Source organism: Ambystoma mexicanum, chromosome 2p (genome assembly GCF_040938575.1).
Source record: "Ambystoma mexicanum isolate Mex_15411 chromosome 2p, UKY_AmexF1_1, whole genome shotgun sequence".
NCBI classification, from domain to species: domain Eukaryota; kingdom Metazoa; phylum Chordata; class Amphibia; order Caudata; family Ambystomatidae; genus Ambystoma; species Ambystoma mexicanum.
In genome coordinates this window covers 937,648,331-938,225,046 of record NC_090923.1, presented here as the reverse complement: position 1 = coordinate 938,225,046, position 576,716 = coordinate 937,648,331, and the positions used below count along the sequence as shown (strand labels likewise).

Here is a 576,716-nt window from a genome sequence, read left to right as displayed (position 1 = left end):
CTTGGTCGACCCGACTGCAACACACTCTATTTTTGTTCCAAACTTTACCATCAGAAGTTTTGACAGCACCATGTAGCACCTTTATCACTTTGATCGGTTGCCAACTCATCACACCTTCTTTCCTCCCTTGAGGTGGTTTAATGCGCACTTCTTCACCCACTATGAACTGCCTCTCTTTCACAGCTTTCCAGACATCAAAACACTTCTTATTCTGTAATTGTTTCTTACTAATGTCATTTCTAATGTTCTGTAATTCCACGCTTCTCACCCTTGCTCTACTAAGCCAAGGAGGACAAACTCTTCTATTGGGCTTCCTGTCCCTGAGCATCTCAAAGGGTGAAATGCCGGTAGTGGACCGAGGAATGAACCTTTACACTACCACCACTTCATCTACAGCTTTCCTCCAATCTCTCCCCTCAGCAATGGCCCTACTGATGCTATCCTTGATGACACAATTAAACCTTTCTACTATCCCATTGGTTTCGGGATGATTGATAGAACTTGTCTTATGCTGAATCCCATTGCTTTTAAAAAATATTTCCATCTCCTCTGACACCAATTGCACACCATTATCTGTAATGATACTTGACGGATATCCTTCCCTCCTAAATACCTCATCTAGGAACTTAACAATGTTTCTTGTACAAATATTTTGTACCCATGGTGACCCATGATGGCTCCACCCAATGAGATAAAATGTCAACTAATCCAATACAGTAATTTGAACATGTTTGATATCGTACCGGTCCCACAATGTCCAAACCTACCCGCTGCCATGGAATTTCAACAATGGACATTAATGTCATTGGCTCCACCCTCGTGACAGAGGTTTTGCCAGATTATTCACAGATATGGCATTCTCTCACCAATCTCTCCACTTGTACACCCATGCCCGGCCACCAATGATCTTGTCTCAACAACTGCTTAGTCTTTGTAGCACATAGGCTGATGGCCTTCATGTGCTCTGGCCAGTATTTTGTTTCTCACACCTTGAGGATGAACTAGCTTGTCTCCCCTCATCAACATATCTCCTTTACAGCTTAGCTGATCAAATATTAGTCTCATGGCATCAGGTATAGAACCACCTCTGCTTATTTTGTTGCTTTTCATTGCACATACATTCTTTGGTGTCCCTCAATACCTCATCTTTGGACATGGCTTCCCTGCCATCCTCCCTCTGACACCACATTCTTATTCATTTCAATTACCAACACTTGGTCATCTATGTCTTCATCGTTCACACCTTGTTCCTCTATCACATTGGTCAATCAAGACAAACAATCTGTAGCTTTGATTTTTTAATCCTGGTACATACTCCTCCTCAAATACATAATCCTGCAGGCTGGCCAACCACTTCCTAATCCTGGAGGATACCTTGTCTAGACCGTTGGGGGTTAAAATGTCTTTTAAAGGCTCATGGTCCAAGCAAATTGTAAATTTCATGCCCCACAAAAATAGCCGAAACTTATCTATGGCCCAGTGTCTGGCAATAACTCTTTCTCAATTATTTGTTCTCTGCTTCTTTTAACACTCACAAATCAAAAGGCACACTAGATTCCTTGCACTTACACACTTGTGCTAGCACAGCTCCTAAACCTTGATTGCTGGCATCTGTTGTTACTATAGATCTCCTACTGGGATCATAGCTACTGAGTGTTGTGGCTTTATTCAAAGCACCCTTCATAGCCTTAAATTCGCTTTCACAAGTATGAACCCATTGGAATTTGGCACCTTTCTTCTCTAATTTCCTCAAATTCATAGATTTTGTGGCTAACCCCAGAATACATTTTGAGTAATACTCTGCCATTCCCAAAAAGGAAATAACCTGAGCCTTATCTGTGGGACTGGGAAAACCCAAAATATGATTCACAAGTTCTGATTTGGGTCTTATACCACTTTCAGAAATGTCATGTCCTAAATACTGAGTTGTGGTTTTACAAAGCTTAAACTTCTCTTTGCTAAAAGTCAAACCATGTTCCAGGAAAATATCAAGAACTTTCTTAAGTCTCTTATCATGCTCATCCCTGGGTTGGGCATAAACTAACACATCACCTTGAAAACATAGAATCCTCAGATGTCACTAAACATTTGATACATTACCCTCTGGAAGACCTGAGTGGCAGACACTAAGCCAGAGGGCATGTGTTTACACTAGAATAGATCCTCAGGTGTAATAAATGCAGTGACATTTCTAGAATCTGGATGAAGAACTATTTGATGGTTAGCAGATCTCAAATATAGAGTGCTCATGATTTTGGCCACTTTTATTGTGCCTAACAGTTCCGTAATGTTTGGTAATGGATGCCAATCAGGTATAAATGAGCGATTCACCAATCTCAAATTGATAAAAAGTCTTAGTTTTACATTGGGTTTGTGTACAACCACCAGGGGCGAAATCCATTCAGAGGACTCAGTTCTCTCAATGACACCATTCTTCTCCATTTCTTCAAGTTCATCTTTGACTTTCTGTCTAAGATTTATGGGAATAGGTCGAGCATTTTGTACTACCGGAAGAGAGTCCGGTTTCAGCTTAATTTTGTGCATGACATTTTTGAAACAACCTGATCTGTCTCTAAAAACGTCATGAGATTTAATGTTCATCGAACTACCAACTGAGGATACACCCCCAATCATTCCATCAACTGCATACACCATCTCTTCAGCATTGGGGTCTAACTTTATTCTTAGTCTCTTTTGATGAGACCAACTGAACAACGGGAGTTTACCTTTATCCAATATGTATACCTTTCCTTTGGCCATTCTATCTTTAAATTGTATGATGGATCAAAACCAACCTAGTATCTCAATTCTTTTCCACCTTAAGCTACTGCCTTAATATCCACCTCGCTGAGATGAACTTTCTTGAGTAATTTGCTTTCCATCATTTTCTTCGGCATTAAGGTGTATTTTTCACCCGAATCAATCACCATTTCAAATTTGACACCATTAATTTTTACTGTCGACATGGGTTTTTCTGCATCAGCACCTTCATTAAATCTAGATGCTTTCTTTTTTTAACTGACTTTTTCTTATCTGGTTTCTTGCTTTGTACAGCTAGAACATCCATGACCTGAGCATCATCACTTTTCTTGGTATCACCTTCAGATCTCTTCTCTAATTCTCTTACACAATGGTGGTGTGCTCAACCTCCTTCACAACTCAAGGGGATGGTTGCTTTTAGATCATAAGGCCTCACATAAGTTGCTATAAGCACACTACAACATATACCGATCTCACAGTCTCTCATTGAGAGTGGTACCAAGCTCACAAGTAGTAGCTAAACCACTCAAAGCACTAATATGTTGCTGTACAGACTCTTTTCTTTTACCAAAATTACATCTTTCTAGTATGATGCTTATGGATTTCTCATAATGTTTGTCTAACATCCATATACATTGATCATATTCTGACAGGCCATTGGACTCACCAGGGGATAATTGAGGAAGATTCTCGAATTGCTCCTGCCCATAATTTCCCAAGCAATGCAACAATACACATTTCTTTCTCTCACTAGCAAAATTCAGCCCAGGTACAGCCAACACATAATGCTCAAAACACTTCTTCCACCTCTTCCAAGTACTACTGTGATACCTTTGATTCTCTAAGAAATAATTGGGTGGTGGCACCCCTTGCATGTTTGTCAATTAACTATGATATGATTATAAAATATTGTACACTTAAATGCACTTCTAAAAAAGTAGTTGTGCACCACTCAGGTATGTAGTCCCAAGTGTGGAAAGGACATCTGATTTACAAATATAACAGGTAGTTATGGCTGGTAATCAACAGGATGGGGACGAGAATATAGTAAGTGTCAGGCAGGTATGGTTATACACTACCTAAGGGATCCTTAATTGTAAATGTGCCCCATCACCCAACATGTCAGCAATACTCTTCCACATTTGCATTCAAACAAATATTGTCTTACATGAAATTGAACTTTCCCAAAGAAAAACAATAATGCTGGAATTATTTCTCACCAACATCAGGCATCCACAATGAAATCAGACATTGCCTCCAAATTATCTCTATCAATTCTGTGATATCAACAATAAGAAAAGCAATTTCTCGAAAATATCCTTCATCCAGGAAATAAATGCTGACGTAAAATGCTGCCAATATATGCAATAGCCATCTCAGCTCTCAATATGCTAATGATGTGTGCACTATGCAGACTTTATACGCAATTGTCATCACAGTTGTACAGTGTCATGTTATTCAAATACCAATAATGTTGTCCCATAGAGGACCAGTATCCAAGTTTCAAAGTATACAAAGTTAGCATGCAAAGCGTATTGGGCACGCTCAAGAGCTTGCGACTAGCTCAAGCTCTTTCCCAATACTTAACAGCAAATTAGGAGTGTCCAAGAAGTGTCATGTTATTCAAATACCAATAATGTTGTCCCATAGAGGACCAGTATCCAAGTTTCAAAGTATACAAAGTTAGCATGCAAAGCGTATTGGGCACGCTCAAGAGCTTGCGACTAGCTCAAGCTCTTTCCCAATACTTAACAGCAAATTAGGAGTGTCCAAGTAGTAGGAACAGGCACTTTCCAAAGCTGTGGTCGCTCCCTATGGACTTCCAGTCCAGGATTTCAAGTAGATACTCTAGGAGGCTCCTGGAAATGTACTCCACTCACAGTTAAAGGAAGCTGAGGGATGGGGAACACAGCAAGCTTGAGCACGGTACTTGATCCAGGACATCCAAGATAGAATACGTACGCTTTGTTGCTACGCACAGGCCCCTTTCTCCACACTCCACATGTGCCAATATTAATAAAGCAGAGTACAAACAAACTGATCCCTCTTCCACTAGCTTTGCACAGGCCCGTCTCTCCTCGGGTGCTGATATAAAGCACCCTCACACAGTATCCTTCCAGTAACTGTCCACTCTAAGCGGCACACAAGGCAACTAGCAGGATTCACAGTGTAGGGTGAACAGGGCAGGACACAGAGTGCAAAGCAGGACACTCCTTACTTGAAGTGAGCAGGACTGTTGCACAGCTCAGGGTAACAGTAGGTCCACAAAACCAGTACTCAGTGGGGCCCCAGCATTGACCAGCTCATCGCGAAAGGATATAGCAGAGAGGTGGGTTTCTTTCCTCTTCTTTATTTAAGAGCTTGTCTACGCCTCACTGGCTTCCTTCAAGTCAGCTCTCTTTCTGTTACTCTGTCTTGTCAAGATGCACATTCTAATGGAAGATGCATCTTGTTACCATTCTACTTGAAGTGCTCTACATTCTAGTGTTCCAGGCACAGATGTTACATAGCGCAGAATGTAACAGTCCCATAATCCGAAGGGGAATAAAACAAGACTAGATGGTCTTCTCACGCATGACCATGGGAAACTTGAATGCACTCTATGTATGTATGTAACTGTTTTTCTTAAGCGCGAACCAAGGCCTGAAGGCATATGGGTGCGAACAGGAACTTGTGAGGCACTTCAAAAATACCATAATTCAAAACAAGAATGTTTTAAGAGTTATTGAAAGAGGAGGTGGTTGGAGATCCCTCTCAGATATCCTGGAAGAGAGTTCCACAGTATCGGAGCCAGGACAGAAAAGGATCGTCCTCTGGCCCGTGACTTTCTAAAACACGGAACTTCTGAAAGATTTTGGGAAGCTGATCATAGAAGGCGCAAGGCAGATTAACAGGTAAGCTTTGTTTGAAGAAAAACAGGGCCTGAGAAATGGATAGCACGATGTACAGGGCATAAAACCTTAAACTTAGTACGGCTTCTCACATGGAGCCAATGAAGCTCAGTCAACAATACAGTTGAGTGAGAAAGCCTAGGTACATTCAAAGCTAAAAGTGCTGCAGCATCTTGTAAAATCTGGAACCTCTGGACTAAATAAATCAGGCTTTCCAAGGTAATTACCATTGCAATAGTGCAGAGAGCCCAAAATCGAGGCAGTAACTACTAGGAAATGAACTGAAATGGCAGAAATAGAAGAATCATATTTAAAATGATAAGCCTAAAGAAGTCAGCTTTACAAACAGAAGCTATCTGAGAATCACGTGAGCCAGTAGGAAGAAGCTTAATCCCTATACTCTTAACACAGGCACTAGGAACCGAACAAGGACCCAAAGAGTCCGGCCAAAAATCTGAGCTCCAAAGAGAACAAGAATTCACTGAGCCAACCACCAGAATCTCTGTTTTGTCCCCATTGAGCTTCAGCCAGCTCCTTGATATACAGCTATTAATCTCTATTAAACACTCCTTATGTTTAGAAAGAGAATCTGAGATGAAAAATCAGCTGAGTATCATCAGCATATGTTTAGAAACAAATACCATGGGAAGAAATAAGGTCAGCAAGAGGACGCAAGTAAAAATTAAAGAGAAGCAGAGATAGAAAAGACACCTGAGGCACCAAACAAGAGATAGCAGATGAAGCTGAAGAAAAAGGAAATAAAGAAACCGTCTGTGGTCTGAAAAAAAAGACAAGAACCAGGCTAAAGGGGCACCAGAATCTCATGATGATTGGTATCAAATATCGTGGAGAGATCCAGGAGAATAAACTCCGATCTCCCTGTGGTCGTGAATTTGTGCCAGATCGTTGTGAATGGAAAATATGACCGACTATGTCCCCATTAATGGCCTAAAGCCTGCTTGAAAAGGATGCGGATGGCCTTCATTTTTGAAAAACCTGGATAGTTGAGGGGTAACAATAACCTCCATCAGCTTCATGAGAACTGGAAGCAACGTAATCGGGCAATAACTATCAGGAGCTGCTGAATTACGTTAGGCTTTTTCAAAAGAGGGAAACCATGGTGTGCTTCAAAGAGGCTGGAATAATTCCATTAGAGAAGGAGAAATGGAGAGTTTTGCCGTAAATTACGCAATGCAGCTCATACAGAGAGCTTGAATAAGATACAGAGGAAAAGGGTCAGAAGGCGGTGCCGATTTAAGTTTGCAGAAGGCGTTAAAAACAATCTCACCAGTAACAAGTTCAAAGTGAAAAGAGAAGGGTTTACTGATAGTACGTGCTCCCAAGGAAGAAACCAAAACAGGAGTACTATCAATCTTATCCACAAAGAAAGAGCTGATCGAATCACAACCTTATTGAGAACAAGTCGATCAGAGGAGGCGGCGGTGCAGAGAGTTCTTAAACCACTTTGAATAACTCACGAGAGGAACAAGCCCCTGAGATTATGCAATCAGCATAGTACTGTGACTTAGCTGATTTGATTGCCTTCTGATAACTTAAACGAGCTTACTTGTACCTAGCTTTATATTCAGAATCCAAGGTGAGGCGCTATTTACATTCTGCACGTCGAGGTGCTTGCTTAAGTAGTCTAAGACCAGGCGAGAACCATAGAGCAGATGGTTTAGAATTACAGATGCCCAATTTAAGAGGAGCCAATTTATCAGATGTAGAAACCACAGCTTTCATCAAAGCTGTACAGGGAGCAGAATGACTATCTTCGGAAGCATTTAGATTTAGCATGCTACATTTAAGAGACTCTGCTACTTGATCAGGAGTAACCTTAGTCCAGTGGCACAGGACGAATGCGAGCATGCGATTTAAAGTCAGACAAAACTGGAGGAAAGATAAGAAATGGAGGAAGAAAGTGGTCCTACCACATAACTGGTAAGGGGATAAACGTAGCCAATAGATCATCCTCAGAGAAAATGAGGTCCAGTGTATTCCTGTCACGATCCCTCATCATGCGGTTCCCAGGGCACTCCCTCATCCCCAGTCCCGCCCTTCTCTCACTTCCCCCCTTCCCCGGGACTCACGTGGACTCACACACGTCTTGCGGGCACACCCGCGCCTGGTCCGTAATAGGACGGCTGTCAGACTACGGCCGTTTCTACATTGGCAATTGCCTTGGCGCATAGGATCGCGAAGGGCTAACCCTGAGCTTCCGCATCGCGGGACTGTGAGGTCACGTGATGCTCTTGCCCGATCACGTGACCATGCCACGCATCACGTGACCAGAAGCGCGAGTACATAAACCCGGAAACCTGGGTATTCGTTGCTTCTCAGCTGTGCTCTGCATTCTGTTTGGCGCTACGGACTTTGAATCGTCTTTGGATCACTCACGGAATCGACCTGGCCTGCTTTACTGGACTCTTCTTGGATTTACCCTTTCGGATTTGTTTGCACAGTGATACACGGCTCTCGACCACGGACTGTTATTGGACTGCCTCCTGGATCACCCTTTGCACCCTGGTTCTTTGAACTCCTAGCCTCACAGTTCCACAGCTCCACAGCTCCTGCTGACAGGCGAACAACTGAGCCTACTCCTCTTGGGGTACTGCCGTCCACGTGGGTCCCGGACCTCTCCACTAGGTTCCTCATCCCCTCCTTGACCCTGATTGGTAAGACCTTTTCCGGTTATTCTAGTACTGTAGTTACTGTTTCTTGCTTGGTACTTAACCCGCATTTTCTTGCAGCATCGTGGGGTCCCAGAGGTTCGCGTTCCCGGACTTGGACATTTGAACATCTTCGCCTGTGACCTCAACGGCTGCACAGAGAGTTGCTTTAAGTTCTCCCTGTGCGGCATTTGGGGACGGAGGCCTCTACTGCCTACACGACACTCAAGTCTCAACAGACTGAGAAGCCTATTGTCGTGTAGGCAATGGAGGGGAACGCTGAAGACCCCATGTCTGCTATAGTCCAAGCCATTACAGTGCTACGAGCCGATATGGCAGCAGCCAACACGGCTATCCATCAACGTCTCGACCACATACAAAGTGTCAGACACCCTTTACCCCCAGATGTAGAAATCGGAGACTCACCCTCTGTTTCTCGACTTGTTCCACCTCCGGTTGTTCCACCTCCGATTCTTCACCAGAATCCCGTTCCCATGATGCTACCTGCTCCATTCCCATTGGCGGCCCCTGAGAGATACCACGGGGATCCCAAGAAATTTAGGACCTTCCTAAACCAATGCAAGTTGCATTTCCTGTGCCGGCCTCAGGCTTTTCCAGATTCCACCACGAAAGCGGCATTTACCCTTTCCCATTTGGCTGGGATTGCCGCTGCATGGGCCAACCCCTTATTGGAGAACGATAACCCGGCCTTATATGATTTCGATCTCCTCGTCACCGAGATGTCCAGGGTTTTTGATACTAGACACAAGGCCCAATCTCGAGATCTGGAACTTCTGGATTTGTGCCAGGGTAGGGGTTCTCTCATTGAATACATAACCCGTTTTAACCAGCTATCCGCTGAAGCCTCTTGGCCAGAGGGCAAGAAAGCAGTCGTCTTCTATAGGGGCCTCAGTAACCCTATGAAGGACGCCTTATCAGTAGTACCCTCATTACCCACTGCATTCCAAGATCTGGTTGACTTGTCACTCCAGGTGGACGCACGTAGGTCCGAAAGAAGAGCGGAAGCAGGTTTCACTCACTCCTCCACTTCTCCCATGACAGTTCCTTCTTCTGACTCCTCCCAAGAACCCATGCAGATCGGGGGGGTCAGGAGTCCGATATCTCCTTTAGAAAGGGAACGTAGGAGGGCGGATAACGCTTGCTACTACTGCGGCACCCTAGGTCATTTTGTTAAGGAATGCCCACGTCGTCCCAAAAACAAGCCACAGGGTTTTCAGATAGCTCGATCGTAGTACCGGGGACGGGATCGAGCTATACCACAGACACCCCGAACCCTACACCCTCTTTCGGGCGTATCCGGCCCATTCATGTACAAGCCACTCTACAGCCCACAGCGTCCGTTTCACATCCTGTTACTCTGATAATTGACTCTGGGGCCACGGGAAACTTTATCGACATTTCCTTGGCCCGTTTGTTAAACCTGCCCCTCTTGACCAAGACCAGGCCTGAACCGGTACAGGCTGTAGACGGCTCGTCCTTGATTTCGGGCCCAGTCAAACAACAAACAGCCCCTTTGCTATTAACAATACAATCCAGACATAGGGAGACCATTAGTTTTGACCTTATCACCACGCCACAGTTTGGGCTCATCCTGGGAATCCCTTGGCTTCAGGAACATAACCCCCTCATTGATTGGAAATTGGGTTTGGTTCATTTTGAGTCGGCTGTCTGCCAGCATTTCTGTCTTCCCACAGACGCACACAGCGACAATCCTGCCCAGGCTATAGCTCATCTTACAGTACAGGATCCGCAAGATACACCATCAGAACACGTAGTTGGGTTAGTGGCACTAGACGTTCCCCAGGTCTATCGAGATTTCGCGGCTGTCTTTGATCGTGGCTCCTCTGAAACACTGCCTCCACATCGCCCGTACGATTGCCCCATCGATCTACTCCCTGATACAGTGGTTCCCACGGGGCGGATCTATTCCCTCTCGCCATCCGAGGAAACGACTCTCAAGGAGTACATTAGGAAGTCCTTGAGCTTAGGGCACATACGACCATCCACCTCGCCTGCAGCCAGCCCTATCTTTTTTGTGCCGAAAAAGGAAGGCGATCTACGCCCATGTGTTGATTATAGACGCCTGAATGCTATCACGAGGAAAGATCGGTACCCTATTCCCCTCATCACGCCCTTGCTGGACCGACTCACACACGCTACCATTTTTACGAAACTGGACCTCCGCGGAGCCTACAACCTGGTCCGCGTCCGTTCCGGGGACGAATGGAAAACCGCTTTCTGTACCCGGTACGGCCTATACGAATATACAGTCATGCCCTTTGGGCTGTGTAATGCCCCGGCGACCTTCCAGAGGTTTATGAATGATATCCTGAGCGATATCTTAGATGTTTACGTCGTGGTTTACCTCGATGACATCTTAATCTTTTCTCAATCCCTGGAAGAGCATGTGCGACACGTTCGTGAGGTATTAACACGCTTACAGAAACACTCACTATATGCCAAACCGGAAAAGTGCCTGTTCCACGTTGGTAATGTTGATTTCCTCGGGTTCTGTATCACTCCCGGGGGGTTGTCCATGAACCACTCCAAGGTTAAAGCGGTTTTGGACTGGCCTATTCCTGCGAACCTGAAAGCCCTTCAGTCCTTTTTGGGTTTCGCGAATTTCTACAGGAGATTCATCTCTGGGTTTTCTTCTATCGTGTCTCCCCTCACTGCATTAACCAGTCCTAGAGTTCCCTTCCTTTGGTCTGATACACAACAGAAGGCCTTTGATTCACTGAAGACTGCTTTCACCACAGCCCCTGTTCTTCAGCATCCCGACTCTGAACTCCCTTTTATCGTGGAAGCTGACGCCTCCTCCTTCGCTCTTGGTGCTGTCTTATCCCAAGCTTGTCAGGCCACGGGTCGTCTGCACCCTGTTGCATTTCATTCCCGCAAGTTTACCACCCCCGAGTCACACTACACCGTGACCGAGAAGGAGTTGTTGGCGGTTATGGACGCTTTCCGCATGTGGCGACACCATCTCTTGGGCGCCAAGTATCGAGTCACGGTGTTTACTGATCACCAGAACCTGCAGGACTTGGCTTCCCTGAAGTGCCTTAACAGCCGTCAGGTGAGGTGGCACCTTTTCTTCGCAGCATTCGATTTCCAAATTCGGCATCGGGCTGGTTCCGCACACGGCAAGGCCGATGCGCTGTCCCGCTCTCCCGGGGGGGTCTCTCTTCCCGTATACCCTAACACAATGTTGGACGACACTAAGGTCGTTTGTCTATGTACTCCCTCGATGCCCTTAGTGGACGCAGTACGCAAGTGGGTGTCCTTACATCCCGACCAACTATCTGAGTGGGATCCGGTGTTCCAGGATGGCCTCCCGTTTGTGCTGAACCGCCTATTCTTGCCCACTGCCGACACACGCAACATGGCAATGGAATGGTCGCACGATGCCCCTGTGAATGGTCATCCTGGCCAACGCCGTACGTTATCCCTCCTGAAGCGTTGGTGTTGGTGGCCGGGCATGAAGAGGGACGTGGATTGTTACGTCAATACATGCACCATTTGTACACAATGCAAAACCCGTAGGGGTCGCCCGTTAGGCCTGCTTCTCCCTTTACCAGTGCCCCCGAAACCATGGCATACGGTAACCATGGATTTTGTCACGGAACTCCCTCGGGTACAGGGTTACGACACTATTTGGGTGGTGGTGGATTCCTTCTCAAAGATGGCACGCTTCATCCCCTGCAAGGGTATCCCCTCTGCTTCCATCCTGGCCACCCTGTTCTTTGATACCGTCTTTTGTCTTTTTGGGTTACCCTCTGTCCTTATATCAGACCGGGGATCGCAATTCACTTCTCGCTTCTGGCGCGCTCTAACTAGGTTGTTGGGTATCGATGTCCGGTTCTCTTCGGCCTACCACCCGGAGACGGATGGTCAGACCGAAAGGACTAATCAAACAATGGAACAATATCTCCGCTGTCTGATCCTGCAACAACAGTGCTCTTGGTTGCGTGCCCTCCGACACGCTGAATTCGCTTATAACAATGCGGTTCATGCATCCACTGGGTTCTCCCCCTTCTATGTTCTCTATGGCCAACATCCCCGCACATTACCGATCCCTGACCTTGCGGCCTCCACCAATCCGGCCGCCAGCGCCTGTCTTAGGGATTTGTCCTCTATCCACGACCAGACAGCTTTACATCTCCGTGAGGCTCAGTCTTCCATGAAGGTCCAGGCAGATAAGAAACGGCTGTTGGCTCCGTCTTTCTCGGTGGGTTCCCGGGTATGGCTTTCCACTCGTCACTTGAGGCTAGTGGGTTGTAGGAAGTTGTTGCCCCGTTTTGTGGGTCCCTATGTGGTTTCCCGGGTTATCAACCCTGTCACATACCGACTGGTTCTCCCGGGTTCTTGGAGGGTACACCCTGTATTTCATGTCTCCCTTCTCAAACCGTGTCCGGCCCCGTCCCGCTTGCGCGCCTCTGCTGCCCCGGTGTCCTTGGCTTCCCCAGACGAGTATGAGGTTTCCTCCGTTCTGGGCTCCCGGGTCTGCAGGGGGCGCTTGCAATACCTGGTTGATTGGGTCGGTTATGGTCCGGAGGAGCGCTCTTGGGTTCCTGCTATTGATGTCCACGCTCCCCGGTTGGTGGCTCGCTTCCACCGGGATCACCCTTCCTGCCCACGGGGTCGTGGGCCTTTGGGAGGGGGTTCTGTCACGATCCCTCATCATGCGGTTCCCAGGGCACTCCCTCATCCCCAGTCCCGCCCTTCTCTCACTTCCCCCCTTCCCCGGGACTCACGTGGACTCACACACGTCTTGCGGGCACACCCGCGCCTGGTCCGTAATAGGACGGCTGTCAGACTACGGCCGTTTCTACATTGGCAATTGCCTTGGCGCATAGGATCGCGAAGGGCTAACCCTGAGCTTCCGCATCGCGGGACTGTGAGGTCACGTGATGCTCTTGCCCGATCACGTGACCATGCCACGCATCACGTGACCAGAAGCGCGAGTACATAAACCCGGAAACCTGGGTATTCGTTGCTTCTCAGCTGTGCTCTGCATTCTTTGAATCGTCTTTGGATCACTCACGGAATCGACCTGGCCTGCTTTACTGGACTCTTCTTGGATTTACCCTTTCGGATTTGTTTGCACAGTGATACACGGCTCTCGACCACGGACTGTTATTGGACTGCCTCCTGGATCACCCTTTGCACCCTGGTTCTTTGAACTCCTAGCCTCACAGTTCCACAGCTCCACAGCTCCTGCTGACAGGCGAACAACTGAGCCTACTCCTCTTGGGGTACTGCCGTCCACGTGGGTCCCGGACCTCTCCACTAGGTTCCTCATCCCCTCCTTGACCCTGATTGGTAAGACCTTTTCCGGTTATTCTAGTACTGTAGTTACTGTTTCTTGCTTGGTACTTAACCCGCATTTTCTTGCAGCATCGTGGGGTCCCAGAGGTTCGCGTTCCCGGACTTGGACATTTGAACATCTTCGCCTGTGACCTCAACGGCTGCACAGAGAGTTGCTTTAAGTTCTCCCTGTGCGGCATTTGGGGACGGAGGCCTCTACTGCCTACACGACACTCAAGTCTCAACAATTCCCTATATTATGAGTAGGGATATAGTTACGTGTGTGGAGGATAAAATAGGCAGAACCAGAAAAAGGTTTAGTTGCCTTAGCATCATTGACAATATTTGAATGCAAGTTAAAATCTCTGATTAGAGTCAGATTAGTGCAGAGCAAAGCAAGATCTGTTAGAAATTGCATAAAACCATTTTTTTAAATGGTAAGCTATGAAGGTAGACGATAAACAAGGAGCAAGTGAAATGTGAAATTACGCAAGAAATGACACCGTGCTAACAACAGTTCACAAGGCAAAACATGAGTTAGAGGTATAATAGTACACTCCAGAGAAGCCAAATAAATCAAAGACAAGTCCACTCCTACTGAGGAGTTAAGTCGATGTAGGTGCTTTGACATATAAGTAGGTGTCAACAGCTGAACAATGTCCGGGTATGAAGAATCCGTAAACCATGTTCAATCAAGCATAGAATGTCAGGCTGGTAATCAGTTAAAACCATTATATTTACTCCAATGTGCTACTGCTGAATGGGTGGTTAAAACCGTCTTCTGGATGCTTCCTCATCTTTTAGGTCCCATGGCCGAAGGTAAGTGATTTACCCCCGGTGTTCAGAGTGCCTTTTTTACATGCGCCCATTTAACTGAATTGAGCGCGTTCACCCGCGCCTGCCCGCGACCGTCATTCCCGGTTTCATTGTGTTGCTCCCATCTCCCATCCCTCCCCCCAGCCGTGATTGGCCATTTTTGCCTGCAAATTAAGACCAACCAGGGCAGCCCTCTGCCCGCTGCCCCCTCGGCGAAGGGCAGCTCCAGCAGAAGCTGCTCCAGATGGTGGCTGCAGGTATCAGCAGGGGAAGCAGGCAGCCGTCAACCAGCAACGAGAGACAAAGAAGGTGTGGTGGAGACAGGGGGCACAGCAATCTCTGTGCCCCACTTAACTGACCCACCTCTCTCCTACCATATCTTCCCCATCACCCATTACCTTGAAGCCTTCATGATGTACCAATCTCCATTTGGCAACATTTAACCTCATATATATCCAGTAAGCCGTCAACTGCTACACAAACTAGATACCTTACACTCTAAAATCTTAGCCCACCAAAAAGCACTATCGGCTCTTCAAGATCACACAGTGGCACCTCCAGCCCCACCGCCAGACACTCCCAGTCAAATACCAAAATTTGAATTCTCTAACATAACTGAATCTGAGGTCATTGCACTCATAAAATCCATGAAACCATCCAACTGCAAGGGAGATACTTGCCCTTCCCACATTATCAGAGACTGCGCACCTGCCTTAGCTCCCATCATTACGGCCTTCATCAATTCATCATTTCAATCGTCGCATGTACCGACGTCCCTAAAAGAAGCTTGGGTCAAACCTCTCCTAAAAAAACCATCTCTCGACCCATCTATCCCAGGAAGCTGCCGTCCCATCACAACCATCCCCTTTCTGTTAAGGATTCTGGACAAAGCAGCCTACCTGCAGGTTCATAAATGTGTTGAAGACAACCACCTCCCTGGGCTACTCCAGTCTGGCTTTCGCCCTCGACATGGTACCGAGACAGCACTACTTGACCTAAAAAATCAAATAGATGATCTAAGAGACGCAGGCAAACCAGCTCTCATCCTGCTACTAGACCTCTTGACGGCCTTCGATTTGGTTGAGCATAAAACGCTATGCCACCATCTCACCGCCTCAGCCCACTTCTCAACCAAACCTTGTGACTGGATCTCCTCATTCCTTCAGGAGAGGGTAATGAAGGTCTTCTCAGACTCTGCTAATGCTACACCCAGCCCTATCAAACGTGGAGTCCCACAGGGCTCCTGCATAGCCCCCACACTATATAACCTCTTTACGAGACCTCTTTTCAGGATACTTGACTCTCTGGGCATCTCACATACAAACTATGCAGATGATACACAGGTTCTCATCCCCCTGTCAGGTGATTACACTACGGACCTGGACAGACTCAACAGCATCTACGCCACCATTCAATCATGGATGGCTGAGAATTGGCTCTGCCTAAATAGTGATAAGACCGAACTCCTGCTTGTCAGCTCCCTATCAACATTGGGCAAACTTGATAAAAAGTACCAATCATTCACTGTGGATAATATTCCCATCAGAGTCTCTCAAACGATCAAAACACTGGGTGTGTATCTCGAACCCAGCCTCACCATGGACAGACAGGTCAATGCCATCGCCTCCTCCACAGCATATCACTCCAAACTCATCAATGCCATCAAGCCCTTCCTATCATGGCAAAACTACATCTCAATAGCCAGAGCCATCATCGGTTCCAGACTGGACTATTGTAATGCCCTGTTCATTGGAACCTCCGAAAGAAAAACGCGCCAAACTCCAGATTGCCCAAAATAATGCCTTAAGGGCTGCTAGAGACCCAAGCTACACCTCACTGATGACACCCAACAAGGCTGAAACATGTCTGGGGATGCTTGTGGTCTTGTGCAGAAGGGATGTGACCTAGCAGTTCGGGCTGGACTGCCCCTTTTGGGGTAGGACCAAGCCTGATTTGCATATGGTTTTTTCCCTTCTGTAATGGCTTGGCAGGCTGAAAAACGATGGTCTTGAGGGTTGCCCTGAGCTCTGCCCGTGGTTGTGATTTATTCAAAACCTGCCAGCCATCACCTTTCGTTTTGCTAAAGTCACCCTGTGTGGGACGGATATGCCCAGATGTGGGTCCCGAACCTGCTGGGCCTAGAGAGCCAAGCTACTCCTCACTGATGACGGCCAACAAGGCTGAAACATGTCTGGGGATGCTTGTGGTCTCATGCAGAAGGGATGTGACCTAGCAGTTCGGGCTGGCAGATTAGTTCAATCGACTCACACACAGCCTTGCGCAAGGCCTTAAAAACCCAGCTCTTCGTCTAAAAGAGCACTTCACACTAGGTCTGCACTACTATTGTATCACCATGTATATGATATTATCTGTTTTGCCATCTGCTACCTAGACAAGAGTATGAGTAATCAACTGTAACGCTCATTGTGTATCATCTGGAACCAAGCAAATGTATCTAAGTGAATGTATTTAAGCATGCCTTCTTGGGCTGCTTATTGTAACCCGCAAGCAAGCCTTCTTAAAATGCCCTTATAGCGCCTCGTTGCCTGTGGGCTGTAGTGCGCTCTACAAATACTAAATAAATAAAGAAATAAACTGTATTGCCTAGACATCTCTCACATCTAGATGAACTGTACCCCAACTGTGCTACCCACTCCAGAATAACTGTTAATATTAGCCTGCATTACATCTAGACAGGATTGTGAATATTAGCTTGTGCCACATTTAAATAGAATTGTGAATATTAGCTTGTGTCGCATTTTGATAGAATTGGGACTATGAGCTTGCGTCACATCTTGACAGGATTGTGAATATTAGACTTTGCCACATTTAGATAGAATTGTGAATATTAGCCTGTGCCACAGTTAGATAGAATTGTGAATATTAGCTTGCATCACATCTAGACAGGATTGTTGAATATTAGCTTGCATCACATCTAGACAGGATTGTGAATATTAGCCTGTGCCACATTTTGATAGAATTGTGCATATTAGCTTGTGTCACATCCAGACAGAAATGTTGAGTTATTCACGCGCTACATCTAGAAAGAATTTAGAAATTAGCAGTCACCAGTTCGGGAAAGAATTGTGAAAATTAGCATGCATCACATCTAGATAGCGATGCCATTAACCAACCCACTAAAAATCTCCTGCTTCTGCATACACTTCTCAAACTCTAACCAAACAAAATCACACCTCTAAAGCACACGAGACCACACGCACTTCACTACACTGCAACAACAAAACAAATCACGCATAGCATCGCACAACAGAACACAATGGCTACCAACCGGAAAGCACACCGAAGCTCAGCAAACAGTGTTAACCGAACTGAAGCTGCCAACAGCGCACCAACTGCTCTCTTGCATTTTTCCCGCTCGGTCCTACTAACACGCCCCACCCCCTTTCCTTTTCAGATCCGCCAGAGCGCCAGGGGACAACTCCAGTGGTGATAGTGCATGGTACAAATGTCCTTTAACAAAGCCACCAGTTTCCTGCAAATTTCCCAGGATTCACTGCGCCTGCTCACAGCAGCGGGAGGCCTGTTCAAGGAAACACAGAAATGCGCCAGTAGGCGGGTAGCCTAAGTGGCCAAAGCTAATAGCTCTACTTGGGAATTTGCAATAGTCTGTTTAAAAGGAAGATTTACACACTAGGATTGCAGCTCAGGAAAACAGTCTTTAAAACTATTTTGGCAAAGATAAAAGTTGCGCCCGCCATGCATGTGCACTCCCCTAGCACATACATGCAGGGAAACACGCATACCTGCCTAACCTACGGGTTTTCCCCCGAGACTCCGGGTCTTTAGCCTCTTCTCCGGGTCTCCGGGGAAGACGCTGGAGTCTCCGGGTTTTTGTGGGCGGGACCAAAAAGAATGCAGACTGGAGCAAAATAAACGTAGAATACTGCTTTCAATCCGGTGTTGAAAGCAGTATTACCGCGTTTATTTTGCTTCAGCTTTCATTCTTTTTGGCCAGTTTGCCAGGGCTGAAGTCGAGGGTACACGTGGGTGGACTGAGTTAACCCACTCAGTTTGCCAGGGCTGAAGTCGAGGGTACACGTGGGTGGACTGAGTTAACCCACTCAGTTTGCCAGGGCTGAAGTCGAGGGTACACATGGGTGGACTGAGTTAACCCACTTTTTTCAGAGGGCGGACTCCGTCCCCCACAGATAAAGTGCATATTGTACCTCAGTGTTAATATTGGGTTGACTCTACTGCTGCACATCACATCTGGTGTGATTGCAAGATACGTTTTCCCATGCATATTTCATCTACAATGAAGGCAATGTCTACTGAATATTGTACCTACAATCTTATTGCAGGTAAGCATTACCACAGCAAACCTTCCCTGCATTGTTATTACAGGGTAAGTCCAACACTGTGGATTTACTAGGTAATGTACCACTGCACATTATTTGAACAGGGCAACAGCGAATGTGTTTGTCTAGATTCAGGCTGGACACATGGCTGTGGATCGTCTATGCTTGAGTTAGCCCTTGAGGATCTGCACCCGCAGCTAAAGGTAGAAATATTGAGGGTCCTCTTTGAATTCTTGAATTAAAGCCGACCTCAGGGATTGAACCACAGCCATCAGGTTTGCAGGCTGGACATCTCACCACTGCACTACATGAGCTGATGAAAAATAATAAACAACTAAGGAGAAACGTCCAGTTTCGGTACTACAAGTTCCAGGGAAAACCTTTGTATTGGTTCTTGCAGTTTAAAACATGCACACATTTTAACGTTTTCAAAAACAGCATTTGAAGAAAATATCCTCTCTTGGTTTTGTGTGTGTATTGCTTTCATGGAAGGCGTATGCCATTCGTCCCATGCAATTTGGGTGGTTATGAAAAGACAATTTAATGAAATGTATTGCATTCCACTGTAAAGTGCAAACTGCACATTTTGACATGTGGGTGGGGCGTGTGTGCGGAGCCGTGTGCAAAGGGCCGGAGTCTTGTGTGGCTGTGGGCAGGGCATACATCTCAGGGTTTTTGATTTTCAATTGTAGGCAGGTATGGAAACAGGTGGGGCGTGGCATAATAGGAGACAGAGAAGGACGACTTCCTATTGATAAAAACACACACGCAAAAATAAAAATGCACGAAGTTTGCTTTTCTGTTTCAAGCCCTCCAACATTAAAAAGTTTCCCGCCCAAAAAATGAAAGTAGTTGATCCACAGTCTTTAAAACCGAACGCTAAATTCATACAATGTAATAGAGTACTGATAGCAAAGAAAACCTTGAGCAGCAAGGTTATGTTATATTATGTTACTTGGCATTTATATAGCGCCTTATGTATGATTGGTATGACCTCAAAACGCTGGTAGGTTGAACACCCTCGGGAACCGCTTTTCAAGTAAGTAGAGAGAGGGAGAGAGAGTGTAGTATGGTGCGTGGGCGCACCGGATATGTTTGAAGCTGGTAAATGAAGACTTCACCGAAAGCAGTGAAAGAAGCTTTCCACGGTGGCCAATGTAAGAAGCCAGCAATGACAGTCAGTGCGACATCCCTCTCAAGCTTGTGAGTCACTGGGGCAAAAAGCAGATGATTTTGTTTTTGGCGAGTGAGAACCTTTTGAAGTCTATCAATGGGTAAGGTGCTTGGTGGGAGAGTGAACTTACTTCATGGCAGGTGACAACAGCCTAAAGCATGTGAGTTATGGTGCACAGAGCTCTCACATTTCCCATGGGCATGCCTGACAATCCCCAGGGGCGCAATTAAAACTCAATTCCAGGGGGGGACTAGATGGTGATGGGAGGGCCTAACATGGAGGCTCCACCCCCTCTGTAACTTCTTTACAAATTCTAATGAGACTATTCTTGTGAAGCTTCAATGTTAAAAGCAGTGGAATCTCTCCTTTACACCTGAAAGCACCCACTTAAGAACTGCTGTGAGAATGAATGCTCTCCTGCCCCCCCTTACTCTCCAAATCACTCACCTGGCATGCAAGTACTAACCCCACATCACAATTTCAATTGCTTAAAAATGTATACATATGAATGCAGGTGCTAACAAAGGAATGCTTGATGCCAGTAATTGCAGGGCCTTTGTTAACAGGGAAGCCCATGCACCCTTTAAGTTCTATGTCCTGTTCTGTGGTGCCACAGCTTTGTAGGTCATCCAGGTCGAGTCAACATAGCCCCAAATGTTGTGGGGTGTGCTAGAGCCTGATTTGCTCAATGGCGTTGCACCACTGACAAGACTATCCAGTCCTGTTTCTATGTGGACATCTGGGACTTGGAGTTTTCCTACATTTCAAATGGGAAAGAAAAAAGTGCACGTCCAGAATAATAGGAAGATGAACTCAGGACTGGGAGGCATTCTCAAGAAGGGCAACAGGAAACTTGAGCGCTCTGGGTGTGAGAAGCTGGAGATAAGCGTGAATGAGAGGCTGACACCTGTGCACAATATGTGAACCTGGCTCTTATGGACATTAGCTGGCAATTTCTGGAAGTGTGAGAAGCTAACTGGGCAGCGGTGGGGTGCACAGTGTAAGAAGCTGGCACTAAGCAGTGTGAAAAGATGGGCAGCGTGGGACATTGGCATTGATGGGATGTGCGGGAACTACCAGGGGTGGTGGACAGAGTGAGAAGCCAGCACTGTTTCAGTGTAATTAGAGGGCATTGATTGGCAGTTTTAGAAGCAGGGATAAGTAGGCATAAGAAGGGAAAAGTGGACATTGCAAGAAGTGGATGCTGGTGGACAGTGTGAAAAGTTAGTAATCGCAAGAGCCCAGTCAGTCAATCAACCCCTGAGATTGGGCTGCCTTCAAGTAATTAATTTCACGCCGAATACAGACGCATTCAAATCGTGTGTGCTGATCAAATGCATATATATCTTTGTTACCACTGAGACAGCACTCGGGGGCTCTACTCACCAGCAATGTGTTTGCTCTCTGCCGCCCTTAACTTCCGAGCTGAATGAATTTGCCAGCATGCGCCGGTGAAACGACGGTGTGACTCAAACACCTGTCTGCCAGTTTTGCTGTTATGATTCATTAATTAGTACCGAGCCAAACCGCTCAGTGAGGCAGGTTCTACTGAGTCATATCCTCATTACCTCCACGTCCACTCTTACTCGTCCCAGCACTTATGAATGAGGTGTCCCACCTTCATACAGGAATCTTCTTTCTACTTCCTATTTCCTCAGGCCCCACCCCTTCCACCTCCCGCCTCCGCACATAACAGCCTGCCTTCCCCAAGACCGAACAGTTCGTTTTTTTCCCCTGCCTTTGGGCCGGGACTCTGTTCGCTTCTGGTTGTTGGTGCTGGCGCCATGGGGAAACGCTCTTTCAAGTCTCGCTATGTGGAGCCTTGCTCTCCTTCGCCTTCCTATTCCTCTTCTTCCTGTTCCCCGCCCCCTTCTAAGAGGCAGAGGAGGTGTAGGGTGCTCCTGCGTTTTTTTCGGAGAGCCCTGCAGGAGGAGGGGATTCAGCCTCATCGTAGCAGTTGGGTGTCCTCTTCCTCATGCTTAGATGCCCCACCCTGCAGCCTGGGCGATTCCCCGAGGTCGACTGATTTCAAGGGCAAGTACCTGGACAAGGAGGTCACGGTGGATGTTCTTCTTCAGGTGTCTCATTATATAGGGTTTTGGGACTCTGTGCCCCCGTCTACTCTGGCTGGAGTGGTTTGGCTACCTCCGCCCCAGTTTAAGCACACTCTCAAGAAGGGTCTCCCACTTCTCTCTGAAATGAAGACTGAGATTCTGAGGGAGTGGGTTGGTCCAGACAAGTCAGCGGTCCCCAAGTTCCTTGCCAATCTGTATCCCTTGCAGGGGGAGGAGATGGCCCTGCCACAGGTGGTTCTCGTTGACGACATCATTCCCAGTCTGGTGGGAAGGTCGTCCTTGGATGATTCTCTTCAGGACCCCACAGATCGTAAAGTGGATGCCTCCTTGAGGAAGGTTAATGGAGGGGCTCATTTGGCTTTGCGGGCTGCCTAATACTTGGTGGAAGCTGCCCTTGGGAGTCTGAGGTTTGCCCTGAAGGTGGCAAGGTAGGGCTCGGATCCTGCACCCCTTCTACCGGCCGCCAAGTCTCAGGTAGAGCTTTTTTCATACTTGTCGTATTATGATGGTGTGAAGGCAGCCACCATGTCCATGGGTTCCATCGTGGGGGTTGGTCGGCACGTTCTTACCAGGGATTGGAAGACAGACGCCTGACAGTAGTCTACTGCCATGAAAATTGCCTTTGAAGGACGGATGCTGTTTGGGGATTCCCTGGAGGGCAAGGTCCATAACGTCTTCAAGGCGGACATAAATGATGGCCAGCTGCGTAGGAGGTCTGCCCCTGCTCGCAGAGGTTTTGCCGGGCTGGCAGCCCCTCCCCAGTGGGCTCGCCCCCGCCCTAGGAGTCGGGCTTGGCCTGCGCTTTGGTGGAAGTGGCGCTCGGTCCTGTCTCCCGCCCCCCTCCCCCTTGCCATCAGAAGTCCTGATGCCGGGCCTGTCGGGGGCCGCATAGCGTTCTTTTGGAAGCAATGGTCCCTGATCTTGGGGGATGCCCGGGTCAATCGTCTGGTGAGATGGGGGTACAAGTTGGAATTGGTCTCCCCTCCTGTTCCATCTGGTCTGATCCGGACACCCCTGCCCAGGTGCCCTGTAAAGAGGTTAAGAATGCGGTGGGCGCTCTCGGAACTTCGCTCCAAGAGAGTCCTTCGGCGGGTACCTCGATCAGAGAGGGGTCTGGGGGTTTACTCCTTTGTCTGTCCGGTGCCTAAACCTTCCATCTGATTATTGACCTCAAAGTCTTGAACCGGCACATTCTGACTCAGAGGTTCAAAGTGGAGTGTCTTCAGTGGGTCATTCCTCTGCTTAAGGACTCGGATTTCCTGGTGTCCCTGGATCTTCAGGACACCTACCTGCAAGTTCCCATTTGGTTTGCCCATCACATGTTTCTCAGGTTTGCGGTGGGCAAGTATCTTTTCCAGTTCTAGACCTTGCCCTTCGGTCTGAAGTCAGCTCCCCAGGTCTTCACCAAGGTTCTGGGGCCGGGCATCGCCGCTCTGCACCTCCGGGGGATTCAGGTGTTCCTGTACATCGACGACTGGCTCCTGAAGGCTTGGTCGAGAGTTCTTCTGCTGCGACACCTGGAGTCTACTTGTGCTCTGCTGACCTCGCTGGGGTTTCTCATAAATTGGACAAAGTCTCATCTGCAACTCTTGCAGGATCTTCAGTTCACTGGGGCTAGGTTTTGGACTGCTGGGGGCGTGTTCTTCTTCCCCTTGTCAGAGCTCAGAGACTGCAGGACTGCCTGGTGCACCTTCTGGCTTGGGAGTCGGCCCCGGTCAGGGACTTTCTTCAGGCTCAGGGGTTCATGGCAGCATGTGTCTTCCTTGTTCCCTAGGCGAGACTTCACCTACGCCCCCTGTTGCTCCATATTGACAGGTGCTGGAAGGAGTCGGCTCTGGATGTCAAGGCTTCTATCCCTGTGGGTCCCTCCCTCTGGGACCAGCTTTGTTGGTGGCTGCACCTGCCCAATCTGTTGGTGGGGTTCCCGCTATGTCCGCTCTCTCCGATCATTGTTACCACAGACGCCAGCCTGGTGGGGTAGGGGGCGGTGGCCCTGGGTCAGGAGCTGCAGGAGAAGTGATCCAGGCTCTCAAGTCCTTTTGCCCGCTCTTGGTGGGGCAGGCTGGTCCCCTCCGCTCTGGCAATACTGCCACTGTGGTGTGTATCCACTGCCTTGGGAGCTCTCGGTCTCGGTCTTTGGGGTCTCTTGCTCTTCTCCTCTGTACTTGGGCAGAGTCTCATCTTCTGTTGCTGTCTGCTTGTCACATCAGGGGCCAGGACATTGTGGTGGTGGATCGTCTCAGCCTTGTGTTCCCCTCGGGGGAGGTGTGCTGCGTGAGGTGGTCTTTCGAGGGTCTGCATGTTTGTGGGGACTCCTTGGGTGGATATGTTTGCCTCTTCCCTGTCTGCAAAGGTCCCCCAGTTTTTCTACTGTTTCCCTTCTCTGGAGTCATGGTGGGTGGATGCTCTGACCTCCTTGGGGCCGCAGGGGCTCCCGTTTGCCTTTCCACTCCTCCCTCTCATTCAGACTGTGTTGCTACGCATCTGGGACTCTCGGGCGGTGGTGACCTTCATTGCTCCACTTTGTCCTCACAAGTGCTGGTTTCCCCTTCTCCTGGACTTGGCTGTATCCCCCATTGTTGCCTCTCGCTGGGAATTTGGATCCGGTAGTGGGCCCCTTAGGGGTGTAGGGTCCCAATAACCTGGTCTGGAGAGCTTGGAAACTGAAAGGGTGCACCTAGTTTCTGGGTGTCTCTCTGACAAAGTGGTTTCTCACATTCAGAAGGGCCAGCGTCCTTCTACCTTGAGGGCCTACGAAAGGCACTGGGGGCACTTCATGTCCTGGTGTCTGAGTCATGGCAGTTCCTCCTCCTTGGGTTCTGGGGCTCCTGTGCTGCAGTTACTTCAGGATGAGTTTAACTTGGGTCCCTCTGTCTCCACCCTGAGGGTCCAGAGGGCTGCAATTCGTCCCTCTGGGGGTCCAGCTGTGGATGGACACTCCTTGGTGGATTGCCTTCTCCAGAGATTTTCTCTTGCTCTGTCTTGTCTTTCGGGCTCTGCTGTCTTCTCCTTTTGAGTCTTTGTCTGAGGTTTCCCATCAGGTCCTCACGTTGAAAGTGGTTTTCCTGGTGGCTATCACTTCGGCACGGCGGTTGGGGGAGCTTGGTGCCCTCTCCTGTGAGGTACCCTACCTGGTGGTTTCCCCTGATGTGTTGTTCCTTAAGTGTCACCCGTCCTTTCTTGATAAGGTGGCTTCTAGGTTTCATCTTGCCCAGAAGATTGGTCTTCCTTCCTTTTTCTCCTTTCCCTCTTCCCCGGAGGAGATTCATTGGGCCGCTCTTGATGTGCGGCGGGCGGTTCTGCTCAATTTGGAATGTACTAGGGCTTTTCGTTCCTCCCCTAGCCAGCCTCTTTGTTACCTTAGGGGGTGTGGTCCCAGGGTGAGAGGCATCTGTGCCCACCATCAGCCATTGGCTCCGGGATGCTGTCGCTTTTTCTTACGCATCTGTGGGGTGTCCCCTTCCATCTGGTGTGCAGGGAAGGTCCACAAGGGGGGTGGCTGTGCCCTAGGCTGAAGCCTGTTGTGTTCCTATAGAGGACATTTGCCGCGGCGCCACCTGGTCTGATCCACACACTTTCATTACCGACTATCATTTGAATCTTCACTGCCGGGAGGCGGGGGCCTTTGTGGCGGGTGTGTTGAGTGTGGCGCTCTTGTGAAATACCTTGTTGCTACTGTCTGAATATGTGTAATAAATTGGTGTTGGTCGGGTTGCATTTTCCATTTGCCTTTTCGTGTTTTTCTTTGCGCTCGCCCCATTCTCTCTGGAGTTGGCACCCCTCATTGATGAGTGCTGCAATGAGGAAGAGTGGATGTGGAGGTAATGCTCAGATTATTTACTGGTAATCTTCATTACTCCTAGTCCTTCTCTTCCTGGTCCCAGCACGAGTTTCCCGCCTCACCCTTCCCCGTGCAGAATGGGCCTATTGGGCAGTGTTACGTAGTGTTGGGTCTTGGGGAAGGCGGGCTGTTATGCCTGGAGGTGGGAGGTGGAGCAGGCGGAGCCTGAGGAAATTAGAAGTAGAAAGAGGGTTCTTGTATTGACGGGGGACACCTCATTGATAAGTGCTGGGACAAGGAAGAGAAGGACTAGGAGTAATGAAGCTTACCAGTAAGTAATCTGAGCAAGTACAGGGATTGGACATAGTCCTGACTTATCTAAGCATGGTGACAGCACGAAGACACCACCCCTCTTACTAGGCACTCCCAGTGATCCCAACCCCCTCTATCTCTACTGAATGCGCACACAGACACTGCCACGGCGCTCCGATCTCCCAACTTTCCACACGTCGTGTTCAGGAGGAGAGGAATTCACTGACGGGCCCATAGGTCAGCGCTCACCCTCTAGAACTTGTAAGACAAGATAGCTGCACCATGTGAGGAAAGGGGGTGCAGGATTCACTTACTCCAACACGACTCAATAAAGAGGACTCAGTAATTTGGCAAAGGGAAGTCCGTTTAATGACAAGTACATTAAACAGGGAAGCAGTAGGGAATCAGCATTGTTACAATCACCTGTCTCGCTCCGACTTCCTCGAACATCAGTTGAACAGCAATTCTTAAAGGCAATATTCATCATCATTGACGTCTAATTCTAAAAAAACTCGACATGCAATATAATTGGTTTGGAAAGGTAACTTAAGTATTGGTGCTATATCTGTTTATAATAAAGGAGCATGTCGGATTGGATAATTCCTATTGGGTGGGCATCTTCGCCCATCCCACTACATCACACATGATAGACGTCACTATGACGTCTCATTGGTTCTATGATATACAGGACCCTATATAACTCGGTCCATTGTGATTGGGCAGGTTACACCCCTAGACATAAATACCCATTTTGATTAGCAGCATACAGAATGGACACCCAGGTGCCTGGTGTCCCAAGTTTCACCCTGCCTCCCTTCCATCAATCAGTATCTTAGGGCTATGTGTCAATTTGTTGGCTGGGTATGGCCTCAAAACTGTAGCCTCTTATCAGGAAAAGTTATGGCATCCTCGGGTCCTGGATGACATCAGGAGGTTGAACCTCTTCGCGCCTGGCTGGTCACGTGTTAGATCACCATGAATCTGCTTCAGTTTCCAGCTTTTACTGTATTTAATTCTGTTTCGTCCTCGCCACCTGCATGCCCCCCCCCTTATCTCGACCTTCATGGGGCAGACTGGTATGCTCTGAAGTTTGAGTCTTGTTAGCTGACGCTCTCCTCCCTTCCTCTAGACGACCTCGATTTCCTAGGCATGAGCCGCTCTTTGTTAAGTTTCGATTCCGCTCCTTCTCTTGCCTCTGGCTGGGTTACGAAACTTGGCCTGTCAGGCTTCTGGCAGCCTGGGTACATTTCTGCTTTCACAAAATGGAGTCACACTGGCATAATGTGTCTTATTGAGGTAGATATATAGTTGGCGCGTGCCGCTCTAATCTTCTACTAAACATTGCAAGCAGTATCGTTTTCTTTAGCCTCTTGCGTTCCAAGCCTATTTACACATGTTTAACTGGTAGGTTGCTTCCATCTTGTCTCGCAGCAACGTTTCTTTATGTTTTAACATTGTCTCTTCTCTTTGTCCATTACATTTATTTTCATATTTACTCGCACTGGCGTGCTTGTCTTCGATAGCCGCTTTTGTTCATCCACGAGTCTGTTCAGGCCCTTGTGTCATTTCCACTGGCCTTCCATTAGGGCTCTTTCGGTCTCTTCATGGACCGTCTGTAAGTACTCTTCGTTTCCTATCAGAGGCTGGTACGGCTGTCTGATAGTGTACCGTGCTGCCCAGGGTTGTCTGGTTATGGGCGCTTCAACAGGTATGGATCTTCTGATGTATACTGGGCAGAGTCCCAGTGCAGCTCTCTGTTGATTCATTTGCTCCTCATACGTCACATACTTTGGCGAGTATGCTCCCGGTACCTTGAAATGAGGGTATGGGGTGCAGGCCATGTCTGGGACCTCCTCTACAGTCACATGCACAACAACCAACATTATTCTTATCCTTCCGCATTGTGAAACAAACGCAGAGCAAGACTGAGACTGTCATGATCACCTCCAGAGTTGCAGAGTTGGTAGCGGGTATTCTGGACAGGAAGGGGTCTTGTTACAGATCAGTGGGGGCTAGATGGGTATTAGCATGGCAAACCCGGCGTTCCCACATTCCTCAATACCAAAGTACAAATCCCCTTAAGATGGCCGCCCTGCGGTTCACTGTCTAAGAAATTATTGAGAACCAGTGGTTGGGCATTGAGGACTATAAAAGCCCCGCCCCGCAGTAACAGGCGCTTTGCGTTAGTTCCACTGACAGCGGTGTAACGCTACCGGGGCACAGCTAACAGGCCTGCAAGACAATAGAAAAAGTAATGTTAACAACTTGCTAAGCTAACAGAAAAACTACAGACCTAAGTGTTCAACGTACCTGACAAGAATGTCTGCTTTAGCAGTCCTCCGACAGGTGATTTTCATTATCTATAGTACCACAGTACAGTCAGCAGTCTTCTTCTTCAGCTGCGGCTTCTTCGCAGTGCAGTCAGCACTTTTCTTCCTGAGCCGCTGCTTCCTCGCAGAATCCGCCGACTTCCGAAAACCTGCAAAGGCAAGGTACAAAAGTTAATTAAAGAACATTACGACATTATAGCGAGTGAAGAAAAAAGAAGCGCTTATGTACCTGAAGCTCCGACAAGCTTTTCCAAGCGTCCCAAAGTCTTACCTCAGAGAAGGTGCCATAACTTGGCAATGAAGGCACAGTGTGGCGCGCGCCTTTCCAAAAACCTACGTGCATGCTTACCTTAAGAGAAGACTTCTTGTTTTTTCTTCAAAAGTCACCAACGCTACTCAAGAGAAAATCTTTTCTTCAACGAATCTGCAAAGGAAAGAGATTATCATTAGATCAACGTCAAGGGAGAGCTCTTTTCTCAGAACTTTATTTATATTTTCTCTCAGAGACCTTTACACCCTAATTATTAAATACTACAGACCCCGCCAAGAGAGTCAAGACACTTACCTTCTGTGGCCTTTGAAGGTCTTCCAGCCTGAGTTCTTCTTGATACTCACCACCAACGCGCCCCTGTATGAAAGCAGGATGGAGAGCTCCCAAACAACAAAACACAGGTGAGGGGCAGAACGGGGCACATAGAAGATTGGGGAAAAAAGGAAGGGTGGGAAAAAAGGTGTGAGCCATAGTACCTTGATCACATACTATTGATTCCAATATTCTCCATATTTTCTCTCTCTTTTGACACAGGGGAAAATCCGTTTTAACCAGAATTGGCAGATAACCAGGGTCCCAGATCAATTACGCTCCTGTGGGGATAAGGTAAGCGTTACAGAGAGAGGCGTTCCAAAGCAATTCCATGATCCTTTGGAATTCAGATATATGCTAAATAGCCTATCAGATCCATCAAAGTTTCACTGCTTTATATTACTGCATCATATAATTGTGAAAAGCAATAGCTGATTTGCTAGAGGAGTGTATCTTCCTCACACGAACCTATTCACAGATCAATATAGAAACACTCTAATAAAGAGATACCTCTGATTTTTGTGTCATATATAGGAGGCGCTGACACTTGCTTATATACCCAGAGGAGGCTCAGCGGTCTGCGGCGCAGGCTTCAAACCTGTTGCTGTTTAGCAACAGGGTGGCTCAATACTACCCTTCGGGCATACTTTGAGCTTCTTAATTTACATATCTTGTGAGTGACTAATTGCTGTTTTGCTATAACGAATGCCTCAGTGAAGGCGCGTGATGTTTCAAACGCTGCTCATTTTGTTGCTAGCCTCTTCTGAAGTCAAGCATGTTTTTAATACTTTAAAAGTTTTCATCTTTTGATGATCGCATGGTAAAACATATGTTGGTAAAAAAAAAAACCTAGGCCAGGATTCCTTTTAGAGGATCACATGTTTCTTGAGCACAGGTCAATTTATGATAGGAGGGCAGAAACTTCCTATCATGAGCACGGACCGAACCAAGTCACGTACCTCAGCAGGGGTGCAACAAAACCTACATTTCATGGGGTGGGAGGGCTGTTGGTGGGCAGGGCTTACTTTGAGGCTCCACTCCTTTGTAATTTTTTAAAGCATTCGAATGAGATGATTCTTCTGAAGCTTTAATGTTCTCCTGCCGCCCCTACTCTTCCAGTCACTCACCTGGCATGCAAGTATTAACCCCACATCACGATTTCAATAGCCTAAAAATGAATGCATATGAATGCAGGTGCTAACAAAGGAATGTTTGATGTTGGGAATTGCAAGGTCTTTGTTAGCAGGGAAGCCCATGTGCCGTTTTAACGTCTTTGTCCTGTTCTGTCCGGCCATGGCTCTGTAGGTCTGCCAGGTCGAGTCAGCATATCCCCCATTATTTAGGGGTGCGGGGGGCTAGAGCCTGATTAGCTCAATGGCGTTCCGCCATTCATAAGGGTATCCAGACCTGTTTCTGTGTGGAAGTCTGGGACTTTGAGTTTTCCTACATTTCAAATGGGAAAGAAAAAACTACACATCCCAGAATCCAGTGGCAAAACTCAGGACTGGGAGGCATTCTCAAGAATGGCAACAGGAAACTTGAGCGCTCTTGGTGTGAGAAGCTGGAGGATAGCATGAGAAGCCGACACCTGTGTGCAATATGTGAACCTGCCTCTTATGGACATCAGCTAGTACTTTTTGGCAGTGTGAGAAGCTAACAGGTGCACAATGTAAGAAGCTGGCACTAAGCAGTGTGAGAAGATGGGCAGCCTGAGAGATTGGCAATGATGGGAAGTGTGGGAGCACCAGTGGTGGTGGACAGAGTGAGAAGTCTTCTTTTCCTATATTGATTTCGCTTTCTAGAACCAGGGCCCCCGTTAACAACAAAGAAAGCTATTGCCCATTCATTTTCTCTGGGCAGAGTGAGAAGCCAGCACTTTTTCTGTGTAATTAGAGGGCATTGATGGGCAGTTTCAGAAGCGGGCATAGGTGGACATTGCAAGAAGTGGCTGCTGGTGGACAGTGTGAAAAGCTGGCAATAGCGAGTGCCCAGTCAACCCCTAAGATTGGACTGCCTCCAAGTTATTCATTTCATGCTGAATACAGACGCATTCAAATCGTGTGTGCTGATCAAATGCAGATGTATTTATTTGTTAGCACTGAGACAGCACTCGGGGGCTCTACTCGCCAGCAATGTATTTGCTCTCTGTAGTGGCGTCGGCAGGAATTACATTTAGGAGGGGCACAGAGGGGGCCAAAGACAAAAGTTGGGGGGCCACAGACAAAAGTGGGGGCCGCCTATGAAAGGTAATGTGTTACGTCACAAGCACTCCTGCAGAGAGGCTTTTGTGCACATGAACTACCCACACCCCACTGCACCTTCCCTCCAATCAGAATGCAGGCATGAAACCATTCAGTGACTAATGTCCAATCATTAGCAGTTTCTTGCTCTACATTCTGATAGGAAGGGGCTGCAAGCTGCTCTGCACACTATGGAGGTGGCTGTGCAGAAGCTGAGCAGGAACACCTGAGAAGTGGCCCGTGCTCATACCGATGCCAGAATGCATAGCGACACCACTGGCTCTCTGCCACCCTTAACTTCTGTGCTGAATGCATTTGCCAGCACACTGCGGTAAAGCAAAGGTCTGACCCAAACACCTTTCTGACAGTTTTGCTGCTGTGATTCATTATTTTTTTCCGAGACCAACCGCTCAGTGAGGCAGGTTCTACTGAGTCACATCAAGTGCAGGGATTGTTTACAAGCGACGTAGTCCTGACTTACCTAAGCAAGGGGCTAGCACGAGGACACCACCCCTCTTACCAGGCACTCCCAGTGATCCCAACCTCCTCTAGTTCTTCTGAATGCGCACACAGACACCGCCACGGTGCTCCGACCTCCCCGCATTCCACACGTCACGTGCACAACACGCATAATTACTCTGATTCTTCCACATTGTGAAATGAAAGAAGAGCAACAGCTGGACAGGCGTTGCACAGCAATCCCATGATCCTTTGGCGTTCAGATGTATGCTAAATATCCTCTCAGACCCATCAGAGTTTCACTGCTTTATATTACTGCATCATATAATTGTGAAAAGCAGTAGCTGATTTGCAACAGGAGTTGCCACACCGAGACTAATTCACAGTGCAATACAGAAACACGCTACTTAAGTGGTACTTTCGATTTCTGTGTCATTGTCGTAAACAAAGGGAGAATTGAATATCTGACCCCTTTTTGACTGTCTTCAATCTCAAAAACGGTTCAACAGTAGCAACGTAGACCATGGACAGAAAAACCTTCCCACCAAGAGCGCGGCTTGCAGGAGATAAAATACACCTGACAGGCCAGGGGCTTGGGTGAAAAGTCAGGAGCAGCAACAGAGCTAAGGGAAAAAAGCTAAGTTCACAAGATCAATATCATAAACATTAGATGTTGGAAGTTAACCCAACCCCCTCTAGTACAACCCAACTCTTATCTGCAGTGAACGTGAGTAAGGCTGTGAACCGACTAGATTGTGAAAGTACTGGTGTTAGATAGAAGAAGCTGGTGCAAGAGGGAATAATCCAAGAGTTAAAGTCCCAATAACCTAACCCGAATGGCACGAGGGCGCAACTAATATTGTCCATACAAATCCAAAGAAAACAGCAGTGCGTCCATACAAATTCCCAAAGAGCAGCAGAGCGTCCATAAAAGTTCACCAATGAGTGTTGAGTTTGAAGTGACACAAAGGTACCCCAGCAGAGCGTCCAGTTGTCACTTAAATAAAGAAAACAAAAAAAATCCAAAGTGTACAGTGAACTAAGGCAGCAGTTTGTCCAGAGAGTGTGAGGGTGCGCATGAGAAGTGTGGCTGCAGGTCCTAGGCGAGTACCGAAGTGATGAAGAAGGCAGCAGGTCCGTGGACAAAAACGAATACAGACTCCCGCGATGAAATGCCAGTTCAGGCAATGGGGTCGGGTAACAACAGACCTGAAGCATGTCAGCCGATTGAGCATTCCGTTAAGGGCTTTTACAGTAAGCAAGGTCGTAGGCAGGCAAAGATTCGGTAACCAGGTAAGCAAGTTGGTGGGAAGGGACAGAGCGTCAGAAATCACAAGAAAAACAGATGCAAAGTAATCTAAAAGCAGTCCAAGGTCAGTATAACGGAGCTGATGCACAGAAACAAAGCGCAACTTAACAGGAGGAAACTCACAGTTAAGGAGCACTCGAGAAGCATTCTCTTGCCGTACTTATGGTTTACCTCTGGGTGCCGGGTTGTGACAGTACCCCCCCGCAAAGGTGCTCGATGCCGAGCACCATACAAGCGCCTCGACCAGAACAGACGCAAAAGGCGGGGAGCATGTAGATTGGAGGCCGGTTCCCAGGTCCTCTCTTATGGGCCATAGCCTTTCCAATCCACTAGGTAGTACCGCACACCACGGCGAGGATCAAGGATAGCATGAACTTCATACTCGTCCTCGCCTTGAACCACGACCAGGGCAGGGGCTGAAGGAAGCCTAGTACCGGGTACAAAAGGACGCAACAAGGAAACATGAAACACAGGGTGTATCCGCCGCCGTTCTGGGATGTTCAAACAGACAGTTACGGGATTAAGGCATTTCTGAACTTTATAAGGACCCACATAACAAGGCAACAATTTACGTTTCCTTTTAATGGACAAGTGTTTCGTAGAAAGCCAGACACTGTCACCTGCTTGATAGACAGGAGCTGGGGAACGATGTTTCTCCACCTGCATTTCAGTCCTGGATTGGGCTGCTTTCAAATGACCAACAACTGGCGAACGGACCGAAATCAATGAGTCACGTAAAGACTTGGCTGCAGGTACTTGTTTCAAAGACGGTAGACAGGTGGAAGGATCATAGGGTTTTGTCCATACATAGCATAAAAAGGGGAACACCCTACAGACGAATGCCTAGAGTTGTTATATGCAAACTCGGCATCCCCCAAAACTGACAGCCAATTGGAATGGTGTTGAAGGCACAGACAACGAAGGAACTGCTCCATGGTAGCATTGGTGCATTCCGTTTGACTGTCGGTCTGGGGATAATACGGAGATGAAAGACGTGCATCAATACCCAAAGGGCTGGTTAAAGCACGCCAGCAACGCGAAGTGAACTGAGAACCACGGTCTGAGATCAATGCGGTAGGATGCCCAAAATAACGTACCATGTGATCAAAGAACAAGACCACTAGTTGGGTGGCTGAAGGTATGCCATGACATGGAACGAAGCATGCCATTTTTGTAAAGACGTCTACCACCACCAGTATGGTCGACATATCGTTAACCAGTGTTAGGTGCACCACAAAGTCAAGGGTCACTGCGTGCCAAGGACGAGGGGGTATAGGCATTTTCATTAGAACACCCACCAGTTTTCCCGGCTGGTTTTTACACTGTACACAGATAGCACATTGAGAGATGTATCGATTTACGTCACCATTCTTACCCGGCCACCAACCCAATGGTGTAACAGGTCAGAGGTTTTTGCTTGGCAGCCAGACGTGAGTCATGGGACCATTCCATGACTATGGTCCTAGAATGACTGTCGGGTAGATATAACAAGTTTCGAATGTATGGAAGGCCTGAAATGAGCCTGACCCCCAGATCTTCAAGGTAAGTGGAATGGTCTCTTGCCCATTGCTTTAGATGGTCCAGAAGGGACAAAGAGACGGAACAGACGCAGACCACTGAACCAGAAGGCAATACAGGTGGCATTGACTTAGTTGCATCAAGGTCCATACCAATGCGGGACAGGGCATCTGCTTTGCCATGCAATGGACCAGGGCGATATGTAACTGTGAAATCGAACTGCGTGTGAAATAGATGGCACCGTATTTGTCTTGCATTAATACACTTGGCAAGAGACGATGCTTGAAGGTTGTGGTGGTCCGTGTAGACAACAACGGGATGCCGAGCACCCAGGAGATGATACCTCCATCCCTTGAATGCTGCGCCAATAGCGAGTAACTCTCAATCCATAATTGTATAGTTCCGTTCCGCTGCGGTCAAAGACCTTGAATAATAAGCCACCGGGTGTAACTGGCGGGTAGCAGGGCACATTTGTGATAGTATAGCACCAACAGCCACTGCAGAGGCACCTGCTTCAACAACAAAAGGTAGATTGGGGTTATGGTGTTTTAGGACTGGAGCAGAAGTAAACGCTTCTTTTAATGCCTGGAAAGCCGCCTGAGTAGTTTGATCCCAACAAAACGGGACAGATAGACTAGTGAGGTGGGTAAGAGGAGCAGCAATTTCTGAAAAAGAGGCAATAAAGCGTCTGTAGAAATTTGAAAAGCCCAAGAAGGACTGTAAGGCTTTCATGGAGGTCGGGACAGGCTACTCCAACACTGCTCGCACCTTGGAAGAACACATGTGCACCCCCTTATCTGATATGCGGAACCCCAAGAACTGAACTGAAGTGGTATGGTATACAAATTTTTCCAGTTTGGCGAACAGGGAATGGTCACGGAGCCGTTGTAAAACTGAGCTCACATGTTGGACGTGATCTTGGAAGTTGTTAGAGAATATCAAAATATCCTCCAAATATACCACAACGTAACAATCTAACATATCATAAAAGATATCGTTAACAAAGTGTTGAAACATAACTGGGGCATTGCAGAGCCTGAAGGGCATGACGCAATATACATATAGACCAAATTTGGTCTTGAAAGCGGTCTTCCATTCATTGCCCCTTCAGACTTATACAAGATTGTAGGCCCCCTTCAAATCGAGCTTGGTAAACACAGTTGCAGAAGACAGCTTATCCAAAAGCTCCGATACAAGTGGTAGTGGATACTGATTTTTGATGGTTACTTTGTTAAGAGCTCTATAGTCCCCACATGGGCGCAGGTCCCCCTCCTTTTTTGACACGAAAAATATCGGAGAGGCTTCAGGGGAGCTGGAGGGCCGGATGTGACCCAACCGCAATGATTTCTCTATGTACTCTTTCAGATGATCTTCTTCTTTTTGAGTAAGAGAATAGATACGGCCATGAGGAATGGTAGCCCCAGGTACCAAATCAATAGGACAATCATAACTCCTACGAGGCGGGAGTTTTTCAGAGAGACCCTTGTCAAATATGTCTGCGTAACTTGCATATTCCGAAGGTAACTCGGGAACAGAGATTTGCAGCGTGGCGTTTATCGAGGGTGTATTAGCCAGCATGGCTAGGCAAGGGGACAATGCTGCTGTATCATGGTTCCAAAGGCACTGTTTAGCACAATACTCAGAGGAAAATCAGACTGTTTGATGAACCCAGTCAATAACAGGATTTTGGGTTTTTAACCAAGACAATCCAAGTAGGATTCCAAATTGAGGGGCTGAAATAAGATCAAAAGAGATCCATTCAGAGTGTCCCTCGGAAGTTGACATAACAATGGAGCCTGTACATTCAGTGACACACCCAGAAACCAAACAGGTACCATCCACAGCCTGTACTTCTTCAGGTCTGGATTTAGGAAAGAGGGGCAAGCCATGTAATTTGGCTACTTGTATGTCCATGTAATTGCCACTAGCGCCAGAGTCTATCATGACAGGGTAAGAGAAAGAATCTTTGGCAGAGGCTGTAAAGGACATGGACAGGTATATAGATGTGAGGAGAGGCAAGAACCATCCAAACCGACCATAGTTGGACTCATCCTTCCGGTTCAGTTCAAGGACGAGTCCTGGCGTTTCCCCCTGTCTTCAGTGGTCTCTTAGGACAAACACGAATGAAGTGACCTGACTGACCACAATAAAGACATAGGTTGTTTGCCATACGCCTTTCCCTCTCAGCTTTAGTTAGAGGACCCCGAGGACCCCTAATAGCACCGACTCTGAATCCCCTGACAAGGATTGACGAGGGTGACTCAGTTTTAGAGGGGCGCATCTCAGGGATCCGGCGTTCACCACGTCTCTGACGAAGCCGAGCATCTACCTGTAGAATCAAATCCAATAATTCAGGGAACCCAGATGGAACAAAAGGCACCACTGAAAGGGCATCCTTGAGATCTTCCGATATTCCTTTGTAAAAAACTGCAGCCTTTTTTTGTTCAGGCCAGATTATTTCGGCTGCCAGTTGGTTGAAACGAGCAAGGTAAGACAGAAGATCCTGTTTACCTTGAGAAATGGCTAGGAACTCCAAATGAGACGCCTGTGCCTTATATCTGGCATCAAAGATGGCATTCATTGCTCATTCTAAGGTGTCGAAATTATACAAGGCAGGGTCATCGGCCTCCAATAGGGGATTGGCCCATGTGGCTGCTGTCCCACCCAAATGGACAATACAAATGCAGCCTTTGTGGTGGCATCAGGAAAGGCCAAAGGCTGACAAAGGAAATGTAAACGGCACTGGTTCATGAACGTTCAATAGGCTTTGGGATCGCCTGAAAAACGCTCCAGTGGGGCCAAAGGAAAAGGTCCAGGAAGGACCACAGGTGCTGGAGCAGGTGGCTGTGGTTGCGGAACTGAAGGGGATGCGGCAGCCGCAGCATCCCCGAACTCCTCATCAGGAGGGAGGGGTTGCACAAAGCTCTGTAAAACGTCCATGCGCTGATGAAGCATTGCATGGGCGGATGCCATACCAGTACGGAGAGCAGAAAAGGCCTGCATTAATGCAGCCATGGGATCTGCCCCAGTTTCCATAGCAATAAGCAAGGCTCGTTAATCTGTCGTAAACTAAGGGAGAATTGAAGATCTGACCCTTGTTGACTGTCTTCAATCTCAAAAACGGTTCAACAGTAGGAACATAGACCGTGGACAGAAAACCCTTCTCCCCAGGAGCGCGGTTTGCAGTTGATAAAATACACCTGACAGGCCAGGAACTTGGGTGAAAAGTCAGGAGCAGCAACAGAGCTAAGGGAAAAAAGCTAAGTTCACAAGATCAATATCATAAACATTAGATGTTGGAAGTTAAGCACAACCCCCTCTAGTACAACTCAACTCTTAGCTGCAGTGAATGTGAGTAAGGCTGTGAACCGACTTGATTGTGAAGGTACTGGTGTTAGATAGAAGAAGCTGGTGCAAGAGGGAATAATCCAAGTGTTAAAGTCCCAATAACCTAACCCGAACAGCACAAGGGCGCAACTAATATTGTCCACACAAATCAAAAGGAAACAGCAGTGCGTCCATACAAATTCCCAATGAGCAGCAGAGTGTCCATAACAGTTCACCAATGAGTTTTGAGTTTGAAGTGACACAAAAGTATACCAGCAGAGCGTCCAGTTGTTACTTAAATAAAGAAAACAAAAAAATCCAAAGTGTACAGTGAACTAAGGCAGCAGTTTGTCGAGAGTGTGTGAGGGGGCACACGAGAGGTGTGGCTGCAGGTCCTAGGCGAGACCCGAAGTGATGAAGAAGGCAGCAAGTCCGTGGACAAAAACGGATACAGACTTGCGCGATAAAATGCCAGTTCAGGAAAGGGGGTCGGGTAACAACAGACCTGAAGCGTGTCCGCAGAATAAGCGTTCCGTTAAGGGCTATCACAGGAAGCAAGGTCGTAGGCAGGCAAATATTCGGTAACCAGGTAAGCAAGTTGGTGGGAAGGGACCAAGCGTCAGACATCAAGAGCAAAAGAGATGCAAAGTAATCCAAAAGCAGTCCAAGGTCAGTATAACAGAGCTGAGGCACAGAAACAAAGCGCGACTTAACAGGAGGAAACTCACAGTTCAGGAGCATTCGAGAAGCGTTCTCTTGCCGTACTTATGGTTTACCTATGGAGGATGATGGGAGGCACGTTGCATACGGATCACCTGACTCTCCTTGAACCGGGAACACTGAGAGTTGTAGTTTCCCGGATACCGCCGCAATGAAAGGCGCCAAGGTAATTTCCAAGTGTTTGTGGCAAGGTACTTAGAGAACGCAGCCGGGTGCCGGGTTGTGACAGTCATATGTAGGAGAAAAAAACAGAAAAAAAACGTAGATTTATAATCCCAATACAGTCCAGTCTGGTCTAAATATTGCCGATTACAATCGGGTGACCAGGTGGATGAATCGCATTCTTATGTATTTTGGGTAATAAGTAAAAGGCAGGAGTGGTCGGATTGGGTCTAGTGAGGAACATCAGCTCATCCTTACAGATCCACTTTTGATCGTGTGCATGTTTCATAAGGCTCAGAATTTCTTCAGTCAATCCCGTAGTAGGGTTGCCCACACGTTTCCGATAACAGAGTTGGTTATCTAACTGTTTTTCAATTTCCAGATTGTATGCATTCACATCCCACAGTACGATACCACCCCCCTTGTCAGCGGGTTTCACTACAAAGGAGGTATTGCTTTCGAGATTTTTTAGAGCTCTTCGCTCTGCTTGTGTTAGATTATCTTTTTGTTGGTTTTTGTTTTTAAAAAGATAATTTAATTCTCTTATTATTTTGTTTTCGAAAGTGAGAATTTCTGGAGAGATCATGGCTGGTGTTGGTGTAAAAGACGAAGGACATTTAAGTCCTGATATATTATCGTCTGGAGTCAGCCCCTCTTTCGGATTGCGGAAAAAATACCTGAGCCTTATCAGTCTGAAGAAATTTCTCATCTGTGCCTCAGTGGTAAATTTATCGGCAGCTTTGGTTGGAACAAAGGATGGTCCCTTACTTAAGACACTGGTTTCTGTCTCCGTGAGATGGTGGGAACTAAGATTGAAAACCGGGATACACAGTTGTTCTGTGGCGGTTGCCACCGTCTGGTCGGCATCGTGCGATTGCCCCATTGTCTGTTCTTCCCGCGTTTCCCCTGTCCCTGAAAAAACTGTGGTTGGGCACCTCTTTGCGCTAAGCCTCCACGGCTAGTAGAGGGTTGTGCTGTAGAGGAATCAGAGTCACTGCTGTTGGATGAGTTAGAGAAAGTGATGCATTTATTTACACGTTTTCTATTATTGGATGGACCCCTCCATCCCACTTGGTTGGCATTTTGTTGTTGAAAAAAGGTTGGGTTTAGATAGGGATAGGTGGACTCTTCCTTGCAGTTAAGTATATCTTTTTTTAACTTCCATATCTTTTTGTCCAAGGTAAATGTTTTAAATTTTTTCATTTCGTCCTCTATATTTTCCAATAGTATTTCTATGTCTGGAATGGCAGATTCATCATTCATTTTTTTCTCTAAAGTATCCAGGTCTTCTTTTTGTTTCTTTGACTCCTCCTCAGCTGTCTCAATGACTAATATCACCCAGTCTCTGGAACATTTATTAGCTACCCCGCTAAAGGTGCCCATAAATTTCGGATTATCCAGAAAGACGCGGGGGATATTTTTGACCTGAAGGCTCTCTGGGATCACTCCGGCCCTCAGGTATTCAACCATAAATTGGCCGTGTGATTCAGTGCGTATCAGCTTTTTTTTTCTTTTGGGTCAGGAGATCAAGATCATTTGTGTTTATTTGGAGCTGTTACTGCTGTTGTTGGTCCTGGGGATGGACCTAAGATTGAAGGTAATTCCAAACATCATTTGTATAAATCCTTGGAAAAAGATATATAATTAACTTTTTCCATGATGTGAATTATGCTCAACCGACCAAAAGGGTCGTCCTAAAAGGGATAAGCAAGTGTTGTGAGCACAAGGCTTTCCTCGATTTTTTAAGGGGGCTGTGGTATGTGAGGAGAGATACAGCAGAAAAAAACATACATATACCACTAGCTACCCACCTCTAACACACCGAAAGGTGGCTACTTGTCAGAAATTTACCTCACAGTAGGAATTTCATAAGATTATATCTCCCACCATAGACAAAGAAATGTGTTTAGCATATTTTAATTATTATATCAAACAACATGGAAAAACAACATAAAAAACATATTTCCAGCGTTCGTTATTTGTAGAAACACAAATGGGCGGAAGAAGCAGACACCAAAACATTTGCAATGTACAATTTGCGTGATTTTAGTAATGGTGTATTTTGATCGCATTTTCAATTATACAACAACATGGTATAATAGCATCAACATTTGAATATGTTTCTAGGGAGAAGGACAACACTGTTGCAGTTTAAAGCTCGTCAGTAAAGTCCAACGCCCCGTCTTCAGGACGCGATAGGTTAAAGAAACACGTTGCACTGGCAACATGGCGCCTATGTGTCAGTGTAGTGACCTAAAAAGATAAATAAAAATTGTTTTACTCAAACATGATAAAAACGGTGATGGTGGTGTTTGTGTGCATACAAAACAAGTAGCCAGGTTGCTAACCTTAAAAGTGATTTCTTTTGGTGTGATGGGCAAAGCGATTACATGAATCAATTTAATTGAGGTGGCAGACCAGTCCGTCTTAAGAATTCAGGCTGTAAATCAATATGTACATTTATTTAGATTTTTGTTGAAACAAGTAACATATTGAACCAACAATAGTTGCATTTTGATATATGAATCAATCATATTTACCACTTTATGTGTAAGGCAGGGATTTTTGTTTCAAGTCCTGCAGAGAAATTTCAGTGGTGTACCGAGTTTCTATGGTATTCCGGATACTACATGTCCCATAATGCATCATGGAATCTAAAAGAAATGCGAAAAGCCTTTCAATTTCACAGGTTTCACCTGATTTACGTTTTCTTTCAAACATTTAAGTGGCAGGGAGTAACACTTACTTGGCCATAATGATCCCCAAGGCTGTCTTGCATTGTTATATATTGGGTTAGATATTTTAAACCGCTCGCGTGTCAGTGAATGGCTCTGTGTGGGAGACAAAGGCACCAGAGAGTACAATTAGACTCTCTGTACGTTTTTGAGCAACAAACAAGTGTGGCATGGATTTCAAAGCAGGCTTACCTGTCGTGTGTGTATTCGCCTTCACAGAATCGCTTTACCCTGTGGCTTTTTCCTTGGTTTAATACTGGTGTAAGCCAAATGTCATTCGTTGACATCAAAAGAGGACTGCCAGGTCCAGTCCATTCGTGTGTGTAATAGAGGAAGGATTTTCCTCAGTATTAGAAAGGGGTCGGCCATTTTTGAGTGTATATGGATCCTATGAAGGTATACTTAACACTGCAGTAAATAATGATCTGCTTGCTAGTTTTCAGTAAGGGGGTGTGTATAGTGTGTCAAATACATTTTTTCTTATAGAGCAAATTTGTGCACACAATGGTTATGCATTATATGACAATTTTAGACAAGGCATCACCCTCCAGCAGACATGATAGACATAAATGGCAATGAGATCATATTTCATTAACCCCCCACTGGTTGTCTGAGCTATTAGTGGATAAACAGACTCCACTCTACGGCAATATTTAGACCGGACTGGACTGTATTGAGATTATAAATCCTTTTTTGCTCCATTTTTTTAAGGAACAGATCCCTATTCCCTCCCCGTGGGTGAGCTTTAGATGTCTCAATAACAAACCAAAATATATCTTCTCATGTGTGTTTCGCTTGTAAATAATGGGCCACCAATGGATTATCCGGAGTACCATTCCGTATGGCTGAGCGAAGTTCGCCAATTCGTAATTTCACTGACCTGATCGTTTTGCCTATATAGATTAACCCACAAGGGCATTTTATCCCATAGATCACCCATTTAGTCAGGCAATTTGAGAAGGGTTGGTATTTCCATAGCCTGTCATACAGATCAATCTGTTTCAAATTCTTGGTCAAATGGCAGACTGAACAATGTCCGCATGCATAATGACCACTGACCGGTGGCAGTCCCCATAATGTAGACATAATGTAAATAATCAAAGATCTATGAAGAGAGCACGTAACGCAAATTGCGAAGTGATCCTTCAGAAACACACAAAACCACAAGATGATAGAATTACATGTGTCTCATCTTTTTCGCCCCTGAGTAATGACCTAAGAAGGGTGATACTAAAAAATTGGAAAATCATTCATACCGATGATTTTCAACCCAATTGTCCTAGATTTGCCTTCAAGCGGAGGCCTAATTTGCGGGATAAATTAGTAAACACTTACCCTATTAACAACATTGAGACACCCATTTAATCTACATTATGGGGACTGCCACCAGTCAGTGGTCATTATGCATGCGGACATTGTTCAGTCTGCCATTTGACCAAGAATTTGAAACAGATTGATCTGTATGACAGTCTATGGAAATACCAATCCTTCTCAAATTGCCTGACTAAATGGGTGATCTATGGGATAAAATGCCCTTGTGGGTTAATCTATATAGGCAAAACGATCAGTACAGTGAAATTACGAATTGGCGAACATCGCTCAGCCATACGGAATGGTACTCCGGATAAACCATTGGTGGCCCATTATTTACAAGCGAAATACACATGCGAAGATATATTTTGGTTTGTTATTGAGACATCTAAAGCTCACCCACGGGGAGGAAATAGGGATCTGTTCCTTAAAAAAATGGAGCAAAAATGGATTTATAATCTCAATACAGTCCAGTCCGGTCTAAATATTGCTGTAGAGTGGAGTCTGTTTATCCACTAATAGCTCAGACAACCAGTGGGGGGTTAATGAAATATGATCTCATTGCCATTTATGTCTATCATGTCTGCTGGAGGGTGATGCCTTGTCTAAAATTGTCATATAATGCATAACCATTGTGTGCACAAATTTGCTCTATAAGAAAAAATGTATTTGACACACTATACACACCCCCTTTCTGAGAACTAGCAAGCAGATCATTATTTACTGCAGTGTTAAGTATACCTTCATAGGATCCATATACACTCAAAAATGACCGACCCCTTTCTAATACTGAGGAAAGTCCTTCCTCTATTACACACACGAATGGACTGGACTTGGCAGTCCTCTTTCGATGTCAACGAATGACATTTGGCTTACACCAGTATTCAACCAAGGAAAAAGCCACAGGGTAAAGCGATTCTGTGAAGGCGAATGCACACACGACAGGTAAGCCTGCTTTGAAATCCATGCCACACTTGATTGTTGCTCAAAAACGTACAGAGAGTCTAATTGTACTCTCTGGTGCCTTTGTCTCCCACACAGAGCCATTCACTGACACACGAGCGGTTTAAAATATCTAACCCAATATATAACAATGCAAGACAGCCGTGGGGATCATTATGGCCAAGTAAGTGTTACTCCCTGCCACTTAAATGTTTGAAAGAAACATAAATCAGGTGAAACCTGTGAAATTGAAAGGCTTTTCGCATTTCTTTTAGATTCCATGATGCATTATGGGACATGAAGTATCCGGAATACCATAGAAACACGGTACACCACTGAAATTTCTCTGCAGGACTTGAAACAAAAATCCCTGCCTTACACATAAAGTGGTAAATATGATTGATTCATATATCAAAATTTAACTATTGTTGGTTCAATATGTTACTTGTTTCAACAAAAATCTAAATAAATGTACGTATTGATTTACAGCCTGAATTCTTAAGACAGACTGGTCTGCCACCTCAATTAAATTGATTCATGTAATCGCTTTGCCCATCACACCAAAAGAAATCACTTTTAAGGTTAGCAACCTGGCTACTTGTTTTGTATGCACACAAACACCACCATCACCGTTTTTATCATGTTTGAGTAAAACAATTTTTATTTATCTTTTTAGGTCACTACACTGACACATAGGCACCATGTTGCCAGTGTAACGTGTTTCTTTAACCTATCGCGTCCTGAAGACGGGGTGTTGGACTTTACTGACAAGCTTTAAACTGCAACAGTGTTGTCCTTCTCCCTAGAAACATATTCAAACGTTGACGCTATTATACCATGTTGTTGTATAATTGAAAATGCGATCAAAATACACCATTACTAACATCACGCAAATTTTGGTGTCTGCTTCTTCCGCCCATTTGTGTTTCTACAAATAACGAACGCTGGAAATAGGTTTTTTATGTTGTTTTACCATGTTGTTTGATATAATAATTAAAATATGCTAAACACATTTCTTTGTCTATGGTGGGAGATATAATCTTATGAAATTCCTACTGTGAGGTAAATTTCTGACAAGTAGCCACCTTTTGGTGTGTTAGAGGTGGGTAGCTAGTGGTATATGTACGTTTTTTTCTGCTGTATCTCTCCTCACATACCACAGCCCCCTTACAAAATTGAGGAAACCCTTGTGCTCACAACACTTGCTTATCCCAGTCATATGTAGGAGTCGCTGACACTTGCTCACATTCCCGGTTGAGTCTCAGTGGTCTGGGGTGCAGGCCTCAAACCTGTAGCTGTAGCAACAGAGTGATTCAATTCCAGCTTTCGGGCGTACTTTGTTTTTCTTAATTTACATATCTTTGTCATTGACATATTGCTGTTCTGCTATAGCGACGAATGCCTCAGTGAAGGCGCGACTCTGAGGAGCAAGCTTTCATTTTCCAAATCAAGGTCTGGCTGAGACACACACACAACTTACGCGGCTCTGCAGCCAGCACCTTAACAACCTGCTAACACATTTCTTTTGCTATCAGCAGAGCCTTTTTCATACTTGATAGGACATTTCCAACAGAGAGACCTGGAAACAGCATCTTGCAAATATGTGTGCACTTCAAAATCAGTTAAGCTGAGTAACAGAACTAAGCCCCCATTATTTTGCATTTTCTGACTTCTAGTTTTCCTGTCAGCAGCTGAAAAATACAGCTGAAGTTATATTATTTTAGTTTAACATGTTTCTATAAAGATTTACATGTAGTCAGGTTGCTGTAATTTGTGCATTTTGACAGTATTATTGTAGGCTTTGAAATCCAAAATTTAAATAGGTGTACCAATAAATCTAGGAAGTTGTGTGTTCAACTGCTTAAATAGCATAGTGGGTTAAATTCCCTGCTTCACTGTTTAGATAAAGTGTGAAATCCTAGGCAAATTATTTAATCTCACTGATTTAACTGCACAAATCAGAGTCCTTCGAAGTGATTTATTTCACATTATATGAAAAAAAGACACCCAAACAATGGACGATTTAATGATTTTATGGAAAAAATGGTGTACCGTCTGGCTCCTCTGTTAATAGTCACGAATTGCATCACCGGGAATTGCATTATTGTTGCAATGTCCTTACCTCAGGCCCATGTCAATTGATTTGTCAGGCAGATATATAGTCTCACCAGCCATTCAGTGCACCAGAGATTCGAGTATGGTGCCCACCTGCTGCTTCGTCACCCACCATCTCCGCCAACCTGGGTGCCACACTAACCCGTTTCACTCCCCCTCTGGGCATAGCCACCCCATTGCACTAGACACAGAGCACCCTCCTCCAGCGACCTGAGCCCAAGTCGCATGCTACCATGCCGGGGTGCATCATGCCAACACAGACTACGCTCTAGATCACTCACTTCCAATACCTCCACATACTGCCCATCTCCAGGTGTCTCCAGACCAAGATCAAGGACTAACCCTCCCCCACTAACGCCCCCTGTCAAAAAACACAGTGGTCCATAATTATAAGAAAGTGTTTTCCCCCTGCAAATCTAATAGCTACAATGATAGAATCGCCAATTGCAGCTCCAACAGTAAGTAATTGTTTGCACATCTCCGAAAGCTGGAAACTCTCATCCCTCCTATCCTCTGTACATGCGCCGACAAAGATTGGTGTACCACAATTCAAGGCAAAATTAAGTCATTACTTGCCAAAATCAGTGCCAAAAAGGCCTTTCTCGCTAGCAAATCACATGTGCTTGACCCTGATGTCCCCCCTAGCGGGCGCTCACCACCAATTCCCACCCTTTTGCATTCAGCCTAGTCACACAAGAGCAAGTTGACGTTGCTATTAGAACGCTTAAACCTTCTAACAGTAAAGGCGACTCTTGCCCGGCCCTTATATTGGAGCTCTGTGCTCCTACGGTCACTCCCATCATCACCGAGTTTGCCAATGCATCTCTCTTAATGAGCATGGTGCATGGGCAGGATACCATTCATTCTCACAGCAATTCTTAAGCGGGTGCTTTCAGACGTAAATTAGATAGTTGACAGCTTGTAACATTAAAGCTTCACAAGAATAGTCTCATTATAATGTGTAAAGAAGTTACAGAGGGGGTATAGCCCCCCATGTTAGCCTTGCCCATCACCGGTTAGCCCCCCTGAAATGTAGGTTTTGTTGCACCCCTGCTGAGGTACGTGACTTGGTTTGGTCCATGATCATGATCAGACGTATCTGTCCTCCTAAATTGACCTATGCTCCAGAAATGTGCAAACCTTTAAAGGGAATCGGGCCTGTTTTTTTTTTCCCAGCAAATGTTTTACCATGCGATCATCAAAAGATGAAAACATGTAAAGCATTAAAAACACGCTAACTTCAGAAGAGGCTAGGAACAAAATGAACAGCGTTCAAAGCATGACGTGCCTTCACTAAGGCTTTCGTTGTTATAGAAGAACAGCAATTAGTCCCTCACAAAGATATGTAAATTAAGAAAAGCAAACTACTTTCTGCTGAAAGGTGGAATTGAACCACTGTGTTGCTGAACAGCTACCGGTTTGAAGCCTGCACCCCAGAACACTGAGACTCTTTTGGGCATTCAAGCAAATGTCAGCAACGCTATCCGGTCATATTTTCGAAAACATATTTTCGTATGACCATTATGTCGAAAACATTTTGGAAAATTTGTTTTTCGAATGTTTTTTTTTTAAATTGTATATGTTTTTTGGGGGTTTCGCTAGTAAAAAAAGTGTAACAAAAAAACGGGTTTGGGGGGGCAACCCCAAAATTAAAAATAAATAAAGAACCTTTCAGGAAAAAAGAAAATCGTCAAATTTGAGAAAATGACATTCGAAAATATCAATGTAAAATGTCAGCAAATCCTATATATGACACAATAATGTGGGGCATATATTTATTAGAGTGTTTCTGATTGCTCTGTAAATTAGTTCGGGTGAGGAAGGTGCACTCCTCTTGCAAATCAGCTATTGCTTTTCACAATTATACGAAGGAGTAATATAAAGCAGTGAAACTCTGATCAGTCTGATAGGCTATTTAGCATATATCTGAACGCCAAAGGATCATGGGATTGCTGTGGAACGCCTGTCTCGGACTTGCTCTTTGTTTCACAATGTGGAATGATCAGAGTAATGTTGTTTGCTGTGCACGTGACGTGTGGAAGGCTGGAAGATGGGGGCACCGTGGCTGTGTCTGTGTGCCATTCAGTAGAAACAGAGGGGGGTTGGGATCCCTGGGAGTGTCTAGTAAGGGGGTGATGCGTGCATGCTGTCACCATGCTTAGGTAAGTCAGGACTACGTCGCTTGTAAACAATCCCTGTACTTGAGGATGTGACTCAGTAGAACCTGCCTCACTGAGCGGTTGGTCTCGGCACTAATTAATGAATCATAACAGCAAAACTGGCAGACAGGTGTTTGAGTCAGACCGTTGCTTTACCGGCGCGTGCTGGCAAATTCAGTCAGCTCGGAAATTAAGGGCGGCAGAGAGCAAACACATTGCTGGTGATTAGAGCCCCCGAGTGCTGTCTCAGTGGTAACAAAGATATATATGCATTTGATCAGCACACACGATTTGAATGCGTCTGTATTCGGCGTGAAATTAATTACTTGAAGGCAGCCCAATCTCGGGGGTTGATTGACTGACTGGGCTCTTGCCATTACTAACTTTTCACACTGTCCACCAGCATCCAATTCTTGCAATGTCCACTTTTCCCTTCTTATGCCTACTTATCCCTGCTTCTAAAACTGCCAATCAATGCCCTCTAATTACACTGAAACAGTGCTGGCTTCTCACTCTGTCCACCACCACTGGTAGTTCCCGCACATCTCATCAATGCCAATGTCCCACGCTGCCCATCTTTTCACACTGCTTAGTGCCAGCTTCTTACACTGCGCACCCCAGCGCCTCCCAGTTAGCTTCTCACACTTCCAAAAATTGCCAGCTAATGTCCATAAGAGCCAGGTTCACATATTGTGCACAGGTATCAGCCTCTCATTCACGCTGACCTCCAGCTCCTCACACCCAGAGCGCTCGAGTTTCCTGTTGCCCTTCTTGAGAATGCCACTCAGTCCTGAGTTCATCCACTGGATTCTAGATGTGTACTTTTTTCTTTCCCATTTGAAATTTAGGAAAACTCCCAAATCCCAGATGTCCACATAGAAACAGGACTGGATAGCCTTGTCAGTGGCACAACGCCATTGAGCTAATCAGGCTCTAGCCCCCCCCCAAATTATGCGCTATGTTCACTCGACCTGGCTCACCTCCAGAGCCATGGCTGGACAGACAGGGCAAATACCTTAAATTGTGCATGGGCTTCCCTGGTAACAAAGGCCCTGCAATTGCTAACATCAAGCATTCCTTTGTTAGCACCTGTATTCGTATGCATAGATTTTTAGGCTATTGAAATGATGTGGGGTTATAACTTGCATGCCAGGAGAGTGACTGGAAGGGTAGGGGTGAGGGACCATTCATTCTCACAGCAGTTCTTAAGTGGGTGCTTTCAGACGTGAAGGAGATAGTTGACTGTAACATTAAAGCTTCACAAGAATAGTCTCAATAGAATACGCAAAGCAGTTACAGAGGGGGTGGAGCCTCCAAGTTAGCCCACCCATCACCAGTTACCCTCCCCTGAAATGTAGGTTTTGTTGCACCCCTGCTGAGGTACGTGACTTGGTTCGGTCTGTGCTCATGATCGGATGTTTCTGCCCTCATTTTAAAGGGAATCACAGCCTAGGTTTTTTTTTTACCAACTTATGTTTACCATGCAATTGTCAAAGATGAAAACATGTTGGACTTCAGAAGAGGCTACGACCAGAAGGGGCAGCGTTCAAAACATCACGTGCCTTCACTGAGACATTTGTCATTATAGCAGAACAGCAATTAGTCACTCACAAAGATATGTAAATTATGAAAAGCAAAGTACGCCCGAAAAATGGAATTGAACCACTCTATCGCTAAACAGCTACAGGTTTGAAGCCTGCACACCAGACCACTGAGGCTCAAACGGGAATATGAGCACGTGTCAGCGACTCCTATATATGACACAACAAAGGGAGGTAGTTCTTTATTAGAGTGTTTGCACATTGCTCTGTGAATTAGTTCGGGTGAGGAAGGTACACTCCTCTTGCAAATCAGCTCTTGCTTTTCACAATTATATGAGAGAGGTCTGATAGGCTATTTAGTGAGGATGTAAGGTGGGCACTACAGTGATTCGATACACAGTATTTGAACATTTAATTGTCTCTCAGAACTGTATGTGATAGAAACAAGCTTATAGGAGCTGTCTGGTTAAGAAGATCTGCTAACAATTGGAGCCAAAAGACAAGTAAGTGAGCAAAACCGAGTGAGACCACATGGTTATACCATACGATCTCACACTGCTCTCCCGTGGGAGCTTCTAATATAGTTTGGAGTATGTGGTTTCAAAAAATTCCCACAAACTCGTTGAGTATGTGAATTAATCAAAGAAGAAGTATCAATCAAAAAGAAGTATCATAGGTCCAAACAAATTTTGCTTCAAAAATAGATTTAATAGTCAGAGAAAAGAGGCTTATCACATCCTCATCAGTAAGGGCTCAGTTTCCAATGCATTTCGGAGGTATAACTCCTTCTTCAGGGCTGAGCACTTAATGCCTATGTAGTAGAAATACAATTCAACAAATTGCCAAATCGTAAAAGCTGAATAAATGACCCACATGTGAAATGATAAACATCATAAATTCATAATGCATTCAATGTAAATATACATACCAAAAATGAGAAGCAAACACACATGTCATCAAAAGAGAGGGAAATGGAGAGGAAATAAAGAAAACCATAACTTATTAATGCAATTTCTATTGGATCAACATAAGGGTCAAAATCGAAATCATGACACAAACTGCCACGCCTGCGTAAGAAAGAGTGGGCTACCTTAATGGTGTGGCCAATGAGCGAGGATCTGCAAATATAACAGGTCGTATTAGAGGCTGCATTGTTGCTGTTTGTGAAATAACGTTCGTGTGCGGTGATTGGAATTTACTTTGAAATCCAGTGAACCGCCGTAGGACAGATCATCTGGAAGAAATGGGTGTCAATAGTTAAACAGAAGTCCTAACTCTTCCTATCAGGCAAATTCTGATATTCACGGTGACCGCAGAATAGTTTATCTGCTCTGCCAGTCTACACTGAAGTGAGCAGTGATGGCGTGCGTGCGTGCGTGCGCGCCATCTTTGTGTATAAACTTTACCTAGGTAACCGCTGGCGACATGACGTGATGAGGCCAGTGGCGTGGCAACGTCAATGACGCCTCGTGTCCCAGACTCTCCGTGTAGAAACGGAGGGGCCGGTCCGTGCAGGCTGTGCTGTGACAGACAGAGTGTGTATTCACTAGGCTAATTAGAGAAAATGTAGAGCACAATGGATATACAAATGGTAAAGCGTGGCACGATATAAATAGATATCACAAATGTAACAATAATGTAGATGAAATCAAAGTGCAACGCAACCTCCTAAATCAATACAGTGCAGGACACTGTGTCAAAACTGTTGGTTCAAAATAACAAACCACCACTGCAGTGGAACATGAAATTCAAAGTCCAAAGTGTAAGCAGAGTGTGAATACAGAATAGGCGCTGCGTTCAGATTACATGTTCCACTGTGTAAATACCAAGTGATGACATTAAACAGGAAAATAAAAATAACAATGGAGATCACAAATTAAAAAGCAGACCTGTGATAGCAGCACACTTGGTAGTCTCCGATTGAATAACCAAGGAGGGCAAGGGCCATGTTCCCAAAAATGGTTCTGTACACATCAGTATTCCGAAAATCAAGGATTTACAATTAGAACTTGCATATTGATACAAAAGCGTAAAGTACAAATACAAAAAATAAACAACATAACAATGTTACGATTGTAAAAACTCATAAGATTCCACCTAATAGATAAAGAACTGTCTTGTGCACCAATCAAATATAGCAAAGAAAATTAATCTCTTCATTTATGCTGTCGGGCGTGAGAGAGCCCATACGGTCAATCCAATAAGTCTCCGGCTTGTCAACTTTCTTGGTAATGTTCTCATGTGGATTTGATCTTGTTACTGTCTCCAGGATTTGAAATCTAATTTGCGAAATGTTGTGCCCTTTTTCAAGCCAATGTCTGTCTGCTGCAGCCTTCACGTTCCTATTCCTGATACAGGATCTGTGCTCATTCCACCTGGTTTTTGCCACTCGTTTGGATTGGCCAATGTAGTATTGTCCACAGGGACACTTGATGGAGTAAATGATATTTGAGGTGTTGCAAGTAGCATATTTCTTAAGTTTGATCTTTTCCCCTGTGCAAGGATGATTGATAGTGTTCACTTTGGTGACAAATCCACAATTGCTGCAATCCAAACATGGATCTGTTCCAGTATGTGTCGTATTGGGTGTCTGACCTAATGGTCTAGTGGTGACCAGTTCATCCCTCAGATTCCTGCTTCTCAGGAATGCAAATACCAGAAGGGCATGGGCACGGGGGCTCGGGGGCAAAAGAGGGGGTTAGACTGGGAGTACCGGATGTATTTAGATTCTGCCGAGCTGCACAGCTTTCTCATGCATTCACATGGGAAGTGACTGCTAACCCACCCTGTTGGAAGCTACTGGAGGAGAAATGGTGTTTGGCTCCACTAGCCTCCCTGCCACACATCACATCATCCCGAAACTCCTTAAACCCAGGCCCACTCACAGCTACTAAGAACACAGTTGCAAGTTTGGAGAAAAGCAGCACGCAAATGGGGATGTACAGACTCTCTCAGACCCATAACTCCTATTTGGAACAATCCGGACTTCACCCCCGGCGTAACCCCACAAGGCTTGGCAGGATGGAGTGAGGGGGGCCTAACATGAATATCAGACTTCCTGGTCAATGGGACACCTCTGACATTCGAAGAGTGCAAAATAAAATTCAAGATTTCGGAGGCGGAAAGATTTCACTACACACAACTAAGACACTGGTTATCTTTTTTTTTTTTTATTTATTGTGCTTTAACCAAAGTATATGCCTTTTTACACTTTTCCTTACATACAAAACATTTAACGACAAAGAATTAAAAAAAAACAATACATATTTCATCTACATACACTTCAACATATATCAATGAAAAAGAAGAAAAATAAAACTAAAATAATAATAAAATTACAACTATCATCTAGGTTCCCTTTCTTGATAATTGTCTAACTTTAAATCTCTCAGTAGTTTTACCATTTCATCTGTTAAAAAAGTTTCAGCCCCAGAGGAGGATCTAAACCAAAATTCCTCCGTGTCTAGCCAGCTGATATCATGTACAAATCTTCTCAGTCTCAGAATTCTCATCTCCCTTGGGCCTGTGCACTTAATTACCAGATGTTTTAGTGTTTGACATTCATTAGTATCACATTTCACACAACAGTTCCCAGATTGAATTAAATCTCTGGCTGATTGAATTTCCAGAGTAGGTAGTAAATTAAGTCTGAACCTCAAAAAGATGTCCCTGGAGCATGGATCCGGATATTTTTCCAAGTATGGAGGAAGGCTTGTCCTTTTTCTACCCATTGTGGAAAAGGATTGTGATAATTTTGTCATCCTTATCCTCTCTCCCGTGGTCACCCAATCCCACCTTTTCAGGCTATCTTTCACTTTCATTGGGTTTTGTATCAAAATATCTGCTGTACAGCCTAAGTTGTCTAGCAGATCTCGACATTTCAGCCTTAATTTTTCAAGAAATATGTTTTTATTATCCTGGAGCAGGGTGGACAGATCCTCGTATACAGAACCCTTTATAGGAACCAAAAGGGACCTATACAAAAAGATCCATTTCCGCTCCAGCCTCGATCTTAAAGAGGAAAGCCCCAATTCAAACCTCACAGATACAATTGGAACACAATTCGGATGGGATAATGTTGTTTTCCAAAGTTTTGATTCAATCAAGTCCCAATTCACATCCAATGCAAGTAAATTTGTATCCATACTATACAAAATAATCGGGACCACCTTTCCTAAATAGAATTTTATCAGCGGAAGTATAGAAAATTTACAGAATTTCATTTTTATCCTTTTCATCTGAGCCCCCAATGTAATAGTTTTTTAATTAATCATTTTTAATAGATGGATCCTAGTCGGGTATGATTTAATTATGGCTCCCAGATAAGTTAGCTCAGAGGCAATCTCAATTTTTCTATGGTCCAGTTCCCAGGAATATTTCTTGACTGTTTTCTTCGGATGTTTAAAGATAAGAATCCTAGATTTCTCTGGATTAATCTTAAAATTGTTATTTTGGGCATATAAATCAAGTGCATGGAGCAATCTCTGTAGGCCGACCTGTGAGTGGTCCAGCACCACCACGTCATCGGCATAAGCCAACCAGTTAATTTTAGTTGAGCTGATCCATGGTGGTATTAGCCCACTATCTTTCAAGTCCGATCCCAGATCAGCCATAAAGAGAATAAACAAGAGAGGCGTTATCAAGCAACCCTGGTGCACCCCTCTCTCTACCCATATTGGGTCTGTTAATTGTCCACTTTTAGAGAGTCTTACTCTCATTCTAGTGTTTTGATGGAGTTCAACTAGGATAGACAGCAAGTGTGATGGAACTCCCCAGGCATGCAGTTTCTTCCACATAAGCGACCGATTGACCGTGTCAAAGGCTTGAGTAAGGTCAATCCAAGCTCCAAAAAGGGGGTTGCCATGTTTATCTCCAACATCTCCATTCAAGCAACTAAGAACCAGACCATTCAGGGAGGTGGATAGTCCCTTTCTGAAGCCGGTTTGCTGTTTCAGAATTATGCCATTTAATTTGGCCCACTCTTCTAGCTCCCTTAAAATTAAGCCGAAAAAGATTTTACTATCAGCATCTAATAACGAGATTGGCCTATAATTCACTGCTAGGAGTCTGTCACCTTTTTTGAAGATCGGAATTGTAATTGAATTTTTCCATGACTCTGGGAGCCGTTTTGTTCTAATAATTTGATCAAAAAGTAATTTAAGCAGATGGGCCCACAATGATGGATTCATTTTCAATGTCCAGTTACTAAGCCCATTTGGCCCAGCCGCTCTCGATGTGGAAGAGCTCCTTATTAAAAGCTCTATATCAGCTTTAGTGTACGAGAGTGACCAGTAAGCAGTTTCCCAATTGATATCTATATCAGAGCCTGCAGACCCACATACCACCGAAAAATGGTCCACCCACGACTGTTCTTGTATTACAGAATCTTGGTTTCCCATCTGCTGATCTTGCTTTGCCCCTAAAATAGCCCAGAAATTTCTTGAGTTTCTCTGACTCATTGACCTTAACATAGCTTCACCATCTTGCTGAAAGATAATTGACTTAAATGATCTTTCCAATTTCTATAGTCATTATTGATGGAGATTAACGCTATCTCAAATGATTTCCTATCGAGATTCGCTCTTCTTAACTCAGCTTTTTTCGATCTTATAAATCTCTTCTGATGCATTATCTGGCAGTTAAAGGCGTGCTTATGAAACAATTTACGTGTTTGGTTATTCTGTTTCTGAGGATCCAAATCCATTAGAAACAAATGAAAATTAAATGGACTACATGTGTCATACATTCGCGGCTCAGCAACATTATCCACCATATTTTGCAATTTGTTGGTCAAGCTTTTTCCACTTCTATCAAATTTTCTAATACAGTTACCAGCCAAATTCACAGTCAATTTATCTGTATATACAGAGACAGTTGTGGACAAGTTGACATCTATTATTAATTTGAGCATTGCATGGTCATAAACGTTTCCTTCTTCTACCAGTAAAATAGCACAGTTTTCATAGATATTTCCAGAGGCAAGAAAATAGTCAATTGTAGAGAAAGCTGATCCCCTATGCCAGGTTGGATTACTAGGGATATCTCCCCTAATGTTTCCATTAAGCATCCAAAAATCCCAGCCCTTCATAAAATGTACCCACATTATTCCATTATGCGTTTGATGACGAGTTTTTCCTGTGGCTTGATCTTTTGTTATTAGACATTGAGAATTCAGGTCTCCAGCTATTAATATTTCGTCCATGGGAAAGAGAGATAATATATTAACCAAAAGATCAGAGAGTTGTGATAAGAAATCCAAGAGACCAACCTGACTAGGGTTCCAATATAAATGTACCACAATCCAGCTCTGACCCATATTTGAGGGTTTCAATTCCAGTCTCACTATCAAAATGCCCTGTTTCACATTTGATAATAATCTGGTTTCGTAGTGAGCATTGTTTTTACAACTTGTCATCAGTCCCCCAGAAGGTCTCCCTCCTTCTGACATTGCTGCTAGTTAATGGTACGTGGTAATTTCATCTATTCCAATTTCACAGGTCAACCAGGTTTCCTGAAAAAGGATCAAATCAAAGTATCCAAAGATGTAAGATTTTCTCGGTTCTAAGACGAATAAGTTATAGCCTCTAGAATTCCATGATAATACCTTCAAATTATTTTTTGCTAGAGGCTCTTTTGTTGAACACCCATTCTAAGGAGGACTTGTGTAATTATCTCAGGAACCATTTCTTATGCTGCCGTTTGTGTTATACCCGTGCTGTTACTACTGTTTTGGATTTGATTGCACAGGTGGTTTCCTTTCCATTGGGCAGAGGGGGTTATCGACATCGGGCATACCTTAGAGACATTGAAACCCCTTATTCCCCAGGCTTCCTCCTCCCCCAGAATGGATTCCAGACCCAAATCTGATTTTAATAGTAGTTCAACATTGTCTGTATCAGGAGAGAAGGGGAATTTTACTGCATCAATATCATCTGAGGAAAAGTATTTCAGACCCGGAATATATTTGATTTCTGATAGAATCCTGGAGCGATTCAGCGGATCCCTCACTTGGGGGTTTGGAGTTATTCTTGATATATACTCTAAGGTCTTTATGCTGATTTATGTGATTTGAGGCTTTGTCACAAAGGATTGGTTTGGGCTCCCTCTGAGGCTTATTTAGCATGTTTTCTTTTTTTGGCTCAGAGCCCTTATCAACACAAAGAGGGCTTTGGATGACTTCTTTGCAGCCTCCAGACACCGGATTCGCCAAGGATGTAGAGTGTGAACCTACATTTGTCCCTATTTTATGTCTCTCGCCACTTGCTACTGGAGTTAGACTCACTCCCTCCGGACCCATCTCTTGCGGTTTCATTTTTAGAAAAATTGGGGCTATCTTTATTGCAGGATCCATCTTCGTTTTTTTCTTCGCAAGAAGAAAAATTGGGGCACTACGCTTTGGGGGTTCCACTATGTCCGTCTGAATGCCCACTGTCGTTTTCTTTCGGTCTGCCTCCGGGATTTCTTTTATTTGGTTCTTATCCTTTTCTTTAATATATTTTTTCTCGGATGTTTTCCTTTTCCTCTTTCTGGCGGATTCATTTTTTCTGCTATTTCCACCTCTTCAGCATTTGCCTTGAGAAGCTTCATAAAACGATTAGTATCAGTTGTCAGATGTTTCCTTTTTTTTTACACTTCCCTTTCACCTCCTCTGATAATTTTGGCACGTCTTCCATTGCCATTTCTTCTTTTTTCCCCTCTACTCCATGTTCCTCCAAATTTATAATAACATTTCCAGGGGACTCCAGAACAGGCACTTTAGATGTTACATTTAAATCTATCACCTGTGCCATTCGGAGCAATTCCTCCATCACTGATTCTGACAATGGTGAATCATCTGGCAAAGGCTCAGGGATTATCAGTGTTTGCTCACAGTGCCACTCTCGTCATTCGACTTTAAAAGTGACTTCGAGTTCCTCACCGGAGCACCTAAATCTATTTTCATCAGATCATATTGGACCGAGAGGTGTTCCAATTGTGTTGCTCGCACCCTTCACATTTCCCGAAGTTCTTTTTTAATAGCTCCCATACCTTCATTGACGGCTGTTTTCAAAGCCGTTACCATTATATCATTCAATTCCAAGTCCTTTGATATTTCCAACAGTATCCCTGAGTGCTGCTGTACCTCCAATTAAATTGATTCAAAAACTTTCACTAATTAGCTTAACACAAAATTCAAAGCAGTGATTGTTAGAGGAATTAGGGGGGGATTTAAATCAATTTGGCCTTTTTTCTGGATATTTGTAGACGAGTCCACCAACCTACTTGGTTCATGAAAAGTGGCCTCCTTTCCCCAATTCTTTTGTTGTTCTTCCGTATTTTATTTAATTCGTAGGAAACATTTGTTGGTATTGGCATTTCTAATTCCAATAACTCTTCATCACAAGGGCCCATCCCAGTTGTAAGCACTGGTACATTTACTTCCTTCAATGATGGACCCACTATGGGGCAAATCATTGTTCGTTGTGAGCCTTGCAAGAAATTAGATAATATCGCATTTTTCATTGTGGTCGTCCTCAAAGTATAGTCTAGATTGGAGGGCAGTGAATCACGAATAAGATGATTGACCGGTGTCGAAATTCCCACTTCCTGGCCTTGCAGTGATTGAGGGTCCACAGATGCATTCAAAAAGCCAGAGGTTGAGGGAATTTGATTATCCAAAGAGAACAAACTGGGTGGTGGGGGCAATATGCCCCCACCTGTCTTATAGCGCTTCAGAAAGGAGCTACTTTGCGTATCTTGCACGCTCTCACCCTGGTCCTTACCAACATCCTCTATAATGATCTTTTTCAGGTTGAGATCATCTGGCTTGGCAGAGCTCCACAAATTATACATTGCAGCTATCTCACAGTTATTAATTAGATTGGCACCTGCACACCACCTTTGGGTCAAAGGCTCAATGGCCCACAGTCCCCAAGAAAGAGTAAAATGGAGTTTACCCTCAAGGTCACCGTTTTACAGGTTTTAACAATTAACAAAGAACACACAGTTTTAGGTAAGAGAACTGACTGACATAAAGTTCACAGTCAATTCCGTGCATCACGTGTGTTTGTAATTCCACAAAAACTCCTCTCTTAATGAATAGCACAGTGTCGCTCAGGGCTCAAAGGTATTCCACCCACAGTCGCCCTAGCACACAGAACACATTACTCATTCAGTTGTTTTAAAACAGTGAGGGACGTCAGCTGGACTCTGTTTAGGGTAATGTAGTGCAAAATAAAATCATGGCACACATCACACGGAGTCAGAATACATGGAATGTTCATTCAGTAGCGTTCCTTACGACAGTGATCCTCAATCGCTCCTCTGTGCTGGTAAAAAAAGCTTACAGCTTGCAGGCGAACCCAGCAATCAATTGCAGCACTGCACTGCACGAACACGGTTGCCTGCGCCTGTGTACACCTTACCGCATACCCGTTTGCGGAAGCCCAGCTGTTGCAACCCGCTTTACTTGTGCGGCTCCAGCGGCTTGCTCCCACAGTGTTTGCAGTCTTGTACTCTAGACTCTGGGGGCTCCTCCGGGGCTCCGTCTCCTCCGCCTCCTCCTCCGGGGTTCCTCACAGGAGTCGCTGGCTTACGCCGGCTAACGGACTTAAACTTACACAGCCACAGGTCACAGGTCCTGTGCCTCGAAAGGCGCCACCCAAGTTCCAAAAAAGGTTTTTTTTTAAAAACCGCACATCACCAAGGCGCCCCTACTGCTGCACTGCACTGACTCAAGCCGCACCCCCAGAAGGAACCGGAACCGGAAATCACAGCAGTGTCAGTGTCATTCTAGCAGTGTCAGTGTCACACTGGTTATCACATAGCGCCATGAGGGCTAAGGGAAGGAGGGACCTAACGGCTCTAGAGCACACCCTAACAACACCACCACCCAAGGGTAAAGTCTCAACCCTATACCGATTACTTGACAAATCTGACCTGAATAGGAAGGAAAAATACATGCTTTGCTGGGAGAGGGACCTTAGGTAAACACTAGAAGTAGAAGACTGGGATTGGATATGGGTTCCAATGCATAAAAGCTCTAAATGTATTACTAATAAGGAAGGGGGATTTAAGGTGTGCTACAAGTGGTATTTGACCCCCGAACTGAACTATTAAACAAAAGTAACCCGTCAATCTCCCCTCACTGCTGGAGAGGATGTTCAGCCACTGGCTCATTGTTCCATCTGCTATGGTCCTGTCCAAAAGCTACTCCATTCTGGTGAGAGGTTCTCGAGCAAACTTGTCTGATCACGGGTCTGTCCATTCCATGGGACCCAGGCATAGTACTATTAGGGGACACTGGAGAAGGGGCCTTTCCACTCACGGGGTATATAGCAAACTTATGCACCGAACTACTCACTGTGGCCAAAATCCCCATAGCTCGCCCGTGGAAACACCCTGATGGCCCAGCTCTCCTCCATGTGGTGCGTGAAATGTTGGGACATAGTAGTGGCTGAAAAAATCACGGCCATCCGCCTGGAGAACATCAATACATTTCAAAGCACATGGGCCCCCTTCCTGTACTACGTAGAAAAATTCCCAGGGATAACTCGTACCGCCATGACCCGCTGGCTCAAATAACCCCTAGAGACGAAGGTGATGCCAAACTATTGGCCCCAGGGGAACTCCCAGAATACAAGAACTCGAACTGAAGATCTACAAGAAGATCTCATTCAAATAGGAGACTATGACATCTTCGCCATAACAGAAACTTGGCTGCACCAATCTGCAGGACCTGCCCTAATGCTTGCCTTACCCCATAATTACACCATACTTAGAGAAGACAGAGTCAACTCTCGAGGAGGTGGCCTAGCTATTATTGCTAAAAATAATCTCACCCTAAAAACTGAATCAAGTTCAACAACTAACTCCTGCGAATCATTAACTGCTAAACTCCTCGCATCTCCCTCTCAAACTATTACTATTCACCTTATCTATAGACCACCAGGCCCTATTGGCACGTTCGAGGAGGACATTTCCACAATCCTCTCAAACAACCTAAAAACTTCATCCCAAGCTATCCTTCTGGGAGACCTAAACCTAGGCTACAATGACCCTAAAGACCTGCAAGCAACTAATATCACTAATGTCATCTCAGAACTAGGCTTCTCCCAAAAAATCCTACAACCCACACACGAAAAAGGCCGTATACTTGATTGGGTTGCTGACTATAACTGCAATACAACGATTGTCGATATCACCTCACAAATCTGGACTGATCATGCACTGATAACTTTCCTCCTAAATGTTAACCTGGCCCTACCTAATGTAAATGCTCTGGCTCCCCCTTTGCCAACCAGAAACAAAAAGCTTATAACTACAGAAAAACTGCTACCACTCATCCTCCCCAGACTAAACTCTCTACCTGACTTATTGGACACCTCATCACTAGTAAATGAATTCAACTCTTCCATGGCTACAGCTCTAGATACTATTGCCCCATTGAAACTGCGAAAGAGTAAGCCCAGAGCCCACCTAAACACCTGGTTTACTCCTCACCTCAAATCTCTAAGACTTGAAAAACGTAAATGCGAATCTGCTTGGCGACTAACCCCAACAGAGACAAATAAAATTACACTCATCAATGCCTCCAAGATTTACAAAAATGAAATAAAGAAAGCAAAAAGAGATAATTTCAACAACAGAATACTGCAGGCCAAATCTGGAACGAAAGAACTATTCCTTATACTAAAGGAACTAGAAAACCCTATTCCTATCCAAGATAACTGTGACAAAAATAAAATATGGTGCTCGAACATCCAAAAAGCACTAAATGACAAAATTGCCACACTCCAATCAAAAATTGAGACAAAGAAACAGAATATTCCACCCTCAACTAACCCAAGAGGCAAACCACCAATCAGCTCTAAACTAGACCATAAATTTAACTTCTCGAAAGTAACTATACTCGAAACTGAAAAGATAATACTTTCACTCAAGCCATCCAATTGCCGAGGCGACCTATGCCCAGCCCAACTAATAAAGGACGCGGCCAGAGACCTCTCCCCATTCATTTCTAAGCTTATTAATGCCTCCTTTGCTTCAGGCACTATACCAGATAACCTCAAGCAATCCTGGGTCCTCCCCCTCCTAAAAAAACAAACACTGGACCCATCCATCCCGACTAACTACAGGCCTATCACAACGGTACCCTTCCTGTTAAAAATCCTAGACAGGGTAGCCTACCTGCAGATCCAAAAACATCTGGAGCTGCACCACCTTTTAGGCACAAGACAATCAGGCTTCAGACCCCAGCACGGAACTGAAACCGCGCTCATCGATCTTAAAACTCAGGTTGATGAGCTGAGAGACTCTGGAAAGATGGCCCTACTCCTCTTACTGGACCTCTCTGCAGCCTTCGACCTAGTGGATCATGATGTGCTCTGCACCCACCTAGAAACAGCTGCCCATTTCTCCACACATGCCATCGCATGGATCAAATCATTCCTAACCGGTAGAACTATGAGAGTCTTCTCTACTTCTGCTGACCCTGTATCCATCACATGTGGAGTCCCACAAGGTTCTTGTGTCTCCCCCACTATGTACAACATCTTCACAAAGCCCTTGTTCGATGATCTAGATGATCTGGGTGTTACCTACACTAACTATGCGGATGACACTCAGATTCTCATACCACTTTCAGGGGATTATGAACAAGATTTGGCATTAGTGAACAAGACCTATCTCATCATTCAGGCATGGATGGCCACCCACGGGCTATGCCTGAATGATGACAAAACGGAACTTATCATACTGGGGAACAAACAAAACATCAATAGATTAAAAGAAGAATACTCCTCCTTCGTCATAGACGGCAACACTATCAAGGTGGCAAAAGAGGTAAAAACATTAGGGTTTTACCTTGATTCCCACCTCTCCCTAACCAAACAGGTGAGCGCAATGGCATCCAGCACCGCATATACCTGCAAGCTGATTAGAGCCGCAAAACCATACCTATCCACTGCCAACTGCCTAACCCTTGCTCGAGCATTAGTGCTGTCGAAATTGGACTATTGCAACGCACTATACTTAGGGGCCAATAAACATACGTTGCAAAAGATTCAAACACTACAGAACAATGCTCTTAGAGCTGCCTTAGGAATTCCAAGAAGGGAGCATATTTCAGAGGCTAGAAGACAATCCAACTGGCTCTCCACAGCGGACAAAATCAAACTCAAGACAGCTTCTCTAACTTTCAAAAGTATCAACCATCTAGCACCCAAATACCTAGCTGCTAAATTCAACAGAAAAATCTCCACTAGACCTACCAGAGAAGCATACTCCAACCAGTTAGTGATACCCCCATTTAAACTAAGTACGGCCGGAGGAAACAGCTTCCCGGTCAAAGCTGCCCAACTTTGGAACTCCCTCCCGCCCGGCCTGAGATCCACCCAATCCTACTCTCTCTTCAGATTTAACTGTATCAACTGGATCAAAGAAAATGACCGATAGTCCCGCCCTACACTAACATAACTACTGTCCTACAGACGCACTATGCACATAATTATATACTCTCTATCTTCCTACTGCATATTTCCTGTACATATTATGTTATATGTTTATATTATGCACATTGTATATTCTCCCTACTGTCCTGCATTATGTAATTTCTACGATGTATAACCACCACTTGTAAGCATGCGTAACCTGTAAAGTTTAAAGTATCCTTTTGAACAACGCGCCCGGTTACCCTCGGGTTTGGTGCGCGCTATAAATAATAAACAAACAAACAAACAAACAAACTGCCCCATGGGTCGGACTAAAGCACTGGAAACAGCGCATGAAATCCTCATGCATATTTGCTGCAGTACCCGCTACAACATGAAACAATTAAAGGGACCTCGCCTTGAGATGTGACCCCCCCGAAATGTGTAGCCGTACCCAAATATGCTCGACTTGTCTGCAATTGTGTTTATGAGCCATGTTGATGTATACTTCATGAAGATGTTTAATAAAATGTTTAGTTGAAGAAAAAAAGGTGTTCAACCCTTAGGTCACAGCTTAATGTTCTCCAGATCCTTTTTGTTGATGTTCTTGATGTGATTACTCTGAACCGGAAATCTGGATACATACACAAGTTGTGGGATACTGGTGGGTTTCTTCTTATGCATGAGAAGGGTGCTGCGTTCGATATGGTTAACTTTAGTGGTAGCCACATCAGTTTCTTTTGCTTTGTACCCAGGGGCAATGAATTTCTGTCCCATCTCCGAAAATTAACATGCATTATTCTCTGGGTCGCTCACTATGTGTTTCACCCGCAACATTTGACTAAATGGTAAATTACTTATAAGGCTCGGCTGATAAAAACTCATATGTAGCAGGTTGTTACGGTCCGTCTCCTTGCGGTATAGAATCATGCGTCCATTAACATATTCCTGCCAACATATCCTCACTAATAACTTTTTCCAACATGTCCCAACTTCACAATAACATTTCCCTGCAACCATGTCCCAACTTCAAGTAACATTTGCCTGCAACCATGTCCCAAGTACCCTGCTCCAACCCAGATTAAGTCGTCAGCACCCTCACAGGGGTTTGTCACCACTCTACAATCTCAGTTCATCCAATGCATAGTGTTCATTTGTCCACATTGCAATTGTGCACTCCTGACATGCTGATTCATTGACGATTGTGCACTCCTTGAACATTATTAATTGTCCATCCAACTTATGTGCAAGCATACTCTGTAGAAAAGAAATAAATGCAACTATCATAATTGGCCCACAATTCAAAAGTAAATGTTACACAAGCGCAGGCAGAGCACTTAACTGTTGCCCCTGAACCCACAAATGATTTCAGGGGCAGTGATGACTCTGCCTGATCGACTGGAACTCACAGCTTTGGTGCATCTGCTAGCCATGTCGCAGTCACGCTGTTCGCCTACCCCTGGGACAATCACAGCCATGACACAGGGAAGGTTGAATCTGTTACTGCTGCTTCCATTCACCGCCAATGGCACGGGCTCTCCGCCTGCCACTGGACTCGTGGAACACCAAGTCAGTGTTCAGCTGGTCAATTCCTTGTGGCGGTGGCGAATGGCATGGCGTGCTTGCTTCAGGAGCTAATCACAAGCATGATCTGAAGCTTGCCACCCGCTTATGAGAGGCTGCTGCATGCAAATTCAACCCCCAGAAACTCTGGGAAATGTAGTTCCGTGCCAGACTTCCCCAACTCCCATCAACTCTGGCGCAAACTACTCTCACACGTCCCCCATAATTCCTGATAGTGAGCGATTGTGGGGGAAGATTAAGAAACTGGGAAGGGGAAAAAAGGGGTTCTTTGGGTTGAAATTACGCTGTGGGTTCAGTTTCTGTGTTTTAAGTAATTTATTTTGAAGTTATATTGTTAAAGGTTAGACTAGGTTTGAAGTATGGAGATTCCATTGAATCATTTGTGTCAGGTACTTCCTGGCTATAAGGTAAAGATTTTAAAGTACCATTGGAAATGGCTCTGGGACACTAAGGGTAAAAAGCTCATTTCTTGGCCTACTGAGGGGACCTATGATAAGGGGATATTGGAAAACCTGCATACTTTTTTAGTTACAGGGTACAAGGCTTTGAAGTTAGAGAAGCGGTTAAACATCCTAGAGTTATGGTGGATGTATGAGAAAGGCGAGAAGGCCCATAATGTTAAAGTCTCAGAGGTAGGGCTGAAAAAGGAGGGCGCAGGAATTCCTTCTGCACGGCCCCCATATGGGTGCTATGCTTTATCGCCCCTGAAGGATATACAGACACTGAGTTCAAACCTCCATTTTCTGCAGTGGCCACTCCAGTGGTTGCGAGACGGACACAGGTAACTCCGCCATCAGCTAGGATTCCTTTAAAAATGGTTAGGGCTGTAGAAAGGTTTTGAATGGAGAACAGAAAGGGAATAACTCCCCCTACTTCCAGCCTAGCAGAGAGATGGGAGGCGGAGCGAGAGAGAGTGAGGCCGGCAGTCAGAAGAGTAAATGAAGAGTTGAGGAGGAGTGAAAAAGGGGAGGTTATGTCCTTTTTCATTAGGATAGAGGATAGGCTGTGAATGGCAGTAGGGACACGGGAGCAGAAAAAATAAGAAGCACTGAGGCTAGCGAAAGTAGACGTTGTGCTGTTATGATAGCAGAGAAGTCAAGAGCAGGAAGAAGTGAATAGACAGACAAAGGACGTAGAGAAAGGAAGGTAGGTGACCAAATGTTTTCATTCATGGTCGATGCAGGGGCTACAAAAGCTTGAATCAAGGAATGTGAGTTTCCCTTGTCAGGCAAAACAAGGGATTCGTTGGGGCTATCCTGTCAGTTCCTTGTACTGAAGATCTACCTATTAAGGTAGGTACAAAACACTGCAAAACTGTTCTAATGATCTTCCCAGATGAACTTATACCTCCGTTCCTAAGCACCAGCCATAGAGAGTAAGAATAAACTCCCTAGAAAGTTATTGAGACCACAGGTGAGACTGGACGCATGTGCGCCGGGTCCTCAGTAACTGAAAGGGAAATACAAGGGTTAATAATGACAACAGTATTGTCAGGGATTCTCCTCTTAGTATACCTACAACCTATTCTTACCTGACACAAGGGAAACCCAAGTTCTGACAATGTGTAGATGATGTCATCCTTTGAAGAGTTGAAACACACCAACCAGGAGCACAATGATCAAATCCACAAGGTTCTTGCTGTGAGCCACGAGGCGCACAATCCGTGAAAAACGAAAGGTCCAGCCCACCCAGGTTCAACAAATTCCAGAAAAATCCAAGGGGAAGAAGCAAGTCAAAAACCCAGTTCACCAGATCAAAAAAATTAATCCAAGGTCAGTCCAGGAAGCAGAGCCAAGTTCAAAAATGCACAGTTCACCAAAAATCAGCAAGGGGATTCCAAAAGCAATCCAGGAGTCAGAGCCAAGTCAAAGCCAAAGGATCAGCAGAAGCAGAAGGGTAATCCAGAAGCAGTCCAGTACACAAGCCAGGGGTCAAAAAGTCACCAGGAAAATCCAAGGGGATGTAGTTGAGCACAAGAGCAAGAAACGTATGAAGGCAACAAAGTAGCTGCCCAAAGACGTCGAGGAGCAAGGAGGAATGAATGGCAATTTCTTTTATAGTGCTGGGGCTACATGACTTCCTGATTACAAGTTCACATGACTGTAAAAGGTCATGTGATTGGTGTTCCGATACGTCAAGCACGTGACCATCTCTGATGCCGCACGGTGTTATTCAGGCACCATGGTAACCACCACAGAGAACGCAGGACTCCTGGTGCTTTAGGGAAGAGCTGCCGCATTTTCCCCGTGCAGCAGAATGAATGGGCTGGGGGCTGCCATGGATGGGCAGGTAAGCGGCATGAGCTTATGACAGAGCCCTCCCCTAAGGGCTGTGGACCCAGCGGCCAATGCGGATGGGATGGGTGGTAGCGTTGTTGCAAAGCAGGGACATGGATGTTCTTGATAGGTTCCCAGGTTCGTTCCTCCAGACCATATCCTTTCCAGTCCACCAGTACTGGAGAGCACCCCTGAAGAACCGTGAGTCAAGGATGGCATGTACCTCATATTTGTCATCAGAGCCAGGATTGAAAGGAGGAGGTGGCATGTTAATACGTGTGGTGGCTGGACATGGCTTGAGGAGGGAAGCGTGAAAGACTAGGTGGATGCACCAGGAAACAGGCATAGCCAGATGAAAAGAGAAAGGGTTGACAAGCTTTGTCATGTGGTAGGGCCCCATGAATACCGGTTGTAGCTTATGGCAATCTGGAATACAGAGATGCCAGACCTCATCACCAGGTTTGTAGGGAGGGGCAGGTCGACGGTGCTTGTCTACCGCCCGACGCATGGTGTCCTGCACCTTTGGATATTTGCATAGGTGTGCTCATGGACCGCGTGCAGGTTGGAGTAACAATAATTTGCAGCCAGGACAGTGGAAGCAGAGACGTTTGAGATGGGCAAGGTATATGGATGCTAACCATAAAGAGAAAAGAATGGAGAAGACCCAGTAGTGGAGTGTGGAGCGTTGTTATATGTGAATTGAGCTGTACTCAAAACATTGTGCCATGTGTCCTGGCGTTGGAGGCAAAGGCAATGTAGATACTGCTCCAGTGTCTGATTCACGCGCTTGGTCTGTCCAACAGTTTCAGAATGGTATGCCAATGAAATACGTGCATCTATACCTACGATGGCTGTTAGGGCTCTCCAGAAGTGGGAAGTGAATTGGGAGCCACGATCAGAAATGATAATGGATGGAAGACCAAAAAAGACAAAATATATGTCGGAAATTCAAAACGGCAGCGAAAGGAACACCTGAGCAAGGAACAAAACGGGCCATTTTAGTGAAACAATCTACTACCACCCATATTGTGTCATGCGTTTTTATCTTGGGCATTTTGGTTCTAAAACCCATGGATATGGTATGCCAGGGTGTATGTGGTAAGGGTATAGGCTGGAGTAGACCGAGCGGTTTGCCCCTCAGATTTTTACCCTAGGCGCAACATTTGCAAGTGTTGACATATTCAATGGTGTCTTTTCTCATGGTAGGCCACCAACACCAGTGTTGCAAGAGAGTCAGGGTTTTGTTTTGTCCTGGATGACCACTGATTAGGGCATCATGGGACCACTCCAACGCTTGTCGTCTGGTATGCTGGGTTGGTAGAAATAGTTGGTCCTGGAAAAAAGTCAAACCCCCATGATAGGTTCCATCCCATTCCTGCAATTCGTCCGATTGAGTGCAACCCAATCCTAAATGGCGGTGACTAGACTAGGAGGAGGGGTGCAGAGGAAATTTAAGTGTACCTTCTCTAGAACAGTAGGGGGAACACCGGGAGAACCTTTCCCCCATTGTTTCATGACAGTGCATCTGCTTTTCTGTGTCTGTTGCTCGGGTGTGGGTTCATAAGAAAATTAAAGGCAGCAAAAAACAGATGCCAATGCACTTGATGACTGTTCACACACTTGAGGGAAGTGGAGATTCTGATGGTCCATGAATACAGTAATAGGAGATTCTGATGGTCCGTGAATACAGTAATAAGCCATTTGGCCCCCAGTACATGATGCCTCAAAGGCTTGAAAGGCATCTTTCACCACCAGTAATTCTTTTTCCGTTACTGTGTAATGCAGTTTTTTGCGGAAGTGCATTTAAGGGAGTGGTAGGCCATCAGGTGCAGGAGACCAGTATTTGAACAAGCCTGTGAGAGTATGGCAACCAGAGCGAATGAGGATGCATAAGCCTCCACGATGAATGGAACATCCGGATTTGGGTGTTTTAAAATGGGGGCTGTAGAAAATACCGTTTTCAGGGTATCAAAAGCATCCTTTTGCAGGTTGGCCCAGATGTAGGGATTGAGCGGACTGGTAATCCGTGCCAAAGGAGTAGTAATAGGCGAGAAGCCAGGGATAGAGTGCTGGTAAAAGGTGGCGAATCCCAAGAATATCTGCAAGGACTTGACAGAGGTGGGCACAGGCCATTCCAGAATGGCTCTTACTTTGCTGGTACTCATAGATAGACCCTGTGCAGAAATATGAAACCCCAAAAACTCAATTTCATGCACGTGGAATGCACACTTCTCAGGCTTGCCGTACAATGCATGTCGGCGTAACCGAACCAGTACCTCTGTGACATGGCCAATGTGTGTTGAATACATAGGAGAACAGATTAAGATATCATCCAAAAAGACAATGACATAAAAATCTACAAACACAATGTCATGGAAGATATCATTCATGAAGCGCTGAAAAGTGGCTGGCGTATTACACAGACCGAATGGCATGATGTTGTATTCAAATAGACCATACCATGTGCAGAAGGCGGTCTTCCATTCATCACCCTTCCTAACACAAACCAGATTATAGGCCCTGAGAGGTCAAGTTTGGTGAATATGGTAGCCTGATGCAGCTGGTCTAGTAAGGCAGAGATCAGAAGTATTGGATATCTGTTCTTCATAGTGGTTCGATTGACCCACTTGTATTCTATGCAGGGTCTTAAATCGCCCTCGCATTTTGGGACAAAAAATATGGGACTGGCCGCAGGAGATTGTGAGGGTGAAATGTGTCCGTTTCGAAGGGCAGAGTCAATATATTGCTTCAGGGCTAGATCTTCTACTGGTGTTAATGAATAAATGCGCCTGTGTGATATTTCCATGCCTGGGACCAGATCAATGGGGCAATCATAAGGGTGGTGGGGCAGCAAACCCTCTGCCTTGCCCTTGTCGAAGATATCCATGAAGGACTCATATTCCTTCAGAACAACAGAGGTAACAGAACCAACTACATGATTCATGGAGACTAAGGCTTGGCATGGAGATACAAGACCAACAGGAGTGGATAAACAATGTTCCAGACAATAGGACAAATGAAACTCAATTGTGCCCAGGGACCAATCTATGAAAGTGTTATGTTTTTTCAAACAAGGAATTCCTATTATGATTCCTAACTGGGGAGTGGCAATGAGGTCATAAGTAATATTTTTTGAATGGATACCTGAAATACCAAGAGAGAGTGGCTTGGTTTGTCAGGGCCTGAGACAAGGGATGATCTGTCAACAGCTTGAAGCAACTCGGGTCTGGGTTTCTCCTGAACAGGGAACTGCAAAGAGTTGGCATGGGTAATATCAATGTAATTGCTCATAACGCCGGACTCGATGGTAACATGTACTGCATGTTTTGTGGAGCTAGGGATCGCAAGACAGGTGTCCAGTACCAGATGAGCAGTAGAGTCAAGGGTGGGTCACCTAGCAGGGGTACCTGAATCAGGGTTCATCCATACCCCTTTCTGTAGGGATGAGCATTCTGAAAACCCAACTGTTTCTTAGGCCTTTTACGGCATTCCTTGACAAAATGGCCCACTTGACTACAATAATGACAGGTGTTGGTCAAGCATCACCTTTCACATTCTTACAGTGTTAAGGGACCACACACACCTCCAATCTGCATGGGTTCGGCAGGTGGTTCAGCCAAACCAGAAAATGGAGATGGAGGTGGAGTGGTAAACCCAGGTCCTTTATGTGCTTCAGACCTTCTTTCGGCCCTTCTGGCGTGCACTTGCAGGGTTAGGTCTACCAGGTCAGAAAACAGGGTAGGTAGGGTCTGTATTACCGCCAGGGCATCTTTCATCTAGTCGCTAAGTCCTTTATAAAACACCACTGCCTTCTTGCTTTCAGGCCATGATGTTTATGCTTAAAGGTGGTTAAGCCAGTGATGCAGTCCGACAGACTATTCTTCCCTTGGGTCAGGTGTAGTAGTTCCAAGTCTCGGGCTTGTGCCTTGAAACGGGTGTCAAAGACCTTGGTCATTTCTGTTATTAGCAGGTCAAAATCATACAGGACTGGACTGTTGCTCTCTAGCAACGGATTGGCCCAAGTAGCTGCTATACCACCGAGGTGGGATAGCGTGAAGGCTGCTTTGGTAACATAGTCAGGAAAGAACTATGGTCAGCATAGGAAATGGAGTTTGCATTGGTTCGTGAACGTGTAGAATTTCCATGGATTGCCACAAAACCTTTCCGGTGGAGCTAAGGGGAATGTGTGGGAACATATACCGGTGCTGGAATAAGGGGGGGCTGCCCCCCCAAACTCCTTATCGGGGGTATAGGCTGACGTTCACTTTGGATGGTATCCAATCTTTGGTGCAAGATGGTATTGGCTGCGGTCATTTCTACCCTAAACTGGGTGATAGCGAGCACCAATGCCGCCACCGGGTCCCCAGCTGCGTCCATAAGTTCAGGTGGGAAGTGGAAGGCTTCTCAATCTGTTCTTATGATCCTCCGAGGTGAACTTATACCTCAGTTCCCAAGCACCAGCCATAGAGAGTAACAATAAACTCCCTAGCCAGTTATTGAGACCACAGGTGAGACTGGATGCACTGAGCTGAGTCCTCTGTAGCTGAAAGGGAAACACAGGGGTTAACAATAACAACATTATTGGCAAGTATTCTCCCCTTAGTATACCTACAACCTATTCTTACCTGACACCAGACAAACCTACGTTCTGACGATGCGTAGATGATGTGGCCCTCTGAAGGGTGGAAACGCACCAACCAGGAGCGCAGTGATAAAATCCACCAGGTTCTTGCTGTGAGCCGGGAGGCACACAATCCGTGAAAAACCAAAGGTCCAGCCCACCCAAGTTCAACAAGTTTCAGAGCCAAGTCGAAGCCACAGGATCAGTAGAAGCAGAAGGGTAATCCAGAAGCAGTCCAGTACACAAGCCAGGGGTCAGAAAGTGACCTGGAAAATGCAAGGGGATGTAGTTGAGCACAAGAGCAAGAAAAGTACCAGGGAAACAAAGTAGCCACCCAAAGACGTTAAGAAGCAAGGAGGAATGAATGGACATTTCTTATATAGTGCTGAGGCTACGTGACTTCCTGATTACAATGTCACGTGACTATGACAGGTCACATGACCAATGCTGATGGCACGTTGTTCAGGCACTATTGTAACCGCCACGGAGAACGCAGGACCCCTGTGCTTTAGATAAGAGCTGCTGCGTTCTCCCCGTGCAGCGGAACCACCGGGATGGGGCCACCGTAGACGGGCAGGTAAGCGGCGTGAGATTATGACAGAAACAAATGCAGCTGTTTCTGGGACTCTGTAACTATAGTAAATCATGTATTTTTGTCTAATTTAGTTACACAAGGCCCTTACTGCAGGGGTTTAAGGGAGCCCAGAAGGCAAAGGGTCTGATAGAATGGTCTAAGGAGATGGTGACTTGCTTTTGGGAACTCAAGGCTGCGATCAGCGATGCTCCGGTCTTGGCGACCCCAAATTACAAGAAACCATTTGATCTGTTTTCTCACTCAAATGAGCAGGTGAGGACAACGGCCCTGACCCAGCAAACATCGCTAGACCATAAACATTTAGCATACTATAGTGGACTCTTAGACCCAGTGATGCTGGAACATTTCCCTTGTGAGCAAGCTTTAGCAGCAGCAGATTTTTGAATTAAAAAGTTTTCAAGAAAACTGCCGTTTGTAGCCAACCTAAGCTCAACCTTGGCGACATCAATTGTGATAGTAAAGGTAAATGAGTTATTTCTGCTTCATAAAAGTTGCGAAGTTGTCAGCATGAGTTTTCCCATAAAATTGTGTGGCTACTACACAAGATAAATGCTTAAATGGTTGGTATATGAGAAAAGTCACTCAAATGCGCCAGCTCCTTAAATCATCAAATGAATGGATACTTATGCAGTGAGTCAAAATTGGTGAATCAAATCAAATTTATTGGCAAAGTGTTATCTTCACACTAGTATATTTGTGGTTTTAACTCTTGTTTTCAGAAATAGATTGAATTCATCGTATCTTTCACACAGGTACAGGTCAAGAATTAATTGTTGTTGTTCTCTCAATTACAAAAGTCTCAACACGTGTTTCCCCATTGCTAGTTGCAATGGTTCATCAGGAGAAAAGTAAATGGTATTTGGTCTGTGGAAAGAAAAATAGAAAAAAAAGAAGAAAAAGAAGAAAGGAAACAGGTTTAAAATTAGTGTTTCCCTTATCTGCTATTTCATAATAAAATAACACAGTGCTATTTTCTTTGTTTGTTAAAGTTATTTTGAATGATGGTGACTCACCCATTAGGTATAACTGTTTGCTTATAATTTTCTTAAAATAACATCTTGAGTCAAAACTGTATATGCTGATCCCTTCTGTTAAATTAGACAACAATATTTGGTCTTTTACATAAGGCTGTAGGGAAGAGAAAAGGACGGGAAAAAAAGAAAGGAAAAAGTATTCAAAAAGGTTTTCCTTTAGAGCTTTGGCTTTAAGGAGAAAAAACAGCTTGGTTCAGCTAAAGTTAAAAAGGCTGTAAGTAACTCAAGGTTAAATCAAATATGTCTTACCCAAAAACAGGTTGGTCTTTCTTCAAAACCATTGGACATGGCCTTGATAAGCCTCCTCGGGTGCTTTCGCAAAGCTGCATTGTTAAAATGCGCTATTTATAGCGTGCAGGCCAGTGTGATGACGTCACCACGCCGTGCGTAACGTGAAAATGCGTGACGCAATGACGTCATCCGGCCGGGCCGCCCGCCACAATCCCGGCAGCCATATTGGAGCATAGGGTGTCCTTTTAGTGAGCCCAAGTTGCGCCATGCCATCTACTATACTTATTATGATAATAATGAAAGTTACAATGTAAAGGCTCCATGCAGTGAAATATTAATGACTGCTAATGTGAGTTTTTGTTATTATAGGGTAATTTTCTCTATTCTTGAGGCTATGTGCCATTAAGGGTTCTCGCTGGTTGGTCCATAGGAGGATCAAAGTTGTTTTAAAAAAAATAATAGTTGGCCTTAAATGACAAGATCTAGGCACTGTTATCCAATAGTTGGTTTTAAAGGACAAGATATATGCCCCAAGTGTTGACTATGTTAAATGAAAGAAGGAAAGGGCAAGAATGAAAAGCAAAGAGTTGTCTTACAAGAGTAGCATGTTATGTACTGACTTACAAAAACGTTTTTTTACATATTATTGAACATTCAAATATTATTAATTATAATCAGTTGAACATCTCTGAATCACAGTTCAATCCAGAAGCACATATGTCTAAAATACAAATCCATTTGCTCTCATGTTTGCGCAATGTTTCCTCCTTGTTACCTCCCCTAGGGTGGGAGGAAATTTTCTCCAAGCCAAAGATTTTTAGCATTGAAGTGTCAAAGTCAGGATGCTCATTGATGATATGAACAGACAGGGGTGATCTAAGGTCCTTCTGTTTGATTGCTCTGATGTGTTCAAAAATCCTCACCTACAACTTTCGTATAGTACTCCCAATGTAGAGTTTTTTACAAATGCATTCTATGCCATAAATCACAAAAGTTGAATTGCAATTGATCAATTGATTGATTTGTTTTGTTTTGCCATTAGGTAGATTGATTTCTTTCTTTCCTTGGTACATAAGTGGACATAATTTGCAGTGTCCACATTTGTGTGTGCCCCTGATTGTGGTTTGAAAAAATGCTTTTTTAATGGTCGGAATCGGACTTAGAAAACTTGGGCTAATTAGATTCCTGATTGTTGGTGCCCTCCGAAAGCAAATATTTGGTGTGTTATTTAAGTGTTTTTGCAGGCTTGAATCAGTGAGTAAGATATTCCAATATTCCGATAGGATACTTTTTATTTTTTTGGCTTCAGTGCTGTAAGTTGTGATAAATTGAATCTTTTGTTCTAATGATCCAATCTTAGGTTTGTCAATTAGTAATGTTTCTCTTGAGATTTTTGTGGCTTTGTTGATGGCAGTTTTTATATTATTGGATCCATTTCCTCTTTGTTTGAATTTTGTCACTGTCTTTTTCAAGTTTTCTTGGAAGGTGAGTTGTGTGCTGCAATTTCTTTTAATCCTTAAGATCTCTCCATAAGGAATATTGTGGATCGTGTGTTTTGGATGATGGGATGAAGCAAAAAGGAGACTGTTTCCAGCTGATGGTTTCATGAATAATTTAGATTGGATCTGATCATCCTCCAAAAAAAGTTCCAAATCCAAAAATTCAATGTTGGTTGGGCTGGCGGTTTTGGTAAATGATAGATTAAATGTATTGTTGTTCAAATACATGGCATAAGTTTCGAGTTGCTGAAGATCTCCTTCCCAAATTATGAGGATGTCATCAATAAAACGACCCCAGAAACGTATATTGTTAGAAAACCTGTGGTGTTTCCAGGCATGTTTTATCTCAAACAGTCCCATTAGTAAGTTTGCATAGGCAGGGGAAAATTTGGGCCCCATAGCAGTCCCCTGCAGTTTTTGTACAGAACATTGTCAAAAATGAAGATGTTGTGATAAAGACAAAAATGTAACATTTCTATGATCATTAGATCTTCTTGTAGGAAGGAGACTGATCTTGTTTTCAAAAAGTACATTGTGCTTTCCAGACCTTTCTTATGCTTGATACTGGTGTATAATTAAACTACATCTAGTGTTACAAATAGATAATTGTTATCCCATGGTATTTGATTTAGTTGTTGATTTATGTGTTTGGAATCTTTGACAAAGGATGAGAGATTTGTAGTCAATGGTTGGAGATGAGTATCAATTTATTCTGAAATATTTTCAGTTATTGAGCCAATCCCATTTATTATCGGTCGCAATGCAGGGAAGTCTTTAAATTCCTTGTGCACTTTGGGCAAGAAATACATAGTTCCAAGTATAGTGTCTTTGCAAAGTAGACATTGGTATTTTTTTTCAGTTAAGAGATTATGATCAAACCAATTTTTAATTTTCCATTCAAGTTCTAACTCTGGTAACAGATTATGGATTAATGTTTCATAACATTCTCTCATGTTGAGGTGTTTCAATCCTTCCCTAATGTAATCTGTTCTATTAAATAGAACAATTTTACCACCTTTGTCTGCTGCCTTCGTTATTATAGACGTGTCTTTTGCCAGGTTGCTTAAAGCAAGTCTTTCTTCCTTAGTTAGATTGTTATTTTTTTTTGTATATTTATTGTTGAGATAGTCCTTACGTAGTTTGTTGCTCACTGTTATCTGAAGAAAGGATTGGAATACATGTTGATTTTGGTTTAAGATTGGTTTCTTCTGAGAGGTCTGTTAGTATACCTAGTTCTTCCAAAAAAATGTCTTTCGTGTAGGATTGGTCTTCTTCAATATTAAGCAAATCAACAGTGTCCTCCACCATTTTTTCAGTAAGTATAGATGGGGATGGTGCTCCTTCTTGTTTTTTTCTAAAGGTAATTTCCTCAAAGTATTTTTTAAGTTTCAATTTTCTACAGAATCGAAAAAGGTCAAGTTGAGTCTGAAAATAGTCTCCTTGATATGTAGGGCAAAAGGATAGTCCTTTACCGAGGGCTGTTGTTAATGCTGGTGTGACGTTGTAATCAGAAAGGTTAATGATTAAATTCATCTTCTCTTCCCTTGCTTCTGTGCTCTTGTCTCAGGAATGTGGGGTAAACTATCCAAGAACAATTCTTCTGACCCAGATTCCCCTTCCTCCTCACCTGTCCGTAATTCCTCGGATGAGTCTTCTGAAGATATCTCCCTCCGGCTTCTCCAGGCGTGCTCTGGCTTTTTTGGACGAGTCTTAGGAAGAGCCCCGCCGGAGGCCACCCTGCCTACTAGCAGCCAGCCCGGCAGTGGGGGCCTCCAGGGGGACCGCCCCACGACCAGGGAAAAGCAAAGCTGAAAAACCCTGAGACGATGTTAAACTGCGGTTCTTGAATGCAGTTGACTTCATGAGACGAAATTGGCGTATCCAGTCTTTCCAGAAGGTATTGAAGAGGAAACGCAAATGCGTGTTAACAGAAGAGTTATAGGAATACAAGGTAAGAATAAGGGAGAAAATTCCGAGAAGGCTCGGAGTGGAAGAACGCTCCGAAGGAAAGCGGAGCGCCGAGGAGGGGCAGAATGGCAGTCGGTAGAACAGAACGAACCGCTAGGAGAAAGTGAGGTAGGAGGTACGGAGAAGACAAAGCAAGGAAGGGGGGAAGGCAGCGTGAACCACCAGAACAGTGGACGGAGAACAAGCGTGTATACCCAAAGAAGGAGGGTTGCAATGCATCGTCGCTTAGGCGTGACGCGTATTTGTACGTGACGCGCCGTAAACAACTAGAGCGCTGCATTAGTTTCCACTCAGTAGCCCTTCTTCCATTTCCGCCATAGTTTCCAGGGACAGCGGATCGTGACAGTATGATCCCTTTTTATGGGCACTCCTCCTGGTTTGCCTGGATGATTTCTATTAAACTGACGTAGGAGTCTGGGAGCCTTCACATTCCTTTCAGGTTCCCATGATCTTTCGGACCAGGGATACCCTTTCCAGAGTATGAGGTATTGGACTCTGCCTTGTTTGTACCTAGAGTCCAATATTTGGGAGACCTCATATTCCTGGGTGTCTTCTGGAGTCGGTGTCTTCTTTCTCAGTTGCCTTTTATATGGGTCGAATTTGTATTCCTTGAGCAGTGATGTGTGAAATACAGGCTGGACTCTTCGTAAGGAAGATGGCAAAGAGGGTCGGAAGGCTACCGAATTGACACATTTTTCAATTGAGTGAGGACCAATGTATCTGGGGGCAAACTTCCCAGGAGGGACCCATCTTGGAAGATGCTTGGTTGACAACCACACTTTATCACCGACTTTCCATTTAGGATTGGGTCTTCTACCCTTGTCGGCCCATTTTTTGTTCTTCTGGAGGCTGTCCGAAAGATTCTCTTGAACCTCCTTGTGCGTGTCTCTGAGTGTGTGTAGAAGCTGATCGATGGTAGGTAACGAGGTGGGTTGCATGGTAGAAAAAGGGATGTGACGAGGATGGTATCCATAGGTGCACTTGAATGGACTCATTCCGATTGCTGAGTGTACTGTGTTGTTATAAGAAAACTCAGCCACCGGTAATAGCTGATGCCAATCATCCTGTGTTTGGTGACAAAAACATCTTATGTATTGCTCGAGAGAAGCGTTAAGGCGCTTTGTTTGTCCATTGGACTCAGGATGGAAACCTGAAGATAAAGCTCTTTGGATCTGAAGTTGTTTACAAAGAGCAGTCCAGAATTTCGAGGTGAATTGGATACCTGTGTCAGAAACTATGGTAAACGGAATTCCATGTAGACTCACAATGTCTCTGAGAAAGGCAAGGGCCGTCTCTGAAGCTGACAGAGTGCCCCTCATAGGAGTGAAATGAGCGAATTTGCTAAAGGAATCGACTACCACCATGATTGTGGTGTATCCTGCCGAGTCTGGTAATTCTACAATGAAATCCATCGAGAGGTGTTGCCAGGGTCCCGAAGGAGGACCGTCTTGTTGAAGAAGTCCCAAGAGCTTTGCTGTATTATATTTGTTTCTTGCACAGGTGGGACATGAGGAGACGTACTCCTTGGTATCTTTAGCCATCCTCGGCCACCAGAAATGTCGACGTAATAGTTCCAGAGTGGCAGACTGACCCTTGTGGCCTGCGGTAGGTATATCATGGCACCATGTAAGTGCCTTGGTCCTGAGCTCCTGAGTTGGAAGATGCAATCCTTCCTCCCGAAACCAAAGATTCCCTCTTTGAGTCAAGAGAGGAATAAGGGTGGTGGATGGGTCTTTCTGGGCTTCCAGAACATCTTGTAAAAAAGTGTTTATGGAGTTGATAAAGGTTTTACCCTGCAGTAAGTATTTGTGACCTGAGTACTTTCCTGATTCTTCCCCATGACTTCTAGAAAGAGCATCGGCTAAATGATTTTCCTTCCCTGGTAGATAGGTCAGTTCAAAGTCAAATTGGGAAAAGTAATATGCCCATCTGGCATGGCGGGATTTCCTGCATTACATTTGTTGTAGAATGCTAAGGTTTCTATGATACGTACGGACTTGAAAAGGAAACCTTGCTCCCTGCAGAAGATGTCTCCACTCCTCGCAAGCTTGTCGAATGGCAAGGAGTTCCTTTTCGATCACCGAGTAATTCTTCTCACTAGAATTGAGGGTTCTTGAATAGTAAGCGAGTGGGTGTTCCAACTGGTCTTCCTTCTTCTGTAAAAGAGCGGCTCCGAGGGCCCCATACGAAGCGTCAGTCACAATGATAAAAGGCTGTGTCTGGTCAGGTTGGCTAAGTATTGGAGCGGTGGTAAAAGCTTCTTTTAATTGGTGGAAGGCTTGATCTGCTTCGATTGACCATGTGAACTTTACACCCTTTTTTAACAGGGCGGTTATTGGTAGGACAATGTTGGAAAACCCGGTGATGAATTTCCGGTAAAAATTGGTTAAGCCTAAAAATCGTTGAACATCCTTGACCGAAGCGGGAGTGGGCCACTGGGATATTGCCTTGACCTTGTTCGGATCCATAGTCAGTTGGTCTTCCGAAAGTATAAATCCCAGATAAGGAACAGAAGAGGCTTCAAACTGGCTTTTTTCAGGTTTACGAAGAGATGATTATGTCTTAACCGTTCCAAGACTTCCTTTACATCCAGACAATGCTGCTCAAGAGTCTTTGAGAAGACCAATATATCGTCCAGATACACTACCACCTTGATGAACAACAAATCAGAGAAAATCTTGTCCATAAATCTTTGGAATTGAGCGGGAGCATTAACTAAGCCAAAAGGCATTACCCTGTACTCAAAGTGACCCAGGGGTGTACGAAAAGCCGTCTTCCATTCGTCTCCTTTATGTATTCTTAGTAAATGATAAGCACCCCTTAGATCCAATTTTGTAAACCATTTTGCTCCTTACACTGCCTCCAGAATGTCCTTGATAAGAGGCATCGGGTAGCGGTCTCTGATTGTCTGACTGTTCAGACCTCGATAGTCGATACAGGGCCTGAGCTCCGTGGTACCCTTCTTGGGGATAAAGAACAGAGAAGCCCCTGCAGAAGAGGTCGATTCTCGGATGAGACCATTCTGTAGATTGGTGGCTAGGTATTCCCTCAGGGCGTCTTTCTCTGGTAGGGAACATTTTCCGAACGGAACCTCTGCCTCTGGTTTTAATTCAATTCTACAGTCTTCTGTTCTGTGAGGTGGGAGAGGCTTGGGATGGATGTCGGAAAAAACATCTGAATACTCCTGGTATTCTTCCGGGATACCAATCACGCTCTTGATGGGCATCGTGTTATTAGCTTGAATCGGCTCAGTCTCTTGAGACAAACAGTTGTGTAAACAGAGGTTAGAGCGGAATTCCAGCGTATTTGCGCTCCAGTCCATACTGGGATTGTGTCTCCTTAGCTAAGGGATTCCCAGGATCACTGGGAAGTGGGCCGCCCTTATCAAGTCAAATGCAATTCTTTCTCGATGGGTGTTCATCCTGACTATTAATTCATGAGTCTCTTGTTTGATGGGACCCGAGGATAGGGGAGAGCCATCTACCCCTTCCACAGGTATTGGTAGATGCTTACTTCTTCTAGGTATGGCGTGCTTTGTTGCCCATTCATCGTCCATGAAATTGCCAGCTGCTCCGCAGTCTAGCATGGCCAGGCATTCCACCTTACAGTTCTTCTTCCATTCTAATACCACTTTGAGGATCATGAGCTGGTGTGAGACTTCCTCTACTATGGGGTTTTTTGAAACACAGGGATTGGCCCGATAGACCCCTTCCGTGTCCCTGTTCACAGAAGGGGTTGTTCGTTTCCCGACCTCCTAGGAGGGACTTCAGGACAATCCCTCAGGAGATGCTTGTCAGATCCGCAATACAGGCACAGGCTCAAGTCCTTTCGCCGTTTTCTCTCTGCAGCTGTTAGGGGTCCTCTGGTAGTCCCGATTTGCATGGGTTCTTCCGTTGAAGGTTTATTCCTTTCTGGGGTGGTCTGCACACTGGGAGAAGGAAGGTGAGGAGCAAGCAATCTCGGTCGTCTTCTTTCTGCCCGGCGCTCCGACAGTCGGAATTCAATTTGTAGATCTAGGGAAATCAGTTCCTGAAATGATGCAGGTCTAGCAATTCTTGACAGTTTGTCCTTTATCTCCTCTTGTAAACTCCTTCTGAATAAAGTCTGTCTTGCAGAGTCTGGCCATCCAGTCTCCTGGGCTATCCTCTGAAAATTGGTCACGTATGTCTGAACGTCAGATGTGCCTTGTTTGGTGTCTAAGAGACTTTCATGAGACGTAAACAACACCTCTGGTCTTTCAAACCTGGTCTGGAACTGTTGGATAAAAGTTCCATAAACATTGAGGGCTGGATCGGCATCGGTGACCAGCGGGGTTGCCCAGGCCAGGGCATTACCCGTTAAGTTTGAGACAACAAATCGGACTTTGGCCCGGTCTAATTCAAACATCTTGGGGTGAAAAGTGAAGTAAATCTGACAGGAGTCCAGAAATTCTTTAAGTCTTTTGGGATTCCCGTCGTATATGCTGCATGGTAAAGATACTGGTGGGAGATCTCCCTCATCTTCTTCTCTGCGTAAGAACTGTTGTCTTAATGCAGCATTGCCTGCCTTCAATGCATTGTTCTCTGTTTTCAAAGTCTGTAGTTCGACTGTAATACCTTGTATGGCTTTAACAAGCTCTTGGTATTCTTCTAAACTGGCCATCTCTTGGCGTTGCAAACTCTCAGGAATGTGGGGTAAACTATCCAAGAACAATTCTTCTGACCCAGATTCCCCTTCCTCCTCACCTGTCCGTGATTCCTCGGATGAGTCTTCTGAAGATATCTCCCTCCGGCTTCTCCAGGCATGCTCTGGCTTTTTTGGACGAGTCTTAGGAAGAGCCCCGCCCGAGGCCACCCTGCCTACTAGCAGCCAGCCCAGCAGTGGGGGCCTCCAGGGGGACCGCCCCACGACCAGGGAAAAGCAAAGCTGAAAAACCCTGGGACGATGTTAAACTGCGGTTCTTGAATGCAGTCGACTTCATGAGACGAAATTGGCGTATCCAGTCTTTCCAGAAGGTATTGAAGAGGAAACGCAAATGCGTGTTAACAGAAGAGTTGTAGGAATACAAGGTAAGAATAAGGGAGAAAATTCCGAGAAGGCTCGGAGTGGAAGAACGCTCTGAAGGAAAGGGGAGCGCAGAGGAGGGGCAGAATGGCGGTCGGTAGAACAGAACGAACCGCTAGGAGAAAGTGAGGTATGAGGTACGGAGAAGACGAAGCAAGGAAGGCGGGAAGGTAGCGTGAACCACCAGAACAGTGGACGGAGAACAAGCGTGTATACCCAAAGAAGGAGGGTTGCAACGCATCGTCGCTTAGGCGTGATGCGTATTTGTACGCGACATGCCGTAATCAACTAGAGCGCTGCATTAATTTCCACTCAGTAGCCCTTCTTCCATTTCCGCCATAGTTTCCAGGGACGGCGGATCATAACATCTTGTTTCTACTCCTTGGTTTTTTAGAGCGCGTTCTGCTTCCTCCTCTCTTACCTCTAGGGCGCTTGGTTGTGAGGTATTTGGAGTTGGTTTGGGTTGGGTGATACTCCCTGGTATATGGGATTGTTGATCCTCAAACTTTTTCTGTATCTCAAAACCTCTTCCAAAAAAAGGACATTTTTTAGGTTTTGGATTTGGATTTGTTTCAGAGGTTGGTGAGATACTTAAGGCTGGAGCTGACATTGCTGGTTCTATCTCCAATATCTCTTTATCACTTGCACTTTCAATGTCTGAGGATGATGGAGTGGAAAGATTGCTTTTTGTGGTCGGATCTTGACCTTTGCTCCCTTTAGGTATAAATTGTTGTTTTGGGTTGGTGTCATATTTTCTGTAAAAGGTACAGATTCTGTTGTTGATGTAGTCATACTCATCTCTAATAAACGTTCCTTGTTTTTTAATTTTCAGATCTTTCTCTTAATTCGCTAGTAAGTCATCCATAATTTGGTAATTTTTAAAGGTGATTTCCGGACATTCCAATGCTTTGATTGCCTCTTTTGTGTCATCAATATCTTTCATCATTTTGTCATGTCTCTGGGCTGCTTGGTTGATTAGTCTTATCATTATCTCTTTAGACGTATTATTCAGTAAATTTACCCAATCTTCAAAGGCTAGTGTTTCTTCTTCTTGAAATGGCGGAAAAATACAAATGCGTAATCCTCTCGGGATGCAATTGACTTCTAAATACATCTTGAGTGTTTTAATTTCCCAACATTTGTTTAGTTCCTGTTTGTTTAGATTTTCAAGTTGTTCAAAAAGGTGCCTCAAGGAGTAGTTGTTTCTTTGTGATGGGTTGGATGTATTTGTTTGTCGATGTCTCAAAAATAGTTCTTCTGCTTATGCGTCTCTTATGTTGAAAGCTTCTTCCATATTGATTGGTGTAGTGTTATCGGTGTCAGCCTGGGGGGCTTATGAAGAAATCATTAGAAAGCTCCCGTTTGTAGCCAACCTAAGCTCAACCTTGGCAACATCAATTGTGATAGTAAAGGTAAATGAGTTATTTCTGCTTCATAAAAGTTGCGAAGTTGTCAGCATGAGTTTTCCCATAAAATTGTGTGGCTACTACACAAGATAAATGCTTAAATGGTTGGTATATGAAAAAAGTCACTCAAATGCGCCAGCTCCTTAAATCAAATGAATGGATACTTATGCAGTGAGTCAAAATTGGTGAATCAAATCAAATTTATTGGCAAATTTTTCAACCATTACTATGGGTTGCCCAGTGACATTGTACATGGAACACGTGGTCTTTGCTATCTTGGAAAAATCGAAGTCGACTTTGACGACCCGAAAAGTCTCGGGTATGAGGTGTGAGAAAACTGAGGGTACTCTCTAGAAGAAGACCTCAGGAACCCTTTACTCAGGTGGCCTGGTCAGGGCCGACACTCTCAGATCCCAAACCTAGCAGTGGACGAGTAAAAGAGGATCACCTGGATAGGGTAACCCGGGATGGTGCTCAGGGAAATACCCCATGTGAGACGAGGTGTGGAAACAGAGAGGAAGAAAGAGAGGAGGACGAAATCCTTAAGATCTTTATAGGTTATAATACATCTGCTTCGCTTCCTCCCTTTAAAACTCTCCTGCCCAGATCCAACAACCCCTCTGTACAAAACCAATCCTCTAAGGCCCCAAATCAGGTTGCACCCAAAAAGTATATATCTCAGAATACCTATTTCCCTGTTTCCTAACCGAATAGTCCCAACCATTCTTCTCCAGGTCCCTATGAATATTCTCTCTCATGCTCCCTGTCTGCCCAAACAAAACACAACTATTCCCACAATCCCCCTGTTCATTTTATGATAACAATTCTAGCCATTCCAGTTGGTTTCCCAAACCCTACCCATCTCTCCCTTCATTGGTCACCAACCCTCCGGATACAAGGGTTGTATTTCCCTATAACAATTTTTCCCTGTCAACCCCTGTAGAATACTCTGACACTTTAAACCCACCTTTTTCCGGCTCGAACACCTTTGCACAACATGAATGACAACTGACTAATTCTCAAACTGTTTACCTGACAGGTCCAAACCTAAGGGTCAGACAAAGTCAGGCAATTCTCTCCGAGGTGACTCAGAACATTTTGAGTCTAAAGGCACACCCTATCAGGCCCCTTTTTCCATCAAGGTTGAGGAATCGATGGAGAGCATGACACCTCCCTTCCAACCTTTTCAACAAAGATTGGGAGTCCAATTTGTTTCCCTTACCTCTCAAGCCATCACACCTGTCTGAAAGAACGTAAAGGGCAACACTTACTATCTTTTTTGCCCTCAGCATTATGCACTACAGAGCACCGAAATAACCTTAATTTCTTTGCAAATCAGAATAAGATATACTTTGGGTTGGTTCTTTTATATTTTGCCCTGTCAGGAGGGAAACATAAAAATGCTTCCTCTCTTCTCTAACGAGGACAAAATAACATTCATTCTCATGAACTTTTCCTCATAACCCATAAAGATCTATAGTGGATACAAAGTTGTGGTCCTAGTGTAGGAACCTCCTTGGAAAACATCTAGAGAGAATCCATTGTACAAGACCTCGGGGAAAATATGACTTAATAACACCTCAGGAGAAGCCATAGAGATCCCTTCTACAGAAAATAAAATCCCAGAACCCCATCCTCATTGTTTAAAGGAACAAATAGGGGATGAACAAGTGAGAGAGGAGGAACAAAAACTAGAGAACAGCTATAGCCCAGATTCTTTTTTTTTAGCTCCCTGAATAAGGATAGGAAAAGATCCATATCTGTTACATCTCTGCAGGGCCTGGAAGACTCTCCATTAGAACAGTGCTTATTTCGAGGAGAGTGGGGACATATTGCAAAGGTTTGCCTGGAAAAGATAGAGGACAAGTTAATGAGCACCCAAGAAAGGGGGAGGAATATAGAGAGAGGATAAGAAGAAAGAGAACTCTTAAAGCCATCTTCCACATATGCCCTAAACAACCAGGAAAGGGTTGAGAATCACAGCTGTAACAATCCCAGTTATTTGTTGGAATGCTTGGACCAATGACCTGGGTGTTCCTTGATGGAATTTCCACATGAAACCCCACTGTCCAACCAGCATAGGGGAAGGGTAGATGAGAAAACTGAGGGTATTCTCCCATGCAGACCTCGGGAAATCCTTATTCAGGTGGCCTGGGAAGGGCTGACACTCTCAGACCCCAACCCTAGGAGTAGACGAGTAAAAGAGGATCTCCTGGATAGGGGGACCCGGGGTGGTGCTCAGGGAAATACACCGGGTGAGACGCGGTATGGCAACAGAGAGGAAGAAAGAGAGGTGGACGAACTCCATAAGATCTTTATAGGTTATAATACATCAGCCTCGCTTCCTCTCGTTAAAACTCTCTGCCCAGATCCAACAAACTCTCCGTACAAAACCAATCCTCTAAGGCCCCAAACCCGGTTGCATCCAAAAGGTATATATCCCAGAATCCCTATTTCCCTGTTTCCTATCCGAATAGTCCCAACCATTCTTCTCCACGTCCCTATGATGATTCTCTCCCATGCTCCCCATCTGCCCGAACAAAACACGACTGTTCCCACAATCCCCCTGTTCATCTTATGATAACAATTCCAGTCATTCCAGTTGGTTTCCCAAACCCTACCCATCTCTCCCTTCATTGGTCACCAACGCTCTTGATACGAGGGTTATAATTCCCCATAACACTTATTCCGTATCCTACCATGTAGACTACACTGACACTCTAACCCTTCTTTTTCTGACACGAACACATTCACACAACATAAAAGACGACAGACTAATTCTCAAACTTTTTACCTGACAGGTCCCAACCTAAAGGTCAGGCAAAGTCAGGCAATTGACCAAAATCACACACACCTGATGACCCTTTCCCTACAGGGATAAAAGGTGGAGAACCAGAGCACAGGATGAGCAAGGCAGACCGCACGATGTAAGAGCTAACTGAGTAAAGCAGTTCAAGAGGAGAAGAAAGACAGGGCAGACCAAGAGGGTGACAAGGAGAGTGTCGACCTTGCCCTTTCCGACCAAGGCCAATGAAGCCTCCACAGAGGAAATAATAAGTTAGCGAACAATAGCCAATGTGTGATGCAGCAGATGTCTACGGTACACAAGACCCTCCTCTGCTGATTACCAAGCCAGGGAGAGATGCTTGCCTCAGTACTACCAACCTTGACTCCAAGGAGAAAGAAAGCCAAGTGGTTCATCACAGCCGGTGATTCAAGGGGAGAACCAATAAGAAACGGAGCTGTGTTGAATGAAAAGTAGCAAGTGACTATTTGAACTTTGAACAAACAAAGAATTGTTAAGTGATTTGATGGGGGAAAACCAGCAGTAGACCAGTCCGGCACCATGTGGGTGCTAACTTAAGAATCTGTGGGCGATTACCCAACGGTAAAAGACTACTGTAACCAGAAGGATTTGGGAAGAGGCAAAGAAAGGTCAAAGTGGTCATACAGGGGTCTTGTAAAATCCTCTGTACCGTCAAAGGTCTTTGACCGACAGATGATTATGAAAGTTAAGGGAAGTGAATCCCGCATGGTGAAAATTAGCACATGAACTGTGTTTCGTAAAAATTGGCAAGAGTGAACCCGGTGGAGGGATGCTAACGAGAAGGGGCGAAGTCTAATGTCCCGTAAGGAATTGCTGGTAAAGGTTGGCGAGAGTGAACCCAGCAGAGGGAAGCTGGCAACCAGGGGCAAAGCCTGAAGAACTGTTTAAAAGAACAGTGAGATTTATGAAAGCAAGAAGTATTGCAAGACAAGGGGATGTGAAGTGTCCCCCTTGTCATTTGGGGTTCGAGCACGACCAAGGCAGATCCAGGGGTGAAAAGTCATCACCCAAAGTTCATTGATTAAAAGAACTGTTTAGTTGATTTGTTGGATACAATTTGTGAGGGGTCTGCGCCCAGAAGAGCGAGACACAGGGGTGAAGCCATCGCCCAAACTATTTGTGGAACCAAACTTTGTGTTTGTTTGCTAAGAATATCAGACCCTCTAAGGCAAGAGACTTTTGTAAAAAGAGACTTAACCATCGAAGAGCCTAATAGTTGATGCAGAACTGTCGACTTGTGCTGGGAAAGCTGGAGTGTGTGCTGTGCTCAGGAAACCACCTTGTCCTGTGCTCAAAACGTTGGGAAGGGAATACCCCGGCAATTGCATCCTGACTTATTATTTGTGTACACTTCTTTCTTTATAGAAACCTTATCCCACATTCTTTTTGTAATTAGCTGTAAGGAACTGGCTATAGGTTTTTGTTTAGTATAGTCCTTTTTATTTTGACACAGTGCCACAAGGACTGCCTTATTTTTCATTTGATGGTCGATGCTTGCTCCCATCTTAGATTTAGGTTTAGGTTAGGCACTTTCTACCGTGCATTTACAGTTTAATAAACACCCTTGAACTGTGATCACATGTGTCTGTCTTTACTGTTGTCACCAGGAGTTCCTTACAGAGGTGACTCTATTAAATGCATCCACACATCCCATACAGTGTCACCTAGTAAATCCTGCGACATTTGTAGCCGAGCCAGTGAAACGTGATGATAATGTCCATGATTGTGCAACATATGAGAGAGAAGAGGAAGAAAGGATGAGTGTTAAGGAGGATGCTTTGTAGGGAGGTGAGGTAATTTTTGTTGATGGGTCCTTGATAATCAATGAGGACACGGGTGAGAGGCATATGGGTGCAGCCATTGTGGGCCTTGTGTATGGGGAATACCAGGTCAGACTGAAGAAACAGTTGCCTTCGCATTACTGCACACCATTGGCGGAACTAGTGGCACTTACAAAGGCACTACAAATGAGTAAGGTGAAGGCGGTCACTATTTATTCTGACTCTGCGTATGTAATCTCCACTGTGCATTCATGCTTGTCAAGGTGGCAGAGAAGGCAGTTTAGGAGATCTGACGGGACCCCTTTCCATCATGCTGTGCTGCTGTCCAGATTAATTGAAGTGCAAACCCTGTCACAGAGGTAGGGCTTGTTAAGTGTGCTGCGCTTACTAATTGTTTTAACACAATATCACTTGGAAATGATGCTGCAGGCAGGGCGGTGAAAGAAGCCACATATTTAACATTCCGAGATCCCCACAAAATGGTACCCATTAGGGACAGTTGGCAGCTCCATACGCTGTAGTCCCTTTGCTTCAGATTACAGAAATACAGGGAAAAGCACCTAAGGAGGAACGGGAGCTTTGGGCAAAGAGAGGATGTGCGCTCTCGTCCACGGATTTGCTGTGGAGACAGGAGCTTACTGGGGGGAAGGTAGTGATGCTTGTAGAAATGCTTCTTGTGGCTCTAGAGCAACTACATTACCCGGTGCACACTTCTCTGTGACAAATTGCAGCAGAGCTCCAGGAGGAATGATTTATACCAAACCTTGAGGGACAGGTAATTAGATTTGTAGTGAACTGCATAGTTTGTATGGAATTCACTCCTGGAAACACCATGAGGTTACTAATGGGAGTTTTGCTGAGGCCCTCTGGGCCATTTCAGGAACTCCATGTTGATTTCGTCAATATGATTGTAAGGTGTCAAAATTACTGTTACCTTATAGTTGTTATTTGCCCACTTTTTTCCGATTGCTTGAGATTTGTCCCAGCATACACACTGATGCAGTAATGGCTTTGGTGAAGGAGGTGTTTCTACAGTGGGGAATTTGTGAGGTACTGAAGTCCGGCAACGGAATCCATTTCTTTAATGCCGTATTCACAGTGATTAGTTCACTCTTGGGGATTAAGCACAAGTTGTGTTTGGTGTACCAGCCTCTAGCCAGAGGAATAGTGGAAAGGCTAAATGGTGTTCTCAAGCCTCGCTTGTCAAAAATATATAGTGATTTGCATAAAAATTGGCACCATTGCCGACCAATTGTTTTGTTTTATTTGAGGAATACACCAGGGAAAGATCACCACCTTAGACCTCACAAGATTGTAGCAGGGTGTGGGTTACACACACCGCTCTCACCTGCATGCTGTAAGGGAGGCATTGTATCCCAAATACGACACTGATACAAAAGATGCATTTTGTAAAACCTTTATTAACATCGTAGGGTTTGGAAAAACTCCCACTTTGAACTATAACTAAGTTTGGATTCGTCTCGACCATCACATAATAAAGGAAACAGTCTTGATCAGGTCTGTCAAATCAAAATAGACTATGGTAACAAAACCTAATACCTGTCCTATCTCTCGTACAAAAAACATTTGTAAAGGAGGTATGTATATAAAACGAAAATCAGTGTTCGAAAAAGGATAAATGTCACTGAATCAACGCTCCGCCCCATGCTTAGACAGCCTGGAATAAGGCAGTCTCTATAGCCAGGATGACAAACTCTGGCTTGTACCTTAACACTGAAACAGTTGAGAATGTGGATCGAGGCCCATCTGGCCTTCCACATTAAAGGCTCTTGTTCCAGTCTTCCCCAAATAACAAAAAAAAAAAATTCACACTGGTCCCCCTCTCTCGGGCTCAGACCTCTTAAACAAAACAAAGTTCACCATTGGCGCCGCTCTGTTGGGCTCAGACCTTTCACAGTTCAGCGTTGGACCCCCTATGCCAGGCTCAGACCTTTCACAGTTCAACATTGGTCCCCCTCTTCCAGGCTAAGACCTTTCACAGTTCAACAACACTTGCTAGGGCTCCCTTCCACATGCTTTTTACAATTCGGGTCTTCCTCAGTCAGGCTCAGACCGCTTTTCGGATGTCGAAGGATTTCGAATGTGTGGAGCTTCCTTTACAGTCCACCGTAGGACCATTTTGAGTCAGATTCAATGTTCTGCTTTTACTCTCCCCTTCTCTCAGGGGTTAAGTTTGTTCACTTTCGATTTTACAATTCATTCACTTTTATCACCCCAAACCATCCATCTTTCATGGAGACTTTCGAATGGGCTACAGACCACTCCATTACTCAGTATCGCTGATTTCACTGCTCTCTTAATTTTAAAGTTAATTCACAGGTCTGACTTTCCTTGCATCTCATCCACATGCGTGCAGCCTTCACTCGCAATATATGGTTGCAAACTTCAATCTTTCTTAGCACACACCGGTCTCTCAGGTCGCTTGCCAACTCACTGGCTGTGTGCAGTTCTTTCTTGCTTTTTCCATTTCCAATTCAGAGTCAAGGTTAGTACCACAGGCTTGGCCTCACCTCCCCAACTCTGCCGTTCACCCGGGAGGGTTGGTGGCATCCTTGAAACACAATGTAGTCTTCGATATTGGTTCCCCCTTGCTCAGAGTGTTTCTCTAGGTTCTGCCTTTTATCCATGTGACGAGAGCTAATTGGAATCAGGTGTATGCACTTGAAGTCAAGTGCCTGACCTTGCCTGACTCAATTAGCTGGGTTCCATGTGATATTATCCCGGCAGAAATGTCACAGTTTTTTGTGGCAATATTACCCCATGGAACCGGCGGGGGACACCCCCGCAACTCCCATATTTTCTTAAGGGATGGAGTGAGGAACTCCCCCATTCCCATTTACCCCATAAATTATCCCCATAAATAATGTTGCCTATGCCTTTCCCAGCGACTTTATGTATGGTGACATTATTTATGGGGATAATATTACCTGATACCATTAGCTGGACATGTCCAGCACAATGTATAGGAGTTAGTCTTGTTACTCCCAGTCGCCCCCTTCCTTGGTCTAGTGTTTGTGCAGAAAGGGGAGGAGTTTGGACATTGGATCCTAAAATATGGGAGGGGTTGGATGTACAAAAAAGGGGGGAATACCACATCTCACCATTGGCTACCTCACCCCCACTCCCCGAAGACCCCTCACCCAGGTGATCCTCCTGCACTGGTCCACCGCCAGGGTCGGTCTGGATCTAAATGGTGATGGCTGTGCCCTGGCCACCTGTGAGAGAAATCCCCAGGGACTAGCGGGTGACAGCATCAAATGTACATAAATCAGTATAGGTCCTGGCTGAGGAGTTAGGGCCTTAACCAAAAGTGTCAGATTCATATCTTCACAGGCTGTGTCTTCTCGCCAACAGTCTACAGGAGAAAGAGGCAAAGAACCTGATGATCTGCACAAGGAACAACTCATCCCGGGGGACCAAATCTTCATCTGCTCTTTTGTGCGACGCTGGAATGAGCAGTGTTTCTATAGGCGACACAGATTGATTTTCACAACTCTGACTGCTGTGAAGGTGGAGGGCAGCAAAAGATGGGTCCACATTAGCCACATACAAAGGGGTACCAGCGCCCCTCCACCAGCACAAGAGCAGGCTCAGGCTCAAAGTTAAGTATGCCCTAAGGATTTGCAGTTCATTCCAGTGGAAAAGGGGGGAGCGAATGAAAACTAGCAATTGTTTTTTCTCAAGAATAAGAAGAAACTTTGGATTTACAATGTATATTAGAATTATGGTTTATATGTCTTTCTCGTTTCTCTTGTCATCGTGTTCAAAGATGGCAAACAGTATGGCTGTGAACAGTTTAAACTCATCTAGTATCATACGATTTCATCAAATATTATTAAGGTCACTAATAAGTAGTGATTCTGACATTATGGATAATGATGATGTCAATTTAGATCCAATAGTGAATACACATGGTTTTGCAGCATATAATGTATGGTATATCCATATGAGGAGAGTGGGGAGAGAGAGATCTATAGGATTTTGCGACATCTCCTCTCTCATCCCCCATGCTTCTGGTGTCCCTAGGGTGTTTATCCTGGGTGAAATAGAGTTAGCAGAGGCACTGTGTCTAGTGCACCTAGCTTTGTGCAGGGTCTGAGGCCAGTTTCAAGGGCAATCAGTCACAGCATCTATTTTAGCTCTTGATAAAGAATGTTCAGCTATAGATAGTAAAGAGTAGAAGAATGTTTGGTGTACGCAAAGAGTCCAGTTGAGTTTCAAAGGGGCCGTGATCATCAACAACCAATGGGAGCAAGGGGTGAAGAGTTGCAGAGCTGGAGGGATGAAGGGATTCTCAGTAGGCGGGGTGGCACATGTAAACCAAGAATGCAGAAATATGTGGCACAAATATTTAAAGTATCTGACATGGCTCAAGTAGCCAGAAAACCTGTTAAAATACAGACACTTACCCATTTTCTCTGTATTTCAAGGGTGATGGCACACTGCCTGTTGGCACAAATGCGAACTGCCGCTGCATGCTTCATATCGTTGATCTGACTGGAGGTACAGCTGCGATTCTCTACGTATTTTGGACTTGTGCACAGTATGCCTATAGAAAATTGCCTCCAGTCTGGAGAGGTGTGGGCAGTTTCACATTGTTAAATGTGCCTGTCCGTGTTATTCCTGAGGACCATTTGATACTTGCCCTAAGCTACACTTGTGCCTCCTTTCCCCCCGGTGCCCCTTGCGTCCCCTGTAATACCACACATGGACACATCAATGACTCTGGCTGATCATGAAGAAGAGGAACTATTGTAACGGACCAATCGGCCCAACCACATCCCAGCAACATCTTCAAAAGCTTAAATGGACATTCCCGAGCAGTATCGGTTGTTTAGTCGGAGAGAGACATTTTTCTCTTCTCTCCTGTCACCAGGCATCCAAACGGCAGCGAATGCAAGGTGGCTCCAGGTGACCTGGTACAAACTCCTGTTATTTGTGAATTCCTATGAATCAGCTTTCAGTGCCATCAAAGAAGAACTACGGGCCCTGAGGCTCATTGCCTTCCAGAGTAGATATATTCTCGACCTTCTAACAGCTATGGAGGGAGGGGTCTGTCAGAAGATAGGGAGCAGCTGCTGCACATTTGTTCCTCGTAATGATTCAGAGAATTTGACTCTGACACAAACAATTGCTGCCTTGCACAAGCTTAGGGTGGTCATGGAGAACAAGGCAGGAATCACACATGACCCTTGGGTGGACTCTCTTTTTTTCAGGTGCTGTCTTGGATGAGCCTCGCCATCCATCCAAATGTTCATGCCAATTTTGGTATTTTTCTTTGTTATCTTTTGCTCTTGCCAAATGTTCTTATGATGCTGTTCTGCCCAGGTACCGAAAGCAGCTGCCATGATGCCTGTGACCCTTTCCAAAGCTAGAACCACAAACATTTCATATCACATGGCTACTCAAACTGAAGCTATCTTTTGTCGTCCACCAAGTTGGGATGATATTGTGGAGCGGCGGGTAGATTGCGGAAATGGTGAAGGGACGAGTTGGGTTTTTCAGTGGAGGAGTATGCCCATATTGGGACGGACCAATTTGAGTGATGATTGTACGGTTTTCCCATGAGAAAATGGTTTTAAGGAACACAAACTTGGATAACTAGTTAAAGTATTAACTAAAGGGGGGACTGTTGGGGTGGTCAGGAAAGGTCCTGATGGGAAGGAGGGGTGCCATATTGATAACTGGGAAAGCAGCAAAGTTGGCACGATGTTTCAATTTTATATGTATCTAGCATAGTTAATGAGAATGGGATATGTGTTACTTTAGTGTTACTTTGTGTTTAAGTTGATACATTTAGATTTGCATGCACATATCAAGATAAATGTCAAAACTGTTTAAGAAATATAGGCAAAATATGGGTATGGTGTGCCATGTAAGCGCCTAAAAACTGGGCAATGAGGTGCTTCATGATGCACGTGTTAGAAAGGAGCTTTTTTTTATTTTTTATTGGTATAGCTAAAATTAATCAACTTTTTAATTTACAAACTTACATCAATCGAATTATCTAAAAAATTATATTACAATTAAGATACTTCTTTCAAAGATAGGCAGAATAAATATGAATATAAAAGAAACAAATAAACAGTTTTACATTTCAAGTAGATCTCCATTTCATTACATATGAGAATCAAAAATTGATATCCTGCAAACGTTTTCATACTACAGATTGATAGCACAGTTGTATTATTTCATGCACTTATCCAGTCCTATTCCACTTCAAGTTCTAGAGCATTCAAAAAATTCACAGTAGTAATTTGAATGGGAATGTAAGCGATAATAAGTATGAATGACCAGCACTGATGTTCATCCATTAGTCCCAGATAACGGCAATATTTCATCAAATGTCGCTCTCTTAAGTCAATTAGAATTGGACAATATGCAATTAGATGTTCAAGGGTTTCAGGGACATCAAGATTATTACAAAAGCGACAAACATTTTGAGCTTTGGATAGAATTTTGCGTGAACATAGCAAGTCTCTAGTTGGCCACAATTGAAAACGAAAGCGCAAAACAGAATGTCTGTAGTACACAAAGGGAGCTTTGCACAAGTAACTTTCCATAACTCCCTGTAATTTCGGGGAAAATCGCTGTAGAGATTAACATTTGTATTGTAAACAAGAGGCTCGGTTATCAATCCAGTCCATGCAATAGATCTTTTGTTTTGCCTTGTCTGGATTGGTAATTAGCAAATTGATAGTAAAATCAGCATGTATAAGAATATGGTAGATCTTAGTTAACCAAACTTGTGGAAAAGAATGTCGAGTTGTAAACAAATAATCCGATAAAGTTTTGAGCATAACTTCCATATCAGTTGAGATCAGGCATTTCCGAATTAACGCACATAATCTCCAATGATAGATGGCTTGAAGCGAAGTTAGTCCCAACTCATACCGAAGCCATGCAAAATTCATTCTTAAATAGGTGTAGTTTGGAAAAACTAATAAGCTAACATGATTCATGGACCAATGTCTCAGACTACGTCCCTGTTTGTTAGGCGTGTACATTACTATTTCAGTTTTAGTTATATTATCTTTAAGTTGATTTGTAGCAATATAGTCATCAAATGCTGCCAATAATTTTTGAAGACCAATCAGTGTCTTAGATATTAAAAGTAAGTCATCTGCGTACATCATTGCCTTGATTGCTACACCACTAATTCGAGAAGAGTCAGACTGGACCATGTCAAAGGCATCCTTAACATCATAGATGAAATTATTGAATATGGCCAAGGCCAACAGACAGCCCTGCTTAAGGCCACGAGACATAGGTATAGAGGCAGATAGTAAGCCATTAAGATTAGGTCGAATGTGAATTGACGTGTTTGAATGAAAGCTGCAAATAATATCGCATAACGTTGATGGACACTGATCTCTGGCTAATTTTGACATAAGTAAAACCCTTGAAATTGAGTCGAATGCAGAGTGTAAATCCACAAATGCAAATAAAAACTGCTCTTTTATGCTTTGACATTGAGAATCTAACGCGTTTAAGCATAGCAGATATACACTTGTGCCCATGCCTGCCACAAAGCCTGATTGTTGTGGATCACGGCACTTACCTAAAAGTGTCCAGGCGTTGAAATCTTTTAGAATGAACTTGTCAAAGATTTTACCCGGTGTATCCAATAAAGCAGTGGGTCTGTAGTTTGTAGGTAGTAACTGATCCCCCTTTGTAAAGATAGGGACTATTAGCGAAGTTTGCCAGGATGATGGTAAAACTTTGGTACGTAAGATTTGTTGAAATAAATTGGACAAGATATTGGCCCATAGTGGGATGTTATCTTTTAGCATATTATTGTTTAGGCCATCAGGCCCTGCTGCTCTAGATCTATTTGTTGTTTTTATGTACTGTACAATAGTGTCTATAGGACACTAAAGTAACCAGCTTCACTTTGTTTGTATGGTATATGTAAAACTGTCAAACTGTATATCTGTATACAGCTCTGTAAAATGGGCAACCCACTGTAGTTCCTGGAATCCATTTGCTTGAGCTTCAATTTGATGGACAGATTGACGTTTATTAAGCAGCATCCAAATGTCAGCTGAGTTCTTAGAGTCCAAGGCTCTAACCATTCTTTCACCATCACGCTGGAATAAAACGGATCGTTGTGCTCGTATCCAATTTGTATACTTACATTTGGCCGAGCGCAGAGCAGCCTGGGGGAAGGAGGAAGAGGAAGTCAGAAGGAACTTCTGTTCCTTCCGATATAGAGCCTTTCTTTCCCTCATCTCTGAACCAAATGTATATATATGGGTAACTGGGTGAGATTTTAGAATCAAAATGTTATCTTTGAACTCATCCAGAACATTACTATATTGAATTGTGGGTTATAGATGGATTACCATGCCACCATTTTATTGACTTCTTGAAGCTTATAAGAGGTCCATCAAAAATGTGATTTGGCACCATTCACCATTAACGACTGCGCATACCATTGTCTGTCTACACAGCTCTGTGCCTGGTTCCGTTGGACTTCTAAGGCAAGCAAATTATGGTCACTAAACTGCTCGCTTACTAACACTAGTGATGAAATTTGCACAAACAAAGTAGGATCTGCATATAGATAATCAATTGTGCTGGCGCAGCTCCCTCTGTGCCAGGTTGTTTGTGCTGGCAAATCACCCTTAACGGCTCCATTAACCATCTTGAAGCCTCTCTCTGTCATGAAATCAGATCATCTCCAGGCCTCCTGACTGGCACGTACCTTTCTGCCATGAAGACAGCCAACATTGATGTCACCTGTACATATGGTAGCTGTAATATCGGGAGACATCGCAATAATCTCTAACATATTTGTCAGCTCCTGGTAAAAAATAGTGTCCGAGATCCCACTGGAGTTGCAGTATATATTCAATAGAGGAATGTTACCATTTAAACTCACCAGTCTTACCAATTGAAGGAAAATACTATGCGTTACCCAAGGTTCCAAATTGAAATCAGAAGTCAGCTTAACTGCCACCAGGAGGCCCGAAAAAGGTCGCCCCTTTGCCCCTCTCAAAGCTGGGATCAGGGAGATCTCATATTTATCCCAAACGGGAGGTGTTAACAACCACGTTTCTTGAAAGACCAAATGATTGAAAGATTTCGAGAAGTTATGAATTAATGACTGAAGATGAGAGTGCCCTCTGGTGTTCCAACAACATAATGAGTAGCTGGAACAGGTATGTGGATTTGTTAGTTATGTTGCTGTGGAAAGCGTCCTCGTAGACTAGTACATTTGTGGCTAGGGAGGAGCCACAATATACCAGGCCAAAGAATGGACTAATGGCTAAATCTCTTTTTGTGTGCGTTCGGGATCTTAGGAAATCAAAAACCTCATATTGAAGAGGGATATCTTCGCCTTCCATATAGTATTTAAAACGACTCCAGAATTAATTCACAGTGTGATCACGACCTCCTATAAATTCAACCAGATCTAAATCACCAGTCGTAATATCCTCCAAATCCACAACATCATTAAAGATGTTGAGGCTACTACTCCTGTTAAGATCATATATGTTAAACTGGCCCCCTCAACATTTCATTATAATGGAGTGGCATCTAGAATCAGACTTACAAGAATAATTCACCTTCTTCTCAAGATTGGGTACCCTATTAGGGATTCTATTGTAGGGTTTGAATGGGGCATGTCCAGGAGTAGTTGTGGACTCATGTGCAACGAGGAGCCAACTGTGTTATGATCAAAAGGATTGGGTTCTGGTTGATTTGCGCCATAATTGCTGGTAGTTTTCCAGCTTTGAGTGGCAAGGCAAGGGTTTAAAATGCTGGTGGTCATGTTGGGAATCACATTCGTGGAGCCAAGTATCATGTGTTTTGCAAAAAAATCCTCTACTGTTTCCCTTGTTTGTGTTGTTAGACAAGGAAGGTCAGAACTGGAATTTGTAACACCTTGCATACTGACCACATTTGGAGTAGGCGTCAACTGAGTGTTAAGAATAGAGGTCGATACCGGCGTTAGTTGACTATCAATATGGTTGGAAGTGATTGGCGCCAACTTCGTATGCAAATATGATTCCACCATTATTTTCATGTCATCAAGAGGCAGATTCACATCCGAGCACTGGCATGAGATTGGTCAGAATTAGGTCTCTTATCATTTGATATTGTGGTCTCAATATTATGAGCCTTCATGATCGGTTTTGGGTTAGAGTGCTCTACGGCATATACAAGCTTGTTTAGCGAGGAATAATGCAATGAATGATTTGGGGCAACAGCAGCACGAGGTTCATCTAATGCTCTTCTTTGTGAGCTAGTGTTCCTCTGCGTAGAGTTGCCAGTTGCAACGTGTTTATTCACTTGTAAAAAGTTTGTTTGAGATTGCTGTTGAGGTGCTATGGGGGATTTAGGGGCCACAATGACAGATTTAAAAAAGGTAGCTAAGTTGTTTTTCGCAATCTATGGGGCCGCCATGTTTTTTGTTTTTTTTTATCAAAGACTGTTCTGGAACTCTTTTTTTCTTCGGCTGCTTGGCGCCTTTTGCATCTAGGCTCTACAGTAGTTTAAATAAACTCAAAATGGTTGTATTAAAAACAGAAAGGGTAACCTCCATCATCATTGGATGTAAAGTATGAGAGTCTGAGAGAGGTTTAGAGCATTGATGAGGATTTGGACGCACACACAAAGATGTGTCTCCAACTGCAGTGGAAGCTACAGAATCTATGTCTTGGTGCTCCGGATGTTCACTATCGATGGAAATTGGGGATTCACATTGACTCGCATACAATAAGATGTTATCTCCATACTGTTAATTGAGTCATTCGAACAAACCGGGGATCCGGGGATACTGTAGCAGAAGTAGGATTGAGATCTATCGCCCCATCTGAAAGTAGTGGTGTGGAATCAGAATGCAAATTTGGCATAGGAAGAATATTTTTCTAAAGTACCCTTGTACGAGGAGGAGGGTAATTAACCCCCAAAACCCGAGATGGGGTAGAGCCGGAGAACCAAACTGGGTCTAACGGCATGAAGAGTTCACATTTCCCCATTGTAATGCATTTGGACCTTCCTCACGAAGTGGGCATGAAATGTTATCGGATGATGATTTGTTAAATTGCCTAAACAGTGTAAGCATAATAGTTTTGTGCAAAGTGCAAGCAGCGGTAGAATTATTAACCGCAGCCATCTTAGAAGGATTGTACAAATTTGCAGGCATAGACGTCGTTAAAGAATACATATAGTTAAACATATGTTTGTACAAAGTTAAATAATTGGACCTTTAGAGATGTACACACAACAAAATTTAGCAAACAGCAATACAAAATTAAATAATATAATACAGAAAGCGCAACGCAGCCACGCGCCAAATCCAGGCAAAGCGGGCTAAGCAGTACTTTCCCAACGGTACTTCGCTAACAGGTGAGCGCGCGCAGGTGCGCAAGCGTGCACGTTATATGAAAAACAGAGGTGTCCAGCACCTCCAGGGGCGTGTCACAGGACTTGGGAAAATGTCTCTAAAACAGAACAAAACAAACAGTCGTGAGACTTCAGATAGTCTTTTCCCACCGTTTTCACGTTGCTAGAAGGTCACCAGCAGTCACCTCAGAGACCAAGTCCACAGCGTAAGAACACAAGTGTATAGAGCGTTCCAGCGAGCAGCGGGCTAAGCGGTACTTTTCCCAACGGTACTTTGCTGACTGGTGCGCACGTGCAGGTGCGCAGCGTGCACGTTATTTGAAAAAAGAAGTGTCCAGCCCCTCCAGGGGCATGTCACAGGACTTGGGAAAATCTCTCTCAGAGACCAAGTCCACAGCTAAGAACACAAGTGTATAGAGCGTTCCATCGAGCAGCGGGCTAAGCGGTACTTTCCCAACGGTACTTCGCTGACAATTGCAAATGAAGAAACCACTGTAAAAAGGACATGGTAGTTTTAAACATGCATCTACCAATATACTTATAGGGGGAAATGTACAAATCTGTATGCCATGTGCTCTTTCATAACGTTGGTTAGGCTCTGTATTCCGAGCTTGTGAGGTGAACTCTGAGTGACTGAAAAAACTGGTTTTACAAGGTTGAAGGCCGACGAAGGGCAGCTGCAATAATAATCAGATGGTCATACACAAGCAGGCCTGGGGTTATTATGACTTGGCAGTATCGTGGAAAGGAGTTGTAATCTTTGCAAGTGCATGTGAGCTTGTTATTTATTGTTCAGGGAAGTCTGACCATTTGCTTTTTGACCAGCAATAAACTTGGGGTGAGGGAATGCCTGAAGCAAGAGTTGACCGATACTTCATGGGTTTCAATTATTTTCTCAGATTGTGCCTGGGGGTCATGCATGTTAAATTGGCAGTCGTTTAGATTAGAGTGTTCCGGGGATGCCAGCAAGTCTGGGTGGGTGAGATGGTTATCACCAGTTCAAAGGAAATGTATGTACTCCCCTCCTCCCCATATTGTTTTGAAGTTTTTTTGCTAATCATGTACAGTCCCGTCTGGGGTTAGAAGGTCCCAGGCCAGCTGAAACTTATAACTAATTATGTTTATGTTTAAATATGTAACTATGTGATGATGTCATGACAACCACAGACAAATCCCAAGAGGGGGTGTGCGGTACACATGAGCTGAAGATGGTAGTTAAGATAAAATGTGACCAAAGAGAATGGGGGAATTGGAGAAGAATGGATTTCTTTTATATAGGTGTTGACCAATCGAATTGTGTTGGGTGGTTTGTGATAAAATATATGGGAGTATTTGAACTGTTGCAAAAATGATGACTTGTGTGGTTCAGGGAGACTAGTGTTAGTTTCACTCTACAGGGTCATCTAGCTCCTCCCGACTGTTTGTACAATAATAATACGTAATTGCTTTACGTACAAACATGCACTCACTTTTTAAGTAGTGGGCCTACTTTGGGTGAAAGTGATTAGAGGCCCATCCCTACAAGCCCAATGATGGTTGACAATATAGCTCAGTGAGGTAAGAACTTGCAGAAGAGGTCTGCTTCAATATGTTATATTACAGTACCATATCCCAGCGAGCACACTCAGCCTTTCCTCCCTCTGACATTAATAAAACATTGCTGATAATGAAACCTACTCCACTACACAAGATACCACCATGAGTTGGTTGTGGCCCACATCAATTAATATTCTGGTACAAAGAATAGTAGAATACTTCTCTTTTTGCATAGCATGTTTCTATAAGGATTAGTTTAAATATTGTCATGCTGTATTATCCTGTGATTTGTGTACTTCCCAAAGTCAAGGTATTGTTTTAGTTCATGGAAGTCAAACATTCAGAAATAATTGCACCTTGCCATATGACAACAACTGGGAAATAATGTGGTCAAGTGATTTAATAGCAGACTGGGCTCAAATGACAGCATCACTGTGTAAACAATGAGACCCCCAGAAACTTGTCGAATCTCAAAGTGCCTGTCCCGGAATATTGCCTCTACCTTAATATTTCAAATTTGTAAGCCCACACGATCACCTAAATTCTCAGGGTACACGCTTCGAAAAGCCTTTCTCATGGCTTAACTGGCTATATTGTTGCTTCTTGCACAATAATAGTGACCATTGATATATTGCTCACCAAAAAGTCACTTGTTTTAGGGCCACCCATGGCGGCAGAACTTGAAAACCATGCCCCCTTATAATCCTACTCTATGTTTGGAGACGTGTACCTGCCTGGTAACATCAATGATGTGAGTACCTTCCTTGCTGCTTCCAATCTGTCTCCTGTGTCGACTATAGAGTACTCTTACATTACTTTTTCATTAGATGAGGATGGCAATCTGAGTTCTCTGTCTACTCTAGTGTTGCTTTTACATACAGCTACTGATCTGTGCCCTGCATCTACGCTTCCGTTCGCATAACTTGGCTGTTATTGTTAAAAAGGGTCCTGTACCTTGCTTGGTTATAACACAAGCACACTCCCTGTTGACCGCTAGGGCTGCCCTTGAAATGCCACTTGTTTATCATTCTGAATCCAGCAAGAATTCCAGGGATAGGGTGACTTGAAGGGAATACCCATGTTTATTGTGACCGCTGCCGGGCCATCATGTCCAGTTATGGGTTATGATCGCAATGAAAAGGGAGTGGAGGTGCCAGAAATTCTTGCATCCCTTAATTTCTTCGGTTCCGGTTGGGCCCCAAACATGTGTGCGCCCAGGACCCCAAAATCCATTAAGATGGCCCTGGTCTTAGCGAGGATTTTGACATCAGTAAGCAACGAAACACTCCCGTGGTCTGTATGAATGTATATTTAGGCTACAGTAGTTGTGACTTGAAAGCCTGGCAGCAGCAACTGACTTCTTCAGAGAGAGGATTTCTTCAAATGACCCACTCCCAACCCCCGCCCCCTCCTTGCTCCCCTCTTCCTTGTCCTTTCAGGATGTTTTTGTGGTTCTACTAGTTACTGGTTTCCTGCACAACGAGCCAGAAGGCTGCCGTCCTCTCCAAGGAGAAAGAGGGAGTAAGGGCCATCCCCTGCACTCCAGTCAGTGTTTCCATGGCAACGGTCTGGAGTTTCAATCTTTTGGGGATTCAGACCAAACACTTCCAGTTTTTTTTTGTTCTGCATGTTACAGCCAGGCCACTGATGAGCTTTAACTGTTAAGTTCCTGCCGGAGTCTAGTTCAGTGCACAAATACATGAATGAGTATTTTTTACTCTGTGACTTGTGGGTCTGTATTTACAAAGAGGAAAGCAAAACTACAAACCCATAATGAAACAAGCATTGACGATGACAACAATGTTGGCTTTTATATAGGCGTGGCAAAGGCATTTGCCAGGCACTGCCATAGTGGTGTGAAATGACCATCGAGTGTGGCAGCTGCAAAATCGTGTGAGTACCTAGGCATATAATCGCAGTGCCTGGCTAATTCCTAACACTTATACACAAGCCAAAACTGTTGGCTTTGGCAATGCTTGTTTTTGACAGGACCTCAGTGAAGGACACGTGTAGTGCTTATAAATCAAGAGGCTGAAGGCAGACCTAGTTTAGTCATTTGTATTACAACAGTAGCAGGTTTACAGCTCCAATTAAGTCATATATCTCAGAAGACTGCTTTGATAAAAAATAACTGGCAGGAACTTTGAGCACAAAGTTTGATGGTAAGGCTTGAGATCCCAGGACAATGTGTTTTGGGCGGAGAGGAGTAGGAAGAGGGTGGGAATGGTCATAGGGCTTAGCATGATCACGGGCAATCAATGGGTGAGTAAATTATCGACACCTACGAGCTTTGTGTCCTCTTCATATGTCATTTCTCCCTGGCTTTATTCTAAAGCAATCATTTTGACGTATAGTTGGTGCTTTAGTGCTACCTAACAGCCAGAACTAAAAAGGGAGCCTGTGATCGTGCCGCGAATGAGGTGGAGCATGTTGGAGTGTATAAGTGCATACAGGGAAGGAATTGGGCCGGAACAAGACGGAGCTGTGCTGCAACAGCTGATACACCATTTTCATGTAGACCCGGCCCCAAATCCCCCCCCCACAAGTTGAGAACATTCTCTGCCCCTCGCTGCTTCAAATCTCCTGAATACTGTTCGCTTCAAGTCTCAATGGCACAGCGCAGCGCTAGCCAATGGGATGACTCTTGCCGGGTGCGAGATCCGGCATCAGATGTCTGGCTGGATCTCGGGACCTGGCCGCCTCAGCCCTGACCAGGCTATACCGAGCCCCCAGCTTTCATCTAATCTGTGCAGTGCTTTCACCGGCCTCAGTAGCGCGTCTGCAGGTATTATTCGCTCAGCCTGTTTTTTTCTTTCTGGCCTGAAAGGGACACCACAGGAATCAATGGGCTGTTAATATAACTGGGAGTGGGCATCACTGTTGAAAGCCGGCACTCTACAGGATGGGCACACTATTGTTTTCCAAATGGACATTTCACACTTCCATAGAAAAACAAAAGTAATTTCCAAACTGAAAAATGCTGCTTGCCTTCACTAGTTTTCTGGATTTTTTTTTGTTTTTTTGTTGTCGGACTACCACACATATTCAGTCATTTGTGTTCCCCTTTGGGTTTTATCACAGGTTATATTATAAGGATGTTACATGCTTGTTAAACTGTTTAATCACAAATAAATGCTTCTGTTGTGCTGACAGCAATTTTTAGGAAATTAAACTGTCGGTTTATGGGTGCCAACATGATTTTCACTACAGGGGCAGAAATACCCCCACCTCCACCCTGATTATAAACAAGTGACCAGCCCAATCCATCCACTGGCAAACACATTTTATACCACTATTTTTCTAAGGAATTGCAAAGTCATAAGATTAACAACCAGTTTTGAATATATAACATCTCAGCAACGGTCTCTCAACCTGCTGAGCTGCCCCGGATGCCTTCTACTGTAGAGCGTGTCTATGGATTCCTTAATGTACTAAAAATCACTGCATTGCCAACAGTATTTTGGGAGCAGCACTGCCATGGAAGAGATTTAAAGTGGAATTGAAGTACAGTGTGGAGTTTGGAAAGAAGCAGCATGAAAGAAATTGAACCATTTTTAAAATATTATTTTGAAAATGTTTTTTTTGTGGAGTCCAACTGCCAGCTCTGCCCCCTCGGCACTCCGCTCCTACCTCCAAGTTCACCCTTTAAATGTTTTCCATTTCCACCACTGGCACAGCCATATTCAACGGCTTTACAAACGTATCTGAAAGTCATTCTTTGGTCGCCAGACCAGCCCAAAGTCAAACAATGACACGTGACACGGTCTTCTTCTTCTTCCCGTCAGGGAATTCTGTTGTGCGCTTGTTCTTCTGCTTGCTGATAGATTTTTATCCATCAGCGGTGATTTTTGGATACCGAGGCTTGAGCCTCATTACTCCATCTTATCGGATTGAGTATGTAGTTGTGGGTTCGTATTCTTCTTGGTCTGTGTGGTCTTGTCACAGTAGGGCTGGTTTCACAGGGTCTTCACAGTGATGGGCCACGGGTAGCGGTTGAAGGGGTTTGCAGTGGTGGTAGTGAGTCTTCTGATCAGAGGGTTCAGGTTCTGATCCCAAAGGTTGTGCTCTCGTCAAAATTGACATGGGCGCCCCTAATGATTTAGTACAAACTTCCCAAAAATTGTGAGTTGCTGCTCTCGTTAAGTGACTGCACCATTCGTTCAAAAGGCACTGGGAGGCCAGTGCCAATAGATGTGAAGGCACCTATCGTGTATGCAGCCTGTGCGAGCTGTCCAGAGACAGAATATGCCGCCCATCAGTGGATGGTCCATGCACCCTATGTGTTGTGTGAAACAGAACATGCACCTTATGTCGGAACGGTGTAAAACCCGGAACAGTACCCTAATATATATGACGGCAGCAAAACTCACCTGAAAATGATGCAAACACACATGAAGAACATTTTGGAAATGGGGAAGGTTGAACAATGTGCTGTCATTAACCCATTGCTGCCCAAAAGCTACATTTTCACACGAAAACGTACCCGGAACGGTACCCTAATATATACAACGGCAGTACAACTCACCTGAAAATGATTCAAAGAGACATGAAGAACATTTTGGAAATGGGGAAGGTTGAACAATGTGCTGTCATTAACCCATTTCTGCCCAAAAGCTACGATTTCACACGAAAAAGTACCCAGAACGGTACCCTAATATATACAACGGCAGCAAAACTCACCTGAAAATGATGCAAACACACATGAAGAACATTTTGGAAATGGGGAAGGTTGAACAATGTGCTGTCATTAACCCATTGCTGCCAAAAAGCTACATTTTCACACGAAAAAGTACCCGGAACGGGCCGGAACGGTACCCTAATATATAAAATGGTAGCAAAACTCACCTGAAAATGATGCAAACACACATGAAGAACATTTTGGAAATGGAGAAGGTTGAACAATGTGCTGTCATTAACCCATTGCTGCCCAAAAGCTACATTGGTGGCAAAGGCCCGCAGGCACTGATTGGGGCTCCAGGTCTGGGGTACAAAGGGGTCTGTGGGCACACAGGAACGGTTGGCAGAGCAGAGGATGGGAAGTGTAGAAAAAATCTGAGTGAATGGGGGATAGTGGAGAGAAGGTACTGAGGGGTGGGAGGGAAAGGAGGCTAGTGAGATCACAGATTTTTAAGCCTTTTGCAGTGAGAGACGAAAGAATGAAGAGAGGTCAGGGAAGAAGGGTAAAAACTGATGGTCCTGGATAGTTTGTGACAGTAGAAATGGAGAGAAGAGATGAGGTTGGTCTAGCAGTGTGATGTGACAGAGTGCAGGATGTAACAGAGTAAGGGAAGTGATTCCTTGTAGGCGACAAGAAGAACCTGGGAAAGGATTTTACAGCAGCAATGGATGTCCATATAGTATGATGAATCAGTAGTGATTCCCCACAGAATCTTGACCTGGGATCCTTCTCGTGTGGCCAGGGGAAGGCAGGTGCTTCCTGATCCCAACCCTGGGGGTGGTGTTCTGCGGGAGGATCACATGGGGTGGGAACAGGAAAGGAGGAAGGAGAAACTCCCTTGTTTAATTTTCCCTGAAACCCCAATCTTCGGATGGCTTATTGTAAGGTAGAAGTTAGGAAAACTAACTTGGTTGGCAGGGACTTCAAGTCCCATAATCCTTCAGTACTGGGACGAGGAAGAGGGATGCAGAGGAATATTGCTGTGGGAGCAGTCAGCTAATTAGTTTAAACTACCTACAGCTGAGGGAGACTGAGAGGCATGAAAAGCCCCCTCAGGTGCAGGAAAAGGGAGAACATGAACAGCAGGAGCAGCAGGAGAGGAGAAAGCAGTTCTGGCTGCAGAGGAAAGTGAAGCTGGCACGAGAGAAGACACCGGGACCATTTTGCAGCCAAGAGCGGTGTCAAGTCCTGTGAGCGTCTTTGTCTCAAGCTATTCCTGTTGCTCAGGTTGCGCAGTGGGAAGCGTAAGAACGGAACGCTTGCCCATTGAAGGCTTGTTATGCAGAGGTTGCGCAGCAGGAAGAGGAAGTAGCAAGGGAAGTGTACCCTCATTAAAGGCTTTAGGTGGCTGGGTTGCACCTGAGCCTCTGCCAAACCAATTTCGATTGGCGTGAGTGGAGGTGGACCAGACGAGGCTGTTTGCCTGACCGCGAGGAGCCAAAATGACAGAAGACCTGCGAACACCAAGCGGAGCTAAATTGAGCGACTTACCTTGTGAGTTCACAGCTTGCAAGTGACTCCGGATTGCTCTGACGCTATCCAAGGCCGGCAGTTTCACTCACGTGTGAGTGAGAGAAGCAGTGATTACAATTCTGAATACTGAACCGTACAAAACCACACAAATGTTTTACTTATTAAACCAAAGTGACTGTGCAAGCAAGCATGTGAGTTGGTGGAAGGGCCAAAATCCCTGTGGCGAAGCTTTAGTCCAAACAAAAACATACAAACAATACCAAGCAAAGAGTATTTAAAAATCTGGCAATACCAATACAACAACCATTGCTCAAGATTTCGGGAGAATAGCTCAGGGGCAACGTGCTCGCCTTACAAGCAAGACGACATGGAGCACCACAGGTTTATCACAATTGTCACATTGTCAATTGTCACAATTGTCACAAGCTTTGACAATCTCCTCCCCGATGGCTGTAAGATCCTCTCCGCACCCAGATCCAACCGTTCTGGAGGGGGTGTAGCCTTGCTCTTCCCATAGTGGATTCCTGCCTCTGTAATTCCTATGCAGGCCTAATCCTCTTTCAAATACCTTGTCTGAGGCTTTCTCTCTCTCCTTGCCACTCACCTACAATGGCTCCTATCTATCAGCCACCTGGTCAAATCATCTTCTTCCTCTCTGAGTGGGCGGACCTCACTTCCTCCCTCCTGGTCTCAACCACTCAACTCCTCCTTCTTGGAGACTTCAACATCCATCTGGTTGCTTTCACAACCTCTGTGACTCTCTCTCTCTTTCTATTCTCCCCGCTGACCCAACTCACTCTGCTGGACACACTCTGGATGCTCTGATCTCTTCAGACCTCCCCCTCTCTATCCCTCTGAACACTCCTCTCTCCTGGAGTGATCACTCTCTCCTTTCGTCCCATCTCTCCCTCTCTACCCATCAGGCCAAGCCAACTCCAACACTGCCATGTACCTTCTCGGTCATCCGACCCATGAAGCGTGTGTTAGTTGAGGCTTTCACTTCCACTTTCTCTCTCCCTCCTCCTCCTCTGGCTGACTCACATCCTGACACAGCCCTTTCCATGCTCTACTCTTCTATCTCTGATACTCTTGATGTTCTTGCTCCTGTCATGAACATCCGCTTGAAGCCCAAAACCAAGTGCAACTCTTGGTATGACTCTGACCTAGTTACCCTTAAACGCAAGTGTAGGGTGGCTGAGAGGAAATGGCGGGCTTCTTGTGCATCCTCTGACAAACTGGCCTTCGCCTGCTTCAAAGGCAATACCAGCTCCTTGTCCGCACTAAGAAGGGAGCCCACATCCAAGCCGGCATCTTTGCGGCATCTAACAACTTGGCCGTACTCTTTAAAATCTGCAAGGAGCTGGCCAACCCTGCTGCAGTCTTTACCTCTCCTGTTGCCTCCAAGGCCATCTGCATGGCCTTTGCCTTTCATTTCATCTCAAAACCCAGGACATCCTGTCCACCCTCTCATCCTCTCCTCCTCCTCCCGCCTCTCTCTCCGCTACCTTTGGCCCCCCTGCAGCCGCCTCTCCTTGCTCTTTCTCATTTTTTCCTCTGTTCTCCCTTGAAGAGATTTCCAGAAAGTCCAATCTATGAAAGTATTGTCAAAACAGGTAATTTCCTGTTCATCCAAAACCATTAAGGACCACATCGACACCCTTGCTCCTGCACCTTCCTTTCCTGTCACTCTCTGGCCGGCCTCCCTTGGCCCATTCCCTGCTCCCACTTGCGAGGCTAAGAATCTCTGGGTCATCTTCGACTCCACGCTTTCCTTTTCTCCACACACCTCTGACGTCTAAACAAAGTCTAACTACCAACTGAACCCCCTCAGAGGTATTCTTCCTTGCCTCTCCTTCCCCCAGAAGCTCACTGTTTCCAGAGCTCTGGTTCTCTCTATGCTGGACTATTGCAACAGCCTCTTTGTCAATCTGCCTGCAACCACTCTCCGCCCTCTGCAGCTCATCCAGAACAGGACTGTGAGACTTGTCCTTGGCCTCAAGCCCTGCGATCGTATCTCTCCAGCCCTGAAATCCCTTCATTGGCTCCCAGTGTCTGCAAGGATTAAATTCAAGACCCTTTGCATTGTCCACAAGGCTTTCTGGTGCCTGGTTCCGCAATACCTTGAACTCTCCCTCTGTAAATACCTTCCTACTTGAGCTCTTCGCTCCTTCACCTCCAACTCCGTCAGGGTCAGTCGCTTCTCCAAGCAACAAGTTGGGGGTAGATCCCTTTCCTCTGCTGGGGCATCCATCTGGAACAGCCTCCCTGCCTCTCTGATACTTGAGGAGAACCACCTTCGGTTCCGGAAGCACCTCAAGACCTTCCTCTTTGCTTCTGCCTTCGCTCTTCCTCTCCCCTGCTAAACTGTCTTGTTTGGCACCGGGCACATGGTTACCCTCTGATATCGGGCCCAGATCCATGCCCTCCCAGCCACACACCTGCACTGCCTCCTGACAACCCTTGCACTTGGGTCTGTATCTGCTACCCTACAGTCCCCTTCGAGCACTTATAATACACCCGTTGTTTACACCTTATTTTCGCACTTACCACCTGCTGGGCACACTACCTGTTGTTGTTCTATCACGTGTTCAGCACTTTCCACTCTTCCCCTGCCCCTCGCACTTCCCCTTTCCCTCTCCCCTGCACTCGCACGTTCTTAATGTCACTGGGCCTAGTAAGATTGTTGTTCTGTCCTCCCTTGTTTCCCCTCCCTAGCCTCGTTGCACTCTGAAACAATTGTGCATTGGCGGAATACACATAAAATATCATATCATATAAATATCAGCCTCAGAAGGAAGGTGAGTAACAGCAATATTCGATTGAGTAGAAATGATTTCATCGATAAAACATGTGGATAAGGAATTGCAGAGGGCCTGAGAGGAGGGAAGAGGAACCGGTAAGATAGTAGAGAGATTACGAACCACTTTGAACAACTCCCTGGGGTGATTCACAGAAGTTTCAATAGTAAATGCAACGTAGACACATTTGGCACATGAAATGGCTAGGTGATACTGGGAGGTGACCAGAGACAAGGCAAGCTTTTTCCTGGGGGTATAAGAGTGCCTCCACTTTTGCTCCATCTGCCTGCGTTGTAGGCGAAGAGCACGCAGCTTGTCCATGAACCACTGCTGAGAGGGGCGTGACGATAGCCTAGATGTCTTGAGCTGAGCAAGGCTGCCTGCATCTGCGGTCAGAGTACTAGGTAAAGAATTCATGTCTACAGGGGACAGCCCTGAAAGTCGGGCAAGTATAAAAGAAGTCATATCAGATTTAGATACTGAGCGCCATCCACGCCGCTGGACTAATTTGGCTGGTGGAGCAGATGGCGGGCCCTTAATGCCCCAGGTGAAGGGAACAAAGAACTGATCAGACCACAGGATTTGAAAGGCCACAAAAAGAGAGATCTCAGCATCTGCTGAAAAAATCAGGTCCAAGGTGTTACCTAAGGAATGGGTCTGTTCATGAACCTGCTGGGGGAGGTAGGGTTCTTTCATAGAGGACAGAAAGCTTTGATTCTTAAAGATCTCCACCTCATTGACCTTCAGATTAAAGTCACCCACAATTGTAATTGGTTATTTATAACATGCTTAATACCCAGAGATTTCTAAGCACGGACCTGGGCATCGAACCCATGTTTCTCCACGTCACCTTGCTACCAAGGCAAGCACGTTGCCCCAGAGCTATCCTCCCGACACAATGGCATATCATCCTGACAAAGACAGTTGTTGTTTCCTTGAAGGAGATTAATGTAAATCCTGTTCTTACTCCAGGAGAAGTTGGAACCTATCACTTCTTTTCGTACATTGTTGATACAACTGAACTTTTTATTATCAAGTTTTGAATCCGAAAGAACTGTGTTGGAACTTTGTGGCAAACAGAATTTCCTGATTTCTTTTGAACTGTGGAGCAAATCCTTGCTCAAACCTGGGGAAGGGGAATTAACCCAGGTTATGAGAAGAGGCAGTGGGCACATTGTGATGTGGTTTTATGTTATATATAATTGTTGGATTAAACTGCCATACATTTCCTTATTGATTTATTCAGTATACAAGTGTGAGGGACAGATATCCTTTTGTAAGAATATTTTCTTTAGTTTATTCTAGGCAGGAAAATCCTTCTCAGGGTAGGGATAGAGTGGTGTTTATCCTACCTTTTTATTTAATAAAATGCTAAAGTTGAAAACTCTTTACAAAGTTGTCAGCCTCACATTTCTTACCCCTCACAATAGTTTCTGAGATGCTGGATGGTTGGGAAATCCAAGGTTCAGGACACGGGTAAGATGGATAATGGTACTCAACGAGAGCACTAGTGCTAGGTTAAAATCTTGGAAGGCCTTCTCACTGGAGTTGGTAACAAATGGAAAGAACACCTAAAGGAAGGGTCTGACTTTATTCAGATGAGGAGTTATTTAGTCCAGTGAGTTTCAGAAAAATTGGGCCGACTGATTGTGGAGGGTGACCAGAAAATGGTCACAGTATGAGGAGTCAAGGTGAAGACAGTGGCTGTAGTCATGTTTACGGCAGGTTGAATTGACAGGAGTTCAGTGTCAGAGATTTGATTAAGAGGTCTAAGCCATTGGAAAAGAGAGATTGAAGACTCAAGGAGGTCAATAGATGAGAATTATGCAAGAGGAGGTGGAGCAAGGAGCTGAATACAAACATACTTAAAAGAAAATGAGATTAAGTAATTGGGCAGAGAGGTGGATGACGTTTCTTTACTGATCAGAAGACCTCCCATCCTGCCATCCTTCTAGGATAATCAGTAAGAGTAGGGAAAGTTAGAAGAATCAGTCTGAAGGGCTTCTAGTGAGGCTGATGAAGATATGGTGTTTACCCCATTGATACACACAGGTTACTGGTTATCAGCACATAGAGACGCATTTTATTATATAGTGTGGAATTTAGGGCCCAATTCTGCCAGAGGTGTAACACATCCATGGCCCTTAGGGACATATTCTGCCTGGGTTGTAATTCATGGGTGAATTCCTGATTTGGAATGTACATTTGCTTTTTACACCAGTTTTCTATCTTCATAATGGGACCTATTCTGCTAGAGGTGGAACAACACCATGGGGATATTACACCTCTAGCAGAATAGGCCTATTATAAAGATAGGAAACAGGTGTACATTCCGAATGGGGAATTCACCCATGAATTACACCTCTAGCATAATTGAACCTCCTTCAGAATAGCCCACTAAGGCCAGACATGCTTCCTTTATCACTATGTCCCGACATCATCCCTTATCACTGTGTCCCTTCTTGAGTAACAAACCCACTGCCTGCATATTTGAGGAAGTGATGAAGTTGAATTCAAGAACCCTAATTTCATATGACACAAAATTTCAATTAGGTGATTTTTACCTCTCTCCACTAATATTTCAATGCTCATTGTTTGAGGAAAATCCTGCAATCCCTGCCTTTGTATTGATTCATGATAAACGCACGATTGCTCATGAACATTTTTTTTCTTTTGTAGCAAAGCGTATGCCTCAAATTAACAGTTCCATTACTATAGTAACAGACAGAGAATCTGCTATTGTGAAATCTGTAGAGAATATTATTCCAAGATGCAAGCATGTGGTTTGCTGGAACCACATGCTGAAAGACGTGGAATTCTAGGTTTCAGGTCATGAAGGAGGAAAAGCAGACGGAAAAGTGTACACCAATAATGTTCTACAGCTCTTAGACTGCAAAACTGAAGAAGACTTTCTAACATTGTTGGAAAAACTAAGGGCAACATGGAGTGCTTCTTTTGTAAAATATTTTGAGGAAAAACTGAGCAAAGACATCTTGACAAAGTCAGGCAGATGGGTCTTGGAAACAGTTGGCATTTATAGGAAAACCAGTGGAGTTACGACTAATGTGTCAGAAAGCATGAATGCAGTGATGAAAATACTGACTAAGCACAAAGAGGTTCACATGGATGAAATGGTATTGACAATCTACTTTTTGCAAACATTTTATCTAAAGGAAGTGTTGAGAGGACAGTGTGGTGTGGGGAATCATCACCTGTCAAACAGGCATGCTGGCAAAAAACTTAATTCTGGTGATATTGAATTCCTATTTGATTACAAACATGTGGAAAAGATAGCGGACTTTATAAAGAGGGGTCACTATGATGAACAACCTGTAACAATATCAAAAGGTGATGAGCGCAAATCAAATACAATGGAAGGCCTGGCAGACTTGATAGTTAAGAAAAACCGAGTATTTCTTGAGGCACAGTCTGGATGTTTCATAGTTACCGGATTATGAGACAGAAAGTATGTGGTACGGTTATTTCCAGATTAAACATGCTCTTGCAACAGTTCACAAACATGCTGTCATGATCTCTGCTTCCAAAAGGTCAGGGTTTTCCCAACTCCCTTGGAAGCAGATCCATAACCCAGGTTCCGAGTGCCAACCAGTCCCAATTGGGACCTTTTGGACCCAGTCCTGGCGCCAGTGGCACCAGGCTCATAAATATGCCCAGTCCCAGCGCTGGAAGCGCCGGGCTCATAATGCTTGGGTGGACTTACCTGCAGCAGACCATGCTGCTTACTTGCCTGCCAGTTGAGCCTCTGATCCTCTTCTGTTTGGAACTACTTTTCCTGTTGGGTGGGGCAGGAGCCACTCCCTAGGTTCAGAACACTGGAACTCTTCTGGAAAGCAGGAACTCTTTTCTTACCTAGGCGTGGCTGTGGAAGGAGACACCTAAGCACTACAGGAGGCTATTTAAACCACACCCGATGGATGAATCTTGCTTTGCGTTATTCTGCATCCTCTGCAGCAGAACGCTCATCGTGTCTTCTGCATCTGATCCTGGGCCTAAGGAAAAAGGCTTACCATCCTGAATCCAGTCTTCAGCAACACCTATAAAGACAAGAAAGAACAGGTTAGCATTACGGTCTTCAGTGACAGCGCTTCACTTACCTGGTCCATCGGCTGTCACCAACGCCTCGCGCTGCATTCCGGCATCTGAAAGACAAAGGCTTACCTACTCTTCGTGCGCTCCGGAGGTCTTCGCACTGCATTCCGGCATCTGAAAGACAAAAGCTTACCAGCTCTTCGCACGCTCCGGAGGCCTTCGGCGCTGCATCCCGCATCTGAAAGGCAAAACAAGGTGCGTTTAAAGACATTAGAGAACTTTAATACTCACGTGCCATTACTCCTTTCCACATCTAACCCAGTGGGTATTCCGGCACCCTGCAGCCGCTCCGAACTTGTACCTGCAAAATAAAAAGACAGTTAGAGCGCATCGTGAAGCAGGCAACAAGCGCTTACTTACGTGCTTCCAGGCGCTTCCATTCATCACACGGGCTCCATCTTCAACTCACTTCAGCCCGTCATCCGCCATCGCCGGAACCCTGCAAAACAAGAGACATCATTACTAAAGACTTTTAAAGACATTAGAATTACTCGAAACTTACCGTTCGTGCAGTAAACGACAGACAGCAGTCCTCTGAAGTCAAGAGGCCTGCTCCCCTTATCCAGTGAAGAAACTGGTTACAGCACCCTGCCCCGAGGCAGATGGAGAGCACGGCGTTCACTTACCTAAGGTGAGAGCGTTAACCTTTGGGGTTCTACAGGAGAAGAGAAAGGGAAGAAGAGAGAGACATTCAATAACCCAGTTCATTAATCCCATATTTTCTATCTGCAGACATCTTTCCCTTCGAGTCAGACATACAGTGCACAGAGGTCCAGCCCAAAGAGCCAGCCGTGTGTTACACATCACCTTTGAAGATACGGTATACGCCCAGTCAAGACCGACGCCTCTACGGGAATCAGGTGAGCGTTACACATGCTACCACATTTTGGCTGCACAGAAGTCAATTGGTAAGAGTTCAAGTAAGAAAAGAATAGTGTACTTGCTGAAAAAGCTCAGGATGAATGTCAGAAAAGGCACATCTGGAAGGAAAAGAATTAGACAGAAAGATGAGCTGCAGACTGTAGCCGCAATGGATTCTATTCTGATGAGTGAAACTAAATTCCAGCCCGTTCCGGGTACTTTTTCGTGTGACAATGTAGATTTTGGCCAGTAATGCGTTAATGACAGCATATTGGTGCACCTTTCTCATTTCAAAATGTTTTACATGTCTGTTTGCATCATTTTCAGGTGATTGTTGCTGCCATTTTATATATTACGGTAGCGTTCCGGCCCGTTCCGGGTACATTTCCGTGATAAAATGTAGGTTTTGGGCAGTAATGGGTTAATGATAGCATATTGGTCCACCTTTCTCTTTTCAAAATGTTCTTCATGTGTGTTTGCATCATTTTCAGGTGAATTTTGCTGCCATTTTATATTTTAGGGTAGCGTTCTGGCCCGTTCCGGGTACTTTTTCGTAATAAAATGTAGGTTTTGGGCATTAATGGGTTAATGACAGCATATTGGTGCACCGGAACGGGCCGGCACGCTACCGTGATATATAAAACGGCAGCAGGAAATGATGCAAACACACATGAAGAACATTCTGAAATGAGAAAGGTTCACCAATATGCTGTCATTAACCCATTACTGGCCATATTCTACATTTTCACACATTCCGGGTACTTTTTCGTGATAAAATATAGATTTTGGGCAGTAATGGGTTAATGAATAATGACAACATATTGGTGCACCTTTCTCCTTTTAAAATGTTCTTCATGTGTGCTTGCATCATTTTCAGGTGAGTTACGCTGCCGTTTTATATATTAGGGTAGCGTTCCGGCCCGTTCCGGGTACTTTTTCATGATAAAATGTAGATTTTGGGCAGTATTGGGTTAATGACAGCATATTGGTGCACCTTTCTCATTTCAATGTGATTCAGGTGATTTTTGCTGCCATTTTATATGTTAGGGTACCGTTCCTGCCCTTTCCGGCGCGTTCCGGGTTTTACACACACCCTTTATGTCTGTGCACCAGGCCGTAGCAGTTGCTGCTCTGGGGTATCTGCCTCTTGCTATGACCCAGCCCATGTCGCAGTCCGTTACTTTGTGACATATAGGTTTGCATAGTGTAGACAAATGAATAGTCTCTGAAACAGTTTGCGGCAGTTTCGCTTCTTGTGCTGTAGGGTGAGGATGACCAGGAGGTTGCTCCTCAGTGCCCCTCGCCACCGGAGACCGTTGAATATTGCTGCCCATTAAAGGTTTGGTGACCAGTTTAAAAAAGTTAAAAACCGGGACAAGGCAACTAACATAAACGTAGGACTAACTCTTGAAAAAGTGGCTGTCAGGGCACTACACTTCAGTGGTGGTTGGGGGAGAAGGGAGTTCAAGTGTTACTGTTCAAATAGACACATATTATAACTAATTTATCACAAACGAACACTGTCTTAAGTTGTAAAATGCAACATTTCTTCTGTGCGAGATTGTGCATTCCTGCCTGCCAGTTATAACGACCTACTACAAAAAACCGGCACCACTGCAGTTTCCAATGGGAACATAATCTTGAGAAAGGGGGACAGAGCACCAAAAACTGGCACAGACCTGGCAAAACTGGGTCGTCTGGTCACCCTAATTAAAGGGAGGCTCGGGTGTGGCTATGCATGTGCTCTTGATTAGGGTCAGGGTTGGATATGCCCCTCGGCCTTTTGGCACGTGGCTGGGCGGAAATCGTCCATGGGGAGTGGGGGCCGGTTTTTGGGCATGCCTGGGCCGGTATGGAAGGAAAAAAAAATCGAAAAAACAATATATATTTTTTTTTAATTTTTTTTTCAAAAAGCCTTTCATCCTTCTTAAGTCGATAAATGAGTACCAACACAGGTTGGATGATATTGTAAGTGCTATACAATAACATATTATCATTTGGTCTTGGACGTCTGCTTGGATTCACAGTAATTTAGTGTACTTGGGAACATTGCTATTTGATGCTGCTTCCTGTTTTGTCAAGGGGTGAAAGGTTGTGCTTCATCACTTCCGGGGATGTCACTTTAGGGTGGGGTCAAATGACATCACTTCCGGTGATGTCATCAGAGGTCAAGGGTCGTGAGATGAGGGGTGGCCACTTTTTTTGAGGCGATGGGTGGGACACTTTTTTTTGGGTGACCGGGCCTATTTCTTGTCCCAATCCGACCCAGATCAGGGTGCTGATTTGCACGTGTGTGGGCATAGCCACCTTGCTTTCAGAATACTTAATCCCCCGCACTATCGTGAGTGGGGGTTTAAATTCTATTAAAGCCAAGTAGGCAAGTATTATGCTTTCAATCTTTACTACTGACAAAATAGCAGCAAAGAAAAAACTTTGTTCAAACAGTAACTTTTTTCTTTTAAAACAGAAAAAACACATGAACCATAAGCACACAGTGCAGGAACCCAGTGCAAGATGGGGCTCAGAACCAGCCCATCAACCAATCAGGATGAACCCGCCCTGATAAATGTCCTTTACTCTAATTGCAACTCCTCTTTTGAAGCTGAAAATCACGCCCTAAACAGCGAAACATAAAAGGTCCACAGTCCAATTAAAGAACAGTCCAGCCAACTCCTTAAGGCTCAGAGTCCGGAGACGTTCCGCTGATCCAGTTTTCCCAAGGTGATCAACCCGAAACTGAAAAAAGGAGACAAATGTTAGCACTGGGTGGGTGGGCATTATAATACTCGCCTCCTTGTCTTTAATGGAATCTAAACCCCCACTCACGATAGTGCGGGGGATTAGGTATTCAATGGTACGACAAGGAGGCTCATATTATGCACGTTTAAAGCCCTTGCATCACATTGAAAACCACACGATCAATCCGTTTATGATAAAACGTCTTAAAAGTAGATTCCCTGGACCAATCAGCTGCTTTTAGGATCTGCTCCAAACCTCCCCCAAAGAAAGCCGCTTTTGATGCCATGGCACCCTTAACTGAATGAGCTCCAAAGGAAGAAATGTCAATACCAGTTTCTTCCATAACCCATTTAACCCATCTAGCAAAAGTAGCTGAGGACACTGCCTTATAGGCTTACGGTATGAAATAAGCAGCTGAGAGGTACCCGGGGGACGAAGATCTACTGTTTTAGCTTCAAAACATTTCAAACACTGAACCACACATAATTTATTATTTTCAGGAAATGCCAGATAAGAAACAGAAGAAATCATACAATTAGTTCTCTTAGTCACAAAGAAGGTCACTCCCTGAGGAGAGAAGATCTTATTGTCCACATCAAGAGCCCTAATGTCAGACACTCTCTTAATGGAGACAAGACATAGCAGCATTGCTAACTTTGAAAAAAGTTGTTGAAGGGATAATTCCTGATTATGAGGCCAAGCAATAAATACATTCAAAACCTTATTAACATCCTACAGAACTGAATACCTGGCTTTAGGTGGAACCTTAACTCTAATTGACTTCAGAGCCTTTCTGACCAAGAAATGCTTCCCAACCGGTTCCCCTTTAACCAGAACATGGCCAGCTGATATCGTTGATCTGAACCCGTTAATTGTTCTATAGGCTTTGCCTTCCTTAAACAATTCCACTAAAAAGTTTACTATGTCTACTGGAGGAGCAAAAATGGGATTGAGGTGTCTCACCATACACCAGCTAACCCAGTGGCCCCATGCCGATGAATATCCTGTCTTGGTGTCGGCTGCCCAGCAATCCTTGGTGACGCTAATAGAGTCCTGCGAAAGGCCTCTGAAGCACCAGGAAGAGCTGAAATATTCCAAACCATAAGGGAAAGATGTATTAGAAGGACCAGGCTGTGAGAGAGACCCATGGGGTCCGTTGTGAGCTGGGGATGAAAAGGAAGAAGGTGAGGAAAATCCACGGCCAACTCTACGAGAGCGGGTAACCATACTTGAGAAGGCCAGAACAGGGTCACTATTATCAAGGTAACACACTGCCTGCGCAGCTGCACCAGATCCCTGGCTACCATGGAGAATGGAGGAAAAGCATAGGGGAGAGGACCTGACCAGTGCTGGAGAAATGCATTGGTCGCCAGAGCCAGGAGGTCCGGTCTCCAACTGTAAAACTGTAAAACTAGCAGGTGAGACAGGAGGCAAAAAGGTCTATCTGAATGGGAACCCAAAAAGACTGAATCAATGCAAATATACCCCTGTCCAGCATCCAATCGCTGCTGTCCTAAAGGTAACGGTAATTCCAGTCTGCCACTGAATTGCTTACTCCCGGAAGATAGTCTGCTTGTAGCAGGATGTTTCTGTCCAGGCAATAATGCCAGAAATCCCTTGCCAAGTCCGCTTGGGCCTTCCAGCGGGTCCCCCCCAGGTGATTGATATATCAAACTGCTGAAATATTGTCCATCCGAAGGAGGACGCAGCAATTCCCTTGATCTTTGAGAAGGCTCTTGACCGCAAAGGAACCTGCGAGCAACTCTAGGCAATTTATGTGAAGCAATTTCTCTTGATCTGACCATTTCCCCGCAGTGGAAATCTGACCTATATTGGCCCCCCAACCGGCTCTGCTGGCATCTGACTCGAGGACCACATCCGGAGAGGACCCAAAGATCGAACTGCCATTCCAGGCATTCATATGCTTGAGCCACCAAAGAAGCTCCAACCGGGCTTCTGGATCCAGCTTCACCTTTTGACCATAAGACAGACTCTTGCGCAAATATCTTCCCTTGAGAGGTTGAAGAGCCCTGTAATGAAGAGGCGCTGGAAATATAGCTTGAATGGAGGTGGACAACATTCCCACCACCCTCGCTAACTGCCAGAGGGACACAATCCCCTTTCTTAGAATGAGGCGAATTTCTTTCCGAATTTTCAAGAGCCTGGAGTCTGGGAGAAGTAGGATGCACTGCTTTGGATCTATATTGAAGCCCAGAAATTGGATACATTGAGTAGGACAAAATATGGACTTTTTAGCATTTAGAACAAACCCTAGATTCCGCAAAAGAGAGATCGTCAGATCCAATTGACCCTGCAGAATCCAGAGATCCTGGGCTAGGAGAAGAATGTTGTCTAGATAAATTATACTCCTGATCCCCTTTGACCTGAGGAAGGACATCACTGGTTTCATTAGCTTTGTGAAACACCACAGGGCTGAAGATAGGCCGGACGGAGAGAGGCAAACTGCCGAAGGCGACCCCCCCAAAGGAACTGAAGAAACTCCGGATGTGGGGGAAAAACCGGGACTACCAGATAAGCGTCCTTGAGGTCTGACTTGACCATCCAATCCCCTGGGAGCAAGGTATTCCTCAGAAGACGAATGCCCTCCATTTTGAAATGATGGTAGACTACAAATGAGTTGAGGGCTCTGATATTTATCACGGGGCGAAAACCCTCTTCGGGCTTCGGAACCAGAAAAATCGTGCTGAGGAATTGAGAAGCCTTGAATGTGGCCAGGACTACCGCACCCTTGAAAACAAGCTCTTGAATCTCCGCGTCCACCAGCTTCTGCATCTCTTGATCGAACACAAGAGGTGGAGGTGGCGAGAGTTGACATGGAGGGGAGTAGAATTCTATCTGAAATCCCCAAACTGTCTGTAACACCCAAGGGTCCGAGGTGAGATCTTCCCAATGATGAAGAAATCGTACCAACCTGCCCCCCAAACCTTTGTGGGAAGAAACATTTACGAGACGAAACAATACCTGGAGTGGATCTCGCTCTACTTGCACTTCTGCCATTCTGACCTCTCCACTGAGTTCCTCTCTGGGGATAGAAGGTCGTCTGTGATCCTCGAGCAGAGGAGGAATGATGGGCCCCTCTAGAGGCGTATTGTTGTGGTTGGGTAGAGCCCCTGAAAGAGGAACAGCCAGAAGAGCGGGCTCTTCCACGTCCGGCCTTATCAAAAATTCTAGGTGCAAAAACCTTTCTAATGTTTGTCTGGGCCTTGTCTAATGCAGTGAAGGTACGGACATGAGCTGAGAGGTTCTTATTAAACGTATCCCCAAAAAGATTTCCTTGAGCTTTGGGACTAACCTCTCCCTCCACCATATCCTGTAGCTTGGGATCTATGTGCCTAAGGAGAGCTTTCCGCCTCTCCCTAGAAATGCTGGAATTAGCATTGCCGAGCAGGAAACGGAATGCTGCACCTAGTCCGTGAGCACTTCGACATCTATTTGTGATTCATTAATAGCAGCCTCTTCTGCCAATTCGAATATTTGGGTCAAAGGCCCTAACATGTCTAACAGCTTGTCCTGACAACTCTTAAGTGCCCCACCGACTCCTTTCTTCAGGTCTTTACCCCTTTGAGACAAAAAAGCAACCATGGACTGATCAATAACAGGCGTCATTGCCACCTTGTCAGGAATAACAGGACAGGGGCATTCTGAACCTAATGTATTCCTGTCTTCGCTAGGGAGAGCCCTCCTAACAAAATGATGGAGGAAAGAGGAGACTGCCGCAGAAGGACGCCATTCCGCTGACCTAGGGTGCTGAATGAGGGAGGGATCAAAAAACCACTATCATCCAACAATTGCTTCTCAGCAGTCTGGGATACCCCCACAGATGATGCTTTCCTTTTACGCCTCTTGGGCGGGGTGTCCGAATCGTCAGAGGAATCAGGGGATGATAAAGGAGTAGAGGTCAGCCTAATTGGGGCTGAAGACTGGGTAACGCCCTCTCCAAACGTACGCTTCAAGGCTCTAACCGGGGAGTCGGGGGAATAGGGAGAACTCTGAACTGGTCTTAGTTGCCCTTGTAAATGTTTAGTTTTGGTCGTGCACTTTCTGGGCACTTTCGAAGGTCCCTAAACAGGACTAGGATGGAAGTCAGCAATCTTATTAATTAGCCTGTCAAAAGCTGAGGCTAAGGTTGAGTTCAAATTCAATAGAGCCAAATCCATGGAATCTGTTATAGCCCCATCATTCCGGAATCCTCATTAGTCCTATCACTTTTCTTTGAAGCCGCCCTAACTTGGGTGCTGGCATCCACTGAGGGAACCCCTTCTATCCCTTTATTTGACTGCATTGTTGATAACAATGAAAAATAAAATGTGAAGGAAACACACCCAAGTGACACAGACCAAAAAGAAGGCCCAGCGGACCTACCAAAACTCCACTTGAAATATGCGGAAATGTATGTATATACTAAAATATACAAATAAATAAATAAGCCCAAGTAGAACCCATGACCAAGCAGGCACAAACACAGAATCAATACAATGGGAAATAATAATGTACAACAGACTTGCGTGAGGAACGTGAAATGTGTGATTAAACTACTGCCTGAGTCAGTCAGTCACAGAACGCTGAGCAGTCGAACTCTAACAAGCCTCTTTATCAATGAGGCGTGACCGCGTGTAACGCGCTCGAGCCACTCCACCGAGCTCGTGTTTACATTTTTATATATATGTAAATATATATACGTGCCGAGCAGGCGCAGAGAAAAAGACAGGGGAGGGAATGCGCGAGCAGCGCTGCAGCACTAAAACACTTCGCCGAGCAGGCGAACAATAAAACTTCCAAGGGGAAGAGGGGAGGAGGAGGGAAGAGGGCAGGAAGGAAGAAGAAAGGGCTGACTCTGGGCGTGACAGAGGCGAGGTGAACGCCTCACGCCGAGCAGTCACAAAAGCAATTAAAGTTCCCCCAACATTTGCGAACGTAAATGCAAAGTTATACCAGATACAGTTAAAACACAGAAACACTGTATCAAGAAACCCCTTCACAGAAGAAAGGACGAGCGTGTAACAAAAGGACTTATCTCGTTGCATCAGCAGCAAAGAAAGAGGAGTTGCAATTAAAATAAAGGACATTCATGGGTGGGTTCATCCTGATTGTTTGATGGGCTGGTTCTGAGCCCCATCTTGGACTGGGTTCCTGCACTGTGTGCTTATGGTTCATGTTTTTTTTCTGTTTTAAAAGAAAAAAGTTACTGTTTGAACAAAGTTTTTTCTTTGCTGCTATTTTGTCAGTAGTAAAGATTGAAAGCATAACATGAGCCTCCTTGTCGTGCCATAGAATACGGCCAAGCCCTTCAGCCGGACTAAGAAAAGCTCTACACGCATCATACAAGGGGACTTTGCACCTCGCAGGATTGTTCCAAAGGTGCTCTGTGAAGTAATGGCGGTGACACAGTAAGTGATGAAGCAACAAGCTTTATAACAACTTCAAAACCTAGAACGCTGGCCGCAGAACAGAGAGTTTCATTACAACACTTCTCCCCACCTTAATGCTCACCAGAATGCAACACAACTGCCAACAGAAAGAAGAGAAAGAAACAGAACTGAACATAAAAACAAAACAAGAACAAAACATGAAACCACATAGGTTAAAGCGTGAAACAACACTTATTGGACGCCCATTGCTGGCAAAATACATCAATAATATACAGTGTGCACCAATCAATTTGAAACACTGTGAATATGTAAAACCTTCACCAATAAATTACCCACTCCGACCCTTCCAGGCATAGTCTCTCATTCTAAACAGAGGCACCCAAATCCTCAATGGGCAACAGCCATCACCACAGTCCTATACCAACACCTTGCCATACTCTTGTGTGACTCCAGACTCATCCTCATTCAATCCACGTACTACACGCTCCTCATCCAAACCTACACCATCCACACCACCAACAACAGTAGATACCAGCCCCTCAATGCACCCCAGCTCCGATCCACCTGCAGACTTGCTCACATGCTGCTCCACAAATGAGGTTCCAAAGAAGAGCCAAACCCAATCAATGGTGACATGGTTGTACCACTCAACACAACAACCCTTTTCTTACTCCACCTTGTCTCATCGACCAAAACCACATAGCCTGCCCCCACCATCACCACAATGCGGGGCAACATGAATGTACTCCTGACCTTAGGCACGAACCTGGGGTTCTTTACGCATACACGATCCCCACCCTTGACAGCCAGAGATTTCCTATCTCCCTGTTGTGCCCTCACCCATTCCTGGGAGGCAGGCACCTTTTCTAAAGCCTCTGACATGCTCACTTCAGTGGGAACCTCTCCCCCCCTCCAAGAGCAGCCGTTCTCAACCTTAACCCTGCCTTCCTTCCCCTCATGAGCTCAAATGGGGACCTACCGGTAAAGGTTGATAGTGTCCGTCTATATGCCGCAATGCCTCCGAGACCACCTCTTGCCAGCACAATCCATTGGCGACAGCCAATTGAATGTCCCCCTTCAGAAAACCTTTCATTCTTTCAACCAAACCATTCGCAGATGGGATATACAAAGCCGTCCTATGATGCCGAATACCATTATATCTCAAAAACTCCTGCATGCGATGGGACACAAACTGCACACCATTATCGGTGACCATACTCGTGGGTATGTCCTCCCTGTCAAACACCCTTTTGAGGAATCCAATCACCTTCTCCGTTGCCACTGTCTCAAAGGGGGAAGCCTCTACCCACCGTGATGTGTAGTCCACCAAGACCACCACAAACCTCAAACCACCTTTGAGACTATCCATGGGACCCATGATGTCCAATGACACCTTAGACCACACCGCATTAGGAACATCAACCGGGTAGACTGGCTGCGGGCATTAGACTCTACTCTTATCACTCATGGCACATGCCACACACTCCTTTACAACCATCTCCACCTCATCATCCATACCTGCCCACCAATTCGACTCCCGTAACCTCCTCTTGGTCAGGGATCTGCCCAAATGCCCCTCATGTGCAAATCAACAAGTCTTGCTCTCAAACACATGGGAGGCACTAGCCTATCGCCTCTCGTGACACCCCATGGACCATCTGCCAGTTCCATTTAAGACATGCATGTACGCTCTCCCTTCTTCCTTGGCATGTCTCCCAGCCACCACGAAGACCATCCTTAATCCATACCAACTCTAAATCCTAAACTGACTCCCCTTCCCACTCATTTTTGTCCACAGCGGGAAGCACACATGCAACCAGGGTGCCAACATCACACTCCCCTTGCTCCTCTGGCACCACCACCAGCAATCACGACAACCAAACTGCCACCGCGTTCCTGATACCTGGGAAATACTCTACCCTGAAGTTGAATCCCTGTAAATTCACCATCCACCTTGCTATCCTGGGAGACACAGAGCCCACACTGGTGGTGGTAAGTACATATGTGGGAGGCTTGTGGTCCATCCTAATGACATATGGAATGCCCCACAGGAATGTCCTGAAATGTTTCGAAGCTCACAAAGCTGCAAACACCTCCATCTCAAAAACAGCATACCACTTCTCAGTGTCCCTAAGCGCTTTAGACACAAACGCAATCGGCCTGCATCTTCCGTCTTGCCATTGCTCCAAAACTGCCCTTAGACCAACTTCACTAGGATCAATCGTAAGAACAATTCTATTCTTTGGGTGAAACAAACTTAAGGATGGTGCACTGTCGACATCCTCATTCAACTGCACGACCTCCGCCTAAACATTCCATTGTTTATCATAAGGCATGCATGCATACAGTTTTCTCAGCATACGAAGGTATAAATTTGACAAAATACTCTGTCATTCCCAAAAATGATATGAGTTGATCCTTATTCACTGGGGACGGAGCCTTTGTCATTACTTTAACCAGCGCCTTCCCTAGGTTTTATGCCACTGGCATCGAGAGTGTGTCCAAAATACATCATGCTTAGAACACACACCTGACACTTCGACAACTTCACAGTCATACGACTTTGTCATTAAATCTGCATGATACGATGTACCCTCTCATCATGTTCTTTCTTCTCCTTACCCCAAACCAAAGTATTGTCCTGGGAATAACTCACACTGGGCACACCCCCTAAACAATTCTTGCATCAACCTCTGGAAAACTGTGGATGCAGACCCAAGTCCAAATGGCATGTGACAAAACTTGTATGCACCAAAAGGTGTCACAAACGAAGTGAGGGGCCGTGACTCCTCATGTAAATTGATTTGGTGGTACGCCGATGAGAGGTCGAAAGTGGAAAACAAATCTGTATGTCCCTTAGTCAACAACAATTCATTTATATTTGGAAGAGGATGGCGATTGACCCAGATAATGGCATTGAGCTCCCCAGGGTCCACACACATCCTTAGCCCCCCGTCCTGTTTTTGTGCCAAAACTGCTGGGGACAACCACTCCGATCTCTCAATTTCCTCTATAAGCCCTGCCTCCTTCAATTTCTGCAATTATTTCTTCAACCATTCTCTGGCCAGCACTGGAATATTCATGACCTTGTGCACCTTGGGCACCACCCGTCTCTTGAGAACAATTTTGTGTGAGAATCCCTGTAAAATACCTAACTGTTCTGTAAACACTGTGGGGTACTTGCTACACAAATGTTCTGCCGACATGTTGCCACATGATTGTTCTTCCACACTCAACATGGGCACACTTTTGACAGGGAGTATTTCTATATCTAGAAATACGCTTGTTCATCCCAGCACGCTCTCTCCCTTATGAGCCACATACACTTTGCCTTCCGTGCTGCGTCCCTTGAACTCAATCCGAGCCCATTCATACCCCAACACCTTTATGGGCACCTGGCCAATACGCACTTGGATCTATATCTAGTGCTTTGAGAGCAGACACTTCCTTCCGAAAATTCTCTTTATATACTTCCGGAGAAATCGTAGCATAAGGGGAACCTGAATCCACCAGAATTTCCAGTCGTACACCATTCACAGTCAAGGTGTCCCATGGCCCCTTCTTGACCCCCCTCAACATGTAGTATAACACCTTCCATCATCATACCACTGGTATGGGTCGCTGCATTGTCTGTAACCCTGTCAGCCTCAATCATCCTGACACTTTGTCTACCTTGTATGCCGCCATCCTCCCCATTCAACCTGCATATCCTGGCATAATGCCCCTTAGTTTTACAACGCCTTCATTCCACGGTCCATGGCACTCTTTTGCCCCAGTGGGATGACTTGGCCAACCACACCTCTTGCACACATGTTTTATTCCACCCACCTGATTAATTCTGCTAAATCTGTTTGATTGACCATCAAACTTCTCAGTCTTGCTTTTCACGTTGCTGATGCCCTTCTTGGGTGGTACCAATATAGGCTGGAATGACTGAACATTCCTGTCCGTCTTCTCTGTGACAACTTAAATGCTGGCGTGTGACTCCTGTCTGGCTCTCGCAATTTCAGTCAACTTGTCCAACGGAGGGTCTCTGTCTATCCACAATCTCTCCCTAACCTTGGAATTGCTTGTCTTCATCATAATATGGTCTCTGATGTATTCTTCCTGTACTCCTGTCAACTTGCAAGTAGCCATGAGAGTATGTAAAGCCGTAATATAGTCATCGATACCTTCCCCAACACCTTGTGCTCTGGAGAATAAATGGTATGGTTCAAGTACCATGTTGGGTCTCTTCCCAAATCGTACCTCCAATATCTTGAGAGCTGTTTTATATGCACTCACTACTCTTTCACCTTCTCCGCCATCTGGAATGTATACTTCTTCACCCGGCAAATGCGTGAACACCCTTAGACCTTCAGTGTCTAGACAATTTAACAATGCTGCCTCCTTTTCACCATTGCTGTACCTAGAACCTCTGGCCGCTCTCAGGTACAGTTTGAACGCATCCACCCAGAGACCTCGCAAGTCTGGGGGGTCCCCCGGAGACATCAAAAACACCGGCTGAGGTCTGACGTTGCTGTGCTGCGTGGCTGCTTAATATTGCTCAAGTCAAAGTACTTTGCGTGTTCTCTACACTGGATTTCACCGCATACACTTCTAGGTCACAGTACTTTATGTCCTTTCTCCACGGTTCCTGTGCCTTATGTCCTTTCTCCACTGTCCCTTTGCTTTCTTGCTGCACAACCAGTTCCACCTCACTGAACTGTGTCGCAGCGCGAAGGAGCTTGCAGAAAACACAAATGCTGGGAGTTGCTAGGCAATCAAAATGGCCACCACGTCTGCCAACGTCGCTGAGTCCTTTCCTCTAGCGCACACAATGGCAGCAGTGTTCACACGCCTGCCGGCCTAGCTGTGTAGGACATACAGCAGAGTTTCACAGCCAGAACAGGGACCATTGCAGTACATGGGTCTTTGGTGTGGCATCAACTGCAGGCGGCTGCTGCCTGCGAATAGCTGCCTGCGTGCCATACGTCGCACTTAACGCAACAGTGATGGCCCACACAGTCCTCTGTGACACCTGGTTTCTCACGTGTGAGTCGGGGTCCGCCACCCACCACTGCAACTCGCCGCCAGTGAAGTAATGGCGATGACACGTTAAGTGGTAAAGCAACAAGCTTTATTCAAGCGGCGGACCCCGTGGCCACACCGCCACTGAGCCCCTCCAACTGCCTTCAGAAATTGGAACGCTGGCCGCAGAACACAGGCCAGCGATGCATTACAACACTCTGTGCCCTAAATACAGTAATTGTATTCAATTGCAGAATTTTAAAAAAAAATGTTCTGCCTTTAGCTTTTTTATTTATATTGCTTGACATGATGTCCCCGCGGCAGAGCCTGGATTCAGCTTCAAAGCTCTTAGCTCTAACAGTTCTCTAGCTTCTCAGCCTTGAACTGGTTAGTTATAAAACCCACTTGCGTTTTCTGGGTTAATCTCTTTGTCCCCCTTCCTGTTGCCACTACCAATGCCTGTGTTTCTTCTGTCTTATCCATTCACCAAAATGATAGGGTGAGCGGAAGTGATAGCACAAGTCAGATGACATGACAGAAAAGTGACATGATTCGGCTTATTGATTCCACACTGGCACGGGATGATACAAGTCATTCGTGTTTCAAAGCAGCATCACTAGGGGGTGTGGTGTGTGCTCATTTAAACACACTGTGATATGTCAGGTCACGGGGTATACCAAATGAATGGGGGTGCCCGTGTCACGGAGGGCAGTGCGCATGGGGACCCCGAGTGAGCAGCACTGTGTGCGTGTCCTTTCTTTACTGTGGGGTAGATCTCACCTGCATGAGGCCCTGCCCCCACAACATTGGCGATGGGGCAGTTGCCACGTAGGATGGAAATCCATGTGGTCGTAAACCCGCTGTTCCGACGGTAGCATGGCGTACTACTACAGAGTCCCTCTGCCGGCTGGAGCAAACCGCACACAGCTGGGCCACTTCTGGTGTGGCCCTGCGAAGGCTACGCAGCAGCAGTAGCTGCAGGCCCAGTCACTCCGTGATCATCCCACTGATCTCCCGGCGGTGTCATGGACACTGGCCCTCATTATGACCCTGGCGGAAAGTGACTGACCGGAGCGCCACAGCGTAAATAGCGTTTCTGCCATTGCACGAAGGAGCAAAGTGCGGCCCATTCCGACCCATCGGGGACGAGCACCACGCCACGGCGGAAGTGCAAAGTCCGCGATGGCGGAAATGACCCCAAAACGGCCCACACCGCCGCCGTACGGCGCCCTAGGTGCAATACCGCCACCCCTCTTAGCGGTCACCGCAGTGTGCGCCTACCGGAAAGTACGGTGACCGGAAATATACGGAAACGGAAGTAAAAACATGGGCCCGGAACGGGAAACATCCCGCCGTACACCTATAAAACCACTAAAACCACACAACCACTAAAATCACTACCCTGAAACACACCCCAACCCGTCACCCACCCTAGCGAAACCAAGAAAAATGGGAAAAGTAGCGAAGAAAGCGTGCGACCGCAAGCGGCAGGTCCACTTCTCCCGTGAGGAACTCACCGTGCTAACAGAGACCCTCCAGGAGAATGCTGCCGTCGTCTTCTCCACGCAAATGACCAGAACGGCACTTGCAAACAAGAAGACCATATGGGCTCTGGTGGCACAGCGGGTAAGTGCGGTGGGGACCGCACCCCGCACCCCACAGCAATGCCGCAAGCGATGGGACGACCTGCGGATACGCGTCCGCAGCATACTCTCTGCCAACCGCAACATTGCCACAGCCACCGGGGGAGGTCCTGAATCACCCATCAAGTTGACCCCCTGGGAAGAAATCTGTGCCTCCACCATCGGAATGGAGAGCATAGAGGGAGTCGGAGGGATGGAGAAAGGAGTGCAGACATCCGAAGATTCAGGTAGGTGGGCCAGATAAAACAATGCCAAATCCACACAGTCCATCCATGTGAAGTACCATGCGTCCACATAGTGCAACAGAAACACATGTCCAGGAGAACGTCCACACACATCGGCCTGATAGCGCACGTTAAAACCCACAATAAATACATAAATAATTAAAAACCCCTAATACACGCACTACACGTGCAGCAGGCACACCCTAACTGCAGGCTGCCAAACAACTGCACCCTCACTCCACACACAAATTAAAGCACCTCCAAGGCCCCGACCCAAATCACCCTCAGGTACCACCCCAAAGCATGTGATACAATGCCATTCCAATTCCCACAGACCCATCAATAACCCTCGCCCTCCTTTACTCCACCACAGGGTCCGATCCAAACGACGAGCTACAGGACACCCCTACCAGCACACCTGCAAAGAGGGCCAAGACCAACGGCCAGAGACCCTCCACCTCAGCTGCACGCATCAAGACACGGCAGCAGCACAAATCAGGTGGCAGCACAGAGGAGGGAACATCAACAGGCACCCCAGCAGCCAGCATGCCCACAACACCACCACCACAGGTCCCCCCAATGGATGCCACAGAAGGCACTGCCTCTGGTGGCAGCAGCACCATAGGTGACACCCCATTGATGGCAGCATGCTCGGACACAGAAAACGGGGATGTCGAAGTCAGATCCATCCATGACCTGTCCCAATCCCCCTGTCTGTCCCATCCCGTACAACATGAGGATACCACGCAGGGGCACCCACAAGACGACGACTGGCCATCCCCCACAAGCCCTGTGGCAAGGCAACATGAGGACAACAGCCCCTCTGTGACACCCCCGCAAATGGCCATGGCCCAGCAGAGGCAACAGTCCCTCGACCAGTTAATCGTACAACAGCAGCAACTGGCCACACTCCTCAAGGACCATGCCGATGAATGTGGGGGCACTAAGGCAGACATAGAAACATCAACTGAGACACTTAGGGCAGAAATGGAGAGAGGTACAGAGACGCTAAGGGCACAAATGGAGAGTAGCACCGAGAGCCTGAGAGTCCAAATGGAGAGTAGCACCGAGAGCCTGAGAGTCCAAATGGAGAGTAGCACCGAGAGCCTGAGAGTCCAAATGGAGAGAAGCACCGAGAGCCTGAGGGGGGAACTGCATGCGACGTCCAAAGACGTATGTGCCGAACTTGCCGCAGTGCGCCGTGTGCTCACTGAGCTCTCGCAAACCCTTAGGGACATGCATGGACGTGAGCAGGCAGACACATCATCCGTTGCAAGTTCCGTCCAGGGCAGCCCCCAACGTAGATCTGGAAGGAACCTGCGCTCCACAGGCAGGGGTGCCCCTGATACCCGCAGAGGGGGCTTGCAATAGCGACAGCCCACTGACAATGAGCATCTTTGGACACTGGTGTTCGGGGGGGAGGTAGGAGGGTGGAGGGGGTGTGTTGGGCTCACTTGGGTGGCGGGTCGATAGGGTGTTCAACATGACATCACATATGCCATAAAAAGTGCACGATCAACCAATGAGATGTGTGGACATTGATCTTTGTGTACTAGGCCATCATAGGCGTACAGTCCATATTGTGCATGTCCCAGACACACGCAGTGCCACGAGTCCCGTGTCCATGTATCAGCCACCAGGCGTGAGTACTAGAAGCATGCATCAATGAGATGCTGACGAATGTCACGGGCCTCCGGTGCCTCGCAGACTCCATGAGGTGCAGCCACATCCCCACCCTCATCATGACCATCATCAGGTGCTTGCAGTTCTGCGTCAGGGGGCATGGGCACATTTCTACGTACGCACATGTTGTGGAGCATGACACATGCCATGACCATCTTTGCAACCTTCTCATGGTGGTACAGGAGTGCCCCGCCAGACCTGCTGAGGCAGCGGAAACGAGTCTTCAGTAGGCCGAATGCCTGTTCAATGACTACACGGGTACGTGAGTGGGCATGGTTGTAGTCCTCCTCATGCTGGTCCCGTGGGTTCCGGACTGGTGTGAGGAGCCATCTCTTCAGTGGATATCCAGCATCACCTGTATGTGGACGAGAAACGTATGATGTGGAATGCCATTGCTACGTACGCACACCCCCCCCCCCTTCCTGCCAGGTCATTGCCAAATCACATACCCCACATAATCATGCATGTAATGAGACTCACCGAGTAGCCAGGATCTGTTCCCTGCGTGTCGCTCCATGTAGCGTGGTATTGTAGAGTTCCTCAAGACCATAGAATCATGGGTTGATCCAGGGAATCGGGCACAACAATGTGTATTGATCCTGTTGGAGTCACACACCATTTGTACATTCAGGGAATGAAATTGTTTTCGGTTGCGGTACTGGGCCTCCATGGCATGTGGGACGACCAATTCCACATGGGTGCAGTCGATGGCACCAATGCAACCCGGTATGCCGGCAAGTGCATGGAATCCCACTTTTGTGTTGGTAATTTCCTGCTCCGAGCGTGGTAGAGAGATGTAGTCGTCTGCGTGCTGCAGGAGGGCATCGAGCACTTGAAATAGTGTCCGTGAGAACAGTGGCTGAGAAATGCCATGCAACTGTCCGACTGTGTGCTGGTAGGTGCCTGTGGCCAGGAAGTGGAGTACAGACACCACCTTCAGTAGGGGTGGGATGGCGGTTGGGCTATCTATCATGCTGACAAGGTCAGCCTGTGTCATGTCCACAATGGCGGCTATGGTGTCCCGGTCCAGACGGTAGAGGGTGTGGATCTGCTCATCAGTGAGGTTGAACGGATGTGCTCGGAGGCGTGGGATTGCGGGCTGCCTGCGTGGTGGTAGTGGCTGTGCTGGTGGGCCTTGCTGGCCCTGCCTTGGCCTCCTCCTCCTCCTGCGTCTCCTCCGTGCGGCTGGTTGTAGTTGGTGTTCGTCTTCTTCTTGGAGTTGGAGTACTTGCAGTGCTATCAGGTCCCCCAGGGCCAACATCGCGAGTCCTGCCGGTAGCATTTCGGTGTGGTTGTGGGAGGAGACTGGCTGTGCAATTTATGTGTTTTCAGGCTGTATGGCCTCCACCTGTGGTGATTAATTCCACCTGTGCAAACTGCTCTCCCCTTTGGCCGAGCACGTCCCGCGCACAACGCTGCAATTCGGGGAATGGCATCTTGCTATTGCAATCATGTATTTGTACCCGATGGCCGTGTAAGATTGGTTGATATGTTCATTCTGCTGTGGTCCCATTGTTTCACATACTATCTGTGCAGTCGCGAACAGACTTGTGAAGGGTCAGTGGAACGTAGTACTCGAGTAACGGTGGGCCCTCATGCATCACTGTACCGAGTTGCAACGACGGGCGGGGCGTCCCATTTGTGGGTGAAGGCAGTTGCCATTTTCACACACAGCCGCACTCGATGGAATAATTAGTGATTTCAAACGGCCACAGATGCCTTTTCGACGTGATGTTGCAAATGAGGAATTCGAAGGGCGGCGCTTTCGGTTTCCAGCTAGCGGCGAGGAGATGCCCACAGGTCTGACTGCAAATATAACGTTCTATTGTTCAATGCCCTTGAGACAGGGCCCATGGCGAGGAAGCAATGATTGATATGAATAGTTTGGGATGCGCAATAGCTACGTGGGCGATGAGGCCGGCCGTTCCCAAATACATGTTACTTCACAACACTGGAATTACGGGCTGGCGCACTGTGGATTTTGCAGGCTGCATAACGCACAGACTCAATGGATGTTTCTAATGTTATGTGAGTAATTATTCAGGCGTTTTGATCCCGGGATGAGGGAATGATGAATGGATGCATGGGCAGGTGATTTGATACAGAGTTTGCCATGTACAGGGCTTCTTTGAATCTGTCCGCCTCCCCTGCGCTATGTGATGCAGGGCTGCCATAGTGGGACCATCGTCTATCTGGCCTTGTTGAGCCCTCCCTGTCTCGACGCGCCCTCAGACACTTGTGTCCATGCACGTTAACATTCCCATCTGATGGATTCTGTTTTGACAGACGCATGCACAGGTACACTCGTTTGTGATGGTGTTTGCACCTCGATATAGATGGTTATGAGTCGCAAGTGGTTTTGGGGTGGTGACGATCCTTTGGAGTGGGCTAGCATGCATATGGCTGTGGATTTCGTGTGATCATTGAAGTGAGTTGTTGGAATGTAGTTCTGATGGCCATTCTGTTCTTTTTCTTTTCTTTTGGTTGACAGGTATCTCCTCCCCTTTTGCCACTGCCATCTGTATGCCACTCCTGCAGATGGGTTTTACTCCCGACACCTGCTGCTTCGTGTTAATCAGTGGAGCAGCATTACGATCTTATGGGACGATCGCCAATGGCCCACATGCCCTTACGCAGTACTGGTGGCTCGGAGCAACATTTCGGCCTTTCAGCTGGACTAGTGCCTCCCCATTGGGACGGCCCTGCGGTTCTGTGCGCTTCCATGTTGCCTTTTCGTACGTGAATGTGGCTCTGTGCACCATGGGGGAACAGGGCGACACACAAGTAGTGGCTGGTCATTTCTTGCGGATGCAGCCCACAATGGTGATTAGTGTTTTGGAGTTCATGGCCTGATGGCTGTATGGGCTTGGTGACTTTGATGTGCATTAAATTTCTATTCTGATTTGGCCCGTGTAGCGTTTTTCTTTGCAAGTGATGTGGCATATGCCTATTTGGGGGGCGATGTATTGTGAGGAGATCTGCATTGGGTTCCAGCTTCGGAGTTTAGTTGCGTGGTACTGTACTGGGCGCGTTTGCCTACTAAGCCCGTGAGGTCAGGGATGGGGGCTGCCAATATGACAGTTTGAATGTTGTCATGCTCAGGGGCGGGGGATTGGGTTTTGTGTAACAGATGCCGGTCAGCCAGGTGGACTGGTGGAATGATGTGATTCTCGGAATATTGCTGGTCACAGGTGCCTGTGTTTGCGTGCGTTTCTTGGTGGGGGACTGTGGTCATGTCCATTGGGATGGCTTCTGTATTCGTGCCATCTGTGCCCTGCAGCTCCCATTGGCCCCTCTTGTGTTTCTTTTGTTCGTTGCCATTCATGGGTGACTTGTACATTTCAATGGTTGCATTGTGACTTCATTGCACCTACGGGGAGTTGTACTTTGTGGGCAGGGAGAGGTGTACAGGCACTCAGTGGGGCCGTTTACGGTTGATTCGCGATGCCGTACTTCTCACCATGGCGGAATGGTACATTACGCCATGCCTGATGGCGTTAGGTACATGTCCGCTAGGGTCGGAATTGGCGTACCCTTGCGCCATGGTGGTGTTTGCGGTTTCGCATGGCGCGCGCGCGCGTGCTTGGTGCAGTTAGCGTTGGCGTTCACTACGGTGTCGCTAATGGCTTCGTACTTTGCGGTGATGGGTCATAGTCGCACCGAGCGCTATTCGATGGCGGTATTGCATTTCCGCCATCGTTTTCCGATTTCCGCAAGGGTCGTAATGAGGGCCACTGTCTAGCTTGCTCCTTGTATCTCTCGCATGGCTTCCCGATAAGGTACATGCTGGGAGAGCTGGGGGAGGAATACAAAAAAAAAGAATGACGAATAAGAAGGAAATGACGTCATCCGCTCACTGCCAAGCCTGACTGATATCGTACTATCATGTGGAGTAGCGGCACTGGGTGCACATTTACAAGGTTGCTGCCCCATCAGGTGGTCCGCATGGACAAATAGGCTAGACATGTTCCTGGCAGCCACTGGTGAAGACAACAATGCCACAAAGAAATCAGTCTTGCTTTACTCCGCTGGCCCTGCTGTTTGTAACATCTTTGAAACTCTACAACCTGCCGATGGCACCTTCAACGCAGCTAAAACGGCGCTCCAAGAGTACTGTGCACCCATGGCGAACTTGGACTACGAGAGGTTCCTCATGAGGACCAATATGCAAACGGAGGGGGTTCCCTCGATGCACTCCTCAGTTGACCGCGACGGATGGCCGCGACATGTGCATGGCCATATGAAGAGCATGACATGCAACAACAATTGATCCAAGAATGCTCGTCCATCAAACTGAGGTGACAAATACTGTGTGTACCGAGTATCACTCTAGTATGCTTCCTAGAACTAGGACGTTCCCACGAGTTGGCAGATGTCTCTGCAAACAAGATGTTCATGGCCTTGAAGTCGACCAAGCTGGAGGAACATGCACTCTAGGAAGACAGCAGTTCTGCAAGACAGACAAACTGATGTTGTGGAACAAGAAAGAAGGGCGCGGTAATTATGTGACTCCATGCCCCAACTGCGGCTATGAAATTCCCCACTCCAAACACTTTCATGGAAAGGGTCACATTTATGGAAGATGTGGTGTATCAAACCACTTTTCTCGGGCCTGCCGAGCACCAGCGCCATCTACACATTTGCCAGGGCAAGCATCTCCAAGACAGTCTCAAGACTCATGCCTCAGCACGGAAAACAGCTCAGGTCGAGACCAGATGAAGACCAGCCTGTTGATTAGGAAACAGATGAAGATGACGTGTTCTTCATATCTAGCATGTCTGAACTGAAAGCATCAAAAAGGCGACAGCCAAAATGTTTGGTGCAAATCTGTGATACTCAAAGTCCCATACTGATTGACACTGGAGCGTCCGTGGGTGTCATGGCGGATAATCCATATTGCAAATTGACAAATGCCCCACCCCTGAAAGACACACAGGTACAAATCTATAGGTTCAGGGGGAAGCACCCACTACCGCTAAAGGGTGTTTTTGTGGCCTCTGTTCGACATGACAACACCACCATCAGAGCCAGGTTCTTTGTCACCAAGGTGAGCGAGGGGACACTACTCGGGTGCGCTGCAGCAGAAGCACTACGCATAGTGAACTTCACTTACAGCGTCTACTTGGAAGATATTCATTCTCTACTGACTCGATATGCAAGTGTGTTACAGGCATAGGGAAGCTCAGGGGTGATCAAATCTGCCTTCACATCGATTACACAGTCCAGCTGACAGTGCTGAAGCACAGGCGGGTGCCATTCCACTTACGAGAGATGTGGAAAAAGAGCTAGATATCTTGTTTAAGATGGACATAATTGAAGAAGTGGAGGGGCCATCCCCATGGGTCTCTCCGATTGTAATTGCTAGAAAGCCCAAACAGCCAGACTCCAATTGCATATGTGTGGACATGCCTCTCCCAAAGAGGGCAATAAGGAGAGAAAGGCACATCACACTGATGCTAGATGACATTCTGGCTGACTTACAGGGAGCAAAATACTTCTCGAAGCTTTACCTGAGGTCTGGCTACCACCAATTGGTGTTAGACCCGGCCTCCCACTACATCACAACGTTTACCACACACTGTGGAATGTAGAGGTACAAGCGCCTCAATTTTGGCATATCATCGGCCACCAAAGTATTTCAAAATACTATCCGTGGATCCCTGGCCGGCCTAAAGGGTGCCATCAAGATAAGTGACAACACCATGGTATAACCCAAATCGAACCAAGAACATTTGGAAAGGGATCTATGTGATCACTGCGCCGCCATTAATGTTGACTTTCATTTTGCCGACTCCCATTATGGCACGGTGCAGTGATCACATAGATCATTGTGGCCGGCATCCCCCTACCCACCTCCCCCTTCCCACTTATCTTGCTGGTGGCACACATTTGAAGTGTGCCGCCATCTCTCCCGTATCCCTCAGGGGTCAGTTCTCACCCACTAACGTGGGTCAAAACTGGCACCACAGGGTCTGTTATTTTCACTTTTATTTTTTTAATGATCTCCCACTTCCATCTAATGGAAGCGGGGGACACTCCTGCAACCCCTGACCACCTGCCCTCCATTACACCGATTAAGGGGAGCAGGGGACACCCCTGCAACCCCCTCTCTCCTTAGCCACAGTAATAGGGGTCAGGATTTTTTAACTGGGCAAAAGCGCAGTTCTAGTACTGGGTGACATTTTTTAGTCTCCGTAATTGTACTGTCCCTTTGGAAAGACTGGGAGAGGTCCTGAAAGGCATCCAACAACTGGAACTAACACTGCACACAGACAAGTGTGCCTTCCTGCAAAAGAGAATCATAAAATTGTTCGTATTCGTATTCTAAGAAGGGGGGATTTCTCCAGACCCTGCAAAGGTAAAATACATCCAAAGTATAGGGGCCCCCATGAACATGTCCAATGTACGTAGCTTTCTGTGTATAGTCACGTACTGCGGGAGATTTATACGTAAACTGGCCACCCTGTCTGAGCCCCTCCAAAGTCTCACAAAAACAGACAGCATGTGGAGACAGATCGCCCTGGAGCAGAGCACCTATGAAGAAATCAATAACGCCCTCTCTGCCTATGATACAATGGCTTTCTTTGATCCAGGTAGGAAAGCAGAGATCATTGTGGATGCCAGCCCTTTTGGTTTTGGGGCAGTACTGATGCAGCCAGATGATGGGGGAAACGCTCACCCAGTAGCTTTTGCTATCAGGGCCCTCTCTGCGACTGAACAGAGATACTGACAAATAGAGCATTAAGTGTTAGCGGTGCTTTGGGGCTGCAAACACTTCTACCTCTATGCACATGAAAATTGGTGACGGTGGTCACTGATCACAAGTCCCTGATCCCAATAATGGCTGGGTCATCCTCCAAACATCCAGCTTGCATCGAGATAAGGTTGCTTGCCCTACAAGAGTACAACCTCAAAGTGGTATTCTGCTGAGGGAACACCAGTGCTGCAGACTACCTATCCCATCACCCCGTGTGGGCGGGGCAGCAAGAGGGAAGCAACGAGGAAGGTGAAACAGAGGAATTCCTACATATCCTGGCAATAGCCGTGACACCCGTCTCCATGTCCATTAATGACATAAAGAAGGCCTCAGAGAATGATGAGTGCTTCCGAATTTTGCAATCGGGCGTGACCCGTGGAGAATGGAAGAGGGTCCTTGAGAAACTGGATCGGCGCACATGTGATGCAAGGCTAGAGCTTGAACAAATGTGGCAAGGACGGACCGAACTCACATTCTTGGACGACGGACTAGTCCTTATGGAGTTGAAAATAGTCATCCCCACAAGTCTAGTGCCACAAGCTTTGGGGGTAGCCAAGAGCAAGGCGTGCCTTCAGATGAAAGTCTAGTTCCCAGGCCTAGAGGACAAAGTGGAGGCATGTGTCTGCACCTGGGTGTGGTGTCAAGCAGCAATGCTTCACTAGAAAGACCCCTGCATCGAATCAATGGACCAGAGGGCCTGGGTCCACCTGCCAAGATACCCAATGGTCATGGTATCCGGAGGTATAATCTGGGGAATCCACCACTCTAGAGAACGTGGTGCCCATCCTGGAACAAATATTTGCCATCCATGGACTTACCACTGAACTATGCACCGACAATGGACCGCCCTTCCAAAGTGGAGGTTTTTCTGAATATCTGCAAGGCCTTGGGATGAAACACCGGAAAGTGATGCTGGTGTGGTCCAGGCTAAATGGTAAAGCAGAAAGAATGATGTGTATCCTCAATAAGGTGTTTCGCATTGCACACGGACAAGGTGAATGCAAACACGGGCCCTATAGCAATTCTTGTTGGAGTACCGCACCACTGCTCACTACTCAACCGGTGTCCCACCAGCGTAGGCTCTCTTCCAGCGATGCCCAAGAGGGCTGTTGCCAGACCATTCACCTTGCAGTCTGGGAGTGATTGATGATGACATCGTGTTCGAAAGAAGGAGAAGAGCAAACCCCTCAAGCAGTTGGGAAAACCTTTATCACTCTCCTTACAATTCTCAGATTTCAGCACATTCCTCCTTCTTCTACAAAGATATCCTTAGCAACATTTTCTGTTAATTACATTTCCTCCTCCTCGACCACATGTACTGCATTCCCAGAGAATCCACCGGCCACCGCATTTTTTTTCCAGCCACATGCTGCACAGTAAATCTTAATCCTTGAACACTAGTAATCCATTTTGCTATTAAGCAGGAATTCCCATCATACCCACTTCTATTGAAGATTGCCACCAACGGTTTGTGATCTGTTTTCACAGGAAAGGGAATTTTTCACAAGTAGGTCTTGAATTTGCTTATCGCCCAAATGCAAGCTAATGTCTCTTGTTACAGCACCGAATACCTTGTTTCTGCCTCTTTGAGGGCCTTGGAGGCAAACACAACAGTATGTTCTTCCCTAACATCACTCTGTACCAACACCACTCCGAATCCTGATGTACAGGCATCAGTATACATACGTGTTTCCAAGTCCTCTTTTGACCCTCTCGAAACTGGTGGTACCACAAAATCTCACTTATTGCTTCTAAATTCTTCTTCATATGCACTCGTCCATTTGAAACTCACTCCCTTCCTGGTAAGCATCCTCATATTCTGGTTTTTGCTGCCATGTCTTTTCACAAACTTGGTATAATAGTCAATTAAACTAAGATAGGATGCTATCTCTGATTTGGTACTTGGATTAGGAATTTCATCAATCACATTAACTGTGTCCAGTTTTGGTTTCACTCCTACTGCTGACAGATCATGCCCCCGGCTATTTACTTTGCTCTGCCTAAGCGTACATTTACCCGGGGTTGACGTGAGGCCTGCCTCACCATACCCTCCTCATCGCCACTTTGTTGGGTTTACCAGCATAGCATACGAGCCCTTCACGGCTTGGTAAGATTGTATATATCTCTTTTTTAGTACTAGCATAACAGACACATCATAGCTATGGCCCCTTCCTCCAGACCCAGGTCCGGCACTCCACTTTCCAATCTATCTTCTCCCAACCGGCTCCAGCCAATTTTCTAACCTTCTAAGTTCCAATATTCAAACATCAACATTCTGTATTTGGGGCTCTGAATTGTAATATGCACGATTAGAACAGATATAAATGGAACTTTTATAAACTATGTACAAAACACAAACATTTTACATTACAATGCACAACAATGACACGGATGCAGTTGATCTTTAGGTAATGACAGTGCTCCAAATAAGAGGGAGTATTTTGAGTAAAATAATTTTTAGGGAGTAGAAAAGTTAAGTCGCATTCACAATAGGAGTATTTTATAAGCCAGTGAAAATGCTTAAATAGTAAAACAGAAATGTTTTTTTAATAAACATTATAAGAAATATTTCTTTGCACCTAGTTGTTCATGCACATTAAAATATGCATCTTCACCTCTTTAGCTCATGCACTAATAGTAGTACAGTTTCCTCCTGTGGCGCTATGTGCACTGCGTGTCTAAACGTTCCAATGAAACTGTGGGAGTAAAGGAAGGTGGACATGCCCTCACGTGCATGTTCCCATGTTTTGTTTCGAGTATTTGTACTCTTTATGTTTGATTTTTAGCCACATTTGCCTATTTTTAAGGAGTAAAAGTGGCTGATACACTCCTTGTCTGTAGTGCTGGGAAATGTTGCATATTATCTGCATATTGTTGCATCTCAATGTCAGTGCTGGCAAAGAGTTCTCCAGAGGTTCCAAGTAGATGCAGGAGATGGCAGAGGACAGCATGCAGCCTTGTGGAACTTTGCAGGACAGACCCATCAAAGCCCATACATGTGATGTGAGGGAGGCTTCTCAGTCAATAGTTTCAAAGGCTGCATAGACATTGAGGAGGACGAGTCAGCATGGTCTCCTTTGTCCATGATGCGTAGAATGTCATTGATAACTCGGATGGTGGCCTTCTTTGTGCTTCATAATGGTCAGAATCTGAATTTGTAGTCCTGTAGGAGATTGTTCTGGGTAATACGTTTGTGCTGCTGGATGCCAAAGGTCTCCTTATTCAGTTTACCGGGGAATGGTAGAAACATGATTGGGTGATAGATGGCCAGGGTGTCTGGGTCGAGTGTGAGTTTCTTCCGCAGGGGGAGGTTCTGTTACATTTACAGCCCATCTGGGGAGGGGCTTTGTTGGGGTAGGTATTGGTGATGTTGGGAACTGTTAGGAATGCTTCACCTGAGGCAAACTTCACAATGGGGGAAGGGAAGATGTTGTCTTTGTAGGTGGTGAGTTTGAAGGCTCTTCAAGTGTTAGTCAGGTCTTGAATAGGAATTATCTTGATTTTGGTTCATCTTAATATGTTACAAGAGGTATGGGAGGGGGTCTGTGTTTTGTTTAGAACCTATCACAATGTATATCTTAAAGCTGCTATAGAGGGCCTCTGTGGCCGCACATCGAATTGTCCATTGAACAATACCAGAATCTACAGGACACCCATGTAACCAAACAATAGGACTGAGTATTGTTGCTACCACTCATATAAATATAGGTAATGTGAGACGAAAAGAAAAGCGAAGAAAGCTAAAGAGACACACATACAGATAAAAGAGAGAGAGAAATGCAAGTGAGACACGGAAAGACATTGCTAAGGGAGTAGTAAGAGACCGGGAAAGACATGCATGAAGATTGAAAGAGAAAGACGATAGTGATAAAAGAAAGTTACAGAGAAAGAACATCAATGAGGAAAGAGAGTGAGATAGACAAACAAAGACACTGATAAAAGACAGTAAAGGGGACACAAAGCCAGCGGAAAAGTTATTGAGAAACAAAGAATGACAATGATACAAGTAACAGAGATGCAGAAAGGCAGCGATAAAAGAAAGCAAGAAACAGTCAAACATAATCATAGACTGTAAAGCGTCCCTCTTCATACCATCGGCATCCCCAGGAAGAAACAAAGTGGGGCAAGTGCACTCCCTATTTGGTGGTCCGTGCCTCCCAAATCAGGTAGTCAATTCAGATGCCAGTTCTACTGCCTCAAGCACACTACCCAAATGGATAGAAAGGGGGAGGTGGGGACTGCCAAGAAGGAAACCTTACCATGATTGTGGAACAGATCACATTTATCCCGATCCGGTAAAGGAGGGCGCCGTCCTGGACCCGGTGCACAGAGTGGGTCCGCCGAGGACAGCAGGAAGGAGAACTCAAACGCAAGACATGGTGATGAAGCTACATTCGTATAAGCTTAAGGAAAGGATCTATCAACGGGTAAGAGACATGAAAAAAGCACTTTCTAGGGGCACCAAGTAACTATTTTTCAGGACTAAGAATCTGTCACCCTTCAAAAAAGAATGATGTTGTGGGCGACGACATTGAAGCTGACAAAAGAAGGAGTAAGATGAAGAATCACAAGCATCGAGGAAGCTACAATGGCCCTGGGCATCCCATATCAGATGATTCGGCCATGAGTAATCTCAGCCACATTTCAAGATGGAAATCAGTGGGGTTTGATGGATGATCTGATGGAGGAATCTGATATCTATGGCTAGGGTCTGCCTAGAATTGTAAATAGAAAAAATAATATGGCTTTCACCCCCGCTGTGGGGGTGGGGGAGGGTGATGGCTGTATCGTCCCGCCAGCCTGAGCCTAAGTAGGCTCAAGTGAACATGGGCTGGAGGTTGTCGCCCCACACAGCTGGAGCGAAAGCCATTTGCACCCCAGGGTGTATCCCAATAAAACAATAAAAAAGATGTCAAACAAATGCTAACTGTCTCTTGCTGAGTGCATACTATTGGGTGGCTGAACTATTAGTAATGTTTTCTCAATAAAGGTATGGTGTCTCTTGCTTGCATGCACATGATCCATAACAGCAAGCTCCATGCTGCCCTCAAACAATGACTAAGAGCAGGTAACTATGTATCGCCCACTGTGAGGAATGTGGGCATCTCAATGTAGCCCAGGTCAGATTGAGATGTTAAATCAGCTCTTTCCATCACAATACATTCTGGCACTCATAAACCCATCTTCATAGCCTGAAACCAACTCTGCATCTACTGGACAAGAAAGACACATGAAGTGGCTTAAAGCAAGTGCCTGAACACCTCAGCCTTGTTCCACGACTCAAGGCCTTTGTTTATGGATATTATCAAACACTGTGCAAATAAGCAACAGTGGGTTAGTCATTTGCCCCATAGCTATTCTTCCAGACTGTCCGGATATTTCCAAGACTAAAGGGGACTGCAAAAAGGTGCCTCAGTGGCATATAGTTATCTGGTCATTCTATTTGATATTGCGTCCCTCTCAGCTGGAACAAACCTACAAACATGTTATCACAATCCATGTGCACAATAGCTGCAAGCTAAACTGTTTATAGGTAGTCTGGGGATGAAAGAGATCACATACCAAAAGGTAATGTTCATTGGTGCACAGGCAGGGTTTTTGCATGTAACGCCCCCAACCCCCACACGCCCTCCGAGCCCCCGACAGGAGGTTAAGTTCAGCACCTGCAGCATGAGTGCACAAGTGAAAGCCTCTCCCATGCAGAATAGGTCAAGTGAAAGATACACGAAAACCTACTTATTACCTTCTGTCCCGCTCTTCCCCTCTCCCCACTGACCTCACTCAACTCCCCCACCTCTACTGTAATTTCAGTGTGGGGCAAGGTTATTTATTTACATGCAGCTAACCAACCTACACCCAAGACTGAACCTATTAAGCGTGTATGCTTTTGAATGATGCCTTCCACGGTGATCCGCAGACTCTGAGGAAGGTTGCCGTTTGCAAGGGTATCTGGGGCCCTGAGCCCAGTATTCCCTGTGAGTGATTCCCAAAGTTTAAAAGCTCACCCATCACTGTCTGTCAGAGGACAGGCTAGAGACTGCAATGCGGGAGTAACGTGAGCAGGTATTTTCAAAGTAAGGATGCCTTGCTGCAGGAGTTCTGACTAATGCTTGCCTCTGACATATGTGTGCAACCTGCAGACACACATTTGACTTCTGGCTGATAAGTAGATTACCTTGAAGAACCGTCTCCTCTTTCTTAGCAAACACAGCGTGAAGGTAAGTGATCAGGAAACTGCACACAGGACAGGCATCAAGTCTTTGAAAAATCTCTCAACATCTGGCTGATCGCCAGACAGCAAATAGGCAAATTAGCATGCCACCATCCAAAGATTGCACCAATCAGAATGATCAACCTCTAGCCACTTTAAGCAGAGGCTTTAAGACCCACCAGAACCACTCAGATGAATTAGCATGGTCCTGCAACACCCAAGCAATGGACAACTCAGAGTTGAACATGATAGCCATTACAAATCAGGACACAACGTCTAATCAAAGCACTAATCTCTAAAACCAGGATGAAAGAGATGGTCCCGTTCGGGTCAACCTCACTGATGTGCAATATGGCTGTACAACACTTACATAAAAAGCCTTGGAGATCGGAATCCCTTATGGTCAGTCTCCACAACCTACACCCCATCAGATATGAGACACTAACACCACTCCACAATCATCATAAAATGGAACCCAGAACACAAATAATACCACATTTCAATGGATAGCAACATGACTTGATCTCCCCCTCTTTAGTCTAGTGTAGAAATTCCAATAATAGGACTTGTCCGGTGCCCCAAACCACCTCCTCTTTCCCCAATTGATTGACTGAAACCCTTGGCCTAGTCTCATGGCCGAAAATACAAAGGGCTGAAATACACCTGCCAACACCACCCCAAACACAGGAATTTTGGAGGAGCAGGTGACTCAGTGCTCACAGCTTGCTGCATCATTGACTCTATCACATACTGTGCCCTGCCACGGGCCCTCCCAGTGTTTCAGCACTGCCATCGAATTGATCTCCTGATACAACACATACCGCAGTACCAATGCCACCAGCCACATAGAACCATACCGGCAATGAATACTATGTCCCTTGTGGCCCGCACTCATCAAGGCCACGTTTCACACCTCACTTCATGCTTATAACCACACCCTTTTTTGCAGAACCAGATGATACAAGGCAACTGCTAACTTCACAGATGCACTATACAAGAGCACTTTACAATTAGTTGCATTACCATTAAGTTCGGGTAGTGTCAACACTTAGTACAGCTCTTAGACAATGGAGGTATCCACCATGAAGCGCCAGATAAAAATGTGACATTATTTTTAAACTTGAAATAATGGAGCAGGGTTAGATGGAAAATTGTTATGTATTATCTGTTTAAAGCACGGAGTAGCCACTATAAGGGAGGTCACAGAAAGCAATATTGGAATTGAAATGTGTAAGTGTGGCCGATGTGCAATTAAGGGTGCTATGGATTGGGATTGAAGGTACTGGATGAAGGGGAACAGTGGGGAAATTCACAGACTATTGATTTAGTTTTTATTTTACTTTTTAATTCATTGTTTTTTAGCTACAGCAACAAAGGATGGTGAAATGTGTTCACGGAAAATGACACAGTATAAAACCTGCCAGCCTTAATGTCTTTGCAAGTTTTTAAGAGCATTTTTGCAACCTTTCAGGATGATATTTTCTCACGGTGTCCATTAACTTGATGCAAAACTTGCATCATCTTAAACCAACTCTGAACTTGCAAAGCATCACCCTTTTAATAAATACAAACTCCTTGGTAAAATATATGTTTGCTTATACCAGTTTGGCCCAAGGAGACCAGGAGTCATAACCCTTACTTGTTTGTGCACCCACCTGTGGTGTGTGCTCCTTTAAGCACATTGTGACGTGTCAAGTCACGGGAAAAGGTTAATAGGGGAGGCCTGTGTCACAAGGGTTAGTGAACACTGGGACCTCTGTAGCAAGCAGCACTGTGTCTGTGTTGTTAATTACCAGGTGAGTAGGCCTCACCTGGACAAGGCCCTGCCCCACAACACTGGCAATGAGGCGGCTAACACGTCGGATCCGTTCCACGTGATCATGAACCCGCTGTCGCATCGCCTGATTCCCTCACTGCATGCGAGAGCCACACGCCGTTAGACCACCTCGGGTGTGGCTCAGTGATAGCTGCCCAGCAGCGGTGCCCCACAGGCCCAGCCATGCTGGGCTCCATGCCCCTGCTATTCCCGGGCTGCCGGCTGGGCGCCAACCCATCTGAATGTACTCATCTCTCCCCCACGTCACCCGACTCAGTGCGCGTTAGGAGAACAAAAAGAAGGCGCCAACTGTTCCACACTGAGCCCCGCTAACAGTTGTCACGCCCCCATCCACATCCACAAGCCCTCCTATTGCATCCCGGCAGAATCTTTGTACACCACAAGGCATCACACGCACCATTGCACACTCTCGCCTTCAGGTTTGCCGACAGGGGGCTGGCCGAACTCTGCGACGCTGGGGTATGCATCGCTCTCCATTCCTGCATTGGCGGTTGCCGTGGAGACGCGCCATAAGCATTCCGCGTCTCCGCTGCCGACGCTTGGACGTTCTTCCTCCACGCGTCCAATCGCGTGTACGCCTATCACGTGTGTGAGTCACGTGATCACTGGAGCGAGCATTCAAAAGTGACGCGCGAACTTCCATCCACGCTTCACAGCTGATCTTGGTTGGACTACGGACGCTGCTCTTGTATCTCGCATGGATCTGCTTCTTCCTGGTTTTTGACCTCGGCTATTCCCACGGACTGCCTCTTGGATTTCCCTTGTTTGGTACCTTGTCTTGAACTGCTCCCCCTGGACCCGACCTTGGCTTTTCTCCTGGACTGCAATTGGATTATCCTTTGGTTTGAACTCTTTGCATCACGTACTTTGTTTGCCTCACAGTACCAGGTTCCGCATCAGGTGTTGATTCCGTCCATCAAACGTTTGCCAGGCTTCAACCTTGTCGTCAACCCTGTCGGCCCTCAAGACAGACACCTACATCACATTCCAGACAACCACTCAGGGTAAGCTCCTTATAGTTAAACATTTAGGATTGTGCACAGGGTGTAATTGTTATCTAACCCACGTGTTTGCCTTACAGTGGTCAGGGGAAACATCTTCCGGCATTTCCTGGTTCTGGTTGACGACATTCAACACCTGTGGTCTCAAGGGCTGCTCGGACAGTATAATTACTGTTTGTTCGAGTGGAACTTGGGGACAGAGGTATCATCGCCTACACGACCATCAAGTCTTGACCGACTGTGAAGCCACTTCTGGTCGTTCAGGCGATGGAATCCGCTGCCGGGGATCCCGTGGCCGCTCTAATGCAAGCGGTCGCAACTCTTAGAACGGAAGCGGCGGCTGCCACGACCGCTATTCATCATCGCTTAGACAACATCCAGAGCAACCACAACCCATTACCGCCAGATGCCGAATTTGGGGATCCAGCACCACTTACCCCGGGGCCCTCTGCACCACCCACACCACCTACTCCTGTGGTATTGCCCTCTCAGTTTCCTTTGGCACCCCCTGAGAAGTTCCAGGGGGACCCCAGAAAATACTGTACCTTTATCAATCAATGTAAGCTTCATTTCCTTTGTCGGCCTTTAGTCTTCCATGATTCCACCACGAAAGCCGCTTTTCTGCTTTCCCATCTGTCCGGGGTTGCCGCTACTTGGGCTAATCCTTTTCTTGAAAGCAATCACCCAGCCCTTTATGATTTCGACCTCCTGGTGAGTGAGTTGGCAAAAATATTTGACACCAGGTATAAAACCCAGTCCCGGGACCTGGAGCTGCTAGAGCTATCCCAAGGCAGACAGTCTTTGATAGAATACATCACACATTTCAACCAGTTGTCAGCTGAAACCTCATGGCCAGAAAACAAGAAAGCCGTGGTGTTCTACAAAGGCTTATGTAACGCTATGAAGGATGCTCTTTCTGTTGTACCTTCCCTCCCTGACATCTATTCCGATCTGGTAGACCTAGCCCTACAAGTAGACGCTCGGAAGTCTGAACGCCGGATAGAGTCGGGCCTTTCTGTGAAATCCTTGCCCTCTACCCCAGAAGGTGCTGGGGAGCCCATGCAAATAGGGGGTCTCCGAAGTCCTATTACCCAAACCGAAAGAGAGCGTCGAAGAACCGACAATGCATGCTTCTATTGTGGTCTCAGTGGACATTTCGTCAAGGAGTGCCCTCGTCGTCCAAAGAACAAGGCTTTGGGTTTTCAGAAAGCTCGCCCTTGAGTACGGGGGACAAGGCGAGCTTGGTTGTTAACCCCGGGGTTCCTTCATTCGGTCCGATAAGGCCAGTAATCGTTCAAGCGGTTCTTCAACCGGCTAAAGAGCGTTCACATGAAGTCCACATTGTCATAGATTCAGGAGCTACTGGTTGCTTCATTGACATATCATTGGCCAAATCACTGAACCTTCCTTTAGTAACCAAAATACATCCCGAACCGGTCCAGACAGTGGATGGGTCCTCCCTCGTATCCGGTCCGATCAAGCAACAAACCACCCTAATGGACGTGACCATCCAGGGCAACCATAAGGAACAACTGTCCTTTGATCTGATATCCACACCTCAGTTCGGGATAATCTTGGGTCTTCCCTGGTTGAAAAAACATAACCCTCTCATCGATTGGGGTTCTGGTCAGGTTTTTTTTTAATCTGAGGTATGCCAACATTTTTGTCTACTTGACGATGGTGTTTTCATCAGTCCCGCAAGGGCACTCGGGGGGCTACGCATAGAGGTTGAGAATCCTCCTGAAGGGGCACACACAGTGGGAGCCACTATGTCAGGGGTACCCCCGGAATACCACGATTTTCATTCGGTTTGCGACAAAGTCTCTGCCGAAGCACTACCGCCCCACAGACCTTATGATTGTCCCATTGATCTGATCGATGGGGCAACGCTTCCCAAGGGGCGCATATATTCGCTGTCACCATCAGAAGAAAAGGCCCTGAAAGAATACATAGGTCATGCTCTGCAATTAGGTCATATCAGGCCTTCTTCATCCCCTGTGGCCAGTCCCATATTCTTCGTTCCGAAGAAGGAGGGGGACCTCCGTCCATGTATAGATTACAGACGTCTGAATGCGGTCACCATAAAAAACCGCTACCCTCTCCCACTCATATCGACCTTGTTAGACAAGTTGACCAATGCTACTGTATATACCAAGTTGGATCTACGGGGAGCATACAATCTGGTCCGCATGCGTTCTGGTGACGAGTGGAAAACAGCATTCTGCTCCCGTCAGGGGTTGTATGAGTATATGGTGATGCCTTTTGGCCTTTGTAATGCCCCTGCCACTTTTTAACGGTTCGTAAACGACATATTCAATGATATTCTGGATATATATGTCATAGTATATCTAGATGACATACTAATCTTTTCCCAGACTATGGCCGAGCATGTCCTTCATGTTAGGGAAGTACTCACACGACTTAGGCAACATTCCTTATATGCCAAACCTGAGAAATGCCTATTTCACACAGCCGAAGTCGAATTCCTGGGGTTTCATATATCCCCTGGAGGGCTGACTATGAACCAATCCAAGGTCCGAGCTATCATAGACTGGCCGATCCCTGTCACTGTGAAACAATTGCAGTCTTTTTTGGGGTTTGCTAACTTTTATCGGAGATTCATTGCGAATTTCTCTTCCATTGTGGCACCCCTAACCGCATTGACCAGTCCCGCGGTGCTGTTTGACTGGACCTCTGAACATCAGGTAGCCTTTGATACCCTCAAAACCTCGTTCACCACGGCTCCTGTCCTGCAACACCCGGACCCAGAACTCCTGTATGTGGTGGAAGCAGATGCCTCCTCGTTTGCTTTGGGAGCCATTCTGTCCCAATCATGTCCTTCCACCGGAGCGCTACACCCGGTGGCCTACCATTCCAGGAAATTCACACCGACCGAGACACACTATATGGTCACCGAAAAAGAGCTCCTAGCTATCCGTCCGGGATGCTTTGCTGGTCTGGAGACATCATCTCCTGCAAGCAAAGCACAAAATTACTGTCTACACTGACCACAAAAATCTACAGGACCTGGCGTCATTGAAATGTGTTAACAGTAGACAAGTTCGTTGGCACCTTTTCTTTTCTGCCTATGATTTCATTGTCAAGCATAGACCTGGGACGATCCATGGAAAAGCCGACGCCTTGTCTCGTTCACCAGGGGGGTACCCCTTCCTTCTTATCCTGAAATGCTTCTAGGCGAAGGCCATGTAGTTTGTGCTTGCACACCACCCCCACCTATGTTGACTGCTATTCGACAATGGGTTGCACAACGTCCCCAGATACTAGCTGACTGGGATCCTGACATACAAGACGGCTTGCCTTTTGTTCAAGGGAAGCTATTCCTACCCACCACTGATATACGTAACCAGGCTTTGGAGTGGTCCCATAATGCTCTCATCAATGGTCACCCAGGTCAACGACGAACCCTGGAATTGTTGAAACGCTGGTGCTGGTGGCCATCGATGCGACGAGATGTGGAGTCTTATGTCAACACTTGCTCTATATGCGCACAGTGCAAAACACAGAGAGGCCATCCATTGGGATTACTACAGCCCCTGCCTATACCCCCAAAACCTTGGCATACGGTGTCCATGGATTTGATAACTGAATTACCACATATTCGAGGTTTTGACACAGTTTGGGTAGTAGTGGACTCATATACCAAAATGGCCCGCTTTATACCATGTAAAGGTATCCCCACCGCTCCTTCTTTGGCTCAAATGTTCTTCAGGTCTGTTTTCTGTATGTTCGGCCTGCCATGTGTCATTGTGTCAGACCGTGGAACACAGTTCACGTCACGTTTCTGGGTGGCCCTTACCAAACTGCTGGGTATTGACGCACGTTTCTCATCGGCCTACCATCCCGAAAGCGATGGTCAGACCGAAAGAGTTAACCAGGCCCTGGAACAATACCTACGTTGTTTAGCCTTACAGTTTCAACACACCTGGCTTGATTCCCTACATTACGCAGAATTTGCCTCCAACAACACCATGCATTCATCCACTGGGTTCTCTCCTTTTTACTCACTCTATGGCCAACATCCACGTACTCTCCCTTTTTCTGATTCTGACTTTTCCCTACAGACCGGGAATCCGGCGGCAAATGACTGTGCCCGGGATCTCGCTTCCGTACATGCTCAAACCCTTGTCCATCTCCGAGAAGCACAAGAGTCGATGCGGACAGCCGCTAACAAAAGGAGAAAGGAGGCCCCTTCATACTCACCGGGCGATCGGGTGTGGTTGTCTACGCGTCACCTGCGCATACCGGGTTCGCGTAAGCTACTACCCTGTTTCGTCGGCCCATATAGGGTCTCCAAGGTCCTGAATCCGGTTGCTTACAGTCTTGCTGTCCCCACTTCGTGGAGGCTGCACCCTGTTTTTCACACGTCCCTTCTCAAACCCTGCCCTGATGCCACTCGCATATCATCCACTCCCGGTCCTGTTCCGCTGGCCTCCCAGGAGGAATATGAGGTTAGCGCTGTTTTGGGATCCCGGGTTGTCAGTGGACAGTTGCAGTACCTGGTTGATTGGTTGGGCTATGGTCCGGAGGAACGGTCCTGGGTTCCGTCTCCTGACGTCCATGCTCCATTGTTGGTGGCTCGGTTCCACAGGGAGAACCCTTCATGCCCACGGGGTCGTGGGCCTTTGAGGGGGGCCTCTGTCACGCCCCCATCCACATCCACAAGCCCTCCTATTGCATCCCGGCAGAATCTTTGTACACCACAAGGCATCACACGCACCATTGCACACTCTCGCCTTCAGGTTTGCCGACAGGGGGCTGGCCGAACTCTGCGACGCTGGGGTATGCATCGCTCTCCATTCCTGCATTGGCGGTTGCCATGGAGACACGCCATAAGCATTCCGCGTCTCCGCTGCCGACGCTTGGACGTTCTTCCTCCACGCGTCCAATCGCGTGTACGCCTATCACGTGTGTGAGTCACGTGATCACTGGAGCGAGCATTCAAAAGTGACGCGCGAACTTCCATCCACGCTTCACAGCTGATCTTGGTTGGACTACGGACGCTGCTCTTGTATCTCGCATGGATCTGCTTCTTCCTGGTTTTTGACCTCGGCTATTCCCACGGACTGCCTCTTGGATTTCCCTTGTTTGGTACCTTGTCTTGAACTGCTCCCCCTGGACCCGACCTTGGCTTTTCTCCTGGACTGCAATTGGATTATCCTTTGGTTTGAACTCTTTGCATCACGTACTTTGTTTGCCTCACAGTACCAGGTTCCGCATCAGGTGTTGATTCCGTCCATCAAACGTTTGCCAGGCTTCAACCTTGTCGTCAACCCTGTCGGCCCTCAAGACAGACACCTACATCACATTCCAGACAACCACTCAGGGTAAGCTCCTTATAGTTAAACATTTAGGATTGTGCACAGGGTGTAATTGTTATCTAACCCACGTGTTTGCCTTACAGTGGTCAGGGGAAACATCTTCCGGCATTTCCTGGTTCTGGTTGACGACATTCAACACATGTGGTCTCAAGGGCTGCTCGGACAGTATAATTACTGTTTGTTCGAGTGGAACTTGGGGACAGAGGTATCATCGCCTACACGACCATCAAGTCTTGACAACAGTGCATACATGCAGGACGAGGTAGGGAAACATATGCCCTCAAGGTCAGGACACGTCTGACTATGGGAATACCATCAGTATAGAAAAAAAAAGGTGGGCAATAATATATCTTTAAGATAAGGGTTGCAGCTCCTACCTGGAGTGCTTGTGTGCCCCACCTCCAATCACAGACATGACCAGCTCTGCATGGTAACCTATACTGTGCCATTACGTAGGGACAGTTCGGCAACAAGGTCTCCATACTAGGGTTGCAGCTCCTGACCGGAGTGCTTGTGCGCCCTGTCTCCGAGGCCCACGTATATATGTCAAGTGACAAATACCTGACAGCCAAGCCGAAGTGTAGTGGAAGCCACGGCCAGTATAGCTGTGGTGTCTTTGCACGCAATCACACTCCATTCAGATATATAAGATAGCAGAGGATGCCGGAGGTGCCCCTGAGGGTGCCAGGGTGCGACGCCTGTCCATGTACCTCACACCCCTGCAAGAATTTGATGTCTCTGGAGCCCCATCGGTCCTAGACCCCAGTTGGTCCACCTGGGTGAAGCACCTAGAGATGTTCTCAGCAGCAACGGTGAAGTCAACGATGATAGGAAGAAATCAGTTATGCTCTACTCGGCTGGCCCTGCCGTTTGTAACATTTTTGAGACTCTACAACCTGCTAATGGAACATTCAACGCAGCCAAGTAGGCACTCCAAGAGTACTTTGCACGCATGGCAAACCTAGGCTATAAGAGGTTCTTCATGAGGACCTTGCTGCAGAAGGAAGGAGAGTCCCTTGATGCCTTTCATAGTAGAGTGTTGCAGATGGCCACGACATGTGCATGGCCAGATGAAGAACACGAGATGCGTGAACAGCTAATTCAAGGATGTTCATCCATTAAATTAAGACAACAAATACTGCAAGAACCAAGTAAACCCTAGTACGCATCCTAGAACTAGCATGATCCCACGAATTAGAGGATGTCAGGGCAGGCAAGATGTGTGCCACCATGAAATCAACCAAGCTGGAGGAAGTTTGCGCGCTGCGAAGACAGCAGTTCTGCAAGACAGACAAATGACCGCCGTGGAACAAGATGGAAGAGTGAGGAAATGAGATGACCCCACATCCCAACTGTGGCTACATCCTGTCCCAATCTAATGACTGCCCAGCAAAGGGTCACACCTGTGGGAGAAGTGGAACAACAAACCAATGTTCCCGGATCTGCCGAGTGCCACCACCATCGACACATTTGCGAGGGCAAGCCGGCTCAAGACAATCATCTCAGAGGCAGACACGGAAGGTAGCACTAGTCAGACAGCCACCGCCGGATTAAGACCAGTCTGTAGAGGAAACAGACTGTTGGGTGTTCTGACCCACATTTGGACTATTATGCTACAACATTTGGTGCTGTGGGCTTAGGAAATCCAAGATGGCCGAAAAAGCCCACATGTGCGCCAGAATCTATGAAAACCGCGCAGTTGTGCACACTAAAATGGTTGCCTAACTTGCCACCCACCAGTGCAAGCAGGATGGGCCGGGGTGCCATGAGTGAAATGTGTGCCAAAGGAAAAACCGCACTTTAAAATCACCTTTTGTTTCTCTGAATGCCAGCTCAAAATGCCTATTTGCAACACATCCAAAAATCTCACTGAACACCAGCGGACATCTGGCAGAATAAAGTATTGTGGGCATACAAAATCTGGAAAGAGGATGAAAAGTTATATTCTGAAGTGACTTGAAGGTTTATAACAAGACTGGCTGAGCTGTAGATTTCAGCAGTTTAAGTAAATTTGGACTGAAAGACACTAAAAATCTAAATGTTTAAAAGAAATGAGTGACCTACTTTTGAGTGTCACATAGGCTACAATTGTTTAAATGTCATAGTTTTAAACTTAGAATCAGCATTCTAGCTGCATATGTAAAAATGTTTAGTTTTATTTGAATGCAGAAAACTGGGGAACAAAAAGTGACATTTTATCTGAAACCTGGCTTGAGAAACTGAATTCTGCCTGACATCTACCCCCACAGGAGTTGAAAACCTGCTCAGCCACTCTTCCCCTGGCTAAAAGGAGTTGTCACCTCTCTGATTAGATTAGGGGTGGAGCAGCTACAGGGAGTTGAACAAAGACCTGTCCTGACTCAGGCAAATGTTTTATTGGCGGGAGTCGTAAATGGAGCTTCCTCCTGGAAGGAAAGGGGAGGGGCACTGCCTGTGAGAGCAAGCTGGCTTGGCAGAACTGGAAAAACCAGAAATTCAACCTTGTGCTGGGGGGAAACCACACCCCTTTGGGGCCAGAACATAACTCTAAAAAGATGGATCATTCATAGAGCGGACATGTGAAAATTTTATAAATGATACCATAATTCTTGTGATTTTTCTGCCCACATTTTAAGACGTGTTAGGACCCGGTGGTATGTTCAGGGGGGTTTTAGCGGAAAAGAGGATATTACTCAAAATGTGTGCATGTGAAAAACCTGACACTTCATCAACTAATGTCCATACTCCTTGCGCACATGTGTGTAAATTTGGGTTAATGTCCGATATTGCGAAACCAGTTAAAAAGTGCAAATGTCGCCATTTCTGAATGCAAGCTCCCAGGAAGAGCAGATTTGGACAGGGTATACCTCCTGTGATGCATGATGGGTGCATGTAATTTCAAACCACTGTGTAGCTATGAAATATGTCTTTTGGGTCAAAATATAGATTGTGTGTAATTTTACAGGGGTGGGTTCTCTGTACCATAAACAGACCTCATCATGATCACACTTCATTTCATTCCCCCAATCAAGTGGAAGCGGATGAAGTGGCCAATGACAAGTGGAGAGGGGCTGGCTAGTGATGCTGCTCACACACACCCATTTTCAAAACACATAAAAGCAGACAGACAAGACAGATAGGGACCTTCAAATCCATTTGCTGCGGGACGCTCTGCCGGGAAAATCCATACTTTACCTCCATCAATCTCTAGAGAAAGCTGTGCAGAGAGATCCAGACTTTAAATCCATCAATCTCCAGAATCCAGAGAGAGAGCAGACCCAGACCAGACCGCTGTTAGCAGAACCAGAGAGAGCTGACCCAGATCACTGTGAAGTGCAGAGACCAGACCAGAGTCCAGTCTAAACCTGACCAGATTCGTGGCGAGGCCCATCTAATTCAAGAATATAGTGTGAGTACCTAGCAAGACTGTGCAGAACCAATCTCTTACTTAAAATAATATAATTCAAGCTATTTTAATCTAAGTAGAACTGCCTCCTAACTGTCACCTGTCATTTTCTAGTTGCTAGCTGTCACTTGTCTTTTGAACTTAAAAATTTCAAATCTGAAAAACGACCTTTATTTAATCGCTCATATCTCCGTGACCGTTTGTCCTAGAGACCTGCAGTAACTTTCCTCTGAAAGCTGGGAAACATGGCCTTTCTACAAACCTAGAACCGCATTCCTACCCCCTAAAGTTTTGCCGTAATCGCGAAAAACGCACTCGCGAATTTGCCGCGATTTGCAAATTTCTCAACGTGTGAAAACAGCAGTTTTCTTGCTTTCAGTTGCTAAAAATTCGTTTAACCTGCTAGTTACTCCTAGATCCTTGCTAAAGCGAGCCTGGACTAATATTAACTTGATAACACTCACCCTGAACCTCTAGGGGGAATTAAAAGCATTTTAGCGTATTTTTCACCTCATTGCCAGCACATATAAAAGCATTTTGGGCCTGTGTTTAAAACTCCGATCTGTACTCTAAGCTTGCTGGGGTGAACTGAATTACATTTGATTGCATTTCTGAGAACTGTGTGCTTTCCTTCCATTTCCTTGCATTGCATAAAGGGGGGAGGGGATTGCCAGAGAAAAGTGATTACATTGTTTTGTTGAAATCATATTGAGTATTTTCTGTATTGCATTTTCATTCAACATTACATCCATCTGAACTTATATAAAGCATTCTCTACCACCTTCTTCTTCTGTTCCTATTCACAAGTGTGCTAGTGCCAGATTCTCCGTTGTTAATCTTTATCATATCAGATTAAGTGTGATATCCAATTATTAATTTATTATCAAAGTGTGATATATCTATACATTGTTTAAATTATCAAATAAATCTTTTAAATTTGCAAAACAAACCTACTTCTTGGCTCAGTGGGGTCAGGGGGATTCTAAGAGAGGGGTGTTATATAAGGGTAGTCATCCAGAACGCATGAACTGGACATAAAGATATATCAATAAGGGTTTCCATTCAGTATCCCAGACTAGGCATTGACTTAGCTGTAGTGTTGAATTGAATCCTCTTACAAATTGGGGGCTCGTGCCGGACGTTTGGGTTAGATCTACCATTTGTGCAGATTAATACAGTGTGCCAGCTGACCAGATAAACATATCCGGTCGGATGAGCACATGCTGTGTTACGCTGTAAAGCACTCCTCAAAGGAACGCTCTAAGAAAAAGGTCTGTTTTGCATAAAATAAAATACTAATTTCTGTAAGTCAGGACAGAGACCAATCTCTAGAATGACGACCTTAGTAGACATGAAAATAGCCAGAGAGCACTTCTTACATAAGTTATTTGTGAGAGGTGAGTGGACTCACCAGGACCGCACGGTCTGGTTGCAGGCCATCACGCAACAGGTCACTGAAACAGGGTCAGATATATGGGGAGGTCAGGGTCCCCTACATGTGGCCCTGAGTGAACTATACATGGCTCCTAAAGCTAAGGATGAACAAGACAAGATGGTTAGGATAGCCGCATACCTGTACCTATATATGGGAGACATGCAGGATAAATGTACTGAAAGCCAAGATCTGGCGAATAAGCGACAGATGGCGTTAGAGAAGGTCCAATCTGACCTGGTCTCTTCTGAGCAGAGGCTGCAGGGGAGCCAGGAGTCAGAAAATGAGAGTAGACAGCACATCATTAAAATAAAGAGGGATATGGACATCCTGCAACTGGAAAAGGCTGACCAGGATACCAGATTTCTGGCCTTGTAGAAGGAGTACCAAGAAGGTTTGGACTCCCTGCTGCAGAGCCAGAAAAAGCTGGAGCAACAATTAGACTTTAACAGGGCATGCACGGAGCAGGTAGCCACCCTGCAAAGTCATCTCGATAGAGTGAAGGCAGAGAGCAATAAACTGATTCTGAAAGACCTGGATACCCAGGCAGAGTTTGATCAGGAGCGCCAGACAGCTGGTGCCTTCCAAAGGCAAAGGGACGACCTGGCGTCACAAATTCAAGCTCTTGGTCAGGAAAGGGACACCTTAGGCCAGGAAGTCTGCCACTTAAAAAGGAAAATGGAAGAAAATCACCTGGCCCACCAGGGACTGGGTGACCTCCAAAAAGAACACCAGGACTTGCTAGAGCACACCAGGAAGGTGGAGGAGGCTCTGGCAAGACAGGAGCAGGCCAATAGGGACACAGCTCAGGAGGTAACCCTCCTGCAGCAAAGACTGGCCCAGTGCTCCAGGAACAATCAGGAAACACGGAGAGAGAATGAGGCTCTCTGCCAGCACAATGTTAGGCTCCAACAACAGGTAGCGATGCAGGAGAGACTGATAGAGTCTGGTAAGGCCTTAACTGAGGAACTGAAGGCGCAGGCTCTTGCATTGCAACAGGGAGCAGGGGCGGATAGAGATGAGGTTCGCTGGGAAAGAGAAACTCCTGAGCATAACCCCAGGAGCCCTAGTACCAGAGGCCTTTATTTCTCTCAGTCCCTGGACTCTGCCACCCCCATGTCCCCTGGCGCACATGAGCACAGGGCCACAGGGATGGCAGATTACTATCCAGCCAGAAGCATGGGGCTCATAGGCAAGTACCACCCAGGAATGGAGGGGTGGGCATCCGGGTATGGGCACCCAAGCACAGTGCAATTTGATGGGGAACCCCAGGAGAGTAGGCCCATTAAGGGCATCCTGAAAACCTCTGCCCAGTTAGGTCAGTGGGGGGGGTACCCATCAAATCCTGGCAGCAAGGAGGGATCTGAAGACTCCTCTGAGCGGTACAGGACACAGGAGACCAGGTCCCCACATTCTGCCAGCCATTCCCAGGCTCGCAGAATCCGGGAAAACCTGGAAGAACAGACGGGAACCTCTGGGTGCAGTGCCTCTGAGTCAGAAGATGAATGGACCAGGGTTACCCGAACCAAAAAGGCCAATAAGGCAAAAAGGGCCTTGATTAAGGACCCCTTAAAGCAGATTAAGGCAATCAGGAGCGTCATCACGCCGTATCATAAGAATGCCAAGTATTCTGTTTGGGAGCACTTAGAGTTGTTTGAGCAAATGATGGAGACTTTCCATTTGAAGGACAGCCAAAGCTGTATCCAATATGTAAAGTGGACATTCTCCCCAGAGTACTCCAGTTTCTTTGCAGGGCTGGAGGACCAAAATCATTCCAGGTGGTCCACCTATGGGGCGGCCATATTAAAACATTTTTCTGTTCACAGAAATCCCCAAGAGGCTCGCAAGGCAGCCTACAACTTGCAGTGTGGGGAGGATCAGGCCCCACAAGAGTTTGTGCAAGAACTGAAACGTGCCTTTGCGCAGACCACCAGAAGGGTGCGCACAGACAGCAGAGAATTTGTCAATACATTTTTCCATGCCTTGCCCAAATATATAATGACCCAGCTCGTGAGAGATTTTCATGAGAAAAGATCTTTAGACTGGGTCATTGAACAAGCCACCCGCATCTACGAGGTGCAGAAGCCAATAGAAAATAAAAATAATGCGCCCAAAAACCCCAAAGCCAACAGCACCCCTGCTGCTGCCAAGGTGGCTGAGGTAAAGGTCACCCCCGTTTTGGATTTGGAGATGGGGGGGCCTAAAAACCTACCTGCACTTAATAATGCTAGGCCCAGAAGGTCCTCGGGCCAGTCACAAACAGGGAGTCAAGGAGGTTGTCCCACAAATGGGGTCCCTCGCTCTCCTGACTATGTAAATCCCCGTTACAAGGGTAATCGACCCATCCTGGGTTATGTGTGGACTCCTCCAGCCCAAGGGGGGGTTCCAGCCAAGCACCTAACCCGGGGAACTTCCCTCCTAACTTCCCACCGGAGGGCAGAAATTCTCCAAATCCTGGGCAGAACTTTTTCCCCAGGTATCCACCCAATTTCCAGCCCCAAAATCCTCCACCCTTCTTTCCCCAATTCCCTGAGCCCAGACAACCGAATCCGGGAGAGGGGAGGCCAAGGGTGGAGGGGTATCAAAATCTTCCCAACCAGGGGTACTACCAGAGAAGGGATAGCTACCCTTCCCGGGATCAGCCCAGGGGAGAAAATAGAGCCCCGTATCAGCCTGAGCGGGTTTCCCAGTTAGAGCGCCAGGTCCAAAATATGGCACGGGATCTGGGTCACATACTGAGGGCTCAGCAGAACCCTCAGATCGGCATGCCAGTGCAGAACGCACCCAACTCTGGACCTGGTGCTCCAGAACAATGACGGGGGCAGCACCCCGATAACTCACCGGTTCCCAGGGAGGAGGCACAAAGGGAAGGGGGGGTGTAAAGCCTGGGAGGAAGCTTCCTTCCTCACTTGTAAACAGCCCCTGGAAACTCAGGAACCGGAAACAAAATCTCTTGCCCCTGAAAGTCTGCCTCCTAAGGAGCAGAGGGGGGGTAGGAGAAAAAAAAGACCCAAACAGACTCAGTTTGAGGAGGAGGTACAGATCTTCCAATTTGAGGGAGAGGGATCCTCAGAGGATCCTGGGAAAAGGATCTTCTCCTTCAGAGAGGGGGGAACTCCTCCCAAAGAAAAATGGGTCCCTAGGGATGCAAATCCAGACTGGGGAGATGTGGAGACTGAGCTACCGCCGCCCACCATCTCATCCCAGAACCAACAGCAAGAAAATCCTCTGGTTCAAGCCCATCCTGGTGACTGCCTCCAAAAAGGGGGGGGCGGCCCGGAACCGGAGCCAGGGGAACCCACAATGGCTCTGATCTCCAGTTGCCAAATTTTTCTTTCAGATTCCCAAGGCTCTCCACAGAATTCTGCCCAAATCTCTTCGCTAGCGATGTCCAAAACCAGAAAGTTAGCCCACCATTTGTCCAAAAATGTGCATTATCTGTGCCCCCTTGAGGAGAAGGAGGGAAGATACTATGCCCCGGTACAAGTACATGGGCAGGGTACAATTTTGGCACTGGTGGACACGGGATCTCAAGCTACAATATTCTGTCCAGAAGGGCCTTTGATGAACTGAATGCAGGAAGGGGAGGGAATTACCAAATTCCTCTCACCTCACTTCCTGGACAACTCCAGAACTTTGACGGGAAGGAAATTCCCGTCGAGGGGACGGCAGACTTGGACATTAAAATTGGGCGACACAAGTGAAACACCCGGTCATAGTAGTGACTCCAGAGGGCACCCCTTGTTTACTGGGGAATGACCTCCTGAGGAGGTTGTCACCCTTAATAGATTGTGTAAACAAGGTCCTCTGGACCCAGACTAGCCGACCAATAAAATTAAAACAGAGTGTCAACCATGTTAGTTTAAACGGCACCTGCCACATGGTTGAACAAAAATCTGACCAAGTAGAATTTCACTTCCAGAATAGCCAAATTCCAGACGTGACAGTAATAGCAGTAGGACAACAGACTGGTGATGGAGGGTCCTCTCTAGTTCTGAAAATCAACCTTCCTTCCAGTCTAAAGTGGTACTCCACGCTGGAAGGAAACACTCTGAGATTCTATACTAATCCACAATCAGAAACTCCCACTCCTATAGTCCAGAAAGATGTGAAATCAGCTCAGAGCCTGGCTGATATTCAGCAAATTGGAGAGCAGTTGTTCATCCCTGTCCAGTTAAATGAGGGGAAGGACTCTGTTCTCGCTCGAGTGCGTGTGAACCACGGTAAGAGCTTCATCAGCGAAGCCATGTTCCGCCAACTCCCAAAAGATCCAGCCATTCCCACCTTCAAACTGATAGATAAATGGGAAATGGACCTGGAAGCACCTAATTCCAAACATCTCCTGCCAAGCAGGTGTATGCTCAAAATCTCCATTGGCAACAAGAGCATAGTCCACAATTGTTGGGTCGTGCGAGATGTCCCTGCCGCCTTTTACTTAGGCAGTGACATTCTCAATCGCTTTGCCATTAGTTTGAACCTAATAAACTTCAAAGCTTGGTCCCGATTAGCGGATAATCCCATGGGCTTTGATGATCCGGAAAAAGCATTTAGGTCAGCTCAATTGCTACCTTATGCAGTTGAAATTCAGATCAAAGAGGAAGTCACCATCCCAGAAAGGACCCGACAATTCTCCCTGGAAGTGAAAGTTAAAAGAGGACAATATTTGCAAAACCCTGATGCTTACATACATCTCAACGCTTCTCTCCAACAGCAAGGGTTGGGGGTAAACCCAACACCATTAGTCAACAATGAACATGACACCATTCCAATAGAGGTGGATAACCGCGACTTAATGAGTATTACTCTAGCCGCAGGCACCATTATTGGAATGGCGGTGGATGACCGACATTTTTCCATAGATTTAGTTAATGAACTGTTAGGGCCAATCCCCAAGGACTGCTTTGACAGTGACAGTGATGACAATACAACACCAGACAGGATTTTTACCCGGCACGGGGGAACTTCCTGGTGTACACTTCTTGCCCTTATGGTAAGGAAGATGTGACTTGTGACTTCAGGAGGGATGAGGTGATTTTCCAGGTCCATGAGGGCTGCCTTTCCCACCTGAAGCCTCCAGTCCAAATCAGCACTCTGACCAGGGACTTCTCCACCCAGCGGGAGGAGGCCGCTGAAATAGCCAAACCAGAAGTCTTTCCGGGCTTCAGGCTGATGGTGGAAGAGAGAGTCAACCTAGCTGATGCCTGTGTGACTCTGGAACAAAAGCAAAAGTTGAAACAAGTTTTCTTGGATTTCCAAGATCTCTTTGCGGTAGACTCATATGACTGTGGCCGCACCGACATCCACACAACAACAATCCCCACGGACCCTAGCATGACTCCAGTGTTTGTGAAGCAATATCGCTTGCCTCTCGCATCAATGGAGTCCCTTACTGAAATAATTAAGAACCTTGAGTCCCGGGGAATAATCCGTCCAGTCCGCAGCACCTTCAATAATCCGGTGCTGGGAATATTAAAGCCAAACGGCCAGTGGAGACTGTGCGCCGACCTCAGGGAGCTCAACAAACGGGTCCATACTTTCCGATGGCCTCTTCCCTACATTGACCAAGGGCTGGCCCAGATCCAGGGGTCACAGGTGTTCACTGCAATAGACCTGACCAATGGATACTGGACCGTGCCGGTCAGTAGGGAGGACCAATACAAACTGGCTTTTACCTTTGGGGGCCAGCAGTACACATGGACCCGCACTCCCTTCGGATACCTTAACTCCGGTAATGAGTTCAACATTTTCCTACATAAGGCCATGCCCGACCTGGGTGCGAGGGGTAACCTGGCTTATGTAGATGATGTCCTCATCAAAAGTTCATCTGTGGAGGAACACATAGCGGAGATCCGTTATGTTCTGACGCAGTTGAGGGCCGCCGGAGCAAAACTTTCCTTTCAGAAAGCACAGTGGTGTAGAACCCGTGTTAATTTCTTGGGGCATGAGATTACTCCTCAGGGTCTCTGTCCACAGGAAAAGAAAGTGGAAGCACTTCAGAAACTGAAAGACCCCACAACTCTGCGGGAACTAAGGAGCCTCCTTGGACTGACTAATTACAGCAGAAAGTTCATTGAGGGCTACGCAGAGATCACCAGACCCCTGATTCATCTCCTGAAGGGGAGGGGTCAAGTGGGAATGGGGTCCGGAACAAGTCAAGGCAGTAAAACAACTCAAAAGAAGCATCTCACAAGCGCCTTGCCTAGCTTACCCTGTCAGAAACAAGGAGTTCTTCCTGAAGACGGGGTTCTCTAATATGTGCTTGACAGCAGTATTATACCAAAAGCATGACAAGGTCAATAAAGTAATCTCCTATGCAAGCAAAACTTTATCCTCTGTGGAGGAAAAATTCAATGATTGTGAGAAGGCACTCCTGGCAACGGTGTGGGCATTGAAGAATTACCGCCCGTTTATCCATGGGGAACACATCATAGTGGAGACTCCACACCAGCCTCTGCAATATCTCCAAAGTGACAGAATCCGGGCCGGAAATGTGAGTAATTCCCGAATTACTTCCTGGATTCTGTCAATGCAAGGCTTTCCTGTGGAGGTCAGATATGGCCAAAACAAGAAGAGTCCCCTCGCGCAAGGTCTGGCTGACTTGCATGATTGTGCCAGAGAAAACTGTCTCGAGGACGAAAGTCTAAAAATCAAGGACAACATGGAGGCATACCTTAATTCCCCACAAAAAAGTCTTTGAAGAGGACAAGTGTGAGGGAATGCCCACTGTCTATGTGGATGGATGCTCTTACCATGTTGACAACAACGGGGAGAAAGAACTGGTGGCCGGCGTAGGGAATGCATGGGTGAATGAGTCCCCAGAACCCTCCGCTGGATACAAAATTGGTCCCCGAAGTAGTCAGGTGGCAGAATTGATGGCTGTGCATCAGGCCATCCTCATTGCTGTCCAGCATCAACTCCATGAACTGGTCATAATCACAGATTCGGATTATGTACGGAACGGGTTCGTGGAGCACCTGGTTAATTGGAAAACCAGAGGCATGTTGTGTGCTAACAACAAACCCTTGAAACATGGGAAGTTGATCCAAAACATTGATGATCTGGTCACCTCGAATGAGATGACCATCTATTGGAAAAAGATCAAGGGTCATTCCAAAGTAGAGGGACCAGACAAAACTGGAAATGACTTAGCTGATCAGCTGGCCAAAACCGGGGCCATCCAAGGGGATCTAATTGAGATTGAGTCCCTGTTGGGGGAAATCCAGGTCACTGCTATCACTAGGTCCCAGACATATGCTCACAACGACCTTTCAATTGCACAATGGAGTAAGGAGACCCCTGATGCTGATTTGATTACAGCTCAGAAGGGGGATCCAATTATTGGTAAGTTTTACCAACACCTTGAGGACCCTGAGAACTTTCCCCTGACGGATACCGATTACATTGGGAAAGAGGACCTAAGAGTGTTGATGAAATGTCCAAAAATGTTCCGAATCCAAGACGGTTTGCTGGTAAGGAAATCCAAAGCTGGCCACGATCAGTGGGTGGTTCCTACCTCATTCCGAAGCCTGATGTTTAGTCACGCCCATGATGCGGCCACCGCCGGTCATAGGGGGTTTCACACAACATTGGAAATCTTAAGAGAGGTTGCATACTGGCCACACATGGGGCAGGACCTCGACCAATACTTGAAGGGGTGTCTTGTGTGTGCACAATTTCAGCCATCATCCCTCACACAACGTGCGCCTCTCCAAAAGAGGGGGATGACACGGCCATGGTCAGATTTACAAATCGACTTTGTAGGCCCCGTGATTCGCTCTGCTAGGGGGAATAAGTACATGTTGACAGTGACATGCTTGTTTACCAAGTGGGTGGAATGTCTCCCAGCCCCAAATTGCAAGGCAGAAACTGCAGCTGCCCTGATGATTAACCACATCTTTTCCCGATTTGGTCTACCTCAAAGGATTGAGTCAGACAGAGGTAGCCACTTCACCAGTGAAGTAATGACAAAGATGTGGGAGATACTGGGGGTCAAAAGGAAGTTACATATTGCTTACAGGCCAGCTTCTTCTGGAGCAGTGGAACGCTACAACCGGACAATTGTGAGCATCTTAAAAAAGTTTGTGGCAGATTCTGGGCCAAGTTGGGATATCCGATTACCTCTGGTCCTAATGGCCATCAGATCTACCCCTTCATCTGCAACCAAAATGTCACCATTTGAGTTGATGACTGGGCGCAAGATGGTGCTTCCGCAGCATTTGCTCTATAGGACCCAAGAGCAGACACTGATAAATGCCTCCACTACTCATGAGTATGTGGAGAATTTAAGGAAACACCTCCAACATGCTTTTGCTTACGCTCAGCGGAATCTAGAAAGATCGGCTGATAGCATGAAGACCCACTATGACCTGAAGACTTCCAGGAAGGAATATCAGGTGGGGGACCGGGTCTATCTATACAACTTCCAAAGAAACCAGGCAAAACAGCGGAAATTCTTGCCTACATGGAAGGGACCCTTTGAGATTATAGACAAAATCTCCCCTGTGGCCTACAAAATCCACATCCCCAAAGGTCCTTTGGCAGCGGGGGAAGACAAGTGGGTCCACATAAACCAGTTGAAATGTTGCCATCCCAGGCACACTCTGCAACAACTGGAGGAATCCTCTGGAATCCTAGCGGGTACTGTCTCAGACTAATTCGGTTCCAACCATAAAACATACCACATCTAGTCTCTAAAATATTGTGATTCGCATGAAACTGTCTCTTAGTTATACTGTTTTTTTTTTCAAAATAAGAATGTAATGTTTCGTTATGATGAAATGCATATGCTGCCCCACTATCTCAACAGTGGTGGAAAAATGTCTATGAATAGGTATTGCCGCTCTTCCTTTGTCGTCCTAGGAGAAAGAAAACCTGGAGACGGGACAAGGAGGACGATCCGGGACCGGGAGCAGAGACGCAAGGGGCCCAGTGTACCGCCCAATATTCCCATCAGGACCGGCGAGGAGAACCGATCGATCAATACCGGATGGAGGAAAAGATGCTGAACTGTGCCTTTTGCAGAATTGGAAGAAGATTATGCGGACATACCAGTGCGTGGGTCAAAACCCTTGTGCACCCGACATCTCCTCGACTCAATCCAAGTGCCGTCGGGCGGGGGGGTTTGTTGGGTGTTCTGACCCACGTTTGGACTATTATGCTACAACATTTGGTGCTGTGGGCTTAGGAAATCCAAGATGGCCGAAAAAGCCCACATGTGCGCCAGAATCTATGAAAACCGCGCAGTTGTGCACACTAAAATGGTTGCCTAACTTGCCACCCACCAGTGCAAGCAGGATGGGCCGGGGTGCCATGAGTGAAATGTGTGCCAAAGGAAAAACCGCACTTTAAAATCACCTTTTGTTTCTCTGAATGCCAGCTCAAAATGCCTATTTGCAACACATCCAAAAATCTCACTGAACACCAGCGGACATCTGGCAGAATAAAGTATTGTGGGCATACAAAATCTGGAAAGAGGATGAAAAGTTATATTCTGAAGTGACTTGAAGGTTTATAACAAGACTGGCTGAGCTGTGGATTTCAGCAGTTTAAGTAAATTTGGACTGAAAGACACTAAAAATCTAAATGTTTAAAAGAAATGAGTGACCTACTTTTGAGTGTCACATAGGCTACAATTGTTTAAATGTCATAGTTTTAAACTTAGAATCAGCATTCTAGCTGCATATGTAAAAATGTTTAGTTTTATTTGAATGCAGAAAACTGGGGAACAAAAAGTGACATTTTATCTGAAACCTGGCTTGAGAAACTGAATTCTGCCTGACATCTGCCCCCACAGGAGTTGAAAACCTGCTCAGCCACTCTTCCCCTGGCCAAAAGGAGTTGTCACCTCTCTGATTAGATTAGGGGTGGAGCAGCTACAGGGAGTTGAACAAAGCCCTGTCCTGACTCAGGCAAATGTTTTATTGGCGGGAGTCGTAAATGGAGCTTCCTCCTGGAAGGAAAGGGGAGGGGCACTGTCTGTGAGAGCAAGCTGGCTTGGCAGAACTGGAAAAACCAGAAATTCAACCTTGTGCTGGGGGGAAACCACACCCCTTTGGGGCCAGAACATAACTCTAAAAAGATGGATCATTCATAGAGCGGACATGTGAAAATTTTATAAATGATACCATAATTCTTGTGATTTTTCTGCCCACATTTTAAGACGTGTTAGGACCCGGTGGTATGTTCAGGGGGGTTTTAGCGGAAAAGAGGATATTACTCAAAATGTGTGCATGTGAAAAATCTGACACTTCATCAACTAATGTCCATACTCCTTGCGCACATGTGTGTAAATTTGGGTTAATGTCCGATATTGCGAAACCAGTTAAAAAGTGCAAATGTCGCCATTTCTGAATGCAAGCTCCCAGGAAGAGCAGATTTGGACAGGGTATACCTCCTGTGATGCATGATGGGTGCATGTAATTTCAAACCACTGTGTAGCTATGAAATATGTCTTTTGGGTCAAAATATAGATTGTGTGTAATTTTACAGGGGTGGGTTCTCTGTACCATAAACAGACCTCATCATGATGACACTTCATTTCATTCCCCCAATCAAGTGGAAGCGGATGAAGTGGCCAATGACAAGTGGAGAGGGGCTGGCTAGTGATGCTGCTCACACACACCCATTTTCAAAACACATAAAAGCAGACAGACAGGACAGATAGGGACCTTCAAATCCATTTGCTGCGGGGCGCTCTGCCGGGAAAATCCATACTTTACCTCCATCAATCTCTAGAGAAAGCTGTGCAGAGAGATCCAGACTTTAAATCCATCAATCTCCAGAATCCAGAGAGAGAGCAGACCCAGACCAGACCGCTGTTAGCAGAACCAGAGAGAGCTGACCCAGATCACTGTGAAGTGCAGAGACCAGACCAGAGTCCAGTCTAAACCTGACCAGATTTGTGGCAAGGCCCATCTAATTCAAGAATATAGTGTGAGTACCTAGCAAGACTGTGCAGAACCAATCTCTTAGTTAAAATAATATAATTCAAGCTATTTTAATCTAAGTAGAACTGCCTCCTAACTGTCACCTGTCATTTTCTAGTTGCTAGCTGTCACTTGTCTTTTGAACTTAAAAATTTCAAATCTGAAAAACGACCTTTATTTAATCGCTCATATCTCCGTGACCGTTTGTCCTAGAGACTTGCAGTAACTTTCCTCTGAAAGCTGGGAATCGTGGCTTTTCTGCGAACCTAGAACTGCATTTCTACCCCTATAGTTTTGCCGTAATCGCGAAAAACGCACTCGCATATTTGCTGCGATTTGCAAATTTCTCAACGTGTGAAAACAGCAGTTTTCTTGCTTTCAGTTGCTAAAAATTCGTTTAACCTGCTAGTTACTCCTAGATCCTTGCTAAAGCGAGCCTGGACTAATATTAACTTGATAACACTCACCCTGAACCTCTAGGGGGAATTAAAAGCATTTTAGCGTATTTTTCACTTCATTGCCAGCACATATAAAAGCATTTTGGGCCTGTGTTTAAAACTCCGATCTGTACTCTAAGCTTGCTGGGGTGAACTGAATTACATTTGATTGCATTTCTGAGAACTGTGTGCTTTCCTTCCATTTCCTTGCATTGCATAAAGGGGGGAGGGGATTGCCAGAGAAAAGTGATTACATTGTTTTGTTGAAATCATATTGAGTATTTTCTGTATTGCATTTTCATTCAACATTACATCTATCTGAACTTATATAAAGCATTCTCTACCACCTTCTTCTTCTGTTCCTATTCACAAGTGTGCTAGTGCCAGATTCTCCGTTGTTAATCTTTATCATATCAGATTAAGTGTGATATCCAATTATTAATTTATTATCAAAGTGTGATATATCTATACATTGTTTAAATTATCAAATAAATCTTTTAAATTTGCAAAACAAACCTACTTCTTGGCTCAGTGGGGTCAGGGGGATTCTAAGAGAGGGGTGTTATATAGGGGTAGTCATCCAGAACGCATGAACTGGACATAAAGATATATCAATAAGGGTTTCCATTCAGTATCCCAGACTAGGCATTGACTTAGCTGTAGTGTTGAATTGAATCCTCTTACAAGACAAAGAAGATGTATTCTTCATTTCTAGTATGTCTGAGCTGAAAGCCTCAAAACAACGACATCTGAAGTGTACAGTCCACATCTGCGACTCCAAGATTCCCATGTTGGTCGACACTGGAGCATCTGTAAGCATCCTTGCGGACAAACATTACCGCAGACTGGAAGATGCTCCACCCCTAAAAGAGACGTAAGTACGGATATATACACTTGGGGAGAAGGAGCCACTGCCGCTAGAGGTTGTTTTCATTGCATCTGTTCGACACAGGGACACCACCATCAGAGCAAGATTATTTTCACCAAAGTGAGCAAAGTTACATTACTAGGATGCGCTGCAGCAGAAACTCCACACATTGAGAACTACGTACAAGACATTCAACCCTTGCTTGCTCGATATGCGAGTGTGTTCACAGGCATAGGAAATCTCACAAGAGATTCAGTCCGCCATCACATCGTCACCACTGTCCAGCCGACATCGCTGAAGCATAGGCGAGTGCCTTTCCACCTAAGGGAGATGGTCAAAAAAGAACTTGAGAACCTGGTTAATAGGGACATCATCAAAGAAGTGGAAGGGTTGACCCTGTGGGTCTCTTCGGTTGTAATTGCCAGTAATCCCAAACAACCAGACTCCATTCATATATGTGTAGATATGTGTCTCCCAAACAGAGCAATATAAAGGGAAAGACACATCACCCCAAAGCTCAATGATATTCTAGCTGATCTACAGGGGGCAAAAATGTTCACAAAGCTGGTCTGAAGATCAGGCTATCACCAGTTGGTGTTACACTCCGCCTCCCGCTACATTATGATGTGTACCATGCATCGAGAGCTATATAGATACAAGCGCCTTTACTTCGGCATCACCTCTGCATTTCAAAACACAATCCATGGAGCACTGGCAGGACTAAAGGGAGCCATCAATATAAGTGACAACATCATAGTTTACTCCAGTTCTGAACAGGAACACTTGGAAAGGTTGGGGAACATCTTGAGATGCAACCAACAACTGGGACTTACTGTACACAAAGGCAAATGTGCGTTCTTACAAAAGAAAATTGAATTCTTTGGATTCCTATTCCAGGAAAGCAGGATTTCTCCTGACCCTGCAAAGGTTGAAGACATCCAGGAGGCAGGGGCTCAATCGAACGTGTCTGAAGTGCGTAGCTTTCTTGGTATGGTCACGTACTGCAGAAGATGTATACGTAACCTGGCCACCCGGTCTGAGCCCCTCAGTAATCTCGTGAAAATGGACTGTATGTTGAAATGGACTGCTCTGGAACAGAGCGCCTTCGATGAAATCAAGAACACACTTACAGCAGAAGACACTATGGTTTTCTTTGACCCAAGTAGGAAAGATGAGATCACTGTGGACGCCAGCACATTTGGTCTTGGGGCGGTGATGATGCAGCTGGATAACTGCGGAAATGCCCATCCAGTAGCATTTGAGAGCAGAGCCCTCTCTGCTACAGAACAGAGATACTTGCAGATAGAGCGCATAGCCTTATCTGTACTCTGGGGCTGCAAAGACTTCCACCTTTATGCATATGACAATCAGTGACAATGGTCACCAGTCATAAACCACCTATCCCGATCATGGTTGGCTCATTCTCCAAACCTGGCATCGAAGGATGGCTACTCGTCCTACAAAAACATGACCTTCAGCTGGTATTCCACCCGGGGAACGTTAACGCTACAGACTACCTCTCCCGCCACCCTGTGGAGGTGAGGCAGCAAGGGGGAAACGAGGAGAAGGAGCCGGAAGAGTTTCTAAATACCTTGACTTCGGCCGCAACACATATCTCGATGTCCATCGATGAAATAAGGGAGGCGTCTGTGAACGATGAATGTTCCGAGTAATTTAGGGCTGGGAGGATAGCTCAGGGGCAACCCGCTCACCTTGGAAGCAAGACGATGAGGTGCAACACAGGTTCAATCCCTGGGTCTGTGCTTAAAAATCTCTGGGTATTAAGGGCGTTATAAATGAACAATTACAATTACAGTTAGCCAGGACCCGAGGGGAACTGAAAAGAGTCCTGGAGAAATTAGATAGGCGCACAAGAGACACAATAATGGTGCTTGAACAAAGTGGCGTGCGCAAGCTGAACTAACATTTATGGACAACGGCCTGGTTCTCAGGGGGTCGAAAATGGATATCCCCTCTAGTTTAGTGCAGCGAGTATTGGAGCTTGCTCACAGAGGCCATCAAGGGGTGGCCAAAACTAAAGCACGACTCTGGATCATCTGGACGAGGCCCTGCCTCCACAACACCACCTGCCCCATAATCCTATATGTGGCCCTGGTTTGCCCCCCACACCACTACAAATGTTCTCTAGGGGCACCAATGCTTCAGACTGATGGTGCCTAAGAAAACGTTAGCAAAAATTATAAACACATGAACTACACAAATCAAAGAGAATGGGGCACGCACATTACAGTGATAAGCGGCGTGGGAAACATGCACAATGACTGAGATACACACACACACACCATGGAGGTGGTAAACACTTGAGACAGTTGAGATAATGAGAGTAAAGGCACAGAATGGCAGCGAAAAAAGGAGACCATGAATCATACAGCAGAGTGGAAGTCACACGTTGAATGAGATTTTCAAGGCGATAAAACAGTGCATTTTCAAAATGCTGGACACATGTATACAGAGAGAGAAAGGCAGGCTCAGTGAGATTTTGTTGACACAGAAGGCAGGCGAGAACGCAGGCTCACTGGTTGCCGCCAGGAGGAGACGGGGATTGCGAACACCTCCAGACAGCTGCAAACAAAGGGTGCGCGAGGCAACGTGAGAGTCTCGCGCACCCAGGGGGTGCATGTAAATAAGGCCGGGAGCGGCAGAGAGGTGAGTGCAATCCGTCAGTCCCCTGCTTGCAGCAGCCCTATTAATAAACCGAGTGACGCTCTCCAGATCCCGCCGCCGTGCACAGGGGAGGGAGCCTCGGCGAACCCTCCGCTCGGATCGGGGCTGGCGATATTTATAGCGAATCCTGGCCTCAAAATAGATCCGTGCCAAAAGGCCGGCACACGGATGACGTCACCGGGGCTCGAGCTTCAGCGGGCTTCGGAACACTGCACGCAGATCCGGCGAAGGGCATGCAGGGAGGGCGGCTGAGCACCAGGTGTATGCGGCCACATCAGCGGGAAGAGGGAGGATGTGTGGGGGCCCAAAACAAGGACTCAGGTGGCCTAGTACCCGCCCACTCAGGGCACAGCAGCTCACGACGGCCCAGTGCCAACGAGGACAGAGCAAAGAACCTCATCAACCCAGCCGCATCGTGTGGCTGCAGGATGGGCCCCCTGGCCAATCCGCTCTACATCCGTTGCTACCTTCCATTGTGCTCAGACATCAAACAAACCCGGACACCAAAAGGAAACGGGCCACATGAGTCATGATTACTGACTCTTGATGGCCAAATATTTGAGTCATCCTCAGTGGGTATTTTCGAGGCTATTCGTCCTTTTTAAATCGCATGGAGCCTGTATCGTTGGTCAGGGCTACTTGTACAGGCCACCATGCCCAGTGCTTTGAATGGGAAAAAGGAAGTGCAGGTGCACAACAAACTACGAACCCGGGCATTCCGGCGCTGGCCGTTTCGGCGCTGCACTTTGGGCACAGGCCTTTTAAGGGACACCATGCTGTTTGCTGGCAATTCCCAGTGAGATTAAATGATGTGCCAAGGAGCACACACTTTGATAAAGCAGTGTATCTTAGATCCTTTCACACAGACGTCCAGTTTGTTGTTATGCTTTGTGTTAAGAAAGTTTGAATATCCATATAAAGTGAGACTTTCTTTTTTGCATATCAAGCTATCAGATATCATAGCTGTAAACTTAGCTTTGGAAGGGGACTTTTATCATTGCTCGCTTCCATTGTCCTATAGGGTATTTCAGTCAAAAACGTTCCATTACAACTCCAAAACGTAAACATTTAAATATTAGCATAGGCATTGCAACTAACAAAGACCTATCGAGAAAAGTAATTTACCAGGCTCTCCAAATCAATCTCTGCTTGGCTGAGGTGAAGCTCACTTAGCGAAACAGTGTTCCGCACCAGAGCACAGTAGATGCATACTTGCCTCTACTTTTGTGCTGCAGGGTGGGCCCTGAAGGACATATCATGGGTACTGGGGTGGTGGGGAGGAGGGAGAGGGCGCTGCTTTCCCCAGCAAAGTTGCAATAAAGTGAAATGAGAAGCTTTCGTTGTCACCTTGTAACCAGCGTAGGCTAACGGGCCGGATCTGAGATCCGGCACAAGATGTGTAGCTGGATCTAGGGATCCGGCCAGCCTCAGTGCCAAATCGCCCATCACAAAATAAAGGGCTTTTGAAAAGAAAAAGAAAAAAGTGCTTTCCATGCTACGGTAGGGAGTGGGGGGGGGGGGGAGGCGGAGACGTACACAGCACATTGGCGCCACGAGCGCTCTTCTGGATCTCCCTCCCACCTATGTCACAGGCACCCGGAGCCAAGGCAGACACTCAGGTAACCCGGGGGCTCGCCTCTCTGGCCTAATCTGCTCTGCGCAGACGCACTGTGCACAGTGTGCTCGCACAGAGCAGATTACATCACTGAAGCAAGCACCCACATTCGCCGAGGGTCAAAGACCCTGTGACTGAGCAGAAAGCGGAATCCATTTGGAAACGCAATGATCACCGAGCCCCTGATCGTTGCCCTTCCCAAATGAATTCTGGCATTTGTATTTTGAAATGTCGAAATACATTTTGACGCGGACGGTGCTGGCTTGAAAAGTACACAAACCATAGCAAGGTATGCTTACTATGGTATGTGAACTTTTCAAGCAATTAAAGAAACTGCGCCATTAATAAAATATTATTTTTAACTTTTCCTTTGATCGGAGTTCTACTGGCAGCTCCGCCCCTTCTGAACTCTGCCTCTTCGGAACTCCGCCCCCATGCCGGCCTTTGTGGGATCCCCCTCGAAATGTTTTCCATTTCCATCACTGCTTGTAACATAGGTACTGTTACTCTCTTTCAGTCATTGAGAAGTGTAAATGCTCAAAAATATGAAGTGCGGGTACTGAGGGCCGGGTAGGACTGGCCCATTTAAAGCACTGACCATGTCATTAAACGGGCTACATTAGCTAAAAAAAACAGCCCACACAGTTCTCTTGATCTGGCCCTTCCAGCAATATTCTATTGTCCCATAGGTCAGGCCGAACCTGCACGGGTGCCTGGTGTCTATTCCATTCATTATCAGGGTGAAGCATATTCAAAATGATGACCCCAAGGATGTTACAGCTTTTTGGTCATAGTTTAACTCCCAAAGTGCGAGAGAGAGTATGCTGTGATGAATTCCAAGTTATCGTCACTGCTTCAGATGGGGAAGGCCCTTCCCATGAGGCCAGGTTGATGAGGCCGCTACCGGATAGTCCCCCTGGGTGTGGTGCTGAGGGGGTGGCAGGACCCCATTGGGATTGGTGAATATCTTGGGAGAACGCAGTATCCCTTGTACCCCCACCTTGCCTCAAGACCCTTCCAATTCCCCATTAGCTATTACTTTAGTGTGCTATAGTAGCATATCCCAAATTAGACTAACTGGGACAAGTAAGAGGCCATGAGGAGTGATGATCACTCACCAGAACTAACACACACACTCTAGTCTCCCAGACGCTCCCCTTGGCCAGTTGTCATTTAAACAGTGTCCTGGAGGGAAGCACACTCGCAGAAGAACCACGACGCAGAAAGCCGACAAAAGGCGAGATGCCCGTCGGTAACCAAACCTGCTGCCATGCCAGGAACCCACCAGAAAGCTGCAGAGTAGGGAAGCAGAAGACTGGCTTCAGAGCCGCACCGGAGCCTTCTCTCCCCTAATCCCACCTCTCTGTGCCTCCCCCCTGCCCTGATTGGCCAGCTCCCATCCATTGGGTTAATGTGGATGCTGCTGCACGCCCGCTCCCTGTGCCATTTTCCAGCTTGGCATCAGGTGAGTGGGCGCACTCTTGAGCCCCAGGCCCCCTCGGAACCATCATGGCGGTGGCAGGCCCTGTGGAGCCCTCGTGGGCTTCAGAGCCGCACCGGAGCTGTCACAACTGAACTTAAGGGAGGAGGATTTCAATCCCCTCTCCCGAACCACAGAACCCGAATGGATCGACCCCTCCCACCGTGGTTGGCACGGGCGCCTGGATGTTCGAATTACAGGTAGCCACGTGGCAGCCAATGGGGGGAAGAAGGAGTTAGGGAAAGGGGATGGACCAATAAAGGGAAGGAAGGGAAAACAACGAGTCATAAAACGACAAAAAGACCCCTACAATTCCTGACTAGATAGCTTAATACTCCTGCAACCTGACCTGACTCTATCTTCAGTAATTAATTAACACATAACACGCCACCCTACACAAATCGTGAGCAACATGGATTAGCACAACATAATGCACATAGAAAGGCGCTTTGACTTAGAACCATAATACACTGATAATGAACAGAGAACATTGAGACGTTCACATGTCTCACCAAAACATGAATTAACAGAATACACTGCACATAGAAACAAACTTAAATGTGGATTAGAAGAGTTGAATTTTCCCTGGTGCTTAGAACGTGAGAAAGCAATGTGCCGGCTACCAAACTGGCATTTATCTTGCCCAAAAACCAAGGATGTATGTGCCTGCACTTAACTTTTGGTCCGGACGTTTTTCCTGAGACGTCCGGACATAAATACTTGAAGCTTTTGATTACTCCATGTTAATGCCGTAAACCGGACAAGTGAAAATACATAGAAACACTTAACTGATGCTCCGGGAGCCTGCTGCGGCTGACCGGGACCTGTAGCTCTGGAGCAGATTAAGGAGCGTGTGCTGCCGCACCCCGGGATATAAAGATGCCTTGCGACATAACCGGCGTGATTCCTTCCCGCCACTCGCTTACACCTTCAGCGTTCCTGCTTCGCTCCTGCCGCCGTCGCCACCACCGCCCATGCTCTCCAACATTAATCAACAGCACATGAGCACGGGCGGGCGGCCGTTAAGAGCCCAATCCCTAATTGCAAAGTGCCGGCAGCTGAGTACCGACAGGCCAAAGGAAATACACATTTCCCCATGCCTGCTGGGAATTGTAGGTTTTAGATATGCCGTACCTGCTTCCGCCTGCACCACAGGCCCTTATTCCTGACAGGAGCCTGCTCCCAGGAGCCTTCTCTCCCCTAATCTCGCCTCTCTGTGCCTCCCCCCTGCACTGATTGGCCAGCTCCCATCCATTGGGTTAGTGTGGATGCCGCTGCACGCCCGCTCCCTGTGCCATTTTCCAGCTTGGCATCAGGTGAGCGGGCGCACTCTTGAGCCCCAGGCCCCCTCGGAACCATCATGGCCATTGGCAAGCCCTGTGGAGCCCTCGCAGGCTTCAGAGCCGAACCGGAGCCTTCTCTCCCCTAATCCCGTCTCTCTGTGCCTCCCCCCTGCTGTCACAACTGAACTTAAGGGAGGAGAATTTCAATCCCCTCTCCCGAACCACAGAACCCGAATGGATCGACCCCTCCCACCGTGGTTGGCACGGGCGCCTGGATGTTCGAATTACAGGTAGCCACGTGGCAGCCAATGGGGGGAAGAAGGAGTTTGGGAAAGGCGATGGACCAATAAAGGGAAGGAAGGGAAAACAACGAGACATAAAATGACAAAAAGACCCCTACAATTCCTGACTAGATAGCTTAATACTCCTGCAACCTGACCTGACTCTATCTTCAGTAATTAATTAACACATAACACGCCACCCTACACAAATCGTGAGCAAACATGGATTAGCACAACATAGTGCACATAGAAAGGGGCTTTGACTTAGAACCATAATACACTGATAATGAACAGAGAACATTGAGACGTTCACATGTCTCACCAAAACATGAATTAACAGAATACACTGCACATAGAAACAAACTTAAATGTGGATTAGAAGAGTTGAATTTTCCCTGGTGCTTAGAACGTGAGAAAGCAATGTGCCGGCTACCAAACTGGCATTTATCTTGCCCAAAAACCAAGGATGTATGTGCCTGCACTTAACTTTTGGTCCGGATGTTTTTCCTGAGACGTCCGGACATAAATACTTGAAGCTTTTGATTACTCCATGTTAATGCCGTAAACCGGACAAGTGAAAATACATAGAAACACTTAACTGATGCTCCGGGAGCCTGCTGCGGCTGACCGGGACCTGTAGCTCTGGAGCAGATTAAGGAGCGTGTGCTGCCGCACCCCGGGATATAAAGATGCCTTGCGACATAACCGGCGTGATTCCTTCCCGCCACTCGCTTACACCTTCAGCGTTCCTGCTTCGCTCCTGCCGCCGTCGCCACCACCGCCCATGCTCTCCAACATTAATCAACAGCACATGAGCACGGGCGGGCGGCCGTTAAGAGCCCAATCCCTAATTGCAAAGTGCCGGCAGCTGAGTACCGACAGGCCAAAGGAAATACACATTTCCCCATGCCTGCTGGGAATTGTAGGTTTTAGATATGCCGTACCTGCTTCCTCCTGCACCACAGGCCCTTATTCCTGACAGGAGCCTGCTCCCAGGAGCCTTCTCTCCCCTAATCTCGCCTCTCTGTGCCTCCCCCCTGCACTGATTGGCCAGCTCCCATCCATTGGGTTAGTGTGGATGCCGCTGCACGCCCGCTCCCTGTGCCATTTTCCAGCTTGGCATCAGGTGAGCGGGCGCACTCTTGAGCCCCAGGCCCCCTCGGAACCATCATGGCCATTGGCAAGCCCTGTGGAGCCCTCGCAGGCTTCAGAGCCGAACCGGAGCCTTCTCTCCCCTAATCCCGTCTCTCTGTGCCTCCCCCCTGCTGTCACAACTGAACTTAAGGGAGGAGAATTTCAATCCCCTCTCCCGAACCACAGAACCCGAATGGATCGACCCCTCCCACCGTGGTTGGCACGGGCGCCTGGATGTTCGAATTACAGGTAGCCACGTGGCAGCCAATGGGGGGAAGAAGGAGTTTGGGAAAGGCGATGGACCAATAAAGGGAAGGAAGGGAAAACAACGAGACATAAAATGACAAAAAGACCCCTACAATTCCTGACTAGATAGCTTAATACTCCTGCAACCTGACCTGACTCTATCTTCAGTAATTAATTAACACATAACACGCCACCCTACACAAATCGTGAGCAAACATGGATTAGCACAACATAGTGCACATAGAAAGGCGCTTTGACTTAGAACCATAATACACTGATAATGAACAGAGAACATTGAGACGTTCACATGTCTCACCAAAACATGAATTAACAGAATACACTGCACATAGAAACAAACTTAAATGTGGATTAGAAGAGTTGAATTTTCCCTGGTGCTTAGAACGTGAGAAAGCAATGTGCCGGCTACCAAACTGGCATTTATCTTGCCCAAAAACCAAGGATGTATGTGCCTGCACTTAACTTTTGGTCCGGATGTTTTTCCTGAGACGTCCGGACATAAATACTTGAAGCTTTTGATTACTCCATGTTAATGCCGTAAACCGGACAAGTGAACAAACATAGAAACACTTAACTGATGGTCCGGGAGCCTGCTGCGGCTGACCGGGACCTGTAGCTCTGGAGCAGATTAAGGAGCGTGTGCTGCCGCACCCCGGGATATAAAGATGCCTTGCGACATAACCGGCGTGATTCCTTCCCGCCACTCGCTTACACCTTCAGCGTTCCTGCTTCGCTCCTGCTGCCGTCGCCACCACCGCCCATGCTCTCCAACATTAATCAACAGCACATGAGCACGGGCGGGCGGCCGTTAAGAGCCCAATCCCTAATTGCAAAGTGCCGGCAGCTGAGTACCGACAGGCCAAAGGAAATACACATTTCCCCATGCCTGCTGGGAATTGTAGGTTTTAGATATGCCGTACCTGCTTCCTCCTGCACCACAGGCCCTTATTCCTGACAGGAGCCTGCTCCCAGGAGCCTTCTCTCCCCTAATCTCGCCTCTCTGTGCCTCCCCCCTGCACTGATTGGCCAGCTCCCATCCATTGGGTTAGTGTGGATGCCGCTGCACGCCCGCTCCCTGTGCCATTTTCCAGCTTGGCATCAGGTGAGCGGGCGCACTCTTGAGCCCCAGGCCCCCTCGGAACCATCATGGCCATTGGCAAGCCCTGTGGAGCCCTCGCAGGCTTCAGAGCCGAACCGGAGCCTTCTCTCTCCTAATCCCGTCTCTCTGTGCCTCCCCCCTGCTGTCACAACTGAACTTAAGGGAGGAGGATTTCAATCCCCTCTCCCGAACCACAGAACCCGAATGGATCGACCCCTCCCACCGTGGTTGGCACGGGCGCCTGGATGTTCGAATTACAGGTAGCCACGTGGCAGCCAATGGGGGGAAGAAGGAGTTTGGGAAAGGGGATGGACCAATAAAGGGAAGGAAGGGAAAACAACGAGACATAAAATGACAAAAAGACCCCTACAATTCCTGACTAGATAGCTTAATACTCCTGACCTGACTCTATCTTCAGTAATTAATTAACACATAACACGCCAACCTACACAAATCGTGAGCAAACATGGATTAGCACAACATAGTGCACATAGAAAGGCGCTTTGACTCAGAACCATAATACACTGATAATGAGCAGAGAACATTGAGACGTTCACATGTCTCACCAAAACATGAATTAACATAATACACTGCACATAGAAACAAACTTAATACTGGAAATGCGGATTAGAAGAGTTGAATTTTCCCTGGTGCCTAGAACGTGAGGAAGCAATGTGCCGGCTACCAAACTGGCATTTATCTTGCCCAAAAACCAAGGATTTATGTGCCTGCACTTAACTTTTGGTCCAGACGTTTTTCCTGAGACGTCTGGACATAAATACTTGAAGCTTTTGATTACTCCATGTTAATGCCGTAAACCGGACAAGTGAACAAACATAGAAACACTTAACTGATGGTCCGGGAGCCTGCTGGGGCTGACCCGGACCTGTAGCTCTGGAGCAGATTAAGGAGCGTGTGCCGCCGCACCCCGGGATATAAAGATGCCTTGCGACATAACCGGCGTGATTCCTTCCCGCCACTCGCTTACACCTTCAGCGTTCCTGCTTCGCTCCTGCCGCCGTCGCCACCGCCGCCCATGCTATCCAACATTAATCAACAGCACATGAGCACGGGCGGACGGCCGTTAAGAGCCCAATCCCTAATTGCAAAGTGCCGGCAGCCGAGTACCGACAGGCCAAAGGAAATACACATTTCCCCATGCCTGCTGGGAATTGTAGGTTTTAGATATGCCGTACCTGCTTCCTCCTGCACCACAGGCCCTTATTCCTGACATTACCTCCCCTTCCAGGGCTCTTCCCAGGACCTGCCTTTTCCGGGTACTTTGCATGAAACATTCTTACCAAACGAGGTGCACTGCACTAGCAGGTTCCCAGGAGCAATCTTCTAGTCCATAACCAGCCCACCGGATCAAATACCATAACACTCGTCTCCTCCTTTTTGAGTCCAAGATCTGCTTTACTTCATATTCCGCATGACCCTCTTTGTGGATAGCTGGAGGTCTCTGCACGTGTGTTCCAGGCGCTGCAGGTTTAAGCAGACACACATGTAATACCGGGTGGATTCTCAGAGATTTAGGCAAACACAGTTTCACAGCAACTTCTGACACAATTTTCACTATTTCAGAGGGTCCAATAAATTTGGGAGCAAATTTTCGAGATCCAATTAAAGGCAAATTGCGTGTGGATAGCCATACCTTATCCCCCACCTTGTACTGCGGAGCCTCCCTTCTGTTTCTGTCTGCGTACAACTTATATTGAGTTTTTGCATATTCCAAATTATCTCGTGCCTTCTGTCTGATGGTTAGAAGCAATTGTTTTCTGTTTTGGAGTGTTGGAAAATTCTCAACATTTGGTAGCTGTTCTGGTAACATTTCCTGTACCTGCCCATACAAGCACTCATTGGGAGCCATTCCCAGGGATGCATGTTCTGCGTTATTATAAGTGAATTCCGCTAACCATAAGGCTTGAAACCACGACTCCATTCCTTCATGTAAATAACAGCGCAAATATTGCTCCAGCGTCTGGTTAACTCTTTCAGTTTGCCCATCTGTCTGGGGATGGTAACTAGTAGACAGGGCACAATTGATTCCTAACATCTGACAGAAAGCGCGCCAAAACCTTGATGTAAACTGCGGTCCCCTATCAGACACAATAGTACGTGGTAGTCCGTGCAGGCGAACCACATGTTGCAAAAACAATTCTGCCAATTCACCTGCTCCTGGAATGCCTCTACAAGGCACAAAGTGAGCCTGTTTAGACAAGTAATCTACTACCACCCAAATCGTATCATAATGCTCATCCGGTGGTAAGTCTGTGATAAAGTCCATTGATATGTGTGTCCATATTTTGGTGGGAGTGGGCAAAGGTTTAAGTAACCCTGACTTCTTGGTGTGATCAGCTTTACTTCGTACGCATGTTTCACATTCCTGCACGTACTTGATTATCTCTTGTTTCATATTGGGCCACCAAAAGTATCTTTCCACTAAAGTCTGTGTCTTTTTACTCCCTGAATGTCCAGCCAGAGGGGAATTATGGCACCAATGCATAGCCTTCGTTTGGAGTTCCAAAGTGGGCAAATATAATCTGCCATCATAATAAGGGAGATTCTCTTTAAATGTTTCCAAAGGGTTATTCACTCCCCAACCCTGATTCTTTTGATTCCTCATTGCCTGTTTCACCTGCTTCATCAACTTAGAGACTACGGCTCCTACCACCTTCTCTGCCGGAATTATAGATTTAGTTTCCGCTACCATGTTGTCCATGTTTTGTTGGCGTGATAAGGCATCTGCTTTTCCATTTCTTTTTCCCGGGCGGAAAGTCACCACAAAATCAAATTCGTTGAAAAATTGAGACCACCGTAGTTGTCTAGGACTTAATGTGTGAGCCGTCTTAAAGTACTGTAGGTTTTTATGGTCTGTCACTACCACCACCTGATGTTTAGCCCCCAGTAAATAATGTCTCCATTCCAAGAAAGCTGCCCTGATATCATAAAACTGTCTGTTTATTTTCTGGCCAATCCGTTTCAATTACCAGTCTATTTAAGTGTGTCACATAAGAAACCAAATCCCTGGTACCCTGTTTTAGTGCCAATAACTCCTTGTCTTGTGCCAATGACACTTCCCTTCGGTCAAATAATCGCCCAAATTCTGCCAGAAAATTATCCCAATTATACAATAATGGATCATCTTTCTGTACCAATGGCATTGCCCAAGCGGCCGCATCTCCTGTTAGATATGAAATCACAAAGGCAGTTCTTGCTTGAATAGTCTCAAAGGCCGATGGTTTACACAGGAAATGTAACCTACACTGGGTCAAGAACGTCGTGTATTTTTTTGGGTCCCCAGAAAATCTTTCAGGCTCAGCCAATGTGACACTACTGGGAGCTTGAACCACCACAGTGGGCGTTCTTGTTCCTGCTCTACTGGTAGAAGACCCTGCTTCCTCCAAAGGAGTGCCTTGGGCTACCAATCCTTGTATTTGATTCTTCAGAGTACTAGATTCCTGTCTGACATGTATCAATTCCACCTGAATCACCTGTAGTGCCTTTAGCACTTCCGCTAACGAGGGAGGGTTATCCATTTGGCCTGGGTGGTTCAGTAATCCCGAAATCGGGGGCTGTTGATTCTGTCACAAGTGAACTTAAGGGAGGAGGATTTCAATCCCCTCTCCCGAACCACAGAAGCCGAATGGATCGACCCCTCCCACCGTGGTTGGCACGGGCGCCTGGATGTTCGAATTACAGGTAGCCACGTGGCAGTCAATGGTGGGAAGAAGGAGTTAGGGAAAGGGGATGGACCAATAAAGGGAAGGAAGGGAAAACAACGAGACATAAAACGACAAAAAGACCCCTACAATTCCTGACTAGATAGCTTAATACTCCTGCAACCTGACCTGACTCTATCTTCAGTAATTAATTAACACATAACACGCCACCCTACACAAATCGTGAGCAACATGGATTAGCACAACATAATGCACATAGAAAGGCACTTTGACTTAGAACCATAATACACTGATAATGAACAGAGAACATTGAGACGTTCACATGTCTCACCAAAACATGAATTAACATAATACACTGCACATAGAAACAAACTGGAAATGTGGATTAGAAGAGTTGAATTTTCCCTGGTGCTTAGAACGTGAGAAAGCAATGGACCGGCTACCAAACTGGCATTTATCTTGCCCAAAAACCAAGGATTTATGTGCCTGCACTTAACTTTTGGTCCGGATGTTTTTCCTGAGACGTCCGGACATAAATACTTGAAGCTTTTGATTACTCCATGTTAATGCCGTAAACCGGATAAGTGAACAAACATAGAAACACTTAACTGATGGTCCGGGAGCCTGCTGCGGCTGACCGGGACCTGTAGCTCTGGAGCAGATTAAGGAGCGTGTGCTGCCTCACCCCGGGATATAAAGATGCCTTGCGACATAACCGGCGTGATTCCTTCCCACCACTCGCTTACACCTTCAGCGTTCCTGCTTCGCTCCTGCCACCGTCGCCACCACCGCCCATGCTCTCCAACATTAATCAACAGCACATGAGCATGGGCGGGTGGCCGTTAAGAGCCCAATCCCTAATTGCAAAGTGCCGGCAGCTGAGTACCGACAGGCCAAAGGAACTACACATTTCCCCATGCCTGCTGGGAATTGTAGGTTTTAGATATGCCGTACCTGCTTCCTCCTGCACCACAGGCCCTTATTCCTGACAGGAGCCTTCTCTCCCCTAATCTCGCCTCTCTGTGCCTCCCCCCTGCACTGATTGGCCAGCTCCCATCCATTGGGTTAGTGTGGATGCCGCTGCACGCCCGCTCCCTGTGCCATTTTCCAGCTTGGCATCTGTGAGCGGGCGCACTCTTGAGCCCCAGGCCCCTCGGAACCATCATGGCCATTGGCAAGCCCTGTGGAGCCCTCGCAGGCTTCAGAGCCGAACCGGAGCCTTCTCTCCCCTAATCCCGTCTCTCTGTGCCTCCCCCCTGCCCTGATTGGCCAGCTCCCATCCATTGGGTTAGTGTGGATGCCGCTACACGCCCGCTCCCTGTGCCATTTTCCAGCTTGGCATCAGGTGAGCGGGCGCACTCTTGAGCCCCAGGCCCCCTCGGAACCATCATGGCAGTGGCAAGCCCTGTGGAGCCCTCGCGGGCCTCAGAGCCGCAACAGAGCCTTCTCTCCCCTAATCCCGCCTCTCTGTGCCTCCCCCCTGCCCAGATTGGCCAGCTCCCATCCATTGGGTTAATGTTGATGCCGCTGCACGCCCGCTCCCTGTGCCATTTTCCAGCTTGGCATCAGGTGAGCGGGCGCACTCTTGAGCCCCAGGCCCCCTCGGAACCATCATGGCGGTGGCAGGCCCTGTGGAGCCCTTGCGGGCTTCAGAGCCACACCGGAGCCTTCTCTCCCCTAATCTTTCCTCTCTGTGCCTCCCCCCTGCCCTGACTGGCCAGCTCCCATCCATTGGGTTAGTGTGGATGCCGCTGCACGCCCGCTCCCTGTGCCATTTTCCAGCTTTGCATCAGGTGAGTGGGCGCACTCTTGAGCCCCAGGCCCCCTCGGAACCATCATGGAGGTGGCAGGCCATGTGGAGCCCTCGCGGGCTTCAGAGCCGCTCCAGAGCCTTCTCTCCCCTAATCCCGCCTCTCTGTGCCTCCCCTCTGCCCTGATTGGCCAGCTCCCATCCATTGGGTTAATGTGGATGCTGCTGCACGCCCGCTCCCTGTGCCATTTTCCAGCTTGGCATTAGGTGAGTGGGCGCACTCTTGAGCCCCAGGCCCCCTCGGAACCATCATGGCGGTGGCAGGCCCTGTGGAGCCCTCGTGGGCCTCAGAGCCGCACCAGAGCCTTCTCTCCCCTAATCCCACCTCTCTGTGCCTCCCCCCTGCCCTGATTGGCCAGCTCCCATCCATTGGGTTAGTGTGGATGCCGCTGCACGCCCGCTCCCTGTGCCATTTTCCAGCTTGGCATCAGGTGAGCGGGCGCACTCTTGAGCCCCAGGCCCCCTCGGAACCTCCCATTATCTCCTCCACCTCCTGGCCTGCCCACCATGCTGATTGGCCTGGAGACCGTGAGGTCAAGCCATTACCAACCCTTCCAGGGCAGCCCTATGCCCGGCAGCCCATCGGCTAAGGACCTGAGGCAAAGGACTACAGAGAAGGCTCCTGATAGGATCTGCAGGTATCAGCAGGAGAAGCAAGAAGCCAACAATAAGTAAGTGTTGAAGGGGCGGGGCCAGAAGCAATTACTTCACGCGATACTTCCCCACCACTCATCTAACAAAGCATAGCCACTGTAAATTCGTTATATCTGTAATATATTTGCATTTGGAAACTCTGTCCCATACATTTGGAAAGTTGAATTTGAAATGTGCCCAATAGCCCCTCTGTGAAGCTAGAAGTGTTCACAATAGCCCCTCAATGAAAATTGCATTTAGAAGTGTGCCCAATAACCCCTCATTGAAAGTTGAATTTAGAAGTGTGCCCAATAGCCGTTTATGGAAAGTTGAATTTTGAAGTGTGCCCAATAACCACTCTGTGGATTTAGAAGTGTCCCCAATAACCCCTCATTGAAAGCTGAATTTAGAAGCGTGCCCAATAGCCTCTCCGTGAAAGTTGAATCTAGAAGTGTGCCCAATAGCCTCTCTGTGAAAGTTGAATTTAGAAGTGTGCCCAATAGCCTCTCTGTGAAAATTGTATTTAGAAGTGTACCCAATAGCCGCTCATGGAAAGTTGAATTTAGAAGTGTGCCCAATAGCCTCTCTGTGAAAGTTGAATCTAGAAGTGTGCCCAATAGCCTCTCTGTGAAAGCTGTATTTAGAAGTGTGCCCAATAGCCTCCTGTGAAAATTGTATTTAGAAGCGTACCCAATAGCCGCTCATAGAAGGTTGTATTTAGAAGTCTGCCCAATAGCCTCTCTGTGAAAGTTGAATCTAGAAGTGCCCAATAGCTTCTAGGTGGAAGTTGGATTTAGAAGTGCATTTAGAAGTCGAATTTAGAAGTATACCCAATAGCTTCTATGTGGAAGTTGAATCTAGAAGTGTGCCCAATAGCCTCTCTGTGAAAGCTGAATTTAGAATTGCATTTAGAAGTCGAATTTAGAAGTATACCCAATAGCATCTCTGTGAAAGTTGCATCGAGAAGTGTTCCCAATAGCCTCTCTGTGAAAGCTGAATTTGAAGTGCATTTAGAAGTCGAATTTAGAAGTGTATCCAATAGCATCTCTGTGAAAGTTGAATCGAGAAGTGTTCCCTACAGCTTTTATGTGAAAGTTGAATTTAGAAGTGTGCCCGATAGACTCTCTGTGAAAGTTGAATTTAGAAGTGCATTTAGAAGTTGAATTTAGAAGTCTGCCCAATAGCTTCTCTGTGAAAATTGCATTTAGAAGTGTGCCCAATAGCCTCGCTGTGAAAAGTGCATTTAGAAGTGTGCCCAATAGCTTCTCTGTGAAAGTTGAATTTAGAAGTGTACCCAATAGTCTCTCTGTGGAAAGTGCATTCAGAAGTGTGCCCAATAGCCTTTCTGTGAAAAGTGCACTTAGAAGTGTGCCCAATAGCCTCTATGTGAAAGTTGAATTTAGAAGTGCATTTAGAAGCTGAATCTAAAAGTGTGCCCAATAGCCTCTCTGTGAAAAGTTGAATTTAGATGTATGCCCAATAGCCTCGCTGTGAAAGTTGAACTTAGAAGTGTGCCCAATAGCCTCTCTGTGAAAAGTTGAATTTAGTAGTGTGCCCAATAGCCTCTCGGTGAAAGTAGAATTTAGAAGTGCATTTAGAAGTTGCATTTAGAAGTGTGCCCAACAGCCTCTCTGTGAAAGTTGAATTTAGAAGTGCATTTAGAAGTTGAATTTAGAAGTGTGCCCAATAGCCTCTCTGTGGAAAGTGCATTTAGAAATGTGCCAAATAGCCTCTCTGTGAAAGTTGAATTTAGAAGTGCATTTAGAAGTTGAATTTAGAAGTGTGCCCAATAGCCTCTCTGTCGAAAGTGCATTTAGAAGTGTGCCCAATAGCCTCTCTGTGAAAGTTGAATTTAGAAGTGCATTTAGAAGTTGAATTTAGAAGTGTGCCCAATAGCCTCTCTGTGAAAAGTGCATATAGAAGTGTGCCCAATAGCCTTGCTGTGAAAAGTGCATTTAGAAGTGTGCCCAATAGCCTCTCTGTGAAAGTTGAATTTAGATGTGCATTTAGAAGCTGAATCTAAACGTGTGCCCAATAGGCTCTCTGTGAAAAGTTGAATTTAGAAGTGTGCCCAATAGCCTTGCTGTGAAAGTTTAAGTTAGAAGTGTGCCCAATAGCCTCTCTGTGAAAAGTTGAATTTAGTAGTGTGCCCAATAGCCTCTCGGTGAAAGTAGAATTTAGAAGTGCATTTAGAAGTTGCATTTAGAAGTGTGCCCAACAGCCTCGCTGTGAAAGTTGAATTTAGAAGTGCATTTAGAAGTTGAATTTAGAAGTGTGCCCAATAGCCTCTCTGTGGAAAGTGCATTTAGAAATGTGCCCAATAGCCTCTCTGTGAAAGTTGAATTTAGAAGTGCATTTAGAAGTTGAATTTAGAAGTGTGCCCAATAGCCTCTCTGTGGAAAGTGCAGTTAGAAGTGTGCCCAATAGCCTCTCTGTGGAAAGTGCATTTAGAAGTGTGCCCAATAGCCTCTCTGTGAAAGTTGAATTTAGAAGTGCATTTAGAAGTTGAATTTAGAAGTGTGCCCAATAGCCTCTCTGTGGAAAGTGCAGTTAGAAGTGTGCCCAATAGCCTCTCGGTGAAAGTAGAATTTAGAAGTGCATTTAGAAGTTGCATTTAGAAGTGTGCCCAACAGCCTCTCTGTGAAAGTTGAATTTAGAAGTGCATTTAGAAGTTGAATTTAGAAGTGTGCCCAATAGCCTCTCTGTGGAAAGTGCATTTAGAAATGTGCCCAATAGCCTCTCTGTGAAAGATGAATTTAGAAGTGCATTTAGAAGTTGAATTTAGAAGTGTGCCCAATAGCCTCTCTGTGGAAAGTGCAGTTAGAAGTGTGCCCAATAGCCTCTCTGTGGAAAGTGCATTTAGAAGTGTGCCCAATAGCCTCTCTGTGAAAGTTGAATTTAGAAGTGGATTTAGAAGTTGAATTTAGAAGTGTGCCCAATAGCCTCTCTGTGAAAAGTGCATATAGAAGTGTGCCCAATAGCCTTGCTGTGAAAAGTGCATTTAGAAGTGTGCCCAATAGCCTCTCTGTGAAAGTTGAATTTAGATGTGCATTTAGAAGCTGAATCTAAAAGTGTGCCCAATAGGTTCTCTGGGGAAAGTTGAATTTAGAAGTGTGCCCAGTAGCCTCGCTGTGAAACTTGAACTTAGAAGTGTGCCCAATAGCCCCTCTGCGAAAAGTTGAATTTAGTAGTGTGCCCAATAGCCTCTCGGTGAAAGTAGAATTTAGAAGTGCATTTAGAAGTTGCATTTAGAAGTGTGCCCAACAGCCTCTCTGTGAAAGTTGAATTTAGAAGTGCATTTAGAAGTGTGCCCAATAGCCTCTCTGTGGAAAGTGCATTTAGAAATGTGCCCAATAGCCTCTCTGTGAAAGTTGAATTTAGAAGTGCATTTAGAAGTTGAATTTAGAAGTGTGCCCAATAGCCTCTCTGTGGAAAGTGCAGTTAGAAGTGTGCCCAATAGCCTCTCTGTGGAAAGTGCATTTAGAAGTGTGCCCAATAGCCTCTCTGTGAAAGTTGAATTTAGAAGTGCATTTAGAAGTTGAATTTAGAAGTGTGCCCAATAGCCTCTCTGTGGAAAGTGCATTTAGAAATGTGCCAAATAGCCTCTCTGTGAAAGTTGAATTTAGAAGTGCATTTAGAAGTTGAATTTAGAAGTGTGCCCAATAGCCTCTCTGTGGAAATTGCAGTTAGAAGTGTGCCCAATAGCCTCTCTGTGGAAAGTGCATTTAGAAGTGTGCCCAATAGCCTCTCTGTGAAAGTTGAATTTAGAAGTGCATTTAGAAGTTGAATTTAGAAGTGTGCCCAATAGCCTCTCTGTGAAAAGTGCATATAGAAGGGTGCCCAATAGCCTTGCTGTGAAAAGTGCATTTAGAAGTGTGCCCAATAGCCTCTCTGTGAAAGTTGAATTTAGATGTGCATTTAGAAGCTGAATCTAAAAGTGTGCCCAATAGGCTCTCTGTGAAAAGTTGAATTTAGAAGTGTGCCCAATAGCCTCGCTGTGAAAGTTGAACTTAGAAGTGTGCCCAATAGCCTCTCTGTGAAAAGTTGAATTTACTAGTGTGCCCAATAGCCTCTCGGTGAAAGTAGAATTTAGAAGTGCATTTAGAAGTTGCATTTAGAAGTGTGCCCAACAGCCTCTCTGTGAAAGTTGAATTTAGAAGTGCATTTAGAAGTTGAATTTAGAAGTGTGCCCAATAGCCTCTCTGTGGAAAGTGCATTTAGAAATGTGCCCAATAGCCTCTCTGTGAAAGTTGAATTTAGAAGTGCATTTAGAAGTTGAATTTAGAAGTGTGCCCAATAGCCTCTCTGTGGAAAGTGCAGTTAGAAGTGTGCCCAATAGCCTCTCTGTGAAAAGTGCAGTTAGAAGTGTGCCCAATAGCCTCTCGGTGAAAGTAGAATTTAGAAGTGCATTTAGAAGTTGCATTTAGAAGTGTGCCCAACAGCCTCTCTGTGAAAGTTGAATTTAGAAGTGCATTTAGAAGTTGAATTTAGAAGTGTGCCCAATAGCCTCTCTGTGGAAAGTGCATTTAGAAATGTGCCCAATAGCCTCTCTGTGAAAGTTGAATTTAGAAGTGCATTTAGAAGTTGAATTTAGAAGTGTGCCCAATAGCCTCTCTGTGGAAAGTGCAGTTAGAAGTGTGCCCAATAGCCTCTCTGTGGAAGGTGCATTTAGAAGTGTGTCCAATAGCCTCTCTGTGAAAGTTGAATTTAGAAGTGCATTTAGAAGTTGAATTTTGAAGTGTGCCCAATAGCCTCTCTGTGAAAGTTGAATTTAGATGTGCATTTAGAAGCTGAATCTAAAAGTGTGCCCAATAGACTCTCTGTGAAAAGTTGAATTTAGAAGTGTGCCCAATAGCCTCGCTGTGAAAGTTGAACTTAGAAGTGTGCCCAATAGCCTCTCGGTGAAAGTTGAATTTAGAAGTGCATTTAGAAGTTGAATTTTGAAGTGTGCCCAATAGCCTCTCTGTGAAAAGTTGAATTTAGATGTGCATTTAGAAGCTGAATCTAAAAGTGTGCCCAATAGACTCTCTGTGAAAAGTTGAATTTAGAAGTGTGCCCAATAGCCTCGCTGTGAAAAGTTGAATTTACTAGTGTGCCCAATAGCCTCTCGGTGAAAGTAGAATTTAGAAGTGCATTTAGAAGTTGCATTTAGAAGTGTGCCCAGCAGCCTCTCTGTGAAAGTTGAATTTAGAAGTGCATTTAGAAGTTGAATTTAGAAGTGTGCCCAATAGCCTCTCTGTGGAAAGTGCATTTAGAAATGTGCCCAATAGCCTCTCTGTGAAAGTTGAATTTAGAAGTGCATTTAGAAGTTGAATTTAGAAGTGTGCCCAATAGCCTCTCTGTGGAAAGTGCAGTTAGAAGTGTGCCCAATAGCCTCTCTGTGAAAAGTGCAGTTAGAAGTGTGCCCAATAGCCTCTCGGTGAAAGTAGAATTTAGAAGTGCATTTAGAAGTTGCATTTAGAAGTGTGCCCAACAGCCTCTCTGTGAAAGTTGAATTTAGAAGTGCATTTAGAAGTTGAATTTAGAAGTGTGCCCAATAGCCTCTCTGTGGAAAGTGCATTTAGAAATGTGCCCAATAGCCTCTCTGTGAAAGTTGAATTTAGAAGTGCATTTAGAAGTTGAATTTAGAAGTGTGCCCAATAGCCTCTCTGTGGAAAGTGCAGTTAGAAGTGTGCCCAATAGCCTCTCTGTGGAAGGTGCATTTAGAAGTGTGCCCAATAGCCTCTCTGTGAAAGTTGAATTTAGAAGTGCATTTAGAAGTTGAATTTAGAAGTGTGCCCAATAGCCTCTCTGTGAAAAGTGCATATAGAAGTGTGCCCAATAGCCTTGCTGTGAAAAGTGCATTTAGAAGTGTGCCCAATAGCCTCTCTGTGAAAGTTGAATTTAGATGTGCATTTAGAAGCTGAATCTAAAAGTGTGCCCAATAGGCTCTCTGTGAAAAGTTGAATTTAGAAGTGTGCCCAATAGCCTCGCTGTGAAAGTTGAACTTAGAAGTGTGCCCAATAGCCTCTCTGTGAAAAGTTGAATTTAGTAGTGTGCCCAATAGCCTCTCAGTGAAAGTAGAATTTAGAAGTGCATTTAGAAGTTGCATTTAGAAGTGCGCCCAACAGCCTCTCTGTGAAAGTTGAATTTAGAAGTGCATTTAGAAGTTGAATTTAGAAGTGTGCCCAATAGCCTCTCTGTGGAAAGTGCAGTTAGAAGTGTGCCCAATAGCCTCTCTGTGGAAAGTGCAGTTAGAAGTGTTCCCAATAGCCTCTCTTTGAAAAGGGCATTTAAAAGTATGCCCAATAGCTTCTCTGTGAAAGTTGAATTTAGAAGTGCATTTAGAAGTTGAATTAAAGTGTGCCCAATAGCCTCTCTATGAAAAGTTGAATTTAGAACTGTACCCAATAGCCTCTCTGTGAAACGTGCATTCAGAAGTGTGCCCAATAGAATCTCTGCGAAAAGTCCATTTAGAAGTGTGCCCAATAGCCTCTCTGTGTGAAAGGGATGAGTGCGTGGAAGGGATGAATGCGTGGAAGGGATGAGTGCGTGGAGGGGATGACTACGTGGAAGGGATGACTGCGTGGAAGGGATGAATAAGTGGAAGGGATGAGGGCGTAGAGGGGATGAGTGCATAGAGGGGATGAGTGCGTAGAGGGGGTGAGTGCGTAGAGGGGGTGAGTGCATAGAAGGGGTGAGTGCATAGAGAGGGTGAGTGCTAGAGGGGGTGAGTGCATAGAGGGGGTGAGTGAGCAGAGGGGGTGAGTGAGCAGAGGGGGTGAATGCATAGTGCGTGTGAGGACATAAAACTGACGAGTGCGTAGAGCGGGTGAGTGAGCAAAACAGATGAATGCATGATGCGTGACGTACATAGTATGGTTTGGAATGCAGGGAACGTTTGAAAGAGCATATAACCCATCATATCTCACCACCACGCTTACTCTCTTCTCTACACCACCACTCAACTAGAACACAGATACTATGACACCATTCGGTATAACTGTTCTCATACCAACATCCGCCGCTCACTCCACATCATTCTAAGTAAACACTGCTGGTTACACACCCCCCAGCCAGGCGTTCTCCTCAGGCCTGACGCAGCCACATTCGGCCTGGATAAATCCTGCCAGAACGAACACATATTACTGATCTCTCAACCACCACACCTACCACTAAAAAGCAGCTATTACATGAATACCGCACCAGCTGCACACATACCCGGTGCTCACAGGCACCTTGACTCTCTCTACTCTCTCTACTGACCTGAACTTCGGTTCCCAAGGGCGTTAAACCTACCAGCGCCTTCAGACCATACCAATGGTATATAAGGCGCTATATAAATGCAAAATAACATAACATAACATATATAGAGAAGGTCTTGAGAAGTCAGGAACGCAGCCAAAGCTCCTGGGAAACCCACAAACAGCCAGACGGTGATGGCCGTGACCCTACAGGTACCAGGGTGGTTAATCAGAGGGCTGTGGAGACCCAGAGAGTACAAGGGGCAAGAAGTGAAGCAGAAAGGCAATTTTCAGCGGGGCAGAATAATACAGTGAAGGGGTCTGGGATCCACATGAGGAAGACATTTCCCTACTTGTCACAAAAGGTGGTTCTAACTTTACAAATATCAGTGGCAATCACAGAACTTGACAGGAGAGTACACCAAGGCTGTAGATCAAAGGACGATCAGGCCAAAAGGACATTGGACTGCAGGCTGACCGCCAAGAGACTGTACCCCTTTTTCACTTTACATTGAGTTTAGCTTGTGAGGGACAGATTAGGACATGGACACAGGATGGGAAACTTTACGTTGGACATTTTGACATTGACAGTTTCATTAGCTAATTGTTTTGAGGCAGGGAAATCCCTCTTAGAGGTAGGGCTAGTTAGGATTTCCTCCAACCCCACCCCCATTGTTGTTGTTAATACAAGTCTTTACCAATCATCATGCCACCTTTGTGCCAGTCTCTTACTCCTGGGCCCTCAATTTTGGTGTCAGAAGTAGGGTTGTTCCTGATTGATACAACTCAGGGGACCCTAAAGTTTACCAAACTATCAACTAAAGCCTCTGCTCTAACAGTCGCTACGCAGGATTCTATTGGCTTTGATCTTTGTAGTAGCCATATAATTAAACATAGAACCTGGGGAAAGACAGCTAATTCCAACTGGCATAATATTGACTCCATCAGAGGACACATATATCCGACTAACATCAAAATCTGGGATAGCATGAAGGTATGGGTTGGAATTGTTAGCAGGAGTAGTAGACCCCGACTATATGGAAGATGTAAAAATATTTCTACAGAACAACAGGAAGCTCTCTTATCAAATCAAGGTAGGTGACAAGGTGGGTCAAGGTATCTTAGAGAGGCCAGCGTACCCCAACCAAGAGGAAATCCCTGGCCAGGATCAAACGAACAGAGTTACAAAAGGGTTTCAGGAGGCAGATATAATACCATCTACCAGTACCAGGGCAACCAAATCCCAAGTTGACCAAGAGGAAACTGAAGTTATTCCGGATCTCACGCTTGTGCAAAGAAACAACCCAATCTTATCTGAAGTCTTCCTTAAAATAGTACCAGAAGCAGAAGGAAGAGGATAATAGGGTCATTTTTTCTTCATAAAGAATGCACCATTACATAGGGGAATGGTTACCAGTGTGGGGGCAGCACAGTCACAAATAGTAGTTCCCAGGAGCCACCAGAGGGTAGTTCCTGAGATTGTCTATGCCTATCTCATCGCTGGACATCTTGCAACAGCCAAGACCCAAAGTCACGTGGTTGACAGGTACTATCGGCCAGCCAGTTTTACTGACTTTGAAAAATATGTCACAGCATTTCACTTGTGCCGAAAGACAATCCCCAAAAGCCTTCACCAGTTCTCTTACAACCCTTACCCATTATAGATATACCTTTTTCAAGAATAGGGATGGTCCCTTGGAGCCTTCCAAATTGGGAAACCAGTATATTTTGGTCATCTTAAATTATGACACCCGCTATTCCGAGTCCTTCCCTATACAAAGTAATACCACTCAACAAATATTAAAACATTGAATCCCTTTCTTATGCCGAGTTGGTTTCCCCAAAGAAATCCTTACCGACCAAGGTGCAACATTTATGAGCAGAGTCATGGCTGAGGTGAAGGAAGTCCTTCAAATAAAACCCTAAGGACATATGTATATCACCTACAGACAGACTGATGGCATGGTCGAATGATTTAACCAAACCCTAAAGAGCATATTAAAGAAACTGGTGGAGGCAGATAAAGAAATTGGGACATGATAATGCCATGGGCCTTATTTGCTATAAGAAAAAAAAGCTCTCTGGGATTTTCACCCTTTGAACTTCTTTATGGAAGAGATCCCAGAGATGTATTAAAAATGCTTAGGGGGACGTAGGAACAGAGGAAGAAAGCTATTTTGCCATTCTCTCAAACTGAGCGATGGATTAAGAAGCACATGGCGCAGGTACGAGACATAGTAAATTCTAATCTAGCTAAGGATCAGGAAGAGCAGAAGGGTTATTATGATAGGAGGGCAACCCATCATTCTTTCTCAGTAGGACAAAATGTCCTTGTTCTACTTCCCACATCAGAAAGAAATTCCCATTGGTACGGTCCCTATAAAGTCCTATAACAGACTGGACCATGTAACTACTGGATCTCCAAACCAGACAGAAGACTAAAAGTTCAAATTTACCATATCAACCTCCTTAAGGAGTGGAAACAAGATGCAGTCGAATAAACATTCACAGTAATGGATAGCTTGTTGACCGAAGAAGGTGATAGTTTAAATCTAATCCCTAATGAACTTCCTGTCCAACAACAGGATATTCAGGATCTCCTGATCCAATTTCCCGATTTGTTTTTCACCAACTTAGAAACTTAAGACCCTACCCGATCCCTGAAGTTCAAAGGGAAATAATCATTCAGGCGGTGGATAAGATGCTGGCTGAGGATATTGAAGAGGGAAAATCGAGTTCAAACTCCTGCCCCCTCACTCCAGGTACATCAACAGAAAGAACAGCAGGAAGAATAAGGAGCACACTCATCATTTGCACCAGGCCCCAGTGCGTCCATGGGTGACAACTATGCTGAAAGACACCCACTTCACAGACACTGCAACCTACATGCTACATTAGCCTCAATGCAGCAATACCAGAATCTACAAAACTCAAGAATTCCTGTTTAAAGGCTTGCAGATGCTTACATAAATTAACCTAACAACACTATAACTCACCAATTCATGCATTATCAAATGGCACAGTGTAAAGCCATGCTTCAGGAAAATTACAGCCAAGTACACTTGTCTCACTGAACACCAGCCGCAGTGGGGATTCGTGCTGACTTCAGCAATGTGCCTCGCAAACCCAGGAGCAGCTAAAGGCCTTGCAGTAAAATAAGATTATTTTCTTTGAACGACACTGAACTCTGGCAGACAAGCATTTTAATTCTTCATAAATACGAGTAAGTCGGAGCAGAACATCCAGGGCCCAGTGTTTTTTCTCTGGGAATGAAAGACATTTTCGCAAAGATCCAGACATCATTGAAACATAATTGTAACAAGAATGGCTCAGCTCTGGCCAATGAACGCTGAAGGCCCAGGAGCGAAAAGCCTGCTCAGCTAAAACTAATGAGAACAAATTCATAATGCAACAATTTTAGAATTAGGTAATGAGGGAGGTGCAGTCAAGCCAGCCCACTGACACAAATGTCCAAATGCCCAATGATCAGGCTTCCTATAAGGGCACTATAGGCCACTTACCACTTACCACTTACCAGCCAATCTCAGGATGAGATAGTTTTCTGGGAGCTGGTCCAATTTTGTGATGTCAGCCTGCAGTGTGTTACAAAGCTGGCTTGCAAGCCAGCCCCGGGGGAGATGGTGCCTGGATTTTCACTGTGCACAAAGCCATCTGTGTTTTTTTTTTATTTGCTGCCCAGAAATAAACGCAGTTTGGAACATGTTGCTGCTTGCTTGGAACTTTGCTGCATTTCTTTGGGCAAAATGGGAGTTGTTGGGCCCTCCCATAGCTGGGACCCCCAGAAGCCCCGGTGGGGGTCCAAGTTCTCCCCATCAAGATCATTGTACCATCTCAGAGTCCACGGTCCTCCCCAATAGTCCTTGTAGCCTACACCAGATAAATTGTGACAGTTTTGTATTGCCTTTAATCAGTAAAATTAATTGTTCCAGTTCGACAAATATCTAATGCCAAGAATTGATAAACTCATCAATCGCCTGGGAACTGCCAAATTAATCTCCATGATTGATCTAACTAAGGGCTATTGGCAGGTCCTTCTGAACCCTGATGATAAAGAAAAAACAGCCTTCCCCAACCCTAGGTGATCGTTTCACTTTAAGGTTCTTCCCTTTGGGCTTCATGGGGCCCTGGCAACCTTTCAAAGGTTGATGGATCAAATTTGGCAACCTTACTCGAAATTCTGCTGGGCCTATTTAGAAGACATCTTCATACACGGTATGACTTGGCGAGAACATATGTCGCATCTTAATCAGATTATTAGAGCCCTTTATAGTGCTGGACTAACTGCCAACCCAAAAAAGCGCCACCATGACCAGTTGGCAGTTAAATACCTAGGATTTTTGTAGGCATCGTTGTGGTCCAATCACAGTTAGAAAAAGTGAAGGCAGTGAAGGAAACCCCTACACCTAAGACCAAGAGGAATTTGCTGTCCTTTTTAGGACTCGTAGGGTACTATTGAAGGTTTACACCAAATTTTTCCTCTATAACCTCCTGTTAAGAAACGCAGAGCCACAGAAAAGCACCTGGAGAAAAGGAGATCAGGCTTGCTTTGACTCCTTGAAAATAATTCTGTGCTGTGAGCCCATGCTTAAGCTTGCCCATTTTAACAAAGATTTAATTCTACAGAAAGACACATTCATCAGCAGGACGGTATTTCCCAGAGACAGACACTATGCTACTATAGAGCTAGAGGCCTTAGCGATCAAATGGGCAGTAGGACATCTGTGCTACTATCTCACAGGGTGAAAATGTACACCAGTCACTGACCATTCCCCGTTAGTGTGGCTCACCTTAGGAAAGATACCAATCCCTGGGTTATGCAATGGTTTCTTGACCTACAACAATATTGTTTTTGTAACGCTCACCTGACTCCCACGGAGGCGCTGGCCTGGTTCGCGCTGCTGTGACCTCTTCTAAGGTGATGTGCAGGGTTTGGAAGACGGACTGGACCGGGCCCCCCAAATCTGGCTTGTCTGGCTCGCAGAAGTATCCTTCTGTAGGCGAAAATAGGGGATTAACTGTCTGCGGGGTAATGCAATCGGCCTCCCACTTTACCCTCTCACCCTCCTCGAAACCCATCTGCGATTCCTCGTAGCGTCTCACCTTAGGGTCTGGAAGGACGAGCTCTCCATCCTGCTTCTGATGCAGGGGCGCTTTGGTATCCAGTTACTTCACTGGATTTTCGGATTGGTGAGAACCAAACTTGCTTGGCTTCCAGGTAAGTATTTTGATAAGAGGTTCCCCTTGTGTCCATGCATTAATGTACTAATGCTAGTGTCTTTTTCCCCATAGGGGCCGGGGTACGGAATGCCGGGGAACAGGCACCGACCCGAGATGAGAGGTGAAATCCTTGTAGAAATCAGGTAAGTCTTTAATGAGCGTTTTTTGGTAATGTCTTTTCATTCGCTCATTAACGCTGATGTCTCTTTTTCCCGTTAGGGGCCGGGGTCCGGAAATGCCAGGATGCAGCGCGGACCCGAAATGAAGAGGGAATGAATCAACAGGTAAGTCTTAACATGGAGATTTAGCTTTCCTTATTCCCTTCTCTCTCTCACCTTTTGTTCTGGTCTTTTTCTCCCTAGGCGCTGGGGCGTGACTGCGAATCCGGATGATCGCTGCTGAACATGGAGGCGCCCTGTAAAGGTGAGTGGAATGCGGCGCTGCAGCGATCGACGCGATGAGCTTTTAAATAAAAGTCTTCCTTTTCAGGATTGTCGGCGAGATGTCTCCAGGATGCGGATTTAGCAGGTAAGGACTTTTCCTTCTTCTGTTCTCTTCTTCTCTTCCTTTGCAGGTGATCCAGGATGCTGGCAGGCGTGGCAGAAGTCAGGATGCAGGAGCAGACACGGTGAGCATCCAGCTGCTAGATGCAGAACAACGCGAAGCACGTGTGGCTGTTCGGGTGGGGTTTAAATAGCCTTGGAAGAAGTTCCAGGTATGTATCCTTCCTCCAATCAGGTATGTATCCTTCCCCGACCACGCCCGGATGGTAAATTAGTCCCACAGGTAAAGTAGTTCCTTTCAGGCCTCAGGGAGGCCGGGATCCTGCAGCATGGTCTGCATCACGTAAGTGCACCCAAGCACTCCCATAATGAGCCTAGCGCCTATGGCGCCAGGACTGATGTCTTTTATGAGCCTGGCGCCATAGGCGCCAGGACACTGTCCAAAGGTCCCCTATATGGGGTTGCTGGGTCCTTCCTTGGGGACTGGATGTCCGCTTTCGGGGACGCAGGGCTTGATCCGGCTCCCCAGGAGTGGGCATCAGGACAGTTTTAGCATGGAACATCGCATGGGCAAAGAACAGGGGAACGTAGACTTCCTCTCCTGCTTTCCATTAAGGGAGGAAAGCTGCAGAGAAGGGACACAGAAGACTGGAGATGGTTCCGAGAAGCCATGAACACCACTGAAGCCCTGGAAGACCCTTGAACAGCCGGAAGGTGACGGCCAAGGGCCAACAGGTACCATGGCGGCTAATCACAGGGCTGGGGAGGCCCACAGAGTACAGGGGACGAGAATCAAGGTAGAAAGGCAATATTCAGTTGGGCAGAATAATACAGTGAAGGGGCCTGGGACCCACATGAGGAAGGTATACCCCTACCAGTCACAAAAGGGGATAAAAACTTTACAAATATCAATGACAGTCACATTCCTTAGCAGGAGAGTAAACCAAGGCTGTGGATCAAAGGAAGATCAGGCTAAAAGTGCATTGTGCTTAATCAAGTGAAGGGGGTCTGGGACCCATATAAGGAAGCCATACCCCTACCAGATAAAGAGAACATTGCGAACAATCACTTGAAGGGGGTCTGAGACCCAGATTGGGTAAGTATACCCCGAGTTGTGAGCAAGAGGAGTATGGATCTTATGTGTACAAGGGACACCCAAAGACCTTGGTGGGAGAGTAAAACAAGGCTCTGGGTAGATGAGCATAAAGAGAAAGAGAACTGTGAATCCAGGAACATTGGAAGGGGAGTGCACCAAGAGAAGGGTGTCATGATTCCTACCCCCGGGCATCCGGACCAGGTCCAACTGTCCCGGGAGCAGGCATCCAGATACTTGGGAAAAACCCAGCAGCCCCGGCTAGGGGCTATCTGGGTACAGTCCTGGAGCCATAGGCGCCAGGCTCATAGAAGGGGTCAGTCATGGCGCCATAGGCGCCAGGCTCATTTGCTTTCACTTACCTCATGCAGACCATGCTGCTCAGCATTCAAGCCAATGTGAAGTCTGAAGGGGTACTACTTTGAAGGCTTTTTAAACCACGCCCGAAGAGCAGCTCACTCTTCGCGTTATTCTGCATCCTCCAGCGTAGCGCTCACCGTGCCTGCAAGCCAGCATCCAGTCTTCTGCCACGCCCGCCTCGAGTCTGGAGCTCCTAGAAAAAAGGGGGAAAGAAGGAAAAAGGTTAGAACAAGAACACTACTTTATTCCTCACCTGATTCTGGATCCATCGCGCCTTCGAATAGGAAGAAAGACGTTATTTGATGCGCGTCGCATCGCCTGCTGCAGCGCCCCGCTATACTCACCAGCCTTCACAGCACCTCCACAATCCACCTCTGTCTTCATCATTTCGTCGCCAAACTCTGGCACCTAAGGGGAATAAAAGAACAGCAAGGTGAGCCGAGAGAATAAATGAGGAAATATTAGTCACCACAATAGACTTACCTGATTTTACCGCCAGAGGCATTCTTCATCTCCACGAACCGGCGCAGCCTCCATTCATCTTCACCAAACTCCGGCACCTAAGGGGAACAAAAGGACAGCCAGGTGAGCTGAAAGAACAAACCAAGGGAATCTCTTTCACCATAATAGACTTACCTGATTTTACCGCCGGAGGTATTATTCCTCAAAACGCCATAATTTCTCACTCTGCACCTGTAATAAGGGAGAAAGCAACAGATTACATACAGGTGTCATTTGCCGGACAGTGTAGGATAATACAGACTCTTACCTGAACTTTACCAGCCGCACGAGGCAATCTTCTCTAGGGGCAAGCTGCAAGGAATCGGACAAGAGTGAAAGTCAGACATTTTGAACTCATACGAACTATATACTTACGGCTCCTCGCCAGGAACCTTAGAGTCAATATTATTCTGGAACTCCCCAAATCATTCAGACCAGTGAAGTAACTGGTTATCCACGCGCCCCTGCATTCTACGCAGGTTGGAGAGCTCATCCTTTAAAAACCTAAGGTTAGAATATAAAAGGAGACATCGGAGGTGATTAGAGGGGAGAACAGTGGGGGGGTTATCACTCAAATCCACGGGTGCTAATTCCCTTTCTCCACTTTCAGGAGAATACTTCTTCGGGTCAAGTAGACGAGATTAGGAGGGCCAGTACAGTCTGTCATCTCTGCACTATGCGTCACATGGGTGGAAACCGCAGCTGTCCAGTTCCGATCGACGCCCCTGTGGGAGCCAGGTGAGCGTAACAAAGGGATACTGAGAATAGGATCTGAGACTCTCAAACTGGCTTGGTAAAGATAGCCTGGCCCTTCTTTCATACTGCAGGACCTGGGAGCCAGGTCAATCCAATAAAGATCAAGATTTGTTGGGTAAAGCTAGAAAGACCAGGGAAAGGGAAACAGTGCCTTGAGTCTTGTGGAACTTTTGGTCTACTTTGCTACACTCTTTTGGAACTTTTGTTTTGAACTACAGAGTTGGGCTGGAGGTCGACCACCAAGAGACCCTTCCCCTTTTCACCTTATATTGAGTTTAGCTCGTGAGGGACAGATTAGGATTTGAACACAGGATGCCAAACCTTACTTTGGATATTCTGACATTGTCAATTTCATTAGCTAGTTTTGTTGAGGCAGGGAAACTCCTATTGGAGGTAGGCCTAGTAGCTTGTGAGGGACGGATTAGGATTTGAACACAGGATGCCAAACCGTACTTTGGATATTCTGACATTGACAGTTTCATTAGCTAGTTTTGTTGAGGCAGGGAAACTCCTATTAGAGGTAGGGCTAGTAGCTCGTGAGGGACGGATTAGGATTTGAACACAGGATGCCAAACCGTACTTTGGATATTCTGACATTGACAGTTTCATTAGCTAGTTTTGTTGAGGCAGGGAAACCCCTATTAGAGGTAGGGCTAGTTAGGATTTTCTTCAACTACCCCATTTATGTTGTTAATAAAAGCATTTGCCAATCAACATGCCACCTTTGTGTCCGTCTTTTACTCCTGGACCTTCACAATGCCCAGGCATGGCTCCGTTGCTCACTGCTCCATAGGAAAACAAGTTGTTCCATAAGGATGAGGCCCAACAAGACCAACACATGTCAGGGGTTGTTTTTGTTTCCATGCAGAGTGGCCATAGTCTAGCGATTCGGATGGACTTCTCCCTGTGGTGGCAGTACCAAGACTGATATGCATATGGCTAACCCCATTCTGCAGTGGTGCAGACGGGCTAAAACAAATTGGTGTGGAAGTTTGTCCACAGCAATACCAGTGGTTAGGGTAAATTCAAAATCTTCCACCCATCACAGTTATTGTGGTAAACAATTTTGGTGATGTTAAACATTTGGTGTTGTCCTCTTACTATTTCTTTCCCCTGGCTCATAATGGTGTAGCACCACCAACAGGAGACGTGAGAACTCTCCTTATGACTGCAAATAAAAGAAAACAAACCCATGTTTAAGCCTAGAATCAAGGGATAGGCCACTAGCTGCATGGACATGGCAATTAATTAACACAATTAAACACCAATTACCAGTTCCTAGGAGGAGTTTGAGTTAATTCTATGTCAAATCTATGTCTCCAATGCCACGCCTGGAAAGCATCCTTCTTTAGAGAGGAAATACCATTCTTTACCACTACAAAAGTATCCATGTCTGAGGCAAACCCTTCTTCTTGTGCATCCCAATTATAGTATGCAGCTTGTAATGCTTGCCTTGAAGTAGGCGTATAGCTAATCTGGACCCAATTATCTCCAATGCTAACTCAAACAATCCCCACTTTGGACTCTGAAGCACACCGAAGCTGCTGTCTTTTGGCAGATGGTTTTGACGCTATATAAAAATTGAGATTCAATAAGATTTAAAAATACGGACCATTGACAGCATGTTCAACATAGGGAAAGTGCTATATGGAAGAAATTACACCAGTGAGGACTCGAAAGTGGTGCTAGCATGAATGATGGGTGCAAGTAGAAGAAGTATTCTGTTCATGCCCTGAAAGTGCAGGGTTCATAATTTCTAGTAGTTATTTATATCATGGTTATAGCCTAGTGAAGCCTAGTTGACTTGATACTCACGGGTATCAGGTGCTCATTCTGGCTTCCCAGGACAACCAGTGCATACAAACATACCTACCTAACATCAACTCCTTCTGGTTGGGACTGTGTATAAATGAGCTTTGGGAAACATTTCTAAGACATAAATAGCATAATCAGTCATATATAATCAACAAAATGTAATGAATTGCACCCTAAGTACTAGCTCTTTGTCCCTGAAGAGGTAGCTCCTGCCCACTCGATGATGCCAGATCACCAGGAGCTACGTTTAGCTCTTACTCATCAAATCCTTATTTCAATCCCTGAAATGTCTCCATAAAAATAACAGAAAACCATTTCTTTACGGATCGTTCAAGTCTCCAGGAATTAGATGGAGTCTCTGTGATTGCCTAACAATTTCTCTGATCCTAGTCTGGTAACTAAGTTATGCTGAAGTACTTTAGGCTCAGTCGCTCTGCAATGTTTGCATGGAGACAGTGCGCCCATGTTGAATCCAATCTTAGTTGACATTTCATTTGGTTGGTTGCAAATGGTTTGCGCTGATCCTTTTTGCAGCATGCGGTTTTTTGACATTGGTCCAAGACAAAAAACCAAGGAGAAGTCTACTTATAAAATAAGAAAGAATTCGATGAGGGTCTTTTTTGTTGACACCTAGAGAAATAGTACCATGCGACCTGATGCAGGTTGGGTTTGTGAGTTTTTAGAAGTTTCTAAAGTGTTTATTATTGTGATGATTGGGTATTTGGATCAAGATATCGCATTTGGAGTAAGCTACAATGGAGACATCGAGACCCTCCACTCCGTTTGATCAAAACTGGTATTGGTTGGGAGAGCTTACCACATCCAATGCGCCGTTTAATAAAGAGATGAAAAAGTCTTGAGAAAATGTTATTGTTTTTTTGTTTTTCTTTAATTCAAAATTATGAAGTTGTAGCCTTTACGGATGACACGTGTTTCGGCAAGTTTACATTGCCTTTTTCAAATCCAGGCCTTAATCATTTTAAAGAAAAACCAAAAAACTAAAAAAAATGTTCAAGACTTTTTCATCTCTTTATTAAACGGCGCATTTAATGTGGTAAGCTCACCCAACCAACACCTACCTATAAAATAATACAAATTGAAACATCCATGCACATCTATATGCAAACGTTATAGCAACATGACAAACCATGATCGGTTTGCCTTTACCTCCCTCCCTATGCTGCATATTCTACAAAAATACATGCAACACACAACTTAAGTTTAAAAGCGCAACAAGAAACCTTTATTAAACGGGAATAAAACTGTAAAGACGTTCGGAAAGAACACCTAGGTAAAATTTAATGCCTATCTTAAAATGCATTTTATGGGTGCATGGACATTAAAGAGTACGTATTTATGCTAAGTATATAAACCGCCAAGCCTTTAATGGAAGAAGCATATTTAAGATGATTCCTGAGAGCGTCCCTCTACCGGGAACGAACACGGCCAAATAACCTGTTCTCTGGGCAGGTGCCCAATCGAAAGGGTCTACAACCACGTTTTAGCTCACTACACCCTTCACAGAGCAAACATATCCATTTGCATATTCTTCTCTGGACAAAAGTACCCACAAAAACCCCCAGATCCGTGTTTCAGTGTGTTTTAGCAAGAGTAACCCGGAGTAATCCAGACGTGGACCCCTTGCTCACTGTGCCTCACAGAGACTCAGCTTCACCTCACTGAGGAGGCCCTACAAGGCCGAAACATGTCTCTGGGGTTGCTGATGTTATTCTTGTTCAGTGGAGAGTTGCCTAGCATTTCGGTGCTGGACTGCCTAACTGGGTGGGACCAGACTCATATGCAAATGGATATTTCTCCTCTGTGAAGGGTACAGTGAGCCAACACGTGGTTCTAGACCCTCCTGTGTGGAAGAAGTTCCATATAATAGGGTATAGGACCCATACTCGTTCTCAGTAGAGGGACTCCCACACCCTTGCTACATTTAAGAAGATGACTGTATGCGTGCTATGTGTTTAAGTGTTACTGTTACAATTTGTGAAAACCTTCTGTGTTGGTTCATAAAAAAAGGTGTCTATTGTTCTGCCATTGGTCTATCATGTCTGATTAACAAAGTACACATCTGCAACTGGATCCTCTAGAAGCCAACTGACGTAGCCCTGCATTGCTGTAAATCGGCTCTGCGGTCTCCTGCTTTTTCATTTCAAAGCATCGTCTACTGCTTTAAATTCCAGTGAACTATTTCCAAATGGTTTCCACTTGGATCCAGTTGCTCACAGATGAGTGTCTGTCTGTACATCTCCTGAATTACCATCAAGAAAGATCAAGGGTTGATTTTATGTTATCGGGTCAATTCCATTATTAAAACCCATATGCGTCAGATGGATACAGTATAAGCAATTTCTTAAATGGCAATTGGAGGTTTACTAGAATGAGCTCCTGGCAGCTGTTATTGAACTACTTGTGATGTTCCATCCATGCCGCAACAAGCCTCTCTTGCCTCAGCTTTTCCGCTGGAAGGCAGAGTGTCAGGTTGGAAATTCAACTTTAGTATTTCCAAATAGTTTCTATTGGATCCTGTTGCTGACACATGCATTTTGGCATTTCCTGAACTACTTAGTGATGATATGTGTCCACCCGATGCACCACGCCAGCCTTCCTCTTCCTGACCATACATCTGCAGACATTGCCATGCAGTTCCAATTCTTTCCCTTTCTAATCACGATCCTTTTGCCACACTGTGCTTTGCTCTTCTTTCCCTTGCCTCCTCTTTCCCTTGCCCCCTCATTCTCTCACTCCTCAGCGGCCCTCATTGCCTCAGGCCTTACAGACCCTCTATGCAATGCCTATACCAACTACCAGTGGCTTGGTCATAACTTGTTTGGTTTTAAATATCATTGCTTACTGTGATCATCTTTTATATAGTACCAGTGTTGACATTTAAGTGGAGCAGAGAGTGAAGGGGATTTGCCCAAGATCACACAATTGTATCAATGTGGGGAATCCGACTTTGCTGTCTACAGTTATAAATTATACACTCGTGCCTACAACAGTTTGAAAACAACAGGAATTGTCCTATTAATCAAACATACTAACCCTCCCACCCAAATATTTATTTTGAATGAATAGAAATTATTGATATGAATTTGATTTTTTAAAACTGGGGACAGGTTGCAACATATCTTTTGGAGACCCACCCCCCAAGGAATCTCCCCACCCACCAAAAGTTGTAGCCTATCATTTGTTTGGTTTTTCTTTGAAACAACCAGGGGTCATAAGTGAACCTGGAAATATATTACAGGGCCTGTGGTAGCAGCCGAAAGTTAGGATTAAGTTGCTCCACCCATAGGAAGATCAGTTATTAGGCAGTTTATAACTTTGGCACAGTTTGACACTTTCCTCACCAAATTTTGCAAACAAAGGTATATGGCCACCTACAAATGATTTTGCAAAGTTTGGTGTGGTTTCGTCAAGGGTGGGCAAAGTTATAGGGGGGGCCCAAAATGTTTGGAATCCTCATATACATTATGGAAAAAAACTTTGCTCATGCCTACAGCCCAAACCGCTGGATGGATTTGCACCAATCTTGCAGGAGGAGCGGTGGCTTGGTACCGAAAGCGTGCTTTTGCCAATTTGGTGTTAATCTGTCTAGTAGATATTGTAGAAATGAGCAAGGAGTAGGTAAAAAAATGTGTGATATCTGCATCCGGTCCATGGACTCGGTTCCGAATTCGATGTCCGCGAATGCCTCTGGGCCAATTAGGACATCACGTAATGTTCACGAACATCGTACGTGCCCGCTGATTGTTCAATTAAAAACATGAGGTGTATCAAAACCTTTGAAACAGACGCCACATTTGATTTGTGATCTGCGCCCGTAGTCCGCAACCTTCACAGTAAAAAGAAATTTACAAAAACAACATTACACTTGTCAAACTAATGAAACAATCTCTGGGGAGTCGAGGGGAGTTCCTCAAGCTGCAACCGACTGCAACGTGCACTGTTTTCAAACCACAGTCACATAACGACATCAGAGATGTCTCAACCAGTGCTTCAGAATTGACGATCAGCACTGAGACAACAATTCCTGACCCAGAGCCATCATGTAGGCCAGCCTGCAGCCGTTCGTCCAACTTTGCTCACCGAACCTTCTTGCCACCTGATACCCACAGCTGACCCCCGTCTTGAACTCTGTCACAAAAGCCTACAAAATGCCCTGAACCCGTCTTGACCCTGTCAAGCACCTAGAACACCTACAGCACAAGGTACATTGTGAATCAGTCCCTTTGGTCCTTCCTGAAAGGCCCCTAGTTACATTTTAAGACCCATTGCTCCCTTTGTGCTGAAGCCAACTGTCCTTGAACTGTTGTGATTATTTACTATACTGAATACCCTCCCGCTAGTATCCACAGTGCATCCCTTTTCCTTCTTTGAAACTGTCTGTCCTCTACATTCATTTACAGGGTGGTTCTAGAATTGTCTGTTGTGAATAATAAAGTAGCTATTTGTATGCAATATTGACTGGACAGTCCCTTTTATCATTGGGTAATAATTGTATATTCGTTGTGTTGCAATTAACTGACGATCCACGACCGTGCAGAGATAAGCCTGCCGTTCTGTCTATCCGTCTACCTTACCAAAACTGGACAAGGAGGTTTATAATTTGCTTGTGTTTCCAATCTGTTTGGGTCCCTTCTGGTGTACTAGAAGTGTGGGGCTGATTGATAGTTTAGAAACTGATATTCATCCATGGACCACTGGTGCCCTGGAAGTTGATTCGTCACATTGGTGGCAGGCGGTCAGATCTAGTTGTAGCCTTGCGCACAGCTTAGTCACCCAACGATAAAAGGTACTGTTGCAGGCATCGTTAAGTCACTGCTAGGTATTAATAATAGTCATGGATCTTGATAATGAGACTGTAAAAGCCATGGCCAAGGATGTCCTTTGCATCTTATGTCAAGAGCTGCGACTTCCCCACAGCACTAAGGTTAATAAACCTGATTTGCTGACCATCCTACAATTTTGGGTAGAAGCAAGGGCGTTTGGGGAGAAGACCCCATGGGACGGGCTAGGCCCAGTGTACCCAAATGGAAAAGACCTTTCCGGAAGGGGAAGTGGAAGATGACGAGGAAGACAGTATGAGCAGTGTTTCCCGCCAACCAATCCACCGGGAGGCATGCATGGTTTCTCAACACTCTAGAGTGTCAGTGAGGTCAGGGGCTAGTGCGGCATTCTGCAGGTCCCAGGCCTCAGCAGAGTCTCTAATTGGCCCAGTGAATGTTCCAGCTGTTAATGATGTAGCAGCTAGAAAGCTCCTGTTGGAAGAGAGGAGACCAACGCTGGAGGAACAGAAACAGCGGGACAAGGTCACAATAGAGCTGTGCAAGCTGCCACTCAAAGTGAAGAAGTAGGCCAACAGATCCACCTCTAGCAAAAGCAGTAGTAGTGGCTCAAACCAGGTCCCTGAGATAAGTTTCTGCACCACATCCCCAAAGACTTAGTAGGGCCTCATAAATTGGGTGGAGCATCAGAAATGCAGCGGTAATGATATTACCACCCCATTACCGCTTCGCCGAACTGTGAGTTGGCGGAAAGTTGCCCAGCTTTACCTCCAGCTTTGAGCTGGTGGTAAATCTGGCGAGTTTCCGCTAATTTGCACTGCAGTAATTGCTCCCACTATGCCCCATTCTGTCCCATGGACCCAATGGGAATGGGGACTTCTCGGGCCCGCAACTGGGATACATCGCTAATTGCGCCGGACCGAGTTGCAGTATACTAATAGCATTGGGCGGTATCCCGGCACATTTACCACTGAGATACCGCCCAACTCCTGATGACCCCCCTTAGTGCAGGATTCCAAAGTGGGGAAGGATATTTTTGAGTGGTGTGAAGCGCTTGAACTTGCTTTTCAGCTACAGGAGTTGGAAGAGGTACTGTGGGGTGCAGTCCTGATGAATCGCTTACCAACACCAGGAGCTGATGCAGTTCCTCATTTAACTCCTGAGGAAAGACCCGTTTATTAAAGCATGAAGGCGGCATTCCTCAGGAAGTTCTGGTAAACCCCAGAACAGTATCTCAAGAGCTTCTGAGAGCTTGGAAAGAAAAGTAGACTGACATGTGAAGCGTTTAGACACTTGTTGAAATATCTGAGTGGGTGGGTGTCTTGTAACAAAGTTGACACATTTAAAGTGATGTACAATTTGATTGCATGTGAGCATGTATTGAAGAATTGTGTGGCTGACCTACACCAGCATCTTATGGACAAGACTATTATAGACCATAGGGAGGTTGCAAAGGCTGCCAACAGGTTTGTAAGTACTCACATCCAGAGAAAGACTCAGGTGAGCACACCAAAACTAGAAGAGAAATCTTCGGATAAAGAAGTTGATATGATATGATATGTCATGTATGGCACACCTGTACACAAGTGTTTCTAGGTGCGACAAGAAAAGGATGGGAAGACAGAGGAAGGACAAAACAATGATCTTTCTAGGCCTGTGTCATTCAGATCATGCCAGTGCGATAGATCAAGGTGCGGGGGGGGGGGTAGAGGGGAAGTACCAAGGGAAGGGGGAGGTGCAATCAGGGCAGCATTGCTCTGAGTAAGTGCAGCCAGAGCAGCGCAGCTCTTCGTAATTGCAAGGAGGCAGGGGACTGTAGGGTTCCAGTTACAGCCCCTAAGTGCAAGGTATGCCCAGAGGCATTGCAGGGGCTACTGGCTGTAGAGGAGCCTAGTATTCCGTGAGACTCTGAGGGTAGCCAGGCAACCAATCACCACAGCAGACAGGTAGGTCAGCAGGGGAGAGAGAGAGAGAAAGCAGAGGCGAAAAGGAAGGTCTTGAGCTGCTTCCGGAACTTCAGGTGGTCCGGCTCAAGTTTGAGAGGGGCAGGGAGGCCATTCCAGAAGGAGGCCCCTGCAGAGGAGAGAGCTCAAACCCCCCACTCTCTGCCTGGAGAAGCGTCTGACCCTCAGAGATTTGGAGGTGGCTGAGCAAAGGGCTCGAGAAGGAAAAAGGAAGGTGTTTAGGAAGAGAGAGTTGGATGTAATGCAGGCCCCGGCCCTAGAAAGCCTTGTGGATAATGAATAGGGCCTTGAACTTGATCCTCGCAGCCACCGGGAGCCAGTGGAGAGATTTTAGGGATGGAGAGATACAGTCCCTGGACTTGAGGCCAAGGACAAGTCTTTCAGTCCTTTTCTGGATTAGTTGCAGAGGCCGGAGAGTGGAGGAAGGCAGATTAAGAAAGATGCTGTTGCAGTAGTCCAGCCTAGAGTGAAAGAGGGCTCTAGATACAGCGAACATCTGGGGGAAAGTGAGAATAGGAAGAATACCTCCGAGGAGGTGCAGCTGGTAGTGGGCCTTCTTGGCAAGATCAGTGATGTGAGGAGAGAATGAGATAGTGCAGTTGAAGATGACATCAAGGTTTTCTGCCTCACAGGAAGGTGAAGAAAGAAGGCCCAAGGCGGGCAGCCAGAGTGAGAGAGGGAAAGCGGGAGCAGGTGTGCCACTGAGAAGGATCTTAGTCTTACTGGCATTAAGGCAGAGATCGTTTGATGTGCACGACTCCCGAATCGCGCATAGACGGTCAGGAATGAGCAAGAGGGGAGTCATCAGCATAACACTGGAAGTGAGGAGAGAAGGTGGAGATCAAGTGGGCCAGAGGGGCAAGGCAGATATTGAAGAGCCACAGCAATAGGATAGAGCCCTGAGGGATGCCACAAGTAGAATGTGAGGCGGAGGAGAGGAAAGGGCCCAGTTTCACCAGGGAAGGTCGTTTTGATGGGAAGGAAGTCAGCCAAGCCAGTGCCCAGTCTGTGATGCCAAGGGTATCACAGAGACAATTTATGAGGCTGGCATGAGTGACCATGTCAAAATCAGAGGAAAGATCGAGGAGGATGAGATTGGAGGGAGAGTTGGAATCAAGATTTGCCAGCAGGTCTTCCTGGGTGTTCAGGAGAGCATTTTCCATGCCTGTGGATGCTCTGAAGCCAGACAGGTGGTCGTGGATACAGCCAACTGTTTCAGTGTGGTGTATCCTTTGGGGGATGACCAACCTCTTCAGGAGTATGCCCAGGAAAGGGGTGATGGAGATAAGGAGATAGTTAGCCGAGCAGGAAGGGTCAGCAGACAGCTTTTTTAGGAGGTCGTGCACAAGGGAGTGCTTGAGGAGTAGTGGGAAAGAGCCAATGACAAAGGAGTGGTTACAGAAGTCAGCAAAGGCAGGGGTGAGAGAAGAGATGTTTTCCTTGATAGTTCTGGATGTTTCTGCAAGAGCAGGGGAGTTCCTGTTTGGAGGAGACTTTCATAGAGCGGGCCTCATCTGGTGGATTGGGGGAGAAGGAGGAGACAATGGGTGAGGGAGAGAGGGGGGCCAAGGGAGGCAAGAGGGGTGGGGTGTGGGGTGGGGAGTAGAGGTGAGGGTGGATAAGATGTCCTGGGTTTTGGTAGTGAAGTGGGAGGCTAGTGCAGAGCAGAGAGCCTGGCAGGGAAGGGGAGAGGTGGAAACTGCAGAAGGATTAGCAAGTTCCTTACAGATTTTGAAAATGTCTGCCGTGTTATTAGTGGCCCCAGAGATGTGGGCTTGGACATGGGCCCTCTTCTTAGAGTGGATGGAGAGTATGTATTGAGCAGGCGGCAGGCCAGTTTGTCAGAGGATGTGCTGAAAGCCTGCCACTTCCACTCAGCAACTCTGCACTTGCGTTTCAGAGGGGCCAGGTCGAAGTCATACCAAGAGTTGCACTTGGAGGCAGGCTTCACATGGATCCTCATGACAGGGGCAAGGATGTCCACGGTGTTGGAAATGGAGAGATGAAGGTTAGCAAGAGCTGAGTCAAACGCAGGGTTGGGAGGAGGAATGAAGGTGGCGGTAAATGCATTAACTGACACTCGCTTCATCGGTCCAATGATGGAGAAGGAGACTGGTAGTGCGAGTGGAGGCATAGCTGGGGACCGAGAGCTAAAGCTGAGAAGAGAGGAGAGCATGATCAGACCAAGAGAGAAGAGTAATGAGAGAGTTAGAGATAGGGATGTCTGCGGAGATGAGCGCATCCAGGTGTGTCCGGCTGAGTGGGTCGAACTGGAGGGAAGAAATGTGAGCGAAAGAGAGTCACAGAGATCACGGAAGAGCACAGTGGCCACATCAGGAGAGTCAAGATGGATGTTGAAGTCTCCAAGGAGGAGAAGCTTGGAGGAGGATATTAGGAGAGAAGAGGAGAAGTCAGCCCATTCTGAAAGGAAAAGGGAGATAGGTCCAGGGGGCCTCTAGATGGTGGCGAGAGTGAGTGCGAGGTTAGGAGAGACAGCAAGCCTACAGACGAGGCATTCAAAAGAAGAGTAGCAGTGATTGGGTATGATAGCAGCAGGGACCCATTCAGGGAAAATCAGGGCCCGTTAGGCTTGGGCTTGGAGAGGATCTTGTAGCCATCTTGTAGCCATCAAGGTGAAGAGGGTCAAAAGCAGTGACAGAGCTGGCCTTGAACCATGTCTCAGTGAGAGCGAGGATGTCAAGTTCAAGGTCTTCAAGGAGGTGAAACATGTCAGAGGAGTGTTTAACAGCAGAGCATAAATTTAGGGTAGCTAAGTGAAGCTGAGTGTCACTTTTGAAGGTCTTTCGTGGAGATGTAAAGAGGTGAGGTACAACCCTCAGCGGGGGTAAAGAGGTCAGAGTGGTGGTAGAGGGAGGAGTGGCAGGAGAAATGAGGAAGTTAAAGGGAGAAAGGAGATGCCTATTCAGAGGGAGGAGATTGGGATGAGAGCCCTGGGCCATGACAGTGCCATTCAGGTAGACATGTCTTTATTTATTTGTATTGCACACACAAACCCTCAGGCATCAGGGCGCTAGAAAGAACCAGTTGCATGAGCCCAGACGCACAGAAAAAAACAAACAAGGTTACAATCAGCAAATATATACATAGGCAGGCTCAAGTTGAGCAGTTAGTTGAACAACCATGTTTTAAGAGCTTTGCGGAATGCCCAGTAGGAATCCATCGATATTAGGTCAAGTGGGAGGGATTCAATTGTTTAGCAGCAATACCTGGGAAGCTTGCCCCCCCAGATTTCACACGTTTGAACTTAGGTTGGACCAATCTGTGTGCATAAGGGGTTCTGATAGGCCTAGTCAAGTGAGAAATGATGATTCTTTGAGTCAGGTAAGGGGGGGCAGATTTGGAGATACATCTGTGGGTGATAGTCTTGAATGTGATTCTTTCCCGGTTGGGGAGCCAGTGTACTGCTCAACAAGCCATTGACCAAAGACTTGGTTTTCTCCTCTTTGAAAGACATCCAATATACTATTTGAAATCAGTATTAGGATGATGTTTGTAAAAAAAGTGATGTCTACAAATGTGATACTGTTTGTGCCCTACTATATATGCTTATTGCACTGACTTTATGTACTAAGTTTTTTAGGCACCTTCAAGTTCATGCTATGAGAGTTCTGCATTGTGGCTTTATTCTACTGTATACAGACTCCCACTTTTATATGTACACTAAATTGCTAGAAAAGTGTTGTTCTAAAAAACTATCGTAATATCACGGGTAATTCATTTCCAATTTTTTTTTTATTATTATTTTGTGATATTAGCTGAATAAACAAGCTAAGAGTCACATGTGTTTCTCTGTATCATTCTCTTGTACCTCTGTACTGCAGACAGCACAACTTCACAGTTTCTAGGATATGTAATATGTGAAATAAGAAAAGTCTCACAGTAATTAAAAATAAAATATTACTGTATGCAAATATACGTGGCAGGACGCCACCCCTTTGTTTCCAATCTCTACAGCTCCTAAGTCCTACCACTAACTTTGAGCAGTCCCTCCAGTTACGCTACTGCTCAACAAGCAGCTATGTGTTCTGACCTAGGGATATTTGGGGCAGCTGGTAGGGCATTATTTTGGATGGTCTGGAGTTTCTTCATGTTATGGGCTGAGGTACCTGCAAATAGTATTTTACAGTAATCTAGCCCAGTGCCCACCACTGCACGAGCGATGGTCAGGCAACTGGCTGTCGAGAGGAAGGGTCTAGCGGCATTTAAGAGTTTAGTTGTGTAGGCTGCTGAGGAGGAAATATCATTAACTTGTCGAGTTAGGGATAGTGAGGCCTTGCGGTATACTCTGAGGGTTTTAACAGCTGGTGAGACTAGAATCAACGTACTATCGATGTAGAAGGGTGAGTACTTAGGGTTCCATCTTTTTAGCAGCACTGAGTGACCAATGATAAGAAGTTCAGTTTTCTTGTCATTGAGACAGAGGCCATGGGTCACCATCCAAGCTTGGATGATGGCGTAGGTGAAACTCAATGTGGCGGTGTCATCAGTGTACGTACCACAGAGGAGGAGGATAATTTGCGTGTTGTCTGCGTAATTCGTGTAAGCTATGCCAAGGGAATCCAGGAGGTTGAATATGTTGTAAAAAATCATCGGAGGGACGCAAGACCCTTGGGGTACACCACAGTTGAAAGGAGAAGGAGTTGCACAGACATTCTCTGAGAAGACTTTCATTACTCTACCTTCCAGGAAGGAGGCAATCCAAGATGCAGCTTCCCGGGAGAAGGAGGCTGAGTGATTGGGTGGTGGCGTAATATGTTGTGGTCAACTAAGTCAAATGCTGTGGAAAGATCTGATAGGAGCAGTGAGGCTGTTTTCCCCTAATCCCTGATCTCGTCCATCTGGTTTTTAAAATCGAGGATGGCTGACACCGTACTGTGCCCTGGGCGGAAACCAGATTGGAAAACTCCCAAGATGTGGTTTGCTTCTAGGTGACATTGTATTTGAACATATGCTGCTCTACCAAGTATTTTCAGCAGAAAGGGGACTGTTGTGATGGGCCAGTAATTGTTTGATGAGGCTGGGTCGGGGGTTGGTTTTTTTAAATAAAGGAATAACCCAAGCTTCTTTGAGGCTGTAGGGTACCACACCTGTTGAGAAGGAGGAGTTGATGACAGCTGTGATAAATGGTGCCAGAGTTTCAGCACAATCTTTGAGCAGGGGAGCTGGGCCGACATCTCCATTGCATCATGAAGACTTTAAGCTTTTTAAGATGTGAAGGGTTTCTTGGGAGGATATTTTGTTGAATCTGAATAGTGGGGTAGCTGCGGTGTTAGAAGTGGCAGTGATGGTGGCCTTGGAGTCCAGATACGAGTGATTAACGCTAGCTTGTTTGGAGCTTGTAGATTTTTTTGCAGCATAGCATTCTGAATGCTGTTGCACCATGCATGGACTTTGGTCAAAGTGGATGCTGGGGAGACCTGGACTGCCAGCTCTGTAAGGATGGAGAATAGTTCTCTGGTTTTTGACGTGGTGTTAGTAATTCTAGAATTGAAGGAGGTAGCTTTAGCTTGCATGATAGCTTTTTTGTATTGTTTAGAGAGGTTTGAAAACTCTTGTTTGATGGCAACGGAGAGGTAACTGTTTTCAACAGTTTTCAGCATGTCTTTTTTGAGCTCTTCAGTCTGTAAGGTCCTGGGTGTACAAGGAGTTGATGTGAGCTATTGGTTTTGCTTTTTTAGGTAGTAACGGGGCAATAGAGTAAATTGCACAGGCCAGTATGGAGATCCACTAGGTTCTTTGTGTCAGAGGTGTCCAGGTGCTCTGGTTTAAGGGCCTCGAGGAAATGCATGAGACTTTCTTTAGTTAGCCTGTGGGAGTTGCGGGCCAGGGAAGGTGGTAGCATGTTAATTAGTGGGTTGATTTATTGGCTGAGGAGGATAGTGAATGTAATGATGTTCTGGTCTGGCCACGGGCAGGGAGTATTGGCTGTGGTTTAGATATGGCAGTTGAAGTCTGCTAGCCAGTCTAAAGAGTGCCCTTTGTTGTGCGTGGGGTTGCAGGTGCGTTGGTTAAAGTCAGAGGTGGTTAGTGAGTTAGCTAGCGAGATTGCTGGTAGGTCGTTGAAGTCATTAAGGTTCAGATCCCCCATGAAGAGCACTTTGAGAAAGGCTTAATGTTCTCTTGTAAGGTGTGAAGAAGGTGTTCTTCAAATGTACATAAAGGTCCATGTGGACGGTAGACAAGATGGGCATTAAACATTTTGGTGGGTGAAGTGGCCAGTTTTAGTGAGAGGATCTCACAAATTTCTGTAAGCGACATATTAAGTTGTCTGATACATAGGCGTTCTTTAACTAAGAGCGCAACTCCCCCTCCTCTAGAATTCAACCTATCACTCCTGAAGATAGTGTATCCTGGAGGGGTGGCAGGGAATAGCGCCAGGCCTGAGGCCGCATTCAACCAAGTTTCCGTGATAGCAAGGGCATCAAGGTTGTTTACTGTTAGGAGGTAGTATATGTCTTAGGCATGAGCAGGCAGAGGGCGGGCATTGATTAATGCTAAGTTGTGGGTCGGACTGGGGGGTTTGCAGGAGGTGCCTGGTTCTTTACTATATGTGGTGTGGTTGATAAGGGCATGGGGGTAAAAACCTGAAACCTACCCTGGACGGTGTTCCTTTGCCCTTCCACTAGCTTCCCGTCATAGACATCCATAGTGTCATGATGCCTACCTCCGGAGCACCAGGCCAGGCCCAGCACCCCCGGGAGCAGGCATCACGCCCCCGGGTAAAAGCCCAGTGGCCCTTTATAGGGGCTCCTTGGACTCTGTCCTGGCGCCGTTGGCGCCAGGCTCATGTTGGACATCAGTCCTGGCGCCATAGGCGCCAGGCTCATAAGGGGAAGTGTTTGGTGCACTTACCTGAAGCAGACCATGCTGCACACTCACCTGATGCAGACCATGCTGCATGAAGAACCAAGCCAAATGAGGCTTAGGAGGGACTATTTTGTTACTTGGGTGGGGCTGTGGAAGAATACTCACCTGGAACTTCTTCCAAGGCTATTTAAGCCACGCCCAGACAGCCACACGTGCTTTGCGTTGTTCTGCATCCCAGCAGCTGAACGCTCACCGTGTCTGCTCCTGCACCTGGACTCCAGCCACGCCCGCCTCGAACCCGGAACACCTGTAAGGGAATAAGAGAAGAGAAAGGTGAAAAGCAAGAACTTATTGAACCTTCTTACCTGCATCCGGAATCTTCACGCCAGCATACCTGAAGGAAGACTTCCATTTAAAAGCACTGCGTTGCTCGCTGCAGCGCTGCGCTTCACTCACCTGTTCCCGAGACGCCGCCCGGCTCCATCGCGGCTCTCAGCACCGGTCGCCACATCTCTGCACCTAGGGGAGAGAAGAAGAGACAAAAGGTGAGCAAGGGAACACAAGAGGAAAGCCGAATTTTCAGCCATATTACTTACCGGCTTTTCTTGGTGAACCATTCCACATCTCGGGTCGGCGCCGCATCTTTGGCAGGTACCGCACCCCGGCCCCTATGGGGAAAGGACAAAAGACATTACTGGGGAATTATAAAGACATTTAGAGGGGTCGCCCTCATCACTAACTCACCTGATTTTACCACCAGCAATTTAACCCCTCAACGCATCGCCTTCGTTCTGCACCTGAAATAAAGGACAGTAAAAACAACATAAAAGGAGGCTCACACTTGAACTTTTGCATCTTCATACTTACGGCATATCGCTCAGAAAAGTCAAGTGGATTTGCCAGCGCCATTCTGAAAACCAGTGAAGTAACTGGACGAACGCGCGCCCCTGCACCAGAAGCAGGATGGAGAGTTCATCCTTCCAAACCATAAGGTGAGCTTAAACCGGGGGTTTTGGAGGAAGTCAGAGAAGAACGAATGGGGAAAGAGGGGAGCAAGCACACTATTCAGCAGACAGTTAATCCCCCTTCTCATCTGCAGAAGGATATTCCTACGGGCCAGACAAGCAAGATTTGGGGGTCCTGTTCAATCGGTGGTCCGAATTCTGCCATCACGCTTGAAGAGGCCACAGCAACCCAGACCAGACCAGCGCCTCCGTGGGAGCCAGGTGAGCGTTACAGAATGCAAAGCCTTCCTACAAATTCCCACCCAGGCGCTATGGAAACTTCTGAGACTGACCAGTTGGCCCAACTACTGGGGGAATTACGGGCCGAAGTACACGCCGCTCGTCAAGAGACTAATGCTCTCAGGAGGGAAGTGATTGTAACAAAGGAAAGAGCTGATGACCTGGCTAGACAGCTTTTGCAAGGTCAAGCTGGACAAACTCCTTTACCCGGTTCCGTAGGGAACCCCGCACCTGTGCTTTCCAGTAACCCGGTGCAGATTAATCTACCTGGAAACATGCCGCTGGCCCCACCCGAACGCTTTGCTGGGGACCCCAAACGATTCACCGTATTCATGAATCAGTGTCATTTGCATTTCCTGTGCAGACCTGGGGCCTTCCATAATGACCAGACCAAGGTCGCCTTTGTATTGTCATATCTCAGCGGCAGTGCTGCCGATTGGTCAGTTCCACTGGTAACTCAAGATCACCCGATTCTTCGTGATTTTCAAGGATTTCAAGCAAGCATAGAAAGGTTATTTGCTCGTCACTCCCAGGGGCAGGCTCTAGATGACGAACTTCTATCTCTGCGACAGGGAAATCAAGACCTCCTTTCCTACATTGCAACCTTTAATAGACTAATTGTGGAAACTGGGTGGCCAGAGGATAAAAGAATCACGTTATTTTATCGAGGTCTACGCGGAGAACTTAAAGATGTCCTGGCCCAAGTTGTAAATCCGCCCTAAGAATGCTCAGAATATATAGACTTAGTGGTCCAATTGGATCACAGACTGCAAAACAGAAAAGCAGATCGGTCCAAGTTTGAGACCCGGGTGTTAGTCAAGACCCACGCTAACCTCAAGGGGGCTGAAACCTCTGAGCCAATGCAAATCGGAGGAGTTAAAGGACCTTTAACTCAAAAGGAACGTGAAAGAAGACGGCAGATGCACTTATGTCTTTATTGTGGATCCTCTGGACACTTTCTACGAGATTGCCCGGCAAGGCCGCCCAGGAAGGTGGTAGGAGCCGCTGATAAAATCCATGAAACCTCTGTATCGGGAAACGACCCCGCCCGACAAGCGTAGGGGTCCGCTTGCCGAGCTTGAAAACGAACTCTCAGACCTCGCATTTCACTGTGCCAATGGTCCTCGTAGATCCGGAACAGCCTAAGCGGTTGCATGCAATAAAGGCATACATCGATAGTGGGGCTATAGGAAACTACGTAGATCGTGAATTGGACTCCAGGATTAACCTCCCCCTGCGTCCTAAAACCAGCAAAGATGTCATCACCACAGTTGATGGAACCGAAATTGCCTCGGGACCAGTAACACATTCCACAGCAGAGGTGACATTTGTAGGTCCGAACGGCCATCGGGAGGCAGTTGTGTTTGATGTAATCAAGGCTCCTCAGTTTCAGGTTATTCTCGGAATCCCTTGGTTAGAGACACATAATCCTCGAATTGATTGGCAAGCGAAGAGAATGACCTTTCCGGAGTATGCACGAACCTGCTACCCAGAAAATCTGAAGATCAGTCTAGCATCAGTAACCTCTGTCTCCATGCAACTACCTCCGGAATACCAAGACTTTCAGGACGTCTTCCAAAAGGAACAGGCCAACACGTTATCTCCTCACAGATCGTACGATTGCCAAATCGATCTGGTGCCCGGTGCACAACCCCCTTGTAGCAGGATTTATGCCCTTACTGAGCCGGAGAATCTGCATTTGAGACAATATTTAGATCAATACCTAACCAATGGTTTCATTCGGCCGTCAAAGTCTCCGGCATCCTCGGCTTTGTTCTTCATGCCAAAAAAAGAAGGCGACCTTAGAACTTGTATCGATTACCGCGCATTGAACCAGATAACTGTTAAAAATCGTTACCCTCTGCCTTTGATCCCTGAACTCCTTGACCAGGTGAAGGACGCTTGCATATACACCATGTCAGATCTCCGGGGGGCTTATCATCTGGTACGAGTAAAAGAAGGCGACGAATGGAAAACGGCCTTCCATACAAAATATGGACTATTCGAATACCAGGTGATGCCTTTCGGGTTGTGCAACGCGCCTGCTGCCTTCCAATTCTTCATGAACGATGTCCTTCGGGAACTCATCGATGTCTGTGTTGTCGTGTATATCGATGACATTCTGGTGTACTCCTCTTCGGAATCAGATCACAGAAAACATGTCTTGAGAAATTGCGCCAGCACAAACTGTTTGCAAAGCTGGAAAAATGCGTTTTCCATACCACCGAGGTTGAGTTTCTTGGATTCATCCTGACACCTAAAGGGGTCCGAATGGACTCACGGAAAGTGGATGCCATCCTCAAATGGCCATCACCTAGTTCGGTGAAAGGTGTCCAAAGCATGCTTGGTTTTGCCAATTTTTATCGCAGGTTTATCCCGGAATTTTCATGGGTGGTGCAACCCATCACTGCACTCTTGCGGAAGAATAAACATTTTGAATGAACCGAGGAAGCTGAACAGGCCTTTCAGGAATTAAAAGCTAAATTTACATCCGCACCTATTTCGAAACACCCGCGTCCTGATCTCCCATATATAGTCGAAACCGACGCATCCAGCTTAGCCATGGGAGCTGTCCTGTCTCAGAGAGACCCTGAAACCAACCAACTGCACCCCGTAGCATTTTGGTCCAGAAAGTCCTCGCCGCCGGAGATAAATTATGCAATCACTGATAAGGAATTATTAGCCATTAAATCCACCTTTAAGGCTTGGCAGCATTATCTTCTTGGCGCCAGGCATACCATCACCGTGATCACTGATCACCGAAATTTACAATATTTAAAAACTGCCAAGGCTCAGTCTTCACGACAGCTCCGATGGGCTTTATTCTTTGCTGAGCACGGGTAAAACTATTCCTGGACTCTTCAGCCTGGCAGGATTGGACCAAAAGGGGGTCTGCCTTTTCAATCAACGATGGCTTACCTTACTTCCAAGGACGTTTATTTTTGCCAGAAAAGGAATTGCAAGGACTGGTTATTTCCCGTCATCACGATACTCTGATGGAAGAACATCCTGGCATTGCCAAAACAGAGGAAAAAATTAAACGACAATTCTGGTGGCCGTCCTATAGTGGAGTTAATTTGAATTAGATTTTATAAAATGTGGCAAGGGTCTCCCCAGTTCCACCCCCTACCAGCTATGCGAGATGGCGATTAAGGCTGGCAGATTCCCCCCACACTTTTGTTGGCATGTGAATTAATCTACATAGATAGGAGGCCTTGGTTATGGGGTATCCAGGGAAACAGCAGGGCTCTTCTGAGGACACCACAGATCTGATCAAAGGCTTCGGTCAAGGGTAGTCCCCAGCACCCAAACTTCCTCTGGCTCCTCAAATGACAGGCCCAGCTGGCTTCAGGTTTTCCCAGTCACTGTTTCCCATGAAATGTGTAATGCCTTGGTTGCTCCCTGTCTCTCTGCTAGTTATTCCTAGCAAGAGTTCAGAAGTAGACTATCACCAGCAATAGAGTGGAAAAGTTAAGGGAAAATCAAATGTCCAAAGAAATGTCCCAAGAGTCAAACATTCAAAGAAGATCCCTCTCAGATTGAAAACTGATCTCTTATACGGCTGGTGACACTCCATTATTATCATAATTCCCACACTACAGATTGGCCAGCTCTCTCCCTCCCACTCGCCCAATATGCCCACTGCCTGTTGATTGGAGAAGGAGTTGGGAGGTGTGAATGTTGGAGGCTGAATGTGGAGAAAGATTTATCACCCCAAAATTACAAGTGGGTTTAACTTTTAGTGTTCCTAAAAATCTAACATGGCAGCTACACTAATATTTCAGATAACTGCAGGCACAGATATATATTTGAGCTCTACATTTTATGGCGAGTCAGAAAATACTAATCATATCTCGTCACGGCCTTCCTGGGAGAAGCTACAGTTTTTATCAAGGTACTCCGGAGTCGAGATAGTCACAACTCATGACCGTTCATGATTCAGACCTTACTTCCATAACCTATCACCACAACAAATGTCCATTCCCTCGAAATTATGCGAAGGCCAGAATCATAATCGTCTTCATAACTCATACTATATACATCACACAGGATGCATACTTACATGATACTGAGGGGCTTCTTATCACCTTTAATATGAGTCCGGGATGATCTCGCTCGGACACACGATTCTTTTTTTATTCAGGAAAAAGGAGTTCAATGTTAATCGATGACAGTGCTTCACTTATGTCCCTCGGTTTCACATAACCCCCACTTATTCCTAAATTTCATTTCTTCATCGTCACCCAACATGAACAGCTGCTTATCGGCAATATGTTTCATACACAATGTTAATCATCCATTTCTGGAGGTCGAGTTAGCCTTGAAAAGGTCCTTTCAGTTGACCACTAATACAAAGTTAATGGAGAGACCTGACCTTAAATATCATTTCTGCTGGCTGTGTTATCTACAACTCCTGCAATTTGGATCTAATTCTCTGTTATTTCTTTGTATTTCTAACTGAACCAGGCCTACTTTTCCTGGGGTCTCAGCCTGGGTCCTGAGTTCACATTTCCAAAGGCACAGTCCTTTCAGTTCAGTGGGGAAAATACCAGCTGCATCCATACTTCAGAAAATACAGCTTTTAATCGACAAGATGTGCTTACATGTAATTTCTAACATTATATATGGGCATGTTGTTTACCATACAATATTTCTTTACATAAGGTTCTGACATATACAAGTTCACTTTAGGCATTATTCACACATAGGCCACAGTTCACAGTTACATGGACAATCCAACAAGTGGGACTTTCCATTTGAATGACAGTTTATTTGTGAAAATTAAGTGTCTTTCTCTGAAATATGTCACTTGGCTTCACTTTTTAAATATAAGGCACAATTCCTCCTTCATATTTTTCACACTCCTATCATTTCCATGTATATTTTCCCATGTGTACTGTTGCTGTTTTGAATCTGTCAAAAAGGTGCCTTGTCCCAGTTTACATGAAGTCAGCATCTGCAGCACCACATGTTATTCCTAATACATTGGGCATGTCTATCAGTTTTAAGCTCTCAGGTAGATTCCCCTTCATGTGCACCCATGTCCATTTTAGTGGAGTTGGTTAGGCTCATTTCTTTCCATTTCAATAGGCTTTATGTCGAAAATCATGGTTTTGTACTTTTTTTTATATTTCAATGGAACTACATATCAGCAAGCTTGCCTCTCACAATATGGGCCTAGCATGACCTCTCCATCTCTGCACTCTTGAGCTGTATTTTTACCCCACAGGTGGTGGCGCGAGTTATGGTTGCATAACTTACCATAACTGGCACATTTCTTGGGTATTTCATTTTTGCTAGTAACCATAACGTCCCTTTAACAATTTATTTTAAAGGAATTTTATAGGTTTATATCAGTTCAATTTAACCATAACATCCCTTTAACAATATTTTTCACTGAATTTCATAGGTTTTTGCTACTTCAATTTAACCATAATATTCCTTTAACAAAGTTTTTTCCCTGATTTTCATTGGTTTTTATTAGTGAAATGTAATCATAACGTTCCTTTTACAACGTTTTTCACTGAATTTGACTGTGTTTTAGTGCAACTTTACCATAATGTCCATTTAACACATTCTTTTCAATGAATTTCATATGTTTCTATTAGTGCAATTTAATCATAACGTCCCTTGTAACAAAGTTTTTTCACTGAATTTGATAGGTTTTTATTAGTGCAACTTAACCATAAGGTCCTTTTAAGAATGTTTTTTTTCAGTGAATTTCATAGGCTTTTACTAGTGAAAATGTTTTATGATGTTGCATCACCGTACACAAGTTATTGATGCTTCCTCTTTAACATATATGAAAGAACTATAAACCTCCTTTAACAAACATTTTTTGCAACGTTATACTGATGTGTGTTGTTATCAGCAGCACATGCTGGGGATGCAAGTCATGGTTGAATTGCCTAGGGCATGACCCCAGCCCCACCAAACCACCCCGTTACCTGCTGCACCAACCCTGCATCTGAGTTCAGTGTCCACTATACCCTTATAATGTGGTCAATGGCCAGTTCTTATGGCTTGCAGCCATGGCCAGTCTCCAAAATCCATGGGGCATGCAGCATGCCCCAATTAGGAAATCAGAGTAGACATTTGTCTTTGCCGAGGGCCAGGCACCAAAGTCATATCACTATTTTTTGTACTTACATTTTGACATTTTCAAAAAAGTAAAACACTGGAAAGATATGCAAAAGCATGCTTTCAGATCCTTGCTGATGCTCCTCACGCAAGTTTGCTGCAATCTCGTCCAGCACCTTGGGCTGAAGCCGGAAGCAGAATTTTGTTTTCCCATTCAAACCTAGGTTTTTGGACTTACCGCATGCCCCAATAAGAAAATCGGTGTAGACATTTGTCCTTGCCGAGGGCCAGGCCCACTGTCCAGGCACAAAATTTGTATTTTTATTATTTGTACTTACATTTTGGCACTTTGGAAAAAATAAAACACAGGACAGATTTGTCAAGCATGCTTTCAGGTCCTTGCTGATGCCCCTTGCACAAGTTTGTTTCAATCCTGTCATATAAATTAGCCCCGACTTGACAATATCCATTCAAACTTTTTACAAACATTCAAGATTCGGTCTATAATCGTTTTGCATACTTTTATGCAGATTTGTCAAATGGCACCAAAGTTATAAGCCATCTAAAAATGTTGAGACTTCTCCTCTAATTTCTCCCTCTTGACAAAATCCCACCAAACGGCAGCACATTTATGAGCGGTTCAAACATTTTGGAACCCCTTCTAATTTTGGCCCCTCTTGATGAAAAGCACCAAACTTTGCAGAACCATTCAGGGTTGGGTCTAAAATGATATTGGAAAGTTTCATGAACTTTCATTGAGTGGGCTCAAAGTTATAAGCCATCCAAAAACTGCTTTTCACTGACCCTATAATGCATAACTAAGCATGGATGTCCACAAACTTTTGGCAAGTTCACGAACATCACAGGAATGTCCCCACACCTCGCGGACAGTGGAGAAGAAACAACACCCAGTTCTGGGCTTTTTATGGCCATATCCCATCCCATCCTCATCACTCCTCACCTCCCCGGACATTGTTCAATTAGTTTGACAAGTGTAATGTGTATTTTAATATGTTTTTATCGTGATGTTCACAGACTATGGGTGCAGTTTGCGAAACCAACATGACGTCCGTTTCAAACGTTTTGATGCACCTCACGTTTTTAATTGACCAATCAGCAGGCGCTTACAATGTCCGCAAATGTCATGCCGCTCTCTGATTGGTCCAGAAGTTTCTGTGGACACCGTATCAGGAAGTGGGTCCTCGGACTGGACTCAGAAATCACACATTTTTGTAACTACTTTTTGGCCATTTTCAAAAAAAATATTGGATGGATTTACTAATTTGCAAAATCACACTTTCGGGACCAAGCCGCTGCACCTTGCGCAAATTTGGTGCAAATCCGTCCAGCAGTTTGGCCGTAGGCGTGAGCAAAACATTTTTTCCATTATGTCTATGAGGATTTCAAATGTTTGGGGACCACCTCTATAACTTTGCCCCCTTGACAAAACTGCACCAAACTTTGCATAATCATTCGGAGGTAGTCATATACTTTTTTTTGCAAAGTTTGATGAGGATTCGTCCAACTGCGCCAAAGTTATAAGCTGTCCAAAAAGTGCTCTTCTTGTGGGCTGAGCATCTTAACCATAACTACACGGCCTCTACCGTAGGCCGTCTGATATATCTGTGTGGATGTTTTGACAAAATACTTGCGTGTGGGATATCCCTATATCCCTCCATTTGCACAGCCCCATCTTTCCCTGCCTCTTTTTAAACTGTAGTGATAATGATAACTATGTGTTACTTATATAGCGCCTTAATACAAAGCGCTTTACACAGCACATATTTACATACAATATCACCCAACCGAAATTGGTGCTCATTTATCGACCTCAGAAGGATAAAAGACTGAGTTGCCCTTGCTTGGATTCGAACCTGCGACTTGCAGAGCATGCTCAGATCGCAGCAGCGAGCGCTCAACCTGCTGAGCTATCTTACCAGTGGGGTTCAGTGTTACCCTTAGTTCCCTGTAAACGGTTCCTGGTACGATTGGTACGATATGGATGGAGCCTGTGAGCAGGTTCTGTGACTGTAAAAGCACGTTTTCCACCCCCTCCCCCCTTATCTTGACACCATTAACACATTTAAGGCCTAATTCACAGAGCGTTTCCCAATGGGGTTTTGCCATTATAAAAAACGTCTGTGAATTAAGCCCCCAATCGTTCCTGTGAACGGGATTCATGTCGCCTGCGCTGTGATATCACAGTGGTAGTATTTGCTCGATCTCAGACGGTGAAAGGCTGAATCAGCCATACCGAAATGTTAACCTGTATTGTAGTAGCTAATTAAGAAAATGTGATAATGGGAAACTGAACTGAAAAAAAAGCTAAATAAACAGCAGGCAGCAAAGAGGAACATGAAATAATACGCACATGGCAGGGTGTTGGAAACATACTCAAACTCTTGACACCAGTGCTGCAAAATACATTGAAAAACTGATAATGGAATGTCTGGTGTGCAGGGCTTTAAGTGGGCTGAGGCGACCTGGGGTAGAGCCCCGTCAATCTCCAAAAAGAGCTCCCGAGCTGGGGTCCTGTCAGGGCTCACCCTCGATTAGTCCCAGCTACGCTGAGCTCTGAGGTTTCCCATTTAGCGGAAGCGCTGCACGGTTAAAGGGCTGCCTACAGGTGTCAGCATTCCGGATATAAAAAAAGAGGCATTAATGCCTCTTCTTTTTTCTAATCCAAAGTGGTGACACTTGCAACTAGCCATACACTTGTACCTAGCCCTTTAAGCGTTCAGCACTTTGGCTAAATGGGCTGCCTGCTGGGTGTTGGCTCATTACTCAGAAACAAAAGGAAAGGCCGGCCAACCCAGTCCTCCTTCTGAGTAAAGAGCCAATACTCAATAGGCAGCCCTTTCACTCAAGCAGCCGTGTGGGATGCATGCAGAGGAGCAAAGGGGGGGAGTCAGCCCTTTTACCACGCCGCTCGTTGAATAAAAGGGCTGCCTGCTGGGTTTTGGCTCCTCAAAGACACAGAAGGAGAGCAGAGGCGCACCGATGTCATACCTTTGGTGGGCACGGAGCCCGTGATTTAGATAAAAAAGAAGGGGCTGGGCGCCCCAGAGCCAAACGTGCCGTTGCGCCCCCAGCTCTCCTGCTTTTACCAGGCTTCCCCCATAAGCGAGTGGGGAGGGGGTTCTAGTTAAGGGGTGTGGTATAAGTTCAGCGACTCATACTTAGGCCATGCCCCCTAACTAGAGCCACCCCACACCTCTATTAGGCCTCCCACTTAAAGCACTGCTCTGATGGGCTTTTGCTGGGGTAGTGGCCAAGGGTGAAGATGGAGGGTAGGGGGGCTTAGTTTAGTTTAGTGTAGTTTTGTTTGTTTATTTGTAAAGCGCTGCGAACCCTAGGGTAACTGGGCGCTAATTCTTTAAGTTCAACAGTGGTTACAGATTGTTGCACATACAGGCAGGTGAATATAATACATTACAAAGTGGTTCGAGGACCTGGTTACAGAGTGGTCCGGAGAGAAGCATAGTAGGTTACGGCAGGACCAGGTTACAGTTTGGTTTGCCGCAAGCCTAGCATACATTTGAATGAAGAAGCAGATAATACATTTTATTACAATGACATAAGTAGGGTAGTGGACCCATTGGGTATAGTTAAGTGCCTTGGGCAGACTATTGTTGGGTGCTAAGCAGTTCCTTGACTTTGGCTCTAAACAACCAGAATGAGGTGTCGACTCTTATTGTCATGGGTAGTGCATTCCAGTATTTGGCTGCCAGTACAGGGAAACTTGCTCCCCCAGCTGGTTTCAGGTTAAACTTTGGTATATTGAGTTGGTGAAGGTAAGGTGATCTGGTTGGTCTGGTGGAGTTCTGTCTCATGAATTTGGCTGAGATGTAGCATGGGGCTGTCAGGTATAGGCATTTATGAGTAATGACCAACGCCCGTAGTTTAATTCTTTCACGGATAAGGAGCCAGTGGGATTCCTTTCTGAGCATAGCGATGTGGGCCTTGCGTGGAAGATTGAGGGCACAGCAGTGGGCATTATTTTGGATTATTTGTAGAGCCAAGGAAGAGCGTGTTGGAATAGACCAACTTGGACAATATTAGGGCTCTAGCCAATGTGAGGCAACTGTTAGTGGATGAAAATGGGTGACAAGCATTTATAAGTTTATTAGTATATGCTGTGGCTGAGATGGTAGTGTTGGTTTGCTTTTTGAGGGAAAGTGTTGAGTCAAGGTACACCCCTAGTGTTTTGACTTCTTTCAACACTTTTATGATGTTACCAATAATGGTGAATGATTGGTATCTGAGATCCAGTTTATTGAGACGGGACTGAGAACCGACAATAAGCAGTTTCGTCTTATCGTCGTTTAAGCAGAGGTTATGGAAGTTGATGGAATTAATAAAACGCTTGCATGCACACGCCATACATGCCGTATTGATTGTGTTATCAGATAAGTGCACTGGGGAAACAATATTGCACCAATCGAAACTGCTTGTGCTCCAAAAAAGAATCTAGCATCTTACGCTGCCCTTTCGCAACTACCCTACGTAAGTGAATTATTTTGCGGACATGCAGTGGCGGGGGTCTTATGGGCCCATTGCCCACCCCTCTTTTCTGTAAAGCACTGATCCCGATGACCCGCTGAAGTGCCTGTTGTAGCCTCGGGTTCTGAGCAGTCGCTGTGGCCTCGGTCATGCTGTGCTCGACTTCACCAGGGTCTTGTGCAGCCGAGACCGTCCCCGCCCCGCACCTACTCTACACCAGCATCATCAGAGACTACCCCAGTACAGGCATGCAGGGTAGCAGGCCCATTTCTAGGTGCGAGTCAGGGGGGCAGTTGTCTGGGGCACAGAAGACGCAGGTGTCAGTCTGGCGCCATAGAGAAGGGCGCCCCATAGACACATGCATGATACGCATGCAGTGATTATGGAAAGCGGCGGCATGCTGGCTGAAATGTCTGTGAAGAGGAACTAATGTACACACAAAGAAACAAAGCGGCACGCTGTTATGCCCAGACTCAGCAGCTCACAGGAACAAAAAGGTGTAATTGTCTGCACAATAGCTCATATCAGCGCTCATAATCCACACCTCATCCGCTCCCTCGCTATTCACTGTTCCTTCACTCTCTCCCATTTTCGAGGCATGACACACCCCTGGGAATACCAAAATGCAGTCAAAACACACACAGATTGATAAAGCGGGGTCTCCTAGTTTTCAGCAGGTGTAATAAAGTAGCGGATTAATGGCATTGTTATTTTAGTCTCCTTTTCTTTCTTCAGTGCACATGATCATGGCTCATTAAATATTTCAAAGGCATATTTATGAGCTGGAGAACATTGTAATTTCTCTGTAAAGAAGTTGACAGGTCGTGGCTGCGGTAACAGCATTTCGCTCAACTCGTTGTTACAGTGGCATTGTAAAAAAGTTTGACTTTTCTGATGGGTTTTGTTAGGGAGAATTCTCTGAAATGTGTTATTTCCATTCTACCTTAGAGACCCCAAGCTCTTTTTGCAGGACTTTATGACTTTTTATCTCTCATGTAATTTTAATGTGATGTATTCTCTGTATTTATTTTGACTTTGGAGTCTGAACAACTCCATAGGCATCATCTTTGCATTCTGTCACACAGCACCTTCAGTGCAGTGGCACAGGAAAGTCTCTTAGATTTCCAAAAGTTTTAAATACCTTCCCTTGGTGAAACTACTGTTTCCAAGAGCAGTGAAGTGAAATTGACTTTACTTACATTTTGTAACTTTCTAGACCCAGCACACACTATTTTACCATAGGGTGCTGGAGGGGTTGCTTGGTATCCCCTTTGTCTAGTTTGTCATGTAACAGTTTTTTGTTACCCTTCCTACAATTAATGGCTGGTGGCAGTGGTTTACTTTTTACTACCATTGTGTGTTTTTACCGTGGGCTGTGTTCGCAGCCACGGTAAGGCACCCTTGGGTGCCCATTTCATCAAAATGGCCCCGGTCTTCTCTTTTCGCCATTTCTTGTCAGGAAGGTCCTTCCTTAGATTTACTGTGCACGTCAAACCAGGTTTGGTCCCTTTGTTCGGTTTGCCTTTGGCAGGTTTCACAAGTGAAACCCGCCTCTGGCTCCAGAATGTCTGCCGGGGCAGGAAGTGAGGTAGGTGCCTGAAACACCATGTGCTCAATCCCCTTGGTTACAGGAATGTACGCAAAGGTGATTGGCGAGCTGGCAGTCAAGGACAGCCACCCTGCTGTGTGATTGGCAGCTGAGCTGGACTGAATGGCAGAAATCTGCATAAAAGGCAAGGCTTTTTGGCTTGGAAGGCAGAGTCGACCACTGGATGAAGGAATCCAATGAAGAACTTGGGTGAGACGCCTGCTGCAACTCCTGGGCCATTGGTGTGCCCGGTGAAGCCTTGCTGCTGTGCAGAAGCTCCGAATTCACCCCAACTAGAGAAGCCCTGCAAGGAAGACTTCTCCCTTTGAGTTGGTGGGACCAATCAACTCCAACGTAAGCCCGTCAGGACATCCTCTCGAAGATGGTTGCATTTCCACTGCAGTTGCTGCTGGAACCGAAGAGACAGGGAGAGGAACACCAGATTATGTGTGTTGCTTTTAAGTCGGACCCGAGCACCAGGAAGATCCTCCGGACTTCCCCGATGCAGGACTGACTAAGCCTAAGCCACCTCAACAGAGTGCTGGACCCCAGAAGCAAGGAAAGTCTGAAGTGGTATCCGAGAACCGCAGTGTTGCTATTTGCTGTCAGACGCCAGTAGCTGAAACACAGAAGGATCGCTGAATTGAAATTTGTCCATTGCTGCTGCTGACCGTCCCATTGCAGTGCAGGAGTGCCCAGACGTCCTCCCTCTTGTCCCCACAGCTGAGGCTAAGGAACAACAGGATCTGCAGAGCTGTACAGGAACAGAAGTCAGCTGGAACCATTTCTTCTAACCAGAGGTACTGTAAAGTCTGAGAACTTACATCTTGTTGTGTAGCCTTACTTGCTCTCAGTTGAGACCTGTCTTGGTTACCTGGCAGAGTTGCTAAAGCTTTGCCCTTCAAGTGTTCTATTTTCAACAAACATTTCTACAAACATTGTGCAAGACTTTTTACCTACCTGCAAAAGAAGATCTTCAGTTCCCCTTGACATTGTGCAATTAACATTGGCTGTCCTGGCTCGCTGAGAGACTACTCTTTACCTTTGACTTTGTGCTTTGGACTTTCCCCCAGGAAAGGGTTAACTTATTCTGCATTGGAAGGTTTCTAAAGGTTTCTAAAAGTACTTACTTGTTTATGACCGATTTGTTAACCTTGGTTTTATTCCTCTATTCTATCTTTTTCACCAAACTCAGTATTGCTCTAAATGTACCAGTAATAAATCAATGTCCACAGTGTCCTAGGTTTTTAAGTCACCTGAGAGTGTAGGAAGTGTCTGTGTGCCATCTCCAATGAGTATCATCTGATTTATAGAAACTAAGAGTGTGTTTTGAAGTATATTTAAGTGTTACATGTGTTGCACCCTTTCTGACAAAGGCTTATGAAATTGACTGTGAAATAAATTAATAATTGTTTTATCAAGTAACCTTGAGAATTAGTGTTTATTTGGATAACTGTATTGTGAAACTCTGTGTCACAACATTACTGCTCGCATTGACCCCTCTTGAGATAAAACTGGCTGCTCGACCACACTACCAACCTGTGTAGTTCATACTTATACCAAAGGGTTGGGTCCCTATTGCCAGGAGGTCTAGGGTATTGTAGTGCACCCAAAAGGTACTGCATACAATCTTGCCTAACACTGGTGGCAGGCGGTGAGGATCTATTGAAGAGTTGTTACATAGATTGTGTGCTTTGCTTTTGTTCAACGAAAAGTCTTTACAAGGCTATGCTCCACTAGATATAGCAATTGTAACATGCCTTGTATGTATAACTTCAAGCAGGAAGCCCTGCTCATTCTAACAGTAGAACAACTGAAAGAAATGTGTAAAGTCAGGAATCTCCCTTTTAAAGGAAAGAAAAATGAATTGATTACAAGGTTGTTATATCACCAAAGGTCGGATAGTAGGCCTGTAAGTCCTACTACTCCAGAAAATGTGGAAATTGATATTGAGGATGATAATTCAGAGTCTCATTCTAATGTCTTAGAAGAGTCAGAGGTGGGAGAGGAGTCCCAGGATAGGAACCGTCCTATCCCTCAGCCTGCCCTTATGTCTCAACCTGTTTCCACTGGGACCCCACAAGGTCCATCAGTGAGTCCAGAATATGTGTCTCTTGAGAAAATGAGACTTGAGTTGGAATTCAAAAGAATACAGGCTCAAGCTGAATCCAAATATCAGGACATCAAACTCAGGGAACTAGAAATGCAACATGCTCTTGAAATGAAAAATCGGTCTCTTGAAAATGTTTCTATCCCAGAGTCCTCTAGGTCTTCCAGTCCAAAGAGGCCTTGCCTGCCCAAAGAATGATGCAAAACCTGATATTTTGGATAGGTTGAGTGTTTTTGAATACAATCATGGGATTCAGGGTCTCACAGGGAATCAGTCGACTCCTTGGCTATTGTCTAGGCTCCCACAGGTGGCAACTGATGCTGTAATGGAGGTGGGGGAACTTGAAAGATTGGAGTATGAGAATGTGAAGCTAGCTTTGACAGCTAGATTTGGGAAAACTCCTTTGCAGTACCTTAAGAGGTTTAGGACTCTCAAAAGGACTGATGGTACCCCTTGGGCTACCCGGGCGTTTGACTGTTTGACAAACATAGATGGATGGGTTAAGGGTTACCTTTGAAGGAATGAAAAATCTGTTTTTGTTGGAATCTATTTTTGATACCTGCTCTCCTGAGCTGAGACAGCATTTGGCTGACTCAAAAGAGATTGATCCCAAGAAGCTAGCAAAAGCTGATGACTTGTGGGTTGCCAACAGGGCTACTCACAAGGATTCTGGAGCCACTCACAAAAAGGATGAGGGCAAACAGCACAAGATAGATGACAAAGATAATTCTAAATCCAACCCCCCAAAAGAGGGCCACAAACGGAAGAAGGGTAATCCATATGGGAAACCAGGTCAGTCTAGTGAGACCTCTGGTGTCAAACCAGAGAGGGGTCAGCAGAAACCCCATTCCAGAAAACATTTGGTAAATGTTATGCTTGTGGGCCTACTGACCATGTGAAAGGGGATTCCAGATGCAAGGGTAAACCTTCAGGGGTCCAAACTGCCCCCTTAGCCTTCATCCCTGAGGGAGAAGTACATATGGCAAGTGGACACTTTCATATATTTGGCTGCATTGGAGTCTCAGCCAGTGTTTCTTTAGTGTCCCTGTGTCTGTGGGAACAGCAGAATGTAGATGCGTATAACTCTATTCCAGACAGCACCAACAAATAATACAAGGACAGTGTACTTGTTAATGGACAGGAAACCCCTGCCATTAGAGACACTGGGGCCAGCATTACTGTAGTGGGAAACCTTTTTCAAACCTGAGGATGTTGCTAAGGCACCCAAAGGTCCCACTAAGCTTGCTGGAGGCCCTATCCACATGGTTCCAATACTGCCAGCTCTCATCCAGTACAGCAATATGACTGTAGGAATACCAGTCATTGTTCAGAATGAGGTGCTTGGGAGAGTCCTGTTGGGGAATGACTTAAAAGCTCTTGGAGTTGTATCAAGCAACCCCAGGCCTCCCAGTAAAAGGAAGCAGGAACAGACTAGGAAGGCATGAGAGCTCACTTTAGATGACTCTCAAATGGGTTGTTACAGAAGTACCTATAACACCCAGTCCATAGGAAGAACCAACTCCAAGAAGAAAGAGACAAGGGGGAAATCCAAGGTCCCAGGAAGAAAGAAAAGTATTACTTCTGCGCACAAAACAAGGACATCCCCGAGCAGACAGTCCAAGGTCACACATGTGACCCCTCCAACAGCTGAGGCTGAGTGGGAGGACCATCCAGAGGATGGTGAATCATTTACTGGTGAAACAGAACTGGAAGAAGATCTTCGCCCTGTTGGAGATCTGGATCCTAAAGACCACACTGAGCTGCAGACTTTGCTTGCAGAAGGTGGCCCCTGTAGGGCAGACTTCAGCAGAGGTCCAAGAGAGTGTCTTACTCTTGAAGGACTTCGCCAACAGGCAGCTTCCCAGCTGGAAGGGCAAGAGCCAGTGAAGCGCAGGCGGTACTGGGAGGATGGCCTCCTTTACAGTGAGCCTATAGAGTCTACCACAGGGGACTACAGAAGACTTGTAGTGCCTCATGAGGTGGACCCCAGTTTCTACAGTTAGCCCATGAGATTCCTTTAGCTGGTCACTTAAGTTTTAAGAAGACCAAGGAAAGGATTTCTCTTTATTTCTACTCTCCTAACATGGGGTCTGATGTAGATACATTCTGTAGGAGCTATCACACCTGTCAGACATCTGGCAAGAGTGGAACCAAGAATGTGGCACCGTTGGTGCCTCTCCCAGTGGTGGGAGTTCCTTTTGAGAGGGTAGGGATTGACATTGTTGGTCCCCTAGACCCTCCCTCATCTTCAGGCAACCGATTTATATTGGTTGTGGTAGACCATGCTACCAGGTATCCTGAAGCAAAACCTATGAGAACATTTACTGCTCAGGCAGTGGCTAAGGCCCTACTTGATATTTTTTCCAGGGTCGGTTTTCCTAAGGAGGATATCTCAGACAGGGGGACCAACTTTATGTCCCACTACATGCAAGTCACGCAAAAAACTACGGAGTAACCTACAAGTCTCAACAGTCTACCATCCCCAAACCAATGGATTGGTGGAGAGGTTCAATAGAACTATGAAGAGCATGGTACGTGCTTTAGAAGAACCCCTTAGAATAAGACCCCTTGTCTCTTCGCCCTGCCTGACCCCCGCATGCCGGGCGCTTCGCGGTGCGAAAACGAGGCTGAGCCTCGCATTTGAATCCAATTTCCCGCCGGCAGGCGGATCCGACGGCGGCGCACACGAAGGCCACACAAAGGCCTGTTCCTGCGCCTGTTCCGAGCATTCTGAGCCTGGGCCAGAGACGCTGCCCCTCACCAGATCCTTCCTGAACACCATCTGAACACTCTGACTACAACCATATAACTGCCCAGGGCATCCGTTAAATCCTGCATTTACCGATGAGGCGCCATCGAAGATCCATCAGAACCATGCACCTGTATATCCAGTCGGCCATGTGAGTAAACTGTCACCCAATCCTAGGCGCTACCTAACGCACGATGCACTACTCTGGACCTAGATGCTGCCACACTGCATCATGTGCTGCATTTGATTTGTGTTGTGCCCTATGGTCACTATTAGACCTCATTTGACCTGTGTTGTGCCCTATGGTTGCTAATAGACCTCATTTGACCTGTGTTGTGCCCTATGGTCGCTAATAGACCTCATTTGACCTGTGTTGTGCCCTATGGTCGCTAATAGACCTCATTTGACCTTTGTTGTGCCCTATGGTCGCTAATAGACCTCACTTGACCTGTGTTGTGCCCTATGGTCGCTAATAGACCTCACTTGACCTGTGTTGTGCCCTATGGTCGCTAATAGACCTCATTTGACCTGTGTTGTGCCCTATGGTCGCTAATAGACCTCACTTGACCTGTGTTGTGCCCTATGGTCGCTAATAGACCTCACTTGACCTGTGTTGTGCCCTATGGTCGCTAATAGACCTCACTTGACCTGTGTTGTGCCCTATGGTCGCTAATAGACCTCACTTGACCTGTGTTGTGCCCTATGGTCGCTAATAGACCTCATTTGATCTGTGTTGTGCCCCATGGTCGCTAATAGACCTCATTGACCTGTGTTGTGCCTTACCTGTAGTCACCTGTAGTCATTACTGCACTCTTGCTAAAAACCTATGAATTTCACTGCCCCCACCATCAGAGCCAAGCCACCTACAATGGCCACATTTAGAGGCGCCACTCTAACTATGGCTACCCTCCTCCCGTTGCTCCGCGCCCACAAAACCACACCACTTTACCCAGACCTTCTATCTCCAATAGAATGGATAAACAGATTCGCCCGCCCACCTTCACCATGCATACCCTGTCCCACACCCCTTAGAAACACAAGACTAGGTTCTCGCCTTGTTGTACCCTCTACCACATGCCTGAACGCAGCCCCACTGACCATAACTAGAAACAATAGACTCAGCTATCGTGCGAATCTTGTCACAAAATTCACTAGAATGCTCACCAATCAGACTACGAACCCCAAGCAGCCTACCTCACTTTCTGAACTCCCACCCAGTCACAACCCTACTATACAGCACTCGCCACCACACACGAAAACTAACCCTCCACAGATTTCTATCAAGGGAGCCCTCATCAACGCTCGCTCATTGGTTGCCCACGCGACTGATGTCGCCGACATTATCTCCACTAACCACCTAGACGTTATCACCATCACAGAGACATGGCTCCACCCAGCAGCCGGTCCCACAATAGCGCTTGCCACTCCAGACAACTACAACATCATCCGAGCTGACAGGAAAAGTGGAATAGGCGGAGGAATAGCAATTATTGCAAAATCCACCCTTAACATCAGAGAAGTAACCAGCACAACCTTACATTCTGCCAAACTACTATCTGTCAAACTCCCATTATCTGACACACAAACCATCTTGCTCCATATTATATACAGACCCCCAGGACCCTCTTCTACTTTTGAAGAGGATTTCTCTCTCCTACTCACTACCAATTTGAAACCGAAATCCCAAATCATCATTCTAGGAGATTTCAACCTGGGACTCAACGACCTTAATGACAACCAAGCCACTTCCCTAAATGACACGATTACTCATCTAGGCTTCACCCAACACATTAACCAACCTATACACACAAAAGGAAGATCCTTGGATTGGCTTGCAGACGCTAATTGCAACCTTTCACTGACTGACATCACACCCTGTGCTTGGACTGACCATCATCTCATTACCTTCTCCTTACCCAGATCCCTACCATCTATCACACAACTCACAAAGTTACCTCAAATAATCTCCATAAACAACCGCAACATCACTATAGAGAACCTCAAACCTCTTCTCGCGCCTATCAGTAAAGCTAATCTACCCACGCAAAAAAACAACCCAGCAGCCATAGTAGACCTATATAACAAGACTTCAGAACTAGCCCTTAACCAAATAGCTCCTCTCAAACAACAAAAAGCCAAACCTATTGCCCATTCCAACAAATGGTTCTCAGCAGAATTAAAAGCTCTCTGCAATATTAAAAGAACTGCAGAAACTAGCTGGAGAAAAGCCCCTTCTCTCTCCACTAAAGACAAATTCGCTTCAGCTGCCTCCACCTACAAATCCACCATCTTAAATGCTAAGAAAGAGACCTACAATTTGAGAATACAAAATGCCAAATCTGGCACCAAAGAACTTTTCTCTATACTAAGAGAACTTGAATCACCACTGCCCCCTACAGAGGACTGCATCAAAGACAAGGCCTGGTGTAACAATATCCAGCTCGCCCTTGCTAACAAAATTGCCCTCCTACAAACTAAGATAGAAGCAAAAAAAGCTAGCCTTGCCTCTAAACAGAACCCCAGCAGCAAAATTAACCACACTACCCCTATCTGCCCATCTTTCCACTTCTCACCAGTCACAGAAGAGGAAGTAATCAAGATAATCGCCAGCCTCAAACCATCCAACTGCAAAGGTGACATTTGCCCAGCATCCGTCATCAAAGATGGTGCTAATGAGTTAGCCCCTCTCATCACCTCTCTGATCAACTCCTCCTTCAAAAACTCAGTGGTCCCCAACAACGTTAAAGAAGCGTGGGTCCTACCCCTGCTCAAAAAACCTGACCTAGATCCCAACATTCCCACAAATTACAGGCCCATCACCACAGTCCCATTTCTTCTCAAAATCTTGGACAGGGTAGCCTATCTCCAAATACAACAACATTTGGAAGATAACAACCTCCTAGGCCTGCGACAATCCAGCTTCAGACCAAGGCACGGGACTGAAACTGCCCTCTTGGATCTAAAAATCCAAATGGATGACGCCAAAGACAAGGGCAAACTGGCCATTTTGCTCTTGCTGGATCTCTCTGCTGCCTTTGATCTGGTTGACCACCAGATCCTCACTCAACACCTCTCCTCGGCTGCTCCATTCTCCCAGAATGCCACTAAGTGGATCCAGTCATTTATGTCTGACAGGACGACTAGAGTCTTCGCCCCCACTGCGGCTGCGGACCCTATCCCAATCACATGTGGAGTGCCACAAGGCTCCTGCATTTCTCCCACACTTTACAACATCTTCACAAAGCTCCTATTTGACCGTCTTGATGATCTGGGTGTCAGCTACACCAATCATGCTGACGACACTCAGGTCCTCATCACGCTCACTGGTAGCTATGAGGAAGATAATTGCAAAGCTTAACGATATCTACTTAGAAATCCAAGCCTGGATGGCCACACACAGTCTTTTCCTTAACGACGATAAGACAGAATTGCTTATCGTAGGCTCCCAGGCGCGCCTCAACAAACTGGACCAAAGGTACCATTCCTTTACTATTGATGTGAACATCATAAAAGTCTCCAAAGAGGTTAAAACACTAGGTGTATACCTCGATTCTACCCTATCACTAAAGAAACAAATAAACTCTACCATCGCAGCTACCTCATACACCAATAAATTGATCAATGCCTGTAGGCCTTTTCTCTCCACCTCTAGCTGCCTCACCCTATCTAGAGCGCTGATATTGTCTAAATTAGACTATTGCAACACACTCTACTTAGGCACTACCACTAAAAACTTGAATAGACTCCAGATCCTGCAAAATAATGCACTAAAATGTGCCCTCAACCTCCCGCGCAAGGCGCACATATCTACGGCTAGAAAAGAAGTCCACTGGCTCCCGATCCGTGACAGAATTAAGCTAAGAACACTGGTCATCACCCACAAGTGCCTATCACACACTGCCCCACAGTACCTTTCTGCCCCATTAGACCCACCAGAACACCTTAGCTACACCAACTAAAGATCCCGAATTATAACCTAAAAACAGCAGGGGGCTCCAGCTTTCCAGTGCTCGGAGCACAATGTTGGAACACCCTCCCCACTACAATTAGATTGGAAGCCGCATTCTGGCCATTCAGAGCCATGGTAAAATCATGGCTACTAGCCTAAACACCCAGATTCTCACCGTCATGACCTGCTAGCCGCCGCTCTCCACCTGTAGTAATGTTTACTCTACCTACAGCATAGTCAGGACCAACCTGTAACCCGGTCCACATTAGCCACTGTAACTTTTATTCCTCATCCCATATTCTCTGTACATACTTTTTTTTCTTGGTATATTCTACTCTTGTATGTAAGCACTCAGAGCTTGGACTAATGTACGCTCTGTCTGTTGTTAAATGATGTTCGGACAACGATATGTAACCCTGCTGTACACATGATTATGCGCCCAGTTACCTGAGGGTTCGGATGCGCTTTATAAATAAACTAAACTAAACTAAACTAAACTAAACTAAACTAAACTAAACTAAACTAAACTAAAGTGGGACCTTCTACTGCCAGGCCTTCTCTTTGCTTATAGAGATGTCCCTCAAGAAGGGGCTGGCTTCAGCCCCTTTGAGCTTCTTTATGGTTATCCGTTAGAGGTCCATTGGCTCTAATCAAGGAAGGGTTGGAGAGTGCTCCTTCCCACAAGCCAGTGAGAGTCACTGACTTTGTGTTAGGTCTCAGAAGGTGAATGACACACATGATGACAGAAGCTTCAGAAAACTTGAAAGCCGGTCAGGCTCTGGTTAAACAATGGCATGACCAGAAAGCCAACATGGTTGAGTTTACTCAAGACCAGCTAGTTCTAGTGATGGTACCTACAAGGCAGCGGGCCTTACAGGACAAATGGATTGGACGCTGCAAGGTTGTGGGCAAACTTGGAGAGGTCAATTATTTGGTGGACTTGGGCAATCCCAAGGAGGCCCCCAGGGTCTTTCACACCAACCGCCTAAAGGCATATGTATCCAGATCAGAAATGGGAGATTTGCTCTTAGCATCTGATGAAGAGGAGAAGGAGAGTGAACATCTGCCTGACCTTCTCAGGGGACAGCCTTTAGTTAGAAAAATCGAAGGAGTTAATCTCTCTTCTGATATGACTTTGGACCAACAGAAAGAGTGCAAAATTCTGTTAAATCAGTTTTCCTCCCTGTTTTTATTGACATCAGGCTTGACCCCTTGGGGCCAGCATGATATTCTCACTGGTGACTGTCTACCTGTCAAAAGTAGGGGGTACAGAATGTCAGACCATGTAAGAACCCACATAAAGGAGAAGGACAAGAAAATGCTTTATCTCGAGGTAATAGAGATATCTACCAGTCCATGGGCTAGTCCTGTTGTACTAGTGCCAAAGGCAGGATCCAAGGAATTGAGATTCTGTGAGGACTATAGAGCTCTTAATGCAGTCACCACGACTGATGCCCATCCTTTACCTAGGACAGATGAACTGGTGGATAAACTTGGTTCAACCAAGTACCTCAGTAGATTTGACCTATCCTCAGGCCATTGGCAAATAACTCTGACAGACCATGCCACGGAGAAAACTTCATTTTCAACCCAGAGGAGGCCTCTACCAATTTAAAGTAATGCCTTTTGGACTAGGACTAAAAAATGCACCTGCTACATTCCAAAGGTTGGTAAATCATGTTCTGAATGTGATGGAGGAATTCTGCATGGCATACTTGGATGACATTGCAATGATCAGCCCTACTTCGAAAGAGTATATTGACCACCTAGGATATGTATTGCAGGCTCTTGAGCAGGCCCAACTGACCATAAAGGCAAGCAAATGTCAAATTGGTCAGAGTAAAGTGGTCTACCTTGAACATGAGATAGGAGGAGGTGAAATAAGGCCATTGCCTAGCAAAGTACAAGCTGTACAAGACTGGGCCACCTCTACTACTCAATCCCAGGTGAGAGCCTTTCTAGGTCTCACTGGTTACTATGGGAACTTCATAGAGAACTATGGGACCATAGCTTCTCCCTTGAATGTGATTTCCTCACCCAAATTCCCCAAGAATGTCAAGTGGAATGAGGAGTGCACAAAGGTATTTGAAGGACTTAAGAAAGCCCTTTGCCAAGCTCCAGTCTTAAGAGCTCCTGACTACAACTAATCCTTTATTGTAGAAACAGATGCTTCCAATACAGGTATAGGTGCAGTTCTGAGTTAGCTGGATGAGAAAGGCAGGGAAAACCCTATCTGCTTAATCAGTAGGAAACTAAAGGATTGAGAAACAAGGTGGGCAACCATAGAACCTGAATGTTTAGCCATAGTGTGGTCTTTGAAGAACTTTAGACCATATTTGTATGGGTCTACTTTTGTAATTCAAAAAGACCACCAACCCTTGAGATGGGTAATGCAGATGAAGGGGGATAATCCTTAATTGTTAAGATGGTCTATCAGCCTCCAGGGGTTTCATTTTACTATAGAACATAGGTCAGGATGTAATCACCAAAATGCTGATGGTCTCTTCAGAAAGTATGACCGACTGGAATAAGGAGATTCACCCAGGAGTGGATTAAATCCTCCTGTCCCTTAGTCGGGGTTGAGTGGGCAGTGTTAGGGAGTATTCTCAGAAATGTGTTAGTTCCCTTCTACCTTAGAGACCCCCAGCTCTTTTTGCTGGACTTTAGGACTTTTTTTTATCTCTAATGTAATTCTAATGTGATTTATTCTCTGTGTTGCTTTTGACTTTGGTGTCTGTTAACTCCATAGGCACCATCTTTACATTGCGTAACACACCACCTTCAGTGCAGTGGCTCAGGGTAGTCTCTTAGATTTCCCGAACGTTTAAATACCTTCTCTTGGTGGAACTACTGTTTCCAAGAGCAGTAAAGTGAAATTGACTTTACCTACATTTTGTAACTTTCTAGACCCAGCACACACTATCTTACCGTAGGGTGCTGGAAGGGTTACTTAGTATCCCCTTTGTCTAGTTTCTCGTGTAACAATTTTTTGTTACCCTTCCTACAATTAATGGCTGGTGGCATTGGTTTACCTTTTACTACCGTTGTGTGTTTTTACTGCAGGCTGCGTTCGCAGCCATGGTAAGGCACTCAAAGCTGCCCATTTTGTCAAAATGGCTCTGGTCTTCTTTTTTTGCCATTTTTGTCAGGAAGGTCCTTCTTGAGATTTACTCCGGGCGCAAAACCAGGTTTGGTCCCTTTGTTCTCTGGCTCCCGTATTCCTGGCAGGGGCAGGAAGTGAGGCAGGTGCTCGGAATTCCCTGTGCTTAATGCCCTTGGTGACAGGAATGCACCCAAAGGTGATTGGCTGGCTGTCTGTTAAGGACAGCCACCCTGCTGTGTGATTGGCAGCCAGGCTGGAATGAATGGAAGAAACCTGCATAAAAAGTGAGGCTTTTCTCTTGGAAGGCAGAGTTGACCACTGGAGGAAGGAATCCGAAGAAGAACTTGAAAGATACGCCTGCTGCAACTCCCTGCCGTTGGTTTGCCCGGTGAAGCCCCGCTGCTGTGTTTAAGCTCCAAATTCGCCTCGACTAGAGAAGCCCTGCAAGGACGACTTCTCCCTTTGAGTTGGTGGGACAAATCAACTCCAAAGTAAGCCCCTCTGGACATCCTCTCGAAGCTGTTTGTATTTCTACTGCAGTTGCTGCTGGAACCGAAGAGTCAGGGAGGAATACCTGATTGTTTGCGTTGCTTTTAAGTCAGACCTGAGCGCCAGGAAGATCCTCTGGGCTTCCCTGATGCAGGACTGACCAAGCCTGAGCCACCTCAACAGAGTGCTGGACCCCAGAAGCAAGGAAAGGCCGAAGTGGTATCCGAGAACCGCAGTGTTTCTATTTGCTGTCAGACGCGAGGAGCTGAAACACCAAAGTACCGCTGAATGGAAGTTGGTCCATTGCTGCCGCTGACCATCCCATTGTAGAGCAGGAGTCCCCAGATGTTCTCTCACTTGTTCCCACCACTGAGGGTCAGGAGCAACAGGATCTGCAGCGCTGTACAGGAACAGATGCCAGTTGGAACCATTTCTTTTAACCAGAGGTACTGTAAAGTCTTAGAGAACTTACCTCTTGTTGTGTAGCCATACTTGCTCTCAGTTGAGACTTGTCTTGGTTAACGTGCAGAGTTGCTAAATCTTTGCCCCTCACAAGCCTCTCAGCTTGTGGCCCGTCAAGTGTTCTATTTTCAACAAACATTTCTACAAACATTGTGCATTACTTTTTACCTACCTGCAAAAGAACATCTTCAGTTCCCCTTGCTATTGTGCAATTAACATTGGCTGTCCTGGCTCCCTGAGAAACTCCTCTTTACCTCTGACTTAGTGCTTTGGCCTTTCCCCCAGGAAAGGGTTGACTTACTCTGCATTGGAAGGTTTCTAAAAGTACTTACCTGTTTATGACCTATTTGTTAACCATGGTTTTATTCCTCTATTCTATCTTGTTCACCAAACTCAGTATTGCTCTACATGTACCAGTGGTAAATCAATGTCCACAGTGTCGTAGCTATGTAAGTCACCGGAGGGTGTAGGAAGTGTCTGTGTGCCATCCCCAAAGGGTATCATCTGATTTAGAAAAACTAAGAGTGTGTTTTGAAGTATATTTAAGTGCTACATGTGTTGCTCCCTTTCTGAAGAAGGATTATATAACTGACTGTGAAATAAATTAATAATTGTTTTATCAAGAAACCTTGAGTGTAAGTGTTTATCTGGATGACAGTATTGTGAAACTCTGTGTCACAACATTGCGGCTCACATTGACCCCTCTTGAGATAAGCCTGGCTTCTCGCCCACACTACCAACCTGTGTAGCGCAGACTTATACCAAAGGTTGGGTCCCTATTGCCAGGAGGTCAAGGTTATTGTAGTGCACTCAAAAGGTACTGCATACAATCTTGCCTAACAAGTTTAATTACCATAGATCTTCTGGGTTTACAGTAGCGTCCTTGCATTTGCCAATGTTAGCAGAGATGTGTTTCTAGAGTGTGTGAGGAGAGCTAGCGGAAGAGCCCTGATGACCCAAGCTGCTGCAGTGTATAGCTTTAGACGAGGTCTCTTGTGCTTTAATAGAGACTGGGCAGTACACAGCCTTGATGATCAACCACTGGAGCAGAGTGGCACTGCCCGCAAGGTCACAACACACCATGGTGGAGCAGTGGCGTTGCCAGGAATCAAATTTAGGAGGGGCACAGAGGGGGCCAAAGACAAAAGTAGGGGGGGCCACAGACAAAAGTGGTGGCCGTCTATGAAAGGTAGTGTGTGATGTCACACACACTCCTGCAGAGAGGCTATTATGCACACCAACTACTCAGACCCCATTGCACCTCCCCTCCCATCACAATGCAGGTACGAATCCATTGAGTTACTAATGGCTCACCATGCACAGTTTCGTGGGCTAAATTCTGATGGGAGGGGCTGCAACCTGTGTGCACACTATGGAGGTCACTGTGCAGAAGCCAGGCAGGAACACCTGAGAAATGGCTTGGGCTCATGTTCATACAGATGCCAGAATGCATACCAAGATCACTGCTAGCTTGAGACAAAAGGAGAGTATTTGCTGTGTGATATGTAGACATTTGCCTTAGTGAGTGTCACAAATAACGCTGCAAACAGAGAACACAGTCACTGCTCGCCTTAGGTGGGGGGGCACAAAGGGGGTACAGGATTTCAGAGGGGGGGCACGGGCCTCATGCCCCCCCCCCTTGCGATGCCACTTTGGTGGAGTGCTATTGCGACAATACAAATCCTCTGCTAATAATCAAAAGGTGAAAGTCATGTTTCTAATTCAGGGTTCTGTAAACTCTGGCTGCCCAGAACTCTTTAACTACAAAATCCCTTCAGCTCTGGACTTCAAATCCCATCAGCTCTAGCCGGAATAGTGAATGGCGAGGGCTCATGGGAGTTGCAGTCAAAAGCATCTGGAGAACCACATGCTGCAGACCCCTGTTCAGTTTGCTTACATAGAAGCTTAGAAGTAGTTTAGATGGTGTGTTGTCTCTCTTTGGGCTGCAAAGTTAACACCACTTTTGCACATGTGGATACTGGAGCCGTGCACAGCCAGGGGTGGATTGAGAAGCAAAAGAGTCCCTGGAAATAATTTTCAAAGTGGCCCCATATAATACATTTTCATCATGGTTGCCGCCGGAGTCCAGCATGGTGAATGGTGGAATTACTGCCCCATTCCAAGGTTGGCGGGGGCGGTAATTCCCCAATCACCATGGCCCTTCCCTATTCCCATTTGAGTCCCCATTGGGCTCAATGGGAATGGGGAAGGAGCAAATAACGGTACCGCAATTAGCTGTACCGTTATTTGCTCTGAAGTCCCTCAGCGGGTCCCGTCCTTAACATGTGGTCTGACCACACGTTAAGGACGGGACCCACTGAGGGACCTCGTAGTAGGACGCTAAGGGATTACCGGCACCGGTGTCCTTACCGGTGCCGGTAATCCCTTACCGCCATCCGTGTAATGAGGCCCTTACACCTCTATTCCTTTTTGAAAATACTACATACAAATGATGCAACTTTTACACCTGAGAAATATATAAACTTTCACAGCTGAAAACAGCTTATCTACTCAGTAAAAGGTCCAACATGCAAGGTAAGTTGTGTGGGAGAGTGACTACATATATCCTCATCTCGAGTCTAAAACAAGATTGTCCCATTCAACTGAAACATTTAAGCAATGGTTGACTGTGTCCAGCTGGTAAATCCATCTTTGTTCCAGTTTGTATAACTGAAAAGCAATGTCACCTCCTCTCGGGTGTGGTTTTAGCATTTGAAGTATGAACTACTTCAGGTCCTTTGTCTGTATGGCCCTTTGATTATAATGATCTACTACAGGTTTATCACAGACATTACTCCTAATACATGATCTACGTTCTGAGATACGCTGACTTGTGGGGCGAATGGTTTTGACCACATATAAAAAATAGCAGGGAAACTCTATAACCTACATAACATTGTTACTCTTACAATTGGTGTGTGATTTCGTTGCCCTTTAATCCTCCCATATTCAAACAGGTTTTCCATGTTCGTAAAGTTACAAGCCTGTCAGTTACCACATTTATGGTGACCCGTCCCTGGAAGCATATCCAATAGTAACAAGACTGTGGGTGCTTCTGTAGGAACTCTGTAGGTATGCACTAATTTCTGCCTCAGATTAAAGTTCTTTTTAAAAAAAGACGTTATTTATTGGGCGCTTTACATAGCCGCAAGGACACTCTTATCAACAGTACAACACAAGGCATCATCAACATAATATTTAACATATTGTCATACAGTGGCACAGTACATTTCAGGGAACTAGGTGTCTACGCAGTATAAGGGGCATATTGAGTTGTCATGGGAAATTCACCAAATTCAATGAGGATCTGGAGGATTCGTGTCGCCAAGTTCATTCTCAGTCAATGATTGCAAATATGCTCGGAAAGGAGGCCAAACGTCTAGAGGCCTGCAGCAGGCCAGCTGCAGCGAGATCTATCGCTCCTCCAGGTCGGAAGCCCAGGTAACATCCCAGAGCCATTGCTCCAAAGTAGTGCCAAAAGGCCTGAGCCATTACAGCAGTATGCTGCACACCGCAAGGACTATACAAAGACAAGCAGGTTTACGTTGAGTGCCCTGGAGTGGTAAGAGCTAATGAAACAAGCAGTTCATAGGGCACAGTGCAATGACACATTCCATTTTTCAGATGCAGCATCACAAACGCCGGCCCAGAATTCCACAATTTTCAGACAAGCCCAAACCATGTGAAAGTAGCCTGCGTCATCTGAGCAACATCTGGGGCAAAGTGGGGAGTGATCTCGGGGCATAAGGTGCAGTCTACCTGGGGTGTAATGGAATCTGTGTAATACCTTAAATTGAATTAGCCGGAACCTAGAGTTAAAGGAGACCAGAAGGGTTTGCATGCACATAGCCTCCCATCCCTCATCAGGTCCCTAATCCAGGCCACCTGCAGCTTAGTTAGTGGTTTGTTAGCCTGCTGTACAGTCTGGATACCCTCCCAGTAATCGATGTTCCTCCGATGATTAAGGCCAAGAGTGGTTCATCTGGGGGTAACGTGGGCAACTCACTCCATGCATCTCTAATCACACGGCGCAATCCTGCATACTGCAGCCACAGAGAGGGCTGCGTACCAGACGGTCCAGGCAGGCCACGCCACGTGATAAAGGAACCCCCATCGAGAACATCGCCCACAGTGGAATGGCCGTCTGCAGCCCACCTGTCGGCTGCGGTTTTGCTTATCCTAGGGAACTCCGGCCAGAGATTCCACAACGGCAAGTCCCCATGGAATGGGTCTGGGTTATCAACCAGTCTCCATATTTGAATCCATCCGAAAGCCGTGATGGCTGCAAGGCTAGCCACCCCAGGGTCCCTCCACTGTGGGGGTAGGACCAAGCAACAGACCTCCCGTGCTCCAGTTGCATGTCACTCAATCTCAACATGAGGGAGAGGTGGGCCTTCATCGAACCCATAAACTGTGTACTGTGCCTGGACCGCCAACCAGTATTTCTCAAAGTCCAGGGCAGCTAGTTCCCCCTGATCATATGGTCTCATTAGCGTGGCCCATTTAAGTCTCACCAATCCAGCATGCCACAAAAATTTGTTTACAGCAACCTCCAATGTCTCAAACAGCACCAGGCCATATCGGGACTTTCAGAAAACGATACAGGTGTTGTGGTAACACAACCATCTTCGGAAGCATCACTAGACCAGCAAGCGTCAAAGGTAGTTTAGCCCAAGTGCGCAGCTTTAGCAAAAGTTGCTGTAGGTAGGATCCCAATTTTTGGTTGTACAGCGAGGACTGGTGCCTTGTGATAACAACACCAAGGTATTTGATCTGAGTGGGGAACCAAGCAAATCCCATGAGGTCTGGTGGGGCCTTGGAAGCGTCAATTAGGGGAAACAGTTCGGACTTGGCACCATTGACCCAGAGTCCTGATAGGTGTCCAAAACGGAGACCGTCCCACAAAGTGGGAGTGAGGTTCACCCCTGGGTCGCTGACATACAGTAATGCATCATCTACATACAACGATATAATCTCAGAGACCTCTAGAGCCAGACTCCTCTGTCTGCATACTTTGAGCAGATCAGATCGGCCAGCAGCTCGATGACTACCACGAAGATAAGCAGGGAGAATGGGCAGCTTTGTCGGGTCCCCCTGCAGATGTCAAAGGAGGCAGAGGCAGACCATTCGTGCAGACCCTGGCCTCTGCCAACATATAAAGCAGCCGTATCCACAAGCGCAGTCAGGGGCCAAAATTGCATTTTTCAAGCACCACCCATAGGAAGCGCCATGAAACAGAATCAAAGGCCTTCTGAACGTCCAGTGCAGCTGCAACCGCTCTGATCCCTGGGTCCACCCGTGCCAGTATATCAAAGAGACACCTTAGGTTAAGGGCCCTTGAGCGGCTGGGCACAAATCCCGATTGATCTGGGTGGATAAGATATGGCATATAGGGGGCGAGACGAAGGGCCATTACCTTTGTGAATATTTTAACATCACTATTAATAAGTGAAAGGGGACGGTATGAGCCACACTGAGTAGCAGGTTTGTCCAGCTTAAGGAGCACTGTGATCACCGCCTCTCTAAGAGTCCTCCCACAGGGCTGACAGCTGTGGTGCAAGACGGGACCCATAGCATTTATAAAAGTCCATGGTAAGGCCATCTGGAACGGGTGCCTTGCCAGAATGCAGGGCTTCAATGGCTAGCGACATCTCCTCCATGCTCATGGGGCGATCAAGAATCTCCCTGGTCTCATCGGAGAGCATAGAAAGCGGGAGCTCATCAAGGCATGCCTCTATGTCCGGGGTGGGCACCACATCGTTATTAGCATAAAGTGCCGCATAAAAGGATCAGAACACTTCATTTACGTCTGAGGCAGTGCGGACCAGCTCCCCGGCAGCATCCTCAATGAGCGGGATGTGGCATTCTCCGTCCTCCTGATGCACCACTCTGGCCAATAGCCTGCCCGGGCACTCTCACTCGCCATACTGCCGTGATGCTACTGGGCCATGCTGAAACTTCTGTTCTCTATCAGCGTCGTCTCTGAACTCGTCAAGAGTGACTTTAATTTCACCTAAAATGACTGCTGCTGGGTTTATAGCATATTGTGCTTCAAGAAGCTTGAGAGAGGCTTCAGTTTCCCGAATATTTTGGTGAATGGCCCTAATCATTTCGGATTCCTTTGCCAGGGCCATAGCATGTATATAAGCTTTAAAAGCATCCCATAGCATAGCAAGGGAATCTACAGTACCTGCATTGACCTAAAAGTAGTCGTCAACACATTTCCTCAGCTCAGCCTCGAATACCAGGTCTAGCAGTCTCCATGGATGTCTCGTGGCGGACGCTTCACCCCGAACCAGAGTGATGGTGACCGGGGAATGGTCTGAATAAGTCCTGCCCAGTATATTCACCCCTGTCGTCCAGCCTATTAGTGTCCCTGACATTAGCCACCTATCGATCCTGGCGTGTGAGTCATGCATCGATGGTTAAAAGGAGAACCCATGGGACTGAGGGTGCAGCAGCCTCCAGGTGTCCTTCACTCCCAGCCTGGCTTGCCCCGCAAGTATGGCCTGGGCGGCTCTAGACAGCTGTTGGGTTTTACTTCCGGACCTATCTAGGGTAAGGTTCACTATAGTATTGAGGTCCCCAATCCAAAGAATGGGGACAAGTGGAAGTAAAAATCATCAGGGTCATCAACATTGGGCCTGTATATTTTCAGCAAAACTACTTTGTGTCCATGCAGTGTACCATATAAGAAAACATAGCACCCAACGGGTCGATGTGTGCAGTTGAATATATATGATATGACAGGTTATTTATAACGCACTTAATACACAGAGGTTTCTAAGAGCGAACCCGGGGATCAAACCTCTGTTGCTCCATGTCGTCTTGCTTCCAAGGCAAGCACGTTGCCTCTGAGCTATCCTTCCGAGCATATGGTAGTGATTTGTGAACTAGGATCATGACTCCCCGGCTGTGAGTGTGATATTGTGTATAAAAAGCGTGTGAACGCCAGCTCCTAGCGAACCCATTACAGCCCGCTGCTAGAGCATGCGTTTCTTGTAGAAAAAGAATACGGGCCGTGTGCCGCTTAGCATAGAGCTGTAGCTTCTGCATCTTGATGTGATTACCCAGCCCCCTGACGTTCCAGCTCATACAAACCAGAGATTCAGCCGCCATCAGGTCACTACAAACAGTAGTCCATGGGCCCTGCCCTGGCCAGTAAAAAGCACCTTGCAAAAAAAACTTCAAAGTGTGCGTTCACACCCAACACCCTGCAGCACATGTCAAGCATTTTCCATTTAACTTCCCTCCGACGCCAACCTCCTTCCTCCCCCCCTCCCAATCAGAGGAGTGATCACCCCATAACGACCAAATCAACAACTTTGGCAACTTTGCATGGGAGGACTGTTCGCAATTTACAGACCGGCCTCCAAAACAGCACGAATATTTTTAACAGATATGATATGCGCAATAGTATTTGGACAACCAATTCACAGGAGAGCAACGAATATCAAAGTCGGGCAGCGCCGAGCAACCAGAAGAATACAATGTGTCCTGCGTTGGTGCCCTAGATAAAACATGTATGTAATAACCAACAGCAGCATAAGAGGGTAGGTAGAGTAACCCTGGGAAGTGCTGATCCAAAAACTACATTGCCTCCTCAGGGATCATAAAGAAGTAGACCTTCATGGAGTGTTCAACCCGAAATTTGGCCAGAAACAACATTGCATACTTGACCACCAGATCACAGAGCCCCCTCTTAACTGCCAGAAAGGATTTCCGCTCTTGCTGCACAGTGATGGAAAAATCTGGGTACAAGTGAATTCTATTGGAACCCAGTAGTAGCTCCCTTTTAGCCCTAGCAGCTCACAACAGGGAATCTCTGTCACAGTAGTTTAGGACCCGGGCAATGATTGGGTGAGGGGGGCCCAGTTTGGGCTTTGTGGTCAGTGCGCGGTACACACGTTCTATCGCAAACTGAGGAAATAGCTTGGGGCACTCTAGGAGGGAGAGGGGAGTGCGCTCAACAAAGTCTTCCATGGGGCCCTCTATGCTGCCCTCAGGCACACCAATTATGCGCAGGTTGTTACGCCAGGACCAGGAATCCAAGTCCTCATTCTTCCTGCTGACCGCCAGCACCTGCTTAGAGAGGTCACATCGGCCCCAAGTGAGGCAATTTCATCTTCCGCCATCCCTATTCTGGTTTCAGCCTCGGTAACCCAGTTGTCGGTCATTTCAATGCGGGCCTTTATGGCACTGATTGCGCCACTAATATCGTCCAGTTTAGTTTTAAGGATGGTGTACCCCTCCCTCATATAATCCATCATCTGCTGCAACTCTGTGAGTTACTCGTCAGCATGCGGCCCACCCCCAGCATCATCTGCTTCTCCCTGGTCCTTGGAGGCAGTTTTAGTATGCAGGTTGAGGGAACTCTGCTTTTTGCTGCCGCCCTTGCCCATCTTTCCACCACTGGCTAAGAAGCAGGTTAGTAGAAAATATGATATAACGGTTACCAGGGTGAGGCCAAGTAAGAAAGCAGCTGTAGCAGGCCCAGCATCTTGTGTCACTCCCCTGGAGAGAGGGCAAGTAGAAATATTCAGAGATGTTGCTGCAGAGTGGCAGCAGTGTCCGTGGGCTCCCAGATCATGGATCAAGGAGTTTCAGGCTGCACAGTCAGCCCGCGCAGATGTCGTCCCCGATGTTCGGGGGCCACAACCCTGCCTCTATTCAGGGCTAGTGTATTCAGCCACGAGCGGACTGCCGGAGGCGAGCTGCACAGCAGGAGCGGGTGGGGGCGGCCACCAACACTCAGAGCGGGCCGCGGAGGAAAGCCGTGCAGTGGAAAGGGATGGGAGCAGCCGCCGGTTCATGCAGCAGTCAGAGTGGGTCACCCCAAGAGAGCAGGTGGAGTCTTCAGGAGCGAGCACAGGCAGTGATGCCACTCCTCTGGCATCAGAGGGTAAGGGAGCCACCAGCAAAGGATCACTCACTGCACCGGAGCTGCCACTGTCCCCTGGCCCTCAAGGGTGGTCCAGGCCTCTGGCAGCAGTCCAACCGCTGCCCGGGTCTCCACAGTGTGTGCGGGCACCACCAGCAGTTGTGTGTAGCAGCTGGGAGGGTGACAGCCTGCACCCTTGCCACGCAGTCACATGCTGGACCTTCTGGCAACCCAAACAGCCAGGCGCTGTGTTGTATGGTGGACGGGAGTCTTCCCGCCAATGAGGAGGCAGCAAGATGCAGGCCATGTGCGGGGCGGAAGGGCTAACGAAGCCCAGAGTTGGCCGGGGAGGTGCTGCATGGTTAGAATCCGCCAGATCACTATTTTGGTGATGCTGTATGGAGGTCCCAGTCTGCAGAGCCTAGGACTCACGTGGCCATCTTGCTTTGCGTGTAACAGCACCCACCTAAAGTTCTTTTTAAATGCAAAAAGGGGTTTCTGGTTACCCATACCCTGATTTTTAACCAAGTGCCAGTTCTTCTAGACAATTATTTTAATCTGGTTGCTCACCAGAGTGTATGTGGTCACACATAATAGTCTTTCTGAAGGAGGTTTGGGTTGAGATGACAGACATATCTCTCTGTTGGTATTTGCAGCTCTTTTGAAATTACTTCTCACTATCTTTTTCAGATAGCCTCTGGCCAGAAGTCTCTTCTTAAGATAATATGCGTGAGAGTTAAAGTCATTTATTTCCAAGCAATTTTTATGTATTTTGAAAAATTGCTTATTGCAAGTAGGTTTTCAGACCGACCAGGTGAAAGCTACTAAAATGCAGTAGACCATTACGCTCTGTAGACTTTTTAAACAAAGTCGTACACAAATCTTGTGCGCCTTCATAGATTGTTAAGTCCAGAAAGTTGATGTGATTGCTATTCCATTCCATCGTAAACTTGGATGTTAACATCGCAAGTATTAAGGCAGAGATGAAACTGTGCTAGATGTTCTTTATCTCCAGTCCAGATTAGAAAGATGTCATCTATATACTGTTTCCATACAGATATGTAGATTCTGAAAGGATTATCTAGTGAAGGGATGTACAGATTGTCAAAATTGGACATATTTGCCACATCTTGGGCAAAGGTCGCCCACATGCTCACTCCTCTTTGTCTGGCACATTCAAGAATGAATAGGCTAGGAGATTGCAGAAGACGCCTATGTTTGTTCAAGATAGTACCTAATATTTCCAGACTTTCTTGTTGTGGAATGGAAGTATATAAAGCCTCGACATCCATGGTGAGAAGGATGTCTTGTTGACCAATTGTAGTAGTTTGAATAATCTTGATCATGCTAGATTAATCCTTTACATAATAGGGCATTTCAGCACTACATACACTGAAATTGGTTCCAAAAGTGAGTCACTTGCAGAAACAATAGGTCTCCCGGGGGGCAGTCTGATGTTTTTATGGATTTTAGGAAGTACATAAAATTATGCAGTTTTGGGAAGGGCTTTCCTCAGAAACTGCAGCTCTTCATTACAGATCCATCCCTCCTTTTCTGCGTGTTCAGTGAAGCTCAAGATTGCATCCTGCAGTCTTTTGGTGGGATCCCAGCTGACTTTACATATCATGAGGTATCTGACAGCAGGCGTTCATACTCTTTCTCATAATCGATCGTGTGCTGCCCGCTTTTATCGGTGGACTTGATTGTGATGCCACAAGGATTTTCAGGCTTTCCCGTTCACTTTTACTAAATTATCTACTTGATGATTTTGTTTTTTTAATTACACCCAAAGATTGTTTAATAACAATATTTTCAAAAGCTGTAATTTCTACCGGACAAGCATGACTGGCTGGAATTAATCTCAACCTGGTTTTAAGGCCTGTAATATTTTCCAATTCAGAGTCACTATCTCCAACAGTACTTTAGGTGTGTACCATCACAGCAGCTTACCATTGCTGTTCTATGCTACACTGACACGATGAGAAGTGCTTATAGGCTTCCAACCGATACAGCTCCAGGTAAGTGGAGCTGGTGCTAGCAGGCTATACATACTCTGTTTAATAAATGCAGTAGATTGAATGTTAGAAGTGAGGTGGGGGAGATGTCTAGAAACAGTAAAGAAGCTTACAAGTGGAAGATGCCGTGCTCGGAGACTGGCATGCACTTCAGTATGGTATGCATATTGCAATAGGGGAATAATGACTTGGTTACCCATTTTGAATATATAGATGTATGTAGTTGCGTAACAAGCATTTGAGAGTGGCAATGTCATGTTTAGTGGTTCACACATCGGCCGAAACACAACGTGTCGACTAGATATCACACATAAGTAATACACACCTTGTCAAACAGTAACAGTGAAAGTATGGGTATTGGTCCCTAAAGAGTGCACTATGATCACTAATCCCTTAGATTGTGGCTGGCTGTGTCGCCAAAATCTAGAAGTGAGTGCACCCAGAAGCACCTAAAAGTTATACAATTTTAAGAATGCATGATTGACGTGACACGCTTTGCCCATAAATATTGATGAAATATTGATGACTGCAAATTACTACCAGTAAATCATAAGTGTAAAAGATGCAACATGCATTCATATGTTGTAATTCATTTAATGTCTTCAAAAGTGGGGCCCCTTCACATACGCGTGTCTCTCGGATTGAGCCCTCGAAACAGCTCGTAACAATCGGGTTACTATATAATGAATATACCTCCGTTTACTAGGATGTAACCAAGGAGATAAGATTATAGGAATGCATGTCTACACATCAGCAAGGGACGCCTATTCAGAGGATTGAACTCTTTGGAAAATCAAATGAGATATAATTGTGGTGATCATTTCACTAGGAAGCATCCACGTGCGAAAGAATAAGTCTATCTTTACAGACTGCACATCATCGGATGACTACCTTGAAAACGACTCCGGTCGAAACACGTGTTGACTGACATCCTCCTCTTTTGAAGACATTAAAGGAATTACAACATGTGCATCTTTTACACCTTGTCAAACAGCTTTAGGTGTTGTGGAGAAATTGTAATGAATTTGTCTTCCCCAGAGTTGAGAGGGGTGTTCTTTTTGGTGATGTTGAATTTTGTGTATATTTGCATTCGTTTTATTTGTTTTCCTGTGTTTAGAGATTTTTGGGAAATTCTGTTAATGTTTATGTCAAATGTCATTAGAGTAAGAGTAGGTGTCACTATTTATTAGTTTCTTTTTTAATTCTAAATATGCATTTGGTGTTTAGGTTTATGTGTATTTTACCAAATGAGCAGTTGGCGTGGCAGGTTTGTCTGACACATAGGCCTTGATCAGACCCTCCCGGATATTGCAGCATAAAATAGCTAATTTTGTGCCTCAATCTTTTAATGATTGCAGCATTTTTGCAGCACATTTTTTATTGATTGCCGGGTGTAAGATTGGCACATTCCAGGAAAGAGCAGTGTGGGGTACTACAAGAGAGCCAGGTTGACATAATTTGTACCTTTTGAATCAATTTAATAGAAAGAGTCCCAGATATCCCTGGCTTGACAGAAGTGTTTTTTTGGTGCTACGTTTTTGATTTAATGTGCATGCATATTTAATATTATTAACTGTATTGATCATTATCAGTTATAATGGTGGAAATATTCTCGTTTTATGTTCCCCAATCCCCAGGGTTGGACTGGGACAAGAAATAGGCCCGGACACCCAAAAAAACATGGTCCACCCCTCGCCTCAAAAAAGTGGCCCTCAAACCATCATCTGTGAATCGTGCCAATTCACGAGTTTACAGAAAATTCTACTTATGGAGGGGTCATGTGCCTGTTGCATGTTATATTATGTGTAAACGCTTGAGAAAGTGATAACATTCCTTTTGTTCTTTTTTTTTAAAACAACATCATCACATAGCTTAATACTTATTTTGCAAAACCAGAGTCAAAGCATGTCATGTCATGGAAAGCATGGGATGTTCAGACTGCAGCGTGTGGAATGCCCACCTAAGCAAACGCGCTTCCTGGTCATGGCATTGGCAGTTAGGTGCTATATGAATATAACATATAATAATGTAACATTACATAACATAAAGTAACAAATCAGGCATGTCATTTGTGTTGTCACATACAGTGTCATGAGCAGTGAGTGGCATTGGCCGCATAATTCTTGCATCGGGATAAGAGTGCCGAAGCGTGGTTAGTTTCAGAACCATAATTGGTGAATGTTTAGCATTCTGTTGCTCTCCACACCACATATAAGGGTCCTTCCACCAAGTGTTTTCACTGAATTGTGGATGTTTTTCACGGCATACATTATCATGCGTACAATAGCCACTGTTTTTCCAGTGGCTATGCTCAGTGCCCACTTTACAATATGCATGTCCCTTAGCTATGCCCAAGAGCCCCAAATCACTCCATATGGCTACTGGGTATACCTCGTTGTCATGATCAGTGACCAGTTTGCCATTAGCCATGCACTGGCACAAACAAACCACCCAGTGTGGCCACTGGTAGGGCCTGTGACCACAGCAGCAAGTAAGGCCTGGTGGATCCCCCAGACACCCAAAAGCCTGCTGCTTTGGCCACTAGGCTTTGCCTGCGCCCATGTTCAGTAGGCACTTTTTCCCAGGCATCGGCCATGCTCCAGGCACCCCTAAGCCATCCCTGGTGGCCAAGGGGCAGGGCTGAAGTATAGGGCCAGTTGTCATTTTGCCTAGGGTATGGACTTTCAGCAAAGCCTCAGCTGCTTGAATTAGCCGCAACGCACAGTTAAATCTATCCATCTGGCGCAGCCTAAGTTCCACCGCTGCGTATCACCGCGCTTAGGCCGAATCTCTTTCGCCACAACGAAATGTCTGTTCCCATCCAGATAGAATTGGCCGGCCATGCTTTTCCAGCCCCTAACCCTGACGGCATGGTGAAACCCTGGACCGGGCTGGATGCAACTTGTGGCCAGCAACTACAGCGTTGCTTTCTTCCCATTGCATTCTGGTTATTGCAGTCTTGCAGGGTCGACCTCAAGACTTGTAACTGCGGTTTCAAGGGCCCGGTCTGAAATACCTGTGTGCCGCCTTCAGTCTACCTAACTTTCACTGCTCGAACCTCGCCACTAGCGCCCCTGCCCCTGCATGCCCCAAAGCATGCTATGGTGAAGTCACACAACGCTCCCTACCAGATACAATCCGTAATCATGCAACACAAACTATCAAATCTGTTTGCAATTTATACGGGCAGAGTATTACACCGTGACATGAACTACCTATGTTGGTGCGTCAGGCAAAAAACCGAGTTGGCAGGCCAAGTTCTTTAGTGGCAACACACTACAATAAAATTCGAATTTACTATGCACCCATTGTGAGCTCCTCAACTCAACAAACTGCTAGAACGCAACGCCCCATCAGTCAAACTTACTGCAATTAATGCCACCACCAACAACACTGTAAAGGCCTATTGCCAGAACCAATCAACCAACTCACCTTGCTTCTTTCTCAGCTTTGTACTCGATGAGCAAGATACAAAATCCTTTCTACCCAGCCCTGGTCATGGTCATGTGCGGCTCGCCTCTCAGTGTCTGTGTGCAGTGCGTGAGGTGGCTGTCCGTGGCCAAAATCATGCCCAGGGTTAGGGAGGCCCAACCAAATATCCTCTTTCTCAGAGAGTCACGTGGTGTGAGGTGTCAGTTAGTCGACCTGGTGTGGCCGCACAGAGTCTGTGTCGGTAGCTGTAGCCACATTTTCATTGGCCCACCCGTTGTTGTTCCCTAGTGGCCCCCCAGCCCCAGGCACTAGTTGCTTCCAATTTTGCAAAGTGCAACACATTTGTTGTTGTTACTTCCAGCAAATTTGAAAGCAACTTAAGTGACAGTGAATGTGCGTTGTGTGTGCTGGGGCCCAGCCCAGCCCAGTCCAGCCCTGCTGCAGGCAGGCAGCCTCCAGCCTGCCCCACAGCCAGGTGCCAACTACTAGTTTTATTATATTAGCACTTTGACTTCAGACTTACTGCGAGCCGGGCCTGAGGCAGAGCACCATTGGCGGCCCCCCTGGAGTAAGGGGTGGCATGGCCGTCGGCCCGGTGGTGGCCCCTTTTCATTGTTGCATGCATGCATCATAATTTATGATGCATCATGATTCATGCATGCAAATCATAAAAGCAAGTTAACAGAGTGTATTACTTTGCTTTGATGAATTATGCCGCCCAGCCCAGCCCCTCCCCCTGCCAAAGACCAGTTCCGCCGTCTGCCACGGCTACTGTTGAGGTGAGCTGTTTGGGCCATGGCAGGGCCCGCAGGCAGTTCCAGCGGCACACTGACACTATCAGGCGGCAGCCACTATTCATTGATCAACAAACAATTTCATTTAAAAAAAAGAACAGCCCAGCTGGGGCCTTGGCCCGCAGCGCCAGTGGCACTGTCACTGTCTCACTACTGCGTCAGGCAGGCAGCCATACATTGAGTCAAACAAACAATTTAACAAAGAAAAACCGGCCCCCTGGTCCTCAAAGTCGTTTGGCCAGTGGCCAATCGACCAATAGGCCAATCCGACCCTACCAATCCCCCAGACACCCACATACCACTCTCAGCAACACCCCTCACACACCAATTTCCCATTACAACATTCACTCCCAAACCTCTCACTCTCAGTCATGTACATACTCATATTCTGTCACACTGCCAGTCACAATTTGCACTCTCCAGTCCCAGCCACACTCCAAATCCTACTCCACCTTTCTGCAATTCCTCCTGCATTCTACAGTCCTTCATACTTTCTTGCTAATTCTGCATCTTGCATGCTTTCTCCCATTCTATTGCACTCTTCCATCATCCTTTTTCCCAATCTTCAGCTCATTGACTCTTTCCGGCCAACCGCTCCCTCTCTGCTTTCTGGCCCACCGTGCCCCAGCTGCTTTATGGGCCGCTGCTCCCACTCTTATTTTTACCCACTTCCAGACTACTTCCTCTATGCTCTCTTGCCCACCACCTGCCCCTATGACCCACTGCTCTCCCTCAGATTTCTTGCCTATCACTCCCCATCGGACTCCTCACTCCCCCCTCTCTCCTTGCCTTCATATATTGTGACTATTTTTTAAATTTGTTTTTAACGATTTACATTTTTGGCTGAGATCCTCAAAAAATAGGGCATCTAAAAATAAAGCAGAGGATATGCTACTTTTTAGATAACCCATTTCGGGAAATGGGCAGGCCACCTTATTCTCAAAGGTGACCTGCGCATTTCCACAGGGCTGAGCTGTAGCGCAAATGATGGAGGGGTGTCCCCTACAATGGTAGCAACTGGGGAGGTTAACTGATACACAGAGAGAAGTGCTCCTTCTGTTTGTGCACGCTTGGAATTCTGTGGGTATACAAGCATGTGTTTAATCATGTTACAATATTGTGCAGAAACTATACACAATTAGAAATGAGACTAATGCTCAAACTAATTAAAATACTTGATTGAATCAAGACAAATAACATTTCAGATAATAATCTCAAATTCTTTGAACAGGATGCTATGATTAACGAATTGAATTTGTATAAAGAAATGACAAAACCATTTTTGAATTAACTTCTGGTAGGAGCACATCGGTCTGTGTGTATGAGTAGCGCAAATGATGAGCTGGCCAGCCACCTTGATTATATTGGTGTCGGAAGCGCTCTCCGGCCAATATGTTTAACAGGCTCCAAGCACATTTCACTGTGACGGACCCTGTCACCATAAAATGCGATCCAAGAAAAGGCATTTCTATCCCGTTTGAGGAAAAGAAATGCAAGTGAGACAGCAGTGGTTCACCACTGCTGTCACACTTAAAGAAAAAAGAAGTTGCATGGCGGGGTCAGGAAAGACCACTCATGCAGTGTGCATCCCCTCCACTGTGCCTATTCAAGGCAGGTGCATGGGTTTGCCTTAGTTGTCTGCTCATTTAAAAGCGCATCCTTTTTTTTATAAATTCAGGAAGCGTTTTTAAGATGTGGAGAAACGCCAGTGCTTAATTTGTGCCGGTGTTTGCCGGTGGACAACACCAGCACTCTTTTTTGGGCACTGGCAATGATTTGGGCCGGCACGATGTGGGGGTTTGTGTGTGTAAAAATGTAAAAACAAAATAGTTTCACTCTGGGACTGGGTGCCGTGACAGTATGTGACTGACTACCACCTTGCTGACAGGTGCCTGGCTGGTCTGCAGGCTAAGTGCCGACATGCAAAGCCTTCAGGGGTTTGCAGGTCCCATCACATTGTTCTGCACATGTGAGCGCCTCATGACTGCAATCTGTTGTGCACGATGCGTGTCAGCAAGGCAGGGCCCAGGGGCGCGGGCCGGCGCAGACTCAGTGTGAGTATGACCACAGTATGGCTGGTAGTGCGTACGGGCAGGCAGTGGGTGGTTCAGCACTGCAAGCGGCAAGTGAGTGACATGGAAGAAAAATATTAATATTTGTCTCCACAGGATCCTAATTACTATTTGAGGACTGCATAAATGATCGGATATCTTTTTGTGTACGTCTTTTGTTCGTCCTATGGGACAAAGCAGTGCTTTTTAAATACAGAGGGAGAGGGGCTGTGCAAGGCCATATACTTTCGGCGCACAGTCGAAATTAAGTGCCATGAAGGGCCCTTTTTTGGCTGTCGGAGCAGCTGTGGCACAGGAGCATTGTTCTGGGTAGGCTGCATCAATCCACTTCTACATAAAAAAACAGCTGATGTCAAATTCGCACAGGGAAAAGACGATCGTTGTCTTTTATGTGGTACCTTAATTAAATATTTGTATGTCTGCATTGGATAAAACGAAAGTAAAGTGAATTTGTGCACCCTGTAAAGTTGGCAGCCTAATTTGCTCCCAGAGAAGTTGTCGTGCACCTGGGGTTCGCTGATCAGCGGTGCAGCAGTTTATTTTTTTAGTACCGAAAACGTTGCAAAAGTGTATTGGAGCTGCGGATTTCAAACGATTTGCACATATATATGTAAAGACTTAGTTGCAACCAAAGGTACAGTAATACCCTGGTGGCCGTGTAACCTTGAAATTGAGCCCCGGTTTATTATGAGGGGAATCTGAGTGGGTGATAAGCTCTACGAGGAAAGAAAGGCAGCGCGGCTATCCCTCGCCTGGTTACGGTCTTGTCTCCAAGTCTCATGGACGCGGTGAGCCAGTGACAGGAATGAACCGATTCTGATGATAAAGGTTCTCACCCATGATATGATATGGCATTTGTAGCGCCCCTATACACAAGGGTTTCAAGGCGCGACGAGGCAAGGGAGGGGGAACAGAGGGAAGACAGACAGCGATCGTACTAGACCATGTGTCATTCAGATCGTGCAAGTGCATGGGAAGGGGAAGGGGAAGTGCAAGGGGGAGGGGAAAGTGCAGTACATGGCATAATAGAATAATAACAATAAGTAAAGTACGGCCAGCTGGCGGCAAGTGCAAGGGTAAGTGCAGACATCCGGTGTCAAGTGCTGGTAGTGGGACTGTAGGGATACAGAGACAGTCCCGAGTGCGGGGGTTGCGAGGGAGGCAGTGCAGGTGTGCGCCTGGTGGTGGAAGGGACCTGGGCCCAAGATCAGAGGGTGGCCAGGCAACCAGTGAAGTTTCAACCAGAGGGCTAAGCATGGGAGAGGAGGATAAAAAGCGGAAGCAAAGAGAAAGGTTTTGAGGTTCTTCGGGAACCGGAGATACAAAAAGACTGACAGTGCTAGGCTGCCTCGCTCAAAGGCTGCTAACGCTAAAGTTCCAAGGCAAAAATGCACACATCAGGATGGCCCTTTGTTTGGGGCACCACACTGTTTCTCTTTCCGGCCCGGTCCGTGGCACTGGAGAGTGTCAGCTGCTTGAGGAGCCCCTTGGCCACCAGCAGGCCATGGTGACCTGCTGGTGACCAAGACACTGCGCTGCCGCTGTGCAAATTTCAAAATATTTTTCTCAGTATTCTTCTAACAATGGCACGGGAGCAGCGCTGCAGCAAATCACTATCCAAATGGCACTCACGCTAGAAGATGATAAGGCTAGGTACCACATAGCGCATTTTGTGGCATGTCACTCTCCTCGTTCGCATGGGTAGTCATTGTATAAAATCTCAATGAGTTTGGATTTATGCTTATGTGTTCTTTGTAGTGTCGCGCCACGTGTCGCCTTTGAGGAGGGTGACCCAAAACATGATAACACGAGTGGTCGTGGAACAAAAACATTGCAAATTAAGTGCACCGCTGTTGTGCCGGTTCAAAATCCCTCCATTAGTGTGATGGGCTGGTGGTGTGCCGATCTAGGTCTAGCACTGAAGCAGCCCGGGCCGCCCACACTGCGGGTTGTGCCCGCCGGGGCCGGCATTAGGGGGGGAGGTCAAGATTTTTTTGCAATGGAAACGCCCCATAATAGGTGCAAATCCGCAAAGAGGTAAACAAGGCCATCTGAATGGATGCAGATGAGATGTGCCCATTCTAATGTCCTTTGTGGATTGGTTTGGCACATGCGATGAGATGTGCTTGCGCAGTACATTATACTTGCATCAACAACAAAAAATTCACAACATGGCTCCTTGTGTTTTTTTTATTTTTACAAAACAACTGTTTTTGCAAAAACTGCTGTTTCGCAGGTGTTTTTGCAAAAACGCCTGTTTTTGCATTTTTATTTTAAAAAACGGTCATTTTTGCAGGATTCGGCGGGTTTTCAAAAACGCTATAAAATGGACGATCTGCTTGATCATTTTTGGAAGATAGTAGAGTGTTAGCCTGGGCGATCAAGGCTTTACCAGGCACCCTTTTTGTATTTTGACCTGTGCAGAAGCTGCCATAATGGGCCAAAGCCAGCCTCTAATGCCCTACTGTTAGCAGAATGTTTGCATAGCCACGATACAAAAGGTGTAACCCGACATGTCCAGGTTATGCCAACATATGCCACGTCAACCCTCAAATGCCCAACTAAAGATATACTTTTCCTGGTATAGACACCCATATGCAAGATGGACATTATAATTCGTATTGTCATTTATTGTGTGCTTCCTGTTCACCAAAGCACTGCTTACTAAGAAAATCCTCCCAACAACAGGCATTACACTATGAACCGAGTTTACTGATGGCATTAGTAGATCCAGCTCCCCTAATCTGTCAGTGCTGCTCCAGGAGTGCATTACTAGATAACATTCAGTTAAACAAAACAAAGAATACCAACACACCTTAAGACATTACAGAAGCACAGAAATAAAGCTTACACCAATATAAAGTGATAACACACATTTATCATATTTGACACAAAACATGCACAATCATCAAACAAAAAAAGTGGAGCTAAACAAAGTCTATTCTGCCATGCCTTGGACATCTAGCACTCTTCATTAGACTGCCAACGCAGTCAAGTGATTGCAACCAGGGGCGTTGCTAGGGGGGGCTAAGGGGGCTATAGCCCCTGATCTTTTGGTTGTAGCCCCGGATAGAATCTCAGGAGCCACAGCCAAAAGACTAGCTAGCCCCCAGTCCCAACGGTTCTGACATCAGCCTAGCCCCGGGTCTTTTCCAGACCTAGCAACTCCCATGATTGCAACTGATGCACACACAGACTATCCATTTGTTCAGTAGATCACAAAGCCGGAAACATACAAAAGGAGACAATAATGGCACATGTAGGATGCGTATTGATGCACATTTGCCACTCCGCACCTTCCAAAGTGTTTCCTTGCTTTTGTTAAGGGGTGAGATGCACAGGCATGAGGGGGGTGCAATATTTGCCGTTTGCCCTGGGCACCACATTGTCTAGAAACTGCCCTGCAGGGTAGCCCTGTGCCTCGGCCACGTGGAGGCGGCAGTGGAACTAGGTCACCGGCAAAGACGCCATTAGATAAACACGGTGGAGGAAGGAAGTAGTTAAGGCAGTGTTATGCATCGATGGCCGACATAGTGACCCATTAGCCATTGCATAATATGAATACGGATTATTTTTAACACGCCTTCATGCCGCCCACCTGAACAAGTTAAGTAGTATTTGCCTATTTACAAACTAAAAATGGCAGTTATTACATGTCTTTCCTATGCTTTTCATTCATGAATGCATTCTGTGAAGGAGATGAGTCACGTGTCTTATTTGGATTCAAAATGCCCCTTACTGTAGCCCAGTGGTATCGAAACGTGTTCATACTGAGCCGTCCTGCGAGTAAAAATATTCCTTGTATCCCCCAGCACAGAACCTTATTGGGGAGTTATATTTTCTATGAAAAGCAGTCGCTGTGCTCAGGGACCTTGCAGCCCCCTTTGCACCCTTCTTCCAGCCCCCCACCCAGCTTGAAGACCACTGCTTCAGCCCCATAACGCCTGCCTGTCTTACTAGGAACTGTGATGCCCCTGCTTTACGGTCCTATCGGCTCTTTCCAGTGAGAGATTCTGTCTGCGCCCCCACCCCGACCCCTTCTCCCGCATGACTTCTGGCAGAGGTCCAAAACCAGCCTTTCTCCAGGTCCCAAACGCAGTCAGAATCAGATTGGTCACAGCGTTGGTGGAACAGTAACTTCTTAAAGATACAGGGCCTCATCACGAGTTGGACGCTAGCCCTTAAATGCGGCAGTAATGCTACTAGCCCAGGCGGTATCCCGGCGGTGATACCGCCCAACTCTCGATGATGCCCACAATGCTTATCCCAGTCTGCCAGCTGGATCAATCACACGCTGCAATGACAGGAGGGGAGAGACTTGCCTAAATACAAAAAAGAACGCATTAGCTGCAAGTAGCCACCAACCCTGCAGGGTTGAGGGATAGGTGGCTACAAGTGCAGGATGTACGGATAGGGCAGAAAGAAAACATGTCAGGCGTGTGATAGACCACACCTTTTTTTAGGGTCAGAATGCACCACCGATCGACCCCCTACTGTTGCGAGGTATGCACATTTTGGCTTTTTTGTTTGCAGATGGCAGGGGGCTAGATTGTACAAACATAAAGCTGTGACAATTAAGTTAAGTCAGTGTCAAAGACAAAGAAGACGGACAACAAAGGCTGAGCACCATCAACAAATGATTACACCACAAATCAGAATGACAAAGGACACAGCTAGAGAGACCTGTACATCCGAGTTTTCTTTTCTGCAGATTGTTTTTTCTTTTTTATTTTGACCCTCCTTTCCTCCGTTTCCTGTTATATTAAAGTTATTGTATTCAGGTGAGGATCAATGTTAATACGTTCATCTTTTGCAGATGAGTACAGGGTATTTTTTTGCAGGCTGCTTGGGTGCATCAATGATACATTCGAAGGAGTCACACTTGGCAGAACAACTTGTTTTCCATTGCACTCACATTTGCTATAACAATGTGGCATCCTCTTTTGCATCTGCCCCTTTTATTCACAATCTAGCCCCTCCTGTCTCGATGATACGGTTCCCCCTTTTCCATCGCATCCCTTCCTCTGCTCCTCTCTTTTCATTCTGCGCTCTCCCACCTTCTGGAAGCCTTGAGGAGTGCTTATCTTTACACTGCATGTTTCAGCCTCACAGCAGCCTTGTTCTGCAACCGTAACATGACCGCATTCACCTTCTGTCAGACAAGTGCTCCGATAAACACCTGACTTTAAACCCTGTTCAAAAAGTGGTACTTTTCACTGTTTTACAGAAGCTTGTAGTGATGGGGGACACGGTGTAAAAAAACTGGGACTGTCCCTTTGAAACCAGTCCTCCCGGTCACCCCAGCAGATGAGGAACACGTTCCACCAGGCGTTCTGAATAGGTGCCCCCCAGTCAGCGGGCATTGACCCTGGCGAAGTCAGGAATTGTGTCCGCGAGGCCCTGCAGAGTGTTGTCACTTTGCTGCACAAGGCTCTAGCTCCGGAAGGCGCAGGTGCTGTCACAGTGGAGAGCCTTAGGAATTGGTAGAGGTGGGGGCTGGCCATGAACATTGCACCAGCCCCCTTGTGGTACTCTGGGACACCAGCACCATGGAGGCACCATGCCGCAGAGGTTTGATGGGTGGGGGCTGGTCATGGACATCCCACCATTCCCCCCTCCCAGGTGCTATGGGACACCAGCACCTAAGAGGCCCCGTGCCTCTGGGGGTGGCAGGTTGAGATCTACCAGCACATGCGGACCTTAGATGCCCTCTTGGCAAGGGGGCCCCATGTCAGCCTGGCCTGCAGACCCCGCTTGTACCGGGTGGGCCTGCAGGCCTTAATGAGAGACGGACTCAAGTCATTCCATATCAGAGTCTGCAGCCGTTCTGTTGCACGTGCCTGCAGGGCTCCCTTTTATTAGCTGGGGCCCATCTTAAAAGGACAATACACGTGGGACGGATACATCCCCTTGAATGGGAAACCCACACGGGAGGGTCACTCTACAACATCCCTCCTTTTCCAAAAGGAACAAACAAATAGTATTACAACATGAATGGGAAACCCACACGGGAGGGTCACTCCACGACAGAAATGTCTGCAAAACAGTGGCCTTGCTTCTTAGAAAGTTCAATCACTCCCCTGGCTGTTGCTGTGAAATGTAGGACCTCAGCTGGAAATGTCTTTAGTATTCTTCCCTGCTCCTCATTATCCCAGCTGAGCAGGCAAGGAGGACGCCGCCTGCTTCACCTGGAAGATTCTACTTGAGGAGTCTTTCATTTCTTCTCTGAACCCCAGGATAGGTCTTTTGGGGCAGCTTTTTCAAGTGAAGAGAACATATTTTGAGGATTTATATGCTGTCTCAGACCTGATTCCACCAGTTTCCAACCGCTGTAATAATCAGTGTCACCATTATTTGTCACTAGTGATATTCAATTTATCGACCACAGGGGGTGACCCGCAACCTCAGGGCAGTGACCAGCTGAGTTGGCGGCTATCGAACTCACGTCACAACCTTTTCACACGCATCTCCTGTTCCCAAGGTGTGTGAGTTGTACTTAATCATGTGAGCAGGGAACTCTTGAGAAGAAGAGGCCAATGCTAGGACTGCCCCTGTCTCTCCAACCCAGCCAAGAATGTGCAATTAGATTCCCTGCCTGTAAGAATCTGGTTCTTCATTCCAGCATATGGAGCATGTTGTAACCGTGCACATATGCTGACCTGCACGGTGTAATTTTTAGATAGGAGGAGTACTGTATTCTGCTAAATGTATAAAGCACGAACTAAGGCTCAAGAGCATCTAGGTGCTAAAAAGGACGGACAGTCCAGAGAAGCACTTCCACAGTACAAAATATTTAGAAAAAATGTGTTTTCAATTCTCTGCGGAATTGGAGAAAATCTCCAATGTCACAAAGTGAAACCGGAAGCTTGTTCCTCTGGGTGGGGGAAAGGACCAAAAAAGAACGGCCGTCCAGGCTGACCCTTTGGTAAGGTACCAGGTTATCTTTCAAATAAATTGCCACAGTGTTGTGAAGGGACTGATGAGTAATACAGAAGGGGCATCTAAAGCCAACCTGGCTGCCAAATTCTGAAGCACTTGCAGACGCTGTAGCAGATAGTGTGGTTGATCCAAGTAGACCCCGTTGCAATAACCCAGGGATCCCCTAATTGCTGCGGTAACCACTTTGGTACGGCAGTCTGTAGGTAGAAAGGGAAGAATCTTCTGCAACACTTTGGGCCTCATTACACGGTAGGCGGTAAGGGTTTAACGGTACCGGTATTTTACCGGTACCGGTAAATCCTTACTGCCTTACTATGAGGTCCCTTTACGGGTTGGGGAATTTAACGCCTGCTTTTTGCAGGCATTAAAAACCAACCCGCATAGGGACCAGTGGAGCTAATTACGGTACCGCAATTTGCGTTACCGTAATTTAGCGCCTTCCCCATTACCATAGAGCCCTATGGGGCAAAAATGGGAATGGGGAAGGGCAATGGTGGAAGGGGGAATTACCGCCCCGCCAACCTTGGAATGGGGCGGTAATTTCCCTTTCCACCAAGGCAGTGCCGGTATTTTACCGGCATGAACCATGGCGCTAATAGCGCCATGGTTCACCGCCTTCCGTGTACTGAGCCCCTTTGAGTTTAACGAAACCAGAGTTACAGACTGCCGAAAGCTTAGCTTCATGAGAGCCTGAGGGAAGAAGCTTAACAGTTAAACTTTTAACAAAAGCACTGGGAGTGGGGCATGGGCCTAGAGAGTCAGGCCCAAACGCTTGGCTGCAGGTGGTTTGAGCCGTCTGTGGATCGAACACAAGCACTTTGTTTTTTCCACATTGAGCCAGTTGGATGCCATCCAGCTTCCAATTGCTGACAGAATTTTTTTTACAAGGGGGCTCAGTTAACGGTGAGTCAAGGACGAAACACCAATTGAGTGTTGTCCGCATACATATAAAAGTGCACTCCAAACTTAGAGATAAGATCAGCCAGTGGACGCACATATAAGTTAAATAGGATCAGAGGCAATGCCGCACCCTGTGGGCACACCACAGCACAAAGGGAAAGCTGGAGAAACAGAGCTCTGGAACGAAACAGCTGGGATACGTACGCTCTGCAAGAAAAGAGCGCCCACGTCAGCTTGTTCAAGGCGGCTGAGGACAATGTCATGATCCACTGTGTCAAAGGGCACAGAGAGGTCAGGTCATCCATAAGAGAAATCATAATTGATTTGGTACCCATCAGAGGGCAGAAGCCCGATTGGTAAGAATGAAAGCAATCATTGGTTTCTAAAAGCCAGAGAAAGAGATGCATGTAAAGATCTAATGTATAGTAATTGGATCTCACCTGGCTAGGTTGTTTCAAATTAAATACCTATGCCTCTTTGTGCAGACTCTAAAGCCTGACTACTAGAAGTCGCTCACCCCCAAGGGAAGCGTGCCTCAAAAGTAATGCTGATTACTTCAGTGAGAACGGGCTCGAAATGCAGCAGCTGTTCTAAGCGATGCAAGACGGAAAGAAAATGCAATTCTGTAAAGTCTTATAGGTCTGCTACTCGAGTACCAAAAAGAATAACATAACCTGTGTATACCTTATCTTCAGAAGTCACTCCGTTTTCTGCCTGTGTGAAGCGCTCTCGAGAAAGAGAATAGTTCTTCTTCTTCTTCTTCTTTTTTTCTTCTTCTTCTCTTCTTCTTCTTCTTCTCCTTCTTCTTCTTCTTTTCTTCTTCTTCTTCTTCTTTTTTCTTCTTCTCTTCTTCTTCTTCTTCTTCTCTTCTTCTTTTCTTCTTCTCTTCTTTTTTTCTTCTTCTTCTTCTTCTTCTTCTTCTTCTTCTTCTTCTTCTTCTTCTTCTTCTTCTTCTTCTTCTTCTTCTTCTTCTTCTTCTTCTTCTTCTTCTCCTTCTTCTTCTTCTTCTTCTTCTTCTTCTTCTTCTTCTTCTCTTCTTCTTCTTCTTCTTCTTTTCTTCTTCTTCTTCTTCTTCTTCTTTTTTTCATCTTCTCTTCTTCTCTTCTTCTTCTTCTTCTTCTCTTTTTCTTCTTCTTCTTCTTCTTCTTCTTCTTCTTCGGGTGACTCCCAGAGACCAGCAGCTGGCGATTTCCATCTGAATAGATGATGCTCGCCAAACTTCCCACAAATGCAGCTAAAGACCAACCACAACAACAAACCTCCACTACCAGAAGACCCACACCAAATTACAGCCACCACACCTCATACAATCCCCCTACACAACACCTCATTCAGATACTCCCTCGTAAAGCCAACAATGCCCAAAAACATCTCAGCTGCCCTAACTATAATGATCATTTTCTCAGTTGCTCTGCGTTTGAAAAGAACAATTTATAGCGTCAATCATAAACAACAAAAACTTCTCCTTCGTCATCACTAACAAGTCACCCACCACCAGTGGCTGCACAACACCATCCGCAGGAAGAGCTGAAGGGGGCAAGAGCCCGCCCCCTGCTAGACAAACCTTCTCAACCAGATCCACACCAGCAGCTGGAAACCATGCAAAAGCCTCTGCACAGGACAAGTTATGAGACACTCTCTCGGACTGCACCTGAACCTCACTGACATACACAGGACACCCCTTAAACATAACACAGTGATCCCCACCACAGCTCCTACAAACAGGTACCGTCGCACTTAAACACACCTTGACATCGTGGCCACCGCCACACTTCGCACAAGACTGCTCACCTCTACAGACCACATGACCAAACTGCTGATACTGAAAACAACGCAAAGGAGGGGGCACATATTTTGCCACCTGGAACCTCTCACAACCAATCCACAAAAACCAGGGCAGTTCCACAGACTGAAACGACACCAAGACAGTAGTCAAAACCACTACCCCAACCCCATTCCTGGGACCCAACCTACGCACCCCAACCACACCAACACCCCTAAGCTCAGACACCAAAAAGCCCAAATCGGTACTAGCCGGAACACCATAAACTACCCCTTACCACCAGCCACATGAACAGGCGGTACAGAACACACCACTGGAATCCCCACCACCTTGCGTAAATGCAACACGATCTCCTGCTGCTCAAAAGATGCACAACAAACCAACATCTTACCCCGACCCACCTTACGGATAGACTGAGGCAAATGAGCCCACTCCTCCACTGAAATCGCAATCTCAATCGGGCACACCTGTCTGAAATCCGGACCCTCCACAGTACTGGCCACAACAACCACAAAAGATTTCTCCTCCGAAGCACCAACACCCTTACTCGGCACCCAAGACCCAACATCAGACACCACACCTACCACACCACCGCCCACATCCCCCACCACCTCAGAACATAGAGGCTCCGCCACCCTCATGCTCCAACAAAGAGTACCTTGAAGACATAGGGACACCATGAACAACCCCCACCCGAACCACAGGAGACTGGCTCCTAGACACATCCCGTGACTTATCCCTCTTCTTCAGATCCCGAGGAGTCCTCCATCTGCAAAATGAACACCCGACCCAACTTCCGCAGCTCCCTTCAAATCCTCCTCACGTTCCCCATCTGAAGCTGCCACTTTCCCAGTCAGATCATCGCACAGTTACTACTCGCGCACCTCAGGGCGTTGGCTCCTGCCACAACACAGGCTTCCCTCCATGATTCCCCTCATAGTCTTAGAAACAAGTGGTCTCTCTCTCTCTCTCTCTCTCTCTCTCTCTCTCTCTCTCTCACACACTCTTAGTTCTCTGCCAGCTCTCACTGGACCTCCCAGTCATGTGGCGACGAATTGACGAGAATAGTTCCCTGATTTGTTTAGATGTGGTTGCCAAACAAGTCACGTGCTCATGCACGTCATGATTGAGTGATCCAAAAATGTGCCTGAAAGCCCAAAATGGGCAACAGTCATGGTGCTGGATACTAGATACAAACCAGCAAACATAGTGCCTGGAAGCCTTCTACACATACCAAAAACGATCAGCAAAATGTAGATGCTAACGTTAGTGAAAATATGGTATGCTATAGGCCAAATCTAGTTCCAGATGATGAGATGGACATGCACTCACAACTACAACGTGTGCTGAATGTCCTGTATGTCTTGGGAGAACATCTGATAACTGTGATGCCTGTAAGCTTATTATAAATCAAAAGCAAAAATCAAAACAATAACAAACCAGTCTGCATTGAATGCAAACTAGGGTGACCATGTCGCTTAGAAAGGATAAATCAAACCATATTCACTAATTATAGCGGTGTGTGCGTGACAGCTCATCTGTCACCTTGTGCTAACTGTACTACAGTCATGTAAAAAGGATCTCATGGTCTGTGGAAGGTTCCAATAGAAGACTCATACAAAGGACGAAAGGGAAGCAGAGAGAAGACAGTGAAGACATGCTGGATCTAGTCACACTAATCCATTCACTAGACCATCATATAAATAAAGTGGGGATAATGTTCCTTTCACAAGAAGCAATGCAAGTTCAGCTCTTTGTTCCTCCCACTCAGTGTCAAAGACTCCAGTCGATGTACCCAGAATGCTTCCCTATGGGCTCTCCTTTGTGCAATATCACCACGATATCCTTTGGATTGCAATGTCTCCAGGACCTGGAATTTCATCTGAGCTATACTGTGTCCATGCTCTTGGAAGTGTCTTGCCAAGGCCGAATTCACGTGATTGGTGCGTACATTTGACTTATGCTTGTTTCATCTTAATCTCACCCATCTCTTAGTCTCTCCAACATAGTAGATCCCACATGGACATCTAATGCCGTAAACAACGTTCTCTGATGCAGAAAATGGCAACATCTCTGAGTTTGATCTTTTCTCCTGTATTTGAGTGAAAGACTGTGGGACCTTTGGTGATATTATTGCAATTTCCGCAGTTTAAATAAGAGTAGATACCCAACATCCCTGCCATGTTACTGGCTGTTGGATGGTCCCTGTGTTGACGAACATATCTCTTAGATTCTCACTTCTTTGGTAGGCGAATACTGGTGGTGCTGGAAATTGATGTTTTGTTCTTTCATCACTCCTTAACATGTCCCAGTGTCTGTAAATACTTTGTTTGACTCTGTGGCTCTATAAGGAACATTTGGAGACGAACACCAATGGGGTGCTGTTTTTTACGGCCTGGTTTGCAAGAGTTCAGGGCGCAGTTTGTTAGAAGTCTTTTTAATGGCTGCCTCAAGATCTGATGCGGGGTATCCCCTCTCTTGGAATGTGTGTACTAGTTTGCTTAACTCGATCTTGCTTTCTTCGGGATCACTCACAATCCTTTTGATTCTTAACAGCTGTCCACATGGTAGGTTCTTAAGTGTGTTGGGAGGATGAAAGCTCGTCCGGTGAAGCAAGTTATTCCTATGAGTAGCTTTGGTATAGCGAGTGGTACCCATAACATTATCCTTACCTCTGACATACACATGAAGAAAATGGATGTCTGGTGTCCCTATTTCAGCAGTGAACTGGTTCTGAGGATCTATTTCTTTGATGTAAATAAGGCAGTCCTTCAACGTATCATGGGTACCATGCCAAGCCACAAAGAATTTCAGTGTATCTTAGCCATCTAACCAGATAGTTCCGCCAGACAGGGTGGTGCAGTATATACAGGGTCTCAAAATCTGTGGATGAAGGAGTTAGCGTATGCTGGGGCCATAGTAGTGCCCATGGTGGTCCCTGATGTTTGCAGATAGTATTGGTCATTGTATTTAAAGTAGGAGTTTTGGCAGATGAATTCCTGTAGGATCATAATGAACTCTTTGGCAGCTCCAATGTTGTCAGTTTGGAATAAAAACCATTCAACCGCTTCCTGTCCTTGGTCATGAGGAATACTAGTATAGAGATGAGTGACATCGATTGTGAGGAGAATGTCTTATTCTGTTAGTCTGATGGTCTCAAGCAGTTGAAGGAAAGGTGTGGTGTCCTTAATGTACGTAGCAGTGCTTTGGATCAGTGGTTGGAGAAAATGATCAATGTAGCTACCTAGTGGTTGCAATAATCCACCTGTTCATGTTACTATAGGTCTACCTGGTGGGTCCACCAATCTTTTGTGTATCTTCGGAAGGAGGTAAAAGTTAGGTACCATGGGGTGTGTAGTAGATAGGAACAACTTTGTTTTGTGCGAGATCCAATCCAATTCCTCAGCTTTGAGGAGTTTGGTTTCAATGTGTGATTTAATGTCAGCAGTGGGGTAATTGTCTACTAGAACATACATATTGCAGTCATGGAATTGCCTCATGCATTCAGCATGGTAGTTGGTCGTGTTAAGTATGACCAGTTCTCTGCCTTTGTCAGCCGGACGTATGGTAATGTTTGGATCGGTGTATACAGACTTGATCTGAGAAATGTCACCTCTGTTAAGATTGGAGTGTTTGGGTTTCCTGAATTTGAGTTGTTTAAGGTCACTCATAACCATGCTCTAGAACATTTCAATGGATGGGACTATGATAGCCGGGACTAAGGAATTTGTAGGTTTAAACTTGCTATAAATTACATCATCTCTTGTTACGTCCCCATCTCTGTCATCTTCTTTAGAGTGTAATTCTGCAAAGATGGTCTTCAGTTTGAGCTTGTGTGTGGACTTAAAAAGGTTCACTTTCATGTTGACACGGTTGGAACTGTACATAGGACCGTATTTTTATCCTTTCTGCATAGAACGGGTCTCATGCACGGTAAGTTGCCTGTCGGACAACTTGATAACTAGGTTCTCTGTTTCTGGTGTCGGGTCTGCATCCTGCAGCTTCTTTCGCCTCCTCCCCCTCCTCGTCTTCTTCCTCTTGAGCCCTGCTCTAAATAAGGCAGTGTGGGATGTCTGTTTTCTCTCCTGTACTGCCAGTGGTGACACCGGAGGTAGTTTCCTCCTGGACTGCTAAAGGAGCAGTGGCAGCGACAGTCTGATCTGCTTCTGTACTGCTCAGATTGGTTGATGAGTACCCTCATGTTCTCATTGGTTGCTGCTGATATTTATCAAGCCATGTGTATACCTGGTTGTTCAGGTAGTCATAAGTGTTCCTCTTGAATTTCCACATCTTCTTGGACTCTAGCTCTGTTTTGTATGCCTCAAGTGTATTGTTGATGTCCTTCAGGGTTTCAGCAAATGGCTCAGCGCTAGTGAGTTCAGTAATTTCAAATGCAAGCTCTTCTATTTCTTTCTCCAATTGATTAATGTTGCTCGCCAGTTCCTGAAAGGTTAATAGGATCAGATTGAGAGAGCATTTGTTGAGAATTTGCTCCCATTTGAGTACAGACTCTTTATTTGAGAGGAATACATAGTCCACAATAGTATCTTCCCAATGTTGCTGCGTGCAGCTTGCGATTAATTTATTTACGAATGACATATTGCAATTGTTTGATTTTTTGCTGTGGGTTGCCTCCTTTTTTGGTGAGTCCTGTATCTTTCATCAAGCTTAAAATGGCACTGGCCTCGTAGGGTGAAAAAATGTGTGTGGTGGCTCTGTTGCTAGTGAGGTGTTCAATGTCTTCGTACAACATATTGTGCGTGCCTCCACTCTGGAAAGTGTGCAGAAAGAACTAATACACACACAAGCAACGAGTGAGAGTGGGCACTGCTGAATATTTTCAATTCTGACTAAAAAAGTGGTTCTGGTTGTCAGTTTGCATAAACTTGAATTGGTTTCTGCCTCTAATTTTGCTTGGTGGCTCTCTTTTTTATGAATGAAAGTAATCCCAGGATAGTTACAACAACACTTTAACAAAATTTTATTCTAGCGACGACGCAAGGCCAAGGGTGTGCAGCCCTCACCGCTGGCTGTTTTCAGCCAGGGTCCTCCGTTTTTCCATTATTTCAATGCTTTGTGCGGAGGCATGTTCTATAGGGCATGCAACCCAAGTTTATACAAACTGACAACCAGAGCCACGTTTTCTATTCAGAATTGAACTTACTCAGCAGTGCCACTCTAACTCATTGCTTGTTCCTGGGAGCTTGTCATACACACTCCTGACACTGAATGTATGCAAGGGGGCTGGACAGAGCATATTCGTGCTACAATCCAGCCCCCCAGAAATGCTCAGGTCACCTTTGTAAATAAGGTGACCTGAGTATTTCTTAAAACAGCACAAATGACACAAGCGCATTCTTGTGCTCCTTTTATTTGCGCTGCTTTTTGCATATTAATCCCAATGTGCTTGAGATGTAAGTGGAGGCAAACAAGGTGTTCCACCAGTTGGCATGGCATTGCAACACTTTTAAAAAGCTCTATAGGCTATGAAAATCACAGAGAGTTCTAGGCCTAGCTGTGCCGAGGCCTAGCTGTGCCGAGACATGCCCTAGTAGCGTCCGGCAGTACAAATGCAAAACACCTGGACCCGATCTAAGATGCAGATTTGCAAGTAACAGCAGGAATCACTCTGAGCACTATGTTACAATTCTGGTTATCACTCACCAACTGCATGTACTCTGAGCAGTCAGGAATGAAACTCGGACAGAAGTCAGCCATGATTGTGGTTAAAGACTTTTATTACAAAGGGGTTGGGAAAATGCCTCTCTGACCTTGTCCTTAGAGGAGTTTCCTTACCTAAACTAAAAACTAAGAATCCATCTGTGTCAGAATATCCAATTATAAACTGTCCCATCTTCAAAGTTATATTCGATCCTCATACTAAAATCGAACTCTAAGGTGAAAACGAAAATGTCTTTAACCTTGGGCGGTTTTAGAAAAGTGTTCATAAAGGAAACATAAATGGCTGCAACAAACATTCTTCAAGGATAAAGATTCAGGTTCCAGAGGGTAGCTCCCTTCCCCTGGATTCTTCTTTACTCCTTGGGATTTTATACACAACAGTTATTTAAGCTTCTTCTGGATTAAGTTCCAAAGGGTGGTTCCCTTCCCCCCTTGAATTCTGCTTTGTTCCTAGCTTTCTTTTATACAACAGTTCTTTAGGTATCTTTTGGCCAATTACAAGATCTGCACATAGAACTCTCTGACTTTATAATCTTGGTTTCTTTGGTTTGGTTTCTTTCAGGACACCTCATATAGCTCTCTATCAGGTGATGTAACTCCTTCTCTCATGTTCATCATTATGTGCCTGGTATACCCTACTGCCAGGACTTCTGATTCACACACTTACATTTGTCTGGTATGCTGTCCTGACAGGGCTTCTGATTCGCACACTTGAATTTGCCTGGTAAACTCTCCTGCTAGGACTTCTGGTATTCACTTACTGGTGACTGCCTGGTATACTCTCTTGCCAGGACTTCTGTTCATTCAGGGTGTTCACACATTCACAAAGTTGTTTATATATTGAATTGGATAATGTCTCCTCCTGGTATATTATCCTCTTTGTTTCTTGTATATTTGCACTGTGTACATTCACACATTAGGAAAGGGGTTGTTTGCCACTTAATTCTCCCTTCTCAATATGTCCATTCTCTTTCTTTCTCTTAGTTAAGTTATTAAATTGCACTCTGAGTGCTCACCAATACGCCCAGTGTCCCCATTGCTTCTGGGCAGACTCACTGGCTTTTCTTGGCATGTTTGAATTCTCTCACGGTCATTTGCTGAAGGGTTCCAGTCTGCTTGCTTCTCGCAGCCACCTTTGTTTCACTTGCCGGTCTCCCATGGCTTCCACTTCATACGTCTGCTTTCCTCTTGGCTCCGGTAAAGTGAAATGCTGCTTCAGTTCAACTGCCAGCGCCCAGGAGCCTGGCTCCACGACGCCAGCCTCAGCCTATCCGCTCTTTGTTCCTCACAGAGCAGTGCAGCTCTCTCTCGCCAGTTACTACAACATCTGTGTTTCATTCTCTGCTTGGGCTGCTTGCATTTTCCAGGCACAGGTGTGTGCCAGAAAACACTAGCTTGCTCGTTGAGCTTGCTGTCTCTTTTGCTCTACATTGCTCGTTCCCTCTTCCTCATCCCAGTATTTTGAGAATTCTGGGAACAGTAGTCCTTTGTTGACAATTGACTCACAGAATCTGGAGAAGCATTTTTAAATGACAAGTCCGTTCTGGTTGAGTGATAAGTAGAATTGAAAGGGTGATTTCCTCAGATTGGCAAGGCAGACCAAAGTTGGAAGATTGATTCATAGGTTTGCAAGAAAGGGTTTTCCTGTTCTTCATAGGAAAGGGAGTAGATGGTTGACAATATGCCAAGATGGTTTTAGATATGGGAATGTCTTTTTCAAGAGACAATGGGGGATACCATCTCCCAACCGATGATGCATAACACCCCCTTAGGGTCACCTCACCCCTCCCCATATGTGATCCTCCCTCACATACCCACCCACGGGATCAGGATCAGGTAGTGGCTGCTGTCCCCCCGCTGGATGAATAGTTAAGTAACTGCTTGATAGATGTATCACTGCCCATACCGTTTGCCGAATGCAGAATCAATCCGACATGGCAACTCCATGCAAGTGGCCTCGTCTACACTGCAGCCAGTCTTGTTCATCCCATCTTAATCGAACACTAGATCAGCAGATTATCCACCAGCAAAGCAACCGACTTCTCAATATAGGCATCAATGCAGAGAATTTGAGGCCCTGGTGGTCGCTCATGCCCACAGACCCATTCAATGACCTCCACCCATCCCGGGAGGATAGCTCAGGGGCAATGTGCTTGCCTTGGAAGCAAGACAACATGGAGCACCACAGGTTCGATCCCCGGATCCGCGCTTAGAAACGTCTGGGTATTAAGCGCGTTATAAATAACCTATCATGTCATGTCACCCCACCAATTCCAAAGTTGACGAAAGTGCCATTCCCACAAAATGAAGGCTAATTCCCAATGTCACTCTGTCAGGGAGGTTAGAAGGTGAAGTGGGGGATCAAGGGAATCTCAGGCCCATTCTCAGCAAACAATGACACCATGGAAGCAGGTAACGTCAGAGGTACAACCAACTGTTTTTTGTAATCGATTTGAAAGTCTGAATAGATTATCAGCCCCTGAAGAAGAGAATCTATCTCGAAACGCGTTGGGCAACTTAATTTGGACCAATACATTTGGTGTATATGATTGTTAATTGTCTTGCAAGCCTATATTTCTTTTAAAATAATTTACAAGATTGGCTATGATTACCTTTCTTTGAAAATAACCTTGATATGTTAGAAATTGATTCTTAAGTTGTTTGGCTTACATAGCCACTGATAGTTTGCAGGGGACAAGAGTTTCCCAATAGGGAACTTATTTTGTGCAAATTTACTTACAACCCATATGCCAGGGTTGTTATTCTTCTCCACTTCACCTTAAATTGGATACACAACTAATTGAACTTTTGTTAAATTACATCACAAATATCTAAGTACACCAGGAGTGCAAGGTGTTGTCCTTTTTTTTGTTGGTTTGATGACCCCTCACGGGGGTGGCATACACGAACACACTAGCACCCATTTAACTGAAATATGTAATTTTCCAAAATAAAAACATTGACTGATAAGGCAGCAACTGCTTTTTGAAAAAAATAATTAGTGAAGAAGAGGCCAACCAGATATTAAGTCTCATAAAAGACACTGACAAAGAATCAGGAGGATATGATAACCCTGAAAGATTGATCTTTAAATTAGAAAAACTAATTAGGTTGGAAATTTCACAAAATGTGCACGCTACGACTCTTGCGCAATATTACAAAAGCAAAAAAATCCCAAGAGGACTATGAGTATACCTTCGTCCTACCTTGTGTAAGGATAATCAATTATTTGTCAAACGATGGGAGCAAATATTAAATAAGTTTTCTTTTGACCTTATCTTATTTACTATTGAGGAAGTGGCTAATTCTTTATCATCAATTAATCAAGAAATGGAGGATTTAAAACAACAACTGTCCAAACTGAAATCAGATGATGACTTAAGACTTCTATAACAATTCAAGACCAACTCCATCAAGACCACCGAAACCATGGGGACCCACCAATAACAGTGACAGTAGTGATGTAGCCAGTGGAGAGAACGACATCCCGAACCAGACACAATCAACATCACAGACAAGCTCCCCTCAGGAAGAAGGAGAAACATCTGCTCAGACAAGCACAGCACCAACAGTAGCAACAGAACCCCATTTTTTAGAAGGAGGAAAGCCCGAAGAGGGCAAAAGAAAACCACGGCAAAAAAAAATAACGGAATCCATTATTGTGAACATCTCATCAAAATAACTCACCAAAACTCAAATAGACACCCTCAATTTAGGGTTATCATTTATTCCTACTAACAATAACACAGATTTTGAGGAAGAAGTGAACTTGTTCAAACTAATACAAAAAATTGAGCTCAAAGTCTGTTTTGATTCACTTCCTGAGACAGCTGAACAATGTAAACAATCTGACTACCTGGAATTGAGAAATAAAAGCTCATTCCACCCTCAGATTAATCATCCTGTGATTAATCTGTTTAATCTCAAAACATCTAAAGATTTGAAATGTCTCAAATATACTACATCAAACAAAAACCAACATCAGAAAACACCAATTAAAACTAATAAAGGAGCTAGCAGAAGATTCCTCCATCATACTTAAACCGGCTGACAAGGGAGTAGCATTAGTACTTATGGATAATGATTTCTACACTAAGGTTTGCCTTAACCTGCTAAATGACGAAGGAATTTACCTCATTGTTGGCTCAGATCCCATTCTTTCGATAAAAAACACCATTAAGAAAGTGGTAGACCACGGAGATGGAGTGGATTACAGAACACACAAGCACATTTTTGATTAAAAGATTTCTAGTAACTCCAGTCTTTTATTTGCTCCCTGAAATACATAACAATTAATTAATCCATCTTTCAGGCCGATTGTTGCTGTAACAGAAAGTGCATTCCATCCTTTGGCCATCTACTTTGATCGAGCTCTACAACCGCAAATACAACAGAAATCTACCTATTTAAAGGACATGGCACACTGTCTCAGACTGCTTAAAGAGATACAAATTGCAAATCCATCGGTCTTCCTATTTACACTTGATGTAAATAGTTTATATACATCAGTCCCTCACAATCAAGGGATAGAAGCACTTGAATGGTTTCTTTTGAAACACAGAGAGACTTTGATTCATAAAGTATTTACAATGGAGCTGATTAACATTATCCTTTACAATAAATACTTCCGCTATGTGTTCAGCAGTGGCACCATTGTATGCCAATAGCTTTATGTTTCACTTCGAACAAACCTATGTACTAAACAAAGATTCATGGAAAAGAAACATTGTCTTGTGGAAACAGTTTATCGACAATATTTTTGGGATATGGCAAGGGACCACAGAAGAACTTTTTAATATCTCAAAGCTGTAATGAGAGAATTTCCTTCACTTTGGAAATTGGTCAACTGAATATCCACTTTTTGGACGTCAACGTCAATAAAGTGGGAATTGAACTCATCACCAGCATTTACAGAAAGCCTACGGACACTAACAGTACATTGTATTTTGGGAGCTTCCACCCAGTATATCTAAAGTATAATTTGCCATTTAGTCAATTATTACGTCTTAAAAGGATTACATCAGACACCACACGTTTACAAGACGAATATGAAGATATGAAACAAAGATTCAAGAAGAGAGGATTCCCAGATATAATTTTGGACAAAGCAATCGAACGGACAGTACCTCTCACACGTACCAATCTTCTGTAAGAACAGTCAAAAAAGGAAAACACAAGATTAATTCACATTTTAAAGTTTTCTAGTCAAAGCTACCAAATAAAAAGGATCATCAACAAAAATTGGGACCTCATAAGATCAGACACAAATCTGCATAGATTATTTCCGGAGCCTCTGATGTTGGCATATAAACGAGGCAAAAATGTCAAGGATAGTCTAATTAGAGCAGAGAGAATGAAAAGACCTAACCAAATCACCTTGAAAAAACAAAATTAGGTACACATCGGTGCCTAAATTGTCAACATTGTACAAATATTATCAAAGGAGAGCATATCCGACATCTCAGTAGTGGAAAAGAGGTACAGCTCAAAGATTTTTCCACATGTGATAGTAAAAATGTAGTATATGCATTTCAATGCCCATGCACAATTGCTACATTGGTAAGACCATTCAGAAAAGCCAAAGAGAGGTGGATGGAAGTCTAACATCAGAACATGTAACAACAAATTCCCAGTGTTTAGACACTTTAAAGAAAATGGCCACGCCATCACCCAACTAAGATGGGTAATTCTAGAAGTCATCCATCAGCTGCCAAGAGGGGGAGATCTTGCCAAAAGATTGGCCCAGAGAAACCTCTACTGGATACACAAATTAGATGCAGTAACACCTCATGGTCTTAATGAGGAATTCTACTTAGGTCCATTACTCTAAAAAAAACATTGCTGTTGGCAACATTTTCACCAACTTTGTTAAAATATACCAGACCTCAAGATTGTGAACCCAGATGGTGAGACAGAAATGTTTCCTGTTACCCCTGCCACTGATCAGGGGCAAACAGGTCAAATGAAATCTCTCCTTTTCTTTCCCAATCTTTGTCCAAATAAATATCAGTGATCAATGAAGCAATTCTATGTTGGTATGAATTGATTGTGAACTTTACACAATTGTCTCACAAGATTGAGAAGATGTAAATAGCTGGGTCAATTTATTTCTGTGGCGGATATCATACTCTGAATAGATAGGAGTGGTAAAAAGATTGTGAACTCCACCTAGGCGACAGAGAATGTCAATACTATTTTTTGAAATAGCCAACATCATCATGATGTATATTTCATGAGTGACTTTAAAGAATCGCAACTTGTAGTATAAGATGTTCTTAAAGCTATAAATCTATGCTCGGTAGGGAGTATAAAATCTTAATATGATCAATAGTCCTCTGCTCTCGGCAGAATATTGCAAATGCAGTCCACTAGTCTCAAGGATAGGAATATCTCTGTTACTAATAATGCCTTAAGCCTTTGAATAATGTATAGCCCTCCACGTTCAATCGGCTAATTTACATGATATTAACATATGTATAACCTCCTCTGCTGCTAAAAAAGGTATTCAGACCCTTGATACAGTTTAATTGACAATAGTGAAATTTTAGGAGTTTTTTCAAAACGTCCATACATCCATCAAACAGGAAGAATATTTGGGTTCCCAACAATTGTGGAATTACTGATGGGAATAGATGAATAATTCCTCTCCACAGAATAAACAAAAGGATTAAATGAGTTATTCTTATTTTACATTTACCATATTACTAATGGTAATAAATAAATAAATTCACTTTCACAGAATATACAAAAACATTAAATGAGTTATTCTTATTTAACATTCACCGTATGACATCCTTGAAAGAATATGGATGACGAGATGTATTATTTACATATGATGTCACGTACGTGATGCATGCAATGACATCATAGAGAATCGCAGCGCATATAAGTGGCCATCTTGTTTTAACAAAATCATTACGCATTCATCACCAGTGATGTACAAGCCTCCACCTAGAAACCTCAAACGGGTAAGCAATTGAAATGATTGTAATTTTAAATGCCTAAAACCGTACCCTATGATTAGAGTTTCTGATGATGGCCACCTCCTCTCATTTTCTCATTTAGGGAACTCGAGTGAGCCTTTAAATAAACACGTTGGGACAATTAGCCCATGGTGTTCCTTTTCACCTAAGCATCCAATCTTCAACATCAAAACGTCCTCTACATTGGAGACTTCCAATATATTTTGATCCCCAAGTAAGTGCGGATTTCCACTCTTACTAAATTTTAAGTACATTGTTTTAACAAGGCACGAAAACAAAAATGGAAATATTTTCCCTTCCCATAGGGATTTGAGTGATGAGTTGAATTCCAAATCCAAGTGATCTCCATTCCACAAGGGAAACTGAATCTCCAGATGATCGTGATCTGTTAAATGGCAGATTGGTGATCACGGTAGGACACTCTCCTACATCACAATATCTTATGTACTAATGAGAGAGAAAAAAGAGAGTTGTTATTAATTTTATTTTTCTTGTTCTTCTTGATTCACTACAAACTATATGAGGGAAAGTGTAAATATGATATATGATTCAGCACCCAGAATTTTGCCCAATATATATTAGGTATGACATTTTGGAAGCTACTAAAAATTCTGAATGGTTCTTTTTGAACACATATCACTAGTTACAATGTCAAGCATCACTCAGAATGCAGAGTAGTGTTTGAGATGCCTTCCTCTGAAACTTAAAGGCTACATTATTTCTTGTGTATACTTATAATCATGAATACCTTTAGCATCAGATGAACTCCATATATACAGGAGCAATCATGGCTTTACTAATGAACACTGTTGTTTAAAATTGATCTTTTTGTGTTTGCAAATGATTGTCATTTATTATGCATTAATCACCCGTTTGGGCTAAATGTAATTTAAATGTAGATTTGTTTTTTGTAATAGATTTGAAAGTCTGAATAGATTATCAGCCTCTGAAGAAGAGAATCTATCTCGAAACGTGTTGGGCAACTTCATTTGGACCAATACATTTGGTGTATATGATTGTTAATTGTCTTGCAAGCCTATATTTGTTTTGATTTTTTTTTAAAAATAATGAATATTATCTTAAACAATGTACAGTACAAGATTGGCTATGATTACCTTTCTTTGAAAACAACCTTGATATGTTAGAAATGGATTCTTAAGTTGTTTATCTTACATAGCCATTGATAGTGTGCAGGGGACAAGAGTTCCCCAATAGGGAACTTATTTTGTTCAACTATAACCAACTCAACACATATATGATGTGGTGAGCTCAGCCTGTGCTTCAGACCACCAATCAAAATGTCTGTGCAGCTTACATGTCTCGGCCTAACCCCAAATAGCAAATGAGCAACTACTGCTATCAATCTACCAGCACGTCCTGTGCTTTGGTCTACTTGAAATTCGGATAGGTCCCTGTGATGGAGTTCTAAACGACCTTGAGGGACAGTGCAACTAATGAACCCACCCCAGGCATTGTTTACAGTTTCATGGGGTTCTGCATCACGCGAGGAAGGCCTGACAGCTGTAAAGGTTTTCCCGCTCTCTTTACAGCCAATGTATTCTCTTCCAGATGATCTTTGGGCTACTGGAGATCTTCTGTGTTCATTAAAAACGGAAGATATTGTTCTTTTAAGGCTGCAAAATCTCTCTCTCTTTTCTCTTTTGACATCAGGTGCTTGGATCACCCTGGGCCCTAGTGCCAAACCGACAAAGAAAGCAGAAAAAGAAAGAAAAATCTGGATGAAAGCTCACCTTCTCCTTGTCCAATATGATCTCACCTGCATTTCCTGCTGCCCTGACGATGTTGCTCCTGCAGTCCTGCTCCATGTGTGGAACATCCAGGATGTGTTCAGTACTGGTGGGACACCAGCACGTCATTGGAGTCCCAAAGTCTAGTGAGCCAGGATGGGCAAGGTTCGGGGGTACCAAGATTGAACGGATGGGGAATTCGGAGGGCCATGCTTTGGTGCAAGCTGATAAATCCCTCGCTGGTTTAACACTTATTTAAGTATCGGCTCCAACTTGGGCTCCACTTGATTTGATTTGATTTGATTTTTGAATTTATATAGCGCAAATCCCCTGGGGAACCAAGCGGCAAGCCACATCTAGGCGCAGATCTTACCTATAGTACAATGAAACATCAATCACCACTCACATTATGTTAGTCAAACAAATATGTTTTAAGTTGTTTTCTAAAAACTATCAAGGATTCTATCTTCCTTAAATGATGCAGTACGCCATTCCAAGCACGAGTGCCGGACACCAAAAACCTTCTATCCCTCAAGTGGACAAACCTAGAGATGGGAACCACCAATTGATTTAGAGCCACAGATCGCAAATATCTATTATGGGAATAAGTATGAATCTTGGCAGCTGGCTTGGAGGGTGCAAGGTTGTGGGTGCACTTGAAAACCAGTTTGAGAAAACAGGGACAGAGGCTACCCCACCTGTTTAACACTTGCCGGGGATGGATGCAGCACACTTATAACAAATCACAGCATGTGGTCTGTACATAAGAGAGCACCCAATTTGCATGTAGTACAATATCAACTTTTTATTTTTCAGATTGGCGTTGTATGCACACAAAATAGATGTGCAGATAAGCTAGTACTACTCATCCTGATAATTATTCCCTTCTTTAACAGCTACTTAGCTGAAGACCAGATCCAAGAAACACAGGATCTAATGATGCAAAGCGAACTGAAGGCGATCTCAGTGAAGAACCTGGATGTTCTTCTACAACCTGTGACACTGGAAAATAATGCTACAGGTAGGACCATCTCTAGCACACCTCCCAAATACTAAAGTCCCTGAAGAGACACACCCAGAGTTCTAATTTTAATATATCTCCTTACCATTAGATGTTTCAAATTTGCGGTACAGCAGTGACACCACACAGTCCACTACAATCGTCCTGAAGACGGCACTAGAACATCAGCCACCAATACATGCCAGAAACACCATTGAGTGTCGACCAGACAGATGTTAGGTCATCATGACCACATTTTTAGTTACCTTTTGTACTAGACTAGATAGATGTTAGGTCATTACGACCACATTCTCAGTCACCTTGTGTACTAACCCACACTGCGAAAAATTGAATGCAAAGAGTCAATTGATGAGGTTGTGTTTAAAAAATCTTTTTGAGGTTTTTGAAATGCCTTAAACAGTGTATATCCCCGGCAACCACGGGCAAGAAAAAGGTTTTTGATGATAGCCTTGTGTTGCTATTTTAATTCACAAAAATAAAAAGTTGATATTGTACTACATGCAAATTGGGTGTTCTCTTGTGTACAGACCACATGCTGTGATTTGTTAAAAGTGTGCTGGATCCATCCCCGGCAAGTGTTAAACAGGTGGGGTAGCCTCTGTCCACGTTTTCTCAAACTGTTATAACCCCTCATGACACAGGCCCCCCTCATCAAAAAAGAGGGCTACATATACCCCCTTATTTCACATGCACTTGAAGACCAGGCACAGTAGCTTAAACTGGATCAGTCGATGGACCGGAAGCCAGTGTAGTTTCTTCCTAGCGACCATGCTACTGGGGCCAGCAGCAGTGCCCTCAGAGGGTTACCCGAGGGACTTAACAATGCAAATTCATCCAGATTATTTGCCTCCTCAGCCGCTGAGCCCATTCTGTTGCGCCCCTGTACGCACACACAATACAGGAATTTTCAAGCAAAATTCTAGAGACTAAAAATGGTCAAATCTTAGGACCCATGGCAAGAGCTGAGCAGAGGTGTAACCGCTAAGCCATCTCTCAGCAAGCCACTACCTTTTCAAATGTATTGAGATTAAACATTGATATTGGCTAGTGGATGCATTCAATTAATTAATTAATCTTCGATAACGCACTTAATACGTGCAGGACCCGGACATGAACGTGTGTTGCTATTTGTTATCCTGTTCCCAAGACAAACGCAGAGCAACACAGGTTCAAATCCCGGCCCTGAACGTATTAAATACGTTATAAAAGATTATTCCAAGACAAACGTGTTGCCCCTCAGCTGTCCTCCCGACCCATTTTTTCTGGCCTCCTGCAGAAACGACCAACCTGTTCACAGTTAATACCAATGGCACAAATCAAGGCCAAGTGCCATCCGCACCTGTCAGCGCCCACTCTCCCCTTCATGTCTCTGAGGTCAATAATTGAGTACCGTTGACTTAGGTATTAGCAGCACCTATAAACAAGCGTCCAGAGAATTCAGCTTGGGGTGTGCGCTCTCTCAATGGCAGATATTGTTGTGATCACTTTGCATTGTAACATTCAGCCGTCAGTTTTTCAGCATTATGTGGGGCAGGCATGGAGCTGTGCCCCAACAGATCAAGCAAATCCTCATTGGTGCTCTGCAACTCAAATGTAACTCTCCCACGCCAGCTTGGGGGGAGTTTTTCAAGGGCTCCGCCGAGCTGGCGTGGTGGGAAAAGGCCCAGCAGGCACCCTATTGAAATTAAATGTGCCCCACTCTTGTGCTGGCACCAGTGTTTCCGGCTTTCCAGCGTGTAGCGGGCGCATTTTAACAATAAGGAGCCGGGAATTTGAAAGAATTGTCACCGCAACACCGCCCCCCATCATTGTCAGGGGCGCCAGATATTTGTTATTTCACTGCCCGGGGCGCTGCTGCCGCCACTAAGGCCAGAGACCTACATGTACTGTAACCACAGGTCACAGAGTAGGACACACACATATATCGCATATACATAGTTCAGTTTCCTTCTACCATTTCAACAAAGGGTAATATCAAAAGTGTTGCTCCAAACACAGATAACCAGGTGATAGTTAGGCTAACAAGGTCATTTATTGTGCAAGCTTTCAGCATCTCCAGATCACTTCCTCAGGCACAGGAAGATTGAAGCTCTCGGAAAAACAGGACATCTTAAGAATTCACCTCTGGAATCCTTATCTGATTGTGTCTGTGTTGCTGATTTGTGGTTTCTTCCCAAAAAGTCATGCCCTTCAGAATGTTACCCACGCATTGCATTCAGACAGATTTAAATGTGACACTACAGACGATTTGCAAGCCAGCAACAGAAAGCAGTGCTGGCATGCTCTCGGAGAGGTGTGAAGCGATGGGGCAGTGTCAGTCATGCCATGTGCAAACCTATCGAAGGCCAGCATGTATTTGGGCAGGGCCAGGTGTGTCTCCTGTTGCCCATCATGCCCATCTGTGTTGAAGCGTGGGACAGGGAACGATGATGAGATGCAAGTTACATCCACATCCCTCACAAAATGGAACCATTCCACATAAAAACAAAAGGTGTCTAACCCGTCCACATAGTTACAGTTCAGATGCAATTGAGATACCCCACATGCGGCAGCATTACAAAATTACGGGAAATTCCACATGTGGATCCAGCAATGTTATGCATCGGATTATGTGTGTGAAATGTGTCAGCCAGGCTACTGGGGAAACAAGCCAGAAACTACATAAGTGCACACATCTCTTCAGGCAAGGCGTGCAAAGACGGACTAAGGACATGCCCATCTGTCAGCACTTTTTGGAATCAAATCACAGCCAGGATGGCTTAAAAACACAGGGCTGAAAAGTAACACTTTCCGACAGGAAATTCTCGTAAAATATATACATGCAAAGGATGCAGATTTTCAATACACCGGAAGAAGGTTTGAACTGGCATCATGGCTTCATTTTTTACTGTCCCAATTAACACGGATCCACTCTTTGCACCCATAGAGAACCAGAGGGCACAACACACAGAGCTGTTTATTGACTGTTATACTGGCTATGGCTCTTCACTGACACCTGACTGACATATGCCCAGCCCCACCAGCCTCTCTGAGATTATGGTCTGTTGCTCGGTTCACTCAACCCCACACCCTCCCAGTGTTTCAAAAGACCTGTCTCACAGCCTTGCAGAGGCCTGTGAGTGCTCCTGTTCCATGTCAGACACTGCCCTTTTTTGCTTTTTTAAATCAGATGAACAGAAGCACTCACAATATGACATCACAGCCCATCGTTTTCACACCAGCCTTATCAAGTTAACCATCATTTTTCAGCAATGCTGAATATTAACTGTCTGGAAATAAGCTTCAGCTGAAGTGCCTCTTTTTAAGATTGCCAAGTAATTTCCTATTGACCGCTGAATCTAACACCCACTCCCGCAACACGCACCAGTGGTGTGCAGTACTCTGCCTTCCCTGTGCTGGTTCATTTGAGCTGCATCTATGATGGTACAGACGTGAGGGCTTATCAGTGTATTCGTCTTGTTTAAATATGATTAATCCAGGCCAGGAAATGGAAAAACAATTAATCTGGGATTGCACAGGGGTGTAGCTAAAAGTGTGGAGTGAGGAGTAGGGTCATGTCAGGCTGGTGACAGACTAGTAAAAAGCATAAAAACAAAGGGCTAAAATAAACTACCAGTCTGTTTTATTGAGATGTCTTGAAATGTGCACAATTCACATAATAAATCAACCTGACAACATTGAACTAGATATAGCAACATGTTGAGGAAAAGGACTTTGAATGTGGCAATACATTTCCCATCCTGAATGGAAGCCTACAATTACCTGCATGCAAAGTAATGGCACCCTAATATATATCTGGGCTGGGTTTTAAACTATACTTTCAAAACAGACTAAAACACACTGAAAAAGGCATGATATGATCAACTCCTTTCAGTCATCATTTCAAACAGCATCCCTGTGTATGCACCCTACCTATGACTAATTACTTAACATTCACACCTCTTAAGGGAAGTACCCGCTCCCCATGACCCACATGTTGCTGTGCTTGTAGCCATCTCATGTTAATCTCTCTTTAATGTTCTTAAATCAGAAGCACAAAGGTAGAAGAACCCTTCTGAGGAATGTTCTGAAGAAATCTCCTCCTCCTTCTGAAATTGCAGCTCTCTCATCTTTGCACCACTCCTGCGACGTTGAGGTATTTCTTACCAAACTAATGTCAATCTATTTTTATTACTTATTACTCTTGCACCACATCCTGGACATCTGTTCTCCCTTTTTAAACATCCTCTGACTCCTCATCCTCCAGACTCATCCTTGACGTCTTCTCCATCTGACCCTGACTCTTACTTTACCTCCAAAATGAATACTCCTCACTCTACATTCTTGTCTGCTTCTCGTTCCCCACCCCTCCTTCTGCTAAACTTACATACCCCTCCAGCTTCACCTCATCTCTGAAGCTTCTCTTAGTTCATAGATTCAGAGTGCAAACCTAACAGCCTCTCCCTCTGACCCACTTCCCTGGATTCTTATTCCCCAGGTTTCCCCTTTCTTATCTAGTTTCGGTTCTAGGTTCTTACATCAGCAGGTATGTTTTCGTGGAGTTTTCTGATGAAAATATGTGGCTGAAAAAACACATCTAATTTTTTTATATTTGTGGTCTTCCCCCAAAAGCATCCTCCGCTATTACTCACCCCCTACTCCTTATATGCCCTCAACCCCCTCCCTCCGTATTTTTCAATTAGTTTCTTCGGCCAAATATTTTCTGAAAAAAACTATCTGGTGATGTAACAACGTTGTACCATAGTTTCTCTTTTCAATTCTTCTTTTTCTGCAGGTATTTTCATCCCTACTGTGAACTGGCTACTATTCTTCCTGTTCTCAAGAAACCTTTGCTTGATGCTTCTCTTGCTTCTAATTATCACCCTACTTCTCTGTTTCCCATTCACTTTAATCTTCTTGATCATTCTACTTACAACTTTTCTTCTATCTCGACTTAAATTCTCTGCTGCCACCTCTACCATCAGGTTTCCATCCTGCCTACTTCAATTAAATGGCCTTCCTAAATGTTACAAACGTTCTTATTTCTTTACGCCATTTCAAACAGGCATTCGTTCTAATTGTTCTGAATTTACCTGTGGCTTTTGGCATGGTGGATCCGTCTATTTTTTGTTTCTATTTTCTGTTTCCATTGGTATATCTGGTTTACACCTTTTCTGTTTTTCTTATCTTCCTGGTCGGTCATATTTTGCTGGTGACCCTTCCCTTTCCCTTGGGCACACCCCAGGGTTCTGTTCTTGATCCTCTTTATCTTCACGGTATACTGTTTCTCTATCTTCTGTGGACTTGTAAATACGCCAGGAGAGGGCGGCTTTGTTGGGAGACACGGATTGTGCCACAGTAGCTTAGCCACAGATAGTACTCTCTTGCGTTGCGTTCCAGAGACGCCCGCCCTCTAACAAGGAGTGTGCCAGCGAGCGTGCAAGAATGAAGCACTGAGTCCTTGTTACAGTTTCAGGTTTATTCAGGTGACCTCACAGGTTACAAAGAGGAAATTTCAGGGTGACCAGCTTCTCAGGGTATACCAGACAGCAGAACAGACGGGGGCATCAGGGGGCGCGAGGCCTCAGGGTGCGCATGGATGCTCAGGGTGTGCTGGGTTACTCTGGGACGCTGGGTTCCTCAGGGGACGCTGAATTCACAGAGTGTACCAGGTCTGAGGGGTTAATTAGGGTCTCAGGCTAGTTGAGGGGCTCAGGCTGGTTCAGGATCTCAGAGTGGGGTACAGGGTCTTTGGGTGCCAGTGGAACAGTGAGGGTGAGGGACTCGTCAGGGTTAGGGAGAAGTAAAAAGAGAGAGAACGAGAGAAAGAGAGAGAGGGAGAGAGAGAGAGGGAACGATAGGGAATGACTGGCAAAGGCACAGAGTCTGAGAGTACCCAAAGGAGAAGACAGAGACAGCACAGGGAGAGGCAAGGAGAGTGAGCACCTGAGAGAGCGGGGGACGAGAGGGGAAATAGAGCACCTGAACATGCAGAAAGCAGGAGGAAAGACACAGAGCTTGAGAGAGCAAATAGATTAAATGCAAAATTGGACTGCCTCACCTCATGGTGAGGGGGCAACATCAAATAGGCAGGTACAATGCGTAAGATGCAAAATTAAGAAGGGTGCACAATTTGGGAAAGCATCACCACATGGTTATGGGGCTACATCAAAAGGAAGTGTTAATCCAGGGATGTTAGATACAGAACACAGCGCAGGGCTTAGAGTGTCAATCCAGCGGACCAGGTAAGAAAGTACAGCACACAGCAGGTAAAGAGGAAGCAGCAGTGACAACATGAAGGCACCGAATGAAGAAGCCTTGCCACTTGCTGCACGGGGCTGGAATTCCATTGAAAAAGGTGCCCAGTGAAGGTTGAGTGGGAGCACAGACCAGCAAAGCATTCATTCATGGTGCAGAGGGGGCTACGATGGTGGTACAACTTGTGTGTGGAGGAAGTGGGAGACCCTGGTAAGTGTGGCCTGGAGAGCAAAATGGGTAACAAGCAGACCAAAGCGGGTAAGATAAAGTACAAGGTATAACATAAACATTGGTGATACATACAGCGCGGGGCTGCCGGTAGGGATCCGAAGCAAGTATCTAGATGTTGTAGGTAAAGTCAATGAACAGCACGGATTCCCCAAAGGTGTGGAGGCAGACTAGTCGGGAAGGAGGGCAACAAAAAGGTTCTCGAAGGCCATTGCACCAGAGCGGAAGGCCATTTTAGCCCCTCCTGGCCCGGACAGGCCCAGACAGGGGCTGTATCGAGATCTTTATAGGGGACCTGTTGAGGGGACAGGGGTTGTCTACCGGCTCCCCATGTAGCAATACAGTTAACCCATGCCTTGACCAATCTGCAAAGGCGGGCAGTCTGATGTAGAAGGACTGGGGTGAACTTTGCAGCAGCGGCCATGATGCAGAAAGAAATAGGCTCCAAATGAATGAGCCAGATCCAGCAAGGGGCTCACCTCCGGCCTGGTTCGCACTGCATGATTATCCTGGTGTGCATGGATGGAGTTGCACACATGAACGCCCAGACATGGGCTGTATTGAAACCCTTATAGGGGACCCTTTGAGGGGACCAGCATCACCTGCCGGCTGCCGATACAGCAATACAGTTAACCCGTGCCTCGACCAATCCACAGTGTGCGGAGGCGGGCACTCTAATATAGAAGGACTCAGGTGAACGGTGGCTGCAGCTGTGGCCATGATGTGGAAACAAAGAGGCTCCAAATGAATGAGCCAGGTCCAGAAAACGGGCTCACCTCTTGCCCAGTTAGCAGGGCATGATGATCCTGGTGTGAATGGATGGAGTTGCACACATGAAAGCCCAGACAGGAGCTGCATCGAGACCCTTATAGGTGACCCTTTGAAGGGGCCAGCATCATGAGGCTAGGGAAGTGCTGCCGCTACCAAATAGTCCCTCTTGGGGTGGTTCATTGTGGGAGGACATCATAGGGAGGGACTCCCCCTTTGGGGATAAGGACAACCACCTGGAGTACAACCCATTGCATGACATCACACCCCCACATACCTTTGCCCCGTCCTCCATTTCAAACTATTATATTGACAGTAGACCAATGCATTTCTATAATACCTGGGGCAAGCCAAGACAGAAAATACTAGGACAAAGAAGACCACAGAAAACATGAGGATTACTGACTGTACTGGTATTGAGACGAGGTGGCTCACAGGAGGCATGAGGAATATTAAGGAGCCATTGACAACAGGTGGTTGATGTTACGCTGGGGCAGAGTAAGCCCTATAAAGTCAAAACAGAAGATGGATTCGAATTCTTCCAACCTCTCTGATCACCTGGGAGTTTCGAAGTCCACACTCGATCTGAAGAGTGGGCTCTGCAGAGGATGCCGGTGAGTGGCTGAGGGAGTCTGTGATGGGTCCTGCATCAGCAGGACTAAGCCCAGCAGAAATCAGGCAAGACAGTGGCATGACCTCCAGGAGGATGTGAACATTGCAGTCCCCTAACAGTGCTGAGACTGCAAGGAGCCATAACACACAGTGTTGCTGTAGAAGCAGTCACAAAGCAGACGGCTGCATGAAGCAGAAAGAAGACTGACTCCAGTCCGTGGAGAGACCAGCGCTGTGCAAAAAGTCCTAGAAGGTAACATGAAGCATGGTTGGACCGGTATGGACGTGTGGGGAGTAGAGACGTCTATGCTTCATGCTGGGGCAAGCGCAAGGCCTATTTGAGAACCATCAAGAGCTGGGGACACAAAAAAAGGCGAAAAGGGTATTCAAGGAAATCTTTCTTATACCAGTGGCCAGGACAAGCCCACTGAACCACAGGAAGGGAGTAATTCCCCCTGGCATCCATTTACAAGAGGACATTGTGGGGATGCCACTCATATACCAGGAGAAGGAACTTTTTGTTTGATTGTTACAATCCAGGAGAAGGAAGTTATTCCTCCTGGTGCTTTTTTGCAAGAGAACATTTTGGGAATGACACCCACATACCAGGAGAAGGCAGACATTCTCCTGGAGTGGGAACTTCTGTTGGATTATTTTATTCTTTAGTTGTAGTGTAAGGGATAAAAGTAGGTTGTGACACAGGATGGTAGACTTGGATTTTAACAGAAATTCTGAAAGATGTGTTAGAATTAGTTTGAGGCAGGGAACCCCTCTTAGAGACAAGGATAGTGAGGCGGTTTTCATTCCAATAAAAGTCTATAGCGACCGCTATGCCACCTTTGTGTCAGCATCCTTCTTTGACGCCCTTACACTACCTTATACGATTCTAACTTTTCTTTACATTTCTCTGAGTTTTGAGCATTCCTTGTTTCACTTCAGTGGTACTTTGTTGAGGCTATATGATAAAGGCCTCCCATTGCTTCACTATGGACTTACCACTAATTCAGTTTCAGTTTCAGAACAGTTTGGATAGCTTCAATATAGTCAGGATTAAAAGAGTCCTCTTGGGGGCGCACTGACGAGTTCTATTGTATTGTCATTTATCGGCACAATGGCGACCACCAGGTAATCTCAAGGTCATGCAGAGCCGCCATGACAAAAGCTGGAGAATTGAGGGAGAGACCATCTACATCATAGGAGCATCCGGCAACATTTTCCATTCTGACAGACATATTAAACTAAAACTATTCTATAAAAATAAACGACTTTGTCCTAGGTAATACTGTCAACCGCTAGCTGGGAGTCAGGAGTTAAGCAGGGGTTTCAGGGTAGCTGTAACTCAAAGCAGCGCGTTACACTCAGACACACAAACACACCTTCACACACTTAGACAAAGAACACGGTACGCTGGGCAGGTTTCCGAAGGCACAATTTTACATGTTATCCAGTTCACAGAATGGCAGGTGCTACATCCTAGGTGGCCCCACAACAACTAATTGGGCAGACAGGCAGATCCCGGTCCAGGCAGGTAACAGGTCAGGCACTTACAATAGGTTAGGAATCATCTTCCAACTTGTCCAAGTAGATAGAATCCACTACTAACTAGTGTTCTCACACCGGTCCTTTAAATTGCTCTATAATCTTACTCTACAAGAGCACATACGCGCCATGATCCCTGCTACTTCAGAAATCAACTAGCTAAAATATCTACAATGACTAGAAGGTTAAAACAGACAAAAAAGATTCATCATAGCAACTTTCTTGAACAAGCTAAATGTGTGTCAGTGTCTACCCTGAGACAGGGTTCCAGTGTCCAACCCCCTCAAGAGGCTAAAATAGGTAGGCAGGCTGGGGCTCTGACTGATGGGGCGATTCTTACCTCCTGACCAAGAGGTCGCAGGTGGTGGCAGGCGAAAACGGCAGCCAGCAGGATGCAGCAGGCGGTCAGCTGGGTGTGGGGCAGTCAACGAGATTCCGGCAGGTGGTGCAGGCAGTCGCAGGCAGTCCTCAGTTCTTGATCTGAGTTGCGGCACCAGTACTGTGGACTTGGAAATACGCTAGCAGAGGATGGCCATGATGGGAGACACAGACTGAGCCAGAGTAGCCTAGCCACAGATACTGTATCCCAGAGTCTCCCGCCCTCTAGCAAGGAGTGCACCAGCGAGCGTGTGAGAAGGAAGCACTGAGTCGTTGAATATGGGTCAGTAACAGTTTTAGGTTTGTTCAGTTGACCTCAAGGTTACAGGTGCATACAGGTTACAAACAGGAGATTTCGGGGTGGACAATACCTCCGAAATGACAGGGACTCAGGGTGTGCGAGGCCTCAGGGTGTATATAGTTTCAAGGTGCTCTGAGGTCTCAAGGTGCATTGGGATGTGCAGGGTGCGCTGGGTTACTCTGGGGTGCTGGGTTCCTCGGGGGCCGCTGGGTTCTCAGGGTGTTCCGTGTCTGAGGGGTTACTCAGGTTCGCAGGCTGTTTTAAAAAAAAAAATATGTATTTATTTATGTATTTACATTATTAGTTTACATTAAACTTTTAGCAAATTCAAAAAAGAGTCGAACGTATAATCTCTTGCCGTATACTAACTAATTGGTCCAGGAATGGCGGAGAGTTGGGATGACACAACTCGTAGGGGTTCCTCCAAATAATTCCTGAAATAGTTCACTGTGGCTATTGTCACTGACGTTTGCTCTCCTCTCAGCTGGAGTCTCCACCAGTCCTCAGCTGATATGGTCCTAAATCTTTCCAAGAAATGGCCAAAGTACTGAGTTCTCATCGCAGTGAGGGCTGGGCATGTAGTGAATCCTGGCAAGGCCAAACTCAGCTTTCATCCTTCCGAGGTCGATAAAGGAGCACCACACATGGTGGGTAACAATAAATAGGGCTCAGACACATGAGGGTTCAAAGCGCAATATAAATGCTAAATTATTATTGACGCATGAAAGGATGGCTGCACAGAGGACTTGTCTTAACAGGGCAGCGGAGGCTGGTCACGTGCACAGGAACCAACACCAGACCGGCAGACAGGGCAGAGGTGACCTCAGCACGCCAGACTGCACATGGATCATAAAACATGTTGGGCAGAAATCTTTGCAGTTCCCTTAGGGACCACTGCAAAAGATTTAAGACTACAGGTGTTGGCAGTAAACAGTAGCAGTCTGTACCACCCAGATTTACCTGGTAGCTGTGGCTGAGCAGTCAGACTTCCCTCAAGAAGAGTTAGGCAGTATGCAAAGTATACACAATAGGCACTCCGATACAATAATACAAGCAAACACTGATCAGAGCTTTGGTATCAAAGTATATAATTATTTATTTAAAAACACACAGTTTGAAACACTCCAGCACTCTTATTGAAAAATATTCTAAACACAGTTACTATTGTAATATATACACCCCTTTTTCCTTATCAGATAAGTCACAGTAAAACAGCACTTATTTTCATACAGAGGTGAGCGCTTAACTAGATTGCACTCCAATAAGTTTGTGAGAAAGGGAGGGAAAAAGACAGAATATGGAAAGGTACACCACTCTAAGATTCAGGAACACTATAAGCAAGGCAGAAGAGCAAAAGTCACTGGTGAGCCAAAGTCCAAAGGCTGGGCCCACTCTTAGAGAGAGCAGAGCACAAATGCGCCCAAGATCACACAGTTACACTAGGCTTAGAAAGCCTTGCAGAGGGTTCAAAAAGAGTTTAGAGAGGCTTAGGAAAGTTTAGCCAGGGTGTCCCAGGCTAACCCAGGTTCGAAAGTCGGGGGCTAAATCTACCCCGTACAGTCGGTAGCAAGGGAAGCCAGGCGGGACATGGTACCTTAAGTGGGAAGGATCCTCCAGCGGTGGCAGTTGTTCCTGGTAGTGAGTGCAAGTTGCGTCATCGTCCAGGGGAAGAGAAGATCTCGACTTGGAGGAAAGATGAAGGTCGTTGCACTACCAGGGCAGAAGCCAGCCGCAGAGTTTTCCAGTTAAAGGTGGTACCTTTGTTTCACGGTCGTGGTAAAACGTGGTATCCCGGTTGCCGGGGTGCTTGGCACAGGCAAGGCGGCCACGAAGTACGTCGGGAAGCGAAAAGACGGTGAAACTGGTTATCCCCACCAGTCAAAGGAAGAAGACTCTCCGGCGGGAGATCTCCTCTGTCGTTGGGAAAAGTGGTGAGGCAGTCCAGCAGGGCTCCACCGGTAGTGGTGTCATGGCAGGTCGGCTCAGCTTCTCCCTCATTGGATTCTTAGGTCCTGTGGCGACTTCTGAAGTTCCAGTCCCCAAAGCCCTGCTTTTATGCAGCAAACCCCCATTCACTCAGCTTAGCTGTCACTCAAACATGCTAAGTGGTGACCCGGCCAGCTCACCACTTGGGCCAATCAGGATGGAGTGCGACTTGAGTTGCCTAGACAACTCAGTCCAGGGTGCCTAAATTTCCCTCCACCCCTCCTAAGTACCCCAGGCAGAGTGGCACCACTTTGGAGTGCTTCTGTGGAGAAGCCGCCAAAACGTGGAACAAAGGGCTCGACTTGGGTTGGAGTCACAGAAGAGAACACAAACGCCATTTTAGAATCAAGTTTTGGCAAAAAACACCAACCAGAGAATTAATATTACCAGCGGTATGTTCGAGGCTACCGTAAATAATTAAATAAAGATAGTAGCCTAAAACCATGGGAAATCCCATAGGAAAATATTCGCGGTTGAATATAAAAAGTAGTATCCACTGCCACCAGCCAAAACTCGATCAGGGGGGACGGAGACGTGCCCCCTCGACTAACAGACCCTGGGGCAATCGAATTGCCCCGACCAGTACGTCCACAATATGATGGTTTGTACTGGTTCTGTTCAGAATTTAAGACTAGTAAAGTCAATGGTGACTTTACATGCCCTGGGAGACAGTAGTCAGTCCCAGGGTATGGAGTCTATACGGGGGGGTCACTATGACACCCCTGTGTCACTGCACTGAGGGTGCTGTGTAACACACATCACAAAAACACATGAAGCCCTATGGAGTAAAAGACCCCATAGCCCATTAAACACTTCTAGATTCAAAGAAACACACTCAAATCATGTCCAAGAGTGAGGGTAAAAGAGTCTCACTCTTGGCAGGAGAAAAAGATAAACCCCAAAAATCCAGCAAAGCTGCTGGGGAACTCACTAGGTTAGGAAATTCATCCTAAACAGAGAATTCTCCCTAACAACACAATATAGATGATCATAACAATATACACAATCCATAACAATGATGAATCAATGCATCTAGTGCGGACAGCAATACTTCATACTACATAGCTGACACATTATGCATACCAAGTTCCAGGCGAATGCATTTGCAGAAACGGAGTGTCCGCCATGCCTTAGTAAGACAGACATTTCCACACTTCTATCCTTCTTTCATTTAGTTTCCATTGTCATTGTTAGGCCGATGAATCACAAATATTTCTTTCGTTGTCTACTTTCTCTGATCAATTACAGGAGTCCCTTGCTAATTGCATGTGTGCTGTTAAGCAAAGGATGCTTTCTCATTCTGAATAAAGTGTGCAGTGGAAGATCTATACTGTGTATTGTGCTAGCTGCAGCTTACTTTCATGAGACGTGTCCCATGTATATTTAGAACCTAACCTCTTATTTCCATAATATGAATTTTGTATACATACACTTCTGTGCATCTCCTAAATAATGTGATTACATATCACATTGTTTTTTAATCTCATTTATTAGTTTTCGCCACATATAGACTTACACTTATTTATCCATGATATATGCAAAATGCCTCGATTTACAAAAAATGTTTAAAATATCAACACTTAAAAACAATACAAGTGGACTTCAAGATGGCCGCCATGTGGAGTACACCGTGAAGAGGTGCGCTCCATCCCGGCATGATCGATAACAGGCATAAATAAGCCGAAAGATCCCCTTCCCGGGATACGAGAGGCTCAGAATCAAAGCCGTTTCAAGGAACTGAGTCGGGACCCCCGTGGAGGTCCCATAATGGGTCGGAATAGGCGAGAAAAGTCCCCGGAGAGACACGGCAACGGCGAAAAAGGTACCAGCAAGGGCACCCAGTAGATCATAAGAACAGCCTGCAGCCGCCCTCTAGCATACACCGCTAACATACCCCCGCAGCAACCAACAATTTGATCACCCCACTGGGGGGACATCACAGGGTAAAGGCCGGAAGAGGAAGAGAAGAGAGTGGCAAGCGAGAGCGTGCCCACAGTACAGCAGGCAACAAGGCTGGTGTGGGCCGGCTGGTGTGGGCCTCCCGAGGGTGGGGTCATACCGTCACCAGCCAGCGACGATTGCCAGAAGGAGGGACAAGAAGCGAGGAGCCGGGCGGAAACAGAGATCCCGGTAAGACTCTGCACCGCACCGCCCTCCCCACTTGACTGAAATTATCAGTAGCAGGATCAGCAAACACAAGTCCCCCAGGGCCCCACAGGAGGAACGTGGAAGTCAGCTCCACTAACCAGTGCTCCAGTGCCTCTCCCTTGCGCTGCAGAGCGCGCAAGCCCCCAACAACACAGGGGTCATCACGGGCAGTACACCAGACCACCAAAAGAAAGAAAGGAGGGGTCCCCCAAAGGAGAGGCCCCTCAAAGGACAGACCTGGGGGAGCCACACATAGGAGCAGCAAACATACAATCCCTGGGCCCCGCAGGAGGAAAGTGGAGACCTGTCATCTAACCACAGCTCCAGAGACTTCCCTAACGATGCAAGGGCACAGGAGTCCCCAACTACGCATGGGACACCACAGGCCATACACCAGTCCACCAAAAGAAACAAGGGAGGGTCACCCCTCAAAGGTCAGACCAGGGGGGGCCACAACGGAAGATTAAAGAAGAAAACCCTGCAATCCACTTAAGCAGCACAAGGGTGAAGGGGCTAGCCGCAGCGGCACAGGGACAAGCGACAAGAGGCCCCCCCCAGGCATGCTAAGGCAGACAAGAGAGTAACAGGAGCACCACTCCCCCAACAAAGGCAGGTCCCAGGTAGAGGACTTGGTACACACCCTGCGAAAATCAGATCACATATCCCAGCCGGACCCGTGCATGGTACCCACGGCCAGCCCATTATAACCCACAGCCAACGCAACTTCAAGCACCTCCCGAGAAGAATATTTCTCACAGACCCCAGGTCGGGGCAACTCTGCAAACGGAAGGGTTACCAGAGGGCCTGAGATGAATCCACGATCACCAGCAGCAGGAGTGCCCACATCACTAACCCCTCAGCCACACCAAAACCAAGGACAGTGCCACTTACGAAGACACGCTAAGGTCCCACCCTCCCAAGGCAACATGTCAAAAACACCCTCCCAAGGCAACATGTAGAAATATAAAGGGAAAGAAGGCCAGAACCCCGCGAGGGGAGGCAAAAAGCCACATGAGGGGACGATTCAGAAACTGTGGAAGAAGGATGGGGGTCACAGCCTGACGATGAGCAGGAGGTGGACCGAGGTGGACCGAGATGCAGCAGAGGCCCCCTTGGAAGAAAACCCAGAATAAAGAGGGGTCACACAAAAATTCCTCAAACAATCCTTCCTGAACTTTGGGGACAGAATGCCATCCAATCCCAATTGGATAAAATGAAACAATACCTAACGGGGATGCTAAAGGAAGTGTAGGGAGACCTACATCAGCTCGAAGCAAGAGTGATACCAACGAAAAAGCCCTGCAGGAGTTGGCAGACGACTCCCACAAAGTGGAGGACCTAATGGAGAACTTAGCCAGGGCTACTCACAACTTGAGGATCCAAACAGAGATTCTTGAAAATAGATTGAGGAGAGCAGGACTGGGATCTGCCACAAATAACTCAAATATTTGCTGACCTAATAGACGCAACGGACCCGGCAGAAATCAAGATCGATCGCTTACACAGAGTGGGTCCAAATATAAATGAACCGTGGTCTATACAGCGAGACATCCTGGAAGTCATGCATGACTACACCCAAAAAGAAGGAGTCCTAGCCTCAGCAAGAAGAGCAATGGACCTTAACTTCAATGGCTCTGCTATCCAACTATTTCAGGCCATGCTCAACAAGAGGAGATTGAAGCGGCCAGTCGTTCAGGAGCTGTTGAAAAGAGGAATCAAATATAGATGGACATTCCCATTCTGTCTTCTATTTGAGCTAGAAGGGAGGCAAAGGAGAATCACGTTGACAGAAGAGGGTGCGACCATTCTGGGAATAGATACCGATCCAACCAGCAATGAAGCCCAAGGCCCTTCGAAACAGCAATCGAAAAGAAAGGCCTGGGAATGGTCCACACAAAAATCAAGGAGGAAAGCGAGGAAAATGATGGGTCCAAATGGCCGAAGCCCATCACCAAAGAAGTATCAACAGGATTGAGATTCCTTGGAGAGGAATTCCTCCACGTAAAGTAAAGCCGGGGGAAGAATTACAGATGAAACAAGTACCAGGGGAGGGGAAAAATAAAGCAACCACAGTGGGGTGAGTCAGCAGTAGGGGACTCTTGAACTCAAGAAATGGGTCGGGCGAGACCCGCAAGTGGCCATGCGTGGAGAGCACGGGACCTCAACACCAGAGGAGGAGGGTCGGGAGGGGCCAGAGGCTGGTTGGGTCCACCCAGTGAGGGGGCTCAGGGGGAAGAGGGCGTTAAAGAGTGAGGAGGCAGGGGGAAACCACAGATGAGTCAGGAGGAGAGGGCTGGGGGGACCCCGGTTCAGGTCCAGTCACGGAAGCAAGCAAACTAAAGCTAGCAACTAGAAAACTCCCAGACAATGGCTAAGGATTCAATCATGAAAGTTCTTTCACTAAACATTAAAGGACTGAACTCGCCAATAAAATAGAAAAAACAAGATCACTACCTGTCAAGAGAAAAATCAGACTAGATCACCCTGCAAGAAACCCATATACAAGAGAAAGACAAGCATAAGATCCGATTGCGGAGCTACAACCTAATCCAACAATCAAACCACGTGACAAAGAAGGGGGGAGCCTTAATAGCAGCAATGGACAATTCAGACCTCAAGTTATTAGACATCAACAAAGACTCCAAAGGAAGGTACTGAACTGGGGCAGATCTACCAGCTCTTTAAGACAAGGTAGCAATACTTAGAGATGGATGGTGATGCAAAATATACTCAAACATCAATAATCAAACTGACTCAGGAAGTTGGCAAAGTTCAACTGTTTTAATGTCAATGATGTAAAACAGGGAGTTACAACGGACATCATCCGACGTCGCACATCAATCTCTCAAAGCATTTCACACAAAAAATAACTTTTATACTAAAAACATGTAACTATTGACGTCTACCTGCGTGGCAAACTACAAATCCTACTTGGAATGATGAGAGGCTTACAAGAAACATCTAGGTATACGTTCCATACTGGTTAAGGAAGGTGATTGGGTATCTAACATCAAGTGGGAAACTAAGCCCTCCTCTAATAGAGATCATAGTGAACGTAAACAAATACACAACGTTCCATTGGTTACACAAACTATAGGGCTCTCTATTACGTGTCCTTCTATAATTGGTTGTCACCCGTGTAGCCCCCTATAAAATTCCACATGTGTAAGCAGCATGCAGGCTAGCACCCGGGTGCTTGGTAGGCTGGTCATAACCATAGCTTCCCCCCAATTAGCCTACTATACATCATCACTCTGCTGTCTGCCAGTCAATTAGCCCTTTGAAGATTGGCCTTGAGTTTGTTCTTCATAGCTGGGAATATGAGGGAGTGTAGGCATCCCCTGCCTCCTGATTTCGATTCAGCTCAGCCCAGTGTCTATTTTCATCCCTCCACGTGACTACAGACCATGATTTCTGAGCATTTTGTTGTATTAAACTCTATTAAATGAAGAACCTCTGACGTCTTTAGTGTTCTCCACCTCATCTCAGCAGGAGTTTCTTCTGTTCACACGTTAATTGTAACTTCTGTAAGAACACTCTGACTCATGGTGGCCTTGACTTCTTGGTGTTAGGCCAACCAAGCCCTTCTTTGATCCACCTCCATGGTTAAGCTATCAGTTTCCAACTGTGACACACTGAAAAATCCTTTCTGTTCTCAGTGTCCAGTCCTGCTGAAATGCATTATGGAATATCTCTAGTCCATGCATTCCTATACATATACATTGGCGCATTGCGGCAATGTTTTCACTATATAGCCAGTCTTAAAGAATACTTTTCCATACTTGCGTTGCTGCAACTGAACATTTGAAAAACAACTTAATATTTTCTTCATTATTCTCTGTAGCATGAGCATCTTCATCTCAAGCCTGAAATGTTGCTCATCTTCAACACCTCCTCTGCTGTTTCTAAAGAATGCTTATGTTCTTTTGTTTCTGCATCTCTTCTGGGTGTGTCAACCCTGCTTTTTTGTGACGTCACCAATCTGCACTTTTGCTCGGTTCTCCCCCTTCTTCTGGGATTTCATTCAAATAGCCATCATATTGTCGTGTATGTTTGTATGGTTTTCTCAATGGGAACCTTGCTTCCAGGATTCTCTTTGGTATGGGTATTCTTATGGGAACTGCACTTGTCTCACACTCCGGCTCCAACATATAGGCAGGGGAGGGGCTTGAGGTGGGGGTACTTGGCTCCACCTTTACAGTATGTCACCACCAGGGAAGGGACAAAACTTTCACCCTGGCCACCACTTATGCACATAAATCAGGACAAGACTGGTTTATTCAAACAATACTAAGAAAACTGGAGGGATTCGCAAAGGGAAGAATAATACTCACAGGCGACTTTAATCTAGCATGGAACCCAGATAAGGACAGTGCTAGAATCTCCTACTCCCAAAACAAACCCTCAAAAGAACTGCAGGAAAAAATAGACAACATATCACTGGTAGATGTCTGGTGGGAAAAGAGAGGGGTAACGAGGGGATACACTTTCTACTCGCATGTACACAGGTCAGCATCGAGAATAGATATCAAGCAGCCCGCGGAGGCAAGTGGAAGAAGAGGAGCTAGGAGTAATTACAATAACTGACCATGTACCCATCACACTGAAAAGTAAAAGGAAACAATACTGCTCGGGGCTATGGAAATGGAAATACCCGGCCCACATCTTTAAAGACAATTCCCTGAAAGGAGAATTAAGGGAGGAAATGGAAATGTACTTTCAGACTAACGATAACCAGGAGACAAGCCCCCACACAATCTGGGATGCATTTAAAGCCACAATACGGGGAAAGAATATAGCAATAAAGGCCAGAAGGGACAGGGAACCAGACTACTAGAGGAGGGTCTAGAAGCTAAAATTAAAGATGTGATGCTTAAGATGGCAAAGGGTCAACAGGCGAGATAAGGAGGGAACACAGGGCAATCAGGGGCCAGCTGGAAATCTTACAAACAAGTAGAGCCGGACGCTCCCTGACACATCTTAGACAGAGATTCTATATGAAAGCAACTAAAGTGGACAGGCTCCTAGCAAAGATGCTGAGAAAAGAGGAAAAGGATAGGACCATTCTTAAAATCAGGACACCAGAGGGGCAAATAAGAACCGACCAAGCATCCATAACTAAGGAATTTACAAAGTAATACACTACCCTATACAGGACGGAAGTTGAAGTGAACAAGATCCAATAAGGCTATCTGAAACACTGCAGCATCCCAAAAATAACAATCCAGGAGTGGGCAGAACTAGAGAAAGACATAACCATAGAGGAAGTCTGCAAAACCATTACGTCCCACCCGACTAATAAAGCCCCAGGGCCGGATGGCTTTACGACAGAGTTTTACAAGCAATTCCAGGAATCCCTAGCCTCCCACCTAACTGCCCGTTTCAATAGACTGGGGCAAGAGGGAGGGATCACGGCATAAATGAATGAGGTGAAAGTTATATTGCTGCCCAAACCAGGGTAGGACCCGACTTCGTGTGGCTCATACAGGCTGCCCCCTGTCTTCACTTTTCTACGCCATTCACCTAGAGCCCCTACTGAGTAAGATAAGAGGCAACCAAGACATTGAGGGAGTCCTCTTCGCGGGGAGGTAACACAAGGTGGCAGCATTTGCTGATTACATGTTATTAATGATAATGAACCAGGGGCAATCACTAAACGCAATGGAAGAAGAGGTGGCCCAATTCAGGAAGGTAGCAAGCCTAAAGATAAATAGAAACAAATCAGTAATACTGAACCTGTCGGTAGCACCTGATAGGGAAAACATTCTAAAATCCAGCTTTCCATACTCGTGGGCCCCCAACAATATTAAATATCTAGGAATTCACATCACTAAAACCTTGCCCCAACAAGTCGCCACAAACTACCCCCGCCCTCTGATGATGTCCATCAGAAATATGCTGCAAAGCTGGTCCCCTCTGTCAATCTCCTAGATGGGAAGTGTCAACGTTCTGAAAATGGCCCTATTATCAAAGCTGCTATATGTATTTACTGCCATTCCCATAAAAATCCCAACGTCATACTTTTGAGCTATCCAGAAAATCATGTGAGCTTTCATCTGGGACTGCAAAAACAAGAATCTCAAGCAAGATGGTGTTACTACCAAGAAACAAAGGAGGCATGGGAGAGCCAGACCTAAAAGCATACTACCACGCAGCACAGATCAGAGTTATCAGGGACTGGTCAAAGGACGACCGGGGGAAAAAGTGGAGAGACATGGATAGGGCAGTTGTGGAAGAGGTCCTCTGGGTTCCCAAGGAAGACAGACCCCACATCATGTACTGTAGTGAAATTGTTTCCTTGGTAGCAAACTCATGGGATGTGGTGGCAAAAAGCTCTAACATGACCACCTTCCCATCATCCCTAAAACCGATCTTCAGAAAGCCGCAATTCACGCCAGGAATGACCAGAAAAGGATTTGATAGATGGCAGGAAGGCAGGTGGCACAAGATAAGGGACATGTTAGAAGGGGGGGAGATAAAAACCTTTCCCCTTTGCAAATCGGATTTGAAGTGGGAGAAGGTGAGAGATTCCACTATGCCCAACTGAGACATTGAATCCTTGACCCCAAAGTAAAAGAGGCGGCAACAAGGGAGCTAACCCCATTCGAGAAATGTGTTACCACCAACACATGAGATAAACACTTAGTGGGGGAAATATACGGCCAAATTAAAGGTAGGGGAAAGAAGATTCATGGCCAAATGGGAAATGGAGATGGACCACACAATATAAGAGGCCCAATGGTCAGATCTATTGGCAAACATCCCAGAGTCGCGCAGTCACTACAAATACAGGAAATCTGGATCTAGATGATGTACCAATGGCACCTAAACCCCACTAAATTATCCACATTCTACCGGTCCACCTCTAAGCTCTGCTGAAAGGAATGCAGGGAAGAGGGGATCTGGAGGCATATCTGGTGGGATTGCATGAAAGTCTACCCATTCTGGCTGATGATCCAAGAAGCAGTTGAAGAAATACTAGGGATGGGAGAGAGGGGCAACCTCAGCCTGTTCATAATGGGACTGGGGAGAGAACTGGTCAACCTTCCCACGAGAGCACAACGCAAAGTCTATGTGATACTGGTTATGGCAGGGACTTTGCTTCTAGCCCACAAGTGGAAATCGAAGTCTGCTCCCACAGAGCACAAATGGGTGGGGAAGGTATGGGAACTTGTAGCCATGGAAGGGAGGTCATACTCTCTACGGTGGAACCACCACAAATGTCTCATGCACTGGGACCTAGTTATGAAATTCCTACAGAAAGACTCCAAAAGCATGCAGTGCCTGAGGAGGATGAAACTACTAGGAATCACCTGAAGCCCCTCCCCATTTCCGCAAACTAGGATGCAACACGAAGCCACAGACAACCCAGAGGGGAGAGCTAACAAGCTGGAAAGACGAGAAGGCGACCCACTAATCATAAGAATGACAAGGGAGGAGGTAACAGAGCGTTATGGGGGGAAATCGGAAAGAACAATATCAAAAGGAAGATACGGACTGGACTAACTGAGACCTGGGAGCGGGGGTGAAGGGTTATTATTTTATGTTTATTTTGTTTAAACAAAATACTAATAAAATCTACTTGGAAAAAAATACAATACAATTGCTTTTATAAAACCACAGATAGATGTACACACTACCAAAACTTAACTGTACAACATCAATGGAAAGCAGAACCTTTATTAAAGGTCCTGTATTGACTTGCTTTCTTGGCAATCAATATATACAAGATGACCTGAGTGTATCCTAGTTTTACAAATCGTTTCCAGATACAAATGAATTCTATCTGTCTAGGCTCCCTACATGTGCATGTTTCTATCCTTCGCTTGCTAATATTGGATAGACTTTTGTCAGGGGATACGTTTGTTAGATCCTTAATGCATCCAGTTTATCATAGTCCTGTTGGGTTTATCCTATACATTCTTTGTTTTTAAACCAACTTGAGATTATAGTGATTTCCTTATTTGTCAAAATGTCTTAGGGTGTATGAGTTCACATTTATTTTAGTCGCTGTTGCGCCTCACTGTCTCTCTATACATATGTTTGTATCTTTTTAATGGATTCTTTCTTGCATGGAATTATTCATCCCTGTTGGATTGCCTTTCTTAGGGCCATAAATTTGACCCAGGCTCATTCAGACTCTCACTGTTGCCCCTTGTTTTCTGGCATTTATTCAGTCATCTATTTCTAATTTCTAATAGATTTACCAAATAAAATATGGTACCAACAAATTGTGCACTTTTTATTGAATGACTACATTTTTAATACGGTTCCCCAATTCGCCATGTAAATCCTCATCTGAAATTGGGCTGTATTTCCCCTGATTCAGACATTAACAGCATCCAGAAACTCACTTCTGAACTAATGTATTTGTTATTGCATTTGGATGTATAAAGTGCTTTCCCTAACCCTCTGTACAATAAAACTAAATACACATTAACATAATCCTGATCGCGAGCACTCAACATAAACTATACCCCTATTTTCTGTGCTGCTGCCTGCAGTTCTTATATAATCAGTTATTTCAATTAGGGGGAATAATCAGGTAGGTTCTGCAGATTTTGTAAATGTATTCAAATAGAATCTCTGAGACACCTATATACTATCTAGCCAGCATTAGGTGACCCGAGGAATAATGTAGTTGTAGATATCATAATGGACGAGGGATTTTACATGAGGACAGTGTATGGCAACAGATGATGATGGGGGACATTGTATCTTTGGTTTTATGGACATTTCTGTCATAGGAGGGTAGGTCAACAAGAAAAGCAACTTTATGCTGACCATTCATATGTTTTTGTTTAATGTGTACCTCTGTTTTGTACTTCATTAATGTAATAAGTAATGTAACACTATATATTTTTTTTAAATTGCAAAAGCTGAACTTTTCTTACCTTTTCCACCACTACAATTCTTCGTTTTCTTTCTGCTAGATTACTGATCTTCTATCCTTCCAGCTCTTCTGTCTTACGCTCTTTCCATTCTCCAGTGTGTCTACAACTCAGCTTTTCCTCTTCCCTGTCTCCTTCCGACTCATGTCCTCCTCATGTCCATATCCCTCCTCTTTTGCATCTCATCTTTGGCTTTCCTTTCCTGCTCGGCTCCAGTTTTGTTTGTTACCTATTTCCTTTAAATGAAGTGCCTTCAATGTCTTACCTCCCATCTCTCCTCTCACATCTATAGCTATTCTCCCTGCCATCTGCCCTCCCAGTCCTTCCGTTTTCTTATAGCTGTTCCTGGCACTCCTCGGGACCCAGTCTCGTTTCCACTCCTTAGGTCTTCTCGCTCCCAATTTTTGGAAAGGCCTCCCCATGTCATTACTGTATGCACCTACTTTTCCTCCTTTTCCTATTTCTCTGAACGCTCTTCTTTCGTCGTTATCTTAATAGTAATGGCTGCCTTATGTCAATTACTCTCTATCATGTCATGATTATGGTGCCATTTATTTAGTTTCATTGTATAAGTCTTTAGGGAAAGCGCTTTAGATCCAAACGCAATAATACATAAATTAGTTCAGATGTTTGTTTCCGAGTGCTGTGAAATCCTGAATCTGGGGCAATCCGGCCTTATTCCAGAACCGGATGTGCATGGCAAATTGGGGAATGGTATAAAAACGTAGTAGTACAATACCCACGGCCACAACTCAATGGTTTCACAGTAAAGACATCTTTAGGCTCCTGGCAGCTTTCACAGGAGTAGATGATGGATGTGCAAAATATTATTTTTAACTTAACTTGTATGCTGCTTCAGGCTGATTTCCAGCATCTTCCCCTCACAAGTTTCATTTTTTTTTAAGGGGGGGATTTGAAAGCCACGTTTTTTAATCATCTATAAAGTACCAACATGCAACTAGCCGGGAGCCTCTGGGCACATCGGTAAGATGAAAGGGGAGGGTGCAAAATGAGGAGAGCAACGAGGCGGCTCAGGAGAAGAGGTAAGTGTCTTTGAGGATCTCTTGGAATTTCACGAGATCAGCAGGGACCATGGATCTCATTACAAGTTACCTGGAATCCTGCAGGTAATTTAGGCAGGATACCGGGAGACTGCCCCTACCGTCTCTGCTGCCTGATATCCTCAGTACTAACGGAATATTACGGGCAGCGGAGACGGCAGTAATTTCCCGTTCCATGGTGTTCGATACATGGGATGGGTTCGCCGGAATGATGGCACCAGTAGTACCGGACCCAGTCATTTCAGCACTTCTTTGCCGGTAGGGACTAGTGGCAGGTCAGACCTGCTGGTAGATCAGAGCCCGCACCGGCACCCTCGTCTTTCCCCGGTCTGGTGAAAATTCTGGTACTGGTATTACTGGCAATTTTACAGGCATTTTTTACCAGACCGGGGACCTCGCAATGAGACCCCATGGGTCTGATTTACAAAAGCGTTTCACAATAGGAAAATACCATTGAAAAACGCTTTGTAAATAAGGCGCTGTATATTCTCTGGATGACTCGTCCGTAGATCATACTTTGGCAGTGTTCAAAATGATTCACCTGCATATTTAACATACATGTGTAGCTGCCTTCATGCTATTAAATGTAAAGTGCAATAAACCACTCAGATGCCAAACCCTTTGGCTTTGCCAATGCTAGTTTCACGAAGCAGGTCATTACATTCGAAAGGATACTGCTGACTGAAGTTTCAATTTAAGAGCCCTGCACTAGACGTATTATTTAAATGGCTACAGGTTGATGGGGAATATAGTCAGAGAAAGCGTTGTACCCTCAAAGTAGAACAAAATGATCTTGTTCTTGCATATCCCTTATCACAGCCTTTTTCACATGTCGTGGCGCTGTAACAGTTACTAGTAACCATATTTCTATCTCATTTTATCAATGGTACAATAATGGTTGACCCTTAAAAAATGTGATGTCCAGGCAGTGTTGGAAAGGGGAAAATTACACTGGGAACTCTCCTCTCCTTGGGAGGCGGGGGGGGGGCGGGGGAGTCTCTTCATGGAACGGCAGCCTGGTTAAGTTGCATAAAAGCAAAGAGCGTTTTTGGAGCATAGGAATGTCCACACTTTTAGCATAGCGATGGCGATTCATTAACAGCCCCTTCTGAGTGAGTAATTGAAGTTGCACTCTACTCTTTTTAGTCACAATACTCACCTTAACAAAAAGATGTCTGTAAATTGCAGGAGATATATACAATTTGGGCAACCTCTGAACAGGTGTTTGCTAGGGGACGCGCCGAGCAACGAGCGGCTTCGGTGGATGCTGGCGTAGCCGCGGTGCACAGAAGGCCTCAGGAGAACCTTGCCTCCCATTATACGGTGTCACAAGAGGCAGACAAGGGGTGCCAGCTAAGAAGGAAATGGGGATTGAGGGACCCAAGGTGAGGAAAGGAAGAGGAAGGGTAAGGAAGGAATGGCCCAACCCACAAACACCCAGCACCCACAGGCAGACACCCTCTTTTCTTCATGATCTGCAGCAGAGGACAAGCGAGTATGAGGAGGTGAACAGCACCCTCGTGTCTCTGTGGGTGAGGGGTGGCCCACTTCACCCCATGGACCGGCCCGGTCCTACTCCTCACGCCCTTGGGCTGCAATGTATTGTTTTGGGAAATTAGTGTGGGACAGAGGAAACGTTTGCCTGGACCTCCTGCCCCAATGGACCGGCCTGATGGGGGTCTGGTCCTGCTCCTCCCAGGCCTTGCACGGTGGTGTTTTCTTGTGTGGTTTCTTTGGGGGCAATGCGTTGTGGGAGGCTTGTGGAGGTTTGATGTTGCCTCTGGTACTGCCTTTGTTGCGTGGCTTTCACCGGTGCCCTGCAGGACGGATTGTTGCAGAGGTGGGCTGCTTTGTATTGGCGTTGTGGGGACTCATTCCGGATCGGCATCACCTCCCCATTCCCACTTGGTGTTCCTTGCTGGCCGGTGGCATGGTGTACTCTATGTCGTCGGACGTAACACGTGGATTGAGGCTTGGTTCCCTGGAGACCATTAACACCCCCATGTGATATCCTCCCTCTCCTGACAGGAAGCCCTTCCATTGCGCTTGCTACCAGTACCCTGCTACCCCCGACCCCTGGAGACTACAAATATCACAATGCAATTGGCCAAAATGCAAAAAATGGCCTTTGGGTTTTGGAAATGGATTTTCCAGAAGTATAACAACTTGAAATGTGTGAAAACGTTACCGCATTGTGTTTTAGTGTTTGGCGTATAAGGGGTTCATCGGCTGGAGTAGCGTTGCGAGCACTTCGGCTCAGTTCCCGGGATAGATGAGGTATGCTTGTCGCCTTTGCAGTGTGCGCTTCGAGTTGCAGGCATGTTCTGCATGAGTGGGTGCCGTGGAGGCCGAGCCGCGCAACGGACTGGCCGCACAGTTGGGTGGGTGGTTTGGTGTGCGTTGAGGATGGTGGAGACACTGCCTTTAGGGCTGTGAGGCAGCAGTGGAGGGTGAGGTGGGTCGGACGTTTCGCCATGTCAAAGGTTGAATTATTGCTTGCGATCCATGGCTGGTTTGGTGAAAGAGTTGTTGCCTAGTCTGGTTTCTGTTATGTTCTTTCAAATCTGACGGCACAGTAATAATGAAGCAGGGGGGCAAATGAAAACACAGAGCCCCGTGGATATGCTGCAAACTCTTTATTAATTAGGTGCAAACTGCCGCCTCAGCGGAAACTCCACCACCATCAATTACGTGGGCTGCAACCCACAAAACATAACGATGGAAAGGAGCCACAGCTTCTTTCCATAACAATAGAAATGGGACGTTACATCTTCCCCTTCCTTAACAGAAAACTTGGGGGTCTCTTAGTTAATTTCTTCTCTCCACCTTGAGGACCTGCGCACCACCCTTCGCGATGGGCTGCGTACTGGTGGGCCCTCGCTTGTGGTACCGTCACTGGCACTATCATTAGCGTCCCTGTCCTCTTCTCTGTCTTCAGAATCCAAATCCGAGGAGTCCTCTTCCCTGACAGGGTCAGTGTTTTCCTGGCCTCTGTCACCTTCGAAAGTTCAGAAAAATGATGAGTTCCAGGAGATGGCGCCTCATGGGCTTGCTGCAGGATTCATTGACCCTTGCATGTGTGTTACGGTCATTGGTTCAGGCTTGAACGCAGGGATGTCTTTGGCATCCTGGCTTTGTTTTACCAGGAGTTGGTCCCCTATCTGGATGTGGCAGGGTTTTGCTTTCCTCTTTTGGTTGGCATATTTCTTCATCCTTGCTTTGCTTTCTCTGTCCTTTGTCCTTGCAGTGTCGACGTATGTGTTGGGGAGCAAGGCACTTGGATTTTCTTACCACTCGTCCAAACATCAGTGCCAAGGGACACTCTACTGTCGAGCTGTGTGGGGTGTTTCTGTATTCTCTTGTCTGATTGTATTGTGCACGGAATCCCATAATCTGCAAAAGTCTTGTCTAATGCCGGTATTACTGCTTGGTAGAGTGAATGAGATGCACCTCTGGGAATCAGGACATTTCGTCGATAATCACCACCATGTACTTGCCATTTGCTAACGGGCCGAACATTTCAATGGCACCTTTGTCCCATACTTGCAGTGGCATTGAACACATTTTGAGGGGCTCTGGAAAAGTGTGTGGGGCGACTCCTTACATGCAGTGCATTTGCTGAGTAGCTGTTCTACTTTCTCGTCCATCTTGGGGAATCACACTTTGGTCCTTAGCTGTCGCTTCGTCGATACAACTTCTCTGTGTCCCAAGTGCACTAGTGCAAGCACTTGTTCTTGTAAGCTTGTGGGGCCGACAATTCTATTTTCTTTGAGTAGGAGTCCTTCCAGAGACGTAGACAGTGTGTGCCTGATGAGTTTGAATGTGCGAAAATGTCTCTCTTTGGCTGAAGGTAAGGTTTTCCCATGGTAGGTTTTGGCGTGCCAATGATGTGACCTCAGGCATTCTTGTACTTTTTGAAGTAGGTGGTAATTCTTCAGGGCTTCTACTAGCTGAGCACTTGTGATGAAATTGGGACGTGCATTGCTTATTAAGTAGTGTATGTACTGGTTTGCTTTGATGGACTGGCGTTCGACATGGGTGGGAAGCGGGTATCTGGACAGGAAGTCAGCCGGGTTGTTGTCCTTCCCCGGGTGGTGTGTAATCTTAATTGAGTATTCTTGCAGTCTTATACCCCATCTTGCGATGAGTGGCAGCATCTTAGCTGTAGGTTTGCCATATATTGTGGTCAGAGTCTGGTGATCAGTGATGATTGTGAATGGGCGTCCATATAGGAACCGTTGGTAGTGTTTGCATGCCCACACAACCGCTAGGCTTTCCTTCTCCGGTTGTGAATATGCGCATTCGGTTGATGAGAGGCTGAGGCTTGCATAGGCTATGATGTGCCTTGGGGAGTCTGGTGAGGCTCCTGGTCTAGCTTGATATTTACCTGTCAGTAGTCGGAGGGGCATGCTCACTGATGCAAAATCTTGAATGTAGCGCGTACAGTAGCTCACCATTCCCAGGAATTATCTAACTGCGGATATGCAGGTAGGGGTGGGAGCCTCCACCAGTGCTTGTACTTTTTCTGGGTCTGGTTGTAGGCCATTGCTTGACCAAAAGTTTTAATGTGGACTTGCTGAGCTTGCACTTGTCAGGGTTACCGTGAGGTGAGCATCCTTAAGGGCCATACAAACTCTTCTTAATGTGTCATCATGTATTTCTTGGGTAGTGCCGAAAATTAAAATGTCATCACTATAATTTAAACAATTTGGAATGTGCTTTATGACTTGATGGATTTAGTTTTGGAATATTCCAGCAGCTTATGACACTCCAAAGCTGAGCCTTTTGTACCTAAACCGGCCCAGGTGTGTGGAGAAAGTGAAGATGACGTTCTCTTTCTATGGCTCCATTCAGAGTGTGAGCCTTGACAACGTCGTGGAGATTCATCTAGGTATCTAACCTTGTGACGTGGGGGCCGCTTTTGTGAGTCTTGTCTTCTGTGGTGACTAGAGTGACCTCTCTGTTCTTCATGCCATCTGTCTCTGTGTGATGATTCTCACGAGTCGCTGTGGGAGCTATGCCTGCTGGTGGTGGGAGACCGCCTTGTGTAGGGTCGCAGGCTTTCTCGTCTTGAGCGACAGCCATCTTGTCTCAAGGAATCTCTGCTCATTTCCGCTGATTGGAAGATATTCATGTTTTGCAGACAGATTAGAAATGGTTTTCCCCTGCACATTTGTCACAATGATGTCCTATTGCCGGGCATGGACCAACGTGCGGGAATGTATAGCCACATCTGTAGCATTTCTTTTGCTCTGTTGTGTCTCCTGTCGTGCAGATGGGGCACACGGTTGCTGATGCCGCAGATTGTGTTATTTTGATGTTGCTAAGTGACTCTGTTTGCAAAGATAGCGCAGAGTCTGCTCTCGCTAATTGTAGTATTTCGTCCAGTGTTCTGCTTTTCTGAAGCAATTTCTTTCGGAATTCAGGGGACTCTCAGCCCGCTATTGCTTGAGACTTGAGTGCTTCTTCAGTCGAGTATCGATCAAAGTCACAGTATTTAGCACGTTTTCTCAATCGCATCACAAAATTGTCCATGTTTTCACCCTTGTTCTTGGGTGGTGGTATGAAAAATATGCCTTTCATAATCTACGTTTCTCAATAGTGCAAAGTAGTTATTCAGGGAATCAATGAGGCCTTGAAATGTGTCAGTATTGTTTTCTGGCATCTCAAATACAATGTCTGTTACTACCGGGCCAAGAGAATGCATCAGAATTCCTCGTAATCTGCGTTCTTCTCGGACTCCTGATGCGTCAATGTATATTTGCAGTTCTTTTCACCAGGGCACATGATGCTGACTTGTGTTCACAGTCTATTGGTGTAGGTGGCTGGATGGCCGCAGCACAGAAAACTAGGCCTTTAGTAGCGCATGCTGTCAGGGCACGTAGCTGGAGGGACAATGGGAAATGCGACATGCTCTGTAAGATGGTGATTTGAATCTTTCCTCCGTGCCGGCGCTCGTGATTCAGGGCTAGAGGGAGGTCTGCATATCATGGGCATCGCGCACGGTTACTCGCAATCGAGAAATTTCACTGTGGTAGCGTAATGTAGCAGAAAATTTGTTTGTCTTACTTCACGTGTGCGGAGCGCTGGGGAGCGTGTCTTCCGATCCTGTGATGTGGCCCGGGATTCGGAAATGTTCCGTGCTGCGTGGCATGCGGCGGCCGGTCCGGTTCTGCTGTCAATGTAGTTACAGGCAAGTGTTGGATTCAGGATGTTGCAGATGAACATAGCCTCGTCGCCATTGTTATGTTCTTTCAAATATTACGGCACAGTAATAATGAAGCAGGGAGGCAAATGAAAACATGGAGTAACGTGGATATGCTGAAATCTCTTTATTAATTAGGGGCGAACTGCTGCCTGAGCGGAAATTCCTCCCCATCAACCACGTGGGCCGCAACCCGCAAAACAACGATGGAAAGGAGACACGGCTCCTTTCCATAACAACAGAAATGGGACGTTACAGTTTCTACAAACCATTGCAGTGGAAGGGCCTGTATCTGTGGGGCAAACAGAAATGCATGCAGTGGGTATTTCGGAAGTCGGGTGGTATCTGCTGCAGCATTTGTTAAAAAAAAGGGGAACGGTCGGAGAAGCGACCCAGCAGAATTTTGGGATTTGTAGTTTTGTGCTGATTGGTTCAAAGGGGAACTTGATTGATTTCGAGCATAACCCACACAAATAGAAACGTGCCACGAAAATGCTTAAAATGAAACTTCTCTGTCAAAATGGTGTCACAAAGAAGGTTGTAGCCCCATTGAAGTGCATTTCTGTCTGGATTGCCTCATATAGCAAGATGTGTCTTCATTAGGGTGGCCAGATTTAAAAAGTAAAAAAACAGGACAGGGCAACTAACATAAAAGTAGGACTAACTCTTGAAAGTGGCAAAACCGGGACGTTGGTCAGCCTACTCTTCATACACCAGTACCTGAACGGCAGTTGACTGTGGTCAAGTTTATAAGCAAAAAGGTTGAAGTAGGAAAAGCACTATAGTGCCGAGGGCCCAGTAAGGTTACACATTGCCCAGCCACCTTAAATGCGGATCTTCTGCTTTGTTGCCAACAAAGGTATGTTATTAGCAAGTTCCAACTGTCGGCGATGCAACCAGTGCATTCTGGTATGTGTCGTTTTGTGCAAGCCTCTTAGCTGTGCGGCTTGAATGCGCTTATTGGCGTTCTCACAGCGCAAGGGCCTGCCTTGGTGGCAAAAGGGGGTTAGATCAAAAGATGGAGTGTGTTTGAAACTTCGGTAAATTAGAATGTTACAGAGATTAGCTCAGTTGAATATTGAGGCTGAATTGTTTCGTGGGGTTTCTACAGCTTTAGCTGTTTCATGCCAAGCTGCACCAGCAGGATTAAACTCACTGCTTCCTCACCCTAGGTCTGACCCTGTCCCAGTCCCGCCAGCAAGACTGAACCCGCCGTTAACATCCCAACCCTGAAACCTGTGCTCTCCTGCCGAGCTATGTCCCTAATGCCTGCAATATCCTGTACTACAGGTTTGAATCAATTTGCCACCTGTACGCTTCAGCTGTGTCCTGTCAGCACCGTTCCCTCTCCCTGCCCCATTGCCTCCTCGCCACAGCTGCATTGTAATAATATAAGGCCCTCAGCATTGGGACTGCCCAGCCGGCCATCCCAGTTTACGTAAAGAGTTGCATCTCCATGTCTTAAACAAAAATACAACCAAAAAAACAAACCCACAAGAAAGGTAAGGAAGGGGCTTGCAGGGGTTATTCAAAAGCGACAAGGAAGGAACATGTACATAGACCCCTGGCTAACTAATACTCGTGGTAAGCTTGCCACTTTGGCACCTCATCTCAAACTTCCATGTCTCTATTACGCCTGTCTCGTAACATGGCACATGTAGCTTTAGCTCTCACCTAATACGCATGTATCATTGGCCGTTGCTCGGTGCCTTCCATTGTTTTGTTTAAAAATACACCCCGCACCTTCGCGGCTCCCTCATTAACAGCACTAGTCTCTGTATACCAGCCGCTAGCTGCTATTTGTTGTAAAATACTTACCTTTGCCAAATTCTCGCCGATGTAACTGTACTACCAGCACATTTTTGTGCAGTTTGTCCAGCCACTAGTTAGCTAACTCTGACACAATTACGGTATAAACCGCCACCCTTGTGTGCTAGATTATAACCCTCATGACCCGTTGCAAACTGTAATGTTTCACTCCGAGCAACCACTGTTTTCCACTGCGCTAGTCGAACTTGAGGTCATAATTTACTGCCTGTACTTGCATAGCTACTGTTTTCAACTGTGCTAGCCGTACTGAGGTCCTAATTTACTGCCTATACTTGCATAGCTACTTTTTCCAACTGTGCTAGCAGTACTGAGGTCCTAATTTACTGCCTGTACTGGCATAGCTACTGTTTTCAACTGTGCTAGCAGTACTGAGGTCCTAATGTACTGCCTGTACTTGCATAGCTACTGTTTTCAACTGTGCTAGCAGTACTGAGGTCCTAATGTACTGCATGTACTTGCATAACTAGTGTTTTTCACTGCACTAGTCGAACTTGAGGTCTCATCTTGTTGCCCCTCCACATATAACTATGTACTGGTTGTCCTACACGTATGGGGTATGCCTCTTGTCCGTGGTAACACTAGGATTCATTGTCAGGTTTAACAACTTAGACTCTAATTGCCCCTTACCCTCAGGACAGTCTCACTGGTTTCACACTTACTCCTCTAACGTATAGCTCTGAACCAGATCATACCATGCCTAGCACTAATCCATACCTTAACTCACCTGCTCTGTGGCTTGAACACTTTTCTCGCAAACCTACACCTAACCTACCCTGCGCTATCAGCCTCAGAAACTTTAGATTAGGCTCCAGAATCACAAAAAAAACCTGTTCTTTCCCCTATCGCTTTAACTAAAATCTCATTACCAACCAATACCTCCACCGGTATAGATTACACTAACGTGTTCTTTAAAAATTCACTTTCCTCTCACTCCAACTGCCCCATAACAGAAAAAATGTACTCATTCAAAGGGGACCTGGTCAACGCCAGATCTCTCCCAGCACATTGCCGACTTCATTATAACTGAGGACCTTGGCTTCCTAGCCGTCACTAAAACCTGGCTACATGCAGCTTCTGGCCCCTTACTGACCCTAGCTATACCTGACAATTACGCCATTCGTAGAAATGATAGAGGCACTAGTCAATCAACAGGTGGAGGAGTTGCCTTCATTTTCAAACAAACCCTTGAGCTTAGACAAATCCCCAATAACCAGATTCCCTCCGCAGAGCTACTCTCAGTCAAGCTAGCATTATCACCCAACCAAACTGCCACAATGCATCTTATCTATCGCCCACCAGGTCCCATTTCCTCCTTTGCAGAGGATATTTCTACCATTCTCACTGCTAGTACTAAACCCAACACACAAATAATCCTCATGGGGGATTGTAACCTTGGATTCCAAGACCCTAACGATACCAAAGCGCTTGATCTGTCCAGCTCATCGACTGACCTAGGATTTAATCACCAAATGTATGAGCCCACACCTACCAAAGGGAGAACTCTTGACTGGCTTGCTGATCTGAACTGCAGCATCAATCTGACATCAGTCATGCCTTGCATCTGGTCTGATCATTACAAGATAACCTTTTCTGTCAAAGCTACATGCTTTAATCCTACTCCTAATATGGCTCCTGTGACCCAAACTCGCAACAAGAAGGACATCACTAAGGAGAGATTACTACCGATCATCCTCCCCCTTCTCAACAAAGCTGCAATTGCCTGTTCTGACCCTACAGCTCTTGTAGATACCTACAACCAAACCATACTAAAAGCCTTAAATGACATAGCTCCACCAAAAGTATGTAAACCCAAACAGCCTGCTCACCTTAACTCCTGGTTTACTCCTCAGTTGAGAGATTTACGTAAAGCCAAAAGAAATGCAGAATCACACTGGAAAAGCCATCCGGCAAATTCTAACAAAAATACATAGATTATTGTATCTGTTAATTACAAAGAAGCTATTCCCATAGCTAAAAAGGACACCTACAACAAACGTATCCTTCAGGCAGAATCCAATACCAAAGAGCTCTTCAAGATTCTCAAACAACTTGAAACTCCTAGTACTCCAACAGACAAGTGCAACACTAATGCCGCCTGGTGGACCAGTATACAAAAAGCACTTCTAGACAAAATCACTACCTTGAAGACCAAAATTGACAACAAAAAATGCAGTCTGTTGACAAACCCTCTTTCTACAATTCCTATCTTTAGCCTAGCAGAACCTACACCTTCCTGCAAACCATTCAGCTTCTCTCCACTATCTATCTGGGAAGTGGAAAATATCATCAAATAACTAAAACCCTCCAACTGTCAAGGCGACTCATGTCCAGAACCCATCATCAAGGAAGCTGCCCATGACCTCGCCCCATTCATCATCACCTTTATCAATGCCTCTTTCAAAGCTGGCACTGTCCCTGACAATCTTAAGGATGCATGGGTCATCCCTCTCATAAGAAAACCTACACTTGACCCTAGTAACCCTGCTAACTACAGACCAATCACCACTGTGCCTTTCCTCTTGAAAATTCGAGACCAAGCAGCCTACTTACAAATTCAGGATTACCTTGAATCCAATAGACTCCTTGGACTCCGTCAATCAGGCTTCTGCCCTAAACATGGTACTGAGTCAGCCCTCCTAGACCTTAAAACTCAAATACAGGACATTAAAGACAAAGGAAAGATGGCTCTACTATTACTACTTGACCTCTCTGCAGCGTTCAATTTGGTCGTTCATCAAATTCTCTGCCACCATCTAAAAACCACTGCCCATTTCTCAGTCGAGGCCACATCATGGATCAGGTCATTCCTTGCAAACAGAACCATGCATGTTTTCTCTCCAACCGCCTCAGCTGATCCTTTACCTGTTACCTGTGGGGTCCCACAAGGGTCTTGTGTATCCCCCACATTATACAATGTGTTTACCAAATCTCTATTTGATATTCTTGACTATCTGGGTGTCACCTACACCAACTATGCGAATGACACCAAGATACTCATCCCCATCACGGGGGACTACAGAACTGACTCAAATGCTCTCAACAAGGTCTATTCAGTTACCCAAGCGTGGATGGCACATCATGGTCTTTGTTTAAATGACAATAAGACCAAGCTACTCATCCTAGGCTCCCTCCCACGACTTAGCAAATGGGACACTGCTTTCCAAGCCTTCATCATCGATGGGAACACCATTAAGGTGTCCAACAACACCAAAACCCTCGGCTTCCATTTGGACTCGACCCTAACTCTGACTAAACAAATAAATCCAGTGGTCTCAGCATCAGCATACACCTGCAAATTGGTGACAGCGTGCAGACCATTCATCACCACCCCCAACTGCATCATTTTGGCAAGAACCCTCATCATGGCCAAAATTGATTACTGCAATGCCCTTTACTTGGGAACATGCCAAAAGAACATCAATAAGCTCCAAGTAACCCAGAATAATGCTATTAGAGCGGCTCTCAACATCCCCAGAAAAATGCACATATCCGACACTAGACGAAACCTCCACTGGCTCCCTGTGGCGCACAGAATTTCCCTCAAAGTCCTCGCACTTACACATAAGTGCTGTGCAGATCAAGCACCAGAATACTTGGCAAACTGCTTCACAGCACACACAGCTACCCGGCCACTAAGATCTGCCCAAGCTCATTCACTCGACATACCCAGATGTAAACTACAGAACGCTGGGGATCCAGGTTCCCAGTTCTTGCTTCCAAACTTTGTAACACACTCCCCAACTCTTTGAGATCAGCTAAATCCTGGCTCATTGAGCAAGAGCTTGCCACCATTAGCGCATAATTGTATACACATGCCTTGCCATAGCTATGCCTGCTTGTCAAGACCTTTCATGCAGACAGTATTAGCTTTATGTTATAATTGCTTATGTACGCTTTATCTCATTTCCTCTGTATTCATTGGAATATATGTGCCCTCTTTGCCATGATGATTTGTACCTTGTACCTCAAGTATTATAACTTGAGATTGTCTACCTTGTAACCTTCTAAGATATGCGCCCAGATGCCCAAGGGCAGGGTGCGCAATATAAATAAACCAAATACAAATACAACATGGTGTGACGCCATGTACAGCGCTTTGGTCTACGTCAGCGCTAAGGGGCACAGTAGAGGTGACACAGCAGGAGAGTGGGAAGGTGTAAGCGAGAGGGAAGGAGAGAACAGAAGAGGGGGAGTAACAATGATGTGGTGTTAGTTTCCTGTTTAGCTCCAATGCCACCCCAAGTTATCTTCGCGGCGCTGAATGTGCGATGGAAAGGGGCATGAAGACAAATATAGAATGGGCTCAGGCCAGACATTCAAGCACTGCCAGTCTCCCAAGTCTCAGCTAGGCAGACACACAGCGCTGGCTAATGGCCCGGTTCTCGCCAGATCCGATGTCTGGCATCAGATCTCTAGCCAGATGTCCAGATCTGGCTTGCCTCTGCCTCAGCCCCGGCAAAGATACCACACAACTCCCTGTGTGAGATTTTTCAGAGCGCCCCCGTCCGGGTGGCAAGGGCGCACCGACGAAACATTTCTCAATGTCCCTGGTTCAGTCACCCAAGGGACAGGGAGAAATGTTTTTCCGCCGTGTAAATGAAATAATTAGGCTTCGCTGGGCCACACCCAATACAAGAACAGCAGGGGACTCAGTTGCTGGGTGTTCCTGTGAATTGAGCCCCCTGCTGTTCTTGTATTGTGTGTGCCCCGGCACGCTGCTCTTGCCCGATATCAAATATAGGGCGCATTACCTCCAGCTCACTGTCATGCAACATTAAGTATCGGTATGATACTTAAGTTTGCATGACATGAGCTGTAGGCATAGCGCCTGTTATTTTCTGTAGGGGGATTGGGTGGGAGGGGGCAGAACTTATGGCGCTATCTCCAGTCCTGTTTCCAGTAGGTGCAGGAATCACATGAGCTGTTTTAGCGCAGTTGCAGACTGTCAGTTGCAGGTTAATACTGACCTGTGCAGCAAGAGCATGACAAGACCACACAAAATTGTCATCAAAGCACATGTCTCATATTGGGATATTTGGTTTTCCAGGGAATATTGCACTATAGATTTCTGAGTTTAAAAGGTGAGCACCTTTCATATTTTGCCAGTGTAGTTACTGGAATGAAAGCAGCATGAAAGAAATTGCACCACTTTTGAACTATTATTTTGTACATTTCCTTTGAGCAGAGTTCAACTGCCAGCTCCACCCCTCTGAACCCTGCCCATAAACTCCGCCCCCCAGCCTGGCCCTTATGGGATCCCCCTTCACTTTTTTCCATTTCCACTACTGCAAACACACACACACAGCGTCCTGTCTCCGCAGGTCGTTAAGTGCTCAGGTTGTAAACACATTTCTTTTATCAGTGGCAGTCAGAGCCTTTCATATGCATGATGGAACATTTCCAACTCAAGAGCCCGCAAAGCACCAGTTGCAAATCTGTGATAGTTGAAGCGAGCCCACAAAGACCCAGTTAAATATCTGTTTATACCCATCACCTTGAGTATCTTGAGATGCACACAAAAAAAACAAAGTAGTTGCTTTATGTCATGAATCAAATGTTGTCAACGTCATGCATAACAACGAGCTTGGGGGTTTGTGACCGAATCCCCATGTCTGAGTTTATTACACAACTTCTTTTATTGCCTGTCTTAAATCACTGAAACTACAGTGGGCGTAAACAGATTTCCATGGTTGGCATTGTCTTGCATTCTGGGACGTATAGTTTACCATTCTGGATGAGAAACAAAATTCAAGCCACAATTAGATTTTTTGGATCAACATGTTGCTATAAAGATTTACATTTTGTCATGTGGCTTCATTATGCAATTTGCACTTTTATAGGTAAACTCGATAAGACATGATTACTCTAGGCCTGGAAATCCAAACTATTTGTAAAATTTAAATCTTGGAAGGTATGTGGTCAAATTTGAAGAGTGCATTAAAAATCCCTGTTTCTCTGTTCAGCCAAAGTTTGTTATCCTGGTTCCCCCTGACCTCCCCATAGTATATACCTAGTACAATAGTGAAAAGGACCATGGGCATGTCGCATAGGTTTCTTTGCAGTTTTGCATAGATAATATTGAATGGGGACAGAATAGATGAGGAAAAGAGGGATGACTGCCGCAGGGCCGTGAACACGCCCATGGTGGTGGGCTTAAGAAACTCTGCAAAGCAAGGGTCCAGAAACTCAGTCAAAGAGGAGCTTGGACCGCCGCAGTTGGAATGCAGGGAGGTGACATGGTGCATGATAGCTGTAGAACTGAAGAGTACCAATTGCCCGCATGACTTTGGGGGGGAAACAGATTAGTAGCAAGTTGTGTTTAGTGTAGGGTGCGCTGGTTGGATCCCTTTCTCCCCAAACAAGTGTTTGCAGGGGAGTGGGGTGCTCTGGCCCACACAAATAGGGGGATGATGGGTGGCAGGCAGTGGGGACATGAGCAGAAGGACGAAAGCTATCAGTGCAGGGTTAGTAGAGGGTGAAAAGTACCGAAGGTGATGGGGAAGGGAACAAAAGTGGGGGGGATAGGATAGTCAATGGTACATGACAATGGAAAGAAGCAGTGTTGGCTTCGGAATGAGATTAGGTACTTTCTGGTCAGAGTGAAGCAAGTAAGGGAAGTAGGGTTCACAGCCACAAGGTGTGGCTAGTTTGGGGCAAGCAGGTAGGGCACAAAAGAGGCCGGATGTTCTCCGAAGAGCAGAGGATCAGGACACAAATGGGGTAATAATCTAACAAGGTGGTGATTATGTACTATGTAAAACAAATGATCTGAAGGAATGCCATCACAGGGTGGTCGGCTTGGGGTAAACAGGTAATGTGCACTAGGTGTGCAATGTTTGGGAATAGCAGAGGATCGTATGGAGATCCGCAAAGAGAATGTGGGAAGAGGTCACAAGACCTGGGAAATTAGTAAGAGGTCATGGCACCTGGGGATATGAGTAAACGTGGTAAGAGGTCAGGACACCTGGGCAACATGTAATTGTGTAAGAGGTTAAGAATGATTTGTGGGAACGCCACCACATGGGGTGGTTGGCTTGGGCAAAGCAGGGCACGCACACTATGGGCGCAATGTTCGCGAAGCATAAGAGGACCATGACCGCCACGCAAAGAGATAATATCTGGGAGAAAGGAGAAGAGGCAGGGTCAAGCCACCTGGGGGAATGAAGAGTTCATAATTGCATGAAAGGTCAATGCACCTGATGATAAATAACTTCTAAGACCACAAGGAACATGAAGGATAAATAAATAACTGTGGATGAGGACAAGCCACCTGGCATGAGAGGGAGGAAGAGGGCTAGGACGCTGCTACGCGGTAGCCGGCAAGGAGAGGAGGGGAAGGGTGGTGGTAACAGCAGAACAGTGTTGAAACACAGGGTAATGAAACATGACTGTGTGGCGATTTTATAGCGGGAAAGGGCAACATGATGTGAACTAAACTAGGAGGACGCTGCTACGGGGTAGCTGGCAAGGGGGGAATGGGAAAGGGGTGTTGGTAACGGCAGAAGGGTCCAATAAAGTGTAACAATGGGGTTATGTAGCAATTTCATAAGGGAAAGGTGCAACAAGATGGAACTAAACTAGGGGTGAGGGTACGGAGGAGCAGTTTTGGTGGTCGGGGGTAGGGCACGAAGGGGACTATGAAACAAGGAGAGGGGACCCGGGTGAGGGAGTTAGCTATGTAAGTGCCCGAGGGAGATGGGGGAACTCCTCTGTGGCGCAGCCACTGAAGAGTCATGGCTGGACAATGGTGGGAGGCAAAAGTTGCAGGGAAACACGTTAGGTTGGGGAAGGGGCAGGGGTCCAAAGGCACTGCAAAAGGGCACAACAGCTGGGAGAGGTAGTAAAGGACATAGAGGTCGGAAACTAAGGAGACGAGGAAAGGGGTAAGAGAGAAGGAGGGAGCGGGGGAACCAAGGGAGGTGGGTTGAGGTGAAGTAACTAAGGATCAGATAAAAGGCCCAGAGACCCAGGGAAGCAAGTAATGCATGTAAGAGGATGACAGTCCTGGGGAACAATGGGAAAGAAGGCAACACCAACGGGGGAAGCAAGCTGGTGGGAAGAGGACAAGTCACAGGGGGAAACGTTAAGGGGGCAAGGGCAGGACACATACGGGAAACCTCAGGGAAAGGATCAACTGGGTAAGATGACAAAAAAACAGGGGAAATGGGCAATGTGTAAGACTTCAAGTCATCTGGGAAATGAAAAATGGTGTAAGAGGTCAAGGCACCTGGGGATGTGAGTAAGAGGTGAAGACACCTAGGACATTGGGGAATTGTGTATGAGGTCAAGGCACCTGGGGATGTGAGTAAGAGGTCAAGACACCTAGGCAATGGGGAATTGTGTAAGAGGTCAAGAGACCAGGGAAATAAGGACATGAGTAAGAGGTCAAGAGACCTGAGCAATGAGGAAATGTGTAAGAGGTCGAGAGACGTGGGAAATAAGGAAATGTGTAAGAGGTCAAGGGACCTGGGAAATGAGGAAATGTGTAAGAGGTCAATGCACATGGGATATGAGTACGAGGTCAGGACACCTGGGCAATGAGAAAATGTTTAAACTAAAAGGTCGAGAGACTTGGGAAATACGGAAATGTGTAAGAGGTCAATAAACCTGGGAAATGATGAACTGAGTAAGAGGTCAAAGCCCCTGGGAATAAGTGTAAGGGGTCAAGACACCTTGGCAACATGTAATTGTGTAAGAGGGAAGCAACAAGGGAAAGCCACTGATTGCAGAAGGAGATCTGGGAAAGGTTATAAATGTGTGAGGGTGCCAGCTCAGAGCAGAACCCTAATGTTGCGCTGCCAAAAGCGCAACACCTGTAAGTTTCCTCCTGCCTAATAAAGCAGCTGCGGCCTTTTCCACCCACAATTGGTGTCCACTTAATATTATTATGGGGGGGCATGGCGCAGGGTGGGGGTGGCCCAAAACTGGAATGGGTCACCAGGGGCAGGAAAGGGAGCGGGCACTTACACACAGGTTCAAGAGGCCTCGTTTGGGCTCTTGCGGCTAGGCTGTTTCTGCATTTCGTCTCTCCTACCGAGTCGTCTGAAGCACGGAGGCCTGTAGGGAAATCTCCAGAGTTCCCTTATCGGCCAGTCCACCCTGACCTGGGCATCGAAACAGAGCAGAGATCCGGCAAGACAAACTTTGCCCAAGCTCGGCTCAGTCTTGCTCTGGCCTATCGCCTACCTTGTCTACAGGTAGAACCCTGATCTCAGGGAGTAGGCCGCTGGTGGGAACCCTCCCTGTAACCATAATGGGTGAAAGTGAGAAAATGTGGACCTCAACGGCCTACGCGGATGCGTCATGCCTGTGGTGGCAGTGAAAGGGCCAGTATGGGTCCACCACAGAGTCACCAACTGACCTTCAGAAGAAGCGTGTTACTACACACCAGTTATTTGGTGCCGCTGAAAACTGTAGGGTCTGGGGTAGAGTCAGTCACACCTGTTGTGAGGTCCAACAGGATATTTTATGAGTTAGGGCGCTTGCCTCACAGGGGGCGAGCATGAACGTCTTGTATTTGCATTATGGCAGGGCGGGCACGGACGTCCTTCGCTGCTCAATTAACTGAGTAGCATTACATTGAAGAGTAATAACATCTATTATTATAGAGCTCAGACACGAGAGGGATACGCCATGTGGCGCTATATAAAAATGGGCTATTATTATTATTCTACGTAAAACCGAACCTATTGGCCTTTCAAAGGCAGCGGCTCGTCATGAAATCGTATTTTCTTATATGCTGGCCCACCTGTGGCTGGGGTCTCTGCCAGGTGGAAGGGGGGGGGGGCAGCGGCAATGGCGTCGGCAGCTGTGAGGACTCATTGCTGCATATGACTCAGTTCTGTAGTCGAGAGAAATCTAGCATCGTTCCCCTCTCTCTCTCTCTCTCCCTCCCTCTCAGTACGCGCGGCATTCCAGCAACATCACCTCCCCTCCGCTCACACATACACACCATTCACTGTACACACGGGGGCATCCATTTTTATCCAGCTGTGCCTATAAATAGGCGCGAGTGCTCGAAGGAGGCCTGAAATAGCACCGCGCGCTGCATATGGAAAGCCCAGTCACACTTCCGCTCCCCTCTGTCATTTATGGAGCTCGGTTATTGTACTCTACCTGATCAGATGTACGTACGAGGACGGTGGAAGGGAAGGGGGGCGGGAGGACTCTCGCTGACTCAACCCTCAATGCCATCCCTCATTTCCTAAGAGCCCCCACCAGGCGCCCCATCTCCTTGAAAAGCCCTGCATGACATTCTGGAAGGTCAGGTGTCACAGGTCTGAAAAGGGCAGCCGTGCGGGTCCCAACGCACCTGAAAATAGGAAGCAGTAAAACGTCAGAAGGATGGGTAGACCGTGCGTGTCGGGTGCTTATGCTGGTAACTCCGCATTCAATATTGACACATTGAAGAGTGGCTGCGTCAGCACGTTGTTACGGCGTGGGCGTGGGGCTTGCAAGTGTCTAACCCCGCGCTAATGGACTCCTGTCGGTAGGCCCGCAAAATGTCACGGATGCGGCAAACACGCAGTTACACTCTCCCCTGTGTTCACCTCCATCCACCCAGGCTATTTTGGTTCGGATTCCTTGCACAGAGCTTGACGCAGAGCTGGGGGCGTGTCCCTGTTCTGTGCACCTGGATCACAGGGTTGATGCGGGCAGGAGAAAGGCCGGGATATCTGGAGACTCCCCCTTCCTTTCGTGCGTGAAAACGACAGGCGGAGGGCGGAGGAGTCCACACTAATGGTGCCCCCAATTTTTCTTTCAAAGGTGTCCACCATTACCAACCAGTGCTCTGCACGCGGGACTGTGATCCAGTACGATTATCTGTATGGAATGTCATGATACTCCCAGGTTCCTGGGCCTACCTTGGCTCCATGTGGACTACAGAAACGGATTCCATGCTGGATTATCTGGCCACGTTAAGATGAGGCTACATGTATGATCAATGGCTGGACTGGATATGTTGAGGCCAAGGCTGTGGGAGGCAGGTGTCTGGAGCTCTCCACTCAACTTTGGTAAAGGGCTGGACTGGAAGTGTCAACACGTCACTGGGCCACTGATATAGGGCTGGATATGTCTGGAGCTCCCCATTCAATATTGACAAACGAAAGCCTGGATGGGTCAGCACATTTGTACTCCATGGATGACCACCCACTAAATATTGATCAATTCATGGACGTATATGCTGGTGCATAGGTAGGCCCAGGATAGAGCAGTGAATTTAGCAATAAACCCAGACAGGCGGATTTACGTAACGCCCCTGGGGCGCGCTACAGGCCTGAGTGAGCCAAGCCAGGAGGGATTTATCGTTATTAGCATCCTGGAATGCCTTCCCAGGTTTCTCATGGTTCTTTTTTTTATTAAGTTGAGAAACGGCGTGGTATCTGTTTCTGAACTTTAAAAAACTACAAAACAAGATGGGCGCCATGGACAAGGGAGAAGGGAAACTACATGTAGTCTTATCTCCCTTTCCATGGTGGCCGCTGCTCCTCAGGGACGTGGAAGCTGCAGGTATTTAGCATCTGTTTATTTATTTATTGTGCGCCGAAAGCCCACAGGCATCGGCGTTTACACTAAGACATATATCAATAACGGGACAGTTTGAAACCAGGAAATGGGGAGTACTCAGGGAAAGGTATCTAATTACTTGAATGACAAGGTTTTAATGTTTTTCTAAAGGCTCTCAAATCTGATTCTGATCTAAGCTCGAGAGGTAACGAATTCCAAAATTGTGCCACCTTTACTGGAAAGGGTCTTCCAAGGCCATTTGAGCATCTAGAGCAAAGACAAGAGTCCTGCAATTGAATGGAAGAGCATAATACTCTGGTTGGAATATACTGAGGAATCATTGATTTTAAGTATCCAGGTGCTGATCCAAAAACGCATAAGTTAATCAGAGTTCCCACTTTGAAATTGTGTTCCTGTATCGGGAGGCAGTGAAGGTCCCTTCTATGGTCTGAGATGTTTTCCCCTCTTGTGATTTTCTTAACGATGCGCACTGCGTCATTTTGCAAGACCTGACATTTTTTCAAATTACGAACTGATGCTCTGATTAGTAGCGAATTACATTAATCGAGTCTTGATAAGATGGTAGCTTGGGCAATGATTGCACTGTTGTTTTCTGTAAAAAAAAAAAGGGACGAATGTTCTTAAGCAGATGCAGATGGTATTTACAATTCTAGTTCAACTGATTGACATATGCGTTGGCATTTAAGGAAGCCTCCAACTGGATGCCCAGAGTTTTAACCTTGTTCTGCACTTGAATAGTACTTTTTCCAACTTGGAAACTCCTATATTCTGGGCTCAGTTTTGCTAAAGCCTGCTGCGAACCGAAAGTAAGCCCGTTTGTGAACATCAGGCTTCAATTTGACTATAGATCTTGGTCAAGGCGGCATAATCTATAGTATAGTCGCTAGTAATCTCCAAAACTAAGGTAAGTTTTGTGTTGGGAAAGAGCACGGTCAAGGGAGGTGGACATTGGAGTTGTGGGATAGGGAGAAAGTGCACAGGGATAACTTCCTTGCATCCGAACAGGGAAGATGGTGGCATCCCGCTTCTGGCGATGCTGGGAACACAGGCTTTACCATGAGGTAAAGCCCCTGTTCCGAGCTTCCTTACTGGCTTGGAGGCCTTCTGAGCCCTCCACCCCCCGCTGGGGTGCTAATATTGCTAATCACTGGTATTGACATGTTGACACGTGGCTAGGTGATATATAGGAGGGGTGCACGTTTCCATAGCTACCCATCGAATATTGATAAATGAAGAATTGGTGTGTCAGCGCATCAGCGCATTGGTAGGCCATGGACATGGGGGTGCGTATGTCTGTAGCTCTTTAGTAACACTTTCTCAGTTGGGAACTGGATATGTCAAAGTTGCCTTTCACCTTTACGTAGATTGTTCGGACACAGGCAAGTGGATGATGGGATACAGTCAGTATCATCTGGAGGTTTTTGTTAGCCGTCTCGGTCCAGTTCCTGGTAGGAAAGTTTACTCAATAATAAAGCAATGTATATGTAGGATTTATAAAGTGAGGCCCTAGCGGGGAAGAAACTGAAAGCTGTAGATAAGGGACGCACCCATGGGTGGGGTAGTTGAAGTTGCTAGGCTGAGTAGGGAGAACAGCATTCAGCACCCTGGGCAAGTGTGGCCGGAAAACCTACCATCTGGGCCCCTAGAGATGGTCTTTCTGGCGTTTAGTGTAAGTATTGCGACTGAAAACACCTCTAACCTCCATCGGTGATCCACCTGGATTCCAGTCTGTGAATGAGAAGGCACTTTGCTGTCACCCCAGAGGCATTCCTTTCAGTGATCCAAGGATACAGTGGGCATTTCCACGATTCTTCTTCCAGGGCAGGACCCGGCTATTTGGGGCAAAGGAAGGTGTTCTAAAAGTCTCCATGGAAATGGCTGCTGAGTCTTTTGCATATATTTAACTTGCGCATAGTTTACAAGAACACAAATGCCCCTGATCATTGAGCCTCCGTCTTGCGCTTTCACCAGCAACTGCCATTCTAGAACGCACACTTGTCACGTTCTAGAAGTCCCACATTAAAGGCAAGACACCACAGGCCACATGAGGCATAAGGCTTAACTAGAGTCATACTGAGCTCACCTCATCTTCTTGCCCAACCTTGGCAAGCCACTTTCAAGCTGTCACAACCCTACTGAGGTTCCACACCTGGCCACCGTCTAAAACCACTGCACTCTTCAACCCTTGCTTGACTTGCGCTGGGTCCCAGCATACCACTTCACCTGTGGATCTAGGTACCCCTCTCTTCACGCATACCACATCACATGACCCCTCACCCTCTTACCAACCAGTGGCGTGTACAGACTCTTTTGGCTGGGGTGTCACAAGCGGGGCACTGACTTATGCAGTGTTGGCATGAAGTACGAGCGCACACACACAAAATGATCAAAGTTTAGGATAATGGGGTGACACCTGGGGTGGCCAATCAGATTCCAGGTGTAGCACAGGCCACTCCCTGGACACACCACTGTCAACAACTGCTTCCTTCTTGTCAGTCAATAGATGTTGCAGAGTATTCTGTTTATGTTTTATTACACACCACCCCAGATCTACCTCCACAAGAACTGGGCACCATTGCCAGTTAGGATGCTGTCAGGATACCCCTCCCACCCAATCGCGTCCTGCAAGAAATTAACTATTGTGCCACTGTTGACTTCTCTCGCAATTTTTGTCTCCACCCACCGTGATCATAGGTCAACCGGGACCACAATGAAGTGGCCTTCCCAATTATCAATACTCATGGCCCAGAAAACGTCTATCAATACCTGCTCCCACACACCCTTTGGATCCTCTAGAGGTATTAAAGGGCTGTTACCATGTTGCACACTTTTTTTGCAGAACCGTACACGCACACATTCACACCCATTTACCCTCCACTCACTCACCTAGTGGCGACTGGTGAATTATGTAATTGAAGGGGCGTAAACATTTCCCACAATTGTCCCCAAGTGACTGAGTATAGTGAGGGCGCCCGAAGCAACTAACAGAGTTTCAGGGGTGTTTCCCCACTGAGATACATTTTGAATAATGGGTTAACATGATGCATTATACAGCACACTTTCTGTGAAAAAATGGGTAAAAAAAAGACAGTTTGCAATTAGTATTCTAGGATATCTCGAATCCAAAAAATTCAATAGATGGAAGTCACCAAAAGTGCACAGAGTATTTCCCAACACATTTCCATGATGCCCACAATATATGGCAGCATAAAAACATTATCTCGCTGGCTGTGTTGTTACATTTCCATCTGACTACACCAATATATGCCAGTATTCCCATTTAAGAACATTTTCATGTATGCTTTGCGTATAATACCAGTGATGATTCTCTAAAAAAACATGTCCATACTGGCTCTGCCAATATATGGCAGTATTCCCAAGTAAGGACATGCTCATGTTGGTGTTGCCAAATAAAAATGCCACATCGCATTAAAAAACATGTCCAAACTGGCTGCAATATGTAGGCCAGACTAGCTACGTAATAACTATGATCATGCATGCTTTTTCATAGATGTCTAGAAAAATATGCCATGCCACAGTAAGAAAAGGCTAGACTGGCTGCACCCAAATGCCAGTCTATCCATGTAATAACACGTATCGTGCTTGCTTTATCAGACATTGCCCAGTAAAATGTAAAGCCACATAAAGAAATGGCTAGACTGGCTGTACCACAACGCCAGTCTAGCCACTATGGTAAGTTAGAACCAGGAGATGGATAACTCCTTCTGGTTTGACTCAGTAGTTGCTTTCTTTTATTTCAAGAACCCTATACTAGCCCTAAAACTCAGATCCCTACACCATGAAAAGTAAATAAAAAAAAGGGTGCATGTCAGGATGTCATTAACACAAAGTCTGTCTGCTGTCTAGAAGAAAACCTAAACTAGCCTAATCCTCATTCTACCGATATAAAGGCAAATAACCTAATCAAACACAAAAGCCACTCATGGCCCCTGGCCCCAAGTGGTATATCCCTGGCTGGTTTCTCTGGGCATCTTGCTCAATTCACAGTTCCAGTCGAAATAGATCTATGAGGTCCTTACAGATCTTCTTGAGTAACTGGGCTTTGCCTGGACTTGTGCTGAACTCTATTGGCTCCTACCCCTCCCTGGGATCTTGGGTTGTACAGCCGCTCCTGGGGTAAGTCTGTGGGTGGACAACTCTGGGCCCTCTTGATTCTCTCCCCGGCTTGGGCCTCTGGTTTTGCACCCCCCCGTGGGTATTCGTATTCTCAGCCCTGTCTGTGCCTTTTTGTCTCTCTCAGATTCTCACTCTTTCTTGAGTGTATGAAGTCTTTATAACAAATGAAAAAATAACGACCGTGTTTTTGATATTTTCATTATTTTATTTAAATGCACTATCCAACACTTTCCCCAAATATTCTAGGACTGGAGTTAGGATATAAAATTATACCCGTCCTCAAATATGTTGGGGAGGGTGTTTGGTGCATTTAAATCAAATAATGAAAATATCAAAAACACTATCGTTGTTTTTGTATTTGTTATAAACACATGGAACGGGCTTGGGTTATGTGGGCCCTCACCCCGGTTCAGGTTCAGGTTCTTGTGTGCTTCAGACTTACCCGCCCCTTTGGGCTGTTCAGATTCTCGCCTGAACTTGGGGTATGTGTGGCCTTGCCCTGTTTCAGGTTCTCTGGTGCTTCAGCCCCCCTTGGGCAGTTTGGATTCTCACCTTGACAATTCATATGGTTGCGTATCTTGCTGCTGTCGGCGGGCCGAGCTACTCCAGCGCCAAGCCTCTCTGCAAGAAGCAGCCTTCCATGAGCTGTATTGCTGTGTGACAGCTTCCGTACACTGCTTCGAAAAGGTCGAGGCCTTCTGCATCGAGGCTCTGCAGGCTGGGGTGCCTTTCTCCTTCTTGCTTTCTTGCGCCCACACTTGCTCACTCTTTGGGTGTTCTCATAAGCCCTTTATGACTTCCCCTGGGAAGAAACAGATCTTGCCATTGGTTCTCCATTTCACACGATGGGGGTAGCACGAATGCATCGGAAACCACACGAGCCCAACATTAATCCATCTGAAACCACACCAGCCCTCACTTCATGACCATCTCTATATTTCTCTGATGCAAATTCCATACAGTTATCAAAAACGATGGCTATCTGTGACATGGGAGGATAACACAAATCCCTGTGAAGGGATGTCCTGTCTTCTAAGGGGAGGTGGTTACCCCCAGTGGTATCCCACTTTCCCTGTCCCATAGGGGATGGTAGGCATAGCAGGCTCACCTCCCTGGTTCAAAGGTGGTGGCTGCCCCTTGGGCAGATGGGACGAATTCTCTGTATTCGTCAAACCACGTTATGACACATATCATGCCTGCTTTATCATGGATGCTCATTAAAAATGATGTTTTAATGACCTCACAGAGAAATTATTTATGTTCCGGTACACAATGAAATAATTTCTTCCTGAAGTCACAGGGACTTTATGAAGCAATTATTTATTTCTGAATTCGGAGGGCCCACCCCTCCAGGACATGGGGCAGCGGGCCCCTGCTACGCCAATGTTAATGGAGCCCTCTCGTCCACCCCGCCCTCCCTGACTCCCCAGTTTGGAACCTATGTCTATTTATATCGGAGGCTCTCCTCCTCAAAAAAGTTTGTTTTGCTGTTTTAACACCTACGTTTGCAGTTTTCCCAATCCCTCAAAAGATTCACCCCTCCCTCCAATCACTTTCCTCCATATCAAGAGCCTGAAGCCACAATGAAAAACATTGAACTTCCAGCAAGATTATCACTTGCAGAAGTGGCAATGTTCATGCGTCGTTATTAAGTCGTAGCCACACTGATTCTCACGTTGCATTACAATCAGTGTTAATTATTACTATTAGGCAGAGGAGAAATACGACGAAAACAGGATTCAACTCTAAGAAGACGCATGTATACAAAAGGTTACCTTCATTGGTACGTCAAGTCATGTTATTAACGCATTGGCATGAGGCACCACCTTGTGACGGGGCCAGTGCTCAAGATAAGAGTTGATAGCGGGAGTAGTTTACTCCCTAGGTCTACTCCCTAAGGGAGTAAAATGATTTTTTAGGCAGGTAATTCCCATTTCCAAAAGGTCTATTTTTTAGTTGACTACAAATATTCTAAATATATACTGTTTTGTCATTTATAATTCTTTGTACTTTTAGTGCACATTAAAAGATGTATGTTTCCCTTCATTTTCAGATCAGTCAGTAATAATCGTACAGCTGCTTCCTGTGACACTGTTGTGATGGTATCACTGATCCAAACAGAGCCCTGGAGCTGTGTGCGTGCAAGTAGGGGTCACGCTGCTCTTACCTGCTGTTTCCTATTTTTTTATTGGGAATATTTTTACTCTCAATTGTTTTGGGTGTGGATGGGGGTATTTGCCTTACTGTAGGGAGTAAAAGTTGCTGGTAAGCCACTTCTCTGCAAGTTTGCCTGAGGATGGGAGCTGTTACCTTTTAAAAATATAAATCGTGTTTGCATCTGAAAGGGAGGGGTGGGGTTGGGGGATAGTGTTTTTTGTGTGTAGCAGCCGAGATCCCATGACAAAGTGTTGGGTAGTAAACACAGAAGCCCCGGTTTCTATGTATATTCCTATGCCATCACCTCACCTTACGGTTACCTCATGGGGATGGATTCCCTTGCAAGAAAAACACATGGGCAGCAGTGACCTTCCAGCATTCGGAGCCAAATACTGCTCAGTACTTCCCGATAAAATGGAAGATTACTTCGGATAAATACCTGAAGGGTGTGAATGAAACAACCCAAGTAGCTTCCTTTAAACGGCTCTTAATTGTCACACCTCAATTTCAAACTCCAGCTATGAGCATAGCTGGAAACTGACAACATTTACTGGGGGGAACTCGCTCCCCTTCCTCTCTTAGCGCGCGAGGGGGGAGTAGGTGGGGATAGTGGATTGTCAGGGGTGTGGGCGGGACTGAGGGGCGGAGCTAAGTGTCGAATAATGTGGGTGCCCTGAATCTAGGATACTGGCTGCTTTCCACAAAAAGAAAAGTGCATTTTGGGAACATAAGAATGACCACCAATTTATCAAACATGGCTCTAATAGTAATTCAAATGTGCACTCCTTCTGAGCATGCGATCCACACTGGGTATGGTGCACATTTCATCTGTCAGAATAGTCACCAAGAGGGTAAAATGGGGGGAGAGAGGGAGAGAGAGAGGAGAGAGAGGAGAGAGGGAACGAGGGAACGAGGGAGAGAGGGAGAGAGAGGGGGAGAGAGAGAGAAAGAGAGAGAGGGAGAAAGAGAGAAAGAGAGAGAGAGAGGGAGAGATGGGATGGGGGGGGAGAGAGGGAGGGAGAGAGGGAGAGAGGGAGAGGAGAGAGAGAGAGAGACTCATCTACAGCTGAACATGCCCATTGCTGGGAGGATGACACACTGGAGTTCTTCATTCCCACACCCCTTGAATAACTCCAGCATTTCCCTGCTACAGACCCTGGCCCATTGTCTGAGACTACGTGTTGGTGGCACCCTTCTTAATGATGTTACTAGCGGAGGGATGCTCCATGAGGGATGCTCCATGAGGGATGGTCCATGGAACTCACTTTAGGCCACTTGCTATATTAGTCAATCAAAATGGGTAGCCCTTCAAAAGGACCCACTGGATCAACTCCAACTTTGTTCCAGGTTCCCCTGGGCAGTTCCACCGCAGCCATGGTTAAAGCATGAGTGCTCAGCTCTTTCTAACCCCAGGCACACATTGACCAAGCCCCCACTGACATATCTATTTCCAAACCTGGACACCAGTACTCGCTGCAAAGTCCTTTGTTTGTGGCCTTGTTTGTGGCTAAGATCCCCACCTGACCCGAGTTGGCCATTTCCAGAAACATGTCTCATGTGTCCCATGAGAATGTTTCTCATTCTACCCCCACTTGTGCACATCTTATTTGTACAGCACATTTACAGGGCCACACTCCTCTTCTCTCACAGTCAGACGGGAATGGCAATCAGCTATAACATTTTCCTCTCAGGGATGTGTGTCAAAATATAGTGTTATTTTGCAGCCTAGAGATGAGTCTAAGCCATTTGTAAGATATGTGAACAGAATCCCCTTGCAGGCCTAGCAGAGATTTGGATTTATGGTCAGTTTGAATGGGGAGACTTCCACCCCATAGGTACTGCCAACATTTCTCTATGGCCTAGAGACATGATAAAGTTTCTTTCCCCATCACACAGTATTTGGTCTAACCGGGTCTCAACTCCCTGTACACATTGGATCTCTCTACTTCACCATCTCATTTCGGGACTTGGGACACCATTGCCAGAATCTGCAGGCACTTGCATCAACCATTAATATGGACGTCTGTGGGAATCAAACAGGTGTAAAGAGAGTGTGGATATGGTTCGTTGATTGAGCTCCATGAAGGCTTCTTCTTGTAATACTCCCCATTCAGATTTCACACCCTTCTGTAATAGAGCAGAAATGGGTCTCATGGTTGTCATGGAGGAGGGTAGCAATTTAGAATAGTACTCACTAAGCTGCGCTCTCCAATACACCATGGTGTATTTCTCCAGCACCAATGAGCTGTTATTTATTAACCCTTAATTCATTATGTACTTTTTGAGATCCTCATAGTTCTCCTCCCCCCCCACAGATCTTACCCACGGACAGACTCCTCAACTAGTCTCTCCTGATGAAGGCCACCACAACTACAAGCTTCCACTAAGCCATTGTGGCCGAAACACAACTGTGTCGATCATTTGTGGCACAACTGTGAAAATACCCTTTGTTGTATGTTTCTAATTTCGTGTTGTGTATACTGTGTTTGTTTAAAAACCACACCCGGGTTGAAGAACAGCCTCGGGCAGCACTGATCTGAGTTACTTGTGTCACCTACTTCGTATACTCATATGTGCTTGTCACTAGGATACTCATCCTCTACATTCCGATGAGGGTGCACAACTGCACTTCCCTATGTTTTTATTGAAATCTGTCCGGTATCGCTTTCGTGCTTAGCGAAAGTTTGTAATAATTTAAGACACTGTTTTTGTGAGATTGAAATAAATATGTCCAAAAACTGTGGATTTTTGTGAGGATCTCGCATTCTGATTATTTGTGTTATCAATATATGTACCCACCTGGGCATATCAGGACCCCGCCAGGCGCCCTTTATTTTCTTTCCATGTCCAAACTATTACTTGCATGTTCTACTTCCAGTTGATCTATAACTCTTCCCACGTCACTCCCTTGCCCAAGTCAAGCCTGTCAATTGGTGCTGGGAACGCTCAGCGAGTCCCTCATCAAACCCTCCCCTTTCATCATATCAAGATGCATAACTTCCCTAAATACTGTGCATATTGCCTCCCTGTCCGTAACTCCTCCCGATCCTTAACCCCTGCAAGCCGGCGCTGATCACCTTCCTTCTTGACCAGCCAGGCTAAGAGTCTTCCAGCCTTATGCCCATGTGAGTGCTGCCTGGCAACATAACCAGCATATATGTGTGTGTCTCTAATCATTCCCTTAGGTCATTCCTGGTGTCACTCACCACTTCCGCAGTAAATAATCCCATGTTCAATTGTTGTTCCAGAGGAGCAAATTTCAACTCAAGACCTTTACCCTCATCACCCAAAACCCACCGTACCCCCACATTCGCCAAGATACAGATACCCCTAATGAATACTCCTTCCTCCTGCTTGCCATGGAGCGCCAATATTTTTCTAAAAACTGCCGTATCTGTTCCCCTAACGATCTTCTGAAGGCCACATCCAGTAGCATCTGGTTATTGAATCTCCATTTGGGACTATGTGGACGAACATTCTTCCTGATCAACCCAATCAGCATAGGTGCAAGGTCCAAAAGAGTCCTTTTCAGAAATTCGGCTAAGGACACTAATTCAAATCCCTCCTCTCCCACCCGGGCATAGTCAGTGCATGAATAAGATCCATGTATAGCTGAAAAGTACAAATAACTAAGTTGGTTACGCTGTATCACCCGTCAAGTATCCCGCAGGCAGAGATCCGGCATAATCCTAGACAAGACCTTTGTTGCCGTATCCCTACGCCTGACCGTATCATTTTCAATGTCCATTTTATTTTTTATTTTTTATTTTATTTGCATTTTTAAAGCGCACAGCTGCCCTCAGGCATCGTGGCGCTGTTACAAGAGAGTTTACTTGTCATGGTAAATATAACGAGAACAGACATGGAGACATGGTTACAGGCATGGCTACAGTTCCAAGGTTACATGGGAACAGTGAGTCTAGTACAGTTGTAATTTACAGACACGGTAACGTGTAGTAGTATTATGAGTGAGATTCACTTAAATAGGGTAGTTTTCAGAGCTTTTCTGAAAGCTATGAGGGATGTTTCAGCTCTGAGTTTAGGCGGTAAGGAGTTCCAGGCTTTTGGCGCTAGGACTTCGAAACTCGAGCCGCCAGCTTTAACTCTAGTGAAGTTGGGGATTGCTAGCTGGTTGGCTTACAAGTCCCTTTTGGGTCTGAGTGACTGGACTGGTTGTATCCGTTCCGTGAGGTAGCTAGGGGATTCTACAATCCAGCACACAATTGAAGTCCCCCAGGCACACAACGCAAGAAGCTCTATGTCCCAAAATCAAATACTGCATCCCCTGAAAGAATTTGGCTTGAGCCATATTGGGGGTGTACATTTCAAGAAGGAATGCTTGGCAGCCCAGCAACTCAGCAACCACCACCACGTACCCACCTTCAGGGTCCACCATTGACTGTGTTATTTTTAGCCCCTCATTGCCTCATACCCAAATAAGGACCCCCCATAGAATAGGAGGAGAAAGTTGTGCCAATCACTTTGCCCTTCCACCTAGTGCCTAGTGTGCGTAATCCCTGAGCGTCAAGGTGGTTCTCCTGTGGAACTGCCGCATTCACTTTATGTCTAGAAAGATATGAGCAGACCATGCCCCTCTTCACAACATTATTCAAACCCCTCACGTTCCAGCTAAGTACTTTCATCCCTGCCATGAGTCAGTTCCTGCGAACATATCATCCTTCCAATCCTTACCCTTCATTGAGACCAATCTGTCCTGCACATGAATGAACATAAGAAACCAAACAACCACCCCCAACTCCCGTGCCCATAACCCAAACCAAGGGTGCCCACAGCCCTCGCCCATCACCTCCCCCACACCCAACCTTCCCAACACCGCGTGCAAACCCTCCCCCCAAGAACACACAAAGCCCCCTACTCCCAGAAACAAAACCTAGGTTCAACCTCAATTCCCTGTCAGACCCTTATGGCCCATAAAGAGCTTGGATGGATAACTATGGTTGCGCAGCTCCGATCCCATCCGGGAATCAGCCCCTAAAGCATCCTCCAATGTGTGATGCCATCTGGATGTAACTCCCAGTTACTCAGCCACCATTTGACTTGTGTCTCATATTCCATGCTCGCAGCCTTCTAAAGCACCCAAGATAGGAATAACAAAGCAACCTTCACTTCAATAGAGGCATCCCACTACACAGCCCCCTCCAAGAGGCCCTGCCATTCCCAACTCCAATGCCCCATCCATTATCCCCCAACTACTCAGGTTCTACTACAGTGTCCTCCTTAGTGTTCAACACATTCTCATTGGGCATGTTATGAGGCGATCACCTTTTCTCCACCGCTAATGTGCCATCAGTGGTCACAAAGACCCTCTCTGTGGTTGATTCTGCAGTTGAATCCCTCAGTCACTGTGAACCGCCTATCCCAACAGGTCTCCTTTCACTTCCCTTCCCCTGTGCAGAGTTTGACCGGAGCAACGGTATCATGCCCAACCAGTCCCATACTTCACTGGTTTGTTGGAAAAAGAGGGCACACCCCCTGCCAACACCTCCAGCCTCACGGGGAAGAACATCATATATTTGTAGCCCGGTCCTGAAACCTCTGTCTGACCGCGTCAAAAAATGCACACTGTTTTTGCACCTCCTGGGTGAAATTGGGAAACACCATTATCTGCATGTTGCCCACCTTATATACTGAATTCCCCCTCGCATCCTGGAGTATCGCGTCCCGGACTCGGAAGTTAATATGTTTTGTCACTATCGCTCTGGGTGGGGCTCCAACTGGAAGTTTTCTACCAAGGACCCTATGCCCCCTCTCAGTAGTGAACCACATAGAAAGTCCTCTGATCTTAAGGGTATCCACTGATAACTGTTGCAAGTACAACTCCACACTAGGGCCTTCCTCTCCTTCGCTGACTCCCAAGTATGCTGATTTTACTCCTTCAACGTCTTCTGCCTTAACTTCCAGTGCCCTCGTGGCCACCGTGAGCACGTCAACCCGGGCTTGTAATACAGTCACTGTGTCTTCCACCTCTCCGACCCTGTGTTCCAGCTCTGACACTCTCTCACCCATCGTCTTAAAGTCTGCTCATACCAAGGATAACGCAGTAGCAACCGTCTGCACCTTGCGCTCAAGGGAGAGCCTGGAGTCCAGAATCGCCTCCTACAAACTCCCCAATGTCACAGTTTCTTCTGCTGGAGGTACATCACTGTCTTCTCTTGCCGTAGGTGTCTTGGGGCTGGGTTGTCTGCCTAAACCCCCCATGTATTGCTCCAGCTTCTGTTGTTGCTGGCCTTTAACCATTTTCATGACAGCCAGTCTCCTGATCTCTTCTCTTTTCTTTCAGGTGGAATATAGCAAACAGCGCCTGCTCACCACATTGCCACTGATACACTCACTTCATACTTCACAGTGCACTCCCAGTAATCCAGGAACCTCAACACAGGTGTGGTAGTTGCCCACCTGCATACGCCATTAATCAACACTGGCCACCTGGTTCTGTTGGGGGACCTGCCAGGCCACTTCCTCTGTCCAGCATGATCCCTTCTGTGGTCATTCCGGGCTTTCTGCCAAAATCTACTGCCTCGGCCCCTACTTTAGCATACCTCCAACCTGCCACCAGTGGATGCCTGCCTGCACACCTTGCCGTGTACAGGAGTCCCTGATGCATAGGCCATCACCACTCTGCTCAGCCACACCCGTCAGGTTATCCGCCACCTTCCTTCGCTCACTCCAGCATCCAGGAGCCTCACGTGGGCTTGTCGCCCACTCCACTCTCGCCACGTCGCAGTGACCTGCCCACTGCAGCTTCCTTCAACCGGGCCTGGCGTGTGCTTTCGCTGCCACTGGGTCCGCCCACAGGTGACCGGCGGTCTCTGCTGGTGATAGACCTGCGCACACGTTCCCAGTCCGGAATGAGGCCACATGGCCCAGTTTCTCCTCCACACCGCCTTGGCTACAGGTTCCCTGCCTGTTGGGCAGGCCCGTATTTTTGATGCAGCAACCCACTCCCTGCAGAAGTGTTGGGAAGTCGTAGCATACAGCGATTCTCCTTGCAAGAGCCCTCCACTTCCTCACTCCCCCTATTTCCCGGCAGGTGTCGTTCTTCGGCAAGAGGCCACAGCTGCACCTCTGAGATTGCATGGGGTCAACGGTGCCCAAACAACTCCTGCAGGGTCACAGGCATCTACTCCACTCAAAGCACTTTCTGCGTTATGCAATTGGTCAGGATCTGCCAGGATACCGGGAATCATCCTAGTAGTATAACAGAGCTCACCAGGACACGGCCATTTTGGTCAGGCTCTCAAGCGCCGCCAAGCCAGTACACCTTTAATCCATTCTTTAGACTTTGATAGATTAGGTGTGTACTCCATTAAATAACACATTGTCACAATTGACAATATCTGTGTATTTGAATGCGTTTATATTGGCAGCCATAAGAGAATTGAGAGTAAGAATTTGTGGACATCTGAACATGGTGGGGACTCGGGATGCAAAATACTCCCTGGCAATACACTGGCAAGAGAACCACCAACTCCACAACAAGAAGGATATTCCATTTGTTGGACTGGAGACTGCTTCCTGTGGCATCAGAGGAGGCGACTGGGATTTGAAACTGTGGCAACAAGAAGCCTAACTTATTTGCAAATTCCACTATGTAGCTAATGGACTCAACACTGATCATGAGCTTAATGTATTCTTATGAATTCTGTGTGTCATTCGAGGGGAGATCACCGGGGACTACAATCGCCTTCCCATAGTAGTGACAACATATTTTAGCATGGTTGAGCAATGTGCTTCATCTGAACCATTACCACCAACCTATCATGTACCTTCTAATCCCCCAAACAGTACTACACTTAGGCACTTCATAACCATTATGTTTTCATTTTTCGGTCTTTTGGCTCCACATAGTGTTCTACAAATGACTTTTATTCACAATTGGGAATTGTTTGTCATTCGTAGACAAGTTGGCTCTTTACCAAAGTTTTTAGCAACAGTTTTTTTTTTAATCTGATCCAGATTACAATGTGCTCTTACTAACCAGTTCCTAATCTTTTGTTGCCATGCTTTGGCCTCTCACTATATTGCCGTCTCAGTACTTTGTTTACCATTGCCTCAAACGTACTGCATGTAACTTCATTGGTGACTATAAATAGCGTTGCCAAAATGACACCCACCTGAATGTAAGTCGCGCCGAATGGCTCCGCCCACCTGCAGTTTTCGTGCTTTCAAAGCCCCTACTTAAGGATTGTAGGCCAGCTCCAGGCAGACAGCATGTCTTGGCTGCTGGTCATGTGGCCAGGCCCTGTCACTCAGTTTCTCTACCCACCACCTATTTAATCATTCCTCCTTAGGCATCCTCATCACCGACATCCTCAGCAAAGAACATGCAAAGACAAGGACCTAACCTGTTTGTGCATGTTGGGGCCTGATAGGGCCAAGGGCCTGACCCGCTATCCATCATTTCACCTACAGACTAATTACTTCTACTGCTACTCACCAAAAGACATCACCATGTGTCTCCTCCCTCCACAGCCCATCCTCACTCTCACTAGGGTTTGAATGGACAAGTGCCCTGGGCAGCCCCTGCATACTACCCTAGCAAACCTCCTTTCCGCCATCCAACACCCACAGACCACATGCACACGCCCTCTCATATTGATCAGCAGTCGCTCACACTACAGAGATTGCTGACCTCATCTCATACAAAAACCTTGATGCTCTGTTCATCACTGAAACCTGGTTTACCCCATCTGGCCACATGTATTTGACATCCTCCTCCTCCCAGGCTACTGCATCCAACATGCCGACTGGCCATGCTCCATCATCCCTCTCCCAGAAAAAGCTCATTTGAATCACTCACCTGCTGGTTCCCTCTATTGCACAAGTAATCCATCACTGTCCACCTCATCTACAGACAACCTCACAGGAGTGACTCCTTCATTGCAGACAACTCCAATTTACTCTCCCCTGCCAAATGAGCACATTCAAATAATGTCTTTCTCAGTGACTTGAACGTCCCAGAGTCACAGGCTGACAAGCACACTCAAAGCACACCTTTCACATTGACCACTTGCATGGATCTTAAGCAAATTGTGCTCTCCCCCACGCACAACAAAGGCAATACCCTAGACCTAGTCTTCACATCATCCCCCTGCATCACCTGTACAGACCCTATCCCATTTGACTGGTCTAATGATGCCACCAATTCCATTATCAGTCAACACTCAACTACAGCTAGCAAAGGTCAGGCTACACACCCTATCACTCAACACCGCTCATTCAAAACCTTCCCGGTCAATGAGCAAGAAGCAAACCTTTTAGGCTTCCCCACCACATGGAATGCCTCAGGCCTCTGGAATTGTTCAGAAAATCTTCTATAAAACTGGTGGACACTCATGCCTCCCTAAAATCCAGCCTGGTTAAGACCAAACCATCCACCCCATGGTACAACCCCCAAGCTAGCCTCCAGCAAATGGTCAATCACAGCCCTTGAGAAACAGTGGCACAAAAACCATAACTCAGAAGACCTCACCCACCTCAAATCTCTGTGCACAAACCATAGGATTACCAAGGCCAAAGCTGCGTACTACTGCAACACAAGCAAAGCCCTCTTTGTAGTAAAGCATTGTATCAAACCCTCATCCGACCCTGGGATACCATCAATTCAGAACAAATGTAACAGAATCAACACATTTATTATCGAAATAATAAAATCTGAGAGACCATCGAATCAACCTCCCACCGCATCCACATCCCCTACACCCCTGGCATGCACAGTGCACCTCTGGACCGAATTCTTTCCTTTCTTTTCCCCGGATCTCTTAAAAATGATTGACTCCCTCAACCCTACTTCTTAGTCTGACAACATCATTCTGGCCTCCATCATTAAACAATTGACAGGCCCGACGCTCACTGCACTCCTCAGCATCCACAATGCCTCGCTCACAGAAAGATCATTCGCAGACACCCTCAAGAGTGGTCTCATTCGACCTCTTTTGAAAAAAAACAATCCTAGATTCAGGCGACCTGGTCAACTACAGGCCCATTACAAACCTCCCGTTTATTGGCAAAATCTTGGAAAAAGAAGTTGCTACACAACTACTCGCTAGAATCGAACAACTCCACCTCTTAAATGACTATCAGTCAGGGTTCCGCCCAAAGTGTAGCATCGAGACAGCCACCATCCAGGTGGTGGATGATGCTCTCCAAATCATGGATAAGAGTGACTCTTGCCTCCTCGTCCTCCTTGACCTCTCAGCTGCATTCAACACCGTCGACCACCACATACTTCTCTCCCTGCTAGCTGACAGGATGGGATTCTTTGGCACTGTCCTGAATTGGTTTACCTCCTACCTCTCAGGCAGACAGCAGGCTATGCAGATGAACGCTTGATTCTAACTGACTCCAGGTCTCCTGCGGAGTTCCCCCAAGGCTCCATCCTCTCACCAATCCTTTTTGACCTTTACATGGAGCCTCTGGGCACTCTCCTCAAAGATCCCAGTATGGCCATCTAACAATACATGGAGGATACTCAGTTGTACCTGAGAGTAAGTAGCATGCAGGACATCATTCATCTTTGCAATTACCTAGCCATCATCCAGTCCTTGATGTCAACTATCTACCTCAAACTAAACCCATCCAAGAATGAATTTGTCCTCAAGGGTCCGTCCGCTAAAAACAGCTTATCCACCAATGGCTCAATGATATGCGCCTAGAGGGATTTGTTCCACAACTCTGAGACTCGGCAAAATCATTAGGCTTCACCATTGACATCAATCTGACTTTCCAGAAACACATATCCAAGGAGGCCGAAATAGCCGTGCTCAGAATCTCTACCACTTCGAAAAATCAAACCTTTCATCCTGCCTCCGGACCGTAGTGCAGTGGCAGAGCTCGGAGGGGGGGGGGCTTTCGGTCGGTGTCCCCTCTGGCTATTCTCTATGTCCTGATGTGACTCTGCTAGCTGCGCAATGGGCCGGGCAGATCACCGTCATGAATTGCTCCATAAGTATTTTTTTCGGTATCAGGTAATATTATCCCCATATATATGGTCGCCGTAAATATTATCGCAGGGAAAAAGTCATAGCGATATTATTTGGGTGACCATATATATATGGCACAGGGGCAGCGGGGGTTGCGGGGGTGTCCCCCACTTCCCATGAAGAAAAAAAAAAGGTTTGGGGGTTGCAGGGGTGTCCCCCGCATGTTCCATGTAATAATGTCCCCACATAAAACGGCCATTTTTCGGCCATTTATTTGCATGGCGATATTTTTGCTGGGACATTATTACATGGAACCTTTTTTTCTCTGGCCTAGCTGCTGCCTTAGAGGGCGCGGCTGGCTGGGCAGTGGGACTTGATCAAGCATTCCTGGGCCTCTTGGTGTTAAAAGTAACACTTTAATTTTCGATTGATTTTCTCCAGACTCGCTGGAGCCTAGAGAAAGAGGTTCAAGTAAGGAAGTCACAGGGAGGAGGAGGTGAGGGGATCCCATTGCAGACAAATGGACATGGGCTGCCTAGAAGCAAACACTGGCCTGGGCCCACAGCAAATGTGCGGCTAAGCCTTGGTTAGTTTTTTGGTGTCTGCAGAGTAAGACAAGTGGCCAGCAGCAAAGGTAAGAGTATACACATGAATAAAACAGTGATTCATGTTATTCTACTGCTACATATTTTGTCGTACAGCTTCTTTGCCTGCTTGATACAAGTAGAGATGTTAGGTCGGTGACCTGGCAGTGCTCCCGTGACCCTAGTGTGATTGGTCAGTGTAAGCACTTTAGTAAGGTTTAAGTAAGTCAAGACACTTGTTTTAAAGAGCTGTGTTGGCTTGGTGCACATTATGATTTTAATGTTAGGTCTGAATGAGTGTGCTTTGATCCTTGGTTGACACACAGGAGCTGGGGCACTTAAAAAAAAAAAGAAATCCGGGGAGGCCACCAGGTGGCACATGGAAGGTAGCTGATCCTTCTGGCAGCTCCAACACCACAGGACGTAAAGGGGTTCTGAGCACCCCTTTACCCCACTGGCGGTCTGAGTAGGGGGCAGCCCCCAAGACGGGTGCACCCCGGGCACCCCCACTCTGACTTGGGGACAATTCTGGCCACGAACGGCAGAGACAGTTGCAGTGAAAGAGGAGGCGGGAGAGGTGAAGGTCCGGCACACGACGAGGAAAGTGAAAGTGATAAGCGAGGTCTGAGCTAGAGCGGACCTTGCAGGAAAAGGGCCAAGGCAAGGCCCAACACCCCGGATAGAGGTGCAGTGTGTGCACTGCGGAGGGGAGCAGAAAGGATGTGGCCACAGCAGGAGCAAATCGAGAGGAACCAGAGCCACCCCTTCTGGGAGGAGGAGACAGGGCTGGAGGCGTCCCTCGCTGCTGACGCTCTCGCCCTGCCACTGGTGAGGAGGTTTGGGAGGGCACAACAATCTGCTGGCATGCGAGCTCTGGATCGGGCCAGCGACAGCCTGGGGGGAGAGCTTCTTGGCCCATCCAGGGAGGAGCTGTGCAGAGGGCCTCCCTGGGGCCGGTAGGTGATTCACCCACCTGCGGCCAGAAGTAAGGAGGATAATCTAAATAAAGCTAACCTAACACAAAAAGAAGGGGAAAGAAACCAAGAAATCTGCAGGATCCCAAGAGGCTACCCTGTGACCCCAGAGACACAGCAAGCAGGCAGACGCCCGGTGAGGCCGGCCGGCCTGGCCATCTGGATCAGTGAGGCGAGTTGACCTAGCGGCAGGGCCTGGGGAGTCAATGTCCCGGCTACATTCATTGGATAGTCTGTGTGACTCCCCCGGATGGGTGTCTAGGGGAGGTTCCCGTAGAGAAGTGCAACAGAAGCCAGTAGAGAAGGCAAGCCCATTGTTACCGGACCGGCAAACTACGAGTTCTGCTCGCGGGTGCCTTCCCGCCCGCCAGGTCTTACATGGCGGGTGGACCGGCACCCACGAGCAGAGCATGTCGGATGCACCAGCACCATTCTGAATGGTGCCGGTGCATCTGACCTACCCATTCCCATTGAGCCCTATGGGGCTAAAATGGGAATGGGAATCATTTCTTTCTGGCGCCCGCGAAGACGGCAATTACCGGGTCCGGCGGGGCCGTAATGACCCAGTAATTGCCCATTCACAGGCGCCGGAAAGAAAATGATACCGGTATTTATCAGCACGGCTAACGCCAGGGTCATAATGACCCCTGCTGACTTGTTTGAAGAGCTGGCCTTGGGCAGATTATAATTTACTTTGAAGTAGCTTCTGATGCTTTTGAGAAAGTTTTCTGTGCTCCAGGTTGGACAAATGTGGATAACTTTATTCAAAGCATTGATATAGAATTTGGAAGCAACTTTAATTGAAATCATAATGCAATGTTATGTAGCATCACACACAATGGCATATGTGAGTAAAGTAACTAGTGTGGCCAGGTAGGGGCGCAACTAGTCAGAAACGCTGTGTATGTTTGTGGTGGGATGTGGGGGTTGAAGTATCCATTTTAAGGAGAAGGCCTACATTCAGAGACTTTGTGTCGGTGGGTCAAATTTACTTGTATGGTGCCCCATTCCTGTTGTCCAAAAGGAATGCTTTGGCGATCTAGTTATATTATGTTATCTTCCATTTGTAAAATGCCTACTTCCATGGGTTATGGTTATTGTCAAATTAGCAGCCAATAGTGAAATTGAATGCAGATTCCAAGAAACACTATTTGGAGTGATGAAATAATAACTGGATTTCCTGTTTTTCATCACAACTACCTGGGTATGGTGATTGTTAACGCCAGGTGTTTTCACTTGAATGTTCACATGAACCTGTGCAAATGACGCTGATGATTGTGGGCTTACCTACTAATTTGTCCTCTTGTCTCTCTCTCTCTCCCCTATCCCTCTTCTTATCTTTATTTTTGATTTGGTTATTGAGACATTTTCCATGAAATTTGATTGAAATAACTTTGTATTATTATTCTTGCCGCAATTGGTGGTTTTGCATATCAATGGCACTTTGGAATCATCCAATGTTTATGTTATGACCCTGTTTATTTTTATACCGACTTTATTACTCAACTTCTTCACTCCTGCATTTTACTTGTTTAATGTTGATACCATTCATTATCAGCCTTGAAGAAGACCCAGACTGGGTTGAAACACCTGTTGGATGTCGTATTGCAGAAATTGCTTTCAAAATGGATATCATTGTTGCAGCATAAAATCGTTGATTAAACCTTCTAAATAGATACCATTAATTAAGTACCATAATTTATAATTAAATGTATTTACTGGCGCGATAGTGCATTGGGCACATTGATTCACTTGTGGTACACTTGTCGAGGTTGGTGGGGCTCCACCTCTCCCTGCCCTAGCACTCACTGCAGGTATGGAATGCAATATTTATTTTCAATAACTTGCCCTGTGCAGTTGGAGCCACTATTCTAGTGCCCCCTAATTTGACAACCAGTCATTTAAGGAGACTGTGGCGTTGACGTATTCAATTATGCACACCTTATACGCAGGCTAGCACTCAGGGTAAAAGTGAGTGGTCTTGAGTGGTCCCACATTGTTCTCAAACTTTTGTTCATACAGTTCCTTAGCAATGATGGTGTGTTCCAAGCTGGAGTCAAATACTACTTGAGCCGTGATCCCAGCAATGTTCACTATATCCTCTGGGGCTGAAACTTTGTCAGGGATAGTGATAGTTTGGCTGAGACAGACCCCTTTGATTGTAATGCAATTTCTAGATCGGGAAAGGAGGATTTGTTGTACGTTTCCTAACCAATCCCATTGTTTTTAATTTTTGTGTGGCCTTTAAATTCCAGGAATTGTGGGCATATGACACCCAGGCGAACACAGTTGCAGCTGAGGGAACGCACCTCGGCCACATGATCGCCGTTCGACTTTGCTTAGCAACAGAATGGTCCTTGTACGTCAATGTGCCAGGCCGTGCAGTAGAGCGTGGCATGCCGCCCTTCTTCAGGAACCAGACAACTGTGCAGTTATAACAGCAAGTGCGCACGGACACAATGTCGATAGGTGCACCTACAGAAGCAGGGAAGGTTCACCCTGGGCACTAACCGATATTGGGCACTTTAGGGGGGTTCTATGTGATTTCATCGAGTAGATTTGGTCGAAACCAAATCCATCGGAAGAAAATTCTTTTAATACATTTGGAAGCAAATATATGCATGGTGAGAACCCCCAAATCACCCTCCGCATCCCTCCCTTGCACCCCCACCCGAAATGATCACCCTCACCCACCCCACACATATATTTGCGGCACAATCCGGCCAATATAATTTGATGGATTAGGTTTCGACCAAATCTCCTGCGATGAAACCTCCCTATCCCGCTCAGGCCACATAGGATTACTTCAGGTCCTTCTTGATGGATTGCGATTTAGTAGCAGGGATAGCCGCTCACTGCTGCTGTTATGACCCACAGACAAGAACAAGTATGAATCAGAGTTTATTCAGCAGAGAACAAAAGGAGGCCTTTCTCCCGCGCAGACACTCAAGGCCAAGTTGCTCCCAAGGAATCAAATGGAGGGGTACTTCCAAACAGAACACATTCAAAGGTGCGTGGCGAAGATACAGTACGCTGACAGGAAGCTTTGGGCGAGCGCAGGTAACAGAGAGGAAGCATCCAGGTGTAACACAGTTAATTTGGTAGGAGGATATCACATAGATGGGAGCACCTTACGAAGACTTTTAAGATGGCGTTAAAGATTCTCGTTTGAGAGGGTAAAAGGACAGTTTTTGTCTTTCCAGATCTCCTTGGCCTACCTTGGTCCACCAAAGTCTTAAATGGTCCTATTGGCCATGTTAACTGCCCCGGGGAAGTGGCTAATAAATAACAGGACGTCAATGACTTAGCATGTGTGACGACAAAGCTCATTCCCCCGAAAACCAGTGGTTGAATGTCAGCCATATTTTGGAGTATTTTCTAGGTCTAACATCTGAACTGGAACTGGACAGATGCAGATTGCATTAAATGGGCTCAAGCATAACACAGCCCAGTTCAGAGAGAGACGGGGCGCCTACACACACACACGCACAAAGCTTATTATATATTAGTACCCGGCACTGTGTGTCCACAGGAAACACTAAACGTGAATTGGCTCGTTTACGAGCCACACCACAGTGTAATCCCGTGGACGCACGAACGTAGTTCGCGTGCCAGGTACACTCTTTATTTTTTTTTTTTAAGGCAACCGTGGAATGGGAGAAGGGACCACACGTAGCCCCTTCTCCCTTTTGCAAGGTGGCCTTTTTTATTTTAATTTCTCTCCCATTCATTAGTACAGAGCATGTTGGCAAGAAATGGCGCCCTGTTGCTCCATAGTAATAAAGCAGTACGCACGTTCTAGTGTTCCTAGACCTAACGTGTACTGCGACCAAAACTTTTCAAACGGCAAAAGAAATGCTGCGTGAAAAGGTATCGTCAGCCATTAGTATTCCAGGGCTGCAAACTCTGGAAAACTAGTATCCCGAGCCTGCAGACCTCGGAATACTAATGGCAATAAGCCCCTCGACGGCGGCCTATCACTGCCCGCGGTAATGCCCCCGGGGCCTTCGTTAAGGCCCTCACTATGCTCGGGCCTGTAACTAAGGGCCCCGGGGGCATTACCTTGGGCAGTATTGGCCTGCCGTCTCAGGGCTTATTGCCTCAATAAAAGTCACTGTCATATCAATCTGAACTCAAAATTTAAATAAGGAATCAATTGGCTATGTATCAAAATGGAACTAATATGAAAAAGTCCATGTAGTCCAATGAGGTTCAGAAATAAACATTACGTAATTCCAGCCCTTATAAAATATGTGTGACATGTTTCAGGCCGGACCCTGTATAAAGCACAGAACGAAATAAGAAATACAATTTTTGTATAAGTTTTCACTGAGGAGTATCTTTTAATAAAAGCGTAATTCCTTAATTAGCCCACCTGAATTGCGGCGTACCTTCAAATTAAACCAGATTAAAGTACATTTGTATGGTTCACACTAGTTCATATGGGCATTTTATCTGTTGAAGAAAGAAAGCAAGACAGAAAAACTGAGAGAGAGAGAGAGAGAGAGAGAGAGAGAGAGAGAGAGAGAGAGAGAGAGAGAGGCGCATGGGTTAGAAAACTGAGTCACACTGAGACTCTGTGTCTACCAGGTAGAATAGCATTGGTTCCTGTGTGCCCCAGAAAAATGACGAGGTCTATGCATAAGGTAAACGAGAAATGAAAAAGGGATCGGAACACTATGCCCCCCTGTAGCCCTCCTCTCTGACCACCCAGCCTGCTCCGCATCGACAGGGTGGACTGGCCATAGGGTTCTCTGGTGGAGATTTTCCAGTAAGCCTCTGCACCCTGGGCCTCTTCTGTGTGGTAAAACATGTTATTTCCAAATGTTCTCATGGGAAAAGGGTTGGGCTTGCAGAAAATGTATAATATGGGGCCACATTAAAAAGGTATTCAGTGCCTCTTTTCTTTAGCATCCCAGTCCACCCCTGCACATCGACGCCCCCCCACCCCCCTCACCGACACCATTTAAAGTCATTGTTTTCACTTTATTGACCACACAGACACATGCAACAGGCAGGTGCATTAGCCGGCTGAGCAGTGTCAGTGGCTCGCAGCCGATCGGGGATTTTAACTTCTCTGAAGTTGTGTTTGTGCTCCTGTTCAATAAAATGTCACCTGGGATATGGAATATAGGGCACTGGGAGGCAGGGGAACACTTGCATAAGTCCCGGCTCTTTCTTCCTTCGCCCCGCCTCCCCCCGGCCGCGGTGACTCACGGTGAGAACCGTGTTAATTGGCGTTACGTAGAGAGCGCAGTGTGTGTGAGATAGGTTTGCACGCTGGTACCAGCAAAGTGAGGTCACTGGCGGAATTACTCAACCTGGGAATGACGGGGCGACGCGACGCGCTAACTACACGCCAGTGCCACCGTGTGAGGAGGAGCTGCCGCCGCCCGCCGCGCACACCTGCGGCAAAAGCCTCTCTCCCATCTGTGGCTTCCGGACCCCTGATGCCCCACCCCCTCAACCAATGACTGCTTCTACTTCTGGAAACGTCCGCGCGGTCAGGGGCCTTGGGAGATTTGCTGTTGAGTTCGATAAACTATGATTTTGTTATTTTAATTGAAAGTTTCTCAAACAGACTATTAGTGTACATATTCAGAACTTTAAACGCTTGATGTAGAGGCGCACACCTTGCTTCTGGAGCAGCGCCGCCAGAAAACTGGATAACCAACCCTACGGATTGAGGCAGGAGGCCAGGGTCATTTAGAGGGATGTATGATGCTCTGCGCACAGATGTCTTTGTTCCCCACGAAACAAAACAGAAACATGGGTTAAAGGATCGTTGGCCCCCTCCCTTGCTCGCAATCACAACCCACCACTTTTTATACGGCCGCCATCGGCAATGAAAGGATGTATGGGTCCCCACTTCAAACCAATTCCCTTCCTATCTGGGATCAGAATAATATACAAGGCCATTTGTAGGGCAACGGTAGCAGCCCACATTGATAGTATGCAGGGGAGTTGCTAGGTCTGGAAAAGACCCGGGGCTAAGCTGAGGTCGGAACTGTTGGGAATGGGGGCTAGCTAGTCTTTTGGCTGTAGCTCCTGAGATTCTATCAGGGGCTACAACCAAAGGATCAGGGGCTATAGCCACCTTAGGCCCCCCCCCCTAGCAACGCCCCTATGTGTGTTCTAACTTACAAGCGACCTTTGAACCAAAGTAACCACGATCAAAGTACATGGGCCGCACTATAGAGGGAGGACACGGTTTGATTTGGTATTTAGTTTACACCTACACACAAGTGTTCCAAGGCGCAACCAGGTAAGGGAGGGGGAACAAGGGAAGGCAAGGCAAACGATCTTACTAGTGGGGGTTTCATATTGATATCAACGTGTGACCAGCGACCAGTTTTCTTTTGACTTCGGTAAGTTACATGTCGCGCATGTGAGATATTCAGAGGACAGAGACCCCACCTCTGGTATAAACAGTAGGGGTTATCTTGCACAGAGAAACTGTGCCACAGTTTGATTTCAGTGTTGGACTCATTTTTTAATAATATGCTTCCACTCCCGGGGAAGAGCCCATATGGGTTAATATTAAAAATGAGTTCAACACTGAAATCAAACTGTGGCGAAGTTTCTTTGTGAGAGATAAACCCCCAAACGATTTTACTAGGCCCGGTGTCATTGAGATCCTGCAAGCGCCCAACAGGAAGTGCAGGGGGAGGTACAGGGGGAGGTGCAACCAGAGCAGCAGGGCCCTGAGTTAAGTGCAGGGAAGACAGGGGCTACAGGGAGCAACTCGGCAAGGTGTGCCAGGCGGCAAGTGCAGGGGGCTTGGCAGGGGAGGAGGGGTGCAGGTGCCATGTAAGACTCAGAGTACACCAGGCAGCCAGTCAGCAGACAGATGAAGGAGCAAAGGAAGGTTAGCAGGGGAGAAGGAGTGAAAAAGAAGAGGAGAAAAGATAGGTCTTGAGGAGCTTCTGGAACTTAAGGAGATCCGGTGCAAGGCTATCGAGAGGCAGGGAGGTCATTCCAGAGGAAGGCACCCGCAGAGGAGAAAGATCTACCCTCCATTTTCTGCTTGGAGAAACGACTGACCTGCAGAGAGTTGGAGGTAGACGAGCGGAGGGCAGAGGAGGACTGGGCCATAAAACTGTCTCGGGCACCAATGGGAAAGGGCCCCACAGTTGCAAATGGCAATTTATTCCCTTTGTGACACTGTTTGAATGGTACCCAAGGTTTTTTTTTTTGTATAACATGTGATGCAAAGTGTGCATTTTAAAGAATATTTGTTCAGCTACACTGGTCAAAACTACCAGCCACATAATGAAGTAACACGTCAAACTAGTCCACATTGGCTAAAAGAGTGGCCCAATTTGACCAAAAAATGTGCCCACACCAGCCTTTTGTGTTCTTGCTTTAGTCATAGGCCTATTGCCTTATTGGCCAGTCTGAAGTCTGGCAGAGGGCTCAGAAGAAAGGTATCTAGGAAGAGATAGTTAAAGATAGTGAGTGCCACAGCCCCAGAAAGCCTTGTGGACGATGCAGAGGGTCTTAAACCTCATCCTTGCAACCAGCAGTAGCCAGTGGAGGGATTTCAGGACCAGAGAGATGCGTTCCCGGGGCTTGAGGCCAAGGATAAGTCTTGCCGTCCTGTTCTGGTTGAGCTGAAGAGGGTGAAGAGTAGAGTTAGACAGATTGAGAGAGAAGCTGTTGCAGTAGTCCAACCTAGAGAGAAGCAGGGCTTTGGAGACAGTGAGCTTCTGGGGGAAAGAGAGAAAAGGGAGAATACCTCTGAGGAGGTGCAGCTGGAAATGGGCCTTTTTGGCAAGATCCGTGATGTGGGGAGAGAAGGAGAGAGTGGAGTCGAAGATAACCCCAAGGTGTTTTACCTCTCAAGAGGGTGATGGGATAGGGCCCAAGGAGGGCGGCCAGCGGGAGGGAGGAAAGGCGGTAGCAAAGGTCCCAATGAGAAGGATCTCAGTCTTACTGGCATTAAGGCAGAGATGGTTAGAGGCGCACCATGCTTGAATAGTGGACAGGCAGTCAGGAAGGAGGGAGTAGGAGGAGGAGGCCGCAGGTAGCCTGAAAGAGAGTTGCATGTCATCCACATAACACTGGAAGTTAGAGGAAGAGGTAAAGATCAAGATGGCCAGAGCAGCCAGGTAGACAATGAAGAGCCAGGGTGAGAGGATAGAGCCCTGAGTAACACCACATGTGTAGAGAGAGTTGGTGGAGAGAAAGCACCCAAACTGAACCTTGAAGGGTCGGTCCAAGAGGAAGGCGGTCAGCCATTCCATGGGCGATCCGTGATGCCCAGGGTCTTGCAGAGACGATTAATAAGGATGGCGTGGTTGACTGTGTCAAATGCTGAGGAAAGGTCAAGTGGAATGAGGACATAAGGAGAGCTGGAGTGAAGGTTAGACAGCAGGTCTTCACAGGTGTTCAGTAGAGAGGTTTCCGTGCCTCTGGCTGCTCTGAAGCCAGACTGATGGTCATGGAGACAACCAACAAATTCAGTGTGGAGGGTTGGCTGGGAGATAGTCAACTTCTCCAGGAGTTTGCCCAGGAAAGAGGTGATAGAGCTCGGGTGATAGTTTGCCAAAATGGAGGGGTTGGAAGAAGACTTTTTTTAGTAGAGGGTGCACAAGGGAGTGCTTGAGAAGAGAGGGGAAGGAACCGGCGGCGAAGGAGGGAGGCACACATACCCCAGCATAGACATAGATTACCAGCCTCACAGAAGTCAAAAGTGATACATTTTGGATTCAGGAAACAGATTAGAAACAATGAGCAAGGTAAAAATACCACAGCCTAGATAGTGGATACCGATCATGAGCTCCCTGGATGGCGTATGTATCCACACATAGACTGAGATTAGAAAAGGGCCTTGTTTTTCAAGTGGTGTTGCCATTAGTGATCTAAGTAACAAATGACTTTTGGCCTCATTACAACTTTGGAGGTAGCCATGGCGCTATTGGCGCCATGGCTGCCTCCAAAACCGTGTCCGGGTTCCCTGAATGGGGAAATACCGGGCCATTCCGAGTATGGAGGGCCCGGTATTTCTCCATTCAGGGAACCCGGACCCGGACCTTCCCCATTCCCATCCGAGCCCCCATAGGGCTCAATGGGAATGGGGAGGGAGCTAACAACAGGCCCATTACAAGAGGGCCCGTTGTTAGCTCCCTGGACCCCTCGCGGACCCGCTATGGATGTCTGGATAAACCATACATCCAGAGCAGGTCCCGTGAGGGGACCTCGTAATAGTGCGGAATGCATTTAACCGTGCCGGCACCACCATTACCGGCACCGTTAAACGCATTCCGCACAACTTGTAATGAGGCCCTTTGTGTTGTGTGTGCAATATATCAACGATTACTCTCATTACATATTAGGCAACACTAGATCCAGGTAAACTATGAGCGAGGATTTTCTGAACGGTGCACACAGTCAAGTATATTTCTCCAAGGGGCTCACCATTTTGAAATACATACAGAGATGCAATTTTGACAGGTTAGGCACTATGTGAATAAATGAGTTGCCCAGGATCACACACGCAGTTTATGCATTGAATCTGGGATTTCAGCAGTCTGTGATTTCTGCACTTCCCCAAATTGATTCCCAGTTCTTGTATGGCAAGGTACAGTTATTTATAAAATAATACCCTGTTTTTGCAGAACTGACTGGACATTTAACAAATCACATAATAACCCAACATGACAATATATTGGAAAAAAACCTGTCGGTCCATGTTATGCAAAATGAGAATGACCATCTTCCTTTTCTCCATCATCGGGGGAAGAATACAAGTTCCAGAATACAAAATGATGTGAGCATACAAAATCTCATCTGGGTTTTAATTAAACCCAAAACACATAATTGCAGATTGTTTTTCATGATGTGTCAAAGAACATTTGAAAAATTGAACAAAAAAGCAAACTTTTGGTGTTAAATAAGCAGACCTGAAAATAATCTTGCTAGAGACCTGACATTTTTGGTTGTGTCTCTTCTGTCGAGGAATCCTTCCACTCAAATGTCCTATTTGAAAAGAAAGAGAAGGCAATGTGCTTAACATTGCCACCAGAACGTGAGGAGGCAAACCTTTCAACAGAGGAGAGAACAGTTCTATACAGTTAGATGAGACCATTTGTCAAGGATCACTGTTTTGCCAGATGGCAACACCACAATATGAGTCAAAACTCTCTGCTAACACAGTCTACAATGTGGCTACTTAATTACATTTCCGGACACTTTATGCTCTTCATTGTGGGTGGCGGCCCAGATTTACAACCCTTGTTTAGGGGAACAGATCTCTGTGTCTGCACCATACTGATGCTATGTTACATGTTATACGTAGGGCTACATTATGCACGTGCTTTGAGGCTGAAACATGAAACATGTCATTCTAAACGTTGCAGCCATCACCTTTTTGTGTATGCTTTGTTTTGTAACATAGTAGGCAACGTATACACACACACACACTCAAGATTATCGCAGAGAGAGGAAAGGCTGAGTCAGCTTTACCAGAAAAGGTCTTGGATTTGGCATATGAACACCAAGCGCTGCAACAGGTGCTTAACACACTGACGTATTTCAGAGGTATCATGGCACTCAAACATATCAAGAAGCATTTGAACTTTGGTCACACCGTGCACAGTGTTGCAGGCAATGAGAATTTGGAAAATAACATCATGAAACATGCCCACTGACCAGTGATTTTAGTCACAGGACTCAGGGCCCATGACGTGATTGTAAGATCATGATGGACTGGAGAGGTTTATTAATCAACTCAACATGATTCCCAACAATTCGGGGCTGACCTATACTGTTGTGATAGTAATGAATGCGTACATTTGATTTTAGCTACCGGGAAAAATTCCTCTCTCCGCTTCACCCTTCGTGAATATGAGCAATCAACCCAGATCAACCCCTTCCCAGGTGGGAAAGATGTATTTTTGCCCACATTTTACCAAAGGAATCTGAAAAAAACCTGAAGGATTTATAGGTTGATCTCAAAATAGAATATCATAGCAACAGTTTCCAAACCTACTGTGCTAGCTTGTAGCTTTCTGCTTTGGGGACTGTCACTCAACTTTAAAGAATTCACCATTGTAGGTGGGTCCCAGATATTGCTCAAGGCCACTGCATTATAAATGTGCATGGCTTAATAGGCAATCGTGTTTTATCTCCTGCAACATTGACAACTTTGGGCAGTGCAGTCAAAAGCTACAGTGTGAAAACATCTCAACGGGGCAAAGTGTGGTTCCTGCCCCTGTTGCTACAAATGTAGGGTGGCAGTTGCCCCGCGCCTATATGGCGCCAGGGATTCTGAGGATGGGTGGCCTGTGCTGTGTTCTTCCCCGATTATGCCTCTTGCTCGGACCTGAGCCAGCAGGTTCCTGCACCACTTATCAGGGTGAAGAGTTCAACTCAACTTTCACCATAGCAGTGGCTACAAGAAGTCAGAGAAAGAGAATAGTGTGAGAGGGTGTGCATGTGTGTGTGTGGTGTCAGAGAGCACACACACCACTCACCAGTACCACCACATGGTGACTGCCTGTGCTGCCTAATAATAACCCATGTTTCATACTACATGGGCAACCCTCTCGGATAGGAGAGGGATAATAATACATTAACAAACAAAAAGGCTCCTACTGACTGAAACACTAAGTGAACATTTCATTGAAACATTTCATTTTAACAAGTTTGTGGAAAAAAAAAGATAATTCCATTTAGGGATATCATTTTATATCCAAAGCAATTAATGGAGGAAAAAAACGAAACTTTTTTTTGTAATGAAATTCTTTTACTAAATAATTTATTAAAGAAGTTCTTCAAAGCTCAAGAGTGGACAGATATGAAAATGTACAGAAAATGTAGATAAAAAGAAGAGAATCCATTTAATCAAAAAGAAATAATACTAATCAGGAAAGGTAGAAATAAAATAGTAAACTACTCACAATCCACAAAACTAAAAAGAGATTACTAGAAAGATTATTTTATACAAATCAGTGGATTCCGAATTTCATTAATCCACGTGGACAATAATAATTTTCACTTGTTGAGCAATCAAGAGTCCAGTAAATGGTACTGTTAATGCCCTTACTGAAAGGAATAACTCATCAATCCAAGCGAGGAACAATAAATCCCCAAATATTATAGGGTCACAGTCCGATTTCTGATAGTATTCTTGCTGGTACGGTCAAGTAATCAATAATTTACAGGAGTTCATTAATTCAAGTAAGCAACAATAAATCAAATATTATAAACAATCAAAGTCTGTTGCTGAAAGTTTACTTGCTGGTAAGGTCAGCATGCAATATTAATTGATTTGCGCATCATTATTCGATTTCTCATTCAACGTTTCACTGCATTCCTAAATAAAATGCCTTTTTCAGGACCAAACTACCATGCATAAATTCAGCCTGTGCCTGCATGATAGTTTGGTCCTGAAGAAGGCATTTTATCACCAACACTCAGCAAAACGCCCATGCAAGCTGCACATGAAGCACACGCACACCTTTGTAGGCAATGGTGAAAGCAATGATACAAGCCAGTCTTTATCTTTATCTTACAGAAGATCTAATACTTTGCTAATACTATTAGCACGCGCGTTGGGGAGAGCAGCCAATCAGGTTCCTTAGTCTGCTAATCTCAGTCCGCATTCCATGGAACCTGGAGGGTATCTGGTCTTTACATCTAATGCATAACCATCGAATGTCTTTCCATCGAAAAGATTGCATCGAAAAAATATGCATAGAACGCATGTTTTTTAAAAGTAAAGGGTTTAGTTTAATTTTAATGGGTTTTAAAGGGTAAAAAAAAACAAGTGGGCTTGGGGAGAACCCTTCCTATTACATTTATTTCTTTTTTTAAATGCATTTAATGCAATTATTTCAATGGAATGGTCCGTCGATGGTAACAATTCGATGCAATGACCATAAACCAACCTGGAGGCTGCTTCCCCGCCCCACAGCATCATCCCGGCCTCACTTACCCCTTTTCTTTGGTGATAGCAGCCCCTCTGTCACCACCACACTTCTGCTGCTGCTCCCAGGCGGATGTATGTTAAAAAAAACCTATACCAAAAAATCGAATTACAAAATCATGGACCCGACTTGGCCCGTTTGTCCCCCGCACTGCCTTTAATGTATGCAGGGGACACCCCTGCATCCCAGAATACCAAATTGTGGGAGATGGGCACACCCCGGCAACCCCCGGTCCCCTGTTCGGTATTATGGGCAAAAGATCTAATCTACTATGCCGAATGAACACTAAACATGCATTCAACATTTTAGATTCAAACCTTTTGTTCATTACCCTCCGAGACCGCCATGGCAACGGTCCATATCCATGGCAGCCACCTTTAGAGAGTATTTTCATTCAATGAACGGAAAGCCATGCGTGTCCCGTTCGTTGAATAAATATGCACTTTTCTAAGCACCCTGGGTTTCCGGATTGCAAAACCGGGTGCTAATAGCGTTAAGCACCAGTTCCAATGGCCTCTTTGTCCAATACAATCTGCCTTTTGTAGCAGTGCAATTTCCAGAACTGAGCAGAGAAACTGTGAAAGACAATCGCAGGAATCCACATGCAAGGCGTTGAAGCTAAAAAAGGTGCACAATATCTGTCATCCACCACCATTCAGCGATAGACACTTGCAACAAAATCTGCAGGTTCAGCCTAGAAGGGCAGCATTTCCCACAGTGAATGGTAGCACATGTAATATTTTAAGCTTGCTTAATGGGTTAAGCACTTGTCTCAAATATTTTCAATCCATAGACACAGATCAAAATCCATACAGTGCTATTCATCTCTTTGTCTGAGGTTGATAAAATGGTGGCATTTAACTGGGGAATAACGACACTGATTATTACATGTCTTAGAAGTTGAATGATTGCGGCAATCAGCAGTGTATTAAAACGTGATATTCTTCTATTACCCAGACCCCTAGAAGCCTATGTGAGTGATGTACAGTGCTGTGTAAATGCATGACAGTCTAGTTTACTCTCTGGATAATTCAAATCTACCCTTTTTATCATATAATATAATGATGATGGCAACTACACAACAGTACCAAATACCAAGCTATCTGATTTACACTCCTTATTTCCAATGGCTTGGCTTTCTCATGTTTCTGCATAGCATATGTTCACAAGTTCTCCCTTAAGAGATTAACCCTCCAAATGGGGTTGAGAATTTACGAAGAATATTGCAAATGGGTATCAAACACGTTTGATCACATAGTCCCAATTCACACAAAAACAATGCAGGCATGTCATATGGCCCAGGGGTTTACGGCTGTGTTGAGGACCATGAAACAAGCCAATAGTACCTATGGACACCGTTGGCGTGCGGCGTATGATCCAGAATCTAAAGCGCTTCAAAGACACCAAATTTTACTGTCCAAGGAGGCTCATTTAGTACCAAAGAAGTTGTTGTGTGCTGAGCGCATTGCCTCTACTACTAACATTCATTATAACCCTTTTTACCATAGTAAAAGAGCTCACTACTCTGGCAGCCTGCTCTAAAGAGCCACTCCAGACCTCTGAATAATGTGATGTGGTGGCCCGCCTCTTCACTAATGAAATCTTGATGATTCAGGATGCCGCTGAATTAAGCTCAGCAACTTCTGAATAAAAGATACCGACATCCGGCTGAATGTGATACTTACCTTCATTACAGAGAATGCATTATCAGAAATTGTGCCTGGTACAACTCGGCGGGTTATGAAGTTGATCCAGGAATCCAGTCCGGTTTGCTGCTGGATTCTGGCTCCATAAGGATGGGCATGATCAGGCCTCTATTCTTGCCCCAGGGGCATCCCCTATTATCAATTGCTCTTTCTAGTCAGGGAGATATCCTGCAAAGTTTGAGCAGGCCATTGTGACGCCTCTCATAAAGAAGTTTGATTTGGATTCCCCCGACCCGGGCGATATGCGCCCCCATTCTCCTTGCTCCCTGTTGCAGCTAAGCTGATGGATAAAACAGTAACTCTGCAGTTAGTGATGCTGATTGAATCTACTCATTTTCTGAACGAGCGGGCTGGTTTTCAGAATTGGTTCAGCTGTCTGTCGTAGATGAACTAAGGAGGGCGGTAGATGTGGACAGGGTTGGGGTAGTAGCTCTTTTACTAATAGACCTGTTGGTATCCAGTGATAATATTGCAGAAAATAGTAAAGAATGAATTTACAAAGATGAAAAAATATTGCAAGAAATAACAAGAGTGGGTAAAAAATACCTAAAAGCAGAAAGCATATTGAAATAAAGACAAGAAAATGTAATGATAGGGGTGGATTTTAGGTGTAACAAAACAGATTTAGGTTAAAATTGGGATAAAGGGGAGGGAGACGAGGAGTGTTTAGGAGTAGGAGAGATAAGCAGGGTTCGAGCCCCCCCCCCGAAAATAGGTATTTTTACAATGTGCACTGTAAAAGGAATTTCAATATTTTTTCATGCAATGTTCATTACACTTTGTAATTGTACGCCACTGTTATTTCTGCAATAAAATCACAGTGAACCGTCATGGTGGCTGCGTTTGACACCATGGATCCTAATCCCCTCCTTGACCGGCTAGTTCAAGGTGCTATCCCAGATAAGGCGATGAGCTGCATGGATGGTGGCTTTTCTTTCTGTCCACTCACAGGCAATTGCTATGGGTCACTGTGTGCCAGATTTGCAACACGCTCCCTGTGGGGGTAAGACAAGGCTCTATTATTTCCCCTCTTCTTTTTTAATATTTATAATTGCCCTTTGATCAAGTTGATTGAGGTTTGTCTGCTTTTCTTACGCCGATGATATGCAGATTTTGGTGCAGATGGAGGGAGGGAAGCAACGAATAGCATTTGAGATGCAAAGATGGCATATCATGGTGGAGTGATAGATGACCAACCATATCTTTTAAGCTTAACTCGGATAAGACTGAGGTTCTAATTGGGGATGCAAGTGAGTGCTGTAACCAAGCCTTTTGGCCTGCTACTATGATGGTCTACACCCAACGCCGGGTAGTTATGGTAAATCTGGTGTTCTGCATGGACAATGGTTTGACAATTGCAGTGCACGTACATTTGGTGGCAAGCAGCTGTTTCATGCATCTTAGCGTCCTTTGGAAACTTCTTTCTTTCTGACCTGTGGCTGGTCAGGTGGCAGTGGCTTCTGCTGGGATATCTTCCCTACTTCCTGATGCCAACTCACTTTTTTGGGAGCACCTGCCTACCTTCTTCGGCTGATTCAGATGGTACAAAATGCTGCTGCGAGACTGCTTTCTAGGAGAGGTCATGGGAGCCATATTTCACCAGTACTGGCAGAGCAGTATTGGCTCCCAGTACGGAAGTGTGTCATTTTTAAGTTTCTGTGCGTTACTTAGGCAATAAGCCCAGAGACTGCGGGCCATTACCGCATAAGGTAATGCCCCTGGGGCCCATAGTTACAGGCCGGAACGTAGCAAGGGCCTTAACGAAGACCCCGGGAGCATTACCTTATGCTGTAATGGCCCGCAGCCTCGCGGCTTATTGCCATTAGTAGGGCCGGGGTACTAATGGTGTTTTCTTTTTCCGGCTGCGAGACGTGTTGAGTTTCACAGCTGGGAAAAAAAAGTTACAAAGTAAAGAAAAATGTAGTCTGTTTTCTCTTTCCGTGGCGGCCACATAGCAAACAAAGAAAATGGCCACCATGTACGGGGAGAAGGGACTACACGTAGTCCCTTCTCCCCTTCCATGGCGGCCATTGACTCACATGTAAAAAAAAAAGGTAAACAAAAAAAAGGGCCATCATGGAACTGGGAGAATGGTCTATGTGTAGTCCCTTCTCCCTTTCCAATGCGGCCTGAAGTAATACGGAAGCAAGGCGAGGACCGGCGTGAGGGATGCAAGTATTACCAGCAAGTAAGGCTGGGAAAAGGACCAATAGGTAAGTAGCTTTTTTATTTTTCGCACCGCGCCAGATTCTAATCTTCAATATTTTTATGGGCTGAATACCATGTTTGTGCAAAATAAATTGGAACATTTTGTACCCAATTCTATCCTCTAATCTGTTTCTGCCCTTCTATTGCATATCCCGAGTTTCCGTATGAAAATAATGGGTGGGATGGCTTTTTCTGTGGAATCTCCCTGCCTGTTCAATGCTCTACCTTTAGCTTTAAAAGAGACGAAAGTAGCTTTGGGCAATGTTTAAATAAAAACATGCATTTCACCAAGTTAGGGTAGCGGCCTTTCTACTGTAATGTTTGCACCCTCATTTGTCTGCAGCACTAAGAGGCTGTTATCTTTCAACGATGAAATGAGGATCCTCTGATAGGCTTTGGAGGCTCTGATAGGGATTTTTGATTCATCTTTAGGTAAATTCACCATAATATGAAACGATATTATATGATATGGCATTTATGACGCGCCTATACACAAGTGTTTCAAGGCGCGAAACCATCAATCAACATTTTCCTGCAGTCATCCTCCAAAACATTTCCTTCTGCCCAATGGTTATTCCCGAGAACTTTAGCATTTTCCTCACTGTGGTTTGTGAGTGAGTGTTTGATTTCACAGACATGAACAGGTTCCGTCTGGGGTTGATGTACGGGAGGCATTAGTCACCCGTCCTGTTGCCCAAAACACTGATTACAATAGATTTGGTTGCCACCGTGCCAATAGGGAGTACAAAACTTTAAAGGTGTTTCAAAGGCAGAACATTCAGTAATTTTAGGTGTGTTTTTAAGAAGTGCAACCCTGAAGAAAGGGCTGCAATGTGACCAAAGCCCCCGACACTCAGTTTAACCCTGGAGCCTGGTAAATAGAGGCACTCTGTAATAGTAATTTCGAATGATCCTGCAGTATAATTGTGTTGAACCACACCACAGGCAGGGCGCATGCTGCCCATTTTAAGGCAAGGAGGGGGCCAGAGTTCATGAAGACAGTGTTCAGCTGGACATTAATGCTTTGCCAGTGCAAGTGGTTACTAGTAATATAAATTACTGGTCCTTGGAGACCGTCTAGAACAATTTTTTTTATAGATAAGAAAAGCGTGATTTTTTTGTAGTAAATTATGGTGCAAATAAATGCACCCTTTTTAATACGACGCTTCAGTCGTTTACAAAATATCAGGCTATCTAATTTACACATGTTTCCCAACAGATCGACTTGTGGTTTGGCTCTTATGGCAAAGCCAGACTTTCGTCTCAGCCCTGCCCCCGACTCTCCCTGTACATTTCTTGGCTTGTCCATCTCTAGTTCCAGGTTAGTACTAGAGGACGCTGGAGGGGGCTGGGGTTGAGTGTTCTTAGCTCTGTGTCCTCAAGCAGTGCCGCCATCAACTACATACCTTCACCACTAGCGCAGACGTTCATCGCGCGGCTTTCAGATAAGTTAGCAGGGATGTTGATTCATCAAAATGCCTGGGGTAGCGGAAGTGCCATCACATCCTCATGGCATCACAGGAAGTGATGTCACATGACCTTTGACCCAGGTGGCATCAGCTCCTCTTTGACCCTGATGATATCACCAGAGTGGCTTACAGGCGTAAAAAAAAGTACATAAATGTACAATTTTAAAGAGACCAAATAAGTACTAAAGCAGACAAGAATTTTGATAGAGTCAGACCCAATAGAATCAACATAGGCCAAGGCACTGCCATAGATATGTCACTTCAACTTTGTTTGGCCAGTTACTTTCATATTATCCCAATTATAGCTGCATGTCAGGCATTGTCATTATATGATAAGTAGAAACCATATATTGCCAGTTTCTGGGATATTACAGTATCCACAAATCCAATAGATGCAAGTTACAACAGTGCACAGAATCATGAATGGTTTGATTCATGATCATGATTTATTTATATAACACTTTCAACAAAGCACTATACATAGCACATATTTACATACAATTATCATCCCAACTGAAGTTAGTACTCATTTATGAACCTCGGTAGAATGAAAGGCTGAGTTGGCCTTGCCAGGATTCTGACCTGCAGATTACACATCGATCGCAGCAGAGAGCGTTCAACGCGCTGAGCTATCTTACTGCTTTACTATTAAAATACAATGCCACAATAAGAAAACATGTAAAAACTGGCTGTACAATGTAGGCCAGAGATGTAATAACACTTATTATGTTTGCTATGGCCTTAATGATGCGCAGTAAAAAATGCCGTGCCACAGTAAGACATATCTAGATGGGCTGCACCAAAATGCCAATCTAACCACGTAATAACACTTATCATGCTTACTTTATCATATATGCCCAGAAAAGTATACCATGCCAAAGGCTATAGTCATGACAAACAAATGCCAGTCTAGACAGGTGATAACACTTATCATGATATGATATGATACATCATTTATAACCCGCCTGTACACAAGTGTTTCTAGGCGCGACAAGACAAGGGAAGGAAGATAGAGGGTGGACAATACAAAGGATCTTACTAGGCCTTGTGACATTCAGATCGTGCAAGTGCGACAGCGCCAAAGTGCAGTCTGTAGGGAGAGGGGGAAGTGCCAGGGAGAGGGACAGGAAGTGCGATCAGGGCAGCAATGCTCTTAGTAAGTGCATCCAGGGCAGCGCAGCTCTGGGTAAGTGCAAGGAGGCAGAGGACTGTAGAAGTTACAGTTACAGCCCCTACGTGCATGGTGGCCCGGAGGCAGGGCAGGGGAGACTGATCATGGGGGAGTCTGGTATCCAGTATGCTCAGAGGGTAGCCAGGCAACCAGTCGGTGCGACAGACAGGTAGGTCAGCATGGGAGGGCGAGAGAGAAAGCAGAGGAGAATCAGATGGTCTTGGGCTGCTTCTGAAACTTCAGGTTGTCCGGCTGAAGTCTGAGAGGGGCAGGGCAGCCGTTCCATAGGGAGCCACCTGCAGAAGAGATAGATCTATCCCCCACTCTCTGCCTAGCGAAGCATCTGACCCTCAGGGAGTTGAAGGTAGTTGAGCGAAGGGCTTCATTTATTATAGATGCCCAGTACAAATGACATGACTAGACTAGCTGAACCAAAATTCCAGTCTAGCCACTAATACATATCATGCCTGCTTTATCGTTGATGACCATTATGTATGAGCACACCCCTTTCCTGACCTGCCCTTCCCACACATCCCCTCTCCCTCCCATTCTCCTCCACCAATCCCCAAAATCAGCTCCTCGGCCCAGCATTACCCCCACATCTCTCTTCCTCATCCCAGTATATACGTATGGGTCAAGGTGCTTCAGAGGCATAGGCAAGTACTTGGACGAGAAAGAGTGATAGTAGGAGTAATGAAGATTACCAGTAAGACATCTTGGCATTTAACACATCCTCCTCTGCAGGCATGTCTCTGGCTCCCATGCTCCAGTGCACATGCATGGAACCAGCTCTGGTTCCTGTCATGCCTAGCAGACCATATGAACTGGAGGGTTTCATGTCCTGGGAGAGAGGAGGGCTGGTCTTGGATTTCAAGATGAAATCATTTCTTTTTGAAGTCACTCTGATTGAGTTAGAAAATACATTATTTCTGTTAAGGAAAACTGAAACGGAAATAAAGTCTTTTTGAAATCCGAGTCCTGCCCATAGACAGGGGTCACAGAGGCAGTGCCAGCAGGGGTTTAGCACCTTGCGGTTGGGAGAGTATTTAGTGAAATGAACTGTCGGGTCCAAAGCTGCTTCATCTAGATATTGCCAAGCAAACGTTAGCGAGACTAAAGGGCAAGGCAAAAAGCAGAGGTGCTGTATATATTTACATCTGTGCCTAAAACGAGTACTCCCCTTCAACGCAGTTTCAGCACTTGCGGGGGGGGGGGGGAGGCGGGGAACATCATCATCCAGATCTGTCTTTGCTGCAGGAAACCCAGACCAGTCTGCAAATTGGATAAGATCCCAAAGCACACACGCCTGCCAGGAGTTTGTTATGGCCACTGTTCATTTTTCCCTCTAATCACCTTGGGGATGCAAATAAGGCTTTTTTAAACAAAATTTCGGAACAAATAAGCTCCATAATCCAAGTAAAGCTCCTGATGTGCTATGCCAGGGGTCTCCAAAAAGTGGCTCGCCAGATGTTTTGGACTGCAACTCCCATCTGTTAGATGCCAACCAATGAAAACCCCAATGGTGTGCCACCCAGATGCATTAACCAATGAACTATTTTAAAGATTACATGTATTCTGTATTATCAATTTAGAGGTGGTCGCAGGTGGAGCCATCAGATAAAGTAAAGCCAATGAAAAGACTAACCCCTATAGCTTCCATATGTACACAATTCCCTTAACCAATCCCCATACCTCGTAGGTTTTTGTAACCAAGATTGTGAAGTGACGTCAAATGATGACGTATTTTCTATTTTTAAACCATTGCTTTGCTCCAGAAAAGCTGAGAGCGTCAGGGTTGTGTTTGCTTATATGCTGTCGCTGCTTTATGTTGATTGGTAATAAAGCAGGTTTTGCCATTTACCTTGACTATTTCCGTTATTGAGTCTGGGATTTTCCGGCCTACCATTTCCTCTTAAACTGGGGTTTCCCAGGCCCCTTTAACCGTGCACACAATACACATACATCTGTGTGGGTCTCGATGTATGTGCATTATTTTCAATTTTGTAGTGCTAACAATTGTGAACACTTCCCACCACGTGCACAGGACAAGAGGGTTTTAGTTAACCATGATGCCTAAAAAGCTGTCGGCTTCCTTCAGAATGCAGTGCATTTGGGCTAGCATCAATATCAGACGTTGGTGCAAATGCTGACCGCAGTTGTGTTTGGCAGGCGGAGCCAATGGGGGAGGAGGAACGTTTAATTTCTGGCAAAACGTAGACCATTCTCCAGAATCTTGAAGCATGTCTAAAAAATGCCTAATCCTTTTACGCTTTGTTTTCACATATGCATTAACACTGTGGGGATTTTCAGAGCGATCCTGCAAATGCTTCACTGAGCAGCCGCAAGATTTTCAACTAGAGTTACCAACAGTTTTGTAAGGGAGCTCAAAGCTGTATATAAACTAACCTAAATACAGCTACAATGCTCAATGCAGGGCCAGAGCGCGCTAGAAATATGCAGCAGACAGACATGCTGAAGCAGTTCCAGCGCAGGAGGGCACACCACTGACCGCAAGGAGATGTCTTCATATGCGATAGAAGGCATATTTTTGTTTTAACCGCCTCTTTAGAAACAGTTACTGGTTGGGAGGTGCCGATTCCCAGCTGGGAATGGGAGAGACTTTCATTGGGACCAATTTAGGCTCAGACTCATATGCTCTGGGCCTGCCCAGAAGGAAAGAGCCCACATGGAACTGGTCTGAGGCGCTTCAAACCGACGACAAGGAGGATGCGGAAGGTTGAGATGGATACTGAACCGCCAGCGGCGGACCAGTCTAGAGTTGCAAAAGTAGGTTGAATGTTGACGCTGTCTTGTTCGCAAGTCTGGTCTTTTCCTGTCCGTGAAAAGCTTTGGCTTCGCCTAGCCAGGAAATGCCTCGGCCCTCTCAGACTGCCACTCAGCGGGGATCTCATAGGCCTAGTCTATAATTTGGATGTTTTGCCGCTGCCAGTAATTGTCAATGCCGGGCAACTTGCAGTACTTTTTCGTAAGTGACAGTTTCCTTGGCAACAAGCCTTTGCCTCATTTGTTTCAGACACGCATGTCCCCATAATGTTTACGCAGACTTGCCACTGTATTGTCCATTTACTACATGCCTCTTGAGTTTCTACGGTGTCCTATATAATTCATTAACACAACAGGGCATGGCCACACACCGCAGAGGTTCACAAGGCTCACATGGCATGGACATTTTGAAGAACTACTTTAAAAACGTATGAAAACTCTTGTCAGTTAATGCCAGCAAGAGGTGGGAACACATACTTGGTCACCTCAAAATTATTCTGTCAAGTGTGCATTATACAAAATACCTCACTCATGCATAACTTAAGAGACTACTGCCTGTATAAGAATAGTCACTAATTACACCGTATTAATATTCAGGCAATAAGCCACGAGAAGGGGAGCATTACCGCTTCATACTAACACGTCCGATCGAAGCAAGGGCCTTAATGCAGGCCCCGGGGCATTACCTGAAGTAGTAATGTCCCCGCTGCAAGGGGTTTATTGCTATTAGTACCCTGACCCATAGAACCAGGGTACTAAAAGCAATATTTTTCAGTTGCAAAACGCTCTGTTGTTTCGCAACTGCAAAAATAAAAAATAAAAAAATGGCCACCTTGGAAGGGGAAACTAAGTTCGTTCACCCTTTCCATGGCGGCCATTGAAAAAAGTAAAAAAAAAGTAAACAAACAAAATGTCCACCATGGAAAGGACAGAAGGGTCTACACGTAGTCCCTTCTTCCTTTCCATGCTGGCGTATTGCAGTTCGGGTGCGGCTGCACTGGGTAGAGAAGGTTTCCCAGCATTTCCCCTCCCGAAAAGGATCCGAAAGGATAAGGTAAAATGGGGGAGAGGGAGCAAAGGAAAATTGTGGATTAGGAGGGGGGAGGCGAGCACTTACCTTGTTCCCCAGTGAGGAAGATGGCGGCCTCCAGCCTTGAGGAGGCTCGGAGTGGCGATATTGCCGTCCCGAGCCTCTTCCTTGGCTGGGAGGATGCCACACCTCACCTGCCCCCGCCTAGTACTAATTGTATTTATTGGAACTTTGGAAATCCTTTTGCAAAAGCACTGCCCAGGCAGTAGAAAAACAATACAATTAAACCGAAGATGCATTGGGATAAATCAACAGAGTATTAGAAAAGGGAAAAATTCATTGTGTGATATCAAGTGGTTCTTCAATCGTGTACGAAATAGATGGAGAGAAGTGGAGGAGCAAACCGGGTTAGGCAGGGAGTTACAGAGCTTAGAGGCGGCTGGAGAATGAAAGGAAACGAGAGAAAGCACAAGGAGGTTTAGCAACTGAGAGTAGGTGTAATAATTTGGAGCGAAGACAGAGGGTGGTGAGCATAAAGAAATGAGGGCAGACAGATAGAGTGGGGAAAGACCGCAAAGGCATTGAAACAAAATACAGAGAAAACGATGGAGAATCCGAGAGTAAAAAGAGAGGAGGGAGTGCGAGTCAAGAGGGGCAGAAACAGAAGCATGAGGGGGAAGAGAGAACATACGTCGAATAGAATCATTATAGTCTAAACAGAGAGGAGCAAGATGGAAACCAGGAAGGCCAATCAGAAAGGCACAACAGTAGTCAAGACGAAAAAAGAGAGATGCGATTAGGAGTTTTACAGCGTGAAAAGAAAGAAAGGCACTAGAGTGTCAAATATTATAAAGATTTGTAAACGGCAGGTACGAGCAGTGTTGGAGATGTGCGTAGATTCGAAAGGGAGTAAACAAAGTTAATACCTAGATTGCTAGCAGAAGTGGAAAAAGAAAGGAGAGTAGGGGGAAGAAAAGGCCAATCGGAGGGGCAGTGGAAGTAAGAGAGGCAGGATAAAAAAGAGGACTTCTGTTTTAGTTGGGTAACAATGGAGAACGTTTGGGCAGCTGAGAGGCAGGCAGAAACAGTGGAATGAAGAGTCCGTGAAAGAGGAACAGGACAGGAAGATTTGTGATCATCAGCAAAGTGACAGGACAGATTGAAGGAAGAAACAAGATTTGATAAAGGAATAGCCTAGAGAGAAAAAGTGGTCCAAGTACAGATCCAGCTACACACAATAGCAAGTGAATTGAATGTTAACCCCCTCATAGAAAGATCACAGCGAGTTATGGTTCTCTCAAGAAAATATTTAGTATACTCAAACTTTGTTTGGTGGGTTGGCTAGACTGGGACCCTTAGAAACAGCTGCTGCCCTTCTTTGGCACCGTAGCTGCAGGGAAGTATACTGAAGTAACCAAGGTGAGGGTTCGTCCTTCAAGTAACTAGCAAGAATGAAAGTTCAATACGTTTATTGCATTCAGATGCATTCAGATGTACACCATACGTCCAAGTGTAGCTCATGACAAACACTGGCCCATCCACACACCAGCCCAGCTCACTCTTACTGTCCCTCAGAACACCACCACTCAAACAGCACTGACATTCCACGCAAACATTCCACATCCCAACACTTTCCACTGGCTGTAGTTTGTTACCACACTTCTCCCCCCTTTCGTTACACCACAACACGAAAAAGTGGAACACTAAATGCGGCATAATGTACGCACCACAAGAATAATGTAGATGTAGGACAAACTGCCCAAATGCACAACTGCACAAAACATACTGCACACATAAATGAAGCCAAATCACCAGACACAGCTACCCCACACCATTTCCACTAAACCACAGATGCCCATAATGCACAAAGAGCATGCTACTGCAAAACTCACAATACACACCTACAACCTACTGCAGCAAAACTCACAATAAGCAAATAAGCACCTACAATCCACCCCCTCCATTCATCAAACCACAATTGCCACGTACAAGCCAACCATACACAAACGTGCGCTTACAACACCCGCCATAAGCAGCAGCTACCACCTACAATGGAAGGAAATAATGATTTCAAAACAAAGATGTTGGAATACAACCAAGATGAAATGTCACGCAGCCTCCACAGCATACACAGCCAGAAAAACCACTGCACCACAGACTACCCGTACCGTCCACCAGAAATGGAACATACTCACCCTCACTACTGGACAAAGCCGACCATGCTGTCTGCAGTTGAACTATGTCATACTGCAATCCCTTTGGAGAATTCCACCCAACTGAAACAAAAACAGTTGAACCTCATCATACTGCAATCCAGTTGGATAATGCCACATAACTGAAATGAAAGCTAACCCAAAGACCAAAGCTGCGGCCCCAAAACTCAAACACCACAACACCGCCATGCACTTCGCATAGCCACGACTGTAACCAAGAGTCTTAAACCCCTCCACAACTCAAACTTCACAACACTGCCATGCACCTCACATGGCCACGACTGTAACCAACAACCTTCAACTCCTCCACACACCAATCTCCACAACACCGCCATGCAGCTCACATGACCATGACTGAGTATCAGGCGTCCTCCAAAAGCTTGTGATAAATATTTGCCACAAGTAGCTCAAAAAAGGAGTGGGTACCGGGCAAGAAGTAACACTGTTTACTACAGCTGGGTGAGCACAAATCAAACAGAACAGTGGAACAGAACTGGTTGATGACAGCTGACAAACTGGTACACAGCGAACATCATTTTTATACTGCTAATACAATGTTCATGGTGTTGGAAACTGTTGCACTTTAAACCTTTCATCTTTGCGGTCCCCACAGAGGTTATTGGTTAAAATATGTCATACCCCTATAGTTATATATACGTTAGTCAAACATGATTGGAGTAAACAGATCTGCCTTCTCCCAGCTCACCTCCTCCCCATGTGGTGCCAAATTTCTGCCCACTGCCCCCACAAATAGTTTGCTATTAGTAAAAAGATATTTGTGCTGACCTCAATCTGCCATTGGTCAGCACCACTGCGTAAGGAACATGAGACACCCTGAATTAGTGGCAAGGGAAATATTCACACAGCATCTGCAAGATAACAGCCTTCGAAAATACTGTAGTGGATTCTAAGGGCAGGTTACTTTCCAGGGACACTGAATCATACAGTCTGATTGGTTCTTCAAGGATTGCCGCTCCATTTCACCTCACCGTTCCCATACCTGCTGGCCAAAGTGCAATTAAGACTGTGTGAGAGTCCCTCTAGATCAGGTCAACTTCCCAGCCCCCACAAGCAGCCGTGGGATTGCTCGTCGACCTTGATTACATTATCCAGTGCTGTCTCAGCGACTGTAGTCTGCTGGAGACGTGCATTTTGAATTCACCATCCCCCTTCCCTAAGCCATGGTGCATGGGTCATGTGTTCGAGGTATGCCTTCTGGGTGATGATCCACTGAGTGCGTTTACCTGGGGTTTCCCCTTTCACGTGCTTGTGCATACACATTCCTTGTTCTGATGTCATATACGAGGTATCCTCATCCCCTTTTCTGTTCCCAGGCCTTATTCAATGGCGAACTAGAATTTCCAGAGTCCCCTTGTTTCCTCCCTAGAAGGTGTCCCAGCCCATCCTGCCTATTCACTCAATTGGTAGGTGCGCCCCCTGTCTGGCGCTAAATCAGCACTTTCATTACAACTGTAACCAACAGTCCTAACTGGTCCACAACACCGCCGTGCACCTCACATGGCTACGACTGCAACCAACAGTCTTAAACTCCTCCACTCACCAAGCTCCTCAACACCGCTGTGCACCTCACATGGCTACGACTGCAACCAACAGTCTTAAACTCCTCCACTCACCAAACTCCTCAACACCGCTGTGCACCTCTCATGGCTACAACTGCAACCGACAGTCTTAAACTCCTCCACTCACCAAACTCCTCAACACCGCCATGCACTTAACATGGCCACGATTGCAACCAACAATCTTAAACTCCCCCACACACCATCTCCACAACACCGCCATTCAGCTCATATGGCCATGACTGTAACCCACAGTAAAAATTCCTCCACACACCAAACTCCACAACACCGCCATTCACCTCACATGGCCATGACTGTAACCAACAGTCAAAACACCTTGACGCACCAAACTCCACAATACCGCCATGCACATCACATGGCCACGACTGCAACCAACAGACTAAAGTACTCCACACTCACACCGACAACACAAACAAAACAACACCATTACGAATAAAGAAACGGAATGAACACACAAAAGCATAGCTGCAAAGCACATTTTAAATGCACATCCTGTAAAAATAACCTAACTACCCACAGCAACATATCCAGAAGAAAAATGTTCACAATGCCCCAATTAGGAAAACGCTGCACCAACAACAATACGCAGAGTCTCAAAAACGAAGTGTATACCCTGCACCCACACGTCCAGAATATGCCCCTCCTGAAAAGAAAATGCATAGTTAATACAACAGGCAATATAACCACACCTGTGTAGTGTAGTGTAGTTAATACAGTGACATAATATAAAACACACCTGTAAAGAAGGACCAGGGGCCACAACATACACATCCACACAAAAATGGCTATGCAGGCCCCAGACATACATCAACCCATGACCGACCGCACTACAAAAACACTAACCCAGGTGCCACTACACAAACACGACAGCACCCAACACATGCCTCCCCGCCACACTAATCATCCATATGAGGGCGGACCCTACCACAGTCCACAAACCACGCCCACAACTCTTGGTCCATCAGCCTCAAGTCTATTGATATGTGCTCACAACTTGCGCATATGTAGGGAGCATACCAGTTCCCATCGGTACACACCTTGCAACACTGACACTCCGCAAACATAGATGGAATGCCCGACCATTGTTGAATTCTTCTGGTGTATGCCAACCTCTTCTCAGGCCTACCCTTCAACTTGAGTCACTCAGCAGCACCTCACAGGCTCCTTCGTGTCCATCGGGTTCGCTGTGCCGTTGATGGGAACCCAAATCTTCATATACATATTGCTGCCAACAGCAAGCTCATTGCACCACACATAACTGTATCAGGAAACCCCATCTGGAATTACCGTCCTGACAGACCGTGACAGCAGAACAGCTGATAACTCTGTGACGCTGTGTGCCGGATATCGGCCACACGCACACCAGCGCCCTGTCACGTAACCTGGGGGGGTTCTTACAACTTGGCGTGATGTGACTTTATCAGTTGACGAAACACAGAGTGTAGGACGTCCCACTTCCACCTCTGCAGGGACAGTCCCAACAGTCCCGAACAACCCGCTCCCACTCACTGTAACTCCACGTCAGATTGGATCGCGGGGCCACCACAACCGCTATTCGACCTGGCATCTGCCAGTCCTCATGTCCGGCTCACACATCATGGATCCACACACACCAATGGGTGATCAGCATTAGCACTAGTTCTGGGGCCCAACCATCCGTTTCTGTGGGATTGCAAGTGCTTTCCTTGGTGTCCAGTGGCTGCTAACTTTTCGGGGGCAGTGCCGGTGCCCCTCTGCTGCTCCTCGGCAGCACCTGCTGGTCCACACATAAGAAATCCTCATCGCCAGTGAAGCAACCAAGGCGGGGGTTCTTCCTTCAAGTAACCAGCAAGAAGCAGGTAAGTTCATTGCTTCCAGATGTACACCATAAGTCCAAGTGTAGCACAGGAAAAAACACGGACCCATCCACACACCAGCCCAGTTCACTCTAACTGTCCCTTACAACACTACCACTGAAACTGCACCAACATTCCATGCAACCATTCCACAGCCCAACACGTCCCGCTCCACTGCCTTTAGCTTATTACTACATATACTCCCAACTCAAGAAGAATGCTGTGTTGGCTGGCAGCGTACCACAGACGACGTAAGCAACTGCAGTGACTGATGGAGTCGAAAGGAAAGCAAGATGTCACGCTGGCAATCGTGGTGCTACATGCGGTCCATGGAGAACCAAACTCATATTTAGGCAACAAAACTATGAGTGGGACAATGAGCGCATTGCAGCTGAGCACCACTTGTACTTGTGGACCTAAGTGGAGGGTCCACACGGGTTTAAGAACTGTCTGCAGTACAAGCTGGGTGTTGTGGCTGCTGAGCGAGGAAGGGCGAGCAGCAGTGGCATAGCGAGATTCAGAGCGCAAGCAATCAGTGGCTAGAGAGATGGACAAGAAGCAGTGGCATTGCGAGATTCAGAGCGCAAGCAATCAGTGGCTAGAGAGATGGACAAGAAGCAGTGGCATTGCGAGATTCAGAGTGCAAGCAATCAGTGGCTAGAGAGATGAATGAGCAGCAGTGGCATAGCGAGATTCAGAGCGCAAGCAATCAGTGGCTAGAGAGATGGACAAGAAGCAGTGGCATTGCGAGATTCAGAGTGCAAGCAATCAGTGGCTAGAGAGATGAATGAGCAGCAGTGGCATTGCGAGATTCATAGTGCAAGCAATCAGTGGCTAGAGAGATGAATGAGCAGCAGTGGCATTGCGAGATTCAGAGTGCAAGCAATCAGTGGCTAGAGAGATGGACAAGAAGCAGTGGCATTGCGAGATTCAGAGTGCAAGCAATCAGTGGCTAGAGAGATGAATGAGCAGCAGTGGCATAGCGAGATTCAGAGCGCAAGCAATCAGTGGCTAGAGAGATGGACAAGAAGCAGTGGCATTGCGAGATTCAGAGTGCAAGCAATCAGTGGCTAGAGAGATGAATGAGCAGCAGTGGCATTGCGAGATTCATAGTGCAAGCAATCAGTGGCTAGAGAGATGAATGAGCAGCAGTGGCATTGCGAGATTCAGAGTGCAAGCAATCAGTGGCTAGAGAGATGAATGAGCAGCAGTGGCATAGCGAGATTCAGAGTGCAAGCAATCAGTGGCTAGAGAGATGAATGAGCAGCAGTGGCATAGCGAGATTCAGAGCGCAAGCAATCAGTGGCTAGAGAGATGGACAAGAAGCAGTGGCATTGCGAGATTCAGAGTGCAAGCAATCAGTGGCTAGAGAGATGAATGAGCAGCAGTGGCATAGCGAGATTCGGAGAGCGAGCCATCAGAGGCTAGAAAGATGAACGATCAGCAGTGGCATAGCGAGATTCAGAGCACGAGCAATCAGGGCCTAGAGAGATGAATGAGAAGAAGGAAGCTTGAGAGAGAGCAGCAGAAGTTGGGGACGAGGAAAGACAGATCTGAAAAATTAGACAAAAGAGTGAAAGAAGTGAATCAGAGCTAGTGGGAAAAAAGTGAACGCAGTAAAAAGCCCTGTAGAGGAGAGTGGAAAGAAGAGGAGGTGACACTGAGTCAGGGGAGCCACTGAGGGGAGCAGAAAGTAAACGAGGGGCAGAAAACAGCAAGTAGTGAGAACCAGTGAAGAGTGAGGGGAGAAAGTAAAAGAGAATAGCCAGAACAGTGAGTAGCCCTGATCACCCATAGGAGAAGAGAAGCTAAGTAAGGAGGTGAAACAGGTCCAATCATTGCACCTTTTGGGGAGTTAAAGAAGAGACAGTAATACAGACAGCTAGTTAGGCCTGGAGAGTGAGCACGGCAAGGAGGGGGTGCTACGAGAGGGCCCCTGTCATGGAGATTTCTCATCTTTATGCTTCATCTCCTCTCCTATTGAGACCTCCAGCACTTTTTGCTGAACTTCTCGGCCTTTTTTCTTTAATCCTGAATGAGTGGAGCCTTTATCCACTCATTCATTCTTGTGGGCTCTGTCTTTCGAACTCTATTCTTTGTATTCTACCTGTACTATGGAGTCTGTCTACTCCATAGCTCTTACAGGCATCTGTATTTTTAATATTGCACCACACAGCTCCTTATGGGCAGTATTGCGGGGGACCCTTAGGGTCCTCCTTTATGATTCTTGTCCTATATCCTCAAGTAACTGCTGTTCTTAAGGATAGAGAAATACTTAGTATCTCTCCCAAAACCTTATAGCCTTAGAGGTTAGCACACACCACCTTATGGGATACCTAGTGCCCCCCTTCTCTCTACTCCTGTTACTTTTTAGTCACATAGACAATCCCCTAGTTATGGCTGGTGGCAATGGATGTGTTCTACCAAAGAATGTGTCATTTTTTACTACAGGCTATGCCCATAGCCTTAGTGGTGAACAATAGGGGCACCCAAGTACCATCTTGGGGCCTGCCTTCATTTTTCACCGTTACTAGCGTAGTTGTCTTTGTCAGCCCTTCTTCTACCATTCTGGGAGGGAGAGGCCTGTGTGTGTGTTTTGCCTTTGGCGGGAACCCTTGGGTGACCCTTGCCTAGGCTCCATAGTGCCTGGGTAGCCAGGAAGTGGGTGAGGAGTTTTCCACCCCACTGTCCTTTGTCTGCCAGAGTGCCTGAACAGGACCAGCTCCCACAGGAGATCTGGCTGTCCTAATTGGACAGCGCAACGCCCCTTTTGTGTTAAATTCTGAGCAAGCTTGCAGAGGAGTGTGTTCTGGAATTGTATAAAAGGCGAGGCCTCTGGAGTGAAAAGCAAATCAACCACTGGAAGCTGAAGTAACCGAAGAAGACAACCAGAGACGCCTACAGACCCTTTGCAACACAGTGAAGCAGCCACTGCTGTCCTGACCTGTTTCCTGTGTGACAGAGGACTTCTGAAGAGGATTACTCCTTTCTTTTGGCTGGTGGGAACAACTTGTCCCAAGACAAACTTTTAATCGAGCCATCTCCTGAGGTCCTATGAGTTTCCAGAACTGCAGAACCCCGATACCAGGAGACATGCTGTCAATTTCAAGTGCATCATCTTGGAAAGGGCAAATCCATCCAACTCTTGGCTGATCCTGCAAGGACACTCCAGAGATAGGATCCAACTCACCCACACCTCCTCATCCAAGTGTGGGACAGCAGGAAGCAAAGAAGATCGACTGGGTGAATCGTGTCCTTTGTTGGTGCTGCAGAAAAGGCACCAAAGCTGCAGAGTGAACCAAGAAGTTGCTGAAAGCCATGTCCCAGGTTCTCCCTGGAGACTGCTGCCGAGTGACCCCGTCCACTGTCCTGCCTTCAGTCAACAGACCAAGGAATCTGGAGGTCGGGTCCAGAGCTGCAACATCACACAGCATCCAGTACGAACATTCTCTTCTAACCTAAGGTACCATGGGGAAAAAGGTATTGCTTACCTGATTCCAGAAAGTCACTCCAGAGCATTGGAGTGCACATACAGGTGTCCAAGGCAACCCCCTCTTACCTCTGAATTAAGCCTCTTTTTGTATCTCTTCATCGAGTCCTATTTTGGGTCTCCATTGTTATTCATAAACTGCTGCTTCTAAAAGACTAGAGACTTGAAGAAAACCACAGGAACTCTTAGTATTCTGTTGCTAGTCAAGACTTTGAGCCCTCTCCGAACTGCCTTTAGCTAGGGCTGCGTTTTTGCACTTAAAAGATTTGCTGTGCGAAGAAACCATCTCTAGAATCTTGAACCATGCTAGTGTTGCTCTAACTAACCCCTTTCTTTCCTTTAAGTTACTTTCTTATATGTGTTTTCAGAGTAAATGTCTTACCGTAAATCTGCTAAGAACCGCATCTGTGCGTAATTACCAATAATGCAATAGCATTGCATTTTTCCCTTTCTAACGTTGCAACAAACGCAACCGTGAACAAACACAAAAGTGAAATTGTCCTTTGAAGTATATCCTAAAGTATTCTGAAGTGTTCTAGTGTAAACATGTGAGGTATTTTAAGTGACTATGGCATAAATATAATAAATAAATAATTGTATATACCTTATAAGTGTAAGTGCTTCTTTGATGTGCATGTCTAACTGGGGTCAGTGTACTTACCTAAAGCTCTCATCTTCCTTTTAAGATATGCCTGACTGCTCTGCCACTCTACCAAGGTCCTGAGTTAGTACAGACTGTTACTAAGAGTTGGGGATCTACAAACCACTGGTATAGTTTGCTAAAGTTTTACCTCCAGGTGGGACTCTAGGAGATCTCCCCTAACACTGGCGTTACAGCTGGTGGGATTTGGGCAGGTTGGATTACACTGACTCCTGGTTGCAGTGCACCCAAAGAACCCGTCCTCAAGGTTACTATACTGTAAAGTACCAGCACTATGTCCACTATGGAAAACTATAAGGCAGAAGCTCTTTCGTCTCTTACTATTGAAAAACTGAAACAAATGTGTAAAGATAAATGTCTTAGTACTAAAGGAAAGAAACAGAATGGGCCTCATTATGACTTTGGCGGTAGCCATGCCGCTATTGGCGGCATGGCTGCCGCCAAAATCAGGTACGGTCCGGGTTCCCTGAATGGGGAATTACCGGGCCATTCCGAGTTCGGAGGGCCCAGTAATTCCTCCCTCCAGGAGCCCGGGCCCGGACCTTCCCCATTCCCATTTGAGCCCCCATAGGGCTCAATGGGAATGGGAGAGGGAGCAAACAACGGGCCGACTACGAGCGGCCCATTGTTTGCTCCCTCTTCCCCTCGTGGGACCCGGTAAGGACACCTGGTTTGACCAGGCGTTACTTACCGGGTCCCGCGAGGGGAGCTTGTAATGAGGCAGAACGGGTTTAACAGGTCCGCCTCCTTTAGCGGAGCCTGTTAACCCGTTCTGCCTCAGTTGTAATGAGGCCCAATGAATCCAAAACTAGTTGGATTAGCAAACTGTAAGTAGGCCTGCAACCCCTACTTCCAGGATTGATCTAGAAGAAAATGATGGTCAAAATTTAACTCTTAGCCCTCAACTTCCAGAAAATGCAGTATATTATATGGTAGAAAATGGGATCGCGGATCCACCTCCTAATCCTCTAACCTCACCCATACCCATATCAGGATTGTCAGCTGAATTGATTCTAGAAACAAATGTAACCACAAACAAACACAAAGGTGAAAGTGCCCTTTGAAGTATATCCTAAAGTATTCTGAAGTGTTCTAGGGTAACGTATGAGGTATTTACAGCCTACAAACACTGCCTGTCACTTCCAGATTCAATCGCAAAAATGTGGGGGATTCCCAGTTGTGCCCCTGCACTCTGGAACAAGCTCCCTGTCCACCTGCACAATGAACCATCCAATGACAATTTCAGAAAAAACCTCAAAACCTACCTTTTTAACTAAGACTACCCACGCTCCCCTGTGCCTGTTCCCCTTCCTCTGCTATTTTGTCTGATTGTAACCAGTGCCTAGATGCCTTCGCGCTTGGTGTGCTTTATAAATGATTAAATCAAATAAATACATTTAAAGTGATTCTGGTGTAAATATAATAAATATATCATTTCATATAACTGTGTTCAGTGTACTTACCTACAGCTCACATCTTCCTCTTAAGATAAGCCTGATTGCTCTGCCAATCTACCAAGGTCATGAGTTAGTACAGACTGATACTAAGAGTTGTGGATCTACAAACAACTTGGATAGTTTACTAAAGTCTTACCTCCAGATGGGACTCTAGGAAAACACCCTTAATCATCTCTTGTCCATCTTGTGCTGGGAGGACTGTGGCAGAGTTGAGTTCTACTGTTTCTGAACACACATTTAATTCTCCCTGGACCCAGTGAGGTATGGTAACGTTTAACTCATGTGTGGCATCGCCTTACCAAAGCCTGTAGCCCACAATTCTGGCAGGTGGTATGACCACATAGAGAGGCCTCAGCCGCCTGACTACAGCAATGACAGCATAAGAAGCAACCATGTCCAGAAGGAAGACCAGGGTGCACTTCAAACCCCATTGACTGTGAGTGACTTTTCCCTTGATCTCCAGGAGACAGAGGGACTGGCAGACCATGATCCTCAAGCAACTCACACACACTGGAATTGGTCCTTTTGATTTCTTGGAATAACCTGCATTCATGTACCAGTCCAACCCAGTCCTGGGCCTGCTTATGTTCTCAAAATAAACCTGTTACACCCCTCCTTCCCCCTGCACACAGGGGGTCGCTGGGTGTAAAGCATTCCTTCAAAAAAAGTATTTTGTTCCTTTTTAAGTGCAAGAGAGATGGGACTGATCTGATGTTCCTCTGTGTGTTATTCCAGAGTCTTGGCAAGTAGCAGGGGAAGGCCTCTTTGCTGTTTTTTGTTGTTGCTTATTGTATCCGCTAGATTCTAGCCTGGCAATGTTGTGGCTTCGGGTGCTGTGGAGGCCTCCTGAGATGGTCAGGCTTCCAACGAGGTAGGGTGGACCTTTGTTTTTTATAGTAGTCTATGCGCTGCAAGCTGTCTTGAAGATTACGTGCTTTAATAAGTGCAGCTTTCTGAGGGGGTAGGCAATGTGGTACTATTTCTTTGCTCCTGAAATGAAATGTGCTGTGGTGTGCTGGGCAGCTTGGAAGGAGGTAAGTGTTGCCCCTATTCAAATGGAAAAGGACCAGGCGTGAAGAACGGTTCAGAAGTCTGGGACAGGGATACATTGCTTGATTTTGCAAATGAGAGAGAGAGTCGGTACCCGGTTCTGAGGTTTCTTTGCAATGACTTAAGGGTGTGTCAGTGTCTGAAACTGAGGGACTTCGCGCTGGATGTGAGCTGAGACGACAATCCGTCACATTTCATTCCAGTCAGCCAGTTCTCATGGCTGCCAAGATTTCCAATTCCATGGGTGACCACTCAAGACAATCCGGATTTATCCCATTGCATGCTGGGACTTGGAGCTTCTTTTTTTACCAGTGCAATTGTGGGCCTTCAAGTCCCAGCATGCAATGGGAGAAACCAAGTCAGGCTCCCAGTGTCACTCATGCAACTGGGAAACTTGGCAGCTATGAGTCCAGCATTTCAGCATGCTTTGTGGTGCCACTCCCCCACGAGGAGGAATTATTTTGAGATGGTGTGTCGCCCGACCTCCAGTTGTACACAGGGGTGGTTGGGATGGGGGGAGCACTCTCTCATGAATACGTTCACTTGGACCTAAACTAAACTAAACTAATACGTGACCAGCCAGGAGTCGGGTTCACTGGGTCTCCCCTTCTGGGCATTTCCCTCTCTTTATTTTCATATCCTGTTTCCCTTGTCACGTGGGGTGGGCTCCCCCTCGCTCAAGTGACGCTGGACGTCTACTGACACCACATTCCTCACAACAAATGTCTTTCCTCTCATGGGAGTGGCTGTGTTCCTTTTCACATGGTGGACGGGGTAGTCACGTCCTCTGGCTCCTTGGTGATGTATCCCATGTAGGACGTACCCTCGTAGTTGGGTCGATGGTTGAGGCTTTTCTATACCTGGTATGCTCTCTTCCCTGACAGTCTGCCTCACTCACTCTTTCATTGCAATCAACGTCCGAACTTGGCGGCGCTGGCGCCTCCCCTTGTAGGGAGGTGGTGTTGCTCGTTCCAGATGTCCTCCAGGTGATTCAGGTAGATCTGTCCTTTCGACCACGATTATATGTTGTTCTTTCCAGAATGTTGATGGTACCTTACGGAAATAGCCCTCTGGCTGCGGTCACCATGCTGTGGTCGGAGTTGAGCACTGTCAGGGGCAGGATTCATAAAACAGGGTCATCTTCTTTGGGGGTGTCCTATTCTTGACTAGCACAGTGTCCCCGGTTTGGAGTTCTTTGTGCTGTGCTCGATGAGCGTGGCTTTCTTTGTCGTTCAGTTTTTCTCGCCTTTGTCCGATGAGCTGTGTGTCAGGTTCAGGGGCCCCAGTTTGGGTGTAACGGTAGGTCAGCGTGGATGGGTACTCCAAACATTAATGTCGCGGAGCTGACTCTTGTGGTGATGTGTCCGGTCTGCATGTGTGACCGGAGAAATCGATACATGGCAGGCAGCCATGGTTTTCAAACATATTAAAATAAAAAAGAACACTACAAATGAGTTTCCTGTAATTATACAATCAAAGCAACAGAGCTCTGAGATGGAAATGGTCTAGATGGAGCTTATTTCTCACAGAGATAACTAAAATCATACCAGCGGGTTAAACTAAGACACAACAATAACTCAAACGTATTAATAAGCCATAATCCTTGTTGGACCAGAAAAAAGAGCCTCGCTTGGAGGCCTGTCCCCCAGCGGGACTGCATTTGCTCCTGTAGGTACCGACTACTGAGGCATATTTACATGGGGCAGATGACTGAGCTCAATTTGTGATTTTGGTGTCGGTCCGCATAACTTATTAAAATGTAGAAGTCCCTCTTCTAAACCATGGCCTCTAAAATCAATTCTGATGAAGTCATATGCATTGGCTCTCTGACAGCGAATCCCGGCACAACATTTTATTTGCTCCCGAGTGATGAACAAACAACCCCTCACCACCCGGATCCAATGAATGCACTTATTTAAAAGGGCATCCTTAGGCTTGTGGTGGTTTGGGGCAAGCTTAGGGACCTTATGAAGGTATAATGCCCCTGCGGTCCAGGAAGCTGTGGGCCCAGTGTTTTTAGTAGTTGGAGTGCCCAAGAAATGGCCCAGCCGATTTGTTGCCCTTCCAAGTAGAGTGGTTATCCTGGGTGCCCCGTTTGCATTAGGGCCTGTGGTGGGCGGCAACGAAGGCTGTAAAAAACAGTGGCTAATCCCGCTATGATCATGATTGATTATCGTGTGCATGACCTCCTCACCAGCTGGTCCTGTAGGACAATGCACACCAATTTAGGGGCCATAATATCAGGACTGATTTCAGGCACTAGCACAGGCGGGCCGTCAGCCACTGGGATCTCTTGGTCCCCTCCTTTGACCCCGGTACTAGTCGGATGTCCCTTCTTAAGCATGCCACCGCTGACCAGTTCAATCTAATGAGAAACTAGATTTTTAAGTGACAGAATTTAAGACAGAACAGTGTTATACTGACAGACACTGAACACTGCCGCCGCCCCCCCCCCAGCAGAGTGAGTTGGTGTGGTGTTAACCGCTTGCTCACGGGTGAAGAATCTAGCAACAGATCACCGAAAACCACCACTGATGTCGTCTGTATCCCCACTTCAGTAGTCCCTCTATTCACAAACTCTGTTGTTACTTCACCCACTGGTGGCTCATTAAGGGACCCTGCGGACTGGTGATTGAGTTAGTCAGTACAGCTGGGCAGAAGGATTCATTAATTCCAGTCATCCTTGGTTGCATTGTATTTTTCCCACTCCCATTTGTTGAAAAAGAGAGTGCGGGATATGACTGTGGGAGAATCTAGAGAAACGAGGGTTTTAAAAATTGAGCAACTGGCGGGAGTAAGAATCCCACAAGGGCCAGGATCGGAAACAATAACCCCTCCTAATGGGGCAACCATAGATGGTGACAGCGGCACAGTCCCCAGAGTTCTAATAACTTTGTTACATGGGCACAGGCATCGAGCATGTTTGGAATCACAAAAAAAGTCAATGGGCCTCATTACACGGCAGGCGGTAACCATGGCGCTATTAGCGCCATGGTTCCCGCCGGTATCTTACCGTGTCCGCCTTGGTGGATGGTGGAATTACCAGCCTACTCCAAGGTGAGCGGGGGCGGTAATTCCCCATTCACCAAGGCTCTTCCCCATTCCCATTTTTGCCCTCATAGGGCATAATGGGAATGGGGAAGGTGCTAATTACGGTAGCGCAAATTGCGGTACCGTAATTAGCTCTGAGGTCCCTTTGCAGCACCCAACTTTAACGGCTGGTAAAACCATCTGTTAAAGTCGGGTCCCGCAAAGGGAACTCGTAGTAAGGCGGTAGGGGTTTACCGGTACCGGTGCCCTTACCGGTACCGGTAAACCCCTACCGCCTACCGTGTAATGAGGCCCAATGTCTTGACAAACAGGTCCCCCAACTCCCGAATCCACACTGATTGGGGGAGCAAATGAGCCCAAGAAATTGTTAATTTTGCCAATGAGACAATGGGTTTCACCAAAAGATTTTATAATGCTTGAGGGGCTGGACTCTGTAGTACATGCAATTGTCTGTGGCCTTGGGTTTTTCCTTTTTACAAGTATGATTTTCCGATGCGATATAGATACAGTCAAAAAAGCTGTGTTTGCTTGCACGCCGGTGATGGTGAGTTCTGGGGTAGCCATTGTATTCAAAAGTTCAGTAATGGGTATAGGGAAATACAAAGCACAGGGCCAGTTCCACACAGTACCCGCTTAGTCCCCGGTAAATCAGTTATCCCTGAGTTGCGAAGTAACAAATTTGGCGCTCCCACGCTCGGGTGGACTCGTGTTAAGACGGATTTCTGAACTCTGACCTGGTGGGCAGTTGGTTTAGAAGGCAAGCCTAGTTTCTTGAAACAGGGTAACCTTGTGGACAAACCAGACCAATCAAGGTAGCATTGGCGGCGGTCAAGACTAGGTCTCGTGAGGGATGAGGGTGACCGAAAGACCTCAATGAGCAAATAGAGTAAAGGACACTTATAAATCACTCCCAGTCAGGTGTATATATGTTAAAAATGCAAATACATTTATTTCAAGGCCTTTGAGATTCAACACACAATAAGAAAATCACAGTAATAATTCCAAGCTGACACAATCCTATCTATACACATATATACAAGACCAATGGGGCCTAAAGGATGAATGCACGAAATGGGTCCACTACCTAAAAAGGGAAGGAAGCAGGTAGTGCTAAAAGTCTTTAGGCCCTTCTGCATCAAATACAATCCTAACTGAAAGGCAGTCCAATCCTTAAGATGAGAGGAGCCTAGTGCTCAAATGTACTTGCGAAGCTGGCGCACGCAGTAGTGCAGATGGGCAAAACAGGGTCTTTTGTAGGGACTGTAGCATCTCAGGAAGGCAGGTGAGGTGAAGCAGAATAGGTTCCCACTAATCGAGGAGGGTCTCCCCTTGAGGGCAGAGCAGGTTCCAAGAGTTGGGACTAGTTTGCTAGTTTGTTCTAGCAGTGGAAAGGAGAGGGACCCTCAGGGGCCACTCATGCATAAAAATGGATGGATGCGCTAGCTGTCACCGGTAAGGGTTGCAATTACTCACCGACCCCTGGTGCACTCCGTACCAAACTCCGGCAGTCAAGTCCACTTCGGTTGCAGGTTCAAATGCGGCAATCTCACGGCTCTGCAGCTTTCAGCAACGAAGTTACAGCGATGATTCCCATACGGGACAGTGGCAATTTCTCTGTGCCTGGTGGAAGGATCAGGCCAGTTCCAATGTAGCAGGCTTCAGGGCACAGATGGGCACAGGTGCAATGAACTTGCAAAGTTCGTCACCACGGCTGGGCGACACAGTAACCGTGTATACTCCAGTTTAGGCGCTCTCTCTTTACTCCAGACCTGGAAACACCAAGTGTACGAAATTCGGTATGAGAGTGCCATGCACACAGAGCATGAGATATACCAGGTCTCAAGGGCCTCCTCAAAATGGCGGTGGTATCAGGGCAAAGCTCCTGCGCAAGGCGGTCAGCCCACTGGTTGGCCCAGGGACACTTCCGAGAAGGCTTACTTGCAGGTTTTGATGAAGGTGCCGGAAATAGTTGGTCCCACTATTCCAATGGGTCGAAGCATCTTTGCAGACCTTCTAGGATGACCAGATGCAAAGGGATCCAGCGGGATGACAGCGGGCTCAGGGTGCTAGCCTTCCAGCGGGTCACCGGCAGTTCCTCGACTCAGCTTCTTAGTTTCAGGACACTTGGATCCTATCCTTTGTTCAGAGAGAACTCCAGAGATCGACATGGTATGGGTGTTTGGATCCTTCTCCTATCCAAAAGCTCCATCGTGCCAAAATGAAGAGGACCGAATGGGAGATCTGCTCACACACAGACATACCATACGTGGACCAATCATGGACCACAGTGATCCCAGGCATTCACAGCACAACAGACTCTCTGGCACCCAGTATGTGTATTGTAACTAGACAGTCCAGCCCACATCCTGGAAGCACACACACAAGGCATGCAGAAGCCCGCTAAATATGGGCATTTTGCGGGAGAATGTCTGCCCAAATAAGGACTGAGCCGAGTTGGCTCGACCTGAGGAAGGTGAAAGAGCAAGATGGCCAGGACAGGCAAAGAACCTCGTGGCATGGCCCATTTTGGAGCCAGGCCACTTATCCGTGCCAAACGTGGTAAGTGTGGTTTACCTGGCAGGAAAGGGTTAATAATACATGAAAAGATAAGCTGCCACCAGCCCTGTACAAGGCACATCTGCACCTCTCCTAAAAAATCCTTCAACAGTATCTAGGGCCTTTAGAAATGACAGGAAGACCCAAGTGCACTATACTGGGGACAAAGTCTCCCAGTACTGACTGTCTTTAGAGGCATGTCAGTTCCCCCATAACAAAGTGAGCGAAAATCCCAGGGTAGTGCAGCAGAAGGCTGTACTCCTCTGGTAAAGTCAGACTATGGTGTTTAAACAAAGCAAAAAGTTGGGGGGTTACACACCTGGAGGGAAAATAACACATGATTAGCAAATCTTTCCTAACAGCTCGCACCTGTGTTCAATATAACTTTGTGTGGTCCTAGTCTGACGCTCCGACTCTCTAGCTCACATCCGCAACTTTGTCAGAGATTTCATCAATTATGCAGATGACTGCAAGTGTCCCATGTGAAAGAATTATACTGTCAACAGCTCAGGAAAACGGGCAGTGATGCCAGAGGGGTTCCAAGAGCTTCGTTGCCACGTCAATCCACGGAACGTGAAAACCCGAGCGGCCGCAAAAACCCGCACCCTTTCCCCTCCGCGCTTCTCACGGTGGACTCCAGCAGATTTTGTTCCGGGGGGCGGGGCCTCAGACAGCAAACAACAGGCAGCAAGGAAAGACTGGCTCTGGCACCTTAGCAGGCTTCCCCCTTTAAATTGTTTCCATTTCCACCACTGCATGGAAGCCAGTAAGCAGGTAAGTGGGGGAAGGATGTAACTGGTCTTGAGAGATGCCTTGCGTCAGGGAGGCATTGATGATGTGCCCCAGCTAATTGGGTGCCTTTCCAGCGGTAGTATTGATGCTGCTGGCAGTGGGGATGTTGGCTGCGGCCCTTCTTTCTTCACAGTTTGTTGGCTTCTGCCAGGGACCGGTGCTTGCTGCACAATAGGACAACCACCCCCAGAAGAAAAGTATGCAAGCGTGCTAGCCTGGGAGGCACCGCTGAGCTTCAAAGCTTTCACTGGAACAAGAAGAGATTTCAGAAGCATGGCCTGTTACTAGTAGCAAGCACGGTATTTACAAGCAGCTCACTGAATGTTAAATAACAAACAAATGTTCGTTTATTGGGGGGGGGCAGTAGAGGAGTACCCCCATGCGCAAGAGAATGTCTAAAATGAAAGCAGGACATGTGCATTGCAGACTGTCTGCCTGCGCAGGGAGCCGAGTCTGTGATTACAGAAGCTACAGCAGTGTCCCCATTCCAGCAGGGGGCGCTCCTTCACAACTGTTGCGTCAGAGCCTTCATCCTACTCCGACGTTGTTGCAACGAGATGAAAGGGGTTAATGTGTATGTTCTAAACTCGTTATCACTTTTTAGACCAGGTGTTTATTTTATTTTAATCAATGCAGTGGAGCATTTTATGCCTTGAAGCGATTATAGCAAAGGCCTCTCGATTGTGAGGCTCTGTGCATTGTGCAGCCTAGCGAGTGGTGCCGGCTGAGAATGCTTTAAAGAAGCGATAGGGGATTGGGGCAGGGGGAGAACATGTGTAATTGGGTCCGTTCAGTATTTTAAATTACATTAGGAGATAGGGAATGAGCACGGGTCAGGTGGGTTTCTATTTATTGGGGTGCACCTTTTTTTAAATATATATATATATATCACACCTTCACTGATGACTCAGGTTTGAAAGCACAAGTCCCTGATCGAATTTCTTATTCTCTGAAAAAGGGAATGACCACAAATCCCATTTGGGTGACAGACATGGCGAGAAGCAACACGATGCATTTGTTAAACCCCTTAAGCTATGCATGTACTTCCCCGAGTTTTTTTGCTGCCGATTTTTTGTCGGGCCTCCCCCCCAGTCACATTCTTTCCAGATATTTACTTCCTAATCCCCAAACCCGCCTTCCCATTACATTGCTTTACCCCACCAGCGCTAGCCATTAATCCGTCTCTCTCAGGCAGAGCCGGCCTTGGGGGGGAGAGCCGGGCGACCGCTTCGGGTGCCACGAATCCCAGGGCGCCTTTAGCCCCCACCACGCCAGCTCAGGGGAGTCTTTCAAGGGCTCCCCCGAGCTGGCGTTTTGGGAGAAGGCTCGGCGGGCGGCCTTTTGCTGTAAAATGCGCCCGCGGATGCGGGTGTATTTAAAAGCGCCCCTCCGCCGCAGGCACTTTTCATAAGAAAAGGCGTCATTAGCCCCACACCACGCCATCTCGGGGGAGTCTTTCAAGGGCTCCCCCGAGCTGGCATGGTGGCAGAAGTCGTGGCAGGCGCCTCATTGTCATTGAATGCAGCCGCGGCGGCGGGCTCATTCAATGACAATGGGGTGATGCTGAGCGAGGAGGTAAAAAAAAAGTGTGGCCCATCCTGGCCCACCCCCTTGCACCCCACCCCCTGTTGACCAGGGGCACGCAGGGGTTGGGGGGGCGCCAATTCGCCCAGGGCGCTGCTGCCCTTAAGTCCGGCCCTGCTCGCCGGATCCGAGATCCGGCATGAGATGTGTAGCCGGATCTCAGGATCCGGCCAGCCTCAGCCACAAATAGGCCATCGCAAGCGCACAACGTTGTTAAAAAATAATTAAAAAAAAAATTGGAAACCAAAGCTCTGGTCGAGCTATGGAATGGAGTAGAATCCATTTGGAAAACGCACTGATAACTGAGCCCCCAGCTTCGCGGGCTCTGTAAAAATTGCCTTTCCCAAATGAATTCTGGTATATGTAGTTTTGGACATTCTGAAATGGTTGGTACAGGCTGTGATGGCTTGAAAAGTACATAAACCATAGTAAGATATTCTTACTATGATTTGTGTACTTTTCAAGCAATGAAAGAAATTGTGCCATTTTTAAACTATTATGTTGAACATTTCCTTTGATCGAAGTTCAACTGGCAGATCCACCCCCTCTGATCTCTGCTTCCTTGGAACTCTGCCCCTCCTCCAAACTCTGCCCCCCACACGGCCCTTGTGGGATCCCCTCCAAATGTATTCCATTTCCACCACTGACCCCCACCATATATTCTGCTGAGTTCTTTCAGCCATAAATCAGCGGGAAAAAACACAGTGAAAAAACCCCTCGCGATGAATGAACGCCTTGAGACTGGCTACGAGGCTGACCCACCTCCTGTTAAGAGTGGAGACCATCTGAACATTGGAGCTGGGAGGAGCATATTGTTCCAAAATACTCCTGACACCAGAAAAGCCTGTGCCCACTCTGTAAATATTACATCATACATGTTTACAATTTAAGGAGAAGGGAGACAGTCATATATAATTCACTAGAAAAGTGAAGAATACTTAAATAATAATGTTTACTGAAAGTTACAGCTATAATCAAGAGAGCAACAATAACCCTACTTTAATACTCAATGAAAATATTACAATTGATTAAAAACAAACATAGAACAAATCTTTGTGCCAGGAGCAGTACGGTTCAGAGAAGGTTTATTCTTTCATTCGTTTTAATAGTACTGGTCCAACTTAAATGAGGCATATAGTGGCTAAGTAGGTGTACAAGATTGTGACATGAAACAAAAAGAGCAAGATAAAACTGTAAATAGAAATTAGCAATAAAAGTATAAGATCCATGGCCACTCTAGTAAAAGAAGACAAGCCCAGTTGGGGGTGAAGCAGTTTCAGTTGGAGGGAGTCATTATTTAAGCAATAGGACCCTCGCGGCGGGGGCATTACCGACTCAGGTAATGCCCCGGGGCCCATAGTTATAGGCCAGAGCGAAGCGAGGGCCTTAAAGAAGGCCCTGGGGCATTACCTGAGTCGGTAATGCCCCCGCCGCGGGGGTCATATTGCTATTAGTAGCCCAGCCCGCATTATATGCGTGACCGGGGCACTAAAAGCATTTTTTTCTGTCCCGAAAAGCTGCAGCGTTTCGGGACAGAAAAAAAAAAAACGACCAAGAAAATGGCCGCCGGGAAAGGGAAAACGGGCGTCCGTTTTCTCTTTCCATGGTGGCCTTCGGGAGCGGACGCGCTGGAACACAAGTGGGGTTGGGAGGGTGGGAGGGAGGGGAAGAGGGGAGAAAAAAAAAACGTACCTTTGTCCCTGCCAGGGGACGATGGAAGCCTCCAGCTGTGTGGAGGCGTGGAGTCTCCGCACTGCTGGAGGCTGCCATCCTCCCCCACCAGGGACGCAGGAGCAAGAAGGTAAGTGGATTGGGGTAGGGAGGAGGGAGGCAAAGGGAAAAAAAAAAAAAGCTTACCCGAGGCATAGGCAGCCTCTCAGCCGTGAGGAGGCTCAGAGCGGGGATGGCCCCGCTTCGAGCCTCCGATTTGACTGAGGGGCTGCCACGCCCCCCCGCCGAGGACAAGGCAGCTGGTGTCCCAGCCGAGAATCGAAGGATTCTCGGCCGGGTAAGGACCCAGAGAGAGCCAATCAGAATGCGTGTTGCATTCTGCTTGACTCTCGCTGGGTACTAATTAAGCAATAGAACCCTCGCGTCGGGGGCATTACCATCCCAGGTAATTCCCCGGGGCCCATAGGTAAGGCCCGAGCAAAATTGCGTGACCGGGGCACTAAAAGCTTTTTTTTTGTCCCGAAACGCTGCAGCGTTTCGGCACTGCAGCGTTTCGGGAAAAAAAAAGAAAAGAAAATGGCCGCCGCCATGGAAAGGGAAAACGGAGTCCATTTTCCCTTTCCATGGCGGCCATCGGGAGCGGACGCGCTGGGAACACAAGTGTTCCCAGCGCGTCCGCTCCCGAAAAAAGGATCAAAAAGAAGGTAAATGGGGTTGGGAAAAAAAAAAAAAAACGTACCTGCCTCCACGGGGGGAGACGAGGGAAGCCTCCATCCGTGTGGAGAAGGTAAGTTGGGGGGGTGGGTGTAACGATAGAGATTATTTTGGCCTATGGCGCAGCTCCGAGTCCTTTTGTTGTATACTGAGATTTGTTGTTGGCCTGCTCGAGTTTCAGCTTTCAGCCTTAGGCTTTTAACAGCAGACCCGGCCTTCATCGGGCAACAAAATATTTGAACATACATGGAGAATATAGTCCTGTTAAAGTGGGAAAGAGAACTCCCGTGTTTTCACATCAAGAGTCACACAACCGTGCAAAAAAAGCACGACTAAGCAGGAGAACGTGGTTTGTATGAGCGGCTCAGGGGCAATACCGCCCTCTGTAAATGTAATCACGTCGCGTGACTAATCATCGCTCTTTATAGGGCAACTCAAATGCCAGACTTCAATGTCAAATTCACCTTCCATTAACTTCTCGCATTGTGGATTCGCTCTGAAAATGAGTCTAGGTTTCCTCGCCCCTGTTAGTCCAGCTATGCGTGGCATATCACCAGGACTATTCAGAAATACATTCATTCTGGATGTATTTTCCATGTACTCATTTCTTTACAGTGCTGAACTGGGTCTGTCACAGCACCCTATGTATTACCGCTGCCATCTCTGATGTTTCAATGGTGCTTCATTTCGGGATGCATTTTCCTAATTTTGCGATTTCTGTACACAGCCAAACTGGCCTTGCACAGCACCCTATACAAGGATTGCCTCTGCCACCTCTGGTGTTTCAGGTAAACAGCCGCTGCAGAAGAGGAAAGGCCGTGCCGCACGAGGACGCATAGAAGATGATCTTTCTGTGGTGTTTGACAGGCAAGTTCATCAGCTCAGTCGTTATTTGGCTGTATTTTCCCATCGACTTACTATATTAAGGCAAGCACTTTCACTCTATTTTCTGTGAATAGACGATCGACATTGTCCACTTGTTACCTTTTAGAGTCAGTGGAAATGGAAATTGAAAATAAGGATGATGTGTTTAACCCCTTAAGGGTCAAGGACGAGTATGCTCGTCCTTTTTGCATAGACTTGCATAATGGCCTGGCAGTTTAAAGAAGCATATAAATATGTGATGTCTCATTTCTTGACACAACTACTAACGCTATGTTGTGTTATTTTGGTTGATATTCATAAATTACACATCTTCCATGGGTTCGACACATATCACCCCGAATGTGCCAGTGGAAGTTGAGTAGCAGTGTGTGGGGCCAGCAGTGGGCAACAAGCTGCTGCAACAGTTTGGCACAGCCATGCCAGCAGGTCCAGGGTCCTCAATGACAACCCCAAGAACACAGCCCTACAGAAAGAAAGTCCATGCAGGGCAGGAGGAAAGGAATCTTCTGGAGTCAGGCGCTCACTATCCCCTTTTCCTGTTCATGGAAAAACCCTGGATGAAATGTGGGAGAGTGTTCAGCTGGAAAAGGTCTTATCCTTTGAGCGAGGATGTCCATTAAGCCTTCGGTGTCTGCCCTTCAGTATGTTCAATTACCACAAAAGTGATGGGTGGAAGGTTTTGAATTAATCTGAACCACTGGCGCTGCTCTGGGCAAGCTTCCACACCATCGTTTTTTAGAACGTCTGTGTCATTGCAAAAGGGGTCCATCCATATGCAACTCAGTCAGGTACTGCCACCAGTTGGAGCAACCCTGCCCAAACTGCTAGACAAGGTCCCCCCTGCACAGAAACACAAGCAACCCCAGACAAGTTTCGGCCTGGTTGGGCCTCCTCAGTGAGATGCAGCTTGGTTCCTTATGGTGCAGCGCACAAGGGACCCACCTCTGGGCATGTCCTCTCCCACATAGGGAGACAAACTATAACCACAAAAATGATGGGTGGAAGGTTTTGAATTATCTGAACCACCAGCATTGCTCTGGGAAACCTTCCACACCATTGCTTTTTAGCACGTCTGTGCCATTGCAAAGGGGGTCCATCCATATGCAACTCAGTCAGGTAATGCCACCAATTGGAGCACCCTGCCCAAACTGCTAGACAAGGTCCCCTCTGCACAGAAACACAAGCAACCCCAGACAAGTTTCGGCCTGGTTGGGCCTCCTCAGTGAGATGCAGCTTGGTTCCTTATGGTGCAGCGCGCAAGGGACCCACCTCTGGGCATGCCCTCTCTCACATAGGGAGACAAACTATAACCACGAAAAGTGATGTGTGGAAGGTTCGGAATTAATCTGAACCACTGGCACCGCTCTGGGCAACCTTCCACACCACCGTTTTTTAGCCTGTCTGCGCCATTGCAAAAGAAGTATAGCTATATGCAACTCAGTCAGGTACTGCATATAAAGAAGCATTTAAATATGTGATGCCTCATTCCTTGACTCAACTACTAATGTTGTGTTGTGTTATTTTGATTGGTATTCATAAATCACACATCAGCCATGGGTTCAGCACATATCACCCCAAATGTGCCAGTTGAAGTTGTGTTGGCAACCCCAAATATGTTAACTCTATAGGGAGCAACAGTGTATGGGTACAGCAGTGGAAGCTGTTGCAACAGCTTGGCACTGGAATGCCAGGAAGTCCAGGGTCCTCAATGACAACACAGAGCACAGAGAAACCCCTTCAGAAAGAAAGTTCATGCAGGGCAGTAGGAAAGGAAATTATATGATATGATAAGATATGTTATTCATAACGTGCCTGTACACATGAGTTTCTAGGCGTGACAAGACAAGGGAGGGAAGACAGAGGGAGGACAAGACAAACGATCATACTAGGCCTTGTGTCATTCAGATCGTGCGACAGCACAAAGTGTAGGGGGAAGGGAGAGAGTGGAGTGCTAGGGAGATGGAAGGGGAAGTGCAATCAAGACAGAATTGGTCTGAATAAGTGCAGCCAGGGTGGCACTGCTCTGGATAAGTGCAAGGAGGAAGGGGACCATAGAGGTTACAGTTACATCCCCAAAGTGTGCGGTAGGCCTGAGACTGATCATGGAGGAGTCTGGTACCCAGCGAGACTCGGACGGTAGCCAAACAACCAGTCAGTGCAGCAGACAGGTCGGTCATCAGGGGAGGGTGAGAGAGAAAGCAGAGGGGAAAAGGAAGGTCTTGAGCTGCTTCCGAAACTTCAAGTGGTCCAGCTCAAGTTTGAGAGGGGCAGGGAGGCCATTCCAGAGGAAGGCACCTACAGAGGAGAGAAATCTATCCTCCACTCTCTGCCTGAAGAAGCGTCTGACCTTAGAGAGTTTGAGGTAGCTGAGCAAAGGCTCGAGAAGGAAGGTATTTTGGAAGAGAGATTTGGATATAGTGCAGGCCCCGACCCCAGAAAGCCTTGTGTATGATGCAAAAGGTTTTGACCTTGATCCTTGCAGCCACCGGGAGCCAGTGGAGATATTTCAGGACTGGAGAGATACGGTCACTGGGCTTGAGGCCAAGGATAAATCTTGAAGTCCTGTTCTGGATTAGTTGCAGAGGGCGGAGCATAGAGGAAGGCAGATTGAGATAGAGGCTGTTTCAGTAGTCCAGCCCACAGAGAACCAGGCCTCTGGAGACAGTGAGCTTCTGGGAGAAAGTGAGAAAAGGAAGGAATCTTCTGGTAGTCGGGAGCTCACTGTCTACTCCTGTTTATGGAGGAATCCTGGACAAATGTGAGAGAGTGTTCAGCTGGAGTGAGGATGTCCATTAAGCATTTGGCGTCTGCCCTTCAGTATGTTCATGTCACAAGGTATGAGAAAGCCCAACACTGCTCCAGTGAGGTAAACCCCACCCCAGTTCCGGGCAGCCCAATCAAAGTGACCACAGATCATATGGCTTCAAGTGTGGTCGAAGTACAGCTCTGTTTCATTTATTTTTCGCTTAAGCCCTACAGTTTTGCCCTGTTGTTTGACTGGCATCTGTTTTATTTTGTGTTAGTGCTCGAATGCTTGCGGGCCCGTCCTCAGCCCTCTATATAATTAAGTAAATAAATGCAGTTGGTTTTGTCCAGTGTCATATAGCTAGTTCTGCAGTCCAAAGGGCACATTGTGCTTTCCCTTACCCCCAGAAGGTCAGGTACCATATAAAGTTCAGGTCCTGCCATTATTCATACCACTTTAGCAAGGTTTGTCAGCAGGTCCTCCAACAAACTCTTCCCAACAGGCATCTGTCTCCCTGACCCCCAGACCAAATGCATTGACCCCTCCCAAGTCTCTCGAGTAACCCACACAAACAGCACAGGTTGGGGCAACATGGGCACTGTGGGGTGCATTTAAAGGCCCCATACATAAGTCCCTTTCACCTGAACAGCAGCATTTAAACACTGCAACCAAAAACACCCTTGCTTTACTTTTATTTCACATGAGTTGCAAGAATTTCAACACTGCAATAAAAAACACCCTTGCTGTACTTTTATTTCATGGTGGCAAGAATTTCAACGCTGCAATCAAAAACGGCCTTGCTTTACTTTTATTTCATATGAGTGGCAAGAATTGAAACACTGCAACCCAAAACGGCCCTGCTTTGCTTTCCTTTTCACATGAACAGCAGCCCTTTAAAAACTGCAACCTAAAACAGACTGGGTTTCTCTTTTGTGTTTATGTAAAATTAAAAAACCGTGTGGAAAGGGGCCTAGCCATCCATCATCGATGGACAAGCAGCAATGTGAATTCATCCAAGGAGAAGGAATCAAAAAATCCTGTGACCTGCAAGACAGGATTTTAAACATTAAAAGCAAAAATGGCCTGCACATGTGTTGCATATAAAAACGGGTTTAAAAAGCCACAATTGGAAAAGATACCACTGCTCACAGAGAAATGTCAGCGCAACATGATGGGGTGGGGGTGACCAAAGCAAATGTATATTAGGTTGCACCCACAAAATTCCTGTAACCTGTGAAAAGACACTACTTCAGGAAAACCCGGTTTTGCCTGAGACAGGAACTTCACCATGACAAGCCCCACATTCAGCTGGATTTCACACACATCCTCTATCAATCCCGCAATAAAATGTGATGCTGCTGAGGGTGTCAAAATTCTCTATTCTGCAGACATGATAGCAGGAGCTCAGAGATTTCAAAGAAGTCAAAATGTGGCTGAAGCATGACAAAAAGTTGTGAGTCATTGTAGCACCCACTTCAAAGAGCAAACTGCCAATTTCAAAGGGACTCACAAAAAACCCTTTGGTCACAGGCTGTCCCAGGGGAACAGATGGCTGTGTGGAATAAGGAGGCCCTCCCATATGTTGAACAATACACTCCCAATTAATATAAAAAGACTATTTCGATTTAGGCATTTTGCGCAGCCATCAGACTAAGGGTTTATTTCAATTTCGTGCAATTTTTATTGTAATTTCCAGGCAGTTCTGGGGATATAAATAGCATTTACCTGGTACTTTGGGGACTGTAATGGCCAGTTAGAGTAGTTTTCTGGCTGATCTGAACATGCGACAGTTGGTGAAAAGATGGAAAATTTAATTAGGAACATGCTTTATCATTTGCAGATTCATAACTGTTGTACATTTTATGAAAATGACAAAAATGTGCAGCATGGCCATGCTATATCGTACGGATTTGGTGATCGGCTTATCTAATTCCACATGACCAGCTAAAACAAAATATCTATTTCATATGGCAGTTGCTAGTATAATTGTAAAGTTATGATACACTAATTTTCACCAAAATGTTGAGCTGAGAACAAAGCAGGGTAATAAAGGGGAAAGGCAGATGATGCTCCAAAATCCCTGATCCAATCTGACTCGGGTGGAGAGACAGAGAGAAACTGTCCAATCCTGGCTGCAGGGATAATTACAAGGTACTCCCCCTAGATTGTACACTTAGTGATGTCATTTCTGCTATATAAGGAGGACTGTACTAGGATTTAGGAAACACACAAAAACTTGGGAGACATGAGAAGGAGGACGGACAGAAGGCTGTTAAACCTTACTATCTTTGAGAGTGTAGTGACCAGACCCTTGCCCTATCTGTCCAGAGTGTCCTGAGATTGAGCTGGCTTTCCTGAGTCCTAAATCAAGGCTTGCTTTGCAAGTAGCATATAACACGGCCCTAAATTGCATTTTTGTAGTAGTACATCCAGTATTTCCCATTGAAAACCCTAATTGCCCATGTAGCCCAGTCATCTCCCCATAGAAGAATCTCTTGTTTGGCTTTGCCTGTGTATGTTAGCATATCTCCTTTGAAAAACCTCTCATTTGTCTGTGTAAATCCTTAGTATTTTTGTAAGTAAATCAATTAATTCCCGCATTGAAATTCACGGTACAAGATTGTTACAATTCGAAATCAACCATCTTGTTCCTGGTGGTTTTATTTAATTATTATAGTCATTAAGTGTTGCCTCAAAAGAATTATTCTCCTGGTAACTAAAAATCGAATTTGTCTGTGTATTGTGTGCATTACCAATCAAATTCATATTTGTATGTGTCAGTTTAAACCCCAACTGGGTTCATTAGTGTGAGCAATCCCTTTGCATAGAAGTCTACCTATTATGTACCTCTGTCGTTTTCACTGAAAACCGATGTTCTTATTGTCAGGTAAACCCTTTCCTGAGCTGCCTGTTATTGTAAGTCCGAGTGTAAACGAATTTCCATTTGCCACTGTAATTTTTCCCTTTGCATTTCCTTTCTCCCAAACACCGACTGTCCTACTTCATGTCCGTTTTGCCCTGGTGTGCTGATTAGTATTCTCTAAAACGTTGCCTATCTCCTAAGTGTAAGCCATACACATTGTTTTCTCTTCTGTCCCATAACATTTGTGAAAAATAATCAAAACCACATTCTTCCAAAAACAGGTTTTCCCTTTCTTTGCTAAATTCCAATCTTGTGGTGGTGGGCTTCACCCCAAATCCGATTCCCCCCCTATATTCCTACTCCTTGCTACTGCTTTCCATTCAAAGGAATCAAGTATAATTGAGGTTTAGGGGTGAATGTTGAAGGGGGAGTGCTAAACTGTGGTGCTATCACTTTCTGTGGAATTGTATTTTCCTGTTTGTCATTATAACAAATATGAGGGTAACAGCCCATTTCCACTTGGTCGCGCTAGATAGGATATTGCAGTTGTGTTGCCACAGTTTTGGTGGCTGCTGTATTTTGATTCTATTCCTTTTTCATTAAATAATAAATTATTAAATGTCTTATTGATACACACCGGCCTGTTTCCTAGTCCATTGTGACACAAGGTGTTTGTGAAGGTTAGATGCGAGATGGGTTGGAGGCCTACTCAAAAAGGATCCGCAGTATACTAAAGATAAAAAGTGCTTTGTAGTGCGCCACATCCATTGTAGGGGAAGGAGTTCCCTAGTTAGCATGTGCCGTGCAGTATACCAGGACAGCGCTCGCGGCTCACGTCCCGGCTGTGATACCCGTAGTTGGTGGTTTAGCGCTTTATATAACTAAATAGAATAGAATAGACAGAGGCAAGACTCGCTTAAGTCCAGTGCTGGACATTGGCCCGGATTTTTCAGATCCGGGACCCAAACAACAAATATCAACAGATCTGGGAAATCCATTTCAACCCTTCAGTTGTTATCTAACTACTTTAAATACAAAGTCAGGATTCAAACCTGCGTTCCTAGGACCAGGGTCGAACGTACCCACAATACCATTTGAATATGTGGTCAGGATACCTGTGAAATCATTATTAGGATTGTACTTTAAATACAGCTTTTTAGGTTCAAAAGGCATGAACCATTCATACTTTGCTTGCAACTTAACAAGAAACTCTTCTCTCGTGGGTTATTTTCCAGGTGTTCATGATTAATCTTCAGAAGGGCAAATGTTTATTCATGTGTGGGGGGTAGGGGATTGAGTGAAATCTCCCAACCCCTGCCACACCCCCTCCCACAAGTCTCTGTTGGGATCCAATAGTAAATAAGGTCCATTTCCAGCACTGCTTGAGCCCCGTTCCAGTTCCTGTGGCCTCGTGCAGGCTGTCACGCAGAGAGCTCTCTGCAGTCGCTTCCATAGTAGGACAGTGGACACTGGCATGCCAGCATCAGATCGCCTCTCCACACTTGATCCCTCCTTAAGTGGGTGCTTGAGAACAGTAAGGTTTCTTTTACCTACCACCTCTGATGGAAATAGGTCAGTTCATATGAAGAGCTGCTGAGTTGAGCTGGGAAGACACTGTACAGAGGGGTTTGCTCTTACTGTTTCAATTTCAGTTCTGGTTATGCACTTAGTGCTTCACTTTTAGTAGTGGTTAGTATTCCTGAGAAATGCTAAAATGCAACCACTCTTATGCATTCAAAAATACACTCCTGCATACGGAACAGCATCGGAAACTTAGCGTGTAAGTTGAAGAGGCTACCTGACTCAAGTGAACCAAGTTCAGCACAACTGAGATTATCTAGCGAATGCAGTGGTTGAAGACTGAATAGAGGCCTTATCTGGGGTTGGGCAGAGTGGTATAAATGTAGCAGTAATGGAATTAGTGGCATATTACCACTCCGCCCAATACTGAGTTTAGGCGAATCTTGGAGGATTCACCTCCAGCTTTGATCTGGAGGTTGAATGTGCCGACTGTCTGCCCATTTTCGGCGGAATTACCACGGCAGTAATTGTGGTTTAAATACCCCACTGAGTCCTGTGGAGTCCAAAAAAATGAGGACTTACCCTGCCACTGCAACTTGTGATCCGGTGCTAATAGCGTCAGACCAAGATGCAGTAAAGCTATTTGCGTTGGACGATATTCCGGTAGATTTACCGCTGGGTACTGCCCAACTCGTGATGGAACCCAAAGTCTCCCATGAGACATGTAAACAGACAAAAACGTGAACACAACTATTAATTGACAAACAAATCACACAAACTGAAAGCGAATAATCTCATAGCTGGATGCACTGGACAAGAGATTGTGCCCATCCATGGCAGTGCTCCAGTGTAAGGGAAAGGCAAATTCAAAGAAGGAAAGGCTTTTGTTTATTTACTTCTCTTTTTTTACACCTGCCTTACAAGCCCTTCAGAGAGAGAGCACTCTCCTATAGAGAAGTAGCTCTTGCCCCTAAGCAGGTGGTGGTTCCCACTGGGTGAGGCAATGACCGGCCATTTGATAGATATGGCTAGAAAAGGACGATGAAATAATCCAGTAATTTGGTCATCATTATTTTAGTTTAGCTTTTGTCCAGCATTGGTGCAACCCAGAAAAGTTTCCAAAGGTTTTAAAAAGGTTCCAAATTTCAGAAGGTGGGAGGTGAAACAGAAGTTACAAAAATGTTCAAAGCAGGATATAAAGGCAATGGCAAGGCAGTAGGTGTAGCTGGATTATGTGTGGGGAAAGATCTATGTTTTAGGCTTCTTTGGAAGTGATGATGGAGGTTGTGGCTTTGGGTGCCCACTGAGTGAATGCATGTTTCTGTTTCGATGTAGATTTGCTGTATGGAATGCGTAGGAGATTTTGTATGCCCGATGTTTGTGTGCGTGATGGGTATCAGTTTGTTGTGGAGGTGGTATGAGGTCTTGAGGTGAATGGCTGTGTATACAATGCAGAGTCCTTTGAAAGCAATTCTCTAGGGGACGAGGAGCCAGTGAAGTTTGACAGATTTGTGGGTGATGGAGTGAGTGCCCCTGAGAGCCAAATGCTCGGAATAACAAGCAAGCCTCAAGTCCCCCCGGAAATCTCACAGCCTATGGTAGAGGGGCAGAGAATTCAAGAGGATGGAGCATGGAGGTTGTAGGGCATGCCCCCTAAACTATTTGGAGCTCATATTCAGGTCTTCTGTAATTTGATGGCAGGGACTCCTTACATGTACACTTTTGCATACACGGGTCCCCACTGCCAAATGTTCCTCATTTGCAGGGCAGAGTGCAAAAGGGGAGGGCAAAAAGGAGGCGTACATGCTTCTACGCCGCCCTTTTGCACTCTGCCATGCAAATTGAGTAAACGCTGCCTGCCATGTAGACAGGCAGGCAGCATTTACAATGGATTTCGATAGAGTCTGCCTGCTTTTTGCTTCTGCAAAAAGCAGGCAGGCCCCATAGGAATCCCCAGCATTTGTGCCGGCATGAAAATCCATGGCGGTGCAAATGCTGGAGTATTTGTATGGCGGACAGCAGGGGACCTCCGGAAATATAAGTTACATTCCGCCCCTTCTCTCCGTCATATAAATGAATGAAAATGAGCTGTGATGGAAATGGAATGGGTAAAAGCCTTACGCAAGGCGTTTACATTTTTTATTAATCAAAATGAGCTCCTATGTATCTAGAGGGGCACATGTCTGGACCATTGGTATTTGGTTAGCATATAGTGGAGTAAAAGCTTGACAAGGTAAGCTGGCACTCTTTTGTGTACTGTCTTCAGGACAAGGCAGAGTGTGTTGATGTCTCATGGCTCCCCTTTCAGAAGTCGGTGTAGGCCCTTCAGGGCTGTTGTGATATGGTTGTATTTCGGCCATCCGAAGATGATGTGGAAGGCATACATTTAAGCCATCAGACTTTGATGGCAAAGTTGAGCCTAGAGCACAAAATGCAACAGTATCCCAACTATGGGGGCCCCACTATGACCACCAGAGCAATTCTATTGAGAATAATCCATAATGGAATGATGCAGCACAAGTGATGGAAATGGTGAAATGGCACTTTAGATTTGGTGTGCCTTTGATAAGTGAAGGTGAAGACAAACATAACCCTAGGTTCTTCTCTTTCATTGAGAGGTGTGCAAGAACCTAGCCACATCATTTGGAGAGTTGAATGGGAAGGAGGTAGGGTCTGTTTCACCAAAGAGGGTGATGTTTGTCTTGGATGGTTTGAGCCAGAGATTGTATCAGTTCACTGAACCATGGATGCGGTGTAAGCAGGCCACTATGCAATGCTGGTCATGAGTTCTCTTTGAGTGCCATCCCTTGATGAGTTATTCAGCAAACATGTTGTACACAATACTGTAGGATTAATGTTGTTGCAAAAGGGTTGTGTTGTAAATCTGGGGGAGAATGGAGTCCCTACTGTCAACGAGGTGTCTTCCAGTTCCCCGGGGGACTCTACTACTTGTGATTAGACACACACCGGGCTTGGTGTCATTGCAGGCACACGTTGACTGGAGGTGTTTGCAACTTTTAAGAATGCTACTATTGCTCACAGAGAACTATGTGCTGTCGGAATTATGCTCTGTACTGTTTCATCACACATCTAGGGTTCTGATGGAGTGGTTCTGATCAAATTTAAAACTTCTGGCTGATTATGGTCTGGATCTTGAAAAATTATTTGCTCCATGGTTGATAAGAAAAAGTCCATGTTTGAGCTTTACTGGATTAGAAATAGAGAAAAAGCTATAAAATAGCAATTGTTTTATCATCTGGCATATGAAATAAGAGCATTAATGTACCACCTCAATATCTTATGTAACGCCCATCTGGGGAACCTCGAACTGATATGCTGTAATTTAAACTGAATTTACTTCCGTCCAGGGAGGTCACAGGAGCCAGACAAGGAATCAACCGTAACTTGCGTCATTGTAGGTACTGCTCTGGAAAGTTAGAACCACTTTGTCATCTTTTAATTGAGTGCTCAAAACTGTATGATGTATGTACATTGTATTTAGGGTAATTTGTCAAAGAGGAAGTCTTCTTTGATACCAAATGGTTTTGGTCAAGGATTTTAAACAGTTATGAAACATTTTTAAATATTTCAGTTTTAAAGTTCTTAAAATGATGCTGCACTGATGAACTAATGTGATCGTTTAACCTTGAAGAACTGGAGATGTTTATTGTTAGCTTGAATTTGTAAGCTATGAATTTGATTGTTATGTATTGATGTATTTTAAACAAATTTTGTATTGTCTCTGAAAAGATTACTGGTTAATCAAATGCAAATAAATGAATAAAAATAAAGTTGTGTTGTCAATCTTGAACATATCGCCCCAGCCACTTTCAGGTGTCCTGGAACAGCCTTACCTCCCCACTCTCCCTTCTCCACCTTACCTTTGGAGTTCCCCAAGGGTCTGTCCTCAGTCCACTTCTCTTCATTCTCTATACTTCATTTCGGTTCCATGTGTTAAAATCGCAACATAAATGGCTGTGGACACAACATATCATGGCAAAAAGGCTGTGGATTTTCCGCCGCAATCCATGTAAAGGATGCGGGGGACACCCCTGCAACCCCTGGACCCATTATACCATTTAAGGGGAGCGGGGGACACCTCTGTAAACCCTGCTCCCCTTAAATGGTGTAATGGTGTACACCCTTAACAGGTCAAACCACAGCATTTTTGCCACGATTTCTTGTACAGACGACATTTTTTGCAGCGATTTTATCACTGCATACCTTCATTTCTTAGTGCCCTGGTCTCCTCTTACAGCTTCTCCTATCAACTCTTCACTGATGACTCTCAGATTTTATTCTCCTTTACCTCCTTATCTGACAATCTGTCCGAAATGTCAAACTGTCTCTCTGCCATCAGATATTGGATGGGGTCTCACTCGCTCATGCTAAACACCACTAAGATGGAAGTTCTCTACTTCCCAGCCAAACAGGCTATCTTTTCCTCTTCCCCTCTTCTCTCCTGACTACCTTCCTTACTCTGCTTCCGCTCTTAACCTTGGTGTCATCTTCGACCCATCATACAACTTCTTGCTCTTCATCTCCACATCTGCCACTGCAGCCAGACTCAACCTTGTCAATCTCAGAAACATCTGCCATCTTCTTCCTTTCAATACTGCTGAACAGCCAGTGATTGAAGTGTACCAAAAGTAGTAGTGAAACTATGTTCCCAACTGGCCTGCACCACTCCCCACAATACGCATCGCCACTCCCCTCCCATGCACAATACAAACCCCAAAACACATGTGCTTACTGTTTAAGGGAACGCCTGTTGCAGCGCACTGGAAGTGTAAGTTTCAAATTCTTCCTCCACTTTTATTTTAAAACGAAACCATTCTGGAATGGTTTCTTTTAAAATAAAAGTATAGGAATGGTAAAACTTAATTAAAAGAAGTAGAGGAGCACCATTCCCAACTGCTCCCGCTCACTTCGACCACTGTGAACAGCTAACGTATGCGTTAGTCCTTTCGAGAGCTGACTACTGTGCTGTGCTCCTCCATGGACTTACCAACTATGCTTTCACACCTCTGGACAAAGTCCTCAACTTCATGGTCTGCACACTCTTCAACCTTTCTCACTTTACCTCTACCACCTCTGCCCGTCACCAGATTGTCTAGCTATCTGTGAAACAAAGAGCTAAGTATAAACCTCTTCTCATCATCTTCACCGCTATGCATGGGCTCGCCCCATCCTACCTATCTGCTCATCTCACTCCCTACTCTCCTCCTCGCTCATTACGATCCTACTCAGCTCACCTTCTTACCACCACTTGAGCCGCCTGTGCTCCCTCTAGTTTCCGCTCTCCCTCAACTCACTCCCCTACTCTGGAATGCTCGTCCTCTCTCTCACTGTACTACTCCAACTCTCCAACTATTTAATCCAACCTAAACGCTCTCCTTTTTTCTGAAGAAACTGTTTCCTAGAACTCTACACTACTGCATCATTCTGTTTTCCTCTCTCCTTACCCTTCATGGACAACACTACAGCTTTTTTCCGTCACCACTCCTTCCTTAGTTCAGCATATCCTCCACCATCCCATTCCTATGTCATTCTGTCCTGTGCTCGTCCTTGGTTTATGTTTCCACCTTCGCCCTGCAACATCTGGTTGTCATGTCACATTCCCTCACCTCATTGTAAAGGACCAATGTCCTCCGCTATGTTATCAATGGTACATTTTGTAAGCAGTTTTGTGCCTAAAATGCATTGCTTGCCCTGTGGTTTTTAAAAATAAATATTGCCAAAGGCCCTAACTCAGTGGCAGGTCATTATCGCAAGAGATAATGACCCCTCACAAGGTATATAAGGCTATTAGCACATATTGGTAATAGCAATATATTCTTTGGAGTTTTGGTGGTGAAGTATAAACATTGTTTTAACAGTGAGAAAAGTAAAACGGCAAACTGAGCTAGTAAATTAAATATGTTTTCATGTTGTAGTATTTAAATAACAAGGTTGTCTTCATATGTTAAGCATTTTAATTGCAAACTTGGTGATACTGGAGTGGGTTTAACATGAGGGTGCATTAGGTGTCATGTAAAAAGTATGTTGTTTCTATGAAAGAAAGTGAAAGCATTTTTGCATGTTTTAGCTTTCTCTTTGGACTGTTAAAGATGATGTTGCAATGAAAAAAAGGTCATCCCAGAGAAGAGGTGTCGTTTTGCAAGAAATCTTGCCTGGAAATTGCATTGCTGTTTCCCTGTTTGCTTTTGCAGACCAAATGTTCAGAATGAAGTCAATATCAGTAGTTATTGACTGCACTCTGAACATCCTGATTGGCTGACAGGAAATCAATGACGACCTTAATGTGTTAGTTGGAAATGAACAATGGTCTGGCATCTGTATTTATTTAGAAAGAGCAAACGCAATGCTTTGAACTAAAACATTGTGCATGAGGTCACATCTACAGATGGAGCAATCCCATTTGTGGGTGTTGTACAAAGATGGGAGTGGAGGCTGATGTAACCTCAAAAAAGGTGTCCATGAGAACATTTGGGAACATCACAGACATATTAATGCATGCTCACTGTGCCAAATGAAAATCGTGATGCTTGTCCCAACAAAATATTCAAGCAATCTCACTATAAAACCGGTATTCATGCTACTTTTGCCCAACTAAATTCATGATGTGTACCTCAACATTACTTGATGGCATTGCTTGTAAAAACCACATTTTTATGCTGCTGTTCTCACAGCTCTGCCTTGTATTGGTCTCCCTGCCTCAGTTTTGGCCCATATCACTTTCCCTGCTCTGGGTCTACCACATGTGGTCCTCACTTCCACAACGTTTACTCAATACTGCTTGCTGTGTCCAGGTGCCGCTCCACGTGGCTCTCACTGCCACAGTTCTGCACCAATATTACTTCCAAGTTCTCCACAAGTATTGCTCTCTGCACCCAGGTTCACATCAAATGTCACTCTCTGTGCCCCAGGCCTGGTCCAGGATGCTCTCTGTGCCTAGGTTCTGCCCGTTGGGGCCCTTGCTAAAGTTCTACTCCAATATTGCTCTATGTGCACAAGGTATTCCCCTAAGTAATTCCCAATAGCTTAGTTCTGACTCTATGTCCCTCACCGGACAAGGACAATGTTGCTCTCTGTGTCATAGGTCTGCCCCGCATAATTCTCAGTGCCCATGTTTGCGTCCCAATGTGGGTTTTCAGTACCCATATTCACCCCCAGGTAGCCTCTCCTGCCACAGTTCTGCCTGCATGCCACTCTCTTTGACCACATTCTGCTTCAGTGTCGTTCTAATTGCCTGTGTTCTGCACCATGCGGCCCTTACTGCGACAGTCCCACCACAATGTCGCTTGCGGAGCCCAATTTGCACGCTAATATGGCTATGCGCTATTGTTCCTTGTGACTCTGTCCACAACCAGAAATCTCGCTCTTCCTCCACAAACACATATAGACACGCACTAGCACTAACACTCACAAAGAAACACTTGTTTGGATAAGTCCCTTGGATATGCTCTTTCCAGCTACAATGCAATGAAATAAGGAAATAGGCAGCCTAGAGGTAAGTGAATGGCCCTTTCTTCCCCAAGCCCCTTCTATGTGTGGCCCATGAAAGCAGTAATGCAACCATACGAGCATTACAATAGATGCCTTCATGGCCTCCTGATGGCCAAACCTCCTTAGTGCCACCTAGTGCCTGCATGGGCAGACCCCTGAGGGCCCCATATGGGACAGTTGCACAATCAGGGCATGCAGGAGCTCTGGCCCTGCAGGAACCAGTTCACATTGTCATGCAGAGCGCCCCCCCTGTCGGGTTCACTGATGGCAGGGTCGGTCTTTGCATCAGGCCATGCAGGTGGCTGCCTGATGTGCCAGCCTCCAGGGGGCGCCACCGCCAGCAGGTGTGAATGGGAGTGTGAAGGAGGTGTGAATGGTAGGCAAAATTAACTCGCAGCCCATGCTGAACCTTCAGACACCCAGGGATGACTGTGGCATAGGAGCAAAACGCAGTGGGGCGACTCGGGATGGAGCACCAGACCACACATGTGTCTGGGGAGCAGAACTGTCTCCCTGTCATGTTGAACATGCCTAGTCACTTGTCTCGTGGCACTTAACTGAGATCCCTGTGCCTTCTAGAATATGTCCTATCATGCAGGTATAACGTAAATTGAAAACCCTAAGAACCAGAATTTAAACTGATAAGACTTAAGAAAATAACCATTTGCTGAAAGTCTCACTATTGTGGGCACCATGGGGTATTCTCCGAAATAAGGGACAGTCTTCTTAAAAATATAGGGCACAGACATGCTTTTGTTTTCCTAAAAACCCACATGTGGTAACACATCTGCAACAGGAGCATTTAAAAGCACACGGCTGGGTATAGCAGAGTGTGAAGAGCAGTCGCAAAACGTGCCGGGAGCATGAGGTGGTCCCATATCATGCCCGAAACCACAAGCCTCTTCTTGATTTTCACTTTGCATGCTGGAATTTGTAGGCCCATACTTGGCAGGGGAAACATGAAACTACAAATCCAATCATGCAACGAGAAAAGCGAGGAATGGCTCTTAGTGGCTGACATGACAGCTACGCATTTGGACATCAAGTAGTGGCAGGGAGTTTGGAAATGGAAGCAAGGGTCTGACTGGACAGCAGGATAGGAAGACGACCATTAAATGCAGCGGGCGGCATATCGGACTGAAACCAATGTTTGGGCAACTAGTTAGAGATGCAGTGATTGGAAGCATGTGCGTATGTTTGCATTAAAACAATTTGATTTATAGCACAAAAATCCTCCATTGTCGTGTTTGAAAATGCTGGCATAGTCGCTGGTATAGAACCTCTGTGTAGAAGTCTGCTAAGTAGGCTCGCACTGTGCACCCCCTCAACAACCGAGAAATCAGTGGCATTATGTAAATGACTGTACATTGTAAGGGCATGTGGGCATTGCCCCCACCAAACGCCTGTGAGGACTCTTGTATCAGATTATTGCCAAGCAATACGATTTACCCATACCTATTACCTCTCTCCGTTTTACTAACCTTACGTTTAGTTGGCGCAGGAGCCATATTTTTATAGTGAACTGTGGAATTGAAGTCATACTAACAAGCCTCTTTTTATAACCAGTGTTCAAGAGAATGAGTAGCATGTTGGTAAATAATGCATTGTATGGTAGGAATATTCTGCAGGGAAGATTATGCAGGTGTAATTAATTTATGATTTCTAATCATAGCCCACCCTGAATCATGCCCTTAAAAAACTATAGTGAGAGGGTCTGTGCTGATCTGCACCCAATTTATGTTGTCATTTTTTGTTGGGGGAAGGGGCGCCAACGATGCTTCCTGCCTGGGGTACACTCTGATGTAAGACCAGCCCTGACTGATGGAGAATGCTTTGCATGACAGACCCAGGGATAGGCCCCTCTATGATGGACGGCCACTGCCCGGTTGCTCATTATGGATAGGCTGTCACTGTAAGTGATAGAGAATGAGCGGAGGAAGGAGGCAAGACACATGAAGTGGGTGGACAGAAAGGTTGAGCAGGGCTTGAGAACACAGAGTGCAAGAAGGAGACTAATGGGAGATATGGGTAGCCAGATGGGTGGAAGGACAGGCCATGGGTGTGTTACAAGACGAGGAAGAGAACAGTTCTACATGGAAAGCCACTCACTGTGGAGGTGATGAGCTGAGGTTGGCGACGAGCGAGTAAGGATGTAGCGTGTGAGGCCGGCAAGGTTCTGAACATTGAGTGGGGGAAAGGTATAGTTGGGTAGACCCAACAGGATTAAAGGCTGCTCAGGACTAGAGTGGGGATACAGCTTTGTGAAAAGTAAAGTGTGGGAAAATTTGGTGGATATTCACGAGGTTCAGTGGCAACTGTGCCAGTGGAGGTAATATGTGCATGGAGTCTGAGACCTCTGCCAAAGATATCGCCAATGATGTGCACTCTGGGGGAAGGAGTGAGATCAGGAGTAATGGATATGGGAGAGGCGGTTTGAGGAAAGATACATTCTAGATGAGCTGAGTCCTAGCCAGTGTTGGATGGAGAAGACAGACAGGGATATGGGTTAGTGGGCAAGAGTCGATATTCTGACATGTTGGGCCATGTCACATGATTCTCCCCTGTGCTCCGCTGCGCCTCGCGGAAGAGGTCATTTTCTCTTTGAAGCCACTCCAGAAGTTCCATATATGCTTTGAGGATGGGCGTTATGGGGACTGCATCCCAAATCAACATTAGAGGAATTCACCTTCCAAGAGTCAAAACTGATTCTGGTGACCCAGGTTTTGGGTATGACTGATTGCACAAAAAGCTGAGCGAGGCAGATATATTGGTCTTCATACATATAGGGCAGTACAACCGTATTTTACATGACTATTGGTATCAGGTAATAATATCCCATTGATATATAGTTGCAGCATATAATGTTGCCGGGAAAAGGACGTGGCGACTTTATATAGGTGATCATGTATATAGGGACATGGGCAGCAGGGGGTGCGTGGGTGTCCCACCCTCCCCATGAAAAATAAAAAAGGGTTTGGGGGTTGCAGGGGTGTCCCCCACATGGTCCATGTAGTAATGTCAACACAAAAACGGTAATTGTTCTGCGATTCTTTTGCTTGGCGATATTTTTGAGGGGACATTATTACATGGAACCGACTATTTGTGTGGATTATACCACAGCCGGCGGTGATTGTTTTATATTTTAAGTTGGAACTTTATACTTGGACTTTTTAATGTCTAACTACATAGGAATTTCTACATATGAATTTCTCACAACTGCAGGGCGGTGCCCTGAAAATGCAAGCTTTAGAGAAAGGCACCCAATGGGAATGATGTTACACATAACAAAAGATACTGGGGACCCACTGCACTCAGCCAAGAACTGCACATACAGTCAACGTGTGTACTACAATTATAACTAGGCATTGTCAGTAAATCATATGTATACTTTGTAATTGTAATGCAAACACTGATTGTATTTGTAGTTTGTGGCTAAATGCATTCGAAACCCCTATATGGTGTGTCCATTTAAAAAATCCACTTACCCTCCAGTAAAGTAAACCAAATCCAGGGTATTCCCTGCCCAAGACATGTCAATACCATCGGAAACCAACACAGTAATATCTAAGTTACTTTCAGTTGCATATACTGCGAAATATTCATCCTCTGCCTAGAAATGACACAGAAAATTGAAAAACTAGAACTCCTTTCAAATTTAGGCTAACGTATCAGCCTGCTCATATGATCAAATGAGTCATCCATATGCCAACTTCAACTCATCCAAAATATACAGCCACATGAATGGTCCTTGGCCTAAAACCCAGAGAATCCATCACTCCTGGACTCATGGCTCTTCAGTAGCTCCCAGTTGATGTGGAGATTAGTTTCAAAACACTCTGCATGGCAGTCTGTCATACTAAGACCTTAAATAACTCATCTCATTTACCGAGATACCAACCTAAAAAAAACCTACTACTATCGGGTCAACGCAAACGCCATCCCGCCAAATTTAAGGGATACATACACAGATGAATATTTTTCCAGTGATTGCACCTCGTAACTGGAACAAGCTCCATAGGGTTCTAAGCAAAACAAGAACTGTGACATGTTAAAAGAGCATTTCTAACTACATGAACCTGACTCTAGATGACCTAGTTGGGTAACCCTCCTGCCAGTGGCATGGGTATGATTAAACCACTTAAGACATGATCGACTCCTCTTTCCTCCCTTCACAATCATACTCAAACTTCATCCCATTGTGGGCTGAATTAAACCATGCCCTCTGGCACTTACTTGAAAGGTTTTTTTACTGTACCCTTACCTCCAAATAGTGTTCCCTCTACCTTCTGTGAAGAATCCTACAGATCCCTCTCTGAAACCCTGCCTAAAGTCTCCTCCCATGTGGCCAAGGAAAGGCAGACATTTCCTGATCCTGATCTTAGGGATGGTGTACACCTGGGAGGAGGCAGGGCCCAGGGTGGTGAGGAGATCCCGTGGGATGAAACACAGTGTTTGTCCTTTGAAAAGAAGTGTCTTTCTAGGTTGCCAAAAAAAGGTAAAGGCATATTGCCATTGTAATGTTCCTGATCCATATATAGGACCTATGACCCGGGTACAAGCTGGGCTAAATCTGAGCAAGTCCCATTAAAAGAGAGATCTTTCAAAGTATTTCAAGGCCAAAACCCTCCCTACTCCCAAGGTATAATGTAAATGGATCTAGAAAAAATGTATAAAACCTTATATCTTCCTCTGTAACAACTAATTGTAACAGTCCATCCTTTAATAAATTTAAGGGAAATACATGTACCCTTAAAATTAACCCAAATGTTAAAAGAAACAACTTTGCTGAAAGGGACTACATTTCCCACAATCTCATGAGTACTGGGACGGGGAAGAGGGCTGATGAGGCATGCAGCTGCAGCATTCTGGCAATTGAGCCTACCAGCCCCCATCTGAAGGAACCTGGGAGGCATAAAAGGCCCCCACAGGTGTAGGCAATTGAAAGTAGTGGAAGGAGCTGGAACCTTTACTGGAATGTGAGCTATAGCAGTAGTAGAAGAAGGAAGAAGGTAGAAGGCTGGAAAACCAGCCAGAAATGTGAGAACAAGAAGGAAGCCGGAACCTGGAAATGGCAAATTTCACCTGCGTGTTCTGAGTGGGTGTTAGGAAAGATTCCCATTTTTGGGAAGTTTTCCCTCCAGTTGTGTACCCCCCACTTTTTGCTGCTGTTTTAACACCATAGTCTGACTTTGCCAGTGGAGCACAGCCTTCAGCTGAACTTCGCTGGGCTTTCGCTTACTTTGGTATGGGGAAACTGATATGCCCTTAAAGACAGTTAGTACTGGGAACCTTGTTTCCCTTAGGCCTTTCCAATGTTGCAACTTTTCTGCAACATTTTACAGGTGTGCTTGGGTCTTCCTGGCATTTCCAAGGGCCCTAGACACCCTCCAAGGATTTTTTGGGAGGAGTGCAGATGTGCCTTAGACAGGGCAGGTGGCAGCTTATCTTTTTGTATATTTTTAACCCTTTCCTGCCATGCAAACCGTGTTTACCGCATTTGGCACAGAAAGGTGCCCTGGCTCCAAAATGGCCATGCCACGTGGTTCATTGTCCTGTCCTTTGGCCATCTTGCCCCTTCACCTTCCCCAGGTCCAGCCGACCTGGGTCAGTCCTTATTTGGGCATGCCTTCTCCCGCGAAATGCCAAGCTTCTGCAGGCTTCTGCATGCCTTGTGTGTGCCCCCAGGATGTGGGCTGAACGTATGGTGTGCCTCTATGTGAGCAGATCTCCCATTGGGTCCTCTTTGTTTTGGCGCTAAGGAGAATCTGGATACGAGAAGGCTCCAAACACCCCTACCATGTCGATCTCTTGATTTTTCACTGAACGAAGGATAGGATCCAATTATCCTGAAATCAAAAAGCAAAGTCGAGGAACTGCTGGTGACCCGCTGGAAGGTTTGGCACCCTGAGCCCGTTGTTGTCCCACAGTACCCCTCGACATCTGATCAAACTAGAAGGTCTGCGAAGACGCTTCGACCCATTAGAATAGTGGGACCAACTATTCCTGGTACCATCATCAAACCCTGCAAGTAAACCTTCTCGGAAGGGTCACTGGGCCAACCACTGGGGTGCCCAGCCTGCTCAGGACCTTTGCACTGGCACTGCTGTCGTTTTGAGCAGACCCTTGTAGCTTGGTCCATCGCAAGCTCTGTGTTCACGGCACTCTCACACTGAAATTTGTACACTTGGCATTCCCAGGTCTGGAGTAAAGAGTGAGCGCCCAAACTGGAGTACACGCGGTTACCGTGTTGCCCAGCCATGATGATGAACTTCGCAGGTGCCTTGCTGCTGTGCCCCTCTGTGCCCTGAAGCCTGCTATAGTGAAACTGGCCTGATCCATCCACAAGGAGCGTAGAAATCACCGCTGTCCTACTGGGGAATCAACGCTGTAACTTAGCTGCTGAAAGCCGTAGAGGCGCACAACTGCCGCATTTGAACCTGCAACCAAAGTGGACGCGTCTGCCGAAGTTTGGTCTGGAGTGCGCCTTGGGTCGGTGAGTACTTGCAACCCGTACCGGTGGTCCCTAGCGCATCCATTCATTTTTATGCACAAGTGTACCGTGAGGGACACTCTCCTTTAGACAGATAGCCATTCCCAACTCCTGTAACCTGTTCTGCCCTTTTGGGGAGACCCTCCACGAATAGTGGGAACTTATTCTGCATCGCCTCACTCACTTTCCTGAGCTGCTACAGACCCCACAAGAGACCCATTTTCACCCTTCTTTACTATCGCGTGCACCAGCACCTGAAAGTACATTTGAGCACTAGACTCCTCTCAGAGTAGGGACTGGACTGTCTTTCAGTTAGGTATTGAAGTTTGCAGAACTGCCCAAATATAATTCACACTTCCTGTTTCCTTCCCTTGCAGGTTGCGGACCCATTCTGTGTGTTTAACCATTTAGGCCATTTGGAATTGTGTATACGTATTTTAGTGGGATTGTGTTGGTTTAAAAGTATTACTATTGATTATTACTGTGTGTTGAACTTCAAAGGCCTTGAATGAATGTACTTATATTTTCAATATAGATACACCTGTCTGCGAGTGATTTGTAAGTGTCCTTTACTTTGTGTGCTCATTGAGGTCTTTCAGTCACCCTCACGCCTCCTGAGACCTAGGGCCTCATTACGAGTGCGGCGGTAAGGGGTTAACGGCACCAGTAAGAATGCTGATGCCGTTAACCCCCTACTGCCGCCTTCCGAGGTCCCTTAGCGGGTCCCACTAAGGCTGACTGGTTTTACCAGCCGCCCTTAGCGGGACCCGCTGTGGGGACCAGGGAGCTAATAACGGGCCCGCTATTTGCCAGCCTGTTATTAGCTCCTTCCCCATTCCCTATAGGGGCTCTAATGGGAATGGGGAATGGTTTTCAGAATGGGGACTTACCGGGTCCTCCGAGGTTGGAATGACCCAGTATGTCCCCATTACATACCCGGACCCGGACACGGGTTTGGAGGCAGCCATGGCGTTAATAGCACCATGGCTACCTCCAAACTCGTAATGAGGCCTCTAGTCTTGACCGCTGCCAATGCTACCTTGATTGGTCTGGCTTGCCCAGAAGGTTACCCTTTTCCCAGAAACTTGGCTGGCCTTCTGAACCTCTGCCCACCAGGTCAGAGTTCAGAAATTCATCTTAACAGTGGGTCCTGTTCCCCCAAACTCGGAAGTACGGAGGCTGCGCAGCAGAGGACGTACAGGAGAGCTGTTTTCCCCCTTTTGAGCCTGATTGCTGTGGTTGCCATGCAGAGATTGTGCTGGAGACCGAAGCAAGGAGCAGTTGTTAAGCCGTGGGACTCCAGAGCAAGAGGCCTCCAGAAATGAGTAGCTGGACAAAAGACACCTTTTTAGAGGAAGGGTTTGGGTGCCTAAGAAGCCAGAAGCAGTAGAAGTTGTGGGCAGAAGTTGGGAAAACAGTGCAGCCCACAGAGCAAGTGTCAGAAAAGCCAGTGTGTGAAGTACAGCGTACTAATAATTTGCACAAGCATTGCCGGCAACAGTACCAAATCCATATCCACTTGCGTATGGTTTAAAGCGATTATGAGTTGTTTGTTGAAGCTAAAAGGCCGGGACAATGGAAATGTAGCATTTGTGTGTATTATAAGTCTCTTATACTTGCATGAGAAGCTAATGTTGTGTAAATCCATTGTTCAATCTCTTAAAGTCTTTTACTATAAGGAGTGGTTGTGTGTTACTAATTAAGGAGAGTGAACGCTGCGGAGACCATTACCGAATACCTTACTTTGACAATACAAGTGTTGAGACTGCTAACTTGTTCAAACTACATCAGAGAGTAGTCGTGTGTGCTTAATTGTTCTTCCTAAAGGAAGACTGAATTCTATCCTTCACTTTCATATGGGAATGCAATTCAATAAAAGACCTTTGACCTTAAAAACTACAACAAAAAGTGATTGTGTGTGCCTAATTGTGATCTCTAAGTGAAGTCTCAACTTGATTCTTTATTTTAACATGGCATACCTTCCATTTATAAGAAGCTTAAGTGTATAAACTGTTGGAGAAGAGAACAAGAATTGCCCAAGCCAATAGTCTCCCCATATTAGTAGTGAAACCAAACTTTCTCAGAGTTAAAGAGCAATCCAGCTGTACTGTGAAGTTACTAAACAGTTCATTGGCCTAAAATACACGTGTGCACAAATTAACTGAAGCTAAGAGTGAAATAAAGTCTTCTGGGTAATTACTTGGGATGATTTCTGGCAGAAAGGTGGATGTAAATTTGAGGAAGGGAAAGTGACTGCTTGTAAAGACTATTTTGAATATGACACAATGACACACCATGTAGTGCCAGAGACTGTGGAAGAGAAGTGAGTCTTAAAGTCCATCCCAGGTTGTTATTGTGGCTTCCCCTTTTGAAGAACGTTATCCAGAGAACGAGTACCTTGCCTACTTGAAATAGTGACTGTTCTCGTGGTGAAGCAAGTAGAAGTGAAGTTGTTGAAGTGGAAACAGCAGCACTAAGAAGTCATCCTGGCATATATACCATTGTGAATTCTAAAACTGTAATCAATGAATTACTAACTGTTAACCAATAACTGTATATCACTAACAGGTGTGAATATTGCATTTCTTATGAACTGTGGCAAGTCCCCTTGAGAAAGCGACAAATCATTGTGGTTGGGATTACAATTGGTGCTAGTTGGTGGAAGTTAGAAGTGGATATTTTACCAAAGAGAATACACTTGCTATCATTGGAACTTTGGTAAACAATCCTTCCTTTAACATTGAAACATCAAGAACTGATTTGAGATATTTATTTCAATGGTTGAACATTAACAGAGTTGACCTTGAATCCTGGGGAAGGGAAATCACCCAGGACATCAGAAGGTCTTCCAGAGGCTGTGAATGTGGTACATGTCATGTTCAATTACCAAGTAGTGTGTTATGTTTGTGTTGCTTAGTATGAGGGCCAGTTATCCTGTGCTAGAGCATTTCCCCTTAGCTTTGGGTAGGCAGGGAAATCCTCAGCAGAGTAGGGACAGTGAGGTGATTTTGAATATTATTTATTTGAGAATAAAATGGCATGTTTTGACATATCATCAAACAGGTGTCTGCCTCACATTACTGACCCTTCTTACTCCCTCCTTCCCATATCCCCCCTGTTGTGCACTTTGAAGCAGTTTACTGCATCAAATCCTAGAAGTGTACCTGTTCTACGTTCCTTTCCGCTTTCATTTTAGCAGGAACAATCCTGGGCATCCTATTGTTTTGAATGGAAAGAATAGCTGTCCCAGTTGTACAGTCTTTTAAAACCTGTGCCTAATTACGATTCAGTTCATCCAGCATGCTATATAAATACTTCAAATCAAATCAAAATGGGCAGGTGATTCATAGTCCTGGAAAAAGGGGCAGTGAAAGCATGTGTCGCAGCCTGAGCTGGTATGTAATAGCCATGATGGGGTACACAACAAATCTCTAACTTCTCTCCTTCCCTACAGGAGGTCTTTACAGTATTTCAACAAGTTACCAACCGTCCAACCCAAGCCTTGCCCAATGAGATGTCCTTGTTTTTTCAGAAAAAGTTGACACTAGTGGCCAACCAAAATATTCTTGCTAGTCATTCTACTGCAGGGCTAGAGGAGGTTATCAACCTCCTCTGGCCTGAACCTAGCCCCAATACCAATCATCCAACTTCCTTTCATCTTGCAACTTGCGTGAAGCCAAAATGCTCATTGAGGTGTCCATCTGTACATGATCTCCCTCGGAGACCTGGTCTAGCCAAGATCCTGTGACAATAATCTGCCATAACTGAATTGCTAACTATGAAAGCTTCCTTACAACCATGTCAGTTCCAATGCATGTGAAATGTGCAGCTGTGAAACTTCTTGCCCAATCTGCCAAGTGTGGACACGCTAGGAGATAAAGTGGCGTATGGGATGCATCAAAGGTTTTTGGAACCACACAACCTACTCTATCCCTACGTTGTTGACAAACCTGAGGTATTTGTCACCTCTGTTCACTACTGTCTACACTCGGCGGCTGGTGGCGGTGGTGTTTCCACCTTGCATCTTCCAAATGATCTGTGAGTAGTGTTTGACGCTACCGAACCTCTGCCCGAGCTTGGCATTTTGCATAACATGTTGGAAACCACTCGGAATCAGCTATTTCTTTTGTGCAAGTCCACACTTAGCTTTTTTAGCACAAGTTGTATCGCTGGCCACACCACTTTGTGTGGGGTACATTCAGTTCTTAAAATCCTCTTTAAAAATCTGCTCAAGGGCCAACATGATCAGGCCCTTTAGGGCCCTACTTTACATACATATTTTTGAGGCCCAGATCTTCCATGGGGATCAGCTGTGCTGAATTTCACTGCCTTTTCTTGATGGCAGTCAATGGGAAGTAGTAGAAAGTGGGTTAAAACCTGATGCCAGCAACACTGAGGCTATCAATGTCAGTCAGTTGTAAGGGGGAGCCTCAGTGATATCTAGTCCTACTCAGTGGGGCCAGGGCAAAACCCACTCCCAGAAAGGAAAAATATATGGGCCGCTAACGGATGACACAGTTTACCTGGCCGTGCAGATCAAATACTGTTTTCTTAATTTAAATATCCTGCAGACACATTTGCCTTTTCCCCAGAGTAGGGAGGAGGGAAGGCAGAGCAGTAGCTGGACTACAAGCACTACCTCTTGACACTAAGGCTGATGTGACCCCTTTAGCCAGTCTGGTTATCTCAGGGAGCAGCACATATGCCAGGGCCTACATGTACCAGAGAGCGAAAGGCGCTGTATCACTTTTGCAAGTCAACTGAAAATGCGAATGTCTACTCTCCAGTAATCGCGTTATTAAGGAAGACAAGGTTGTATAGACCAGGGTGTCCAATTTCCAATCTGCAGCTCTCCAGATATTTTAGACTATGACTCAAATGAACACACCCACACCCCCGCCCCCAAATTGACTCTGCTGGCAAAAGCTGATCTGATTGGAGTTGTAATTTAAAACATCCAGAGAATCAAAGGTTGGAGACCTCTGGTATAGACGGAAGGTACTTCCTAAAGTTTTGTTTGGCAGCAAGGTTCCATTTTGTATTATTTGCTATAACCTCATGTAATAGTTTTTTGTGACCTCTGATGTTTCTCTTTCTTAGGTCGTCGTTGCTATGCTAGTAATTCAATGACGTAAATATGAAATAGTGTATACTATAGCACAAAGCAACAATAAGGACTTGGCATTGAGGAGCTCTGTTGTGACGAAGATTGGATAAAGTTGGTGGGGTCCTCAAAAGATTTGGCACTGTACAATGCTGACCTCTTTTCACAAAGATATTCTAAATGTGTTGATGCTTTAATTATGCAGTTCTTAAGACAAATCCCTTAATCTGTTCTGTGGCTTTTTCCTCTTCCCAACCTTACCTCTGTGTCCCAATCTTTTACTCCTCTCCTACTCATCTCGTCCTTTCTCTACTCCTCCCCTCGCTACCTCCTCACCAATTCAGCACGTTGTCTCTTCCTTTCCTCCTTATCCTCCTGTCTCTCTAATCCCTACTCAGAGCCGGCCTTAGAGGAGCCAGATGGGCGACCGCCGGGGGCGCCATGCCCCCCACAAGAGCCATTTGCCCCCACCATGCCAGCTCGGGCGAGTCTTTCAAGGGTTCCCCTAGCTGGCGTTGTGGGAGAAGGCGCGGCAGGTGCCACTTTGTTATTAAATGCACCCACGGTGGAGCGCATTTAATAACAATAGGGTGCTTATGCGCCCTATTCACAACATTCTCCTAGTAAAAAAGAAAAGAAATAAGTGCCACATCCTGGCCCCACCCCCCCTCCCTACTTAATCCTCGCCGCTCTGAGATGTCCTACTCTGCACTTGCTAACTCTGGGCTCGGACACCCACACTTGGCTGTTGCTGCCCTTTGCTTTTATTCTTGCACGGGACCGAGAGAGGGGATTGTGAGCGCGAGGTGTGTGTCAGATGCATGTTTGTTGTGATTGGCCCTGGTGATTGAGGAAATGATGAACGGACTGCAATCTTCTCAGCTGATCGGCACTGCGCTGAGGATTTGCTTGCCGAAGTAAAAAGGGTCAGACGGTCATTTTATTTTTAGCTGGTTCTGTTGGAGGCACGGATGCCTCCAATGGAGGGGTGACAGTTGGCACCATCCGTATAGGCCTGGCACCTCAAATGAAAGGAGGCCCACACAGTGTGACTGGTCTCAACTCCTTTATTCCCCTAACTGAGGACCTTCCATCTTTTAATTTCACTTCCCTTTAAGCACCCACCCCAATTCCCACCTCACGCATAACAAGGCCAACATGACATCTCCCCTTTTCCTTAAACAAACAGTAGATCAACCCATTCCTACAATTGGTCTTACAGGTTTTATCTTTGCCCTGACAGGCCTCCCCTCTCACTGCCAGTCCCGGCTTCTTATCGGGGAGTAATGTTCTGGCTCCTCCCACTCTTCACCCGATGCCTCACTGTCTCCTTAATATGGCTCTTCAGTGTCCCACGTCCTCCGGCCTCTTTTGGGCGTGCCCCAAGCATCGTTCCCCTCCTAGCACTCTCTGAAGTGCAATACCTTTTTCGTGATTATCCTCCCTTCCTTGTTATCCACCTTGATCACGGTGCCTTTCTCCTGCGTGATTGTGAGGATGTCCAGGGCAAAAGTCTGGTCTTCCTTCTGGTGTTTCAATTTCTTCACCACCACACTGTCTCTGACGGTGAAAGAGTCTTCTCCAGCTCCCTTTATGGAGTCACCAATCACCTTCATTTTTCTCTTTTCCTCACAGTCTTTCTCACAAACCCATTGTTGATAGGCCATCTGCTCACCTGTCCCTGGACCTGGTGGCATTCGAGACCTGATCCTTCGGTCAAACATAAGGTCCACCGGATTCTTGTCTTTCTGGTCTGTGGCAAATCATGAATTTATTGTCTTGAAGACGGAGCCTCCATTTCGCTATCTGCTGAGGTATTCTAGCCTTCGGGTTGCCGTAGATAGTGAGGAGTGCCTGGTGGTCTGTGACAATTGTCAATACCTTCCCCTAGAGAAAAAGATGGAAGTACTCACAGGACCATGTTACCGCCAAGCTCTCCTTCTCTGCCTGCGAGTATTTCTGTTCGGTGATAGATGGACTCTGGCTTGCGTATGACACTATCAGGTTGACATTCTGGTGTTTTCTGTCATATTGTGTCAAGATGGTGCCCAGACCCACTGGACTAGCACCCTCTGTCACTTCTCTCTCTTTCGACAAGCTGAAGTATGGCATGTCTGAGGCAGATGAAATGTTAGCCCGTATGGTCTCAAAACTCACTTGGCACTCTGGGGTCCACTTGAATTCCTGCTTGTCCTTCGTGAGCTTCTTTACTATATCTCAGGTCAGATATGTTGGTTGACGAGGGGTTTCATTCAATGCGGCCACTTTGTCCGGGTTCAGCTACATGCCTTGTTCTGAAAAGATGTGGGCAAAGAATTTCAGTGTTAGTTTTCAAAAAATTCACATTTGTCCTTCCGCATTGTCACTCTGGCTGCCTCCAATACTAGACAGAGATGATGTAATGTGTCATCATGTTCATTCACTGATTGCCAAATATTAAAATGTCATAGTTGTAATTGAGACAGTTAGGTTTGTGCCTGATGACCTGATACATTTCCTCCTAGAATATCTCTGCCGCAGTGGATATCCTAAAGATAGGCCTTTTGTATCTGTTTAGCCTCATGTGGGTCACGAAGGTAGTGATGTAGCATGACTCCGGGGCGACCTCCAACTGGTGTTAACATTTGTTGAGGTCTAGCTTGGTGAATACTGTCGGCCCGTGGAGGAGATGGCTCATATCTGTAATCCCAGGGCCTGGTGTCTTTCCCGTTCGATGGCTTCGTTTGGCCGGTGCATATCTACACATGACCTGATGGACCCCTGTGCCGATTTCTGTGACATTGGCACTATCGGTGAGACCTAGCGAGTGTGCGTGACTGCAGGTTTGATGATGTTTAGATCCAGCAGATGATGGATTTCTTCCTCAACTTGCTTATGGATGTTAATCAGTATTCCCTGAAGTGCTGGGTGACGGGTCTGACCGATGGATCGGTGTGCAACCTCCCCTTGCAGTTTCTTAGCTTGCCCAGAACTTTGAATACTTTCGGGAATGCTTTCACTATATGGCCATTTGGAGTAATCAGGCCTGGACTGGCCCACCGGGACACCGCATGTTTTCCCGGTAGGCCTCGGGGCATAGGGCCTATTTTCTTGGGGGCGGGATACATATTCAAACGGGAACATCATGACATAATCCCATGCATCCAGATGTGCTGTGCTGGGTGTAGTTTGCGCGGAGTGCTGCCTGCATGACCATTCTGCCCGTGGCTCGTGTGTCTGCGCATTGAGGGAGTCACCGCCCGGGCACATCACTGAAACTGCACGTTCCCTACTGTACTACTCACATGCGCATTTGCGGCCCAACGCATGCCAGTACAGTTTCAGTCACTCGACGATGAGGCAAGCTGCCGGCCTGCGCTGGCTGCATCGACCATTCGGTACTGGCATAGGGCAGCCGGGTTCATTCATTTCACAGAAAGGTAGGGCGGCACGAGTACCAACTTAAGTCTGTCACAGCGCTGCACAATGCTGTGTCTGGGAGCGACTGCAGGAACGTAATGAGAAGTCCTTCCTTGTTCCTTCCCACTCCGACAGTAAATAAATGTGACTGGCTTTGGGGTGTGAAATGGTTCATAATCATAAGTTCAAGTGAGGAATTAGGCGACTCTCCACTGGGAAGTGCTATATGTATGGGTGTATGTACCGTACGTTAGTATAACGCAAACCTAGCTAGAAAACAGAGGAGCGATACAGAGGGGCGAACAGTAAGAAGGAGGTAGCGTGCTTGGCACCGGGACTTGGCTGAACATTGTGGGCTCTGCTTTTCTTCATTTATAGCAGTAAATGAATACAGAAAGGGGTCAAGGGGTGCCTAAAACTCTTATCATGTCCTGGTCCATGTTATGCCCAAAGCCCCTCCTGGGCTCGTGCGACATCACCTGCTGTGCTCATGTGGCACACACCATGTGACCCTTCTAATAAAAGGGGCACGCGGCTTCCCGCGCCAGTTAATCTCGACTATGGCTCTGTGTGTTGTGTGGGTGGGCTCTCCTGATTGACTCTGGACCCCGGCCTTGCCAGAGCCCATGATAATACAACAGCCCGCGCTGTAGGTTTCAATAGCACGGCTTTAAAGAGATTGCTGGGTCGTACGATGGGGAACCATGTTGTGCCTGCCCTGTGATTGGTGCACATGATGTGTGATGGCAAAGATCACCATTCAATGTACTCATATTCTGTGATGGGACTGCAAACTCTTCATATTATGTGATGCACCTGCGCATGTTATGTCTGCATATGGGAAAGGGTGTGCTGTGATAAATTATTTATTTAGGGAGGGGTTTTATGTAGTGCTACATCATGGTGCTGTACTGTCATCGTCAGGTTGAGGGTCCTGCATTCTCTCGCTGTACGGATGCCTTCGACAGGTGTCACGCTGATGCCTGGTCCTGTAAAGTGGGGCCACTTTTCTAAGGTATTGGTAATCAGTCATCCGGAAACATAAAGTGCACACTGCACCTGCATGCGGATGACGGCTTTCGAAGCATTGATATGGGATTTGATTTCTCAATGAAAAAATGCACATCAGTAAAACAATGATTAGATTTCCTTTCCTGAAACTGCACGATTTAAACACAGAAAAATTATATGATGGGTTATTTGCTGTTGCTCCGTGTCATCTTGCTTCTAAGACGAGCACGTTGCACCTGGGCTATCCTCCCGAGACACATAATTCGTAATACACATCGCTCTTGGTTTTCCACTTCCAACTTTGCTTTTTCAAAGTTTCCAGAAAAACCACATCTCTTTGAAAAAATGTGCCACTGCAATGTGTACATGGCATGCTTTAAGCACATTTATGGCACGATGATGCATTAGCCATGGGTCGGCCAGATTGCATGGAAGGGGGCGGGGGATAATGAATCAGGATTAGCGTTTCCTTGGCGACTGTCACGTGGGCTTTCTATCGGGTTGTTAGTGCACAGTGAAAGGCCCTTGTGCAGTCCCTTGGTCTCTACGCATTGGGCAGGACCTCAGCAATATGCAGAAGCTTCACAAATGTTGAAATTTGGCGGCACGCAAACTGGTGGCGCAATCAAATACAAATGCATGTGGTCAATGCAGACCTCAAAAAATTAAGCAGGCTAAAAGAAGAGCTGATCATTTATTTATTTAATATACCAAATAGCCTTTTGGCTTTGTATATACAAATAATATTACACATAACAACTCCAGAAAACAAGAGGATTTGGAGTCACGCTGTACCATGCAACAAAACAGCAATTCTGAGTGTTCAAGAAGAGAACTGAAAACAGGGGAGTTGCTAGGTCTGGAAAAGACCCGGGGCTAAGCTGATGTCAGAACTGTTGGGACTGGGGGCTAGCTAGTCTTTTGGCTGTAGCTCCTGAGATTCTATCCGGGGCTACAACCAAAAGATCTGGGGCTATAGCCCCCTTAGCCCCCCCCTAGCAACGCCCCTGACTGAAAACATTGTCCACACGTTTGGCGTGTTCTTGTTTTTGTTTGGTACATCAGGACAATTTGGTAATGCTTTGTTTCAGCCTGGCAGCCACCCCAAAGTAATGTCTGTACAAAGGAGAAGAATGGCCTGTTTTCATCGCAAAACAGTGGCTGCCGGCAATACGAACCTTTCAAGGCCTTGCACTTCATTCAACATGAAATAAAAAAGAATACATTGAAAATCATTTGTGTTTTTGTAAGATAGGGTACATTTTTTAGAAAAAGTAAATTGTACAATACTTTTACCACCACCTATGTATAGTGTGACTCAAAATCGATAAATGTGCAAACGTCTTAAAAATTATACTCGAAATTCCACTGTAATGTGCCTTTAAATGGGAAAAGTAAGAAAAATCAAGTCACTCTTTTCAGCCTACCGTTATGAATATGGGGGAATGTTGGCTATAACGACTGTGAGTGGCTTATAGAAATGGCGCTGTAGAACAAACATAGCTTGAAGCAGTCTGCCGTCTCGGCCATTGCATATTACACGGATGTGCTGCTTGTGTGAGTCGTGGGGGCGCTCTGGGCTGGAGTTCACGAGGAGACATAGAGAGCGCATTTTACAACCTCTTATAATAGTTATGATAGTATGGGTTATTTATAATGCGCTTAATACCCAGAGGTTTCTAAGCGCGGAACCCCGGACCGAATCTGTGTTGCTCTGTGTCGTCTTGCTTCCAAGGCGAGCACGTTGCCCCTGAGCTATCCTCCCGAGACTAAGTTACCAGACAGGAGGAAATGATCAGGGGAAAAGAAAAATCTCACTGCAATCCCCTTAGAAGCCATTTGCTTGTCCTTAAACACGGGGACACACAATATCCTGGAGACAGTTCTCGCATATGTTTCGCATTTCAGAAGAAAACATGTCTGCATGTATTACTTAATGCCCCAACTACAATGGCATCATGTGCCGCAACATCACCCTCGCCCCATGTTGTGATCATTTGGATGTATGGTGCTGAATGAAGTTCCAAACTCTCAATACAGATTTCACCTTAACAAAAAATGCAACATGCAAACACGCTGTCATTGGCGACGTGGAACCACTGATAAGCGTAACACTACGATTGAACGCACACGGGCTGAGCCACTGTGGGCGCTTCATTGGCATGACTCACTGATCTCATACCAAGTCCACCTTTTTATTTGGCTAAAGTCCCACCTATAAGCTGAAATTATTGCATTAGAGTACAGCTAGGAAGAAATTTCATATGAGGTGGGACACAAAGCTTGTAAGTGTTTAGTTATTTACCAACCTATTGACTGCCCATGGCCATGCTAACCCCTATGGCCATGTCCACCCACGTCTGCCCTTCTCCAACCAAAACACATTCTCCTGGGATCTCTTTGAGCCAGCCTTATCAAGCCTTACCATCAAAATGTGTGCTCCAAGTGCCTGCCAGTGTTTTATCAAACCAGTCTTTTGAGAGTTAATGATTTAATTGGACCTGTAAAAGCACTACTGATGTAATAAAAATGTTAATGAGGTCTGCCTTCAGCCACTTGATATATAAGCACTCTGACTGTCCGCTGAAATCCTGTTAAAAACAAGCATTGACAAAGCCAACAGTTTAAGCTTGTGCATCAATGTTAGGCATTTACCAGGCAGTGCTATTATATGCCCAGGTACTCTCACCACTTTCACCTGCTACAATCCAGTTAATACGACTATGACAGTGCCTGATAAATTCCTTTCCCATGCCTACACAAAAGCCAAAACTGTTGGCATTGCCAATGCTTGTTTAAGAGTGCCTTTTATCTGTGTGCCCTTCTCAGCACGGGAATAGGATGAAATGGATTAGGGATGCATGTTGTCTGGGCACATTTAATGCTGGATGAATTAGTTTTTCCATCTGCAAAATGTGCAATGTTCCAGGTCCCCCTATCATTTCCTTTGAGAGATCATGTACTTATTTAAAACATGACCTTTCAATCCATATATGCTTACAAATACTTCAAATGCACTAATTTCGACACATTTTTGTCAACATTTTCTTGGGGATATTCAAATCCCTCTCATAGAAGGGTTCGGCTCAGGCGCTGTGCACGCTTTCGTTCAGCGAAATATGGGGCTACTTTAAAAAAAAAGTTCCAGGACCACTTTTGGTTCCCAGTCCGGCCCTGAGTCCCCAAATATAAGTTCATAGGGTTTGAGAAGTGCTGTCTAACACTACTACCCTGGCCAATTCAGAACTTTCCATTAAAACGCATTTGAGTGAATAAATATGAACGGGATCTATTTTCCTAAAAGGAAGTCTTTTTACACCTGGTGATCTACTTCAGAATGGAACATAAAACATACAAATGTCTGGGAAACCTGCCTACCACAACACTCTCCATGTATGTGCTCTGCACAGGCTGTATGTAACTTAAGGTTGAAGGCACGGACACAAGCTAGGCTTGTGCACATTGTCACTGCATACCTCTTCTTTCAGTTGGAAATCAATAGTTTCAAATGAAGGCACAGGGCGGCATTGTACACTTGGCAGAATGTTGAACAAGACGTTAAACCAAGGCGCAATGCACTAACGCCTTGATGTACCACTGCACCCCTTTTTCATTCTCTTCCCAAGGCAGAGAAGGGGCTCAAAGCAGAGTTTGCATTTCCGCTATGCTTTTGGGTTTACTGCACAAAAACACCCAGACTCACTTGTAGTGGAAAAGGTTGCTTTAATGTGACAGGCCAAAGCTCACTCACAAATAACCCCTAACCTGGCTCCTTGGCCTTACACACTAACAAAATAGTTTTAACCAATTTAATAATTCCACACTTTCATTTCCCCCTCCAACAAATAAATAATTAATTAGATCCACTTCCTCCCTACCTATCCCTTGGTCCCTACCGTCTCCTTACCATCTTCTCAAGGCGTCCCGCCTTCTCCCCGGGGCCATGCCCTTCCATCTTCAATACCTGTTCCCCGGGGTAGCCCGTTTGTGCAAACAGCAGCACCCCCATCCTTTCCCACGCTATTACTCCATTGTGCTTCACTCCCCCCTCATATAAAGGGGCCATGTTCTTTCTGCCCCACCCCTACCACTTCTTTCTACTTCCAACACTCTCCATGTATGTGCTCTGCACAGGCTGTATGTAACTTAAGGTTGAAGGCACGGACACAAGCTTGGCTAAGCCAAGTTCCTCCCATGTTGTGCATACTCAATTCCCGCCCTAGCATGTGCCCTGTCCACTGCCCCTCATGCGAACCGTAGCTACTACCATACGCTTGAAGTTGCGATATCCTCTTAACCTCCGTGAGCCTCTCCGTATTGACTCTGTGCTGCTATAACCCTCTCATGTCCCCCCAAAGCTTGCTCACGTTGTCGTGCGGCAAGCGTGAGGGCTTCGCCACTACCTTCCACGTCCTCCAAACGACGGCCACCACCCCCTAACATTTTTCAGTTACACCCCCCGGTCCTCCCCCGCCCTATTTAAACGTCTTCCTCCTCACCCCTCTCCTACACCCGTGCAATCGCCCCTAAGCTCCCCCAAACTTTGCGCCCCCCTCCTTTTCCAATAAACTGCTGCCCCACACAGGAACCCCCCATTTTAACTGGCCTACGGTCCTTGTCCCCCACCTCCTTGCCCCGCTCCTCGCCCTTTCCCTTTGTCCCCTGCCTGAAATCACTGTGTAATCGGATGCCGACCCGCAATCCCGCTGCATTCGTGTTTAAATTTGCACATTATCCTCGTGCAGCCTTCTTTATTGAAAGCCCAACATGCTGCTGAGGGCTCACCCCTGCCTCCCACCGTTGCGGGGCAGAGTGACCAAGAAAGGGCCGGTAAGGCACGGGTAAGCTGCTTTTCGTGTGTACCGTTGGGGCTGGCCTCATCGGCACCATCCATTGCAACCAGAGATCCATATCTATCTCCCCCCAAACCGCTTGACTGTCCTGCGCCAACCTGGCTCTAAACTCGTCATAATGCACCCATGCAAAGCCCCCGAAACTCGTGAATGCCTTTCTAATCACGTCCATGTACTTCAACAGAGCCACACATCTCTCTGGAAATTTCTTATAATAGACACTTGCATAGACAATAAAAGCCGACGTCCAATTCTCAATGGTCACCGGCACCTTTCGACGTGAGGCCAGCTCCCTCTCCTCCTCCTTAGAACCGTCTTTGGCTCTCACTTCTCTATGAAGCAGCTTAAACACATCCACAAATTCCTCTGCCCATATCCTATTCTTTGTTGCTGTCATCAAATGTGCTCCCAAAGGTTTTCTAATGCCCATGTATGGACGCTTTTTCTCCTTGCCCTTCACCTCTATACCTCTTTCTCCTTTGGAACCTGTACCTCGAGCGCCAAGGGCTCAATCACCTTGTCTGTCTGCACCTCCACCGAGCAATTCACCTTCTCCCCCACCAAGGCTCCAATAGCCTGTACACCAAACTCTCTCCTCACCCCTTGCAACCCTTACCCCTCCCTTCTTGGTCCCATCCTCGTGTCCCCTCTCTGGCATGCCACTGACCAGTCCCCTTCCCGCTCACCTCTTTCTGCCCTGCCATTTCCCGTCTGCAGCCTGGCCTCCACTCCAATGCTCCTCATCTCCTTCCTCACTGGGCTCCTGCTGGGGGAACAAAACATGTCAGCAGTCTCACCCAGCCAGTTATCCCCCGACCTCTTGCCCTCCTACCCCCCTGCTCCTGTCTTTCTCCTTCCCATTTTATGCCCCTTCTCGCCCTCCCCCTCCTCCTTACAGCACTGTACCCTTCATCCTCCCACTGCCCCACATATTCTTCCATCCCTTCATCATCACCCAAGTAATACCATTGTAGTTGCGAGCGCATGCTTGGGCCGGGCAGATCCTTCTCTTGTGAGCCCGGGGTGTCCGCCCCGCCACTAAGTCAACATCTTCTCGGCGGGACCGCAGAAACTCCTTTCTGATCCTCCTCTCTTGGGTGAGGGGTCCTCTCCTCCACCCTGTGGTCTTCCTCGCTAGGGGCCATACTGTGCCCTCTAGACTGTCCTTGTGAAGTTCGTGGAGGGGCCGTCCTTAAACCCTCTCCATATTCCACCTCTGCAATAGCGGTGGCTGCTCTGTGCCCTCCGCCCGAAATCCTCCTAGCTGGGGGGGCCGTTTAACACCCCTCCCTAACCTCGGTAATCAAAGGGGACCACTCTCTCCTCATCCCACCCGCATTCTTCGGCAGCTATTTACCTCCTTTGCCCCTCTGCCCAACATCCAACTCTGTACCCCGTCACTTCCACCTTCCTGCCTCACCCGACCAACACCTTTTTGGACACTCCTAATGTCCCCTTCATCCACCTGGTCATTATCCCTCAAACCCCCTCTGACCCCTCTCCCAACTGCACTCCCCCCCCGGACCCTCTCCTGTCAATCTCCCTCCTCATCTTCCTACCCCTTAACTCCCAGACCTTCCCTATACCCGCTACCCGCAGCGGGGCTGCCAGCTACCACTGCCGCGAGAGCCTGATCTGCTGCTGCTCTCTGCTGCGGTCTTTCTCCACTGTCCTCTCCTACACCCGTAACCTCCCCCACTGCCCCTCAAGCTGTTCCTTGGATGCCCTGCTGATAATCGCCAGGGCCTCCCTCAATGCCTTGGCATCAATGAGCCCCGTCTTGCTTGTCCCTCGTTCCACCATCTTGAATCAGAAGCGCTACTGCAACTTGTGCACTGCACTGCCCAAACCAATATTTTAATAGCAAAGCCCCGAGCCTGCTCCCCTAGCATGTTGCCAGACCAGGGAGGGAAACCTATTTGAGGCCAGAAAAATGGCCCTGGCGAAGCGGACGCTAAAAATGACCTTGACCACTGTAGCCAGCAACACTCTCTAATACTCACAGCAACTGGGTGTCATATCACCACTATACTGTAAAGTTATTAATCTATTCACTAAAATTCCTAAATCTCTTTACTTCTTATATATTAAATGATTATTAAAGGGGGGTCCCTGGTCACATTTATTAATTTCTTAAAATTATATATATATATATATATATATATATATATATATATATATATGTATATATATATATATATATATATATATATATATATATATGTATATTTTATACTAACCTACCCAAAAATACCCCCTTTTAAAATTTGCCCGCACCGCTAACCCAGAAAACGCTGGGAGGCCCCACCTAACAAGAGTCTGCCCCTGTTCCCACTTCCTTGAAATGCCGCAGATCACACTGCCACCTGGCGGCACGCAGGAAGCGCTGCGCTGGTGTACACACAATAGAAGTGCGGCCCCTTTAAGGGCTTAGCACTGCCTCCTCCGACCAAGCCCTGACACCGCACCACCTGTATATGCAGTTGACGGGGCACCCGCAGGACCCGAGAGCGGTCCACTCCGCTCTGCCTGCAAATGCCCGATCTCAATCTCCCACACCAAAGGGGAAATGACCCAGACTGTTGCCGCTGGCACAGGGCCACGCCACCCACGGTGTGTGGACCCACGCGCCTGCTAGCCCAGAAGAAACCCCCTAACCCCCTCCACCCTACAGCGCCAGACAACAAGGGGCCCCAACCAAAAAGGTATGGATTGGGGGTGCCTTATCTACGGCAACCCCCGACTATGTAACATTTTTTTTTACTAAACTATCCTGACCTGCCTCGCCTCCTAATACCGCCAGCTACAAGGCCCAACACAGGGAAGGCTCGGGAGCAGGCGACCTGGACAAACGCACGTACTAACCGTCGCCTTAGGGCACTCTATGCGCAGGCCAGCTCGCTGGCCTGTGCAGCGTCACAAATCACCCCGCGGGGAAATGCTTTGCATTCCCCCCAGGGTCCCCCTTCCTCCTCCGTCTTGGAACAGCACAGCGTTTCAGGCCTGCAGGACATTTGCATGCAGGTGTAAAACCAAGGGATTCCTATGGAATCCGCCTCGCATTAGCACCCGCTAATGAGCAGGCAGATTATGTAGAAATCCATTAGTAAACTCCACCCACAAAGCGTCATTTGCAGGCGGTGTTTACTTGCTTGCAGAACCGAGAATTAAAGTAAAGAATAAAGGCGATTTTACGTTGTTTTGCTCTTTACTGCTGCATTCCATGTTGCAGAGGTTGAAAATGGCATGCAGTCGACCAACAAAATATACGTGGAGGGTGGGGAATTCCCCCTGGCCCTTTTATTTTCATGTAGTCCTTCCTGGAGGATTCCTCCTGTTTAAAAATCACTGTAGCAATGGGTGTTTTTCATTACCCAATGTAGTGGTGCAAAAATAATATACCTCAAAATGATAAAGTGCTGAGTAGGCACCAGCAGAAAAGGAACTTGCAAGGACTAACCTTGCCCCATAACGCAGGGGCCGCTTAACCCCTGAGGCATCCACCCAGACTACTGACTTCCATTGTTTTTGTTACAGAACTCTCTCAATCCCAAAATGTTGACTGGTGAGGTATTTGGAGTTTCGAATATACCGAACGGGTTCGGAATCTTTAGGCGTGACATTTTATGACTTCCTCTACGTAAAAGCTCATGAGAGCACTCACAGCCGTCACCGCACCTTGGCATGCCAAATCCAAACCTGTCTGCACCCGCCTGCACCGTGCCCGTGCCCAGGGTTGGAATGCTTCCGGTTTTACCCAATGTGGTCATGTTACACCGGCACACTTGGCATACACTCAAGAAGAACTGGGAGCGTGTTTTACACAACAGGAATCTTTAATTAAAAGTTGCAATAACAGTACAGTATTTGCTCTTCTTCCATTCTTCCCACCCCGAGTGGCATTGTTTATCCTACTCAATGTTTATTGTCTTCAATGTTTGTCCTACTCAATCTTTTTATTGTATTCAGTGTGTATCCTACTGAACATCTAGCTGAATAAGGGGTCTCTATTTCTATTAAGAGTGAGTGAGTGTTTCATTGTTGTTTTTGCTTTTGTTGAAGACAAGGAAGACCAATAAGGTTGACAGATTCTACCCTTAGCATCCCTGGGGAACAGAAGGGACACTTGCTGGAAGAACCAAGGAACCTGCCTGCTGCTCAGGATGACAGGCCAAAGAGACCCGGATATGCACAGCCTGACTGTGTTCCCGGAAGAACCTCATACACTTCAACCTGAGAAGGCAAAACAGTGCTTGTTGTTCTTGAGAAAGTAACCACTTCTGGCTGCTGCTGTTCCCAGCATACCCTAACGCGCATGCAAGCCATTATCCCACCAGTCAAAACAAAGGAGACTCTTGCAATCACCTGAGCCATCCTGCTTGCTTAGTACCGCAATCACCTGTTGAGCTACACATGACCGCTGTTTCGAGGAAATATCTCAACAATAGGCCGTTGAGCGGACTTGAGGACCGACACAGCCTGGTAGAATCCTGCTTTGCTCACGTTTGAGCTTCAGTTCGAATCCGTCAAATCCCCTGTGTTGAAGACATCACAGCTGTTACTAAATGCTATCATGTCTCCCTAGCCACTCATGTCAAGTGCACCTCTACTGACTAGTAAATGGCCTAGGTACCATTCCCAGGTCCCTTGTCCACTAGACAGCTCGTTGGGCCCTAGGGATCTTTTAATTCCTCTTTTATTCATTTAGCACATATATGATTGCCTGTTGCTGCAGTCCCTCCAGCATTGCCAATCACAGCTACCCAGTTTTCCTTTAGTTGATTATTCTGTCAAGTTATAATGGGCCGTCTCCTTGCAGGGGTGTGTTGTTATTGTTTTTAGTGTTTATGTTAAAGAGTGTTATTTTGACACAGAGTTTCTTGGAATTTCATTTAAGTATTTACTTTACTGTAATTTCTTGGGAGACTACTGTGCTGACCCACCACTCTGGAGAGTAGAGCCTTCCCTCTGATCTTTCTACATAAGGACAAAAGAGGTCCATTATCCATTTATGCCAGTTTTACTTCTATGATTGGAACACCTCTGAGTCAAGGTGTGGAACATGTTTTGGACTAACACCCAGAAACGTTTTCTTCCACCGTTATATACCTTTTCTGGAAAGCATTCGTTTTGTCACGCTATGTTTTCCAAACAAATCCCAAAACCCCAATTGCATCCCCTTCTATTCTCAAAGCCCCCCACACCACTCATCTGTTGCACAGGCTTCTCATTTGTTCTTAGTAGCCAGGTTTCTCCTGGATCCAGTGTCAGGTGGCAAATTATTCAAGTTGTCGGGCATGAATGTTTAACCTCAGTTGGCCCAAGCGACATAGAAGCGAGCCCCAACCTAAACCAAATTAGGGTGGTTTGGGGCAGTTCACCCAGAATAACTTTCAAAATATGGGAGGAAAAGGGCATTTTACAGCACACGTTTTAGAAAAATTGAGTTAAAAGCCCTAGAATGTACAATTGGTGCTGCAAGTTTCTACTTCAATAGATACCACGTCACCAACAGTGCTCATCTACTTGTGCCCAGAGAAAATCACGAAGCCGGATTGAACCATATGCGCCAGCATTGCCACTTCAAAGCACATTTTCATGCAGATTGTGACCAAACAAAAATTATGAAGGATGTCTCAACAAATTGTCAGCCTGCCCCTTAATGCTGCTTGTACCCAAATAAATTCACGAAGCCTGATTCATCAATACATTCCATCATTGCCACTGTATAATACATTTTCATGCTGCTTGTTCTCTTAATTCCTCCTCATCTCACATCCCTGCACCACATATTCCATCATGTACCCCTCAGTACAGAGTTTTGAAAACCTGCCCCTCTGTGCTGAGTTCTGGCCCAATGTGCCCCTCCAATCCAGAACGGCTGGTATTTCACCCATCTGTCAACTTGTTTCAGAGATCAAGCATTGGGCAAAAGTCTCCAGATGGCTTCTTCACCAGAAAGAAACAATTTCCTGACTGCCTTTTCAGAATTAGCAGATTAACTCCACTCGGGTGCGTCTGCCTCTTTGCTTCAGCTTTTGGAAGATGAGTGGGGATAATCTGGAATCTCGTGGCGAACCCCAGAATTGTATCGAATATCGATCTGATCTAACTTCCCTTACGAAGGAGTCCGATTGCCTGGAGTGGGTTGGATTCTGGGTCTCGCGTCTCGACTGGGGCCACCTGAGATGAAGTCTTATCCTGGGGATGCCCCGTGGGTTAGCTTGAGCTTCTTGCAGACCCTACACCAGTAATGCTTTGACCAATTTGACGATCTGCTCTTCTGCCCTGGAGTGTCTACCCTACTTCTTGAGTTTTGAGTGTTGAGACCTCCTGCACACAGGTGATGGAAATGGGGAGAGGAAAACATGATGTATCTCCTTGTGGCCTTCCTGTGCCTCTAAATACTCAGGGCCATCAACAGGAGGGATCGCGTTATTATAATTTTCTTGTTTACATTTTATTTTTTAGTCTGCTGTGCCCCAACACCGATACTCAACCAGCCTTTGAGAAAGTAAGGAATTGGCAGGGAGGTGACCAAATAACAGGTAGAAATACATTGAAGCTCACCGAAGCATCCTGTTGGCATATCTCCGAGAAAGTCAGCACAGGGCACTGGACTCCAATAATGTCATAACACTAATCCTACAGGTCAGTGTTTCTAGGTCAACATGTCGACATGCAGAAGAAGGCCCCTTAAGCAGTGGCTGCCTCATGCCACCCCGAATGACAAGAGGGCTCAGATAACATGGTGAATAGGAACTGCAACAGAGAAAACCTATGCTCACCAGACACCCACTGGGGGTAAAGTGGAAAGACGCCCATTGGGGGAAGAGGAGCAGAGGCAGTGCACTCGCCCTCTTACCTCAGTCCAACCTTGAACTGGCAACAGCTGTGACCCAGCAGAAACTCCGCCCATCTCATGTTGGAGACAGAAAAACGCACAGGCAGGGATTTGAGAGGGGAACACGTCCCTGCTGTTTGCTAGGGGAGGTGGACAGCCACGCCTACCTACAGAAGATCCTGGTATTTTCTTTGCTCGGACAGTTCTGTCTTGTTTTCTTCCTGGGTCATTTGTGTCTCTATGATCATCCTTGCAGCTAGGGCGATCCAATGTGTTTTTTCCCACACCTCATATTTTGTTCTCAAGCTTCTGGACTTCCCCTGTGCACCACATGGACTTTTCCAGGCAATTTGGAAAGGAAATTGAGTATTATAGAGTTGGGGTGCCTGAGCTATAGTAATGAAGGATGGGCTGACCCATGATATTTTGATTCAGTAATGCCCAAATGCACATGGACTGGCCACATCTCTCCGGTACATCACAAAGTCATCTATTTGATCCCCCAACACCTTTTCTTACTAACAGATGAATGGAAAACCCAATGTCCACATGCAGGCAAGGAATTTTCGTGATACAATAAATGAAATCTGATTTGCCGTTCAATGGCAGAAGGCAGCGTGAATCCTGTTACTTCTAGCAACACAATAAAGGAACCAAAATTCGAAATCAATCATTTCTCATTCTTTCAATATTGTTCCAATGTGCTTTCAGTGTAACGCTGCTTCGATCAGTAAACATTTTACCAAACCGCCCATATCTATTATGTACCGCAGTCGGAATCCAACCTGCTGCTCCAATTGGCTATCCCGGGTCTAGCGCGAATCCCTTTAGCGTTACATAGATTCCCAAATCCAGGTTCTTATCCATCATACTGAACCCAGAAATGGATCCCATAGTTTATATAGTGATCACACTCATGCTTATACAGTGCTTTGTAAAGCACAATGATTTCGGCTTTCAAGTTCAAACACATGCTCAAAATTAAAGACAACCTAGCCACTTGGAATCCAGAGGTTCAGTGCCTAGAAGACGCAGGAATCCCAGGACTTCACCAAGTGTCAGTAGCCATCAGTCGTACTTGTGCCGGAAGCAGCCAAATGCAAATAAATGACCAAAATTAACATTCAAATAGGAATGTATGTCGGGGGCTCATGGAGGGTATGCATCAGGGGGACAGTTATCTATGAAGCGACAGGCTTCTTTCCAAGGCAACTTCCCCTTACCTTCTATACCTTCTATGGCCTTCCAGCATGTGTAACAATACTTCCTGTTCCCCAGTAGCCCAGGCAGCCAAATTCTTGGCCAAGTTGCAAATGTGGGGGTAGACCGCACCATCCATTTCATAGTGATCAAATGCTTGGCAACAGCATAGCCCACATTTGCCCACCTACCCATTAACCTATCCCGTCTCATCGTGGGCGTTAATCCTAGCATGCATGGTTCGAGTGATACCAATACAGACTCCCCCGTTAGCCGGTGAGACCTGACAACCTGTCTCCAGAACTCCGACACCTGGGACAGACCCATAAGCAATGAAAGAAGGAACCTGCGGCATCCTGGGGAATGTGAGTGCCCTTCTCAGATCCAAAACTATCAGGAACAGAGTAGTCTCGGAAGGATTATTAGGAAAGTTAAGCCCACTTTCCCTGGCTGCTTTGGTAATATCTGCAAACCTCAGGAAATGGCCTCTGTTCAACTCATATTGGGCGCACATTAAATCAAATGGGGAGAATGTTTCACCAGTGTCCGTATCAGCACAAGCCACAAAGCCCTCTCTAATGCAAGGGGTAATAATGGCCAGATCAGCAATTTGGAGCAGGCACCATTTTGGGCAGTTACTTGTAAAAAGGCTGGGTAGAGTTCAGCTTCGTACATAGCTCTCAATTTCCTCTTCTTAATCAACAAACGCAAAAGCCTACTAGCCACTTTCACACAGCGTTTAAAAGACCCTCTACCCAGACTCCAAACAACACAACTCTGCGCCTCTAATATCAAAGGACACACGTTAGCAACCAGCAAGTGCTTGGCCCACAGTCCAAGGATGAGGTTTCCTCTCTGTGCGCAATGCCCGGGATGCTTCGAACATATCACGCATAAAAAGCTATCACACACGGGGCACTGCCGCTCTGTTCCATGAACACAAAGCACTGTAATCTCGCGTTCTCCCTGTCCTCCTAACTAACTAAGCCCACCCACACTCTTTCAGATCTGCCGATGTGCCTGGAGTTCATGCAAAGAGCAGGCGTGGAAGCTACGAATTTTAATAACATAACATGACATACCCCAGCCCTTATTCTGCAGGTCACTGTGTGGGTGATTTCGATGGACGCACACCTCAGAGCAGAGACCTCCGATCCAATGTGGCAATATCACTCCCTAAAGAATGATGTTCAGAGCATGACGCGTTGCGATGCAAATTGAAAATGCGCTGCAAAATGATAATGTTCAATCTCAGACACGCCCCATCCTCCATTATCTTAACTAGCTCACAGTGTATGTAGAGACACCCCACTTCCTCTATTCCCCAAATACAATTTCACCATAAGCCTTTTCCAACTCCCGAACCACTCAGTGTGTGAACACACTATTGAGACGACATGGGAGTATTACCATCTTGATTACCGGCACTCTACTAATCTTTGACAGTCGTGGCGAGATAAAGAAATTGAGTGTTCTGTGCAGGAAAGTCACAGTCACAAGTTGGCTGGTGTGGAATTAAAGTGCCGGTATTAACGTATAACAGCACGTTTCCAGACCGGTCAACTACAAGTTTGCTGGTTGGGTGGAGGCCTTACCTCCAGCTAAGAGCTGGAGCTCATTCTGTCACCCGGCCTGCATAAAATGGATGGTAATATCGGTGCCTGTAATACAGTCAACGTCCCCCTTGGACTAACGCTGTCACCCGGCACTCGTAATCCAGTGGAGATTCCTTCCCACATCTTGAGCGCTGCTTGCTCTGGGTCTTTCATAAAAAGAAGCATGTCATCTTCATACATTGCCACTATGTGCTCTATTCAGTGGTTACTACACCCTTCCCAAAAAACTTGCCTCAGGGCACGTGCCAGGGGCTCTATGACAAATGTGAAAAACAATGGAGAATGGACACCGGTTTCTGGTTCCTTTCACCACCTCCCACCTCTCCAAGATGGCACTGCATTTGCAAATTCTGGCCAGCAGACGCATATGCAACAATTGGAGAAGTCCCATGAACCCTAGACCGAAATTCATATCCTGCAATAAACAATTAATTCTTTCTTGCCATCAAGTGAGTCAATAGGGAAATCTTCCATTACCTCACTAGACTCCAGAATCACATGGGACACCCTTCCAAATTGTATATAAATTGTATAATGTCCTTCGGCCAGGGACATATCCTGACTGATCTTCGTATACCAATTCTGTCAAATAAGGGAAATAGAAAGTTAATAGATGCATTGCCGGAATTGTACTCAGAATCTTAAAATCAAAATTCAGCAATGACAACAGTCTATACGAGGAGCATTGATGCAGGTCTTTACCTGGTTTAAGTATTATGGAAGTTATTGCTTCCCTCATAGACTTGTGAGCTCACCAACTTGGACCTCTATCAAATTCTTGAGCATTTAGACTGACAGGCCATCTGGGCCAGGCGTCTTGCCCCTCTTAGTTCTTAGACAGTTAATTTAGGTAACCAATCCCCTTGTTATTAATTCCCCTGTTTGTTTCCTATCCACCTAGAGCTGTTGGGAGTCTAGGCTTTGATAATGTCACATGAACAATACGTCTCACTGGTTGGTAATTAGGGACCCCAAATCATCTGACACTGTGGTCATTGTCTCCCTAAAATCACAGTCCTCCACTAACCACTTGTCACTATGAATGTGCTGTTATTTGCGCACGGGTCAGCATTCAAATTCTGAAGTGCTTTAAATGCTTTAACATGGCTCCTGTGAGCTATGGCCAAAATGGTTTCTCTGCACTGATGTTGGGTCTATCACAGTATCTCGCGAGTGGATTGCATCTTCTTGATACCAAAGATGATTTTGTAAAGCGTTCGAAATACACCTGCTTCTATTTATAAAACGTCTATGCAATACCACCTTATAGGCATTCCCTATCACCCCTATAAAGTGGATTGAACCGTCATTTTCCTGAAAATAATATAGAATATCATTATGAAGAGCATCAGAGAAAACAAGGTCCTCTAATACCTTTGCTTTAAGCTTCCATTTGGGAACGATCGACCGAGCTCGCACACAGCTTATCTGCCTTTAATGGAGAGAGGACCCAAAATAGCATTACATTGTCAAAAATTGCAGTTCCAAAAATGCTGACAGGAATTCCTGGATGTTAACAACTAGTCGAATTGAGTGTGAATGCCGCTAGCAATGGAGTAATAGGAGAATTCCTTCACACCATGGTGTTGTACCATCCACACGTCCATCAGCCCTAACTGGCATAGTGTACTTTTCAATGAGGTAGATGATTGTGGCTGGGAAATGAGAGATGGCTTGGGTCTATCGTTATGCTTATTCAATGTGCTGCTACAATCCCCATCCAAATGATCACATCTTCCATCAGATTCAGACAGCAGGAAATGATCAAAAAGACAAACACACTATCTACATTCGGTGCATAAATATTCACTATGCAAAAAAGATGGCTATTCATTTGACATTTGATTATCACAGTTCTGCCCGCTTCATCAATTTTCACCTTGTCAACCTCTAAGAAGACAGAATGCGCAAGAATCCAGCTCAAAACTCCTCCAGGTAAATGGAGATATTTGTAGTATTATCGCTCCCCCCACATCTTCTCTAGTTTGGCTACTTCTATTTTAATTAAGTGTGCTTCCTGAAGGAGAGTGAAGAGTGAACCGTGACAACATCGAAAAAACCACACCCAGAATCTCTTGGCATAACTGGTTAGCCCTCTGGCATTGCATGATATATATTAGTGTTACTTTAACGTTTGAAACCATTTTAACACCGGCAAATGTATACTGAAACCATTCTGGTCTGTGGATTCAGTGGCAAACCATAACAATCCACATCCCTCAATAACTGACTCTCCATTCACCACAGCACTATTCAGAACTGCACAAATCAGTCACCATACCCCACCCTATGATTACAAGTAAGAACATACAGTAAAATGAAATCATGTACAACACGTGTGAGTAATACTGACCAACTCCCCTTTTTAGAAAATATTTGATAGTAATGTAATGCTTTTCATTAAACAATGTGCATTTTGAGTGGCTTTGCAATTAAATATTACGTAATGTAATGTTATATTTAACAATACAAGTGTTTTATTTGAAAAACAAAATTAACAAATGCAAAAGAGTTTCTGTATTTATACAGCCATGTTGCATGACGACCATGCAGACATATACACATTTATATTTTAATATTCTGCAAGGAGATGATAGACAGAGTGTGTATTATAAGTAAAAAAAATGAAATGGGGCTTTTATTTCGCGCATTATGTTGGATGCCTGCCTCTAAGCACGGGACCGCGTAACAAACCACTGCTGCTTTGTGTCTTGCTTCCAAAACAAGCATGTTTCCCCTGAGCTCTCCTCCTGGCCCAAGTTGTGTGATAGAATGAGTTAAATTTGATGACATGCCTACACTTTATAAAATTGTCATTCCCAGTAATAATGACACAAAGAAAGCATTTAGCTTTGACATGTAAACTTGAAATGGACAACTAAGTTTGAACTCTGAAAAGGTTGTTATGCAGAGATCAGTTTTCTGTAAAATCAGCCAATTTTCACTCACTGTCATTTTAAGACATTTATGGACACAGCTTTGTGTACCAAGCACAAAGGCGTATATGTAAAAGACAAGAAAAATACAGAACACATACCGCATTCAGGATTTCTATTGTCCTAATAATTTAAGTTTAGCTGGATGGCCTCCCTGGAATGACTTTGATGAATTCATGGCCAGCCGGTAATGGCAACTTAATTAACTGTGGCATTGAAGAAACCCTGATCCCTGACCTGGCAGAGCAATAAGACCTCATCCCTTAGGTTTCTGCTTCATGAAAGCAACCTATGAAAATAATTCCTTTGTTTCAAACTGTCTGTCTCATCAGATGTTTTCTGTTGATAGCAAGACCACAAGAAAACCTGTTATTCTGTGCAGCCTTTGAATTGATGAGGTTTTAAAGTGACAAATCATCTAATGTTTAAACCATTTGTGCAATTTAAAAACCAAGATTATATTAGAATTCAATGGAGCAGCCCCAGTCACATGCGTACAAGAAGGATGTTTTAAATATTATGAATTATTAATACACTTGCATATTTTTAACCATGTTATTAATGCTGCAACAGAAAAATTAGCTCAGAATGTTCTTGCAATTCTGAATATATGGTTCTTATTAATGGCACAGGTCAATAAAAGTAAATATAAGGCAATTCAGTCTGATTTGATCACAGTTCCTAAGGGGGGGGACTAATTTGCAGTTAAAAGCATCCCATTATGACATGTTAAAATAAATTGGGCCAATATGTTAGGAATATTGGCGGTATGGAGTGGGGTACAGTGTGCTGTGGCATGTCACCACAATACTGCCAAGAAGCTGTTCAGATGTGGGACATTGGGTCGCAGAGAATGCATGGAACAAATGGAGTGCATGGAACGGAGGGAATGCATGAAATGGATGGAGTGCATGGAACGGATGGAGTGGGTGTAACGGATGGAGTGGATGGAACGGATGGAGCGGATGGAATGAATGGAGTGGATGGAATGGATGGAGTGGTTAGAACAGATGAGCGGATGTAACTGATGAAGCAAGTCAAACACATGGAACAGTTTGAATGAATAAAAAGGATAAAACAGATGGAACAAACTAAACAGATGGGAAGGATGAAGTGGATCAACTGGTTGGATGGAGTAGTTTATATAGATGAAGGATCGAATGATGGAATAGATGGAAATACTTGGAAACTAAATGATGAACCAGACGAAATGTACGAACAGACGAAACTCAGTGAACGGACAGAGTGAATAAAACAGATAGAATAGATGATACAGATGAGCGCTCGATCTCAAGCGCCTTACTGAAAAAACACCATATCACACTACCACGCGTACTCTCTCCTATACACCACCACTCAATTAGAACACAGCGATGCTATGACACATTCGGTATGGCTGTTCTCATACTAACACCCGACACATACTCCACATCATCCTAATTAAACACAGCTAGCTGAGCACATACTGCTGCACTTAGCGTCTCTTCAGGCCTAACGCAGCCAGAAACCAGTCTGGATAACAACCCACCAGAATGAACACATATTCCTGACCTCCCAACCACCACACCTACCACTAAGAAGCAGCTATCATGCAAGTGCCATACCAGCTGCACACATATCCGGTGCACCCACGCACCTTATGACGCTCTCTCTCTCTTTCTCTCTCTCTACTGACTTGAGCTATGGTTCCTGAGGACGTTCAACCTACCAGCGCCTTGAGATCCTACCAATGATATATAAGGCGGTATATAAATGCAAAGTAACATAACATATTATAACATTATTATTATTATTATAAACATGATTTACAGTGGTAATGCTGGCAAATATTTTGGGGATACCTGTATGAAAATTACTTGCAATGGCAATGCTGGCATATGTTGCGGACATAGGCATCATGCAGAAGTGTACCGTTGGTCCATTGGCATCTACATGATTTCCTCATGTATTACCCAGAAGAACCAACTGTAAATTGTATGGCTTTTTACCACAGCTTCTCAAAACTTGTGCTGTACAATGCACCATTTCACAGCATTATATTAAAAATGTTCTCTGGAGGAGAACCCCCCGACATTACCTAGTGCACAGTGAACTGCACTAATTCATGGCAGATGGAAACGTCCCACCACTAAAAAGACTCACCTACTACCTCTAACCTCTGACCTTGAATCATTTACAGTGACAGTGCCTCCTCAGGAGCTGCCTGCCCTACAGACAGAAAAAGCTGCCTCCACCACTAACATGCTCATATTAATATTATTGGCCATGCACAGAGGGAACTGGTATATTTCATTGCCATGGGCCAGGCTTTAGCCCCTTGTTTCTACACTAGGTGATGTACAGGTCTGATTCAAAGACATCATTATATCTTTCACCTAGTGCAATATGCAGCATGCCACTGTAGCAGCAAGGTCATCGTGCACATTGATTATGCATGGTGACATGTTGTGATGCGGCCTGTGCTTCTTTGAGGTACTTGGGGGAAGGAGGAGAGCTTCAGCGTGGCTCACAGAGGGGTCCCGATTTTGTGGTACTTCACGGGAAGCTGCGTCACATCTTGGTGTGTAGGATCACTGTTGCATCTTCTCCAGCACTCTTGCATGCGCTTGTTTTGCATGCTTCCTACTCTCCTTGTGGGCAGATATCTGGGGAAAGTGAGAGAAGCCGGGTGACTGGCACATGTGCAGCATGCATTTGATAGGGACACTGCTGGCATAGGTCTTTGGCAAAGGATATCATAGAGGTGGGGAAGGGAACAACAGATGTTACAGGAGTCCACAACATGTCTGTCCCTCAGTAGACTTTCAGCAAAAGTTGTCAACCAATTCAAGAACAGAATGTATCGAGCCTTCGAGAAGAGAACTGGGCTAAAGTTTACCATTCTACACTCTTGGACAAATATGGCACCCTTGCTCTCTTATTCACTCTCTACTTGTGTTGTTAAACAGTTGACGATGAATCCAGGACTCAAACTTGCATGGAATCCATCAAGAGGTGCTCCAGAAAGTAACTTGAATGGTTCTAGCTTCCTGAGACATCTCTGACCCTTACCAACAGATACAAACATAATGTCATGTGGAAAACAGAGCAACTGCAGTAATTTAGGATGGGTTCTGTACAAGGAAGGCCCCTGCCTGCAAATGAGCGCTTATGGAGGCATGTTTAAAGCAATGCCATCTTTTTATGAACAGTTTTCCTTCGTGTCTGCTCTACGCAGGGATACCAACATTGTGAGAAATGAAAAAGAGCAGGAGGGAAGAGTAAAGTAGAAAACACTTGCTAAACCTAACAAAACAGGCTCGCTTTCAGGAAAGCATAGACTTCTAGCGCCGCAATCGGAATTCATAAGAGGTGGAAGGACTAAGGTGCACTGGCACATGGAAAGCACTATGCAGGGCCTCACACCAAGGGCTTCATTTGTGGGGGTGTTTGCCGAGGCTCTGCCCTGGAACTTATGTCTGAGCCACGGCACTGATTGTCTCAGACTCAGTTCAATTATGATCTGGTGGTTTGGCAACTTTTTTATTTGAATTTACAGCCACCTAAGAAGCACCCATAAAATCAGAGCAAACTGTTAAACATTGCACACATATCAAGACACAGCACGTATGTTATTTTATATTATATTATGTTGATCGGAATGTGTAAATCACACATCTGCCATAGTCAATGCATCCAGCAACCCAATGAGCCAGCGGGAGTTGCAGCTCTAACCCCGTACACATTGACACTGAGGGGAGTAGCCGTGGGTGGTGGCAACAGTGAGCAGGAAACTACCAGTCCCGATGTCTCATGGGTGTGCTAGAAAATATTTGAGCCCAAGAACTTATTTTTTCACAAATTAAGCACTGCACGCACCTACAATAGCAGTGGATGCTGCGGATCAGGGCTGTGGTCTGTGGACACCATTATGTGCAATGTCTCCTTACTAGAAAATTAGGGGACAGGCAGCCCTGATGTATTTGCACGTTCAGTTCTCACATCACTCTAAAATGCCACTGTGCAATTAATCTACTCAGACATTTATTCTAGACTAGGTAAATGTTTCATGGGGTCAAAATATGAAACTGTTGAGGGTCACTTCAGGGCTAGGGTATGGGCTGCTCCTGCCACGGATCAGGATCAGTTGTGTGGCAGACTTGCCGCATGGTGGGCTGAGTAGAGACACAGTAGGGTAGAGGGAGGAGGGTGGAATTGCATAGGATGGAATTGTACATAGTGATATTGTAGACTCATGTATGTCAACTCTCCCAATTTAGGCCGGAGAAGCCCGATTTTTCAGTGAAAAATATCACTATTTTTCACATTCCACTAAAATAAGTCTAGCCCCAATGCATGCCTATGTTTACCAATTTCTCTCACGAAATCTCCCTCCCAGGTGTACTGAAATGTTGGCATGTATGTAGAATTCCTATTTTAAATCAGAAGGGTGGCCTAGAGGGAACCCTGGAGATTCCCCCAGTAGGCCTCTGCACCCTGGGCCTCTTTTGTGTGGTATTTCCAAATGTTCCCATACGAAAAGGGCTGCGATTGCTGAAAATGTATAATATGGGGCCACTTTGAAAATTATTTCCAGGGCTTCTTTTCGTTCTCAGTCCACCCCTGTTTTAAATGTACCACAAACTAAAGCACTTAAGTAAACAAATGATGTTAAACTGTATTTGCTTGCTGTTTCACATAATAACAGGGCACTGTTTTTGCCCACTGCCATGTGCTCCCTCCCTCCTCACATAAACACTATAACTAGGCCTAGAGGCCTGAACGGCATTGCCCAAATATTTGTATCATAGCAACGAGTTTCAGGCCTGCGCTCTGGCTGTTGTTGTTGACTGTGGCCTGCTGCCAGAGCCTCGTGGTCTATGGCGTGGGGCCAGACCAGAGAGTGCAGAGCACAAGCTCCTCAGTTACTGCTGAACCGGACTGTCGGCGCTCCTCTGACGGAATCTGGAAGTTTCTGAGTAGGGATGTGCTCACGCTGTGCGCGAGTACATGTCACGTGTCAATCAATATATGTGCTTTACTCATCTCTACTAGAGAGCCAGGGCGTGCGACGCTACCCATTATAAAAGACAGGCTTTACTTAGAGGCGAGGGGACGCTACTCAGCAGCCCAAGTGTTTATTACTCCTCCTCCACCCAAATGACACTCTTACATCATAACACGGGCTGGTGCCTCTGCTTTTATTTTCATATTCGAATATGTTTATATTATATTAGCTAGAAACCATCTCAACATTACGTGGTCAAGCATGGTACAAGCATGGCACAAGCATGGTACACACAATGTGCCTCATTACAAGTCTGCCGGGTCCGGAATTAAGGGTGCCGGTAGCAACGTACCAGCACATATTCTGGACCGCTAGACTATAACTGTGCCTCTCGGGGCCTCTGCGCCCGGCAGGATCTGACCTGACGGGTGCATCGACCCCGGTAGGTGTTAGAAGGTGATTGGCATTGTACATTATTCAATCAGGCAATAAATGAAACTGGATTCAATGATATGCGGAGGCGGTGACTGAACGTGCAACACCTTTAATGATCAGGCGCAAACTGGCGCGAAGGCGGTTGCTCCGCCTACCTTCACACGTGGGTTGCAACCCACAAAACAACAATAGAGAGGGAGCAGGGTCTCCCTGCATAACATTAGTGATAGGGAGAGGACACTATAGCAGGCACAGTTTTCATGGAAGCACTGTCACCGTTATCAACAGCGCCACTGCTTCTGTCTCCCCACTCCCATAGAGTCCTATGGGATTCTATGGGAATGGCGGCTTTACAATTTCTGCCGCCTGAGATCCCGAGCCGACGGGACTTGTAATGTCCCGTGGCACTGGTATCTTTGGCTGCAGAAACAGTGTTACAGGGTTTGGGGCAACCTCTTAATGAGGCCCAATATATTGCAAGCACAGCATAGGCGCATGACATGAAACCACCTGCTGAAGCAATATATGGTCACACAGTACAAGAAATACACATAACATAGTAAAAATGAAAAATAATACTGTGCTATAAGCTGCAGTGTATAAGATACACTAAATCTATGCTTACAGACCGAGTGAGGGGTCAATATTAGGAATAATGAACATTCCCCTCACATCATTCCATAAGTTGGGGGAAGCGTTACTATCCCAAGTGTTAATTACCTCTTCTGAGGTCAATAAGGCTGCTTGCACATACGCTGGAATAGCAACATAGGTAAATTGTAGATGTAAATAAAAAAAAAACAGCACTTTAACACAGAATAAAGTAAATACACAAGATGTCTTAGTAAATTGTACAGTTTTGTTTTGTAATATCCAACAAAAACAGCTGTCTTTATAAGGAAAGCATTTTAATTGTAAACTTGGATGAACTGGAACAAATTTAGCATGAGCGTGTATTAGGTGTAATGTTTTTTTTTTTCCAACATTATTGTTATTGTTTTATGGCACAACAGGTAATATCGGTTCTCTGAGTGTTACATACTTAGAAGGTCAATTATAGCATTAATGAGATAGAAGCGGCACTGTATGTAACTTCGTCATGGCAAGTTATGCATTAATTTACAGAACAAAATTATAATAACAACTGAGGAACGGGGACAAGGGAGGGGGTAGAGCATGGAGCTTTATGCACAGTAGGAGCAAATGACATCTTAGTTCAGTAGTTGGGTTCTTTCAGGGGGTCGGTGAGTCTCCCCAGCTATATTTCGGGCCAGACATTCGGAGTGGGTTCGGTGCAGTTAGGGGCCGGTTTGATTGGCTGTCAGTGGCCCGGGGAAGTTTAGAGGCCTCACAGACTTCAAGCTTAGTATAGGTTTGTTCTTTTCAGTCCTGAGTTTCCATCCATCGCATGTGTGGGGGGCTGTCTTGCTATTCACGGGAATTGTTGAACATAGTCCATGAAGGGGGCCCATATGCGTTAGAATTTGGATTTGGTGCCTAGCATGATGGACGTGACTTTCTCGGCTGCCATGATTTCCCAGCACTTGGTCCACCACATTTGTATGGAGGGGCCCTCAGGGTTTTTCCAGAGTCGGGCGATGGCAATTTTGGCGGATGTAAGGAGGTGGGAGCATAGGTCCGCTAGGCAGCCTGTAAGGGGAAATTGGCCTTCTCCTGTAGCGCCTAGTAGGACGATTCCAGGGTCCCAGGGGATGCTGAGTCCGGTGAGATTGCTTTAATCTGTACTAGAATGTTTTCCCAGAATGAGGTGGCTTTTGGGCAGGACCAAAAGATGTGGAACAGAGTTCCTCTTTCTCGGCACCCTCTCCAGCAATGAGCAGGGATCGCTGGATTGCATCTGTTTAGTATGGCGTGAGTTCGGTACCATCTGTAACAGACTTTAAATGCACTTTCTTTGTTTGTTACACATTTTGAGCTTTTTTGTGCTCGGGCCCATATCTGTTGCCATTCCTCTGCTTGAATCGGTCTTCCGATGTCTTCTTCCCATTTCAACATGTATGGTTCTTTTTTAGTAGGGTCTGATCTGTCTAGCATTTTGTATAATGTAGAAATTTTCCCTTTCGGGGGATTTGCTGTGAGGGTAAGTTCTAATGCCGCTAGCTCCCTGCTGCCCTTTTTCCTGACTTGCGGGTTCGACAGCCAGTGCCTCAGTTGCATAGCAAAACCTTTCAGTTTCCGAGATCCTGAACTTCGCTTTGCACTCCTCGAAATTTAGGGGGCGTCCACTCTCGAAGAAATCTGCCATGGTTTCCAAGCCCCCAGTCCTCCATTCTATAAACTGGTTTGGAGAGACTCCCGGCGAGAAGTCTGGGTTCTCCCAGATAGGCGTGAGGGGGCCTGTTGGGCTTCTACAGTTCCATCGGCGGGCTGCTTTTTTCCAGCTGGCGACCGTGTTCTTGTGTTACTGGCAAGGGGCCTAAATCTTGGGTCTCGTTGGGCTCTTTGGAGTGAGGTAGAACTTCTAGCTGGGTCTTACTCCAGTCTTCTTCCAGTTGTAGCCACCTGGGGCGGTTAGCGCTAAGCTTCCAGGCAAAGGCTAGGGCCAATTGGGCTGCCAGGCAGTATCTCACCGCTTCTGGGACCCCTAGGCCTCCCAGGGCTGAATTTCGGAGAATGATGCGTTTCGGGATACAGGACTTTCCCCCCCCCCAGACGAGGTTCAGGATCTCTCTTTGGAGCTTGTGCAGGGCCTTTTCACGGATCGGTATGGGCAGTTCTTGTGCGTAATATAGCAACCGTGGGGTCAAGTTCATTTTTATTGCTGTGATGCGGCCGTACCAGGAGATTTCTTGAGTTTTCCATCGGCTGATGTCTATTTTCAGGGCTCTGAAGAGTGCCGGGAAGTTTGCCTTATACAGCTCCGTTTTGTTGGCAATCTGGACTCCTAGGTAGGTGATGCTGCTTTTTGCCCATGGGATTCCGAACTTCACCTCGAGATTGGATTTGAGTCTATTTGGGATGTTGAAGCCCAGAGCCACTAATTTAGCTATGTTTATCGTAAATCCTGGGGCTATCCTGAATTCTTCTAGGGTTCGCTGCAAGGCCTTTATTGATTCTTCTGTAAGGAGCACATCATCTGCGTATAGGGCGATTTTGTAGGTTTCTTTTTTGAATGTGAGGCCATATATAGATGGATTTCGGCGGACCCTATCCGCGAACGGCTCCATCGACAGGGCAAAGATGAGTGGGGAGAGTGGACATCCTTGTCTCATCCCCCGGGTTATGTTTATGCAGTCATATTTGGCCCCATTAGGGCGTAGTCTAGTTGACGGTTTTTGATAGATGGCTAGGACCCATTTAATGAAGTTTGGGCCGAAGCCGAAATGATGCAGGGTTTCCTTTACATAGCCCCAGTCAAGCATATCGAAAACCTTGTTCGCGTCTAAGGAGAGGACTGCTAGCCTTACGTTGCACCTGTTTTCTGACTCTATAATGTTGATGGTCCTGCGGATATTGTCTTGGGTGCCCCGACCCGGGATGAAGCCCGCTTGATCTGGGTGGATGATCTCAGGGAGGAGGGGGACCAGCCGGTTTGACAAGATTTTGGCAAAAAGTTTTGCTTCGTTGTTTAGCAGAGTTATGGGTCTGTATGAGGCACACAGCGTTCGGTCCTTCCCCGGCTTTGGGATCAGTACTGTTATTGATTCGCTCATGGACGCTGTCGTGGAACCGGTAGAGAGAAAGGAGTTGAATAGGTTCGCTAGCTGCGGTGCTAGCAAGTGAGCGAACTTCTTATGAAATTTAGAGGAAAGACCGTCTGGCCCGGGCGTTGTATTTTTCAGATGTCGGATCGTTTCATTGACCTCCTCTGCTGATATTGGGCTCTCCAACTCCGGGATTGAGGGCACTGGGTGCGGTTTTGGGATGGAGGCTAAGAATTAGGCAATGGCTGGGGGTGGCATCGGCGGTCCCGCCATAATTTCCTTGTGGTGCCGCATCATTATCTCCTGCTTGTCAGGGTCCAGGTGGTGTGGGAAGCCATTTTCGTCTAACAGGGTTTGGATGTGGTTCCTAGTTTGAAGCTTCTTCAATTTGTGTGCTAGAAGTCGGTTCGCTTTATTGCTGTTAAGGTAGTAATACTGTTTGGTATAGGTTAATGCCCTGGCGGCACGGTCTGCCAGGTGGATTTCCAGCTCTCTTTTTGCTCTTTTTAGCTCTCGTTGCGTCGTTTTCGCATAGCGTTTTTTGAGCTTGTGTTCTAGTTCTGCAAGTCTGTCCTCTAGCTTTCGTTGCTTCAGTAGATTCTGGCGCTTGAGTCTGGCAGAGGAATCCATCGCCACCCCCCGGATTACCGGTTTCATGGCGTCCCATACTGTTGCTATTGCGGTGTCTGGGTTTGTGTTTTCAATGAAATAATTCTGGATCGCCTCCGATAGGTCAGAGCTAGCCGCTATGTCGGTGAGGATGTGGTCTTGCAGCTTCCATTGTCTCTGGGTAGGTTCGGGCATTCCGTGGAGAAGCAGAGACATCGTGATTGGCGCGTGGTCCGAGATTACTACAGGCCCAATTTGAATGTTCTTCACACAGGGGTCCATAGGGTTAGCGGCAAGCAGGAGGTCGATCCGCGAGTAGCCTCTGTGTACATGTGAAAAGAAGGTGTAATCTCTTTCTCCCTGGTTGCGTAGTCTCCAGATATCTATCGTCTTGGTTTCCCTCAGGAATTCGGCCAGAGCCAAGGATATGCTGAAGTCTTCCCTGGAGGCTGGGAGCGTCTTATCCACCATTGGGTCTGGAGGGAGGTTGAAATCCCCCCCGATTAGAAGGTGGCCAGCAGAGAAGGCCGTGATGGTTGGGAGAAGGCTCCAGAGGAATTGGTCTTGCACTTTGTTTGGTCCGTAGATTGCGACTAAGGTAATCAGTAGTTCGACTAATAGTCCTTTCAGGAGCAGGAATCTGCCTTCCGGGTCTCTTTTGATGGAACTCTGTGATAGTGGGAGAGTTTGGCCTAGGAGGATTGCGACTCCTCTCTTTTTCTGTGTAGCTGAAGCGAAGTAGCATTTTGGGTAGCGACGGAATCAAATACGCTTCTCATCTACCTCAATCAGGTGGGTTTCCTGGATGAAGACAATGTCAGTTGCTAATTGGTCTAGTTTGTGTTCCACTGCTTTCCGCTTTCTTGGTGCGTTGAGCCCCTGGACATTCCAAGTTGTGATAGTGAGTAATTTGTCTAGAGAGCCCATTCTTTAAATGCTAGGTAGAGCGCTTCATTGTTTTCCCCCAGGGATTTCTTGTTCCATGTCTTCGGTGTTGAGTAATTCCATGCTCCCCTCCCTCTGGGATTTGCCCCCACTCCTCGACCCATTTCCCCCCCCCCCCAACAATAACTAGGTTTCCGGACCAGCCTTTAACCAACGGGGCATTCGGTCAGACCGGTGTGGTAGTTCTGCTTGGAGGCAAACATTGCCTCTTCTGTTAAACAGTAAAGTTCAGGATAAGGTTGCTGAGTTTGCTTGATGAAGTCGGCTTAAGGTCTTTTGGTTGCCCGCTCAGCGGTTGTTGTCTCTTTTGAGCTTTCCCGGTGGGCCCCGAAGTCTGCGGCGTCCCGGCACCTTGGACCAGGCTCTGGTGAGGTCTCCGTGGAGTTTCACCGGGGCCACCGCGGCTTCGGCAGTTGAGCTTTCCTCGTCTTCCGGATTCATGAATCGCTCGGCTTCTCTGGGAGAGGGGATTGTCCGGGACCTGCCTTCCCAGTTGAAGATTAAAGCTGAGGGGAATCCCCAGCGGTAGGTTATTTTCCTCTTCTGTAGCCATTCGGTGAGGGGTTTGAGGGCTTTCCTTTTTGCGAGAGTAGACGCTGCCAGGTCTTGGTGTAGGGATATTTCGGAGTCTCGGAAGTTGATTCGGGCTGAGCGTCTGGCTTCTTCATTATTTCTTCCTTGACCTTGTAGAAGTGGACTCTCACTAGGACGTCCGGCGCAGAGTTTGCATTTTGTCTGGCTCTAACCCTGTGAACCCTGTCCAATTCTAGAGGGGCTCCGTCCGGGAGCGTTAGGATGAAGCGAAATAGGTCGTTGACATGAAATAGGAGTTAAGTTCTTCGTCGGCGACGGAACCTGGTACGCCCCTTAAGCGGATATTGTTGCGCCTGGACCTATTTTCTGCGTCTTCTTGTCTGTTCTCAAGGGCTTCGCATCTGGCTTCTAGTGAGGCGATTCTGTCTGTCCCTTCCCCAATTTCAAAGTTTTGCTCGAACAAGGTGGTTTCAATTTCTTCGGTTCTACTTTCGACTTCCCCCACTCTTTTGTCCAAGGCCGCTATTTTGCCTTTCAGCTCCTCTGTGCCCTTTTGATACTCCATAGTTATGGCGGCCAAGAGCTCTTGGAGGTCTGCCTTTGTCACTCTTTGGGTTGGTTAGTTGATTTGGGCGACTGTAGGCGCACCTGTTGGGTCGTTACGCTCCCCTTTCTTAGGTTTTTCGCCCATGTTAGTAGATAGTAGGGTCGCTATATCTGTTTGCTTGGATGATTTCTGGTTTCTGGCCATTTACTTCTTCTGGCTTGGGCGGGAGTACACCCGCTCCGCACCCGAGTAGGGCTGTGTTAGGGCACTCAGGGACTCCGCACCGCCCCCACCTCCCTCCCGGGCGGGTACGTGTTGAGGCGGCAGTTGTGCTTTTCCAGAGATTTGGGGCTTGGTGGGAGCCAGCAGGGCCCAGGGTCGCTTTTGGGCAAATCGCTACTCTGGGGGATCAAGGTAGTCTCTGGGGGAGGGCTCGATGGAATTTACAGAGCTGCGGGATTCCGTGGACGAAGATGGGGGCAGGCTCCCCCTCCCGTACGTGCCCCGGCCTCTCCCGGGGGGGGACTACAGTCAGGCGGGGTTCTCCCCTCAACACTGGAGTCAAGATAGGGGGGCTGGGTTGCTGGATCCGGGAGTCTTTACACTGTGCGGCAGGTGCCACCCTACCTTTCTCCAGGGATGGGTCTCTGAGCCCGCGTAGCAGGAGGTGTGTAAGGGCTCCTCTCTCCCCACCGGAGATAGACCAGTGGAGGGCACACTCCCGTGCCACCAGCCCAGGTCAGGCCACAGGGGACTCCGGATTACCCCGGGCTTCCTCGGGCCACCGGCAAACTTGTGCGGGAGGGATCGTAGGGGGGGGCAGAGGAGCTTGTTGCTGATAGTGGAAAGGGGGCTCTGTCGCAGTGATGAAGAGGCAGGTAGGGCATGTGTCCGGGTCTGCCCCGCTGCCGCAGATGATGGCCAGCCGTTTTCCCCCGCTGGGTCTGGACGCACGCTGGCGCTCGTCCGGAAGCAGGGTTTGTTGCGGTGCTTTTCGGGCCCCCTTTGTGAAGCTGTTTCGGGGGGGACGCATGTAGAGATGTTCCCCCCCGGCCTTGGTGAAACAGTGCCTCAGATCACAGGAGCCTCGGGAGGCGAGGCCCGGGAGGGAGACACGCTCCACTGCGCTCAGGGGACTCCTCGCGGCAAACGCTGGTCCCCTGAGCGGAGAGGGCTTCCACGGATTGCCGGCAGTCAAGTGCTGGGGGGTCCACTGGGAGAAAGCAGAGGAGCTCCAGGCAGCACTCCTCGCTGTGCAGACTTGTTCCGCCGCTGTGGGAAGCACCCGGACTTGGTGTACCAGTTCTCCCTCCTCGGAGTGGAAAGGTCCGGAGGAGCAGCCGTACTGGTTGTTCGTGGATGGGCCTCTGTCGCAACGAGGAGGAGGCGGGCAAGGCTTGGAGGGGGAGGGGGGGCTGGACTCCGGGTTCCAGCCTGCTCCGCTGCCGCCAATGATGAAGAGTGGTTACCTCGCGGTACTTTCGTGCCCCACTTGTGAAGCTGTTATGGGGGGGACGCAGGTGGAGATGTTCCCCCTGGGCCTGGATGTGTCCGCGCTACGGGTCACGGGAACCCCAGGAGGCGAGGCCAGGAGAGGGAGCCCCTCGCCACCACACTCCGTGCCGGAGATTCCTCGAAGCACACACTGGTCCTCAGAAGGAACTTCGGGCCACCCGCCCCAAACTCACGGGGTCCGGGGATGGATCACGCTACATTAGAAGTTGGGCCATGCACAGGCCCCGCCGATGCCCCGGGCGGGTAGTGTCGGAATCTCCGTCTTATGTCGATGCAGGCATAAGGGCTCACGACTACATCCGGAGTGGTCGCTCGTAGTTCTCACTCGGCTCGGACACTGTAGAGAGGGTCGGGTTACGCCGCGGCACATTCCTCCATCTTGGGAGGCCTCTAAGTTTCGCTCCTCTCACCGGTGGGGATCGCCTCGGGCCCGATTCTCCTGCAGTTTAGGGCAGCTGGGGTGAGGCATGGGCTGCAGCCGCCACTTGGCTCCGCAGGACGCCGCTTTTATTATTAAAAGCCTGAACTTTACTGGGGCATTATGGGCAAACACACGGTCGCGGGCGGGAGCTCTCACCGGTCCCGACTGTTCGCCATGGCGCCAAGCCACGCCCCCGTATTAGGTGTAATGTTAAAGTGACCAGTCTCTCAATATCAGAGCGTAATCACTGTCCCATGTGTTAGCTTTCACTTTGGTCCATTACGTTTGAATACAGTTGATGTATTCTGTCATTTTGAAGGTGCCGTGAAATATAGATACTCCCTAGAGCGGAAGTGTCTTGTTGAAACAAATATTGCTATGAACTTGCACTGCTGTTTCCTAAATGCAGAGAATTGCTTTCTGTTGTTTGAATGTTCTACGCTGTTTCTGCGGGCAGAAAGGTTGAAATGCAGTCCATACCAGTAGTTATTGACCGCATTCCGAATATTCTGATTGGCTGAGAGGAAGTCAATGATGACTTCCATGTGCTGAGGGCAAACTTCAAATTTCTAGGAAGCACTCTTTGTATTTGCATCATCTTATTGTAAAGAACTTAAGAGTGCTATGGGTCTGCTCTTGCAAAAGGAATGAAGAAATGAAGGTTTGGCCAAGTGGAATAGGCTACAAGAACATGAAGCGTCACTTCAAGTACCGTGGAATAATAGAATTTCTAACTCAGGTATTGGTAGGTGAGGTATTAAACTGCAACCTCCCCTTTCACCCACCTCTGTTAACTCCAAATTACTTGTACAGTTCACTTTTTCTTCCTAGGTAGGTTTGCGCTATATAGGCCCAAATACAAATATATCCATTAGTGTAGTTGAAACATTGTACCATGTACCATGGGATGAAAGAACTTGTTAGTAAAGTATTAGTGTAGTTCAGATGGTAGAACATACGGTCTTTGGTTTCCAAAGCTATCTGAAACCAATATCATTGTTTGTATTGTCATTTTCGTCATTTTTCTGAATTCTATTTATTTTTAAATGGAAAAGATTCACTTATATATTTGCTGTCTAGTAACTTTTGATCATGCAACTCTTGACAGTTTAAAGATCAATGGCACTCTTATCATCTGATCAAAAAATATAATGTAATGATATTTATTGATTTGTCACATAAATGCAAGGGCACATACAATCAAATTAAAAAAAAGATAGCGAACGTCCTCTCCACACTTAGTCAATTGCATTTCCCACTCACCAGCCGGGTGGAGGTACATGTTGCATGTTCATTGTGCCACAGAAATTGGCAGCTAGCAGCTTTCTTGCTCGTCTCTTTCGTTGTGAGGCTGTCTCAGCTGAAACTGAATGGTAACTAGAACACTTACCCGGTTTGTGCTATGTGTAATGCTGCAGAAGCGGCAAAACAACAAACACAAACCCGTGGTCTGTGAGAGCACATCCAGTGTGCCACAAGTAACAGGCACAGTTGTGGTTTTATGTAGAGATTTGGACTCAAACGAAAGAGGATCACCTACTAAGGTGGGGCCACGCACACGTGTGACAGGAATTTGGAAGTCAGCTATACAGCTGACCTGGAATGGTGGCGGTATAACAGATAGGCTTCACTGTTGCACGTGCACCACTTGTGAATTGGGCTCCGTGCCGGGTATTGTGAATGTCAATCTGTCTTTCTGTTCCCTTCATTCTGCATTGTACCAAGCCAAAGAGCTGTGTGAGTGGCACTGGCATGGCTTGCGTAGAGCTGCCATATTGGCTGATAAGTAGCTCCTCTGTCCACCCTGAAACACTACTCCAGTGCCCACCCTACTTTCACTTCTCTAGCCCACAGCCTCCCAATTAGTCTCCGTGGACCAAAGCTTATGTGCCAGTGTGTCCTATGGCTGACCAGTAGCGGCAGGTGCACGCCAATTTGGGAGACAAATCCAGGTAGCTCTAGCTACTCTACGCTGTGCTTTGGTGCAGCCAAATTAGCGCCAGCCATTTTGGAATGTTGGAACGACACCTTCTGCGCAGCTCACATTCAGGCATGCCCTGATGGCCACGGCTAACAAGACGTGCTTGCATGGGAGCTGCACCAAAGTTGCAGCCACAAACCGCTGACACCATGTCAACTGCGGGCACAACAAACCACCAAGAGTGACTACCCCTCTCTACGTCCCCACTATGTGATACAGGGCAGTTCACGTTTATACCGCTATTAATAATTTAGGCGGACAAACACATCCACAAGATTGATACTAGAGCATTACAAGAAAAACGTCATTCATTCGTTCACAAAACCAAATCTAAAACATTTTTAAAACACATGCTAAAACAATGAGCACAGACAATGTACAAAGGACCATTATACTTGCACCATGAAGCACATAATATAATTCAAAATATAGAGCAAATCAATATGTTAAACATTCATTGTGAAAAACTGTGGGTTACACAGGTATTTCAAAATCTATCCAGGCCACTTATATTATTTTCTGTGTGTCCTACAATAAAACACACAGAGGTTTGTCTGGGGAACACTATATTAGGTATTCCCACATTCAGATTAATAGGGCCTTAACTAAAGCACCATGTACGGTCGACATATGTTTCGGCCTATATACTTCATACTGCACTATCCCTAGTGTTGTTGGTTTATGTTGTTATCAAGGCCTTCTTCAGGACGAGCTAATTGCTTCTATGCAGCGAAATGCTTCTGACCCAAACGGTCAAACAAATGTTGCTTCACTCTGTAAAACAAATATTTGGTGACTTGAGCTTCTAAAAGACGACCTTCTTAATAATGTCTTATCTTTCTGTGAATCTATTATCAATCTTGTGGATGTGTTTGTTCGCTTAAATGATTAATAGCAGTATAAACGTGAACTGCCCTGTATCACATAGTGGGGACGTAAAGAGGGGTAGTCACTCTTGGTCGATTGTTGTGTCTGATTTCTCACTCCCATTATACAAGTTTGACCCCTTGTTAACAAAAAATAGGGAGTACCCGGTTTGCATTAACCATGTCAACTGCGCCAGAACCTCATCTCTTGGGAAGTGGAGAAGGGAATTTGTTTGTTTTGACAATATCCCGGAGATTGCAGGAAGTGTGTGAGCTTGTATTATCTGAAAAGTGGCTTGACTCATTCCACCGAAAGTATGATCCGAAAGCCTGCCAATGGGATACCGCAAGCCTGCAAAGTACCAATCAAGAGGAAAGAAGATGTGGCACATTTCTGCAGCTCCCTCCCCCATGCCTGCATACCTCCTCTTGCTCACATCTCTACAGTGAGGGGAGTATTTGGCATCACCACCCCTTCAGGCCATTCCTACCCTGCTATGCCCTCAGTGTGAGGCCTAGACTGGTCTGGCCAGAGCGAGCTCAGTGGTTCCATCCCCTTCATTAGACCATGGCTGAAAGTTCATCAGAGGGAAGGCAGATAAGCGATAAAGTAAATTCTGATGTCTAGACAGTGCTCAGCTACCTGTGCGGGGTACTAGCGGGCTGGCACCTATGTTGGTATGCTGGGCTTTTGGAACGCCTTTTGGAGCGCCTTCCCGGATCGCTGACTCCAGCGTGCCCCACAACCTGAGAATACCCATATACTCTAGAGGTGCATCATGCAAGGCCTCCATTAACATGGACTAGCACTCCCCCACCAGGGGAAATTCCAGGAGGGAGTGTGGCATTCTGTGTCCTTCAAGTAAAACAGAAAGCACAATAAAGTCTGCCCACTCCTCTCTAGGAGACAAACAATTTTGATCATCAGCCATTTCCCTCTTGCAGAAGGATCATGTTGTGCTTTATTAGTCCAAATAACAGTGGATTTTGGTACCATCAGTTCGAACTTATTTCCTTACTTAATGGTTCCCGTATACACGCTTTCCACATACTTCTATTCCCCACAAGCTGCTAGCCTTTTCCAAGTTGATACTTGCAGCACCCCAAATCAATATGTCTGGTTACTCTAACTCCTAACACCCTGTTCCAGGATTTCCTCAATGCATACTAACTCACTCAGTGCACCATGCCAAAGTAAGTTGCACTAAGAATCGGGTGATTAAACTGAACCCCTAGCAGAGCCCTGAGTATTGAGGAGTCCTTATTCATCCAACATGGGGCCCATCTCTGTACTGAATCTTCTGCCCCATCCAGGTCTATCCACCACCATTTCACCACCAGAGGATTACCGTGGGGGCAGCAGGCTCTGATGCTCTTTCAGTAGGGGCCCATCAGAGTACTGGAGTACACTAAGCCATGTGTGCCCATGGACATGGTTGCCTGATCTGGTACCAGTGCCAGCTGCACTGGCAGCCATGTGTGCTATGGAATCTCATCAAAACTACGAAAGTCTATCCGAGGACAAGTAGGCACTCACATGGAAGAAAGTAGTTAATGCCAGAGCGGAAACCTACTACCGTTGCACTTTCTGCAAAACGGCCTTCTCAGTGCAAGTTTCACATTTCACATTTGCATTATGCAGTGCAGCAGAAAGTGTGAAAACAGGCAAATTCACGTTGAACTTTTTTTGCACTTCAAAGTGCCAAAAAGTGCTACTAAATAACTCCCATAAATTAGGTTTGCAAGAGGCATTCAGAATAGATTGCCGAAATCCCACCTGCTTTTAGCCACTGCAAAAAATGAAGGGATTCCATAGAAATACATTCATTTTAGGCTGGTATAATAATATCATGCCGGGGTAAATTCAAGTGTCTTTTGAAGACAGAACGGGAATGAAAGGTGTAAAATATATATTATAGAGAGAAAGTAAAACAACATGTCGGGGGTTCCAGGGCAGATGCATTTTCTTACAAGAGGCTGCCTGCGTATTTATCCCACAGTTAGTTGAGACAGTAGGGTCGACAACATAGGATACATGGCTCTCGCTTTTAAAAGCATCAATATCCCTCAGGGCCTCAGAACAGAGTTCCTACTGCATTAGTTATGGAACGGATATCTAGGTTCTCAGACATTTATTGAGGGTCTCCAGTAAGGGCACGTTTGCCCTAATTTCCACCAAACAAAGATTTAGCACTATTGTTCATTTGAGAGGCAATTGTGTTTCTCCACTACTCCTTGGAATTATTTTGTATTTTATATTGCTATTAGTCTCCTTTGCTCTTACTATCACGATCCAATACCTTCCAGTCATCACCTTTTTGTTTTGCTAAAGTCACCCCGAGTGAGATGGGTATGCCCAGGCGTGGGTCCCGAGTTGGCCGGGCCTAGAGACCCAAGCTACTCCTCACTGATGACGCCCAACAAGGCTGAAACATGTGTGGGGATACTTGCGGTCTTGTGCCCAAGGGATGTGACCTAGCAGTTTGGGCTGGACTGCCCCTTTTGGGGTAGTACCAAGACTGATTTGCGTATGGTTTTTTCCACTTCTGTAATGGCTTGGCAGGCTGAAAAACGATGGCATGGAGGCATTCTCAGAGCTGTGCCTGTGGTTATGATTAATTCAAAACCTTCCAGCCATCACCTTTTTGTTTTGCTAAAGCCATGTTTTGAGGCATCTATACATACCATTGTGACGTTTTTAGAAGTCTTGTGGGGCATTTATCTGTAAAATTCAGAATCCTACAATCTTTCTTCACAGAAGGATGGAAGCTTAGGTCCTTTTAGGAACGGGCATGAAATGTATGGATTCGCAGAATAATTTCAAGTCAAAATAAAGGAACCAACTCAAGTAGATGGCAAAGTACTGTTTTATTAACAATTATCTAAAACAGGGAGTTACGACGAACATCAACGGACGTACGCTTAATTTCGCTCAGTGATCTTTTCACAAAACAAGGATTATATATGGAAAAATATGTCAGTGCTTTCAGGGTCCCGTGAGGGGAAGAGGGAGGCAATAACGGGCCAGATGTAATCTGCCCGTTATTACCTCCCTCCCCATTCCCATTTAGCCCCATGGGGACTAAATGGGAATGGGGAAGGGTTCCTGCATGGAGGATTTACCAGGTCATCCTATCTTGGAGTAACCCGGTAAGTCCCCATTGCAGGAACCCGGTAATGGAGCCCGGAATGGTGGCAGCCATGGAGCTAATAGCTACATGGCTACCGCCGTTCTCGTAATGAGGCCCAGAGTATGTCATTCGACCCTAAAGGAACATTAATCATTGTTTATGTTAATGTGTTCTTTGTTTCTGTAGCTGGGATATTTTTACAGACTAATTATGTGATGATTTTTTTTTAAACTCTCTTTATTAGTGGTCACAAAAAAAAATACATGCCACCATTGCACAACTCATCTAACGTATACAACAATAGTACATTATTTAGCACATTTCTACATTCAAGGTTACATCGACATGTCATCATCAGTAATCATGTTGCACAAATAAACTCTAAAAGGGCCCCAAATGTCTTTGGGCCTGCATGTCGCAGGTTGGGTTGAAACAAACTGTTCTTCTGATTCATTGACATGTGTCAGTTCTTGTAGGAATTGGTTCATGCTGGGTGGAGCCGCGCTTTTCCATTTCTGTAGGATACATTTTTTGGCTACAGCGCAAGTGATATTAAACAGTCTTCTAATTTTCTCAGAACATTTGGCAATGTCGCTAAACAAGTATTTCTGGGGGGGTCAATTCAGGGTGAACCTGTGTTATCTCCTCCAACAATTCTGCCACAGTCTTCCAGAAACCCGCCACCACCGGACATTCCCAATACATATGAAAAGCACCGGCCTGAGTGTGACAAGATGGCTTTTATGACATAAATGAGACTCAGAGCCAATACGTAGGTTGTGTGGATTACAACGAGTACCCACTTCTTTTATTTTTCTAACAGATATTTTTATCTTTCTTTCTTTTCTAGTTCTTTGAAAAAGGATACGTCTTTTCTTGAGTTGTTCGAACTTCAGCAGGAAGGCAGAGCTTTGGTAAGTTCAGGTAAGAGTCTTTCAAGATTTCTCAAAAGTTTCTCCTTTCTTGTCTCTTTAAAAGATTTTTTTTATTGTCTCTCCTTTCTTGTGTTTTCCTTTTTTCTCCCTTCTTGTCTATTTCTTTCTCTCTTGCTTGTCTTTCTTCGGATGAGAACGTTCTCTCACCCTCTCATAGTGATTCACTTCGCCTTTCTCTTAAAATAGCACAGGTTTCCTTTCTCCTTTGCATGGCAACTCTACACTAACGTTGGAGGGCACTGTTATGTTTCTCAAGAGGTTATACGTATATCACTTTCTCTCACGGACAACCTCCAAACAATGATGGCGCAATGGCGCTTAATTATTTAACTTTCATGAACCTTCTCAGTTGCGTTCATCATACGCGGGACCTTCAACAAAAACGCAACATCGCTAACTTCAATAGTCCCTTCAGATGCAACGGTCGTTTGAATTCCTCTCTCCAACCTGCACACGATTAAAGCAGGGCCTTCGCTCTCCCTCCCCACTTTCACTTTATAGTCGCGTTCGTCGGACGCGGGCCCTTCAACAAAAGCACAACGGCGCTAACTTCAATAGCCTTTTCCAGCGACAACGGTCGCGTACATTTAAAGCAGAGCCTTCGCTTTCCCTCTTTCACTCACCTCTGGCTTCGCAGCCCCTGCCAGGCTTGGAGGTGGAGGCCAATTGCAGGAAGGCACTTTGTATCAGTTTGGCGAAAACGTTTGCCTTGTCAGTTTCACTCTCTCGGCATCACGAGGGTTTGGGTGCCGGGAAGCAGCGCTTCGGCATCAATAATAACATTTCACTTCAACGACTTCTCTCGCTCAGCTGTTTACTCCCCTCGTAGTCTTTTTCTAATACGCCCAGCTGAGTCCGTTGGGCTCGGCCTCCTCCTCGTCACGCACTGTTTCCTAGGATACCAGAGACACAAAACTAGGCTAGAGGAAAGTCCCTACAGGCCTCACTTCCTGCTTCCCTAGATATGCTTTAATAGGGCTGGCTAAAAGACTTTCTACTGTACATAATGTAATGTAGAGGCAAGAGCATAGTCCACACATTGTCACACCCCCTCTACTAAGCCCTTACGATCGGGAAGGGTTTCTGCTCTAGACAACTAGTCTGCTTGGGTCAGTAACTTTCCAGGTTTATGAACAGTTTTAAAAGAGAAGGGCTGGAGAGAAAGAAACCACCTGAGTATTCTCTGATTGGAATCTTTGTTACGAGCAAGCCAGACTAACGGAGAATGGTCGGTTATTAAGGTGAACTCTCGGCCCAGTAAATAATACCTCAGGGCATCAATGGCCCACTTTAAGGCCAAACACTCCTTCTCAATGGTTGTGTAACTCAGCTCGTGAGGTAACAATTTTCAACTGATGAACAGTATTGGCCTTTCCTTCTCTCCCTCATTCTGAAATAGGACAGCCCTGAGGCCGGTACCCGAGGCATCTGTGTGGAGGTAAAATGGAGCGCTAAAGTCTGGGCAGTGTAAAACCGCTCTTTCAGTGAGGGCCTCCTTTAAGGCACTGAAGGCCTGTATTGTTTCGACAGTCTTCCAAACCTTCTTTGTTGATGACTTCTTCTTTAAGAGATCTGTTAGTGGAGTGGCCAAGGTAGAGAAATGTGGGATAAACCTTCTATAATATCCCACAAACCCTAGAAACGCCTGTACTTGTTTCGGTATCTCGGGGAACTTTAACTGATTGATAGCTTTAATTTTCTCTTCCTGGGGTCTGATGATCCCCTGGCCCACATAGTATCCCAAATACTTCGTATGAAACGTGGAGACATGGGTTTTCTTGGGATTTATGTGTAACCCTGCCTGTTTCAGCGTTTCAAGTATTTTACCAAGATGTTGCAGATGTTCTGTCCAGGTGTTGCTGTAAATTATGATATCATCTAGATAGGCCAAATTGTTGGGGATTACCATCTACACAGGCTGTGCTTGGTAACCAAATAAAGACCACTGGATGTGGTAAGTTTAAACAAAATGGATGGGGAAGTGGTCACAAATATGTTCAGCTGGTTTTTAATTCAAAAGAAAAATTGTACATTCACAGGAAAAGTATCACACATTCAATGTGTTTGTTAGATCAAAACTTAAACAAAGTAAACACATGTGTATACACCGTTGATTTTAAACAATTGTAAAAGAAAGGGTTTAAACTTGAGACATAGTATATTTCCATGTAATGTCAAAACACATTATTGAAGCAGGCTTTATGCCAGGTAGCGATAATCAACCTGAAATTGCGAAAAAATGCTTTATACTAAAGAAGTGCCATAATCCCATTTAAGGCCTGCCATGTAATACCAACATGTGTTTCAACCAAAAAGGCCGTCCTCAGGGCATACAAATACATTTGCCGTTTGAACTGATATATAATTGTTGAACCTTAGCTATTATTTAATCCAAAAACAACCAAATTAGGGGGTAGTGGGTCAGAGCAAAAAGGCATGAAGAAACAGGAGAGAAGAAAAAAATGGAAACATAACGTTAGACTGATGTGTGCAGTTAGTTACTCTACTTATTGGTAATATAGACAAATGGATCAATTCATACCTTGTTGTGATTATGATTTACTAATTCTTGGTTGTGCATTTGATAGTTGGGAAATTTGTAATTCCCAAAAGCGTGGCTGGCCAGGTCTGTAAGCTGTAAAGCCATAAAGCAAAATAGCGTATATTTAGCCTAAAGTTCTGCACTGGTAGTTTATTGTGCAGTAATAACGTATAATTTATAAAAAGTATAGAGATTATATTTACCAGTCTTGCAATCAAGCCGTAGTTGTTGCTCGACTGGTGTGCCGCTGATGCATCAGAAATGAAGTATAACGCACGTATTTGCCGTGCTTTCCCTTTAATACCGGCCGCAATCTACAAGATAATCATAACAGCGTAGCGTATTTATGCGATTTGAAAATATAAACATGCTGCATCAGCTTTGCACGAGAGAAAAGTATGGGGCAGCTCTGGCTTACCGGCGTATGCTCCAAATGTTCGTGTGCACAATGGCGGGTTGTTTCTCCAATGCTGAAGGCATCGGCAATGACTGGGAGTTACTATAGTACCCTCCACGGAGTAGGTCAGGTGACATGGTCACGTGACCCAGTTGCTTGGAAACTCCTTCCAAGCCGGAAATAATAGAAATAGTCATTTGTTGTGCGCTTGCTTTGCAGAGATGCACTCATTCAGTGGAACCGCATTCGCCAATAGTGATGCAGAAGCTTTGTTAGGTTCAGATATTTAATTATTGTTGCTACATACCAACACAGCATGAAAAATGGAAACGAACATTGTCCGCGCAGTATACGTGCAAGCAATACGATAATAAGGCTTGGTATATGCCTGTATTTGAAAACCTTGGCGGTTCGCTGTAAGAGTATATAGTAATTTTACATACTGCATATGACTGATGTGATGGACATATATTGATACTAGAATAGTCATAATTTATAGGCCAATGTGTAATTAAAGGTGTGGAAAGGCAATTAGTTGCCAGTTAGGAGATGATGGTGGGTGGAATCTAAAGTAGGTTCACTAGAATATGTATAGGCACCTCGGGCATAGCCGGTAAGCCCTCTTATTAATCATGAGCTGAACAGCATATGTTTAGCATTCGATTAAAATTGTCAAAGTTGCCACTTGGTTCCCATGATAACATGACCAATTCAGGCTGGACGAGTGATGCATGACCACTGTAGCTAGATAATTGAAGCATGAGCAAGTGCAAAGGTCAAATTAATCAGGCTGTATCTGGGTACTTGTGTTCCATGCTGAGTACAACTTGTCTGTAGTTAGACCCCGTTTAAAAGAGAGTATCATGTGCGATGGGATTGATGGAACTGATATAAAATGTAAGCCTGTTGGAAGTAATGAGTAAGAATCAGAACATTAAATAGTATACAATACAAATGAATGACATCATTAGTAAGAATTGGCAAAATACGCTTGCAAAAGGTAAGTGATAGTTGTCGTGCAAATAATAGCAACATCATATGCTGATCAAACAGTTTCTGTCTCTAAATCTATTAGAAATAGTCACAATGCTAAGTACACTTGATGCGGTGGATTGGTCAAATCTATGAAAACTATCAATATTAGCTAAACGTGTAACGGATGGGTTTAAAGTTATCATTGAGGCTAAGTGCTGAAAACTCCCGACGTTGGTAAATTGTGCATATATGATCATTGATGTCTGTTACCTATAGGAACCCATGGCATCGGAACAATATGCAACCAATTGGATTTTCACAATTTATAGAAACACATTGAGTTCATGGTCTTGGTTCAAGCCAAGTGACAGGCAACGTAGTTTACAAATCATTCTTGCTTCCTGCTGTCGTAGGGTCAATTCTCTGTTACCACCTCTCTGCTGTTGTTTGATGTGTTTAAGTCCAATGAATTTAATATCTTTGATGTTGTCCAGTTGGTGATGCTTCTGCCAGTGGGAAGCCAATGGGAGTCTGATATCCTGACTGCTGAGGTTATTAAGGTGTTCTCGAATCCTAAAGCGAACTTCTCTAATGGTGCTGCCAATATAGATTTTCTGACATACACATTGAATACCATAGATGACATATTTTGTACAGCAATTGATAAAGTCAAGTATTTTGTTTTGAAGTCCATTATGACAGCTGAAAGTTTTTGTGGGTGCTAAGGCATGATGACAAAAATTACATGTCTCACACTTATAAAAGCCTGCTGGTTTTGTGCTTGCAGTGAGCCAATGATCCTGTCCAATTGGGTCAGGTTTAAGGAAAGAGGGACTAAGCATATTCCTCAGAGTATTTGCCTTAGTAAAGATGTTTTTGCAATATGTACTGTATAAATTTGTGATCACTGGAATATTTGGTGATAAAGTTGACGTGCTTGGGATATTGCTCACTGGGGAATTTTATCTTCTCTGTCAGTAACTGCGAACCCGGTATTTTCTTGACTGCATCAGTGGTTTTCCTAATTAGTTGGATTGGATACCCTCTTTCCCAAAATCTGTGTCCAATTGACTTACATTCTGATTGGAATGTTTCATCTTGACTGCAATTTCTCTTGGCTCTTAACATTTCACCTCTAGGTATGTTTTGAATAACACTGTGTCTGTGGCTACTGCTGGCATGCAATATAGAGTTCACTGCAGTGGCTTTCCTAAACGTGCAGGTTTCGATGTTATCAGACACAATATTGATTTTAAGATCTAGAAAAGTGATTTCTGCTGCGTCCATGTATCCTGTAAACCTAATATCAAAAGTGTTGTCATTGAGATAAAGCATGAATGCTTCAAAGTCTTCTTTACTACCTTCCCAAATGGCCAGGACATCATCAATGTACCTTTCCCACCTGATAATGTGGTGCTTGAAAGGGTTATTCTGAAAAATGTATCTTTCCTCAAAAAAGGCCATAAATAGGTTGGCCAAAGAGGGCGCATATTTTGCCCCCATCACAATCCCTTTGATTTGCAAATAATAGTCACCATTGAAAAGAAACTGGTTGTGCGTGAGAGGGAATTCCAAAAAACTTTTGATCATCTGTACATGTGTATAATGGGAAGCAGAGTAAGTTCTGAAACTGAAGTCAATCGTTTCCAGGGCCAGTTTGTGTTGGATTGGTGTATTTAGTGCTGCCACATCCAAAGTCACTAGATAGTATGTAGGTTTTCAAGTTTTTGATTATCGCTACCTGGCATAAAGCCTGCTTCAATAATGTGTTTTGACATTACATGGAAATATACTATGTCTCAAGTTTAAACCCTTTCTTTTACAATTGTTTAAACTCAACGGTGTATACACAGGTGTTTACTTTGTTTAAGTTTTGATCTAACAAACACATTGAATGTGTGATACTTTTCCTGTGAATGTACAATTTTTCTTTTGAATTAAAAACCAGCTGAACATATTTGTGACCACTTTCCCATCCATTTTGTTTAAACTTACCACATCCAGTGGTCTTTATTTGGTTACCAAGCGCAGCCTGTGTAGATGGTAATCCCCAACAATTTGACTTACCTTAAGGTGATACTGGTAGATCACCTTACCACCTACACGACAGCAGCTCAACCATTACTTAACTTCCTTTCAAATAATTCCAGTTGTGCGCATTCCTGATTAGGGCCCTACTCCCACAACCTCTTTTCTTCATCTAGATAGGCACCGACATACTGCTCATGCCCCTTTATAACATGGTTCATCAGTCGCTGAAAGGTCGCAGGGGCCCCATGTAACCTAAAGGGTAACACCGTAAACTGATATAAACCAGTAGGCGTGGCAAACGCTGTCTTCTCCTTGTCTGAAGTGAGTAATGGAATTTGTCAGTACCCCTTGGTTAAATCAATGGTGGTCAAAAACCTTGCCTTTCCTAAGTTATTGAGTAGATCTTCTATTCTAGGCATCAGATATGCGTCAAATTTGGAAACTTCGTTTAACTTCCTGAAGTCCATGCAGAATCTCACACTCCCATCAGGTTTCGGCACTAGGACTACCGGAGAACACCAGTCACTGTGTGACGGCTAGATGATTCCTAGATCCAGCATTTCCTGTACCTCGTGGATGAAGGCTTTGATCTTTGTCTCTGGTATCCGGTAAGGTCTGAGTCTTACTAAAGCCCCAGGTTTGGTGACTATCCAATGATTTGTTAGATTAGTTTTCCCTGGTAATGAGGAGAATATGTGTGAGAACTTTTGTAATATGTTAGACAACTCATTTTTTTGGAGAGGCGTTAAGTTTGGGTTAATGCTCAGAGCCTCTAAACCTGTTTTCTCTTTCAACTGTGGAAAATACTCTTCTGTTCTTACATCCAGAGATATCATGGCCATTGGCTGGACTGGAGGTATCCATTTCTTAAGTAAATTGACATGATAGGTTTGATATGGAATTCTACTATCTGTCTGTTTCACCCTGTATGTTAACGGGCCCAGGACTTCTTGAATCTCATAAGGACCCTTCCAGGTAGCCAACATTTTGTTTTCGGATGTGGGCATCAATAATAGCACCTGGTCTCCCTTCTTGAAAGTACGGAGCTGTGCATTCCGATTATAATATCTCTCTTGTCTCATTTGCGGCTGAAGGAGTTTATCCCTAGCAATACTCTGTAGTTTTTCAACTCTTTCCTGGAGCTGATAAGCATACTCTGTTAACGGTATCTCATGATTTGGTAGCTCTTCCCAACTTTCTTTTAATAAGTCTAACAGAGTACGGACAGGTCTCCCGAAGAGTAACTCAAAGGGCGAAAAGCCGGTTGATGATTGAGGAGTGTTCCTCAGTGTCATTAAAATCCACGGAAGAACTCTATCCCAGTCTTTGTTCTCTAGGGAAGCCGTTTTCTTTAACATTTGTTTGATGGTTTGGTTGTAATGTTCCACTAACCCATCAGTTTGTGGGTGGTACACAGCTGTCTTTAGATGTTCTATTTTTAGCATTTCGCAGACCTGTTGGAGAACCTTCGACATGAAATTTGACCCCCGGTCGGTGACAATCTCCCGGGGAATCCCAACTCGCCCAATAAAAGGCATTAGTTCGTCACAGATTTGTTGGGTATTTGTTGCTTTTAACGGGAACACCTCGGGGTATCTAGTTGCATAGTCGACCACCACCAGGAGGTATTTGTGACCCCTTCGTGTTGGTTCTAAGGGACCCACCAAATCGATTCCTATTCTGCTGAATGGCTCCAAGACTAAGGGCATAGGCTGAAGTGGTGCTTTCTTCACATTGGCCCTGTTCTTCAGCTGACACTCCTCACATGACTGACAGAACCGAACCACCTGTTGATACACTCCGGGCCAATAGAACCTGTCTAGGACTTTTTTTGTTGTCTTCTCTGTTCCTAGGTATCCTTCACCAATTTGAAGGTGAGCGACCTCTAGAACAGTCTTATAGTACTTCTGAGGTATAAGTAATTGTTTCAGGTCTTCTCCACTCCTGGACTTACTTAATCTGTAATACAACCCGTGCTCCTTTATGAAGCATGGCCCCAGTCCTGCTGGTTCTTCTCGTACACGCTCTCGGGCATACTGTAGCACTGGATCCAGTTCTTGTGCAGATCTAAAGCTATCGCCATCTTCCTCTATCCTCCAATCGACTGCCACAGGGAAAACATTTTTAGCTCTCCAATCCTGTTTCAGTAATCGCTTGAAGTTTCTACACTTTTGTGTCTTAGTAGCCGGACTAGGTATTTCCTCTTGATGAAAAGGGGCCGTTTCTAACCAGCTCTTCTCAATTTTATGAATTACTTCCGAGAAGTTTGGTATATCTGATCCAATTAGTAGTGGTTTAGGTAAACGGGGTAATACTGCTGCTGTCCCCCCATCGTCTCCCCGACCAACTTGATTTGTACCTCCTTTGAGGGATATACCCTTACATCCCCATGGACACATAGGATTGGCATTTTCCCCGGAAAATAAAAACCTTCACCTACCAGCTCAGATGTCACCGCTGTCTGCAGGCTTCCTGAATCTATTAATGCGGTGGTGGGCTTTCCATCCACCTCTGCATCACACGTATACAGATATTGTGACTGTCTCCCACTTATTTGTTTCGGGATCTCATTTCCCTTTGGGGATTCGAACTCCAACATCCATTGGTTCAGCCTTAGGCTTCTTAGGACAAAACCTTGCGAGGTGCCCCCAGTCCCCACAGTCAAAACATTGTGGACCCTTAAGCGTAGTTGGAGATTGACGATAATTTATAGGACCCTCACTGTTGGGTCTGGAACGCACAGTCTCTCCTTCTGATTTTCGTAGCATTGAGTGTGGCCATCGAGTTTGAGTCGTCGGCTTATTCAACAAAAGAGGAGATTTATAATTCGTCGTTTAGGTCATCACCCTTCCTTGTCCAGCTTTCTGGTAAGCTGATGCTACTTCTACAGCCTCGGCCAGTGACAGTCTGGTATGTTGTTTGACCCATCTCTTCACCGGGCCGGGAAGAGCTTCAATGAACTGTTCCAATATGACCTTTTCTGTTATTTCCGCAGGAGGGGATGTAGCAGGCTGTAACCACTTCTCCGCTAACTCCTTTACTCTGTAGAATAACTGTCTCTGTGTTTCTTCCGCCTTCAGTTTGACTTCTCTGAACTTGACTCAATATGTTTCCTCATCATGTCCCATTCGCTCTAACACCACCTTCTTCATGTCCCCATAGGTGGTGTCATCAGCAGGGTTTGCAGCCTGGTATGCACATTGCATTTCACTGGTCATTAATGGTGCGATGTAATGACGCCATCTCTCGGCGGGCCACTGTGCTTTTCGAGCCACCCTTTCAAAATTCACTAAAAAGTGTCCTGGATCCTCACCTGCCGAATACTTTTGCAACACCGAGGTAGGGACCTGGGGATTGTTCCTGGTATTTGTCACTTCGAGTAATTGAGCCTGCTGCATTTGTAGGGCTTGTTGGAAAGCTAATCTATCTGCTTGAGCTTGTTGGGTCTGCATTTGCAAAGCTTGTTGTAACAGTTGTGACCTTCGCTTAGTGTCTTAATAAGCTCCTCCATGGCGTTCTCAGGATCCCACTTCTGACACCAATTGTGACAAGATGGCTTTTATGACATAAATGAGACTCAGAGCCAATACGTAGGTTGTGTGGATTACAACGAGTACCCACTTCTTTTATTTTTCTAACAGATATTTTTATCTTTCTTTCTTTTCTAGTTGTTTGAAAAAGGATACGTCTTTTCTTGAGTGGTTCGAACTTCAGCAGGAAGGCAGAGCTTTGGTAAATTCAGGTAAGAGTTTTTCAGTATTTCTCAAAGGTTTCTCCTTTCTTGTCTCTTTAAAAGATTATTTTTATTGTCTCTCCTTTCTTGTGTTTTCCTTTCTTCTCCCTCCTTGTCTATTTCTTTCTCTCTTGCTTGTCTTTCTTCGGATGAGAACGTTCTCTCACCCTCTCATAGTGATTCACTTTGCCTTTCTCTTACAATAGAACAGGTTTCCTTTCTCCTTTGCATGGCAACTCTACACTAACGTTGGAGGGTACTGTTATGTTTCTCAAGAGGTTATACGTATATCACTTTCTCTCACGGACAACCTCCAAACAATGATGGCGCAATGGCGCTTAATTATTTAACTTTCATGAACCTTCTCAGTTGCGTTCATCATACGCGGGACCTTCAACAAAAATGCAACAGCGCTAACTTCAATAGTCCCTTCAGAGGCAACGGTCGTTTGAATTCCTCTCTCCAACCTTCATACGATTAAAGCGGGGCCTTCTCTCTCCCTCCCCACTTCCATTTCTGTAGGATACATTTTTACATTTTTTGGCTACAGCGCAAGTGATATTAAACAGTCTTCTAATTTTCTCAGAACATTTGCCAATGTCGCTAAACAAGTATTTCTGGGGGGATCAATTCAGGGTGAACCTGTGTTATCTCCTCCAACAATTCTGCCACAGTCTTCCAGAAACCCGCCACCACCGGACATTCCCAATACATATGAAAAGCACCGGCTTGAGGTGCATTGCATTTGGGGCAGGTGTCCGAGGTATCTGGTGCACATTTTGTGACCCTGGCTGGTGTGTAATGTAGCCTATTCAGAATTTTAAATTGAATCAACCTCAACCCAGAGTTAAGTGACCATTCTTAGTGAGCAGACAATATCTAGCCCATTTATTCTCCTCAATGGGCATCTGCAAATCTACTTCCCATTTCTCCTTGACCTGGTTCACTGTGGGGGTGTGGGCCTGTACCGCAGAGTACGGCCTAGAGATTCCCAGGCTGTCTTTAGCTGTCACTAACTGTATACAAAGATGTGGTGTGGGTTCATCCGGAAATAGCTGCCATTTGTTCTGAAATGCCGATCTCATACGATAATATTGGAGTGTTATAAGTTGCCCGTCTCCCATTGCCCTCAACAATAGCACCAGGTCCACAAATTTCCCATTAACAAACATATCTCCCAGCTTCATTTTGTTATTAGGGTCCCAGGATTCCTGTATGCTTGTGTCATGCATGGGGGGTATGCCCGGGAAGTTCCACAAAGGTATCTCTGGTTTGTAGGGTGTTTCCAGTCTCAGGGCCTCATTACACGGACGGCGGTAAGGGTTTACCGGTACCGGTAAGGGCACCGGTACCGGTAAACCCTTACCGCCTTACTACGAGGTCCCTTTGCGGGTAGGTACTTTAACGCCTGCTGTTTAGCAGGTGTTAAAAACCAACCCGCAAAGGAACCAGGGTGCTAATTACGGTACCGCAATTTGCGGCACCGTAATTAGCGCCTTCCCCATTCCCATAGAGCCCTATGGGGCAAAAATGGGAATGGGGAAGGGCAATGGGGGAAGGGGGAATTACCGCCCCGCCAACCTTGGAATAGGGTGGTAATTCCCCTTTCCACCAAGGTGGTGCCGGTATTTTACCGGCATGGAACAAGGTGCTAATAGCACCTTGGTCCTCCGCCTACCGTGTAATGAGGTCCTCGGTCTTTTGTATATAGCCTCCCATCCCCTGACTGTGCAACTCACCGGATTGTATTCACAAGTGTCCTTGTACTGTAGATCGAAAATGACATATTGTATGTTTGTGGGGTATGTGGTGTTTTCCTCCATTCATGTGTGGGGTGTACTATCCGCAGCATTATACCAATATTTTGCGAACTGTGCTTGGGCAACATAATAATAAAGCTCAAAGTCAGGGGCCACTATACCTCCTGTGGAGTAGGGTTCCGTCATTTTTTCCCATCCTATCCTCACTGTCTTCCCGCTCCAGAGAAATGTCACCACCATGGATCGGAGTTTGGCGAAGAAGGTTCTTCCCGGCCATATGGGGATGTTAACAAAAAAATAAAGCAATTTGGGCAAGATCACCATTTTAAGGATAGCGACTCTACCGGCTAGAGAAATTGGGAGGCGTCCCCATATCTGGAGTTTTGTGCTTAGAGTTTGTAGCATGCTTTCATGTTTGTCTGAGTATAGTGTGAGTTTATCTCTGGAGACCATGATTCCCAGGTATCTGATGTGGTGCTCCAACCATTTGAGTACGTCTGTTATGTCAGGGCACCTGGTGGCCAGTGTGAGCGGGAATATTTCAGATTTGGCCCTATTTATAGTATACCCAGAGTAGTTTGCAAATTCTGCATCTCTCCCATAAGGGGTGCTATGTTTATCTCAGGCTCCCGAACATATAGTAATGTGTTGTCAGCATACAGTGAGATGAACTGGGTGTACCCCTTCATCTTTATCCCTCTATCTGCATGTCTCAATCGAACCGCGGCTCGATGGTCAATGCGAACAGCAGCGGTGAGAATGGACACCCCTGTCTAGTCCCCCTACCCAGCAGGAACATTTTGGAGATGTTCCTGTTAGTTAACACTCGAGCTCCAGGCTCAGTGTATAGCAGCCTTACGTATCTTACAAAGTTGGGGCCCACCCCGAATGCCTCCAGCAATGCCAAGAGATAAACCCATGAGACAGAATCAAATGCTTTTTCAGCGTCTAGTGATATGGCCAACGCGCTTCTCCCAGGGTCTAATTGCGCCATTACGCCAAAAAGCCTTCGGAGGTTCAGGGCCGTGGATCTTGTGGGGATAAACCCATTCTGATCGGGATGGACAAGGGTAGGGACTGCCGGCAGAAGCCGATTCGCTAGAACTTTTGCGAATATTTTGGCATCGGTATTTATAAGTGACAGAGGCCTATAGGATGATACATCCTGTGGCGGTCGCCGAGGCTCCGGGAGTACAGTTATTACAGCCTCCCTTATAGTTGGGGGTAATATGTTACTCTCGAGGGCTTCCTCCCATACCTGCATCAATATCGGAACGAATTCCTCACCGAACTCTTTGTAGAACTCGGCCCCTATCCCGTCCGACCCTGGTGCCCTGCCTGTTGCCAGTGCCTTGATTGCCTCCGTGATCTCCTCTGCAGTTACCGGTTGGTCCGTTGCCAGGCGTTTCTCATCGGGAAGTTTAGGAAGGGAGAGAGCCTCAAGATATGCCTTAATTTCTGCAAGCGATTTTTTATCTTTGTTCAAATGTAGCTCTTAATAAAAGTTAACAAATTCCCCATTAACATCTTCGTCCCTGAGGAGTACCTTCCCCTGCGCTGTATGTATGCTTGTGATCTGAGTAGGTTGTTTATTGTGCTTAAGTAAGTTGGACAGCGTTCTACCTGCCTTATTACCTTCCCTGTATCTAAGTGCCCGTATTGGGGCTGCCACATAGTGAACCTCTCTGATGGCCAGCTTGTCAAATTCCTGAAGGTGTGTGTGTATGTCAGCTAACATGTGTCTACCTTGTGTGCGTGTGTATGCTTCCTCCAATGCATCTAGTTTACTCTCAATATCTGATAGCTCGGTTCTCACCCCCTTTAACATGCCCACAGACTTGGATATCAATACTCCCCTTATCCAAACCTTGAAGGATTCCCATACTGTTGAGTACTTGTCAACCGACCCCACATTATTAGAAAGAAACTCTGCAATTTCAACGTGTAGTGTTTCCACCACCCCGGGGTCAGCCAGCATTCCGCCTGGCATTCTCCACCTTCTAGCAAGACCAGGTACATTACGGAGCATTAGTTCCAACAGCACTGGGGAATGATCCGACAATGTACGGGGCAAACTCTGACACCCCTTCAATGCAGCCGCCATGGAAGAGGAGACAAACCAATAATCGATTCTGGACTCAGAGTCATGCACTGAAGAATAGAACATGTACCTCCTACTACCAGGATGCATATCCCGCCAAGCATCCACTAATAAAAGTTGTGATACAATATGACCCAGGTTTAGGACTGTTTTGCTCGGGGCTCTAACAATTTTCGAGGATCTGTCAAGAACTGGGTACAGGGCCACATTTAAGTCCGCTCCCCAAATAACATTTGATACATCGAGTGAAACAATGATCTGATATATGTCCATGTAGAAAGCAGGGTCATCAATATTGGGCCCGTAGGTGTTCACTAGGAGTTGGCCAGCGACCTCCCCCCATACTATAACCTATCTACCCAGAGGATCGACCTTGTGGCCTCCCAACTTGAACCCCAAGCATGGATGAATAAGGGTAATTACCCCTCTAGACTGGGATGAGTAGTTTGTGTGAAACCTTAGGGCACCCCACTTGAGCAGTATTTGCATGTTGTTTGCTCCCACTGTGTGAGTTTCTTGTAACATTAGGATTTGGGGACTATGTCTGGCAATGTAGTTGCCAGTTTTCTTGACTTTCATCTGATTATTTAACCACTGTACATTCCATGTTAACAGTTTCATCTTCAACCCATCACCAGTGCATTGTAAGTAGATATTTGACATTGTCTCGTTTATCAGGTTTATAGTATTCGTGCAATTTAGTCGGCGCCAGTCTCAATGTGACCACATTTTTACTTTTCAAACAACAGTTTATCTCCGTAAACCTTCCACCTGGACATAGCGTCTTCAAATGGCCACAAACTCCAATATTATACCACAATGAGTTCATTTTAGAACTGAAACACCCAATCCCACACCCTCGTCCCTCCCCACCACCCTCATCATCACCCCCAACTTGACGATGTACCTAACCAAACTCATGGAATATTCCAAGGGTAGCCATGTTGCTTCACATGGTTGCCAACTAGGTCCCAGAACTCCACTTAACCACATTGCCTGGGGTCGCTTGGCCTTTAAATCATCTTAACTATAGCCTTCGGTGTACAGTAGCATTTACACATGTTTGACTTTTAAGTGTTTCTTAGTCCACTGGTCTAGGCCTGTTGTTTTGTACCGGTCTGCCCCCTCTGGGAGGCAGGGGTATGGAGGTTTCAATGTATTGCGTAGCTTCAGAGGGGCACTCAGAAAAATGCACCCTTCCTGCATGTTGGATCCTCATCTTGGCCGGGAACATCAACGCGTATGGGATTTGGCGCTCTCTTAGGAGCCTTTTGACTGGCTCGTAGGATCTTCTGCTCGCCTGAACCCCAGCGGAAAGGTCTGGGTAGATGTGTATGCGACTTTCTTCGTATTGGAAAGTTCCTGCCTCCATCGCCTTCCGTAGGATTGTGTCTCTATTCCTGTAATTGAGGAGTCGTGCAATTATCGTGCGTGGCGGTGTGCCTGGTTTGGGTGTTGGGGCCAGTGTACGATGTGCTCTCTCGACCAAAAAGTGCTCGGAAAATGCCTCCGGCCCGAACAAGGATTTGAGTAGTGCCTCAAGTTGTTTTTCCATTTGACCTTTCCCATAGGATTCCGACACTCCCAGCACTCAGATGTTGTTTCTCCTTGATCTTGATTCGAGGTCCTCGCATTTATTCTGTTGTTTTGCCATATTCTCCTTAATCTGGGTGATGTCACCACTGTGGTGTGCGATGTTGTCTTCATTAGTGCTTATTCTGTTTTCAGTTTCCGTGACACGTGCACTTTCTTTCTCCACTCTGGCCTTTAGAGAACCTATGGTGGACACAATGTCATCTAGCTTCATGTTGACAGCACGAAATCCATGTTGGACTATTGTTGTTAACTTGTCTTCGTGATCGCCAGCCTCTGACTTGAGGGCCTCATTAGCGTCAGTGTGGATGTCTGCAACAGTGGTTTGATTCTGGCTGCCAGTGTAGGCATCCATTGGGCCTTTCTTTTTGTTCCCCAGAGTTTTGGCACCTTTACCTGCTTTGTGTGGTTCCCCCATAATGCTGTTGAGATGTCCTCGACTATATTTTCTGCAACACTTCAATATTCGGCTTGCCACACCTCTGCGTATTGTCCACTTTTACCCCTTGTATTATGTCACAACCTTGGGACAGGATCGGGCTCAGGGGTTAGAGGCGTTATATGTGCGCACTCTTCGGGGTACCACCTGTCAGTACCTGGTTTCCACGAGTGGACTGTGTCTCCTCACGTATTGTACTTTAAGATTGTCACGTTCATCGTAGTTTATAGCACAGTGTTGTTCAGGAGTCTTAAACCACCCCAGCCTGCCATTTGACTTATGTGGGCCCAGTATATCCCCACTGGCAGGTCCCTTGGAGCGGGGTGTATTAAAGTGTTTTGTCCTCTTCAGGGAAGAGCATTGTCAGCGTGCACCCACAAGATCATGTAACGCGCGTTGCAGCGTGCTCGGCGGCCCGCGCCTACCGTTAGCGCCGGGTCCCCTCGTGCGGGAGCCCACCGCGGCCTGCACAGGGCTGCCTCAGCAGGAGGGAAACTATGGGCCCACTCAATTGGGATTTGAAGTCTTAAGAGGGCTGCCCCCCAGTCAGGATACCTGCCCTAAACACCTAGGGGCAGTACGTGTTCCGCCGGGTCCACCTGCCCCTGCCACCGTTGACAAATCAAGCTCTCCGGTCCACAGGGAGCTGTCCCATGGTGAGAGCCCACCACCACACTCCGACAATATTATGCCTCTTCTCCCCCCTCTGCTGTGTCACCGTCCCTTCTTACTCCCTTCTTACTTGGCACCAAAGGCATTTTCAGTGTGTCTCCAGGGCTCTGCGTATTATTCTGTCGAGGCCTCTCTGCCTGCCTCGCGTCGCAGGGCTCTGAGGGGGACACCCCAGAGCCCAGCAGCCGACGACCGCCACGGGCACAGGCCGCCTCCGTAGGCGTGCTGGTTCGCCTTCCCAGGCCGACTCCGCACACCAGTCGCATAGCGCGGATCTGGATGCTGGTCATGGGCCGCAGACTCAGGCTCCTCCCATCTGGGGCCCTCCAACCAGCTGCGACTGCGGCTCTCGAGTGGCCCACCTCAGTGCTCAGTGCCGGATCCCATCTACCGCATGGACCGGCTGATATTTACACGGCCGTAACTTCGGCGCCTCCAGTCGCTGGACCCCAGTAGATTCCAGGACCCACCTCGGATAGTTGGGCTATCTGTACATATATTTTCAGCTCAGCAGGCAGTTCTAGAACGGGTAATAAGGCGCAGGATTTCCAAGTGGAGCAGGAGCTCTACAATCAGGCGACCATTGCTGTCGTGCACAACAGCGCCCCCCATGTGGTGAATTTTTTAATTGTTGTTTGAATTTGACAATATAGTTTTGCATTTGATCGTGACATATCTGCTTTTTTTAGTTTTTTCAGTTCAAAGGGTAAAATTACCTAATCATAGGACCTGGCACTTAGTGTTTCTCCTGTTTATCTCAAACACATCCTTTTAATTTATTAGTTATTGTACTTGCCCACACAAACCCTGTCAGTATAATTAGGGCCCCCTTTATTGTTTCTAGTGCTACTTTTGACTCCCCAGGCCAGCTGGTGCCATATGTGTATACCTTTGTGACATTAACTAGCGTGTTTGGAAATGTATATAAAAATGTATAAGAAACCTCTAGAAGACATTTAAAAAATAATCGGTCATATGTAACCAGCAAAACATTATAGTCTGCATCTGACTTGGAAGTTAGAGTTGTGGCATGCTTTGCATGAACTAGGCTTTCTCCAGAGTTAGCTTTTCCTCATTGATGCTAGATAGCAGGAGCTTTTTTAGATCCTGTTCCTCAAATCGTTATCTTGATCCCTTTACCTATGTGACAAAAAGGCAACCTGAGATGTCCTATTCCTTCACCATTAGCAGATGCCTTGTGTCAGGGACATCTATTAAGTAATATCAAAAACACCATAGCGATAATCACCCATTCAGGGAGACAAACTGGGTGTTAACTGCCCGTGGCCCAAGCTAATAGTCCCAAGCTCAGCCTTCAACGAGGGGTCCGGGCTGTTATCTCCCGGTCCAGCCACCAAAATGGGTTGTGATTACTATTAGCATCCTGAGGCAAACTCTGTGGGTGCTAATAGTAATTAAGAAAATAAAAACACTGGTTGCAGAGGGCACACTACTAATGAAAGAGGCTGAAGTGTGTCACAGTTTCCATGGAGATGGAACAAGGGGCTTAGTTTAGACCCTCTTGTCATTTCATGGCAGATGAGGGAGGCAGTGGCTGTAAAGATCTCCGGAGTGGTAAGGTGGCAAGAAGGGGGTGATGTATGAGGATGAAGGGGCTAGGTAATGGGGTAGTAGACTATGGGTGTGCTGCAACTGGCAGGAAGGCAGGTGTGTCAGGCATGCATCTTATTCCAAGCCCAGGCTTATGATGGTGAGATTCAGCCTGAATTTGGAGCAACCTGATCGGCTAGCATGCCCGCCTATGGTCCTATGGCAGAGGGATCAGAAAGCTGAACCTGTCCCAAAGAATACCCCTCTCAAATATTATTTCCTTGATCAAAAAGTCATTGGCCATTGTAAAGATGACCTTGTAAAGAATGCTGCCAAGGATAGAATGCCTGCCTTTCTGTCCAGTGAAAAGGTTAAGCCTCAGTCTTCAGGTTGTCTGCTCATCTGACAGTTTCTTACTCACACTTCTCACTAAGATAACACGGGAAAGCCTAGATGAAGAGAGTGTTCTGTTGTTTCTTCTTCAGGCCAATCAAAATCATGGACTTTTTCATAGCAGAAGCAATGGCATCCTAACTGCACAAGACAGTAACACTTCTAAACTGGATAATTCATCTGAGCCAATGTCTGGAAAATTGGGGAGGATGCCGTGCCAGGCCCTGCGCATCACTACCAGTCTTCCTCCCCACTCAAAGATCAGCAACATCCAAGAGATTCCTGAAGAGCATGTGTGTACTAAAGCATGTAGCGGCCTTACTAATTAATGGGCACACCTGGGTGAAATGCTACCAATGCTTCCTTGGCTCTCGCAGACTGTGCATCTTTCTCATCTGGGGATCTAGAGCAATGTTTTCTGTAGCAACGCATAAAACAGATGACTATTTTTCTTGCTACAGTAGCTTTTGCTGTAGGCTTATTTTGTTTGTTTGTTTGTTTATTTATTTATAGTGCGCACCTAACCCAGGGGTAGCAAGGCGCAAAGGCAGCAAGAGGATGTGAAACTTAGTTACATAACAACAAAAGATGGGGTCCAGCTGAGGTTACATTGCTGGAGGCACCAGGAATAATGAGAGACAATCAGGCATCACTCAACATGTACAATATTTACAGATTATATAAAGTGTAATCTCTCAGAAGGCAGAAGATAAACATTAATGTACACAATTTACAATAGTTATAGTGTAGCACAACAAGGAAGGATATTATGAATCATGTTCCTTGAGCTAGTGAATAGTCTTAGATCTAAATTGAAAGTACGGGAGGTCCTCCCTAAAGGGTGGTGGTAAGGAGTTCCAAAATTGTGCAGCTTTGATGGGAAAGCTATTCCCCCCAGACATTGTGCGTTTGAATCTGGGCACTAGGAGGAGATTGGAGTTGGCCTTTCTAGAAGGGCGGGAGGAAGTTGGTCTGGTAAATCTGGTTATCAAGTATTTAGGGGCTGCCTGGTGCAGGCACTTATGCGTCAGGGAGACAGATTTGAGGAAGATTTTGTCTTTAGTTGATAGCCAGTTGACAGATCTTCTGGTCTCAGAGATATGGGCTTTCTTCGGGATGCTTAGGGCAGCTCTTAAAGCATTGTTTTGTAGGATTTGAATTTTATTAGTAATATATTTGTTGCAGCCAACGTATAGGGCATTACAATAGTCCAACTTGGACAAGATTAAAGCTCTGGCTAGTGTAATGTAGTTGGAAGGTGAGAGGAATGGTTTAGCTGCTCTAATAGGTTTACAAGTGTACGATGTGGCGGATGCCATAGCGTTAACTTGTTTTGAGAAGGTGAGTGTGGAATCTGGGTAGAAGCCAAGGGTTTTGACCTCTTTGGCTACTGTGGTCTTGTTATTGTCAATTACAAAAGAAGAGTATTTTAGGCCTAGTTTGTTAAGGTTGGAGGAAGTGCCAAGAATGAGAAGTTCTGTTTTGTCATCATTCAGGCATAGATCGTGTGAGGCCATCCATGCCTGGATGATGAGGTACACTTTATTTACAAAGGCCAAATCCTTATCGTTGTCCCCGTCAGCGGGATGAGGATCTGAGTATCATCAGGATAGTTAGTGTAGGTGATACCCAGGCCATCTAGATCATCGAAAAGGGGTTTTGTAAAAATGTTGTACAGGGTGGGAGAGACACAGGAGCCCTGAGGTACACCACAGGTAATGGGCGTAGGGTCAGCGGCTGCTAGGGGGGAGAAGACTCTTTTAGTACGGTTGTTGAGAAAAGATTGGATCCAGTCGGTTGCCTCTTGAGAAAAGTGGGCTGCCGATTGTAAATGATTGCAGAGTATCTCAGGTCAACCAAGTCAAAAGCGGCTGAGAGATCAAGAAGTAACAATAATGCAGTCTTGCCCTTGTCTCTCTGCTCATCTATCTGTGCCTTGAGGTCTAAGAGTGCAGTTTCGGTTCCGTGCTGTGGCCTGAAGCCAGACTGTCGTACTCCTAGGAGATGGAAGTGTTTAAGGTAATGTTGGATTTGTTGGTACGCTATTTTGTCAAGGATTTTAGGTGCGAATGGTACTGTAGTAATAGGGTGGTAGTTAGTGGGAATCGAGGGATCTAGATTAGATTTTTTGAGGAGGGGGAGGACCCAAGCTTGTTTCAGGTTGTTTGGTATGGTACTTGAAGTGAAGGAAGCATTTATTAGTTTAGTGATAAATGGTGCAAGTTCACAAGCCGCATCCTTTATCAATTGTGCAGGGCATAAATCCCCATGGCAATTTGAGGGTTTGAGAGTGAGAATGACCTTTTCAACCTCTTTGGTGGAAACTTTACGGAAGTTGAACTGAGGAATGGGAGCAGGGGGGGGGGGCTTGTTTTCATCTGTTTTATCATAGGGGACGAAGAGGTGGTTATGATACCTATGGAGGAATTCCAGGTAGAACGTCAAAACACATAGGATGGATGGATAAATAATTAATGAAGAATTTCCTCAACCAATGAACCATGAGGTATAGGAGGAAAAAACAGAAATATTTTCTTAATTATATGAAAGTTCCATAGGGCCTTTATAGCACATGCAAAGTGTACCCTTTGCTACAACTTGTTGCTCTGAAAAGTAATAAAATGGCCCAGATGAGAAGTGCCCCTGGAGTTGACTGGCTTTTCTGAATTGATGGGTACCATGAAAGAATTCTTTGTTAGAGTAAATAAAGGTCACGAGAAGATGCATATTTGAAAGCCATAAGCATTGAGAACATACAAACCATGTTAAAGTCTTATTGTGAAGGGGACCTCTGTCAATTAATTAAGTCATTTGTACTGGGAAGTGGGACTTTACCAGCTAATAGCACTTGGGCACAAGCTAGATCCAGTTAATGTGGGTCCTAGGAAGTAAGCAGCTTCTAAAGCCCCCTGTTCAAGTACATATAGCTATTAGTACCCTGTGCATGTACACCATGATAGTAATATGTTTTAGTAAGGGAATTTGGCATTGCATGTGTTGAATGTGCTGAATTCCCCATGAAAAACTACAAACAAAGATGGCCACCATAAACACAGGAACACGTCCCTTTTCTATGATCTTGATGGCCATTGGACCATTGGCCATTGGCTGGTGAGGGCCTGGAAATCCAGGTAAGTGGGGGATGGAGGGTGGTGGTAGAACAGCAGATGGGGAATGTGTGGTGGGGTGAGAGAAGTGTGTGTGTGTGGGCTGAATGGTGACTGAAGGATGGTGCAATGGCCAGAAAGGGTGACAAAAATGCTGGCCTGAGGGAAAGGCCCTGTTGGCCTACTTGGAACGTGACTTTACCATATAAAACAATTGCATTCCTGGTCACCTGATTAGCTGGATTCTCTCCACCAGGTGACAATGGATCATACGAAGAAATCCAATAAAATTGCATCCTTTTAGTCCTGCAAAAATTGCCCAAATAGCTGTTCTGTTTTGAAACTATATTAACAGATATTATTAACTCTACCTTAGACTCATACATGAAGGATATCGAACAGCGCAAGATCTGTGAATTCAGGAGGGACACCTTAGATTACTCCCACGACATTGTATATACTTGGCAAGAATATTAACCGTCAAGCAGACCAATAAAACCAGGGAAACTACACCCTAAAACATCAACACAAGGGGAATGCAAACTTAGTACTGACACCTCAACCAGTGGAGGTTAATCTCGAATCGAAACCCATCTAGAACCAACTCTAATGGTCCCTGATGCATTTGAGAAGTACCTGAGGATCACACAACTTCCTGTATTACTAGCTACCAGACTCTTGTCCCATCTACCAATTATTTATTTAGAAAGAAGAAAACAAGAAGAAGCCAAAAGTAACCTATGATCAAAAAACAAGGTGGTAACCAGCTGGTAGTAAACATATCTAATGGACACTTCTCCAAGAATCAATTGGACTTTCTCAATTTAGGTCTTTGAGGAAACAATTTCCGATAACACCAGTCTTTTTTAGAGTACCTAATATTCACAATAGTATTTTAAATCCCCTAACCATATATTTGAAAATGGTATTACAGAATGTAGTCCAGAAAACATCCACATATCTTATATATACATGTCATTTCCTAAGTTTCCTGAAAGACATTGGACCATTTCCAAGTGACTTTATTTTGTTCTCTCTGAATGCACAGAGTATTCATATGTCCATAAAACATGAGGAAGGTATTGAGGCATTGGAATTAATTTTACTCCACGAAAGTTATTTTCAAGCATCAAAAGTATTTTCCATTGAACTTGTGAAATTAATGCTGTTTAGGTTCAATGAGCACTTCTATCTCCAAGCATCTTTGGTACCGAGATGGGGTCAGTCATGGTGCCGGTATATGATAATATTTTTATGTTTCATTTTGAAACAATGTATATTCTGCACCATGATCTTTGGTCTACTAAACTACTTCTTTGGAAGAGATAAATTGACAATATTTTTTCCATTTGGTGTGGGATGCTGTTTGAATTGCACAACTATTTTTGAATACCTCATACACTACTGTTGGAGAGTACATCCAATGCCCCCAATGTACACGAAATTGCAAGCGGCACAAGTCACTCCAAAGAACCATAAGGTTATGAAGAAAGCAGTCAAACGCACATAGAATTCCTTTTAGGACCAAAATGCACTGATAACCATGCTTCAGTAAATAATGTCCCAGACGGACAAGTAGGCCATAAAGTGCAGACTTTACACCTGAGCATAACCACATTTCTGTAACAAGTATAGAAATATGTAATACTAGGTAGGGAACTATTAAGAGTACTAATAATGGTATTAAATGGAAGAGGAGTATATACTAATTGAATATGCAGCACATTAGTAGGCCTCGAGACAGGCTCACCCATCCCATGTCAGCCAGGCCCTTGCAAAGAAGCGCACACACATACAAAGCTGTTACTTCCCACAGTTAGACGCAATGCAGCTCAGTGATTGGTCAAGCCAAGGGGTGGCGAACACGTTCTCAACCCTGAATTTCGGTAGTGAGGTCATGTAAACGCAACAAAGAAGGAACAGATTCAAGAGTCAAGGGACAAATACTGCACACGGATTGGTTGAGACATATCAGTTTAGCTGAGTCCCAAGGCTGCGTTCAAAGGGTATATAATATCTTATGTCCCTAGCTAGTACATCGAAATGTATCACAATGAAGGTCACCATTTGGAAGGGGTAAAAGACCAGGCAATGAAGAAGCAGCATGCTAAGGAAGAATGATCAAGGAACAGCACTGACCTCTGTAGGAAAACCTCACTGAAAGAGATCCACTTATTATGATAAGAACCATACAAAACTTAAATCCAAATAGAGTAGAATTAGTTAGGTATCAATGGCTCTCATGAAGACTTATGAACAACTCCAACAGCACATGCACGACATTATTTAGAAATACACTTATAATAGTGCAAGATATGTGTATATATTCATATCGTTGTGAGAGAATGGAGTTTTGTGAACACCGAAGCCCCAGCTTGTACGGTGAACGACAGAGTAAATGAAATTGTGCACAAACCATGAGGAAAGAAGGGAAGCAAGTAATGTTTCCAACAAGGAGTTGCAATTTTGAACTGGTGATCAACAGTTCGTAATGGTGGGAATGGTAAGAAGGTGCCAACCGATGTAAAGCTATAATTTGTGTTGCAACACTGTCACATCTCACGCAGGGATTGGTTGAAATCTATTAAGGCCCTCACTCCATGAATACGACTCCTGGAAGAGCCAATCAACTATAATGTCTAGATGAATCAAAATAAAATGAGTAGCATCCAATCAGCATCATGGGAAAGAGGATGATCTCAGTATCAAATAATTAATAAACTGATGTCTTGCTATGGTCACAAGGGTAGAATAAAACAATAGGGTTAGGTATTGTAAAGATTTGCTTATAGTGCAATTGACGATGTTCAATCACAGGCCGGGAATTTGTGAATAACCTGTAACATTTGGTGTCAATCCACCTTTGATACTTACAATAAATTCAGCCATTTTCTTTCAACATGTTGAACGTCATTTTGATTATTCCCAGCCTGTGTGTAATAAACATGTGTTTTTCTCACATCTCGTGCATTCATTTTTGGCTCTTGGATTGATTTTTAATTATTGGAATTGGGACTTGCCTTACACTACATCCCCACATCAAATTCACTATGAACATAGGTACACCCAAGTTACATTTCCTAGATGTTGAGATCCAACTGGTGAATAATGAGATTACTACTAATATCTTTAGAAAATCCACAGATGCTATAAACACTCTCCACTAACTGAGTATATTTCCCCAACATCTTAAAAATAATCTTCCTGGTTATTCTGCTAATCCCTTGTCTGAATCTGGTCTCCTCAGAGTTAGTGTTATGCAAGCTTTGTTCTCCTGTCTCATTATGTCTTCATGCGGTTTAGTCTCTAGTGCTGCACTGCAAATACAAATACACATACCTAGGTTAATGCATTTATCCATACACACATCTATATAAAAGTACTGTAACAAAACAGAGAACAATTTGGTTGATATTTTCTCTACCAACAACCTGATTTTCTTTATATAGTCTGATCATAGTGCATTCATTTAGAGAACTTATTTGACTAATAAAAACTAATAATGTGAGTGACACAATATACATATTATTCCCTGCCCTACTTACCCTCAGTTGCTAATGGGTGTTGTTTAAGAGCATACTTGCTAGTGCCTGCATTGACACGTCAATATTTATGTATATTATTGAATCAATCGCCCACTCCTCCTGCAGTATATACTTTCAATCACCACATTATGTGTGTCTACAATGACACCCACTACTACTATAGACCAAGCTCCTCCACTGAGAGCAAAGGAGTCCCCAACTCAGAAACAATCCACTGAAAGGGGCATGTTGGACAAGCACTCAGTACTATGTGAGCTTCTCCATCTATTGTCAGCGCGTTGCACAACAGTGAACTCTATACATTCTTGCCCAATTGCAGCACCTGAGGATTTATCACGACTTATAAAAGTGCTTACGTCTTGCGTTGGCAGATTGACAGATGCAGAGGACAAGTGGTAGGAAATAGAGTGGAAGATCTTGAACGGCTACAGGCGAAAGTACTTAAAGTAGGGGAAGCTAACACAGACTTGGAGGATTCCATTAGTAATTACAATATAAGACTTTTCTATATTCCCATAGGCCTTGAAGGAAAGGTATTGGCATAGTTGATCTAATGCCAACTTGACCTACACCCATTTGACCGCATCTTTCTGACCTAATTCAGTAGGTCAAGTGGTACACTTTAATTAAGAAATAGTTGTGGGATGGGGCAAGGGAATAGCTTGATGTGGGAGGAAGTTGGGAGGGAGCCTGGGGGTCGCCCCCACATTAGGCGGATTGCGGGGGGTCTCCCTCCACAGGTCAAAAAGAATTAAGTCAAATAAATTAGGTAAAATGGGCAGTAGATCTGGTTTTATTAGGTCAAACAACCCATATCCGAAGGAAAGGATCCAGTATCCTTCTTGGAAATCCTTCTACCAAAGCTTCTTAATACTAAATTTGATCCATCACTTGAGGTATAGAAAGTTCATTGGTTCAAGTTCCATTATCCCAGCGCTATATTGGAATTTGCTAGGAAAAATAACCCATTCTCGCATGAAGACCAAAAATATACATCTCAAAGAACACAACGAAGAAAACGTTTCTTAAAATGACATCCTGCTCTTAATTGGTGGCATCTCAAATATGATCTGTTTCATCTGTACAGGGTAATATTTACCAGAGCTGGCACCAATACTTAAAACACGGTGCCTGTAGATTTGCAGACATTACTTGATTCCATGGACCAAGAGGCAATGGGTAGTTCACTACCCATCAAGAACTCTGCTACTATGATCCATTGCAAAAGAACACAGAGGATTATCTATGCGAATGCTTTTGCTACAAACAACCAGGGCACAGACTATCCTCCCCTTTGCGCTCGCTGCCTTGTCCACTGCAGCAAGAGACGATCATACCCTAGGAATATCACACTGTCTTCTAAAAGGAGCAGGTGTGTGAACCTAACTCAGGGACACATCCCATTAATGGTAGCCATCCACGGCAAAGATTGCAACTATTTGTAAATGAAGAAAACATTTATAGAGCCCTGAAGCTGTTATCCGCCCGCTATGCGAGCAAGATCGTGGACCTTTTAGTTTTATTTAGTTTAGTTTATTTATTTATAGAGCGCACCGAACCCAGAAGCAACTGGGCGCTAAGCTTACATGTTACGATCGTACAGACATCTGTCATAGCACTGAAAAACAGCCTTTACAAATATATAAGATATGAGCGATATGGGCATCAAATTTACATAGTACAGGGTATTTATGAAGAGGTATATGTCAGAGCAAACTTAAGCGTTGGGTATAGATTCTTGCTCAAGGAGCCAAGCTTTGGCCTTTTAAGCTCTATAATATTCATACTTTTGTTGAAGCATTCTACGGGCAGTGCTTAGTTTGTAAAATAAATTTTAAAAAGTACCAGTGTCTGAATATTTTATAGCACATCTGTGCCACATCAGGGCCGCTGTTCACCACCCACCCACCCGCTGCTGTCCCTACACACTTCTTGCTCCCGGTCGTGTACAAATATGTGGGGTTTCGCCTCTAACTCCGGCTGGCTCATTGGGGGTGATGGTGAGTTTCATTTTACATATTTATTGATGTGGGGGTATTTACTGAGCGTTGGCCTAGATTCGGGAAGCAGCAGAGTACTTTACGACCAAGTGTTAACAAGTAAGTAGGCACAGGCTACAGCAGGAAACTAACACATTGCAGTGCATTACCCATGGCAGGTGTACGACTCACATATACCCATCAACATTACATAAAACAACAAAGCCTTCTAGTTGTGTCCTGGAATGAGACCCGTAGGGCCTAATTATGAATACCCTCTGAGTGATAAACGATGTGTAAAAACCTTGTGCACGCCTTTTATTTATAGTTTACACCTCCTTTACCACCCCGGCTGATTTTCTATCATTTCTCAGGTGAAGCAGAGTGATAGATCAAAATGTACAACCCAGTCACCGCCATTCACTCTGTCGAGAAATACAGAACCATCTCTGCCAGCATCTAATTTTGATGCTGGTGGTGATGCTCTGGATTCCAATGGAATCCACATGATTTTTGCACCTGCTCAGAGCAGGTAGCTTCTATAGGAATCCATGTACGCGCCTCCGACCATTCATGCACAAGGCAGGAGGCATTTACGATGAATTTTGATAAGGGTGTAAAGTTAACATGGGAAACCCACATACGATGTGATTTCCAGGTTACATTTAAATCTTTGTCGTACACTGTTCAAAATGGCAAGTAAGGGACTACCTGCATGAAAGTGCATTTGGAACGCCCCCTCCATTAACTTCAGGGAGTTGGGATGAGCCTAAATGAATAATTGCTTCTTTAAACACATGGTCCTTATTGTCATTTAATTCTCCTATGTTTTAAGTGTGTGGCAAGTGACATTTTGACTTGTCTATTCACTCTTATTCACTGCCCCTCTTAAACTTGAGCCGGGCCACCTGAAGTTCTGGAAGCGTCTCAAGACCTTCCTTTTCTCCTCTCCTTTCTCTCTCTCTCTCTATCCCCTGCTGACCTTCCTGTCGCTGTTCTGTCTTGTTGCCTGGCTACCCTCAGAATCTCACTGCGTACCAGGCTCCTCCACGACCAGTCACCACTGCACTGCCTCTGGGCCTACCGCGCACTTAGGGGCTGTAACTGTAACCCTGCAGTCCCCTGCTTCCTTGTGCTTACTAAGAGCTGTGCTGCCCTGATTGCACTTCCCCCTTTCCTCTCCCTGGCACATCCCCCTTCTGCCACCCTGCACTTTGCGTTATCGCACTTGCACGATCTGAATGACACAAAGCCTGGTAAAATCATTTGTTTTGTCCTCCCTCTGTCTTCCCTCCCTTGTCGCACCTAGAAACAAGTGTGTACAGGCACGTTATAAATGGTTTATCATGTCATATCATATCATAAAGGGCTTTCTTACTACAGTAAATTGATAGACATATGCAGAAAGGGACATTGGGCAGTATTAAATAAAATGCCTGTGTTCTCTATTTGAAACTGAATGTGAAAACCATTACTGATCTGACGAACTAGTGTTTCAAACACGGCAGCAAGACCTTTTTCTATAGGTCGGCACCTAGGGTAGGCAATGCCCTTTTTCCATCACTTGCTGCTCCGATGGTGCTCATGGCTGGTAACTGTCCTGTTGCTGTTCCCTGTGTATCAGGTGCTCCTCTGCTCCACTAATGACATTGGAGACTGTGCAGCATGGATTACTATCATTGCAGGACCGTGCAGACTCTCAATGACACAACACCTCTTTTAGTAGTCTGGTGTGGAGCTCTCCAGCCGTGTATCATCTGGTTTCCCTGGTCAACCAAAAGTTGATATTCTTCACCTCTATGATTAATTGATTGATTGTTAATGTATTATGCGCTTATACACAAGTGTTTCAAAGCGCAACCATTCATGGGAGGGAAAGACATAGGGAGGAGAAGACAAATTATCTTCCTAGGCAAGGTACATTCATGGTTCAGTTTCTGGCTGGACAAGCGTCTCAGGCATACATCAGGGACATGCTTGTATGGTGTTGCGATGGCCTCATTCAACACGTCCTTGAAAGCATCCGCCATGGAGAAAACAATCATTCTGGCATCTCTATCCTCTGGTGTAGCATTGGCGTGTGTTAGGCCCTGATGAACTAGGGGTACTGACAGGCGCAACTCGGCCCCTCTCACTACCAGCTTTCAAAACTGCCATCCAGCCCCCCCAAAGTGTTGACGCTGGCTCTGCCCCTGTTGAGAAACCGTTGCTCCGCTCACAGTGAGCAACCGTTTGTTTTTTCTTTTAGTGTAAAGGATAATTTGTGAAGCCAATGCGTGAGGGTCCTTTACTCTATTTTTTGTCTGAAAGGATCCCTGAGTGCCTTCTCATGACGAAGTTCCTTTTCCTTTTGTATATTTATTTTTATTATGCCCACAGGGACGTACACTGTGCTGTTCAGCAGCAGTGTTGGCGTGTGAGTTGAGGACACAGGGACCAGCAGGCAATGTTATGCTGGTGGGGCTGGAAGACTCAGCAGCCTTGGGTGTGAAGATGTTGAAACTGGACTTCAGCTCGGCTGGCTCAACACTGCTTTGGGATTCTACAGTGGCGATGGCATGGAGATAGAAGAAGCTGGTACCCAGAAAGGCAGTGTCAAGTTGGGGGAGCTAGAAGACGCAGTGGGTCTCAGATGCAGAGAGTCAGAGGTTAGGTGTGAGTGTTGAACAGAACTCAGAGATGCATAGGCAGTCGACCACTGAGGTCGGAGATAACTCTGGCGGTTCCCTTGCAGCAGCTTGGATACCGTTGAAAGTGCCCAAACTGGCATCAATGAGGTTCAGAGATGCAGTAAGAGCCTGGGGTCAATTCCCTGGTTCTGTGGTTGTTGGGAGGCCCAGGCTATGTTATTAGGGGAAAGATGAGTCATTTGTTCTGCCCTTCTCAAACAGAAAGGTTTGTAGAGGATACTTGCAGGGATGCTGACAACTCCAGTGGCAATATCCTGGGTGCCAGTGGCCCAGAGGCTGTAGGTCTTGTCCAAACAGCAGCTTCACCCCAACTGTGCCCTTGCGATGGGTAGGAAGGAGGGCTTTCATCTTCGTTGAATGCTTCAGTCGTTGCCTCTATGGCAGGGGACTTTGTAATAGACTTTATCCCCAACACTGTTCCAGGGTAATCCTTCATTTTTTGAAGCCCAAAGATGACTAAGGATCGGGGGACCAGGACACTCCTTATAAAGGCAAAATGCTACAGTGTATTGGTCCAAAGCCAGCCTGTATCAGGGGTACAATCCAGGTGGCTGTAATAAGTGTCCTTTGCCTTCTGATATTACTGATATTACACCCAGAGCATGTTCTCTGAATGAAGTGGTGAGGAGACAGGAAGTTTAGCGAGCCCTAGCAGAATCCACAATATTGAAACGCCTCTATGGGCTAAGCCTCTCCTCTAACTGCTCTTATTCCAGCCCTCCCTCTCTCTGCCTACTTCAAAAGACTCCTGTAATCAGCACCCTGGTTTGAGCGGGTATTCGCCGTGTCAGGAGTATCTGTGAAGCACAGGTTCCCAGGAGACCTCCTGGGGAAGGTTCATTTCTCCTGGAGGAAGCTGTCTACCTTCCTCAGGAGGATCAAAAGAGAAGCTTCCTGGGCAGGGATCCTCATGGTTGTTATGGGTACACCCTGTTCAGAAGCTAATACACACCCAGCCCTGTCATAAATGGGCCACCTCACCAAGATGGTAATATGACACCAAATGTGTGTGGCTTTATAATTATGTAATATCAGTAGACATCATGTTATTACCAGACAAGAGGTGCAGGTGAGTAAAAAAAACACCTGTGTATGTTGGAACTTTGTATTCCAGCAGGAGTTCAGAAATGCACATGTGACCTTTCAGCTTGCCCTATTTCCCTTGCAAGGCAGGCGCTGAAGATGTGACAGTCCAAGCTGAGAAAGTGAAAAGGTACTTTGAGTGCAGTATGTTTTGATCTGGTCAGCAGGGCTCCCTTTCAGAAACAGAATTACCCACATCATGCAATAGCTAAAAAAAAAAAGAAAGTTCAGGCTATGCCACACTCGCCAGATACAATTCAGTCACACCCATGAAAAATTGAACCACTGTGCTCAGAAAAGTGTGTGCTGCCCCATCAAAGAGAAGCAACTCTGGTGTGCATTGCTTGCACTGTCCCATTACAAATGTAACAGCTTTGCTGAGAGTTAGTGACACTGTCCCATTTGAACTATATGAAAACCAATTGAAAAGCGGCGCTTTCGGTGATAAATTATATAAAACAACCACAAGTACTGCCCCAATAAAGCTACAGCTACTATGCTGAGGAATAATGGTACTGCCCCCTTAAATTAAATTAATAAAAGCCTTGCTGAGTCAATGTCCTTCCACATTCAAATCCTAGCAGTCTTGCAGAGAAGTGATGATAGTGTGACAATCAGATGTAACAATTGCAGCAGCCCCACTGACACTATACAATACTCTCCGATTACATTGAAAGCAACTTTTTTTTAAAGGGGCAGGACTTGCCCATCTGATATTCAGCCCTCCGCTGGAGCAGCAGCCGCCCAGTCCATCTGAAAGCATCGACGCTCAGCAAATTGCTGAGAAGTACTGGCACTGCCAAGTAAGGGTACAAGGAATGCTGAATAGCATTTTTGATGACATTCAAAATACTATGGTCCTTATGAGAATGGGTTGTCACTGTTCCCTTAAATGTACTGAAAACGTGCTAAGTGATTGATTGATTGCTCATTTATAACGCGCTTAATACCCAGAAGTTTCTAAGCACGGACCAGGGGATCGAACCTGTGTTGTTCTGCGGCGTCTTGGTTACTAGGCAAACGCGTTGCCCCTGAGCTATCCTCCTGAGACAGAGATAGCACTGTGCCAGAAAAATGGGCATCTTACTAAGAAGTGGATGATGATATTGCCACTGGTCTGTTCCCTATTAAAAAAAAGTATAGCTGTGCTGCTAATTGTCGTCATTTTAAATGTGCGGCAGCCCGATTGTCAAGAACTACCACACTTCACAGAGCACCCTTGCACTTTCAATCTTCAGTTGCTATAGCTGATAATCCGACAGGGTGGCAGCGAGCTGTGGGCAGAACTTGGACGGTCTTGAAAGTCTTATTTAATTCAAAGCAGGGTCGGATTGGGCCCTCGGCCTTTCGGCCTGTGGCCGGGCTGAAATCGTCCCTGGGGAATGGGGGCTGGTTTCTGGCCATGCCTGGGCCGGTTTGAAGAAAAAAAATTCAAAAGAAATATATATATTTTTTTTCTATTTTTTTCTTTCTTTCTTTTCAAAAAGCCTTTCATCGACCTAAGAAGGCTCAGGTCGATAAATGAGTACCAACACAGGTTGGGTGATATTGTATGCATATTTGTTCTATAAAAAAGAGCTTAAGCGTAAGTGCTATACAATAACATATTATCATTTGGCCTTGGACATCTGCTTGGTTTCACAGTAATTTGACAATATGGATTTATACACACAGATATCCACATGATGATCCATTCTTGTAGGAAAGGTATATCACATTAGTGAAATCATAATCATATTTTTTGTAATGTACTTAGGAACAATGCAATTTGAGGCCACTTCCTGTTTTGTCAAGGGGTGAAAGGTTGTGTTTCTTCGCTTCCTGGATGTCACTTTAGGGTGGGGTCAAATGACATCACTTTCGGTGATGTCAGCAGAGGTCAAGGGCCGTGAGGCGAAGTGTGGGCCAAATTTTTGAGCCGAGGGGTGGGCCACTTTTTTGGGGTGACCGGCCCATTTCTTGTCCAGTCCGACCTGATTCAAAAAACGTGTTCCTCTCAACTGATATTAATCGAGCCACGTCGTTTAGAATGTTGTATTAGAGTGGCTCTGGACTCTTTGTAGAATAACACAGTCCACGGGTGAGGCATACCTGACACACGTCTAATATTTCTAAACCGCTGCTACTTTCAGTCAAATGCTCAAGCATGTGTCTGCGTCTTCCGAGTGTCCATCAGCAGCAGGCCGCGCCTCCTTCAGGCTGCCTCTTGTCTCCCTGTCGTTACCAAGGCAGAGCCGGTTGCTGGGCAACACAAACAGTCTAAGCTAGACGTGGTGACGTAGGTGGGATGGAACGCCGTTCCCATGGATACAAGAAGGCTGTTTATTCTGCCTTGGGTGACACCACGTGGTGCAGTGTAGTTGAGCCGGAGGGAGAAAGGTTTCGCTAGACTGAGACAAGCAGAGTGGTAGAGAGGGACGGGAGGGAAGAGAGACAAGGGGGAGCGGAGCACAGCGAGGTTAGGCAGGAAAGAGACAGGCGAGATGGGTGGGAAGGGCACGAGAAAAGTGAAAGGTAGGAGGGAGTGTGGGACGAGAGAGAGGAAATGGGATAGGAACGATGAGAAAGGTAGCGCGATGATAGGAGTGGGGGGGTAAAGAAACGACGCCTTGGGGGGGGGGGGGGGGGGGGTAACGGGAGCAAATGGTAGCGAGTGGTGGGAGAGAGAGGGAGGCTCCGCGGGTGGCGGGGGATTGAAAGGACAGTGTGAGAAACTGAGTGAAGAGACCCCGGACATTAACCAGATTGAGATAGAAAAAGAGAGAAAGGGTGTTAGGGCGTGAGATCATGTGGGGGGTCTGGGCTTTAGACAGAGCGGAACGTGCGAGGAGAGACGAAGAAAGAGGGGCGACGGAGAGAGGGAAAGGCAGACGTTAGATACAGCATTGGGGGTAAACAGAGACTGGCAAAGAGCTAGACGTGATTGGCGCACAAGTTGTTTGAGTTGGGGGCTCTACAGGTGTATTATATTGTTAGGGAGAGAGAGAGATGGTTGTAATAGACAGGAGAGGCGGCAAGCTCAAGAGAGAGGTTGGCAGACATTTAGAAGGAGTCGAGAAACGCTGTTGAACTGGGAGAGAGAAGCAAGCAGTAGGATTAACTGATAAAACGGGGGCTAGGAATGGAGGTCTAGGGGAGAGCTGAGATGTGAAGAATGGGGGGTTCAGTTCAGAGAGCGAGAGAACGGGCACGGTGAGCTAAACAGAGGGGTTGTGGGGACTGAGGTAGAGGGAAAGTAAGTAGTGAGAGCTGGCAGAGAAGAGAGGGCGAAAGGGACCAGAGGGATGGGAGAAGCAGGCTGGAAGAGAAACTGGGGAGAAAAACAAGGACCCGAGAGCAAGATGGAGAAAGAAGCCCCTTGGGAAGAGAGACAGAAGGCGAAAGGGCGACCAAGACACGGAGAAGCAATCCAGCCAGAGAATGTAAGGTGGAAGGAGACATGGGGGAGTGCAGGCGTGTGAGGGGGTGACAGGGCTACTGGCAGGGTCTGCTAGGATAGAGACACGATCATCTGATGGCGAGAGAAAGGAGACTGTGACAGAGAAAGGGGAGAGAGAAGGAGGTGCCAATGAAATATGCATAGAACATTGCACAGCCAACGTGGTGCGTCCCCAGGGAAGGAGACAGGCTTAGAGGGGTAGACATATGGTGGGTGGGCCAGGCAGAATATGAGACTGCCGCGAGGAGCGTAGAGCAGAGGGACCTACAGGAGGGGGCAAAGAGACGTAGACGCGCTATTGAGCCACTGCCAATCGTGCAGAGGGAGAAGCACCAGATTAGAGTGGTCGTGGTGAGTGATGGTAGAGTACGGTGCCAGGCCCAGGGGCTCTGAGGGTCATTCACCGCCAACACTCTTCAGTGACAGGAACAAGGTGGGGTGAGTGCCAGAGACTGGGGCCACAGCCACACCGACCCCCAGCGCCTGATTAGTCGCATGTAGGCAGGTAAGTGTATGTCTCCTTTTGGGTTAATATTTGGGGACATGAAGGTTCAGGGGGGACATGACCCCTGAGAGGGCACCTATCATGACCACATGAGCCCTCCTGAGGAGCTGATATCACTGAAGTGTGGACACTAACTAATTGTGAGGTGAGCTTGTTAACCCTGGGCATTTGAGAGGTGAGCTTGCAGCACTGCATCAGTTCCGGTGATGTATAAGTGAGCTCACTCTTCTTTATAACCTGGGCATTTGTCCATTAGCTATGCCATTTGTATCAACCATTTCTCATTTTGCAAGCCCCTTTCCTTTCCCCTCCAGTAAGGTGCTTCATGAGACATTTCTCTTGTTTTGGCATAACAAGGCCGCAGATTTATTTTTACATATACATAACCACTGCAAACAGGTATTAAAAATTAGTTCCAAAAGGTGTGGCGACTGCTCCTCGTCCTGCTTCCCCCTTTACCTCCATATTGCTTGCAGGCACAACTCCCCCAAGGCCTTCGAGTCTGAGAAACCGCCTGCCCCTGCAGGTCTTTGCGGACTGGGGGAGCGCCGTTTGTTGGGGGGAAGTTGAGCCCCAATTGCTACCGCCAGACACCCCCGCCGTTTAGGCTCCCAGGAGGCGCTGTCTAGAATGGGCGAAGCCCCTTCCGGTTTAGCAATGGCTCATTCGGAGTCTTTGTCTTATCATAGGTTGCCACAACCCGCCTGGTCATCCTGCGACAACGACGTCCAGGTTTCCTCATAACTGTAGGGTGGGAGGGTGGGAAAACGAAATCCTCCGATTTTGGCGGGCGCCCGGCTGCTGGACGAGCTGCAAGTGTTCCTGTGCCGGGCGCCCGCCGCTTATGTAGCCCCAGCTCCTCCTTCTTCCTTTGTTACCCTTCGCGGGCTTTTGTGGGCTTTTGGCGCCCTCTCCTCTGCTCACCTTGCCGCCCTCTCCCCTGCCCCTGTGGGGGGAGGGGCGAGAGAGCGGAAGGAGGAAGGCCCCTGCCCCGGTTATCGGGGTGCCTCCTCCATTCTCTTTGCTCACCCGTTCGTCACCTTCATAACCTGGGCATTTGTCCATTAGCTATGCCATTTGTATCAACCATTTCTCATTTTGCAAGCCCCTTTCCTTTCCCCTCCAGTAAGGTGCTTCATGAGACATTTCTCTTGTTTTGGCATAACAAGGCCGCAGATTTATTTTTACATATACATAACCACTGCAAACAGGTATTAAAAATTAGTTCCAAAAGGTGTGGCGACTGCTCCTCGTCCTGCTTCCCCCTTTACCTCCATATTGCTTGCAGGCACAACTCCCCCAAGGCCTTCGAGTCTGAGAAATCGCCTGCCCCTGCAGGTCTTTGCGGACTGGGGGAGCGCCGTTTGTTGGGGGGAAGTTGAGCCCCAATTGCTACCGCCAGACACCCCCGCCGTTTAGGCTCCCAGGAGGCGCTGTCTAGAATGGGCGAAGCCCCTTCCGGTTTAGCAATGGCTCATTCGGAGTCTTTGTCTTATCATAGGTTGCCACAACCCGCCACGCCAAAGGTGGGTTACCGCCCACCGTGGCTCCCCCTTTTCCTAGTTTGTAGCTCTAGAAGTTCTGTGTACACCTTGCTGCCCGGTGCCCGTCCTTCTATCCTTCTTTGACCAGGGATGTCACCTTAGGCAGTTGTGCCTGCTCCTGGGGTACCTCAGTCCCACCCCACATTTCCATCCTCCTTGACCTGCTCTCGCACCACCGGCTCCTGGTTCTACCACTGCTTTGAAGCCAACTGCCTCCTTCTCTTCCAACCATCTCCTTACTAGGCACAACTCTCCCAACACTCCGTGCCTGGTAACACCCTGCCCCTGCAGGTGTTTTAGGGGTGTGAGAGCGCCATTTGTTCGAGGAGGCTGAGCCCTCGTTGCCAACACCAGACGCCCCTGCCGTTTTTAGGCTCCCAAGCGGCGCTGGTCCGATTCCGTTCCTTGCATTATCCAACCATCCCCTTCGTGGACACAACTCTCTCCACCCTCCGTGCCTGATACCTCCCTGCCCTTACAGGTGTTTTCGGGCTGAGAGAAAGCCATCTGTTCGAGGAAGCGGAGCCCTCGTTGCCACCACCAGACGCCCCTGCCGTGTTAGGCTCCCAAGAGGCGCTGGTCCAACTCCCGAGTAGTGGAGTCTATACCCGAAGCTACTGTACATACTGACTTGTCTTTTGGCTCAAAACGTATCCCCCTTTTGCTACATACTACTGATGTTATATTGATTCCACCGAACTGACCCATGTGCGTCAGCCCAATAAATTGCGATGTGTATTAGTAACTTTCGTGGCCACTTTCTGCAGCCCAATGGATAGCCTGAGCCCTCTCCCCCGCATCACTGCCCTTGCAACTACCAGGCCCTGCAGTGATGAGGTACACCACCATGCCCCAACCTGGACAACCTGTTTTGTAGGGTATGCCCTCATGTGCATCAGCCACTGACCTGCGTGCCCCAGCAACCTTCACCCCCTGGCCAATTCATACTGGTGTTATCTTGTTCCAACCTAACTGACCCGTGCACACAATCCCCAATAAATTGCGATGTGTCTCCTTCGTGGCCACCTCAGCAGCCCAATGGATAGCCTGAGCCATCTCCCACGCTTTGGTGCCCTTGCAACTACCAGGTCATGCCGTGATAAGGTACCCCACCATGCCCCCAACCTGGACCTCCTGCCTTGCAGGGTATGCCCTCTTGTGCATCCACCTCGGTGGCCCCGCAACTGACCTGAGCGCCCCAGCAGCCTTTACCCCCTGGTCAACTAAAATATACCCTATACCGAGAACACCAGTTTCTGCTCAAGTATGACCGCCTACAAAGGTATCCATCTACCTCCGTGCCCTTATCGTGCTATCCCGCGGGAGGGACCAGTGACTCACTACGCGCAGCAGTGCCCCCCCCACGCAACAGTACCCGGGGCTGTCCCCCCAATCGCCTGGCCATATGCCCCCCTGCCGTAAAGCCACGGCGATCAACCCAGGAGATATACCCGCACCCCTCTCTCAAAACCAACAGTTGTGGGCTGTGTATACGCCTAAGGGGTACGCCAGGTACAAACCCCTGGCCATGCACCCTTCTTGCACCTGCTACCATCGATGGCTAGTAAATACCCCAATATTCCATGGCCTTGTGCATACACCTGTTACCATCAATGTACAGTAATACCACGGGAAACCATATCCCGTGGCCATGCACTTACACCATGTTTGCACCTACTAACCTCAATGGTCAGAAAATCCCTATTCGTAGCAAGTATTCCCCATTATTCGTGTGGACATTACTGGAAACCAACTGATTACTTTTGTTTTTTGGAAAAACCAATCCCATGCCTGTGCAATGAAAGAAAATGTCTTCACTGTAAAGCCGCCATTTTTCCATTTCCAAAACAATAGAGAGCACCTTGACCAATGCGTAGCAGCTGCATGGAATCCGCCTTACTTAGCAATGCGCATGGCAAATGCCTAAATGCATTCTGGGACTTAGTCTTGCAGGTATACAGGGCACTAAAACCCCGGCCAAGGGCATGACTGCATCTGGCATACATTAATTTACCGAATAAAAGCCAATCTGATACCAATCCTGTGCCCAACTACCATTCCCATAATGCACCCAACTGGGCTCAAAACATTAGACGCAAACTCCTAAACACGGCCACTGGCCCCATTTCATTTCAGCCCGCAAGTATTGCAGCAGTTCTTTAAAGCTGTGCCCGTACCTGGACCTCACTTGTAAAGGCACCGCATTGCCACACCAACCTTAGGGGTTATCCTGTTCCTTATGCAATCACGGCCTCCAACCATACCAGCGAACACTGCGCCTATACCATACTGTGCATTGCCCCTTGACCCTAAGCGAACCCTCGTAAGTGAAAAGCTGGCCCTGTTTCGTCCCAAATGCACCTCACACCTGCTTATACCGCTGTAAGTAGTGAACTGACCAGTTATATTACAACCACAATATCTTTGTTACTCCCCTGAGCTACAGAAACATGGGGGGAGAGGCCACCCCTACACGCAAAATCGCGCCTTAAAAACACTAGCGTACCGGTGCGTTACAACTGCCCTATCATAAAATTCCCCCGCACTTTGCTATTACGTCCCTGCTAAACTTCTTAGCCCACATTTGTGCCCATGTCGCACTATCCTGCAACTCAGTCCTACCATCTTGCCTCGCGGTGCTCCGACAACCGACACCAGAGTCCAGCCATAGTGTTTACTAACCACCTCTTGTCCCCGCTGCCTCGTGATGCACCCCCTAACGTTGGAAAGAGGCATGCCATAATCCTTGTAGCGCCACTGGGTGCTACCTGCCTCGTGGCGCTCCCACACATAATGTAAGGCGTCATTCAATACTGTTTATAGTGCCCATTTGTAGTCCCTGCCCAGAGGCCTCCCCCATCCCTTGGAAAGAGTCGTATCTGCTTGTCCCGCCGTTGCAAACGTCAGATCTTTCCTTTTCGTACCGACAGTTTAAATAGTTCCCAAGGAGGCGTTTGACAGTAACATGTGTCGTACGTTGTGCAATTTAACGACTACCGTACAGTAACTGGTCAAAACTCCGAGGCGCACAGTGAAGTAACACACCATAGTAGCTTCTACGCCTTGTCACTTTCTTGACGCCCTCCCGTGCCTGCAGTACTAAACCAGTTGACCACAACTACTACTGCCCGCACAACCGCAATGGAAGAATTCATGCCCTCCTTTCTAGAACCTCTTAATAATTGTGTATGAACTATGTTAGGTTACTCCTACCCTGCTTAATACCCAGGGGCTTCTATGCGCGGACGAACCTGGAGTGCTTTGTACCGTCATGCTCCCGAGGTGAGCACGTTACCCCTTGAGCTATCCTCCTCCTTATAAAGTAAGAATGCCGCCTTAAAACCAAATTGCCCCGAACCACCGCCGGTTTAGGCGAACAGTTTCTTATCCATTAGGCCACCGGGACCACTCGTGTGTGACAACCCACCCAGTGCTGTGCTAACAGAAACCACCTGCCTGCTCTGCATGTTGCGGACAACCTCAGCTCCCAACTTCAACTTACCCCAAAATGTGCCACCTGGGTGGGCATTAGATCGGTACCCACGTCCGACCCCTAAGATGCCATATGTAATTTACTCCGCAAGTTCTGCTGCAGCGCTTATTAATGTGCGAATCGTACCACTACTCCCACAATTCTTCCTTAGTTGTATACTCCTACTTAGTTCCACAACGATTGCCCTAACGCCGCTTCGCCCGACTGAGCTGTTGGACTGGACACCCTGCATCAAAAGCACCTAAAACCTTAAACCCCTGCAGCAATTCCCATACGATCGACCGCCGACCAGCTCCCTTATTGTCGTTTAATCCGAGCGCGTACCCCGAGGGGACATACACCCCGGCGTGACGTAGACCCAGCGCGGAGATGTCGTGACCCCAAAACTAAGCCAGAGTAACATTTAGGTTTGCTTGTGTTGCAGCACAAAAATCAATCGGGCTCGCCGCCACACGACCCCACTAGGACCCACCTAATGAAGAGGCCATCCAAACCGCTGACGCTGCACCTGGAAACATAACAACGGGTAACTCGAGTAATGAGGGCAGCCTGCTTCTGCTCTATGTGCCCGCGAAGAAAACAATAATTTGGCACTTATATAGTGCTGCGAACCCTCAGGTATCTGAGCGCTTCTTATTATTACCCACGGTGTGTGGTGCACATTTATCGACCTCGGGAGGGTGAAAGGCCGAGTTTGGCCCCGCCGGGATTCGAACCTGCGTTAGCAGACTCTGCACCGATGTCAAAGCGAGCGTTCTACTCGCTGTGCCACTTGAAACAGATACTTTACGCCGCGTTTCTTCCCGAGTGGAAGTTCCCATTGCCAAACTCAGTAGCACAGGGGTTATGAACTGAGGAGACCGCTCGTCACGGAATTAACCCCCTATGTGCCCGCCGCCGCATTAAAAGCGCTAAAACTTAAACCCCTGCAGCAACCCACCTAACCTCGATCGCCGACCCGCTCCCTTATTCTCCTATTAATCCGGAAGCGCACCCAGCTACTTCTGAAGCGACAACGGCGCGTATATGGCGCTATATACACCCCGATCCTTACCCGCAGCATACTCCTTGCCGAAACACCATCCACACCTTCGCTGGAAATCTCCTTGCTGGAACACTTCACTGGACATCGCCACTCTCCGTCTTTCTGGGTCGAAAAAAGCACTCCTGCAGCCACAGCATCGCGGGATCACAGACTCACAAACAGCAACAACGAAGTCCTCCACTGGAAACGAAATCCTCCGATTTTGGCGGGCGCCCGGCTGCTGGACGAGCTGCAAGTGTTCCTGTGCCGGGCGCCCGCCGCTTATGTAGCCCCAGCTCCTCCTTCTTCCTTTGTTACCCTTCGCGGGCTTTTGTGGGCTTTTGGCGCCCTCTCCTCTGCTCACCTTGCCGCCCTCTCCCCTGCCCCTGTGGGGGGAGGGGCGAGAGAGCGGAAGGAGGAAGGCCCCTGCCCCGGTTATCGGGGTGCCTCCTCCATTCTCTTTGCTCACCCGTTCGTCACCTTCATGAACCCTGCTGACATGAGGTGACTGAGCATGCAGCTGTGTACATCTCAGTGACTTGAGTTGAGCTTGCAGCACTGCATCGATTCTGGTGCTGTATAAGTAGGCTCACACTTCTGTATGAACCCTGCTGGCATGAGGTGACTGAGCATGCAGCTGTGTAAATCTCGGTGACTTGAGGTGAGCTTGCAGCACTGCATCGGTTCTGGTGCTGTATAAGTAGGCTCACACTTCTGTATGAACCCTGCTGGCATGAGGTGACTGAGCATGCAGCTGTGTAAATCTCGGTGACTTGAGGTGAGCTTGCAATACTGCATCAGTTTTGGTGCTGTGTAAGTGGGCTGCACTTCTATATGAACCCTGCTGACATGAGGTGACTCAGCATGAAGCTGTGTAAATCTCGGAGACTTGAGGTGAGCTTTCAGCACTGCATCAGTTCTGGTGCTGTATAAGTGGGCTGCACTTCTATATGAACCCTGCTGACATGAGGTGACTGAGCTTGCAGCTGTGTAAATCTCGTTGACTTGAGGTGAGCTTTCAGCACTGCATCAGTTCTGGTGATGTAAAAGTAGGCAAACACTTATGTATGAACCCTGCTGACATAATGCGACTGAGCATGTAGCTGTGTAAATCTCGGAGACTTGAGGTGAGCTTGCAGCACTGCATCGGTTCTGGTGATGTATAAGTGGGTTCACACTTCTGTATGAACCCTGCTGACATGAGGTGACTGAGCTTGCAGCTGTTTACATCTCTGTGACTTGAGTTGAGCTTGCAGCACTGCATCAATTCTGGTGCTATATAAGTGGGCTCACACTTCTGTATGAACCCTGCTGGCATGAGGTGACTGAGCATGCAGCTGTGTAAATATCGGTGACTTAAGGTGATCTTGCAGCACTGCATCAGTTCTGCTGATGTATAAGTAGACCCGCACTTCTGTATGAACCCTGCTGACATGATGCGACTGAGCATGCAGCTGTGTAAATCTCGGAGACTTGAGGTGAGCTTGCAGCACTGCATCGGTTCTGGTGATGTATAAGTGGGTTCACAATTTTGTATGAACGCTGCTGACATGAGGTGACTGAGCATGCAGCTGTGTAAATCTCGGTGACTTAAGGTGATCTTGCAGCACTGCATCAGTTGTGGTGATGTATAAGTAGGCTCACACTGCTGAATGAACCTTGCTGACATGAGGTGACTGAGCATGCAGCTGTTCAAATCTCGGTGACTTGAGTTGATCTTGCAGCACTGCATCAGTTCTGGTGATGTAAAAAGTAGGCACACACTTCTGTATGAACCCAGCTGACACAAGGTGACTGAGCATGCAGCTGTGTAAATCTCGGTGACTTGAGTTGATCTTGCAGCACTGCATCAGTTCTGGTGATGTAAAAAGTAGGCACACACTTCTGTATGAACCCAGCTGACATAAGGTGACTGAGCATGCAGCTGTGTAAATATTGGTGAGTTGAGGTGATCTTGCAGCACTGCATCAGTTGCGGTGATGTAAAAGTATGCCCACACGTCCGTATGAACCCTGCTGACACGAGGAGACTGAGCATGGAGCTGTGTAAATCTCGGTGAGTTGAGGTGATCTTGCAGCATCGCATCAGTTCTGGTGATGTATAAGTGGGCTCACACGTCTGTATGAACCCTGCTGACACGAGGTGACTGAGGATGCAACTGTTTGAATCTCAGTGACTTGAGGTGAGATTGCAGCACTGCATCAGTTCTCGTGATGTAAAGGTAGGCGCACACTTCTGTATGAACCCTGCGGACATGAGGTGACTGAGAATGCACCTGTGTAAATCTTGGTGACTTGAGGTGAGGTTGCAGCACTGCATCAGTTCCGGTGATGTATAAGTAGGGTCGCACTTCTGTATGAACCCTGCTGACAGGAGGTGACTGAGTTTGCAGCTGTGTAAATCTCGGTGACTTGAGGTGAGCTTGCAGCACTGCATGAGTTCTGGTGATGCAAAAGTAGGCAAACTCTTCTGTGTGAACCCAGCTGACTTGAGGCGACTGAGCATGCAGCTGTGTAAATCTCCAAGACTTGAGGTGAGCTTGCAGCACTGTATCGGTTCTGGTGATGTATAAGTAGGTGCACACCCCTGTATGAACCCTGCTGACATGAGGAGACTGAGCATGCAGCTGTGTAAATCTCCAAGACTTGAGGTGAGCTTGCAGCACTGTATCGGTTCTGGTGATGTATAAGTAGGTGCACACCCCTGTATCAACCCTGCTGACATGAGGAGACTGAGCATGCAGCTGTGTAAATCACGGAGACTTGAGGTGAGCTTGCAGGCAAACTTCTAAGCGCGTTTTTAATATGTGCGAGAGACACAAGTATTAGAAAGAAAGGCAACGTGAGGCGACGGGATACGCAGTTACGATCGCTGGGGCAGGGGCTATAAGTAGGTTAAGGGAGAATGAATGGATCCAGTCGTTTACATCTCGATAGACTGCGATTTAAGAACGACCCTCTCGACTTCACTCGTTCCCCGAATGTCACGTCGCCAGCACTCAAGGATTCCCTGACAAGCTCTGCGTGCACAGTGTTTGCGAAGCAGGGAAAATGCGAGTGTTCTCTCGCCGTCACATTTAAATTGTTTCTAAATGTCAGGCCGTGTGCTCCAAATGCTGCAATATGGCGCGTGGAGGGCACTTTTTCAAGATAGGCTGAGCCTGTGTTCCAGAAGAGGTTGTGGTTGTGCATGAGGCAGAGAATGTGGATGTTTAGTCAGCATGCCACCAGGAACCAATGCAGGGAGTTTAACACTGCTCTGCTGTGGTCATCTTTTTAGTTTTGCAATTAGGTTGTAGGCGTCACCTATAAACCAAAACTATGGCATTCGAGTACAGCTAGGGAAAAATGGCACATGAGGAGGGACACAACACTTTTAGGTGTTGTTTGGTTATTTTCCCACCCATTGACTGGCCATGCTAATCCCTATGGTCATTCCCACCCTCCTCATGGGAACTCTTTGAGTTCGCTTTAATCAAGCCTTACCATTAAACTTTGCACTCAAAGTGGCAGCCAGTGTTTTCTCAAAGCACTCTTCTGAGAGATAATCACATAATTGGAGCTGTAAATGATTTACTGGTGTAAAAAATGTCAACCAGGTCTGCCTTCAGCCACTCGAGCACTATGCATGTCATTCACTCAAGGTCTGTTAACAAGCTTTGGCAAAGCAAACAGTTTTGGCTTGTGTGCAAGTATTAGGCATTTGCCAGGCACTGCTATTAGATGCCCAGGTACTAGCAGCATTTGCACCTGCTACCCCCAATGGCCAGTTAATACAGTTACAGCAGTGCCTGGCAAGTGCCTGTCCCTTGCCTACACAAAAGCCCAAACGGTTGGCATTACCAATGCTTGTTTTAGGTGTGTGGCAAAGCTGGCTCTTTGGTTTTGCACGTTCTGGTGTCAGTCCGTTTTTTTAGGGAGGCCAGAGCACATTAATAGCATTAGCCAAACATGAATGACTTTTAAGGGGACCTCTGTCAATCCAAGTAATTTCAAAGGTAAGCTTGCAAAATATGGTAATGTCCTTCCGACATGGATTTATACCGCTCCTACTCGTAGTCATTTTTGAGGTACAGTATGAATCCCTGTGACTTGTGAGGTGAGCTTGCACCGCTGCACACTTCCCGGTGACCTCTATTGTGAGCTGGCGATACGGCATGAACCTTGGTGAGCTGTAGGGTATGCTAATGGCACTACTATATGAGCTCCGATGCATGCAAGGCGTGATTGCATTACAGGAATCAGGGCGACCTCTGAAATGAGGGCACAGTGCCACATGAACGCTTGTGGTTTGAGCTCACTATATTGCCTTCGTGATTTTTTGGATAAGTCTGAAACAGTACTTGACCCTTGCAAAATTGTCAGATTAGCTCGCAGCACTGTATGGAAAGTGATGATTTGTGAAGCTCTGCCTTTTTACTGAGTAACTTATGGCTGGAGCTGTCAGGTACTGTCAGGTTGGAGTGACATATTCTTTACATACAGTGTCATATACTCATTTACATTGGGTCTGGGGAGACACATATTTAGTATAGAAAGGTTTTAGGAAGTTATTATGGGTTATATTTTTAAACAGCCAATTTTGCCCTTAACCTTCATTGCAGTCTATGGAGATTGCCCCAAGCCAAGATGGAGGTTCTCAGTCTAAATTCTGATTGGCTGGAGATTGTTTATAGGGAGGACAATGAACATTCTAAACTGCCTTTCATCGTCCTTGCCCAGCTGAGAGGTCGTGTGTCTTGTTGCTCCTGCTTAAGTTTGTCAAGGGTGACAAGTTTCTAGCAGTTGAGCGGAAGATCTGAAAGTATAACAGGAGTCGTGTTTGGAGTTTGGTGGAGACACAGGACAGGAGTCAGAAACTTCCATTTTTTCTGAGAAAAGAAGTTTTCAAGTCTTATTCACAAGATAAGTGACTTTCCAGTTTTGTTGAACTTTGTAAAAAGGTTATATTTATCTAAGGGATTGAAATCAAATCTGTATCTAATAAGATTGAAGCGCGTACGTTTGTTTTTATCGCTACGTGTCAAATCAAACTAGCGCGTGAGTTTTTTGTCCGTTACTTTTCGCTCGCGCGTGCGTCTCTGCGCGTGAGAGTGAAGCGCAAGCGTGTACTTTGGACTCGCGTTTACTGTTCGTTTACGCAAGGGTTTTTTTCTGCGTGATAAAATAAGCGCGTGAGTATTTTGCGCGTGTACGTATTTAATTGTGAGTTGGACATTAGCGCGAGTGCGTTTTACCTGCAATTGAATTGTCTGCGCATGAGCGTATTTTCCGCGACTTGGAGGGAAGCGCGTGTAATTTTTATCGCGTCTTGGACTTTAGCGCGAGAGCGTTTTACCCGCGAATTGAATCGTCAGCGCGTGTGCGTATTTCCCGCGACTTGGCGGAAAGCGCGTGTAATTTTTATCGCATCGTGGACTTTAGCGCAAGTGCGTTTTACCCGCGAATTGAATCGTCAGCGCTTGTGCGTATTTCCCGCGACTTGGAGGAAAGCGCGTGTAATTCTTATCGCGTCTTGGACTTTAGCGCGAGTGCGTTTTACCCGCGAATTGAATCGTCAGCGTGTGTGCGTATTTCCCGCGACTTGGAGGAAAGTGCGTGTAATTTTTATCGCGTCTTGGACTTTAGCGCGAGTGCGTTTTTTCCCGCGAACTTGATTGTTAACGCTTGTGCGTATTTCCCGCGATTTGGAGAAAAAGCGCGTGATTTTTTTCTTCGCGCGGTTTCTGGCTTTCCACGTGAAGATTCCATCGCAAGTTAAATTCGTTCCTGAGAAAAAGACTCTCTACAAAGGAAATATTAAAAACAAATACAAGAACTTAAAAGAACTTCATAAATCTTACTTGAAGACCTTGTTCAAGAATCTTAGATTTGAGCAGACTAACTACAAAGTTAAATTACATTCATGGACCTACTGAGAAGGCTGAATTATCTATAAGATTCTGGTCCACAAGTAAGGAAGTCTTGTATGCTTTTCACTTCTCTGGGCATTCTGAAGAGAAGAACCAGGTATGGTTTTTAAACTATTTTGGTTAAGGATTTAGAGTTTAAGGTTAGTATAGTAACCCATGAGTAATGAGGTATATTGCATGTTTATGTTTTAACTACAGGTGAAGAACCAGCGAGTTGATAGCTTCCAGCCTGGTGTTTGTTTCTTTGTTCCTTCCCCCTTTCCCCTGAAAGTGAGGTAAACTGAGCAGTTATATTTATGTCAGCTCAGAGTGCCACATTTTGGGTGGATTGTCGGGGGTTCAGCAGCTTCTGCAGACACCAGGTTCTCAGCATGACAGTATGAAAGGCCAATAAAAAAAAGTGTCTGCCCGAGCTGTTATGAACCCCGACGAGACAACCATGGAGGCATTGGGAGTAATGGTTAGGGAAATGAGAGAAGAGTTACGGGTGGCTCATCAGGAGTATTCAAGTCTTTGTCAAAGAATGGATGAGTTAAATTTAAAGGTAACCCAAATACAAGAAAGAGAAGATGAAGTTTCGGAAGGTGCAGGAAACCCACCTGAGTTGGTAAGAGTAGGAGAAGAACAAGAACCTAGGCTTCCCAGGGGGGCAGAGAGAGGTTTAGGAACTTTAGTTATGCTTGTTCCTTTGGCAGCTCCAGAACGTTTCTTAGGAGATTCTAGAAAGTTTCAAATCTTTCAGACTCAGTGTGAATTGCATTTTCTAAGTCGTCCAGAGTTATTTTCCACAGATGCTTCAAAGGTAACATTCACCTTATCATATTTATCTGGAGAAGCTTCTGCATGGGGAAGTCTTTTGGTTAGTCAAAAGAATTTGGCTTTGAATAATTATTCCCTTTTCCAGACATAATTTAAGAAAATGTTTGATAAGAGACAGTTATCTTTAGAGGTTGATGGAGAATTACTGGAACTGTGCCAGGGAGGAAAGGAGTTGATTTCTTATATCACTCAATTTAGAACTTTAATTTTAGAAAGTAAATGGCCAGAGGAGAAGAGGGCTTCCTTATTTTATAGGGGCTTAAAGGATGAGTTAAAAGATGCTTTGGCTGGAGTTTTGGAGCGACCAAATACTTTAGATGCCTTAATTGATTTGGTGGTACAGTTGGATTTTCGTTTAACAGAAAGACGTTCTGAGCGTAGACGTACTCAGGGAGAGGTTAGGTTTCCGGGAAGAATGGAGAGGCCTAAAGTTGAGGTGGTGAACAGAGAAGTGAAGTCAAAGTTAATTGACCACCAGAGCCGGGTGAGAGGTCCGTTGTTCAAGGAAGAGAAGGCAAGAAGAAGGGAGAATAATTTGTGCTTATACTGTGGTAGGAGTGGTCATTTTCTTGAAACCTGTCCTTTTACCCCCAAGAAGATCTCCAAATCTTCAGGCAGAGTACAACAAGTGGCAAACACAATACAGACAGCGGTTCCTCACATAACGGTGAACGTATCCTTGATGTTTGAAAAGGTATTTTTAGGTTCTGGTCCAATTATTATTGACTCAGGAGCTACGGGTAATTTTATGGATAGAGGATTGGCTAAAACTCTAGGTGTTCCTATAGTTGCTAAGAAAGAAATGGAGCAGGTCAGAGCAGTTGATGGGACATCTCTTTCTTCAGGTCCAATCACTCATAATACAGAGTTACTTGAGATGGAGATGACTGGAGGTCATAAAGAAAATATCTCTTTTGAGTTAATTGACGCACCAATCTTGAAAATTATTTTGGGTATGTCCTGGCTTACACTTCATAATCCCAGAATTGTTTGGAGTGCAAGAATTGTATCCTTAGAATCAACCTTTTGTCAGGAATATTGTCTTTCAGGAAAATCTTTTGAAGAGAAAGAAAAAGTTGTGAATTCCGTTTCATTCTCGCTTGCAGAAAGAGGGGCAATAGGTTTTGACATTGGAGCAGTTGTGGGTGAACATCCAACTTGTTATCAGGATTTTTAGGATGTTTATGATGAAAAGGAAGCTGGAGAGTTGCCTCCTCATAGGCCTTTTGACTGCAAGATAGAGTTGGAGCCTGGAGCTATTTTACCAAGCAGTAGGGTTTATGCCTTAACTGAAAAAGAGAATGATTATTTGAAAGAATATTTAAAGGAAAATTTGGCTAAGGGATTTATTCGGCACTCTCAATCGCCGGCAGCCTCACCATTGTTCTTTGTGCCTAAAGCTGATGGTTCTCTCAGAACTTGTATAGATTACAGGGCAGTAAATAGAATGACAGTGAAAAATCGGTATCCTCTCCCTCTCATTTCAGAAATGTTAAACCAAATCCAAGGTGCAACCATATTTTCTAAGTTGGATTTACGTGGAGCTTATCATCTTGTAAGGGTCCAAGAGGGGGATGAGTGGAAGACGGCATTTAAAACCAGATTTGGCCTGTACGAGTACCAAGGGATGCCTTTCAGTCTTTACAATGCCCGAGCGGCTTTTCAATTTTTTATCGATGAGGTTCTTCGGGAATTTCTTGATGTTTTTGTTATCGTCTATATTGACGACATTTTGATTTTTTCACAGAATTTGGAGAAACACAAAAATCACGTTCGACAGGTCTTGAGGAAATTGAGAGAGAATAATCTTTTCGCTAAATTGGAGAAGAGTCAGTTCCATACGGATTCGGTAGAATTCTTAGGATTTGTGATTACTCCTTGTGGTCTGGAAATGAATCCAAAAAAGGTGGAAGCCGTTCGTGATTGGCCTACTCCAACTAAGGTGAAGGAGATCCAGAGCTTTTTGGGATTTGCCAATTTTTACCGAAGATTCATTGAAGGCTTCTCCAGTTTAGTAGCTCCAATTACTCGACTTTTAAGAAAAGGAGTTCCATTTGTTTGGGAAGCTAAGGCTGATGAGGCTTTTCATATTTTGAAGGAGAAATTCATTACCTCTCCTATTTTGATTCATCCTGATACTTCCAAACCATTTTTTGTAGAGGCTGATGCTTCCAATGTGGCAATGGGAGCAGTGTTGTCTCAGAGGCATAATGTTACAGGACAATTGCATCCAGTGGCTTACTTTTCTAAGAGATTTTCACCTGCAGAGGAAAATTACACCATTTCAGACCGAGAGCTTCTTGCTATCAAAGCAGCATTTGAAGAATGGCGACATTTTTTAAAAGGAGCACGTCACACTATGACTGTATTAACTGACCACCGAAATTTACTCTTTTTGAAGACAGCAAAAACTCTGACACCTCGACAACTTAGGTGGTCATTATTTTTTGCGGATTATGACTTTATAGTTACTTTTAAGCTAGGTAATCAAAATAAAAAGGCAGATGCTCTGTCACGGCAGTTTCCAAAAAGTGAGGTTAAGTCAGTTTGTGAGCCTCTTCCATTGATCGCTCCAGAACGTTTTGTTCTTGCTGGGGTTGAAAAGGAGAACGAAATCTTCAAGAAAGTAAGGGAATCCATTTCTGAGACACAACTTGAAGATAGGGTTCGTTTGGATCCAGCTCGCAAAATTAAAGATGGTTTACCTTATTTAGATGACAGACTCTATTTACCATCAATTGAACTTAGAGAAAAAATGTTGAAGGAGTGTCACGAATCAGTCTTAGCAGGACATCCAGGGTATCGGAAGACTCTTGAGTTGATCAGAAGACATTTTTGGTGGGAACGAATTCGACAAGATACCCTTAATTTTGTTAAGACCTGTGAAATTTGTACTAGATCTAAGAATCTCATCGGAAAGCCTTCTGGGTTATTGGAGTCGTTACCAGTTCCACCGCGGCCTTGGTACTCAGTGTCTTTAGATTTCATCACGGATCTTCCACAAGATAAAGGTTGTACTTCGGTATTGGTTGTAGTTGATTTACTCACCAAAGAAGCTCATTTCACTCCAATGAAGGGAGAGGTTACCGCTGATAGTTTAGCTCATAGTTTCTTGCAAGAAGTGGTAAGATTACATGGAATTCCCAGTCAGGTCATCTCAGATAGAGGTTCTCAATTTATTTCTAAGTTTTGGAGAGCTTTTTGTAAGAGATTGGGAGTGGCGGTATGTTTATCATCAGGTTACCATCCAGAAACCAATGGGCAGGTAGAAAGGATAAATCAGGAGTTGGAAAAATATTTGAGGTGTTATCTGCAGACGTGTGAAGAGTGGGTAGATTTGTTGTGGGTTGCAGAATTCGCATATAACAACTGTAGTAAGGATGCCACCTCTATGTCTCCGTTTTATTTGGGACGAGGTTTTCATCCTCGTTTTCTTAGTATTGAGATTAATAATGATTCAGGAAACCCAGAAGTCGAAAGGAGACTAGAAGTTATGAAAAGAAATTTGGAAAAGGCAAAAGGGGTGTTAGTGGAGAGTAAACAAAAATACAAGGGGTTTGCTGACCGTAAAAGGAAGATTAGTCCTCAATATAGTGAGGGAGATTTGGTGTGGTTATCAACCAGGTTTTTGAGAATTAAAGGAAGAAATAAGTTTTGTCCTCGTTTCGTAGGACCGTTTGTTGTTGAAAAGGTGATTAATCCAGTGGCTGTTCATCTTAAATTACCCAGTCATATGAAAACTCATCCAACTTTCCATGTTAGTTTATTAAAACCTGTGGTTAAAGGAGCTAGATTAACACCTACTCCTTCGGCAGTTGTGATTGAGGAAGATGCTTCCGAAGAATTTCTGGTTAAGAGAATTCTGGACTCTAGAAGAGTAAGAGGAAAGCTACAGTATCTCATTGATTGGGAGGGCTTTGGTCCTGAAGAGCGCATTTGGGAGAAAGCTAGTGATGTGCATGCTCCTCGTTTGGTAGAAAGATTCCATAAAAAATTTCCATTGAAGAGTGGCCCAGGGACTGGGCGCTAGGAGGGGGGTACTGTCAGGTACTGTCAGGTTGGAGTGACATATTCTTTACATACAGTATCATATACTCATTTACATTGGGTCTGGGGAGACACATATTTAGTATAGAAAGGTTTTAGGAAGTTATTATGGGTTATATTTTTAAACAGCCAATTTTGCCCTTAACCTTCATTGCAGTCTATGGAGATTGCCCCAAGCCAAGATGGAGGTTCTCAGTCTAAATTCTGATTGGCTGGAGATTGTTTATAGGGAGGACAATGAACATTCTAAACTGCCTTTCATCGTCCTTGCCCAGCTGAGAGGTCGTGTGCCTTGTTGCTCCTGCTTAACTTTGTCAAGGGTGACAAGTTTCTAGCAGTTGAGCGGAAGATCTGAAAGTATAACAGGAGTCGTGTTTGGAGTTTGGTGGAGACACAGGACAGGAGTCAGAAACTTCCATTTTTTCTGAGAAAAGAAGTTTTCAAGTCTTATTCACAAGATAAGTGACTTTCCAGTTTTGTTGAACTTTGTAAAAAGGTTATATTTATCTAAGGGATTGAAATCAAATCTGTATCTAAAAAGATTGAAGCGCGTACGTTTGTTTTTATCGCTACGTGTCAAATCAAACTAGCGCGTGAGTTTTATGTCCGTTACTTTTCGCTCGCGCATGCGTCTCTGTGCGTGAGAGTGAAGCGCAAGCGTGTACTTTGGACTTGCGTTTACTGTTCGTTTACGCAAGGGTTTTTTTCTGCGTGATAAAATAAGCGTGTGAGTATTTTGCGCGTGTACGTATTTAATTGTGAGTTGGACATTAACACGAGTGCGTTTTACCCGCAATTGAATTGTCAGCGCGTGAGCGTATTTTCCGCGACTTGGAGGGAAGCGCGTGTAATTTTTATCGCGTCTTGGACTTTAGCGCGAGAGCGTTTTACCCGCGAATTGAATCGTCAGCGCGTGTGCGTATTTCCCGCGACTTGGCGGAAAGCGCGTGTAATTTTTATCGCGTCGTGGACTTTAGCGCAAGTGCGTTTTACCCGCGAATTGAATCGTCAGCGCTTGTGCGTATTTCCCGCGACTTGGAGGAAAGCGCGTGTAATTCTTATCGCGTCTTGGACTTTAGCGCGAGTGCGTTTTACCCGCGAATTGAATCGTCAGCGTGTGTGCGTATTTCCCGCGACTTGGAGGAAAGTGCGTGTAATTTTTATCGCGTCTTGGACTTTAGCGCGAGTGCGTTTTTTCCCGCGAACTTGATTGTTAACGCTTGTGCGTATTTCCCGCGATTTGGAGAAAAAGCGCGTGATTTTTTTCTTCCCGCGGTTTCTGGCTTTCCACGTGAAGATTCCATCGCAAGTTAAATTCGTTCCTGAGAAAAAGACTCTCTACAAAGGAAATATTAAAAACAAATACAAGAACTTAAAAGAACTTCATAAATCTTACTTGAAGACCTTGTTCAAGAATCTTAGATTTGAGCAGACTAACTACAAAGTTAAATTACATTCATGGACCTACTGAGAAGGCTGAATTATCTATAAGATTCTGGTCCACAAGTAAGGAAGTCTTGTATGCTTTTCACTTCTCTGGGCATTCTGAAGAGAAGAACCAGGTATGGTTTTTAAACTATTTTGGTTAAGGATTTAGAGTTTAAGGTTAGTATAGTAACCCATGAGTAATGAGGTATATTGCATGTTTATGTTTTAACTACAGGTGAAGAACCAGCGAGTTGATAGCTTCCAGCCTGGTGTTTGTTTCTTTGTTCCTTCCCCCTTTCCCCTGAAAGTGAGGTAAACTGAGCAGTTATATTTATGTCAGCTCAGAGTGCCACATTTTGGGTGGATTGTCGGGGGTTCAGCAGCTTCTGCAGACACCAGGTTCTCAGCATGAAAGTAGCTCACAGAACGGCATTTAGTATGGTGATCTGAGAAATTATCTCACTAAGCTATTTGTACCTTGGATACATTCCTAGGTGAGCTTCCAGCACTTTATGGACACTGGTGACTTGAGGTGACTTTGTATCAGTGTTTGTACATGGTGACTTGCGAGGTGAGCTTGCAGCATTGTATGAACACTAGTGCATTGGCGTGAGCTTGTATCAGTGTATGAACCTGGTGACTTGCGAGGCGAGCTTGTAGCATTGTATGAACGGAGTGCCTTGGCGTGAGCTTGTATCAGTGAATCAACCTGATGGCTTGCGAGGCGAGCTTGTAACATTGTATAAACTCCTGTGCCTTGGGCCTTGCGAGGCGAGCTTGCAGCAGTGTATGAACAATTGTGCCTGGGAGTGAGCTCGTATCCGTGTATGAACCTGATGGCTTGCGAGGCGAACGTGTAGCATTGTATGAACACCTGTGCCTTGGGGTGAGCTTGTATCAGTGTTTGAACCTGGTGACTTGCAAGGCGGGCTTGCAGCATTGTATGAACACTTGTGCCTTGGGGTGAGCTCGTATCAGTGTGTGTACCTGGTGACTTGCAAGGCGAGCTTGCAGCAGTGCATGAACACTTGTGCCTAGGAGTGAGCCCATATCAGTGTATGAACCAGATGGCTTGTGACGCAAACTTCTTAAAGCATTGTATGCACACCTGTGCTTTGGGGTGAGCTTGTATCACTATACACGGTGAGTTTTCAGATTTGTATGAACACCTGTGCCTGGGAGTGAGCTTGTATCAGTGTATGAACCTGATGGCTTGCGAGGGGAACTTGTAGCATTGTATAAACACCTGTGCCTTGGGGTGAGCTTCTATCACTGTACGAGGTGAGCTTGGAGCATTGTAAAACACCTGTGCCTTGGGGTGAGCTGGTATCAGTATATGAACCTGGTGACTTGCAAGGCGTGCTTGCAGCATTGTATGAACACCTGTGCCTTGGGGGGAGCTCTTATCAGCGTGTGAACCTGGTGACTTGCGAGGCAAGCTTGTAGCCTTGTATGCACACTTGTGCCTTGGGGGAGCGGAGCTCTTATCAGTGTATGAACCTGGTGACTTGCAATGCAAGCTTGCAGCACTGCACAAAATCTCAATGGCAGATGAGCTCACAGCACAATGTAGAGATGATGCCTTGGAGGTAGGCTTGCAGAGTTTGTATAGCTGGTAAACTGCGAGGTGAGCTTGCATACATCACACTATGAACCTGGTGACTTGTGAGGCGAGCTTGCAGCCTTGTATAGAACACTTGGGCCTTAGAGTGAGTTTGTATATCAGTGTATGCACCTGGTGACTTGCGAGGCAAGCTTGCAGCAGTGCATAAAACCTCAATGGAAGATGAGCTCACAGCACAATATAAAGATGATGCCTTGAGAGGTAAGCTTGCAGCAATCATGTAGCTGGTAAACGGCGAGGTGAGCTTGCATATATCACATTATGAATCCTGGTGACTTGGGAGGTCATTTTCAGTGGTGGAAATGGACAAAATTTGAAGGGGGATCCCACAAGGGCCGTGGTGGGAGAGGGGTTTCGAGGAGGGGCAGAGTTCTGAGGAGGCGATGTTCAGAGGAGGCGGAGCTGGCAGTTGAACTCCGATCGAAGGTTGTTCGAAATAGTTTTAAAATGGAGCAGATTCTTTCATGGCTTGAAAAGTACACAAGCTATAGGAAGATACACACACACACACACATTTATATTACTATGATTTGTGTGCTTTTCAAGCCCTCTTCTCAAGACTACAAATACCAGAATCTATTTGGGAAAGGCAATGATCACCGAGCCTCCAGCTTCGCGGACTCGATAATGTAATCTGCTATTTGTGCATAGTGTTCTCGCACAGTTTACATTACCAAGCTCGTGAAGCTGCGGGTTCTGCGATCATTGTGTTTTCCAAATGGATTCTGCGTTGTGTGCTTTCTGCTCTGTCACACGGTCTTTGACCCTGAGCGAACCTGGGGGCTGTCCTCGGCAGGGGAGTATCCCGCATTGCAAGCATAGAGGTGAGGCGGGGTGAGCCACAAAAAAAGTCCTGCTACTTTTCCCCGTAACTGCAGTATGCGCAATTCCATACGGTCTGATTTGCACCCCCCAAACCGGCTACCCCCGCCTCAATCTACTTTTTAGGTAACATTAGTGGCAGATGACATTTTAACACATAACAAAAAAAACTGCATGATCATTACAAATGCAGGAAACTCCTCTGTCACAGCTCTGTCCAGGCTCTGTGGGGCAAAATACATGCCAACCTCCTAATTTACATATGGATTGCACCAACAGAAGTGACCTTACAGAAAAGGACATTGCAAGGAGCATTGTCATTGATACTTGGAGGCACCAAGGAAATTACTTTAGAATAAGTTGCCATAAAGAAACCAAATAACAAATAACTCTGTTATCATATATGGGCCATTTTTTATAATAGCGTGATATCTTAACATAAGCTATGAAGTGAATCAGAATCACTTACAGAGCTGCAGCTAAGACACAGTGTGTTTAAATGATTTGCCCAGCATCACACGCTTTGGTTAAATGGTGAAACCGGGATGGGGACAATTTAGACAACTGAGCAAATCTTCCCAGGTTTAGCTGATGAATGTATTAAGTTTTTCCTTTGGATTTCATTAGTTTAAATAATACTTTATTAATAGCAATGCCTTGGAAGCAAACCACATTATATAATAAATTAGCCTTTCAGAATAAACTAACTATATACTACATACATTGTCATAGAAATAAGTTGAGCAATAAGAGTATGGCTTTAGTTTTATTCTCCCCATCCTGCATTCAAAGTGAGCCTAACAAATCCCATTTGAGAGAATAACAAATGTGCAAAATTGAGCTGCCCCACTAAACGCTGAAATTGAGCCAAGGTCACTTTCTTAGCCCGTAAACATGTGCATACAGATTCCCTAAATTCCGCCACCTTTTTGTCAGGGTGGCGACATGTCCTTTGACTTGAATCAATTTCAATGCCCAGAAATGTAAGAGTGGACACTGGGCCCTCTGTCTTTTCTTTCGCCATAGGTACTCCCAATTCTTTTGTTATTATCTCAAAAGCTCTTTCACACTGACCTGACAGCGGCAGGCCCAAGAACAGGAAATCGTCCAAATATTGAACCACCATTTCCCCCTTTCTGCATCTTCCTTGTGGCCCATTCCAAAAATGAGCTAAATGCTTTGAAATAACTACATGAAATAGAACACCCCTTTAGCGTGCATTTATCGTAATAAAAACCCTCCCCTGTTTGAAAGCCCAGCAGTCTGTAGTCCGCCAGGTGCACTGGTAGTAACCTAGATGGCAACTTGATATCTGCTTTTGCCAACAGAGCATCCTTCCCAGTTCCCGAAGCTGCCCCAGATCATCCTCCAAGGAGGCGTACCTAACCGAGCACACTTCATCGCTGATTGCATCATTTACTGAGGCCACCTTTGGAAAGGATAAATTGTGTATCATCCTGAGCTTCCCTTCCTCTTTCTTTGCACGATGCCCACCGGGGAACAGACTAACAAAGGGAATGGAGTGCGTGCAAATGGCCCCTCCACCTTCCCCAGATTTATTTCCTTTGTGATTTTTTGTATCGATATGGACTCATAGCTAGCCACCGATGCCTGGTTCTTTGGCACCGCTGGTGGCACCAGCCCCTCCACCGGGATGCAGAGCCCTTCTGAAAAACCCTCCACCAGTAACTGCGCCTCCCTCCTTCTGGGGTAACTGTTTGCCCATAGACACAGGACATCCACCCTGATAGGGGTGGGCAGTCGGTCCGGTTCCCTGTCACACTTCCCCCTCCCCCCACCCCCATCATTTACATTTCTAAAGGGCCAAAAGTCCCTGCTAATAGTCCCCCCTCCCTCCCATCAGTGCCTAATGGCTCGCATTCTAATGCTCTGTTTATACAGAGCAACCTAAGAGCACCTTTGCTGCCTGGAGCCCCTTGGGGCATTGTCCTGGCAGCGGGACACCTCTACCATTCAGAAAAGGTAAGGTGTCCTGCTGCCAGGACAATGAGCGTGCTGAGCAGGAATTTCTTGCACACGTCCTGCCAGCAGGACACTTTTCCTGCTGGGCACCCTCATTGAGGCGCTGAAGGGGAAAGGTGTCCCACTGATAAATGTACCTCAGCTGCTATCTCCCACCCCCACCGCTACTCGATATGCCACTGGGCCTTCTTGATCTAATCTGTTCTGTACGGGCGCACTGTGCACACAGGCTCAGTGTGCACAGCGCGCTCGCACAGAGCAGATTAGATCACGTTTGAGCGCACTGTGCATGGTTGTTTGACAGGGCCGGGGCAGAGACAAGCTGATGCCGGATCTCGGATCCAGAGAGGGCTGTTGTAATGTAGTCTTGTCCTGCCAAAGGCCTGGATGTTTGCTGTAGAATGTTGGTGCATGAATGCAGCTCAGGAGAATGTTGGGTGGACAGTGATGCATCCTGAATGTCTAGCATAAGGCTTTACAACAAGGGCCGGCCCATTAGCCAGCGCTGGTCATTTTGTGTCCTTGTTTGAACCTGCTTACTGATGATGTAAGCCCACACGCAGTGCTTAAAGTGGGCCGGGGCCTGCCGGGGCCAGGCCCCGGCAGTTTCCAAAAAGTGCGACTGAGCCAGGGCCCTGCCGGGGCCCCGTCCTACCGCAACATTGGCGGGATGCATTATCCCGTCGCGGCCGCAGCCGCGACGGGATGATGCGCCTGCAATGAAGTCAGCCAAGCTGACAGAAGTGGCAGCCAGCCACAGCGACGCTGTGACTGGCTGCCACTTCCGTCAGTCATAGTAACTGCATCTGGTGACCCCTCGCGTGAGAGGTCACCAGAGGCAGTTACTGTCCCTTTGTTTCCCCAGGTCGCCGAAGCGTCTTTAACCCTCGGCGAACCTGGGGATTCCTCGACATATTTCGAGGTTTATAAAAGATGGCTTTTAAAGTACACATTTCAAGCCATCTTTTATAAAGCTTTGCCGACGGACAATTTTGTCCGTAGTCAAAGCTTTATAAAAGATGGTTTGAATTGTGTACTTTCAAAGCCATCTTTTACAAACCTGAAATGTTTAAAAAAGATGGCCTGAAAACTAGGCAAACCGTAGGGTATGCACACAAATATATATAAATGTTATATATTTGTGTGCGTACCTTACTATGGTGTGTGTACTTTGCAAGCCATCTTTTCTAAACGTAGAAATATGTTACATATTTCTACGTTTAGAAAAGATGTCTTGCATAGTACACAAACCATAGTAAGGTACGCACACAAATATATAACATTTATATATATATGTGTGTATACCCTACGATTTGCGTACTTTTTAGGCCACGCCCCTCCCACAAGCCACGCCCCCAAATGAGGGCCCCCCTCGATTTCTTACCCCACTTAAAGCCCTGCCCACACGCCCCCCCCTTTTGTTTTCCACGTCGAATTGTGAGCTGTGCTTATATCACTATATGATACCAGGAGCCTTATGAGGTGATCCTGGGGACTAGATGTGAGTCCCCATCGCTCTGTGCATGGAGATGCAGTGTAGTGGCTAAATTGTGGTCTGTAGACCTGTGTTCGAATTTGGCACGTGACCAAGAAATGGCAAATTCTGTGAAGATGACTTTACCCCTTGTGGTGGGTTCCTCAGTGTTTCCGTGGGCACTTCAGAGTGTATGTGGGTCACTGCATTCCACCCAGGAATGTTACTGGGTATTTGTTTGCCAGTGTTCTCAGTGAGTCCGTTGGAGAGTGATGGTGCGGACTAACGCTAGCCTCGGTGGTGGTGGTGCTGGTCACTCTCCACATGTTACTGCCCATCTTTCCACTAGCGACCTGTCTCACTGAATAAAGAGACTTCTTACCTTGAACCACCGGGTCTCCGCTGCCTTTGCTGAGACCCACAACACCCCTCTATTCCGCAAATTGTAAAACGGCAAGAACAGCGGGTCGTTGTCTGATCACCGTCTCCTGTGTAATGAAGTCATCTCTGCATGGACACCAAAACCACGACAGACGGCGTCTCCCCCTCCTCGCCTCCCCCTACTCCCCTGCTCCCCCCCTCCGCTTGCTCACAGCCAGGTCACTCACCTGGCCTGGTCGACGAGCCTAGGCCGGGGAGAATCGATTCTTCACCAGGGCTGAGTCACAAGCCACCAGGGATTCCTGGGACAAAGGCCAGTAGGAGACCGACTCAAATATCGGGGAAAGGGGCATTGAGGCCAGGAAGTGACCAGCGCGAGTTATTCATAATCTCTGTGTCACCCTAGGTGCTGACTCGGCTCGGTCCTGGAAGAGATGTGTAGGGGGCGTGTGCCGCCGTGCGTGCTTTTGTTGACATGTGTGTGCTTGTATGGGCGTTTCTGTGCGTCTGAGTCTATGGGCGGGTTTGGTGTGTGTTCATGTCTCGTTGTGTGTGTGTTAGCCTGTATTCGGGTCGGCGTGTCTCTGCGAGAGTGTCTTTGGGCCGGCGTGTCTCTCTGAGAGTGTATTTGGGTCGGCGTGTCTCTGCAAGAGTGTCTTTGGGTCGGCGTGTCTCTCTGAGAGTGTCTCTGGGCCGGCGTGTCTCTGCGAGTGTATTTGGGTCGGCGTGTCTCTGCGAGTGTATTTGGGTCGGCGTGTCTCTCTGAGAGTGTATTTGGGCCGGCGTGTCTCTGCGAGTGTATTTGGGTCGGCGTGTCTCTGCGAGTGTATTTGGGTCGGCGTGTCTCTCTGAGAGTGTCTTTGGGCCGGCGTGTCTCTCTGAGAGTGTATTTGGGCCGGCGCATCTCTGCGAGTGTATTTGGGTCGGCGTGTCTCTGCGAGAGTGTCTTTGGGTCGGCGTGTCTCTGCGAGTGTATTTGGGTCGGCGTGTCTCTGCGAGAGTGTCTTTGGGTCGGCGTGTCTCTCTGAGAGTGTCTTTGGGCCGGCGTGTCTCTCTGAGAGTGTCTTTGGGCCGGCGTGTCTCTCTGAGAGTGTCTTTGGGCCGGCGTGTCTCTCTGAGAGTGTATTTGGGTCGGCGTGTCTCTGCGAGTGTATTTGGGTCGGCGTGTCTCTGCGAGAGTGTCTTTGGGCCGGCGTGTCTCTCTGAGAGTGTATTTGGGTCGGCGTGTCTCTGCGAGTGTATTTGGGTCGGCGTGTCTCTCTGAGAGTGTCTTTGGGCAGGCGTGTCTCTCTGAGAGTGTATTTGGGCCGGCGTGTCTCTGCGAGTGTATTTGGGTCGGCGTGTCTCTGCGAGAGTGTCTATGGGTCGGCGTGTCTCTCTGAGAGTGTCTTTGGGTCGGCCTGTCTCTGCGAGTGTCTTTGGGCCGGCGTGCCCCTCTGAGAGTGTATTTGGGTCGGCGTGTCTCTGCGAGTGTATTTGGGTCGGCGTGTCTCTGCGAGAGTGTCTCTGGGCAAGCAGCGTAATGTATTGATGGATACGGCACCGAACACTGCTCCCCTTAAAGGCCTTATTTTTGCTCCACTTACAGTTTACTCGTGCTCCCCTTACAAACTAAATTCCTACTAATATATTTGTAACAATATTTCCAATACCTATATCTATTTCATTATGATAAGGATGTAATTTCTATTTGTGTAGAATTGACTAAAAGAGACTTGGAAGTTCGGTTATAGTCTCGTCTCGGGAAGATAGCTCAGGGGCAATGCGCTAGCCTTGGAAGCAGGATGACACAGTCCAGCACAAGTTCGATTCCCGGTCCGTGCATAGAAACCTCTGGTAATAAGCCACTTATAAATAACCAATTAGAAGGAGTAATTTGCATAGTGCCATTTGTATGTCCTCAAAGCACTTTGTGTACGGAACGCCCTAAGAGGAGACTTGCATCTGTGCTTTTCGCCGCCAAATATCAGTTCGGAGGGGCTGGCTAGGCTCCAGAAAGCAACCAAAGGTGACAGGCACGTGGGCAGATGCTGAGGGAGGTCATGACAGAGCGCTAGTGCTGGGGATTCCGATATGGCAGATTTCATGCATATGACTACTTGTTTGCATGTCTATGTTTCTAATCTACCTACGTACACTTTTCTTTCTGTGTGTTGTGTGTGTGTCTCTGCTCCTGCCTGTTTGTACATGTATAGCTGATTGAAGTGCGTTTGCATTGTTATATAGTGCTTAGCACCGACTGGCCTGGCCGCCGTTTCAAAGTTCTATAGGAGAAGTGGGTGACGGCAAAAGTGAAGATGTATATGATATGACAGGTTATTTAGAATGGGCCTAATACCCAGAGGTGTCTAAGCGCAGACCCTGTGTTGCTCCGCGTCGCCTTGCTTCCAACGTTGCCCCTGAGCTATCCTCCAGAGACTATGCACAGAAGAGGGAGAAAAGCAGGCAGTGTACCAAATAGTTGGGTTTCTTGGATGCTGCCCAACAGTGCCCTGAAGCTAATTGAGAGCCCTAGATTGGAAGAGGGGTGCTGGTTTGGTAGAAGGGGAAGTAGTGGAAACGCAGGTCTAAAGGGTGCATTTTGAGCACAGTTGGAGAAGTCATAGAGACGTGAGGCCAAATGTTTAACTTCCGCACGAGCAGAGGGAGTTCAGGGCTCTAATTAATACGCCTTATCGGTGTCTAGAGAGGATTACAATAAAGTGGGTGCTATATGAATGTATCAGTTCTTATTATCTGTCAAAGGCCCAGATGACCAGCGATAAGCTTGTCAAGAATTCTAACGTAACATAAACATAACCTCGTCTATTGCCTACATATGAAACCCTAAGGATGTCTGTGCACTGAGGACCGAGTGATGTAGGCTTCAGCGCAGAGCCCTGGACTGTGGCTTGGTACGCATTCACACACAGTGATCCTCCCCCTCACCCCTTTTCTCATTCCACTCCCCTCCCATTTTTTGGGGATGTGATTTATAGTTGTTAGATCTACTGTTGGGTGGGGTGTGGTGGGTTGGAGGGTGGTTTTGTGGGCTTTAGCATAGCACCTCTGCCCAGCCCGAAGACAAAGATGCACAAGTTGCGGCATCAGAGGTCATGTCGTAGCCAAATGCAGAAGAAAGGAGAGTGTCAAAAACGCACAAGATTCCAATGAATCGTAATCTAAAGCCAAGAGTGTCAATGAGTGTCAATGAGAAGTTTGAGACATACCTTAAATGCGATGTAGACACGAGGGGTATGCAGTAAAGTTCTTCACAGACTCCTGCTCTCTTTACTGCTCTTCTACACATCTTTATTTTTATTTATTTATTTGGATTTGTAAAGCGCACTAACAGCTCAAGGGCATCGAGGCGCTGTTGCATGATATTGACTTAGTTACTTAGGGATACTTGGCTCTTGGTTACATTGAGCATGTTACAGTTACAGTGAAAGGTACAAAAATAGTCACACTGGAGAATGCAGTTTGTTTTAGAACCATAGGGAGTTCTGGAAGGGAGGACGGTTGGGTAAAATAAACACTGACAAGACCTGGATTGGAGGGTGGCCCCAGGATTGTGCTGAATAAATCTTTTACAGCTCACCTACCCAGTGCTTAATTGGTGGGGGTGTTTGCCCGGGCTTAGCCCTGGCACTTACTTCTGAGCCCCTGCACTTATTGCCTCAGACTCAGTTTGATTATGAAGTGATCCATCAACCCCAATGAGCAGGTGCGAGCTGTAGGGTAACCCAAACGTGTCGACACAGTGAGAAACAGCTGTGGGTGGTGGCAGCAATGGTGGAGGATTTGCCCGCCTGCAGTTTCACAGGTGTGGAAAAAAAACTATTTGGGCCCAGGCATTTATTTTCTTACACATGAAACACTGCACCTACCCCAAATTCCTGCTCATTTCGCCATACATCACTGAGGATGCACACATACAGACCAGCCCTACACAGATCAAGCAAAAAAATGCTATTCCAGATGGGGAGAAAGGTGGCGGGAGGGGAGAAAAAGTGAGTGGAAATGAGGGTTTAGATGGAGGGAGACACAGGGGGAGAGGTGCAGAGAGAGCATGAGAGAGAGGCCCTCTCAATGTTCAGGCTCGACGAGCTGTGGTGGGTTAGGGGGAGAGAGAGAGCGAAGAGGATAGAGGGAGAAAGGAGGACATGGAGTGAAGGGAGAGAAGAGAATGTGAGAAGGACAAAGGTGTTGATGGGAGAGTTGGAGAGTGGGAGCGGGAGAGAGACACAGAGAGACAGACATGGAAAGAAAGACTAATGAGACAGGGACAGACACAAGAGAACAGATAGAGTGAGGTATGACCATTTCAACAAGTAATGTTGCGCACGGTCACGTCCCAAGGCGTTGCTAGAGGGGGGCTATAGCCCCGGGTCTTTTGGTTGTAACCCCCGGATGGAAACTCAGGGGCCACAACCAAAAGGCTAGCTAGCCCGAGTCCCGACAGTGGCGACATTAGCCTAGCCCCAGATCTTTTCCAGACCTAGCAACACCGCTGCGGTCAACTGTCAATGGCTTGCCAACTGTCCCAGCTGGTAAGTCATATCTCCCCCACTGACATAGATTGCACTGACAGGAAGAGAGAGAGGACAAGACAAGGTCAGCCTATGATAAGCTTGGTTGAGCTAGTAATATCCACGTTGCAATAACAGGTGAAGACATTAAACTTGATCCTCTGTTTGTTTAGGTGTTCAATCTAGCGGCAAAGAGCATCTTTTTACACTTCTGAGCACAGTCTAGTATATTGCAATCCCAAAAACAAAAGCTGTGTTCAGACATCTGTAACAAGCGAGTGTGGGTCACCGGGCCATCTGTTTGAGTTTTCATTTCCACATGTACTGACCTGGCGGGTGGACCGGCACCCGCAAGCAGACCATGTCGCATGCACCGGCACCATTCAGAATGGTGCCGGTGCATCCGGCCACCCCATTCCCATTGAGCCCTATGGGGCTCGAATGGGAAAGGGGAGCATTACCGGCACCCGGGAATGGGCAATTACCGGGTCTGGCGGGCCGTAATGACCCAGTAATTGCCCATTCCCAGGCGCCGGTAAAAAAACGACTCCGGCGGCAGCCGTAGTCATAATGAGGCCCGTTGTGTTGACTTGTCTACCTTAACAACAGTAAAACAGTGATTGCTGTGCCACCGTAAGGAAACTTTCGCTGCACACATGCCTCCACCCACCATTTAAAAACACAAATCAGGTTGGCTTTGCTCTTAGCACCATTTAAAATGCAATGCCACAATAAGGAAACATATCCTTGCTAGCTGCATAAATGGCCCTAGGCCACCCAAAATAAGAACACACATCATGTTGGCCTTGCCCTTAATGTGATCATGCAGTGCCATTCCACAGTAGGAACATGTTCAGGCTGCCAGTCCATTGCACTAGAAACCCCTCACCCCAACCACTCCTTCACGAAATAACACTCATCATGTTGGCTTTGCCCCAAAATATTAGTAAAGAATGCCATGGCACTGTAAGAAAATGTCTGTGCTCCAATGCCCCCAAGGCATCAACCTGGCACGTATAAATTCATACCCATTCACCCACAAATCGCTCACCCATACAGCTCCTCTCTCAATCATTAACACACACGCCGAGAACATTCAAACTGCATTCTCATTCTCACAGGCTCTCACACCCATAAATAAACACCATTCAAACTGCGCTCTTCTTCATATGTGCGCTTAGACAGACACAACCTTTCATGCACTCACACATACATAAACATCCGACACCCTTGCATGTACATGCCGACACATACACAAATGCTTTTTTCCCTTACCTGTCTTCTGACCAGCCACGGACTCGATGCTCCTCTCCAGTCCTTCGGCTCCTGCGCTCCACTCAGACAGGAAGCAGGAAGCCGGGCGAGCTTCCAGGTTCCTGGTATACAAGGCAGAGCCGGAGCGCTGCCATCTCGCTTCACCACTGCTGCTCACGTTGGCCATTCAATGCACGCTGACTTCAGAAAGAAAAACATGTCTCTCTAAAGTTTGTGCTTAGGCCCCCTGTCCCCAGAACCCTGCTATGCCAGTGTGTGCATGCGTTTTTGTGTGTTTGTGCTTTTTGTTCATGTATATGAATATGCCTGTATGTCTGCATCTATTGTATGTGCCTTTCACTTAACATGTGTCTGTTTTCCTGAGCATGTTCTTCTGTGTGTCCGTCTGTGACACATATGTTTGCAACTCTGTATCACTTTTGTATTTGTATTGTTGATATTTATAAAGCACATTCGATACCTGAACAAGTGATACAAGAGCAGTTATCATATTGGCAGTACAACATTTGTGGAAGATAGAGAAAGAATAACACTCACAAGAAGAGAAAGGAACAAGGGTCTGGGAAGAGAGAGGAAGAAGGGGGTGGAGAGAAATAGGGGAAGAAAAAGGAATTCAGTTTTAGAGGGATTAAGGCAGTGAAAGTGAGTGCACATCCATGATTTGATGGCCACAACTGAGGAAGAAATGGTAGAATGGGAGGAGTCACAGAAGAAGGAGAATGAGAAGAATCCGCATAGAAGGGACATGAACTCCCTTGACCTTATTCTCATCTCCTCTCAACTCTGCCTGTAATATCTCCACTGCTCTTTGTCCCTCTGGTCATTACATCGCCTTTGCCTTAATCTCCAATCCCACTTCCACCCCTCTCTCTACATCTATCACTTCTATAACCAAGTGCAAGGTTTCCTCCTCCAAATTCCCTATCTACCTCTCTGACTTACACCACTCTCTCCCGTTCCATCCACTGATAAAGCCATCACTAACTTTAATGTTGCTGTTAACGCTCCCTTCTCCTTTCACTTCCCTCTACATTCACCCCTAAACCCTCCCCTCCATGGCTATGGGTTACACTTACCATCTGCACCCTGAAAACAACAATGAGGAAACACCTTTGCATTTGGCAAAGATCTAGACACTCCTTGGAACTCCAACTCTACCTGACTGCTCTTCAAAACTTCTCCTCTACTCTAGGCTCTGCCAAACGTGACTTCTCTCTTTCTCTCATTTTGTCCAAATCCTCTCAACCCAGGCACCTCGAACAATCTCTCAACTCGATTCTCTCTCCTCCTAAACCATCCTCCATCTCCACTACTCTTTATGCCAATGATGAAGCTTTCTACCTTGCTACAAGAATTTCCATCGTTCTGACTACCCTAGCAAATTACCTTCTATTCCCCACATGCTCTCTTTTCCGTACCATCTCTACCCTCCTCTGCTTAGACAATGTCTTCCTTTGCCCCCACTAACCCCGAAAAGATTCTTGACCTTCTCCTTAGGGTTAACCCTTTGTGTGCCCCCATCGACCCTCTATCCTCACACAGTGAAACCCATAGCTCCCATTGTTGCTCCATACCTTACTTCCCTCTTCAACTCCGCTCTTGACAATGTCACTTTTCCATCCTACAAGTTGGCTACAGTCATCCCTATCCTTATGAAACCTGGCCTAGATCCTAACTGTCCTGCCAACTTTCGCCTACCTCAATATTTCAAAATCCTAGTGCATTTAGTTTTCAAGAAACTCACTGCGTTCCTTGACACACACAGGTTCCAGGATCCTCTTCAATCTGGCTTCTAAACTCTGCACTCTACTGAATCAGCTCTCCACAATGTCAGCAACTACACCTCTTCCACTCATCATGCTATCCATTCATCTATTCTTATTCACCTCAACCTCTCTGCTTCTTTCAATACCGTCAACCATTCTGACCTTCTCTCAACACTATCAATCCTAGGTATCAGGGACTAGGCCCTTTCCTCTATCTCTCAGCGTCAGACACTTCCAGGTGTCCTGGAGCAGACTTCTATTCTTCTCTCCTGACTACTTTCCCTACTCTGCTCGCAACCTTGGTGTCGTCTTTTGACCCATCTCATAACTTCTCGCTCTTCAACTCAAAATCTGATGCTGTTGCCAGACTTAATCTTCTGAACATCAGAAAAATAAGACATCTTCTTCCCTTCAGCACTGGTAAGCACATAACCTTCTATTTAGTTCTCTCTCGATCTGACTACTGTGCAAGTCTACTCTATGGCCTTACTAACTATGCTTTTTCACCTCTCAACAACGTCTACAACCTTCCCTGCTTCACCTCCACATCCCCAGCCCATCGTCAGTTATGCTGGTTATCTATGAGACAGAGGGCAAAGTATAAACTCATCTCATCCTCTTCAAAACTGTAAATGGACTTGCCCCACCATACATAACTGCCCATCTGATCCCTATACTCCCTCTACAGTCATCCTCGGCTCACCTCCTTGCCACCTCTCATGCCCCTTGCACTCCCTCTCGTTTCTGCTCTCTCCCTTACTCTGGAATGCTCTTCCTCTCCCTCTCTACACTACTCCCATTCTATCTCTATTTAAATCCAACCTCCTAGCTCTCCCCCTTTTTGAAGAAGCACTTGCATAGCATTCTACGCAACCACATCTCCCTGTTCTCCTCTCCCCCTACCTCTCTACGACAACCCCACAGCATGTATCCCTCACCCCTACATCCTAACACTTAACACTTCCTCCACTATCCTGTTCCTCTATCATGCTCTACTGTCCTTGTCTCTGGTTTATCCACCTCCGTTGCATCATCTGGTCGTTTAGCCACATCCTCTCACCCATTGTTTATGACGCTGGTCCTCCGGTCTGTAAATCAATGATAAAATGTTTTGTACGTTTTTGTTGTGCCAACAATGCATTTCCCCTGTAATTTTCATCAAAACAATAAATAAATGAGAGATGAAAGCAGCCAAGATGTGGAATAACCTGCCCAGCTCTTTAAGGCTAGAACAGAAATACACAAGTTTTTGGAAAAAACTCAAGACACACCTGTTTAAATGATAAGCCGGACCTAGAAGACTGAAACCCTTAAAGACTTACTGAGTGCCTCATCCTGTGATTTTATGTGTTTTGTCTTAACGTCTCAATGTCAGCGCCCTGATGCTCGCGAGCTGTCAGCGCTATATAAATAAATAAATAAAATAAATAAATAAATGAAAAGATTTGATCAGATAGGAAAAACAAAGAGTTTAAAGAGAAAAAAGTAAGGGTCTAGGTTCAGAGTATTGGAGAACAGCAAAGAGTAATGGACGTGGGGAAGAGAGATGGCCAGCCCAAGAAACCGAGTAGGAATTTTTGTGGGGTCTGTATTTCTGTGTGTGATAGAAAGTTTGCTATTCAGTATTCATGTTTCGGTGTGCTTTTTAGCCTTGAGATCGTGTGGAATAGTGACTGCACGTGCATCTATGTATGTGGCGGTGTACTTACACCAGAGGCACAACACCATTGAGCAGATCGGGCTCTAGCACCCCTGACCCACGCCCCTGAAATTGTGGGCCCACGTTGACTTGACCTGGATGACCTACAGGTCTGTGGCTGGACAGAACAGGACACAGACGTTAAACAGCACCTGGGATTCCCTGTTAACAAAGGCCCTGCAATTACTAACGTAAAGCATTTCATTGTTAGCACCTGCATTCATATGCGTACATTTTTAGGACATTGAAATCGTGTGTGGGTGTTAGTACTTGCATGCCAGTGGAGTGATCGGAAGGGTAGGGGGAACGACTGCTCATTCTCGCAGCAGACCTTAATTGTGTGGTTTCAGACGTGAAGGAGAGAGTTAACTGCTTGTAACATTGAAACGTCACCAGAATAGTCTCATTACAATGTGTAAAGAAGTTTGATGCCCCACACACAAGTTAAGTTTGACCCTTCACTAACATTTGAAAGGTTAGCGCCCCTAACCCCCGAAATGTAGGGCTCTTTGTGCCGCTGGCTTGTATTCCTTCCATATAAGTACATTTTCTTTTTAACATTTCTGATGGTACTTAAGAAGGGGTTGACTTTTGCTCGGTGAGCCCAAGAAAAAGTGCAGGCCTTTCTTGTCACTGTGGCCCTTATCGCTCAGTACAAGCGCGCTCCTTCAGGGGAAAAACTCCCGTACAAGTACATTTACAGCGAAGCAGAGCCAGAAGCACATGGCCTTCATAACACACGTCGAAATCGGTAACCAAATGTGGGCCTAGTCGAACTCACGACTCCAAGCCTAGCAGCTTGCGCTCTCACCACCCACACTGCCTGTCAGCAGTTTCTTCCGCTCGTGCTCAAAGCTGCCAGCTCTGTCGACCACACTTTCCTGCTGGCGTGGTTCTCAGACTTCACATGAACGACTGCTTTTAATGTGACCTCACCACTTCTGCTTTAGAAGCGGGACCGCTACTAATGATTAAACGCGAGAGTGGATACCTGCCAGTACCTAGAAGTTCTTGCTAGAGCTGGGTGAGCCCGGCGGGGCTCGAGCCCCACCTAGGGCTCTGGCCTGACCACCCCCTCAGGCCAGTGGCTGCGTGAATCAGGGGCCTTCCACGAGGCTTCCCCAGAGGTGCTCTTGTAAGTGCTGCCGACACACCAGGAGTATGTCTTTTTTAGTCCCCCCCCCCCCCCCCCCCCCCGAGCCACACATTGATTGGCTGGGGCAGGACTGGAACACTTCCTGGTGGTGCTGTGAGGCCCCGGCGAATTCAAAAAAGGTAAGTGACTCCCCTTTGTTTCACCTCCAAGTACCCTTTGTCCCATTTTGGTGCCCCAAACCCTTTAGCTGCCCCAGACCCATTTTGACTCTTTTCTTGATCCCCCAGTTCCATTTAGCTGCCTCTATTTTCCCTTAATCCCTTTAGCTGCCCCAGACCTGTTTTGCCCCTACAATTTCCATTTAGCCCTTTTTGTATCCCCCCTGGCCTGTTTTGCCCCTTTTCTTGAACCCAGTCCAATTTAGCCTCTTTAGTTGCCCCTAGCCCCTGTTCTTGTCCCCTTTAGCCCCATGTTGTTGCCCCAGAGCCTTTCGTTACTCCACCACCCTTTATTCCCTGTTCATGCCCCTTTTGGTGCCCCTTAACACTTTTAGCTTCCCCAGGCCCGTTATGCCCCTTTTCTTAACCCCCCAGTCACATTTAGGCTATGTAACTACCCCTTAACCCTTTTAGCTGCACCCATATCGTTCTGCCCCTTTCCTTGAGCCCCAGTCCCATTTACCCCCTTTTGTTGCTCTCCAACCCCTTTGACCGCCCCAGGCCCTTTATCCCTTTTTCTTGATCCACACTCATTTAGCGCATGTTCTTGCCCCATTCCCTTTTAGCTCCTGTTCTTGCCCTCTTTAGCCCCTTTTCTTGCCCCAGTCCATTTTAGCCATTTTGCCTTGCCACATTAGCCCTTTTTGTTGCCTCCCCAACCTCTTTAGCTTATTTTCTTGCCCAACCCCCCTTTCTTGCCCCCCAACCAGGCCCCTCCTCTGTTTCTCATGGCCATTTCCCTAAGAGCCAGGCCAGACCCCCAAGTTCAGCCCTGGCTCACCCTACCCATAAATTCCCTGGCTCCCCCAGCTCTAGCTCTTGCTAAGCTCGGTTGGGGTGGGGCCAAGCCTGATTTGCATATGGTCTTTCCTCTTCTGTAATGGCTTGGCAGGCGAAGAACAGTGGTCTGGAGGGTTGGCAGAGTAATGCCAGTGGTTAAGATTCATTGTAAACCTTCCAGCCATCACCTCTTTGTTTTTGCTTTGTCACCCCGAGTGGGACGGGTATGCCCAGACGTGGGTCCCGTGCCTGCTGGGCCTAGAGACCCAAGCTACTCCTCACTGATGAGCCCCAACAAGGGCGAAACATGTTTGGGGATGCTTGTGGTCTCGTGCGGAAGGGATGTGGCCTAGCAGTTTGGGCTGGACTGCCCCTTTTGGGGTGGGACCAAGCCTGATTTGCATATGGTCTTTCCCCTTCTGTAATGGCTTGGCAGGCGAAGAACAGTGGTCTGGAGGGTTGGCAGAGTAATGCCAGTGGTTAAGATTCATTGTAAACCTTCCAGCCATCACCTCTTTGTTTTTGCTTTGTCACCCCGAGTGGGACGGGTATGCCCAGACGTGGGTCCCGTGCCTGCTGGGCCTAGAGACCCAAGCTACTCCTCACTGATGAGCCCCAACAAGGGCGAAACATGTTTGGGGATGCTTGTGGTCTCGTGCGGAAGGGATGTGGCCTAGCAGTTTGGGCTGGACTGCCCCTTTTGGGGTGGGACCAAGCCTGATTTGCATATGGTCTTTCCCCTTCTGTAATGGCTTGGCAGGCGAAGAACGGAGGTCTGGAGGGCTGCCCAGGGCATTGCCAGTAGTTAAGATTAATTCTAAACCTTCCAGCCATCACCTCTTTGTTTTTGCTAAGCTCGGTTCCTTACATGGAAAAATAGGGAGTAAAATACTCTCACACCAAATTCTTATCTGGAGCACTGATTGTATGCATAGGGGTATAGGCTGGCTGTGCCTTTCAGCTGCACCTCCTCAGGGGCATTCTTCCTTTCCGCAACATCCCCCAGAAGCTCAATGTCTCCAGAGCTCTGGTTCTCTCTAGGCTTGACTACTGCAACAGCCTCTTCCTCAACCTTCCTCTTTCCTCCATTCATGCTCTAACTAATCCAGAATAGGACTGCAAGACTTATCCTTGGCCTCAAGCCCAGTGACTGCATCTCTCCAGCCCTATAATCTCTCCACTGGATCATAGTGACCGCATTGATCAAATTCAAAACCCTTTGCATAATCCACAAGGGTTTCTGGGGCCTGGGACCTCTTTACATCCAGCTTTCCCTTCATAAATGACTGTTGGCCAGAGTCCTTCGGTCTTTTGGTTCCAACTCTCTGCAGATCAAACTTTTCTCCAAGCAGAGAGTGGGGGTAGATCCCTTTCATCAGCTGGCTCCTCCCTCTGGAACAGCCACCTTCCCCCTCTCAGACTTGAGCCGGATCTTCTAAATTTCCGGAAACTTCTCAAGACTTTCCTCTTCTCCTCATCCTTCCCTCTCCCCCTTCCGTGCTAACTCTCTATCTGCCGCTGTGACTTGGGCCTGGACCCTTCAGAGTCATAAAGGGGCCAGACCACCAACTACCAGTCCTCCCAGCATCCTTTCCCAGCCCTTGCCCTTGGCCCCCTTTCCTGGACTAGCCCAACTTGGTCCTCTCAGTCCACCGCACTCATCCTCCCCCTTCCCCTGGCACTTGCCTGGCCCCCAGCACTTCCCGCCCCCACCCTTAGGGGTACCCCACTCCTGCACTTCTCCATCCTCCCTCCTCCTTCCTCCCTCCCCCTTGCAATTACTACCTTGTCCTGCACTTGCATGGTAGCATTGTTACAAGGCCAATATAACCATCTTTGTTGTTCTTTTTTGATTCCCATACCTCCCCCCATCTTGTCTTGTGGCGCCTGAAAATATCTGTGTATGAGCGCCATACAAATGTCCAATAAATTAAACAAAAACAAAAAAGAGTCCTGACTTGACATGGGCCTCAGTCACTGCTGAGGGCACTGACGGTGGGTAACAGGCATTCCTGGTGATAGTTACATGTACGGGAGATACAAACTGCATGCAGTCCTGGAAATTGAAAAAATACTCTGTCATTCGACTGGGGGACAGGGTAGAATGGGGGTGGGGCTAGAAAGCAAGTTATGGCAGGCAACTCACAGGCTTTTAAAAAATTTGCAAAACGTAGTATTAAAATAATGTTTACAGAGATTACTTGAAACGTGCACGAATGACACAATTAACCCACCCGACAATATAGTTAAGTAAAAATAATATAATTCTAGTATTATTTTCCCTGTCCTGAAAGGAAGCCTACAATTACCAGTATGAAGAATAATGTGAGCCCAAACAAATCTGTCCTTGAAAGAGACACAGTAAAAAAAAGGTATTTGATTGTAGTCACTGTATCAAATACCATGGAGCTTTATGTATTCCTCCCATTTTTAATTACCCACCATTCACAGCTCTAAAAGAAAATAGCCACTCCGAATATCCAATGACTGCTGGGTGAAGTATTTTACAGCAGCTCAAACGTGGGATTTTGGTTTTTCCAAATTTATAAAACACGCATACAATTCTGAGCAGATTCTGATTTCAGGGAAATCCATCCAAATTCTAGCACTGGCCAGAGGTACGCATAGTTCTAGCTTTGCCTGGCAGTGGAGAGGGCTCACTGTCCATGGCCTAGGTCTACAACCTTCAGCTCACCCAATGTTTTGGACGACAACTCCATCAGCTTTACCCAACATAGTTAATGGTGGCGGATCACGCGACTTGTAGTCCAAAATATAAGACCCCTATTTCGTGTGTCCTATGCAGACCGCTGTGGTCTATGGCCAGCACAGTTTCCTGCATATGCAGCAATAGAGGTCGTGTGATGAATTTGGTGGGCATGATGATCGGTGTGATTGTTTCCATGTATGGTGTGGGGGGTTGGTGTGTGAGTTGATATGCCCTACTCAGTAGCTCTGTCTGGGCAGGGATTTCTGCACAGCGTCTGAGATGTTTGTGAAGGTGCTGCCATGTTGATGTTTGATAGGTGGGGATTGAGTACCTTTCAGATACTGTCATAGACCAACATGAGATGGCCACTATCTGTACTGGGCAATGTCCCTATCTCCCAATCCATGTTACATGCGTGCTGCTTCCTTTGTGGAGTACTCTTTTTAACGAGGTCTAATGCATGACCTGCCGCATCTGAACCCCTGCACTTGGGGACTGTTCTGTATCCCTGCAGTCACCCTACCAGCACTTGAAACCTGATGTCTGCACTTACCCTTGCACTTGCACTTGCTGGCCGTTACCTTCCTTCTTGCTATTATCTATTCCTTTGCACTGCACTGTCCCTCCCACCATCCCATGTACTTGCGCATTCTGAATGACACCTGGCTTAGTAGGATCGCTGTCTGTCCCCCCTTTGTTCCCCATCCCTTGCCTCATCGTGCCTTGAAACACTTGTGTATAGGCGCGTTGTAAATGCCATATCATATCATATAATATCTTGCCAAGTCATTATTTGTTCTGCAGTGTTCCTTGTGCATCTCACGCCAGGTACATCCTTTGATGGTAGCCAGGGGTTGCAACAGCGACCCCTGAGGTCTGCCTTTATACCACTGTGGTCTCCCTTGCTACCACTAAAAAAAATATTTAAATGGAAGCTCCTGGGCTGTGACCAGTGCCAGGTGGCTTTGTTTCTGAAGTGGTTGGATTTCTTGTTCAGGCCTCTTAAAAAAACAGGGGGTTCCACAAGTGTAACACTTTGAGCAGTGCCCCTATATAAGAAAGAATAGGAATAACAAATAATGTGTCTTTCTGACAATAATTGCTAGACTCATTAAAGGTTTATTTCAGGCACACTTCAGGGGATGAGTCACTGATTTAGTCTGTTCTTAAACGCCTCAAATTCATTCACAATGCAGACAAAAACTTCCAAAAAGCATTTAGAGTAGAATAAGCATCAATTTCTGACTATGTATTTTGCTTTTTGCAAGTTGCAGTTATAGCATGTTTTTTTCTGTCGTTGTCTCTGTTACAATCATCACAACACACTACATCTAAGTGTCCTCGGTCACTTGACAAAATCCTTGTGCATAAAAACTTGTGTACAGTGTAGAAATGTTTGACCATAGAACAGAAAGTGGCCTTTGGTTTCATTTTGCCACAATGAATGCTTTGTTGTAATGTGTCTATCTGTCCTATCTCCATGGCATGCTGTTCAGTATGTTTGTTTGCATGAATGAGGTAACGAGCGCCTAGAGTATGGGATACTGTGTGAGTGCGCTGCTTTCCCTGCGGTACTTTAAATTCTTTAATACACATTTATGAACCCTCCCAATGGTATGTATTTTGCCAACCTCTGAAGCCTGAAAAGTAGATCCACACAGTCTTCACATGTGGCCAACTTTACACCAGACCTACCAATGAACTGGCCTGCTGTTAAATCTCAGTTACCAGTTTAATGGTACCCACTAAAGAGTGGAAATTTGCTTTCTGACCTTGAGAACATTCAGACACTTAATTGCTCATAACTATAGCCGGTAAGATAGCTATAGTCGGTAAGATAGCTCAGTGGGTTGAGCACTCGCTGCTGCAATGTGTGTGTGTGTTCTGCAGTTTGCAGGTTCGAATCCCGGCAATGCCAACTCAGCCTTTCATCCTTCTGAGGTTGATAAATGAGTACCAACACAGGTTGGGTGATATTGTATGTATATCTGTTCTGTATAAAGCACTTAAGCGTAAGTGCAGTATAATAACACATCATTATCATTTGGCCTTGGATGTCTGCTTGCATTCACAGTGATTTGGTAATATGGGTCACTGATATTAATGACACATATAGTGATTCATTCTTGTATGAAATGTATATCACATTACAGTGATATCGTAATCATATTTCTCGTAGTGTGCTTAAGATGCAATGTGATGCCACTTCCTGTTTTGTCAAGGTCGTGCTCCATCCCTTCCTGTGATGTCACTTCAGGGTGGGGTGAAATGACATCACTTCCTGTGATGTCATCAGAGGTCTAGGGTCGTGTGATGTCACTACGCTACCCTGGCATTTTGTTGAAATGACATCCCTTTCTCACGCTCCTCTCATTTTATTTATTTCTTCTTGGTTTGGGGTTACTTTTCTACTGCTCCTAGCTTTGCACCATTGCAATGTTTCCTCTTCTTTCTTCTCCTGAGGACCTCTTTAGAGTCTTAGTGGTATATCATTGAGCACCTAAGTGGCCCCTGAGGAGGGACATTCTATATTGTGCATGATGCATAGTCTAACAAAGTAAGCATCCTTGTGTCACTTGATATTCTCAAGTGTTGGGGAATGGGTGGGCAAGGCATTGTTTTGTAGTGAGGCACTAGGTTCTCCTGGCCCTTCATTATTTTTTGGAGTCTGCTTTGGTAAATTCACATAAAATGCAGAAGAACACGAGACCATTTATGCTGTTCCAAATGTTTTGTGGTAGCGACTTCTGTGTATTTTGCATAGGGTCTTATCTTCCTTGCTGTTCTATTTGTGCTTCAGTTTCCTGGGTTTCTTCTGATGCCCAGAAGTAGTCTAGTAAAAGAGATATTCTATTCACAAAGATATAATGGCGGCCCTGTATGAGATCAGGAACCAGCGCCACACACATCCTGCCTCTGCTGGCTGATAATGGAGGTGTGGGAGTGGGAAATGGCTCGCAAGGTCTCTCTCTCTCTCTGTTACATACTGAAGGGATTCAAAGCATTCAGACACGCTGCCTGAGCAGGAGAATGCATACTCCTTACACATGAGAGATGGCTCTGTCTTGAATGTGTGGAGGCCTACGACCAGGAGCCAACCTTCATTGGAATGGTTTCCAACCCGTCAGAGCTCAACCTGCAGACAGTTGATGGATGGGGTAAATAGCAACGGTATAGAAGCTTGCTCGCAGCAATGCCAATGGTTCTGAATAATTCAGACACCTCTCTCCATCACTTTTTGATTTTCGTTTTACTCTCTGAGAGATTTTTCGTGTTAGATTGGCTTGGAAAGTTCGGCTATGTTGTTCTGCCCCAACCTCCAATTTCAAAGGTCCCCCATACAAACTGGACTTCTTTTCAGCTCTCGCCTGGCATTTACATTTTTGATTCCTAGACCTCAATCTGATCAAGATGGTTGGTACTATCCCGCAGTGGCATTTCTTTAATCATGGCATGGGGCAGGGGCCCTCTTTCCGCCAAAGTCTCCGAGCTTGACTGCTTGATACCCAAGGAGCCAACCTTAACTGGGCTAAAGTGGCCCAGTTGAAATGTTGAAGTCTTCCCAGAAGCCCAAAAAGCCTCCCCAACCAGGGCTCAGTGGCAGAGCTCAAGGTTTAGGATTGGCCATAAGGCACTGGTTCATGATGTTAATCTCCAGCTCGGTTCCATTCACATTGTTCTCAATACATGGATGTAGGCAGTCACCACACGTTGAGGTTTCAGTGGGTAGGGCTTTTAAATGCCTTGGGGACCTGGCATTGCATTGCTACCTGTAACTACATTCAGGCCCTCATTACGACCCTGGCGTTGGACCATGGTGCTGTTAGCACCATGGTCCATGCCGGTCTCCGCCATGGTGGATGGCGGAAATACCGCCCCCACCACAAGGTTGGCGGGGGCAGTAATTCCCCATTCACCATTTGCCCTTCCCCATTCCCATTTTGCCCCATAGGGCATAATGGGAATGGGGAAGGCGATAATTACGGCACCGCTAATATCGGTTGCCGTAATTATCGCCAAGGTCCCTTTGCGGCACCCACTTGAACGGCTGGTCTACACCAGCCGTTAAGTACGGGTCCCGCAAAGGGACCTTGTAATCAGGTGCTAATGGTTTAACGGTGCCGCTGCCTTTTACGGCGCCGTTAAACCATTAGCGCCTGGGTCGTAATGAGGGCCTCAGTGTCCGTTTACCCCAATTCCAGTGTGTCCCATGCTCAGTGCCGTGTAAAGGAAACATATTTTGGGGGTACTCAGGCAAATGTAGAGGTGAACCCACAGTGGCCAACAACAAAGTCCTCCATCATAAATAATTAGCACACACCTAATATACCTACATATCGCATATGTGTGGAAAACATTTTATATATATGATAATATGATAGGTTATTTATAAGACGCTTAAAACCCAGAGGTTTCTAAGCGTGGACCCGGGGATCGAACCTGTGTTGCGCAACATCGTCTTGCTTCCAAGGCGAGCTCGTTGCCGCTGAGCTATCCTCCCAAGACTGTAGGACACTATGGGGTAAAATCCTGATTTCTGTTCCCAGCAAGCAGCCTGCATGAAAGCTCTATCCCCCAATTAATCAATGACGCCCTTCATTAAGATGTGCTGTAAAGACTGGAGCGAACAGGAGAGAGTGTGGGTAGATATATCTTCAGAATTGTACAGTTCATGAAATGACATACTGTAGTCTGAGTGTCAAAAAACCGATTCTTTTTGAGTAGCTCAGGTGCTGCTTGTGCCTACCGGCTGCTAGCTTTTCCCATTCTTGTTGGGTTCTCGGCGCCCTGATGCCTGCGGGCTTCGGTGCCTTACAAATCCAAATAAAATCAAAATAGTGCACTGAGTTAAAGAATCAGCTCTGCCAGGTACACAACTTAACATTGCATCATGCCTCACTCAGCCTTTCATCCTTCCGAGGTCGATAAATTGAGTAACATAACATTTTCTAATAGCACACAGTGCTTGGAAGCAGGAGGAATCCGTCATGAAGAGCTATGTAGAACATGTGATATCATTACATGAACTGTTCTAGCTGGATCCAGGGATGCCTACGACGCAGAACATCAAGATATAGGAGGCTCCAGATCTGGGTCTGACTGTTCTGCATACGCAGACCCTACTCTCGAACTTTAGCCGTGAGCACATAGCACACAAACCGCCTCTCATAAAGTCGAAAAATATAGGAATCGTGGAAAGCTTGTGGCAAGGGAAATTGTGATAGAAATGTCGCTTTAACTGCCATGTTCCCACGTTACAGGTGCCTACTCCACCTTTCATCCTTCTATAAACGAGGACCAATTTCAATTGGGCAGTAATGGTAATGTATGTAAATATGTCCTATGTAAAGCACTTTAGATTAAAGTGCTATATAAAAAACGAATTATTGTAGAGTGTGCAAGAAAGAATGTCACCACGATGCGCTCTGCTGCTGCATGTTCCAAGCACTCCGCCTGCTGCTGCTCACTGCATGAGGGGCGGAACAGACATGATTGTAGGGGGGCATGAATTCTTGTGACCTTAACTACTGTACAATAGTGTGCATTTTAAAATAGCTTATTTCGGTGTGGTTTTCTATTGTACTGCTCATAATTAAAATGTGTTCACGTGTACTGTGGTTTAAAGGTCGTTTTTTTTGTGTAAAATAGGAGATACACTCATTACATAGCAATGCCATTGGGTGGCATGTGCCAGTACTACCACATGTTAACCTATCACTAGACGATCCTCACAATGGCCAAGACCTGCATGCACAACAACACCTGGACGAGGAAGAGTTGAATCCTGCAAGCGAGGCGAACATTGAACTAGAGTGCGCGCCTCACCCCCTCTTTTTTTCTACTCTACATATTGGTTCGAGAGACCCGGGCTCCAGAGGCAGTGGCTTCGGGGTCAGCATGTCCTACCTAGGAGAGCCACATTGATGGTTCCCCTCTGCCCCCACCATGGGGAAAAATGGTGCTATTGAAGGGTAATTGGTTCCTGGTTGCCAGAATTGACTACAGCTACCAGAATTCCCTGAGACCAAAATTGAGACTAAATTAGTAACACCTGAAAAGACTGCCTCCCTGAAGACTGTAAGAGACATGAAAACGCTTGAAGGAGAAGAGCAACTGAACTGCAGCAGGTATACAAAGCTGGGAACAACAGTGCGCGCCTCACCCCCTCTTTTTTTCTACATATTGTTTGAGAGTCCCGGGCTCCAGAGGCAGCGGCACCGGGGTCACCATGCCCTACCTACAAGAGCCACATTGATGGGTTTCCCCCCTCCCCACACCATGGGGAAAAAATTGTGCTATTGGAGGGGAGTTGGTTCCTGGTTACCAGAATTGACTACAGCTTCTAAAATTCCCTGAGACCAAAATTGAGACTAAATTAGTAACACCTGAAAAGACTGCATCCCTGAAGTTCGTAAGCGACATCAAAGCGCTTGGAGAAGAGCAACTGTACTGCAGCAGGTATACAAAGCTGGGAACAAGAGTGCGTGCCTCACCCCCTCTTTTTTTCTACATATTGTTCGAGAGTCCCGGGCTCCAGAGGCAGCGGCACCGGGGTCACTATGCCCTACCTAGGAGTGCCACATTGATGGGTTTCCCCCCTCCACCCACCGTGGGGAAAAAAATTGTGCTATTGGAGGGGAGTTGGTTCCTGGTTACCAGAATTGACTACAGCTACCAGAATTCCTTGAGACCAAAATTGAGACTAAATTAGTAACACCTGAAAAGACTGCCTCCCTTAATATTGTAAGAGACATGAAAGCGCTTGGAAGAGAAGAGCAACTGAACTGCAGCAGGTACACAAAGCTGGGAACTAGAGAGCGCGCCTCACCCCCTCTTTTTTTCTATGAGGCGAACATTGATGTTGATTTTATTAAGAAAGGATTACGCAATGTATTCCTCTACCTACGAGTAGCAACTATGGACGGGGGTCTTTCACACCCCTTGTCCCAGTGGGATGCCCTTTTGCAACATTCTGTCTAAAGTCAGCTGTGAACACCATACATGGAAGAGTTCCCAGCATGTGAACTCAATCAATATATGTACAATTTACTAAACGTATCAAATGTCGGCCTTCCGAATAAAGAAACATTGCCACAAAATAAACATCACTTATTGTGAAATTTAAAATGAAACCATCACCATATAAACATTACTCAGTTCAAAAATGTGGAAAAATATAGATCTTTTATTTGTAATAAATATGAAAGAAAAAGCACGAAGCACATGTTGGAATAACAAATCCTGAACACATTAGGGTTTCACCAATCTTCATGGGTCAGCTGTGGACATTTTTCCTGACTGTCATTTTTCCCTTTGCCTTGCAGGTCCTTGTCGCTGCTTTTGGATATTTGCGTGGGCGAAACATTGCTGCTTTCTTATGGGCTCCTAAAAGGGTGTCTAGGAAGGTATTGAGGTTGTGAACCGACTTCTGAGTCTCCAATGACTGTGAGGCAAAGGACTTGTGACCTGCCTGTACACAGTGTCATGTCTATGATATACAGGGAGGGCGTAGCAGGTTTTTAATGGCAGACTCTCATGCCATGACTGCTCCTGCCCGCAGCCACACTAATCACTAAAGGCCTCATTCCGAGTATGGTTGTGTAATAGTGGCAAGGGAACTATTATCAGTTTCCCCATCTGCATGCAGGAAGAACTGAGCCCTGGAAATCCCATGCCCCAAAAATGGAAGACCCAGCCATAGGACTAAGTTCACTCTCTTTATCACCAATTCACTGCGAGGGATCGCAGCATGAACAATGAAACATTCTCCAAGCACTCTCACGCTCCAGGCATCTTTTGTCCGGTTTTGTTGACCCCTGACGTCACAAAAATGAGCTTACCTCCAAAAACCTAACAGGGGAAGGGAGAGGTAGTGGGGTAAACTTACAAGTGGTAGCAGAGGACGGTTGCTAAGACCTCTCGGGAATTAAGACAGTCTTTTTCCCTCTGCAAGCCCGAAAGGGATGCGTTGCCACCCGTGGGGACCAGAGTGAAAACCAAGCCTGGATGTTCAGAAGGTCATCAGGAGCCGCCTTGGAGAAATTCCTGCCTGCTCCCCATGGGACGCCAAGCAGAGAAGATGGCACAGTGCCAGATTGTGGGAGAGGATGTGCCCAGGAGCTTCACGGGATCGGCAGAGTGTAAGTATCGACTCAGCCATACAACAGATATTGGAGAGGGGTAATTGTTGTTTGTTGTCAATTTTGTGTTATTGTAAAGGAAGGATCCTTGTTTCCAGGCGTTAGACAGTTTTCTAGACAGTTAGCTTGGTTTACGGATGATTTAGGAAAACTAAGGGGAGACGACAAAGGGATACTGGGACCTAGTGGGGATAACAAAGTGACAGTCCCTCCAAACGAGTGGGTATGGGGACAGATACTGCTCAAGTTGGACGGAAGGAATACAGCTGAGCATAGAAGTACAGAGGAGGAAGTCCAGAAGCACAAGGGGACGTAAGAATATCTTTTTTGCATATACAGGGTTGGTAATGCTAGGATCTATATGCTGGTAAGTGCATTTTCGTGTGCTTAAGTATGCAGCATTCACGTTACTAAGCAGCGTGTTATGTGTGTTTTAGTATCTTTACACAGAATTGTTATAGAGTAACCATCCCAACAGCCATAGTAGCTGTGACTGGCAGTGATGATGCTGGACACGATTGCTGGTGTATACCTGAAAAGCCCTGCACTCTTAAAGGGAACACCATTGAGGTCAGTGCCATACAGCAGTGTGGTTTAATTTCAATAGAGTATAGATTGATTGGTAGATGGGTTTCACCAGTCCTCTTTTGTATGTTTTTTAATACAGATCTCACAGGATCCCTATTAAAAATGTGCATGAATTAACTTCTGTCTGAATAACTTTTGTGTCCTGATGAAGGCCCCATAAACATGTGGAAGAAACATTTTGGGTGAATGTATTCTGTTTAGAAGGGGCTAAACACATAGTGTCGACACCAGAAATCTGATGTTAAGAAAGTGACGCCATGTATCCTGGAGGGGATGTCACAGCAGGGGTATGTTGTGCTCTATTGTGAATGATTCAGACACAGTAGTTCTTAAAAGTCCAAGTTTGATGGAAATGCACATGAATTGTCCATGAAATCACATTCAAAAAGAGACAAGGATATACTACTCCCTCTAACAGTTATTTGAATACTGATGTACCCGTCATTTTTTGCACCTTTATGAATTATTCACTTTATTTTTGCATTTTTTGCACCGCGAGAACATTATCCCTGTACTGTTGTTGAAAATATTTTGATAGCATTATAATGTCTCTGTTTCTTTTTTATAGATTATGCTGTGATTTGGTATTTGAAATAAAACATGTTGATTATATGACGGTGTGTTTTTATATGTGTGTAGAGACTTTGCAGAACCCATTGCATACACTACATATGATTAAATATTATGCAATCTAGAAGTGCCCGTGGAATTGAGCATGGTGCATATGTGAGTATTCTGACCTTTTTTCGTTGAGGTATTGAGGGCAGGGCTATTCCCCTGGCCTTGTGAGATATCACCTTCAGCCGGCTACTATAATGTAACAGTACCCCCACAGTGACTACAGCATCAGTCACCACCGGACAAGACATATGTAATGGCCTGATGAGGTGTCTGTCTTGCACACCTAAAGCATGTAACTTCTGAGTGGTTCAATAGTGACAGAGTAGAATTAAGTTCAGGTACAAGATCATCATTTCATATAAGCACCATGTGGGTGGGAGTGGTCCAGTCAGGAGGCTAGAAATGCAGGCTGATACTCTCGATCTAGCCTGCGTTCCAATCCACCTGATCGCCAGCTCCCCAGGCCCCCATCTTCCCCCACCACCGCAATAATTTTTCCCCCCACCCCCCAATCCCCATTTACCTGCCGCCGCAGGTCCTGCAGCTTATCTCCTTGCTCTGTTTGGCTGCCATTGAAAGGGAAGAGGGGCTCCATAAAAAGCCCCGCCTGCATCAACCCTGGTGGCCATCTTTTCACAGTATTGCCATTCAATGAACGGGATGCTGCGCGTGTTCCTTTCTTTAATAGAAATACTTTGGTATCCCTGGGTGCTAATGGCGTTATTAGCCTGTTCCGTGGCATATACCGGGGATAACGTCCTCACTTTGCTCGGGCATTTAACCCGGGCTGCCAGGAACGGGTTAATACCGCCATATGATGAACTGCTTTTGAGTGTCAAACACAGAGCCACTAGACAAAATAGTTATAGTTGTAATCTCCTCTTGTTGCTGAGCAGCATTGTCTATGCCTGGAGAGCGAGTGACCATTAAGACCATTAAATTGCAGATTATTGACACCAGAGGTCATAGGAGAGATATGACTGGTAACTATGTTTCCCACATTTGTTTTCACTTAAGCAGCCAATTCTGCAGCATTCCTTAATTGCGGAGAAGTCCTCTCAGAAGCTACAGAAGCTCTTGGGGCCTTCAAAGAGATCAGTAACCGTTTGGTCAAAAGTCATTGGGATAAGAAGGAAGACCAAAAGAAATATTTACAAATAATACTTCTAGATAGAGTCAAGGACATCTACGTTAAATGAAAGGAATAACGTGAAAAAACGTTACGAACGACATCAATACTATAAGACCTATACATCACACTGAACAGCAATCAATGCAGCACTCATACAGAGCATACGTAGATACAACCACTATGTTACAAAGGTAAGATCCTGGAGGTAGCAGGTAAGGCTAAAGTAAGTTCCCAAATTCAGATTATTCATGCTAATACAATAGAGGGTAAGGAACAGGACAGGAGCTGGAGAGAAGCCCACTGGCTCCCACCACCCAGGCTACATGGCTCCAACTGCCTTGGGTGGAACACTAATTCACACAGCAGCACTCCAAACACCAACAGAACATTCTATCAATGACATCACTCAGTCCCTGAACACACAAGACAGAACATAGCACATTCTCTTCTGTACATGCCTTAGGGCCTACACCTTCCTCATTCCTTTCATCAAGATACAAATTCACTAACATTGAATATTAAGTACAGTGACCTACCCTAGGCTCAAGTCGAGGGTACAAGTGGGTGGACGGTATCCCCCCACTTGTGTTTTCAATTAATTAAAACAGTTTTTAATATGTACTCCTGCCACTTGATCAAGAGAGCCATGTCCAGGATTCGAACCCAGGTCACACGGTTTAGAGACAAGAAACCTAGCCGTTAGGCCACACAGATATATGAAAGGTGCACACCTTTCTATTTAGCAAGCAATGTTGTAAGAAAACATGTTATCCTGTCGAAGTTATGAAGAGACTGCTTCGGCATTAAAACTGAGGCCCAGTCTGGATGCTCTAGGCAATGTACTTCTTCCTTGGCAATGTTGTGCATTTTTGTTTGAGAGCATTTTTCAGGCCTTATCCTTTTTTGGGAGTATGTGCCTATTTTAGCGGGTAAAGTGGCTGGTATGCTGCTTATCTGTAGGACTGATAGTACCACAAGCAATTTTGAGTTAGTAAAGTGGACATTCAGGGTGTACCTTGTTACCCCATTTAACACCAAGAGGTAACTGCAGCAAAGGAGAATATTTTGCTTGCAAAATATCAGCCAAATCCCTCATGTAAGTCAAACGTTATTAGCAATTCAATTTTCAGGTTTCCTATGGAGCTTAACATAACTATATATATATACAGGTGATTCCCAAAAGAGCAAATAATTGGCTTAAGAGGGGTTCCTTGTTTATAGCACCACTAGCACGTCAAAAAGACACTTGCAGCAAAGTAGGGTTGCCGGTAGTGGTGTAGGTATATTGTGGTGCGGGGGAAGGGCAAAGGGTTACTCATCGAGCACCTGCCTGCTGATACCAGCTCCCTACTTCTGTGGGCAGTGGGTGTTGGGGAGGCCTCTTGTTCTGAAAGAAGCCCAGGTCACTGACTGTGGTCCAACATTTCACTTGGGCCCGTCACTGGCTGCCAAGATATTAGCCCCAGAAGACACTTACACAATGAACCCGCCCCCAGCTTTGAGACTGACCTGACATTCTGCGGCTGTCTCATCCAATAGTACCAGGCATTTGTTGCCATTTTCGTGTGGGGTGCACCAGTGCTTGGTTATTATCACTGGCTGGCCCTTGCCTTTACCTATCCCGGCATTGCAGCACGATGCAGCTTCTCATAGCACTTGGAGGGCTGAAAAAGGCAGCATTCTGGGACTGTATTATACACCCAAACTCACAAGCTAAGAAACAAATGCATAATATGAATAAGCACATGCACACCGTTATTGACCTCCTGTTAGACAATCAAAATGTTTGAGTGCAGTCAGTAACAACGGGTACTGGCTGCATTCTGAATATTCTAACTTCAAAAGCACACAGAGAAACAGCAATGCAACTTCCTGGTTTGTTTTCGTTTAACAAAACGCTCCCTCTCTCAGAGGATCTTTTCTCCCCACTGCAACACCTAATTTACCACAACAAAGATAAAGCGTAACTATGTGAAAAGCTTTCACTTTCTGACAGAAGAACTGTTTATTTCTACATTATACCTAATTCATAATTGTGGTTAAACCTTTCCAGCTCAACCGAGTTTGCAATTAATATGCTTAATTATGAATTGTTTTGTTTTTACAAGAAATTACAAAATAAAAGCACCTTTAATTTACTAACATAAAACAATTTCTATTTTACAACCTATATTGCTATTACCAGTATGTGCTAATAGCCTTATGGACCTCGGGAGGGGTCATTACTGCTTTTGATAATGTCCCTTCCCCAACTTATGGCCCTCTTCTTCGCCCTGGGACAAAACTTGTGGGTGGGTCATTATACCGCAATAATGACCCCCTCCCTCTGTCTATAAGGCCATCATCCATGTTTTGGAAGGTCACCTTCCCAATCCTATATATTTAGGCACAAGACTTTTGCTATTTGAGTAGTCCTACAGATTTAAGTATCCAATCAAAAAGTGTTTATGATAAAGCCAGGTATAACTCAGAAGTGGGTACATTTGTAATGAAGCTCCTTTTTCAATGGTCTGTGCAGTGTGTGTTTATAAAACGGCATTATGGGCGGAAGAAAGAAGTTGATACGAGAATTACACACAACCTGACAAATTATTCACACCGTTTGTTCCCTCCGATAAGAGTTACATTGTGCAGAGTTTTTATTTGAGTTGCCTGTATGAACAAGAGTAATGTCTATGTGAACGCAGGTGAAATACAATGTGTACGGGTTGTCATTGTCTCCTGGTGATTGGTTTGCTTCTGGTCAGTAATTGGACTGCAGGGACTGCAAGGATAAGAAGTGTCTTCTCTGATCAAAATGGCATGTCTTGGTTCACCTGCCATGCAGTGTCATTCCCATGATGTGATCGATATGCTAGTGACTCTTTTTTAAGCCTGAAACGGAGGTCATGCAAACAGTAATCAATGCCCAGTTCTGCAGCTCTTATGCATTTGCTTCTCTGTCTGTGCAGGCCGAGAGAAAGCCGCGTGAACCTGGCACGATGTGGACCTTTCCGGTCGGCCCCAGAGAGCTGCGCTCCTCGCCCATACAGAGCTCCTCTGGACGTGGGCGGGCCGTGGGAGGAAGTACTGGATCTGGCCTCCTCACTCAAGCCTGCACCAAACTCCCACCGCTCTGGGGCTTGGCGCTGCTCGGTGGACCCAGCCGCCTGTCAGACTCCTCTCTGCTTCACAGGGATGACTGCGCCGCAGGCCCTCTCTCCAGGGTGCTGAGTGAGTCCAGGCCGCGAGAGGGTTCCGCATCCTAAGCAGCGCAGGCTGGTCCTGCATTGAAGACGAGCTGGACTACAAATACCACAATGCATTAAGAAAGGGAGTTGACCCATCACGCCTGGTACCAATTGCTTGCTGGAAAGGAAATATGGCTAGTTCACATTTCTATACGGGGAATGTGTATTGTGTGAACGATAGTTCTTTGGCAACACGTTGAATTACTTGAAGAGACACAGGTTTGGGGGTGTATGCCCCAACACCCCTTCCAGTCACTCAGAAGGGTAATGCATGAAACCTGCTGCCTGGACCATGTCAATTTGGTAACACTTATTGCCAACTTTCTTATAAGGGGTAGGAGGAGGGGAAAGGCGGATTTCTCTTGAACCCCTCTCTTCTTGCGCCAAGCTGTCTACGTTGTCTACAAATGTTTGCCTGGATCAAACTTAAAAGCACAAATGTTTCTGCGGCAGAAATAACTGCAACAACGGCCCTGCACACTGCTGAATATTAAATGCAAGATGCTTGCATAGGACCTTATAAATGGATGAAAAGATCGGCTTCAAAAACAGAATCGCTTTTAAGCGCTGCCCTGCTAGTACTAGCAGGTATAGAATGGGCACGCTTTTAGTTTCTCTCTCCCTTTTGACGTTACTCTCTGGTGACAGACGCCAGTGTCACAAATCTCTTTCTGAGGTGGGGCCATGCCCAGGCTCTCTTAACTCCCCTGGCAGTCCTTATGCCTGAAGTTCTCACTCATGTGCGAGAGCTTCAGGAAAAAAAGGCCTTTAATCCAAAATGATGGCGTCGCACCTGCAGGCAAGCAAGAGATGCCCTTGGGCCGGCACCACCATTATGGAAGAAAGGTAATGCTGCAGGAAGTAGAAGCTATTTTTTAGAGCCTGAAGCTCCTGCTCATTCGCAGGAGTTTCAGGCTTTAGGGGAAAAGACCTTGGCTTCCAGCGGCCTCAATGTTTCCGTCTTAATAGTGCCGCTGCTCCTCCTCAGCCTAGCGAGGGGCAGCACCATCATTAAGGCTGAAGCGGCAAGGCTCTGTCCCCTTCCAGCCAAGCCTTTAGCCAATAAATGCAGAGATCAGCACCCTCTCCCCTAGAGGGGAGCGGATGCTGATCTCTATAAAAAGCTGTTTGTCTGTAGCCCATTAAGCTGGGCTCGTCAGGGGGGCGTGGCGTAACGAGCCAGCAGTAGTCCCCCTGCCATTTGGCCACGCCTGCTTGATGAGCCCCGGCTCATTTTCCAGTGACACTTAAGGCACTGACAGGGGGCTCACGGCGGGTATGGGCAAGCGTTTCCCCCGGGGTGTTTTTGGGTGCTGCACAGGCCTGGGGATAGCCTGTCCCCCTTTGTGGTGGTTTATAACAGTCAGGGAAGGTTCGAGAGCAAGCAATGGTCGGTGGCCTTACGAGCGTCCGGTCGCTGCTCCCGATCCATCCCTGTCGTGCTGGGCCTGGTGTTGCTGGCGCTGCTGGGCCGTTGGGTGCGAGGTTAGTAGGCAGTGTGTTCGATAGTGTGGGACGGGCATGCAGTGAATATAAAAAATAAATAACAATAAAATAAGAGTCCTGAACATGTTATATTTGGGTGGATTTGTAAATAAATCCCCACCTACCTGCTTACATTTTGGGTGGGCCGGCTTGCCTCCGTGAGCAGTGCCTCCACCTCCAGTTTTCAGGCTGTTGGACAGTGGAGCAGGACGTTTTCTTGGGCGATTTCGCTCAGGCCACTAGCTTTGTGGGGGCAGCCCTTCATACTGTCCCGTTGCGTGGGGATTTTGTGCGGCCCATGTGCAACGGGTGTAGAGCCTTAGACAGACATGTTTGTCGGGAAACCCGCGCTGTTCTAGGAAGGGGAGGGCTCAGAGTATGGTGCCCAGTGCAACCACCAGGGGGCAGTGCTGTGTGCTGCAAGAGCATAACGGGGAGAGCTGCGGGGGCCGCGATGGGGGTGAAAGATAAAAAAACATATGATAACATATGGGTACATATACAGCCTTCACTGTGCATCGCTGTAGGAGCATAACGGGGAGAGCGGCAGGGGTGAAAGATTAAAAAAATATTTGGGAACATATGGTTAGCAAGCCTTGATTTGGGCCTCTGCTGTGGGGAAGATAGACCCAGCTGTGACTTTGGGGGGAGGTAATGCCACTGGGGAAGCATAAGGGAATATATATAAAAGAAGAAAAAAATCAGAAAAAAAATCAGTATAAGATAATAATTAGGAATATAAAAAATAAATAAAGGGGAAGGAAATAATAACACTTAGACATAAGAGGAGGGATATTATACCTGTCAGGTAGCGGATTGGGTCAGCAGTTTTGGGGTGGAGGGGTCCACGGCAGCAGGGGAATATTTTGCCAGCTCTGCGGCAGGAGGGGAGTATGTCTGGGAGTGTGGTGGATGCTCGGGCCTAGCGAGAGGCGTTGATCATTATCAGCAGGACATCTAAAGCCCAGCTAGAAGGAGTGGTACAAGAAGTTATGGGGGAAAAAGGGACCTGGTGGGGGGAGGCCACCGCGCAGAGCAGCTTTGGATAGGGCTCATGCAGCGGTGGTGGCTTGCAGCTCTTTGGCGGGGAGGGGAGAGGTATGGGATAAAGGGCCCAGAAGGAGCATGGCGGATATACCTAGGAGGGCAGCGAGGAGCAAGGGAGTGGATGGGGGTCAAGTTGTGGGCCTGGAGGTACAGGTGGGGGTGCGAGCAAAGAGAGGGTAGAGTTTGAATTGGACGTGGGGTGTGTCAATGGGGATGGTAGAGAAGGGATGGTTCGAGGGGGGCAGCGGTACAGAGGGGGCGAGGTGGGAAATGCCTGCAGAAGAGTGCAGGTGGGAGGAGGAAGTCACTCTCCCAGATAGATAGCGGTGACAGGGCAAGGTGTGGGACAACCTCCCTGCGCAACAGATTTGAACAGGGAGGGAGTGGCACGCCCCCCATCAGGTAGGGGTTGGTGCGACCGCGCTGGGAAGACGACACAGGAGCATCGGGGTGGATGCCCCGTGCTGGCCCAAGGAGAATATGCCCGGCCTGAGCGGGTGCACGCAACATGAATGGTATATAGCTGGGGAAGATGAAGGAGGGGAGGAGGATTGGTTGCTGTGGGAGGAGAGGGGCCAAAGGGAGTGGGTTGCAAGAGAACGGGGAGGACGTGGTGAGAGTTTTGAGGGGGAGGGTGGGGTTGGGGATAAGATGAGTAGAGGGAGACTGCAGGGAAGAAGGGCTGGAGACTCTGCTGATGTTTTTTGTCCCTGCAGTAGGAGCCGATGAGAAAAGAAGTGAGGAGTAGCGGCGTGGACGCCAGGATGATGCGGCTAGGTGATGAAGGGGCAAGAAGAGGTGAGCAGGGTAGGGAATGGTCTGCGACATGAGACAGTTTGGGGGCTAGGTGGGGGCACATCAAGGGGGGTGGGCACTTGGCGCAGTGGTATGGGGGTTGGGGGGTAATGACAGAGATCTTGGTGAGGGGAGATGGGAGAGGTGTAGCCTTAGTGGAAGTGCAGATGGATAATTCTGTTTCAAAGCACCCACAGGGCAACAGGGAGGGAACATGGGATTGCAGTACAAATAAATATACAAAAAATACAGTGGGGGAAGGGACGGCTAAACCACCTATGCCTTGTGAGTATTCAGAACATGCCAGTGCAGCAAGGAAGAGGGCAGTGGGGTAGGTGCTGGTGTGTCCATGCTCGAGAGCGAGCCACAGAAGATGTGCAAGGAGCCATGTTGGGTGGAAAAGTGCAAGTCTCCAATGATGTCTTACCGGCCCTTTCCTGGTCGCCCCACCTGATGGGGCGAGGGAGGAGGCAGAGTACAGCCATCAGCAGCATTCTGGGTCTTTGATAAAGAGGATTGCTCTAGGCCAGTGTGCAAATTTAGACACAAGTGCAGCAGATGCGCACAACGGCATCCCATCACACAGTGTTTTGTGACAGGAGAGAGGGGGAGGAGGTGTGAGGCATGGCGGGGGCTTGTGGGCAAAGGCCTATACTCCAGTTAAAGTAGATCTGGTGGAAGAGTGGCTATGTGTTTACCCGAATAGGAAAGGGCCAGAGTTTTGGATTCAGTTTTCCGGGAGGGTTTTAAGTTGGGGTACCGGGGCCTGAGGATGCTGCAGTGGGTGGAAAACCTGATGTCAGCCCAGACTAACCCAGAGGTGGTAAGCGTGAGGCTGCGGAAGGAGGTGGCTGAGAGACAAGTGCTGGGCTGATTCCAGATTTGCTGAGCGTTCTGGTGGTGTCCCCTTTAGGGGTTGTGGCTAAAAAAGCAGACAAGGAGTTGAGGTTGGTTTACCATTTGTCATGGCCAGAGGGCATGTCTGTGAATGATTGTATTGCTCTGGAGGATTGCGGGGTGTCCTATGTCAGTGTTGATCAGGCAGTGGGTTTGGTGAGGAAGAAATGGTGTGGTGCTTTTATGGCCAAGTGTCGGTGCATACAGAGGATTTTTGGTTGCTGTAGGTGCAGTTTGATGGTCAAATGTATGTAGACAAAGGATTGCTGATGGGCTGGGCAATGTCATGTGCATTTTTTAGCATTTTAGCTCTTTTCTTCGGTGGGTTTTTACTTACATTTCTGGTTTTGGGGGGGTTGCACTATTTGGATGATTTCTTGTTCATCAGTGGGGCAGGCGAAGAGCAGTAGTGCCAGCGGATGCTGGAGGTTTTTCAGTTGTTGATGCTAGGAGTGCCATTGGCGGAGGATAGGACTGAGGGCCCGACAGTAGTTCTGACTTTTCTAGGAATTGAGCTGGATTCAGTGGCCATGACCTCACGCTTGCTGGAAGACAAGCTGAATAAGCTGGACCAGTTTCTGGAGAGGGCGATATCGGCGCATAAGATGACACTGGTGGACATGCAGAGATTGGTAGTACATCTCAATTTTGCATGTCAGGTTGTGGCTCCGAGTCACACTTTTTGCAGGAATATGGCACATTCCAGGGCAGGGGCGAGGTACCCACATCACAGGGTGAGGGTTTCAGGGGGTGTTCAGAGAGGATTGTAGGAAATGGCTGAGATTTCTGGAGTAATTTAATCGTCTGTCCATGTGGCTGCAAGGGGACCTAGTAGTGTGGGAAGTGCACGTTTTCTCTGATTCAGTGGGTTCTGGAGGATTTGGCATGTACTCGAGGGGGTAGATGGTATGTGGAGAGGTGGCCTGAGCAATGGAAGTGAGGGGGAGGAGCTTTCTTGGAGTGTCTCCCGTTGCTAGTGGCGCTGGATTTGTGGGGTAGAGAGTTGCTGAATAGTAAGATGAATTTCAACATGGACAACGAAAGGTGGTCACCATCGTGAACAAGCAGTCAGCCAGGGACCACACGGAGGCCAGGCTATTGAGGGAATTTGTGCTATGGTGCCTGAAGAGGAATGTGGTGTTTAGGGCAACGCACGTGCCAGGGAAGGATAATGGCATTGCTGATGCATTATCTTGTTTTCAATGGCAGAGATTCCGTGGGCTGGCACCGGAAGCAGAGGTGGAGGGGCACCGGATCCCAGAGGAGCTGTGTCGGCTAGGAGATTGAGAGCACTGCATTTAGTAGAGGTTACACTGGCCCCAACGTTGCAGGCTGCATACAGGAGAGCATGGTTGGAGTTTTTAAATGGGGAGCGCACAGTTGGAAGGCGATGAAGGATGCAGAGGAGAAAGGAGAGAGGATGTGATCGAATTTATATTGAGCTGTGTGCAAGGGTTGGCCCAGGGCAACGATAGCGGGGAACATGGTGGGCATTGCCTTTTATGGGAAGTGGTCCTGGGGCTTTCAGCCAGCGGGGGTTGGGGGAATGGCAAATAGGATGTTGGAAGAATGAGCAAGGAAAAAAGGGAATGGGAAGGATGGCAGGAGGTGAGTGTCCCTGCTAAGGAAGTTGTCCCAGGTTCTGGAGGGCGTATGCTGGTCGCCATGGGAAAAAGACATGTTTTTGACATGTTTCATTTGGTTGTTGTTTGGGTCATTTAGGGTGTCAGAGATGGTACTGAAGGGACGGGGAAGGAGGTCTTCTGTGGAAGGACATCAGTCAGAGGACAGCATGGTTATAAACATGTGTAAATCAAAGACGGATCAGTTGGCCAGGGGTTTTTGGGTGCATTTGGATAGAGGTTGTAGAGAGTTGTGTCCAGTGGAGGCGGGAGTGCTTTGGCAAGTGAGAAGTAGAGGAAGGGAGGATTTGGTTTTTCAGCACAAAAACGGAGCAGGGGTGATCGCTCCTACGGTGATGAGGGTTATGAGGGGGGCCTTGTTAACAGTAGGTGAGAAAGCAGAGAATTGTGGGACTCATTCATTTAGGATAGGGGCGGCATCCGAAGGGAGCATGGTGGATCTGTCTGAAGAGAAAGTGAAGAGCCTGGAGTGCTGGAAATCAGCAAAATACAAATGGTACATCGGAGATCTGGGGCTCTTAGGAAAGGGCTAGGGTGGGGGGCTCCTCAGAGAGGAGGCTCACTGTCTTTTTCTTTTTCAGATATGGCATGGAGGAGTGGTGAGTTGCCTCAGATCTGGATATGCGGAAACTCCATAGTGAAATGGGCTGGGAAAGATACAGCAAAAAGGGGTTTCGGTACTCAGTTGGGGTGTAGTTATAAGGTGGCATTGTTGAGATGGTCTAGAGTGGGGGGCTCAGGTGGAACCAATGGTTGCCTATGCTAGCAGGTATGAGAGAGCTTAATGGGGTGCCGGCAGCTCTGGTTTTACATACAGGGCAGAATGACCTGGTTATGGATACTGGTGTGGCGTTGTTAAAGAAGCTGAAGAGGGACCTTATTGGCTGAGGGAGATATGGCCTTGGGTTGTGTTGGGTTGGACTGAGTTTATGCCAAGGAGGGTAAGGAGGGGATCTGTGAAGGAGGGGGCAGTGGAACGGACGAGGAAAAAGATTAACAGGCAGATGTTGAAGTTCTGCAGGTCTTGTGGGGTGTAGACACTTGCGCACCCAGAGATCATATGTTAAGCTTTTGATTTGTTTCGGAGGATGAAAGTTCAATTGTCACTTATAGGGAACCAGTACTATTTGATTAATGTTAGGTTGGTGGTGGAGGGTATCATAAAAGGTTGGAGTAAGAAGAGAGTGGAGGTGCAGAAAGAACACCTCATGGGAGGTCCTTTCTGGTGCGGGGCACATGGCCCTTTGTAAGATGGTTGGGGGAAGCAAAAAATGAGAACTAGCGCGGTAATAGAGGGGGGTGACGCTGTTTGCACGAACAGGCTTGCCCGGGTGTACAAAGAGGGGCAAGGGGTATTGACGAAGGAGGGGCATTCGCTCAGGGGAAGATGGGGGGAGAAACCGGGAATTAAGGTTGAGAGGAATTGAGGGGAGTGTAGGGAGCAAGGGGCAGGAAGTGATGAATTGTTAATCGTTTAATTAATTGTTTTGGTGATTGTTAATTGATTTGTTAGTCTGTAAGGCCAGGGAGCCAGGTTAGCATGTTTTTTTGTAAGCTGTGGCCTGTCACATTAAAGTGACCTTTTACACTCCAAGCGAGTCTGGGATTTTTGTGCTGTGAGCCCAAAAGGCTCTTATCAAATAGACGTCGGGTTCAGCGTGTTAATCCCTGAACAGATGTCGAGGGATTCCCTTGGAGGTAAAAAAATACAGTTCTCTTTTACCCAGTAAACCAGGCTCTGATTTGCATACATTTAGAAGATTTGTGTGTGAATTGTTCACATAAATGTAAGAAAAATAGAGCAGTCATTATCGCTGGCAACAATAAATAGATAAGAAGTGCTCATCTTGGAGTCTACTGTAATTCTGCGCTGGGGACCTGTTAGGTGTGCACCTTCATGTACACGGGTCCCCGTTGCCAAATATTTGACATTTGCATGGCGGAGTGCAAAAGGGGAGGGCAAAAGGCAACACATAAGCATGTACTCTGCCTTTTGCCCTCCTCTTTTGCACTCCACGGTGCAAAATGAGAAAACGCTGCCTGCCATGTGTGCATAGCAGGCAGCATTTGAAATGGATTCCTATGGAGTCCGCCTGTTTTTTTGCTGGTGCAAAAATCCAGCGGACTCCATGGGAATCTACAGCATTTGCATTAGCATGAAAATCCATATTGGAGAAAGTGTAGAAGTATTTGGATGGTGGAGAGGTAGGCATTGGTGGCCCCTCCCCCTCCTCTCCATCATACAAATGAATGAACATTTCCTGTGACATGAATGGACGCCATAAAAAAAGCCTCATGCAAGGCATTTGTGTCTTCCATTTACATTATGGCAAGCTATGCTCATCAGCGTTAGATGCTCAGGTGAACCTCAGTGGTCTGAGTAGACTGTCTGGGGTGCAGGCTTCAAGCCTGTAGCTGTTTAGCATGAGAGTGGTTCAATTGCACCTTTATGAGAACTTGTATGTCTACCTTCAGGGGACCTCATAATACAAATAAAGCTTGCATGAACATATGTTGTTAATCAAAACTGCCATTCTTCTTCTTTATTATACGTTAACAATCTTCTATTTAAAAGAATCAGGCAATACAACATATCGGAAAGCAAGGCATCATAGGTTTAAGAGTAATTGGACACATTGGAGCTCATGTTCTTCAGTGGCATATAGCATGAATCAAAGGCGCAAAAGCCCCGAGTAAGGCTGTATCTCCTTCCATTCGTGCCACACCACATGTTCAATCATTTGTGCGGTGGAGAGCAGGGGTGGAACGGAGCTTGTGTTTCTGCGCCTTGTTTCCTCTCTGCCATCCAAATTTTCCAGCATTTGCACCAGCATGGATTTTCATGCCCAAATGCTGGAGATGCCTATGGAATCTACCTGCTTTATGCACTAACATGAAGCAGGTGGACCTCATAGGGCTCCATTGTTCACGCTGCCTAATACACTCGCATAGAACTCCATGGGTGAAATTGCCGGTCTTTCTGGCACTGGTAATACCGGCGCTGGAAACCAGCAGTTTTTTTGCGAGTGGGGCCTGATTTACCGCCAGCTCTTGGCTGGAGGTAAGTCAGTCATCCCATACTGGCAGACTTGGAGTATGCTGGTCCAGAAACATGCTAGTATACAGAAATACTGGGCCTCATTACGAGGTGGGCGGTAAGGGGTTAACGGCGCCGGTAAAGGTGCCAGAGCCGTTAACCCCTTACCGCCCTATTATGAGGTCTGCTCGCGGGACCCGCTAAGGACGCCTGGTTTTAGGCGTCCTTAGCGGGTCCTGTGAGCAGCCCAGCATGCTAATAATGGGCCCGTCATTAACGGGCCCGGTGTTAGCATTCTCCCCATTCCCATTGAACGCTATGGGGATGGTCCAGATCCGGGATCCCTGAATGGGGAAATACCGGGCCCTCCAAAGTTGGAATGGCCCGGTATTTCCCCATTCAGGGACCATGGACCGGGACCCAAGTTTGGAGGCAGCATGAGGCCCACTGGCACTTTGGTTCCGGACCGGCATACTCCTAATGAGGGCCAGAGGCTTTCTGTGGCTAAACTGTGGTAGATGGATTTAGGAATATGTTTTCCCTACTTACACCAGCTCACGATATTTGCTATTTCTAAAAGTGTGTAAGCCTGTTTCACAAAACAATTTCCTACTTTTGAATCCCCTGGAAAGCAGAACCACGGTGTAACCGAGAAAATATTGACAAAAAGTTACCACTGCCTGCTAAAACCTAGCTCACGTTGGTTTACTTATACCTAGATGTTGTTGGTGTAAGTACGGTGTGAGAAGTGGGCAAGTTAAAATACTGTCTTACATGTTAGTGGAATCTCAGGTTATATCGTGCCTAATCGCCACTATGTTGTTCTCAACATGGCAAGACTTGCCTGGCAGCTGCAGTGATTGTGTCTCTGCACATTGTATCCAGACCGGATTCTGAGGAGGAATGGGCAAGGGTGAGAATCAGTGGTGGAAAGAGACTACACATAAATACAAACAGGTGTGGAACAATATTTAGCTGTGTGAAACAAAAACATTTTTTTCTTAGGGGATAACATTTTTGTTGCTCTAAGGTGCAGGTGTTGAGATTCAAAAATGTTTTGAGAGTCTGGCCGGTTTTGTTTTCCATTTTTATGTTTTAGTATTTCTATTTCAAAGCGTTTTTACAAAAATAAGGATCAGTATAAATTACATACTCTATTAGTATCTACCTTAAACAAAAATAGGTCTGGTATGACTGATTTGTTACCATGTGGGAAAGTCAGGGGATAACGTTCTGCAAGAAAAGAAGGTTGTTTTGGGATTAAATTGCAGCCTTTGGTAATATGACATATTTGATGCTTGAGTTATTAAGTGGAATCGAGATCCCACAATGAAACAAACACTTGTGTTGAATTTATATCACATTGTCTTTACACTTAAACAAATGGTAGACCTGACGAATCACATATAAACACCCTGTGTGATATATCCATGGCAATTGGTCAGTTTCCAAAGATGTCTAGTTGACCCCATTAGTTGTGTGCAAGGTATAGGGTTAAGTGTTATTTCGGATGTGATCGTGCTCAGCACCTCCGTCGACTGCTGCTAATCCATCACCATACGCTGCTGTATCCGACTACGGTTGCATGGTTGGTTTGGCGTACCGATACTACAGACCGGGGGCTGTGGCAGGGGGCCTCTGTCCCTCGTTCAGCAGCGATTTGCACCTTGGTATGGGGGCTCCCCCTCCCTCCGGATGAGAGTGGAGGTGCACCATAACCAAGATGGCCGCTCCAACTTGAGCAACAAGAACCATGAGGACCCAGCCATTGAGAGGGCGAGGGAGCAATGACTGCCTGAGGAGATTAAGGACATGATCGATGTGGGTACCTAGCGGGCAGCCTCCCCCAGAACACGGGCAGCTGCAGAGTATATTTTGACCGCCATCTGACACAGAACACTCCCTACGTGGGCCATAACCAAGAAGGCCGCTCCAACATGAGTAACATGAGCAGTCGAGATTGCCCGGCCATTGACTAGGTGAGAGAGCCCTGTTTGTTGAAAGGGGAGTGAAGACAAGATCAGTCGGGGTACCGGACGGGAGGCCTCCTCTGGAGCATAGTGAGCTGCGGAAGACAATTGGTCTGCCGCCCGAGATAGAAATCGCCCTCTGTGCACCTGCCACTGCAGTTGTGATGAAGCTAGAGGTGATTGTCAGGTCGCTGTGCTTCATTAATGCAGAGTCACCCCCTGCCTCCTCCTAGGTCTGGTGGTTAATTCCTTAGGTCTGCAAGATTATGCTGGGGGGAGAATGAACACCCAGCAAAAGCAGGTTAAAATGGATGGATACACACAGGCCGGCCACTCACTGGGTAAGCAGCCCACTTCTCCACTACAATCAGGACCGACTGGGGATGACATTGCCCTGCCGTCACAACAGGAGGGCATGGAGTGGGCTGTGGTAGATGCTATTGCAGCTCTGAAGACATTACAGGAGGCGAAAGTAGACGAGGTGTGAGTCAATGGGCCTCATTACGAGTCCAGCAGTAGCTGTACCGAAAAACCTGGCAGGCTGCCACCGCAATAGGACTCCATGGGAATGGGGGCCATGGAAACATTAGCACCGTATTTAATGGTGCCAGTGTTTCCATTTCTGTCTGCAGGCGGGTGGCGTTACTCCCGCCACGTCAGACCTGGCGGGAGTGACAACACCCGCCTGCAGAACTCGTAGTTTGCCAATCCAGAAACAACTGGACCATCAACCTTATAATGATGCACAATGTGTCCCTATTGCGCCAGCACCAGTGTAACAGACAAAGTCAATGATACAGGCAGAAGTATTGCTGCAATACCAAATGAAAGACCTGCACAAATGTACCACATATCTGGATAACAGGGTGAAAGAGGCAGAGAGAAGAGCAAGGACCACTCGCCCCTGATGATGGGGGTGCAGGTCTGTAGCGGTATGACGAACATTGCACTGCGGAGATTTAGAGTGGAAGAGTTGAGGGACACTGTGTACAGGGACATGCTGATTATGGAAATAGATGAATACTTTGAGATTAAGGAGGGGTCGGTTGGAGGTGCTGAGGTGGTGTGTGTGATCTGTGGCATCTGCTTGTGTACTATGTGTGTTGCGAGAACTACCTTCAAGAAGATGCTTGAGGAAACAGAAAGAGACATATTTTATTGAGAGTAGGGTGGATATCCATTGGGAAGAGAAATGGAATTGAACATGTTGAGGAGGAAATGCTTGGAAGGCTGGGAAGCCTTGGGGAAATATGATTTTGAAGCCTATGTGAGAAACCTGCATTGGCTTTTCGCATGGCTTATTAGAAATGAGTGCCCCAACACAGTGATTATGTAAATATGTGACCGGGAAGGGCTGGAAGTACACGATCAAGATGCTTTTAATAAAGCCTTTGCTAATTAATATGGTGCGCTGTAAACTGACGGTATGCAGAGAATGGAACGGAGGTAAATAACACATTAGGTCTGATTGTTATGACCAGGCTTACCGTTGCACAGGCTGCTGAAATGGACGAGCCCATCTCTCCCAGGACCCCCCTTGTTAATTTGCATAATTTATGTAACTTTGGGTCTCCTAAGTTACTAGGGGAATACAGACGTGGACCCCTTTCTCACTATTCTTAGAGAGGCACAGCTCCACCCTACTGATGAGGTCCAACCAGACCTAAACACGTGTCTGGGGTTGCTGTTGGTACTCTTGTTCAAAGGAGAATTGCCTAGCATTTCGGTGCTGGACTGCCCTAGGGCAGAACAAAGACTGATTTGTTTTGGATATTTCTCCTCTGTGAAAGATAGTGAGCGAAAGAATCTGGATAAAGCTCTCGTAGCCAGGACTAATGTCTGGCAGATGGATTCCCAGGACCCCATGGTTAATTGGTGATCCCATCTCTACACAGGAAATAGAGGGGATTAAACTAGGCCTTCCACAAGGGAAGACACCAGAGCCACGGCGTTCTGTCAGAATTCTTTAAGACGTATAGTGCTGAGCTTGGGGGAAGGATACTGAGAGTATTTCAACAGGCCCTGGAGGGTGGGGCATTACCCGGTTGAATGATGGAGGCTTTATAGTCCTGATTCCCAAATCTTGCAAGGACCCCAAAAGGTTGAGCTCCTATCAAACCCTATAAATGCTGAATACAAATGTTAAGATCCTCAGCGCCTTAACAGCCAATAGGCTACAATGAGTGGTGACATGTCTGGTGCAGCTGGACCAGGTGGGATTCATTCCTGGGAGGAAGACGCCACACAAACTGCAATGCCTGCACCATGTCCTTGCACAGGTGCGGGAACTGCCCTTTCCTTGTGTAGTGGTTTTGCTGGATGCAGAAAAGGCCTTTGAGTTGGCGAATTGGGAATGTATGTGGGCCACGCTGAGTAAATTCAACCTGGGTCCTAAAATTGTAAATTGGATTACATTGTTATACACAGATGTTACAGCTAGGGTGGAGACAGGTACGGTGGTTTATGATAATTGGAAGGTGGGGAAAGGGATGAGGCAGGGCTATGTGCTGTCCCCCATCTTTTTTGCATTTACTTTGGAGCGGCTGGCATGCATGCTACATCAGGACATGATGGGAACAAGTATAACGATACGGGACTCGATGGGTATAATCTCGCCATAATGCTGATGACATGCTACTTTACATCCAAGACCTGACACAGAATGTGCCGATTCACATCGAAATACTCAATCATTTTGGCTGGTTATCTGGTATTCGGATCAATGCAACTAAATCCTGTGTTTTCCCAATAGCAGCTCTTGCGCAGGCCCCTGCCATTGATTTGCCATGCCTTCCACCTCAGTGGGAACCTGTCAAGCTTAGATATCCCAGCGTTAAGATTTGCTGCAACTTCTACGACACCCATTGTGATAACATGCTACGAGCCATAATGGGTGATTTTTCGAAACACTTGCACTTGTCGCTGATGAGTAGGGTAGCTCTAACCAAAATATGAATTCACCCGAGACTATTATACTTTCTTTCCAATGTGCCTTCCGAACTTGGAAGCACGTTTTGGCGGCGCAGCTTCAGTTTGTCACACAGTGGCTTTCGGATGAAGTGAACCCTGAACGGAGACTACTGGCTGAGTAGTAAGGTTATACACCAGGAAGCAACTTTTATGGTGATGTAATAGTGACTGGAGGTCTGCCGATCTGATAGACCTGGGCAAGCGCATTTGGGAGCGGGCAAAAAGGTCAATTGGCTATCATAAGCCGTACTCGCACAACCTCCCTTTGAGCATGGACATAAGTTACCTGGGGGTCGCGGCTAGGATGGTCATACCAGTCTGGGAACAGATGGGACTTAAGGTCTGGGGAGACGTATTTGAAGAAAATCGCCTAATACCTTTGCCTGATCTTTCTATGAACAGGGACTTATGGAAGGGACCCTTTCTTTTCTATGCTGGCATGGCGGGACGGGCACGCACGGTCTGGAACACGCTACCTGGTTAACCCCCTAGCAGCCCTCTCTTAATGAGGGCCTTTATAACCTTGGGGACCGGGGATGCTCGATATCTACGATTTATGGCATACCGAAGGAGTGACCAGAGCTAAAGCTGAATGGGAACGAGACCTGGGCATGACGTCTGAAGATGTAACATGGCAGAAGATATGCTTGCATACTAAAAAGGTGTCCAGAAATGCCAGTTTGAAACTAATTCAGTGCAATGTGCTGCAAAGCACGTACCTGACACCCTTGAGATTACACAGGATGAACCTGCCAAGGTCTGCACTTTGCCCACATTGTAAAGCAATGGATGCCTCTTTCATGCATATGATATGGAAGTACCAAAAACGGGGCCATTTTTGGGAAGGAGTGCTAGACAAGAGCCGTAATATGGGAGCCGGCAGGGTAGGCTGAGAGGACTCTATTAATATGCCCAAGCGTCAATCTACGGCGTAATTGAATAGAATTGTGGATCTGTCTTTAGTACTAGCTACGAGGCGCATAGCCATGCCGTGGCATATTAGTAGTGGCCCCAAGTTATCGCAATGGTCAAAAGATTTGATCAAATGGGCAAAAACGGAGATGGCAGGGATGATTAGAGCAGAGTCCCTAGATCCACAAACAGCTGTGTTGAACAGAAGTGAATGGGCAACGTGATAAACCACAAAGAGACTGCAATATAAGGACTTCAGTAATCTTTGTGTTCTGGTGTGGCCGCTATCGGAATGAAAGCCTATAGATCACATTCTACTATGGCCTGGGAGGGGAGGCGGGAGGGAAAGGGAGAGGTGCCTGGAAAAGTTTTCCTCTGATTTGGGACGTTGAGATACTGTTGCACTGACTGCCATAGTGATACATTGATCAAGTTGGGAAATTGGGCCTCCAAACTCGGGCCCCGGGTCCGTGGTCCCTGAATGGGGAAATACCGGGCCATTCCGACTTTGGAAGGCCCGGTATTTCCCCATTCAGGGAACCCGGACCATCCACATTCCCATTTGAGCCCCCTTAGGGCTCAATGGGAATGGGGAGCACGCTAACAAAGGGCCCGTTAATGACAGGCCCATTGCTAGCATGCTGGACCCCTCGCAGGACCCTCAAAGGACGTCTGACCAGACGTTCTTAGCGGGTCCCGCGAGGGGACCACGTAACGAGGCGGTGCAGGGTTAACGGCGCCGACACCTTTACCGCCGCCGTTAACCCCTTACCGCCTCACTTGCAATGAGGCCCATTGTCTTTTTGTTTTGACTGACTGATTGATAAAATTCAATAAAGAAATGTTTTAAAAAGTGTTATTTCAGAGAATCTTTATGAGGTGCACATTATAAAAAAGGTACCCGAATGACCTCTGTCATGTGCCCACTTACATCTTGGCAACGGGTGTTGGTCATCTCCTATATGTGTGTCAAGATACTTGATACGCGAAATAGCACGTAATAAAGCATGTAAAGAAACCTATAGGACCATATTACATAAACTTTGCGTAGGTGCAAGTTCAATTAACATCTTTATTCTAGAAATCTTTGCACCAGAGCAAAGGATTAGAATGGGAAATGTTGCCCTAATGCGAAAATTGAATGGATAGAATTTTTTTTTGCAATAGGGATGTTATTGCCCTTGCGCTAATTGCAGTTTCACCAATATAAAGTTTCAGTAATACTGCCCAGAATGGGCAGATCCAGTAATAATGAGTGCCCCAATTTGAGAGATCCTTCAGTAATCAACAGTGAGTCAAAAAGTCCATGAGAGCCTAGAAGGCCCAAGTGGGGAATACTGAATTAAATACCAGTAAACCCAACATGCTTTTTGTTCACACAATCCTCTCTCCGCCTCTCCTTGGGGCTGTATCATACTCAACGTCAAGATATCTGAGTGATCGCCGGTAGGACCTCTGGTGATCTGCAGGGCAGTGTATGGCTAGTGTTGATCTGACATTATATGTAATCATGACCCATATGTGCTCCAATATACATTTTGAGGGGTTTGTTGATACTGCTCACTTTTGGTATTTGGTAACAAGCTGGTGATCCAAGGGTATCAATGTAAGCAGCCAACAAGTGCGAGAATTGGGAAGGAAGACTTATTTGGTATTTGTACCCGAGTTTAAATCAAAGGCAGCTGGAGATTGCAGTGTTAGCAACAGGGTCCTCTTTACAGTGCATGGAAGACTTCATGTTATTGCAGACAGTGGAAATGTAGCTACATTCTTAAATTCTATTTAGTGTGCATTGGTAGATCACCCAAGTACCACATTTGAAAAAATCCACAAGTGTGAGCATCCTCCTCACCTTGCTCATAACAGGACATGAATGTCATACCCATCCATCATCTACAGAACGAACCAGATTAATATTTACAGGATTTGTCAAAGTCAGCTACTGCTTATCAGAGCATGTTTTTTTCTCTTTATTTAATAAGAAAGTGTGTAATGGATGCCCTAACCGGCAATAGAAGACTGTTTTCTATGTGTCTTCCATATTTGTGTCGCTGTTCCCAAGCCCACTAGCCAATCAGCATGCTTGGAACGGAGGCTGTAACTGCCTCTAAAAGGCTGCATTCCAAGCTTACCTTTGTGATGTTTACACAGTGGCCATTGGGCAAGGAGACAATGATAAGCAGTGTCACAGGAAGCCCCAGGTGAGGCGTCCCATTTCCCCCTGAACAAGCTTTAATAGCGCATCGGAATCTATTGTGTATTAGATGACCCTCACCCTAGTTGGAGGCTGTCACTTTTTTGCAGGGGACCACTAACTTGTGAAATGGTCACCTATCATGCAATAGAGCCCTCTGGTACAGACTCCATCATATCATAAGGACCCTGTTAATATCAAACATGTTTGCATAGATGGAACATTTTGAAGCCTGATCCTATGGCCATTAGTCTGAGTTAAAGCATATCTTGTCCGTGTATTCTGCTCTGGACCAAGTCTTAAATAATGTGACAGGTGTGTTTGTAGAGTGCATGTTTGCTCCCAGGAGAGTGTGTATGCGCTATCCACAGAAAACATTTGTTTTGGGTTATCCAACTCAATGACATGAAAGCCATGAGCAGATTTAGGCCATTCAGTTTATGTGCTTTAGTTATCCTTCTCTTTAGGGGCCTAGTCCATCTCGCATGACAGCTCAATGATGGAGGAAGAAACAAAACTTGGAGAAGCAAAGAATGGAAAGTTCGAAGAGGAAGAACGTGGGGAGAAAAGAAACCTTCAAGGTAAAAGTCAGCGGACATACATGAGCTTTGGATGGTGCTAAAGGGCAGCTATCACTGTAGCAATTGCGTCAGGGCCACAGCTATGCTAGGGGAGGTGGCACAGAATGGATAATGACTGGTTGCCAAGCATACAAGGGCCTGTAAATCTGTGCAAGAATGAAATTAGCCACTGTGTGAGGCACAGGTTTGTGTACCTGCATGCCCTGCATTAGATCATGCAGGGGGCGGGGGGTGGGGGGGTTAGCTGCCTGAAAACTGGAACGATGGTCATGTGAATACTATTTTCACAGTTTTGTACCATTAGGTGAATTTAAGCTCCCGAATAGGAGGTGGTCTATGTCACTTGTTTGGGCTGAGCAGTAATACATGGAGCTCAGATGGTCCTCTAATGCCATGCTTCCAGGATGTACTGTTAGGAAGTCCATTGTTAATGTATCAGACTCAAGGTGTCACACTGCCTTTTCTGTAGGAGGTTCTTTGTGTCATTTTTGGCAAAACCCTGAGGTTTCTGAGTCCTGGGCCAACCGTTTGGTATGGGGACGCTATGGTGGTTTCTCGCCCCATTTCTGCATATCTGGATATAAATAAACGTTGTCTCTACCTTTACTGTCTGTTTCCCTATTGGATTATTTTGTGATGTGCTGCAGTTTTCTGCATCTATATGATGGAAACGATGAAGGACTGGAAGCATAAAAAGGTAAGGAAAAGCATTAATGAGAAAAGGGAAAAGAGCAGGAGAGAACACAGATCTGGGACAAGAGGAAACAACTGAGCTTTGAAAAGCTTTGAAAGGGGTGTAACAAATATAACATTAAGCAGAAGATGTATGTGATCAGAGTCGAAGAACATGAATGTAGGGGTCAAGTCCTAAAAATGAAAGTGGGGGGACTCATCAACAAACTGAATGGGATGTGATGTTGCCAGAAATTAGCATATCAAGGTGAAATATGCACATTTCATTAAATTGGCTTTGCATAATCACCCGAATTGCAGAGGACGGTTGGCATTTGCCTTTCATAAAATCAACCCACACACAAAACCAAGAGAGGATAGTTTATTCTGAAAGTGTTTTTGAAAACGTTAAAAGGTGTGCATGTTTTAAACTCCACAACCAATACAAATGTTTTCCTTTGATCTTGCTGTACCAAAATGGGACATTTCAGCTTTAGTGTAGTGTTGTTTTCGATCAGGTTATATAGTGCAGTGGTGAAATGTCTGGCCAGCAAACCTGACAACGGAGGTTCGATCCTGGAGGTTGGCTTTAATTCATAAATCCAAAGAGAACGTTCAATGTTTCTCATTTTAGCTGGGGGGGGGGGGGCTGAGTCCACCCTCTGAAAAAAGTGGGTGCACTCTGTCCCCTGTGTACCCTCGACTTGAGCCCTGCATGAATGAGAAAAATGAAAAGAAAGCCAAACGAATACAAGAAAACTATGAAGGCAGGGGAAAGAGTGAGCGAGAAACCAGATACAAGAGAGTAGAGAAAAAAACAAGGCAAAACAGGAGGACAAAAACACAGAAGTAGAAGCAAATGGCAAATACAAGTGGGAATTGAAAGGACCAGACGGTAAAGGGAAGCTATGGGAGGGGAGATACAATTATGGAATGGGAAAAGGAAGATATGGAAAGAATAGATTGAAAAGACAGTGCATGGAAGCAGAGGCCACATACTAAAAGCAAATGGAAAATATATGAAGATATAACAATTCGATGAACAAGAGTGTATTCGATGAGAAAGAGGCCATTAAAGGGTGATGTGAAAGTGTTTCCATAGAGATGAGAAATAGAAGGGAAAGAATCTGGAATGAGGAAGAATTAGGATGAAAAATACGATATGAAAGAAGACTAGGCGGATCAGAAGGTAATGCACGCTGTTCGAGAGGAAGGAATACAAACAATAGGGTATTAGAGGTGAAAACATGTAGTTATCAAGTGAAAGATACTAGGAGAGGAGAGAACAATGGCTATCAGGGAAAGAGATTGCATAAAGAGAGAGTGAAGAAGCAAATGAAATTGGAGGTATCAGAAGAGAGGATTGAAAGGAGACGGGAAAAGAATGTATTTGATACAAAGAAAGCAATATAATTAGTCTACAAAGCCATTTGTATCAGGAGGATAGCTCAGGGGCAACATGCTCACCTTGGAAGCAAGACGAAGCAGGGCAACACAGGTTCGATCTCCGGGTCTGCACTTGGAATCCTCTGGGTATTAAGCACGTTATAAATAACCAATTATAAATTATGTCTGAGGGTCCATATTGGGTCGTAATGGCCTGTTACGTGAGTTGCTGCTCACGGACACGCGGCTATCACCAGTACAGTGCACCAAGCCTGCCATTATGGCACTTAGCACACCAGCACAATGTCTGGGATGCTTAGGTGCTGTTTTTAGAAGAAAAAGCAGGACGTGTAGACCTGTCTGTGTTTTCTCTATAAAAAAAAAACAATCTGCAACAACGGTGGTTGCAATGAAAATGGTGGAAAGGAATATCCTGAGATGCCTTCTTCCATTTCTATAGCAACCACGAACGTCGGCTGAAAAGGGGATGACGACTGACGAGCAGGTATCTTGGGCAGGCATGTGGGTGCTGAGACAGGTGAGTGTGGAGGGTAGAGCAGAGGAAGCCTACAGTCAGCACAGTACTTTGGCATGTGCCGGTTGGCAATGACCCAAGATGCGTAGACAGGGTGGGGCCTGAGCGGGCAAGGCACACCCACAATCTGTTAATGTCACTGAGGTGGGCCCAACTCGATTAGCTTCAGGCCCCACTTGTTAGACAATCCTGGCTACGCCTCTGCCGGCGGGGCAACCTGATAGGCTGTGCACCAATCACAAGGTGACAGGGTTCAAAAGGAGGAAGGACTAAACGGGAACGAGGAGGTAAGATGAGAGTGATCAGAATCAAATTGAAGGAATGAGAGCAGGGAGGTAGGAATTCATTTTTTACCATGCCACGCCAGATGGGCCTCATATACCCATTGCATGTGTTACTTGCTCTCTCTCTCTCCCTCTCCCTCTGTCTGTCTATTCTACCATTCTATATGGATCTTAGAAGGTCAAGCTATTGAAAAACTTCTCCCCCTATCAAGAGAGCACCTACTGTTGCCCATCACTGAGATGGCGGGCACCTCAAAGAAAATCCAGCGATTTGTTTAGAGGGTTCGTCCTGTTACTATTCATCAACAAGTTACAGACAGGCTACCACCTCACTATTGAATATGGCACGGTTTGGCAGGTAGCTCGCTTGGGGTGTACCTGCTGGCCTCATCCACTACTAGGCAGTATGACAAAGTCACCCACACTAGTATCCCCCTCTTACATTCTGGGTACACTCGTTTTCTAGGGGTTGCGCCCACCACTAGATGCTTTCCTGGTGAGGAGGCAGGCAGGTGCTCAGGGCTTTGGCTCAGTGCCGGCTGAATATGTGTAGGGTTGATGGGGGCTCCTTCAAAATGATGTTTGGGGTCCCCCTTGCCTACAGCTGGGAAAACAGTCTGATGCACGTATGGGGTCCTTAAAATCTAAAGGAATTGAAAGAACGCAGCTAGGGGTTTAATAACTGCAGATTATATGGCAGTCAGCCAGTGGGGAGGTGAAACACTGAGTACCCACTGAAACGCTATTAATCACTCTTTGACAGCAGGGTGCTTATGTAGATGGAACCGGAGTAAAAAGGCAATGAGGTGATAAGAACGGTGACTACAGCAAGAGACCCAAGTAGGTAACGGTCTGAGGGCATCAGCAAAGCCAGACTGTAACATGCACACAAAGCACGAGTTTATTGTCCTGTATTAAGGAAGTGTGTTGCTGTGCCATATCACTTCCAACAAGGGGCAGATGCTGTTGGCCAATTTGAACTGAAAATGTTGAAAGACCTAGATACCATCCTTGCTTTGGCTTTCTACTATGGTGGGGGTGCAGCCCTGATCCCACTGTTGGGCTAGAAGCAATGGGCTTCAGTTCTCCGATTTTGCCTTGGTATGGGCCTCAGAGACACGTAGTTTCATTCAGAAGAACGTTGGGCCTCATTACGAATTGGGCGCTGAAAATGGCGGTACCTCCACTGGGCGGAATTACTGTTACCGCTGTGGAGTCCGGTGGAATTGCTGCCATATCCCAAGGTGACAGGAGCACACACAGACCAATGGCGGTAATGGTAATTCCGTCCGAGGGAATTACTGCTGAGAAGCAACTTCGGACAGTAATTACACTGACTGATGGTGTAATTACTGTTACCGCCAGGCAAATCGGCACTTATTCCACTGGTGGAATTAGTGCCAGCAGAATTAGTGCTGGTGGTAATTCCGCCATTGGAAATAACATCACGGGAATGGGAAGCCTGGCAACAGCCATGTTTAAAAATCCAATCCATTCTGAATCCTCCATTTCCTATTGAAATCCAAACACAGGAATACCTGAAAAGATGTCACAGGAAAAAGGCAAAGGGAAGGTGTCGGAAATGAGGGTGTGAAAGCAGTGGTTTGGTAGGGATGGGCTGTAGATCCTCTCGGATGTGGGTTTGGCTGATGCCGATGAGCTATATGGGTCAAGACAAAGGAGGACATCTGGGCAGTGGAAGTCTGCCAGTTGGGCCAGCATTAGGAATAATGTTGTGGCAGTGGGCACGGTCCCACGGGACAGTGAGGACTGCTGCATGCGCTGGAAAGACCACAAGGACAGGGTCCACCTCCTCCCGGTGAGACATCCTCTTCAGACATCTACCACAGGAGGCAGCACAGTGGAGCCCCTTGTCCTGACCTCATGGGAGGAGAAAGATCCAGCAGGCAAGGCAAAGCTGGTGAGTATGAATGCTCTCTTTCCTATGATAATGCCCTGGCCAAATAACCATCCCGTGCATGTGTCCCTCAGCGTAGTTGGGCCCAATGGACAGGGAAATGTGCAACCACATGATAATGTGTACAGAGGCAATGCCACCACATGTTTGTGCAAGACAAGATGTGAGACTATTCACAAACACATGCATTGTCAGGAGGTCGAGGATGTAGAGATTTTGTAAAGTCATGAGCCTCAGAGACCTCAGCTCTTATTTAATGACACTGTACATTGACTCAGATGAATTGATAAACAGCAGAGGCACATATCTGGTGGCCTAGAGCCACTTGGCATTTGCCACGGTTTGGACACCAGGTACCAGGAGAGAAGAGAAGAATGTCTCTGTGTGACTAAACAGTCACTACTGCTCAGGAAAGTCCATTAAGGCTTTGGATGATGCCACCGAAATGTAGTTAGAATGCTTAGTCTGTTGCAATAGTTCCTGCTTCCTGTTCTTGAATAAAGTCATTGATTTGTCCATATGTGATGATGAAGGGGACGAACAGGGCACAGATGTGACTTTGGGCATTGGGCGGGCCAGGATCAAGTGTTCCTCAGGGATTACGAGGATTGGCATGTGGAGTGTAGAGAAACTGCACACACCTTGCCAGGCTGGAGGCAACTGCTTGTAGGCATAAGATCCACATGACCAAAAAATGTCCAAATGGGCAGCTGCACCTCCATTCACATGAGCAATATGAAGTGTGTGGCTGCTGTTCCCATTTGTACCAAGGGGAACTATGCCATTGCCCTTAAAACACAGAGAGGAATGGGTGTGTGTATCTTAACAGGTTTGCCTGGCTCCTTGAGCCATGTCAGATGCTGCAGATAACCTTGCCACAAATTTCCACATTCTTGGTTTATACATGCCACCCCTTCTTCTGAAACTCCCCTCATTCCCCGAGCTCTGCCACTCTTCACCCACCGTGGTTTGGTTAAAGTAGCCCCTTCTAAACTCAACTGGGCTCTTTGTATACACTGAACATCCTTCTGCTCTTTACGAACTGTAACTGAACATTCTTCATCAATAGGTAAGATGGGTGCTGTTACTGATTGCTCTTTAAACTGCCTCAGCCCCTGCACAATGCATCTGCTACCTCTACCTCATTTGGGATAAACACCCTCAGGACATCAGAAGCGTGGGGGATGAGAGAGCAAATGTAGGAAAATCGTACAGATCTCTCTCTCGCAACCTCCCTCATGTGGCTGTACCACACATCATCTGTTGCGAAACCATGTGCATTTACTGTGGGGTCTATGTCATCATCCTCATTGTTCAAGAAATCAACATCAGTATCTCTTCTTAATCGTAATAATCCATCCTCAGATTCTGAAAGGAGATACATTTAAACCTGTTACATTTGTATTTGTTTTTGTGTTTGTTTATCATTTATATCGCGCACCGAACCCTGGGGTAGCTGGGCGCTGTAAAAACTTGTGTGTTACACACATGGAGAAGAGCAATCACATGATAACAGTAGAAAGGTTGTAGGTTACAGGTGGGTCTAGCATATATACAGTAAAATAACAAGATAACAGTTTAGAAGACTTGGAGCTTACAGATAGGTCTGGCAATTTTTACAGGTAGGTCTGACATTTGTACAGTAACTAAGAACAAGTGCCTTAGGCAGATATAGAATTGTGATTAGGTGGTGGTCAGAAAACCACCCGAGGGTTTTCAGGGGAGTGACTTGTTGCTCAGCCATTTTTTAAAAGCAGATTTGAATTTCAGGAAGGTGGGTTCTTGTCTGTAGGTAGGGGAAATGGAGTTCCAAAGTTTGGCTGCTTGGACAGGGAAGCTGGCTCCTCCCGCAGTTTTTAGGTTGAACCTGGGTACTGTGAGGCAATGAGAAAGGGCAGATCTGGTGGTGCGAGAGGGATGGTGCTTGCTAAATTTGTCGGACAGGTTTTTGGGGGCTGTGTTAGCGAGGCACTTGTGAGTGACTACCAATGTGCAGAGCGTGATTCTGTCTTGAACTGACAGCCAGTTGGAGTCATGTCTGAGTGTTGAGATGTGGCTCGGCTGAATCATGAGTAGGTAGAGTGCTGCTCTCAAAGAGTTGTTTTGAAGCACCTGAATCCTGTTTAGATTGAGTTCAGAGGAGCCTAGAAATAGTGTGTTACAATAGTCAATTTTTGACAGTGCTAATGCTCTGGCTAATGTTAGGCAGCTGCTAGTGGACAGGTAGGATTTGCAACTGTACATTAGCTTATTGGTGTAGGCTATGGAGGATGCCACAGAGCTGACTTGTTTCTTGAGGGATAGTGTTGAATCAAGATAGACCCCTAGAGTTTTTATTTCTTTGGAGACCTTGATTGCTTTGCCGTCGATACTGAAGGATGTATACCTATGATCAAGCTTATTCAGACATGCCTGAGTGCCAACAATTAGGAGCTCGGTCTTATCATCATTGAGGCATAGGCTATTGGTAGCCATCCATGCCTGGATTTCCAGGTAGACATTGTTCAGTATTTTAGAGTCTTGGTCATAGCAACCAGAGAGTGGGATAAGGACTTGGATGTCATGTGCGTAATTGGTGTAGATGACACCCAAGTTGTCCAGTCGATCCAAATAGAAGCTTTGTAAATATGTTGTAGAGCATGGGTGACACGCACAAGCCTTGAGGGACTCTGCAGAGTATGGGGCTCGAGGCTGCTGAGGCCGATGGAGATAAAACCCTTGTGGTCCGATTGGAGAGAAAGGAGTTGATCCAGTCAGAAGTATTGGTAGAGAAGGCTGCAGCACTGGTGAGGTGGCTGGTTAAGATTTGGTGGTCAACAAGGTCGAAGGCCGCTGACAAGTCTAGGAGCAGGAGGATCGCTAGCTTGCCTTTGTCCTTCGCCTCGACCATCTGGATCTTCAGGTCTGGGAGAGCGGTCTCAGTTCCATGTCTTGGTCTGAATCTAGACTGTCTGAGGCGTAAAGGTTGGTTCCTTCTAAATGCTTCTGAATTTGCAGATATGCAACTTGGTCTAGGATTTTAGAAGGAAGGGAACAGTCATAATGGGCCTGTAGTTAGTTGGACTGTTGGGGTCAAGGTTGTTTTTATTATGAGCGGCATAACCCAGGCTTCCCTGAGATTGTTAGGGACTTGGTTGGATTTGAAGGAGGAATTTATCAGAGAGGCGATGAAGGGGGCCAGGTCTTTGGCTACTTCCTTAACGATAGAGGCTGGACAGACATCACACTGACAGTGGGTGGGTTTCAGCATTTTGATGATGTCTTCCACTTCCTTCAGCGTTACTTGGGAGAATGCAAAAGGTGTGCATTGTGGATGACTATTCTTAGACGCAGGTCTAGGGTGGTGGCAACTTGAGCGGCCGTTTTCATTTAGATTCGAAATTGATTTGTAATAAGGTGATTTTGTCAGCTAATGCTTGTTGGATTTCTGTGCACCAGGCCGCATCCTGGGTACAGTCCAGGGATGGAGGTGCTGGAGATTTGAGCTCCTTTAGGGTGCTAAAGAGCTCGTGGTGCTTGATTTTTGGTGGCTAGGCTAACCGCTTTGTAGGTTGCCGCCACTGAGGTGAATGAGATTTTATTCTGGCTGGTGGGTGATTTGCGCAAAGTGGATTCCGCTGTCCTTTTGGAATTTCTTAAGATTTTTAATTCAGGTGTAAACCACTTGTTGAGATGGGCAATGGATTTAGCTTTTCTTAGTTTAAGGGGTGTGGTGGTGTCTAGCGCTGATTTGAGTGTGGCATTATATTGGTCGACCAGCTTGTTGGAGTCAAGGTCCTTAAACTTGGATGCGTCAAGGATATTGTTGATAAGCGGACGAAGACTATTGATTGAGATGTTATGGCAGTTTCTGGAGAGTGAGTATGGGGCTGAGGTGGCATTGGGGGGGATGTTACCTTGGATGGAAAAAGAGATGAAGTGGTGGTCCGACCAGGTCACTGGTTCATTTTGGAGAATCGTGACAGAGCAGTTAAGGTCGGACACCCAATCCAAAATTTGACCTTTGGAGTGAGTTGTTTGAAACCCAGTTGAGTGATGGAGTTTTCCACGGCTAGTGCTTGTGGATCATTAGGGTCATGAAAGCCTAGGTTGAGGTCTCCCAGGAGGATGGTTTGGGATCCAGGTTTGATATTGGAAGAGAGGAGGTTGGTGATGTCTTCGTCGAAGGAGGAGGACGGTCCAGGGTGGCGGTAAATGAGGTGCATGAGTATGGTTTGGGTGGGCGCGATCGCGAGTTTGGCTGATAAGAGTTCTGCAGAAGGAAGGCTGGTGAGGGTGGTGGCTCTGAGACCTAGATAGGTTTTTGAGATGAAGGCCACTCATCCTCCTTTGTCTAAATTTCTGTCGTTTCTGATGATGGGTTATCCTCTGGAAG

The 576,716-nt window shown here is 46.2% G+C and overlaps 1 long non-coding RNA gene and 3 other non-coding genes across 5 annotated transcripts; 2 read left to right on the top strand and 2 right to left on the bottom strand.

Moving 5' to 3' along the window:
• Positions 1–45,006: 45,006 nt before the first annotated feature.
• Positions 45,007–45,091, top strand: TRNASTOP-UCA (transfer RNA opal suppressor (anticodon UCA)). The gene has a single exon. It is a non-coding gene; the product is annotated as a tRNA-Sec (tRNA).
• A 2,154-nt stretch (positions 45,092–47,245) lies between these two features.
• TRNASTOP-UCA (transfer RNA opal suppressor (anticodon UCA)) lies at positions 47,246–47,331 on the bottom strand. The gene has a single exon. It is a non-coding gene; the product is annotated as a tRNA-Sec (tRNA).
• A 2,342-nt stretch (positions 47,332–49,673) lies between these two features.
• Positions 49,674–49,760, bottom strand: TRNASTOP-UCA (transfer RNA opal suppressor (anticodon UCA)). The gene has a single exon. It is a non-coding gene; the product is annotated as a tRNA-Sec (tRNA).
• A 122,360-nt stretch (positions 49,761–172,120) lies between these two features.
• Positions 172,121–553,154, top strand: LOC138566937 (uncharacterized). 2 transcript variants are annotated; one of them, XR_011302067.1, is made up of 5 exons: positions 172,121–172,227; positions 463,079–463,152; positions 472,271–472,447; positions 472,777–472,850; positions 549,737–553,154. It is a non-coding gene; the product is annotated as an uncharacterized lncRNA (long non-coding RNA). The 2 variants fall into 2 exon arrangements; XR_011302066.1 differs by lacking the exon at positions 172,121–172,227 and adding an exon at positions 389,544–389,628.
• Positions 553,155–576,716: the final 23,562 nt, after the last annotated feature.